General features: G+C 44.9%; 13 protein-coding genes across 27 annotated transcripts in view; 11 read left to right on the plus strand and 2 right to left on the minus strand.

Moving 5' to 3' along the window:
* GORAB (golgin, RAB6 interacting) overlaps positions 1-10,005 on the plus strand; it is a 10,136-nt gene extending 131 nt beyond the window's left edge. The window contains exons 2-5 of one of the 3 annotated variants that reach the window (XM_086617224.1): positions 959-1,319; positions 3,680-3,781; positions 5,567-5,707; positions 8,276-10,005. In XM_086617224.1, the coding sequence (XP_086473350.1) occupies positions 959-1,319; positions 3,680-3,781; positions 5,567-5,707; positions 8,276-8,744 (1,073 nt within the window). In that variant the 3' untranslated portion in view covers positions 8,745-10,005. Of the gene's footprint in view, positions 1-958; positions 1,320-3,679; positions 3,782-5,566; positions 6,231-8,275 lie in introns of those variants that run through there. The other 2 variants (XM_086617223.1, XM_086617225.1) reach the window with 2 other exon arrangements.
* Positions 10,006-34,031: 24,026 nt separating this feature from the next.
* On the plus strand, positions 34,032-72,464 carry PRRX1 (paired related homeobox 1). Of its 2 annotated transcripts, none has more exons than XM_086617560.1 (4): positions 34,032-34,272; positions 66,553-66,728; positions 67,329-67,510; positions 72,326-72,464. In XM_086617560.1, exons 1-4 carry the CDS (start codon positions 34,032-34,034, stop codon positions 72,462-72,464), a joined length of 738 nt encoding a protein of 245 aa, XP_086473686.1. The 2 variants fall into 2 exon arrangements, with proteins under 2 accessions (XP_086473686.1, XP_086473687.1); XM_086617561.1 differs by lacking the exon at positions 72,326-72,464 and adding an exon at positions 68,987-69,038.
* A 39,910-nt stretch (positions 72,465-112,374) lies between these two features.
* Positions 112,375-118,095, plus strand: LOC104372799 (flavin containing dimethylaniline monoxygenase 1). The gene is made up of 8 exons (XM_009978575.2): positions 112,375-112,509; positions 112,725-112,913; positions 112,998-113,160; positions 113,869-114,011; positions 114,357-114,556; positions 115,104-115,459; positions 116,485-116,557; positions 117,753-118,095. Exons 1-8 carry the CDS (start codon positions 112,375-112,377, stop codon positions 118,093-118,095), a joined length of 1,602 nt encoding a protein of 533 aa, XP_009976877.2.
* Positions 118,096-120,574: 2,479 nt separating this feature from the next.
* LOC104372798 (dimethylaniline monooxygenase [N-oxide-forming] 4) lies at positions 120,575-125,383 on the plus strand. 2 transcript variants are annotated; one of them, XM_086617500.1, is made up of 8 exons: positions 120,575-120,712; positions 121,011-121,199; positions 121,567-121,729; positions 122,103-122,248; positions 122,606-122,805; positions 122,988-123,350; positions 123,644-123,715; positions 124,996-125,383. In XM_086617500.1, the coding sequence occupies exons 1-8, from the start codon at positions 120,581-120,583 to the stop codon at positions 125,381-125,383; spliced, it is 1,653 nt and encodes a 550-aa protein (XP_086473626.1). In that variant the 5' UTR covers positions 120,575-120,580. The 2 variants fall into 2 exon arrangements, with proteins under 2 accessions (XP_086473626.1, XP_009976876.1); XM_009978574.2 differs by having other exon boundaries at positions 120,581-120,712; positions 122,988-123,340; positions 123,646-123,715.
* Positions 125,384-126,438: 1,055 nt separating this feature from the next.
* PRRC2C (proline rich coiled-coil 2C) lies at positions 126,439-200,524 on the plus strand. Of its 6 annotated transcripts, XM_086617493.1 has the most exons (36): positions 126,439-126,486; positions 144,899-145,066; positions 146,311-146,488; positions 149,788-149,894; positions 152,958-153,095; positions 155,034-155,281; positions 155,623-155,702; positions 156,667-156,800; positions 156,884-156,971; positions 157,251-157,392; positions 158,414-158,488; positions 159,308-159,923; positions 160,786-160,955; positions 161,570-161,816; positions 162,882-163,095; positions 163,900-166,248; positions 167,448-167,656; positions 168,242-168,396; positions 168,862-169,204; positions 169,687-169,772; positions 170,759-170,947; positions 173,688-173,939; positions 179,096-179,185; positions 180,904-181,005; positions 185,101-185,311; positions 186,227-186,430; positions 187,114-187,235; positions 187,820-187,956; positions 189,946-190,180; positions 190,642-190,764; positions 192,561-192,779; positions 193,594-193,668; positions 194,809-194,912; positions 196,704-196,830; positions 197,837-198,073; positions 200,248-200,524. In XM_086617493.1, the coding sequence occupies exons 2-36, from the start codon at positions 144,952-144,954 to the stop codon at positions 200,506-200,508; spliced, it is 8,382 nt and encodes a 2,793-aa protein (XP_086473619.1). In that variant the 5' UTR covers positions 126,439-126,486; positions 144,899-144,951; the 3' UTR covers positions 200,509-200,524. The 6 variants fall into 6 exon arrangements, with proteins under 6 accessions (XP_086473619.1, XP_086473620.1, XP_086473622.1 ...); XM_086617494.1 differs by lacking the exons at positions 193,594-193,668; positions 197,837-198,073 and having other exon boundaries at positions 155,049-155,281; XM_086617496.1 differs by lacking the exons at positions 193,594-193,668; positions 197,837-198,073 and having other exon boundaries at positions 155,049-155,281; positions 187,123-187,235; positions 190,642-190,749.
* A 5,589-nt stretch (positions 200,525-206,113) lies between these two features.
* MYOC (myocilin) lies at positions 206,114-208,182 on the minus strand. Of its 2 annotated transcripts, XM_086617648.1 has the most exons (4): positions 207,942-208,182; positions 207,693-207,884; positions 207,030-207,149; positions 206,114-206,898 (listed from the first exon to the last, which is right to left on the minus strand). In XM_086617648.1, the coding sequence occupies exons 1-4, from the start codon at positions 208,180-208,182 to the stop codon at positions 206,114-206,116; spliced, it is 1,338 nt and encodes a 445-aa protein (XP_086473774.1). The 2 variants fall into 2 exon arrangements, with proteins under 2 accessions (XP_086473774.1, XP_086473773.1); XM_086617647.1 differs by having other exon boundaries at positions 207,693-208,182.
* Positions 208,183-208,663: 481 nt separating this feature from the next.
* VAMP4 (vesicle associated membrane protein 4) lies at positions 208,664-221,130 on the plus strand. Its single transcript, XM_086617475.1, has 8 exons — positions 208,664-208,693; positions 209,045-209,156; positions 210,817-210,863; positions 211,213-211,263; positions 218,376-218,476; positions 219,049-219,128; positions 219,313-219,364; positions 220,460-221,130. Exons 2-8 carry the CDS (start codon positions 209,091-209,093, stop codon positions 220,486-220,488), a joined length of 426 nt encoding a protein of 141 aa, XP_086473601.1. The 5' UTR covers positions 208,664-208,693; positions 209,045-209,090; the 3' UTR covers positions 220,489-221,130.
* A 3,361-nt stretch (positions 221,131-224,491) lies between these two features.
* ITPA (inosine triphosphatase) lies at positions 224,492-228,353 on the plus strand. The gene is made up of 8 exons (XM_086617352.1): positions 224,492-224,554; positions 224,641-224,698; positions 224,773-224,837; positions 225,595-225,668; positions 226,503-226,534; positions 227,237-227,352; positions 227,865-227,941; positions 228,232-228,353. The coding sequence occupies exons 1-8, from the start codon at positions 224,492-224,494 to the stop codon at positions 228,350-228,352; spliced, it is 606 nt and encodes a 201-aa protein (XP_086473478.1). The 3' UTR covers position 228,353.
* A 491-nt stretch (positions 228,354-228,844) lies between these two features.
* METTL13 (methyltransferase 13, eEF1A N-terminus and K55) lies at positions 228,845-234,320 on the plus strand. The gene is given in 10 exon segments (XM_086617575.1): positions 228,845-228,997; positions 229,621-229,975; positions 229,978-230,027; positions 230,029-230,368; positions 231,102-231,301; positions 231,921-232,116; positions 232,363-232,674; positions 232,677-232,901; positions 233,267-233,398; positions 233,902-234,320. Coding segments are annotated over 10 exon segments (2,238 nt in total). The 3' UTR covers positions 234,177-234,320.
* Positions 234,321-241,159: 6,839 nt separating this feature from the next.
* DNM3 (dynamin 3) lies at positions 241,160-416,509 on the plus strand. Its single transcript, XM_086617704.1, is given in 23 exon segments — positions 241,160-241,493; positions 241,496-241,579; positions 251,536-251,545; positions 258,214-258,287; positions 267,798-267,947; positions 269,685-269,888; positions 270,447-270,545; positions 271,428-271,588; positions 274,261-274,403; positions 277,731-277,866; positions 279,181-279,248; positions 280,749-280,887; positions 282,815-282,901; positions 285,305-285,375; positions 288,937-288,985; positions 290,638-290,667; positions 297,366-297,479; positions 353,455-353,564; positions 365,163-365,274; positions 397,172-397,336; positions 402,232-402,458; positions 403,112-403,348; positions 416,440-416,509. Coding segments are annotated over 23 exon segments (2,874 nt in total).
* A 10,996-nt stretch (positions 416,510-427,505) lies between these two features.
* On the minus strand, positions 427,506-428,475 carry PIGC (phosphatidylinositol glycan anchor biosynthesis class C). The gene has a single exon (XM_009977902.2). The coding sequence runs from the start codon at positions 428,473-428,475 to the stop codon at positions 427,597-427,599; it is 879 nt and encodes a 292-aa protein (XP_009976204.2). The 3' UTR covers positions 427,506-427,596.
* A 12,494-nt stretch (positions 428,476-440,969) lies between these two features.
* On the plus strand, positions 440,970-485,288 carry SUCO (SUN domain containing ossification factor). 5 transcript variants are annotated; one of them, XM_086617296.1, is made up of 24 exons: positions 440,970-441,074; positions 451,827-451,932; positions 454,215-454,316; positions 455,632-455,777; positions 459,080-459,220; positions 459,396-459,546; positions 461,446-461,566; positions 462,542-462,666; positions 463,156-463,223; positions 463,891-463,998; positions 465,263-465,368; positions 467,195-467,215; positions 467,444-467,499; positions 468,520-468,611; positions 469,355-469,420; positions 472,176-472,250; positions 472,738-472,834; positions 473,876-475,042; positions 475,950-476,037; positions 477,423-477,527; positions 479,333-479,487; positions 479,836-479,927; positions 483,131-483,186; positions 483,346-485,288. In XM_086617296.1, exons 1-24 carry the CDS (start codon positions 441,010-441,012, stop codon positions 483,790-483,792), a joined length of 3,756 nt encoding a protein of 1,251 aa, XP_086473422.1. In that variant the 5' UTR covers positions 440,970-441,009; the 3' UTR covers positions 483,793-485,288. The 5 variants fall into 5 exon arrangements, with proteins under 5 accessions (XP_086473422.1, XP_086473424.1, XP_086473426.1 ...); XM_086617297.1 differs by lacking the exons at positions 440,970-441,074; positions 451,827-451,932; positions 454,215-454,316 and adding an exon at positions 457,449-457,544 and having other exon boundaries at positions 455,758-455,777; XM_086617298.1 differs by lacking the exons at positions 440,970-441,074; positions 451,827-451,932; positions 454,215-454,316 and having other exon boundaries at positions 455,745-455,777; positions 472,741-472,834.
* An 8,227-nt stretch (positions 485,289-493,515) lies between these two features.
* Positions 493,516-497,103, plus strand: FASLG (Fas ligand). The gene is made up of 4 exons (XM_009988691.2): positions 493,516-493,905; positions 494,279-494,324; positions 496,208-496,261; positions 496,709-497,103. Exons 1-4 carry the CDS (start codon positions 493,516-493,518, stop codon positions 497,101-497,103), a joined length of 885 nt encoding a protein of 294 aa, XP_009986993.1.
* The last annotated feature ends 72,893 nt before the right edge of the window (positions 497,104-569,996 follow it).

Consider the following 569,996-nt stretch of genomic DNA (forward strand, 5'->3'; position numbering starts at 1 on the left):
GCGGGGAGCAGTGGCGCCGCGAACGGCGCGGAAGAGCCTCCGGGCCCTCGGCACCGTGTCACCCCCCGCGGCTGCACCTCTGTCCGTCCGTCCGTCCGTCCCCTCAGCCCCTCTGTCGACACCTCCGTTTATCCCCTCGGCATACCCGTCCTCCCCGCCCTCTCTGTGCAGCCCCCTCAGCCCTCCACATCCTTTTCCTCAGCCTTGCCACTCCCTATGGCTTCCTCCCCCTTCAGCCCTCGCATTCGTGCCCCCGTCGGTCAGCCTCGGCCTCGTCTTTCAGCCCCCTCACTCCTCTACTCCACGCCTCTCTCCATCCGCGCATCAAACATCTCAGCTTCTCCAGGCAGCCCCTCGTTTCCCCCAGCCAGTCCCTTGGCCTCTCCCATCCAGGCCCCATCTCTCACTGCTCCCCTCAGTTTCTCATCCAGCCCCTCTGTCTGTCCACCTGCAGCCTTTCTGCTACATTTCCAAACCATCCAGCCTCTTGTCCTGCACCACATCTGTCTGTCCACTACCCCACTCATGTTCCCAGCCTCCTCTTTGCTCATATGTCACCTTGTTCTTCCCTGTGCTTCAGTTTATAAACCCCAGTTTGCCCACCAGGCTGCCTGGGACCCTTCTTTAGCCCTACATCTGCCTCTCTGTGATTCCCCCCAGTGTTGCCTCCCATCCTCCCTAAAGTTCCTCCTTTAGTCCCTCAGTCCAGGCCTCTTATACCTCTCTCTCCTCATTTCAGATGCTCAGATCCTCTACAACTCCTGATTCTTAGGCTCACAAAACATTTCCAGATTCCTGGGTTTTCCCTCACGTTGCCTTCCCTTGACACCCTGGCATATCTTTTCTGTAGTTTTTTTGTGTCAGTTTGTTTTCTTGCCTAGAGAAGCTAATTCACAGATTCTGTCTTTGATCTTAAGATTTAGTTTTAATTCTGTTTCTTGCTCTCCTCCATTGATAGATTTGTATGAACCCTCGGAGCAGCAGCATCGCCCCCACACTGTGAATAAGAGTCGGAAGCAAACGCAAAGAGAAAAAGCTCTCCAGCAGCAATGCCAGAAGCTGGGACTACAGGGTGGAGCAGTCTCTGTTCCTCCTGAGCAGTTGCTTTCTGTACCAAAACACAAGCCTTGTCATCCTCAGCAGCCTGTGCCACAACCTCATCCTCCTTCAGCAGGAGATCAAAGGCAAAGTGACAACCAAGACCAGCAGAAGGAAGCGACACCAGTAGATCCTCGTAATGGCAGCGGCAGTGCACAGACCTGCTCTGCAAAGCCGAACTCCAAGGTGGAGAAAAAGAAAGTGGAATTGTTAGTAAGTTGGTAAAATCAGGGTGTGGGGTTTATTCTGTCCTGACTCATTGTTTTGTTGTACAGTACAGTGAACTTTCCTGTACCTAATAGGAAGGTTTGAGAGATTGTGTTTGCTTCCTCTACTTGAGTTGAATCTGATTCAAGGCCAAATTCTGTAGTGTAATCCATGCGGATACACACTGTGCTGTCTTCAGATAACTTCCTGTGGTAGTGGGACTGTCTGTCATAAAGTGCCCAAGACGTGAGTCTGTCTTGATAATTTATGGAGGCTTAACCTCACCTATGTAGTGCTGACCGGCAGGCACAACAAAAAGCCCCTTTGGAAGCAGATATGCCGTGGTTTATGTAGCTTTGTGTTCCCCTTCACAACATTGCTGCAGATTTGTTAATGCCAAAAGTGCCGGTAAGGAGGTAAAATTTCAGGTTTAAGCAGTTCTCTAGCTTTTATGGTTCAAGATGAGACCGATCTCAAGGCTCTCACCATGTGCATTAGCCCACAGCAGGGTGCCTGTCTCCTCTGAAGCATCTGGTACACGTGAGAAAGGAAAAAGTATTGAACATAGCTCTCTGGGATTCTGACTGAATGTGGCAATTACTTAGTTCATCATCCAGAATTCAGATAGTAGCCTAAAAAGGAAGCTGCTAAATGCTGGAGAGGGCAGGCATTTCCAGTGTCGGAAATTGCTTGTTTTTACCTCTTCATGTTTGTTTTCCTGTCTGTATCCAAGTGCTAACTTTCCTTTTCTCCTCAGCAGGCGAAGCAAAGCATGATGGGCAAAAGGAGAAATTCTTTTTCTAGGGCATATAGATTATTTTTAAAACATTTTAAGAATGCTGTTCCAACGTTGAGTTCCTATGCAGGTCCAAACTTTTCTGCCCAATATAATCAACAAACAGTAGCTGGCCGCCAAACTTCCACACATCATTTATATTCCCCCAAAACAGGGATCAGCAGTTTTCCAGGTGCAGTGTACCAGACTGTCTCTGGTTAGATCTGTCTGTAGGATCTCAGAGGGGACTAAAAAGGTCTGAAGGTGCTTCCCCCTGGAGAGGCAGGACTGTGGCAGTCAGCAGCCCTTGTGTGGAGAAGCAAAATGTGACTTCTCCCAAATTCAAAACTCAGAAGGATCCATGAGGTTCTGGTGTGCACAGGTGTGCCTTGAGAGGCTGCAGGTACTGGCCGTGCTGCCTGCCATTTACCTGCCTGGCTCCTGGCTGGGATCACTTACCTGCAAATGGCTGTCCCTTTACAGGAATAGCAGCATTTTGAAGAGCAGCACCAAATTCATGGTGTGGGTGCAGCTCACCAGTAGTGCTGGCTGTTCAGCTCCTTCCTGGTGGTGAAAAATGCAGATGTTACATGACAGGGGAAAAGATAGCTAAAGCTTTACAGCGAAGTTTCTCACTCTGTGGAGAGTAAATGACATTTAGCTGCAACAGCCACCTCCTGAATTTGCTGAATTCATCTCAGCCTGTGCACTTGAATTTAAATCTTATTAGAAATATTGCTCTGTATGAGGTTTTAGGAAGAGGGTAACGAGGAGAAGTCTGAAGAGATATTCTTGTGCCGAAATGGTTGTTAAGGTTAACATAGCTGAGTTACTTGGGTATTTTTAAGCTGAGACTTCTTGAGAGAATGCATGAACACCACAGCAGGGTGGAAAAGCAGCAAAGCAATTTTTGTTTCTCCTTAATCCTGCCCAGTTGTGTTGATGCAGGTTGTCCCCTCTCACCTGAGACCTTGCCTTCCATCCTCTGAGGCTGGTTGTATCTCTTGGTAGATGTAGCCTAGGAAATGGAATCCTTACAACTTTCCCTGTTGGCAAAAGTGAATTCTTGTTCCTTGTCTTTGCTCATTTTCATTGTAACTTTTACCAGCCTTTCCTTTGTATCAGTTTAATTATTTGGGGACTGTACCAGCAGACCTGTGAAAGGATCTGTTTTATGGAAAAGCATTTCCAAAAAAGAGGCTATGTTGGCAGACTGAACAGATAGCAACTTCTAGCAGCCAGAAGGAAACCTGAAACTGCTTCTGCCTAGTGGGGAGGCACATCCTTTCAATGAAGAATTTCACTCATTTCTGAAAAAGCACAGTATGCTCTTTCTCCCAGCAAAGCTGAATTAACCAGCAGCTTACTTGCTTGTGAAGATTTTTGTTCTGATCGGCAGATTTCACCTGGAAATGTTTTACTGGTCCAAATGACTTTTTGCAGGTCATTCTTCTTTCCTCAGAATTGAAACCTGTTTATCGTTCCTTTGACATTTTTAGAGTTTGCTCCAGGAAATATGATGGTGAATATGTGTGTCATTTGGGGAACGGGGAGAGAAATGAACTTTCTATTAATTTTGATCTTGTTGTCAATGAGCAGGCAGGAAAAATCGCGATGGGAAGTCCTGCAGCAAGAGCAGCGGCTGATAGAAGAGAAGAATAAACGCAAGAAGGCACTCCTGGCCAAAGCCATTGCCGAGAGGTGAGGGGCTGTGCTGCAGCATGGGCTGAGGCTGAGGAAGGGGTTACTTTTCATCTGCAACCAGTTGCATATCTTCTATTTAAATCTCGCTTTTTCCTTCTCTCTGTGCTCTGTGTGTACTGCTCCACAAGTGAGCAGCTGCAATCAACATTTCACTTTGATGACAAGCGCTGGCTAAGAAATTGTGACTAAGCTTTTCACACTTCCAAAGCTGCAGCTTTGCACGCAGATGGAAGAGTTATTACACAGTTTGAGAATTAGCTGAAGTCCTTGTGCCTCTTAGTAAGGGCATATTTGGAAGTTGGGGTGCTCAGATGCTCATCTCTGTTCTATTCCTGATTTGTTTTCACTGGATTTAAGGAAAGTTTATTTGATTCCTAACCTACAAAGGGAAACTATAGCTATTTCTGTTTGGGCTTTTCACTTAGTGTGTGAAAAGTGTTGAAAAGAGAAGACGATCAACTTTAAGAAGGTACCTTTTTGCCACGGGTTGACTAGAAATTATAAAAATTCACATGTTCTTACAGTTGTTAGATCTTGCTCTTCAGGTCACCAAACTTAAAGGTATTGTACAGTGTTGTCCACAAAGGTAGTTTAAGACTACAGGGAAGGCAAGGTTTGTAGGGAAGGATATTGGAGCAGCTGATAACACTGGATCAAGGAAGGAGATGTGAAGCTTTCAGGCTCACAGTGCTCTGGCAGACACGTGTTATGTTCTCCCCATCAAAGCTCTTGGGTAGCACAGGTGAACTTAGCCAGTACTGTCCAGAAGATTCTCTTTGAGGTTCTGAAGATTTTGTTTTCCTTTGCCAGGCAGAGATAAAATACAAGTCTGAGTCACTGTAGGACAGTAAACGTGGGTGCGACCACCAGGCTGAGTTCTTTCTCCTGGAAGCAGAGCATGAGGAGAGAGAGGAGAACTTGGAAGGTGATCTCTAGGGAGTTATATCTGGCATCCAAAGGCCTTCTTCAGACTCTGAGCAATGCTTTAGGATGTCTGTTTCTCTCCACCTGCATCAGCTGGTCTAATTGAGAGATGGTGTCACTTCCTACAAACCTAATCTTGCTCTCAAGTACCTGCTTTGGGGTGTAAAGCCGTGGCTGAAGAGCATGAGTTTGCTGATGGTGATGAATGGCAGCAAAGTGACATGGTGCAAAAGCTTGTTGAAAGTTACTTAGCTTGCTTGGGAGTTAAATCCATCAAAGCTTGCTGCCCTTAGCAACATTTAGTTTTCAGAACTTAGGAATGAACAGGGAGAGTTGAAAAAGGTTACATAAGACTTGATTGAAATCCTTTGTGTTTGATGTAAAACTTTCCATTGACTTCACTGGGATTTGGCTAGGCCTTTTGGGAATGATTTTCCAAAATGGAAATCAAGCTTAGGTTAGGTGACTTTTTGGCCCCTACTAACTAGGCTTCTTTGAAAGGGGATATTTGCAGGGCTAAATACCCTTCCCCCTCTTGCTCCCCCCGCAAGCCATTTCCTGTTTCCTTACACTGAGAACTACTTAGATACAGCAGCTTCTTGTGTGTTTCCACAGTGAAGAAACACAATCCATTTTAGGCACTTTGATTATAGTCATTACGTAATTTTGCCATAGTCCTTTAATAGCAGGCATTTTAGATCCCTGTGGATATTAAAAAAGATCAAAAAGTCTTAAACCATAAAGGAGAAACCTTCTGAATAGCTCTTAAAGAAGTTAGTTGCTCTGCAAATGAAGTGGGGCCCATTATGTCAAGAAGAGAGGTCTGAAAAGAAAAAAAAAGGCATCTTCCTTTTGCAGATCCAAAAGAACTCAAGCTGAAACAGTGAAACTAAAAAGGATTCAGAAGGAGTTGCAAGCTCTGGATGACATGGTATCTGCTGACATTGGCATCCTGCGGAACCGCATCGATCAGGCCAGCTTGGATTACTCCTACGCCCGGTAAGAGACAGGCAGGGAGGAGGGAGAAAATGCTGTTTCCTGTCACCGAAGCAGAAGTGGAGTTATGTCATTGTAATAATGTCTAGTTAAAGCGCTCACAGTCTGGAGGGCTTTCAAATCTTGGGGTAAAAGTGTGCTTTTTACTTCCTAATTTTTCCCTTGGAATCTGGAAACCGAAGTAGTGTTTCTGACTGCAGACTGTGCTTTCCAGCTCGGTGCTGTCACGAGACATACTTACTGCTTTAACTGTGCAGTTGTCCATAAGCCCTGCTTTATTGTTTCAAGGTTGCTTATTTCTTCTCAGGGGGAAAGAGTTTTTTTAAAAGTCCTAAAATGAAAGTCCTTTTCAGGGAAACTTGCTCTGGTCCTATTGGAATCAATGGGACCAATTAAGCTTAAAGCATGTAATACTGCTGAAGTGCTTTTGGAACTGGAACCAAAAATTGAAGGAAAAGTGAGCTTTCACCCTTCACAATGTGCCTTTAATCACTCGGGTTCTGATGAGTTCCTTAAATGCAAGAAATTGATCAGAACACCCTATTAGTTGTGGGTAAGCCACAACATCAGTAGATAAACATCAGCATGTTTGTGCAGCCGTTTAATAAAACAGAAACGTTCGGCCGTGGGTTTTGGTTCACGATTCAATGTGTTAAATGTGTATTTCTCCTTGTGGCTTCTGCCATACGTTGACCACAGGCCAATAAACATGGCAATTAGTCTTCAAAAAAATAGCAGCGGTAGCTAAAAAATAAGGATTTCTTCTGTGTAATTATCATTTGGAATATCTAAGATTAACTGTAGTTTCAGTAGCTTAGCGCGTGTGAATACTGAATTTCATGTCCTCAATAGGAAAAACATTTCAGTATTTTAGGTTTAAGTCTGATTTCTAAAACTATGAAATGCTCCTGGAAATTTCCTTAGCAAAATTTTGTAATAATGTGTCTATTGGAAATGCTTGATGGCAAAAGAGCATATAACACAAGTGGCTCTGATGTTTGGAAAGCATCAGTTTTTAATGAAGATAACAAAAAGGGATGCCGGTAGGACGAAGGTGATAAACTTCACAAAATACTTAATGACTTTCATAAACTTAGGAAGTCTTTCTTTTTGTGAGGGAAGGATTTGGAAATGCGAGTTAGATACTTTCAGCCGTGTAATTTTTATGCTTTTTAAGCAATTTTTTAGTTCTTGCCTTGTTTATAGGGCTAAAGCACAAACAATTTCAGTGAGTCAAAAAGCTCAATATTAAATAGTCCTGAGCACATACATAGTTAGGGGCATTTGATGATGGCTGTGGAATGGAATTCTCGTAAATACGGTGTGAAGAATCTGTGTGAATCTGGCCCAAAGGTTTAACTGTGCAGAAGTTTCCAGCATAGCATTAGTTCTTCCGTTTCAGATACCTGGTCCGGGGAAATCTTGACTTTCTTGTGAGGGAAGCATAAGCGAGCATCTTCTGCCCACTGCAGATGTAGCCTTTACAGCTGGGTCAAAGTTTAGTGTTTATTGTATAAAGGAGCATGTTTGGAAAGGCTTCTCAATGTCTTACTTCCTTCTGTTTCCCGAAGCAAAGGATCTCTTCTATCTTTCTGTTGCTTTGTTTAACCAGATATTTGAATCTGGTTTTATAAAACAGCCGGATTCTTTATTCAACCACCATAAAACTAATATTAGTTTTATGAGTGCTCTGTAAAGTACATCACATCGTCATTCTGCAAAAGCCTTTGCATGTTCCTTTTCCTGATGAGCAAGATTGCATCTATCTTTCTATTAATTAAATCAGAATTAATATGCACATTCACTGAATATAGAGGAAGATGCGTCACTGATGCGGACACCAACCATTAAAGTGCTAGATATCCTGGATGTTTTAACCTCAATAAATATTTGGAATATTTCCTTTTTGCTATATTTGTCATGACAGGAAGTGCAAATTGGCAGGAGGTGTGTGTTGCGGGGATGCTTACAATAAAATTCTACATCTGTTGCCACGGAAAATTTATGAACACTATTGATGTCATATGCTGTATCAGTCTGTGCTGCTCATGATTTTCTGAGCGTGTATATGGGTGGCTGGAAGAGCACACTCCTAGACCAGATCCAACTGTAAATGTGTATAGCACCATTGTAGCATCTGCATCTGTTGGGTGGATGGTTGGATAAGAGAAAACACAAAAGCGTGTTGCAGTGTTTCGGTTCACTAGATAAGCATTCCTTAGAAGTGTGAGAACACAGCAATTCTGATGGTTTCTTTCTGCTGCTAGTGATGCATCTCTTAAAACAGGCAGTAAAAATGCTTCTTCATGATTCAATCTGTAGATTTCAGATGAGCAAATTAACTCTTGGAATACAGCAGCAGTGGAGGCTAACGTGTCAAGAGGAGAAGATTTGATCAGTTCACACTCTTGTTCTTCCCTTTTACTAATGTAGCAGCATGTCACGAGTAGCTGGCATGATGCGTTGCAGAGCACGTTGCGTTTCAGGGGTGCTTAAAGTATCTGTCCATGTGTCAGGCTGTAAAGTGCTTTGAGAACTAACCCACCAGGAATGATGATGATGATTTTGCAGGAAGCGGTATGAAAAGGCTGAGTCGGAGTATGTGGCAGCCAAGCTGGACCTCCAACACAAGACAGAGATTAAGGAGCACCTGACAGAGCACCTGTGCACGATCATCCAGCAGAATGAACTCCGCAAGGCCAGGAAGCTGGAGGAGTTAATGCAGCAGCTGGAAGTGGAGGCAGATGAGGAAAATCTGGAACTTGAGATAGAGGTGGAGCGGATGCTGCAGCAGCAGGAGGCAGAAGCAGGGAGACAAGCCAGCCAGTCACACAGTCATGCTGGGACAGCTAAGGAAAACCCCTCTCCCAGTGTTACGGCACAGGAGAGTGAGCGTGGTAACCACGCTGTCGCCTCTGCTGTTTCTGAACAGTCGGTTCAGTCTCAGAACTCCAGTACCAAATCCCTCTCCAATATGGACAGCCAAACTCAAGCAGCAGATGTGACTCCAGGAAGCCCCTCAGCTTGTTCTGCTACATGACTGCTGTTCAGATAAGCCACCCTGTCGTGGACGATACGCTCCCTGCGGGCTTGTGCGCTGTGGGTTGTATCTGGGCTTCTGCAGTGCCAGTAACACGCACTTCATTTCTCCTCTCCTTGAATATTGTTTTCAAATTTTAAGGGCTCTTTTTTTCACAAGACTCCCATCTGGGATTCACCATCTGTCATCATCATTCTGGGTTAAGTTCATGTTCTAATGTCCCGCTCTTCACGGGCCTTTGTACCTTCCTGAAGCAGAACGCTTGGAAGTGAACAGTAGGGTTTTTCCAACAGGCTTTCAGCGTGTCGGTATCGCAGATACCTATTCCAAGCAGTGTACGAGAGACACGTATCTACAGGAGAAAACACCACAACTCAGCCTGCTTCTGAACACGTTCTGTCCCCTGACAACTGGGATGAGATGTTTGTCTGTATCCATAAGGAATTAGCTTCCAATGGTTTTTAATCTTGTGAAACCCAGATGTTTACTTGAATTGTCTGATACTCTCTCCTGTACCTGATTTAAAGGAAATTCGCATATTGAGGCAAATTGCAAAGTCAATTGTAGTATTTCTTGTTTATCACTTTGCCTGTTTCTTTCAGATTATTCTGGATCACACAGAGCCGTCTGTCGATAACACTATTATCTATGAAATCACAGCAGCGACGGTTTAACAAAAACGGTGGGTTACGGTTTAAGACATTGTGGAATGTATGATGCAGAGTAGAAACACACCAAAGAGAGTGTGTTATGGTTAAAGCTGTTCCATTACAAACGTTTTTCTCTGTCATAGTTGCCTCAGAGTTCCGATAATTAGCCAGGGATCTTGTAATGAGTAATCCCCACAGTATATGGGAATTGAGTCCATTTTCATATAATAGTCAATGCATTTTTGTGCCTGAAGAGCGGGTTTGTACCCCACAAGAAGTTCAACTGGTTTGTTCTGTTGCTGTTGAAAGGCTTTGAAAAGCTATTCCAGGTGGAGAAAGTGTCAGGAATTAAAAGAGAGGATGTAGGAAAACCTCCGATAGACCGACACAGCTGCAAACCGTGGGGACAGTGTTTTGTATCTGCATTGCAACAGAGGAAGGCTGCTGTCATGGTGGAAATGGTTTCTGTAACACCTGACCTGAACGCATCAGAGTTTATGAATGAATTACTGAGTGATGCCATCAAGTACATAAACGGGACACTGATTGTCTCTATGGCTTTAATAGTGGAAAAACATGTCACTACATTTCATTTTTATTCTGTTAATAAATCAGTGCATCTTCTACACAGTGTGTTTACTTTCATTTGTGATATCTGATACTAATACACGTATCCAAGACTGTTTTTCCACAGGATATGATAAATGACAGAATCAGATATGTCCTTGGACAACTTTCCGCTGTGTGAAAGTAAAACCTCGAAAAAGGCTGTTCCAAAATATGAAAATGTATGAAGCAAAGACATGGCAGGATACAGCTTGGCAGGAATCTTTTCAACTAACTGTGGCCTGAGGCAGCAGTGGAAGATCTCTACTGGTGCCTCCCATAAACAGGAGAAAGTGGGATAAATCTATTTCCTAGAGAAGCCACTCATGATCAGGGCTGATTGAAGTTGCTGGTACACTGCATTCCCTCTTATTTTGCTGGAAGACCTGGCCTAAAAGCGGAAGATTTTGTTGTGTTGTAAGAAAGTTGTGACTGACTTCCTTTGCTCTGTCTGCAGTTGCAGAACAGCTTGTAGCAACCTGATTATGGTTTTCAGAACTGGATACCAGTAAGTGCAATAATAATTTAATTGTACCATTCTTGTTTCCATCCTCTGCAGCTGTCCCCAGTTGCTCCTCAAGAGAATCTAAGTCCTAGTGGCTAGGTCTGTTCCTCATTACAGTTGTATTCAGCTCATCAGGGGACGTACAGAAGAGTTGAATTGCAATGGTATTTACAGGAAGCACACGCATACCATTTTGCATGTAATTTGTGATTCTGTAGTAGGCTAAAGTGTGGTTAAAATAGTTCTTCTGATTGCATCTTGTCACGGATGAGATTATGGTTTGAACTCCTCAAACCAAAAAAGGAAAAGAATTATAAGCCCGAAGAGCTTTTTGACAACTATTTAAGAATATGAGCTTCCTAGAAAGGACTAAGTTTATTTCCAACAAAATTACCTAAAAGCTGAAGAGTTCTTGTGTGCCATCTTGATAGTGCTGGTGCCGTTCTTGCCTAACAGGGAAGACGCTATTGTTAGAATCAGCAGTTTCTGTTCTCTTACGAGTCCCTCATCGAAGTTCTAGCCAGTTCTATCTGTCTTGAACTTCTGAGCTTGCAAAATGAAGTGAACTGGCTGGAAGCCACATGGAGCAGCCAGATGAAATAAGGAGAGGCAGCCTAGCATTTGGTTGCTCTCTCTAGACAGGGAGCTCAGGAGTTAAATTGTTTGATCTGAGTTATGAAGCCTTTCTCTGACGTGTGATATAAACCACTACCATGGTGTCAGTTCCACTTTGGAAGTTCGCAAAGGTTTTGATGGGTGCCAGTGTGCCGGTTTAACATTCCCCCTATGCCGGAGCCAAGCAGTCCAGTCATAATTGTAACAACATGTGTGCTGGTCAGAAATGCCAGGAGATGATTTTGGTGCAACAAAAGGGTTGTTTTTTCCCTTGTTTTTCCTTGAAGGAAAGAGAACAGTTGGAATTGAGACTCTTCAAGCAAAAGCTGTCCGTTTCTACTTTTGTAGTAGCTGATGCATCTTAGAGCATTTGGCTCTGGTGTCGCTGGAGTGTGTTGAAGGCAGGTGTGCTGTCCACTCAGCTAGCATGTGGTATCTCTTCAGAAAAATGGAAAGTTCGGGTGGGCAGATTTTTAAGTTGAGGTCCTCTTGCAGGTAAAGGTAGAAGTCTGAACATGGAACGTGCTGGAGTTGAAAACCCACGGCAGGGAAAATGGAGCAATGCATGATATCTGACAGTAACGCTGCAGGGCTCATCGTGGGTGACTTGTGTTCTCCTGTGGCAATTTACCCATTTCTGTGTTGGGCCACCGTGTTACTGTTATGGGAAGAAGTGGAAAACACCAATACATACCACTGTGAGAATGTTACAAAGCGCAATATAATTGCCCATGTTGCAGTTTGGCCAGGATGTTGGGATTAACACTCCCTCCTCTGTCAAGAAATGTTTAAATGAGCACAGATGGTCATGGCTCAGCCTGGGGTTCCCATGGATGTCTAGTGCATGGTGTAAAACACTTGGACAATCCCCAATCTGATTGTATATCCAGCCAGCTGAAGTTGGGCTCTCAAGAGGTTTCAGCTTAGGGTAGCTGTCTGGGGAGAGACTCGAGTTCTCCCCATCAGCCGTTCTTCTTCCTAATACCTTCTGTGATGCAGTGGAGTCTTCTCTTTGAGCCTGTATCCTGTCTAAATCGAATGAGGAAAAACTAGGAAGAGTGAATAGTGACTGGCCTAGTGGTTGGGAGTACTGTGTTTCCTGACCAGCTGTATTAAGAACATGCTAGAAAGGATTGCTTATGGGGAAGTTACCCTGTTCTGAGGAAGTTCTGGAGCCAAAGAAAGGGGCAGAGTACTATTGAATTGCCTCCCATGCTCGGATTCCCTCCGTTCTGCGTTTTTTGCTTAGGACAGTAGGATCTATAGACTTTCTGTTCCTAACAGCCTTTTGTCAAGTTTGGATCAAAACCCCTGTGATATGGATTGTCCCAGCTGAGGCCTGATGCTTTACCAGATGACGCTTGTGTGGGATCTTTGAGCATCTGTGGGTCCTGGACTGGGTTTGGTACTTTCATGTGATTCTGTGTAGATGTCTCGGATATCTACGGTCCACTCCTGTGCACGCTGTAGCTGTGTATAAGGGTCCATGCTGTTGCTGAGAGCGGGATACAATCTTTCTGCAGGCCTGATCCAACCCAGAAATCATGTGTGGTTCCTCTTCTAATTCTGTGGCTATAAGCAGGTGTGGTGCGTAAGGGACAAAGGGTTTTGCCAGTGGCAATGCAAACAGGGTGTAGAGATACGGGCTGGTATAATAGAAACCAAATGCTTGTTAAGTGCCCTATTTAGGCTTGTCTGCATGGTCCTATTAAAGCGAGTGTTGGCTCCTTTGATGGGGCACGAGACTGGTTTCCTTCATCATTTCCCCTGATTTATGTCCCAGCAGCAAACTTGTACGTCAGTGGGGAAAGACCAAGTAACGAGAGAAGTTAGCCAAGCCTCACCCCTCGGCATGATAGGATGTCAGATCCTGCAAATCCTTGCCTTTGGCAGCCTGTTAGTTACAGGATTTAAATCATGCCTTTTAAGACACAGGTAGAGACACTAAAAAGCTTGTGCTTTTCTGAATTAGGGCCTGGATTGTGTAGTTAGAGTCATTTTCTCAATTAGCTAAACATAAATCAGTATAACGAGGCGCTTGGGAGCACTGGGCAGGTTTAGTACCTTGTCTCTCTCCTGCCTCTGTCCATACCACTCCCACCTGCTTGTTTGGCTGATCAGCCAGTGATTTTATTTTTCCACACTGCTAGAGCTGAGCAGTGGGTTTTAATGTCTGAACTGGTTTTCACATCTGGCACAGGTGTGGGAGAGGTGAGAACTGGGAGAAATTGCTCTTACGCAGTCAGTAAAGCAGCCCTCATGCATGGCAGAGATCTGGCAGTCTGAGCACCCCATCCCACACCATCCTTCTGAGGATGGGGCCAGTGTCGTACTGAATAGGCAGTGGTGGGTGGTGGCATGAGTGCAGAAAGTCTAGCGACAGTGGGGATGCTGTTCGGCGTGATGTCGGACTGGAAAGCATGTGTGGGGGCCAGGCGCTGTGTTGGTACTCCAGAGCTGGGTAGCCAACCCATGACTCCATTTTCTAGGGCTACGCCATGTAAAGGCTGTGCTGTTTTCTGGAGACCGCTGGATAATTGAAATGGGGCAGGTAAGAGAAAATCTTGGAGGTTTCTCATAGCAAAGAATGAAACCCGAAGAGCTGGAATAACCCATTTTGTGCCTTGTGATCCCATTGGAATGGATATAAATCATCCAATGTGAAAGCTGCAGTGCTAGGGACACCTCTTGCCTCTTAAGAATGGAGGAGGATGTGGAAAGATGGCTGAATGAAGGAACAGAATCACTGTTCACCCAGACCATGCATGGGTGGAAGCCATCACCTTCCCTGAGTCTGGTTTCAAGGGCTGGAGGTGAGTAAGACAAAAGCACCCAAACCAACCTTAATTGCTCTGTGGGTAATAAAACTGAAACATGGATCATAAATAAATCCCTGAATGACGGGCCTCTTTAACTGTCCCTGTGCAGAGTTTCTTGCTTTTCTCTGAAGGAGTTGGCAGTGCTGGTGATGTATCCGAACATATAATCATCTGGTGTGATCCTCTCATGTTCTTGTTATCAGTGCTGAATCTGACCCTTCAGATGTCTCTCTGACGTTTCTTTTCTCTGCAGTGAGCAGTAATGGGTCTTTGTTCTGGTTTGCAGGTGTTCTGTCATGATGCAGGGCCAAATTGAGCCAAAGATCTCAGACTGTTTGTTCCTTGTGAAGGCAGTGCTCTGAACTCACTGAGGCTTGGGAACTCTCAAACAAATCCTGTGATGGGTTTATAATGGAACAGCAGCAGTCAAGGTCTCACTGACACGTGTCAGGGCCAGCTCCAAATGCATAATTGCTGATCTCGTGTTGCTTCTGCGTTAGTACCTAAATGTCCTGAAGGACACCCCACTGAGTTATTTCACATACACAGCTTCCTCCTTCAAAGAGCCAGTAAAGGAGGTCGTAGAACAAAGGACAGAGTCATGCGGTGAAGTTCAAGCTTAGCAATATTGTAAGGCATCTTGCTAGCAATCGGTATCAGGTGAGCTAGGTAGAGGGAAGCAGCTGTGTCTTTGCTGGCTCAAGTGACTTTTCCCATTCCAGTGCAGACAGAGCCTCTGTCCCAAGGAAGGGTTAATCCAATTCAGACATCATCTTCTTTAAAGTTTCCCAATTTGGATCTGGATTAGGTTTCTAAGTATCACCTGAAACCCTGTGCCGTGTTTTGAGTAGTTCTGTAGCTGTTTAGGTGATGACTTGTTGCTGATTGTGCATATTTCATTGTCTGTAGTGGTGGTGATGTCCTAGAAGTTCTGTCTCTGGCTTTGCTATCATGTGAGCTGCAGCTGGTCCCACATTTTGGTGGTTAGCTTCATGGTAGAGAAAACGATACTCTTTGGCATGAGGATGTGCTCATAAAGAACCAGGTCCATTCCAGCATTTTTCTAACATACTTCTCTGATCCTCCAGAAAGAACATCTTGCAGCTGTTTTAAAAAGTCGTGCCTAGTTCTCTGCAGGGTTTTCTTCTTGCTTCCAGATCTCTTTTTTCCGTGTCTGCTAAAATACCAATTGTTTTCTTTTCTGCGTTCCTCAAATCAAAATATTTAGCGATGCACTTTTCTCCATGACATCCCACTGCATCCCGTAACTACTGTGGAGTGGTCATCAGGCTCATTGACATTAACCAGCTCTGCAGGAAACCAGCACTGCCAAGGCAGGCAAGTTCCTGCTCCAGGACTTGCTCAGCATATCTGGTATTGTCAGTCTGATGCTTCTGACTGGCAGAACCTGAGGAGCTACTTTCCTTGGCCACCAGGTCATGCTTGGGCACTCATGATGCTCCCTTCTGGCCTTGACATCCACAAAGCTAAATCTGCATTTCTTAGGGGGGAATAACTGTTTGCTTTTCAAGGGCTAGTCCATCTCCTCTGTCCCAACTGCCTGAAACACTGGAGTCTTTCATTACTCAAACCTTCCCAAGCCACTAATGCATTTTCTCCTTCTGTCCTTCAACCAGTTTCCTTTCTTCCTCCCAGCAGCTGCCAAAAAGCTTCCTGGACCCATCTGTCCAGCAGGCTAGGCAAATAAACAGGGCTCCTCAGAGCCATCAGGCTGAGCAGAGAAGGTGGGTGAGCACAGGTTGGTACTGTCAGTGCTTTGATTCATAGAATTAAAACTCAGGATTAAACTCACGGCCAGTTTCAGAAGCCCAGGTCCCTGCTGTTCTTCACACTTACAGGCTTTGGGGTTACCCATGTTCACCATTACACCCTAAATGCTTCCATTCAGAAATCCTTGCTTTCACCTACTGTGTCTGCGACCCCAGAGGTAGCTGGTTGGAGTTGGTCACCTCTGGAGAGGTGACAGATGATAACCCATCTGGGCATTCCTGGAGAGAGCCAGAGGGAGACTTCCTGATGGGGGCGAGGCCGGAGGAAGGCATTTGGGATGGCTGCCATCCACAAACACATCAAAGGTGCGAATGGCTTTTATCAAGAGGCAGTAAAACTTTAATCCAAAGCCCACTTTAATGTATTTGCCACATATTTAAAAGGGAACTGATTTCAGAAATGCTTTCGAGAGTTTTAAAAATTCTCCTGGACCTGTGTCTTACAACTCTCGCCACTCTGGAAACCTGATGCTTTTGTTTCTGGGATCCCAGATGTTCGCGACTTGCGACTGGGGAGAATGAGAACTAAAACCATTTCAAAACCTCTTCTGAAACGTGGGCACAAATAGCTTTTTTTCCTTACTCTAAACCAATGTTAAACTCTTGATTTTTTTTTTTTTTTATCATAGACCGAACTTACAGGAAATAACCACCTCCTCTGTCAGAAAGCAAGACATCTTCCCATTCAGTTGTCAAAAATCCCTCAATTCCAGCTCAGTAAGGCTGCAAATTCCGGCCTTTTGACCTGCTCTGGGGTGCTTGCATCTACTCTAAAGCTTTAGGCCGGTCCTGTTTTGCTGGGAGAAATCTACTTTTAGTGTGGAAAACAGGAGCAATTCCCTGGCAAGTTCAGAGGAACTGTAGCCTTTCTCATTTTCTTTCTTTTTTCCTTTTTCTGTGGGAGAGCTTAGACATCGCTGCTTTCATTTGAAAAGGGCGAGTGACTTTCCCATGCCGTAATACCCAGCAAGTGTTGAGAGAATGTGGTTACATAAAACCATATTTTTAATACAACCGACAGACTGTCTTGAGAGCTAAGTGTTTTTTGACAGTTTTTATGCACCTGTTAATTCAAAGCTCTTAACATGTGCCAGTTAAAAAGAGCCAGGCACTAAAACATCCACCCTGTGAACGACAGAGGCTCAGCTGCACACCAGAGCACAGGGAATCCATGCAAGGTAGAAACTTGGCTTCTCTTCCAGGACCGACTGGTACGCGACTAATTCAACTCAGAGCTTTTGTTTCCCGGTCCTGCTTGGCCTTGAAGATTCCTGCTTCTGCTTTGGACCTGAAGAACAGCTGACGTTTCTTTGGGTTTCTTCTGTTTGCTTTTTCCAGCTATTGTAGTTATCAGAAAGAAAAGATGCTAAAGATCCTGTCAGGGCTATGTCCTTAAAAGAAACGCACTGACAATAACTCCCCAGGCTCCTCTGCTAAATTTGTGCCTCCTCGTTTTCTGGATAATGGAGTCGCTTCTTAAAATCAGTGCTGAGGCAAGTATTGGCAAAGCCCAGAGGGAAGCCTGCTGCACAATCCTCCAGCATGTCTGCTTGGGTATCACCTCTGCGGTCACTCCATGCTCAGAGGGGGCAGGTGGTCTGTTTAGGCACAGCCTTGCTATCAGTAACATAAAGTAAAGCTGGGAAATCCTCCTCCTCCTCCTCCTCTTCTCTAAAATTTTCCTTCCTCTCCACCCCTTCAATATTCCCAAACTCTCAATTTAGAGATTTTCTCAAAGTCATTTTAAACCTCTCGCACTCAGGTCTCCCTCTTCCTTGTAGGGCTTTCTCCCTGTGCCCTGTCTTCTCTCATCCCACCTCCACAGAGTTTTGGCTGGCTCTCCACACTGTGGGTCACCTGGTGGCTTCATCCCTGTGGAAAAAAGCTTGAAAACCCAGCACTATGTAACATCAGGGCTCAAAAAAAAACCCAGAAAGCAACAAATACAAGAAAGCTTGAGAAATTTAAATACTTGCAGGTGCTGACACAGGAATTTCTATGGTAGAAATGACCAGCCAACCCTGAAACGAGAGGCCGCTCACTTTTTGTGCAAGCCCCAGGCATTTACGACTGCGCGTTTGGGATGTGTTTGTGTGTAAGGTGGTGTTAGCATGCTGCTGCATGGGTGGTTTTCTGTAATGGTGCTGAACATCAATGTTCTTTTGTGCATCTCTACTAAGAAGCATAAATCCCTTTTCCTACAGGCTCCTTTCGTAGGCCTGATTGCTTGAGAGTGGGAAAACTCATCATGAATAACTTGTCAGGATGAGATTGGTATCTCTGAATGCTGCACGTGAGCTTGAACTGACGTGGGTGTTTTTTTAAGCAGGAAACACTAGATGAGGGCTTGTCAGCCAAGCGTCGGAGGGAGCAATAGATGGGGCTAGGATTCCACATCATTAACACTCAGTCTGTGTATTGCAAAATCACCTGGCAGGACAAATATGATCCAGATCAGGTGTGTGCACACTGTTGCTTTGTGTTGAATTAGCTAGAACATGCTATACAGTGTTTATATTGGCTTCATGTTTTACATTGGCTGCAGGAAGACATACGATACCCCACCTGGCATGAATTCTGTTGGACTACAGTTACCCCATAACAATTCAGAGGATAAATTTGACTAGGCAGAGTGGTATACACTGCATCAGTGTTTTGCTGCATGGGATCACAGCAGTTTTAATCCGGTTCTGGGTAGCCTCAAACAAAACTTTCTGTCTCAGTATTGCTTAATTGTGCAGGTATGTGTGATGCTCATGGGGATGTTTCCCTGAAGAAATGAGAGCTCTGCTCCTGCTGAAAGGTTATATTAGTGTTATTTCTTAGATTGCTACTTCAGTAGCTGCTGTGTGTGGAATTGACTATGTCTTTTCGGAGTGCTCCTTCCAAGTAAGATTAAGGTGCAGGCAGGGTGGCCTCCTGTTCTGGAATGACAGAAAGGATCTCAAGATGTCCTCTAACTCATAGCCACAACCAAGTTCCACCCTGTTTGTCCTGACAGATAATTGTCTGATAATTTCTGCACCCTGCAGTGGTGGAGAATCTGTTTGTCAGCAGTAGAACTTTACCCCAAGGTCTAACTGGAAACTCCACTGCTGCAATGTAAACCTGGGTCTTCTGCCTCATTAACTGTGTTTGAGGAGAATGTTTTATCCTCTTCCCAAGGCACAGCCCTTTCTCTGTGTTACCCTTTAAAGCATTTGCACAGCAGGCTCTGCAGTGAGACAGCGAGTGAAGTATGCATGGTGGGAAGCATCCAAAACTTGCTCAGATCTACACTGAGTTTCCAACGCTAATCGAGCCATCTGTGAGTCATCTTCATGCTTGTGCGTCAGCTCATGTAGATATCCTGAGAGCAAGCAAAGCACTGGATCGCTACATGCTTGCATGGGCAACAGCACCAGGTTTCGTGATCGTTGTCCTCCTGAGGGGACAGAGCTATGATGCAAGATAAGTTCATCAGAAAGGTATGGTGGTTGTTTACTGCTGTATTCAAACTCTGAAACATGCTCAATTTGCACCTACAAGAAAATGGTAAGAGTCATAATCCTTGCTGAGAGCCTAACTACTTTTGAAAACAAGTTGTCTCTCTTTCCATCTGATTTAAATTTGAGAACCGCTCCATGTCCCAAAGCTGACTGATTTTATCACCTCTTCACCAGCCAGAGTACGTGATGACAGATTTTTTGATCAAACTAAAGAATAACTTTGCTGAGAGATCTCCCAGTTTTCACCCAGCTGAGAAGCCCTGATGTTTGCTTAGAATCTGCTCGCCCTTTTGCTTCAAAGATGGCTTGCTCTTAGCATAAACCAGCTCTGTAGGGCTGGAGAGCAAAGGGAGGTTGCAACATAGCCTCCAGATCAAGCTTGGAGGCAGGAGCTTCTTTCATTAAGCTCAAAAGAAGGTGTGTAATTTTTATTTTTTAAAGAATGTGCTAGTTAGAAGCACTGTTCATGGGGTAAAATATGTAAACCTCATTTAGGATGCTAAAACAGTTATATTAACTGTATTGCTTAAAAGTGTGCAGAGTAAAATATAACGGACCTGTTTTCCTGGCTTACTCTTCTATGGAGAACTTCCTGAAAAGCCCTTCCTTGGATGGGTGATCATGCACCTTCTTACAGCCAAAAAGTGCTTGGCAGAAAGGTAACATGAATGTGACCTTAAACATCAGAAGGCAGCAACATACTTGAATGCCGATGCACTTTTTCCAGCAGCTGCTGACAAATTAATTTCCAGGACAGATGCAATAGCTGATCTATCTTGGACAAAGGTTTTCCTTTCCACAGCCACGTGCAGTAATGAAAACAGCAATTTCCAGGGATACTTTCTGCCCAAGAGCAGATCCGTTGCAGACTTCACATCCCCTCACTTAAGGTATCTTCGAGTCCAAACTGAACAGCTTGGTTCCCTCTAAAATCGAGTGGCATGTTCAGAATATGGCTTGTCCTAAGGATCTTGGGCTGGAATTTCTCACCGTCGGCTATAGAGGGAGCCTTGATGAGTAAGTCGGATCTGGAAGGGACTTCAGCATGATAGGAATTGCCTGGTTTAGATGGAAATTGAGTAGTCAGAGCTGCAGGGAGAGCTGTGCTGATCTGCTCTGTAAGGTTTCTGGCCAGTCATGTCCTGGCGTGAATGACTGCGACCTGAGTGAATAAAGGATGCTTTGTACTGCGGTCAAATTCAGATACCTGGGAGAGGGGACCAGGGAGTGGAGCGATTCTGTTTGTTTTGAACCAAGACAGTCTTTAAAAAGGAGAAAAAAAGATAAAATAAACCAGAAATATTGAGTCAACCTAGGACATGGTGTTTGATCTGAAACACAATGTTCCGTTTTACAGTTTAATTTTGTTTTTTCTAAAGTCAAGTTTTTCAATAAAACCTCCAAAAGGCTCATTTCAGAAACACCTACATGAAGTCAACCTCTCTGCTTTGAAAACACTTTGGAATGAAATGTTTTGAAGTTTAAAAAAGAGCCTCCTGTATTAGGCTTGTTAGTTTTGTTTGTTTTTTTGGCAAAAGGTGCTTGTCAAATTCAGCCCAACTTTGTGAATGGTTTATGTCCCTCCGAAATTAAACTCTGGTCAAAGTTACTGTTGACTGCACAAATTCACCCGCTGTATCTATGAATCCGCTGAGGGCAAAACGGAGTCTATGATTCAACCCGGAGCTGTTCCACCTCCTTGGAACCAGGGAGGAGAACCCAGGGTGTTTTCATAAAGAAAGCGATTCAGCTCTTGGTAATCAAAACCCTGATCCTGCTTCCTTTCCTAAGGCATCTGGAATCCCCTTGCTGCAAGTGGCCAAAATTCCCATTGTCTCCATGAGGACTTAAAGCACATCCTGCCGTCAAATGAAGAAAATAGAAGAGCATAGGAAGATATGGCCCAAACCCCTTTTATTTATCTGCTTCCAAGAAAAAATATGAGCACCAAACATGAAGTTTCTTTTCAGGCACTTTCTAATGACTGGGATGATCCAATGAAACAAATGAGAGCAGCCAGGAGAGCGCTCCGCTCCGAAAGGGCAGAGAAATATTTGCCAATGCAGCAGCTCTGCAAATGTGTGAGGCTGTTAAGCTCCTAATCCCATGTCTTATTTTTATGAATTTTCACACTAGTGGGATATAATGAACGTTGAGCCCAAAGACATTAATTACTCAGGTCCTTTTTTTGAGAGGAATTTCGATGGAGTGTAACGTTTTAAATTACAAGGTGTGAAATAAACTCTACAAAACTTACAGCTTTAGTGGAGGAACTCCAAAATCAAATAAAAATGCAAAACCGCTGATGAAGTCCAATTTACTGTAAAATGCCCTGGCTGGATCATGGTGTTCCAGTAATTTTTTTTTTTCCCTACATACTTTGGTTAAAATAATTTATATCCGCTGCAGTGTTTATGTACCTTAAGCTTTATTTATTAAAGGATATGTATATTTCAAGCATGGTTTTAATGAGACATGCTGAAATCTGTAAGGTACAGTGCGACTTTTGTTCTAATCAGCACTAAATCTCTTCTCTTTACTTTTTCTGTGTTGAAAACATTCATGTTGGACGGAAAGAGCCCTGTGTGTATGTGCGTGTATATAAAACTCAGATATGTATAAATATATATGTAAAGTAATAAGCAAAATTTATTTTTCTTTTTCTGTCGTCAAGGCAAATACTCCATCATAGTTCAGTCTGAGCACTTAAAATCACGGATGGATTTTATCCGTTTGCTTAGAACAGGACAATTACTTCTTTTTTTAGGCAAATTATTTATTTGCCAAAGATTGTGCTTTAGGTTGGCTGAAAATGTGTGTGAATTCACATCAGCTTGACGAACTGTTCTGGCAAAGGAAGAAAAAGAAATCCAAGCATTTTGGCTTTGTTTTCTAATGAAATGTTTTGAGATTTCATTTTGAAACAACAGCCTTAAACTAAAGCTAACATCAACTAAAAAATATTCTGGAAGCTTAGAAACTTCTTAAAATCGTGAATTAAACGTGGCCTTAGGGATGTTCCTTGGGGGAGTTGCTTTGAAACATTCTTCCTGTGTTTTCATTCTTGCAAGGAAATAGAAAATATTTTTTCTCAGATAGATGAATTTGAAAACTATAATGTTTTTGGCCATTTCAGTATGGCATTAGGAGTAAGCTCTAAAAATTCTATTAGGTTTTAGGAACTTAATCAAACTTAAGCTACATTATCAAGACATTGTAGAAAGCCTGGCTTTCATTGACACCTCAGGACAAGATAAAAGGTATTAACTGCTTAACCTTTACTGATAGTACTGGAATATGGATATGAAGCTGGTCATGCAAATGTCCCTCGTAGTGCCTAAACTGCTATTGAAAATGGTACATGGGTTCCTAAATGCCTTTAAATATAGTACATTGCACAGATATCATAGGCAGGAAAGTGACTCTCTTTCCTTACAAAACAGTTTTTGATGAAAATGAAAAAGTCCATTTCTGCCAATTTATGCTCCGATTTAATGAAAAAAGGAAATAGAAAAATCGTTAGTTTAAAGATACGTGTCACAATGAGGGCAAAATAAAATCTCTTTTGAGAGAAGTAGAAAACGGAAAATTTTTGGTAAAAATCAGCCTTGCTATGCTTTGAGCGTGCTTTGCTATGCCCAAATATCTGCGTTTCAGAGGCTATCTGTAAAGCAGAGAAGGTTTCAGCTCTGGTGGACTTGATTTCCTCCGTGTGCTTTCCTCTGCACATAGGGCCACTCATTTTTCTGATGAAGTTAAAGACACCAGTACCCAGCAGAGCAAAGTGAAGTCTGGGGGCAGAGGGAGGAGGCTTTTCTCTGTTTCATGGAAAATGTTTGCTTTAGAAGTGAATGCATTTCTTGAAAGCGAACCCCGAAGCCCAGAAATGGCTGACCAAGGAATTTAAAGGGAGAAACTTTCGGAGTCGCAGAGCAGAGTAATGAAGTACAGGTTTGTTCTGTAACAAATTCCAGCGCTTGTGAGACTTTTTTAGACATATGGAAGTCCATTTAGGAGGAAAATTGGTTGCAGCCGCTGATTCAGAACCTATTGGAATCAGTGGAAACGTTTCCATTGTCTTCTGTCCTGAAGAAATGCTGTTTCTGTCCTTCCTTCCATCCCTAGCCTGCGCTCGCTCTCTGGGCCATATGGATTTCATCTCCCTCAAAGACATGTAAGAGAAGAGGGTTTGGCTGTTTAACGGCATGATGTAGCTATGTGGACAGGAGTGGTTGATATCTACTTGATTGGCTACAAATCAGGTAACCAACGCCTCGGTTTCGAGCGGCTGGCTTCGGAGGAGTTATCTGGGTGCATCTGGCGCTCCTGTCGCAGAGCCGAACGTGGCTTTAATCACATCAGCACGCTAATTGTGCCCCTTGTGAAGAGCTTGGAGGAATGAGGGTCTGTATTTTGACAACCGTCAGATTTCTTTATTGCTGACCATAATTGCTGGGCTGTCCCTGGGAAAACACACTGAGTAATTGCTTATCTGGATAGTACCCCCCCTTCAGTAATTTCAGCTCAGAGACTTTTCTAGCATTAAACCCAGAGCCAGGCTGCCTGCAGAGGGTGGGCGAACCAAACCCACCAAAGTTTTTTTAAAGTATTTTAAATATTTTAAAGTATCAGCTCCTGTTTCTCTTTCTGCTAGGCAGGCTCCCAAAAATGGGGGCACAGAAGGGGACAGATGCTCACGAGCACTCCCTGTTGTTATAGGGTATCACCTCCAGATATACATGTGATCTCCAACCTCCAGCACTATCTATCTCCTACCATTGGGGTCAGGACAGGTCCCCACAGAAGGGCTGACAGCCTGCAGAGCAAGAAATGTTGAAGCATTTCAGCCTCTAGAAGAAAACATTTGTATTTTCGGGCTGGAGCTAGGTTTGAGAGAGAGCACGAGATCAGATGTGAGATGCAGGACAGAGGTGGTTTTTTGCCTTCAAACAACACCAATTTTACTGGAACTAGTCCGAAAGAGGCCCATACCAGGCATGCAGAACGTGTCAGCAAGCAGCTGAGCAGGGCTCTTGGAGCGCGGCTGACACACGGACGCGACAGACTCCTTGCTGGCAGCGGAGGCAGAAACCTGGGGTTTGCGTTTTCTGGAGAAAATCACGACAAACCCATGAGCACACACAGCAGGCTGAGAACGGAGGGCTGGAGCTCAGCTCCTCCTGCCACCTCGGACCTGCTGCGTGGCCCAGATGTGTCCCTTCCCCTTGCTGTCCCTTCTCCCATTCGCTCACGTCTGCCTTGCCCCTCCGATGCTCCACGTCCTTTGGAGTAAGAACAGCCTTACACAGAGGCGCCCATCTCCGCCTCCTGTTTGTAACGACAATCCCAGCGCTACCGTCATCTCCAGAGGAAGCAGACCTGCCGACAAGGAAATCTTCCCTGAAAACGATTCTGGGTATCAGCTGGCTCTGTTCCCCTCCTCTCTCCGCTGAACTGCCAGTTTCATGGCAATCTTCTCTGGGTATTATGGACAATGACTGTGTTTCTTGCCATGTAATTAAATTAGCCACTTTAGAAAGAAAAAGATGTGGTTTTGCTCCCATTACAAAAACAAACAAACAAGGACTGATATTTATTACAGGCCAAGGCTACTCAACAAGTGTTTTCTGGAACTCTAATAAATTGCTGAAGAAAGTTACAGCTGAGCTCTAAAGATGGTTTAGTTTTCCAAGTGGCTGGGATGTATTTATTTCCCATTTTCTTAACCCACAGCCTGGTGAACAGCTTAACGTGCTCTTTCCAGGGTTCAGATGGTGTCACCCAAACCCATGCTCATCGGCCTGAAACAGTTAACCGCTTTTTAATTAAAACCACGCCAATTATTCATTTTCAAGTTTTGCATTTATTTTTCCTCATTTGCACAGCCTACTAGTTGGTTTTGCTTCCACTTCATTAAAATGGCTTCAAAAAAAAAAAAAAACCAGAAAAAAACCATACCTAAAAACCCCAGCCACACACTCAAACCAAACAGCACAAGTATCCAGCAAGGAGCTTTTCAACCAAATGATGTTTTGGGTGTCCATCTGTGAAGCAAAGGGCCGGGCAGGTTAGTGATGATGGTGCTTTGTGGCATCTGTGGAGAAAGCCTTGTTCTTCGAACAGTGGGCAAAAAGAAGAGGTGGGCTTGACTGTTAGAAAGAAAGCAGCAATGCAGGAAACCCTGAGGACATTGGTCTCAAGGTTGCAGAAGGGGAGGGATGACCGGTGACCATCAGTGAGCCTGTCAGGGCACCCACGTGCAGCAGCTGTGGGGTCTCCATCACGTTGCGTTGCCCATCCAATGCGTAGTTCAACAGCTCGGCAGCCCGGCCCAGGGACTCTCATTGTGCAACAGTTTAAACATGCTCCTCACTTTAAGCACATCATTTGTGCATGAAGATGAGTGTGGACAGATGTCCCTGTGGGAGTAAGGCACTTAAATACAAGTTGGTCGTTAAGCACATGCTTAAGTATTTGGCTGGATTAGCAGACTGGTATTGAAATGTTTGCTTTTTGAGAGCGCCCCCAAAACATTAGAAAGTTGACTTTTTTTCAGTTCGTTACTGGGCCTGCCAATTACATCATTTGTTTGCAAGATGAGAAAAAGTGTTTAAATGAGATTAAAAAAAAAAATTAAACAAGACGCAATTTTAATGACCACTTACAAAGGAGATTTATCGACGTGCATAAAGCTGCTTTCCATGGGAGAGGGACTAAGCTTTTAACAGTTACCTTCCTTTGGAATTTTTTTCTCTCTTGCAATATAATACCCACAAATATTTGTGAGTTGTGACTGTGTTCCAAAGGGTTAGTCCTCTTCCAGAAGCAGGGGGGGGGGAGGGAGAAAAGACGAAAACAGTGGTGCCAATTTGTCTGCCCAGACTCTGATTATGAGAGGGTTGGGGTTTTTTTTTCCTTTCCTGCAGAGGAGAGAAGCTGGTGGGACGCTTTCTCTCTCTGGGGTTAGGGATATCTGATATCCAGCCCAAGAGCAGTCCAGCAGACTGAACTTTCATCTCCAGCAGTGAGGGATTTTACAAAAAAAAACAACAACCAAACCTTGTGGATAAACTTCTCAGCTAAATTTGCAGGAGATCTTGGAGTTTCTGCTGGGGAAATCAGGGCCATTCAAACACCTGATTGTAAAGAGCAGAGATCTTTATAACATGCGTGGAGAAGGGGAGAGAGAGGAGATCGTTTGGAGGGACGGAGGTGGTTTCAATACGTCTATTTATTTATTTGCGTGCCCCGGGCCCTGCCCTCCTCCCGCCTAGCCGGCTATCCAGTGACCCTCGGTGCTGATTAAAGTTCCCGGGTGACCTCTGAGTGCTTTTGTTACCCTGCCTGGTAATAAAACCCCGGTTAAACGGCTGGCTTATCCAAACCCACGGCTCCTTAAGCAGCCAGCTCTGGAGCCAGCTCAAGTCTGAGCCCTTGTGAACACACGGCTTAGCCCTGATTTAGCTTGGCTAGCTCTGTTCAGCTGGCCTGGGGGAGTTCCCTGTGGCCATCTCAGTGCCCCCAGGTAGCCACGATAGGTGAGCAGGCAACCTGAAATGGCCACAGCCTGGTCTCTTACTAGGGCAGAGTCCTGGCTCCTGAGGCAGGTAACCCCACTGGAATCCTTGAAGGCAATGGAGGAGGCTTAGTGTGATGAAGACAAGTGTCATCCACCTGCAGGACCATGCCCTGTCACCCCGTGCTCCTGGCCACTGGAGCAAAGCCATAGTGGGGAGATGTTTGTGCTGACGCTGCTGCGGTTTCCTGGTGGGATCTGTGAACCCCTGTCTTATGTTGTCTTGAGAGGCCACGATGTGTGTCATCTGCTCCTTCCGCCTCAGACATGGTGCTGATCTTTGAGATCATCTCAGGGCAGTACTGCCACACACCTCCTGCAGAGGCAGCCTCTGGGGCCAGAGGCAGAGCAGATAGCCACATGAGCATCGCAGGTAGCCACATGGGCATCACAGGTAGTCACATGGGCATCACAGATAGCCACATGGGCATCGCTAGCAAGAGCAAAGCCAGGGAAACGAAGAGCTGAACTCCAGTTCAGATCCATGGACTATCCAGGCTGGAGATGAGAACATTCCCTTCCTCATAGCCCTTTTTCCACTTGGTGGAAAGCTGATAGAAGAAGAAAATAGGAAACAAGTTCTTGCCATTGCCAGCTGGTGAACGTGCTTGTCATCTCTGTTGAAAGCTAGATGGCAACTGTTGAAACTCTGTCTTGAAATCTAAAAATTGGGACTTGTACAGACAAACCGATGAGCAAATTTCCACTGTCTCAGCCCCCTCCTCCATTTGTGTTTTATAAATGACAAGGCAAGGGAAGGGCTCCAGCCCTAACTGGATAGAGGCAGATCTGGGCAGGGCAGATTGGAAAAAGTAGGAGCCCTGCTAGTGAAAACTCCAACCCAGGTGCTGCACAGACAGCCCAGCAGCCCCTACCCTGAAAATCAAACCTCTGAGACTTGAGGGTACCCCCAAGGGCCAGACAGATAGGACTTTGCAGAAAAAACATTCAGGAAGAGATTTCCCTGACTGCATTTGAACCAGGAGTCCTTCCTCAACCCTTAGCTGAGCATGCCACCAAGCCTGCTACGTGGTGCCGGTTGCCATGATGGTTCAGGTATAGTGTGAGGTGGCTTTTTTTCCCCCCTTGGGTACTACGTACCTTCACATCCTTCCTTACTCCCGCCCACAGGTGGCCAGAGGAGATGGCAAACAGAGAACCCCTTAGGTGCTACCCTGGGCCCACCTCCCTGATTACAACTGGTACCCAGCAAAACAGATATAAGTGCGTGGCCTTGCCTCACTATACACGTGGGGCTGGACCCCCATGCGTTGTGCATGTGTGCAAGGGCTCTCCTGCCTCAGGTTCTAAATCTTGTACAGTGTCAATGCTGTGATATTCCTAAATAAGTTCCCAAAGCCTAGTATTTATCACACCCATGAACCAGTAACAAGCCACCTTGCTCTGACTGGAGATGTGATAGCACTTCCAGGAATGATTGTGTGTTATGTGAACTCAGCCCCTGGTTCCAAACATTATGCAGAGGAATAATAAATCTCAGTTTTAAATTGCTGCCCCATTTAAGCTTTGATTAGACTCTGATGGTCTGTTCACCCTGGAGCTGCTGGTATTAATCTGCATGCTAAACCCTAATTATAAACTGCTCATGGCATTTCCAGATGATATCAAGATGTTTGGGATTAAAAGAAACCCTGATGTTGAGTTTACAGCTTGAAATGACTGTAGACTACCTGATCCCCACAGATCTAATAACACACCTCTGTGCGGGAAAAAAGGGAGAAAAGAGGGAGGTTTGGCCCAAGTGTGTAGCAGGAGTTTGTGGGGGAGAGGTCTGGCTCCAGAGTTGAGTGTGTGCATACCCAAAGGCTCACACACACGTGTAAGGTGATACACCTATATGCACATGCATGTTCCTGCAGGTGCTCTCTGTCTCCAGCTTAGTGTAGTTCTCATCCAGCCCTGGGCAGAGCAAATGGAAAGAGGCTTAATCACAGAATCACAGAATCTTAGGGATTGGAAGGGACCTCAAAGGATTAAGACCAGATATTTCTGTGAACCGGCATGGCAGGGTGATGGGAGGAAAACTTTCAGGGCAAAAGAGTTCTGGTTTGGCTCCCCAGCACCTGGGCATCGGCAACAGGGAGCCCAGCAGCGGGGATGTCACTGGGCTGAGCAAGAGATGGGACAGTGTGGATGCAGCCTGAGAAGTGGGCAGCAGCAGAGAGGCGCTCTGATTTGATGTCTCTCGTCAGCTCACCCCTAAGGAGCTGTGGCTGATGTTTTGGGGTGCAAAGAGGTGGAGGTCTATCTCGGAGCGCTCCCTCTCCAAAGTGCCTGCTGCGATAGGCCTAGGAGAGGAGTAAGCATCATCTGTGCCCTCCTGTCCTCGGAATCACCCATCTGAACTGCTGGCACCCAGCTGAGGTCCTCAGGGGAGTAAGCAGCACTGGAGGGTACCGAGCATGTCTCAGAACAGCTGAGCACCTTGCACAGTTAAGGCCTAGGAGAGCAGAGCAGTAATAAATTGTGTGTACGTTTTGGTGGGGCTTCCTAAAGGCACAAGCTTGTGCGATGGTACTGGCTGTTGGCTCCTCCTTCTCCTTGCTGCCTTCCTGCAATATTATTTTGAAACTGCTAGGATGAAAGAAATTTGGCAGATTGAAAAAGGGCTGTAAGACATTACGTGCTGACAAGTTTCATGAAAATGAGGTAGGGGAGAGAGACCCAAACTACTTTCCCTCACTGAGCAAACTGCTTTGCCTGAGTGCCATGATATTATTAAACAACTGAGAATCCACACCTGTGTGTCACAGCCTCCACAGGTTCTTCTGCCTGTTTTCATTTTTTTGCTTATTTAACTCAGGTGGAAGAGAAGATATTTAAGGTACCTGAAACAATTGTGTGGTCTATGCTGGGAAAGGCATGTGATGTGGTGGTTGGTGCAGAAGAGCTGAATGTGGGAGCAGAGCAGGTGAAGGCTTGGTTTACTCAGTGCTTGGTGCCTCCCTGCAGCCTACTAATGCTGACCACAAGGATTGTGAGCTGCTCTCAGGATGTTACTGCTGCCCAGCTGCTCTGCATATTTCTTGTTGGCTGTGAGACCCTTGGGAAGGTTTTCAGCTCCTGTTTGTTTTACCTGAAAACTGTCACCAAGACTGCAGCTGTATGTGCTAGGAAGATCCTTGTTCAGGCAGATGAGAAGGTGAGGGGAACATTTCTGAGGGTTTATAGCATACTTTGGCAGCCCGTATATTGGAGCTGGGAACCACAGGAACTCCTGTGCAGGATTTCATGGGAAATGGCAGGAATTGGGGCAAACACTCAAGTTGGAGATTTTCTCACTGATGCTGCAGATTGAGCTTGTAATTTTCTATGAGAAAAGAAAGCAGAAGCAAATGTGCTGGTCATCTGCAGAGGTGCAGATCTTTGGTTTTCCCCTTCTTTATATGCAACTGGGGGATGGAGAATTGGAGAGTTTGTGGCTTCTGCTTCACCTTCTCTGAGCATCAGATGTGGTCACAGCGTAGGAGGTAGATAGGTTTTGAAGCAGGGCTCCAGCTGGTGAGTTTCATTGATGTCCTTCAAATGATAATGGCTTTTGGGAGCAGGAAGGGCCAAACTGGGGTCTGGCTGCTGTCTGCAGTGTGAGGCTTGGCCTTTCAACCATGGGTGCTTTGCTTTACCTAGCAGATTTCAGGGCCTTTGGGCTTTATCCTCTCCTCCCCTGGTAGCAGAGGCTCAGAGGTCCCTGCCTTGTTGGGAGTTTGAGCAGGAGGCAATTGTTCCCTGGACAGCCTGGGAAGGTGGAAGAATGGGGCTGTGAGCAGCTGCCAGGCAGGCACACGTTGGAAAGGAAAGATGGGACAGGAGGATGGTGGGGAACGGGAGCTATCAGTTCCGTTGACACCAGGTCAGTGGTGAAGTGGGAAATAGATGTCTAACTACTTACTTCATGGCCTGTGGGATGTTGAAATGGTATGTGCGTTTGCTATCATGGGAGTCCTGTCTAGCTTCAGGGTCATGAGAACTGGGGTACCCTATCACCTCTGCTTTGGGTTTGATGCTGAGGACATGTTGCCTTTGCATCAGTTTCTCCATCTGAAACGGGGGGAAGTGTGTTGAGATCTTTGGATTACAGGGGGCCATGGTGTGGCTTATACCTGTCCTATGGCTATTTATCCTGCAGAAACTCCTGGTAGCCCTAGAGCGAGTGCCTGGGCTGGCTACTGGATGCTCACACAGGAAGAAACTGATGCAATTGAGATGGGTGGCAAACACCTCATCCTCTTCTACCTTCACTGCTGATGGCTGGAGAAGATGAACGCTAGAAGGCAACGCTCTTGAGCATTCAGGTAAGGTGTTAATATCTGCCTGTACCTGAAGTTTTCTAAAACTTTGAATCAAGTTGAAGGAAAACTAATGAAGGGATGTTTCATGCTTGTCCTGTAAAGATGGTCCTACTTCTGTTTGAGTGGCAGGCTAAGATCTGTCACTATGTAGGGATCCCTTGGCTTGTTTACCCAGGAGCTTAGAGAGCGTGTCCTTCATCCCCTCCTCATCTTTCTGTTCTCTCCCTTCTGCTTGTCTTTTGTTCATGATCTTTGTGGGCCACTTTTGTCCATCACTCACTTACCATGTGACTTATTTCCTGCATTTGACAAGTTCCCTTCACTGATCTGACCCAAGCACTGCAAGTGCACCTTGGCCTAGGGCCTGCCTGGTCACAGCAAGATGAAAGACGAGCCACAGCGCTGTGGTGTTTTGTGCAGTCTTGAAGTCCTACCACTGTTCCCAACCCTCTTTCTTTTGAAACAGAGTGAGCTGGAAGAGTTTCCCTTGGGTTCATCACGCCTCTCAGCAGAGTTCTCCCACGCAGTCACAGAAATCCAGTTGTGTCGCAGGAGGCATCTGGGAAAGGAGGTGTTTAGGCTGTTTCCAGAATGTGAATCTGGCATCCCATGTTGTTCTTCAGCCTGTGGGTGCTGCATTTATGGGGAGCACCTGTGGCTCACTTGAGGTGAAAGCCACAATAGCTGGTCTTGGAGCTGGGCCCCTTTATTGCCTTGCAGGAGAGACTTTCCCTTCGTAGCAGATGCACACAAGTTGATGTGGTCACCCACAGCACCAGCATGCTTTCACCCATCATCTTTCCAGGGGTCTGCTGGTATTGGGCTGTATTCCCAAACCCCAAGGCTGGGAGAGAAGGTTGTCTGAAGGATGCCCTTACTCCTGAGGAGATCTTAATCAGGAGATCCTGAGGAAAGCAATTCTTACCAGGGATGTCTGAGGATATCGGTGAAGGTGACACAGAGCTCTTGTTCTGGTTTCTGTGGCTTCTGCTGTCACCCCCATGGCAGAGGTTGCCTGGGGCTAAGAGCAGATCCTTCTGCCAGTGGACAGGGATGTTTGTGGCTGGGACTCTGCAGCACCCACTCAAAAAAGCCAGGTCAGTTGCAACATCCAGTTGAAGGAGAACAGGGAGAAAGAGGGTAAAACCCGGCTCACCAAGAAAGAAGGCAGCCAGGTCTCTGGGAAAGGCAGAGAAAAGGGTGTTTCATGCACTGAGCAGCTCACAGGAGTGTGTACAGATAATAGTTCTTCAGAGCATGGAAGTGCATACACCCACCCACTCTGCTGTGCCTAAACCTGGAGACCCTGAGAGCCAGGGCAGAAGATGCCAGTGTACAAGAGCCAGCCAGATGTTCCCTCACATGCAGAAAAAGGGTCACACCAGTATGCAATGAGGCACACGCCGCTGTGTACATAGATGCACACACTGGTTTTGGGTGTATATGCACCCATGCATTTCTGCGTACACCCAGTGCTTTTCCTGGCCTTTCCAGCCTGTGCCCACCAGCTTTTCTTGCCCCCAAGCCGAGCACAGCAGAGCCCTGCAGCCCTGCCATGCTCATTTGGGTCTTTGAGACTGCAAAGGGTAAACTGGGACCGGGGGCGGGAGGGGCCTGAAAGCAAACTAATGATGAAAATGTCTCCTCCATGCCTGTGCCTTAATTAAATGCATGGAGAGGCTTGGGGAAGCACATCTGTTTTCAATCTGGAGCCCTTTGATGGCATCAAATGTTCTTTCCCCAGATCAGGGGGGATGGAAATTCTGGCTGGCTGTGGCAGCTTGGAGCCCAGGCTCCAGCCACCGGGACGCAGCAGCCTTTCCTGGCCGGCAGCACCCTATCCCTTGCTGCCAGCCGTGCGGCCCTCAGGGCCCTTTTGCAGGAGTGAGGGTCCAGGGGTACCTCCCTGTCCCTCTACCTGTCCTTGGCCACACGGGCCAGCTGGGCCAGGCCAAACTGCTGGGACCTCTTTGCTTGCTGGCCGAAGGAGCTCTGAGCGTGTCCTCCTCCTCCTGTCTTTTGGTGTTTCTCTTTTCGGCCTTTTTCCCCTCTCCCTTTCTCTTCTGCTCTTTTGATTTTGCCCTCCTTTTGGTCTGTCTTCTTAGTTCTCTATTGCACTTTTTCTTCCTCTTTCACTATTTTTCCTCTTCCTTTCCTCTCTCCTGTTCACGCTCTCTCTTCCATTTCTCTTTGTCACCTTTTCATCTGCATTTCTCATTTTCACTATGTCTCTCCTCCTGCTCCTCTCCTCTGCCTCGGGAGCCCTTCCCAGGGTCGTGCCCACCCTCCCCTCCAGGTGCAGCTCTGGGTGACAGGCAGGGAGGGGGGGGACCCCCACACACCCCCTTCTCGCCCCCTAATCAGGAGCTTCCCCATCCACACCCCACGAGCAGCTAACGAGCGCGGCGGGGCCGGCGCTGCCCACCCCCGTCCCGGGGGGGGGGGGGCCGAGCTGGTGCCACGTCCCGGCGAGGCCCCGCGGGCCGCCCTCCCCCGGGTGCCCGGCGCGGCCGGAGCGCCGCGGAGCCGCCCCCGCCGTTTGAAGTGCGGGGCGGAGGGGAGGGGAGGGCAGCGCAGGGGCGGAGGGAGGGGAACCGCCGGCAGCGGAGGCGGAGGGACGGGGCGCACCCGCCCCAGCGGCCCCACAGCCACCCTGCGCCTCCCGGCCGGCGGCAGCTCCCCGCGCCGCCGCCCCGGCGCCCCGAGCCGGCCGCGCCGCCTCTCCCCTCCGGCATGTTTTAAGCGCGGCCCTGCCCGTTCCCCTTCGGGCTTCCCCTGCCGCCGTCGGGTCCCGTCCCGTTGCCCCCCCGCCTCCCCCCCACTTCGGTCCTTGCGCATCCCCCCGCCTCGAAGGGCCGGTGGCTGGGGGGGGAGCGGGGGCGGTGGGCGCCCGGGGGGGGCGAGGGCAGAAAAGCCTCGCTCGACACCATGGCGTCCAGCTATGCCCACGCCATGGAGAGGCAGGCCCTGCTGCCCGCCCGCCTCGACGGCCCCGCCGGCCTGGACAATTTACAAGCCAAGAAGAACTTCTCCGTGAGTCACCTGCTGGACCTGGAGGAGGCGGGCGACATGGTGGCCGCCCAGGCGGACGAGGGCGGCGGGGAGCCCGGCCGGAGCTTGTTGGAGTCCCCCGGGCTGACCAGCGGCAGCGACACCCCGCAGCAGGACAGTAAGTGCGGGGATACCACCCCCCCCCCTCCCTTCCATCCCTCCCCGGGGCGAGGGGCCGCTGCGGCCGCTCCACGTGCGCCGAGCTCCCGGGGCAGAGCGGAGCGGCCGGTGCCGGCCCCGAGGGGGCTCCCGCGGGGAAGCGGCGGGAGGAGCCGCCGGCCGGTCCCTGGGCCGGCTAGTTTCGCCCCCCGAGCTGGCCGTGGGCCGTGCGGGAAGCCCGCGTCCCCCCAGCGGGGCTGGCACCCCGCAGCGGGCGAAAGCGCTTGTTTTCCCCCAGCCGCGTCCCGGGGAAGGGGAGCGGCGAGCTGCCCGTCGCCGCCGTGCCGCGCTCGTCGGGTGCGGCGCTGCCCCGCTGCGTCTCCCTTCGGGGGACCCGGAGGAGAACAGGCGGGGCGGGCAGGATCGGGCCCGCGGGCTAAACCCCCGTGTTCGATCGCTTGCCATGGGGGGCTGAGCCCGGGGTTGGGCTGGACGGGGCGAGGCGCGGCTGAGCCGCTCTCCGTCCGTCCATCCATCCGCCCGTCCCTCCTGCCCGTCGGAGCTGGGACCGGTGCCGTGCTTTGCGGGACACCGGGAAGCTGCTCGGGGATCTGGATGGGGACCGGACGGTTGTCCGACGACCTGTCCGGAGCATTGCGGCTCCTAAACAGCCCGGGGGTGTGTGCGCGGCTGGAAAGTGGAGCCGCCGGTCCCCTCCTCCCCGAGCCGCGGTTCTCCTGGTGCGGGCCTGATGCCGGGCCGGCGGGCAGGGCAGGGCGCAGACCTGCCTCTCAACTGTCCGTCCTAACGGGTCCTCGCTTAGGAGCGCAAGTGGCCGTAAACCAAGAGCCCAGCAGCCGGACGGCTGCGGGGATGGGCGCCGGCTTTGCGCGGCATTTTCCGAGCGCCGCTTGTTATTTTCCAAGAGCCGTGCTGTCAGAAAGGGCGAGCCGCGGCGGAGCGGGATGAGGTGGTGCGCAGGGACAACAGTTCCCCCCTCCCCTTACCCTCCTTCTGCTTTCTGTTTAAAAAAAAAAGAAGTATATATATCCCTGGACGCGATTTTCGTTGTGGGTAAGGGCTGGCTGCGGCCCCCTCCGCCGTGCCTCCCGAGGGCAGGGGCCACGGCTGCGAATACGGGCTTTCTTTCGAGGGAGCCCCCTATCCTGGGCCGGGGTCTGACCTGCGGCTGCCGGTGGGGGGGAAAAAAAAAAAAAAGAAAAAGAAAAGCGAAAGAAAATTGCAATGTAATTGCAATTGCCATTTTCGTTTGCTTTTCGTTGTTGCTTTTTTTTTTTCCTCCGGGAGCCGCCTCCGACCCTCTTTTCCCTGCGGATCCGACGTGGCTTTCCCGTTATCCCGGAGGAAACCGGGCTGGGGAAGTGGGGAGCCTTCCAAAAAGCAGCCACTCCTTACACTGCCACCGTGGGATCCCCGAGTTTAACCGCGGCAAAGCATTTTCTCCGGGCGAGAAAGCATCACCCCGGGGTGGGTTTATTGTGGGAGCGCGGTCGGGAGGGGAGCGAATGGTGCACTGGGGGATGGATTTAAAAAATTTCCCTTTCCAGGACCCGGAAAAATGCGATTTCTGGCTCTAAAGGTGTATATTTTAGCAGAGAAGGCAGTGATCGCTGCTCCCCCTCCTCCTCGATTCTGCTCCTTGTGCCGCAACGCTGTGGCCAGAGGGTTGCCGAGATACAAACCAACAAGTTTTGTAGACAACTCTTTTTTTCATTCTATTTCCCTCCCCGATTTCGTTTATCGTTTTTTATATGGACCCGATTTACTCCTAATGCTGTCCCTTGCCAACTGCTGAGCTCTCTGGAGCTAGACCAGTCAGCCTGGAAAAGAGGGGCTGTGTTTCTCTGATACCCACCCTGCTCTGAAACCATGAAACGGACCAAAAATCCCAGTCCGAGAACGTCTTCCCCAGCCAGTATTGCCAAGCAGAGACCAAACTACAGCTTCAAATAAATTAGAAGTTCTCTGGATGCTGTAAAAGTTTTAATGCCGTTGCAGTGAATTAGAAGGTTTTGAAAGTATTCTAAAGTAAGCAAAAAAAAAAAAAAGGATAAATTCTCCCTGGTTTATTGGGCAGTGCTGTCATCTGGGCTTTCTGGCTCTTTCACTGATGTGTTTAGCAGATCCTGTGAGTTTCCGTGCCTCAGTTTCCCCACCCGTTGCATGTGTTTTGTGAAGTGTTTTGTAATCCGTGCAGGAAGAGGACTGTGCTGGAGCTAGGCAGTGCGGCAGAGGTATGAGCTTTTCTTGGTGAAAAATGAGAGCTGGTTCAGTGGAAAAGCTAACACAGGGCTCGGTTATTCTCTGTGTTAGTGAGGGAGAGAAGGTAAAAGAAATCGTGGAATGTCTCAAGAATAGTAAAAATGTTCTTCCAACGTGGATGAAAGTCAGCTAGTCTGTCACCGATTTTTGTCCCAAACGAAAGTGAAAAGCCAAATTATTGGCACTATTTTTGTAATCCAGAATTAGGGGGAAAAGTTTCACAAATGACAGAAGGTTTTACTTGGACATTTGAGGTGGAAGGAACTATTTCACCAGTAGCTCGTTTGAAAAAGATTCAGGAGAAAACGTTTCTCTTTTAAAAAAGAAAAAAAAACAATATCCCTGGGAGTAGCTGCAATTTTAACATTTACAGGGAGAACTGTCAGCGTACTAAGGAGCTGATTTTTCAGTGGTGCTGCGAAGCTGTCCCTCTCAGTGACTTAGTTCAACTTGCAGCTCTGAAAGCTGTACCCTAAAAGCTGATAGAATTCCCAGCAAACCTCCCTGCTTCTGCTGCTTAGCCAGGAAGACTTTGTGATCTGACTTCCTCTTCGTTGCGAAACCACCTGCTAAGATATGACCAACTCTTGGTTTGCTAGCAGGGCTTTCGCTGATTCTGGCTAAAACGGGGGTGAAAATGTGGGTCCCAGCTCAACAGAGAGGACCCCTAGAGCTTCCCAGCAATCAGCTCTTCTTGTTCCTGTGTCCTTTAGGGATGGCAGAAACTTGTACGTGGCGTTGGGGTTCCCAGCGCTCATGGCTGTGAGCAGGGTTAATTCTCCAAATCCAGAGCTGGTAAGCTTTTAGCTTTTTATTTTTTTAAGATAGCGTTTTTGACCTCTGATTTTTTTTGTTTGTTTGAGTCTTGCTGTTGATGGCTCGTAAAATGAGGTGGAGAAGTGCAGCCTTGAGCAGCAAAAGAAAAATTATTACGCTCGGATTTCTTTTGTGAGGAATGAACAAACCCCGCTTTGGTCCAGTACGTGCACCAGTTCTGCATATTGGAGCTATTATTGTCCTTTAATTTCTCTTCAGCATAAAAGCAACGGCAGTTTGGGGGCTGCGGCTCTCTCCCAGGCTGGCAGATCACGTCGGGCTGTCAGGGCTGGTTCGTGATTAAAGCTGGGGCACAGCCTGCGGCTTCCCACGACTTCTGCTGTCTCGGCGGGCATCGTGACCCCTCGGCACTGCTTCTTCTTCCAAAGGAAGCAGAAGCCGGCCGGGAGGAGGTGAGTTTCTTTGCTCAGGCTGGGTCAGGCAGAGCATCTTTGCTGGCTTCAGCCTCCTCTTCTCAGGCAGCCGGTTGAGAGCATGAGGAAGGGCTTTCTCAGCCCACACGTTGTTTAGTGGTGGATCTTGTTGCCTCAGGATTTTGCAGAGACCAGAAATTAAACGGTTTCAAAAAAGAACAAGAGGGATTCGGGGAGAAGAGGGGCCTGAGGATGGTTCTTCACTGCAGCGCTGTATGGAGGCAGCGTCCGGCTCCCGGAGCCGGGAGTCTCTGGGAGTGGAAGAATGAGCTGGCGCAGAGATCGCTCCATTGCTGCCTGGACTTACACCCTCTGACTCTGTCGTTACTGGCAGTCTGAGACAGGATCCTGAGCTGAAGAACCTTTGGTCTGCTCCCACCTGGCTGTTCTGTATGCTTTAATTGCCTCTTTTAATTAGAACAAATGAAGTTGCTGCAAGAGTAAAAGGATGTGTGTAAATATCAAACCATTTCTTTTTTTTTATTTTTCTGATCCTGAGGTTGTCTGCGGTCCCCACCCTTCACAAAAAAAATATACCTCCTTAAAAAGAGGTGGAAAAGCTCTGCCACTGCTTTGAAATGTGAAAAGCAATTCCGTGGGCTGCTGAGTCGCATGGAGGGTGGAGGTGAGGGGGAGCGCCAGGGTTTTCTTTGGGGGTTTTCTTTGCAAACCTTTGCTTTATCTCGAAGTACTAAGTGGCTCTTTTGTTAGTAAAACACAGCCCTTATTCCCAGAAGATGCTCAGACTGTAGACCAGGGACGTGCAAAAAATAGAAAGGGGGGGGGGGGGGGAATGCAGGGTAAGTTGATTAAATCTAGGAGCGATTTTCTTCCGCTCTTGTCCTGCATAGCTGGTGGGCAAAGGGAGAGTCTGCGGGAAGCAGCCGGCTGCTGAAGTCCACAGGTTACCCCAGGTGCGCAAGGGAAACCAGTGCCTTTAACCCTGCCAGCAGCACTGAGCATCCTTACAAGGTGCTGCCAAGAACGACTTTACAGAACCAATCCTCCTCTTCCAGCAGCTGATGTGGAAAAATTGAGGATCAGGTCAATATTATTTTTAAGGCACTTGTTTATGTTATCTGTGTGAAAAACAGCTTGCTTTTTCTTGTGGGAGTAATCTTTGTGTGCTGGTTATGCTGCGCGTATCCTAGAGGCTTCTTGCAGGAAAAGTGAACCATGTTCACTAGAGTAACGGTTGAGTAACAAGACAGATAACTAATACAGAGTGGTTAGAAGTTTGATTAACTTCTTTCATCCGTGTTCCTTGGCCATATCTATTTAATTTCACTCTCAGGCTGGCTGGTGCATGGTTATTCTGTCAAGTATTTCACAGCGTTGGCTATTCTTCTTACATCTCTGAATCCTGCAGTTCAAAGGGAAAAAACCATTTTGTGCTTTTCACAAATTTCTAGACCTTCTGGATGTAGACAAAAGATGGAAATGTGACTCTGTCACAAGCTTGAAGTCTTAAAAAAAAAAAAAAGGCACCAAAAATCAAACAAAAATGTATTAACAAAGGAGAAAAAGCCATGTGAAGGAGGGAGCTGACTCAGTTTGGGAGTGCTGGCCATGCTGCCCTCCTTTTGATGGGCAAAACTAGACTTCTGTTTGTTTGTGAATTTCACTTTTTTTGATCATAATCAGTTTTGCTTCCTGGTTCTCATGGTCTCCTAATTTGCTGCTGGTATTTGTGTTTTCAATCCATCCGCACAAAGCTTCCAACTTTTTAATTTGAAAAAGATTTTGCTGAAGGTTTTTACTCCCCCCCCCCTCAATGTAATGAAAATATTTCCATGAAAATTAGATTTTGAAATCTCTCATAAAACTTAAAGGTTTGGTCTAAACTACTAGAACACTTTTAATGAACATCAGCTTTCTGTCATCTGCACTGAGTTTCCACTACTAGCCAGTCCATTTTCCATCTTTTTGATGATGTATAAAGCGGTGATCGCATGGGAAAATATTATCTCAGAGTTAATTTGTGCAATCCTTACTCACACGAGTCATTGCATGCAGTTCAATGGGCTGCTTATATGTATGCCAATTGATGAGTATTAGCGTTTAAAGACTTGACCAGCGGCTTTGAGTCATGCAAAAAACTTTTTTTTTTTTCCAGGCTGGTGGAATATTTCTGCACTGGCTTGAAACAGTTTTGCTGTCTGCGTTTAGGGGCACGATCCTTTTGGCAGAGGTGTGACATGCATCAATATATGTGGTGTTAGGAAGCCTGGAAAAAAAGCACGAGCGTGGACAGAGTATAAGCAGGGGTGGCTGGGAGGGTTGGGCGTTTGAGAAGGCAGACATAGAATTACAGGGTCATAATTCTTTTGAGGACGTTTTTTTTTTTTTTCCTTCCCCCGGTAACTGAGTTTGCTCCCATGGTTTTTGACATCACCAGAATGTCTTGATGGGATTATAGGTGTTTATTCTGGGTTGGAAGTTGTTTATGATATATTTAATCGGTTTTGAAACCTATATTAAGTAGCCTTGAGGGAGCTGTGCTCTTGCTGGGCCTCTGTTGCATAATGAAGTACATCACGAGTATTTACCAAGTGTCACAATATTCCAGACTTGGGCCTCTGTTTCTGGGGAGGATGAATCACTGCATTGCTTGTTCCCCACCCTACTCGCGTTTCCTAAAGGAGGTTTGGATTTCGGGGTGGATTATGGAGATGTGAAGTGAGAATCATCACAGCCTGACTGGAGGAGCTGTTGTCCAAGGCTCTGATCTGACTTTGTGTTTGAACTGTCCTTGCGGCTTTACACACAGGGCACAGAAAAATTTCAACTTGTCCTCGGGTGGTGGAGCACAGAGCGTAGGTTTTTAGTCTGGTTCCCCCAAGAAAGACCTGTTGTATGGTCACCGCATGTGGGAAATATCTTCTGAACCCAGTGGCTGCTGTGGTGGGAGAGCAGACAGCTCAATGGGATGTGACATCCCAGTGGGTTTTGCGGCTGTCCGGTGGGGTGTGGAGAAGGATGTTAGCAGTGCCTCCTCCTGAGGGGGAGATGCAGCGTCGTAAACTCAACCTCTTACTACCCACTGGAGAGTTTCTATGGGGACTCCACATTATAGACTGTCAGTGGAAGTTCTATGACGTGGGTGCTACCAGTCCCATGGCACAGGTCCATAGGGATTTTGTCCTGCATCACCCCATGTTGTGACTGCAGGACTCTTACAGCTAGGGCTCCGAACGTCCTCCAGGGACATCCTGCAGTTCTTCCTCTTTGATTTGCTGGCCCTGCTCATGTTTGTCATTCCTGCATTGATCTGTGAACGGTGGTATGTACCTGCCTGCCGTTTCCTGTCCTACACTCTTTCTGCACTGGACCTGACTGGTCTCTACCCTGTAGCCCTGGCAGGTGCTGTGAGATGGGGACGAGAGCTCAGCAGAGGCGCACTGTGTGTCTGCAGGGGCTATGGTGGAATAATTTTGAGACAAGTTTCTTTCAGAGAACATCTGGAGGATGCTGGTTGGGAGGGGAAGGGAGCAGTGGTGCCGAAGCTGAGGGCTGCCTCCTGTAATGGAAAGCCTGGCATCTGCAAGGACAAGTCTGGGGAGGCCTGATGAGCAAGCCAGTGAGCATCTATTGCAGCTTTCTGGGCTCTACTCTCACCTCCAGAGGCTGAGAAAAGGTTACGCCAGTGTTTAAAGCACTGTCCCAGACAGGCTGGATTTGTCGTGCCCATATGAAGTGAACGTTTGCCTTGGAGTGGCAGCCCAGGACCTCCTGGTGCCTTGTGTTCCTGGAAGTGAAGGGTAGAAGAGAGGTGAAGGGAGCCAGCTGTGCTATTAGCAAGTCACTATATCCTATTGCAGCGCCCAGTTCATGTTCCACCCAAATTTTCCTCCATTTCTGGCTAGAGAAATTTTCCGACAGGAGAAACTCCAGCCAGTCAGCGAGACTGTTGGGCAGGGCAAATGTCCAAAGAGCTGCTCAATATCTGGCTAGGACCCTCTCCACGTTTTGACGAGCTGCTCAGGCAGCAAAACTGCTTTTGCACCGAGAGCTAGAATTCATAGGAGCTTGGGGTTATTGCTTCCTGCTCTGAGCCCACCAGTGGATGAACTTCTCCTGTGGCCTGCTTGACCAAAGTAAAAGCAAAGTTATCCGTAGCCCTGTATGTCTGGGGAAAGACAAAATTGCCAGCAGCAGCTGCTGAGTGGGCAGGTCAGGAGAAGGGAAGTGGCATCCAGGGACACTGAGAACAAAGCGAGGTGCCTGGGGGTGATGGAGCAGGGTGGGTGGCTGCAGAAGGCAGCATCCAAGTGGTTTCCAGCCCTCTTGTAGCAAGTGTAGGTGCTGGACCAGTCAAGGTTGCGTAGGTTTTGAACTCATGGGAGCCTTTAGTAGTCTGCTCTTTGCTCTTGGTTTTGTTGTGTTTGTGGCTGCCGAACGAGTGGCAGGTGAGTTGGGCTGCGCTGCAGCCGGTGTACTGGCAAAGCTGTGAAGACCTGCTCAGTGCTTCTGGAAATCATCCTTTTTTTTGGAAGCATCACTAATACAATCCACATTTAAAAAAAAAAAATAAATAAAATAAATCATGCTTGTAGCTTTCAAAGAGCTGTCACTTCTCTGCATCGGCTCAGTGGAGTCGGGGCTCTGCAGGGATGGATTGGACTTCAATAGGGAAAGTGCCTGAGCCGTAACAGTGAAAACAGAGTGTTAATGCTCTGGGCCTGGTGCTGCAGAAAGGGCTGCCCTTGCCGGTGGCTCTGCAGGCAGCTCCTGTCCCCGTGCAAGTCTGGGCTGGTTTCCCATAAAGCTTTACAGCGCTCTCCCCACCCCATGGCTTGAAACTCCAGTAACACTTCATACCCATTATCCTTCTGCATCCTGCGCGGCATTGCATTTCCCCCTGGACAGAAGGTACGGAGCGGAGGTTTGTGAATCCAGTGCCGAGTTCCTGCTTGGGATGGACAACTCCCATGCTGGCAGTGCTGGAGAAAGCTGGTGACAAGTCTGTGTCTCTTTCCTGAGCATGTATGCTCCTGTTTGGCACTGGGAAGCTGTCTCTAGACATGAGCTGGTAGCGCAGCCTGTCTGATCTTGAGTGCTTGAGGTTTTCAGAGCACATGTATTGGTGATTTTGCATCGAGAGAGAGGAAAAAAGCTTTCAAGACCAGTCCAGAGCCAAGCTCTGCGTCCTTCTGCTTTCACTGAATGCTGACAGGATTCTGTACCTCTCTGTGGGTCAGGGATGGGGAGCCAAGGTGGTGGTGGAAACACAGGTCTGGATTTTATGCATACACATGAGGCAGCTTACTGGGAAGGGCATTTATCTGTTCCATGAGTTCCCTGGGAAGTGTAGGGCCACTCTGCTTGGGGATTCCGCAGGGCAGAGTTTGTAGGGTGCAGCGTTTGCTGATGCTAGGAGCAGCCTACTCAGAACAGACTCGCACCCAAAATCTAAATTGAAATAGTGGAGCTTTTTTTCCTTGGTCGAGATGGCTCAGCAGGATGACCCAACCTGGCTTTTATTGCTCCAAAATGCCTTTGTGTCTTGGCCACAGAGTCTTGAGGTCTTTTTTTCTGTATACTTGCTGCTATAACTTGACTGAGTTCACCTTGCTGTGCCTCAGTTTTCCTACCCGTGTAACTGAGTACAATCCTGGCCCCTAATTAGAGGCTTTGAGATCTGCTGGATGTGTGTTATATAAGAGCTTGGCTTTAACAGCAATTCGAGAAGATTCTCCTCCCTCTGCATCGCCCCCAGCAAACTGCTATTTCATCTGCCTCTGTGGAATCGACCACCTTCTGTGTTAATTAACTGATTAGCATTGAGGAGATCCCCTTCCATGAACTGGAGCAACTTCCAGCAAGTTTGTTCCTGCAGGGAACCCACCTTCTGCTCAGGTGCACCTAAGTGCACCCCATGCCCTTGGGGCAAGTTGTGTTTGCTGCGTGAACCCATCCATGGGGTGAAACAGTTTTCAGTGGCAGATTTTTGCATGCGGACCTGGATCTCCAGAACATCTTGAGATGTTTGAGCTCTCCACAAACCTAAAGGACGCAAAGAGCGGCACGTGCCAGTCAGCTGGAAGGTCCCTGGAGCGTTTGGCAGCAGGCACTGAAATTCCTGGCGGCTGATTGGGATGGTCGTGCTCCTTTTCTTGGCTATTGCCTGGTCGCAAAGGTTTGGCCAAAAAGATCTTTACAGTTTGTTTCATTTGGACAACTGCTGATATGTCTCATGGAAACTAGGGGAATTGCTCAGGAATAAGTGTTTGAGACGCATTGCTTGTTTGTGATTTGTTTTTAATTGTTTTTCCTCTAAAAAAAAAATCAGTTAATCAGTAAAAAGAAACAATCACCTGTGATTTAGGAGAAGGATCTCTCATTGTAAATAAAAAATTAGTGTCAGGAGACCAGGCAGACAGAATGGTTGATGAATATCCTGCAGGCTGAAAGTTGTTTATCAAGCCTGTTTGAAGACTTATGACTAACAAGCTCATTTACAGAGCTTGGAGTCTGTTCATGAACCGTTCTCCAGCTGGGAGGATGTGGGAATCATCAGAAAATGTATTCACAAGTTACTCGATCATTTAAAAAAACAATCAAACAAACAAAGACTGGTTTTTGGAAGGGAACTGTAAATTCCTCCTTCCCCCCCCACTGGGTTTTCTGAGGCATTCCCCTTAGGAAAACGAGGGGCCTGGAGAAGAATGAAGAACCCCACATCGCTCGCTAATGACCTATTTTGGTGCTAACCCTTCCTCTGAATGTCCCACCACTGGCCAAGCCCTCCAGCTGTGGAAGGGCCAGTCCTCCAAGGGACACTCTCTGCCAGGTTCGGTCATGGGTGCCTAATGGGACGGGTCCGTCTCATCTCCACCAGCAATTCCCAGTGGGGAAAACGGGCTTGCTGGGCAAAGTGGCTGCTCCAGCTCCTCTGATGAGCTTACAGAGCAGGTCTTCCCCACGTCACAGCCCAGTGCATTTCTGCATGGTGCCCTGTAAAGGAGGGTGGCACAGGAGCCACTGATGTCAACCTGCTACATATAAAGAGGGATGAATTTGGCGTAAGGACCCTGTGCTGGATGGCTCTGTGCCCTTTGCAAATCTGCTCACCTGGCCTTGAACCAGCTCTCCTGCTTAATGCAAAATGCCGCATCTTCATGAGGAGAGGCAGATGTTTTTCACCCCCAGCATCTCCTGTAGTTCTACCTTGTTTGTGGAGCGTCATTGTGCTTGGCTGCAGAGAGGGCTCCAGGTGAGCTCGGCTTGGGAATGCTGCATGTCAAGGAAGATGCGAACCAAATCAAAAAAGTCCAGAGAAGAAAAGGAGCTTCAGCACCCAGTTTAGATGGAAATAAGAGGCGCTAAAGCTCAAGAAGAGGAGGGTGTGAACTTATTTCCAGGCCCACCTACTTCTGCTGCAGCAAGGGAGATGTAAGTGAGGTGGTAGGCAAACCCTCCCGGGTCTAGTGAGGGTAAGGAAACCCTGGAAGAGGTCATGCGAGGATGCTATGGAGACAAGCTCATCCTGCTTTGAGAAGGGAGTCCTTCCCTCAAGTCTCAGGGGGCTGCGTGTCTTTAATGGGAATGTGCCTGTGTGCTTAACCCTGTGTTTCATCTGTCCTGGCCAGCACAATGGTGCTGCCTCCAGTTTTCCCCTGCTTTCCAAGCAGGTTGCTGTGCTGTGTTCAACTGGGGTGCCTGTGGGGCAAGAGGGACCCATCCAGCTGAGGGAAAGGACGTGGATGGAGAAGGTCATGGTCACTAGGGGTGACCCAATGCTGGGAAAACGGGCAACAGATTTCCTAGATGTGTGTTTTGGCTTGGGCATTGTGGGCTGGAAGTAGCAGATGTGATGGAAAAGTCAAACTAGTGTGGGATTAGCAAGAAAACTGCCCTGGAAAGCTGCCCGTTGTCAATCGGGGCAGGTTGTGCCTTTGCAAATGCCGTGTGCTCCTCTGGCCAGAGGTAGTCTGTGTCTGCAGGAGGTTACAGAGAGCAAGTGAAGAGGACGCCTTGTACTCAAAGGGTCGAAGCACTCTTTTGCAGAGCTGGGTGCTGGATCCTGATTTTTCCTGCTGGCAGCGGTGCTGGGCTCCCCATTCCCCCAGCCCCTCTGCTACAGACACTGCGCTGCTCTCCGGACATCCTCGGAAGGGCTTTGCTCTCTGCTGTGCTTCCGTGGTCTCTGCTCTGAGTGGGAGCAGTTTTGCTCTTGTGACGTATCGCTGTCCCAGTCGTGCAGTGCAATGCTGAGAGTCGTTCCAGACACTTGTGATAATGGATTTGAATCTCCGTTTCTGTGGCTTTCTAGGAAGAGGTCTTTTTTTTTCCTCTTTAATCTGTTAAGGAAGGGTAGAAGAAGAGCCAGTGGCTGGGAGCAAAGCCAGACGTGCATTCAAAGGAGGTAGAAAACATACATTTTTTAACTGTGAGATGCTATGTGATCACTAGAAATAACTCTGAAGGAGAGCATTGGCTTCTCCATCCATGAACGTCTGGAAGCCCTTTTGGAAGAGCTGCTTTTGTCAGCCGTGAGTTATTGGTCTCACTGACCGGCGTAAGTGGGTGAAACGCCGTGGCTGGGTCTCGCGCAGAAACTGGCGAACTGAAGAGCTCGGCTCTGGCCGTGGGACGGATGGACACGCTGCAGCATTCCTGCGCAATTCGATGTCAGGGATATTCCTGCCAGGAAATTGGATCACAGGACCAGATGGGGAACGCAGATCCACTCGGTGCGAGTCTGTTTACAGGTTTGAACCAAAACATAGCGAGAAACAGAAAAGCAATGTCCTCATCTCTGATCGTAACTCAGGCTCTTATGTGAACCAGCTGCCACACTCATTTGTAGGACAATGTGCTCTTCAAAATCCTGCTGTTAGGAATAGCAGAGATAGGAAAACCTCTGCAGAGCTATGAGGGGCAAACATCAGACACAGAAAGAGCCCAACTTGCTCTTGTATTTCGGGACCTCTTCTGAGTTTACTGTGGCCCTGAAGAAAACAGGCTGTTGCGTGAGATTTCTGGTATTTCTGGGCAGGTTGAGTCTGTGTGAACGGTGTCTCTTGTAATCGCAACCCTGTCGGCTTTGGGTAAAATGAGGAAAACAGGGAGAGCTGCAAATCTAATTAATAGTGAGGAGAGGGATAAACATGCTTAGCACCCTCATGGGACAGAGGGGCTCCAATTCAGCAGGGTGGGCTCCCTGGGAAGGTCCGAGACAGCTGTGCAGGGCTGGCACTGAGGAAGGGGAGCAAAAGTGTTTGCAGGGCCACAATGATCAAGCATCTCTTGCTGCCCGTGCCTGCGCTCCATTTGGTGTTCTCTTGTCGCCAGTCAGGAGGGAGCCCACTAAAATCAGGAATAGCTGAAGAGCCGCAGAAAGACAGCTCACCCGGGGGAGTTCATAGCACAAAGCCCTCATGGCTGGCCCTCTGCTCTGCTGCCGAGCCCGTGGGGATGGGAGCCTTCCTCCACCCTGCCAGACTGGGCATTTCCCAGCACCTATGCTCGATGCTTGCGGCCATGTGCTCACGGACATGCTGCTGGCTGAGGAGGATGGATGTGCAGAGGTTTCCAAATGTGCTTCATTCCTAGAAGGGACATGAAGTAAAAAATGTGCCGAGAAATGATTTGGCAAATGGTTTGGTTTGGAGGAATTACACTTTCTTTCGGTATGATTAATAACGGGGATGAGGGGAAAAGATCAAAATAATCAAACTCCTCTTAAAAATTTGCTGGGCTGAGCCACGTTCAAAACTCAGTCCGGGTGTGAAAAGTCAGAAGGTCTCTGAATTTGTCCCAGATTGACTCCAGGCAGGATTCAAGCTTCTGAAAAAGTCCTGGCGCCTCCATGAGCACGTTAAACCTCTCCCAGGCAGAGCGGTGGCCGCAGTTTCGGGGTATTTGGCATCGCTGCACTGCACAGTGCATGGGCGCACCCCGTCATACTTCGCAGCCGAGCCGAGGACTGCGGGAGTCCTGTCTGTGCTGCGGAGAGGGTCTCTGGAGACCATCATCATCTTCGCCCAGTTCCTTCTTCTGGAAGTTTGCTATCCACCGCTGTGATCAGGAAGTACCACAAGGCATGGATGTGAGCAGGGTCATCCTAAACTGGCCGTGACATGGCTGGATTTTGCTGCAGGCTGTGCCCTGGCTGTTAATCCTGCTTTAGGGCACCATCTCTGTAAAGAGGAAAATTCTTGCATGCCTGGTGTGCAAGAGAGAGGCTGGGGCAAATGCTGGGGGAAAATGCCCACCCTGACCCAAGCTGGTCCTGTTGCTTGTTTTGAGAGTTGAGAAGATGCTCAGCTCACCAGGGTCAAGGATGTCATCGTCAGCTAATAGCAGAAGCTGCTTGGGAAGAAGTACTAGACTTTCCTTCAACGATGTGGACAGTCACAGCAGCTGAAGAGAGAGCAGAGCACCTTCCTACCTAAAAACGTAGCCAGGCACTTCCAAGTGAATTGCTTCTTCATTGAGAAACGCAGATTCTATTCAGCTGCAGCAGACAGGAAATTTCTGTCAGTTCCAGCTGGAGCGGGGTAAACCTCCAAATTAAAGCAATTGTGGAGAAAGCAGATGCTTTGAGTAAATACTTAGATTCTATTTTTCATTTAAAAGCAGCATCTGTGTTGGGGGGGGAGGGGCGAAGGTTTTATAAGCCTCAAAATGGAAAGATACCACTTTGTGTGACTTTTTTTTTTTTTTTTTTAACCCCTCTCCTGAATTTGTTTGCTAAAACTTTCACAAGTCCTGTCAGAGGTCAGCTCCAGCCAGGCTTTTAAAGTAGAGAGCTGAAAGCCCTCGGCTGCTCCCGGTGCCCGGCCGTGTCCGGGGCTGGGGTGCGGCGGGCAGGACCGAGGGGCTTCGCCGTTCTTCTGGTGCCATCTACTGGTCCGAGCCCACCGAGGGGGCTGCAGCAGCGGGAGACGGGAGGGAAACACGGACGGACGGCGTGGCCGGGGCCCCGCAGGAGCGCGGGCTGCTCGCCCACGGGCGCAGGGCACACGGAGGGGTCGGTGCTGCGCTCCCCCCACCGTCTTGGCCTCCGCTTTCTCCTGATGATACTTCTCCAGGTTAAGATGTCCGTGGAGTGGTCGGGACTGAGCTCTGCTGAGGTTTCCCTTCGCTTTGTCAGAGCAGCGACGTGCTCTGGTCTGGGTTCTCGAGTGTCTTGTAAGGGCTTGGGCTCGCTGGCTGCCTCGTCTCTCGCTGCAGGTGTTAATAAGGCTTCTTCTACCGGGCCACTGGGTATTCCAGAAAACTGTAGAAGCTGAGTTATTGTCGCAGTTCCCGATCACATTGTCGAATCGTGGTCCAAATTGGCCGATGACTCAAACTGCCGGGGTGATCAGAGGCAAGCGGCATATTGTGTTGTAAGCGATTTCTCCAGAAATCCAGTTGAAACCAGCTGGGGAAGCCGGGTTGCTCTTTTAGAAGGCACCTCCAAGGGCTTCAGTGCCCAGAGCAGCCCATCCAAGGACACGGTCTCCTCTCCAGCTGCCCAGCTCCCGCGGGAGGCTGGTACGAGCTCTGGCCCACAGCTTCTTTGTCGCTGCTGCTCTCCTGCTGCACGTTGCGCTTTGGCTTTGCTGTCCTGGTGGCTGGGCCAGCCCTGTGTGGCATGTCCCTTGGGAGAGGATGTCCTCTCTGTTGTGGCTGCTTCAAAGGGCTGAGGCCCGTCTTCGGCTCGCTTCGCTCTAACGTGGCAAGACACAGCCTGCCTTGAACTCAGCTGGGACGGGGAGCAAGGGGAAGGGAGAGCCAGGAGACGGGAAGAGATCTTCAATGCGGTTTTCTGACATTTCCCTCACTTTATTTTTCAGTTTAAAGGCAAGACCCACAGCGGGAGACCTAATAGCTAGAGGGCAGCAATGCAGATGTACTCTCTGCTCTAGCAAACACAGGAGGTGTTACCCCTTTAAAGTGCTTGGGTTTCGAGCCTTGAAATTTCCCAGGCTCGTTTTCTCTAATAGTTTGACAAAAGTCAAAGCCCCTTCTGTGTGAAAACTTGAGGACATGGGGAGTTTTTGGTGACAGGCTGTACCTGAAAGCCGGAAAGGCTGATGCTCAGGTACCAGGGACTGCCAGGTAGGAGAGGATATCCCAGAGCCACCCGAGCAGTTGCAGGGATTCAGCACTGTTTTTGGGGCAGCCTGGCCTGTTTCAGCCAGTGCTGGTGGTGGAGCTATGGGGCAAATGTGTGGTTAGAGTGGGTGTGGGCACCCGTCTCTTCGGACATGGCTCTGGGTGAGTGCAGCAGCAGGTCTCCCAAGGCAGGCAGCGAGGATGAGACTCTTGACTTTGGCCATAGACTGGCAGGTAACCAGGGAAAGATACAGCCTGTGCCCAGGGGTGAGGAGTTTTAGTATTTTATTACCTCTATGCCCGGGTGATAAATCCAGTAAAACTGCCAGAGCAACTGCAAAACAAACGCCTGAGCAACAGAAGAGGTTTGTGGGAGAAACCTGCATATCGTATCGCAGCCCGGGCTCAGCAAGCAAGAGGACTTGAAGTCATCTGTGTGTAAACGATAATCCTTGGGAGCGCTTTTGCCTCCCCTGTTCATGTAAGGCAAGATCAGAGTGCTGTTAGCCAGAATGAAACGTAGTATTTGTTTTAGTAACCCATCCGTCCTTCATCAAGGATGAGGAGATGAATTCTTCAGCTTAAAAAGAGCTTTTCATCTCCAGCTCCAGCAATCCTTCTAATGCTGGGAACAGATTTGGTCGAAATATTACTTGATTTTTAACGTATGTGAAGACTCAGGTTTTTCTTCCTCTTGCTTTTGATTCAGGAAAACATCTCCATTCATCACGAGCACTTAAACTATCTGCAAAATAGAAGCAGCGTCCAAGCTGGGAGCAGTCCCTGCTCCACTGTGAATTTAGCAGGCGCTTGCTCAGGAACGATCCCGCGGCAGCAGATGACATGTGGTTTGATACGCTTCTTCCCGTCAGACGTTGGGAAATAAAACATGATTCCGATACAATCGTTGGACGATGTTAGCTTGGTCTCCCTGTGAGTCTCTGTGTGAGGAGAGGAAATTTAAAAGGCCTCTTTTTCCCTGACAAAAAACTAGGAGAGGACTCCAGGGTTTGCCCTGTCAAAAATGCCGTCTGACTTCTGGAGCAGGAAATGGCCAGGATTTTCCTGTGCAGTTGCCTCAAGTTGGGCATTTCATCCTGTAGTGAGGTTTGTGAATGCGAGTGGCTTGAGCATCAAAGGGCTCTGCAGTGGGTTTAGCTGTCACACTTCAGCTTTTAAAATTGGGCCATCTGGCTAATGATAGACCTTTACTAGCAGGATGCCAGCTTTTGCCTGGCTCCCTAACAGAGTGCCTGAAGCCTTTTTGAGACGACTGTCGCTTACTGCGTGAGAGTGCCACGCCAGTACAGTGGGACGAAGTCCGGTCTCAGCATTACTGTGACTCCTTGAAGGACCATGCCTCTTAATACTTTTTTTATTTCTTTTGTTTTAAAGCTCCAGGTCATATGAAAACCTGGGGTAAAAAAGTACATCTGGCAGTGCGTGTAAGTCAGAAGGATGAGACTCAACCAGCTTCAAGGTAAAACAAAAAAGAAGGGGGTGCACCAAGAGAAGGCACAGTCTGTCTGGAGCCTGTGGACGCAATCGTGCGATTCTGGAAAGGTCCAGCTTATGGTCCCTGAACGTTTAGGTTGGTCTTGTTTTGGCGGCTCCTGCTGTGCACGAACAATGCTGGGTGGCACAGCCAAGGCAAAGCCATCCCCCCTCCCCCAGGCTGGTAAAGACTCGAGGACACGCTTAATTTCAAGCCAAGTGGCAATTCCCTGGGCTTGCAGGAGCAGCGGTTAACTCGAAGGCGTCTGGGCTTTACAAGCCCTGGAGCGGTGCGTGCTGCGGGCCGCAGCCATGTGCAGTCTCCTTTTCCCCTCTCTCCTTTTTGTTGTTGCTGCACAAGTCCATGAATGGTTAAGTATCCTGCCAGGGCAAGGTGAGCGAAGGGTCTTTGCTCAATAAACCCTTGTCTTTGTAGGTCTGCTGTAGCTGTGCTGCTCGGACTGGGGAAGGAAACCGTAAAGTTCTTGCAGAGCACGGGGACGGGAGCATTTTACAGCTCGCTTAGCAGGCTCCGGGTTTGCGGCAGGAAAACCAAGCTCAGGCTGACCTCCCTGGAGCCTGCTCGAAGAGCCGAGGCAGTGATTGTTCCTGGACAAAGAATCTCTGTCACTTTTTCCAGGTTAACTGGAGATAGTGCTGGCCAGGCACAGGGGGGCCGAGTGATGGTCTTTCCCTTTCCGAGGCGTATGCACTCTCCGCAGAGTGCTTTCGTGTGCACTTCCTGCGTGGACACGGTGCTCGTCCTGAGCAAACACCAGGGAGGTTTCCCGACTCTGAGGTTTCCTTTTTTGGAGCACTCGGCAAGCCTGAGTGGAAATGGGTTTGAGGGCCTGGGGAGTTTGCTGGCAGAGCTCTTTCCTCCTTTCGGAGAAGTGGGAATAATCCCACGGGACAGGGCAGCACAGCTGTCTCTTATACTGGGATGTCGCTGAGTTGTGGGGGATCGGGAGGTGCTGGAGCTCCCAAATCACCACCCTGGGCACAGAGCCAGGTAACCCACCCGTTGGGTTCCATGCCCTGTTGACTTGTCCGTGCCGTGACTTCACTCTGTCCCAGCTGAACGTCCAGCACGGAGGAATGAGGTGCTTCCCTCTTACTCCTCCTTAGCACTCTAAGGAGCTGTGGGGCTGAACTTGGCAGGCACGTGAGCCGGAGGGTTGGGGAGGAGGTTGTCGCCAGTCCTAAACCAGGCAGGAACCCCCCCAAGAAGGGGCAGGAAGCGCCGAGTCCCCAGTCCCATTCCCCCCCCGCCGAACTGGCCGAGCATCATAGCTGAGCGTGTTTGCAGCGTTTTGTGGGGCATAATCTGTTGTCATCGAAGCCGATGGCAAATTCCGTACTTTCTGCAGCTGATGCTAAATAGGTCTCTTGAAGGTTGTAATTTCTTGTTTAACCAATGCCAGTTGCGAATACTTTGAGCTGAGGAATAACCCCTTAGCGCCAAGTAAAATAGAGTGGAAGTCTGTGGCATGTTTTTCAGCGTATTGTTAGTTACAGCCCTCCTGACAGAGCACATTCTATGCAGAAGATAAATGCTCAGGAGCCTCTTGCCAATTTATGTCCGAAAGGGCTTTTCTTGGATGTCCTCTTCTCTGTGGAAAATGCTTTTCTGTTTTTCCAGCAAATGTTTAATGAGCTGCACTCAAAAGAAAAAGAGGACCTATTTCAGGACCAGACCGTTCTGCTTTAGTTCTCTCCCAGCTGGTTTGTTGCCCTTTGCGTACTTTGATCTTTGTTACACCATGTTGCATGGCAGTGGTCTTTGGATAGCCGTACGCATGTTCCAGGACGTGCATGGGGGATGTTTCGGTCCACCCAGCACCGCTCTGTAGTTGTCTCTCATGCCCTGAGTTGGAGGGTATTCCCAACTGACCTGTCTCAGAAAGTCCAAGCTCCAGCCAGGCTGCAGATATGGTTGCTGGCATATTAGGACACTGCATTGCCAGGCTAGGAGCTCAGTCTTCCTGTTTGAATTCAATTTCTATGACCAAGGGGGAGCCTGGAGAGCTGGTGTGAGTGGCCCGGGGCTGGTCAGAGGGACGTGCCTGCAGGGGCGCGCGCTGGCAGTGGCCCGTGGCCAGGAGCTTTGTGTCTGGCTGCTCATGGCTGCTCACTGGTCCTGGCTTGGGATTGCTGCCAGCACTTCCAGTGCTTGGCTGGGACCTGAGGCTGGCAGGAGACAGCCTTCAGCCTGAGCCATGGTGTCCATCCCCGGTACCCCTTTCCAGGAGATGTATGGAGAGCTGCACAAGGAAGGAGGAAGCCACCTCTGACAGAGAGTCACTTGTACACTCATTAATGCATTTACTCCTGTGACCAAAGAGGTTGGCAGAGATTTCCTTAGTGAAGTCAAAGGCTCTCAAGGTTTCTGGGAGCAGCCGGGAGCAGCTGAGCTTTCTTTCCTAGGGATGAGGTGATTTCAGAAGTCCCCACAAGGGATGCCGTTGGTGGGGCAGAGTGGAAAGCCCATCCCATGGCTGCTTCTGTCTAAATCAACCCAGACATCCAGGCCCCAGGACGATGGTTTGGTAGGTCGATGAGGCTGAGGGAGATGCTGCACAGCAGCAGTGGGGTGATCTGGGGCCCCGTGCAGGCGATGCTCAGCACTCACCCGCTGTCACGCACCGTGGCTCTGGATGACCCAGAGGGTACTGAGTTTGAGCTTCAGGAGCTGAGCGCTGCCTTGGCCTGGGGAAGCCTCGGCACAGGGACGTGGTGGTGCCCATCAGCTGCTGGGGTGCTGTTAAACGTTGCTGTGGAGCCCCGTTAACCTGAAATAAGTCCGTCTACCTTCATTTATGAATCAAACCCAACAGTTTTTCTGCAAAGAGTTAAGAGCAGAGTCAGCATCGATGTGAAGCCTCACTGTTAGCACTGATGATGGCTAGGAACTGTGGTTCTGCGATACTCACAAGTATACCAGCTAGCATTTGCATGTGCAACTGAAATGAAATAGCTGCTGTGTACCTTTAGACCATATACTGAAAGTGTTTTAATTACTTGCTGTTAATTTATTCTCTGTGCTGTGAAACTCAACAGCATGAATGGCACGATTGTAGTGTGAATGCATCCCGCTTCTGGTGCATTTCGGAGTGATCTCCTTTTAGGCTGCGCCCCTGTAAGTACGGAGCTACTGCATGTGTTACGAACAAAGAGAGTGGCACAACGTGTCCCCCAAGTGTGGGATGTCTAAACAGACGGGAGAGGCAAAGTAAGGCAGGAAACGGGGGCACAGAGGAGCAGACTGACTTGCCCGCAGTCCTTTAGAAAGCTGGAGCCAGGGAGTTGCCTGGCTGCTAAATCCCACCTTGCTCCTCTATCTGCTGTCCCCAGCATTGCTTTTGTGCTGGTTTTGTTGCCATCTCCCAAAGCTCTTCCCCCAAATACAGCTTCGCCGAGAGCTGGGAGCATGAGGTGGGCTCCAGGAGCAGGAGTCTGGCAGAGACCTGATGAAATCGTGTCAGTCTACCTTTCCACCAGGGCAAGATCGAATTTGCACGTGCTGTTTGACCTGCGCCAGTCCTGACATATGTTCCTCTAGCTCATTTTAAGGATCTGTGATGATGGAAAAATCTGTGTAATACATGCTAATGACCCTCATGAACTTGAATTTGGTGGAAGGTCGTTTACTGATTTCAGGAGGGCTTTGAGCTGGAGGAAAAGCCCTCATCCTGCGGTTCATCAGGAGAGGGACTGGAGAGGGATGGTTTTAAACTTACATATTGTGTTGAATGTGGCCCTGAGGCTAGGCATACTTTCTCTAAATATCCTCAAACATCATTATTTTTCTAGTGAAAAACGTCACCTGGGGCTCCCATAGATTTTGTTCAATAGTTTTTTTTATTATTTGGAGAACTTCTTTTCCCCCAGATTTTCCATTGCAATTCATATTCAAATATCAGTGTTTCTTGACTTAAAACCACTTGCTACTTGACTTATTCTATTTTAACTTTAATTGTTAGTAAAAGTTGACATAATGAAATAACCAGAAAATTATTTTGCTAGAGGGTTGATAAAAAAAAATTATCAGATGTTTTCCTAGGGAAAAAAATTCCGTTTAAAAATTTCTCATTAAACATAATTGATGTTTCTGGACCTGACATTAGGAAGTTTGAAAAAATGCTCATGCTTACAGGCTGGGGGACAGGAATTTGCTTTATTTGACGGTCTGTATACAAGAAGGATGCAGCGCTGCAAACTCGGCAGTGCGGCTTTGCCAATGTGTCTAGACAGCCCATCTCCATGGGGGAGAGAGAAGCTTATTTCTTGGACCCGCTCCATCTGTGGCTGCTCTGATAGGACCAGACCACTTATAGTCTCCTTTATCGATGGAGGCTTTGCATCCAAGCTTTGGGGTTGTGCTGAGCTTGCCCAGCCCTCGTCGCGTGGTGACTGGTCATCCACAGGAACTGATTTGGGCTCCCGCAGCCGGCGGGATGCGGTGGTTGGAGCAGGGGGATGGAGCAGAGCACGGGTACGTAATCGTGTTTGTCCCAACTGTGCCACCTTGGATAAGCCATGAGCTCATTTGCTGGTTTTGAGATGCTCCTCTGGTAGGTGAGGATGTGCCTAGTCTGGCAACAGATGCGATTCATTAGCTAAAGCCTTCAAAAAGGCTTAAATTCTCATAAATTGTGCTGGGACAGCAGCGTTCGTCTGCTAGCCTTGCCCCAGGCTGAAAGCAGTGCTTTGGCTGAGGCAGCCCATGTCTCCATACAGGTCCCCTAAGTTCTCTGATTCTCCGGGTTAGAGTATCTGACATTTAAGCCGGATTAAAGGCAATAATATATAAAGCAATGAGCAGCTATCCTATAATATATTCATCACCTGGAGGCAAAGATTATTACTCCCTATTAGGGAGTGTTGTTTGCAACGTATCCCTCGTTTGCCCCAATTCACAGGAGCTCTGACAATCATTATTCTGCCTCTGCTGGGAGTTGTGCTTTTCAAACTGCAGTGAACTTTGTGGAAATACAGAGGTTTCCATCTTTCAGCCTTTGATTTAAAATCTCTAGATGATTGTTTGACTCTGGCAGGGAACCATTCAAAATAATTCCAAAATATTCATCATTCCAGCAGGCTAAGAAACATAAGACGTAGCAATTTTATTAGCTAATGTGAAATGCATTTGCCATCCAGAAGAGGCTAAGGATGGAGGTGAGCATCTGAGCCTGATTTCCCTTTGCATCCTGCAGAGCCGGGGCGTGGAGCATGCTGAAGCCCATGGTCCATCCCATCCGCTCTGCTGTTTTGCTGAATGCTTTTATGTCCAGCAAAAAGCCCCCAGAGCCCAGCCTTGTCCCTCCTCCCTGTCCTGTGGTCTTAGAAGAGCAAGTTTTCGCTATGGACTTGGGAAGGAGAAAGAGTTGTTATGAAATGGCCCTACGCGCTATAAACCCTTTGCCTCCTGTAGCGATGTGGCATGTAAATGTCCTTTATCCTCGACTTCAGGAACGCGCTCTCGGTCGGGATGCTCAGCCCTTGGAAGAGGCAGGTGGGCTGGATGCTGACAGCTGGGCTCAAGTTCTGTTATTTCTGGACCTCAGATGCTGTCGTTTTTCCAGTCGTGATCAAGAGGGGCCCATAAAGTACATTAGTGGTCAAAATCTGGATTTCTAAGCAAAGCTCCACAGCAGCTCCAGTCCGATTTGCTTGGTAGGGGCGATGGCAGTGTTGGTCTGATTTGGTCGAAACGCATTTGGTTTTGGATGCTAAAGAAAGGGGAGCACGGCCTTTGGAGAGCTGGTTTTGATGTTCTCGCCGTTGTTTGCGCTTCCCCTCCTCCCAGCCCGTGGCGCCCCATGGTCCTGGCACAGTCATTCCGTGCCATGCAGTTTGCAGTCCTGGATATTTCGACAATAAACAGATGAAATATCCATCAAGAACAGCGTTTCTGCCTACCGGTGGGGCCAGCTGGCGCGCGCATCCCGCCGGTCATCGTCTGTCTGCTCGCGCGGGTCCTGCGTACCAAAAAAACACATCCAAGTGAATTTCCAGATCCTGTCGGGATGGGGCTGTTTAATAATGGCACTTCTCAGCAGCACGGTGGGCCTCTGCAGGGACCTGAACAAGCGGACACATTCATGAAGCCGGTCAGCTCGAGTCAGATGTTCCCGGTGCGAGCAGATTTCTGTGTAACGTTTGCAGGCTCTCATGACTGCCACAGCGTTTGGAAATGAGCCAGTTGAAAGGCCCGAAATGCCAAAGGGTTCGTTTGCAATGAATATGGACTGAAAAAAAATGCCCTCCCCCCCAAAAACAGCGCTTTTCTGTCTTTGCAAAACCCTTTTTTTTTTTTACACTTATCTACTTCTTGCAAAAATATCTTGTTTTTCCCTGTTAGAAAGTTTCTCTAGCTGAAATTCATGATTATTTTTTTGTCCCTTTTTTTAAATATTGGGAAAAATGTAATAAAAGCAGTGTTTCCCAGAGTTCAGGTGGGTGTTTAGTGGGAGGGGAACTGCAGGGTCCCCGCTTCGTGGCTTCTGGGTAATGCATCCTTTTACGTGAGTACTAACGGAGAGGCTCAGCTTTCTGAATCTGTGGCCATCAGAAGAGAGTGGAAGTTGTTTCTATGTTTTTTTTTTGGTCTCAGGGACTACTCTGAGGTCTGGATAGACCTTGACAAGACTGAGATGTAGCATCCTGAAGGGCTGGAGCAACCACAGTATTGTCAGCCTTGTGCTCCTGGCTCCAGTACACCCCATTAACCCCTGGCCCAAGCACCAGCACTGCATTATTTTTGCTCTCTCCCAAGGACTCCTTGCTGTGGAAGGAGTCAAAATCCACCCTACGCTTCATCCCTACGGTGAGAGAGTCTCCCTAACTGTGTGTCTTTTGTATAACATGTAACCCTGTGGAGCTCGCTGCCGGGAGATATGAGTGTGGAAAATAGCTGGAAAATAATTGTCACGATGGTTTGTTGCCACTCCTTGAGGCAGCTGGTGGTATCCTGGTGGACATGGATACTGGCCTTCCTAGTGCACCAATCTGTTCCTGCATGGGAAGTTCTCGTTACACGGTCAAGCGAAGAGCAGTGGTGACTCTTAAGAAGATCACTTTCAGCCGTTGTGCTGGTTTGGATATACACCATGTACACGTTAGGGTTAAAAGGGGCGGCATTACACAACTCGGCTTTTCATGCCTTTGTGGAAAGGACAAGAAAGGGTGCTGGAGTGGAGAGGAGAAGGACGTTATCTGGAATGAACTAGGGCAGGGAGGGGGCCAAGAGCAGAGAGAGGCGGCTTTGGAAATGAGAAAATACCGATGGAGCAGGGCGGAGGCTAGGAAGTTTGATCTTGGCTGCATGAATGCCGTTCCTAAGATGAAACATCAGGACACATGGCATAGGAAGGGGGGCTGATGAGAAGAGGATGTGAGCGTTGGAAGTCATCCCCCTGACCTTGCAGAGCCGCGACTTCACACGTGCTCAGCCCTGCCAAACACAGTGATCCCAGGTCTAACCAAGAGTGAGGAAGGTGCTGCGAAGGCTGAGGTGCCCCAGCTCTCCAGGAAAGGTCTGGTGGTCATACTGGCACCAGTGGCTGGACGCTGCTGCAGCTGAGTGCTGCGCTGGGACGCACAGACTCATTCTGGATATACCTTTGGGTACGGTGGTGGGGTTTGGCTGGTGGAGCCGTGCCATTGTGTTTCTGCTCCTCCGTCACCGGTCCAGTGCTTTTGTGGCATCGCTCTACCCTAACGAGGGACTTGAGGAGGGACTACAGCCCCCTTGGATCCTGTCCTCTCCCGAGCCTGGTAAATCCACCCGGCTGGATCACCGCCACGGTCTGGTGGTTTGGTCTCTTTGTCAGTTACAAAGTGCAGTCTCACGGAACATGATTTTTCCGCTGGCAGGATTTTAAAATATGTGTTTGCTTTTGATTATGTTTTTTTTTTAAAATTAATTTTCCAAGGATCAATGTGGTAATGCATATAAAAATTACAATATGTAAAACAAAGTATAAAAGCATACAAGGAATTCCAAACACATAACATACTGTGCCTTGGAGCTTATGAGATCCATACAGCACTTATTGTATTATGGGAACACTCTGACCCCAAGACCCAGCGGAAAGGCTTATTAGAAGAGCAGTACTAAGCCATGTGCCTTATGAGCTGAAGGATGCCCAGAAGGAAAACCCTAGTGAATATAAAAGCAAAGCTGTTAACAGCAGAACTCAGCCTGGTCTATGGGATCTAGGGGGACTTTCAATGGCTTCGTGCCAATTTCTGGAGAAGGATGTATACTTTTGCCCCCGCAAATATTGTTCTCCCAGTAATTAACACTTAACGTCATGTCTTTTCAGGGAGACTGTCTGGATTTCCATTGGATCATGATTACTTTTTTTCTTTTTTCCCCAAACATCATTTCTTCTGTCAACTCCAGCAAGCGGGAACGCTGACATGGTTAGGGAGGACGCACATCTTAGCTGATATAACTGCTCACGTGCTCTGCAGGTTCCCACCAGATGAGACACAGAACACCAGAGCTGAAAACATCCTGAAAAGGAGTTTTGTCTTACATTTGCCGTAGGATAGGACTCTTAGCTGCCAGGGAGGAGCTCATGCTGCCCTGTCCATGGGTCAGGAGCAGAGCGGGTTGGGTTTGCAGGGGAACCTGATTCCCCAGCTCTGCAGACCCACAAAAGCGCAGAGCACAGGGGATGCCTCTGCACTCAGGTCCTTACAGCACTTGTTAAGTCTGGGTGAAGACTGTTAGCATGCTACAAACTAGTCTTCAGGAGCTCAGAGGCATCCACAGGTTCTCCACTCTGAAGGTGACAACCCCAAGACCTCATTCCTGGTGGGTGAGAGTCACTGGCTGATGCTGTGCCTTGAAACCCACCTGGAAATGTCCAGACTGGAGGTCTCTCTGCTTGAGTGCCTGTCCTGCTGGAAGATGATGAGAGTTTCACCGTCAGCGCTGGTGAAGCCGTGGTTGTACAGGACCTCAGTGAGTTCCCCTAGACTGGCAGGCAGAGCCGAGTGCGACGGGAGGCCGTAGGCACGCTATCCATGCAAAAGCTATTCACAGCTCTGTAATGATATGTAATTGTTTGTATGCGGTCAGCTAAAAATTATCCTGATAGGTTCCACATTGCAGACGCTTCGGAGGGGAGCTGCCGTAGTCCCGCGGGTAACGCTGAAAATACGCTTTTCCATTTAATATTAAAACTCAGTTTTTGTATGAAAAACTCAGTATCACGTTTCTGAAGTCCCGTTCTCTGTGCACAAAATAACTTTATTTTGTGCGTGTGGAAAAATTGAACCTGATTAGTTTAAGAGATAGTGGAAAGCAAAGGCTTTTAAAAGGAATATTGCATCTATTTCTTTGGTTTCTTCCTTTTTTTTTTTTTCCTGTGATCTTGACTGGAACTTCAGATACTTGAATTTTCTGTATAACTGAAATGATTTGAGGTCTTGTGCACAGATGGTGCAGAAAAAAACCAAACAAATAAACAGTAAAGGTTAGAAAAAAGCTCAACTGGTGCTGTGTAATGGGAGAAAAATGATAGTTCAGAAATCTCTGTGGTCTGACCTGTAGTCACAAATACAAACCTGCTGCTGTTACCGAGCTTCGTATCGAGACTCACCAGGGCTAGCTTCGGTGTGGGACTGAATAGGCATCTCCTACCTTAACATGCTTAGTTTTCTTTGAAGTGTCATCTTCGTTCCATATTGCCAACGTTTGTGATGTCTGGTGTAGGGTAATTATAATTTCTCCATGTAGTGTTTGCATACCTTGAAGTTAAACCTTATTTCCACTTGGAAATACTTTCCATGCATGGAAATAGGTGTAAACCGGAGTTCATTCTGTCCTGGGAGCTTTTAGAAGGATGTTTCAGGCAGCTCTGAGTGTGAAATCTTATCTGTGGGGGTCCTCTTGCCCCTCTTCTGTCCCTGCTCACATCTGGTGAAGAGGACAGATGCCGCTGGGCGATGGGCTCCTGCTGCTCCAAGGAACGGGGTCTTTCCAGGCAATGCTTGAGAAGGGAAGCTGCAAAACCGGCGATGGACCTGGCCGTCCAGCCTGGTCAAAGACGCGGAAAACAAGCTGAAGGAAAATAGAGATGTGAGGCTTTTCTCTGTTTTCTGCCAAAGTGAGAGTTTTCAGGCTGGGAAGTGGCTTTTCAGGTAGAAATTGTTTCGTTCAGGGTTAACCTCGCCCTGGCCAGGCTCGGTGCTGGGCGCTGTTGGTGTCTGGTGGATATTTCTGGGCAGGGTGCGATCTCGTCTTGGCACAAGCGATGGTGATGGGACGCCGTGCCCACGGGCAGCCCCGCTCTGCGGCTCGCCGTCTCATCTCCAGCATCCTGCGCACGTGGAAGATCACTCGTGAGACCCGTCTCACATCGCTTGGGACAGGGCTTTGTTGTCAGGAGGATTTTGTATGTCCCCATCCCTACTTCCCACTCCCCTTCCTGGTGCTTTGTCTTAGCTTTAGTGAAAGCTTTTTGGAGTTGGGTTTTGTTTGGTTTTTTTTTATTTTATGATTTAAGTTGACAAAGCTGCCCTGTACCCAAAGAGTTCCAGTATTTTGGAGGGATATACTGAATTGAAAGCAAAGCAAGAGCATGAATAAAACTGTAAGATGAGCCTGCAAGGGGCTGTTATTCTGGACAGCTGATGCTGAGGACAGGCGTCTGGCCGGAGCCAGGGGGGACCCGCAGAAATATTTCTACTCAAGCTTCTTAAAATTTAACTTTAAATCCAATGAAAAAATTTTTCCTTTCCCTTCTATTCTCGCTTTTCCTTTCTTTACCCACTGTTCTGAATAAAACTTTCTCCTTTTTTGGCTCGCAGGTTGTTTTTTCTTTTTTATTTTAAAATATTTTTTAGTTGCTAGGCTTTTAGTTTCTAAATTATTATTTTCCCTGTGAAATAATTTTTGTTTGTTTTTCTTTAATCTGGTTTCAAACTTTAATGGTAACTTCTTATTTTGAAGGTTGTGATTATAGTGTGATTCGTTATTTTCTTCCTGGAATTCTTTCTCAGTTTACACTTTATATAACTGATGTGACAAATTTTTCCTGCCTTACCGTATATGATATTGCAGTTAAATGTCTCTGTCCCTCACTTAATTAAATCCAATTGTTTGCTTTCAGTTCGGATCCGATTAATATACTATAACAGCTGGTTCTGGACTTAATAGAACTGGTCAAAACTTTTCAAAACTGCCCACACAATGTAAAGCCCATCTGGAAATTAGATTTTCTTCTGACCTGGAATGAAAGCAAGTATGCACAAGCATTCCTGCAAACTGGAAATTCAAAATACGTTGCAGTTGCAAGTAGTGGTGGAAAAAGTACTGATCTTGTAACTTACATGTAGGCATTTAGTTGTCGACTCTGTTTTGCTCTATAATGTGTTATATTTTCAACGTGATGTCCCAGCAGGAGCCATCTGATGGTAGCCCAGTGATAGTCACAGACACTGGGACAGCCACGGTGCAACAAGGAGCGTAGATCCGAGTGTCTTCAAGCGTAGATCTGCCTCGTTGCGAGAGAAGACATGATAAGTGAGGGGGAAAAAAATAGGACGTTTCATACTGTATCATTTAGGAGCAATTAAAAATGCTTTGGTGCATCCTGGAAGTGTGGTGGTGTATGACACCAGGATTTGCATGTCATGGGTGAATGGTAGAAATAACACAGGAAAACACAAATGTGGAAACAGGAAACAAAATCCCCCGGCCCAACAGGAAAGGTTGGGATTTTGAAATGAAATTCCCAGATTTTCCAGCATCGAATTCCTGAGAGGAGAACGTGCGTTTCAGTCTCTCTGGGGGACGCATTTGCAAGCAGCTCAGCTTTTGAGAACGCTGCTTGTAATAAAATATTTCTGATTAAAAGAATGTTGATGAAAGACTTCTGACCCATCTAAAAAGCTGTGGAGCTATTTTCCTCTTCTCTCTGTTTCTGCTGACTCCAGTCACTAGTGCTGTCAACACTGTTTAGGAATACCATTTTTCAGTGTTCAGCATTGTTTCCTGATAAAGAAATAATGGCAGAAAAAAAAGAAAAATAGCCTGCTGACATGTTGAAGGCAGCCGGTAACTGCTGTGAGCAAGGTGACATTTACAGATACCTGGGGTTTAGGTGTCTGCAATCCCTCTTTAGCAGTTTTTAATCAACATATGGCATGTCCACATTGCAAAATGCAAGGAGCGATGAACCCACCGGCGCTCTGGGCTAATACGGCTATTATTATTTTTTTTCCTGCTACCCAAGTAACTGCTGTAGGCGTTTGGCTCTAGCTGTGTTGTGCTGTTCCAGGGGTGCAGTGAAAGAAGATCTCAAAATCCCGTCCCCTCTGTCGCGGGTTGTGTTTAGCTGTCAAGCCACCTCCATCTGGCTCCGTCCTGGAAACAGGGTGACTCACGTCCCTGCTCCGCGCCAGCCGATGCCGGAGGTGCATTAGCCAACGGTGACCCGACTGCGAGTCACTGCAACGCGGCCACTGCCTGCAACTTTCCGTTTCTTGGCCCTGCTATTTTTGGGTCCGGTAATTACGAGGTGAGCTGTGAATCACCGGTGTCTCGCTTTGCGCCGGGAGGAAACCAGGCAAATTGTGTTAACGTGCTTGGCAGGAGGGATTCTTGTTCTCCAGCGTTTTACAGGCTTTGGCCCTTCTTCTTGCTCCCCAGAGCGACGTGCTCACCCTGCCTCATGTGTAACTGTCACGCAAGGTCTGAGCAATGGCCAGATAGCCTTGGGCTCCTGCTCCTTCCAGCCGGGTGTCATCTTCTGGGCAGGAACTGATGCTTCAAAGGCCTGGAGGAGGTTCCCAAGGGGTCTTAGATGCTTTTATTGATTTATTCATCCAGTCCACGTAGGCGGGGTTTATATTGGAAAATAGCATCAGATGGATAACTCAGAAGGAGGCCAGACACCCATGTTGACATTGGCCTCTACGGCAGCTGGTCTTGCAATGTTTCTGCCATTCAGAGGGACGATTGTGCCCTGAGGCTTGTTCTTTGCTGTTTGCTGTGTTGCGTGGTGCAGGGCAGCACAACTACACGTTGGAGCTCGCCAGTATTGCCAGGGGAAATGGCTGACCCTTTTTATAAAGGCTTTGGTGGTGAGTCAAGAGAGGAATGTGCAGGACTTCTGTGCTTCTTTATATAGGACAGACCCTGTGACGGTGCTAAACCTCCCAGCAAGTGGTTAAATCCCATCCCATTGCTTCACTGCTTCACTTCCCACCACCTGAGCAGGATAGATTCACCCATAGCCTTATTTTAATGCCCTGGGATTCCTACACGTGTTTGTTTTTCTTGCACTTTCCTGCCTCTGCCGTTCACTTCCCTGCTCAGCTTTACGATTCAATGTTTCTGTTAAAAACTGGACCCCAAATGCTTCCTCTTGGGTGTGAGAAAACTGGGGGTGTATTTTTGCACCCAGGAATCCCCAGGCTGGAAGGGAGTCTGCTGGGGATTGTCAGGCTGTTGGAGAAGGAGTGGGGATGGAGGAGCTGTAAACTTGCAGGTAGTTGAGAAACCCACTTTAATTTAAGAGGAATGTCCTTTTGTTCCCAAATGGATGGGCCTCGCTCCAATGGCGTTCAGGTGCAGTAACTGTTACCAGATGGGCTGTGAAAAGCAACACAAACAGGTGGTGTGGACAACAACTGTAGACTTTAATTTCCTCGTCAGCTTCTCTCTGTGCCTTACATATCCACTCGAGAACAGGAGGATGAGGGGAGCTGTCATATTTATATGTGGCAAAAGAAACGACTCTTGAGGAGATATTCTGCAATAGCAGATTGAGACCTTGGACTCTCCGAGGTGAGACTGTCATCTGGGCCAAGGTGCGCAGTGATTAACTTAAAATACAGTTCACTACCATGTACATTTTTATAGGGACAATGATCAATACATTCTAATGCATGCCGACATGTATATTGGCTCAGATCCTCCCGGGTGTTCCTCCACGTAAAACGGTGGGGCCACTGATGTTGCCCACCTGGGGCTCTGCCTGGCGCACTTGGGAGCATGGAAGGCTGGGGCTGCGGGAGGGTGACAAGCCTTGATGGTTTTGGTGGGACCCCACACATAGTGGAGCACTTGCAGAGGGGTGAATGCAAGGCGGCGGTGTACCAGTCCTGCAGCCCCAACGGGGCTGTTTTACGGAGGCAGCCGTGGCCTCCCGCTCCTCCCGGCTGGTGCCTCGCTCTCCGCTTCCTTCTGTGTGGCTTCCCGTGGTGACAGAAGCGTTTGCTGTGCTGTGACAAGTGTGATGAGTGAACGTGTTTCAGTACGGGTAGTGTAGAAGCAAAACCAACATTGTAGCCTCCAGCTTGTCGTAATGAAGAGCATTGAAACCTGCGGAGCCATCGCTCACTGCTTGCCAGTACCTGCGAGTGCCCACACGTTGGTAGCTCCGTCGCTGCTGCTACGTTGGCATGTGCAACAGCACTGAAAAAGAGAGAGATGGTGCAGAGCAGGTACTTGCTAAGAAAAGCCATTTCCTAGTTGTCTCGGCACTGGTGTTGCTCCAGTGGCTCTGGGCACAGGCAGGAGTGATAAGCGCGACTCCAGATGTATGGATGTACTGGTTTGTTGCCGGAGTAAATACAAACCAGGCGCAAAACAATACGTGCTCTTAGGAGATGCACAGTTTGTCGCTAGCCCGGATGAGGCAACGGGGATGCCAAAGTGCACAACTGTTCTTCAGTCGACAGCATCCAAACGTGCTTGTGCTCAGCATCTCTCTTACTGGGTTTTTGCTTCCCGATTGCAATGCTATCCATGTCTGTCTGACTCTATTTCCATGTCCTTGGCTTGCGAGTGTACAAGTGAAACTGGCTTTTGTGCTTGTCTCTTGTTCGGCCCCGTATCAGTCACGCTTCGTTGCCGCTGTCTGACGCGTCTTTGTTCGCAGCTCCCCGTCTCTGCCCAAAGTGACGCCTCTCGGTCTGGAAGCAGGGAGGATAACAGAACACAGTCCTCGTTTAAGGCAAATGGAGTTACGTACAGAGAGCGGCATTACCTTGGCTGTAGTCAAGCCCAGAGTAACAGCTGTTTCCTTGCACATTCGTTACACAGAGACGGGCACACCTTCTCGTAGTCAGCAAGAGCTGGTGCAGGACTTGTGCTCACCCCGGAGGGCTGTATTATGTCCCAGTAAAGGCAGTCCTTGGAAATTTGAAGCCAGGAGAATTCTAGCCTTTCACATTGCCAATTGTTTCTCTCCTAGATGATCAGCTGAACTCAGAAGAGAAGAAGAAAAGAAAGCAGAGAAGGAACAGAACTACCTTCAACAGCAGCCAGCTCCAGGCATTAGAGAGGGTCTTTGAGAGGACACACTACCCTGATGCCTTTGTACGGGAAGACCTTGCACGCAGAGTCAACCTCACTGAAGCCAGAGTTCAGGTAATCCCCATACCTTGCATCCAGACACTCCTCACCTGGGGGAGGTCATAAGGCCATTCCAGTATGGCAGTAGAAATCCTCGAGGTCTGTGTGGCACAGTAGGGTCACCAAGCTTCTGGGTCATACTGTATTGCAGTCCCAAGCGTGCCATGCCTTGAGGAGGGCTGCCAGGCCTGATCTGCCACCATACTTACCGCCTGCCCAGTCAGATGTGTTCATATGGCCCGTTCAAGGCCAGGACGTTGGATGTCCTGTGCTCAGGCTGCTCAGTTCTTACCTTGCAAGCTTGCACCTTCTGAAGGTCAAAGCAGACCGTGGAACATGATGCGTTGTACAGCACTCTCAGGCCTTGCTGCCTACAGCACAGGACAGACCCCATCCCACAGGGACCTCACTGAGAAAGTTCCTTGCACAAGGGCTTTAGCAGGGCAGACATAAGGATTGTCTTGTCATTAGAGTTTCAGCGACAGGCATGCCAAAGCAGCCTGCTTTTACAGAGTCCTGTCTTGCCCAGCAGGGCAGAGGTGGTGTGGTGAAAGGGTGAATGTCGCAGCAGAAGTGGTTGTGATGGTTGGTGGGTCTGTATGCTTCCCATCCCAGGTGTGGTTCCAGAACCGGAGAGCCAAGTTTCGCCGGAATGAGAGGGCCATGCTGGCCAGCAAGAACGCCTCTCTGCTCAAATCCTACTCAGGGGATGTGACCGCTGTGGAGCAGCCCATAGTACCTCGCCCAGCTCCAAGACCCACCGACTATCTCTCCTGGGGTACCGCCTCGCCTTACAGGTGAGTGAATAGCCCCTCTAGGGTGGATAGTTTCTGGGATAGTATAGAGCATCCTGAGAGTGACCCTCAGACAGCTCTAACGGGCTGTTTGTATTCACATGGGACAACTGGAGGATGCAGTGGTTTGACCACCCCACTGTTTTTTCTTCCCTTTTCCCATCCCACCTCATCTCACTGCCAGGCTTGCAAGGTGAGCTTGGTTCAGCATCACTGTGGCTCTCCAAGAGCTGGGTCTGTGGGAGGTTGTGGCTTCTTTTTTGGTGATCTCTCTCTGCAATTCAGGAAATTTCGAAAGATGATCAGGTAGAAATACATGGAAACAGAAGGAGTTGCACTTGCTTCCCTAGTGCACCCAGTTTAAAGTAAGGAAGAAACCTTTCCATGGGACATAGAGCCAGAGGAGGTGATGGCAGAGCACTTGGGGAGGCCCAGCCAGCACACAGTGATCAGAAGAGGGAGTTGTCTGGCTGTCCCATGGCAGTCACTGGTTGGGATATAGGAAGGGCTGGGAATTCACTCTATACACATTGCTTCCAACCCTCCCTCAATGGTCAGCACTGAACTGGTGAGCAATTTCTTTCTAGTTGCTAGAGCACAGCTGTGCATGTGGACAAGCTGTGCCATTGTGCAGTGCTGTGGTTTGCCCACAGTACCTCTGCGTGGCAGACCGGTGTTCGATGTCCATCTCCTGTGGCCAGCACTGCTTAAAGGGTGGCAGGAAAGAAGTGCAGATGTGGCAACTCCGTCTGCTCAAAGGATCTGGGATGTCCATGCATGTCACAGGCCTCCTGATCCTCCTCCGTGCCATCTACAGCCCTGCAGGAACTGGGTGTAGACGCAAGATCCACAGGATGTGTTGGTTGGTGAGGAGCCATCTGGCTTGTAGGCAGTTAAAAATTATGTTGGTGGGTATTTTATATCACAGTGGCTTCATTGTTGGTCGGGACCTTGGAGCCTTTGCCTGGATTTCTTCTGTTCATCTGTCTTGGTCACAGCCAACTTCCCACTGGCTTCCAGAAGCCATACCATGCCCAAGACCTCTCTTCTTTGGTTACCTTGATCTCCTTCTTTCACCTCAAATATTATTTGCACGGTTAGGTCTGCAAACACATGGCCTTCCTGATAGTTTGTTGCTTCAGTGCCATGGGATCCTCCTCATCCACCCTGTAGCTCCAGAAGAACAAGTCACAGGTTCACCCACTCCAGGTACTGAAAAGGATGCTTTTGATGACCACCAGTTTGGTCTTAGAGATGGCCCTTATCCTTTGGATTTTATCTGAGGGCTGCTTTCTGGCAAAATCCTCCTTTTTCTGTGAAGCACTCTTGACGTTGCATCCTAGGGGGGAGCTTGAGTGGTGAGTTCAGAGGAGAGAAGCACAAGTCCTTCCCCACCCTGCTAAGACTGCTCTAGTCACAGTACCAGATCCCTACTGAATGCTTGTGGCTTATTTCTACCTCTCACACTTTTAAAAATAGATCATCCCTCCCAAGATGTTGTTTACACGAGGGGCTTCATAACAGCTTCTAGAAGACCCTACAAAGGTGAATTCCAGGGTCACACTGGGAAGACCTGTCTGGGGATGCTCTGGGCAACAGGAAGCCCAAGGCATCTGGGATGTGTGAACTTGGAGAGCAAAGGAGAAGGGAAAGCCTTAGGGGTATGGTTTTCTCCCTTTGAGATCCAGACCTGGCTGTGCCTCTCATGGTGCGAGGACGCATCCTCACTGTCTTGATGTCTTCCCCTTGTCTGAGGCCGACGTGTTTTACCAAAGACATTTGCAGCTTATAGTCATTGTCACTGGCTGACACGCTGAACCAGGACCGGCTGTCATCTTCCCGCTGCCCTGCAGAGGTGTAGGAGGCATTGGCGGAGGAGCAGAGCAGCTGGTTTCTGCAATGTGAGGCAGTCAGGACCCTCAGACTCTTCGTGCTCCCCAGGCTTTCTGATCCTGCTTGACATCTCTTAGCAATCGCGTTCATCTTGACACCCGGGCCAGGTTGTCACAGCCTTGTTAAGGCTTTGAACTGGGTAGGGTTATTAAAGTATTGGACACTTGGTGAAAGCCAGCCATGCAGAGTGTTTGCATGGCCCTCTGCCCCCTCCCCATCTCCTCGGTGCTGCCGTACCCGCCCCTGATTAACGGCTGGTCCGGGAGAGGGCTGAGAGCTGTGTGGCCGATGCTGTTTTTACTCTTAGATCTGGGGAAAGTTTTCAATCAGTGTGTTTATTCTCCAAATACATTCAGCCACAGGTCAACCAAAGCTATTTGCAGATCTGTGTTCCATAGATAGCCAAGTAGATACTATTATTTTTTTGAAGTTGAAATGTTTTGCTTAGACATTTTTTAGCATAGGTTCCTAAGAAAACAAGACTAGCAGTCACGCTGTCAGCCTGCACTTCCCACTCCAACAACCTTTGACTCTACGGGCCATTGAAAACCATGTTTGAAAGAAGGATTTTAGGTCTTGAAAACATGATTTTCCTCTGTGTTTCATGAAAGCAAGCAGCTGAGTAGAGGAAGGAGACTTTTTGCGCCTGAATGGAGCAGACCCTGGAGAGTTTCTGGAGCAACTCTTCAAACCATACCAATGTTTGGAGACAGCCTTCTTGAGTGCCGCTCCTTGTGGAATAGCTTGCTAAAAGAGAGCGTTTCTGTAGATTTTCGATTTCTCGAAAATAGATAGATTTCTCTGGGCAATGGGAATTTTCCCCACACTTTTGGGGAGCTGAGAGCAGGAGGCTCCCGAGAGGTTTAGACCAGAGTTGGGCAGCAGCTATATATGGATTTGGAATGGGGATAGTTTATACCTGAGACTGCAAATTCCTATTTTGTCTAAGCTAGAGCAGCCTTGAGGCTCTTCTCATTTCTTCCAGCACAAAAAACACAGGGGAGATGCACCCAGAGAAAATGAGTGGGAGTGGGTGCTCAGTGGCCATCAGCTGTAGATCCTGCAAAACTTTGCACCGTGCCTGCAGGCAACACTCAGCTCCTCACATCACTGCTGGCTTACAGGGGAGAGGGTAGAGTCCTGGACCCCGGCGAAATGCAGCCAATGCAGTTGGGCAGAGTCGAACACCCCCTGAGCCCTGGGAATGCATGGGGAGCTCCACAGCTCTCCCCACCATCTCCTCTGCTTGGGGCTGCTGTGGCTGTGTGGGAATTCTCTTTCCTAAAATGTGTTGGGTTCTTCTGAAGGAATAAATTAAGAAAGAATAAGCCTGTATTTTTAAGGATATGTCTGTGTTTTGATGTGTGTATTTTAATGTCCATCCTCCATGTCCTTCCAGTAGCTGTTAGATACTCTCAAAGTGTCCTGAATGTTTGCTTTCCTGGGGAGAGTTTTCAGGGCTTTTCCCTGGATGAGTGTACACAGCTATATATCTACAGGTCTTACCTGTCCTTTCCGTGTGTGTAAGCTATTGTGTTTCCAGTGGTCCTGATGCAAAGATGACGGTTCCTCCTTGAGGAAGTTCTTTTCCCTGATTTTAAAGTGAGAAATAGGAGTCATTTGGCCTGGAATGGGACCGCCTAGTATTTCCTGGTCTGGATCTCCTGGAAGCTGAGGATTCAGACAGCACTGGATTGCATTTAAACTCCTGGCAGGTCAGCTGTGCCCTGTGAAGTCAGAGATATCACCAGCGCTTTGGGGCGAGCATGCACACCCACAGCCTGGATCCGTTTGCATGGCAAATGCCAACTTCCTTCAAGGAAGATTTGCTGTTGCAAAGGCTCTTCCAGTCGTGGAGGTCAGCGCTGGAAGAAATTTTTTTAAAAGAGAGAAAAAAGGAAAAGGAGAAAGGAACAAACAAGCTATCTTCTTTCTTGGGCTGTGGGAGGAGAAGAGCGTTTCCCAGAGCCTCAGACATGAGGCACCCGGGCAGAAAGATGGAAAGGGTCAGCACCAGACCTGAGCTTGCCTCCAGGAGAGCATTTGTTGTTTCCTTCTGAACACACTGGCTGCGTTAAATGGGTGCCTCTAGTTCACTCAGTGTTTTTCAACTGGTTTTGATCTGTAGAGCCACATATAGGAAGTGCAACACGTCAGGTATTTCCTGGTTTTTGAGCGGAGGGGTTGCTTTTTGCAGAAACCTGGAACACATGGGTTAAACAAGTTTTCTAGAAGTCTGGAAAGCAGATTTGCAAATTTTTGGTAGGATAAGAAAGGACTCGGAGATCTTTGTCCAGCCTCCGCTGCCAAAAGTAATGTTTTTCATGAATAAAGTCATGATTTGAAGGGAGAAAAAATATTTTGTTTTTTTACCCCCCCCCCCCTCAGCCTTTAAGGCATGCTTTTTATGATCAGCTGAAGTTTTGAGGGAAAAAAATATGGAAATTTTCATTCCTAAAGGCTGAAACCAAAAAGCATCGCAATTGTTGAAATGGGTTTTTCCCAGCGTGTTTCTTTAATGTAACATGTGTTTCAGAAGTGACGTGGTTTCACAAGCAATAAAACCAGCAATTGCTCTCATCAAAAAGGCATTGCTTCCAGTAGGAATACTTTTAAGGACAATGGTCTAACTGGCAGGCTGGGCATCCTGACCTCATTGTAAACCTTTTGGGTTAGGAAATAGGAAATGGAAATTTTCCGATCGACTTCAACCAACTTTGGCTTTGGCTGTCCCTGGGTAAGTGAACTGCAGCGGAGAGATTTACGGGGGTGTTAAATAAAAAGTAGTGACGATTCTCTGCTCACATAAGAAATACATCCTGTAGGTACGGAAACCCCAGGGTTTAACCTCGCTGCCGTTCATGTGCTCTCTGTGTGGTGTGAAGACCACGTCTGACGTGATGTTTCTCTCTTTTCACCCCGCAGCGCCATGGCCACCTACTCTGCCACGTGTACCAACGCCAGCCCAGCGCAGGGCATGAATATGGCCAACAGTATTGCCAACCTGAGACTGAAGGCAAAGGAATATAGTTTACAGAGGAATCAAGTGCCCACAGTCAATTAACGACTGGAGGCCGCTGCCTTGCAGAAGGAGAAAATACAGCAGCACCCGTCCTGCTTCGCGAGTTATTTGTGCTGAAAGAAAAAAGAAAAAAAAAAAACACATAAAAAAAAGAAAAAGAAGAAAAAAAGCCAACCCTAACCCAGAACTGAATGTGGGGACCAAACTGGGAGCAAACTGAACTGCTCACGAGCGACAAGGTTCTTCCTTCTTTTTGGGATAATGCCACCTTTTTTTTTTTTCTTGTTATTGTCAGGTTTATTGCTTCTGCTCAATATACTACGAGCTTCTTCAGTAAAGGACAGTCTCACCCTTGTTGGTTTCCATTTTTGTATGGGACTGCAAAGAGAAACCTCTGCTGATCTCAGCCTGTGGACATATCCCACCTGCCATCATGCTGAGATGCAAAGCTTGCTCCTCAACCCCCTGCCCCAGCTCACCCTAGAAGAAGTTGTTTGGTCACCGCTTTCCGTTGTATCTGCCTGACCCTTCATCCCTCCCGTCCCTTGTGCTGCAGAGGCAGCACCGTTACCATTAATCTGGGAGAAGCCCATTAGTGCAACGAGATGGGGTCATCCTGCCTGGATTGCCTAGACCAGTCCAAGATGTGAGGAAGACCACCTTGGATGTCACAACGCTTCATTGCTTTCTTGAGTATTCCTGGTGCTGCCGCCTCGAAAAGCCAAAGAAGAGAGAAAAGCCAACGTGGGTGTGTGAGCGGGGGGGATGTAGTGGGAGGGATCGCTCTGTAGTGCCAAGAATTAGGACTGTTAGGACGCTCCTTTCTATGCCTTACAGTTTGCGCCACAGGGAAAGGCGTTGTCCAGATGCATTTGTTTTATATATACTGTATATATTTATATATATAAGATATACATGCAAGCTTGGTTGGTGTTTTTTATTAAACAAAATAAAATCCATTGAAAACGTTTGGGATGTTTGTGCTGCATCCGGGTTCCTGGAGCTGTGCATTGAAATTCCAGCCGCAGCCTCTCTCACCTTTGTTGGAGCTCTTCCTCATAGCCTCGGGCAGCACTTGAAATGACCAGCTTATGTCTTCCCGTGAGAAACCCCAAGGAAGTGGAGCTGGAGGGAGCCACGCTCCTTTGCAGGTTTTTCTTGTGCACGCTTGCATCTTCATAAAATAAGGTGAGGATCTCCTCTCCAGTCAGATAGGTTCATGTGGCTCTGGGAAACACGCAAGGACATTCCTATGGCAAGCCTCTGCCAGCCCTTCTGAGGACAGGTAGTGCCTCAGCAGGGAACATCCCACACAAAGACTGTATCATTACCCAGTGCCCATAACATTACCCAGTGAGACTTGTCCTGTAGCCTTAACCACTCTCTTCTGCTCTCCCTACCTGCTGTCCTCACTCCTCTGGGGTCTGGAGAGCTAACTAGGACCTAATTTCCTTTTCTCCATGAAGTGTAGAAGAGTTGCAACCCAAAAGACGTTTCTTCCATGCAAGCATCCTGAGGAAATTGGGATCTTTCCTGTTTGTGGTGATGCTTGCCTCTCAAATTTGGGAGGAGGAGGTGGCGTATTTATGGCAAATAGTGCTTGTGCGGAGGACCTGCCTGAAGTGAGTGGGGCTTTGCCGTGGGATAGTCCCACTGAAGGTAGCAGAGCTACTCTGTGGTCCAGTCTGGACCATAAGGGAAGGAGAATGAAGCTCAGTCATGAGGGATACTTCTGGTAGAGTGGCTTAGGTCTCTGTCTTGGTGTTTGCTGCAGACACAGTGGGCATATGTAGATGTCTGACAGTGGGCTTTGATAGTCTCAAAATAGCATGTTGCAGGAAATGAGAAATAAATCCCTTTAAAGTGAAGGTGAAAATAAAACTGGCAGAGGATGAATGGAAATCCAGCCAAAGCATTTGAGCTAACACTGGGAAAAAAGCCCCAAATCCAGACTGGTGTAAGTTGTGCTTGTGATTGTGCATGTTGCTGCTGGGATTTTTTTTTCTCCCTTTGTGGGTGTTTTGAGGGGAAAAAAAAAGAAATGTAATTGTGATCAGGACGAAAAGCTAAAAGTCGCAGGTTACGTTTGCAGACAGAACACCAGCAGGGGATGAGAGGCTGGACAAGCAGTGCCTTTTGAAAAATCCATGATGTTCTGTTTCATCCCTTTTTTTAGCCTCTCCTGTAGTCTGGAGAAGCTAACACCTCCAAACCGAAATATTTCTATCGTGAGTAGTGTGGTTCCAGCTCGTAGAGCCAAGTGATCACGTTAGAAATCTCAGCCTTCACTTAGAAACTCACTCTTGGTTTCTGTGCCTACATAAACAGAGAAACTATTTAGGAACATGTCCTGCACGATCAGAAAGAAAAAAGACCCACTGCCATGTAACGTTAGTCAGGTTGGGCCGGTCATTGAGTGCCTTAGCCTGGTGCTCGCTCCTCTTCTTGCCTTGTCTCCATTCTCCGTGATCCACCGACATCCCAGCAGTGACAGCAGCCTGAACGTACTCCCCTGTGGTGGCCTGAGCCTGCCTGAGTGTCCCCTTTGGAGGTTTCAGCTGTTTCCTTCAGGATGTTGGTGGCCCATGGCTTCCCCTTAGTCTTTGCTCACTTTTTCTGCAGCAGAAAAATCACCTTGAGCAGCTTGCTTTGGTGTCTGTACAGGCACCGTGCTGACACCTTCTGAAAGTCAGCAAGGAGACCGTTTGGAGAGCACGAACCTCCTGGTACCTCATTACCCATCTGTGGACCGAGATAGCCATCCGTACCCCCATGCTCTGATGTTTACGTGAAGGGGCTCGCGTAAATACCTGTGCAGGCCCTTGTTCACCCTCCTCGCTTTATTCGCGCGAGGAATTGCATTGACTTGCGTGGGGCTGCTCCTGCAGGAAGGTCGTGTGAGCTTTCACACTTCCAGTTTTGGCCTTGGATTTGGCCTTTGGCCTTCTTGCCTTGGGTTAGGCTGCTGGGTTGGGGATGCCATCACAGCTGACTGGGCTGTTGTCAGTCCAGATGAGACCTCTACATCACCTTTGAGCTGGGTGACATCAAGATGTAAACCAGAGCATTCGAGACAATATTGGTTCATTTACATGGATTTGCTAAACAAGAGTCCAGCTGGATGAATGGAGGGGTTTTGTTGTTTGTTTCTTCATTGCTGATGACCTCAGCCAATGGGCAGTGTCTAGTTGTCTGTCAAGCCAAAGCAAAATTTTATGATCGTGTCTGTTTAATCTGTATTTTATTGAACCATGTAAATATATGTGCAAATTAAGGGCCTTATCCTGTGAGCATGGAGTTCTCCAGAGTTTTAGTAGGCTTTCTGTCGCAGCTGTAGGAGGTTGCCATGGTTACTCTGGTTATCAGTGAGTTTGGGTACCATTCGGGGGAGAAGATGGTCTTGAGGCACATTCCTCTCGCCTGCTCTGTACCAACGCTGTTTTCTCGGCCCCCCTTTTCTTGATGCAGGAATAGTTGGCTGATTCCCTCTAAATGGGCTTTTTGAGCATGACAGGGGTGGATGATTAATGGGGCTGGTGGAGCTTGACACGTGAAGCCACAGGAGGGATTCCCAGATGGAAATGTACCCTGTAAATTATCTCTTGCTTCGTGATGTAAAATGTACAGTGTTTGCACTAGAATAGAAATGATCATTTTCAATAAAAGGGAGAAAAGACTCCCCAATCCTTTCTATAAGCTGCCACATATGTGTCACGTGTCACTGCCCTGAGGTGTCCTACAGCGTCAGCTGGAGCTGGGAACACGACGGAGCCTTTGGTGGGGAACAGGGGTCAGTGGAGCAGAGCTCAGGGCTGCCCTGCCCAGCAGGCTGGTCCTGTGGATGCCGTGCAGCCGATGAGGGGACCTCAGAGAGACTCTAGTAGAGATGGGGACCCCTCTGCAGCACACACTGTGCGGGCCAGCCAGTGAGCCAGGCAGAGATGGACACTGCATCCAAATCCCTGCTGGAACCGCAGGATCCTTCTGGCAATGTAAGGCAGGAAGCATCCATGAAGACTTCTCCTGAAAGAGGTGGTTTTCAGGAAGAGATTAGGCGCGCCTGTGGCTTTGTCCTCAGCTCCCTCCATGCCACTGGGCTGACATTGCACCAGTGTGGGGGCTGAAAGTGGGGCAGGAGGAGTGCAGGGGGGTCTCCCTCCAGAGAGGGGAAGGGAGGGAAAGCCGGGCATCCTTACACAGGTGCTGGGGGTGGGTGACCAGCACAGAGGGATGAGGGGTCAAATTAGGCCACAAATTAGGAGAAGGTAAGGGTTGAGTCCCACTGCCTGTGCAGGGAGCAAAAAGAAAGGGGCTCAGAAGGGAAAATGCTCTACTGCAAAGCAAGAAAGATGGTCAGAAGTTGCTCAGAGGCTAATGAGGGCTAATTGGTGCAGGCTGTTAAAGCAGGGGTGAGGCAGGTGCCAGGGGAAGACGTTGAGCTGGGCTGGAGCTGGTGAGTTGTGCTTCAGAGAGCAGGTCTCTGCTGGGAGCTGTTGTTGGGGAAGATGCTGGGGGTTGGGGGCTGTTGACTTTCTGCAACTTCTCTTGTTCTCAAAGTGTTTTGTTCAGATTTGAGTCAAATGTTGGGAATCCTGAGTGTGTCTGTGTTGGTCTCCTGGTTTTTGACCCTCCTTCTATGTCCAGCTCTCTTACTGGTAGCTTCTGCTTGCACTCACCTAGATGGGCTCTCCTAGAAAGTCAGGAGCTGAAGTCCTGCCAGCACTGCTCCTCCAGCCGTAAGCCTTCTCCAGCCTCAAGGAACACAAGTGCCTGGATCCTCTCTTTCCCCAAGCTTTGGCATGGCTCCAAGCTTGCCCTTTGCAGTGTGCTGCCAGGTGAAGCCATGGGGATCCTTTACCCTCTTGGCTTTCTCTGCAGCATCCTTTGCTGCTGCCAGGAATATTTTGAAGTGGAGCAGCTACTCCCTTCACCTGTCTGCCAGACTCTCTATCCATCCCAGAGACATTCCCATGGAGGGTTTTATTCTTGGTCCCAGTAGGGAAGAAGAGGATGGCCATGGCTCAGAGGTGACTGGGATTTGCAAAGCAGATGAAGATGTACCCAGCTGCTCTGGGTCCTTCCAAAAACCCCTGCCCAAAGGTGACCCTGAACTCGGATGAGAGCTTCCTGACCCACTAAAAAACCTGCATTGCCTAAACCCCACCCTGCAATAGGGCTGGATGTTAGACGGGATGGGGTGGTGGGACTGGGAGGCTGGAAGTGCAGAGGGGTTGGAGAGCTGTGAGAAGTGGGAGCATAACTTTTCCAGCCTTGCAGAGGGGTTGGAGCTGGCTCTGAGGTTTCAGGGAGGTTGCGCTTTATCAAAGTCAGAGGTTGGCCCACAGCCCTGCCCTTCCTCTCTGCTCCGTGCTAGTGAGAAAAGTGAAGATGCTTAAAACATCAGCGAGACGAAGAAAAGTTGTGTAGCTATAGAGCTCTGTGATTGTAGGAAAACATTCAATAAGTGTGCCAAATAGGTTTTTTGGATGATGCTGTCTGTCCAGGAGGCTGCTCAGCCCTTCCTCTGCAGTTGTGCAAGCATGGCTCTGGGGAGGAAGAGAAGTTTGGAGCCTGTGGCCAGGGCTGGGGACAGTGGCACCTGGGCAGGGCTCAGCAGTGCTCCTGGGGATCTCTGCATCCTCTTGCTGGCAATTACTTCACAAAATGGGCACGTTGTCCCTAAATAATCCCCATCTAGACTTAAATTTGTAAACTTTGCACACCTGAGGCTTTGGGGTGAAGCTTTTCAAAGGTGCTTGAGTGACCTGGACCCCTGTAGGGATATATGGAAATATCCCTATTGCTCTTAAAACGGAGCTCTGGCTCCTGAACCGTTGCAGTGGACAACTGTTGCCCCTCGCCCTGTTTGTGGCATGGTGTCTCTGTGCCTGGGGGGTTTGCTGGTGAGGGTTTTTCTGCTCATCCTTCCCTGCTTCTGCCCCTGCAGCGCTATCCCAGTCGAGTGGGAGCAGCTGCCCAGTGGTTTGATTGGGTCTCTGCAGCCTGGATTTGGGGCTTAGCACCAAAAGCTTTACTTTCAGCCAAGTGGGGCTCGTCTGGGTTAGTCTGTGTGATTGTACCTCCTCAGCAAATGTGATGAAATCGCATGAAACAGCAAAATTCAGAAGAATAGAGGAGTGGGGAAACCCTGGCTCCTTTCACAAGCTTGGAGCACCTGTCTTTCATACCAGCAGGCAGTTAAGGGATGAGATGTGCACCTGAGGCTGTTCAGAAGTTAGGTCTTGCTGAGAAAAAAAATAGTCTCTGGGAGGGAAGGAAGGCCAGCAATTACTTTCTGGGGGCTGGTGAGGACCATATGCTGTGCCCAAACCCTCTTCCACATCCTGTAATGCCTGCTGTGGGGCAGGAGAACATCTATGGGGCTGCTGGGACCAGAGTGCCCTGAGTGGGGGGAACCCCAGCGAGGTTGTTGCATCATTGAAGAGACAGGTGTTGATTTTTAAATAAAGTTGAAAAGAAAGGGATTGTCCCCTATCAAGGTGGGGCCAGGAGATGGCTGGACCCTCACCTGTGTGCCCCTGCAGCCTCCCAGCCCATGTGCTGGGGTCCTGGGGGTGATGCTGGGATGGGACCCTCAGGTCTCCAGCTGTGACGATGAAGCTCAAATGACTTTGGGGCAGGAGGGGTTGGCATCTCCATGTCACGGCAGGGAGAGACACAGTGGGAGTTAACAGCAGGCTGAAAGATGACAAAAGGCAACCGGCATCTTATAATGTCTCGTTCTTTTTTTTTTTTAATAACTTTTTTTAAGATTATAGTTACTCTTTCCAGTGTCTTGGCCAAATTCTGCTCTCTGTCTAGCTGGAGTCCCTCGGCAGGCTTGGACAGACACAGTTTTCCTTTGCTTCCCACCTCTGCCTGTCCAAGCGATGCCAGATGTTGTCTCGCAGCTGCTGTTTTCTAGCCCAGAGGTGGTTTCAGCGTGGGGCTGGGTGGAACCCTCCCTGCAAATGGGAGGTGCTAAGATTAGCCACGCTATAAACACATCTCAGAACACCACCAAGCACCCTGTTCCGGTGGCTCAGCTGCCCTAGGGCTGGGTGGCAAGACTGGTCTCACCTGCCCAAAGCTCAGCCACATGTGAAGAAGACAAGTGTTCCTCCATGGCCAGCCTCAGGAGAGGAGGAGGTGTTGAGCTTTCCCCAAGGTGAGTGTGGGATGTGTGGGTTTCCCATGGATCCCGCCTCCCACCACAGGGCTGGCATGGTGAGTGCTCCCAGCAAAGCCTGTCTCTGGACAGGAAATGTCACACCACACTTCCAAGGTGGGTCCTCATACCACTGCTGAGCTAACACAGTGGTTCTGCCTCTGGCAAGCATGCAGATTTTGGACCCTGGTACCACATGTGGACTATGGTCAAACAAGAGATGAAGACAGGATTAATCTAATGGGATGCAGCTCTGTGAAAGGCTCCCTGTGGTTAGTGGAAAAACAAATGCAGCTCTGGAGTGTGCTTCATCCCTTACTGTGAGGGGTGTGAAGATGGCCAAGGAAGTCCTCCTTTTCCACAGAAGGGTGAGCTCAAGTGAAAAGCCATCCTACCGGGGAAGCACTGCTCAGTGTGGACCAGAAAGGTGTGTGTTTGACCAGGAGGACAAACCAGGTCTACACTGTAGCAGATGGAGGGGACTTCCACGGCAAGTGCTTTGCCTGTGGGGCTGCACCCCACAAAACTGTGCTGGTTGTTGTAGTGGTGCAGGTAGAAATGGTTTCTGGAGGAGCTGTGCTGGGGAATCTTCAGTGGACATGTGGGTTGATGTGGCTGAGCCAAGGCTTGTCCTTCTGTAGAGCTGGGAACTGAGCTCCTCCCAAGCCAGCCCCATCGTTTCCTCCCCTGCCTCAGCAACAAGATGTGAGTCTTGCAGATATGGGACCCTTGGGGAATGAGGCTGTCTTGGAGGAGAGCTGACAAAAGCATGAGGGGGATAGCTGAGCTCTGCTTCTCTGGCTCAGGAGACCTCGACGGGACAAGGAGGCAGGGAGCTCTGCCACATGCCCTCTCCTGCTGTTGCCTCCCATCAGAGAAGCAGCCTCTTTTGGGAAGCTTCAGTCTGTCCTTGGAGGGGTGGGACAGCAGCAGCTCCCTGGGCTGGCTGGGGGACAAAGACCTTCTGGACTAAGTTGGGCCCTTATCTGGGAGGCGAGTGCAGTTCTCCAGGCTGGCAGAAGATTTATCACCATGGCTGAAGGCTGTATCTAAAAGCTGGTTGAAAAATGGAGGTTTTTTCCTGTGGCAGCTTCCAAGATTTCACATATTTGACTTCATCCCAAATCAGGCCAAGGAGTGGAAATCTCTAAAAGTACTGTAAGGAAAATGCAAATATGCACAGACATGGCAGGAGCGCTGACATGACAGATTTTCCAGCCTTGCTGAAGTGGAACATGTCGAGCCTTTGGAACACAAACTCCAAGAAAACCGTTGTGTTTCTGCAATGCCTGTCTTTGTGGCTCAGTGGAAACATCTGAGCAGAACGCTTCATGTCCTGAGCTTGGCAGGACGTAGGCTGTTGTCTCTAGGGTCTCTGCTGTGGACTGGTTCTAGATGACTCCTCCAACTGTGTGAGCCCTGTGGTCAGCCTGAAAGGCCGAATCTTGCCCGTCATCTCTACAATACTTGCACATACAGACAAAACTGCATTGCAGGTTCAGAGGACAACCTGGGTGCCTGCTTCTCCCCCACCATCCAGCTTTCTTAAGGCCATGAGGACCCTACGGTGCCATCCAGGTTGAGATACAGGGTGGGAAGAGCAGAAACCCAGGCGAACAGGCTGCCTGAGATCATGGGGACCAGGGCCAGGAGTTAGTGATGCACTTACTGGTTCTTTTGGTAATGTCCGATACCTGTTTTTTTTCTCTTTGCAAGCTCTTTGTCAAGGTGGGGTTTCACTGATGGAATGCAAATATCCAAGAAGGTTTTCAGAGGTAGATAGGAGGAGTCCTTCCAATGCAATGACTTGGCTGTTGCATGAGAAGAGAGATGAGGGTCCTAGGGGTGTGGAGCACGTGCAGCAGTAACGGATCCCTCACACCACAGGGTGACTTCTCCCTCCTCAGCCAACATATGTGACGGGGCAGCTGTGACCACCTTCAATTTACCAAGGAGAGCTTGCTGGCCAAGCAGGGCAGCTCTGAATAATAAATAATAATCTGACTTTAATTTTCCTTCCCTCTTTTTGGTGATGAATGGCTCCCATCGCAGTGTGTGGAGGAGAAGCAGCTGTTGACGGGGAGCAGGGTGGCTTCTGAGGTTTATTGTTTTAATCATGGCCTGAGTGAAAGTGACAGCCTGAAGATGAAATATCTGCTGAAAGGAAATCATAACTCTGAGTGACTCCACTTAGCTCCACGACTACGAAGAATGTATTTTTGTTGGACATGGAGAAACGTGATTTCAGTTGACCATGTGCTTACATGCTGCTTCTGCCTACATTAATGCTGTTGGCTTTGCAACATGTCTGGTGCCCTGGTTGTAAGCTCTAAGACCTACCTGGAGCCTCACATCGGAGCATCTTCAGCCTCTCCAGGTATGGTTTTTCAGCAGATCTGTGCTGCACTAAGGAAGAGAAGCCACATGGCTGAATGGGGCTTTATTAATCCCAAAGGAAGGAAGGTGGAAAAGACAGTGGGCATGGGTGATGCTCCCTGCTCAAGGCGAAGGACCATCCTGGCAGGGGCAGAAGGATGCCAACAAAGTGGGGAGAGCATTGGGCAACTTGCACCCACCTCATGACCATCTTCATCGACCACCTCTTACACTGTCCAGGCTCTCATGTCCCTCTCTGGATGCCTGCAGCACTCAGCACAACTGGAACCTGCTCTTGACCCGGTGCTGGCCTGGAGCCAGCACCAAAACGTGCGTTTTGGGGCCAGATGGCAGCACACAGAGTGTCACATCCAGATGATGATAGTCTTGGTGTTGGGTGCTGTAAAGCCATAGATGGATGAACAGTGAGGAAAACAGCCTGTAATGAGTGTGATCATCCCACTGCCCAGCCACCAGCCTGGGACTTTTGTACACCCCCTCTTCGCAGTACAGGCAGAGTTAAATGGCATATATTGCTGCAATGTGTTTAAGCTGGCGCATCTTTCCTCCAAGCACCGTAAATATGGGGGAGAACAGTTAAAAATAGCATCTTCCATGTTCCTGAAAAAAATGTTCTCATGTGCTCTGCTGGCTGCAGCCGCTGTTATGAAACAAAATATTTCCCATCAACAGTCATTAGCCTTCGAGTCTGGGCTACGGTGCTGTTTATTACAGTATGGGCCATTACCGAGAACGGATCAGGATTAGAATAGAAAAGTCAGCAAAGTTATTACTCTCCTAATTAAAAAAAACCCATAGCAGACCACTAATGGTGCCAGGACGTTTGCTCTCCTTTTGCTGGATGAGAGCCCTGGCGCAACACCTTCATCGCTGTGGTCAATCTCCAGCCCCTGCCATCCCAGTGCGGAGGGTGAGGTGGCACGGGGAGGGTGTAAGCATGAATGTGCCCATGCAGCCATACACACAGGTGTTTGTAGCCCCCACAGACAACCCAGGGAAGGTGGGCATGCAGAGGTGGGTCCCACTCAACAGCTTGTTGTTGTGGTGATGGCATTGCTCTGTGTGTGTAACCTCAAGCTAATTTCATTGCATGCGTTGGCTTTATTGAAACCAACAGGGAGAAGCACATGCTGAATGGTGGTGAGAATGTGCCTGTACCCACAAATATGTGTTTGAAGACCATGTGTTGCATGTGTGCAACTAATGTTTGCATGAGCTGCATTAATGCATGCAGGTATTTTCTTGAGTTACAGCTGTAGGTGCAAGAGTCAGGACAGCAGAGGTGAGATTTGGTTTGTTTTGCATGTCTCCTCTTCTGTGGGCTCTCATCCTGCCTGGAGGAACCAGAGAGACCTTGACCAAAGACACCAGCCGGTGTGGGCATCCCTCGGCAGCATGTTTACAGCAGAGCGGAGGCATGTGTTGCTGCATGGGGGACAGTTTGCACATGGACCTGCAACAGAGCTGTGACGTTGCCTCCAAATCGGACCTCACAGCACCGATATATCCCCATCTCTGAGGGTCTGGGCTCTGCCCTCCCATCTGGCCCCTCCACATGTGCTTTTCTTCATCAAACACCAAGAGGTAGCACAGCTCCATTGGGGCAGAAAAAGAAAGAAGGGAAAGGAAAGAGAAAAGGATGGAGAAGAGGTAGGCCCTGTGGAGGGATGGGGTAAGCGTGTGCAGAGCCTGGAGTGGGGGGAGTCTCTTGTGCATTGATGCTGTGACCATGCAAGGGCAGGTGGACCTCACTGGAGAGATCTGGGATAAGCCCTGCTGTCCCTGTGCCTGGCTGGTGCAATGGGGGCTTTTGTCTCAAATGATCGTTTTCTGGAAGAGAGGAAGGGCAAGTTTGTGTTAGAGTGGCTGAAAAGCTGCTTTCTTTCCATGTTTTCTGTTCATCTTTCCTAGTTTAAAAAAAAAAAACACCACCACTACTACCAACAACAAAAAAAAAATAAAAAGAGTTGGAAGGAATTGTTTTAAAAACTAAAAAAAAAAAAGGGGGTTTTCCTGGCCAAAAAGTATACTGAACAAACAAATCCAAAATCTTTCAAGAGAAGACTGAAAATGGGAAAACCCTCTCCAAAACTCTTATATACTCAAACATCACTGTTTTAATGAATTCTAACTTTTATGGTTTGTTCAACACTGGGAGACTCTGCCTATGCTTGTTTTTCCTGGGATATCTTCAAGGAATGGGTCATTAAAAAAACAAAGCTGGAAGATGCTGGTTTGCTGGGATGATCCATGTCTCGTTATGAATGAGTAAGAGGGAGGCATACACTTGGTGATTAACAGCAATTCCCATGTTAATGACAAAAGCCATGAGCTGGAAGGAGCTGGGTTTCAAAGTGCAGTGTGCTGGCTTGTTAACATGAGGAGCGCCAGCTCTTTCTGATGCCAGAGCCTACTTGGAGCAGATGACCAAGAACTGGCCAGTGAGGAAGGAGATCTTTAACTTTTTGATACCCTTTGTTGTGTGGTTTTTTGTTTGTTTTTTTTTTGTTATTCCTAGGCGGTAGAAGTTGCTTTATTCCATCTCTCAGCATCTCAGGATTGGATGTATCCATCCTGATGTATCTGATGTTGTATGGATGCACTCAACCCAGGCGATTCTGCTCCTCTGTTCTCATGAGACTCCACCTGCAGTACTGTGTTCAGCCCTGGGGCCCCCAACACAAGAGGGACATGGAGCTGTTGGAGCAGGTCCAGAGGAGGCCACAAAGATGATCTAAGGGCTGGAGCAGCTCTCCTATGAAGACAGGTTGAGTTGGGGTTGTTCAGCCTGGAGAAGAGAAGGCTCCAGGGAGATCTTGTAGCAGTCTTCCAGCACCTAAAGGGGCTACAAGAAAGCTGAAGAGGGACTTTTTACAAGGGCGTGTAGTGATAGGACAAGGGGCAATGGCTTTAAACTGAAAGAGGAGAGATTTTGATTAGATACAAGGAAGAAAATTTTTACAATGAGGGTGGTGAAACACTGGAACAGGTTGTCCAGAGAAGTTGAGGATGTCCCATCCCTGGAAGTGTTCAAGGCCAGGTTGGATGAGGCTTTGAGCACGCTGATGTAGTGGAAGGTGTCCCTGCCCATGGCAGGGGGGTTGGAACAAGATGATCTTGAAGGTCGCTTTCAACCCAAACCATTCTATGATTTTTATGACCCTAAAAGAGGTTTCTTTCCTTCCAGCTGAGCTCTAGCAGCTCAGTGGATGGTCTGGTTGAAGGAGGTTTAATATCTGGACATTTCTGCAATTAGTAAATGCTACCCTCAAGTGAAAGGGCTGCTGAACAGATCAGCCAACGTGTGTCCCAGATCTCCTCTTGATGAGGCTGAACAAGTCATGGCACAGCTTCATTACAGGAAATTCAGTGCATTGTTTGCAGAAGTAAAGTCAGAACTCGTCCTAATAACTTTCCAGGAGTGAAACAACATCTAAAGCTAGTTTAATTCTCATTAAACCTGATCTGTGTTATTCTGTTACCATGAGAGCTGGAAAGTAAAGATGACACAGCTCCCAGCGTTGTGGTCCTTCAGCTCAGCAGCTCACAACACTGCTCTGGAGCTTCGTTTCTCCCTCCAGCACCTGCTTCTCACAAAATCAATCATTTTATTACAGTTATTTTAATCATATGAATCTTGCTGATGATGTATGTCTAGGCTGAGAACCCAGAGGGAACAATTTCAACCCAAAGAAATTCGTCTTGGGAAGTACATCAGCTATTGGGACTCAAGGAAAAATGATGCCCCAGAGCTCATGTTCTGGGGTGCAGCTGAGCCTCTCGCAGGTCTATCACACTTCGAGAAGTTTATACAGACTTTTGCCAGCTCTCCTGAACAAAGGAAAGATCTTTTCTTTTTCCCCTTCTTAGACTTTCAAGGATTTCTTTGGCTTCATTTTTGACAGGAAACGTCTGACAAGGAAATTAGACACCCATCAAACCTCTTGCAGTCAAAAAACGGTAAGTAGGCTGTCCCAGATGAGAGAAAGATCTCCTGAACTTGCTGGAGATGGGGATTTGTTTCCTAGCCAGCATCCCCTGGGAAAGCCCAGACACAGGGGATCTGTCATACTGGAACTGCTCTGGAAAGCCTCCTGCAATACTGAATTTATGATTATTTGTAACGCAGCTTGTCCTTAACTCATACAGTTTGTGCTTAAATTCTAGTGTTGTGAAACAGTTGGTTTGGAGCGTGACTGGGAGATATGGTCCTTTTCCATCTCTTGGACATGGATGTCCCGCAGCCCCACTACTGCCTCCTGGGCTTTATCCCTGCTCCAGGCATCCTGCTGCTGCCTCCAGGCTCTCACCGATGGCTGGTTGTGACTCTTTGAGGGGCAGCAGTGTGGTCACCACTGGTATCTTCCCAGAGAGCACATGAGCTAGGCGATGTGGATGGCGTCCGTCCTGGGTGCTGGGTCGTGGTGGGTTCTCCACCACCCTTCCTGGCTTGTCACAGAGCTGGATGAAGGGAAATGCGTTACCAAATGCTTTCCATCACCAGGCAGCTCCCTTAGCCCTCGTGTTTAGTTTTATTAATGCAAAACATTAGCAGGGCAGTATGTCAGCAGGCTACAACACTCCAGGACTTGGTCTCTCCAAGGAATCGCCCTCGAGCAGTGAGACACAGGGCTCTCCGTGTCTCTCAGACAGCACCTCCAGTAACCCTACCTCTGACAGGCCCTATAAATCCCCCTCACATTGCTGATAGGACATAAATCTCCCCAAACCCGCGATGCTTACCAAACATTATTGCATCATTGAGACATAAATCCCGCGTCAGCTCAATGAAATATCTGTGGCTATCGAGTTAAACAAGTCAAGACAGCTACTTAACTATTCCCGATCGTTAGCTTATTAAAATGCAGGCAAGGAACACACGAGGAGCAGCCCAGAGGAGATGTTTTCTGAGCAGCCATTTATCACGTTTGTACAAGAAGTCATAAACAGGTCTACGGCTTTTGGCTTTCCCTTGGATTTCCAGGAACAGAGATATGGTTGGGAAGAGCAGATACAGAAGGGTCTGCTCAGATGCAGGCTGAGGGAATTTGGGCATCAGCCTTGTTGCTCTAGAAAGGACCAGTTTTCTGCTGCAGCCAGGTGGTGCTATGGCATTCCCACCTTCCACTTCTCAGGAAAGAGGTGGGGGGGCTTTCTTGGTGGGAAGAAATAGAGATACACGTACACAGGGGGCTTATGAGAAGCAGGCAGCTTCAAAAACTTGCAGTGAAGTACCAAATGAAGTACCATGTACTGTCACGACTAAGAAATAACAGAGCTTTTTGGCAGCTTGGGTAAGGAGAAAGAGGAAAAAAAAAAAAAAAGCCTTTCTGTGCCCAATTTTAGCACCCCAGGCTGCAAATGAATCTCCATCTTGAGTTGGAGCATGGTCTGCAACAGCAGTGCCCAGGCTGGAACTTGCGAATCCACCCACGGAGCTGCAGTGGGTGTTTCAGTAATGGGGAGGATTTACAGCGTCTTGTTCCTGTTCCCCTCCCCTTCAGCAGCTCCGGCAAGGATGCCCTTCTCCTTTGTCTTGGGAGTCTCCCTTGCTTCTAGCACTTTGCTTTTGCTTGCAGTGGAGAACACGTTTTCCCCTGAAGCACAGGTGAGACCGTCGTTCTGCATCAGCCTTATGACCCACCATCACCCATGATGGAGTCCCGGGTGCCAGCGGTGCCTGATCGATGCTGGTGGGCTACGATGCGGGCTCTCGGGAGCCAGTCCTTCTGCAGGCGCTGGAAAATAAGCCAGGACTGCAGAGCCTCTTTGTGCAACCAGCTGGGGAGATTTCCCTGCAGGAAAATGAATCAAACCCGCCGCCAACTGGGACAACCCAATTACGTTGTGTTTGCTTGAGGTCAGGAGCTGGGAGGGGAAGATTTAAAACCCCTTCTCTCCAGGATGCGAAGCCCCGTGATTTGGCCGCTCCAGTGACTGTTATGGTCCGTGACAGCGTGAAATGTCACCACAGTTGCTCTGTGAGACCCATTTGAACCGGTGACGTGGGAGCATCGCATGGGCGGGCGCCTGAGTCAGCACCCAGCGCTGGGACGGTGCCCGGCGTTTACGTAAACTCTGAACTGTGTACGGCTGCCGAGTCGAGCTATAAATCTCCCAAGAAGTAGCTCACACAAGGATGCTGATCTTTCCAGGGTAAACTGGAGCTGGAAGTAGAGGAAGAATAAACTCTCCTGCTGATCAGCACTGCGTGGACCTGGATGGAGCAATCTCCTGAGGGATGCATGAGGAGATGCTGACTTTGGAGGGTCTCTGGGGATGGATTCAGGACCAGTTCAAACACCTGCTCAGGACGTCTCCTAACATCCTATTAGGAGTCAACCTATCCCATCCCCAAAAGGTCACGATTTCAGAGAGAACACTCACGCATGCGAGCCATCAAAACCAACAAATACTTTTCTTTCATCTCCAGTGATGCTGTGCATCTCTCAAAAAACATGTGCAACATTATTGGAAGAACTCAGGAGGTCAACCCATCAGTTAATCTGCTCAGTAGCACGTCCAAAACATGCAGCAGCAGGTAATAGAAACATTTTGTGAGTTCTGTTGATGCAATCAGCCACTCTAAATGCTTGAAAACGAAAAGGGACATTTTTGCCCAGAGAAAATAAACACAAGGACTGCCGATAACTTCATTTGTTCACAGGGTCCCATCCATTGCCTCACATCCTCCTTTAAAGGCACTTTAAAAATCGTAAAATAAAAGCAAAACTCAAGTGCCCCAAGTGCTCTAGGAGAGTTTTCAAAAGGAAGATGCTCTTGGGAGACAAAGTCTCTTTGAGACAATGTGCTCAAAAATAAATTAGTTTTGAAAGTGGAAGTTTGGCATCTGCAAAAGGCTGTCCAATAGCAGACAGAAACCCCTTTCACAATCCCCAAAATGTGTTAAAAGGAGGATCACGTCTTACTGCCACTTGCTTAGACTAGACCTATGGTCCCAATCTCCTGGGCTAGACCATGTCATTATAGCCCAACCTGTTTCCATCCTATGGACAAGCAGCTCTTTTGCTTCATGCAGTAAAATCACCCAACAGTGCTGCTGGCTGGGTGGCCCCTGCCCAAAATCTGTCACACACAGGCATGAGCTGATCCGTGGTGTTGGCAGGAGCGGCACCGCCGTCCCCACCGAGCACATGGGTCCAGACCTGTATCCCCAAGTGGAGGAAAAACCCAGCATAGGACATGTCAGCAAATTAACAAACCAAGCAGTTCCTCCTCCAAAAAAGCTGCTGGCTTCTTCCCATCCAGCTGGGCTTTACCCTGTGGGCTTGACCCTTTTCCTCAAGGTTGGAGTTCAAGTGACCTACGTCTAATTTCTCACCGCCTTCTGATGAGTGTTTTTATAACACTTTTCTCCTCCCCAGCTTTGGGGACCTGCCAGAGCTGAAATCCTTCTGCTCTTTGACATCTAATTTTGTTCTCCGCGGGATATTTCCTGGAGGGCTCATAGGAGTCTTGAGAGAAGCTGCTTGGCCCTGTGGTGGGAGGAATCAGTGCCGACAGGGATCGCGGTGATGCTTTGTGATCTTATAAATGGTTGGCAAGCACCAGGACTGACTCAGACCATGCCAGGGATAGTACAGGGCACATCCATTGATTGAGCGATGCCTGGAAGTGATGCACAGGGGCCGGAGGGGCTGTGGTGCAAGAGGGGAGGAAGGCGGGCATGGATGAGGGAGGATGGTTCATCTCCTGCCCAGCTGTGTCCGCCTCTCCTCTGCCAGTGGGTGACCCCCTGAGATTCAATGCATGCAGGACCATGGGTCAGTGCCCGTATGTGGACCTGGGGTGCTCGAGGCTGGTCGTGCAGCCCCAGCTCTGCCTCACTCCGAGAGCGATGGCAAAAGGCTGGATGGAGGCCATGGGAATGTCTGGAGATGCTTGTTGCTGCACTGGAAACCAGTGGCTGGGAGGGACCCATGTTGCAGGGTGGCACCCAGCAGCGTAGGGGGTGCAGGGGAAGGTGTATGTTGGAGGGTGCTGGCTACCATCCTGCTGTGTGCTCATCTCCAGGCTGTGCTGCCTGTTGGTATGCACACGGGGCTGACCAGAAATCACTGGAAGTGGCATCAGGGGCTCCATGAGAAGATGCTGGTTTGCCTACATGGCAATTGATTGCTCTCATAATGAAATGCACTTGGATTTTACAGGGTCTGGAATACAGCACGTGGAAAGGAGGCATTTCTTCAGCCTTCTGCTTGTGCTGTCCTTTGCTTGAATCACCCATTTTCTTTCCTCACCTTTGCAGACATATGCCCTCCTACATATGTCCTCCTCTCCCTGCTCTCTGGCTTCTGGGTGACGTTATTTATGCAGGTCTTTGTTGCTATGCTTACGCTCTAAGCTCACAGCAGAAGATGCATCTCCTGGTTCCTGCTTCCTGGGGCTGGTGGCTTCTTCCCAGGTACTTTTAGGCCAGCAGCCACCCAAGAGATGCTAATAGTGTAAAATCTCCATGGTTCTAGGCTTATTTGACCCACTCTTGTTTGCTGTGCTATTTTCTCTCTTCCACCAGTTCTTGTGGTGTGTTTGAAGGCTTTCTGACCAAGATGGAGCGCTCTGAGCCTCTCGCACTGCCTGAAGCCCGCAGCTCTGGAGATACAAAGCACTTTGGGTAACCCTTAGGGTCATTTAGCCCCATCAGTATGGCAGGAAGCCCTGCCCTTACAGCCTTTTTGTTGCACATCAGTCGTTTTATGGGACACGGAAGCCGTTGTGTGTGTCCTTGACCCAGAAGCCATGGATTTGGAAATGCCTCCAGCCTGTGCACATGGAGAGGAGCCATCTCTTTGTGCCTCTGCTCATTAGACATCTCTGCAGGCTGTTGACGCTGCTCTTGCGTACAAGAGTCTGAGCTGGTGCCAATAGCCCTGCACTCTGACATGGAAGTGGCCAAACTCTGTTTTTGGTGTCCCTGGCTCTCTTTGATGTGTTGCCTTGCTGCCCCAAGCTTACGCACCCCAACCCATGCTATTCCCCAAGGTGGACCCCTCTTTCTCAACAGCCATGAGAAACATCCCCCTTGCGGTGTTTCCAAAAGGAAAAATATGTCCTTGGTTGCTGTAAATAGCACAGAGGAGTGATTTCTCATGATCCTGTTAGGACCAGCGTTTCTGTTGCTTGAGCCTCTCAAGCTCCCTGGGTAAATGTCAGTGGAGAGCCCTTCTCACCGCTCCGTGGCCAGGCCCTTCCCATGCTTTTGACTTCACACAGGCCTTTAGGAGCCCCTGGGGAGCCGGCAGTCCGACTGTCCCAGGTGCTGTGAGAAACAACCCTTTCCTCTGGGAACCCAAGCCCTGCAGAGGGAAGATGAATGTGCCCACTTTACATGCCAGACAAAGCTTGGAGACCCCCACTGAACTGGGGTTGCCTGGTAATTAGATGCTGAACCTGCAGGTGTGAGTCTGGGATCCTTTCATATGGATAGTAACTGACTTCTGATTGTCTGTCCTATGATGGCAGAGAGACGTCTGTGGTTGGGTGAGGGTCACAGTTGCTGCTCCACTCCTGTGATTAGCTCCAATTTCATCTCATTTCTGAAGGTACAGCCTGAGCCAGGAGAGGCAGAGATGTAGGGAGGTTGGAGGTAGCATCTTTTTACTATTGTGGTGACTATGGCAAAACAGCATCTTCCAGACTACTTGTGTGGCCACCAGCAGAACAGCCTAAATTCATACCCGTGAGCTCATGCTGTGCAGAAATACAGCAGCAAATCGCAAGGGTCGGAGGTACAGCTGGCCTGGCCAAGGAAAGCACATGGATCGATGGAGCTTCCGTGGGAGGGCATTCCCATCCAAAGGCAGCAGCAGTGCGTCCCTAGAACACCCCAGGTGCAGGCTAGTAACCAAACAATTCCCTTGCAGTGTGTTCCTCATGTCTGAGACTGTCCTGTACATCACTTCCAGGCAGGCACAGAGACAAAACTGGCCAGGAAAGAAGGAGGGTATTTCCCATATGGAACTAAGGCTGTGGGCAGGGAGCTCTGCTCCCAGCTCCTGTGCCGCTATGAACCACCCTCTTCCCAGCCCTTGGGGAAAGTGCCACCAGAGGCAGAGCTGGCATATGGAAATTTCAGCCCTTAAGTCAAATATTATTTCAAAGCTAATGACAAACAAAATCTATTTTTGCAGTGGTCTTGTTGAAAATATTTCCCCTTAATCCTCTTGAAATAGCAGTAATTGGAAACGGTTCTTCGAGATGCCAGCGCATACTTCTTTAATTATATCCTGCGCTGCCTGTTTCCAATGAAAGGGCCCGATCTGTTTGCAGTTACCGGCCTTATGAAAACCAGGCTTAGGCCCAAGTCAGTGGGAATCGAAATAAGAAACATCTCCCTTCAGAGGCATCGTTTGAGCTAATTAACTTTAATCAGCCCAGAAACATCTCTTTGAGATTTGTCTCCCGTCCTTGGAGCTGGTGCGCATCCAAGCAGCCCCGAGGGTGAGGGCTGGTGGGGCAGTGCTGTCCCTCTGTCCCTCCATCCCCAGGTGACAGGTGCTGTGGCAGCCCTGCACATGAACGTCCTCCAGGAAAGGCTGAGACTGGCAATGTGGTCAGTGGCTGCCCAGGGCTGCAAAATTACAGATTGATGCAAAGGAAAGAGAAACCCTCTTCTGAAGCAAAAACTCCGGACTTGGCAGGCAGTTTGAGCTGATGAGGAGTTGGGTTTTTTTGTTTCCTGGGGTGGGATGGAGCTACCATAAAAGGACCTGCGGTTGGAAAGCATTTTTACAAACCTCGATAGATGATATTGATCCTATTACAGAGAGGGAGCAACGAGCCTGGCCAAAGCCACCATCGTCTTTCGGAGGTGACCTTCAGGAGAGGGAGTTTTTTGGGTTGGGAGCAGGTGACATGCAGCAGAGGGGCTGCCATGCTGCAGCCCCGGTGCGCCAGCCAGAGCGTTAGGTTGAGGTTTGAAGTCCCAGGTGGCAAGAGGTGAGCAGGTAGGAGCAAGTGGCTGATGGGCCACCTTGCCAGCCTGGAGGGCTGCTCCAAGCCAGGGCTGGGAGGTTTTTCACAGGCTTCTGTAACAGCAGAGGCAAAGCAGAGCCCTGCCACTGCAGCACCAGGAGTTAATTATAAAGAGCATTGCCGCGCTTAAATAAGGGCTTGAATCTTAGCGCTTTCGCTCCTCTTGTTTGTGTGAAAATGGTGGGATCAGGCTGACGCTGTCACCCAGGGGGACATGGCGTTGTCCCTCATTTTAAGAGACTGATGGGTTCAGGTGTGCAACCAACTCGGGTGGCTCATCCCGCTCCTCCACCTCGGCGCAAGCCCTGGGATGGCAGCTCCGTGCTGGACCCTGAGCAGCTCCGTTAAAATCTCCGTCCCGGCGGAGCTGGAGCGGCCGGAGCTGCCCGCTCGCTGCCCGCAGAGGGAGCTGAGCGCCCGCGGCTGCCGCGGCGCCTCCCGGGCCGCAGCCCCGGAGCCAGCGGAGGCTGAAGAGCAAAGCAGGTCGAGATGGGTACCATCGGATCTCCCCGCGTGGGTTGGGGGGGTTGCTGATGTACCAGCGTGGGTCTGGTGGCTGGTGCTGCTGGAGGAGCTGATGCCCGGATCTTAGCACCACCGGGGAGTAGGGTGCTTGGTGCCTGCAGGTGAAGGAAAAGGGGGGAAAGCGGGTGTACGCTCCTTGCGCTTTCCATGTATCTCTGCTCGGTGCCCGGGATGTGCGTGTGGTGGGATCTGGGGCAGCGCTACCAGGTTTCCCCGTAGCCTGGTCCCCACAGCTCCAGGCTTGCTCAGTATCCCGGCTCTGGGCACCAGGGAGTCTGCACGTGCTTTCACAGCATCTCCCAGGATGCTGGGGTGCAAATGGTTCAACTCGAGATGCAGGGCATCTGCTGGATGCTGCCTGTGAGCCTGGAGCTGGGAGCAGAGAGCTGGTCGCATCCATACCAAAACCAGTCTGGGGCTGTTGACACTTCTTGCCGTGTGCATCTCTTGCTGCATCTTGGCTGTTTTGGACAGGAGCTAGATTAATTTCACCAAAACACTTCTCACCTGCTGTTTAACCTGCACCATGATTAAGCCTAAGGGAAGAACTAACCTCATCAGCCTGAGTGTCAAGGCCCTGAGGGCACTAATGGGCTTCAATTGCCCCAAGAGGCCTCACCTGGGACCACCCTCCACGTACAACCACTGCCAGGGGCCCAGGAGTCCCATTTAAGCTCAGGCTCAGGCACTTCCTTTCTTCCTGGGCATTTTCTTAAGCCTTTGCCTGTACTGAGTTTTGAATAGGGAAGTGCAGTTTTGACACTCTTCTTACTGAGTTTGATTTTTTTCTTCTCAGGGGATAGGATGCCTCCCTAAGCCAGGGGAAGCGAGCTGGGGTTTTGACTAAATTCAGGCTGGATGGCACTTTGAAGGCTCCTGGTGCTCCAGTGCTGTCTTGGCTGAGCCTGAATGCCTGCAGATCCAGCACCTGGAAAGCAACCAGCAGACCCTGTTGTCCCATTTCATGTCCCTGGATTGACCCAGGTAGAGACAGTGTAAGAAGAGCAACCCATGAAGGGCAACTTCTGCACCACTTACGGAGGACTCCAGGCTCTTTCAAAGTCCAGAGGCAGGCCTAAAAACTCAACAGGTGAGTTAGTTAATATTTTAATGCAAATGAACTCAACCCTAGAGGCAACATCTTCCATCAGCTCCTTGAAACCCCTGTGGAGGAGAGGCCCTTCACCTCGTGGGAGCAGGTAGTAGTGTCATGAACAACTTCAGGAGCAGAAGACGCTGCAGCAGCTCGGTGAGTCCCAACATGAAGTGGGTCCTAGGCACAGCATTATGTGTGCACAGCAGGCAGGGTTTTTGGGCCAGGAGCTGCCTGCTATGAGATTGGGGGCTTTTCTGCCCCAGATGCCCAAATATCTTAGGGCTGCATCTGTCAGGGCTTCCTAAGAACCCGTCTCGTAGTCTCCCAGGCTGGTGATCCAGGGAAATGCAAGGGTGGGAGACATTGGCTGTGAACAGAAACTGATAGTATGGAAAAAACATGGAAAACGTTCTTTGTGAGCTTGTCTGCTGGGGCATTTAAAAGTAGTTACAGGAGCAGAAATGAGTGATTGCTCACTTTGCTGTCTGCTCCCTGTGCACTTGAAGAAATTTATTGACTGGTAGCAGAAGATCAGACCTCCCCATTCCAGATTGTCTGTGCAACTGAGCACTAATTATGGTTAATGGTTGTACTGAAGAGGATAATTTTTTTCGAGTATGACAGCAAGAATAATATGATTTAGCAATATCCCTACAGCAAAAAGGCCACAAACTGTTCTGAGGTTATTTCTGCAAGCTTTGCACAACGGGCAGAGCAATGGCAAGAAGACAATGGGAAAGCATGTTGGCACGGAAAGGAATTAGTCCCACCAGTCCAGAGCTTGGGATAGACTTGGCTAACAGAATTGCTCATCCATCTGGGTACAGAGGAGCTCTTGGGGCAGCAAGGCACAGGGAAACAGCCCCAGCGGTGGTTTGCTATGCAGAGATGTTTTTTCTCCAGCTTCCTGGGCTGCAAGGGGCTTACGAGCACACGGAGCAGAGGCGTCTGCGCGTGAGGAGGCATGTAGAGAGAAGTGACAGCCATGAGTCCTCTCTACCCAAAAGCTGCCAGCTCCTACTCAGTAGATGCGCAGTGGAGAAAGAGAGGGAAAAAGGGTGTAGCTGTGTTGAAGTGCAGGTCCCGAAGAACAAGAGGGCTGTTACACCCGTTGCTGATCTAAGCCTTTCACTCTGTACAGTGAGGAATTTGGGCCTTTCACTGCAAAATCGATCTGATTGCTGGGACTGTCTGGGAATGGGGCATGGGAAGCACAGATGGGTTGTGGGTGCAAAGATGAGCAGAATAAATACTATGAGCATAAAGACATGTTAGCAGTAGGATGTTGCTTTTGAAGATGTGATGTGGGGAAGTTACAAAACATAAATGCATAAAACAGCTCAGAGTCATGGGGTACGTATCCAAAAAAACACAGTGTGGACAAAGCAATCTACAGGATAAATAAAGTGTAGACTAGCCCTTCAGGCTGGGGCAGCAACTTCAGGCTGCCTTCCCTGGGGCAGTGGTGATTTAGCATCCTGAAGGGGCAAAGCCAGCTGGAATACAAGTGTGGATATGAAAACTAGGATGCAAGATGAGCTTTTGTGTGATACACCTGGACTTTGAATGGGAAAGGTAGCAGGATTTCACCTGTTGATTCAGTTTCTCCCAGGTTGCCTGGCACAGAAATCAGACAGCCTGGATGGTGTGTCTGATGCCAATGCCCATTTAAATGTCTGGGTGTATTTTGCTTTATGTGTGTGTTAAGTAATTCCAGCATATGACTGGGAGCTATAAATATTCCTATATTGACGGTAGGATACCACTTAGTAAAGCTGTATCCAAGGCAGATTTAGAGCAGCCTGTACACAGGAGGGAGCTAGAGATGAACTTTAGGCTTTTCTTTAAGATGTAGAGGGTCAAATTTTTCCTTTTTTTTTTTCCTTCACAATTGGCATAAAGGCTGGAAATCTCCATTGTAAAGAAAGCTGATATTCCTCTTTAACAGCTTGGCCCCTGAAAGCTGGGGCTTGAGCAGCCTTTCCTGAGGCAGCAGGGCTTGTCCTCTCCCCAGAGCTATTTTCTGTGGTTTGAAGCTCTCTCCTCCCTTCTAGTTCAAAATCATCTGCAAACGAAGCTCTTATTACCTGCCTGGCTGAGATTAAGGCTTGTGGGTTGGTTTTTAAGGGAGTCTGCTTTCCCTGGCTCCTGCCTCAAGCAGCTTGTGAGGCTGTAGAACATTTTCACCAGCTAGTTCAGGAGCTCTTGGTGTGGGGAACACCCCTCTAGCCTTCCCAACACCGGGCTGGAACCCTGGCATTTGGTCTGTCCCCAGACTGGGGGGAACTGGGATGCAATCTCACCCACACTCCTCCGCTCTCCTTCCCATGCCGCAGATGGGCTGCTCCAAGCTGTATGCTTCTAGGAGGATTTGCATTCCTTCTCCCTTGGCATCCCTCACGAATGACCATGTTTACAACAAGTTTGTGCACAGGGAGGAGAAATTTGTAAAAATCCCCCTCCTGCAGCTTGGGCGGGCATTGTGGAGCTGGGCTGCTGCACCCAGAGACCATCCCCTGGGCACATCGTTGGGGCTGAAGCAGCCTTTCAGAAAGGAGAGGGGATGTTGTCTTCTTCAGGTGGGTTTCTTGTGGCTGGCAGTTAGCAGCCCTAGAACCATAATGAGGCAACTTGACTCCCTGGGGAGCAGAGGTGGGTGCGAAGAAAAAAGGGAGCTTGTGCTGTGCCCTGGGAGGGCCAAGCAGGAGGACCTGGCTGGATGTTTTGCTGCTGCTCTGGCTTGGAGGAAGCAGCCACACTAGTGCTGAGATGTCCAGCTTGCAAAAGCCTGTCTCCTCTGGCTCCCGAGCACCAGCTCATCCTGCCAGCCCTCGGCGATAGCAGCATCATGGGGAGGGCTTGCAAACTCTGGGTTTTCACCAGCCTGCACCCTGGGTCTCGTGATCTTCACTGGAGGAGTTGGGACAAGAGCTGGAGGTGCGGGGCTTGATCAGCCTTCCTTCTTTTGCAGCCTCCATCACACTAAACCTCCAGCAAATTTCTCTACTGAAGCAAGGAGAGGATCCTTGCTTTTCCATGAGGCACCTGAGCAAAATGCAGTGGTTCAGCCCCTGCATGGCAACTTGCAACTCACCTTGTCCATGCCACCGGGGCTGGAACGCATGAGGTGAGGACAAGCGTGTGCCCACGAAGGTTTGCCCTGGGGGTAGTCACTGCCTCCCTGCTCCAGGGTGGTTAAGCCAGATGCCTTCTGCTGGGTGTTTCTCTGCTGAGGACAAAAGGGAAAACACGGTTAATCAGCAGGAATTATGTGACTTAAATCCACAAAACCTGTTCCAGGCAGGTGCGGTCACAAAAGACCTCGGAGAGATTTTGTGCTAAAAATGTGAGCTGCTGGTGTCCTGTTTGCGGAACAAAGGCTGTGTTTGTTCCCTCTCCAGTGGGGGTGTGCAGAAAAACAGCTCAAACCTTGCAATCGCAGCCTGGGACCTCACCGAGACTTGGGGCTCCGAGCAAGGCTTGCACGTTCGTGATGGAGGACAGCCCTTTCCCTGGGGAGATCCCTGCCAAAATACTGGCACGGCAGGGGTAGGAGAAGCAGCCAAGAGGAAGGGGTTTTCTTGAGTGAAGAGTAAATCTTTGGATGATTCCCATGTTTGGGAGCAGATCCCATGGGTTGTCTGTGTCCGTAGCTCCTCTGGCCCCCAGGTGAGCTGCAGCAATCGCTGCGAGCATGGCAGCGGTCCACTGCACGGCAAGAGCTGTCTGTCGCTGGCCGGAGGGGCACTTCAACTGGGTTATGGTGGAAGGCATTTGACATGTGTGTCCTTGGGCTCCTCTGCTCCTGCCTGCCAGCTTGTGCAAGGCTTGGAGCAGAGCAGAAGCTGGGTAAACACTTGGGTGCCTTTGTGCCAGGTGATTGCCCAAGCAAAGGAGGATCCTGTGTGATATCCCCGGAGCTGGGCACCTTTGAGCAGATTATGCTGCAAATAGGGGTGGCTGTGGCTTCCCCCAAGGTTTTGCCTGATGCTCTCAGCAGTTTCTGGGCACTGTAAGGATCCTGCCTGCATCCAGGCAGCACCGCTAGCAAACAGCACATGGGCAGGAGAAAAAGTGAGGGAGGAGAGAGAGAGGATGAATCCCAGAGAGGGATGGTTTCTCTTTGTGATGAACTGTGAAGCTGAGGGTGAACGATGCTCTCAGCTCCCACCTCTGCTGAAAGGCTGTGGATCAGAGCAGCTCCCTAAGGAATGGCAAAACCAACTTTCAGTGCTGACAGGGTTAAGGACAGCAAAGAGATGCTGTTACCTTTGCTGCCTCCCCTGGGATGCTCCATCCGTCAGCCCTGAACCTAACAGAATGGTTCTGCAGCCCTTTCCTGGAAGGATTTTACTTGCAAACAAAAATGGGGAAGAGGGGTGTGGAAACATGTTTAGCCATGTTCAAGAAAAACAAGTGCACCTGGGAAGTGCCATGATGTGGTTAGTGCAGAGCAAATGCGAGGTGAAGGCTCTTGTTTACTGCCTGGCTTTATGTAGCTCCAGCTGCGCATTTATTGTCTTCCCACCAGCTGCGGCTGCCGCCTGCTCCAGAGGGCTCTGCCCGGCCTCTTGCATGGATGGTTCTCATTTCACACTTCAAAGATGTTCGAACAATGTTGCTGCACACTAGAGCCGAATGGAGCTGGAGGGATGCTGGAGGAGACGAGGCTTGCCGGCCTCGCGGGAGTCATGGGTGTCCGCAGGGTGAGATGCCCCACTGCTCCCCAGCTGGGCCAGCGGCACCTCCAGCAAGTTTGGTTCATCCCTGGCTGCTGATGGAGCAGGGAGCCCAGCTGCAGCTCTGCGGTCATGCTGGGTGGTGTGCTCCAGCAGAGATCAGAGGAGTCCCCAGGGATGTGTCCTCCACCAGGTCGAAGGCTGCTGCTGGCCGGCATGGTGCCCAGCTGGCCCCAAGCTGATCGCTGCCATCAAGGCGTGCGCTGGGGCTCATTCCCCTTTGGTACACTGAGGGTTCATCCTCTTCCCTGCTCTTTCGAGTGAGATGCTCCTTGGGGAAGCATCTGGCTCTTGCTGCGGGTGTTGTGCAGAGCCCATCCCGGCTGCAGTGGGAGTGGGGTGGCACGTGGGCACACCACTGCCCTGCCTCGCAGTAGGGTCTGTGCCAAGGGTCTCACTGGTCGCTTTCTTGGGCAGCCCTCAGGTGCAGCAAGGAGGTCAAAATCAGAGGATTTTTCACACTCTGCATTGCCAGTGTTGCCAGCAGGAGGGTTGAGAGCAGCTGCACAGGGACCAGCTGTGGTGGCCGGTGGCCCCTACACACCATCCGCACTGGCCCTTGGCTACTGAACACACATGTGTGTCCCTTGGTGCAGCCAGCGGCGCTGATGGCAGCCGGGACAAACAGAGCTGCAATCGCACCGGCTGCGCATGGAGCTGGTGTTGTGGTGTGCACCAAGGCTAACTGTGCCATCAGCCTCTCCAGGCTCCTGTTGCTGCAGGTTGTCCCCAGCAGGATTGCTGGAACCCGCCCGAGCATTGCGGGAAGCCACCTCCAGCCTCAGCTGTGCTGCTGGTGTGAGGCAGTGTGGGGCTGGAAGAAGGCAGGATTTTGTAGGCGAGACTGCTTTTTCCTGACTATTCTTGCTCTCTTGGACCAAGTTAGGAGCCCTCCTCTGCTCTCGCTTTCCTGTAGCATATGAGAAAAAGTCAAACAGGAGTTTGCAGATGTTGGGCAGAACTACTTCTAGTGCCATTAGAAATGTTGGAGCTTTAGATTTTTTTTCCTCCCCCAGGGAAAAACACCCTAACTTTTCCTTAACAGGGAAAAAAATGTCCAAAATATTTCATTTTATTCTCCTTTTGAGGAAAATGGCAGCTGAGAAATGATGAATCAAGAGGAAAATGGTAGCTGAGAAATGATGAATCAAGAGGTCCATGGCCTTTTGCTCTCTTAGATGCTTGACAGCTGTGTCTCTCCAGGTAAATGACTGACTCTTCCTGGACCTTTGTTCCCCTCCTTCTGTCTTGGCTTGACCTTTCCTACCCCCATGCCAGGGCCAGGAGCAGGTTCTCTCTTGCTGTGCATTGCTCCTGAGTGTCATTTTCTGACAAATGCTTTAATTCATAGAAGTCCTTCTCCTCTTCCAGGTCATGTCTTGCAGGAGAGGATCCATACCTCCTCTAGCCTGGGAATCCATAAAGCCTGACAGTTTATTTGCATTAAGTCAACTCAACCATGATTCCAAAGCTGTTCCCTTGGAAAGCCCAACCAATTTGGCAGATAGTGGGAAAAATTAGCGATATGGTTCTTGTTCAGTTTGGTGGTTCGATAGTTTTTCTGGCATTCTCTGCCCTATTTCATTTCAAGTCAATTTAGCATGAATCAAGAGCCCAGCTTAGACAGCTTTAGAGGCTCCAGCAACTGCAGGCTGGAGGCTTTCACCCAGACGTACTCCCAGCAGAATGGTTCTCCCCCAGGACCTGCCTGGAGGCAGGGGTTTGATGGATGAACTCACACAATCAGACTTAGAGGAAGAGTGCAGAAATGGATTGGGATTTTCCAACGGCCTCCTCCACACTTGCCTGCGCTTTGTCCTTCCCTGCAGATGTCCTCTGAAACACGCTTGCTGTGTTGATCAGAAGGGGAAAAGTGCTTGGAGGCTTTGAACAGGAACCTGCCCAGTGCCGGGGTGGCTCACCCCTGGGGTGGCACTGCCAGCTGCCCTCTTTGCAGGAGAATAACTGCAGCGCTGGGGTGGAAGAACGGGACAAGGTTGGGCAGCCTGGTCCTACCTACTGTTCTTGATGATACAGGCATTGCCGTGATGTTTTGGAGAGGGTGCGTGTGCACGTACATGGTAGATGCTGCTCATCCCATGGCCTGGAGGTGGCGGCTGCTGCTCAGTGACCCTGGGCTCTATCTTGCAATAATTTCAGTTCAACAATTTGTTTCCTAATTTAGGAGCTCTGCGCCCGCAGCTCCTCCTCATGTTACAGCTCTAGGGTTGCTAAAGTCCAACCAGCACAAGTCACCCATCGAAACAACCCCTTGGTGCTGACCCTGCCTCTTGTGCAACACAGCGTAAAAGAGCTTTGCTCTTTTGGAGGAGCTCCATCTGCTCTGATGGCTGCACGTGGGAGGGCTTGGCTGGTTCAGTACAGGTCCCCAAGTCCCTTCCCTTACCCTCAGGACAGCCCAGCCGTCCCCTGGCTTACTGAGCCACCTGCTTCAGCCAAGTCGAGTCCCTTCTGAGCCGCCATCTTCTCTCCTTTAGGGATGGAGGGAGCTGCCAGCTTTCACCACAGCTAAGGGGCTGCACCGAGGACGTGCTCCTGCTCCTCTCAAGCCCATGGAGATAGAGACAGCTCCAAAACGCAGGTCTTGAGGCCATGCCAAAATCACCCTGTGGATCTGTGGGGCTGCCAGCAGTCACCCCACCTTGGGGAGCACTTGTTGCTGCTCAGGGTAGCTCTCAGCGTGATTTTACATAGTGGTCATGCACCACGGAGCCGAAAAGGAGCCTGAATGAATAATTAGAGGGTCAAACCCAGAGCTGTCCCATGTCATGTCCCTGCCAGCAGGCTGGGACCAAGGGGATGGTTTAGGGTGTGATCACGGTTACAGGAGCAGCTTGGAGTGCCCTTGGGGAAAGGAATTAAGGCTGCATGAGTTAAACCCTGGGGCAGTGAGGGAGGGCAGAAAGCTCATTCTGGGTTGTCTGGAAGGTTTGATCGTTCCAAAACACAGATCACATGTTTTCTGTATTTTCTGGGGAGGGCTCCAGCGAATTCCTCCAGAAAGTTTGGCAATACTTTTTTTATATTAATAATGGATAATTTCAGAAAAGAATATGACCATTATGGGAAAAAGTCAAAACCACTTCAGCTCCTTATCTGACTTGAGGATTTTTTCTTTTATTGGGAGTTGGTAATGTTTTGGCCACCTCAAATACTGATTTTCGAGAGCAGAAACCTCACTGTGTTTTTCCCAGCTCTGTCCTGGCATCAAAGCCATCGGGAGAGGAAAACGCATTACCTGTGTTTCATACTGTCAGGGCAGACATAGCAGGTGCTATTTTGTGGTTTGCTCTGGGCATCATGTCTACCCAAACCTCCCTGTGGTACCAAATTCCCAGGTGAGCTGCCCATATCTAATTCACCTACCAAGACACAGCTGGGCAGATACCTCCTGTCACAATGTTTTTCCTTGGGGGGGGAGGGGGGGCGGGGAAAGCCTTTTCAGCATTAAAAGGAGTGTTTCCCTTGAGAGCAATGTTTTTGGAGATGGGTCTGTTCAGGAAACCGAAACATCTTCTTAAAGAAAAAAGACCCAGTATCTGAACGGTATCCAAGCAGGGGTGTTTTTACTAGAGATAACGCTGATCTTTCCTAGGAAAAAAAAACATTTCAGGGTGTTTCCTTTAATAGAGGATTTTCCATAAAAGTGTTTTGCAGGGCAGCGCACGTTCCCCCTGGTCAGTGAGATGATGGATGACATTGGTGAGAAGATGGGGAAGAAGTTCAAGTGGTAAGAAGAGCCTTGCCATTGTCTAAGGCCCAAGTGGGCTGGATGTGGGCGCTGGGTGAGCTGCTGTGGAGGCAGTTTGGGAGCAAGGGATGAGAAGCTCATCCAAGGAGGGTCCTTTGAAAACCCCTGTTCATGTCTCAGAAGAATTAATCTTCAGGCAGCACCTCTGCAATGAGGAAGCCCCAACCAGCTCGCTGGCGCCAGTAGATGTGTCTCTACCAGCCCTTCAGAGGCCTGAATCAGGCAAGTTTGAGTAGAAAATTCATGATGGAAATATTTCCTGTCTAAAAGTGCTCATTTGCCATCACTGAGCGTTACCAGGTTGAAAGAGCATTTCTCATTTCACACACAATCAGGGTGAGGCCCCAGCAGAAATAGAACATTTCCATCATTATTCTTTAAAGTGACACTTTTTTGTTTCATAAAGTTCATGGAAGTGTCTAGCTTTCCCCCCCACCAAATTTATCCGATATTATAGTGAAGCAATGCTTTAAAAATACTAATACGAACAGCGAAAGCTGAACGTGGCCCAAGCAATGTTTTCTTTTGTTTTTAGAAACCGTTGCATTGTAGGAAGTTTCAAAGCTCAGTGTTTTCTTGTGAGCCAGATTCCTCCACTAACAGCAGCGCTGATTTGGCAGGGGAGAGCCTTCACTGTGCTTAAAGAAAAAGATTTCAAAAATAAAGGGAAAATCCTAAAGCAACCCCTCTTTTCCTTTCCTCTCTCCTCCAAAGGTACGGAAACCGCGCTATGCTGCAGACGGATTGTATCACCTACATGGACGAGGTGGCCTCAGCCATCAGCGTGAAGCCCAATGTGCTGAAGCTCCTGCTGATGGACCAGCGGCTGGTCCTGAAGATCTTCTTCGGACCCTGCAGCCCCTACCAGTTTTGGCTAAGAGGTCTGGGGAAGCAGAGTGGGGACATTAAGGCCATCCTCACCCAGTGAGACCAGACACTGCGAGCCACACAGATGTGCGTCACCCTCACCGCCTTCCCCTGCCTGGTCATGCTGGGGATGCTTTTCCTCCCACTCCTCCTCCTTCTTGCCACCCTTTACTGCTAGAGGACCCCAGGGGATGTGGTGGGGATGGGGAGGGATGCAGGAGCACCGAGCGGTGTGTGTGCATGGGATGCTTTCTCCCATCATGTGACATGTGCTGCTGCCCTGCTCATTACCCTGAAAATAATTCATCAGGAGATCACTAAAAAATGGCATTGATAAATCAGGTGCAATCTCCATGCCTGGTAAATTCGAGATGTTTTTCAGCTGGGGCTATGACAGAGGGTAAATACCAGCCCTGGTAAGTAGTGTTGGTTATTTTTTACCCCTAAATGTGTTCAAGTAGTGGTACGTTGCTACGTGTCTTTAAATCTCCCTGTCTACTGTCTCCTTCTCCAGAGGAAAACTGGAGTCAAACTGTTTGATTTTTCAAGAAAAGTTTTGATGTAGAGTTGTGCTCTAGCTAAAATGATCTTGCCTGAACTGGCCTTTTTGAAAAATAATTTTCATAACAAGTAAAGAAAAACATCCTTGTTTTCTTCCAGTGGGGAAGGATGCCCAAATGAAAAAAAATCGGACTGAAATATGGAGAGGAATACTCTGGTATGTAAATAAACAGCCCACCAGCTCTCAGAACAACATCTGGACTTTGCTGGAATGCATGAGCATCCAAAAGCTGAAATGAACTGTGTCTGACAGCCAAAGCGTCCGGCCCAGCTGGGGCTGTGCAACCCAGCGCCGGGGCTGCCGCAGCCATGGCGAGAGCATCCTTGGAGATATCCCTCTCCAAGCCTCTTCACTTCCCACGGGGCATCACCAGCCCCACGATGACAGCTCCCATGGGCGCCTGTGCCTTGGCTTGCCCCTCTCAGTGGCCACCTCCAAGGTTTGTCCAGGGGTGACAGGGATGTGCCATCTGCCCAATTACCCACCCTTGGGTCGGGGGAGCAAAAACTCCAAGGTTTCCCCTCGCCTAGGCAAGGAGGGAGGAGCTGGACTGATCCTGACAAGCTGCCAAACTCCTGGTGTGGCCGGATCTGTTGGCTTATTTGCAGTCTGGTGGCCTTGCCTGATCTCATCAGCTCTGTGAAGCTCTCAGAGAAATAATCCAATACTCTACATCCTGCAGAACAATTTTCTCTTAAAAAAAAATAATTTCCAAAATATAAATAGGAAACCTCAGCCAGTGGGGCTTAATCTTTAGTGGTGCTGAGCAGCCCCAGGACCACCTGTGAGTGCTTAGCAGCTTCTCAGACCAATTAGCAAGGCAAGGCAGAAGCCAGCCAGAGCTCCTCTATCAATTTAATCTGGAAAGTTCCCATTTAAACTTATGGAGAGGTGGTGCTGCAAAATCTCCTCAGTTATCTCCAAATATCATCTGCTGACAGCTTGTCTCTGCTGTGGAGAAAAGAAAACTTGACGGCCACTCCAAAAGCAAGTATGAGGTTGTGTGGGAGGTGCTGGAGTTTCCATCACCAGGACTTTTTAAAACAGGAAGGAAACAAGTGGGAAGAGGTCAGTTAGAGCTGCTTTTGGAGGAGAAGATGGGTCAGATGTTCCTGAGATCCCTTCCCATCCTGTCTCCTACAGTCTGGTGAAGCTATGGGAGGTGGAAGAAGATCTGCCAGCTGATGTGAGCTAGTGCAGCTCTTCAGCAAGGTACTTCTGAGTGGCCTGAGAGGTAACACCTTGCTTAGTGTTGGGGGGTTTTGTCCTCTTAAAATAAAATAATTTCTGGGAATAAACACAAAAAAGTGCTCTGAGGTGGAAGGCTGGGGTGGTGTAGAAGTGTGTTTTCGCCTGAATTAGGAGAGCTGCCACATCCCTGGGCTGGGGGATAGGAATGTCAGTCACGAGCACAACTCCACTGGAGATGCTTCCAAGGGGAGGCAAGAATTGGAAGCACTCGAACCGCCTGGCCTGGGAGCATGGTCAATATTTACCAAAAGGGGTCAACTGTGCTGACTGCATTTTTGCAAAGGCTTAAAGGCTGATGGGTGACTTCAGCTGGTGGTAGGAAGGTGCCTTCTGGTTGGGTTGTGCATGTCTTAACCATGTGTTCTCCAGACACCTCTTCCTTACGATTATTTGCTTACAAGTTACTTTAAGTCCCATTTTCTCTGACTGTCTCTTCAGTAGTTACATTTTATTACCTGTGAAACAACAGAAACCCCTTAATGCTGAGGTTTGGCTCAGAAGAAGCTGAGGAGGGTCTAAAGCCCTTCCTAGTGCTGCGTGTTATTTGGGTCCATCTCCCATGGCGCATGGGGAGCATATATGTTTATCTGCTTTGAGTCCTGGTACAAAGACATGGCAAGCAAGGGAGGGTGTACGTGTCCGTCAGGGTGGTGGTTGTGAAGATTTTTGAGCAGTCGTCTGGGGAAGCTCTTAAATGTACCTTTTAAAACCTCCAAAACCAAGAAGTTAAGAAAATGCAGTTCTCCAGGATTTATTAATACAATAGGTTTAACAAGGGCAGCAGGTTCCTCTTGACAAATTCCATAGGTAACATGTCTGGAAAACAGAGTGACTTATTATTAAATCAGGTTAAACTTTGCCAAGTATGTTAGAGTAAAAACACTTGTGCCCTTCTCGCCGGGACCTCCTTGCCCAGCAAGCAAATTCCTCTCCTGTAGCAGCTCCTACAACCCATATCTGCTCCAGCACATCTTTTGGATCTCCTTAACAGCGACGTCTCTCAAGATGTTTCAGGAGTTGTTTGAGGTATTGAACGTACCTAGCTCTGATTAAAAAGAAACATAAGTGTCCTGGCAGCGTTTGTCACCAGCAGTGACCTCTCTGTGCTGGGAACAGTACAGTAAATAGGTAAACAGCCCCTGCTGCTTGGGGTAGAAGTTTTGCCTTCTTTTGTTTGTTTGTTTTAAGCAGCAAAGTGTTTATGCTTTGGCCCCAAGGCCAAAAGGCAATTTTTGCCAGGGCCAAAATCCAGGCTTTAAGAAATGGGGGAAAAAGTACTTCTTCCCACTAGCAGTCTCCGTTCACCTCGTGGATCACTGTATCCCACAGCCTCACGGGAAGCAGTGGGAGGCAACAGTCACCTTTGGGGCAGCCTCACCTCCATGTGCAGTAAAGAAATGGTGATTAAAGCCGCCTGGTCAGCAAGAGGAGGCAGTGATAAAATTGGAGAGGGGCTTTTCACAAGGGTGTGTAGTGATAGAACAAGGGACAATGGATTTAAACTGAAAGGAGAGAGTTAGATTAGATAGAAGGAAGAAATTCTTCACTTTGAGGATGGTGAGGCACTGGAAGAGGTTGCCCAGAGAAGTTGTGGGTGCCCCATCCCTGGAGGTGTTCAAGGCCAGGTTGGATGAGGCTTTGAGCAACCTGGTCTGGTGGAAGGTGTCCCTGTCCGTGGAAGGTGTCTCTGTCCATGGAAGGAGGGTTGGAAGTAGGCGATCTTGAAGGTCCCTTCCAACCCAAACCATTCTATGAAAATTGTTTCCCTGATGAGCCTAGACCCCATATCCCATCAGCTCCTGAGCACATGTGGCAGCGGCGGCTGCTTGATGGTGAGCACCCCTCTTTACTTAGACAGTGGCTTAACAAGAAACTCCACTACTTTCTTTTATTTTCTTGTCCCCCTTCACCATGACATGCCAAAAGCTGCTGACATGTGCCTAGAAAACAGCGAAGTGGGCTGTGCTGAGACTTGTTTGTACACAGGTTTGCTCCTCCTTGGCTTAAAGTGTTATTTTAAACAGAGATTATAAAACAGGTGCTGGAGTTTTGCAGAGAAGGTGCCTTTCCCATCTGATTAAGACTAAACGGATATATTAAGTTTCTCTTTCCCTCTACTTTAAGGATAAAAAGCCCATTCCAGAGCCCAGGTTTGCACCGTGGTGCCAGGGAGCTTTGGCTCACCAGCAGGCAGGCACGTGAGCATACCCTTCTTGGTTCTCGTCCTGAGCCACCACCGGTTATCTGCTGCTCCTGGCTCTCCCCAAGGTCCCCCATGACCGATACCGCCCTGGCACCTAATGGGGCTTATGCCCCAGCATGTGAGGACATGGACAAACCCAGCTGGTTGGTGCCCCAGGCTGGGTAGAGAGAAGGTGGCAAAACAGTTCCCCAAATTATGTGCCCTCACTTGGCCTCACTCCATCCCTTGGTGAAAGCCCGTTTCCCCCAGCAGTTTGTGAGCATGATGGTCATGGCAGGGCCCTCCTTCCCTCGTCAACACTCACTCAGAAATGAGGACAAGGACCTCTGTGGCTGTGTCTGCTCCCATCTTTACAATGACAGAAATTCAGGGAGACTGGTGCAAGCGTACCGAGGGATTCTCTGCTTGAATGCCAGGCCATGGAGGCTTTTTCCAGCCCTGAGAACATCTAAAAACCCACTGATGTGTTGTCTGCTCTAATCTATTCTACTCTCTCCTCTGCTCCGCACAGACTGTCCCTGGAGAAAAGCTGGAGAGATGGGTCCCGGCTGGTCCAGAATGCCATCCCCTGCCGTGCCAGCTGCAGAGGTGAGTAAAGCAACCACAATTTCTCTGTGTGTTTTGAAGGGCTTTTTAGTGCTCTAGGCATGCGTGTTCATGTCCATAATTACAGTCATTACCTCCCTGCTATCACACTGTCCATCTCCACTAATGCTTTGCTCTGCATACCTGGTCTAGACCAGCGCAGGGGTGTTTGTGGTGGGGAACACCACAGACCTGAGAGAGATCACAGGAAAGTGAGTTTTAATCCCAGGGCACTGAGGCTTTGGAGGTGTTTCTACCCTAGACTCACGCAGTACCACTCCCTGCATCTTGTCCTGCACGTCCGGACCAATTGCCCATCAGGGATGGCCACAACCACCACTGCCATAAGCAGCTGCAGTAAAGGCATTTGGCCCCATTTTTATGCCAGTGGCTCATTTATGCCAAAATACAACTTGTTCTTTTAGAAATCTTCCCTGAACTGCTCTCCCAAAAGCACTAACGCCAATCCTGGAAGCTGCCGCAGTGTCCCTCTAACCGCAAGTCCCTCGGGTGCCTGCTGGCAAACTCAGAAAAGCAGGAGCATATGAAGAACAAAATATTTGCCTTTGTGGATTCCCTACGCTTTTTTGCTGAGTGCTGGCAGGTATCTTTGTGGGTGTGAGGTTTTGTACATCTGGAGAAGAGGCCAGTGGAAGAGAGAGCTGGGAGATGTAGCCTGTGCAACCCCAACACCGTCAAAGATGTGCAAGGCTGGTTGCCCATTTGCCTCAGTAACAGTGTCCCAGTGGCCTGGGAGTGCAAAATCTGAATGATTCTTCGTGCTGCTGACAGTGGTCCGAAATCTGCACTCAAACGAATGAGTCTGATTTCACAGGCTCCAGCACCTGCAAGCACATCGCGCTCAGCCACCGCTTGCTGAGCTGTGCCGGAGCATGGCTGGCACAGCCAGCACCAGACTGGGCACATGCTCCCAGGAGCCAGGCATTGGGCAGAAACAGTGGAAGATTCTTGGTAGGGGAAAAAAAAAAGTATGTTTTCTTCAAGTGCCCAGGTCTATCACAAAGCTTAGCAGACTTCTCCTATGGTTAATTATCTTCGGTACCAATGTGCATCTTACCTCCGCTTCCAGTTTCGACTCCCAGCTGCTGGCCCACCTCATGCCTCTGCAGATCTGAATGCAGATGTCTCTGTTGGATGGAGCTGCTTTATTTACTACCCTCTGTTCTGCAGACCTTGGATTGGGTTTTTCTCCCCTTCCCTTGCAGCCTCCTCGGTTATTCAAACTGCTTAAAGACCTGATATCAAATCTGGGCCCGTCGCACCAGGAGTGCCTTTGTCAGTGGTAAGGTGATGCCTTGATGGGGCCAGCAGCTTCCACCGTGTCCCCTGCGCTCACGCTGCAGAGCCTCAGGGAGCCATCCACTGTCACCCCCATGGCACAAATATCACGGTCTTTTTCTAAAAACTGGTTTTCCTAAAGACTCGGTCCTCTATCAACAGTATCTCCACAGCCTGTGTACAGGTCTATTCATTTGCAGAGATTTCTCACCAGTCACCCCTAAATATATTGAGTATCTGAGGGCAAAGCCTGGTCCAAAGCCACCTTTGTCCTCTTCCTTTCCATGATCATTTACTTCTGAGAGATACCTGCATGAGTGCTACATCCTGCATTGATACTTCAGCTAACATTTCCACTTTATTTTTGCTTAGAACCTTCGTACACTGGTGTTTGTGGCCACTTCACACTCTCCTGATTTGCATGGGGAGCCTCCTGCCCACCACTGGCAGCCGATGGCACGATGCAGCCTCTGTGCCCTGTGAGCAGCGACCGCAAAACCAGCTCTCTTTTTTTGGAAGGCACCCTGGGTGCAAAGTCCTGCCAAAACCCAGCTGTCCGTCAGCCGCTTCATCTCCCTTTGGAAGGCAGCCATGAGGCAAGTGAAAACATCCCACAGCCGGAGCCATCCCTCGCACACACGGGTCCTCCTTGCACGACTGCAAGACACATCTGGATCACTCCGGCATCTCCCGCTTGCTCAATCCCCTTTAGGGATCATTCAGCCAGGCTGTCCCGCTCACCTCGCACTGCAGCGGGGAGCGTCCAGCTGCTCCTCCTACTGCAAACCCGAGTTGTGCAACTGCTGTGGGAGTAGGGTGGCTGGGTCGGGCTGGGACTGGACGAGGGGAGTCTCCCACCCCCCCCAACTGCTGCCAAAGTGCCACGTCTCGCCTATAAATCAGGAGCAGGAGAGGCTCGACCCACAGCAGCGGTGAGACGGAGCGTGGGCGGCCAAGGCTGGGAGGTAAGGCGAGAGCCAGCGGCGCGTCCCCAGGGGTCTGTGAAATCTTTCCATCCCTCCTTGCCCCATGGAAAAACCCCACAGCTAACCTCTGAGGTTAGCTGCTACCAATACCTGCAGGGACAGCATGGGGAGCTGGCAGCAATGGGCACGGGGTGGCCAAGGCAGTGATTCCTGGATGTTATTTCTAGCTTCCCTGCAAAAGGGTGGGGAATTAAATAGCACACGCAGCTGGGAGATGTTGGTGATATAAGTTAACTCCCAATATGCAAAAAAAACAACACCCACTCAAACCAGTGAAACAATGAGCAGCGCATACTAGCACTTTCTGCGTTTAAAAAGGGAAAAAGTCCAGTTTTCATTCCAACCTTGGGAAGCCGAGCATTCGTTGGGTGCTGCCTTCCTACTGAAAGTTGAAATTGTTCACAGGGAATTTGGTGTTTTGCAGAAAAAAACTGTGCCTGACCCCACCCCAGTTTTCTACTGAAGACTTCCCTCCGACCTCCCCCCCCCTTTTCTGGCAAATGCACGATCCCCTGTGTCTGGCAGAAGCTGAAAGTGCTTTTCGGGGCAGGGGAGCGGGTGCCCCCCCAGCCATAGCACCGGCCTGGTATGCCAGGTTAATAACTCAGCCGAGCAGGGTGCTCCTTGCAGTGCACGGCTTAAACCAGGGGTTGCACCAGCCCCCAGGGTACCTGTGTGGTGGTCCCCACTCTGGCAATGTCCACCTTGAGCCACAACACCTGCCTGTTATCCCTTGTTTCATTGTCCAGTGCTATTGGGAAGGGTTTGGATCTATCACCTACCCCCCGGGAGCCTTGTAGGGGTGGACAGGAGTGGACGTTGACCCTGGGGCTGCTGCCTTTCAAGCCCTGGCGTTGAGCCATTTGCAGCCCTGCAACAGTCTGTCTGTCCAGCCCAGACCTCTCCAGCCAGGCGGATCTGGGACACGGACACAAAAGCACCCCTAAAGCCACGATGTGCTACACCCGCAGCCCCTTCGCTGGCTTCCGTGGCTGTGTCCAAGTCAGCAGCATCTGCCCCGGGGACAGGACTCAGTCAGTGATGCAGAGACTGAACAGTCCCAGTGCACCCTTTGTTTTCTTTTCGAAGTAAGGCAGGGGCAGATCCCCAAAGATAAAATAGAAATATTTGCAAGACCGATAAGGAGGGATAGTTTAAACACCACTTGTAAACAAAACCTGGCAGTGATTTGTGACTTAACGATATACTTTCAAAACGAGTTTCCAGGTCATCCGCGGAGTTTTGAAAGCAGCCTGGTGAGCACACTGTAAAGGTGGATGGATTTATTTAAAAAAAATAAATAGAGATAATGAAAATTTAAAATCATGTAATCTAACTTGTAAATTAAGAGCCCAGAATGCTGGTAAAGGGGATGAAGGTTTGGGGATGGCATAGAGAGAAACCCCCCATAGAGGCTGTGTCAGCAGCTGCTTCCTGAGAGCATGGTGACCATCTGCGGGGTTTCTCCCAGGTTAAGCCCCGTTCACAGCTCGGGTGCCTGGCAGAGATGGCAAGGATGAGAGTGGCGGTGGTGGGCGCGGGCATCAGCGGGCTGACAGCCACCAAGTGCTGCCTGGATGAAGGGCTGGAGCCCACCTGCTTCGAGCAGAGCCAGGACATCGGCGGGCTCTGGCGCTACACGGTGAGCCGGCAGCACCCATACCCCTTTTCTGTGGGAGCTGCAGCTTTTCAGGCTGGGGAGCGGGTCGAGCCAGGCTCCAGCAGGAGCGAAGGGGTGCGAGAGCTTGCTGGGTGCTGACCTCTCCCAGCTGCGCTTCCCGAGACCAGGGGAAGGGGAGTGGGAGGATGGTCCCCGCCCCGGGCACAGGGCTGATGCACCCCGGGGTGCCATGCCAGGAGCACATCGAGGCCAGCCGGCCAAGCCTCTACCCATCGGTCATCAGCAACACCTCGAAGGAGATGTCAGCATTCTCCGACTTCCTCTACCCTGAGGACTTCCCAGTGTTTCTGCCCAACGCCCGGCTCCTGGACTACCTCCGGCGCTATGCCAAGCAGTTTGGCATCGGGGAACACATCAAGTTTGGGGTGAGTGATGGGTGCCTCCATGCTGCTCCACTCCCCGCGCACACCAGGAGCCGGTGGTGACCCCTCTTGGCTCTTATGTTTCAGACCACTGTTGTCAGCATCCGGAAACGCCCTGACTTTGCTACCACGGGCCAGTGGGATGTAGTTACGGAGGCGGATGGGAAGCAGATGTCGCACATCTTCGATGCTGTTATGGTTTGCAGTGGCAATCTCTATGAGCCATCCCTGCCCCTGCACTGTTTTCCCGGTACAGTAAGCTGTTACCTGCTTCCAGGGGCTGGCGGGAGAAGGGTTAGGAGTTCCTCAGGGAAAACTCTTCTTTCTCTTGCTTTTGCTTTTCAAACTCCCTGGCATGGGCAGCAATACATTCTCATGCTTCAGCAGCTTTGTCTTTGTAGACACTGGCCACTTCAGAGCAAACTTCCAAGGCAGGATGGTTTAGCCTTGGAGAAACTATCTGCACAGCATGCGAGGTGGGACAAGGTCCTCTCAGTGAAGCTCCATCACTTTTGGCAGGGCTGAATTCATCATTGCTGTGACAAATCTCCCCAGTTGTCAGCATGGAGAGGGTTGCCTTCTCATCAGTGTTATCAGGTGCTCCTGAAGCTGCTCATAGGAGAGAACAGTTTTACTGGCTTTTCTGAACTTTTGCATCCTCATCTCGTAAAGGCCAAATCCCGAGAGTGCACCAGCACAGCTCTTGCACGTAACTGTCTTCCGAGTCCCACTCAGCATGTGTCCCTGCTCGCTGCCACACAGGCATCTGCGAGATCCCATTTTAGAGAGGAAGCACCACGTCTGGGTGTGTGGGATGGAAGGCTGGACCTCCCCGAGTCCCCAGGGGCCACTGATTGTGCTTCCTCACCCTTGCCATCTGGATTGTTTCTACCCCAGTTCTCCCAACAAAACCCACAAATGTTCAAATAATTAAAAACTCTGTTTCTCCTTCCCCAAGGCATCGAGAGGTTTCAAGGCCAGTACTTTCACAGCCGGCAGTACAAGCACCCCGACATGTTTCAGGGGAAGCGCGTCCTCGTGGTCGGCATGGGCAATTCCGGAGTAGACATCGCGGTGGAGGCCAGCCGCGTAGCCGCAAAGGTACCACCCACCACCCAGCCACCCCAGGGGTGCATGGAAGGGTGATGCTGGGGGCAATAGCTCAGTTTGCCATCACTGCAGGGAGAGCACGCTGGGTTTACCCTGTACGGTGCCCAAACAGTATTTCTGAACGTGTATTTCTTGGTCAAAAACCTACCCTGAAAGCAATCTGGTTGTTCTCTTCTCTCCTGTTTCACATCCATCTCCAGCTGCTGAGAGGTCTTAAAGACGCTGTTGCTGCTTTTTCATGGCATAGCTGTCGGCACTGTGCCCCTCAGGGGTTACTTTACAAAGGCAAAGCAGCAAATTCATCACCCGAATTGTTGATTCTCCGCTCTCTCCCAGGTGACTGTTAGCACCAGCCGAGGTGCCTGGGTGCTTAGCCGTGTGTTTCAGCATGGCTACCCATGGGACATGGTTTTCAACACTCGCCTTATGAACCTGATCAGAAATAGCCTCCCCGGACCCCTTTCACGTGGGTTGGTTAACTACATGGTGAACCAGTACTTCAATCATGAAAACTATGGCCTTCAACCAGAGAAGAGGTACTTCTTGGTGGCTCCCATCCTACATGGTGTCACAGGGCTTGTGCTGAGGGCAGGAAGGAGATCTCCAGCAACCAACATCAGCCAATGCAGCAACCAATGCCTAGACTGGGGTGATCTCCAGCGGGGAATTCATAGCCCAGCAGAAGAAGATAAGCTGTAGCCCTCTTAGGTGGTGTGAGATGGAGCACGCTGGAAAAGCCCAGGAAGGATCAAAGGGGTTTTTCTCATGGGGATCCCTGGGAAAAGAGGAGGAGAGAGGCTTAAAGCATGGATCAACTCTGAAAAGAGACGATTTAAAGAGTAATTGAGTGAATGGAGGAAGAAGGCAGGTGATGTTCACAAGTCAGGCAGGATGTGGGACAGGGTAATGTTGCTGCAAGTGTGAAACACGTCAGTGTTTGGAGAGGGGGGATGTAGGGCTACTTGCTCAGAGCAAATGACACAGGGAGGTAGTGGGGCTGGAGGGCCCAGCGGGAGGAGGAGCAAGAGCACTGGCAGGTCTTTTTGTGGTCTCCAACGCTCAGAGCCCCTTGGCTCTCCACAGCTGCCTGATGCGCGAGCCCGTGCTGAACGACGACCTTCCAAGCTACATCCTGACGGGGAGGATCACCATCAAGCCAGGCGTGAAGGAGTTCAAGGACAACTCAGTTGTTTTCCACAGTTGCCCTGAAGAGGAGCCCATCGATATCATTGTCTTCTGCACGGGCTACAACGTCTCCTTCCCATTCCTTGAAGAAGCAGACGTCAAGGTGGAAAACAAGCACGCATCCCTCTACAAATATGTGTTCCCGACCCACCTGCAGAGGCCCACCCTGGCCGTCCTTGGGTTGATCAAGCCATTAGGAGCCATCATGCCCGTGACAGAGATGCAAGCACGCTGGGTGACTCGCATCTTCAAAGGTAGGAGAGCAAGCATGAGCTCTCCTGTGTACCAAACCCCAGTTCAGACTGAACATGTCTTGTCCTCTCTGTGTGCCAAGAGGGATTTCTGTCCCTGGAGACCCCAGAGCTAAGAAGCTCACTTTAAACTGGACAAGGGAGTGTTCTAGGGCTCAGACTTCCCAAGTTATTTCACTTCAGCTGAGCTACAGCAATATGAGTGCACACTTGGTCCAAGCTACATGCAAGTTTTTGACATCTACCTTAAATATTTTTTCTTCCTCCATTAAGCTGCTGGTTTTAAGCTAATGCTTTGAACCTCGTCTGCTGCAAGCCAAGAACATGCGCTCCATTCCTTACTGTGACTCAGCTGATGTACAGTCCTGCACCTGAGCCTACAAACCAGGGTCTAAACTAGGTTGTCTAAGACAATATTTTCTCTATAAAATATTTTAGAAGTCAGAGCACAGAAATGGATATGTACAGGTAAGAGTTGTCTTTAAGACACTGTGGTGGATCCATCCTGGCACAATTTGCTGCTCTTTAAGGGACAGGGTGATTTGTCCACCACGGCTACCTGAGGAGAAAAGTCCTATTGCCCCACAAGAGGAATTATTTGTAATCATTGGGATAAGGAAAGAAAACAACTGGATTTTTGTTTGTTTGTTTTTTAAATAAAAATAATAACATCAACTTCCCACTGGGCTGGTGTGGAGGGCTGCATCAAGGCTCCTCCACAGAGCCAGGGGAAGCTCTGGGGTTTCTCTTTGGGATGATCTTCTCTGGGGCTTGCACGGACCGTCTCACCCCACATCATCTGCCTGTGCCCTGACAGCACAAATCTGTAAGAGCACGAAAAAGTGCAGGTGAATTTGTAGCACTGCGGAGGGCTGGACTCTGGCGGAATTGCCACTGCTGAGCTAAATCCCAGCAACGAGGCTTTCCTGCTCTCCCAGGGAAGGGCTTCCCACGTTCTGCATCACCAAACGAGTTCACAAGTCCCCCCAGGAATTAAACTCTGCAGGACACTCTCCTCTCTCTCCTAGGCTTGTGTTGGTTGCCTCCTCAGTCTGTCATGGAGAAGGAAGTAAATGAGACGAAAAAGATCCGAGTGCGATGGTAAGCCATTCCCCAGAGCCCCAAAGGTTTTTTGGTGGATTGAAGAGGCCCTGGAGTTTGGGGGGCAGCAACGCAGCTCACACCCTGTGGCTGCTCCCCACATGTATAGCAGAGGCAAGAGGAGGGGATGCCCGGGTCCGGCCACCCTTTTATTTGCTTGCACTGAGCCCATGCAACCTTCGATTTAACACTGATGTTCTGCCTGTGGATGACAGGAAGAAACTAGTTCAGGGTAGTTGAGACTAAAGTTTGCTCGGGAGTCGGGGAAGTGTGCCAGGGTCCCCAGGGACTGAGAGATAAAATGGCAGAGAAATTAAAGGTAATGAACAGAAAGTAATTCAGCAGGGAGGGGGGAAAAAAAAGCTGTAAAAAAAAAAAGTGCTTACAAATTGTCTCACCCCTCAGCACGGAGATCTGACTCACTGTGAACAGGTGTCTCAGCACACCAGCACACAGCTCGCGGGCAGGCGAAAGTTCCAATGAAAGGCTAAGAAACATTAGGAAATGAATGAGATAAACCCAGGAAACTAGGTGATAGATTAATTCCTGGTTCACCTAGATCGCTGTAATAGAAAAGGTGTAGAAGAGTGAAATACAGCATTGCACAGAACAATCGCTGTACAACGCAAGGCTGAACACACGTGGCTTTTTTTCAGCCCACTGAAGGTGGGACACGACGTTGTGAATTCTGCACAGAAGGTGCACTGGAAGCAGTCCCCCAGTTCGCCGTGCGTTTTCGCGATACTTGGTGGAAACGAGTGTGAGGGAAACTAAAGAGTGCTGCCTTTCTTCTGCTGCACGTGACTCCTCTGCAGAGAGCAAAGGGAAATCTAGGTTTTTTTTTTAAAAAAAAACCAAACTGGTTTGACAAAGTCTTTTAGAAAAAGTCCATCCAGGTGAAGGCTGGGGGGAGCAGATGCAACTTGTGGGTGATGAAGTGAAAGTCTGACTGATGCGTATGAGAAAGGTGTGTACCTGGGCCAGCACCACCTGACATGTGCTGCGTCACAGGCAGGATTTGGGCCCAGACAGACCCAGGTTCCCACTGCACCTGCGCCCATTCCTTTCCTAAGAGGAACCCAGTTGCACTCGGACACAATAATAACAGCGATGCAAATCATCTGACCTCTGGTTCCTCTCAGCCCTGTTGACACCAATCCTTCTCCCACCTCTTTTTCTTCTCCGATTCATTAAGGTTTGGTCTGTCCTTTGATGAAGTCCTCAAAACCGACTGGCTGGTCTACATGGACGAGCTCGCCTCCTTCATCGGTGCCAAGCCCAGTGTGCTGGGGCTGCTCTGCAGAGATCCCTGGCTGGCCCTCACCATTTTCTTCGGCCCCTGCACCCCCTACCAGTACCGGCTGGTGGGCCCTGGGTGCTGGGGAGGGGCACGGCGAGCCATCCTCACCCAGTGGGACCGGACCTTGAAGCCCACAAGAACACGAGTCCCTGCTGGCTCCTCCAGCCCCTTCCCTTCTTTCCTGATTGTGATGGGGTTCCTCCTGCTCCTGGCTGCCATAGTTTTTGCTTTCCAGTAGATTTTAGAGTCTGTTTTGTTTTTTTTCTTGTCCTTGGGGATGTTATCTCAGGTCAGAGAGTACCACAGGGTCCCACAGGACAGGGGGAAAGGGATTTCAGCAGATCACAACAAATCTGAAACTTTAACCAGCAGCACAAACCTCTCTCTGCTCCAGCTCACCTCCAAGCACAGCTTTGCAGACCCGATTAGCCGGGGATGGCAGCCTCCCCCCGGCATTTATCACCCCTCCACTGCTCTCCTGCCCGCTGCCGTGGGCGGAGCACGGCTGTGTGGCATGGCCATGCCTGGACCACATTGGCCAAGAGGCAGCGGGGACAAGACCAGCAAAAATGGCTTTGGGTGTCACAGCCAGGAAGGAGCATGGGTATCCAGTCCTGCCCCAAATCAGCCAAGATTTGGGGTCTTTAGTCCAGCAAGGGGTTACCTGGGCTGAGTAATGCAGGTCAGGCTGTCCCTTCTTCCGACCTTAAACCTGATGACCCAAAAGTCCCAGTTTGGGTTGAAACAGTGCATTGTTCTGGCGGAGGGGCCCTGGCTGTGGTGGTTTGTCACCCCTAAGGCTGGTGCTGGTACCCCACACGCCTGAGTGCTCCCACCTCCACTTCCTTGTGCTCCCCATCACCGAACGATCCTGGGGCTTTGTTTTGTGCATGGAGGGACTTTCAATCAATAAAATTTCCTTGACTGTGGCAGGAGCGTGCTGCAGGCTGCCACCTCATTGTCTCCCTGGGTGCAGGGGAAGAGCTGGCAGGTCCCGTGCCTGGGCTGAGGGGGCTGTGCCAGCAGGTCCCTTGGGCAACCCACAAGCTTTCACTGACCATCAAAAATGAGGCTGCTCTGTGTCACCCACCTGTGCTGTCTGCTGGCATGTGGGCAAAGAGAATGTGCTTTGCTGACTTCCCGGGATGCCAAGCGAGCGCCTGCCCAGCAGGCAGCACGTGGAGGGGGCAGATCAGGACAACCCCAAGCTGCTGCTAGGGCTGGGGCAGTGGCAAGCTGAGGTGGGGCAGTCCTTGCAAGGGCGGCCCCCTTGGGATTACAGCCCCGATTTCCACCCAGCACCACCGCGGGGAGGTTGAGAACTTTCTGCCAGTGCATTTAAGCAGAGCAGAGCCCAGGAGCACGGGTGTAAAGGTCAGTGGTGCAAGAGCCGTGGTGAGCTGCCTGGACTTCAGCCTTTCCTTTAAATCTGCAGCTGGACAAATTCGAAGTAAAGTTCGGCGGAAGCCTGAGCGGCGAAGGCACGGCACTGCCCCGCCGAGGTTTGCTCCTTGCTTCTCTCCGGCTGGGTTTTGCAGGCTTTAAAAGCGAGCAGCCAGCTCGCCGGGGTTTTGGTGCTCGCCGCTGGCTTCACCTCGCTGCTGGTGGGGGGAGAGGGGGCATCGCGGGGACCCTCCGGAGCAAAGCCATCTGTAGGCAGCGCTGGGAAAGAGGGGTGACTTTAGCAGCCCGGGCACGTCACTGCTCTTTCCCAAAGCCAAGGGAGGCTCCGGAAATGGGAAGCAGGCGAGTGTGGGTATGTCCTGTCTTGTTCCTGCAGATTGAGGAGCAGCTCAGGCTGGGAGCTTTTGGATGCGGGGAGGTGGGTTTGCGTCCCCTTTGCTTTTCACTGTATTTCTGCAGTTTCCTCCAGCTCCTGTTCAAGTTAACTTGCTTTTTTGACACAAAAATGGGTTAAAACCAAGTTATAACTAACTCTTTTTTCAGGCTTTGCAGTGGGAGTGTTTGTTATCTAATCAAAGCTCACACAGGTTCATTTTTTCCCTAGTTTCTCTGCTTTCCAGTCAAGCTCTGGGCAGCTCAGTTTACATGCCCCGAGCTTTGAGTTCCTCCCATTTATAACCTGCGTTTCCTGGGTTTCTTACCTTTTGTGAATTCTGTAATCCCAGCTGCGGCGTCACGGTGCTGTCTAACTTCTGAATCGCTGCGCCGCACTCCTGCTCAGTCAGGCATTGCTCTTTTTTAAAAAAAAAAACAACAACCCAAACCCACCCTTTTTGTTTTCGAAAAAATGCCCTTTAACAGGAAATTAAAAAGGGAAGCATGAAAACAAGCCAGCTTAGCTGAAACTGTTCCTTGAAAAGGCTTCAGGAGGATCACTTTGCACAGGCAGAAAGCTGCGAGCCCTTTCCCTGACTTTGCATGCCCTGGTTTGGGCCAGGAAAGGGAATAAATAGAAGCAGCAGCTCAACAAGGTTTAAAAGTGCCTCCTTTTCCCCTACCTGTGGAAGGGGAATCGCTGGGCCCTCGGCATGGGTTTAGCACAGCAGGAAGGGTAATGAGCAGCTTCCATCCATAACGTTCAAGTCAGGAGCTAGCGATGGCTTTCTCCAAGGATGGTTCTCCTCCACGGACACCTGCAACCACAGAAAACAAGGGGTGTTTTCCCAGGGATGGGAAGAAGGGACTGACGTTTTGCTAATCCCTGGGCTGTTTTATTTCCAGTTGGTCAGACGCCAGCCTGTCGCCTGCTGCGGGACAGCATGGTGCGGCGTGTGGCCATTATCGGGGCCGGGGTCGGCGGGTTGGCCTCCCTCAAGTGCTGCCTGGATGAGGGGCTGGAGCCCATCTGCTTCGAGAGGAGCGAGGACATCGGGGGGCTCTGGCGCTACACGGTCAGTGGGCTCTGACTGCGTGGGGAGGATTGTCCCTGGGTTTGTCCCCTCCCTCGGATGCCCTGTGCCTGCAGCAAAGAGGTGGCCATGTCCTCAGGGAATGTCCCTGTCCCAGGCACGGGGCTCCCACCAGCTCCCAGGTGGAGAAGGAGATGGAGGGAGCAGAAGCCATGGTCACCAGGAGCTAGTCCTGGTTTATTCCTTGTGCCTGAATACAAGGAGGAAAAATACCTGAATACTTTGAGGGGAGAAAGTCCTTTCTCGCACACCTGCAAACAGCATGGCTGACTTCACACAGGACTCCACAGATGGCGGGAGGGTCAGTGTGTACCGCTCAATCATCACCAACACCTCCAAGGAGATGTCTTGCTTCAGCGACTTCCCCTGCCCAGAGGATTTCCCCAGTTTCCTACCCCACCATCTCCTTCTGGAGTACTTTCGGATGTATGCCCGGCACTTCGACCTGCTGCGGCACATACGCTTCAAGGTGAGTGGGGGCCCAAGACACCACGGGGAGAAGGTCCATCAGTGGCTGCAGATACAAGGGCATTGCCCAGGCGGGATAAGACAACACCGGGTGCGATCCCACGAGGACCACATGCCTTCTTCATCCCGAACGCGGCCTTTTCGGCTCCCTGTTTTAAATTGGGCTGCTCAAATGTGGGCTGCCTGGTCCATCCCCTCCCCAGTGCCATCCCCAGGGGAAAGGTGCAGGATGGGATTTAACAGCTTCAGAGGTGACACGCAGCCCCACGGGGACCCGGTCTGCCCCTGGCAGCCCCTGCCCTTCGCAGGCAGGTCCTCTGAAACGCAGCGCAGTCCCTGACTGCTGTTTTGTTGGACTTTGGTGCAAGACGACAGTTCTCAGCGTGAGGAAGCGCCCAGATTTTGACACCTCAGGCCAGTGGGACGTGGTCACTGAGACCGACGGCATCCAGGAGTCACACGTCTTTGATGCCGTCATGGTTTGCATCGGCCATTACCAGAAGCCCAACTTACCTTTGGTTTCTTTCCCAGGTAAGCCCTGCCTCGGCAGTGGGATGGGCTGGGGCTGCTCCCTGGGATTTCACCCAGCATCCATGGGTCCTTCAGCTGCATTTTGCTTTGTGAGCCTGCCTGCTCCACGAAGCCCCCATGCCAGGGCAGGCTGGACCCTCACCCCATGGGAATGGCCGTGAGCATTACTGGGAATGGGAAAAACGCATTGTAAAGAGGCAGCCAGGCATAAGAATTTGCAAAGCAGGACCTAGACAAGGAGGTGCAGGAGGGTGGCATCGCCCAGGGAGCCAAGACCTCCATGGGCTTCTCAGCTGCAAGGAGAAGCAGAAGGTTCAGGCATGAGGTTGGGGCAAGCAAACGTATCTGGTGGTAGGAGATGCTCTCTGCCTAGGTATTGAGACCCGCTTCAAAGGCCAGTACCTCCATAGCCAGGAATACAGAGATGCGGAGGCTTTCCGGGGAAAGCGGGTCCTCGTGGTTGGCATCGGCAACACCGGCGGTGATCTCTCCGTGGAGCTGAGCCGTGTGGCTGCGAAGGTATGGCTCTGTGGCAGCGCGGAGCCCGGCCGGGGACCATGAGAGCTGGTGGCTTGGGGTACAGGCAGCAGACTTTGCCCGCTGAGTTCTTAATAAATAGACCTTCAGATTAGAGGCAGTTGAAGAAGCTCTGCATTTCCTGGAGGGTTTGGGCTACCTGAGGAGCACAGTGGTTGTTCAGCAGCTGCGGGAACTTTGCAGAAGCTACCACAAGCTGTCGGGTTCATTCGGTCGCAGGCTCCTTCTTTCGGGAAAACCCTCTCAGCTCCCAAGTGCAGGAGATGGGATTTGCCATTTGGGGCAAAAATTGGCAATGAGATGTGTGGGCAGGAGGCTGAGACCTGCCTTCTCCCTCAGGTGTTCCTTAGCATCAGGACCAACACGTGGGTGTTCAGCCGGGTCTCAAACCACGGCTTCCCCACTGACATGGTCAACAACACTCGCTTCAACCACTTTCTCGACTGGCTACTCCCCCCAGCCCTCACAAAGTGGATCAAGTTTCGGAAGTTCAATTCATGGTTTAACCACGCAAACTACGGCCTGGCTTCTACCAAAAGGTGTCCTTTCTGACTATTTTGCTGGTTCATCCGGGGGTTTTAATGGCATGAAATTCTCAATGTTTAATTTCAGGGGATATTTGTGGAATAGCAAACCATTGGAGGGGAATTTTGACCACAAAAGATGTTTTGGGTCTCTCCTAAATGCTAATATTCCAGTCCTCTTCTTTTCCACCTGCAAGCTCCAACTTTAAGATAATTATCAATGAAGAGCTGCCATTTTGCCTCCTCTCTGGGACCATCGTGTTGAAGCCAAATGTGAAGGAGTTCACTGAAAGCTCTGCTCTTTTTGAAGACGGGACAACCGAAGAAAACATCGACGTGGTGCTCTTTGCCACGGGCTACGTCTTCTCGTTTCCCTTCCTCGAAGAGTCAGTTCGCAGCCTCTTCGACGATAACCGTTCCCTCTATAAACGTGTTTTCCCTCCCCAGCTGGAAAAGCCAACGCTGGCCATCATTGGCTTAGTCCAGCTGACGGGCTCCGTGATGGTGGGAGCAGAAATGCAGGCTCGCTGGGTGACAGGGATCTTTGCAGGTGAGAGACGAGATGCAGGGATGGGGGGATCTGTTGGGGTAAGAAGTTTGGGGCAGCCTGACCTGCTGTCCACAGAGCCTAGGGCATATTTCAGCTGCTGCGGCAGTGCCTGTGGTGGCCACAGTCATTAGTAGCACCATAGTCTCTGCCTCCCAACCGCATTCCCAGATCCCTGCTGCTCCATGCACACTGCCCTAACCAGCAAGCATGAACGCTCTTGGTAAAGGGGCTGGGAGCATGGTAAGGGGGTGAACTTTTCAGCTTAAGGTGCTGCTGGAGGTCTCTGGTTTCTCTGTTCTTCTCAGGCTGGAATAAGCTCCCTCCCGCCAGCAAGATGATGGCTGATGTTTTGAAGAAGAAGCCACCGGTCCAAAGGTGTGTGAAGCTCCTGTGCTTGGGGTGCAATGGGCACTGTATGTCAGGATAACCCCAGGGAAAGGGGGCCCCTACAGTGGTCGTGGGAGGTACCCTCCCAGGACACCCAGCTCTTCTCGGATGCATTTATTCCCTCGCCACCTGTAGAGAGGTGAGGAAATGCTGTTGTGGCTCCTTTATGGATGATGGACCAAGACACCAAGGGCACAGTTCTCTGGAGCAGCTTACAGCAAGACCCGAGATCTGCAGGTCCTCTCCACCAGGCCTCCAAGCCATGCCCCCATTCCCAGCATGTCAAGATGGAGGTTTGGATTCCTCCAGACTAAGGGTGCCATCTCGTGGCTTCTCCCTCCCAAATCCAGGCAGCAGAGAGCACTGACTGGAGTCAGGGCCAAGCCCCATCCAGAAACCCCAATGGAGCTGGGCAACGTGGGTGGGAGGTAGTTTGGTGGCAATTTTTGGCAGGTCAAAATGAGTATTAGACAAGGCTGGAACTCATCCGTCGTGTATGAGAGAGCTAAAGTCCTGCCCTTTTGGCGCTGGGATTTTATGGAAGGTCAGGATGTTGTCCTCAAGGCTGTGGGATAGGTGATGTTAAACATGCTTCTTCACAGCAGCTTTCAGGAGCAAGGGGGGGACCTCAGGCAGAGCTGGATCAGAGGACACTGATGAAAATCTGGGACAAAACAGAGCCAGTGATTGCAGGCACGATGCTGTTACACAGAAATACGGGAATCTGAGGTGAAACGGAGCTAAACTCCAGGCTTTCCCAAATTTGCAGAAGTAGACTCAGCACGTCCCCCACTCCTGCAAGGGAGATGAAGCCTAAAGCAGAAAAATCCTGGAGGTGCCTCCCAGCATGGGAAGCTTTCTGCATCTCCCACTTTTTTGTAGTCCCCTTGGCAGTCTTATCTGTGAATGTCTACTGCTCTTCCTCTCAAAATCAGCCAAATTCACACCTGTGAACCTTGGGGAAGGACGTCGGGTGGGTATTTGTGGCATTACAACAATGGCAGTACTATGCTAGCATTGTTTTTGAGGCCACAACTAGGTTGCAGAGACAAAACAAGCTTCTGGGTATTCCCTACCACAGGTAACTGCTGGGGACCAACTCCAAAAGGCTCTTTCGGTGCCTTTGGGTTTACTTGGGGCAGAGGGAGCTCAGCCCTGGAGACCGAGGCTTAGCTGATATCTGAGCATAAAGCTTTTGCTTTCCCTGGAGCTGGGAACTGAGATGGGATGATGCTGTTTGGTTTTGTCTCTTTTATGTCTAAATGAAGGAATCCATCCAAGAGGGAGAACTTGAAGCTAAGTTTTATCAGCTACATCGACGAAATTGCTTCGTGCGCTGGCGTAAAGCCCAGCGTGCTGAGGCTGCTCCTGACGGACCCTCGGCTGGCCCTGGCCATCTTCTTTGGTCCCTGCACGCCCTACCAGTACCGACTGGTGGGACGAGGGAAGTGGAGCGGGGCCAGAGAGGCCATCCTGACTCAGTGGCAGCGGACACTGAAGCCCTTGCGAACTCGAGTGGTGGATGACTCCTCTGATGGCTCCGACGGCTGGCACTGGATGTGCCTCCTAGCCTTGCCAGCAGCCCTCGTGGCGGGTTTCCTCCTTTCTAAATACTCCCGGCCAAGCTGGAGCCCCTGGGCAGGTCCCCAGCTGTAGAAGAAACCTGGGCAAGCCGGAGACACTGCGAAGCTGTGCCATTGCCGGGTGCTGTCGGCGGGACTGGATCCAGCCCAGCACCAGCAGCAGCCTGGACCCCAGCGCTCTCTGGTGCCCGGCCTCCTCCTGCCCGTGTTCCACACCCACCAAGGGCCATATGGAGCGTTTACCCCAAACCTGCCGCAATCCATGCCCGCGTTGCACCAGCACCAGGCTGGATCTCCAGAGAGCTTTTGGGAAGAGCCATTTTGGGACGGGCTGGTGTGCAAGGGGCCAGCCTTCCTCCCCTCCCGCTCCCCCAGAGCTTCCTCCCTGAAATTTCAGCAAGAGCCACGCCACCTTGAGATTTTCTGCAACAGTAACTGCAGAGAGCTTTGCATGTTTCTGGTAACTTTCAGGGCACGAAGCAGGGAGCCACAAATAAACCTCACGGATTTGGTCTCCTCTGATGGTTTTATTGACCGTTTACTATTTGGGAGGGAGGGAGGGCGGTCAAGCGGACTGGGTATCCCGTGTCGTGGCAGAGGGGAGCGCCCCTTCCTAAGAAATAATATCTATATCGTGACGAACGCCGGTGAGCGAGCGTCCCCGCCACCGCCCGAGCAGCCTCGCAGAGAATCCCGAAGCCCGCAGGCAGCAGGATGTGCCTCCACGTGGGAATCGTGCTGCAAACCCCGCGGACGCGCACTGCGCACTTGCACCGCGGCTGCAGCCTCCACCCGCCCGCCCGCCCGCCCGCCGGTACAGCGTGTCCCCAACCGCCCAGCCCCGACGGAGCTCCCGCTCGGCGGCAGCGGGGCTCCGGGAACTGCCGGGCCCCGCGCCTGAGGCCGGAGATGGCGCCGGGCGCCCGCCCGACTGCGGCACCAGCGTGACCACGTGACCGGCGGCGCGGGGGCGGAGCCGGCGGGCGGGTGCGCGCGCGCCCGCGGCGCGGTGAGGTCAGACGTCGTTGGCGCCGGCTTGGCCGCCCGCCATCTTGGCCCCTGTGTGGAAGCGGCTGAGGCGAGGCGAGGCGTCGCGGCGCCGGGAGCGGCAGCGGCCTCGCCGAGTCCGGGAGCCCCGGGGAGGCCGGAGCGCCGGCCCGCCGCGTTGCGTGCCAGGTAAGCAGCGGTGCCTCCGCTTGCCGCAGCGCCCCGCAGGCCTGCGGCGCGGACCGGCGGCTGGGAGGAGCGGGTGAGCGGCCTGCGCCGCATGGCCCCGGGCGGGGGCGGCTTCCGCCCGGCCTGGCGGTGGCGGGCCCGCGGCCGGTGGGGAAGGAGGTGCCGCAGGGGGCCGGCTCCCCGCTGCCCGCCGTGGCTAGGCGGAGGGAAGCGGCGCCGCGCTGGGCCTGCGGCGGGCGGGCGGGCCGGCCCTGCTGCCCCGCGCCGCTGGGCCGCGCCGCATCGCCGCCTGGGGCCGGCCGCGCCCCGCGCCGGGCACAGCGCCGGGCCTCGCCCGGGGGCGGCGGGAGGAGGCTGCGGTGGTGGGGGCGGCTGAAGAGCGCTCTTGCGGGTGTGCTGCTTTCTTCTCCTGCCTGTCTTTTGTCCCCCCACCCCCTTTCTTTATTTTTTAAGGCCTCCAGATCTCTCTCCTAGGGAGATTACTCGAGAAGCGTGCCGTCCCCATCGTGCGTTTGCACTCACTTTGTGGCTGTGATTCTTTCTCCAGAAACGTGGGGAAACCAGAGCCTCTTCATATGGGGTACCGTAGGCACATGCGGTGCCCGGCGCTTTCTTTTTCTAACTCTGAAATATTCATCCACAGTTACTGAGGTGTACAGTAAAAGGCCATTCCTGGGTTATTTTATGTAGGATTGAGTGAAGTACCGTTCAGGAAGGTGTTGTTTCTGCTTCTAGGGACAAGATTTGTAGGGGTGGAGTGAGAAGAGAGTCAGGGGTGTTCTTATTGATAGCGCTTAAAGGATGGTGTAAGCATGGTTAGATGACACGGCTAAAATTCAGGCAGCCTGTCTGCAGTGGGCATAATGGGAGCCATCATCTAGGGATGCAGGAGTTGAAAATCTTGAGGCTGACGATGGCCCAGTTAGTTTCCTGTTCAGGCTCTATTTATGGGGAAGGGGAGCATGCAAGACGGTGTGGTGCTAGGTGTTGAATGGAACGCTTTCTTTTTTGTATTTGTTTCTTTTTTTGTGTCTCACACGTGTTTTGTAAGCTTGTTCCTTTGTGAAAGGTCTTGAACTCTGTATCATTGAGGAAGGACTGTTTTTCCTTGTCGCTCTGTGATTACTGGGGTCAGATGGGAACGTTAGTAGAAGTTAGCATTATTTCCAACAGAAGGAACCAGACTCTAGCTTTTAATAGCTTTGTTTCTTCTGTAGTGAGGCATTAGACCTACCCGTTACCTAGTCTTAAGAGCTCTGCTCAGACAAGAAACTGCTTTTGAAGGAGGGAGGAAACAGGACATGATCTCATTTGTCCATCAGTGAGAAACAAAAGGATTACCATTTAATGCTGACTACCAGGAGCTGCATGGCTATCAGTTTGCTTTGAATTACATAGTCAGAGAATATGCTACAGTCTCCTTGGGACTGAGGAATCTCAAAGTTTTGGGAGTTCTTTGAACTTGGTGAATTTTCAATGAAAAGGCAATTTGTCCCTCAGGATATTGTGCTCAGTGAGTGAGGAGTAGAACTGCCTTGGTGGAGATGTGTGCTTAAGAGGTGGCTGTTTAAGCTGAAGTGAGAACTGGCACAGGCAGCGTTTGTGTGTGTAGACTAGGATTATGGCCTCTTTGTATTTCTCTGTCACCTAGAACTCTGCCTTAGTGTATGTCTAGTCCCTGCATAAAGTGTACTGCCTCAGTAAAAAATAGCTTGTAAAATATGTTCAAATCAATACCGAGTCATTTCTTTGAGTTTCTTTAGTAGAAATATTCTGTCCCATTGCAGTTTAGTTGTGATTTACAGTTTCTTTACTCTCATTTAGACTTCATAACAGGAACCCTAGCTTCTTGTAGAGCAAGAAAATAGTAAAAATATATGTAAAATATATGTAAAAATGGTTACATCAGTTTAGAGCTTTAACTTGGTTGCTGGCATCCTTGTTCAATGGTGCAGATTTATGGTATGCATCTTCTGTAGGTCCTGTTTCCCCACATCCTGAAGTCTACTGGGAAAAGTGAAACGGGCCACAAGGAGCAAGAAAAAGATGGTGCAGTTCAGAAGGGAGCTCTGGTGTAGGTTTTGTTCTGTCTGAATGAATGGTGTATGTCAGTAAAGAGAAATAACGTAAGTCAAAGCAGTAGGTATGTTGAATGGAGCTGACTTCTGCCAGGTGTCCTAGGTTACTGAAAGTGCAAGCCCTTCTTTCCAGAATATCTTCCAGGCCAGCTAACAGGAGTGATGTGAAAGTGGAGAGAGGGCAGAAGATGTAATCTAATACCATATAAGGGTGGCGTGGATAAAAGGCTTAGATGTGGAGATAGAAAGAAAAAGGTAGCTCTTGCTGAAGGATTAAACCCTTTAATAGTGTGCTTTTGCAAAGGAATAAACCGTTGCATAGCGTAATGGAGATGTGAACAAAGGAAAAATATTCCTCTTCATTCTATTGAAGGAAGAGTGGGACATCTTCAGAGGCCGTATACAGTAATGGAGGGTTTGAGGGGAAAAAAACAACCTCCACCCTGAAAATGCACCACCTTTCCACTAGTTGGGGATGGATGTTGGGCTTGTAATGACGGGACTGCCAGTGGTGTTTTACTGGTAGAACCAGTTGTTCATCTTGTGTAGGAAATTTTTTCTTTGCTCAGCTTCATGCCCTCATTTTTTTTCAGATCTGGGTTCCACAAAACCACTTCTCGTGGGTGAAAGCAGGTGTAAAAATAAAAGCTGAGATTTGTGTGAGGAGGTGGGAGGAAATAATACTGTGTGCGTGTTGGTGAAATGAGAACGGAATGGACAGAAGTCTTTAAAAAAATGCATAAAGAGCAGAGGAAGATGAAGTCCTAATAAAAATCAGATGAAGACAGCTTTTATGTCTATGAAGAACAGGCTAACAGAAATAGACTGTTTTTATTACAAATACCTCAGCCATTACATAACATTCTAACTAAATGCTAACAACTAGTCTGTTGCAGATCGCAAACACGTATTAAAGGGAGAAGCTGTGTATTGTTCATGTTTTTGTGTGTCTGACACTGCCTTGATTAACGGTAAAATTATAGTGCAGAATCAACATTATATATCTTCAAACTGAAGCATGATGGTGATAAATTTTAACTGGTATGTATTGGAAAATAATGAGGACTATGTTTTCAGGGGCTTACAGCACCACAGACAGGAATTACTGCACTTTATATTCATGTACATCGAATGCACAAGTAGTGTCTGAAGGCACGACCCAGTACCTAGTGACTGAGAGAAGAAAGGTCTATTAAATATCTCTTTAGATCAAGGTACAACTGACTCCTAAGTGAAATGGCAGTTTTACTCAATTTTAGTTAGTTGGGATATAAGATGTCGCTCATCACGCTCAGAAGTACCAAATGGTTTTTCATAGTAAAACCAGCAACGGCCAAGTTGCCTGTTTTTTGCTGCACTGTTTGCCTGAGCTAGCAAATCAAACTTTCTATAGAAAAGCAAACCTTTTCAGGCTGCCCTCATTAGATCATGAAACAGCTGCAGCTTGTTTTAAAATTAATATTTGGTAAGCGTGTGACCTTAATATTCCTAGATTTTAGGGTTTGTATATTTTAACATATACTTTAAAATTAATGACTATAGACTTAAATTGTATTTGTAGAAGTAATAGTTTAAGTTATTCTTGGCACAAGAACCATTATTTAACTGATCTGAGTCTTCAGCTAAGGCGGAAGTGCGGGAACATGTTCATTTTATTTGAGAAGCAATGGTTTTCTCCCAATTTAAGACCTAATATGCTTTAGGACTTAAATGTATCTTCTATTTCAAAGTAACGATATGTTCCACTGAATGACCTCACTGTCTTTAGATCAGTGCATTGATGCTTTCATTTTGCAAAAAATGTTATTGTGTTTACAGAACTTGTTTTATGATAGTGTTTAGGACAATCTGTTCTTCCTGTATGAAAGATGCATCCTAGTAAGAAAAACTTGCCTTTGGCTTGTGGTATAGCTACTGGGGTAATTTGCTGGAGTCCTCTTGGTTAGGAGATATTTTTCATAAAAAATATCAAGCTATCAGCATAGACAGAGCTTTGTAGTATTCACTTAGCTTTGGATAAAGAAAAGTTTCTTGGTAAGATAATGTATTGAGCCTTAATTATTTACCTACTGCATCTTGGAAGCGGAATATCAAGGGATACACGGGATTTTTTTCTATTTCTAAGCAGAATAAACAAAGAAGCGAGAGCAACTGAACATGTTAAACTTCATCTGTAGCCATTTGGCAGATGAGAGTTAACTTTCATGGAAAATGGTTTCTGTAATGCTGAAAGGCAGATACGTAAAGCTGGGTATGCTGATAAAGGCTTTTCTAATTTAACTTCTCATCCTTTTTTATTTTGAATGAAATAAAAATAATGAATCCAGTCTAAAGCAGAGGGCCAAAGCTGACCTTTAGTAATTGACGAGTGTTGTCCAGAGCTGTTGTCAGTGTGATTTTCACAGCTGCATGTCTTAGGTGCTGAGCATTCTTTCGATGAAGGAGGAGATGGTCTCTGCTCCAGGAAGCTATCAAGTCGCTGGGGAAAAACACATGTGACCAAAGATCCAGAGGATAACAGGCAACAGGTAGAAGAGACTGTGAGCAGCTATGAGCTCTTTCTGAGTTGGACCAGACCAAGGAGCAATTCTGCCACCTTTGTATGCACAGGAGTGAAATTGGTGGGTTTTAAGCTGGTACATTTGGCAAGTGGGTCTTGCTATCATAGTGGTAGTATCTTTGATAGCCTTAAAAGCAAATACACTGTAATGTCTCTTAATAAAGAGGAGAAATGATTATTTTTTATATACATGAATTGGGTTAGGAATATGGTGGGAGTTACAGGCAATGCAGAATTTGGGTATTGAGCAAGGAGGGACGTTTTGAATTTGATGACAAGTAACTTAAGTCATTACATAACTGATTAGGGTTACTGTTTTTGAACAGGTTTTTTTACTGTGCTAAATTTCTGCAGAAGTCTGTATAAAATTGTGCTGTAGATTCTTACTGTTGATGACTGTGCTTCCATCTTTGGGTTGAACCCTTCAATAACAAAAGTATCTTGAGAAGGTGAACAGAAAAAAGTTGGAAAAAATAGCTAGAGAAGAGGGAATTCATTTTGGCACATCAGTTCTAAAGAGGAATGAAAATCTTTAAGGATGTGGCCCTAGAGTGGTTCTGGTGCCCTTGCGAAATATTCTGAAAAAGCTCATGAGCAGAAGAGCTTGCCTGAACTTTATTTCAAAGCAGCAGCTAGCCAGTTTCTGAAGTTGAAAACCTTAGATGTAACTGTTTATGTTACTTAAGGACTGATGAATGAGTAGGAGTTTTGAAAACCAAGTTTTGCATAAAAACCTTTGCTTACTTGCAGCTGAGGTCAGGGATACTTTAAAGGTGCAGAAAGGTATATGGTGTGGAGAGAAATCCACTGCTGAAAGTGACTTGTGGTTCCTTGGGAAGAACACTGAAACTATGTGTCATTTCCTCTTTCAAGAAATGTTAATTATTACAGTGGGGCTTGGAAATTGTGGTGAAGAATCAGGAAATGGGAGTCTTTAAAAGGATTCTTTGAGTTATTCACAGCAAGGAATGGCTTTACATTTGTCTCTTAATCTGTCCTGCCATCTTCCACTGTCCAGTTCAACATGGGGTGGGTGGGGAGGGTTGGAAATATGCCACTGGCTTAAATGATGTTGTTTCAGAGTTTGTAATAAAGTGCAAGGGCTTTTGCAGCCAGAGTATTAAAATAAAAGGGAAAAATGAAACAGGAGAGATGAATAATTTTAAATGGTTGCAACTTCTGCTGCTCATCTGTGGAGAATCTGGTCTATTTTCGTGTACCTTTTGATTTTCTTTCATCAGCTTCCTAAAAGGAAGTGTTTTGCACCGAACACCGTGACCAACTTAAGGAGTTAACTCCTGTTCAGCTCAGCTGTTGTTCCTGGTAGCTTGTCCCAGACAGCCGCCTGCAGAGGAACAGGTCCTGAGCAGCATTCAGCCTGCAGCTGGAGTCGTGTCTGCTGAAGTGCAGCTGAAAGGGAACTGCAGCCTGCTGTTACTCTGTATACGTAGAAATAAGAGAAAATCCAGTAAAATGTGGAGACTTCTTGCTCATGCCTTTTTTGGCTGCAGGGTACAAGCAGTTCTGCTGCCATTATGCTTGCAAATGGATCCTCAAACCCACCTTCATCACCAGTTCTGATTATTCTTTCCATGCCATTAAATCTAAATGTAGCAAGTGCAGAGAAGTGCTGACTACTTGAATGTTTTCAGCACACTCGTTTGAACAGACATGGGAACATCTGTATGTTGTAAGTGGTGTAGCTTCTTTTGCAGCTGCGCTGTGGACTTTCCTTTTGCTCCCTTGTTCTTAGCCCGAGAGAGTGACCACTACTCAGGGTGCCACTAAGGAGGAGACTCCCCATGTCACTTTCTTGGGGGGGGACACGGACAGACACAATGAGTGTGCTGGCATTTTTGCCTTTCCAGGCTTCTGAAATTGAGCGAGAAGTAAAGTGGTGCTTGTGACAGCATGCTAAGTGCGTTTGTATTTTTTTTTAAGGGACCTGTTGTGTTCTTAAACATCAACAGATGCCTTTACAGAAAGTGGCTGTGGTCAGGATAAACTGACCTAAATTAGTTTTTAAGAAGCCTGGTGAATAGTTATAACTTTTTCAGTTAAAGAATTCTGATGGGTAAGACAGGTCACATTAGTCCTCTGTGTTCAGAGAAAAGTGCTGCCTCCCAACCTGCTATTTGAACACTGTACTTTGATACCAGGTACATGGCTTGTTTCTGCAAGAATTTACCTTAATTTATTCCCTTATCTTTTTCTTAAATAGGCAGCAATTCAGTTTTGAGAGCTTTGAAGTTTTCCCATTCTTCTAAATAATGGAAATTTCTTTAATAAATGCTTTTGCAAATCTTGAAAATAAAAATTTCATTTGGTGTCTGCAAGTTGAAAAGCTAATTGGGCGAAAGCACTTACATTGTTCTGTTCCCAGAAGTAATGAGAACGCATCTCATTATGATGCTCTCTTTAATTGTATAGAAACTGTTCTCTCTTTTTTTTTTTCCTGGTCCTGGCTTCCTTCCAGCCCTTCAAAACTGCTGCCACAATTAAAAAATTTACAATTTAAAAACATTTCTTAACCAACTGCATGAAACTGGAAAAATCAAAAATCTATCTTGCACAAAATTTTGCTCTAATGCTTAGTGACAAAGACTTGTAAAGAAATTGCTAGGCTAAGAAGGAATAAAATAGCCTGCCTTAAAGGTGAGCTGCAAAGAAGTTTTGGATCTTACATTTTCAGAAAAGAATAAGTTTTTAGTAGAAACGTATTGGGTGCAAAACATCTAAATTATTCTAATTTCTATCTGAAGATTGTCAGAACATGGCAAGAATAGCTGTGCTGTGTTAGTGCATTAGCTTTATGGTGTGCTAGTTCTGGCTTACGTGTGGCACGCACTGTCAGTCTCTTCACTGGGATATCCTGAAAAATCCTTTCTGGCAAAGAAGCTGTTTAAATGTGCTTTGATAACTTGAAAATGGGCTGGTGCTTGAAGGAATGCTTCCCATACAGTACAGCTATTAGTAGTTATTAATCTGTGTCATTTTTATGTGAGCTCTGGTGATGGTATTAAAGTTCTTTCTACTGGTTTGGTTGATGTACAGCGAGTGAGTAAAGGAGCTAGATGCTTGTAATACCAGTGAAGGCTGTAGTGTGTTTTACGTGATCGCTGTGCCCCACTGGTGAAATTTTAGTCTAGTAGCTGTGGTGTTCTCATATAATACAGAGTGTAGTCTTTTCAGGCTCTGGAAGCTTTTTATTCATTTATCAGTGGGAAACAAGATACGTTTTGCATTGCTGCTTTGTTGTACCTCAGCCTAAACTGCGAGTTGCTCTGAAAAGAATTGTAAGCTCATTCCAATAGCCTGTCAGTCCTTACTATTTGAGTTTGCCAGCAGAAATACAGGGAACTACTTCTTGAAGCATGAGTCTGCATTTACTTCAGTCATTGATGGGAAGCTATCTGGGGCAAATGGAGCCTTCCAAAACTGTGACTGTAAGGACTGAAGCAGGGTATGCTGGATCAGTGTTGAGGTTGATGTGTTTAGACCAAAATCATTCTGATCTGTTCTAGTAGAGGTGAATGCTGAACCCAACATGGATTTGGTCTAGTGGCACATACGGGGTTTCTGGTTCTCATAATTTTATGGCACCTGTGACGTATGCAACTATACTGTATAACTTCAACCTTCAAAGTCCATTCTCTTTGTTACTTGGTTGTATGCAAATACCGTCATTTATTAGCTTAAAGAACTATTCCTCATGTTGCAAATAAGTTTGAAAAAAATGACCAAAGTAAATTTTCTAAACTCAGAAGCCAAATTAAAATCACTTCTGTCTAGATCTTTTAAGCCAGTCATAATTTTTTTGGACAACACAGAAAATTAGATACTTAAGGCTGAGTCTGGACATGGCGTATTTCACTTTTTTGAAGGTACTTGAATGCTAGAGTAAGTATGGGAGAGGATTTCTGTAGGAGTCTTGTGTGCCTAAAGGGCCTGCTGCTGGAGATAGCAGATGTTGGATTTTCGGTTCAGAATTGTGATACAAATATTCTAAAAAGAATAGTTTTTAGGGAGCTCGTGTATTTAATTTAGTATAAGCTGTTTAGTTACTCTTGTATTTCCTTAGCTGTGCTTTAGGTGTTCAGAGGGAGAGTGTGCGTGGTGGAACATGGAGGTGCAGTGACAAGTCTAATGATGTTCCAGACGAGGAAGTTGTAGGCAATAGGAGAGGCTTTTTTGTTAGAACTCTCTGGTGATAATTCTACCCTTTTTCATTATATAACTTCTGGTAATTCAAAGAATTACATTCTACTGTTTTCTTCTGAAATTCTGGAAGTAGTGTTTAGCATGACAAGCAAAAGAGGGGGGAGCTTTGGAGCTTCGAGTTTATCATCTGTATTTAGGTTGAGGACATGAAATACATTGAAGGGAGTTTCTTAATTTGACCTTCTTTGATACTGAATTTGATACTTGATACTTTTAAAAATTTATTTCTATTTTATTGTAAACTTATCTTTAAAATACAAAGCTATTGTCCTTCCTTTATAGAGAGCATAAATTTACTAGAAAAGTGACTAGACAGAGTGAAGACCTTAATGTAAAGAAATAGGAGCAGTAGTCTGAGCAGATGTTTTTCCCTGCTGGGAAGAGGGGCAGGGGGTTGGTGGTTAGTTGGTCCTGAACTCCTCCCTTTAAGTCACCTGTTAATCTGCTGCTGGTCAGTAGTTGCCTGCACTCCAGACCTCATTCTCTGCCTGGTGGTCGGGAGCAGCTCTTGCTTTCTTAGGTCTCCTCTTCTGTTATGTGCTGCCTACTTAAAAATTTTGTTGCCTGGGAAGCCCCAGTGAGTCTATTTGTATCTTAGTAGCTCCGAAGTAAAAGTTATATATGTTGCTGGCTCTTGGTGAGATTAGTGATGGTAACAGTGAAACTAGCCATAAAAGTTAGTAGCCAGTCTGCTAATTTGAGTCACAAGGTGGGAACTTGAAATAATACCCTGTAGGAACTTCATTCCCGTTGACTGTAGCCGGAGATAGATGCTAAATAAACTGAAATGTAATTTCAGCTCATCAGGCTCTTCCAGTGAAAGAGGTGCTGTCAGTGCTTTGTCCTTCCAGGTTTTTTCCTTGGAAAAGAGACCTTTTTCTCTTTTCGTTTGAACCATTTCTTTACTATCTTCATTCTGCTTGATGTGATAAGGATTTGAAGACCTACATTGTATCTTATCACAGCCGAAAGAATTCTGTGCAGGGCTTTGAGAGAACCTTACTTTTAGTTTCAAGAGAATTTGCTTTACTTCAGTATGTGGCCATTGCTTTACAAAGATGACAAGAAAGTGTTTTAAAAAAATAAGGTAGTCATTGTGGTTGTCATTTAGTACCCATCAACCTTTAATGTGCCTTCTTTAGCCAGTGTCATACTATTTATTTTAAATGTTTCATTGATAGCACTTTGTACATTTTAGATTTGAATCTCCTGTAGTGATAAAACTGGGCTTGTCTCAAATGTGGAAGAATCTGCAGCCAGAAGAGCACTTAAAAGTGTAATTATAAAGCTAGTCAGAGGTGTTAAATCTTCTGCACATACAATAGTTGAGAACTGGATAAAATTTTTAGGGAAGTGCTTACTAATTTCAGCATTCTATTTGTAAGAATAGCTGTATTTGTTTGCCTTTGTAAAAGGCAAAAGTGTAAGAGCTGTGTTGATGAACGGTGTCTCGTATCCAGTAGGAAGTGGGAGACCAGAATTGGACCACTGGTGTAAAGCGTGGAAGGAAGTGACATAAATAAGCATTGAATCCCTGGGTAACAGTATTGCTTTACATAGTATTTGTCAAACTGTTGAACAGCTTTATTTGATATTCTGAATATAAACATGCAGAAAAATTATCCTCAAATTAAATGAAGTGGCAACTGTCCTGTCTTTTCCCAGAGTTCTTAACAAGCTGTGCTGGCATCGTTCTGCCTGTGAGGGGAGGGGACCGTAACCTCTCTGTAACCTGAGGTCATTTCAGAAGGAGAAGATTTCGTAAACAGTACAGGTATCAGAAATTGTCTTAGCTAAAAGAAAGAAGCTGTGTGACACACGAAAATATTTAATGCATTTTTGACAAGTTTATTGCCAGTGTGAGTTTATCCCGTCTGTGGCTTTTTGATCCCTTGTTTTACGGGCACATTTAAAAGACATGCTGATTCTGATTGATCCTATGGATCAAGCTCCTTTTGGCAGGGCTGTGCCACAGAAATATGATTCCTGTGCATATTAAATGAAATATTCATGCACACAGAATTAAATATATGTTCAAATCTGTGGATAGAGACAAGTTTGAGATTTGCATGGTTGCTCTCCTTTAATCTGTGGGTTTTTGCTCTCGCCAGCTGGTCTTAACTCATTTTTCCTTTTGTTCTCAAGAATGCACTGGGAAAAAATTGAATAGAACTGGCAGATTATTTTAGTCCGTGCTAATATTTTTCTGCTGCAGGATGTGTCCTTAAAAGTTTATTTTAAAAGTGTTAGTCACTGCTATTAGTGCCATGTTAGACTTGAGAGACTCCTAATAAAAGTTCCCTGAGATGTTGTGGTTTGTTGCTGGTTGTCCTGTTGAAGGCCATATCCTAGGTGACTAATATTTCTCACAGAACACAGTTCAACATGCTGCCTTCTCATCTTTCTGAGGCAGCAAAAGATTTGCTTGCTCTATAAATTCCTAGTTTAACATATGCTTGGTGGTAGAGTTAGTTTCTGTATAGATTTTTTTGAGAGTGGCTAATTTTGGTTGTTTTTCATTGCTTAGCTTAGTAGCTCTATTTAGGCTGTTGTTAGGTGTCTTAGAACTGAGTAGATGTATTTGGATGCTCATTTCTGGCACCCACAGATTGTGTTTTTATAAGACGCATCTGTGGGATAATGTCCCAAAATGACTTGTTGTGCTCTCTTTTTCCACCTGACGTACCTAGTTTTGGTAGTGTTTTGGAAAGACTTTCTTAGACTTGAAAGGAGAGTAATTTGAAGAATGACAGAACTAGCAAAGCCTGCTTTGTTACAGCTTTGTCTCATGACAGAGTGCTTTGGTTCTAAGGAACAAAACTCATTTTGGTTTTCCGTTTGGCCATTAACAGTACTGCTCTATAGATTGTCTAGTGCCTGAGGGATCGGCCTGTGCTACAGTTTTTCCTCTGAGGTGATGGGTGCAGGAGAGACGGTAATTAAAAGGTATTTTCTTTTCCTACTCTGCCACCTACCTTCACAGAATTTAGAGAATCAATGCAATCTTTGCATTGTCTACCCTCCTTCAAGCTCTGCTGAGAGAACCAATAAACCCTAAAATCTAGATACAGGGAAGAAAAAGGGAATTGTATTTTCTTAGAAAATTAGGTTGATATACAACTTAGTATAGATCTTGTTCAAGAATGATTTGTAGCGAGATCTGCCTAGAACTCTGAAGATCTGGAGAGCTTCTGTTCCTGTAGGTTGTAGAGCCATGTCTGAGGTACATTAAATAGAAGCTCAAAAGTCCCCAAAATCTTTACTGCAATCTTCAGCCTGCTTAGCAACAACCTACTTGACAATGAGCCCTGTTGCAAATTGCTCTGAGCAGGAGGGAAATCCTGACCTCAGAGGGTTTTTTAATTAGGTGCTTTGATTTGGCAGAGACTTTTGCTACTTCAGTGTTAGTGGAGGTTTTTGAAGCTTGTTTTTATGCCATATTAAGCTAACTAGTGCTGAAGCTAGTGAGAATTCTTTATAGTGGGATTAATGACAAAAATATGATTCGTTGTTTTTTTTGTAATAAAAAGTGGGCCTGAAAACCTCAGTCTCAGAATGATGCTTTGGACACTTAAGCTTGTAAATAAGCTCATCAATAAGAGATTGTTAGTGTATGTTGTTTATAAACATCCATATTGGAGAAGTGAAGTCAGTATGTTTAATTGTGATTGCATTTGTTGTTTGTGCGCAACATTCTCTGTGCAAAACCGTGTATTCAATAATTACACAATATTTTTCAGTGTTCGTTAAAAATAACAGGGTTCCTTGATAATGAGCTACAAATAAAGCATGAAGAAGGGTTTTCTGGATTCCAAGTACGTTGACTCCAGTAGCTTATGTTTCTCTGTTTAAAATGTGCTTTAAATTTCTGTAAATCATCTAAATTGTTTCTTTCCTGAAGATCACACAATTGTTTTTCAGAATTTAGTGTCTAACTGCAGATTATGCTTAAGTTTTATAGTTAAAAGGCAACTTCTTCAGTGAAGTTCTAGAATATAAATATGTCAGACTCATAGTTGAAATGAAACCTTCTCTTTCTAGCTGAAATTTTTAAGACCACGTTATTTATCTGGAGTTTTGAGCACAATGGTCTTTCGAAATTAGTAACACTAAATTTGGGAACATCTGCCTCGAACATCAATCAAGCTTGTGGCACAAAAGCTTCATTTCTTTTCAGTTGTATTATTTAGTTGCAGAACTTAATGGAACCACATTGGTTCAGTACACCAGAAACAAAGCTATTCTAAGAAAAGTGGAATTATGACTGGATACAAATGACAAATTTATATATGATTTTTTTTTGCCCCTTAACCAGTTTCTTCATTGTGCTTAAAATAGTGTATGAAAAGTCTTTTGGGATTTGTTTTTTGTTTTCTGCTTTGAGAGAGGTGCTGATGTGCCCCACTTATGAATCAACTTTCACGTAGTGTTTTTTATGATGTTTCCCACTTCACAGATGGGCCTTTGAGGCACCAAGAGTTGAAGGTTCTAGGAATTCTTCAGCAGGTTTGAGTCTTCAATGGTATTCTGTGTCTTAAGTCATTCCAGTTCATCCTTCTCCAAATTTAGGCAAAAGAGAGCCCCTGGAGTGGAGGTGGCAGGGACTAGATATCCTAGCTGTGTTGAATAGGGAACATGGGAATTATTCTAGTATTTACTTAGTGTTTTTAAGACTCTAAGTCCTGGGAAGCTAATGTACAGGTTACCTATCCTAACTGATTGTGTGGTTGTAGGCTAAATAGACGTGGAGAGTGGGATTTAAGAAGATAGGATTACATAAAAGGTAACTGCAATATTGCTGAAGTCTCCTGACATGTTGCACTTGTGTAAAAATATAAAGACTTCTTTTGTCTAGAGGCTTAAAAATACAGCATGTAAAATACGAATATAGAGAGTTTGTCATGTGGTCGCCTGTGCTTACCTCAGCTAGGACAGGATGTCTGAAAATACAGGGAATATAATCTTCTTCCAAAGGTGAGGAATGGTGTATGCTGCACCTCAAAAATATACAGAAACGTGTTAATTGGAAGACCATAACATAAAGAATACAGTTATTTCACATGGCAATAGTAAGAGTTGATGGGCTCCTACCAAAAACTGGATAAAGAAGCTAACTTTCTGCCTGAACCTTTACACAGCTCTTCCCCTTTCCATGCCTGTCTATGCTTCTTCACTAAGGCAACGAAATATCGTAGCTTACAGAGTGCTGTTCTGTTCTCACATGTAATTTAAAACTGTGTTTTTTCGTATGTATAATAAAACTACAGAATACTGAAATGGATATGGTGAGAGAGAAGAAAGCAAACCAGACAAGAATTGTGACGTTGTTAGATGTTTTAAACTTCTTACCACTCCAGTCCTCTAAAGTGACCTCAGAATATGTAATGCTTTCTTCCTTATTTAATCATATGAGAACTTTTTTTGGAAGCGAAGATGAGATCTTTTCTACTCTACACTTGGTCCTATAGTGGAACACTGCGCAAATTTTACAGACTCATGTACTAGTATCATTAAATTCTAAACAAGTCATTTTGGGGAATTCTGAAATTATCAGAAGAGCTCAGAACTTAGTGGAAAAGGTCTGTGTGGTATGTATGGGGTTTTTGTTTGTTGGAGTTTGATTATTTTTAAAATATGAGTTTACAGTCTGGAACATAATGCATTCTGTTTGCTCTTCTACCAACTGTGAGTATCTAAGAGGTTACAAGTAAATATTTCTTAACAGAGACCAGGATATCTAGAATTTGTGGCACCTACTCACTGTGCTAATTTCTGTACACATGCTTCTGAGTTCGTTGCAGGTTCTAAATAAGCCAGCCAGTTGCAGTCTGAAAAAATAGTCTGGTACAAAAACTACAGTAATAATTTTAGCCTTAAAATCTTAAGGCCACAGTAAAGGTCAGTGAACTTACTTGATAATGTTACAGAGCAGCTGAAAGGTAAACTTTGCTCCAGAATTTTGGGAGCATTGTGCCTTCTGTAGTTATGCATAATAGTAACTGTAGTCATTCAAAATGAATGGCTGACTTGCTTAAATTTCTTAATAGTGCAGTGAACCCTGCCAGCTGCTGTTATTGCTTGTACTGTTACCTGTCCTGTTTGCTATCGTGGCAATTATTTAATTTTGGTAAGTAGTTCTGACATCTTTTATATGTTGCTGCTGTTCAGAGATGTACAGCTGTCTCGTGTTCTTAGTTATATGACAGCAAGTCTAAACCTACCAGACAGCAGCACTTTAAGGGTTTGGCTAATAGAGTTCAGACTAATAGCTACCTTACTGACTACAACAAAAGATATAAATATTAGGGCAAATTTGGAATCGCTTGGTGAGTCTAGTGCTTGCCAGCCTATTGTATGCACAAATTAAACCTGTCCTGTGTTAAAAAACCTTGTAGGTGGTGCTACAGAGGGGTGATTCCAGTGTAGGAATGTAGGATATACAACTAAAGTTTGAGTGAAAAGGCAAAGATCTTAGAGCTGGATACGTTTCATATGGCTCAAAAACATGCAATTATCTCTTTATAACTGTTGTTAGATGTCACTGGGTGCTTGTTTAATGTGTGACCTGGCAGGTATGTTTGTAGAGGGCCACATGGGCTCTTCAAAGGGAGGATTTGTCATCCCTGGCTTGAGTGCCTGGTTTAAAGTCTAATTTTGCAAGTATATCTTTTTGGCAATCAGTATCAGGTCTAAACATAGTTAAATATGGGTATATTGACTGGCCTAATTTAGAAGAGCACTGTTTGCAGTACTTAATTTACTTTCTACAAGTCAGATTACTGAGGAATGTGCAATTTTAATCAATTTAAAATATTATTTTTCTTTGTAGTGTACCTTTGGAAAAACTTGACAGTATTAATTGTAATACTATAAAAGGCACAGAGCTTAACTGTGATGAGCAGAGTAACTTTTGTAAATTTGACATAAAAAAGCCTTATTGGGGAACATGATCACTGCCTCCTGTTTTTTAAGCTATTCAATGTTCTAGAAAGAACAATTGAGATTTGTCCAAGTGTGAATTCTGTCTTACTCTGTAAAGAAGAGAGTTATGATTAAGAATTTCCATGTTTGAGCTCTGCCAGAGGTACAGGCTTTGGAAAGTATGACAAAAACTCAAGATTACCATCCTCAAACTGCTTTCAGTCTGCCTGTGTCTTAGGGCTTCACTGCTTTTGTGAATTGAGGGGCAAGAAATTACCTGAGTCGTCATCTCTTTTTCTTCTTTTTTTTTTTTTAATTTTTGTTTGCCAACTTTTAGATTATTCACCATCGTGAAGCTGCTTCTTGTTTACAAAATCTGGGCTGGGATGAGCCTTTGGCTGAAAAGTAAAACTGTGTAGGAATTGTTCTCTCTTGAAAGAGCGTGTGAGCATAGCTGAGTATCAAGTAATTACAGTGTGTTACTTGATATGGTTATATGCACACCTGAAAGCTTGTTTGCCACCCATGTGCTCCTGGTAATTATCTGCCTAATACCTTCTCCTCTGTTTGATACTCCAGGCTGATTGTGGTGGACTCTTTATCATAAGTAAAAGTCTGGGAGCAGAGTGTAACAGGAAAATTGAAGGGAAAAAATCTGCCAGGTTCTTTCACAGACATTTTACTGAAGACCTTGTGATAAAACTGAGTTTCCTCACAGGAGAAGCAGCTAATGCAGGGCCTAATGTCTGATTTAGACTCCAGGTTGATAAACTAGTCTGCCTGGATTCAGGTCTCCAGACTAGCTGTGAAAGTGCTTGCGTGACCATGAATAATCATAATGGGCAAAGCTTGACATGTTGTTGAATTGCAAATGAGTACCGGGGCAGCCATGAACAGTGTATGGTTGCTTGAAATCTGCTCGACTGATAGCTCCAAAGATAAGCTTGTCTAAATTGATCTGTCTGCTGGATTTTTTCCTTCCCTGTGCCTGTAATGATGTTTGAGTAGTGAGCTGTGGCTTCCATTGAAACCTAGCAGCCTCAGTATGTAGTTTTTTGGGTAGATAAGGGATGACCTGACAGTCATATCTGAGGTCTGTGTTCTGGTTACATGGTCTGCTTGGTGGGCTGGGTTCACACACTGCTTCCATCCTGTATGTCGTGGTTTTGGATGACAGGAGGAATAACTGTTGGTGTAACACACACTGTTGAAATAACCAAATGCTGACCAATCTGGCAAAAAACATCTGGAAGTTGCTTTCTCCTTGTTGAGAGGGAAGGATGTATTTCTTAGACATGCGTGTGGTCCCATATGAAGACTGTTGCAAAGGGGATAGTCTGCATGGATTGTAATAGAACAGTGTCTGGCCCAGATCTTGCTGAAGCTGGTCCATCCCAAGCTTGTTTGCCATCTTCATTTATTAATCTTTTCAATCATGACTTGTAAATTGAGATAGAAGGCAGAGGAGAGTAAGAAGGTTATTGTTCCTACATAAATTGAACTTCTCTGATATTTTGACATTGGTTAATGTCTGTCATGACCAAATTAAGTGCTTTATTCTTTAGACTGCTTGTCCTTGCAGACTCTTCTTAATACATGAGTGACTTTGTGTGAATCAAGTTCCTTTTGAAGATCTTCTGAGGCTCTGAGTTTGACCAGGAAGTTCATTGATCACCAAAGGGTTTGAACAGGATGTCTTGCTTCTTGCTGTCTGCTTTTAGAATGAAACACCAGAGTATTTGAGCGTACGTAACTATTATGGAATTCATACAGAAACATATAAAAAATTGGTATTGTAAAGAGGATAGCAGGGGTTTTGAGTGTTGTTAAGATAAATCAGCTATATAAAAATGTTCTGTTTAAGTGAATGCTCACTTGTGTTTCTGCCTGATGATGAGCAGCAACTCTGGCAAGTTCCTTCTAAGAACTTCTAGTGCAGTATCAGTGGTACTTACTGGGTTCTTTTTCTCAAGGTCTGCTATTCCGGGGGAAGAAGGGAGGAGAGATGACCTGCTCTAACAGCCCTGTAATTTTCTGCTGCATGAATAATAGTGTAACTTTTGGTTTAAGGAATTCTGACCCTCCCTGTCTGAGCATACTGTGTTCCTAGTTTTGATACAGAAGACTTCCGACTTGGTATATTTAATTTCTCCAGCTGCTGAGTTCATGGTGATTTTAATTGGGGTGGAGGAGGGAACAGAAATACTGTACCACAGTTAATGATATCTCAGCATTTGGCTTTGGGAGTGGATGAAGTCATTGAGCTTCCCCAGTGGGGAGCTAGCTGCTGGAAACTTCGCATGTTTGGATGTTTTGGTTTTGGTTGTTTCTTTGGGGTTTTTTTTAGTGAAATCACGGACGATATTTGCCACTTTTACAGGGTTTGATGTTAATTAAATGCTGACCCTCCTGATTTTGTGAAATTCAAATTGTAGAGAGAGAGAAATGCTTCAAAATCACAAGTGTTACATAAGGCTAGGGGTTTCTGAAGCTAATGTATTCTATGGCATCTCCAGTGTGCTTAAATGAAACAGTGCTAATGGTGTTAAATATGCTGTACACTTTTGTCCTATGAACTGTGTCTTAAGTGTTGACTTATATTCAAATTACTTTACTTTTCTGTTGTTTTCAGGCAAATTTTAAGGAGTGAACAGGAGGTACCAGACTCGATGAGTTTCCATCGAAATGTCGGAAAAGTCAGGCCAGAGTACAAAAGCAAAGGATGGGAAAACAAAGTATGCAACGCTCAGTCTGTTTAATACTTACAAGGGAAAGTCATTGGAAACTCAGAAAACCACAGGTGAGTAAACTGACTTCAGTTTTGCTTTTTGTTTCATCATTGCTGTAGTACTAATTAAGAGTGCAAAGTATGTGAGCACTTAACCACAGAAAGATTCTTTTAAGTGCTTGATACAACAGTTAAGAGGAAGAATTCTGGAAAGCAATGTCGAGTACAGTTTCTGATTAGCTGTAAACAAGACTGTCAGTTCAGGGAGAGACAGCATTTACAATCTAGTAGGAAGTAGAATATGGATAAATAAAATACTGTTTTGTAGCTGCAGTCTCCATTCGTTATCAGCATATGACGTGCCATTCCCCAGCTGTGCTCTTTACGGTGTTTCAGAAAACATTTTTGGTAGTGGAGGTGTTGGATTAACAAGAAGTCAGTGTTTACTTTCAGATCAGGTGCTTTGTCCTTTTTGCAGACAAACACTGGGTGAAACTTATACTGATGTTTCAAATAAGGCTGCTGTGGGCCTGCTTTTTCATGAGTGACTTGATTGAGAACCTGGAACGAATGGCATTCTGAAGGCTTTGAATTTGCTTTGACATACTTGGCTAAATTGGCAGGGGAAGAAGGGGAAGTGGATTCAAACTTTCTTAAAGTTTGCCACAATATTATTTTTAAAGGTTGAAACGGAGATGTGTAAAGATACAACATGCCATGGGTAATAATATCTGGTACTTGTTCACCTGAATTGATTCCTTGGTAGGCTGAATGTCCTGTGTAGTGCGTTATCTTCATGTTTTGTTTTCATACTTGTGGGCTGGAGTAAATGCAATTTGTAGCAATGTTTTCGCAAGAGCAGCATCTGCCAACTGAAACTGGCAGCAAAAAGGAAATGGGCTGGACCCATGTGGGTATTTGTGGACACATCAAGGTACATTAAACTCAAGAAAGAGCATGATGATTGACAACGTGTTAAAGGATGTGAAGATAATGACATCGTATTTTAAATGGCTCCTCTAGCATTCTGTCACTGAGCATGTGTATAAAGTTGGGGCCATATAGCCTTGTTAATCTCTGGAACAGGCTAACCATAGTGACTCACTATTGAAAAAGTACTTAAGTTTTCCCAAACCAAGTATATCTAATTCCCTATTTTAAAAAAAAAATAATTATGAAGACTGTTGGATTTCTAATTCTTATACTCTTAAATTTCTGAGTTTCTTGCAAAACCTTTTTATTGATTTATGTATCTTTGCGTGAATGCTACTTGCTAAACAGTAGGGTTAATTTGCACTTTCTGTATTTGCATGCAGTTGCCGCACGCCATGGATTACAGAGTCTTGGAAAAGTTGCTATTTCGAGGAGGATGCCTCCCCCAGCTAACCTCCCCAGTCTCAAAGCAGAGAACAAGGGCAATGACCCTAATGTGAACATTGTGCCTAAAGATGGCACAGGATGGGCTTCAAAACAAGAACAGCATGAAGAAGAAAAGTAAGTGACCAAGGAAATCTGAGTTGTTTTGCTGTGCCGTTTCTCTCCATTTTTTCCAAAACCTAGGGGGTGAGCACGGCCTGGGAAGAAATTTGCTAGATCTGACTGTCCTCAAGATAGCTACCAGAGAGGAAATAGCACTTCTGTTAACTTTTGTGAGGAAGAATCTTTCTATTGGGGTGATAGTTAAAAACAAATAAACAAAAAACCCCCACAAAAAAAAACCCACCACAACAAACCAAACCACCACAAACTCGAAACCCCCCACACTTAATTTGACAGCAGTATGCTTACAGATTCTGTATGAGGGGATGAGTTTCCTTTAACCACCTGAAATGGCTACCTTTTTGTAAGTTTTGGAGGCTGTTTAAATGAAATACTATAGCATATTTTTGTAAGATGTGTAATCACCATAAAATTCTCTTGAAACTCTAGGAGGAACTCTTAGGTATGGAGTGAATTAAATAACTTGCAAGTTTGTGAGAGCGTGCAAAAATCCATTTAATTTAGTGTGATTGTGCTGACGTATGGCAGAGAAAGCTCAGAAATTCTTGGTTTGTATACATTTGTTTGAATCTCTGCTTTATTTTCCTAATCGTTCTCAATATTTACACTTCAATTTGTTTAGTTAGTATGCCATAAATTCTACAGACTTAAAAATTTTTTCTGTCTTAAACTTTACACTATTTTTTCACACTCCTCCAATGTGATATAAACAGAATAGAGGTGAAGGCGATGAATATTGTGTATAATATAACCTCCCATGCTCGGTACCGTTTCATCTGCTAAGTTTCACATTTGTACAGGAGGTCAGCTAAGGAAAATAAGAGATTAAAACTTTGCAGTATCTAATTAGAAAGTGTTTTAAAGCAATTTTTTTGCCGTGTAAGCTTAAAATAGGACTCAGTACAAAAGTAGAAGTGAGTTTATTTATTCTTGAACATATAAGTTGTTCTGAAAAATGCTTGAAGATAGAGGCACTGATTGTTATGTCACTAACACTTGTGAAAGCAAAAGATGACCAAAGGCTTTCTTCTCCTTCTTACTGTCCCTTTATTTTTCCATGTGTACTTTCCTACATTTAAATGTCAATTTTTGGTATCTCTCTGAAAAGCTTTTAGACTTCGGGAGTATAGTGTTGTCTTTAGCTTTTTATTTTAAGCTTATGAAACTACAAACTAAAAATTTCCTGCCAGTGTTTTGTATGGTACTTTAACAACATCTTCCTGTATTTCAAAATCACTTGCATTTTGTTTAGTTAAATCTGTGCTGAGCCAGTAGCTTGACTAAAATATGCTTTTTCTGCATATTTACCTGCCTTTCCATAGCCTGCTGCATGTGTTAGAAGTATGTTCCAGTAGTTGATGTTGCGTTTAAAAAGAAATAGCTGTCCCATACCTGCAACTGGAAGGTGTTTGTGTTTTCATATGCTTTATTCTGATAAAGGCCTCGATGACCATGTACAAGTGAAACTAGTTGGGGGTAGGGTTTTGTTCCTGGGAACAGGCACTTATGCCCAGGCCACAAGTAAATTCTCCTAAATTCAGACTATCTCATGCGTTTACTCAAGTCTTCAGACCATTTTTGTAACTGTAACTATATTTTGCCAATATTTCAACATGCTTACAAACACACTTACAAATGCTGCAGTTTACATGTAAAGCGTTTTAGTATTCCTCTCAAGTGTTGTGGATAAAGGTAACGTCTTGATACAAGTTTGCCTTAGTTTGTTTCTTTTTCTCTTATATCACTGCATTGGAGTTCACATGAGTGAGTTGTTCCCTGTAATTTACTTTTTTTTTTTCTGCTGCTTTCCCAAGTTGTCTTTCTTTCTATAGGTGACAGTCCCTTTTTCCCTGGATAATGCAGCCTGTTGTGTATTGATTTGATTAATTCAGCTAACACCAAGCTGAGTTCTTTCCCTCATCAGTACCCACACCTATAAGACAATGTTTGGATAACTCATGTTCTAAATGGGATTGACTTTGCAACAGAGTAGAACTGCAAGAAATGCAAGGAATAAACTCTTTTATAGTCTTGTTCCTTGTTTCACTTGTGTGTGACAAAGTACAGCTGTGTGAGTTACAACTTCCCTAAAGTCTGTTTAGAAAACGTGCTGCTGTAAGAAAATGCAACTAAATGGAAACAGAAAAAAATGAGATTGATTTTTTTTTTTTTTTTTTTTAATTCCGGCCATTCATGGAAACAAAACTGTATTTGGATGTCCTTGTGAGAAGCCAGTGTGTTTCTCCCCATCAGTGATTTTTTTTTTGATGTTTCATTCTATGTCAGTTTCGAGACTGCTGTATAGGGCTTTGGGCTGATCGCTGCAGAACCCAAATGAAACTGACTTCTCAGTGGCAGTCCTCAGAAATTTAGGATTTCTTCAGGATCTATTTAAAGCATTTACAATTCTTTACTTTAAGTTAACTGACATGATATTGCACTAGTTATCTCTTCACTGGTATAAGAAGGCGATTCTAGACTACTGCATTTGCCCCCTAATTCCTGTTTTATTGAAAATTACTACTAATGAGCTGGAGGTCTTGACCGGTAGACACTAATGCTTTGGAGTCTTAACTTATCTGAATATGTAGATTTCAGAAATAGCTGTTCTTGAAAGAAGTTAACATCATTGAATCTGTAGACTAGAAAGATCTTCAAGAATATGAAGAATATGCCTGTTTTGTGTATTTGACAAAATGAGTGCTTGTGTTTGCCTTTTCATTGTTAAGATGGTGAAATTGAGACTTTGTTCTTAATGGACGTAAACTTCTGGGCTCCAATTCATGGTACTCATAAATCTTTTTCATTATGTCGTTAGCTTTTCTTATCAGTTCCTTTACTTTGTAATTTCTGACACATACTTGCCTTCTTTCTCTCAATTCATGGTGTTCTTTAAGTGCTTTTCTCTATTGGCTCCTAAGGCAAGAGAATATTATTCCAAATTATTCCCTTCTGTGATTGTAGATTGATTGTTTTTTGATTGTCCAATACGCTACTTCAAAAGTTACAATTCTGTTCATGCCTGACTGCATTTTCTGCCCAGCCGTTTTCATTCATTCCTCTCCACTTTGGGAAATCTACTCTTGAAAGAATTAGCTAATTTATTCCAACTTTTAACTGTTACTATAACAACTCCTTTTATACAAGAAAACGCATTTTCTGCAGAAAAGTAGTTATCGGCTCTGCAGCTGCATAGACACCTCATTTCATTGACTTGTTTGTGGTAGTGATCTTGACGATCTTATTCTGTGCTCACCCTGTTGTGTTCATAAGTACTTTTCCTCTAATTCCAGACAGCCAGACGTGCCGCAGACGCAGCCAAAACCTGCTGTTCCTGCTCCTCCAGAAGCAGCTCCTGTTGCCAAATCCTGGGCCAACACCAAACCAGGTGGACAAGATGGTAAGTGATGTTCAAGGTGGAGGGGTTCTTGACTGGCCTAGCAGTGAATGCTGCTGTGAGACGCCCCCAGACCCAGCAACCATTTGAGTCTTGACTGGGACAGTTGAGACTAGGAATGCTGTGGAAGCAGACTGGAAGGTGAACTGGTCCCCTGTCACTCAGGTGAGCTCCAGCCTCATTTAGCAGCAGGTCTGACTGCCTTTTGAAGGGCTGACATAGTTGCCTCTTTTGGATTGACAGGAAAACGGTGATGACAGTGTAAGTTCTTGAACATGGATGTGGTGAGGAGGGAAAAATCTCGGTCGGTAGTTATAATGCATACAATTTTGTCATGGGAAGGAGAACCATAAACAGTTCGTGGTCATTCTCATCATAATTTTAGATCATTTTGTGCAGAAGGTGTGTAATCTTTCTTCTTTTTAAATATCTGCTACAGCAATGCTTTTCCCTTTATTTTATAGATTCCTTGGTTATTTTGTTTTGAAAGTGATAGTGTTCAAGTAGGGTTTTTTCTGGGAAAAGCATTAAAGGTGCATTTTGGGGTTTTTTTTAACATGATTGTGTGAAAGGATGGAGAAATCTTTCCATTAGCATGACTCTTAGCTTGAGCATTTTCATTATAGATGCAAGATCAGAGCTAGGTCTTCAGCAGATTTTTTAAAATTGCATGTAGAATGAGAGATTACTTAGAATTCCTGTATCTTCATTATGAAAAATAACCTACAACATGTTTTATTCCTTAAATTTAAGACTTGAGATTTCTGTGGCTACCAAGTAGAGTTTTGGCTTCCAAGTTGAAGTGGTGAGCTCTCTTCTGGGTAGAGATCTTAGAACAGTAAAATCTGAATTGCATGAAGGTAATTTCTAAGCCATGATATGGGGTTTAACATGGTGTGGCTGATGATTTTGCCTTTTTTTGCAGGAAGTACTACAAGTGATAATTCTAGATTCTCCACTTCTCGCTTCTCTCTAACATTCACTGTTTCCTTCATGGTCAAATATAGGAACTCTCTTCCTTTAAGCTTTTGCAGGAGTTTTTTAGAGTAAAAAAAAGAATCAACACTGCTGCAAAGTGATTTGCATACCAGTGTTTCTACATAAGCTGATAAGATCATCTCTCTGACACAGGAAAAAGTGATTTGGCTCAGTGGCTTCAAAATGCATTTAGCTAATTATTTCGTAGTTACCATGGCAGCTTGCGTGCCAAGCCCAGATGGCACCCTCATTTCATTCAATTAATGCGGTGGTGGGTTTGCTGTTTCAAGAGAAATACGGAATGTGAATTGACATCAGCTGCTTGCTCTCCTCCGTGGTTTGAAACCCGGGATGCACCTGTTATGCTCATGCTTTCCTGATCTGCAGTTGGCTGGTGGAACTCGTAGTTTTTCCGGATGCCTTGTATGCATTCCAGCAGTTATTCAGCCAGCTGCTTCATGCTCTTGTAAGACTTCAGTTGAGTGAGGCAGGACTAAATCCTTCTCTGATGCTGTTGGTGGCCACGTAGAAGGGAAAGACTTCTAAAATCTGATGGCAGCATGTATTTTTCAGCTCATGCATTGGCTAAAAGTTGGGGTTAATTGCTACCATAACATCTTTGAATTCTTTAACCTTTTTCTGAGCTATTGGCTGATGATCTGGTTATTTCCAGTTGATAGCTTAGTCGCTGTCAAGCTGATCGCTGAGGATGCTATTACTTTGCAATTAAAACATTGTTACTGTGTAGACTTGTGCAAAAATCATGAGTTTTAGGAATCTTGAAAAATGAATGTTGCATGCCACAGGACCTCTGAATAGGCTGCCTTGCCTGGCAGGCTGTCTGATTAGTGTGACTGCGGTTTTCAGTCCCGTTAAGCAAGTCGTGGGATTTAGCTGCTTGGGAATGTCAAGAGTCCAACATCCGTTTAGAAAAAAAAACCCAAGTTAATGTGATCTGTAGTATGTGAAGTTGGAATGAAGACTGAAAGATTTCAAGGCAACTTGTAGACATAGGGATAAATAGTGGCATTTGCTGTCATGCTTTTACAAAGAAAGTACAAAGAGTAAGGAGTTCATTCTGTGCTTCACTCTCAATCGGTAAAAAAAAAAAAAAAATCAGGTTCCCTGCATTTTGTTGTTATGAAAGATTCTTTCATGGATCAGAGACAACAGAAGCTTTTCTAGCTGTTAGGTAAAAAAAAAAAGTATATCATGGGGATTGGGGGAGTTTTGGATGGCATATGTTCAGATGCTTTTTTGTGAGTTTGCCTTATAGTCTGTGTAGCTTAATACGACGTCTCCTGTAGTAGCCAGTAGTAAAGACAGATGTAGGAACAGAGCATTACTCAGGCTGTTGGAATAGAAATCTTCCCTCAGTATGATTGTCAGTGATTTGGTACTAGAATGCTATTGACCTTATAGGTCTTTATCTATTATGTGTAGAGGGGCGAGAAATTGTTTCAAAGAAGATGCTAACAAAACCTTCTAAAGAGAAGACAATCTATATGTTTGTCTTCCCTACTATGTACAACAGAAGTCTTGAGTTACGATTCATCCTGAATTACGATCTCATGGGTTTTAGAAATCAAGGAATGCTGCAGTTCTGATACTTTTCTTATAATGTAAAAGCTGTGGCCTTTTAAAGTCACGAAGATTTATTTGTTATTAGAATAGTAATTCATCTTTAGGGCTTTTGGAGTAACATAGTTACCCATTCTTGGGTTGCCTATAGAACAAAATGAGGGAAATCTTTGTCTGGACAGAAGGGAGGTGGGGGGGAGTGTTAACAGAGCTGAGGAGGTTCAGGTACTCCTTGTGTTAAGCCTTGCTCCATTGTCCATTATTGCTTTCTGGTGCTTCTAGATTTTTCTCAGCCCCACTAGGTGTGATAGTTGGCTTAGTAAATTTAAAAACTTTGGTAGCAAACGTGAGTGCTTTACAAGGATTGCTCTTTGCTTATGTAAATTATGTTACCAGCAAATTACTGTGGCTTTAAGGTTTGCTTTTTGAGGATTATCAGGCTTTTATCACTTTCTGAACAGTTTTGACTACAGAAAGTTGTGACTTTGTGAATATCTTACTGTGTAGGTCCAGCTATTCAAGTAAATAGTTATTTCCAGCAAGAGTTTCCCAGTCTGCCGGCAGCTGGGGATCAGGAAAAGTCAGGCAAGGAGAAAGATGCATCTGAAGAACTCCATGGATCAGGACCCAACTTACGACCACAAAGTAAGTATATAGTACAAATTTTTGTGAAATTGCATGGGTTTGTGTGGAACTTGTTCATTACAAGATTACTTGTGCCTCATGCAAAATAAATGAACTGATGATTTTAATCAACACACTCCGGCACTGAAGAGACAAATTTTTGTGGCTTTCTTCTGCTTTACTGTATTCCTGGTGTGTGGAAAATAGGGTATTTAATCCTGTCTTGTGGTTCACTTTCTGTTTTCCCAACCTAGTCAGTACACCAGTTGTGCTCTGAGAAACATTTGTTAGTTGCACAATACTGGAATTTTCTTACTTCCAGCTGCTAGATGTCACAACAGCTAAAATACCCATGTAAAGAAATCTCCTGATATTAACTAGTTCTATAGATCATCATAAATCATTATTAAGCTTGTCCCCAAATGATGAGTACTCATAAGAGAGTAGCCTGAAAAATCCTGAATAGGAAGTGTAATCTACAGGATACCAGAAGAGTGGACTGTGATTCAAATGGCTGAAGCATCTTTAGCTCATGGCTGAGGTGCTCTGACCAGCTGGATCTTTCAGCTGTGAGGAATTAGGTCTAGTGAAAAAGACCATAACAGTGCTGGTTTTACAAGTCTCAGTGAAGAAATGCGTATTGCTTCCCCAGATCCTTTTAGTGGGGAGGCATTCGTGATTGTGCCTGTTGCCATTGAAAACCAGGATTCCTTTCTTCCTCAAAAACTTGGTTTTGATGAGGTTTGATGGAGTAGGGATCATTTTTTGCCCTGTAGCTGGCACTATCTTGTGGCAGTGGTAGACAAGGTGTGCACTGCTGTTGTTGGGCTTGGACTCTAAGGGAATCCTTAACTCCTTTCTGTGTTACAGGCCTCTATTTTTCTTGATTTGTTTCGGTCAGGTCCTGCAAACCAAGGCCGTGGGCTTGTTCAAGTCCTTGCTTGATTTTGACATAAAGAATAAGTTTTCAAGAAACTTGAGATGTCCAACACCAAGTTAGGGAAATAGCTACGTGTGTCTGCTCCAGCCTCCTGCGGGCAGTTGTAGTTTTGCTCAGTACTGTACATGCTATATTAAGCCCTTCTTTCAGGTCTGGCAGCAGGAAGCTGAATGAACTTGGCAAGTACTGCCCCTTTAGCAGCTGTGCTCCATGGCAAAGATAAGTGGAAGAAGCGTAATGGATATCTAGGAGCATAGTTTAGCACTGCTTAAAGGGCTTGTGCCCCTAAAAGAGCGTTATTTACAGTGTGGGTCTGTGAATTGTTGTTGATCCTCATGGATCTGAGCAGTGCTCCTAAGTTTACTCTTTTTTTTGTCCTAACCCATGCTTTGTAGGCAGAAACTTCTAAAAGAATGGACTGCCTGGCACAAGTAATAGGTCATAAAAATCACTTACTTCTCCTGGACGTTTTTAGGCATTTACCCCCAGAAATACAGCCCTCATCACTTATATTCTGTCGTTATCAGATAGAGGTACAAGCCAGATTCTGGATACCTGTCTTCACTTAGGAATATAATGCACAGGTATATATCGTTCTGAGCTGCTTGAGAGTTTCGTGGTAGGCCTTGCTGCTTAAGAAGCTTCATCTGTCACTTGACAGCATCTTCACACTGAGTCAGCAGTGGCCCACTTACCACAGCTAAAGCTGTTTTCTCTCCTGCACTATGATCAGTATCCTTCCTAAATTGCATTGTATTTTGAAAGGTAGAGTAGGACAAATAGAGCAGTCAATAAATTTAACTCTTACCCATCAGGAGCGCAGCTGGATGTAGGGCTGAAGAGGATTAAAAAACAGCCCTTATTTTCTCCAGGGGCCGTTGCTTGTTTCTGTACCGAATGTGAACATCTGTCTGCACAGATTGCTGAGTCACTGAAAACTGGGTAGGAAGAATGTGTTTTTCATCATGCTTGTTTGTAAATCTGTAATATAAAGTCTGTTCTTGTTTTTCCTCCTATTGATTCTGTCCATGCAGATGCTACTAGCTGGAGGGAAGGTGGTAGTAAGAGCAACTCTCCCGGTTCTCCAACTGATCAAGAAGCTAAGGCTCTTGGGCAGGAAGATGGTAATGCTATACCAGCAGAACAAAATGATGGCCAGAAGGCAGCCGAGAAGAGGGACCTGCGGTTACCACAGATCCCGCAGCCCAAACTGAATGGCCAGCAGCCACCTATCTCATCTCAGTACAGGGCAATGACGCCACCTTATGTAAGTGATGGCTACCTGAAAAGTTTTTAAGCAACAGAGATTGATTATTGGCTGGTGTGATTTCCTTATGCCCCTTTCTCCTCTCTCCATGGAATGCTTTGCTAGAAGGGTGAGATCACAACCTCAAAGGATGTGGCTACCTGTTACCACTCCTGCTACCCTGAGTTTGAACTTGTCAGGAGTTGATGAACACTTGTAATCGCTCCACCTCAGTGGCTTGTGTCACACATTTGTCCTTTGATAGCAAACTGTCTTGAGTGAAGAGTCTTGCTTTACGTCCTTTATGATTCCTTTGATGGAACAGTGTTTTTTAACAAATGGCTCATTTTTTTAAACCTTAGATGTTTAATCAGTATCCTAGAATGGCATATCCTCCTTCCATGCAAGGTCCAACAAGGTTTCCCAATTCTGAACCTAGCAGGTAAGAAACTGTGCGAGTGTTACTGTTGTGCGGGTATGAATTCTGACATGGTGAATTAAAAAAAAAAACACATTTGCACTGAGTATCTTGTTTACGATTATACACTGCATAAGAACTGCCACTCTCTCAAGTTCAGCTGTGTGGAGCAGTGTCATGGATTGATTTGTGTTTGATAACTCAACTGCAAAACTTGAGGGAAATTTGCACATTACAGGGTTTTTGACTGGGAAGAGCAGGAGTCACTTGGGGGCACCTTTGAAACTTCAACCAGTATTTTGCCTGTAAAAGGACTTTTCCATTGTTACAATGAAAGTAGTTAAACCCTGATTCTCAGCTCTACTGCTTGCCAATTAAAGTAGAACTGTAAAGCATTATAAAGTTAATTTTCCTCCTTTCTGTGCATTTCTCTGTAGTTGAGGATGGCTGTCAGCATCCATGAGGACATAGGGGATGCTATAAGCAGTAGAGTACAAACTTCGACAGATGATCCGTGGTTGGGATCAGGAAGAGGACAGAAGGGCTGAGAGGGACAAGTGGGACAACTTGAGTATAGGAGTAGGGAGAAGGTACAGAACCTTTGACAGTGGGAAGGCATGAAGAAATATCTCCGAGGTGGATAAACTGGTGTTAAGAAGGTTGCCAGATCTATGCAATGTGGTGTTTGAAAGCTACAAGGCATGTGGTTTTCTACTGTCAGCTGATGTTTGACTTGTTTATGAAGTGTGCAAGCAAGACTATAACATCTAAACTTTCTCTTCCATAAAGAACCATCTAGTGGTGTAGCAGTAATTAATTGAACTACAGTAGTCACGCTTGTAAATGATAGTTCACTTTTATACTGTATTTGAGAGAACAGTACTGAATACTTGAAATAACTGTCATACAAGTTGACCTTTTACCTTGTCATTTTGTGGATGAATAGTGACAGTGGCCTTTGTTTCTCTCTCTTTTTTTTTTTTTTTAGAGGGCCAAGGGGAAGAGGACCACCTTCATGGTGTTCAGAACCTATTGAGCGCCCATCTATTCTTAGTGCTAGTGAACTTAAAGAACTTGATAAATTTGATAATCTAGATGCTGAGGCCGATGAAGGCTGGGCAGGTAAGAACATGGGATTAATGGTTTCTGTTATTTGTACATTGAATCTTTCCGAAATATTAATGGAGTATTTGCTTATGCATCAGGTGCTCAGAGTGAAGTGGATTACACTGAGCAGTTGAACTTCAGTGATGATGATGAGCAAGGAAGTAGTCAAAAAGAGAAGGAAAGTGGGTGAGTTGGTGTTGCCAGTTGGGTGTGAATGCCACTTAACTAGCTTAGCTTCTGGGAAGGTTGAATGAAATTACTTTTATTCCAGTAACTTTTATTCTAGTAATGTAATACTTTATTAAATTGCATGACTGCCTGCAGACTCCAGTCAACTGGACATGTAGTAGAAATTATCTTTGCTGTGAGGAACTTTTGCTCTTGCTAAGAAATATTGAGGATAGAAGATAAATCACCAGGTACCTGTGTGGAGTACACCTGTTTTTCTTACTTCTTTGCACATAGTGATGAACAAACACCATCAAAAGATTCCCAGAGTCCTGATGGCCAGAAGGAAGCAGAAGAACAGACAAGTACTAAGTCTACCACCCAGGTTTCCACAGCAGCAATCAAAGGGTCTTATGGCAAAAACTCTCCACTTGATCAGGTTTGTGTGGTGTTCTCTTCAGCTCTTACGGCAACAGCCTCATCAGGAGAGGTCTGACTCAGGTGGCTTTTCAAACTGTCAGGTCAATTGAGGTTACGAAGATGAGTGAAAGCATTAGCTACTGCTTATCTGAGCTGTGGTAACTGAGTGGCTGCTGCCTAGTCAACTGCTCCTGGTAGCAAAAATAAAAATAGCATGTCTTTATGTAGTGTGTTGTAATCCACAGTTGTGACGGGGGGAGAGCTCTTGTGTCAGTTACTTTGACTCAACTGACAAGCTTTAACTTGATACTCTGTTTTGTCCATCCCTGTAACAGTGAATGAAGCCGTTCTGGTGACGGTCACGTTTTATAGTGACACAGAGTAAATAGTGCCCAGTTGGCCCACACGTTTCTCCTGAGTGTAGGGGTTTCTTTTGGTGTCATGACCCACTTTCTTCAGTGCAGCTTTGCAGTAATGTGTCAGCTCACTTCTGACATCTTAGGCAGATAGATTTTATACAGACCATGTAGACTTCATCAGCTCAGTGATTTTGGTTTTTGATTTGTCCTCTAGTAGAGGAACATAGGCAACCACCTCAGTTTATGCCTGCTTCAGCACTATATTATTTTTCTCCCCCAGGAAAAGCTGCTGTTGACTTTCTCTGAAAATTTCTCAGAAATGTTTTTTCTTGACACCAGAAATAGTGAAGATGGGGCATCTTGAATTGATTTTACTTGCACTTTTATATATAAAGATCATGTTGTCTTTCAGGGTTTGATGATGCATGGAATCTGAGGAAAAACAGTGCAGTACCATAAACTCTGAAATTTGGATGTGTGAATTTTTAAAGTAATTGCTTAGCTGTCAGTATGTAAAGTGGAAATGTTCTTGCTCATGTTTTGCATGCAAATTTTTGTTGTATGCAGATAGCTCATTAGGTGTGGTATCTTAACCCAGTAGAAAACAGTAAGTCTAAAATTTTTCAGCTTGACTGTTATTATGAACTTGCTTAACCCAGGTACTGTGTTTTGATCCAATAGGATCGGGGTCCAGCACAGCCTTCTATACATGAAAGAGGTGGCCCTGCTCTTCATCCAAAATCTATTCTACCACCAGTAAGAAAAAATATACTTGTCCTCACTTCCTTGAGTTAAATGCTTTAATTCTGTGATGGAGGGATTTAGACTAAGAAAAGTAAAAATATGCTTCACATACAGATAAGCCTTTTCTTTAACAAGTAAAATGATTGTCGGTGTGCCTGGGGCCAGTAAGAATGGGACCCCAGCACAGCTGCACTGCTAATTTTATGTCCAACATATTCTGTGTCCAACCCAAACCATTCTATGAATGTAATTGCGTAAAGCAGCCGCATCTTGTACGTGGCATATGAAATGCATGAGAACTTCAAGAGCTTTCAGTTGCTCAGCCCCATGTGGGAACTAGAGAGGACAGGGGAATGGGAACAGTGCTGGAGGGCTGGCTGCCAAGGCAGGCAAGGAGTCGAAGTCACAAATGAAGTGCGTACCTTGTAGCTTCTTACCAATTTTCAACAGTCCTTATTAACATGTCTGTTATCATGAAGTACCTTGAATTTCTTTGGCTCCTTGGGATTTTGTCTGAGATCTGCCCTGAGTCTTTGGAGCAGCCTGTAACCAAATCTAAAGGATGCTTGTTATCTTTGCTGTCGCTTTGCCTTGGTGATGGGAAGGAGGTATGACATGAGCCCAACTGAATCTTTACCTCTCCTTTCTGAGCTCAGGTTGCATGAGTCTGAACTGGAGCAGGAAGGTGGGGGCTTGCTTTTTCTTCGGAATCTTGCTTTGTAAAAGTGTTGTGCAAATACATGTGTCAACAAATACTTAAAATGTAGTATTTTCAACTGGCGGTTTAAATAATACGCATTCAACTTGACTTAACTGATCTTAATATTGCAGCACCCTCCTCCTCCTGATCGCCAGGTAGGACCTGGAAGGCAGGGACCCTTTCCCCCTAAACCAGTACCAGATGAAGATGAAATTTGGAAACAGAGGAGAAGACAGCAGTCAGAGATATCTGCTGCGGTTGAGCGAGCCCGTAAGCGGCGAGAAGAGGAAGAAAGAAGAATGGAAGAACAGCGAAAAGCAGCCTGTGCCGAAAAGCTAAAACGGTTAAATGAGAAATTTGGCTGTGTGACGAAACCCTCCCGGGAAGACCCTCTGAAAGAGAGGGAGAGGGAAAGGGAGCGCGAGAGAGAAAGGGAACGCGAGAGGGAAAAGGAGAGGGAGCGGGAGAGAGAGCGAGAAAGAGAAAAGGAGCGGGAGAGGGAGAAGGAAAAAGAAAAAGAGAGGGAACGGGAAAAGGAAAAAGAAGAAAAAGAAAAACTGGAGAAGGCAAAAGAGCAAGAAAGGGAGAAGGAGAAAGAAAAGGAGATGGAGAAAGAAGAGAAGGAGAAGGAGAAAGAGCAAGACGAGGAGAAACCAGCACATGAGGTTCCTGAGCCTGTTGAACCTGTGGCAACACCTGCAGTAGAAAAACAAGAAAGTGAAACCAGGAATAACAAGGAAGAAAAAGGTATGCTTGCACGCAAGTAGGTGTTATCTTAAAGTTGAGCCACAGAGCACAGTTATAATCTAGGAGTCTAATTTGCATATCTAATTAGCCTAGTGCATCTAGACAATTATTTTCCTGGCACATTATAGCAGCTAACTGTTCTTTCAGCTAGACCTGTTTGCCCAACTCATCAAAACTTTAAAGGAACAATTGGGTTCTGTGGTTTAGGCTGGACTTTGAAGAATACAGAAAGAAAAGCAGGCTTTCTTTTCTTGCTAAAGGAGGGTCAGCAACTCATGTTGCTGAAAAGCAATGTAAATTATTTCAGCAAGCCTAGAGAAGTAGACATAAAGAGCAGGTATTTAAACTTGGTGCACTTTTTGTAGTGGAACTCGAATGCCACAAGAGGACTGTTAGACTATGCTTAATAAGGTTGGATTATCCTTTAAATGGATGAAAGTAATTGTAAAACCAAACCTTGGTTCATAAAAAAGGTTGATTCAAATGTAATAAGGTAGCATTGATACAGCACTTCTTAAATCACATGATAGTTACAGCTTAAATGACAGTGATTGATTACGCAGGGTGTTTGCATTTAAAAGGGACACCAAGAGATGCATTAACAACATTTGTTCCGTTTTGAGGGGTTGTTCTCAACTTTTTTTGCCTTTATTGTTTTGGAAACTAAGACTATGAGGTTAGAGAAGGCACACTGTTTTTATTTTGGAACAACGTCCTTTATCTGATGTTCTGGTGAAATTGTCATAGTTTTAAGATTCACTGTTGTCTCCTACATGTGTTTTTTGTTTTTGTGTGGGTTGGTTTTTTTTTTTTTTGTTTTTTTTTTTTTTTTGTTGTTGTTTTTTTTTTTTCTTTTCCCCAGAAGATCAAGTAGTCTTTACCCGACAAGATAGTGGTCGGAACGAGAAAGAGATTTCACAGGTGGCTCACGAGAGTGAGCCAGATTCAGGATCTCAGCCTCGTCCTGCTGTGTCCTCGGGCTATTCTAAACAGTTCCAGAAATCATTGCCACCAAGATTTCAGAGGCAGCAGGTAACTAACCAGTTCATTAAAAGAAGGAAGCTCATTAAAAGAATCATGTCTTCTTTCTCATTCTGAATAAGAACGTGACCGTAGGAGTGTTGTTTGTTTCCAGCTTCTGTAACATCTACGGTATAGACAGGAATTGCTCTGCATAAAACACTCCTGTCGCTTACAACGCGCATAAGTGAGCAGGAAGCAAGAGAAGCTTTTGATACTGGCTGGTTTTGCATCAGTTTCTGGAAGCAGAGTACTGCCCTGTGGTTTCCTATGGAACCTGGGATCTGATGATAGTTGTTTCTGCAGCTTTTAAAGGATGTTACACTCACAAATGTAACTTGTGTGTGGGTCCTACGGTCTCAAGAGCACTTTGCATTAATGGCATGCATGAAGTACAAATTTTTCTATGTCTCAGCTGAACACCAGCAAAACTGTAGCTATTCCAAATTGTCCAGTCTGATTTTCCCCCTTTTCTCCTATCTCATCCTGACACACATTTGCAATTAACTTCTGGAATGCTTAGTGTCCTGACAATAACTGTACTTGTTGTTTCCAAGGGTTATTTGAATTCTCCTAAGGTCTTCATTTTAACAAAAAGTCTCTTAATGCTGTTTTTTGTTGTGCAGGAGCAAATGAAACAGCAGCAGTGGCAGCAACAACAGCAAGGTGTGCTTCCGCAGTCTGCTCCCTCACAGCCTTCTAGTGGCCCTGTCCCACCTCCCCAGCATAGACCCCTTTACCAGCCCATGCAGCCACATCCTCAGCATTTAGCTTCGATGGGCTTTGATCCACGGTGGCTTATGATGCAGTCCTACATGGACCCACGAATGATGTCAGGAAGACCTGCGATGGATATGCCTCCGATTCATCCAGGTAAAATCTGACGTCACTTTTTGACTGTTGAACTTTCTTGGTTTTGAAATAGAAGTCTTTCCCTAACCATGCTATGTATAGTAACAGGGAATGGGTGGGTGTTTTAAAAAGAAAACTACGTTCTTTTATTGTTTGAGACAAAACAGGTTTTAGTAATACTGGAAGAATGATAGTCATGTGTCAATGTGTATCTTTGACTATGAAGTAGAATGACAGCTTTTGCTTTGCAGGAGTGTTAGTGTCAGTTAAGGATGTATTCAGAATGTCAGCGTAAGTCTTGCTTTGCTACAGATATTAAAGCTGGCATAAGTTAGGTTGAACTGAGAAAAACAGTGTATTTACCATTTGTGTTACATGTTAGCACTTGATACTATACTCCTTACTAAAAAAACTCACGAAATTTTGTAATTTTTATATTATGTATTAGCACCTCGAGTCTTAAATTTGTGTTTTCGTATTCTTGGCACTAAAAAGTCCTTTTTAATTTGTGGAATGGCCATCTCACTTGCAGTTAGGAAAGCTGTTGTGCATAAATAATACAAGTCTGGCTTGTAATGTAACAGAGATACTTATCCAGCTAATGAGCAAGGGAATTACTTTCCTGAATGAGTGCAAGGAATGAGTGGAGGAGATGGCAGGCTAGGCAAAGACAGTGAAAACTGTAAAATCTCTTTTCAATGTTACCAAAAAAAAAGAACCCAGAATAGAGTACAAAAAAAAACACCTGTGTGTACACTCATCTTGCCTTTTGCCATTCAGATCTTACGGCAGAAACTTCATCCACAAGTTTACAGATCTGCAGACCTGACTTCCTATTGTAGTGGAAGCAGACAGCTTTTCCTTTTGTTGGTACATAGGCTACTAGTGGTGAATGTTTTAGTCATTCTGAGGTCAACTGGCAGTGAATAGACATTTGGTTTCAACAACAGAAGGTAGGAAGGAAAGGAGATTGGAGGAGAGAGAATAGTGTTCTTCAGTACCTCCTGATACGCTTTGTTAGTCTTGAGGTAGGTTTCTTTGCTAATGTTAAGCTTGTTTCAATTGTTGAACCTAAATCTGTTACAGGAATTATGCCACCCAAACCACTGATGAGAAGAGACCAGATAGAGGGATCAGCAGCTAGTTCAGATTCGTTTGAACACATGGCTCGCTCAGCAAGAGAGCACACTGTTCCTTTGTCAGAGCCCCGCATGATGTGGGGGTCAGACCCGTACCCCCATGCAGAACCTCAGCAATCTAGTTCTCCTGCCAAAGCTTTAGAAGAGCCTGACGATAGGAGGTAAGCCTGAGTTATGTACTCCTGTGTGTTGTTTCTCCAAGCCATGCATACTTGCACACTTGGCTGTGTAACTTATGTTGCAAACCCCAGTTTAAAATGACAGAGTTATAGCTGCTCTTCACACAAAACTTAAAAAGGAGTTGTGACTGGGGGGATGCAGTATAGTTGGTGCTGTTGTATAAAACAAGACATGCCTGCTCCCTAGTAGGATGTAGAAAGACAATTTACCCCTTGTTTAGGATCCTTAACCTAATTTGATGAATGGTGATTGCCATAATATTTTGAATTTTCAGTTTTGTGGAACACTCCTGCAGTGTTGTCCTGTTCTCCATCTGCTCTCCATCCTCCCCATATCAGAGAACTTCTGTCTGATGTATATTAGTTTCAAAAGTGGTGTGTTAAGTAGAAGTGGTATAAAGAAAGACAGTCACTTTTGACCTTTGCTGCATGATGAATGGTCAGGAAGGCTTCCTCTACAACTTACAAGTACCTAGAAATGATTTTTGCTATACTGCTGTTGGGGTAATACTTGCGATATTAGCCTGCTAACTTGGAGGCTTCATTTAAAATTGCATATATAGCCATTAACAACATAGATTCCTATAGCTAATCGTACATTTGACACTGAACTCTTAATCAGGATAGAATAAAATTGACAACCGACAGCCACTATAAAAATTAATACCTGTTATTTCCTAGAGCTGACATTAATCCTTCATAGAAATAGAAAATTATTTAAGTAAATATTTGAGTAATAAGTTCCCCCCACCACCACCCTAATGTTCTTAATTACTTGCTGCTTAGGTCTGAGGCACACTTGGAGCAAGAACGAGTTGCTGTCCCTGCCACCGCTTATCCTGTAGAACACAACCAGTTGGACTCTCATCCGAAGACAGACTTTTTCAGAGAATCAGGAGAGGTGGAGGTACAAAAGTTCCCAAGCAGGCCTTTGGAAGATGTACAACCTCTCCAAACTGACACACCTAACACGGCAGTTAAGTTTGAAGGAGTAACTGAGAAGGTTACACACAGCTCTCCAGAAGAATTGGTGCCTATGGGAGAAAGTCACTCGTCACTGAAGAGAAGCATTTCCCATGGTTCAAGTCACTCTCTAAAATCAGAAGACCAGAGGAATGAGACAACAACAAATATCTCTAAATTAAACAACCGGCCTGTTGAGACAAAGGAGACAATTGAGAGACTTGAGATTAAGCCGAAAAAAGAAATTTTGATCAGTAATAGAACATCAGAAGGACCAAAACCTGAAAAAACTTTCAAACCTAAGTCTGAAACAAGATGGGGTCCTAGGCCAGGTTATGGCAGGAGAGATGAAGGTGGTGATAGACCAGTAAGAAGATCAGGTCCTATTAAAAAACCTGTGCTTAGAGATATGAAGGAAGAGCGTGAACAGAGAGAAGAGCGTGAGCAGAGAAAGGAGAAAGAAGGAGAAAAGACAGCTAGTGAAAAACCTAGCAAGTCAGAGAAAAACGACAAAAAGGAAGCACCTCAAGTGCCACTGCCTCAGGCTGAGCCAGAGACATCCGCCTCCAGCAGTGCTCCTCTGGCTAAGAAGATAACCCAGGATGCCGCTCCGACACCAGCAAGTCAGGAGAGCAGTCAAACCGAGACTGCAGCTAAAGCTCCGGTTCAGCCACCCACACCTCCAGTCCAGCCACAGCTCCCAGCTGCCCAGCCTGCAGCTCCACAGCTTCCTCCTGCAGTACAGCAGCAGCCACCTGCTCAACCGACCGCGCAGCAGCAGCCAGCTACTGCAGTGAAGGAAGAAAAGCAGACTGAGAAGGTAGTTAGTAAGGAGGTTGTAGAGAAACCACGCTTAGAAACCAGACCAGTAAAAAGAGAGCCTGGCTTACCACCTAGGACATACTGGAAAGAGGCTAGGGATAGAGACTGGTTCCCAGATCAGGGATACAGAGGCAGAGGTCGTGGGGAGTATTACTCTAGAGGTCGTAGCTATAGGGGTTCTTACGGAGGACGTGGTCGGGGCAGTAGAGGCCATAATAGAGAGTACCCACACTACAGAGATCCTAAGCCTAGATCAGACCACGTGCCTTCGGCTCCCGTTAGGCAAAGAGAAGAGAGTGAAACTCGCAGTGAGAGTTCAGACTTTGAAGTAATCCCAAAACGGCGGCGACAGCATGGTTCAGAGACGGATTCTGACAGCGAAGTTCATGAAAGTGCGAGTGACACGCTGCTTTCAGACAAAGACAGTCTAATCAAAGGCAAGCACCCAAAAAGAGAAGAGAGAGTTGATGTCAAGAAGCCTTCAAAGCCCCTGTCGTTCAAACCTGAAAACAGTATCAGAGTAGACAACAGATCCCTAGAAAAAACATATATAAGAGATGATGAGAACAAACCCAAACCAGGATTTCTTCCTAAAGGAGAGCCTTCTAGACGAGGCAGAGGGGGAATGTATAGACGTGGTGGCAGGGATCCTGGTGGGCGTCCTCCACGTCCATCTACAATAAGGAGACCAGCCTACAGAGACAATCAGTGGAACCCTAGGCAAGCAGAGATCATTAAACCAGAAGATGGGGAGCCTCCAAGAAGAAATGAGCATTATGGTCCTATACCAGTTGATAAAAGACCTCCAAAATTTGAGAGAAAATTTGATCCAAATAGAGAGAGGCCACGAAGACAAAGGCCTGCTCGACCTCCAAGGCAAGATAAGCCACCACGCTTTCGGCGCCTGAAAGAAAGAGAGGCTGCATCAAAGATAAATGAGGCGGTAACCAGTTCATCAACGAGTGCCACAGTTAGTAATGCAGTTAATGAGCCTTCCAACACTGCTCTGGATGTGTCGGGAAGTAAGACACCAGACTTGTCCAACCAGAATTCTTCAGACCAGGCAAATGAAGAGTGGGAAACAGCCTCAGAAAGCAGCGACTTCAATGAGAGGCGGGAGAGGGATGAGAAGAAAACAGCAGATGTAGCAGCACAGGTGGCTGCAAAGGCAGGAGAAAACACTGGAGCTCCAAAAAGGGAAATAGCCAAGAGAAGTTTTTCTAGTCAGCGGCCTGGAATAGACCGTCAGAACCGACGTGGCAACAATGGGCCAGCTAAACCAGGGAGGAACTTCTCAGGGCCTAGGAGTGAAAGACGGAGCGGTCCTCCACCCAGAAGTGGAAAAAGAGGGTGAGTACCAGCTTCTGTTAGGAAGCAAATGTGGTCTTAGTCGTGTGTTGTTCTCTTGTGGTTCAAAATCATTAGTAGTTATTTTAGATTTGTAATAACTGTTAGAAAAGAGAATAAAACGAACACATGCACCTGGAGCTGTGTACTTTCTGTTGATATACAGACACTTGGAACATGGAACTAAATGCAGAGTATTCTTATATGTATGCACAGTGTTAAAGCCTAATTTTAAAAAAATGCAGTGCCGTTACTCAGAGTCGAGCTACATTTCTCAAGATTTGGATGCAAGCTGAAATGTTAATGTGAACAGTTTTGCAGTTTAAGACATAGACTGCTGCGTTGCCTTTGGCTTTTGGTGCTTGGATCAATCACCTAAGGTAGATAAGCAAGTTGAGAACTGCTTGCCATTGAGACTAAGTTTTGTTTCTCTATATGCTAAAATGGGTTGAAACTTGGTAATTATCTGACGTTACTGTTTGCCTGCTGTTTTGTAGCCGCAGTGCACAGTAGCATGATAAGTGGGAGGCAGGACAAGACATTTCTTCCTTGGATGCCTGCCCTGTACTCTAGGACTCTTGTGCTTGTAGGTTGCTGTGTGCTAAGGTCAGGTTTTGCCTGGGCTTAAAAACTTGGGATCAATACTCTAACCTCTGAGTTAAAACTATTAAGAGTTTCTTTGGGTAATTACTCAAAGGTGATGTTAAAGCAAAAGTTGGGTATTCCAGGTTCCACAGCAGTCAGAATGCTGCAAATCTGATTCTTACGGCTTCAGATAGCTTTTGGCAAGTGAGCCTGTGGAGCAAGTATATTCTCCCTTGTTTATATTTGCTCACGTTGCTTACTGTAAGCTTCTGGCTTTTGTTTTTTTTCCATGGAAAGCTTTACTGGAGTTCTGAACTGCATACTTACTGAGTTTTGGTGTGTCTAACTACATAGACCAAGCCAGGGGTGACCTTAAAATTACGCTTTTTTAGTGTGATTCCTTTTGATGGCAGAATGTTTGATGCGTCACCAAAACAGCTTTTGTTGTTAAGCTTCTGCTCATTGAGGAGCTGAAAGTAAAAGTCTGGAGCCTACTATGGAGTTGCACAGTAGACACTTGTAGCTCTATAGTGTGATCTGCATTAAATTGTTAGCTTCTTCCTGAATGTTTTCTGTGGCTGGTCATTGATTTTCCTTTTTTTTTTTTCCTAATACAGGCCATTTGAAGAGCAGACAACTGCTGTCCAGACTGTTGATCCCACCAACAGCAACTCTTTAAATCAGGAGGACGGAGGAGTTACTGCTGCAGGACAAAAGAGCACCAAGGATGCAAGTGGCAAGAAGAAAGAAGAACCTAAGGCTGGTCCAAAGAAGCCTAAGGAAAAAGTGGATGCCTTGTCTCAATTTGATCTTAATAATTACGCAAGTATGTATTGGTATTATGCTAAGAAGAATTTGTGATCCTGCTTTCCTATATATAGAGCTAGATGTTTGAAAACTTAGAAAAGAGGAAAAGTGGGGTTTTTTTTAAACACCAGACTAATTGTGTACTCGAGTATTGCTAACTTTGTCATACTAATTAACATTTGTGCCTTGAAAGGTGGGAAATCTCATTGTATTTATAGATAAAATCAATTTGGTTCTATTTCCTGATCTTAACTCTGTCATTCATACCGTTTCCCACCACACAAATAATTTGTTTAACCTTCATAAGCAAAGGCACATCACTGATAAGCTTATGGCTAATGTTTGGGAAGGCTGTTCATTATTATGTTTTAGTTCTTATTTCCTGGAGAGTCTGGTACAGGAACTGTCAGTTTTTTCAGTTCTTACAGATTAACTCATCTTCAAACTCAACAGGAAAGCACTTGGCAAGCAGAAGCTTACCTTTAATCAGGGCCACTATCTGTGTGTGTGTGGAAATAGCTTCCACTCTAAAGCAGATCTTGGCTTGGTGCACTGCACCTGAGGGGTTAAAACAGCAGCATCTGAACCTTTCTTTTTTCTGTAGGTGTTGTGATCATTGATGATCACCCTGAAGTGACAGTAGTTGAAGACTCTCAATCTAACTTGAATGATGATGGTTTCACAGAAGTGGTGTCTAAGAAGCAACAGAAACGCTTGCAAGATGAAGAGCGCAGAAAGAAGGAAGAACAAACAGTGCAGGTACAAAACCAGCATTTATATAATGGGAAAGAGTTCCTTGCAGTACATTCTCAATGTTATGAAGTGTGCAGAATCTTCATTCCCAAGAAGCTATGTTTTCACCTTATATAACTAGATAGTAGTAGCAATATTAAGTTGCTCAGAATTAGTAAATGAAATTCATTTTCACTTAGTCATCTTAGGATTCTGTGCTCTGTGATTGAGCATAATCAGGTAGATGGAACTGGCAAACTGGAAACACCATTTTTCATACTATGATAAAGATTTATGCTATTGCTTGTATATCACCTGATTCAAAGAGGAAAATAAATGAGAAATAAATCATTGTTCCTGTGGTTAAATACCCCTAACAAAAAGTTCTCTGAGACTGGCTTAACCAGTTTGCTTTTTGCTGCTACACAGAATACAGCTGGTTGTCCACACAGATTTATCAGCTGTGGGAATAAAATTGACTTCTGCTTACAGGTTTGGACCAAAAAAGGATCAAGCGAAAAAGGCCGAGGTCAGAATTCCAAGCTTCCACCCAGATTTGCCAAAAAGCAGCAGCAGCAGGCCGCAGCCGCAGCTGCGCAGCAGGCACAAGCTCAGGCACAAGCTCAGGCGCAGCCTCCGTGCACAACGCAGACTCCAGGTCAGCCGCAGACTCCTGTTCCGTCGCAAAACCAGGCTGCAGGAGGGACAGCCAGCACGGAATATGCCGTGTCAGGCAAAGTTCTGCAAAACACCCAGGCTCACAACGGTCTAGGAGCCGAATTATGGGAAAGCAAGGTGCCTCCTACAGCAGTTCTAAATGAGATCTCCAAAAAACGTAAGTGGAGTTTTTTGGATTTGGGGCAGGGGGCAAGCATTGTAGCTAGAGAATGCCGATTGCCAGCTCTGTTTGTCTCAGTTGTACCTGCAAATGTATTTTACGCAGGGAACAGAGGGCAGCATTCCCAAATGCAGTGTCGTAACCTATGAATACCTCTGAAGAGAGATTTTTGCAGTATATTACTCAGTATTTTACATTGTTGTCATGTTCTTCATTCGCTATGAATGAGCAGCTGTCACTCCCTTCAGGAATCTGCGTTTTGTCGGGCTTGGTCGTGCTTCCAAATATCATGATTGCCCTTCTTGAAAGCAGCTAAGTAGGTAGCATATTGTTAACTGCTGAATGGGTTAACACTTTCTTAACGAAAGCTATTTAGTCAAGACATCTATAATTTAATTCTCAGACAATTGATAGCTTTAGTTGAATCCATTTAGCAACATTGGGTTGAGTTTTTTAAACACTCTCTCCTTAATTTTCAGTGGGACCCATTAGCCCACCTCAGCCACCTTCAGTCAGTGCTTGGAACAAGCCTTTGACATCTTTTGGTTCAGCTACATCTCCAGAGGTAAGAACAGAGGGGAAAAGAGAGTAGCTATATGTGAAGTTTACCCAAATTACACTGCACTTGGGTTTGGTACAGATTATCGATTTATCCAGGCGTGCACATACTTAAATTAGTACGTGTAGAACTCCGTGAAGTCGGGAGATAGTACAGAGACACAGGATACAGGCTAGTGCTTTTATGATTGCAGCTTGGAAAAACTTCTCTTAATACAATCTTAGCTGTTGACAGATTCTATGCATGGCTGTTATTCATTGCATTTTTGAAGTAAAACACTGCCCACTTTGCATGTGAACACTTGTGTACAGTTCAGTAATGTAGACAGAAACAGGATGTTTCAAAAGAACTAAATGTTATTTTTGTGTTCCTCCTTAAATCAGAGATGAAAAAAAGCAGTAGATGCTTCCTGACTACATTAGCTCTACTTATCCCATGTAATTTGCCTAGCCCTAAATTTTATGTTTAGAGTCTTGTGGCTTTGTTTTCTTGGGCTTTTTTGGTCTTAACTTTATTGTTTTAAACTGTAAGAATGTGACATAACTCTTTTAGACCATTTTAACTGCATAAGGAGATCTGGAAATCTTTTTTAATGTCTTGTCGTTCCTCTTGAATTGAAACTAATTTTTGAACTTCCAGGGGAATGTTGTGAACCTGAATCTGGACATTGTGATATTGCACTTGTCCCTCTCCTCCTTCTCTACCAGTTCATCATCCTGTTTACATATTGCTTCACTGTTCAGTGCTTTTTTTTTAGTTGCTTTTGAGCTTGTATACACACAGTAGGGACTTGAGGAGGAGGAAGTGTACATTCATGTCTTGTTTACTCTTGCAAATCTGTTGGAGTCACAAATAATACTTTTGCTGGCAGAAGGTAAAAGCTGAAAACCTTTCAGTGTTTTTCAGCTGAGCATATTTTGTGCTCTTTTTTTCTGAACCACTGGCGTTGCACTCATCTTTTGAAATGTGTTAAATGTTTACCTTTTAACTAGGGGACAAAGCCTGGGCAAGAAGGTGGAGTCGATCTTGGTATAGAAACTATTCAGTTTGGAGCCCCAGCTTCCAGTGGCAGTGACAATGAAGTTGGCCCTGTGCTTTCTGAGAAGTCCACTGACAAGCTGCCAGAACCGAAAGAGCAAAGACAGAAACAGCCTCGGGCTGGGCCCATCAAAGCACAAAAGGTAAAATGTCTTATCTTCAGTACAAACTTATAAACTTTGAGAAGTTCAGTCAAAAAGAGGTTACAAATAATGGAGTAGAATACTCATTCACTTAGGACTTGACCTATAAAAATTCAATTCCCATTTTATATTTCCTAAAACAATCAACAAGTTGGTTCTTGGAGAGAAGATGGGGAATTCAGTTTGAGAAGCAAGTGTAGGTGAACAGCATCCTTGCCCAGCAGAGTTCGTTTGTTGGTTCTGTGTTTGGAACAAGGGATGTGGCTAGAGCAGGGGTGGGATTAAGGATTTGCGGTAGCTTTGTTGGGAGACTCTGGATGTGGTAGAGTGTTTTGGTTTTGGATTCTAGTTTGGAATGTTTGGTTTTCTCTTGAGCTTACTTCTTTCAGGCTAAGAGCTGAAGCAGCCATTCTGTTTCTGCCGTGACTATGTCTTCAGTTTCAGTAGTTCTTCCTGCCACCATGCCTGCCTTGCCCCCCTCCGAATGATGCGTGGTGCCTTGCTTAGTTTTGTAGCCAGGTTACCAAGATGAGTAATACATCAGATTGCCAGAAGAGGGTTTTGAGGAAAGGGGGGAGTGTTAGAGCTGCTGATTTGAAGTCTCAAATTCAAACACACAGATGTATGGATAATTAATTTTTTGCAACTAATCTAGGAAGACTGGATAGGTAATCAAACTTATCTCAATTTTAAAAAAACATGTATCACTTGCCCTCCAGAGATCTAGGGGCTCCATGCAGTCATCATCTTGTATTTCAATTACTCATAAGGAGTAATATTTTATTATCCTGTCATTTAGATTACACTTAGTGATCTTTCACATTAATGAAACATGCTGTCCTGTTATTTCCACCTCCCATGCACACTTACCTGTGCATCACTAGCAATCAGCACCAGCTTTTACTCCCAGAAAGAGATGGTTATAGTAGATAAACTTGGCTGTTGACTTACAGAACCAGCTATTTCAGTCCCTCTCGATGTCTGAGATTTGGCGGTGGTCCTGATGCAATTAAAATCCTTTTGTCTTTCTAGAAGACCGAGTGTTTCTTTGTGTTGGTTGTGTTTGGGTTTTTTTCCAAAAAAAAAGATGAAATCTGAAAGCACGGTAACATGTAGAATGAATTTAACTTCTGCTACATGAGGCAGTCAGTGGGTGTGCTGCCGTGCATGGTCTTTATTGCAAAATATAAAACCCGTACAGCAGAGAAATGTGCAGTTGTTAATACTGCTGGTGAGTTGTAGTAACAATTCAAACCCCGTATGTCAGATATATTAGCAGCATGCCCAAAACTGTCCTCATGAAATCACTTAAAGATACTGAACTTCAAAGTTAAATAAATATATAGAGTCTACTTTACACAGTGTAGAAAGTTGCTTTTTTTCTCCCTGGTTATAGCTATCAAGACCCCTGTAGATTTTGTTGAAAGACAAATGTATGACTAAAAATGGTAAATTCATTGGAGAGTAACATTTTTGTGTACCCTTCTGAATGAGAGGGCTGTAATCCTTTAAATGTCTTGATGACAAAAAAAATCCCAACAAACGAACAATTCTTACATACCTGCCACACCACCCCCATGGTGGTAGTGTTTGCTGTGAAGCCTAAATACGAACTTATGTTTAGGGCTGGAGGTTAGTACTCTTACATTGCCCCTTGAACCAATACGGGCAATATAAGAGGACCATACTTGAAGCAAAGCAATTTACCCTTTCCCAATGTGACCTTAAAGCATCTGGAGGACTTGCTGCCTCTCTAAACTGTTAGAGAAAAAAAAAAATATTTGGGATTAGGTGGGTCTGATGTTTCTGATTGCTGCATTGCAGAGCAGAGTCATCTGCTTCTAGTGTTGTTTTCTTCCTTCTCTGAAAGCTAGTCTCTGCTGGCCTCCCGAGGGTAACAAATACTTTTGGGAAACTCCACCCTCCTCAAAGCCCAAAGGCATTGTATTGTAAAGAATTTTCATCTACTCCTAAAACAGCTAGTTTGTATTTATAGACAACACAATACCAGCAGCTTCTGTCTTTCCACTATCAAAGCTTAAGGAATAGGATTTTAAGGAATTTTTGTGCTGCTCTGTAGTGAAGCCAGAAAGGATATGGCTATTTAAACAGCAGAGCATTCAGGTTCCCCGAGGCCCTTCATTCTGCTTTAATTCAGCTGCACAAAAAGAAACTACTCAGTTGCAGCAGTTATTCCAGCCATAGTGTCTGCAAAATATAGGCAACACTTGCACATAGGTGTTTTATTTTTTTCTGGATATCCTTTAGTGCTCAAATCCTAGGGATAAATGCTGCCAACGTGTATTGAGATATCTTCAAATGAAGGTAGAGTCTTCTGTTCTAGTTTCCTGAAGCCCTGCAAAATCCTGATTCTCTGAAAATTAAAGTAACGTGTATGTATACGAAGTCTTGTGGCTTCTATGCTTTTTTGTGCTTTTCTTGTAAGGAGAGTCCAGTTGGCTTTCTTCTGTAGATTTTAACTAAGATCTTATATTAGTTAAACTCTGCTACTTCACATAAATTATTTATTGCTTGAAAACAATGGTTTAGATTCCTAATGTTCTAAACAAATTTTGTGTGTGTACTGCTAACTTAGTCTCAAATTATTTGTCTGTTAGAAAATGCTTCCCCTTCAGGAAAGCTTTTAGATTTAAACAAAATTGTTTTAAGCATGTTAGAATGTTCTTGTGGGATAGGACATGGGGGGGAAGACATAACTGACAAGTTAACACTAACTTAGCTTCCAGACTTGAGTCCGGTAGAAAACAAAGAGTATAAACCTGGTCCTATTGGGAAAGAACGTTCTTTAAAGAACAGGAAGGTGAAAGATGCCCAACAGGGAGAACCTGAGGGACAGGAGAAGCCATCTCCCACCTCTGTCAGAAGTCCAGAACCCGTCACTACAAAGGAAAGCAAAGCAGCAAGTGAACTGAGCACGGAAATAGGAACGATGATATCTGTTTCTGCTCCAGAGTTTGGAACAAACACAAAGGTAAGAAAAATATTAACAAATTACTGGGCACTGTATGTGAAATGTGATTACAGTGATGTAATTGACACTTGGTTGCCTGCTGGTGGTAGTTGCCCACACAGCAGAGCCCACTGAATAGCAGATATGAAACATTGATGCTATTTGAATTAAACACTTCTCCACAAGTGGTAGAGACATGCCGTTTGTCATACCTGTGTGCAGAGATCAGCTTTGGAGGGTTTTACACGTTTTTGCTGACTTATGAATGTGAAAACTCTGTCCTGAGCCTTGCTGTGGAGAGTGGCATTGTAGCCTGGTATGGGCAGATTCTGTAAACTCAGGTGTATGTGATGTATGCAAGGTGAGCGCTTGACTTTAAGGAGAGAACTGAAGGTAGTGTGCATGATCATTGGTTGAGTGCATGGATGACCTGAAGCTGTGAATTAAGTGCTGTTCTGTGAAAAAATAAATCTTTAAACTAGGAATATGCCAAAGCGTTGGATAAGACTCGTTCCGTTTACCTAAGGGATCTGTATATCAGCTCCTGTTGGCTTGGATATCGTCAAGGTATCCCTTGCAGAACTTCAGGATGTTGAGGACTCATCATAGTTGTCTGCGTGGAACTCCCCTGGCTTCTCCATAACTGTTGGGATTCATTGTTCTACAGCTCAGTTTTCAGCTGTGGTGCATTGGCAACGCTGACTGGAAAAACATCCACAGAGACACTCTCCTTTTTGCCTAAGGACCTGTGTGGGGACTGCCCTTGTTAGGGCAGCATTGTGTCTTGAGCAAGAACTATGGCTGTCATCTCTTGAATGTAGAGAAACCATGCAGTTTGAGTAGCTACTAGTTAGTAGTTACACCTGCTTTAGTAAAGAAAAAATGCTTCTTGTATGTTTGTGGAGTAGTTTTTTGAGTTTAGATTCAAGTTTGTTGCACGCTGTCTCAATCTTCCTCTTCTGGTCTTAAGCAGAAATTTTCTGATGCTGTTTAGGAAAACTCATCCTCTGCAGAAGTTACATTAATAGTTGAAGAATCTGAAATGCAGATTCAATGCTCACAACTTGTCTTTGTTACCTGCAGTTGAAAAAAAAAAAGTTGGCATTTTCTTGCCAAGGTGTCATGCGAGGAGAAGATGCTATCTCAATGAGGTGTTGTTACAGAGCAAGCGTTGAGGATATTTGTGTTCGACATGGTAGCTGCAAACTTGATTTTTGAGTGGAATGGCAAATACATAAGAAAATTCAGTGCTGGGATTTCTCATCCTTCCTGGCAGTTTCCATCTTGTAAGTAGATGTGAATGGTTTATGTTGATACTAGCAACAGATAAAGTGCCCTTCTTGTACCTTCAGAATCAGAAGTGTAGAGCCATAAAGATCAGCATGTTCAAGTATTTGGTAAGAAGGCTGATCATGAGTGTCATGTGCTTTCTCACTGTCTTTCAAGCTCCTGTGACCAGAGCTTAAGATAAGGAGATGCTTCTTCTAAGCTACATACAGAATAGGAAGTATCTCTTCATTGATTACTCCAAGCTAACTTGAGAGAGAGTAGCTCTTCTAAATCATCCTGATTTCCTCTCTATAATTGTATGAGATCCTCAAAAGGGAGGTCTGGATTTTGTGCCTTTCTGGCCTTAGTTAAGCATGGGTTGCAAGGTTCTTTGAACTACAGTATTAAAGGGCCAAGATTCTGTCTTCTGGAAGGAAGACCAGAGTGAAAGGAAACTGCAGTTTGTGCTGGATATGAAAATTCCCAATAATTTCCTCAGCAAGTGGTTGCTAATAGAAGCATTTTAATAATAGGCCTAAATATTCCTGTCTCAACAGTTCCAGGTTTGCTTTTGAATTCCTTTGTCAGGAGTAGTTCCTGGGGCATCAGTAAGTTGTGGTTGTTTTCTAGGAGAGGGTGGTCATATTTTATATTTAATTCTATGGAAGTTGAGCCAACAACCTGCAGATTTATTGGACGAGATAAGTTTCATCTAGATTTTGCAGGAACAAATCGGTCTTGCTGTTTTTTAAAGTGGCTTTTGAAATGGGTTCAAATACTGCTCCATCCTTGGAGTTCTGTACTGATTTGGATTGTAACTGTTTTCTCTTGAATCTGTACTCTTTCCATTGCTCATTAATGAGGGAAGAAGTGAAGACATCTTTAATCTGTTGTTTCAGTGTCAAGTGTTGAAGTTTTAGCAAACCTAAATGATTTCTTTTTTGACACTCTTTAACATCTTTCTCAGAGGCTACTGCTCAGCTTCCAGGAAGGTACACTTTCTTCGGTGTACTTGGTGATTTAAATGTCTGTAAAAGTCAAGCCAGCTGTCCTCCTTCAGCAGCAGAAGCTTTGTAAGAGCGCCCTATCCATCCCAAAACAAACCTCTTAAGGGCATGTGCATTTAATCATACAAGACTGTTTTACTTTAGAAACTGTGTAAATATAAATCCACTCACACTGGTGAGATGTTTAAGTTTAGAACATAAGCGTGACGTTCCGAAGCAGTTGCAGCTGTTCCTCTGGGGTTTTGCAGTATTTTTGGAGCAAAGGCGATCTGGTGTGTAAGTCTCTGAATCGGGTAAAACACCTTACCCCTTGCCTCTCCCCACCCGACCATCTCTAAAGCTTTGATTTTTTTTCTCATCACTGAAATGATCAATACCTGGTTGAGGACATGGCAATGGAATGTTTGCACAGGTAGTTGGTAACAGCCGTGTCTTACCGAGATTATGCCTAAAAGGACACAGGCTGTACTTGACAATAATTTTGAGTATCTGACAAGCTCTCTGGTTTGGGTGATTTGTGTAAATCAGGAACAAATCAAATAGTTAATTAATCCCATATAGTACCCTGATCCTTTATAGCAAAGTCAGCTTTGAGGTCTGCCTTGTCCTTTTGTTCATAAAGTCACTTCAGGTTTTGTGATCGCTTCTTTTTGGGCAAAGTAGGTAGTTATAAAAAGTTTGCTTGTTCTTTTTCTTCAGGTATAAATAACTTGTAGATAACTCAAAAAAAGCACGTACAGCTTTTGCTCTTGCTGTTATTACTGTTACTAGCTTATAATGAAGTAATCAATTGGTTTCTTCAGTAGAACAGTTGTAGAGGAGAATCACTAACTGAATTACAGAAGTTTATGGTGATAAGCTGTATCTAATGCATTTCTAGATTTTCTATACCAGTAAATGAAGAATGATGGTTAACCTACAGTTTATGGAATGATGTTCTTATGGCTAAAGCATTGTCTTATCTGCACGTTCAGCATCTAACTCGTCCTTGTAGGATGGTTCAGCATTGCACATAGGCTTCTAAGGGCACCAGAGTTGATATGGTCGTTTGGTTTTAATTCTAGTGAAAAAGCATTTTTGTGCTGTAAGTTTCTAAAGTGAGAAACCTAGCAATAGTCTTGATCTGATTTTTTTTTTTTGTGAGGCGTTTTTAGTGTTGAGACCCTGTAAAATTTGCATCCAAACCTTGAAGGAATTTTAATAACATTATATTAAGAACTTCCTCTTTCTTATGCAGTAAAGCATCTTAAAAAAAAAAAAAAAAGCCAATTAATTACTTAATTAAAAGGACCTTGTGATTAAAGCAGCCTTGTGTGCTTGCCTCGTTTTCCCCAAATTAAGGTTGCCTATTGGAATCAAATATAAACGTGCAACTTGCAATTTGGTAGTTGGAATTGTGGGAAACATCATATATCTCATATTTCACCAGTTTAACAAGTAAAGGAAATAACTAAACAGAGAAAATAGCTCTGTGTTTTCTTCCTAAATACAAAAATAAGGCAATGTGCACATTGTGTCCTTTCTCACCCCATTATGGTTTAGCTTGTTGTCCTAGTCTTTTACCAAAATGAGCTCATCCTTTTAAGGAGGATTCTTTGTTATTTGCCAGTTAGTATCTTGTTGCTTTAATTGCTCTTTTTAGAAGACACTGCCATAGGCTTGAGGAGTAAATTGTGTGCATTTTTAATAGCTTATCGTCACACTTATCATCATACCAGTTAGATGCAATTAGATAAGCATTATGTGGTTTGTGCCTTCAAAATCATTGTATGTTGGCAAGTCCCAGGCACACATCAACAGTTCTGTTGCTAATTTGTCCTTGAGTTCCTTCTTGGTGTTTGGTTCCGTAAAACTGATAGAACTTTTTCTGGGCTTCAGATGTGTAAAACTTTGGAGTTTGCAGTGCTTGCTAGGGAGCAAATCTTGGCGAATTCAGGGTCACACTGTTTATCCAACAAGTCTCTGGGACAGGTTTCAGTAACACCTGTTTACCTGTCCAGAATATACTCTGTAGACAACCAGTGACAAGAACTGAAAAATAGGGCTCAACATGGCTTCACAGAAGTACCCATGCCTTTTTTTGTTCATTATAGGTCATTCTCTAGAGAGCTGGCAGTGTTACCCACGAGACACGTTCATCAGGCAGTTTATACCTACAACTACAGTAGTTACTGGCTACAGCTCTAGGTCTGTGAAAGTGGACCTTGTTCATCAGCCGCATTAAGGTCCACCTAACTGTGACAAAAAAGCTTTAAGGAAAACCTCTGAGTAGACTGGAAACTTCAGTCCTTTTCTTCCTTGAAATGACTGCCCAGTGCAGAAATCAGGAGGCAGACTTCACCATCCAGAGGAACTGAGTCTTGTGACTTTGAGACAAGACTTAAGAAAATTGTTTTGCGAATTGCGACCATCTCTATGTATTCTTTTTAATTTGAAGGGCCTTACTGGTCATAGGTTTACCCCAGAAATGTCAGTATTTAAAGCTACAGAAACCTTTCGCTAATATATTTTGATTTTTAAATGGGCTAAAAGTGCCTACAGGTGGCTAAAGCATCTTGGGTGACAAATGATAATTGGTTACACCACTCAGTTCAATACGTCTAGTGTCCAGGCAGTACATCGCTCTGTATATTCTTGCTGTACAGACTGTATTTTGACATGTCTCCAGATGTACATTGTGAGGTCATGAGGCAGACTGTAATCTCCCAAGAATTCTTCTGACCTCAGTAGAAATTCAGCAATAAGGATTGCTGGACATGCCTTCTAAGAAAAAACTGCTGTGAAATTCTTACCGTCTATTGCTTGGTGAACTCCTCCTGTAGAAAGGCTGACATCTGTCCAACAAATTTAAATCAAATTTAGGTAAGGGAGATAATTTAATGGAATTATTTTTCTTCGCAGGAGTCTGTAACAGACTACACTACACCTTCTTCTCATCCTAACACAGTGGCTACTAGCAGTACAAAAATGGAGGAGACTTTGGTGACGAACGTAAGTCTATTGCAGTGATCGCCTTGACTTTGAAGACAAGAAAATATTTTTCACGCTTCTTTAAAGCACAAAATAGTGCCTTCAGTAAACAAGTCACTAGAGTTTCTTTCATGTTAAGTAGCTGTTCATTATCCAGTAATCTTACTCTGAAGGACATTCGATTTGGTTAGTATCTGTCCTGGAATTCTTCAGGTATTTTCTTGTCTTTTGAACAACCACAGTGAGCTAAAGAGTACAGAAAGTGGAGAAGATATTTCTAGGGACAAATCTGAAAAAGCAAAGATAGACATAATGAGGGAGTATGCTCTCAGCAGCAGTTGGGACTTGAACCTGGTACGTGCAGCAAAGCTCTGTAGGTGAGTTTGAAGAAAGGCTTTTACAAACAAAGCAATTTTGAACTGCAGTCTGAAATCTCAGCAACTGCATGTAAAGGAAGCAGCAGCTTAATGGTTCCTGAAAGCAGACAGCAGGTTTTCAGTTGCTATGGATGTGAGATGTTTACAATCCTTGTAAAGCCAATGATCCTAACTGGGTGAGCGTGGCGTAGCGATTGAGAGGACCAGCTGGGTTGTGACTTGTGGTGAAATCAAGCTTGTCTTGAGTGTGCTGAGATGTCAGGTTGGGATCTTGGATCTTGTGATTTTTATTGTTTGAGTAGCAGAAATACAATTATCCCACAGTTGAGTCACTTGTTGATTGAGGGAAGAAAGAATCATACAGTAGGATCTCAGGTTTTGTGAAGACATCTTGTGAATTCCATCTAAGAAATGCATGTCAGCTTATTGTAGCATTCCTTAATGCGTTTTTGAAGCAATATTGGTTGAACTTACTCATCTACTGGATTTTATGGTGGTGGTGTGATTTCTGCCTTTGGGTAGTGTGGAAGACTGAATTCTTTTCTGTTAATGATCTTAGTGTATGCTCCCCTGTGGCATGTTGGAGGTGTGATTTCCAGCACAGGAAATAGGGGCTCCTGGCCACAAAGGATCTGTGCTATCACCTGCTTCAAAGCTTCAGTATCTGTGTTGATTAGCCTTATTTCATCCAGTGGAGTTGCTTTAGCTGTGCTCTGAATGGAGAAAGAAATGGTTAGAAGTAATAGACTGGCCACTGCAATGTTTTTGATACACTTCATTTAAAACTTCTAGGAAATCCATCAGTGTTTTCTTAGGCAAAGATAGGAATAGCATTATGTCTTATTTCCTCAAGTTTCACATATTTCATCTTTTGAAAGAAGATAACTGAATTCAGTTATTGGATGGCAAATCTGTTTTGATTTGTTTCATGGTTGTGTGACTTTAGAGGTTTATAGCTTCCTCTTTTTAATGACTGCATCTCAGAACTCAAGGTCATTAAGTCCCATGTACTATATTGGTACAAAGGGGACAGACTTGGCTTGCGAAGAACTTTTGCATATTAGTAAACTGAAATGGTACTTAAAATAAATCCCAAAGCAGAAAATTGCTATTTGTTTATAGAGAAGACATAGACACTTTAGAACCTTAGCCTTCAGCCTCTTAGAGGTGAGAAGCATCTCAGCACATGCTGAATGGCCTTTCCCTGTCTACCAAATTTTCACCTTATTTTATCAAAATCTCCCTGCCAAATGCTCAAGCCTTGAAAAAGTTGTAGCTCACTTAATAAAGCTTGAGCTTTGCTTTTCTGGGGCTTTTGTGGTAGACATAGTTAGAATGTGATGTGTGTTGCCTGCCTTTCAGGTGCCCCTGCCCCACACCCTTCCCCTCCCTAGGAGGGAGACTCTACAACAGAGCTCCAGCCTAACTCCAGTTTCTCCCGCTACCGTCGACTTCACCCTCAAGGTATGTACCACATCCCTCTAAGGGTCGTTTTCTTGCATGCAGGGGAAAAAAATAATGGAGAACTTGCTGGTGAACCTTTTTTTTAGAGCCTTCCTTTGTTTCCTCTGCTGAACTGCTTTTGCATATAAACGGATGGCTGAAACACAAGACTCTATCAAAGGATGCATTTAAGTTATAAATCTCTAACCCCGTTTTGCATTAACACTTGGCATCTCAACCAATCTTGGCTCCCACTGCCCTGAAAAAAAAATCCTAGCATTTTAGCATTGTACCGTAGTGTTCATGACAAACCATCAGAATCTGACTGAGGTTTCTTGAGAGTTTGACTTAAAGTTGCCTGGTTTGGTATTAAAGGCTATAAGGAGTTGCTTGGTAAGCCGAGCTTGATTTCTTTTTAGCTGTAAGGTTTTGGTGCAGTGTTTTGAGTTGGATGACTAAAGTTCTAAATCATTAAATGCAGATGGTGTGTTGGTGCTGGGAAGGGCAGTTTGGTTAGCTAGTCAGAAGGTGTTTTGTTGTGTTACAAATGTTCCATTGTTTTCTACTTTCCAGTGTAGAGCAAGTGTGTATTTTGAATTATGTTTTCCCATTTTGATGGATTTTGGACTGTGTGCGTTGTATAACTCACTAACATAGAGTTGGGCTCTAGCTTTGCTACTGTGTTTTTAGAAGTTTCTGGTCTCTTTTTTTGGTGTCCTAGATCTGCTTTGTGATTGTGACTACAGGTGACTGAACCAGTAGAAATCTTGTTGCTGCTTCTAGTATTAAGGCAGAGTGATGTTTGAACTTAGTTCCTCTAAATTTTTAAAAGAAGAAAGGAAACTAGGGACTGTATGCAGAACTAACACTTTGGAGAAACTTGCTTGTCAATCCCAGTGAGACTTGCGTCTCACTGGCATGGTTTGACAGCTGCTTGCTTGTGTTCTCTACAGGTGGTAGTTATTAATGATCTCTTATTGAATCTTTGCTTTTCTTTTGTTAACACTTTATTTCCTGAAAAAATGTAACATCACTTTAAAGCAATAGACCAGCAAAAATGGGGAGAGGGCTGGAGAGGGATAAGTAGTTTCCACCTGGTTTTCTATTGACTTCTGGTGTAAAAAGTTACCACAATCTGACTTTCTGGCGCCTGAAAGCATTTTTCTAGAATAGCAGTCTCTAATTGTTTAGCAGCTGGATATCTGATTCACATGAAATTCAGGTAGGAATGTTACTACGGCATGATGCTGCAGAGTGTGTGACACTGCTCAGTTACAAAGCAAACGGCGGTGTTTGTCGTTCATCCTGCAGTTTCTTTTTCTGCTGTTCTGGTGTCAGTGATTTGGTTGCTTTGTCAGTGGATGAAAGACCTTGGATGTGTGCTAACAAAATATGTCAAAGATCCATGTTTTGAAGCTACCTTGAAGAACATTGACCAAAACCTGAATGGAAAGGCATTTGGAAGCAGCTTTGTTTCGCATTTCTCTATTCCAGTCACTGGAGCTTTACCTCCTTTTTGCAAATGTTGAAGGCAACAAACTTGTTTTGAAGCACGCACTGAGACTATCACAGTAGGCCTTCTGGTACAGATAGAGCAGAGCTGCTCTGTGTCATCCACTTCAATATAGTCCTTGCTTCTTGACAAAGATACTTTTGGAGCAGCAGAGAGGAAAGCGTTTCCTTCTTTCTCTTAACAAAATCTCCAGGCTCAGCCTCCATGAAGGAATAATCCTTGCACCTCCTCATTCCTCTGTCCCGTATCACAGAAATCTGTCTGTGAGGAGACTTGGCAGGGGAACTCAGCCACGGTTGCTCCCACTGCTTGGCATCGTTCTGCCAGGGTGTAGATATAAGGCACTCGTATGGGAAGGCTCGTTGAGTTGTCTTGTTTCCTTGGAGTAACTTTGCTAAAGACACCTTTACTAAGGACGACATCCTCTTAAGGACTTGGCTGATAGAGCTGTTGGTAGGTAAGGAGCTGAGCAAAAGAAAGTCCAAAGCCCTCTTCCATGTTCCAAGGTTCCATCTAAAATTCCTATGTAGGCATCTGGTCCATAATCTGACACCTTTAGAGTTTCTTCTTCTGATCACCTAAACTTTGGAAAACTTACGGATATGCACATTGATATTTGGTTTTGGGTAATACGTACTGGACCATTATTGCAATAGTTTACCGTAACCTAAGCGAGCAGCGACATTGCAGCACTTTCTGCAACCTCACTTAGTTTAGAGCCTCTTACTCCTTCATATCTGATCTCTAGATGGTGCTGCATAGGTGCTCCTAGAGTATCAATCAGTTTTCCATCTTTCTGGCTTAAGAAGTTAGAGATTGTGAAGGAGCTCTCTAAAAGCAAAGCTGTTAGAAAATTCAGGACTCTGTTATATGCCCTTTATTGCAAATTGATAGGGGAGCAGGATGATCTGGGATCTTGGCAGCGGTTAGATTTGGAAGACAAAATGCAGTAAGTAGACTATAGCTTTTGCTATCAATAGTTTCTCCAGTACATCATGAAACTCATTGAACAAAGCTTCTACTCCATCTCTATTCAGACATTCACAGGTACGTCTTCACTTTCTCTTCATACCAGTGCAGTACAAGACTGTTACCCTGTCTTAACCAGAGCCTGTGGTGTTCAGAAAGGAGCCTGTAGTCTTACCTGTACTCCACCTTTAGGCAAAAGCCTTTCCAGCAGATAAATAATAAATTTTGAAGATTACCTTGTCTGCAAGAAGTACAACCAATTTGCAGGAAAATGTTGTGGAGGAGAACCTGGGAATGATTGCCAGGGAAGATGGTCTCAAAAAGGAAAGTAGGTGACTTGCCTCCAAATCATTTAATGTGTAACAAAATTTCCCTCCTCCCCTTTACTCTCCAGCAATACAGAACTCCACTTTCCATGTGGGTGTGTATTGATCACCTGTTACCCACTTCTTTGTATATTGCTTTGCCTTTTTTTATCACTTGTGAAGCATCTAGACAAATAACCAAAGTCTTGTTTGGTCTGTGCAGACTGCGTCTAACTCACGTAAAATAGGGTAGGTTGAAAGTGTGACTTTCAGAGACTGCAGGTCCCAGTTAGAGGGCTCTGTTGATCCAGGCAGTGAGGTCAGATTTGTTGGTGAATGTGTGTTTGCCTCTTTACACATAGCATTAAAGACAGCACCTGGTTTTGAGAAGCTTGCAGTCTGCCAGATGAGCAATTTCAGCCTATGGCATTCTGCTCTGCTAGAAAAATCAGTCTTTGTTTCAGCTGAGGACAGCTGAAGGCTGCAGAGAAGTCCATGGATGTGTTTGAGCCTTTAAATTAGTGGGTGTAGTCTGAGCATTAATATTTCCTTTTCAATAGACCCTCAAAAGCATCTCAGTTCAAAGATTTGGCATTGCGTGTCTAATGTAGCAGTAAATAGCTTGTTATTGGGTGCAGTAAAGCAATAGTTCTTTCCACTTCTGGTGGAAGAGAATTGTATGTAAAATATTTAAATTAAAGTTTCATCTTCCTTGCTGTGCAAGACTTAAACTTACAGTTATTATAGAAATAGAGGAGCATGAAGCATTTTTAGCGTTAGCGTAAAGCAGCGTGCACAAGCTGTGTCAGCTTGTGATTGCTTCTTGAACAGCACTTGCTTTGGAAATCTAATCTTGACTACTTTCCTGTTTACTGAGGTGTGCATTAGATAGTTTTGGTGGACACTCAGAGTGGATGATTTACCAAGAAAGCAAGGGGTTGTTTCATTTAAAGTGGTCCGAAAACTTGTAAGTAATCGACTTCATGGGAATATTTAGAGGGTTTTTTATCTTTCTTTTGCTCACCGTGTGTTTTGCTCTTCATGTCAAACAAAACCAAGACAAATTAGTGTGAGTGAATTCTCTTTTGAGCATTGAATGTTAAGATGATGAACTGTGCACGTGTGCAGTTGGAACAGATAAGAAGCTCCAACTTAAGGCTGTATGCTTTTTGCATGAACAGAGTTGCACGATTATGGTGACTTTTAAAAAAGAGGCTCGCATGAAGCCTGAATTGCCTTTTGAAGTAAAAAGAACTGTTAAAAGAGGAAGACTGTTTGACTAGTTGGAACTTCCTAATAGATGAGGAAATTGTGTTTTCTCTTAAATAGATGGAGTCTGCACGCAAAGCCTGGGAGAATTCCCCAAACATGGGGGAGAAGAGTTCACCAGTGACCTCAGCAGCATCTCCCATTGCTGGTGGCAGCAGCAGTAGCAGCAGCAGCAACGCTGGGCCAAGCAGCGGTACCTACAGCTCTTTCTCTAGTGCATCGATGCCTCCTATTCCTGTGGCCTCGGTGACACCAACAACTTCACTGTCAGGTACTGGATGTCAAGCTTGTAGTAGCCTGTTGTATTGTTCCTTGGTTATGTTTTTCAAGTTATTATATTCCCTTTGAAATTGTTTAATGCAAAGCTAACAGAAGCTTTATGCTGGTGTGAAGTGTTGGATCTGAACAGCAGCTTCCCAAATACCTTTTGATTAAAAAGGAGATACTTCACCTGTTTCACTTCAATCAGTTGAAAATAGTGTTAAGATGATGTGTCTCTGCCTATGTTAGTTACATGGACTTGAAAGAAGAGGTGAACTTCTCCTGTTGACTGCCTTATTGATTTCGTTTTGGCAAGCAAGTAGGTTCTGGAGCAGGTAATTCTGATATCCAGGTAGTCACAGTCTTACTGCATTTGTGCTCTTGCTTTTGGAATCAAAGCTTCGACAGTTCATACCAAGACCCCCTCACACTGGGCAGAGCCAATGTCCAGCTGCTCTTCAGAAACAGTGCTGGTTTCCACCGTGGTTCTTTGCAGCAAACAAAAGATGCTAAATTGGATTAAATCTTTACACCCTGGAATATTAGAATGTATGCCCAAATCTCAGCTGAAGTGCTTTGCAAAATACATACAGAGTTGGAGCCCGGCTCTCAACCATGAGAGGCGCTACCACCGTACATTGCAGTATTTTGTTGCATAACTAACCAAAATGTCTACTTCAGTATTTTTATATGCTCCTGTACTTGAAAAGGAAGATGTATTATGGTTGCAGTGCTTCCTATAGTGAACTTGAGTTGTCCTCCCTGTCCATCTTATGTTGATGGAAACAGCTGCATTAGATTTCAGTGTTCTTAACTGGTTGTGGCTGTGCTCGCGTAGCTGTCTCAAAACTTCGACCGCTGAAAGATGAGGCTTTGAAATATAATTAGCTGGTTTGTGACATTTGACTTGCTTCTCTACTTCTAGGAGCCGGAACATACACCACCTCTTCACTGAGTACGAAGACTGCAAGCACCTCAGACCCTCCTAATATATGTAAAGTGAAACCACAGCAGTTGCAGACAAGCAGCCTAGCTTCTGCCAGTCACTTTTCCCAGCTGAGCTGCATGCCATCCCTCATTGCCCAGCAGCAGCAAAGTCCCCAGGTCTATGTGTCTCAGTCTGCAGCAGGTAATAGTGTTTGTGACTAAGAAGCCACATGTCTGCTTCTTTTGAGTCTGAAGCTGGAGAGTCGAATTCAGTTCTGGTTTTATCTGCAGTAAAGACAGAGTGATGGAGAGTGTTCTGTGAGCAAATATTCACTAATTGTGTCTTACTCTAAATACACAAGTTCCTGTCAGTAAGTATAAATATAGTGCTGTGTTGTTAACTTGAGGAAAGTAAGTTTGAATCTCTTGGTGTATCATTTTTCTCTTGCAGAATTGTAAATCACTGTTTAAAACCCAGAATGACTTAGTCTTGACTTCTTAAAAGTGCTACAACAGTTTAGGATCATGGCATTTTTCTTTAAAGAAACCCTATGTATAGTTAGCCTAAATGACATGACAGTATAGTACATTCTTCCCCTTCCTTCACCCAAATGCCTGTTTTGGCCAAAATCTGTTACTTGCACCCCAGGAATTGCATGGAACTGGAGATGCATATTGCAAGACTGATAGATTCTCAGTGTGAATTGGAAAAGACACCAAAGCTGATAAAGCACGCAGCTCTTCAGTTCTGTTTCTTCTCCCAGTCTCCCTGGTAGCTGTCACGCTGGGAAGTACTGACAGCGACTGCATCTCTAACTCTTGATGAAAACCTTTCCAGCAGGGAGATGTTTGGAATCAGGTACTAATTGTGTTGCTCTTTCTGAGGTGCTGCAGCTCAAATCCCAGCATTTTATATGGATACAAGTCATCTATTCAATACCCAACATGCGCGTTTGGCACCACCTTCTCTGGCCCAACAGCAAGGCTTTCAACCAGGGCTTTCTCAGGTATGTGGGGGTTTCTGATATTTCTTTTTTTCCCCCCTCCCTGTCCATATTGCCTTTAAAGCTCTACTAATAAGCTAATGGGGGCAGGGGAGAGTGGGACTAAAGACTCTGAAAAAATGAAGTCATGCCTGCCCTTGCTGTTTCATTCTGGCACGTGCAGGTGGTGTTTGATCTCTGCTGTTCCTGAGAACGAAAGCACTTGTCATGAAAGTTGAGATAATAAGCTTTCACTCACAAACATACTTTATGTAAAAGTACATGTTCATGGGACGTGTTTATGTGGCCATGTTAGCGCAGGCTTATTCAACTTTTGTAGTACAAAATTGTGTGCAACCTTGCGTGGTTGTTTAATATGTGAATCTAAATGGTTCATTCAGTTTCTGCTGGTTATTTGCAAGTAAAAGTATAAAATTCAACTAGAAAGTAATTTTCTGAGTGGGAGCAATACCAGCTCTGTATGCAGCCTTGGGATTTGACATTCTTTGTTTACTTTTTATAATGTTATACAAATCCTGGCACACACTTACCTGGCTTTTCTATGTGACTTTTGTCTTTGGAAATTTAATGGTTTCCTTTTTATGCAGCCTGCTTCAGTTCAGCAGATCCCCATCCCCATCTATGCACCTCTGCAAGGACAGCATCAAGCTCAGCTGAGTTTAGGAGCAGCACCAGCTGTTTCACAAGCCCAAGAGTTGTTCAACTCCTCATTACAACCTTATAGGTAGGTAGCATATGCAAATTTCTTTGGATTTTGAGTGGCAAAATTTATAGAACTTGCTTCCCTGCAGATTTGTGTTCTGTGCTCAATAGCTGCCTCGTCTTCCCCAAAAAATCTTTTGTCTGTTTGACTGAGAACTCCATATGCTGGTTGTCTGGCTAGTCTGCATGTGCAGATGTAGTTGTGAAATCGTGCGTTCAAAAATAATGCATAATATTTGTATCTTTAGGAAACCAAGCTAAAAAGCTGACAACATCAGTCTTTCATACTAAAAGAACAGAAAGAGGAGTCTGTCCCTTTAGTTCAGTAATTTCTGTTGGTTATTTTCTAATCAAACCAACATTGGACTCTTGAAACACTTTGTAATTCTAGTCTGAACTGCTTAGGTGGTAGAAACTTAATTTCAGATGCGTAGGGGATAGCAGAATATGTTTTAGAACAAATTTTTTGTTTGCTACAAAAGATAATAGAAGACCAGTATCTCTCAAATGGTTGTTGACAGCCAGACAAATTTCCACTGTAGGCCTTTCCAAACCTTCGTTGCAGTTCCTGTCAAAACTGATGCACAATGGTATGATTCGGACAAATGTTTAGTTTCACTTTGAGAAAGTTTCTTTGGAAATTTGCATTTTGCATGTGCTGTAGAAAAACCTACTTGTTCTAAAGTAGAAGGCTTGAAGCCATAGAAGGTTTAGCTGACTGCCTGTGTATCCTGACTTTGTGCTTGCCTGACTTTGTTGGACCGAATACTGCTTGTCCTGCCACAAGTGACAAAAGCTGTTGCAAACAGTTGACTAGTTGCAGAAACACAATCAGTCTGGCATGCAGTCCAGATTAAATAAATGCTTCTGGCTGATCTAGTCACACACAAACCCGTATTAACAGAGTTTTGAGTTGTGCTGTTTATAAGAGTACAAATATTTTCCCACCTCTTTAAAGGCTCAGGGGAGGATAAGCTTTGAGATACACAGGTTACTGGTTTAAAACAAAACAAAAAGCTTGTGAAAATGTTTTGGGCTACATTGAAGACAGTCCTCTGCATCCATTCTGGGAAAGTTTCTCCAGTGCTCAGAGTGCAACTGTAAGAATGTTCTGCAGTTAAGGAAAGGTACAGAACAAAGCTAACTTGGGTGTTCTTCAGGCAAAGCACATGGCCACTATGCTGACAGATTAACAGGACCAGTGCTGTACTGATTCTTATCGACCAAGTGATAAAACTTTTCTCTTTGAAAACACCACAGACAGATTGTTTTAGTCTGTCAGAAGTATTTATCCAAACATGCCAATTAAGAGTCTGAATAGCCACCTTTAGAATCAGGTTTTAAATAAATGCCCCTCTCAAAGCTTTTCAGCTCAGAGGAGAGTGTTCGTGATGTAAAAACACTAAAAGGACCTGTCTGTGGTGCTTTGCTGTACTGGTTTTGGTCTTTGCTTTTCAAGCAAACTGCAACTTCCCCATACTTGTGACAAGGGAATTGAATGCCTAGTTAAAAATAAAGGCTGTGGTGTCTTTGTTACATTCAGTTGGAAGCTACAATTGTCAGCACCCAGTGATTCAACCTCTATGTATTAAAAGTTGGACTATGGCAATCTGTGAAGTCAAGAGAACAAAGCGGTTTATGACTAAGAGAAACTACTCACATGTGGTGCTTCCCCGCTGTCCTGTCTTATAGCGTAGGAACCAAGAACTGGCAGCTTCTGTGTGTTACAGTTAAATTACACAAAAACTATTTTAGCATGCCCACCTAAATAACTAAGTGTACTTCAAGATTTAAATAAAAAGCCTAGTCATTTTTCCCTGTGGCCTTTAGTAGCATCTATTATTTTGTTGTGTGCAGAGTAAATGGAAAAATCTACCTTTCTCAGGTGAAAATCTGTTCAGTAGAGCTAAGCGTTCTGATTCCATTTAAAGAATATAACCTGTGTTCTTAATTTTTGGTGGCTCGTTGTTGAGCTCTGTGTTTTTGTGTATAATGCTTCAATCTCTTTCAGATCCCAGCAAGCTTTTATGCAGAGCGGTTTGTCTCAGCCATCACCAGTAGTTCTGTCTGGTACAGCCTTGCACAACTTCCCAGCCGTACAACACCAGGAGCTTGCTAAGGCACAGTCAAGTCTGGCATTTCAACAGACTTCTAATACACAACCTATTCCTATTTTGTACGAACATCAGCTTAGTCAAGCTTCAGGACTGGGAGGCTCTCAGCTTATTGATACACACATTCTCCAGGTAGGAAACGCTCCAAAATGCAAAACTTCTGCAGCGGTTTGATACAGATAATGCAATAATAAGTCAAGTATTGCTCAGCTTGGGATAAGCCCACCTCTGTGATAATTAGATGATAGTCAAGGTGGTAGGAAACTTATGACCCTTGGAAGAGGATGTTCTTTTAATTTCATAGAGGTACTGAGCATAATCTCTGAATTGAAGATTGTTCCCCAAACTACAGGGCTTCTTGCACTTTATCAAGTAATTGGAGCTTCAGGTTTAATATCTGCTATGGTAGATGATAAAGGGTTATTCTACCACTTGCACATGAGAGCTTTGTGACAAGCCAAAACCTTCAGGTTGTCAACTTCCTACGCTGTGGTTTCTACTGTACTGGTTGAAATACAGAATGGTGTGCTATGCTGTCTCGGAACTGCTCTCTGAAGTATTTTTAATGTAATGATGTGTCTCACTTTTTCTAGGCCAGAGCTACGCTCACTCAGGCTTCAAATCTGTATTCTGGGCAAGTTCAGCAGCCTGGCCAGAGCAATTTCTACAACACTGCACAGTCTCCCAGTGCTCTCCAGCAGGTAAACTATGGCATGGTAAATTTCCTAAATTGTATTCTTCTTAAAAGCATGTTGTTGTTGATGGTTTTTGTGGGGTGCAGGTGGGGGCTGAGACAATCTTTTATTCTTCTAAAACTCAAGAGTTAAAATGGATAACAAAGGAGAGCTACTGCAGCAGCACTGAAAAACTAAATTGCTGAGAAATTGGATGGCCTACAAGTTCATGTTGATCATTTATCTCTGGCATCCTTCTCTTAAATAGTTCATTTTCCAGTGGCAGGCAAAGATTTAGTTGGCACAGTGATGTTGCTAATTGGGGCATATGCTGCCTTTATGGGGGCAGTTGTCAGTTAGTGATGGTGGAGACAGAGACACAAACTCCAGGTGCTTAGTGCAGCCTAATTGTTAACTCCAGATCTCATCAAGATGAAACCTCAGAGCTGCTACATATGTCAATGATGTCAAATATGTAGAAAACAAAGGAGAAGTCAGCAGATAGATCACACAGGCAAACAGGACAGTGAAGTCAGTAACCTACAGCAGAAAGTTTGTAAAATAACTGCAGTGACTTTAAGTTTTTTGAATTATTTTGAACTGATAATTTGCTGTGTGTGCAAGCATTCTGTCGTATTTACTGGATGCTATCTAGTGGTTTCTGTCTTCTGGTTAATTTATTTTATTTGTGGCTTTTAAAACCAAAAAAACCCACTTATGATGGACTGTTTTATTGTAATAGCTTATTTCATACGCATGAGAAGTTGCCAAGACAGAAAGCTAGGAGAGTTTAAAAAGCTTGGATTTAATGTGCTGGAAATCTAGCCTAAAGTTTTAAGGACCTTTTAGAAGGGTTGGTGCTTTTAATGTGTTCAAGCTTGGCTGTCTCTATATTTGTAATCCGTTATCTTTCAGAGCAGAACCCTAGTAAGTCTTTCACATCTGGAGAATATCATACCATGCTTCTAGTCACACTCAGAATGTGTGTTGATGGTCAGACTAGGAAATGCAGTAACTCCTGCCAGTCAGGTCGCTGCTGAGGTATTTTCATGTTGATCACTACCATTCTGTGGTGTTTTCAGCCGCAGCACTCCCTGTTGATGCAAGGGACAGACTGATGTTTGGGGTTTTTTTTCAGCTTGGACTACTGGCTGTTGAGACTCCTGGAAAGTAAAATCTACTTTTCATCCTAAACAATGTCCTTATGACTAAAATTATTTGAAGTAAATAACCCCATCCGCACCCACACACTCCGCCAACTGACTATTGCATTCTACTTTTTTCCGAGTTGAATTAAATTTACTTCTTCATACAGTGAAATCATAGATTCATAGATTCATAGATTTCTAGGTTGGAAAAGACCTTAGAGATCGAGTCCAACCATCCCTAATCCCCATTAAACCATATCCTCAAGTAGATCATCCACCCTATTCTTAAACACATCCAGGGATGGGGACTCAACCACCTCCCTGGGCAGCCTATTCCAGTGGCTGACAACCCTTTCAGAGAAGAAATACTTCCTAACATCCAACCTGAATCTCCCCTGACTAAGCTTATGCCCATTTCCTCTTGTTCATCATTTCATCATGTTCAATGATGTTCGAGTTAGGAGCTAGCATGCAACTTTTTCTGAAAAGCAAAGACCCAAATGCCATCAGAACTGAATATAAAGACAAGCTAAACAATAAATTCACTTATTTGCTTGCCGCTCCCTGGTTAAATGTGTGAACTCATTAAGCCATTTACCTTGAATACAGCTGAAACCATAGAGCCGGGAAAGAAAGTTAAATAATGGCCCTTGTGTATATGTTACTGGTGATTTTGCACTTCTTTTCCAGGTGACGGTACCTTTGCCAGGATCACAAATTTCTTTGCCCAACTTTGGATCCACAGCACAGCCACTTATTGCCCTACCCCAGTCTTTACAACCACCACTACAGCATACACCACCGCAAGCACAGGCTCAAAATCTGAGCAGACCTGCACAAGTAACTCAGCCTTTCAGAGGATTAATTCCAGCAGGAACTCAGCACAGCATGATTGCTGCAACTGGAAAGGTAACAATATTGGTAGAGGTACAGTACAAAAAATAATACAAAGCACAGCTGTATGCTGTTTTATAGAACCAGCGTGGCAACCCGTGTTGACTCTTGCATCTGAAAGTCTGCCTTGACTTGAAGAGATAGGGAGGGGAAGATAGAAAAGCCAGGCAAGGTTATTTCTTTAGTGACTGAGTCTATGCATTTTGTAAAGGTTTAGCTGAGATCTTTGTAGCTAACTTGCTACTAGTGCATGTGCACTGTAGGAATACCTGGTTTGATAATGACTTCGTGGGATATTTCATGTAGAAAATGGTACAGAGCCATTGTTAGAGCAAGCAGGCAAACAACATCACACTGTCAGGGTCGGTTTCTGATTCTAGTCATGCCTGTGTCTGTCACTTTGTTTCTGGTCTCGTACTAGACCATGTTGGATGGGATCAAGTCTTTCCAGTGCAACAAACTGGAGTTTTAGGAGCTTCAGTGGATTCTGTATCAGCTGTGAACTTAAACCAGAATTAAACTCTGCTAATGTTGCTGGAGGTCTGCTTTTTTGAATAGCACAGAAAGGTGCATATTGAGAACATACCATTGTATGCAAGGCAGGATCTTTGATGTGTTTAAAAAAAAAAATTTTAAAAGGCTGGTCTTGACAGCTGAAGAAATCTCTCCATAAGCGACAGCTCCGCTAAGGAGAGAACACCAAAATAGTGCAAGAAACTTCAATACGTTGGAGGGAATTGTCTCCTCTCCTTTATCTGGAGCTGCTGTGGTAATCGCTAATGAGGAGATGTGTGGATCTGGCTTCCAATCACAAGGTCTCTTGTCTTAGATGGAATCACAGATTTACAGGCACCTGGGATTTTCGGATAGTGTGCAGCACAACGTGGTTGCAGCATACTGTCAGGTGAGCAGCGGGTGATAACACTGGACGCGAACACAGCTAAGCTTTCTGTCAGACACAGTAAGATCTTTCCCTGGTGCAAAGAGCAATCTAGCTGTGGAGCTGCACTTGAAGTCCTTACACCTTGTGGCTTAGATTTTAGGGTGCTTTTGAGTATAAAATGACCCTGTTGTCCCAATGGTTTACAGATGATAAAAAACTCCCTCTCAGGCATTAATTCCATGTCTGGAATGGTAATGGCAACCAGAACTCTATATGACCTAGATGAAGTTTTCGTCCTGTCACCCACCAAAGTATATGGTGATTTTTGCACCATGCAGTTTTCTAACCTCATAGGATCTGGCCAAACCTTTTCACCTTTACAATTTTTATGAGCCCATCTTCCAAGCAGCAGTGTATTTCTTGCTACAGTTGTCATTGGAAAATGATCACTCGTTTCAACAAGAACTGAGGAAGAACTGCAGCGGGATGATGGCTTTAGGTCAATTTCCTGCCCTGTGTTAAGGGTTCCATCGTGTTCCTGCTAAAGAAAGTCAACTTAAAAACAGCCACTCACTTTTAACTGATTTATTGTTGCTGCTGTGCTTCATGGCCATGTGTGGAAAGATGCAGTTTCAGCAAATAATTTATTCTGTTGCGTGTATCTGCAAAATAACATGCAAGATTAATTGCTCCAATTAGTCTGGAGACCTTTTGCATGAATGACAGCTCTATTTTTGCAGTACTTTTGTGGGTTTTTTTATCGAACTGGATTATTGTATGGCATTCTTCACTTCAGAGTTTTTCAGAATTATATCTAAGTATTTTCATGTGATACCTGAGATAGGAAATTTCAACCCTGAAATATTTTTTAGGGCCAGATATGTGAAATGAGTCACAAATCCCCTTCCATTATGCAGGAAGATCAAGTTAGAAAGCCAGTACCATTGCTGGGAGTGCCAAATAGTGCAAGAAAATTGTACACAGAGGTGTTTGTGGTGCTGCGGTTGTCCTAATTATAAGAAGTCGTTTTGTGATCTGGCTTTCACCTCCACTATAAGTGACTATTTTTATTGAGAAAAATGTGAGGTAAGCTAACAGTTGCTTAGTAAATATAATTTTTCTTTGAATTAGAATTAACGTGTCAGTTGCTGTGTTTTTCAGATATCGGAAATGGACCTGAAGGCCTTTGGAGGTGGCATTGATGTTAAACCTGGAACACCACCAGTTACTGGTAGAAGTACTACTCCAACCTCCAGTCCTTTCCGGTAAATCTCTCTTACACTCAAAATTCCTTGAAATCAGAATTAGAAAATGTACCTAGTCATGCATGAGCAGCTAATTCTGAAAGGTATGAGGTGAGGGGCTACTAATAAAATACAATGCTTAATCTTAGCTTAGCTGCTGCATTCCAGTAGGTCCTCAGGTTTGCTATAGTTGGCCAGAAGTACACAGCTCTGAAGTAAAACATTGAAATGTTTTTTAGATCAAACGAAACTAAACAAGTGATGTAAAATGACCTGGGATTGTACCAGGAAAGCACAGAAGTGACAGATGATGTACTTTGCGCTAAAACTTGTAAGACAGTTTTACTTTGAGCACTGAAATTAAGATAAAGCGCTTAAAGGCTTACACCACAGTTGTGGTAAGAACTCTGTTAGAGAACTAAGAATTGTTTTAAGATCTATAAGCTTCTCATAAGTAAAATTAGTAAGCTGTTTGCTTGGTTAATTGACAGAATTAACAGAATCTTGCTCATGTGCAGATGCGTTTCATGGTTAACCTGTTGAGCTGCTTGTGGGTGAAATTAATAGCGGGCTGAAGGAACTTGAAAATGGAACTTTGCTACAAGATAGTTTTGTTCTGGAAAGCTGCACTCCTGTGCACAGTAACTATATTTGATGGCTTTCACTGTGGCAGGCTGACTGTCCAGGCTTTTCTAGCGAAGTAGAAATGAGAGTTTGAACTCAATGCTGAAGTCGTGCTTCCAGTAATTCACTGAAGAAAAAAATGAAGGAATGAGAAGAAGAAACTTGAATTTGCAAGCTAGCCAGCATTTAGGGCAATCGACTCAGGGTTATATCTCTTAGAGATTGTACGTGAGATGTCTCTTCTAGCAACCAAAGCAGGGCTTATCAAAGCTGCTGCTCTTTAAGTGTAGATATAACTGGGAAGATCGACAAAAACATAATGGATCTCAAGAGTTCAAAGTGAGAACTAAACAGAGACTTCTTTAAGCTTGCAAAATGTTGGTGTGTATTGAGTTTAGCGGGTTTCCTTGCTACTAGTGCCCTGCTGCTCCTTTTACCTTAAGTAAGCGTATCACCCCCACACTCTGCATGAGAACTCTCTGCAAATCAAGCTCTGATTCCTGAAGAAGGCTGTTCACTCTCCTATCTTTCTCTGAGATACAAGTCTCTGAGGGCTGTTTGGTGCCCTTCCCCCAGAGAATCTTTCAGGCTTCATTTAATTCATGGTGATTCAACATCTCTTCAAAGTTTTAATGGAGAGTCATGTTCTTAGCCAGGTGAAACAGGGGGACAGCATTTTCTGTGAATTCTTGAAATCTGTTCAAGTGCATTTTGAAACATTTGACAACAGGGTCAGAGTGGAAGCAGCTGCACACAGCAGCTTCTGCTGCATATGCTTAGAGCCTGTTGTGACAAGCTCAGGACTTGACACGATAGAGCAAACAGTGTAAAGGGATAGGACTGAAAGTAAGCTAGCAGGGATGGGAAGGGCAGCACACTTTTAATACCTTTAGTATCAGTATTTGTCTTATGAATACTTTCGGGAAAGGTCTCTTTCATACAGACTTTACCCTGGAGTCTTTTCATATCCTAAATATTTCTATTTATGGTTTTTCTTTGTGTGCTTGAACTATGAGTTTGTTTGCATTTCAAACTAAGGGTAGATACAGAAGAATATCTGATAACAGCTTCTCTAAGAGATTATTTTCTTTCCCCACCAATGCTGAATTTCTAGTTAAGTTTTAATGAAAGGTAGAAATATCCTCTGAATGAGAGCAATATGATTTTGACTGATGTTCTTTTCTTTAGGGCCAGTTCTACCAGTCCTAACAATCAGTCCAATAAAATGAACAGTATTGTCTACCAGAAGCAGTTTCAGTCAGCAGCTGCTGCTGTGAGAATGACACAGCCGTTTCCTGCACAATTTGCACCACAGGTAGGTGACTTGTGGCTTCCTACGAGCAAGTCTGTTCCTCTATATGACCTGGTGACTGTCACTCAGCTGTGTTTCCTCAGGCTTTATCATGGGGAGGTACAAAATGGAATCCTTAAAGTAATGGTGTGAGAAAACTGATTTCAAGATCAAAGCCAAAAATACCCTCTGATCTTGCTAACTAGTAGTGCAGATTTTGTGGCATGTTTAATTTTGAGAGTTCTGTGCATACTGAGGAGTTTAATACAAGTTGTGAATGATGTAGAACAGATGGTTGTTCTGCTGGATTCCCCATGCAGCTGTAATGCACCTCATCCTGAAAATACAGATCATTTGGTTGGGGAAAGGGAGAGACTTTGTGTCTGAGAAGGGTCCCAGTGCATATTTTAAATGTTTAAAGACAAAGCAGGTTTGCAGTTGTTTGTCTGAGATACAGCTCTGAAGTGTTGATGGAACAGTTCAGGTTGGAAAGGATCCCTGGAGGTCATACAAAGCAGGGCTGATGGCAAAGAGTTTGGTTTGCTTCTGGCACTCCAGGGAGCACAGCTTACAAGGATGGTGTGTCCCTGTTACAGGTGACTGCAGCCAGGCTGCTAGGGAAATGTAGCCTCTGTAAAAATGCAGGATACTTCTGTTTGTCTTGTAGCATTCGGAGTGTTTGACTGCAGGACTTGAGATTTGATTTTTTTGGATTGCCCCTAGCAGAAACTACCTAGCCTTTCCAGAGCTGCCTTTCACTAGTGACTCCTCCACTGCCTTGCATGGGTCTTCTCCTTTGTTACATGCTGGTTTTAAGTTGTTGGTACTACTGTCAGGCACAGCAACACTACAGGGCTGGTTTTTTTTCTGAGGTTCAAGCGTGGCCTCTCAATATAAAGGCCTGTTTTCTTGACATCAGTTTGACAGCAGAGCAGCAAATTTTTCCCCTTTAAGATAATGCCAACATGCAATCTAGTTGGCAATTTTCTAATTGCAAAATGTCTCTTTTTGTTGTTTTTCCCCCACTTAGATCCTCTCTCAACCTAACCTGCTCCCTCCATTGGTAAGAGCCCCATATACTAACACCTTCCCAGCGCCTGTTCAGAGGCTGCCAGTAGTACTGCCTAGTCAGATGCCGTCTCAGATGACCACAGGCCTTATGAGCCACCCTCATTTACCACGTGTGGCCAGAGGTCTTTGTGGATCAGTATCTGGAGCCAGAGGCAATCAGGCCCAGGCTGCGATGAAGGCTGAACGAGACGTGAAGGTTAGTATTTGAACAGCAGTTCAGTCTTGACAGCTCGTAGGGCAGAAATGTGTCTGCAAGTCATGTCTGAGTTAAACTGCCTCTGGACCTAAAGCCGGTAGCCGGGCCTTTAACAGCTGAACACAGACCTCCTCTAAGCCTTTTTTTTCTTAATAAGAACTTTAGAGTAATAAAAATTTGTGGGGAGCTTCCTTTCTCAGCTGGTCTTGTGGTCAGCAGTTGGGAGCTGCCACTGCTGTCAAAGGCAATCTGACAACTAGCTTTCAAGAGCCTGGGTTTTTTGAATGAGTGATGAAGCCTGCACACCTGGCTGTTAGTTATCATTTCACATCTGCCTCCCCAGCTCTGAGCAGCAGTGTGAACCCTCCTGTTCCAGCCAGGCTACCTCCCTGATGACCCTGGAGATTGAAATTCCTGTGATTAATTCTCTGTGGTAAAATGCAGTAACATGATACCCTCTGCAGAAGAGGTGGCTGCATTTCAGTAGCAGGTGATGAGAGTTATCTAACTTGTTAAAGCACTTTTGAGACCCTTCAGGTTGAGACAAACCTTTCTTCCCAAGGCAGGACTGCAATATGGGACATCTGTAGGGACACAGTTGTACACTTAGCCTGTTTTCTGCAGAGTGAGTTGCTTGTATGAATAGATGGTACTAAGGAGCTACTGTCATTTGCTGTAACCCATGCATTGAGGTATAAAAGCAAAAGTGTGTTTTTCCTGGTTATGTCTGGTTGTAGGAGAATTGATTGCTCCTTATATTCTAGGTATTTGGTCCATCTCTACCACCAGTTTATGCTAGATGTAGACTTACCAGGTGATGCTTAGTATATTGTCTTGAGTCTATATGATGAATTGAATCCATGGCAAGTACTAATAACACAGTCCTGGTTTTCTGAACCTCCCTGCAAACCCTGTTCAGAAGAACGTGAATTTCTCTGTCACGCTTGGTTACTTGTGATCAAGTCATCGGCTGAAATATATGCAAAAGATTTTAGGTGTCTGCCTGGCTCCAGTAAAATCAGTGTGCTGCAATCCTGCACACCAGAGTTCACAGATTTGTTTTCTGTTCTGTTGCTAATTGAGTTACTTAGAGCAACTACACAGTATTAAAGCCAAGACCTCTTGTTTCAGACTTTTGCTGTTTTGTCCCCCCGCTCCTCCCCTGGCCCTGTTTTCTGTAAAAAAAGCATAAAATACTTGGAGAGATACGTGGAGGCTTAGTGTCTATTGTAGTTGTGGTCCCTTGTCTTAAGATTAAGATTTGACTGCGTTGGACTTAACTGTGCAGCTTCCAAAAGATTGAACTCTTAACGCAGCTCCTGCTTTGCCTGAGTCTGGGCGGGAAAACCAAGTGCTCAGTCCAAAGCATCTGGTCAGCACAGTGCTTCACTGCCAAATGAAAGGTCCAGTGTAAAACTGTGACTGGAACATGTAGTCACAAAGGCTGAATTTCATAGGTGCAAGTCAAGGTTACTGGTAGGATTCAGAGGGAGGGACATGAAGAAAGCCAGGCAGTAGTTTGTGCTTCCTGGAATGAGCGTCTGCTTTATGTGGGAAGCAGACAAGGCTTCAGCTTACATATAAAACAACCTTAAGCCCAGTTCACTTGCATCCCTGTTGCAGACTCTGAGGTCTGTGTCTGGAACAACGGGGGGAAAAAACTTGGGTGCCCAGACTAGATTTTGCTGCTGTGATGCAGCCCGTGTGCTCAGGAAGTCCAGGCAATGTGCAGAAGATGTGACAGCTGGTGTGGCCCTGACAGCAGTGTCAGGGCAGGGGCAGTGTGCAGACACGCAGACTTTCTGGTCATGTCTGACTTCTGCTGAGGAGCGAAGGTTCGGTTTGAGCCTGCTGCAGGCACTGCTTGTCCTTTTTAAGCTCGGCAGAAAAAGATGTTAGATAATGTGTCAAACCGTTGTCCTTGATCCTCTTCTTCTGGGGTGAGGATTAGGAAGAGCGAGGCAAGCCTAGGCATGACGTTAAGCTACTACTGAGGAGCCAAGCGCCCAGATGTCACCCCATCTGGGAAGCAACTGAACGGACACTGCCATTCTAGGAAAGTCTGGCCACTGCAGTCAGTCCTTCCTCTTTCATTTAGAAAGTACTTTTGTGAAGTCACTCTTACTCCAGTGCCCTCTTTTCATTCAGTAAACATGTTTTCTCCCTTTCTTAAGGCAAAGCAGAGAGCAGAGGTCCTTCAGTCCACCCAGAGATTCTTTTCTGAGCAGCAGCAGCAGAGCAAACCCGTGGGAGGCAAGCCACAGAAGGTGGACGAGAACGGGAGCAAACCTGCCGAGGCAATTGCTGACTCTGCAGCAGTCTGCCAGGACAAAACGGAGGAGAAGCCTACCCCTGCGCCTGCTGCAGCCACAAAACCTGTTAGAACTGGACCAATCAAACCTCAGGCAATCAAAACCGAAGAAACAAAATCTTAGAGGCTGTGTTTCCATGGAGGGGGAGGGGGGGGCGGGGGCGGGTAGGGAAGAGGGGGGGAGGGTGGATGAGATGGCAGCAGCATGAATTTGTAGCCCAAGGGAGGAGACGGCAGTCTTCGCTCCCTGCAGGGCTCTGAACAGGACATGGAAGCTACCAGCAGTTACAGCTGCAAACTGCTGCGCGTCCATCTGAGCTACTAGGCTCCTTTGGGCTTGTGTCTTCTCTAACAGCATGAAGGCTGCTTTTGGTGTGTGCACGTTCTACACGTGTGCGCGTGTTTTGGCTTACACGCCTGTATGCTTCCCACGTGAAAAAGTTGAGAAACGGCAGCGGCGGGGAAGAAGGTGGTTGGGGAGGCATGTTCCTAGCTGACGAGATGAAAACTCTTATTTTCTTCAGGCTCTGATCTTCAGCTGCTATTTATCTTTTTATAAACCCATGAGTATGAGAACATGCAGATCTGAAGATGGTGCTGGGCCAAGTAATGTGTGTTAAGTTTTTAGTGACTTGAGGAGCTTCTATCTTGTAATAAACAGAGGGATTCACGTAGCTGGCAAAACTGCCTTTGCCATGTGACATCTAACCTAAGGTAACGCAGAGTACGCCGGTGATGTTGAATTTCCCTCTGAAGGCAGTGCTTTGCTGGCTGCTGCTTCTTGGATGACAATATTCTGTATTTAGATCACCATATGAAAATGCTACTTGGCCACCTGTGTTCTCTGCACCCACTCTCCCCCCCCCCTCCGTCGTTCACCTCTGGAGTTGAAAGGTTTATTGCATCAATAGTCAAGTTTGTTCTGTTCACCTCTGTCCAGCTATCTTTAAATGATGCGAGTGATCTTTAAACGGTTTCCAGCTTTTGTCTGTATACAGCAACGAGCACTTAGAACTGTGCCACGAGAATAAAAGAGACCTTACCGGATTAAAGAGTTTTATCTAAAGGTGCATTCTTTGTCAGAGCTGCGTCGCACCACCTCCTTGCCCACAGTGTGCTGGAAAGTAGAATCAAGTCAAATAAATGCCTTTTTAATTGTATCCTCTAGTATTATAGCTGTAGGACAGTACTGTATGATACTTCTGTGAATGTAAGATATCCTGTACCTGCTTATGACATGTAGTAGTGACTGTGCTATACTGGAGCTGTTTTTAATAATGTTATTCTAGAGGTTTTTTTCCAGACAATGATTGAAAAAGCTAATAAAAAGCACCAGGTACCACATCAGTAGCAGAATTTGCTGTTTTCTTCTGGGATTTTTTTTTTTCTTTTTACATGTTTTGGAAGGAAGAGTGAGTTGAAAGTCTAATGTGTATAATTTTGTTCAAATGACTGCAGAAGCTGGAAAGGCTGTTGCTGCTATTGATGCCTAGTGAATCGCTCTTGGTTATCTTTTTATATAAATATATATATAATTTGAATTTTTGGAAACTTTAGCTGTGATGTCAACTTTGGAAAAAAAGTATCCCACTTGTAGTGTGAGTTGGCATTGTACAGAAATTAACAGCCATATTGGTCTAGAAATGTTAAACTTAATTTTTTTTTCCATTTGTACAGGGGTAACGCACTGTATTAAAATATGTACGGTCTTATTTACATGGGTTTGATTACAGAAACTAATAAAGTATTCTCTAAATAAAGTATCCGGGTAATCTCATGATTAGTGCAGTGCTGCAGGATGCAAGGAGAGCTCCTGAACATCGTGCGCCGAGGAAAGAGTGCGTATTACAGCTTGGGAAAACGGACTGCTAAAGAAAAACGGTTTGAGACAGCTAATTTTTGTTTTCCCTGGCACTTTCCATCTCGTTCTCCAGCGAAGGTCTCACAGGACATGGCTTCCGTCTAGCTCGGGAAGGAGCCTGCCGGTTGCGTTTGCAAGACGTTCCATCTCTGGCATGTTGGTGAGCTGCCTGGTGCTGGAGGCTTGTGTTGTGTGTCCTGAGAAGAGCCGCTCGTCAGAGGAGACCAGGATGAGCTCAGCCAGTTACTCTCAGTTTAGCTGGTGGGTGACTACAGGCGCCGCCGGCACGGGCACCCTGCAGCGAGGGGCTGTTAGAAGCAAGAGGTGTCCCTGCAGGGGGGAGCAGGCGGGTGAGCCGTGACGTGAGCCATCCTTCCTCAGCTGCTCCCTCCCAACTCATGGAAGGCAACACACACTTGGTGCTACACATTCGAATCCCACAATTACTGACTCATGCCCTTGAGCACAGGGCAGAATGAAGGGTTAAGCCTCCTCTAGTCCTTCAGCTGCAGTGGTGAAGGCTTCCCTGGGCTCCCTGCCGTGGGGCAGTGGGGTCAGGAAGAGGTAGGATGCTGTCAGCCGGGCACCAGAGGGAACTTGGTTGGTAATAAACACCAGGAAACCTCATGTTTGGTCTCTGAGAAGTAATTCCTGCCTTGGGAGAAGGCGCTGGCTAACATTGCACCTCCAACGAGGTGGCTCTGCAAGCACTGCTGGGAGTTGTGCAGATTTACCAATGGTCAGGGGTGTTGCTGCCAGCCCGCGGTGGGTCGGAGCAGGCAGACCTGCCAGGGGGGAAGTGGTGGTTTGGGGGCACCAGAGAAGCTGGTGTTGGTTCTTGTGGGGGATTTCTAGTAAAACTGCAGCAATATGGAGTAAATACAGGTGCTTGCAATCCACAGCTGGAGCGATGGGCAGGAGAAACCTCTGAGTAGGTAACACCACAGGTAAATTGCCTTTTTTACAGGACTGTACAAGCACAGCTACGGCGAACGCTCAGGGAGAGGAGGATGAAGGTAGGAGAAGAGAGTGACGGCCGGCAGCGGTTTGAACTCTGCTGTGGAAGAGATGGTTTCAGTGGTAACTGAGTTGTGCTGATGTTTGCCTGTTTTGAGGCTGTCTCCTGCTTCATCGTGGAAGGACCCCCTAAAAATGGGAAATCACTCGTTGGACTATTTTGTTTTTAAGAGAATGCTGCTGAAAGGATTAAAAATCTTAAACTCTCCAACAAAGCTGCTGGAAAAGTCAGACGAATTTCCTGCAGGCAGCGGTGAGAAGGTACCAACGTTTGGCTCTTGCACTGAGCAGAACAAGGACAAGATTCCTGCAGAAACTTCATTAAAAGCAGATGCTGGAGCATTTAGTGCGTTTGAATAACTGGGATTTGATGTGTGCCTCCCCAGAACTGCCCCAGCCACCCTGGCTGCTTCCGCGGCCACTTTGGGCTTTCAGTCACCGACCCCGCTCCATTGGATATTTGTATGACATTTAACTGGATAACTTGCTTCTGGCTGTTTACGCTGGAATGGATCCTGCTCAAATTTGAGCGGGATTTATATGTAATCTCTTTTCTGGGACTCGGGTCTTCACAAATAATTGTGCTGAATCTCCTATAAATTAGGGAACTACTTTGTTCAGGGAATTCACTCTTTTTTTTTTTTTTTTTTTTTTAACCTCTTAATGGAAAAGACAGTAACTTTTCTCAAGGGCGAGAACTGAAGGGGGTTAATGTGAGTGGGGCCAGATCCAGCAGCCCCCCTCAGCGCAGGCTGGCTTCCTGCTGGGAGGGGAGGGGAGGGACTCTCCAGGCTAGTTTTGCAAAGCCTGTGAAGTAAGGCTGTGTGTGTATTCAGCGCTCTTCAGCTCCAGCCCAGCTTTCTGGAAATCGGCATACATTGGTTTGGCTTCGTTTATTTTTTTTAGGCAATTGAGTGATGGGCTTCCCAGCCTGGAAAGACCCGGTGCTGGCGGAGAGCGGGGCGGTGGGAATGGCTGGGGCTGTCTGCCCTTGGTGTCTCTGCTCACTGGGAAGCCATTGGTGCTGCTGCTCCCCAGGGAGCTCCGAACAAGCCCTCCCTGCCCCACCGGGGTGCCCGGCTGCACCGTGGCAGCTTCACAGGCACATCACAGGCCGCGTCGTGCCTTCGCTTGCGGTGAGCTGCCCAGCCCTGCACTGGGACTACTGGGGTGTGAGAAAGGGTCTTTCAGCTTCCTGCCTCGATGTGCTGGGATCCCACCAGCCACCCACCCTGCAGCCCCAGGTCAGTCCCTCATGGGATGTGTCCATCCCAGACCCTCCCCAGCCTGTCCCAGTGGTCTTTCCCAGTTCCCCTGACCGGACTCACCAGGGCAGCCCTCACTGCAGAGGGCTTCTCCTGCCCTTCTAGGATGGGGTCAGTTCTGAGCCAGGGCCCATCCCCATGGCCTCCCGGCTCTGAACGGTGTTGTCTCCTTGGTGAGCAGCCAAACACCCTGGTGCTGCGGCACCAAAGTGGGGGCTGCCTCTGTTCCCCCACCACCCCCCCCCCCCACCCCAATCCATCCCACCCTGTTCTGCACACACACCCCCAGCACTGGGCAGCCCGTCCTGCAGCCCTGCCGCTCGGAGCTCACTAATCTTTCCCATTTGGTGAATCTCTAGCATTTAACTCTGAAGCTTTCTCACTTTTATTCCAACTCAGTGTTGCGGGCGTCTCGTAGCCCCTCTTCATGCTTCTCAACCGCTCTGGATAACCCAGGCTCGGAAAGACGAGGTGCAAGGCAGCGGCGGTGGGCAACATTTATTGGGCCAGGACCCTGCGCAGCCCCCAAGGGATGTGGCTGCTGCTGCCCCGTCTGTCCCAAACGCTGGGAAGGAGGGGAAGAAAAAGCCTCCTACGAACTTTCTACAATAAATAGTTAAAATGGCGTGTTTTGGCCAGCATGAGGAGTGCTGGCAGCCAGGCGGGACCAGTGGCTGGGCACGGCTGTAAAGCCGAAGCGCGTGGCCGAGAGGAGCTAGGTGTACCAAGGGGCCGCTTGGCTGCGGGATGCTCTGCCAGCACCTGTCACCATTGCTCTCTTGCTTTTTTTCCCCAATAAAAACTAGGCTTGTGCAATAAGTGTCCCTATTCCCTGCTGCTTTGGATCCTGCCGGATGATTATTTGGAGGTGGCTGAGCTCTGAGAAGCCCCCGGGCACTGGCAGTGTGGGATGCAGCAGAGCTTGTGGGGTCTCAGCAGGGGCCCTCAGCTCTGCTGGGGGCAGGCGAACGCTGCTCTCCTCAGTGGGGCTAGTGTAAACTGGGAGGCTTCCCAAAAACTGCTGCCTTATGAGGAGGGTCTGGGGAGGGGGGCACTGAGCCAGAGCCTGGAAACAAACCCCCAGGCCTACGAAGGGATTGCTGCTTGCAACCAGGGAAAGCATTTATTTTTAGGTGGGACCTTCCAGGGAAGCCTCTCCCCACCTCCACTGCCTGCCCTGCCCAGCCTTCACTGCTCCTGAGCCCCCTCCCTGCTCTGAATTTGGGATGGCCAGGCTGGGCTGTGCTCCAGGTGCACTCAGAGGACGCTGGAGTGGCTCAGGGCTGGGTGCTGCTGTGGCCCACCCGAGGCCGGGGAGAGGCATTTTGCTGGCTTGACCAAGCTCTAGAAAAGCACTTGATTTCTCTCTGCCGCACTTGAGCACGACAGGATGTTGCCAGAGGTGCCAGCGGGGACACTGGGGGCCCCATTGAGGCATGGCTGGTCAGCACATGGTCCCCACCATCGCCTGGGGTTGTCTGAGCCGGCGCTCCCAGCTGTGCTGGGGGGAGCTGGGGAGCGAAGCGGGATGCTGAGGTACACACGGGGGGTCACAGGGGCTGAGCCAGTGCGGCCCCGGCCCCGGCTCACACCCGGGAGAGGCGGATGGGGTAGGTGACCATGTTGAAGCTGTCCCAGGCGAAGAGCTGCCGCTCGGCAGGGTTGTAGTCCACCATGCTGAGGTAGCGGAAGCGGTTCTCGAAGGGGATGCTAAGGGCCCGGCTGGTGCCAGTGGCTGTGTCATAGGCGAAGTTGATGGTGGCATTGGGTGCTGAGTAACTGCTGACGGTGTAGAGGGTGCCGCAGATGACAAAGGAGTTGGCTACCCCCCGCTTGCGGATGTTGGTCTCCCAGGTCCGCTGGATCTCCAGCGTCTCAGGGTCCAGCTTGGAGAGGACAATAGCCCCCCTGGCCTTCTCAGTGCTGTAGATCACCCAGAGCCCTGTCTCATCCACCGCCAGGTCGATGTCAGTGTAGCCCCCCCAGGAGTAGGGGTACTGCCCGTGGTAGCCGGCACCAGGGATGTCCCTCTCGGCCGTCACGGCCTCTCCCCGCAGGTCGTAGCGGGCCACGGCGCGGGAGCGGCGGGGCTGGAAGAAGAGCGCGCCGCGGTAGACGACGGCCCCCGTGCTCTCCAGGGGTCGTGGCAGGACGTGCACCTTGGTGGGGTAGCCCTGGGCCAGCTGCTCGGCTGCCTCGTACTGGAAGAGCTGGCGCACCTCCGTGCCCACTGTGTCCACACGCCAGGTGGTCTCCCGTGTGAAGGGAGGCACAGGCTCAGGGTCCTTCATCCACACACCGTATTTGCCGGCGATGGACTCTGCCCGGCCGAAGACGACGGGCTCCCCCACCCACACCAGCTCACCGCAGCCTGCTCGGGAACAGGAGAGAGAAAGGGGTCATTGTTCGGCAGCAGCAGTGCCCGGCGAGCCCCTCGGGAGGGCCAAGCAGTATTTGTGAGCCGTGGAGCATGGGGCCGGCCAGCCGTACTGGTGGCAGTACCTGAGTCCTCGTTCCCTGGGTGGCCAAGTGCGGTCTCCTCCAGCAGCCGGGACGCGGGAACCTCCGTCCTCTCCGACTGCAGCTCCTGGTAGGCAAGGGGCTGCGGGTCCCAGCGAGGGGCTGCGGTGGGGCAGGCACAGCATGAGCAGGGGCAGAGCCAGCCCCCCTCACCACCATGCCTGCCCTCACCACCCTCGAGGGGCTCCACGCTGGACCACTGCTCCCCAGAACACCAATGCCTCGGTTCGGAGCCCAGTGCCCTGTTTCACTGCAGCAGGGAACATCCACAATGCACTGATGGGGACCCCGCTCCACAGCCGCTGTTGCCTCCCCGTGCAGGGTTTAATGTGCCTTGGGGGGAAACCTCTAATCCCTCTGGATTAGCCTGGTCCCCTGCGTCCTCCCTCTGCTGTGGGAAGGATATCGGGATGAGGAGGGCTCCAGCTGCCAGCCCTGATTTAGGGATGGGGAGGGGGTTTGGTGCAATGGGCTGCAACCCCCCAGGAGGGCTGAGCCCTGTCCGGCTGGGGTGCCCAAGAGCGGGCAGCAGCGTGGGTGCACCATGTGGGGGGCAGTGAAGGGACTTGACCAGCGCCCGAGTGAGATGCAGTGGCAGGGAATCGGTGGTGGGGGCGTACCGTGGGTCCCGGCCCTGGCACTTACCTTTGCCAGGGGCACGCAGGGCATCGCGGCCGGGCCCGTCTCCACCGGGAGGGCAGCGGGTGGCCCGCAGCCGGGCGATCTCCTGGGCATTGCTCTCCAGCTGCCTCCTCAGCTCCTCTTTCTCCCGCTCCAGCCGCCCCTTTTCCTCCTCCAGCCGGGACTTGGCCCGCAGCAGCTCGCCGTAGGAAGCCTCTAGGCGAGCGGCCGGGGCTGCCTGCTGGGGGTCCCGTGTGCCCCCCGCCTCGCCACCCCGCGGCCCCGAGCCTCGCTCCCGGCTCTCCAGCCGGCTCAGGCGGGCAGCCAGGGCAGTCAGCTCGGCCCGCAGCTCCGGCACCCCGCCAGCATCAGGGCAGCCGGCCTCAACGGGGCTGGCCACCGTGAAGGAGTAGGTGCAACGGCCGGTGCTGTCATCGGCACGCCGGAGAAAGGCCGTCTCACCCCGGCAGCCCAGGGCCAGGCTCGCCCAGAGCAGCAGCCAGGCTCCCAGCATGTCCCCGTGCCCTCGGTGCCTGCGCTCCACCGCACGCCGGGCGCTGCCGCCCGCATTTATAGGGCGGGAGGAGAGGGTCGGGGCGGCGAGGGAGGGGGACGGACGAGCCGGAACCTTCCAGACGCCTGCGGCGGCTTTTGCCCAGCGGCAGCCGGCACTCCCCCCGCCGGGCTCCCCGAGGCCGCTGGCCGGGCTCCGGCAGCCCGCGGCCGCCGCCAGCGGCTTTGCTGCCGGGGCCGTGTGCCAGGGGCGATGCCGGGAGTCGAGGCGGCCGGACCCCCCCGCTGCTAGCAGCGGGGCTGAGCCCGGACCGCCGCCAGCCCCTGGGCTCCCGCCCCAGCCTGTTCCCGGCCCCGGTTCCGCCCTTTCCCCGCCCACGACCCGCCCGGCATCGATAGCTCGGCGCTCGGCGCGGCGGGCGGAGCGCCGAGGCGGTCGATGGGACAGCTGACTCGCCGCCGCTGCCGCCGCACCGGCCATTTCCCGCCGGCCCGGCCCGGAGCGCAGCCCGGTGAGTGGGGCAGGGGGCGGCGGGGGTGGTGTGCCGCTGTCTGGGCTTCGGCTCCGCTCGCCAGCGGCCCTCGGGGCGCTGTCGGGCTGGAGCGAAACGGTGGGGCCGGGCGAAAGCGCGAATCCCGGGCGCCGGCTGCCCTTGCATCCCCCTTCCCCTGGAGCCGCTGTATCGCCCGTCCTGGGGTCCATCCCCCTTTCGTTCCATCCCTCCGAGCCCACCGGTGCGAGCGCTCCTCAGCCGGCCCGCCTCTGTTCTCCCGGGCCCCGGCGAGGGGTGGCCGGGGGCCGCGCGGGTCGGGCGCCGGGCAGCGAGGTGACCGGGCCGCTCGTTGCGCTTCCCTTCCTCCAGGCTGCTTCTCCCGGGCGCGAAGCCGCCTCTCCCGCCAGTAGACATCATGCCTCCGAAATTCAAGCGGCACCTGAACGACGATGAGGTGACGGGCTCGGTGAAGAGCGAGCGGGTGAGTGCTGGCGGCTCGGTGCGAGGGCGCGGGGCGGCCCTGGGGCCCCCCAGTGCGGTCACACATGGCTGCCTGCTGGGCAGGCCTTCCCTTCCCCGGGCACCCCCCGCCCGAGGGGCGGCCCGCTGTGGCACCGTCACCGGGCCCAGGTGGCAGCCCGCTGTGGCACCGTTACCAGCGCCGGTACCGCCGGTGCGAGGCACGTTACAGCTCCCTTTGCCGAAGGGGCCCTCGCTGCTGCGGCCTTCAGCTGTGAGCCCAGGAGCCATATTGCTGTCGACAGCGACTTTTGGTTAGAGCGGGGACTGTCCACACAGCAAACCTGATCTGCGTGCTTTAAACCAAACCCCGACAGGAGATACGGCTGTTTTGAGAACCGGTTTTGGTTCCTCTGGGCTGCGTCTGTGAGATCCCTGCGTGCTCTGGTCTCCTGCTTCTCGCAGAGCGTGGCCTCGGAGCATTGCGGTGCTCTTCCCCACGTTGCTGGCTGAAGGATGCGTGCGAAGCTTTACAGCTGAATTTTTCTCCTGTCACCAAGGTCCCCTGATGTTTCAGGCTTTGAAACACCGGTTAAAGTGATGCAGTCGCCTGGTTTAGACAAAGCAAACTCAGCCTGATGCGTTTGTCCTGGGGTCATGCTGTGCTAAAACCGAGTTTGGACTGTAGTGCAAAACGTTTCTTCAGCTCACGACAGCTGTCAGTGAGCTGAAGATCCCGTGTTGCCAAGAGCGGTTCGTTCATCCCTTGGGGGAGACGATGGCTGAAACTGTTGCACGGTCTGGCGGGTTGCTTTAGTTGATGGAGCAAATGTGACAAGGATGGGAACGTAGGTAAGCTTCAAAACAGGAGCACTACACTTGCAGGTGGGAGCCCAAATCTACACACAGGGGAAGCAGCAGTTTTTGGTACCATAAGGACCATCTTGTGTGTTCCTAGGCCCACACATTTAGGGGACCAGTTCCCCCCCTTTGATTATTTTTGATCCTAAGTAGATGTTACTAGGAGCTCTCCGCTCAATTGGGAAAATGATGCTGCTACCATATGGCTGGAGAAGCCACGTTTGAGGAGTGGATCTGACTTCCTACGTGGGTGGGATACCCCAGGGTGGTGGTACGCCATGCTGATGTTTTTTGAGTAGCTCCCGTTGACTGAGTGCAGCACTGGGGATTGTCCCTTGAGCACAGAGGGCCTTCCTCCCACAGCTGGCCTGCCCAGGAGCTCTGCCTGCTGCTTCCCAAGGCAGGGCTCAACGTGCTGACGCACTGGTTGGTTCTGCATTGTAGGGAGTTGCACTGATCCCTAGGATTGGGATCTGAACCTCCGTAGGCAACTGGACGTTGACACAAATCCAGTCTGGTGCAGTGGCAGAGGTGCGAGTTGTGTGTCAGTCTGTGCTGTACAGAGCTAGCAAACACTGCTGAGGTGAGAATAATGGCACAGAGACATCCAGCTCGGCCGCTGATTGCGAGCAGAGGGAAACAGCTCGACTCCAGACACCTGAAAAGTACCATTGGTGCTCTCCAGAGGAGAGCTTGCGCGTAAACTGCAGTTGGAGAATGCTGACTGCATCCTAAGGTCTGGAAATGTGTGTGTGTGTGTGTGTGTGTGAAACAGTGGCTGCTTATTGACAAGGTGGTTTGTTTTTTTTCTGTATTTGCAGAGGAACCTGTTGGAGGAAGATTCGGATGAAGAGGAAGACTTTTTCTTGTGAGTTTCTGAACAGCTGCTGTAGGGAATGTGATGTCTAACTGCCTACAGCTCCAAGACTGGAGGTGTAGAATACCAAAAGCTGCTCCCTGCCACATGGGTGGGGGCTTGGGAATCAAAACCTTTGATTCCTTTGAAACGATCTCCCGGAGCCTTGGCACCGAGTGTGAATTAAGACTTAATAGATGTGACCTGTGTAAGAGTGGGGTGTCCCACATATCCTAAGACGTGGGAGGAACTGACAGGAGGCATGAGAACAAGCCTCCATCCACAAGGCATTGTTTCTGTCTTTGAGTCTTTGGTTTAAATACTTATCTTCCATCCTGATTGCTCTCTTTTCTGCCTGCAGGAGAGGGCCTTCTGGACCAAGATTTGGACCCAGGAATGACAAGATCAGGCAGTAAGTTGTTGTTCTTCAGTGTCACACAGATAATGTTTTGTTCTGGCACTGCGATCTCCTGCTTCTGTCTTACCAGAGTGTTTCTGTGTAGTTCTGAAGATGAACATGGCTCGTGCTTGCTTTCTTCTAATTGACATTTCTTACCCTATGTGTCCACAGCTAAGGGAAATCTCAGATTGATTCAGGCTATCAAGAAATTGTGCCTTGGCAGCTGTGAAGGGGTAGGATTGTATCACAGTAGCTTAGTGGAGTTTCTAAAGCCCTTGCTGTATTCTGGTGATGACGTGTTCCATGCTTTTATGAGGCTTTTTTCCTAGAGTGTTAACCCTGAATTTTAACCTTCACTACCACCTTTTTATTATTTCATTGCTTTCTTCTTTGTCCTGTAACCTTTTCCTCAATGTTTCAAGAAAGCAAGTGGTCAGGAGCACACCAGGCCCGTTTTTTGGGCAGTGGCAGGTCCTCTGGCTGCTTCTTGTCCAGATAAAAACCTGATATAGGTGACCTGGAGATGACCAGTGACTCACTGGGGTCAAAGCAGCTGGAAAACAGGAAACCATTACAGCTGGAGGAGGATTATTGACTGTAATAGGGCAAGAAGGAAGGGGTGCACACCCTGGATCCTTATCCCATCGAGTCATTTCCTGCATGATGCTTGTCTGGGCTCCAGTTTGCCCTGTCCTTTCCTATGAGGGATGCGATGGTGGTATGTAGTGGAAAGAGGGTGATATTCCCAGATCCCTGTTTTGCGTTATGCTCTTTCCTTTGCTGACCTCTGTGGAGCCAGAACAGATCTGTGTGGGCACTAATGACCAGGTGTTAATTAGACTGGATCGTCTTGCGTGGAGCCTGAGTGTTGCTCTTCATTAGGCACTTTTTTCATGCCGGGAAGAAGCCAGTGCAGCTCTGAGATGACTCATTGCCAACGTCAGCGTTAGGCAGAGCTTGCCTGTGTCCCCACTTGCCACATTTCCTTGAGGGGCAAAGTGCACTCAAGTTACACAGGAGGCAGTGGGTCGGCCACTATGCCCACTGAGTTTCCAAGGGGTCTCTGTTCCCACCAGGGTGTGAGGATGCAGTCAGTAGAGGCACACTGGTCCTTAAAGTACACCAGCATGGATAAAGCCTCCCTTCTAGGGCAGTGCCACACTGGCCTGGAGCAAATGGGAAGGATGAGAATTAGTTTTATGAGTGGGGTCCCGCCCCCATAAAAAGGTAGAGAAGAGATGATGTCTACCCCTTCGTCCTCCTCTGCTGGAAAGGAATTACAGAGTGGCTTCTGCCTCCCTGGTGTGTCTGGGGAAAACAGAAGCTCTTCTCTTCCCACTGTCTTGGCAAGGCAGAAGGGAGCAGGGGCTTGGGTAGAGGATAGCACTGCAGCTGTGAAGAAGAAGAAAAATGAAAGAAGAATTCACCCAGGAGCTGGTGGTTTCATAGGTGTGGTGTGACTAATGCCCAACACACGTGAGGCTTGCCCGTTGCCAGAGATGACCTGTCTAGTAGACCTGGTATGGGATGTGTCCCTTGGGGTAGCAAGTGGCTACATCTATCTAGTACCTAGAGGATCTGTTATAAAATAGATCCTATTTTCTGCTCTCATCAATGTTGGTTGCTTTGTTTAATAAGCACTCACAGGGTGCAGTCGTCATTTCTGTCATGGAGCTTATGGTTAAGTTTCTGATCAGACCAGCCCCTGTGCTGGATGGATTGATGCCTGGTCTTGTAATGATGCAGTTTGCTCTGGTTTCAACAGAGTAGGAAAAGGAGAGTTGGATTGCTTCTGGAACAGTGTAAGGAAAAGACATTTTTAAGGAGGAATTTGAGCATTTGGAGAGCTGAGGCATAGCTGGACAAAACTAGAGAGACCATAGCTGCATGGGGCTGGAGGAATGAGGTGTGAAGACAGGCGTAGAAGGAAACTGGATAGAGGATTGGGTAGAGGCAAAAGTGATGGGATTATGGGAGCAGAGATGTGAAACACGTTGAATGTGAGGGGCAAGACTGGAAACTTTTTCTAGTTGTCTTTGGCAGCGAAGGGGCTTGGTCAGGGGTGGAGAGTTTGGCAGCAGAGACCCTCAAGGCTGGCTCAGCTGCAGAAAGAGATGGTGGGGAACACTGCAAACCTCGTAAGAGAAGTTAGACTCAGTAATAGTGGCAGAAGGAAGTGTCCCAGTCCCCTTCATACTGTGTTTTGTCCTGATAGGTCTGGAAGTTCAGGCACTGTTGTTGGAACGGACGCTCCCCCAGTAATTAAGTGGCCTCATGGGGTCCCGTAGGCTCCCTCTGAGACATCCCTGTCCCTAGGGTGGGCTGGAGCTGAAAGGGACCTTTTAACGGGCTTTTATCCTTTTCCCAAAGTTACAAACAACAGGTAAGGGAGAGCTGATCTCTCTTCTCTGCCTTTGCTTCTAGGCTTTGTGAGAAATCCTCAATGTGTGTTGTGAGAGCTATTTGTGCCTTTTTGGGGGAAGGTGGGACGTTCCATCTTCCACCTGGGTGTTTTATTTAGAATAGGAGCTTCTCATCACAGGTCATATTTTCAAAAATGCTACCAAAATCTCCCCCTTTTCTGCACTGCTTGACTTTCTTCACCGCTGATGTTTCTGCTCTCAGGCAACCGTGCTGCTGGATTCAGGTTCCCGCTCATGCTGGCAATGAGGCTCGGCACACTGCTGTGGTTCGCTGGGAGCCAGGTCTTGGTCTCAGTGATTCCCCCATTGCTCTGCTGGGAGTGGTCAGCATCCACGGCCCCGGGGCTTGGCCTCAGTGGCTCTGTCTGGCTGCAAGCCCCAAATTACCTTCTGAGGAAGGAAGGGTTTGGGGAATGGTTTGACGCAAGAGTTTACAGCAACTTCCCACGGCCTGGCTGCTCGTAGCAGGTGGCTGGTTATGCAGTGAACCCCATCTGTACTCCAGGCTTCCATCTGAAGGTGGTACTGAGGCCGTGTTGTCAGGTATCATTGCTGGGTGTAATCCAAGGACTGAAAGGCTTCAGAAAAGCATAGGCTGCTGCCTTCCTCGCAGCCATCATGAAGCAGCAACTCAAAACCAGGGATTTGTGGCACGGTTCAGCACTCATACCTCATTGTTGAGTACAGCAGAGCAATCTGCTGGGCAGCCCCTCTGCAGAGAGCCGTGCCTCAAGGAGCACTGTGCTGTGCTGGCTTCCTGCCTGTGTCCGGCTTGGCTCTCCATCTTGTTCCCTCTTCCCTGGGTTACTGCCACAACGAGGGGTGTTTGGATGTAATTTGCACCAAAATACGCCATGCTATTAATATCGCTGGGGTGGAAAATATAAGTGTGTCATGCTGGCTGTAAACAGCCGGCTTGGAGACAAGAAGCAGCCTTGAGCAGCACATCCCCTGGTGCGTGCATGGCCTGTTTACGGTGCCTGAAGAATGCAGTACTGTTGTTAGCCCAACACCGTGACCAGCCCAGGGAGTTTTTCAGTAGCTAACCCAGTGCAGCCAAAATGGAAAGGCTTATTCCTCGTGCTCTGGACCAGGCAAAGCACAAGGAAGGAGCCTAAACCAGGCTAAGCGCTGTTGGATCTCTTGTTATTTTGACAGTGCGCACTTGCTCTCATTGTTAGGAGCATCATATTTGCAGTAAATAGTAAGAGGGGTCATGGGAGACATATTTTATGCTTTGGTCTTGCTCTCTTTCCTGGCAGGTGTTTGTTCTACTTTATTTCTCTTGGAAATCTGGCAGGAGAGAAGCACATGAAATGTATGTGTGAGAAGCCAACAGCTCCCTAACAGGAAATACACTTTGTATTAGAGGATTCATTCTCTCTTTCCAAATAAAAGAAGAAAATATTTTCTTCTTGATGTGACTTGAGTTTTCAATCTCAAGCATGCCAGACTAGTGGGAATTGTTGTATTTGCTCTGAAGCTGCAGGGCTAATGCACAGGCGGGGTATCTTTCAGCTCCCTCCTGGAGAGCCATCTCTTGCAGCAGTGATGGGTGGGAGGGAGCAGAAAGCAAGGACTGGCTTAAGGTCTGGTTAAGGCACTGTGTGGAGATCAAAGTTTCATTCCCTGGCTTGGTCTCTTCCTTCCTGTTTTTTTTTTTCTCCAGGGTTATCTTTTACATGAAATGCCAAAAGATATTGCGGTGCTCAAATGCGTCTGTGTTCCATGGGAGTTAGACACTTCAACGTTTGTGAGACTTTAAGTCTTGATTTCTCTGTTCTCCATCTGTGAAATGTTTTGTTCTCTTGGAGGGATGGCTAACGGCACGCCCAGCCTAGGGGCAGGCAGCAAAGGCACGAAGCGTTTCACCAACAGCTCAAGTGAAAAGAGGTGGGATGCTGAGATGCAGCTTGGGCAGTAAGGGTCTGTGCTCCATGGGTCTCTCCCAAATGCTGGTTCGCAGCAGAGCAGCTTGCAGTTACATACCTGCCCACTCTGCCTCGAACGCTGCAGGGTGCCCTGGGACTGCAGCAGCATCTCTCCAGGCTCTGACCTGTACTGGTGGGGATACAGGTGGCATTGCGTTGCGCTGCACGTTCCCAGGCACATTGTAACCTTGCGTACTCCTGCTTGTTAGTTGTACCAAGATGGTTACAAATCTGTTGTGGGAGGAAATCTCTTTATTTTGAAGTCAGTAAATGATTTTACAAACATTTACATACTGCAAATGTAGCCTTCTGCCTGTGAAACTCATGTTTTTGCCAAGTTGGCTCATCTGGGATAGCAGATGTTTCTGCTCTTCCTCTTTCGCCCTGAGCTACAGCAGTGTGGCTGGCGGCTCAGAGCTGGGACTTGTCTGTTGTGCTGAGGTAAGGAAACCCCCTTGCAGAGCGTGCCTCCTCCCCACGTCCTCACCTGCTGCCCCAAGGGCAGGCCATGGGGCTGTACATGTCCTGCATGGGGTGGACACTGCTCCACAGGGCACCACCACGTGTTTCCTGGGCAGCATCTGCCTGTGTCCTCAGTGCCAAATTCCGTGCTTTCCCAACAGTGGCAGCTCTGTTGCTCACCTCATGCCTTGTAAAGCAAATGGTGGATCGAAATGGGCTTGTGGGCATGGCCAGGTTCCTGCTGAGAGGCGTTTGGGCATTATCTGTGCCTTTCCCCTCCAGGTAAGAAACTCTTGGCAGGCGGCTGCAATCGACGTGGAAGGCAGGAGCTGCCACCACACAGTATAGGTGGGCGCAGAGAGATGCTGCTCCCACGGACTCTGCGGTGCAGCACAGGGAAAGCAGGTTCCTTTCTTGCGGTGTCCTAAATAAAACCAATTTTTATGTGCACTGCTGGAGTCTGGCATGTGCCATACGAGGGTTATTGCGTCAGAAATTGGCTTCAGAGGGGTTTCCTGGCTGTTCCAGCTCTGGAAGCTGTAGTGCAGTGGTGCTACAGAGCCTGATGTGAAATGCTAAGATAGGAAGCCCCTTCATGTTCCCTTCATCTGGAGCACTTTCTGGAGCTTTGTGTGGAGAAAAAAAGCCTTTTCTTTTAATGACTTTCCTTGCCTATGTTTGGAATGAAAAGTAAACGTGAGCAAGGCATGCACTGTTCCGTTGCGACCACTATTGCTTGCTGCAGCTGCTCCTCGTGTGCGCATCTGGGCATAAATGTCTGCTTGGCAAGAGGCTTGTAGCTGGTGGGGAGACAGGAGGAATAGGTTAATGTGAACTGATGTCTCTAATTAGAAGCATCGTGGCTAGGACAGGGCCCTGTGTTCCTTGTTGTGCAGTGCCCCATTGACTGGCCTTGGGCAAGTTGCTCTGAGTCTCTCTTGGCCCTGGCTTCCAGGGCTGTGGTGGAGGATACCTCGTCATACCAAGCGCTTGGAGCTTGGGTGCTGGACGATGGCTCTCTGAGTGGTGGAGATGGGTGTGGTTCCGATGGAAAAACCGTGGTTTGGCAAATAATGTCTTTGAGCTTCTGCATCTGTGAGGTGCCAGTGAGGAGGAGGAGAGGGTTTTCCATGGGTTCAGAGAGGAAGATGTTGTGACTGGAAAATTTGGGGAGCAGGAGAGAGTGGGTGCTAAGCAGGCACAAACGATGAGGTGGTGGTAATCCTTCTGTCCCTCGGGGACACCGGTGACACACTGTTAATAGGAAGTGTGTGTTTCTGGTAACATGGAGAGCTGTTGAAGTGGCCTATTTGCACTGCGTATTTGGGAAATGCTGGATGCCTTTCGATATGTTTGAAGTCCTTAAATGTTTGTAATCAATGTGACCGAAGTTATCAGACCTAAGGCTTAGGCAGACTGAGCGGCCTGGAGCTATTTCTGTTTTGTTGCCCTGTGTGTAGTTGCCTCCAAGACATCGGTGTTGCTGTTTACTTTCCGGGAACAGTATGTCTCAAACAATGTATTGTCTCCCCAAGGCCCCAAGAAATGTCTTATTTCTATCTCCAGGAAAATAAAAGTGTATTAGCTCCAAAATACAGACCAGAATGTAGCAGTATTTTTCCACTAGGAGAATTTTTCTCTCTTACCAGTGTGGCTTTTTTTATGGAGTGAATAAATGCATTCATAATAACCCCGCGGGTGTGATTTAGGCTACTGTTTGCTGAAGCAACTACCCACAGAGTTGCGTAACCTGTGAGAAGATAGATTATTATAACTTTGTTGAGTTCATCTCAGCCTTTTCTTCACTGTCCTCTTGATGCCCTTGGCAGAGTGGGTTTCATTTAGCAACTCAGTTGCTTTGATTTCACCCCACGTTGTTTAGCAAAGGTGCAGTGTGAGGTTCTGTGAAATCTGGAAAGATGAGGTGCAGTTTTCATATTTCTTCCCTTTGATGTGAACTCTTCTGCAGCAGAGGTGCCCCCCAGCAGCAGTCAGTGCCTTCCCTTTCTGCATTTGTGTTAAAGGTGTTACAGAGGGTGTCCTGCTTCTGTGGACTCCCCAGTGTTCTCTTTGAGCCCCCTGTGTTCCCTCGCCCTTCCTGGGATTGCAAGAGACCCACCCCAGGTGATGCCATGCCTCTGGCTTTCTTGGCATCCCATCAACCTCCCTCTGCTCTTGTCCTCTTTGATTGTTGTCAGTGAGCTCTCTGACCCCCATTAGCCTGGGCAACTCTGAGCAAGGGCTGGTGCTGCAGTGCAGCTGGTGATGCTTGCTCCTGCTCCTCATGCTCCCCTTTGCTCTGCTCTAGTGTCCAGAACCAGGTGGACGAAGTCATCGATGTTATGCAGGAGAACATCACGAAGGTGATTGAAAGAGGCGAGCGGCTGGATGACCTGCAGGATAAATCAGGTGTGATGCTAAATGCAGCTCCGATGGACTTTTCCCAACATCTCTTCCCTGTTGCTGGGCAAGGTTACCTGGTTTCAGTTCAGAAAGTGCCTTGACAGACCTGGGCTTGTATTTCTGTCCTTCTTTGGGGTGGTGTTTCCCAGCCTTGGGCTGCAGATCTGACCTTCTGCTGACGTTCCCCTTTTTCCACCTTTGCCTTCTGCTGCTCTGTACAGAGGCATTAGTTTGGAGGCATTTGGGTGCTATGATCTAGTTGGTCCTTCAAGCAAAGGTAGATTGGTCTGTCTCCCAACAGCCCTGAGTGCTTCAGCTGTCTGCTCGCTTGCTGGCTTGCAGAGTGAATTGCTGTCCTCAGAGGGCAGGCAGGACAAAGGGGGCTCAGTGGGGCTCGGCAGGTCTGTGTGTGCTCTCGCGAAGGGCGTCACATTGGCATCTGCTGTGGCTTTGGTGAATCCCGCTGTGGTTGGGTCTGTTCCCCTAATGCTGAGTTTATTGCTCAAAACTCAGTGGAATGAGTGGATGCTCTGACTGTGTGCACGCTGCTGAATGACCTCCTTTCTTTCCTTCAACAGAAAGTTTATCAGACAATGCAACAGCTTTTAGCAGCAGAGCCAAGCAGCTTCGGAGACAGATGTGGTGGCGAGGCTGCAAGGTGAGTGAGAACTGGAAGAAGCAGGGGTGGGTTTGTGGAGGGGAGGTTACCTGCCCTCCCCTGGAAGGGGCTGGAGAAGCTGTGCTTTCTACCTGAAAAGATGCTGGGAGGCAAAGGCCTCTTTTCAGGTCGAAGCAGCTACACGTGGCTCCCTGTGTAACATGCTTCCGTGCTCCCCTTGCAGATGAAGGCGATCATAGCGCTGGTGGCGGTCGTTCTCTTGCTTGTCATCATTGGTGAGTAGCTTCAGGTCACCCCAGTCATGTCTGGCATTGACATGCTCATACTCCACATACTGAGTTACACTGTGGTGCTGGTGTCCCTGGGGAAGGGAGCAATGGAGCCACTCCTGTCAAGTTCCGTTCTGCCTTAAGCAGCCATAACTGGTGCCTGTAGCCCACTCCCTGCAGCTCTTCTGCAAGGTTTAAACACACACCCGGAGGAGCAGGCTCAAACCAAGTCCTACTGACTATTGCTGAAGAAAGCCAACACTGCTCTGTCAATGCTGTACTGATTCAATGTTGGCACTGACTGATCCCAAGGCTGATGGGAGTAGATGAAAGAGTTTCAGACAGAGCAACGCCTTCCAAAGGCCTCTCCACATATAGCAATAGGTCTGCTCCCAGCAAACACTCCTCCCCAAAGCTGCCGGGCTGCTTAATGTTCAGCAGGTAGCTGTTGTGGCTTTGCTGTTTGTCCCTTCCCCTGCTCTCTGCCCTTCCTGGTCTCTCTGGAGCTCCCCAGAGCAGAGATGTCACTGCTTTTCCTACCAAACAGGTAATAACAACCAGAGCATGTTTCTTCCAGGCGGAAGAAGTAACTGAAGTAACTCAGCCCTTTGCCTGCAGAATGATGGGCCCCAGGGATCCAGGCAGCCCAGCATGGCAGCACAGCTCTTCCATGCCACTGGGTCTGGAGAGTTTTCCTCCCACCAACCGTGGCCGAGGGCAGCTTTGTAATGGTTCTCGTTGCTTTGGCAAAACCCTCACAGCCTGTTGTCCTGCTGACACACAGCCTGCCACGGGAGAGGCAGAGCTGGCAGCAGGGTGGGAGTGTTGGAGAGAGAGAGAGAGAGAGAGAGAGAGAGAGAGAGACTGATGGAAAATCCCATCTGGTTTAATTTTGGGAAGCTGGAAGCAGATGAAGGTGGCAGGAAATGTTGTCTACTGTGTGTGCAGGCAGCAGATTGTATTAGCTTGAGCTTGGAAACGCGCTTTCCCTCGCGGCTGCTTGGTGTTTGTCACTAAAGAAACAGGGGGGATCTCTCTGGCAAGGATCCATGTTGCATGTGAAGGCATGAGGCTGACAGCTTGTTTCTTTGTGTTTTCCAGTACCCATAGTCCTGAAGTACCATACCTGACGGGGCAGCTGGAGGCTTTGGCGGAGCTGGCTCTGGGATAACCAAACTGCTGTGTAATTTAAGTGAGATATCTGTACATAGCTTTGAAGCTGTTTTTCTCCACGGAGTGAGAAGGCAGCGGCAAGTAGCCAGTTCTAACAGAGTGTTTTAAGAACTGCCAAATGACCCTTTTTTTTTTTCAGTCGAGTAGCTACTCCTGCTGTCAGACTTTTTCTATAACAGAAAATTCAGTTCCCAAACCGCCTGTTTTGTGAAATTCTGGGTCTCTGGTTTGGAGCTGGCTACTTGCCACTACAGTTTATCTGTATATATTGTTGAGTTGTAATATTAATAATAATAATACCATTTGAGCAGTTCCCTGCTGCCTGTTGTGCAAGGCAGAGGGAACACTGTCCTTTCATCGGAGCAAAAGAGGGGAAAACGTCTGAAGAGAAACATACCGTTGTGTTACAGGGAACTGTCCCTTCTGTGAAGAACTGCAAGGGTGTTGTTTCTCTCTTGTTCAGAAAAAAAGAAATAATTAGGTTTTACAATCCAGAAGACTTTCTGGTCCTGCCATGGGAATGCACAAGCTCAGTGTTTTCAGTATCGCTGCTTACAGCTGTGACTAAAGACATTCCAGTAAACCTATTTTTGACTGTACATGTGGAGTTCCTGTGTGCCTTCACAGTGTTCTGGAGGACATTCACAGCTCTCCGCTGTCGGGATTCCCAGGAAAGGACTGTTTAGTGTTTTCTTAAACAAAAGCGAGAAGTGTGTGTAAAGTCTAGTTATTAGCCCAACAATATAAAAGACACAGAAGGAGGACAGCAGCTCTGCTGAAACCAGTTCAGGGTGAACACGCTCATTTCGCGTTCAGAGCCCTTCACCTTGATGTGGTGGTTGTGGTTGTGGTCCCAAACACCAGCCCGTTTTGCCTACCTATGATCTGGGGGTTATTCCCAGGCAGATGTGTTGGGGTGCTTAGGGAGGTGTAGGGGGCCTTGTGCTGAACTAAACAGGAGCTGAGCTCCTCCATCCATGGGTGGGACTGCTGCGTTTTGGCTGTCTCCAACCTTGGTCTCAGTTGTCAGCGGTGCTTCTGTCTGCCCTCAATTTTGGGACCCCCATTCCTTCCAGGTCTGAGCCTGGGACTTTAGCTGAGCCCAGAAAAGGCTCTCCTGGTTCTCTTTTGTGTCTCTGTTCTGATGAGAGAAGCATTGTCCTGCTTAGCATGTGTCTGAAGTAATGCTGAAGAGGGGAAGTGGTGCCCCAGAGAACTCTGTGCCACGTCCCAGCTTCCTCTTCTGAACCTGCCCCTGGGACCTTGTACACAGTTTCCACTTGAGTGGTGGTGCTGCTCCATGCAGAGAGAGGGATTAAAAGTGAGCACAGCAGGCTGGAGGGTCGGATGTGATTACAAGCTCTGTTGGCCCAGATGGAATATATAAATAGGGCTTTTGCCCTCTGGGGGCCCTGGTCTCTCCAGGTGGGAATCAGAAAGCCAAGCTGGGTTTTTCCTCCTGAAGTGTAGCCTGTTTTTTTGAAGTTGTGCACTCAGTGGAAGGCATAAAAATCATCCTGCCTATGCCTTTGGCTACTCTCCACCTGCAAGAGATCAAGAGGATGGATGAAGAGGGACTATGTTTGTCTTCAGGGGGGGCTGCAGGTCTTGCTGAGCTGTCAGGTGCCTTTTCCTGCCAACTAGAAAGTGAGTTAAGGATGCTGTGAGCCTGCGTTAAGGGCTGTGCTGTGCCTGCTCTGGCCTGCCTGCAAGGGCAGGCTTTAGTCCTGCTCCAGGAGAGTCCTGCCAGTACCTCTGGCTTTCTCTCCCAGCCCCATCTTGCCACCGCTGCTGCTGCCACCCACAGAAGGACCTCGGTGCCACAGGAGCGTGTCAGGACTTCAAATCTCTGCTGGCACCAGGTCTGAGAAAGAAGTTAGTTTTGCAGTTACTTGCTAGAGGCCAAGCCTGGCTTCAAAGCTGGGCTGAGGACCTTGGAAAATGGATGCTGGTAGGATGAAGGCTTCATGGCAACTCTACTGATTCAAAGAACTGCTTACAGCTGCTGAATTTGGGAGCTGCTGCTACAGCCTCCTGAGCCATGTCCTTGCTGGGTTCAGCAGACGTCACCAGCATGTCCTTAAGGAGAGTTTCCAGGTGGCATTGAACTCTTGTCAGTGCGGACACTGGCACACCACACTGAGAAGTGCTGCTGTTATCACTATGCTGGCACTGTGCTGCTTCAGACAGGCACAAACACTTTTCCAGCAGGCCCAGGTCCATGGAAAATGAGGTGGCAAGGTTATCACCCCTGACGCTGTACTGTTTGTGTCTTTGTGCCTGCCTCAGACTCATCTTTTGTTACCAAAGGGCCTGGACCAGGCCCACCCCAGGCAGCCGAGCGCAGGCAGCAGGTTCTCACCTTGGAAAAGCTGGCTTTCCTTGACAGTGCTGTCATAGTGCTTTTGCAGCACCTCCGGGAGGTTAGGGTGCAAACAGTTGTACTTGAGATGCAGGGCAGGGAAAGCTGCCATGGCCAAAGTCCCCTGACTTGCCAGGATTAGGCGTTGATCGGTTTTAGGTTCAAGCACTGCATGCTGAGGTCGTCCTGAGCACAGACCTTCTCAGGGTACCAGCTCTGGCTGTGAGTGGCAGCAGCAAATCAACAATTCTGGTCAGTAACTTCACAGCAATAGAATTTATTGAGCAACTTTTATAGATTTTTTTCAAGGCTTGAAAAGACCATTACATTGTCTGGTCTCAGGTACATTACAGAGCAGTTCTCCTGACGTTCTTTTGAGATATCACAGTCTTTGTATTGCAGGGTGCTGTCCCACCCTAGACTTGTGGCAGGGAGAGCTGTAGTGAGCAGAAAGGGTGGTGGTTGTTTCCAGCAGCACCTGCATGGTTTGGGGTTGGCTTTCACTTAGGAGAGGTTATGAAGGAGATTTTACAACAAAAACAATTCCTTCACCCAAGCATGGGGTCTGTTTTCTCCATTCCCTCTTTGTGCAGAAGACAGATCTCTTCGTTAGCTGCTGTTTTCCACATGATGGCTTTTTTACAGGGAACAGCATGTTTTGGCTGGAGTTGTGCGTTCCTGCTGCAGGGCTGGTTCCTCCTCCCAGGCTTGCTGGTGAGACCCGAGGGTCGCCACGCCCGAGGGCAGAGGGGCTGCATGTCTGCGGCTCTGATGTAGGCGGGGAGAGGCGTCCCTCCTCCAGTCCCCTCTGGGGAGCCCCCGTGCAGAACAGCAGCTCCTTGGGAGAGGCTGGGTGGGAGGGAGAGCTCCAAAAAGCCGGCTGCTTCGCAGGGCGCTGCTCTCCGCTGCCCTTGGGCTGGGGAGCGCTGGGCTGTGCTGACCCGCTCCCCTGGGGCTCGACACCGGGAGCGGGGACTGTCTCCGGCGTTCTGAGCCCAGCTCTCCTCACCGCTGTTTTTGCTACAGCCGCCAGCCGGTCCCGCAGCTGCCTTCGGAACGATGAAGCTGGAGTCGCTCCCACATCGGAAATCTGGTGTCAGAAGGCGCAGACGCGCCAGAGGTCAGGGAGTAAATACCGGCTGCGCTTGGAGCACAGTCCACTGCCCGATTCCCAACTACATGTGGTTCTACTTCAGGGAAAAGAGGGAGAGGGATCCTCCGGCGGCTGCTGCCAAACGCCGGGGCAGTAAACAGGGAGGCGGCCGCCCCCGCCCCGCTGGAGGTGCCAGTGCCCGCTGCAGGGCGGGCCCGGCCGGCGGGGAGCGGCGGGAGCGCGGGGTGGGCTGTGGCAAGAGACCGGGCGCCGCCGCTATGGCGACCGGCGCCCGCCCTCCGCGCGCCTCTCGCGAGACTGCGCGGCACCGCGCCCGCGCCGCGCACCGGCGAGTGGCGAGCGGCGAGCGCCTCCCCTCGGGGGACCGGGCGTTCCTCTCTCACGTGCCGGCGGAAGCCTTCCCCATTGGTTGGGGCGTGGTGAGCGCGGCGCTGCCGCCGGCGGTGATTGGCGGCTCGGCGCGCGGGCGCCGCGCGGGGCCGGGATGGCGGCGCCGGCCCGGCGGAGCGTGGTGTTCGTGACGGGCAACGCCAAGAAGCTGGAGGAGGTGTGTGTGTGGCGGGGGGTGTCTGGCAGCTCCCGGCTGGCGGGGCTGGGGCCTGACGGGCGGCCTCTTCCCTTCCCCCTGCGCAGGTCACTCAGATCCTCGGGGACGCCTCTCTCTACGCGCTGGTGGCGAGGAAAATTGACCGTAAGTTGGCGGCCGGGCCGGGGCGGCGCGGCCCCGCCTGGCCGCCTCCTCAGCGCCGGCTGTCGTGTCCCCAGTGCCAGAGTACCAGGGCGAGCCGGACGAGATCTCCGTGCAGAAGTGCCGTGAAGCCGCCCGACAGGTCGCTCGCTTTCTTCTTGCCCTTTCCTGCCCGTCGGAGCGGTGGTGGGGGCGCGGGCGGACCCCAGCCCCGGGGGGGGCAGCCATGGCCATCGGGGCAGCCGGCCCAGCCCTCAGGAAACTCGGAGACGCGGCCGGGCCTCGCCTGGCCTCGCTGCACTCCTGTCGCCCGGTTGTTTCTGGCCTGCGCTGGGTGATGGTGAATGCTCGCTGGGGACGCAGTGCTTAGGTAGTCCTGCTGCTGCTCCTCTGGCTTCCTGTGTCCCTCGAGCAGCAGGAGGACATGGCAGCTCCTTCAGTCCAGCAGCTGTGGGACATGGCGTTTTCTGTCAGCTGGAGCTTCTGATGCGTTACCTTCTAGAGCTGTCTCTGGGATAGGTGTCTTAATAGCACCGAGTAAGGACTGAGAGTCGAGGAGAATGCAGGCGTGCCTTCAGGGCACAAGCTTTCCTTCTCCTTGTCCCACTATTCCTGCCTGCCAAGAGGTCAAGGGGTGCTCAGCTCTGCTCGGTTTTTCTCCAGGAAAAATCTTCCCCCACCATGCTTCAGCCACTCCTGCCCGCCTGGGGAGAGCATGGGTTTTGTTGTGCCTGTCGGGTATGGATTGCCTCTGAGGTGAAGAGCTCTAGTGGCTGGTGCATTTTTGTGATGTTCCTGTTATCATGGAAGCATGGCAATAGAATAGAGCAAGAAACTGAGTTTGGAGGCATTGCTTTTCTCTAGGTCTGATGTTTCCATCTCTTGGGCTTTTGCTGTAGGTTCAGGGACCTGTTATAGTAGAGGATACCTGCTTGTGCTTCAATGCCCTGGGGGGGCTGCCAGGACCATACATGTAAGTAGGAGGGAACTTGCTTCACCTTTCATGTTCTAGAGTGAGGAGTGCAGGCTGGCAGGATGGTGAATTCTCCATGCTCCAGGAGCAATAGGCTCAGGGAGGTGATTTCTGGTCTGTGTCCTTGGCTTCATCCTGCACCCCAGGGGCTGGATTTGAACTCCTTGAGCTTGTAAGTCACGGTGCAGGATAAGAAAGACAGATCCAAATAGTTGGCTCTGCCTTACAATCTATGGTGCCTGCTCCTGGAGCTGGCTTGGGAACCTGACCCCGCAGCAGGCTCTGCATAGTTAAGGCACCATGCATTTCAGCAGGACTCTGGGATGAGTATCCTACAGGTTCTCAAAGGCACTGCTTTAATCCAGTAGATAACAAGATTATTACATTACAGTGCAACTCCTCTAATAAAATACTGCCTTAGCTCCTGGAGTAAACTTTTAGTATGATTAATTCTTCCAAACTGTCTCTGCTGAGCAAAGCAGAGACCTAGAAGCTTCGTATGATGAAGTTGACACTAGAACTGTGTGTAAGATGTGAACGGGTGAATTGAGAAGTGTATTTCTCATGTCAGTGCTCACGAGTGAGAACTGAGTTGTTTACATAGACCCCAGTACTGCAGTAAATTAAATACCCCACTGCTGTTTTACTGTGTCCCATTCAGTTTAAGAGCTAAGTCTGTCATTATTGGTAAAGAGTCCAGAATGAGGTGATTTGACAGCACATTTAAGAGGGATTCAAAGGGCTGTGAAAATGCAGGCAACAGTGTCGCAAAGAATCCTGTGTTTCTGAGAAATAATAGCAAAAATTAATCTTTCCTCTCTTCTTCTCCTTCAGAAAATGGTTCCTGGAAAAACTCAAACCGGAAGGTACTGCCTCCCGTGTTACTGCTCTGCCTGTAACTCAGTACTTCCCAAATGAAATGGATCTCTGCCCATGCTGGGCCCTGCTGAGCGTGCTTGCCCACACGCTGCCCGTTTTGTAGTTGATTCCCTTCCTCTCTGTCCGTTCTCATTCTCTTCTTGAGCCTGTTTTGTGCCCTTCTTCACAAGATGTTGTTTCCCCCAGTAGCTTCAGCATCATCCCTGGATTCTCAGACTCCTGCCTCCACAGGCTGGTGGCAGAGCTTGTGGAAGACCTGCTGCTCCCTTTGGCTTCTGTGCAAGCCCCTCTCCACTAATGCTCACCTCCTCTGACGTGCAGTGACTGCCTTTGATGCCGCAGTTAAAAGCAAGACTGCCAGTCACTGGCGCCACGAGCATGAGGGTTAATCGTGCGAATTTAGAGTGGGCTTTAGCCCTCTCCGGTGTTGCTTGTGTGCTTCTTTGGTTCCACTCCCAGATTAGTGGCAGGGCCCTGCAGCTCATGCTGTGTTGGGTCTGAAGTGCTGGCTCCAGTCATACGGGGGACCCAGCCAAGAGCATCCTTGTGCCTGAGCTTTGTCACCTCCTGTAGTTCTTCCTCTCCCTTGCGGATGCGAATGCAGAACGCTCCCTCAGTCCGTCCCTAGGTGGGTGTGTTGCACTCCCAGGGAAGGATGGTAATGCTGGGATCCTTTCTGTGTCGCTCAGGCCTGTACAAGCTGCTGGCTGGCTTTGAAGACAAGTCTGCCTACGCTCTCTGTACCTTCGCGTTCAGTACTGGGAACCCCGAGGAGCCCGTGAAGCTGTTCAAAGGCCAGACCCACGTAGGTGTTGTGCCTGGGGAAGGGAACGTGCTGAGGGCGGAGGGCTGTAACATGAATTTTGTAACAGCATTGGCTCTGTTGAGGACAATTTTAGTGGCTCTGAACGCCCTCAGAGCTTGTTGGGAACAGACTGAGGGAGAGCAGAGCTGGTGGGTGGTGGTGCTGAGAGCTGCAGCCCTTTGGCCCAGCTTCGCATATTATCTCAGACTCCTGACTCCGTGGATCTCCCTCTGGCAGGGCTGTATTTCAGCGCAGTTGTTGGCCCTGTCAGTTGGAGGGGGTGAAGGGGCTGTCAGCGTAGGGCAGCGTGATGGAGCGCTGACTTTGCAGCTGCTAACTTTGCTTACGGCCCGGAGAGGTGCTGGGAAGGAGGACAGCACCACACCGAGCCCGTGCTGGCCACTGTGTGAGCTGTGGCTGCGTGTAGCTCTTCAGCCCATGCTTGAAACGCGACTGCGAGGGAAACACTGCCGAGTCGCAGCTTACGGGGGTTTTCTGCTGTCTCGTGGCAGGGGCTGATAGTGGAGCCCAGAGGCCCTCGAGATTTCGGCTGGGATCCCTGCTTTCAGCCGGATGGCTACAACCAGACGTAAGTGGCGTTTTACCTACAGCTCTTTACCAAAGGAACGCCGGGGTCGAGGTGCGTGGAGAGAAACCTGCTTATGAGGAAGGCCGGGAGGGAGAAAACACCCTGCTGGATCTGAATGTGGTGGGTTACAAGGAACTTCTGGAACAGGATGGGGGTTGTTGGCTTTACCGGTGTGTCACTACAGATGCCCCTGCTGTGTAGTTGAGCAGGGGGACCACAAGCAGGGGATGAGCTCTCGGGGACACATGCCTAGTGTCTCCGCTGCTGAGACTTGTTTCTGTCCCCTCCAGCTACGCTGAGCTGCCCAAGGCGGTGAAGAACTCCATCTCGCACCGGTACAGAGCGCTGAGCGAGCTCTCCGCCTTCCTTCTTCAGAGCAACTCGACGGAGCCCCGCTCCGCGCCCAGCTAGCCTCCCCGCCCTGCGGGCACCCTGCGCCGGCCGTGTTGCAGCTGCCCCGGGAGAGCCGTGCTCTGCCGCGGGCTGCCATTAAAGCTGCTCCTTCTGAAGCCACTGGCACCTCCTTCTCCGCGCTGGTTTTGTTGCTCCTGGAGCGCCTGGTCTAGATTCCCTAGGCTGCGCGTTTGCGCCTCACGGGAAGCTTGCAGGGTCTGGGAGGGCTCCGGCCCGGGGCTGCCCGGGCAGTCCCTGCCGCCCTTTCCGCCCGGGGTCCCGGCAGAGGCGCGGGGAGCGCAGAGCACCGAGCCCCGGGGCTGCCCGCGGGACCGGCGGGCGCGGAGCGGCGAGCCAATGGGAAGCGGCCGTGGGGGAGAGGCAGCCAATCGGCTGCGGGGCCGCCGCGTCCAATGGGCGCGCTGCGCACGCCGATGCGGTCAGCGCGCGGCGCGCCGGGCGCGGGGGCACGTGCGGCGGGAGCGGCCGCCGGGCGGATCCCGCCCGGCCATGGAGCTGCTGCCGCGGAGCCCCGCGGAGTTCGGCTCGGCCCGCTACTGGGAGCGGTTCTTCCGGCAGCGCGGGCAGCGGCCCTTCGAGTGGTACGGGGCCTTCCCGGAGCTCTGTCCCGTCCTGCGCAAGTACGTCCGGCCCCGCGACAAGGTGAGCCTTGTCCGGTTCCCAGCGCCCTGTGCCCGGGCCGAGCCTCCCCCGTGTGCCCGGGCCGAGCCTCCCCCGTGTGCCCGGGCCGAGCCTCCCCCGTGTGCCCGGGCCGAGCCTCCCCCGTGTGCCCGGGCCGAGCCTCCCCCGTGTGCCCGGGCCGAGCCTCCCCCGTGTGCCCGGGCCGAGCCTCCCCCGTGTGCCCGGGCCGAGCCTCCCCCGTGTGCCCGGGCCGAGCCTCCCTCGTGTCCGCCGCCTCCCGGGCTCCGTGCCTCCGCGTCCCGGCTTAAGCTGCTGTGTCGTGCGCTGACACAGGCGATGCGGAGCTCCCGGTGTGCCGTGGCAAGGGAACGGGAGAGACCCACGAGTTGCCGTGGGACGAGGAGCTCCGGGGGTTAAAGCACCCGGATCGTCCCCAAAAGCGGTGTAACTGATGCGTCGCTTCTGTGCCCACGTCGCTTTTCTATATGGAAAGTTATCTGAGGGTCCCAGATAGTGGATTTGTCGGTGCTGCGGGTGTGGTTTCACAGAGGGCTCGTGGCCGTGGCTGATATTGCTCGTAAAACGCTTTGGGACACGTCTCCAAGGTGTCCTCACCATCGCACTGCTCTTGTGCCGCCCCCCAGGTTCTGGTGGTGGGCTGTGGGAACTCGGAGCTGAGCGAGCAGATGTACGACATGGGCGTGTGCGAGGACATCGTGAACATCGACATCAGCGATGCTGTGATCCGCCAGATGCAAGAGCGGAGTGGGAGCAAGAGGCCAAAAATGAGCTACCTGCTGATGGACATGCTTCAGATGGACTTCTCTGATGCCCACTTCCAGGTGGTCCTGGACAAAGGCACGCTGGACGCCATCCTCACTGATGAAGAGGAGGCCACTCTAGCCAAAGTGGACAAGATGTTTGCTGAGATCAGCCGGGTCTTGCAGGTAGGAGGGCGTTATCTCTGCGTCTCCTTGGCTCAAGCCCACGTGCTGAAGAAGCAGTGGAATACTTCTGCAAGGAAGGCTGGGTCGTGCGTGTCCATCAGGTTGGCCAGCAGCGGGGACAAGCAGCAGTTTGTCCTACCTGTTTTTGTCTATGTCATGACAAAGTTCAGGAAGATCCCCGGCTCGGCACCACAGATCTTGGAGATCTGCCCTGAGGAACAGGACAAGCCGATGCGGGTGGAGAGCGCAGAGCGGCTGGTGGCAGCGGTGAAGGACAGGCAGCATTACGCCCTGCTCTGCAGCCAGCTGAGCAAAACCCCCTGTGGGGAGCAGGTTTCCCTGGATCTGTGTGACAGAGAGAGCGGGAGGCCTCGCTACACGCTGCATGTGGTTGACAGCCCTTCAGTGAAACCTTCCCGGGACAATCACTTCGCCATCTTCATCAGTGAGTACAGCCTGCAATGAGATGGTGCTCTGGTCAGGAGCTGGCCAGCTGTCCTGCCCTTGCTAAAATCTGGGCTTGAGAGGGAAATAAGGCACCTGTGTGGGGTTGGGTTGATGTTTTCACCTTGGTTTTGTGGTGGGACACGTGTTTGTCTGGTGGTGCAAGCAGAGATCTGGCACAGAGCTTGCTGGCTGAGCAGATACTGGTATGGCAGCAGAGGGATGCTGCCTGCCCTGCCTCGAAGGTGGTGATTCCTGCCTCGAAGGTGGTGATTCCTGCCTCGGTGCCAGTGACAGCCGCTGTAGTGCACCACTGCACAGAGCTGGGGCGCAGCGGATGCAGCTGGAAAGGCGTCACTGGTCTTCATGGACCAGGGCCGTGCTGCTCAGGGCTGCACTTCGCTTTTGTGCTTGCACCTCGCAAGCACCTTGCTCTGCCAGCAGCGCTGTTCCCTCCCTGCGTGCCCGCAAAGCTGGAGCTTAGCACAGCCTGGAGATGGGTCATGATGCTGTTGGATGCCCACTTCTTATGAGACATGGCTTTTCCAGCCTCCCGTATGAGCCTGCCCAAAACAGGGAAGGTCCTGGCTCTCTGGATGTTGCAGAGCACGGCTGCAGGCATGCAGTGGTACCTCTTTGTGATGTTTTACCATTCTCTGTGGCTCCCCTCTTGGGGCCAGGGTGGTCACTTCGGAACCAGGACTGCCTAAGGCTGATGGCAACCCCTTCTGCAGTCCCGCAGGGCAGAGAAACCGAGTGGCTCTTTGGAACGGAGGAAGGGCGGAGGCAGCTGGCCACCAGCGCGGGCTTCAGGCGCCTGGTCACCGTGGCCCTGCACAGGGAGCAGCACTACGAGGGCATGGCAGGCATCCAGGCAGAACTGTCAGGGAAGGTGATGGAGCTGGCCCCGCCGGGCCTCCCTGCCCGGCAGCAGGTGAGCCCTGATGCCTGGCCCTCTTGCTCAGCTTCCCTGAAACCAGGGCCAGGCTGTCTCTCTGCCAGCAGCAAGTCCCTCTTCTCCGAGGGAGACCGAGCTGCAACGTGTAACCTGACTGCCTTGAGAGGGAGGAGGCTGGCCTCAGATACAGCTCCTCTTGGTTTTCCCTCCAGCAGGCTGCCTTTGCTTGGAGGCAGGATTTTGGGTGCCTGTGTGGCAGGATTCACTGTGAAATCATTGCGCTCCAAAACCCAACATCTGAAGAAAGCTAGGCATCCCGAAACCCTGGGAGCACCCAGCCCCTTCTTAATCTTGGCTTTAACTTCTCCTGTCCCTTCTATCTCCTCCTTCCTGCCCAGCTCCCCAAACCTCAGCCCTTGCAAGAGGTCTTGGGGTGTTTGCTCCCTGTCCCCAACATACGTGTATGGGTGGGAACCTGGTGTCCCACACACTGATCCCCAACTGCCCTGTGGCTGCCTACAGCACATCCTGCTGCTCCCGCAACGTATCCGCTTTGTCCCAGCTCTTTAGCCACAGTCAGGACAGCAGGAGTGCCAGGGTCTGGTCTGTTCCTGTAGCCTTTCCTTTCTTGCACTGTTCCCTGTCCTCCCTGCAGGTGCCCTTCCTGTCTGTGGGAGGGGACATCGGGGTGCGGACGGTGCGGCACTGCGACACCAGCCCCCTGAGCGGGGAATATGTTGTGGAGGACGTGAAGGGGGACGGCACCTGCTACTTCCGACGCCTCATCTTCCTCCGCAACAGGAACGTGGTGCAGTCGGAGGCTCGGCTCCTGGCCTCTGTACCTCTCCCAGGTATGTGGAGCAGCCGGGAAGGGGCAGGGGCCAAGGGTGACTTTTTGGAGGGTCAGAGAGTGAGACTGATATGGAAGGAAAAGTCCCACTGGGACCTGCCTGCCATGTCCTGGGCAGCTCTGGAAGTGTTTTCGTGCTCTGCTGCCTGCTCCGTAGGGGGACAGGAGCTGGCGGTGGCTGATCGCCAGAAAGCAGCCCTGTCTGCCTGCTGCCTTGTTTTACCAGCCAATGCCTCCTGTTGTTTAGGCCAGAAGAAACGGAGGAAGGACAAGAAGCCCAGCCTCACTGAGCCACCTGCGACCATCGACAGGAGCTACCTGTGCTGTGAGCACCACAAGGCCATGGTCGCAGGGCTCTGCCTGCTGGGGGGCCCTGACCCTCTCCCAGGTGACTAGGTTGGTGGTGGGAGGCTGTGCCTGGGGCAGTCGTGTGGATGTCCCCGTGCTTGGGAAAGGTCTTTCCTGGCCTGGGCACCCCATGTGCCCTTCCCAAAGCAGTCTGGGCAGGGGGTTGGGATGGGTGATGTGAGCATGGCTGTCCTAGCAGCTCACCCAAGCACTCTCCATTGGCAGGAGCCCCGCTGGCGGTGCTGGTGGTGGGGCTTGGCGGGGGCAGCCTGCCCCTCTTTGTCCATGACTACTTCTCACAGGCCCACGTGGCCGTGGTGGAGATTGACCCCTCCATGCTGGAGGTGGCCACGCGCTGGTTCGGCTTCTCCCAAGGTGACCGGATGCGAGTGCACGTCTCCGATGGCCTGGACTACGTGGCCAAGCTGGCAGCTGAAGGTACTGTCTCATGGAGCATCCTGGGTGCCCCATGGAGCCCAGTGGGTGACATGCTGAGGACCAAAGTCCTGGGCCACTTCCCATCCCACACTATCTCCTGCCACGTGTCATGAGCTCCAGCCTCACCAGGTCTCTGCAGCTTACAGGCCTGTCCTTGCCAATGTATGCAGGACACCTTAGATTTGCTGCCTCCCACAGTGCTGAGGGCTGCTGCCATGAGTTTCATTTGGAAAGAGAAACCCTGGGAGAGAGTAGTGTCTGTAACATGGCAGAGGAGGTGTTTTGACCACCTCATTTGTTCCCTCCTCACCGTACATGGCTCATCTCTGTCCCACGGGATAACAAGTCTGCACTCCCTCCTGCAGCCCCAGCCCAGTATGACGCTGTCATGTTTGACGTGGACAGCAAAGACCTCACGGTGGGGATGAGCTGCCCGCCCCCAGCCTTCGTGGAAAAGCCCTTTCTGCGGAAAGTTAAAACCATCCTCAAGCCAGAAGGTAGGAGGGGAAATCCGGTGGCGTCCCTGTGGCTGGGCTGGCTGGTCCTGTGTGGGGTTTGGGTAATGGGGACGCTGTTTTTCATCCTGGAGAATAGTGGCCGCGGCCAGGGTTTCCGTGTGGCATCTGCCGCTCCTGGCGGGTCCCAGATCTGAGTGTTTCAGTGGGCGTTGTGATAGCAGGGAGCAGGGTGTAGTGGGTGGCCCGCGATGCTGCTGTGCCAGGCAGGCTGAGACATCCCCAGGGGGTGAAGAAAGGTTGTGGGAAGGCAGAGGGTGTAGGTGGTATCTGGGAACAGATCGCATGGCAGCCTACAACCCGTGTGGTAGCAGGGAGGTGGAGCTGGGCCAAGGGCACTGGGGGGGGTGCCGGTACTCCGTGTGCTGCAGAGGAGCTGTTTGCACCAGGGCAGCACCGATTCAGCTGTGTTCCCGCAGGGAGGCAGGGAGCAGGGTGGTGTGTGCGAGCTGGTCTGAACTCCTACCCCTCTTGCTCTGCTGCAGGAGTCTTCGTGCTCAACTTGGTGTGCCGTGACGCCCGGCTGAAGGAGTCTGTCCTGGCCACCCTCAGGGAGGTCTTCCCACTGCTCTACACACGCCGCATTGAAGGGGAGGTCAATGAGATCCTGTTCTGCCAGCCCAGCCCCGAGGGCCAGCGGGACCCCACAGAGCTGAGGGCACGTGCCCGGGCGCTGGAGGAGGCCCTGCGGCAGCCTGGGCACCCCTGGGACAGCTCATACGTGCTGGCGGACATGCTGCAGGCTGTCAAGATCCTCTGAGAGGGGCCTTGATGCTACTTGAACAAGAGAGGTGTCTCCATGTGGGTCTGCAGCCCCACAGTGGAGGGGTGCCAGTGGCTGGGATTGCCACCCCTGGGGGGCTGGTGGTGGCCTGAGTCTGCCTGGAGGACGGGACTGGTGTGGAGAGGCACTCCCCACAGCGTGGCTCCCTGGGGAGGTGTCTGGGACTGGGGGGGCCGGGCAGCATTGGGGTGGTGAGGGGCAGAAGGTGCTGTGGGTCTGGCAGGACTGCGTGTTTGGCTTCGTCTCTGTTGCTTTCCTGTTGTGGGAAAAACATCGCTCTGACCTTCCCCTCCAGCAAAGCTCCTTCCCTCTGATGCTGCCTCTACCTGTGTCTCCAGCGTCCCTGGTCAGAGGTGTCTGTGCAAAGCCCCAGTGCCGCCCCAAACGTGGTCGCAGATGTGTGTGGGTGGGCTGAGCGGTGAAAATAAAGTGCTCAGGGATGCTGTGAGGCCCACAGTGCTTTGCCAGGCTTATTTCTGGAGTGCCCAGAACCCCTGGAAAAGGTATGGTCATCTCCACTCCTCAAGGGCACGTCCTGGGCGCAGGCAGCTCCCCTTGTACCCTACTGCCCCCTTTCCACTCCTTTCCCAAACTGGACCCTGCCACATGGCTGCTCCTCCTCTTTGTTTCTCCAGCCATCACCACTGTACACTGGGACCTGTCACCCCTGGGGTCCCCAGCCCTTCTTCCCCATGCCCCCTGGGCCAGCAGGGACCCAGCCCTGTGCTTGGGCCCCTGGACACACTGACCCGCTCACCCAGCTGGTGCAGGTCAGCCTTCCTGCGGGGTGAAAGGCAGCAGGAAAACACCCATTGGGGTGTTCCCATGGCACCCCATTCCTGCCTAGGCGGCTTATTTTGTCTCTCCTGAGGGTTTCAAACCCTGGTTCCTCCCTGCGAGGTTTAGCTGAAGAGCTGACCCATGGGTCCTGGCTGGTTGCAGAGGAGCTGACCTGTCAGCAGTCCCTTGTTCATGAGAAGTCATTTGGGAGGGGCTTTCCTTTCCCCCTTGCAACAGCCGGTACCAAAATGGGTTTGAGCCATAGGACCAAAGTGGCTTGCAGACACTAAGGCACATTGGAGTCCGAGGGATAAGCTGTTCAGGCACCACAGTGCTTCACCACTGACCTCACACCCTCACCCCATGCTCCCTTCTGCTGCTGGCACCCTGAGCAACAATATAATTTTGTCAGCTGCTTCCCAAAGCAAACCCTCCCAGCCGCTCTTCCGCAGCCCAGGAGTGACAACGACCCACCAGAAGCAGCTCCAGGTGGGATCTGACCTGGGTATTGGCGTGGAGACAACAGCAGCCACATCTTGGCATTGCTGCTGGAGCCACATTGCTTGCTTTGGAGCTCAAGCACCTGCCAGTGCGTCTTACTGGGCAGCCTCACCGCTGACTGTCCTGCCGGGGTGTTGGTGGGCTGCCACTCCATGGTCTGGTCCTTCCGCAGCAGGACCCAGCCCTCCTTCACCTGCGGAAAATCCTCCTTCCTTTGGAAAGCTGAGCGAGGGAATGTGAGCCCAAGGGTGTGCAGTTCCCCAGCCCTGTGGGAGCCATGGAAAGAACACCCCAAGGGCTCTCGCCCCTGCACTGATGGGGACCACAGCCACTGTGTTGATGCAGGACGCGGGGCTGTTTGTGCCCAGGAGTCACTACAGGAGCTGTGCTGAACGGCACATCCCTCTGATCAGCGGCTGTCGTTATATTTTAATCTTAATTTGCCAGCAGGTTCTGCTTTGGAAACTACTTTGTTCAGATCCCTTCTCCGGTTCTCCCTGCCTTGGTTCCCGCCACACAGAGGGACAAATCAGTGCCCTACTTTCTCCCTGGGCTGGCCTGCTTCTACGCAGAGGGAGCAGATGCTTTTTAAATGAGTGCTTTTGATGGTTCCCTGGTGCTGGACAGCAGGGCTGGCCTGCTCCCTGCCTCAGCTGAAGGACAGCAGCGTGGGCATGTGCCCTCCCTACCTTGCCCACTGCCCGGTCGCTCCTCTGCGCCGTAGTGTGCTTGGGACAGCATGTGGTCACTGGTCAACGGGGAAGACGAGGCTGGAGCTCAAGCTGGTTGGAAGTCTGCCTGCCCCATGCAGTTAGTTTCTAAAGCTCCTCTGTGATGAGCACTTTTTTTTGAAAGATATCCATTATGCATCCAGCTTAGCAATGGCAAATTTCTCAATTGGATCAGCAGTGCTGCATTTAGTCTATTTTTAACTTAGTTTTCAGTTCTCGACATAATTCCAATGACATAGGTTTCTGTGCGTGCTCTTTATTTTACCGAAACCGTCTCCTTTCTTCCCCAGGAGCTCGTACAAAGGCTGTGTTCATCCCTCCCTTGTCCAGTCCTGCCTTTCTGTTGTGCTTCCTAATCGCTGCGTAACGCCACATCCTGGTGGAAAAACAAAAGCCATCTATTAGAAACAACGTAAGGACGAAATCTCAGTTCATTGCAGCTGCGCTTGCAGCTTCTGACAGCCTTACAAGTTTGGCCTGGAAATACATTTTAGCTGGAAAATTGGCAGATTCATGAGTGCTGCAAATACCTGAAATCCTCCTCTGCAGGTAAAATGCTCCGAGACTGGAATAATTGATGTGTAGTAAATATTTCTCTCCTGGCAGCCAAAACAGGCAGCTAATGTATATGTTTGGCAACTGTGTTTCTGTTGAGTGTTTTGGCAATATACTCATGTTTACATCCCTTACTTCTCACTTCCTTCCTTTGCAGTGTAGGCACGCTGTAAGTGGTGGGATAGAAACAAGCACCACTGTCACTTAGCAACCTCCGCTGGCTTTGAGATGTTGACTTTATTACTTTTTGGATTTCCCAGCATGAAAAGAGGTGGCCACGTAAATTATCACATGGCTCAGGTGTGAGGCTGCAGCCAGCTGGGAATGCTTTAGTTTGGTCCAGTCTGAATCACTCTTGGAGCATCGCATCCATGTCCTGCTGCTGCTCCAGTGAGCGAGGAAGTGGGAGCTGATGGGTCAGCCGTGAGTTTCGTGGTCCAGAGAGGTGGGGATGCTTTGGCCCAGGGTTGCTCTGTGGCCAGGCAGCTGGCAGGATAGTGACACTATGAGGCAGGCAGCGTTGGAGTGCCATGCATATACTCCACATGGTGTAACCTCCTTAGGTGTGACAGCCCGGATCCCTGCTCTGCGGAAGGACTGGAAGTGGCTGGGCTCTCAGGAGGAGGGTTGAGGTGGACGGGGGACATGCTGTCACTGGCTAAAAGTATGTCAGGCAGCTGGGAGAGATTTTGCAGTAATAAAAGCTCCAGAGACTGAGTGCTGAGGCTGATTCCCTCCAGCTGGGAAGAGCTCTGCCAGGGTGAGCCTGGCCCCACTGGCTGGGGATGTTGCTGCTGCCTGGTCATGGCAGGGTCACAGCACAGCAAGGGCTGCAATAGCCACATCCCGGAGGGTAGAAGTGCCTGGGAAGTGTTCTGTCCATGAAATCTTCCCTTGGGGAAGTACTTGGCTTGCCTGGCTTTGTGACCAAGGGAGCAGGCGTGCTGCCAGGCTGCAGCGAGCGAGTACGGCTCTTTCTTGGGGTGCTCAGGGCTGCAGGGAAACATCTCTGTGGGCTCCAGTGCAGCACTGTGGCCTTTTTCTACCCTGCAACTGGATGCACCCAACTAAAGGATCCAGCTGGAGGTCATAGGGCAGGAGAGAGTCCACCACGCTGGAAGGGACAGGGATCAGGGTGTCACTATCCTGAGATCTGTCAGTCAGCAGTGCCACGGGCTGCAGGGGAGAGGCAGAGAGCACCTCCTCTTTACCGTGGGAAATGCCGCAGCCGCTACTTCTAATCACAGCTCTGCAGCCGCTGTGGCTTGCTTTTGCTGGCTTTAATTCTGTCTTTTGCAGCTTCAAGGTCTGAGCTCTTCTCCTGGCAGATACGCAGCCATAATGCTGAGTGGCACCTTCATGCCAGCAATGCGGAGTCAGGTGCTGCTGAGAACCTGGGAGCAAATCCGTGCAGAGGGCTCCTTGCCCACATCTCCTCCTGCTTCGTGCCCATCAGCTGCTTGAAAAGCTCTGCAAGACTCTAGGTTTGTATCTGAATTGAGAAGGAGGTGAAGAAGGTCTCTGGAGAGAAGATCATGTGTGAAGGAGCCTGCCTCTTCTAAATGTTTCCTGCGGGGAGGACGCAACCTCCTCTGTGCTCTGCTCCCCCCGGGGTCCTGCCGGCTCTCCTGGCAGGGGAGCGTGCCTGGCTCTTTGCTGCAGGCATCTGCAAATCTCCTCTCTCGTAGTTTATATATAACCCATATTCTATGAGGGCAATCACACTGGTGTGTGTTTATAAAGCAGCCTGGGGACCTGATCCAAATGTCCTCGGTTTTAACATCACACTGCCTGGCTAGGGAGAAGTGTCTGTGAGTAAGTTTGTGGGATCGAATGCTACAGCTGCGCCCTGAAATAGACTATTTCTGCCTTAGATTTTTCTGGAAGTCAGGGCAGGACAAACTTGCTGTAGGCTTGATCTGAACTGCACTGGAGGCTTTGGCATGGCTGGGGGCCCCAGGCAGGCTGTGCTGGAGCCGGTGACATCTGGAAGTGAGCAGACCACGCTGACGGACACTGTGGTGCCAGCATGCCACCCTGGGGAGCAGGGCATCCTTCCCACCGTGCCAGGGAGAGGTGGTTGGTGAAGGTCTTCTCTCCTTTTCGAGCCTGGCACGTGGCAAAAGGAAATGATAAATATAATGGGGCATGACTGAGTGCTGGGTAAAAACAGAGCATGTTTAGGTGGCGAATCGGTGAGCAACGCACACCTGGTGCTCCCCAGAAAAACAGTCTCTTGGATAACCCCCTGATGCTGGTTTAGGTCTTTTTTTTTTTTTTTTTTTTCCCCCAGGGTTATTCATTACAAGAAGCTTTGTAATGGTCTCTGCTAGTACTGCCCGTTTCCTTTAATTTAGCCACTCTGAATCTCAACAAATTCAGAAAGTAAGGCTGGGCTCCGCACAGGGGTTTGGAACAAGCTGCTTGGAGAAGTCAGTCAGAAAAAGCAGGGACCTGAAGATACACTTGAGTGCCCTTCCTCTCTTCTTCACTGCTCTGTTGGAGCTGTTGGAAAAACGAGGGCCCTTGTGATGACATGGGCATGCATAATGAAAATGTTCCTGCTTTTTCCAGGAGGTGGGAAATCTATACTGGGTTGCTTGGGGCTTTTTTTGGGGGGAGAGCAGGTTTTTGTAAGTGATGGAGTAGCAGAGTGAGTGTGGTCACTTAGTGGCTTTAACTCACCTTCAACAGGAAAAAAAGGTTCATTTGGAAGCTTTCCAGATGTGGGAAAATAACTCAAACTTTTCCTACTCATAGATATTTTTCTTTTTTCAAACTGTGGAAGTAAACAATGATGTAGTTTGAAGACCTAATGGAAAGGACAGTTCCCTAGGTCATCAATTTGAAGGTGTGCGTAGCGTTGCTCCTGGAGCATCCTGCCTGTTTTAATCTTTGTTTGTCTCTTGTGGAGATGTGATCCTGTCGCCAGGCTGCTCTCCTACTGATCTTAATTACTGGGGCAGCACAAAATGCTCTGATGCTCAGACGGGGCGGATTTGGCCGGAACACGATACTGTTCTTCCCGACTTCCAGCCTCTGTAGAAACCCATGAACTGGAGGAAGGCCAAGCAGTTACTCTAGTGCCTCCTGGCATAGCCCGCTTGCTCAGGAGTGGGGAAAAAAAAATTAATCGTGCTGCTAATTGGCATAATTATATCAATAACCCCCAGGCCTCATCTAGATAGAAATGCTCACGAGGCTTCTCCCAGAGGCTGTGATGCTGGGGAGGTGATCTAACCACATCAGTGAAGCTGCTGCTAGAGAAGCCGTCTCTGCGTTATGCCGATTAAAAACTTCTTAGCCGGAGCTAAAGCAAAACTGTTCACTTGTTTGCAGGGGTAGAAGTCAGCCTGTTGTAGTGAGTAATTTTTTTGTATTTATTTTTTGTGCTTCTCTGGCCAAGAAGTTTTGATAATCCTCCAGATCGTTAGTATCTGTCAGCCTGCGGGATGTTCGCAGTTCCCTTTGTTTTGCTTTTCACGCTGAGCGAGGCCGGTGTCGGGTTTAATACGGAAGAAAACTTATCGCTGCAGGACTCCAAAGCCTCTGTTTTGGATATTTTTGTGTTGTGACTGCTGCCAGTAATCACAGATAAATCTCATCTCTGTTGTTCGCCTGTGCTTTTAGCTCAGCCTCAGTATGCATTTTTAATTGAACCCACTGCAATGACGTGGCTCGGACCTCGTTGTCACTTCCCAGCCTGTTCCCGAACCACCCACCTGCTGCCAGCACTGCCGGACCCAGCTTCTCGGGCCTGCACTGCCACGGTTCCGGTTGAACGCATGTCTGACCCTGGCAGCGCTCCTGCCCATGGCTGAGGGTCAGTGCTGTTTGCCAGGGCGCCTCATGTGCTGCAGGGATGGATCGTGGTTCCCGCTGCTCCTGTTCCCATCACGGGCAAGAGCCGGCAGGAGTTCATCCACTGCGGCTGCTCCAAAATACCCTGCTCGGCAGATTGGGAAGTGCTGAAGCCAGCTGTCTGCCAGGTCCTGTGCTGGCAAACAGGACCCAGCTCCTCCATGTGCTCCCAGTTTGGCCCTTTTCCCAGTTTGGTGCCAAAGTCGTAGAGGACGAGTGCATGCAAATCTCCACTGGGTGCCAAAGGATGGCACAGCCGGGCACAGCCCTGCGCCAGGGGCTTGTGCAGGACACTGCAGCCCTCTCCGGTAGCGGGACGGGGTGATCAGTTGGAGTTAAGGCTCTCAGGGAAGAGGGGGCAGCATGGCAGTCCCATGGGTCGGTGTCTGGGCGAACTGTGGTCCTCATGCCCAAGGGTCCCAGCGCCAAGGCTGGCTTGTCCCCGTGTGGGGACGAGCCCACCCAGCCGCTGGAGGGGACTGAGTGGGCAGTAGGTGAGCGGGGGGCTCCAGGCTGCTGGAAGCCCCATGGATGCTCCCCGCGAGCTGCTGGCGACCAGCAGCGGGAAGCTCTGGCAGCACCGGACCGCGGAGGGGCCGCTGCCACCGCAGTGACGGCAGAGGGGACCCCACCGCCACGGGCTGCCGGCGCTCAGCCGTACCGCCCGCACCGGGCGGGGGCGGGGCCGCCCTGGCCGGGGGCGTGGCCGTTCTGTGGAGACCCCGCCACAGGCGCGAGGGGCGACGCGTGCGCAGTGCGCCGGCCGCGTTACCTGTCAGCGGCGGCGGAGGCAGCGGTGAGGGGACGGCGCGGCGGGATGGAGGGCTCATCCCGCTCGTCAACCGGCTGCAGGACGCCTTCGCGGCGCTGGTCAGAGCTGCCTGCTCGACCTGCCGCAGATTGCGGTGGTGGGCGGGCAGAGCGCCGGCAAAAGCTCCGTGCTGGAGAACTGCGTCTCCAAGGTGAGGCGGTGGGCACGGCGCCCCCGCCAGCGCTCCGCTCCCCCCGGCTGCGCGCGCCCTTTCCGACGGTTCTGCTCCGCCGCTCTCAACGGCCCGCCGCGCGCGCACCCCCCGCCCCGCAGCGCCGCGCCCCCGCGGCGGCGGAGGGAGGCCGGTGGCGAGCGGGGATGGACGAGGCGGGGGGGGTGGGGGGGGTGTTCGCGGCTCCACGCCGGTGCGGGGGGCTCGGTGCGCTCCCCGGTGCGCGGGGGGCGGCGCGGCGGGCCATGGCGCGGCAGCGTCCTCGCTTTGCGCGCTGCGGGGAAGCCGCCGCGGCTCCGGTGCGAGCGCGTCCGTGCGGCTGGTTGGGGGTTGGCGGGGGTTAAACCGCCGTCGGGGGGAAAAAAAGGTGTTCAAAGCCCCCAAATGCTGATGACGGTGGGGTTTCTGGGTCTGGTCGGTTGGTGGTTCTCGTACCGTTGCTGACAATTCTCGCCGTCCTCGTGTGTGTGGTGGGTATTTGCATCTTTTCTAAAATTGCTGAAAGAAGGAAGGGGAAGCTTGGTGTGACGATTCAGGTGTCCCTTTCGACGGACAGACTATGCCTCTGAAGGTCTCTGGAGGTAAACATGAACTTCACGTGCTGTTTCATAAAGTTTCTGCTGCGTTTGCCGCAAAGAGCGCGCGGGCTTCTGGAGCGGGGTGGTGTTTTCTGAGCGTGTAGCTGCAGTCGTTTTCCTGCATATAGGATCAAAAGTACTGTTGGATGTCAGTGATGGGGGAACTTTGATGTGTGGAGATCTTCATTAAAGGTAATATTAAATGCTGTGTCTCTGTACAACCTGGCCACGTGTCAAACTGTAACGCCTCTTGACATACAGTACAAAAATACTGTACAGTCGTTTTTTATCTCCACTTCAGAATTTACTCTTACTGTGTTAAACATCAGATCTTTCTAGCTAACTACTGATGTTAGCAGTACTGCCAGTCTCTCGAGTTTAAAAGTACAAGTGAGGTCCTCAGAAATCGCTGTTGGCCATCAAATTGTTAGAATTTTCTTTAGTCTTTAACAAGTGGTTTTGTAACCTTTTGACTTTTTGATCTGCGTATCCGTGAAGGTGTGCAAAGCACATGTGCTGGGGAGCAAAGGCATCCTCATCTGCCTTGTCAATAAGGATATTTTGGTTTCTGTGTCAAAGGCTCGTCTGGGGTGGCACCCACCTGGGATTGGGGCTGTGTGGCGGGCTGTGGGCTGATTCTTTCGTTGGATTCAGCTGTGCTGATGGAAGAGGTTGCTGCTCCCGGATGCTTGTTATCGCTCCCCTGCTAGGGGGATCTGCTCCGTCTGATTCGCAGGTGTAGCTGCTCCTCCAAGCACAGCCCCTGCTGTGCCCGGGTTCACCTGGATGGAGCAAAAGGTGAAAATGAGCAGGTGGTGCTAATCTGGGCCATTTAGACAAGGAACTGGAACTTGTATAAGTGAGATATGGACGTTTCTAGGAAGGATTATGAAGAAAAGCTAAGGGCCATGACTTTTTACACCTATATAATTATGCACTATGCAGCTTGTGGACACTGCAAGAGGGTCTCTTCAGAGAAGAGCTTATAGACTCCGGTACCAAGGCATCTCTGTCACACGAGATCTGGAATTTGGGTTCTTTCAACCCAGTTTCAGAGTTCCACATCGTTGTTTTGTGCAGTAACTTCTTGGGATATAGTAGCAGCTGATCTGTAGTACCCTCCCTACTTGCAAGCTTGGAGCCTATTGCAAATATGACATTAAAATGCATTACTTCAAACCTATTCTGTGAGACTCAAGCAACTGTGTTCTACTCGTGCCTTTCCTCCAAACTGAGTGAGTATGAGTGGTCAGCAGATGTGTACTTGCTAAGATGTGAGAACTTGGTTGTGAACCCTTGGAACCAGATTAATAAACATCCAGGAGATTGGGAGAGCGTTTTGCGTGTCAGATTGGTGGGCAAAACAGTTTATGGCTCTTTTTAGTAAGCCACAGGACATTCCTGTTTTTACGGCATAATGAAGCTGCTCTCTGCAAACAAGAAGTTTATTACATGCACATCTGTCTTAATATGGCTTATGGAGGTAGCACATCTCGTTCTAGAGATGTTGGAGTTATTTCTTTTTGTTAGTGGTGCGTTGCATGATGTGTGCAATTAACCACAGGGCGAACATTAACTAATAGTAACACAGCTTTGAAATTCACATCAAAATAAAATAGTCCCAGCATTGCTCTGAAGTTTGAGCATTAATTCCTATGGTTTTTTGTTGGGGTTTTTTGGTTTTGTTTTTTTTTGTGGGGTTTTTAGTGTTGAAGTTTTTTGTTGTTGTTGGGTTGGGTTTTTTTTACCACATGCATCGTTATTATTAGTAGATTTTCAACTCTGAGCCTTCAGAGAGGCATTCAAGATCTGCTCTCTTCAGGAACAGCTGTAATTGATGAGAGGAAGGCACGCTGTCCTCCATGTAGAGGACAGCATCTTGCTACAAACATGCTGTTCGTTGGTAACCAGAGTATTTGTTAATGGAGCTCTAGTGGGGTTAGTAAGGTTCTTCTGAACTCTGGGATTGGATTGTTATTCTCTGCTGCCTGTAGCCGCTAGACTGTTGTGGCTGTTTCAGTCTTTCACTGGGTCTTTGGTTGTACAAGGATGACCTTTTTTTTTGTCTGCTTGGACAAAGGAAACCTATTTTTTAGCTTGCAGGTGGTATCAGAGTTGAAGTTTCGTTGTGGAGCCTAACTGCCCAGGAAACATGTTGGGCTATACTGCATTACTCACCATCGAGTTTATGCATTGCTGTAATTTTTCGGAAGGGTTGTGAGGGATCTGGCTCTGATGTAGTTCTGTGGGCTAACAGGTGGTTCTGGAAGCGGGATTCAAGTCCTGTTTGTTTCTGGAGCTGCTGAATGACATGCATCCATCACTGTCCCTAGGGCAGCACCAAGCCTTGTAGGTGCACATGGCATCCTTAATTACTAACAACAGTCAGTGAATATGTTGGGATTAGATGGCATGTTTGATCTGCATCGTGCTGATGTTGCATGAGGACGAATTCTGTGTGTTTACCTGCTCCAGGAGTTGTGTGACACCCGGAACTACTTATGTGTCGTTGTAGATTGGCTTGGAACAAGGCTGGAGTGGGGTGGTGTCAAATCTCCCGACATAGCTGTTATCGTTACTGTTTGGATTTTCATCCGCTAGGGTGTTTGGAGAGTTTGCTCTTCACTTGTCGCTCCTCTTGTGTGTAAAGAGGCTGCTTCTTTTGGTAGTCAAGGACTGTGTTTGGAGGATTTCCTCTCAGGATTTTGGTTATATTTAGATGGAAACAGAGATTCCAGAGAGCATCCGAGGACAACAGTCATTCCCATTTACGAATTAGACCTTCCTGTGTTCCTAACTGGAGCTCATGGCACTTGTTTGAGGAAACGATATTGTCTGAAGAGCAAGTATTCTTCTTACCTACCTCTCTTTGTAACAGAAGTAAATGTGCCCTTAAAGTACGTTTGAAGCAAAGGGTGTAGTGCGATCTCCTGGTAGAAGTTGGTGGGAGAGAGATTCAAAAGCGCAAAGAGGAGTCAAATGTCTAATTCCAGCAGAATGCCAGTGGGAGATAGGCACTTCACCTGCTCTTACTTCTTTGCTGCAGATGAGTACAGTACCACGGTCTTACATGATGTTTGTGCTTTTTAAGCATCTTGCTTTTGGTCATGATAGAGTTACTTAAAAGTAAACTAATGGCAGGAAGCAATCCCTGGAAACTGTATTTGGAATAGAGAAAGCATTTTCTATTATTTCATATATCCAAATGGACTTTTAATGTAACTAAAGGCACAGAGGGCAGGCTACCTTGTCAGGGCCTCTTTCTCCAGGTTTGAATCAGAACCTTATTTTATTCTTACAAAGAGCGAGAAATTAATAATTAGATTTTAAAGCTGAAAGCTCTTTGCTTCCTTCCCTGCTTAATATAATCCAAACTGCATGTGGCCAAATAATTGTTTTATAAGAGATTTGAACTCCTGATTGCAAGCCTGTCAGTCATAATCAAGCAAGCACTTTCGTTTTAAGAGCCTGCGGTCTGGTTTTGTAACACAGCTTTACAGCTTTTTCATCTGAGATGCTTTTGATAGTCTTACGGCCACTGCATGTTGTAGAGCTATGTATTATGACATATGTACTATTATTGTATTTTTTTTTCAAATTACGATTCCTTGTGCACTCAGCTCATTCTTTTTCCTTGAGATGGCGGTTGTGAAAAGGCTGTGTTGAGTCATTAGAGGAAAAGAAAGGACTTTAAATCCGGCTGTTGAAGCAGAGAATTTCTGCAAAGAAAGTAGACACATACTTAGATTGCTTGCTTCCTGGGGGTGATACAGTTAAAATTGCTGCAGATATTTTATTATTTTAGTTGCTAGTCATAGACAGAAAAACTTTTTTACAGAAAATTCTTCTCTCTTGTGAAAGAGGTGTGGAAAAGCTAAACAGTCAGAGATACAAACTGAAATGTGGTGCTGTGTATTCTTTTTTTAATCTTAAGGATCTTCTGGAAATGAGAATCAACCACTCCTTTTCCTGACTAATTAAGCCATTGTACAGCTGTATTGAGTGTATTAGTCTAGTTAGCAGAATACTCTGGTGCGCTGAAAGCAAGAATTGTTTCTGGCTATTCCATTAAGCAGAAACAGCAGCAGATGAGACAGTGGTTCATTTAGGTTTCTTCTCCAAATACGTTTTCACATTTAGAGGTCGAAGGACAAACTTGGCCGTTTAAATGGGATATAGATGACCTACTTTTGTCCTTAAATGTAACTCCAATGTGGATTTTAAGTTCACTTTTATATCAAGTCTTGAGAATTGATATATGCAAAGTAAAGCAAATGTGTAGTTAAAAACAGATGTGCAAACAGATATGCTGATTTTTTTTCTTTCTCTACATGCAAAGTAAAAGTTTTCCTCTAAAACTGTTTTGAGGATCCTTGTCTCTTATTTCTGGCATTTAAATTTTACCAATTAAAAGATTTATTCTATTTTAAGAAAAGTTGTATTCCGTAATGAGGCATAGTGTAGGGAGTCCTGACCTATATTCTGGCATGCAAATTCAGCATATCAAGCAATTTGCAGAGATGCTAAATCAGTAAGTAATACTTAATGCTTTTGTGAGCTGTACCTGCGAGAACACATGTACATAGAGTCTTTGGCATACTATATATGATTAGGGTATTGTAGTGGTTTAGTGAACACAAGCTTAGTATTTGAAGTCTGAGATGTAGATTTCAGAAAAACCTCAAAACCCTGCAAAAAGCAACCCTCAAAAAACCCCAGTCTGGTCTTGAGTGCCTTCTGAGAAATCAGTGCTACAAGTTCAGTGGCAGTTGTTACTGGAAGTTCAATCCATCGAGGTACTGAACGTGACTGCGCACCTCTAATCGTTTTTAAAGGTCATGTAGTGAGAGGTTTGTGTGGTGGTGGTTTTTTCTTTTTTTTTTTTTTTCCCCAGACCATAGGTATCCACTTAACTTTATCTAAACTTTCCTGATTTTTAATACAGAGACATTTCTGAAAATTGAACAGATTGTCTGACTCTCTAGGCTCTTGTATATCTTTATAAATCCTGCTGCTTCTTTATGGGCATTGCTCCTGCTAATGTTTCAAGCCTTTGTAGATGAAATAGAAAACAAGGCTTTCCAGTTTAGATAAATAGGTGCTAACAACATGATTGTTTGGACATTCACCTGTAAACACAGGGAGTGATGCTGCTACTGGTTGCAGCAGAGAAATAGAAGTAAACACATGGTTCTCTGCCACTGATTTACTGTATGACCTTAAATTGATTTTTCAGCATTACCTGCATTGGTATCCACATGTATATGCTTTGAATCTTTACTCTCTCTGAACTGTATTTAGGATTTGAATTTTTATTCCTTTGTTTTTAAGTTGCTTCTATTTGTAAAGGAAGAAGTTAGCATATAATCTTAAAATCAGTGTGGGATAACTGTGACTGTAGTCTGAAACTTGCTGCTGTGTGTTTCTCTGCTTTGTGTAATGGATGCTTTAGATATCCATATGGCACCAAAACTGAGTATTGGATCCTGCTTCCAACAGCTGAGAGGTAGCAGCGTTTCTTCTTCCCAAAAAGGGACCCTTGCTGGTGTTTAGTTTGTACCTCTCATAGCTTAGTCAGAGAGAGATGGTGTTTGTGATTTGCTATCCGTCAGTTGATCAGTGAGCAAACTGATGAAATTCTTTCAAGTATTCATGGGTTTCTTAAACAATATCTGCCTAGATTGCAAGCACAGAGGGGCAGAAGCCATTTTTGCTTTTTCTGTTGTTTTATTTTATTTTTAAACAATGCATTTCAGAATAAGACCTAGTAAATAGAAGCCTGCGAGCTCCCCTTGTTTGCTGTGCTCATGTGTAACGGGTTACTGGGAATCCTTTTAATGCTGTGTGTCTGCAGTGTAAAGCCTGTAGTGTAAATATGCTGAGAACAGGAAATGAGCATTATTTAACTGTGACCTTGCATCTTTTTCTTCAGCAAGTTGCATTGAGATGAACAAGGCAGCATTATTGAACTAGAGAGGAGCGAAATCCCGTTTAACTGCATGCTGGGCTTTGATGTACTGCCAAGTACTGTTGTCTCTGATAGCCTCTGGGATGCAAAGGAGACGGTAGCTGTAGATAAGAGAGGTTTTCAACCAAAGTGTCTAGCGATTATGTCAGCTTTTACAATTTGTACGTGGAAGTTATGCTTTTAGTTCAATACCTAGCATGGTATTTCTGCATCCTACTTCCCGTGCAAAATCACCAAAGTTTCATTCTTCAGATATGCAGGAGATTTACAATTTGCTGTAATACAGCTCGGTTTCCACCCTCATAGATGACATAATCAAAGCTAGAGTAACCTTAAGTACTCGGTATGTTGTTTACTCTCTACAGTGCAGGTGCCTAAAAATGTGCACATGCAATCCGTGGTGCTTAGCTATGGCAGATGATCCAAAGTGGCCTGTGTGTAACTCGCCTGCGGAGAACAGGCAGGGCTGTGCACGGCAAGCACGGGAACGACTGTAAGGCATCTCTGGCCTCTGCCACACGACAGCGGATGAAATGGTACCTGCTCCAGATCTATTCAGCAGCCAAGCTGGAAGCTGCTGAAGAAATTTTAGCATAATCCATCAGAGGCAGTGCTGTGCCCTTGCATGCTCACCTGTTAGTTTGTTCAGGTGCTAAACAAATGTTGACAGAAGATCTCCAATGTCTGTCAGATCTGGGAAATGGGCTGGAAAACCTTAGGAATCTGGGCTGAGACCTCCAGCGTTATTGTTAGTGTTCTGGGAAGTAGCAGCGTAAAACACTGTTTTGGTCAGACTTTTAGTATAACATTTTCTCATGATACTAATTCATTTTCTGGTGAGCAGAGAGATGGGAGATCATGGCTGATATTAAATCTCAATATTTAGTTAAAACAGACTTTACATTATAATGGAAAATATATTCATTTGCACATACTACAGGCTCAAAGCAGGCTAAATGGGCAGGTGAGAAAGGATAAAATGGCTATAGAATAGCAGTTGTTTGAGAGACTTGGATCACTTGTTTTGGAAACATACTCCTTTCCCCCTTCCTTCTGTAGTTGTCTTTCTGTCTATAAATCCAGGCTGTCTCTACACTGCAGTTTCTGTTGTGTATACGTTCTGGAGAGAGTAGAAGAATTGAATCCAGTTACATTCCAGCTCTGCAAAATAATCTGAAATGACTTGTATTGTCCCAAGAAAGGTAATTGTACAGTTTGACACCTTGTCCCCCACAAAAGAGAGAAATGTCTTTTCACAATGCTTCTGAAGAGGCAAAGTCTTTTGGACTTGAGTAGGACGTGGCATAACTGATTGTGTGCTATACTGCTGTTTAAAAAGTCTGTGTTGATGGATCTGAGCTCAGGACAGTGTGATCTGGGAGGAAGGGCAGGAGCTTATTTTGTCTGGGTGTTTGATGAGGGCACTGAAATTTGCAATATCTAAAAGTTTTGCCATGACAGAGTATCCAGAGGTGAATTATTTGCTAAACACAAGTAATTATATAGTAGTTAGCTTCGTGTGGCTGATACGCCTGCAGTGTTTGGGACATGTTGTTTTCTTTCTGATTCTTGCAATCAGCATTTTCTTCTGTTTATATCTGATTATATTACAGAGGAAAACGTTTTACTCAAATCTTTTCTAAAGAAACATTGGTAATAGTATTTGGCAGCTGTAAGTGATAAAAAAAACCCCAACAACTATTTAGAGCAGTGATAATAATTTAAAGTGAGTAAAGACTTTTTGTTGTTCATTTCTTGTATTGAGATACAAAATCTTGCTGCATTAGTATTCATCCTGAGAATGGATGGACTTTTATGCACCAACATCCTATGCAAATTAGTCCTTTCCTAAGAGCAAACATATCTGATTAGGGAGAATACAGTTGCCCTGTAAAGCCTGCTTTATTCTTTCTGACACAAAAATTCTGAGAATTGTTGAGGCTTTTTTTGTGTGTTTTGTGATTTCTTCCCCTCCCACCCTCTGCTTGGAATTAATGGAGAGCACCGTTGGGCAGGAAATAGCAGAAGCTTTTGTAAAATCTTAAAAGAGAAAGAGGGCATTTTCACAAATGGAATTAGGATGATGCAGCAAAGTTTTGGATGCCTGCCAGGGAGGACAGATGCATGGTGCATACAGTGGCTTGCCGACGACGTTGCACATGGGCAGCTTCCCAATCTGGTAATACAGCAAGCCTACAGCTCGAGCATAGTCACTGCAAACAGAGCACTGTTCATCTTACCACTTTTGGGGGTTTGCCTGGCAAGTTTTCAGTCCTATGAACATTATTGAGACTTTAAAACTTTCTATCACATAAAATATATTTTTTTTCAATACTAGGAAGTGCGTTTTCTTTCCTTGCTTCAGTGAACAGGCTTGCCATTTTCTGTGCAGAAATGCAGAGTGTGAGGCACTCACTGCTGTCAAAATATGACATCAGATTTGGGGTACTAGTAATGGTCTGTGCTTTCTTAGACTCCTGTTCAAATGTCCCCTGCTTTGGAGAACTGTTGACTCCAGCCATGTTTAATGGAAAATTTCACCACTGGGACTGGAGTAATTTTTGGCACTGATTCTCATAGCCCTATAATGTTTACTTTAATGGGAGAGATGTAATGATTTCTGGCTGCTTGTTGAGTAGAAGTGCTGCTGTTACTTAAAGAAAATATCTTCTAGATATAAGAGAAGTGTAATGACGGTGGTTTTTAAGCCTGCTCTGTCTCCAGTCTTCTGCATGAAGAGGAAACCTCAAGCTTTGCTTTCTCGCCTCAGTGGTGCCTAAGCATTGTCACTGAACTTAGTTGTTATGGAGGTGCCCAGCTAGTGTGAACGAAATCCCTTGCCACCATATCTGAAGTTCAAGAGCTTTTCAAAAATACCTTTTTTCTCACCTTTAGAGTCAACGCTCACCATATTCCCATGCTTAGGTCTGTTTGGGTGGATTTTTTTGTACCGTTCCCCTCTGGATTTTTGTGTAGTTGATCTCAACTCCATAAAGGAGTGCGGGAAGGGAGACCCAAAGAGACATTTTAGGCTCCTAGGTTGTAGTGCTGTTCAAGAGTTGAAAAATTTTTTTCATTATTCTTGATTCAACTTCTGTACTTCCCTGAAAGTGATGGATAGGACAACTGGGGAGTCTCTGCTTTGGCTGTTCAGTTCCAGTAGTTCAGCAATGGTGATGAAGGACCAGCCACTGAGTTGGAAAATGGCTTCTCAAAGACACCAGGTTTATCCACCCTACTTGAAAGGATGAGATAGTTATCAGCCCCAGGATGTCTGGATATTCAGTTTCTCACTCCTAAAGATATGCCGAAACCATGTGGGCTGCAATGTGTAGTTACGACTCCTGTTTTGATTCAGGTAATGAAATGATCTCTCAGTTGAAGGAAGGTTTACCTTGAAAGAATGGTTACTGCAAACTGAGACCAAACTTCATTAGAGAACTTCAACTAAGCTTTAAGTGTCATGATAAGGATGCCAGTATCCATGCTGTGTGACTTACAAAAAAAAACCTGGAAAGCCTGGTATTGAGCTTTAGGAGCTAATGTATCTGGGATCATTGAAAATCCACAGCTTCTTAATGCGTTTAGCTTGCTTAGTAGGCCTCGTTAAGATAGGTATCATTGGTCTTCAGTGAAGAGGATTAATTATTTTGTACATCTTTACGTAAGCCCCATTATGTTAGACTGAGATTTTGCAGCCATTGAACAAAGCTGTGGGAGACTCTCTTGATTGACAGACATTGTGCCAAAACAAAAAGCATTTACTTTTCTGTAACTAATGAAAGGAGGTGAGGGATCAAGTGATGACTGATAATAGGAATTAGTCTCTATACTTCAAGCTAACAAGGAAGAGCATGTGTAGCCAAACATCAGAGTGATGTAGAAAGTGATGTTTACTACTGTATTACTGAAAAAAAAAAAAAGGTATGTGGTTGAGAACATCAAAGCACAACAGAGGTAGTGCCTTAAAGCTTTTATGACTTCTTGAAAATGTGTCCTGGGGTGATCTTTGTACTGTCGTTTGGAGGGTAGAGGAATTGTGCTTCCAAAGCCACTCAGGAAGAATAAATACAGTGATGTCTACTGTCAGTGATGTCAAGCCTTCTCTGAGAAAGTACTTCACCTGACATTACGAATTTAATTCCTAAGAAAGCCTCTGCCTGCTTAAATACAAAGTGCATTTTCCATCACATGGGCATACCTTGCTTTGTAATGAACAAAATTGCAGGAAGGATCTACTGCTGGTGAGCACGGGAGCAAAAGCAGGTGAGAGAGAATGAACACGTCTGCCAAAATAGGTCTTCAGATGTGTGTTTTCAGCATTAAGAGTCTTCAGTTATAAATAGACTGGTTTTGGTTTATGGGTTTTAAAAAGTGAACCTGAGGAAAGAAGTTTGAAATTATTGATGTCTCTTTCTGTATGCTTACACTGGACCATGCTTTCCCCTGTTTTGTTTTTTTTGTTATGCTTTGAGGCTAAACGTGAAAAATGCAAGAAAAATGGCAGCCTTTTGTAGTGCTTCTGTACAGTGTACATTTGTCACAGCACCGGGAGGTGCACATGTAGGTGTTCACTGTGAAACTGTGTTCTTTTGCACGACGTTTGGCCATTCAGCAGCCAGTGCAAACCACAAGTGCTACCAGTGCTCCCAGTGTGCCAGGCTGGAGTTCTAGAAAAAAATAGACACTGTGTTGGAAAAAAGCCCAGAAAAACTTGACTTCTGGCGTAATTGCTTCCTATTGCAATTGGAGCTGCGTTGCAGTCCTTGGCAAATCTTGGGAGTAAAGGCCTGTGTGGAATGCTACCACAGAAGCGGTGTTGATGTGAGCAGCCCATGGAATATGGCCTTTCTGCTTTTGAGGCAAGGTTAGTGGAAAAACTTTTGGAAGTAACTTTGCCAATGTTGTTTGGCAAAATGAAATAGACATAGATGGGTCATTTGGGCTCCTCTGTACAAGAATTATGGCTTTTATGCTGAGCCTGTCTTGTTTCTGCTGTTTGTGAAAAATCTGGAGGCTTTTTCTTTGGAAGGACTTCTAATTTGTTTTACAACTTATCACTATCACAGTATTACTTGCTCCTGGCTCTTTAATTAATGCACTTACTGTGTAATCATTGACCTTTTCCTCCATTATTTGATTTCCTGGATCCCCCCCTATGTTTTATGTGAATTATTTATATTGGTATTAATGTAGATTAATCACCATTTATCCTGTATAATACTGACCATGTAACTGATCAAAGGGCAGAACATTTCTCAGTACTATACTGGCAAAGTAAAGCACATTTAAGTTACTCTTTTGAAACCATGGTTAAGTGGTGGTGCATCATCACTCTTTACACAAACACATTGTGTTTATATTTTATTTGTTTGATACATGTTCTTTTCTTTGTAAGCTATAGTCCTGCATTATGATGAGACAGCCTCCCTGAAGGAGCCCCTGTCTAGTTGGCCTTTCACGATTTCACTATGATTTCTGTCCTTTCTGAAAACTGAAAGGGTGTTTCCATCTCTTCCATGGGACTCTTCCCATTAACGAATTGTCTAATTACTTTTTCAGCTTATTTGCTTTCTAAGCATCAGTCAGAGAGGGTGGTATGATAAAGGAAAGATAACATAGAGCCATGAACTTTTCCTTTTTTTTTTCTACAGTTAAAAAACTTTTTTTTTTTTCAGTAAAGTTATCTACTGTAGCAAAGATCAGACCCTTAACTGTCATGTTATTACAAACTACTAAGATGTTGGTATGGCCACTGATAATTTCGTTCACCATCCTGTGACATCAGTTTTTGAGACCTGGGTCTTAGCAAGTCAAATTTAAAGTAGTATCTGTTACCTTTACACAGTACACAAAGGTTTTAGTAGACACGCTTGTCCAGATCTCTGATACTGGACATGAGCTGTATTAGAGAGTGAAGGCAGTGTAGTTTAATGTTGTGGGGTGAGATATGAGAAATTTTATAGTTTTTAGGGTAAAAATTATTTGATCCTGAAAATATTTTGCTCTTGAAAATGTATAATGGTATTCTAATAAATGAGTGCATTCCAAGTTTGAAGAGTTACCAAAGTGATGTTCTGGAAGACTTGCATCTTGCATCTTATTTGCCTGTGGTGTGTTCAGTACTGACTAGGCAGCACTGGGGAGACTTTGCTGCCCATCTCCAAACTGTCTTGTCCCAGCAGCATTGCTGCTGAGCTGGTATTGCTGAGTTACCTTTTGCTGAAAATGTTCTGAGAATAAGCATGTAAAAATAGCTTGATCCTTAATGTAGGATGCATGTCTTTTAAAGGAGCAAATCTTTCATTCCCAGCTTTGTTCTTGCACAGTGTTTCACTCTTGTTTCCTGCACCTTGCTGTTGTTAAGTGGTGTTGTGGTTGTGCACACAGGTACTTGCAAGCTCGCTCCCCCAGCCGCAGAAGATAGTCTTTTCTCTCCCTTGTTGGTGTCTTGGTGCACAAATTCTCAGGCATGTCTGTTTTTCTAGATGGATTTCTTTGCAGCTCTTTCAACTCTGATGTGATTTTTCTCCCAGCTCTCACTAAGCATATCTGTACATGCTGACCAAAAGGGTTGGAAAAGCAGCTATCTCAACATTCTTTAAAGGACAGGTTTAAGTGTGCCACCAGGACATTGAGGGACATCATCCTTTTGGTCAGAAGGAACCTATGTGACTCGGCTGTCTTCAGTCGTATTACTTTCTTGCTGCTGAAGCTTTTTTTTTCTCCTTCTTTAAGAAATATTTTATTTAGGTAGATGTTTTAGGGAAAAATGAGAGTGTGGGGACTCATTTCTAATACACTGTTGTGTGTGGGGTTTTTTTTTTGGCACCACTAACAAACCCTGTGTAGAAAGCTTTCCATATCAAGGGGAGGAGGAGAAGACCTGCGTCCTGTCTTGTGGATGTCAAAGTAGGCATTTCTGCAGAAGCAATTGTAGAGTTATTTCATCTGATTCCCTTGGTGCTAGAATTGTAATGTGGTACTATGTTGCTTTTCCTAAAAAAATGAAAGTTATGTCTCAGATTTGACTTAAAGCTTCTGTGTGTGTTTTAAGAACTGCCTTTTTCTAGAAGTAGAGTTAATATATTTATTTGTAACATCTGATTTGGGCTGCTCAGAGAAAGTGCACAGATGCCATTGCCTTGTGGCTGAAGCTGATTTTTTTTTTTTTTTTTTAACATTTCCTATCTCTGTGGGGGCAGATTTATTGACTGAGGTCGATGCCTCTTTCTTAGAGGTAAAATACCTATTCAGCAGTTAATGAGGGGGGGAGATTTCTCCTGAACTCTCCACATGAACCCCTCTTTATTCTCATTTTTTGTCATTTTTTCCTCTTCTAACTATCTATTTGAAGCAGAAGGCTGATGTCCTTCTGCTGCATGTTATGTGATCAACACGGCATGCCCTCGCACTGAGCAGGAACCTCTCTGTGCTGGTGCTTGCCTGAGCAGACAGTGGTCTTTTGGACAATAGTTCAATTTGTTAGAGAGGGTTATCGAATGCTTATCGTTATTATTTTGGACACGTTAAGAAAATATTCTGAAGGAAAATTGTTGTCTCACATTTCTTTCTAGTTTTGCTGTCGGGGGAAGGTCAGTTGTGTAACTAGGAGTCGCATTAATGCAGTGTTTTTTATCTCTGAACGCGCTTAGTCTGAAGCAGAAAATCAATCGGTCTTTTCAGCCTTCAACTCCCTGAAGAAGGATTTCACTGCCTCCTGTGGTGTTGTAGAGGACCCTAGTTTGTTTTGTGTGATCAGTTTGTCCTGAATGGCAATTCCTTTTAGCTTCTTGACAGGAAAATGATTTTTTTTTAATTTTTTTTTTTTAATAAGATCTGAAATGCTTGAAAGTCAAAGTATGAAACTCATCTTTATAGGCGTTTCTACATCCTGGACTACTGTCATTTCACTGCGTACAGAGAAAAGGATATGTTCCTATTAAAATTTTCTCCTCTTCCCCATGAGAAAGTGCCAGTAGATGGCACTTCATTGAGACACAGGTTTCTCTCCATTGGTAAATACTGAAATAGTGATAGACTTTTTGAAGACCTTTAGCATCTCTTTAAGCTAGTTCTTGTATCCTGTTGCTGTCTCAAGTGTTGTAAAGCATTGCAGCAGATTTAAATCAGTATGCATGATATTTTTGCATTATCTTTGTTTTATCCTAATTAATTGTACTTTTGCCTGCAGATCTGTGTTCGAGTATAGATGTTAATGAGCTAGCTTCTGTTTGAACAGCCTCTCTCTTTATGGTGTGCTTTAGCTTTAGTTTGCAGAGTAATCACACTGTAAGCACACATTACCAGGTGCTGAGAAAGTGAGACTTTTGTTCCATCAAGAAATTAACATTGTTTCATTCAAATTGCTGGGTTTGGGCACAGCTGGCAGCCAGTCGTATTCCTCAGAGCCTTAGAACTGCATGCTTAGGTGGTTGGTTTGTTTGTTTGTTTTTGTTTGTTGGTTTTTGTTTTTGTGGTGTGGTTGGTTTTTTTTTTTTAAGATATTAGATTGGGAAGGAAATTTCTGAGTAGAGTTGCAGTATTTTTCTTCCGCAGGCTGCTGAAGCTTCGTTACCTTGTTGGCGCTTGTGGAAGGAGGTTCATTGTTGCATTCCTGAGCCTGTTTTGACCTCAGACTCCTCAGGCCTAGTATCTTCTGATTTGCACAAATAATATCCTGAAGTTTGAAATTTTTGTGTGTGTTATTTTTCATAGCTGTACCCTCTAGACTTGTTTTAAACCTTGTTGGTTTGTGTGCTGCCTTAAAGGAACTGCTAGACTCAGGCATCTGTTACGTAACACAAGGTCAGTATAAAGACATGCAATGCTTCTAGGTAAGATGTGGTTTCTCAAGGGGCTTGAGCAGACCCATCTAAGCAGTTCTGTCTAAAGAGCTGACAGGGCTGTGTCTTTCGTCCTTTAGCTCTTTTGTCCTTCTCCCCACTCCTGCCAAACATACTGCATGTTCCTGCCTCACCCTTCATACTGGCACTAGCACATGTGACAGGACCACCCGGATCAGCTCTGCTATTTAGCTTAAAATTTGTACCCTAGCCATTTGCTGGGCTGCTTTTTGCCTGAGCTGGAGAGGTGAGTTAGCAACGCTGCTAAGGCAGGAAAAAGGAGGGGATTTCAATGAGCTTAAGATGATTGTGAACGGTTTACCTTTGAATTTTATTCCTCTGAGGATGCTTATTTGAAGGGAGTACTCTTCAAAGCCCCTCACTGAACCCTCATCTCAAGGTTTGCAAAGTTGAATAGGTATGGCAACTGGGAAAGACTCTGGGAAAAAGTCTTTCGTATTTTGCTTTGGGTTTCTGGTCATTGGTTTTGCAACTAACAATTTGTTCAAAGTTTTTCTAGGGTTTCACTTGCATAGGGAGTCTCCATGTCTTTGAAGGCATGGAAAGAGTCATGGGGATGCTTAATGATATGACAGAGTTGCTGTCTTTGCTTCATTGCCTGCTCTCTGGTCCAAGGATACTCCCTCCTGCTGTCCCAGAGTACTTCTGGGGTTCAGATTTCATTCAGAAACTTCTGGGTGGATGTGTTGCTGGAAAAGTTATTTGGGAATTTGAACTGACAGAAGTTAAGCACGTGAAAGAGTAGGTGCAAAGTGCTGGCAGCTTGGTCTGACAAGAGTTTTGGTGTAGTGTGTGAGAGTGTGTGTATTTGTATGTCCCTATCCTCTTCACGTCAAGTATAGGGTGGGGGCACATTTATTTACACAGTCCAATAAATGTGAGCACCTTCAGGTGCTTTTACTATGCAAGATGAGTTTTGAGGTGTTATATGTGATGGTCATGAAGAAAGAGAATTGGTAATGTCCCGAGACAGTAATTTAGTTTTAATATGCATTTGTCTAATGGCCTACTGCTATCTCGAACCAAAATTACAAGTCTACTTTAAAGTAGTGTTTGATGTAAATCCATCCCCACCAACTTTTCATTTTCATTGCAGTTGAAGGTATAGAGGAGGTTCCAAATGAGTCTAATGTTTTATGTTACTGGACAGCACTTTCTGGGTAGTAACTATTTTTGTTAATGTTTCTAGGGATTTTCTTCCACGAGGTTCTGGAATTGTAACGAGACGACCGTTAGTCTTGCAACTCATCACTGCCAAAACAGGTAACCTCTCTCTCTTTTTAGTTCAATGCCTGGACAAAGTGCTGATGTACTTCAGCAAGAGGAAAAAAACTTCTAGGAAAACTTAAGCAGTGTGAAGAAAGTTGCAACTAGACTGTCTGCAATGAAGGCCTGCTGCTTCAGAATTATATGCACAAGGCCAACTAATCTCCCTGTCCTATCTGGGAAAACAGTAGAATATAAATCCTAGAGCACATAGTAAATTTAATCCAAGATCAAACTTGAAGCAGTGGAGAAACATTATTCCATGCAAAGTGTTTTAGAAATTAGCTTTGATTTATTAATTTCTTGATGAGCTTTACAGTTGCATTGGTTAACACACCAAAATTGCTGTACTTCTACCTTTAACTCTTGCTCCGGTGCACACAGATTTGATTCCACGCAGCTTGTTTTTGTGACTTGTCTTTTTTGGTTGGGCTCACTGCACGAAGTAGAGCAGAAGGTAGACTGGGGGAGAACAAGGCTTCTGTGTGTTTGTCTGGTCAAAACTAAAAATACAGTCTGTGTATACCACTGAGCTATGTGACGTGTTGAGATCTTTCATCAGAATTCACCGCTTTGTACTCCTCCAAGGGGCACTTAATCTACTGTTGTGTAGTTCAATTCCCCAGCATAAATAAAAGCAGCTACGGTTTTCCATCATTCAAATTTTTTTTGTTGTTATTGTTGCTTCTAAACCAATGTAAGCAACAAAATCACTGGTTACTTAAAATAGTAAAAAGAAATGGAATAACATCCAAAACAGCATTTAAAATTAAAAAATGCTCTTTAAATTATGGAACATGACAAAACTGGGAGAGAAACAAAATTGAAGCTGCCTCTAGAACTTTAGTCTGTTGCTATATGTGAGGTGTAATCAAGTTTTCGTGTGCTTTTTTTTTTCTAAAAGGTCTTTTGTTGTTCAGCAGGAAGGTGGGCTTCAGTCTGCCTAGGCTCCAGTTTTTTTTCTGAATTACTGCTTGTAAAGCACATTCATATTTTCGTAAATAAATAAAATTCATAAATGCCTTTATGAAATTTTCCATAGTGTTTATACTGTAGAAAAGAAAGGGAAAACCATGGAATCTGGTATTTCTGTATGCTCAGCTTAGAAACTTCAGGATTTTCAAGTGTCTAGTGTGCTTATAGTGCTTTATATATATATTAAAAGATCAGGTTTGTTTTAGTTGGAGATATGAACACTTGCCATTTCTGCAATTCTGGCTTTCGATCTCTGACAGAGCATGCAGAAATGCATGAATAAGACCTAGCTATGGAGAATCTTCATCTCATTTTCCCAGCACCATGTAAGAGCAGAAGAAAAGAATCAAGCTCCATGCTGGCATTCCTAACGAAACGACTGAGCTGCAGGGACGTATGAATTAGTGAGTAAAGTCTTGCACTCTAACCTCAAGTGGTTGAATGCTTATTCTTAGACATCCATCGTAAACTTACCCCGGCTGATCTGTATGGCCCTATTTTGTAAAATCATCAGTGTCCCATGGTTAAGGGGGCAATGAAAAGGCTTCTCTCTCCTTCTGGTATTTTCCCCGTTAATATGTTCACACAGCATTATTAGCTTTAGGTAGGCCTCTAGGTTTTCATCTAGGTACCTTCTCTGCTGAAAAGTAGTTCTTCATTATAACTTAAATAACGCAACAAAAACTTTAAAAATTCTGAGCCTAATTTCATGTTTCCTGGATGTGAAAACATATTTCTCCCTTTGGGAAATGCTGTGTATTTTTTGTTTGGGATTAGATGCCAAGACCTTCAAACGCAGGCTTTAATTATTTTGTTACTTTCTTTAAACTTTGTTCTGTTGTTTTTGGTGGTGAAATTCCGAATAACTTTATCTTTAAAGCCACTTTTATCTTTCTGAACTAATTTAAAAAAAAAGAAAATAAAGAAAACTGCGTAGAGAAGCACAGTGTTCTTTCACAGGAAGCACATGCTGGACTGATTTTTGTCAAGTCCATAATTATAGAAAGTAATTAGAGGACTGTATCAGGTTCTTGCTGCTGTTGCAAGCTTAACTGATCTCTAATCCTAAGATCTTTCTTGACTCTCTTAAAAGTAACTATTGTTAATCTTACAGTATTCCTTGGGAGGGAGGGGGCACTTCCTGTATGCTGTAGCATATAGGCACGCAGAGACGACTGCAAATATTTTAGCGACATTTTGGAACTGGCTGAAAATCTTTTTGGAATGTGAATTTGATTGACACAGGAGGTTAAAGCTTCATTTGACTTTGAGTCATTGCACTAAGGAATAAAGATTGGCAGCTGAGGCATTTGTGCATGCCCAAGTAAGGGGAGACTTTCACCGCTTATTATTAAGGTTGGGCGTGTCATGGAAGGGTACAGCAGGGTTTGGTTGTGAGGAGTTGTCAGGGGCTCTCCAGCGTCTGAAAGATCTGAGACATCTGGTGTAAAGAGCCAGTCTCTTTAAACCCTTCCAAAATGTGAATATACAAGGGGTAACGTGAAACAATTCAATACTAAGAAGTTTGTTTCATGAGATGGGGAGTATTTTTCTAGAATTTTGTTTGCTTCCTCTTTTGTAAAAAATTCTGTGTAACTAGTACAAAGCTATTTTGTAGTGACCTGTTGACCTCTTTAATCACTAACATTTTTTTGGTGGGAACAGTACAATTCCTAAATGGCCTTACGCCATTTGCATTTCCACGTCCATGCAAATACTGTACTCTGCTGAAATCTTGGAGGCAAAGACAAAGGTTTTAATTAAGTGCTGCGACTGCCAAGGCAGTCTTTAGTAGTTATGACTATTTTCCTCTGAATTTGATAATGTGAGAAATACCTAGTAGCACAGAATAAGTCAAAATATGGACGTTATTTGATAAGGACTCTGACTTGCTCTTGACTACTATTGTCACTGAAGTCCGGACAGAAACTCTCTGACACGGTTTACAGTGTTAGAAAGCAGCATTACTTTATTGTGGCACCAGGTGCACGGGGGATATCTCCTCCTGGCTGCACCCCTGGCCCCTGGACAGAAACTTAGTTATACACTACAGTCATCCATATTCATACCATGTTTACATATCCATTGTTTTTCTCTTAAACAATTGGTTAATTTTCTCTCGCTTTACCTGTAAATTATTTCCCGTGCTCAGTCTTCTTCCTCCGCCCCTTTCTTTAGGGTCTGGGGTATGTTTAAGGTCGGTGGTCCATGAGTCGGTGGTCACGATCTCCCCCTGCCGGAATTACCTTTTCCCCACGTCACTGCTGCGCGTGTTCACAGCTCAGAAAAACACGAGAACAAAGTTTATTACGCTTTCTGGGATGTTCCCTCCAAGGGCAGACAGTTCTTGATAGAGAGTCTCCCTTCTAATCACTTCTGGCAGCTTCAAGGATGGTCATCTTGTTATATTCCTTAGGTATGTGTAAACCGCTTACTAAACCCTTCATGAAATTCTTACACAAAAGTTTTAACCCCTTTATTGCTGGATAACACTTTGAGTCTCTCTTGGGACTGCCCAGCTGCATTTCGAATGGAATTGTTAATGTGGCCTGTGTCCAGTAAACTACTGTAGTGACTAGAGGAGAGAGGCAAAAAAACCTATCTCCATCTTTTAAATATTTTGAGACTCCAAGGTGGCTTTCTTCTCGCAGTGAGAGGCAGATACTCATTACTTGTCCCAAAGTAGTTCATTGACAGTCCTGGAGGTAAAGTCACATTTGTTCATTCTTACTCTTCATCTCATTTCAGTTCACTTGCTCCTCTTCTACTGAAGAAAAATGGCATATACGATGTCTTGCTGAAAGAGAGAGTTGAACCAAATAAGCATGCAGTCTTTGTTCCGTAATAAACGGACCTAAATTCTGGTAATGCAGCTTTTTTTCCCACCCAGAAGTCACAACTGAAAGAGTTCCCATCTGACATCAAGCATGCTAAACAATCCAGGTGCAGCTTGATTTTTGTTCTCTCTGGTTACTGCATTTGTCCCTGGGCAATTCCACAGCTTTGGAATGTGTAGTGTCAGGTCTAACAAGACTCTTGTGCCTTCATTGTTACTAGTCTCTGAAGGAGCTCAGAGTAGAGGATGGTTTTGGGGAAAACAGTCCCATCTGTGAAGATGCAGTTCAGTGAGTTTTTGGAAGGCACAGGTGTGGACAGAGTGCTGTTAGCTGGGAGGCTGTCCCACAGTGAAATTAGGTTTTACAAGACAGGCAATATAGCTGAGATATATTATCTTAGCCATTCAGAGGATGTACATGGGAGGAATTCCACCTGCTCTTTTCCGGGGTGAGAAGCTGGATGCGAGGGCTGTTTATTCTGGGAGAGACTGATGTCTAAATTCAGGCGAAACACACGCTGGTTCTTTGAGTATTTGACTACTGCTGCATGAAATACAGGGAGCTCATTCTTTCTCACCAGACAGCGTTTGTTTTAAATGCTAAACTGTTGTGATATTTCAGGAGTTCCCAATGAGTGTGCAGTGCTGGTCTCTTACTTTCTTACTCGTGATTCTTTTTCAGGAGGAGGAATGCAGTATGTATTGCTGTAGTTGTACTTTTTCCCAGGGTTTTGCCCCGTGTATCTTTAAGATGTAAGTGTTGGCACACAGCTGACCTGGGACAAGAGTTTTAAGGCTGCATTGATGTTCAGTAGTCTTAGAGCAACAGAAGCGAATTCTGCATAAAGTACAGTAGTTGGATTTCAACTCTTAATCTTCTCTCTGCAAGTTTTGCCAGTAAGCGTGCTAACCTGTAGTGGTTTGTCATGTGTTACCATAATTTCGTAAAGGAGGGCCAGTGAGCTGGGGGGGGTCTTTCTTCTTTTGAGTTGATATGCCTTAATTTCTATGTTAAAACCTATTTGTTAAACATTCTAAGTTTTTGTTTCACAACTTTCAGTATGAAACTTAGACTGATTCTTTGATCTGATACATCAGCAAGATTAAATACTTTTTGTAGGAGTTAGTAGATGGTGCTGCTGAGTAAGCTTTGGGAATGTAATGACTTGAAATGACTGAGAAAGTCTTGAGAGGTGGGTGGTGGGTTTTTTGTTTTTTTTTTTTTTCCCTCTTGCCACATATTCTATATAACCTTAGACAATCTGTTCTTCCTCTTGCTGAGCTTTCTCCTGCCTGTGGAAGTGAAATAATTGCCTAGATTTCTTGAGACTGGGTAGTGTTTTTTAAACAGCAGTGACGACAAAAAATGTACTTAGGTTTTGGGTAAAGCCTTTGTTGTAGGTTTTCTGTTTCTTAAAAATACATTGCCTGCTATATGAATCGTGTTATTTGTTGTTTATATGTTAAAATATCTTGTCTATAGGAGGGTTATTTTCCTCATTTTGATAAGTGTTTTTGGAGGACTTTCAGATTTGCTTCATGGTCTTGCTTCAGTCTCTTTGCTAAAGAAGTGACAGATTAACAGATTTTGAAAACTGTTATCGAGGTGGACGTTTTTAGATTAATGAGTCATATGCACAATACCCACATTTGTTCCAGTTCTGTTAATTAGAATACTAAGTGGAAAGTAAATCACCATAAGGTTCAAAAGACATTGACTTTCTTCAGAAGTCTTGCAGATGCTCTCTTCTATTGAAGTTGCTGAGCTTTAATGCTAAGCATCTTTTGTTGTGAGACTACTCCTCAAGCATACCCGTCTTTTATTGCCATCTGGTGGCAAAACCAATCTTCTAACAGAAAAGCAAAAGTAATAAAAAGTATTTAGATTGGTTATTTCAGCTAATACAAATGATCTTAGAGACTACCTCAGCAGGGAGGCGTTTGGAGGTCTTCAAGGACAAAACCTAGAAAGGTGCCACAGTGCCAATAGGAGGGGAGAGACTGGACACTTTGCAGGGAGGAAACGAAGACAGTGGATGCCATTTTCTGGATCCCACTCTCTGGCAGCTACTCATTCAGAAGATGAACAGGGATGCTATAGAGACCAGTAAAGATGTGGGAGGTGCGTACCCCAAAAGATAAAAACTGATATCACCATGAGGAAAAGGTGGCAGTGACTGGTGACCCCTTCCTGAGACAGTGAGAAACTCATCACCCGAATAGGACTGATAAGCTGAAAGAGGGATAGTGCTGCCAGTCTGAAACCTGGATTTCAGCTGTTTGTGTAAGGTTGCAGAGACTGAAAATCTTTCTTGTAACTGCAGATCTTCCTCACTGCTGTCTCTGTGTGTGTACAAGTAATGGTGCCTGGAGTAACCTGAGCTGATCAGCAGTAACTGCTGAGTCTGGCAGTGTGGATTTGAGGGCTCAGCCAGTTCTCACATCAGCGCCCTCAAACAGGGTATGGACTTCAGCTCATGTTGGGACAGATGGATCATACCCATGAAAACTTGATTTTCCAAATGGTTTTGCCTGGAAGGTTTTGTTTCCTTGATGCCAGGTTGATGCTCAATGACATCAGGAAAGATGTAATCTTGTTGAAAGACTGAAAAATGGCTCTATATTTGACCATCTTCAAAAATATAATAAAGAAAAATGACAGAAAAATCAAAGTTCACTTTTAGGAAAAATAAATCTGTAATTAGTTATTTACTGACAATCTGAAAGGTACCTGATATTAATAGCAGCCAATACAAATTTGTCAAAGGAAAAAACTCTGTCATATCAGTCTAATTTATTTTTTTATTAGAGGGTAGCAGACTTGTAAGTAACAGTGTGGTAGGTGTCTCTTATCTTGGGTTTAGTAGGGGTTTTAAAATTATCTCATGTATTTCTAAGGGCTGTTCCATGTCTCATGACATGACGTACGTAACTTGACTCTTTTTAGCTTAGAGACAGATTTATGAGAGATCTGAAGTGTGTATGTAATTTAAATAATTTGAAAGCAACAATGACTATTTATTGTTAAAACAATGTAACATTGTGCTAGATTAAATCAGAAAAGCATAGGGAGAAAAAAACTCACAGGAAAAATTAGGGGCGTTTTAACAAATGTTATCCCATAGCACGTGTTTGTATGATTTGTCTAATTTAATCAAAATTGAAGAGAGAAATTATCACTTATCATGACACTTGTGGTTGGTTGTGCTGAAGAGAGCTATGTTGTGGTAGCTTTTTCATTCAGTGTTACCCAAGGTGCTTTGAATGAGTCTGGGGAAAAAAAGTATTCTACATGTAAAGACTGTTTTAATTTTGTATCTAATTGTCCTTTCTCTTAAAGTATCTTCAGTTTTATACAGAAAATACGTGTCTGAAAACTAGACATTAGACAGGATCTGGCTTCGTGTCTGTTCCCACAAAAATGTAAATAAAATGTTTTCCTAGTCGTCTCCTGCGTATGAGAGCTGAGAACTGAAGATTGTGTTGAAGCATGTGCTTATCCAGCCTGGCGAAAGGCGTCGTTGCCAAGGGCAGGCTAAGGGCTGAAAGGAGCCAAACAAAGCGCTGCTTGTTCCTTTGAATTTTCATTCCGTAGGCTGTGCGTGGCACCACAGATTATGAACCGTTGTAAGGTCTATTCCTTCAGAGCTAAAGGGACCACAGATGTCACTGGGAGGAGTGAGCTAGTGATAAATATGAACAAGGCTAAAAAGTAGTAAACGTTTTCATTGGAATTACCTTGAAGCCATTTCCGATGGGGACTCTTTCTGTTACTGAGTGTTAAGTGGAGCAGAGAGAAAAGCTTTCTTGGCTGTCAGCTGAATCAGTCAACTGATTACAACTGCACCAAGTATTAATTATTGAATTTTGAAATATTTTTCTGAGTAAATCTGATGAACCACTGAAAAAAAGCCCCAGAGCTAAGAAGAATACATGTTCTTTTATGCCAGGAGCAATGCATGAAGAATTGGGACAAAATAAGAACAACTTTTCAGCTCTTTTTCAGTAGGTAGCTAATTTTCAACTTTGAGATGACAAATTTTACAAATGTGAAGTCGCAAATGTGCTAGAGCAACTGAGATATTTTATTTTGTGCACTATATTATCTTTCACTTTGAAATATTTGAATATTCCTTTGGTTTTTTAGTAAACAGTTGACAACGAACCATACAAAACGCCCATTTGTTGTCATTTTGCTGCTAGAGCTCAAAAAGAATATAAGATATTCTGGAATTCTTAAGTCGTTGAAAGTAAGACGGAAGTTTTTGTTAGGTGCTCCCTTATTTATGGGATCAGAGATGTGTTATTTTTTGTCTCAACAAGGGTGGATTTCCCTGTCCTTCATGGTCTGAATCAGGAGAGATTATGGTATGGTAGCACATAAAGATAGGTGTGGGGGGTGTGTGTGTGTGTGTTTTTTTTAACAGCTCCATCAATAATAGTAATAAATGGCTTTGGGGAAACAGACTTCAGTACTGATACATAAGGCCCTCTATTGATCCGTATTCGCAGATGAGGTCTCCTGAGCTGCTGTTCTTTCTTTGAGTACCAAGCAAGCTCTTTGTCCTGATGTTTGAAGGCTTTTACCGAGAAACGTTTTCTAAGGAAGAAACACCTATAAGCAACTTCAAGATCAGACCTTGACTGTGAGATGAAATTAACATACACAACCTTGTCCAGCCTTTCTCCAGTCCTGCTGCTTAGATCTTGTGGGGACAGGATGTGAGCTTATATCTGTGATTACCATTTATGTCATTATTTCTGATTACAGCCTTGCTATGTGAGATAAGCTTTCATGCTCTGTTTTGCCCTGCTTGAAGGAAGAAACTCCAGTTTTAAAATCCTGAGATGTGCTTTTGGTTACACGCTCCTAGGGCAGGAAATTTAGAAGGATACAATAATCAGTATCAGTACTTGGTTTCAAGAGTTAAAACACAGACCTGGTGTCAAGTTTGAGTCTTAACAAATTAGACTGTATCTGTCTCTGATTCCTGGTTGATGCCCTTTTAAGGTAAGAGGGTGAGTTGCAGGATACTGAAGACTTAGGAATTCATTGTGTTCTCCCACTTCAGCAAAATCACAGCTGTATCTATAAAAGCTTTTACAAACTTCTTAAGCAGGGTTTGGATTTAGACTACAAGAAGTCTTTAGGAGATACGAAGTTGTGTTTAAAAACATTACAGTGTTTTCAAGTGATCTTATTTTCATGATGAACTTGTAAAAACATACGGAACACCTTTGTTAAAATCATGTGTAACATGGACTGTTAGATTTTGAAAACAAATGCTGATAATCTTTCATGATACAGAACTTGAATTACTTCAATTTATTGATGTATTGCTGGCAAGTGTAATCAGATGAAAACTCAGAATCTGATTCACAATCTGTTCTGTATTCTATTAATGTAAATGATATCTATTTGAATCTTTCAGGTTGTTCCAGAAAATGACATGCTAAAGATAAAAGCAGTAAATTGTATCCAGTCAGCTTGACTTTGTAACTAACCCTTTCTTGTTTTAGGCTGGTTTTCATCTGTGCAATCATATCTATAGCATGTGCTCATATATAATGCTTTCTTGGCATCCCTGATGACATCCTTTTGTGCATACACATCTGAAGAATACTAGGGGCTTGAAAGTGGGTGTCCAAATCTATAACCCTGTGAAATAGAAAGTTGCTATTGATATTTTTCACAGAGTATGCTGAATTTCTGCACTGCAAAGGGAGGAAATTTACTGATTTTGATGAAGTTCGTCAGGAAATTGAAGTAGAAACAGACAGAATAACGGGAGTGAACAAAGGCATTTCTTCAATTCCTATTAATTTAAGAATATATTCTCCACATGGTAGGTAAAATAATTCTACTTTATATTTCTGTCATGTAATATATTTTTTAGCCCTATCTGTCTAGCTGTCTCCTTTTGTATGTGTTCTCATTAATTCATCAAAAGTCTTCTGGGATGAAAAAACTTCTGAGATTGAGTTGAACCTAAAGTAGATACACATCTGGAAGAATCTTCAACTTCTCCTGTGTTACGAAACCACTCTACGGTGGAGAGCTGTTGCCACTAGAGCTGTGCAGAATGCAGACTCTCTGTTCCATTTAATATGCTCGTGATTTAAAAATATTCTCACTCTGCATCAGGATGAAACCAATCTCTCCCCCAGTACATATACTATTAGTTAGTAGCTCACTAGTAAAGACAAATAATAGGAGATGAGACACTTAGTGGCAAAACTTTTTTGCCACCCTCCAGATGGATTCCCTGATCTGTAATCTAGAAAGTCATGATATCTCCCTGCCCTATTGGATGTTTACTGTTTGCTGTCACTAAAAATATATTTAGACAATAATGGTGTTTGAAGCCGATTTCTGTTGTAGACCCCCAGTATAGATCAAAGTTAGTTCCTCTGGTTGCCATCTGCCCAATTTAATGAAGGCAATCTAGAGGAAATGTTTTGCATTGAATCTGTTTTGGATACAGTAGAAAAGTGGTATGTTTGGCTGAAGCTTTTTATTTTTCTAACCACCTCATCTGATGTCTTCATTGCAAATCAAAGGACAGAAAGATTAAAATAACAGGAGAAGTAATTAAAGAGATGCTGAACCTCCCTTTGATACACCATGAGCAGTCTTGCCTCTAAACATATGCTCCTGAGCCCTTCTGTGCCATACAGATGTGCCATAGCCAACTGGAGAGGAGCTGAACTAAATGGCTGACCTCAAAGCTTGTTGTTTGAACATGCTGACTCCAGGGGAAAGTGAAAATTTCCTATCTAATGCTCTTACTTTGTTTTATTGGGATCAGTCTTTTAGTTCAGCAACTGTTGTCTGCGTTAGCCAGGCCCCAAATATACTTCTGGTGTTTCCTCTCTAGGAATCGCGTTTTTTCTCATTCATCTAAAGGATACCCTGTTACCCCAGTAGTGGCTGAACAAGCTAGGGTGCTTCTAGTTGGCATTGTGGCCTGTACTGGGGAAATCATGCCAGAGAAAGACTGGTTTTCTTAATGGATAAACTTTTTCATGTTTCTTTCTTTTCTTAGCAAGTTACAGAGTAAAAAAAAAAAACAAAGAAACCAGCCCCAAAACAACAACATTCCCCAAAACCCCTGAACAACAATTTTGCTATATAAGTTTGGCTAGCTATTGATTTTTTTTTTTTTTGGAATTTCTTAAAAAAAAAAAAAAAAAAAAAGCCTGTTTTGGTTTGATTGAAAGATGTGATGGGAATGGTCTGTTGTCTGTGCTACTGTTGGTGGAAAAAGCTCAGAAAGCCATGTTCATTTGTCTAAAAGCCTTCAAGGATATTCAGTGTAAGTATCATTCTCCTATGCCAGTTGTAATGTTTAAAATATTGAATAGTACTAATAAATCCAGAGATGAAAGACCAACAGGGAAACAAGTGTACTTCTCAGATTGTCAGGCACTTTATTTGAACCATTGACAATATTTATATACCTACAAAAGTAATTATGTAGGGGTTTATGTGACTAAAATTTGTCTGCAGCTGTGCATGTGTAGACCTCTTTAGACATGTCTGGCATGCTAACCAGTTTTATGATCCTGTGTTTTCCGTATAGTATTAAGCTTGACACTTATTGATTTGCCGGGAATTACGAAAGTGCCAGTAGGGGATCAGCCTCCAGATATTGAGCAACAGATCAGAGACATGATAATGCAGTTCATTTCTCGAGAAAACTGTCTGATACTGGCTGTGACTCCAGCTAACACCGATCTGGCCAACTCGGATGCACTGAAGTTAGCGAAGGAAGTGGACCCTCAAGGTAAACATGATTGAACGTAACCACTTTTTGTTCTCCAGTGTAATAACATAATTGGAAGTAACGGACCAAGTCTGGTGTGAAATATAGTTTATACTGTATATAACATAGATGTGTATATATGCATTCTCATATAGGCTTCAACATCACAATAACTGTAGGCTCAGTATCATTCAGGTAGTGATACTGTAAATGTATTTTTTAAATTTTGTCACTATCTGTTATAAGCAAGTGGGGCAATGCCTATCTAGAAACTTTTGTAGTACCTAGCCAAATGGACTGTGGTTCTGATGGGATTTCTGGATACTTGCATCATAAATTTTATACAGTCATATCATAGGAATGCTGAGCCTTGTTAAAGAGATTTGAGGAACGCATTTCAGCACTGGCAGATGATCCCTTCTTTTCTAGACATACCATAACTTGCAGTTGTAGCTGGTATTGTGTGATACAAGCTTTGAGAACATCACATGTCTGTTATGTAATTTTAAAGTGTAATTGTTCTTCCTGAATATAAATGATTCTTCACTATCTATTTCCTCCTGCTTCCACCCTGGTCAGGTCTTAGGACCATCGGTGTGATCACAAAATTGGATCTGATGGATGAAGGAACAGATGCAAGAGAAATTCTAGAAAACAAACTACTCCCTCTTCGTAGAGGTGAGGATGTTAAGTTGCCTATATTCTTTGCATTCCAGAAGTGGTTTGGATAAGGGTGGTGTTTGGGAGTCCTGGAGGTTGATCAATGGTTATGCTGGACTTGATGAATTCCTAGCTTTTATCGTTATCTATTCAGCAAACAAAAGGTGGCTGTGCTAAAAATACCCTGCAAGTAAAATAATTTTTTTTTTTTGGACCTGGAAAATACACTGCATATTCCAGAGGATGCAAGAAATGTCAGCACAAGTTGTTATCCAATTTTGTCTTCTGCGCCAGGTTGCTGTCGCTTGTAACAAGAGAATCTTTTCTTTGTTGCATATGATGGAAGCAAGCACCAGAGCTTTGGTGATCTCACTGTAGACCAGGTTTTGACCCCTTCCAGAAATTCTCCATGTGATTTTTCTGGCAGCTACTGCCTAGTTGCTCATACTGTTAACAATATCAAGAATTTTGATTCTAGTTAGAATTTATTGATGAGACCACCATCTCCTCCCATGGGGCATGTTGGTCCTGGAAACGAGAAGAAATTCTTCCTGTGTTTTGCCGATGTCATATCATTTATCTATATAGGCCTGTATGTGTGTTTTGATTTTGTTTTGGAGTTGTTTGTTTATTTTTAAAGTGGTTTCTTTGAGGTACACCAAAGTTTCAGATATTTCTGTATTTGAATCAGTGATTTAAAAGGAAATATATCTGTTAAACGTAAGCAGGATAAACAATTTAGACAGTGTTAATGTCATTACAGTACTTGTAAACAGTATCCGAAATGCCTAATTTGGAAAGTTTTTGTTTGAACTGAGGCAGTCTAGTGCTATTTAATATGAATTCATTAGTTCAGGCTGTAGCTGCGTTGACTTACCCATTGGTTTTGTGTTGGTTTAGGTTATATTGGTGTTGTAAACAGAAGCCAGAAAGACATTGATGGGAAGAAGGACATAAAGGCAGCTCTTCTAGCAGAAAGGAAATTCTTTCTTTCCCACCCAGCATATAGGCACATGGCAGATCGGATGGGAACACCATATCTCCAAAAAGTTCTAAACCAGGTAAAACTCTAAGCCTTTGTGGTGAAAGGACCAATATAAAATCTTTATTAAAGTGAATGTTGGTCAGTGAATGTCACTGATTCTTTCCTGCTTTTAACCTTTTTAATTTTCACAAGTTGATAAACAAAGCTGTGTATTACATGTAGCATACGAAAGCTTACTGTGAGATGTAGTTTCTGACTTTTACTGACAATTCTGGACTCCCCTGTACTCTTGAATACTGAATATGAACATAAAAAAATCAAATTTATCTCCCTTCCTGGAAGTATAACATCCTATTCATCAATTATCTAATTTCTTCTAGTTTAACAGGATTTTTAGAATTCAAATTTGGTAATTTGAGGGAAAAAAAAAAAGATGACATTTTTAGAAATCATGTATCCTGAGGGTTCACTGTGTGTCTGTACTTTGACCTCAAAATCTACACTTTATAGTAGTTTTAAATAGAAACTGCGTGCTGTATACTAATGATATAAATGAAAAACACAGTAATTGGAACACGTTGTTTACACTACTTTTGTTTTTGGCCAAACCTTTGATTTATTTCTAAAAGTCCATGCCAAACCGTGTCAGATCACAGCTTCCTTCAGGGGGAAATAGAGGTCTACTTCCCAGTTACCCGGAGGAGAAACCCATAGCTTACCGTCCTAATGAAGACACTGTCTTCAGCAGACTTGGGGGAGTACACGATTCTCTTCCCCATTTTGTGTCTTTGGGTATCACTCTTTTCATGGCGCCATCCCTTAACTTGAATGGCGTGTGACCCTAATGGTGATGCATCTCAGCAAGTATGAAGAGAACAAGATCAAGTCATGTGTGCCTCTCTAAAGTTACTGGTGATGCTATGTTTTTTTTCTTTATTATTTTTTATTTTTTTAACTTAATCAGCTGACCAGCTGGAATAGACAAAGACCATGTAAGCCTGGCTTTGTCCATTTTGGGCAGAAGCTGGGAACAGCAGAAAAGTTATTGATTAAGGTAGGAAACGAAGTGGCTGGCCTGCTTAATTTCTTGCTACAGTGACTTTGCAGCTGTAACCTGACAGCCACGTTATGGCATACTCTGGATTCGCTCAAAAAGAATGCTAATGCCACTTATTTGTGCCTTAGAACCAAAGTCTTCAGCAAGATGCAAGAACTCACTTGTATCTTGCAATTTCATCTATTTAGGATATTTTGCTTCTTTTTGTGTCTTGAAAGTTTAATCCACATGTTTTAGTTTCGAGACTAAAGCATGAGCTGCCTTTGGACTGTCTTATCTGTCCTGACTTGCATTACTTTATGTACTATTAACTTTTTTGTGAGCTATTATGTAAATTTACCTATTTCAGTATGAACTGTTGATCTTCTGTTGCTATTACTGTGTGTAGAATATTATATATGGGAAGATCTGTTTAAGTTTCGTCCCCAAGATATTAGGGACCTGTTAGTGTTTGTGGTTTCAGGTAATATTTCCATTTCTCTGCATCCACGAGGTGGTGCTCCAGGGAAACACCAACTTTTGATTTTGTGCCTGTCAGTCTGCTGAATAACTTTCATTTTGAGTTTACACATAGTTTGGTATATGACATTCTTAATCTATAGCTTGTCTGATTGGGGTTGGGAAGAGGGTTTGCAGCATAGTGCAAGAAGTCCACTTTGGTTTTTATCAAGGAATCGGTACAATACATGAGAAATTTATGGCACAGGTAAGATGTTGATAGTGCTGTCCAAACACATTACAGCATATATATGCAGAAATGAGTGAGGTAAGTTAAACACAGATCTGGTAACACAGATCTAGTAAGCCTTTTTCTACTCTCCTACAATTTGTTTTCCAGTACTTTTAGGTATATGTTCAGAAATGTAAACTGATAGTCCTGAGTGGCAGAACCTGTTTCAGCGAAAAATTTAAAAAGGTTTATAGAAAATTATTTATTTAAATTTAAAAGGTTTATAGAATTAAAAATTAATTTAAAAAATTAATTAAAATTATTTATAAAATCTAAAAAGTTTACAGAAAAATTTAAAAAATTTGTAGAATCTAGGATTCTATAAACCTTTTTCAGTGAAAAATCAAGTGTTTAAAAAATGTGAAGTTCTATAATTGTTAATACGAGGGCAATATCTCTTCCCTTTAGTGTACTTTGTAGGAGGCAGCAGAAATCATGTGGAGATGATTTTTCACAATGACGGGAGAGTGCCAAGTGGGTACTCTGTACGTCTACACTTCTCTCCATCTCTGTTCTCAGTGGGCTGCGGGAATCTCTGCGCAGAATCTTTGTCCCACATTGCCTGGTGGCTGTAAAGTAAAGGAGTCATCATGCTGAAGAACTATATAGGGAACTGGGAAACACCCTTAGGAAAACCAGCAAAATGGGAGTGGTGGCATCAGTGCTGAGTGATGCGAGGTCTTTTCAAATTACATACGTAGTGTGTATAACTTTTTCGTGTGTAACTAAACAAGTATGTAGTAACAGGGTTCAGTGAGTGAGAGAATAAAGGAATTTTTCAAGCCTCCTCATAATGCGTATGCAAAAGCGATATTGTATTGTTCTTCAGCAGTCTCCATTGCTTCAAAGATCAAAAGGTAGCACAGGTCAAGGCTGCTATGCTTGGCAGTCCGAAGGAAATGGTTGTGCTCTTTCTTTCATCTTTATTAAGAGTATAAAAGGTCTTTTATTTGCTTTGTAGCAACTCACCAATCATATTCGGGACACGCTGCCAGCCTTCAGAAGCAAACTCCAGAGCCAGCTGCTTTCTATAGAACATGAAGTAGAGGTATACAAAAACTTCAGACCGGAAGATCCAACCAGAAAAACGAAAGCCCTGTTGCAGTGAGTGTCTTTTGTCTGCTTTTCCACTTTGTTTACGTTCATTTTGCCTTCCCCCCCCCCCCCCCCCCGCCTTCTAATTGATTTAAATCGAAAGATTAGGATATGGTTAAGGATTCTATATGCAAACTCCAAAGAATTCTGTGCTTGATGTTCCAGAACATTTAATTTACAATTTCAGCAAAATTTTCCCTAAATTAATTGTAATAATCCTTGAAAAGAGAGAAAGGAGAACAGGAAAAGGTACAAAGATGGGCAACATATATGATCAAAGGTAGAAAACTGCTTCTGATTGTGCAGACGCATTCTTCAGCCTGCCAAAAAGATGACCTCAAGCAGGGGAAGAAGACTGTGTTAGAAGTTGTAAGGTGAGGAGTCCAAAAGGAGAATAGGGAATGCTTCTTTTTCCGGTATAGAAATTTGACTATCCAAAAGAATTTGAAGATGGCAAGATCAAAATTAATCATAGATGGTAGTTCTTCACGTGATGTGCATCTAAGCCACAGAGCTGTTTGCTGCAGGAGCTGATACTAAAAATCCATGTGCTTTCAGAAAGCAGTTAGGCAAAATCTTGGAATGGGGCAGACATTTAAGGTTAATAAGTACAAGAACAAATTCCTGCTGTGTGGAATCCACAAACAGCAATGTATTGAGGCCAAGAGAGTGTTCTGGAGAAATATTACTGTATGCTTGCTCTGTTTTCCTGGACACTTAGTGTTGGTGACTGTCATGAGATGGCTTTTCTTCGGCTGTCGTGCAGCCATTCTTGTGTTCAAGTACTTGTGTACTGGGGTCAGTGCAAACCCCTTTTTTGCTGTTTGCCTCTCTGAGCATGTATCTGACAACTAGCAGCAAAATAGGTGATGTCATGTGCTACCTGTGCTTGTGTTAAAACTGACCTGGCAGATGTGGACCCTTTTGGGCTCAAGAAGTCATGGACTGAATACTGTTGTTGTTTGTCAGAGGAATTGCAACCATTTTTGGAGTTACGTTATTATCCTGGGTTCTGAACTAGAAAGCGTTTTCGCTGCTGAAGTCACTGATGAGTTTGGGTCCGCAAAATAAGTCTGTCTGATGAGACTTTGATAGCACTGTTGTAAAGTGATGGAACAGAGGTGACTGTTATCTGACTTTGAATCGAGTAGAAGTGGAATCAGAGCGCCCTTTCCTTATTGTGGTTTTGCAACTAAGGAAAAAGGGAGATGCTGACATTTCAGATTGAAGCCCACTTGGCACCTGCTGCTTTGCTTCATGTAGCTTCCTTACTCGGTCTGTTTCCAGGGACACTTGGTACTCAGTATTACGTACCTTTTCACCTGAAAGGTCTGACATTTTCTCTCTCCCTCTCTTTAATTTTTTTTTTTTTTTTTAAATTGTAGCCCTCTGCAGTCACTTCTATGTTCATATGCAATTAAAATTTACCTCTTAGAAGAGGAGGCATCTAAATTAGAGGAAGAAAAAGAAACATGTAACATGTACTTAGCTTTTCTCTCTTATATGACTGTTGTCACATTCCTACTCTGACTGATTTCAAAGGTTATCAGCCGCCTTGGTTCTCTGGGATAGATGGTAATAGTGCTGGATTGTGAAAATGCCTAAGTTTTGGGCAGGATTTATTTTCTAATTAGAAGTCTGGAATTCAGAAGGGGAAATGGTCACCTGAACTAGAGAGGCTTTCTTGAATCAGCTGAAAGCCCTGATTTACTCCTTGTTTTTGTAACAACTATGTCCAAAAAAAGTAGGCATAAGTCTGTCCCTCATGACTTGACTTCAGACGTTTTGGTTGCAAACAGAGGGACATTGCCTTTGACTCTTCTGTGACAGTACAACTTTTTCACTTTATATTTGGTGACTTAGCTGCTAGAAACCCATATAGGAAGTGTTGTGAATTGTTAAGTGTTGCTGGTATCTCATGTTTGTTTTACTCTTGTAACATGTTGGAATTAAATTATTTTTTCTTTACATTTCAGCCCAAGTCATCCAACTTGATACTTCTCTGCATAGTTTTTTCTAATTTCTTTGTTACAAGTCGCTGCTATAGGAGAAATTAACTTATTTTTTCAGTAAAATTCTCCTTACTTTCCCTTTTTCTTCTGGAATGTGGAAAGTAAAACAACTAGAACCCTTTCCTCTGATTCTTGAGAACAAGTTCCATAACGTATATAAGAAAAAAATAAATCTGCCTCACCTCATGAGATGATCTTAAGTTTCTGCAGTCCTCTTCAAAAATTGAGTCTGGGGCCTTACATTTAGACTTTTTCTATAATTCTGTTAGGCTGACCATATAGGTATCTGAGGTTTATGTACAGTTGATATGCAACGTTATTTTTAGGTAGAATCTGTCATTTCACATCTTATGACCAAATGCCTGTACTTACTTAAAAAAAATAAAATAAAATAGAGCTGTCCATGAATGTTCCATAACTGGAGGGATCCTCATGTGTGTTCTTCTAAATGCTCCTGCTGGAGAAGTCTAAGCACAACTGAGTAAGCTGGAGCTTGTGGTACCAACAGCTGCCACATTGACTTGTTACCACTGCTTCTTGGGCCAGCTTTTTGGCATGGGAAAGTAAGTTTCTTAGCAATCTCTTCCAAGTTTTCCAGAACTGGATCAGCTTGGTGGCTTGATTCACATCATGTTATTGGAGTGTATCTTTTTGAAAGATACTCAAAAGATCAAAGGGTTGTTGTGGAAAAGTAAGCTCTCCACAAACAGTACCTTTTGCCATAAGATCGAAGATTTTTGCTTGTGGGAGTCTGCCCTGTTGAGCTCTGTGGTTTCTGTAACAGCATCTAAATATGGATGTGCTTTTCTATTCAAATACAGTAAGTATTATAACTTAAACATCAGGACTTTTTATTTGCCTATCCTACTAAAAAGGCCACTATCACTTTTTCTTCTCCTAAAAAAAGAAAATATTTTACAATTTATGTAACAAATAATGGTAGCATTTACAACTCTGTGATCACTGATAAAACACAAATGTAGCCTGGTACTCTGCTGTATTTGCAGCTGACTTTAATATACAGTTTAATAAACGGTATTTTTTTTTTTTAAAAATACAACATTTGTGAAGATAGAAAACAATATCCTGAGCTGTGTCCCGCAAGAGAGAAGGGGTGTTGGGATGTGTATGTAGGTATGGATTTTATGGATTGGAAGCTTGACCGAATGAATTATTCTTATAGATACTTTTATCAATTTCTAAACATGTTTTAATAGGCAGTAGTAGTCACCATAGTACTGAAGTAAGAGTTGGTAGATGACATGCTTAAATGATTGTGTTTGTTGTTTTTTTTTCTCTCCCTCCCCGCCCCTTTGAAATTTAGGATGGTGCAACAGTTTTCAGTGGACTTTGAAAAAAGAATTGAAGGATCAGGAGATCAAGTTGATACACTAGAACTTTCAGGAGGTGCCAAAATCAATCGTATTTTCCATGAACGCTTCCCTTTTGAACTAGTGAAGGTATTTATCCATCTTGCTGGTGTGCTTTGTGTTTTGTTTATGTATTCTTACGTTCATGCTGATAGTAGTAAAGCCAAGATATGGTCTGATTAGAAGAACATGCTCTTAACTGGAAGAAGTTACATCAAGTTGCAGCTGAGACATTTGGCTTAGTTTCTAGTTTGGGATACTGAGACATGCTAAGAATTCTGAAATATAGGGATTACAATATAGTTATAGTCGCAGTTCTTACTATTTGCCATGCTTTTTTATTGTTTTATCACAAATGGCATCTTCCTTCTGTTTGATAGTGCAGGCAAACAACTACAGTTGGTAAATTTAAGTTGTGTTCAAGTAGCTAGTTCCTATTAAAATCAGAATTGTGGAAAATAGCTATTTTCTGTATTTTCTGTATTTTCTACTTCCTGCGTTCAGTGTATTAAACCAAAGTCAGCTTTCAGTCCTACACTTTCATAATGGGAGGTGGAGCAGAAGCAAATTTGGTGTTTTGAGATAACATTTCTCTTCTTGATATATCTCTTCTTGCTTACCCATCCTTTGAGTAACAGAATAAACGGAGGTCCAGTGGGGTGTGAACTGGTGAAACCTGGTTTCCTATGAATTTGTGTTACATATTCTTTGATTTTTTCTTTCACAGCAATGACTTCAGCTTCCCCCCATCCTCATTCTTTCACACTTTTCCTAAGCTTCCTTTCCACCTGTTTTATGTTCGACTGCCTTGACATCCCCTAAGTTTCAGTTGGGTGAGAACCGGACAGGGTTGTGGCTGGTTCCAGGGTTTAAATGTGGTAGGTCAACTTGCAGTCCAACAGAACAGATGACAGTTGGTCTTAGGTAATGACCCTTCTGTTTGTGACACACTTACTTCTGTTCCAGCTGGCTGGCTTTCAAGAAACTTAAAGAAAAGCTTTATAACTTCATAACTAAGACTGCTTCTCTCTTAAATTTGGTTGAAAAACAGTAGAATAGTACGAGAGGATAAACAGACCATAATCATAGAAGTTGCACCACTTTAGGAAGTCAGGCTTAAAAAAAAAAAAAGTTGCATCTTCCAAATCCTGTTTCTGGCTAACTCTTATCAACTCTGCAAAATCGCGTATCTGGAATGGAAGGACAGAAAGTAACAATCCTTACCGCTGCCTGTAGCCTTAGTGTTAAAATGTTCTACGATACTTATGCTTTCTTTAGCGTAATTAGAAATGAATATTTTGCCAGTTGAACTTGCCTGTTTTCCAGTTATATTAGGAGACGTAATATTTGCTGCTTTATTAGAAACTTACCCTAGTGTGATCTCATATGCTTTTGTTCCTGTAGATGGAATTCAATGAGAAGGAACTGCGGAGAGAAATAAGTTATGCCATCAAGAACATACATGGTATCAGGCAAGTGCTCCCATGTTTTCAAACCCAGTCACATTGTAGAGGGTGTGATCTCTCTAACTGGTGGACACTCTGGCTGTTGACTGCTGGACTACGTTACTAACACGCTGCTCCCAGCGACTGACTTTTTTTCTTCCACTCCTTTACACGTCTGTTTTTCAGGTAGCTATTTTGGGCCAAACAGTTGGTTTGCCCAAAGAGGTTTAGTTGACCTGGAAATCCTGGAAAATTATTTTACAGAGAAAATCAATTACTTTTTTTTTTCTGGTAGTGTCTGCATTCTGTTAAGCCTGTATTCCTGAAAAGTCGTAAGTTTTAGAGGGAAAACTTGTCTTGATACGGAAAAAACCTTTCAGCTTGTGTTGTGGCAGACTCCTTGTACTATCTTACTCCCCTTTAATCTCAACTGTTTCTTGAAATGACTGATTTACAAGTGAGTTGGCTGAGGTGTCACTTTGTGGATATGTCTGCAGTATATTATTAGGTTTGGGAAGAGGAGGTATTTGGTTTTTTGGTTTGGAGTGGCCTAATTATCTCACTTTGGAATGATCAGTCTATTTTGGAGGGACGCTTTATCAGATGCATACCCATTTTTTGTTCTTTTGACAGTAGAATAAGTCCCAAAAAACTTGGGTTCTTATTTTGTGGTTGGGTTTTTCTTGCTGTTGTTGTTTTTGGGTTTTGGTGGGTTTTTTTTCTTTCCTCTCCCTCCTCCTACCCACTTGTAAGTATGTAATATCTTTTGAGAGCATTGCTTACAAGCATTGTTGTTCTTAGTGTTTTGGAAAATGTTCTTTGCATTGCTTGTATAGTAAATTCTCAAATAGTTAACTCTAGTAGCCATGGTGCACTATTTGAACTTTTCTGGCCTTATCGATGGAGAGGTCTTGATGAGTAATTTATGGTAGTGAACTGATAGTTTTGGGCATGTTTTTATAGTTCGGGGTTTTTTTATATAACTTTTCTGCCAAGCTAGACCCTTGCAAGCAGTGTTTGAAGAGAAGTGAGGTGTATTTGTTTACACCTGGTTCTGTGAGGTATCTGTTATATAGATTCATCTACCCTGCAGTGACCAACTGTGAAATTCTCCATACAGGACTCTGAGTAACAGAACCACGTTTTCTTTTGTGCGTGAAGAGAAAAGTGCAGCTATTAGGATTCTTACAGGTTTACTATGCAAGTGATTGTGTATGGAGTGCTGCAGCTGCCATTCATCCCTTCGCTAAGGTTTGGTGTACTGCTGAAGAGGCTTGGCTGTGTTATATTAGTATCCTTTAGAGTTCTCACAGTCATCTTCAAGTAGTAGGGCATGTTTCTGTAGTCTTACTCGCAATGACAATGTTTTTTAGAGAAATGAGCAAATTTAGTTCTGTGGAAGTCTGCGTAGGGATTGTTATTACTCAACTGTAAGACTCTGGAAATGAAGACATGAGCAAAAAAAAAATATCTTCCTTACATGATGATTTTTATATTACTCTCTTACATATTCTTTTATGTCCACAGAACAGGTTTGTTTACTCCAGATATGGCGTTTGAAGCCATTGTTAAAAAACAAATAGTCAAGCTGAAAGGACCTTGCTTAAAAAGTGTGGATCTGGTGATGCAAGAGTTAATCAACACCGTCAAGAAGTGCACTAAAAAGGTAACATGCAAGTAGCTCTGGTAATGCAAGTACAGCATAATGGTATAGTAGATAATATAAAGCCTGTTTTGCAATTTACAGTATTGTAAGAGATTTCTGATCTAGTCGCTTGATGTACAGAGTAAGACTCTAAAGTAATTACAGCTTCTGCAAAACTCTCAAAACAATGTAATGCTGGAAATGTTCAGTTTTTGATTCCTGCATTTCGAATATATATATACACACCCCTTATGATTTGAGTTTTTTTGAGTCAAGAGTTGCCCCCAGTTTCCTCTTTAAAATCATGGGTTCCTTGATACTGAAAATGGAACGTAGGCAGCGATTCTATGGATGTGTAAATCAGCAAAAAAATTGTACTTTCAAGTTTTCTAATGCTAATAAGAGGAAGAAATGGTGAAACTTTCCTAGAGCAAAGGCCCCAAATGTGTTCAGAGACATCTATCAAGGAGAGAAAAATTCTCTTTCAATATAGAAACTTTACGGAGTAGCACCACAGTTCTTTGCAATGTAATGAGTCCACAATTTCTCCTGTGCTTTTTTCATACACCACCCCAAAATGTCTGATCTCCTCCTGTCAAGAAGTCAGAAATAGAAAGCTAGGAAGACTTTGTCTCCCTTGTATTTGTACATCCTTGCGTTAGTGTTGACAAATGAGCTTGCTGCACAGAAATGTTGAACGTTTAAGTGGAAAGAATTGCCGAGCATTGAACTTCCTGATGTGAAAGTTGTGTGCATCAATTAAATTTTTAATTCAAGATCCTGAAAGTGTAATAATTAAGAAATATGTTCATCAAAACTAAACATAGCATTACTGTGAGCATTTGGGAATGGTTTTCCTGAAGTGTGTGCTTGGGTTGGTATATACTCGTAGAATGAAACCTCAAACTTCAAATGCTGCAAGCTGTGACTAAGGAAGCATGTCAGATATGTTACTATGCAGCTTTTTTTTCCTCACACTTTTCACTTTGATAGGAAAATTGCCATCTCTAAATACTGCGACTCACTTGTCTGGAACATTGGCAACTAACAGTTGCTGATTTTCAGTTCTCTTTTCTCCCACTTCTCTGATATTCTAGTAGATCCCATTGACCCTTGTAGACTTCTTAGCTAACTGGCTGCTTTTGTTGTCGCACTTTCTGTTCATCTGTCTCTCCCACCGTCTCAGAGTGCAGGGTGCTCTAACAGTAGGAAGTACAGGAACGGTTCTGGGATGTGCCCACAGGTACACTGCAAGTTGTTGAGAAATATCCTGTCACACATCCTTTACATTTTTCTGAATAATGCAATTTTTTTTTTGTACCAATGATGAGCTAAAGGGGCTATTTCTTAAAAAAAAAAAAAAAAAGGAAAGGGTGACAATCTTTTTGACAAAGATCATGGAGAAGCAGATTCATCACAATATTTTGAGCAGAGTTTCCAGGTTTTATGACTTTTGTCAAAGTTTGGAAGATATGTCACTTGAATTAGTTGTGCAGCCTCTTTTCCCAGTGCTGTTGGCCAAATTTACTGTTGTGTTTTACTGTTTGAATTTTTCAGTATTGCTATTGCGATGTAAAGATGTTGCCACAAGGTGGAGCCTTCAAAGAACAAGAAACTTGGACATTATTTAAATCGCCATTCTTGAATTAGGCACAGTAGAAGAGAGAGGCATGGAGAAACCTCACCCCAAGACTGATAAACTGGTTTACGTGCCCAAAATGCCTTTTTCTCAATGTTCAAGGGAGCAAAAGCACAGTAATTGATCTCTCTAGTTTCTCTGGAAAATGATCATTAATAGCAAGTAAGGCTTGCTTTGTAGCATAGTTAACTTTTAGCCCAAGCATTTGTAATAATTGCTTTCTTCCAAAGATAAAAGCTGGAGCTTCCCTGTTTGTATTCTACTGAAGCCTCCCTGCAGGTGTAAATTTCTACTAATTTTGCTTTTCAGTTGGCAACATATCCAAGGTTGTGTGAGGAAACAGAAAGAATTGTTGCTGGCTACATTCGTGAAAGAGAAGAGAAGACCAAGGATCAGGTGAGAGTAAATAGGAGATCTAACAGTTTGGGGAAGTGTCAGGAGGAGAGTTGTTACATACAAAGTTCAGTGAGATAATGAAAAATTTTTTTTTTTTTTAAATTTTCCCCTCCAGCAGGCTGCACGTTTTAGAGGGGGAGAGAAATTGCTCATCTACCATTAAGCTTTGACAAAGGACACTAGAATTGTTACTGAAAATCTTAATCTGGTCTTTCAAGATTAGGATTGGTGGCTTTAAAGTAGCATTGGTTTATTCCTGTGCCACAGTGTGCCATCATCTTAGCTGTTTGTGGGAAATCGATTCACGATTAAACAAACGGACATAGAAATACCCAGTCTTTTTCCTACTTAATTTCTGTTTGGTGTTTGTTTTTTTTTTTTTTTAAGCATACCAATCCCATGTTCTAATTACAGTGAGGCCCACAGGAATGGCACTGGGACTTTTTCAGGAGTGACAAGCCATGTAGCGGATGCGTGAGGTCCAGCAGTGGTTGCTGCTGAAGGTCTGTGTTGCTGAACAATAGTGTCAGCACACAGGTTGAGCTGAGTAACTTAGCCCTGTCTGTCTCTGACCATGTTGACAGGCTTGCTGAGATGCATGGTGTAGAACGGCTGGAACTGTGGGCTATTGTGTGCTTTGAAAGGCAGCGTCTCAAATCTGAAAATTAATAAAGTAATTTCTTCTTTGGGTTCTAAAAGCAGCAAGAAAAAGATTCCTCCTATGGCCATTCTAAAAGGCAGGGACTGCTATCAAGCTGATAACTTTAGGTTGTGATATTTTAAACATTTGTTAATTTCAAGCATTTGTTAACCAGCACAATTCCAGGTTCATGGATGTACAGCTTTTCTGAGCATTGTTTTCCTTGAAGTTTTTTAAAAAATAAATAATTTAGAGAAACTTCATTAGAACAGCTAAGCACTCCAAATCCAGGAAACTTCAAAGCTTAGATTACATGTGAGGGAATCCACTGGATGTGGAAACAGGAATTATTATCTGGAGAGTGCTGAGTGTGACAACAGAAATATTTGAGGAAGAAGGGCTAGGCAGAGCTCCTAAGTTGTTCTGGACTCCTGACTCTCTAGTCCTGTGTGAGCTAGGGAGCTGTGCAGCGTGTCCTGCTTCTTTTCCTTTATGCTGTGCTGTGAATGTAGTCTTAAAAATAATTTAAAAAAAATGTATTTGCTGGGCTTGTACTTGCAGGGAGTTCTAGTTGGCACACTCAGTTATTTCAAAATTTGGAAGAAGATACAACTTATTTAGAATAATTGATTCTTTTTTCTTATTATTCCATTCTTCATTGTGTGCACATACCTGGCAATTTCCCAGAACAAAGTACAAAATACCAGCTTTCTGTAAATGCCAAGAATTGGTCAAATAGGTTATTGTCACATATTCACATCGTTATTTATGCTGTTAGCAGTTATTGTTAATAAATCAAAACATTAGTGAGGATATTTTCAGAGGTAAGAGCTAGACCCAAACCCCTGCTATCTTTTGCTCTGAGTGAGGCACTTAATATCTTCTGGAAATTGTGAAGAATTTGGGAGTGATGCTGTGTTTGAGGAGCTGTACAGAAATAACCGTACTCTTTAAGGAGATTAAATGCTACCATTTGGCAACAATAGGTTTCTTCCTTGTTCCCTGCTGGTAAATGGAAGTCTGAAAAGATGGAGTGAAAGTGCAGTCTCATGTATGTTCAAGAAGCTGATCAGGGGTGGGAGTAAGCTTTCTTAGATGTCTCAGTAAGTTCTTTGCCAAGTTAAATTATCAAGTTCAAACCAAATTCTATCTCTGAGCCATTGAAGGACTGGCAAGTGGTAAGTACACTAGACATTCATTCTGTTATTTCATTGACTAGCCCATCTCTCAAGCTAGGTGTGTGCACCAGAATGACTGTCTAGTGTACCTGGACTGTACATTTTCTGGGCCAGGGCTAGCTTGCCTATGACTTTTTTGTGTAGTACCTAAAGAAAATTTAGGTATCCTGATTTTAGGTTTAAGGTTTGTCTTCCCTGCTGGCTTGGCTGGAATGCTACAAATAGACAGAATTTTGCTTATCTTGCAAAACGTAGAGCTAAAATCTATGTTAGATATTATTAAGCTCTGTCTGACCACGTATGATTGATCTAATGAAGTGGACAAGGGCCAAGATGTTGAAAAATGAGGTCTGTCAGGAAAAAAAGAGGAAGAGGGAATTGCACTTCTGTAGTCTAGTTTATTAAAGAAGCACACAAATGGAAGTGGTGAGATTTAGAAAATATTGTTGCTTTTGGCTTGAATGATTATCAATGTAATATTCAGTAATGCAGAAATCTCAAAAGTTCTGTTCTTTTCTCTTTTCCTCAATCTCTCTTCTTGACCTTACCCATCTTTTTTTTTTTCTCTCTTGTCTGCCCTAATAGGTGCTGCTACTGATTGATATCCAGGTTTCTTACATCAACACCAACCACGAAGACTTCATTGGCTTTGCAAAGTACGTATGTAGAGACTTTGTTATAAAGACACTGTCATTTTTTTGAGTTTTTTTTTCTTACTAAGTTTGAAACATAAGTCCTGAAGCGTGACAGTGAAGATGCAAGCTGCAAAGTCCCAAGCATGCAGGAGCATGCTCCTTCTCAACATACACAATGTTGAACTCTGTCCCACCTGTAGGGCATTCTTTACCCCAGTTCACAAGCCTGGTTTTGTGGAAGCTGAAGCTTATGTCTTGGTCTGGGATCCCATACGTCTCAGGAAGCAGCTTTGGCAAGCCAATGCCCTCACTGTATCCATTTTAGGACCACAAGAAATATATAATATTGGTGGTCTTTCCACATTGTTGCTAACGCATGTTTTGGGAGCTGTGATTCCGTGTGAAACAGTTTTGTGCAGAGAGATGGATGTCACTGAATTATAAGTGTGCCTGCTGTTTGGCTGTAAAGAATAATAGTAGCAGAATGCCCTGCAGGGCCTGATTTGATGTTCTCTTCACTTAATTGAAGAGGCTGTGAGAATATTCTCCAGAATGTTCTTCCTCAGCTTCCAGCAATTTGTGCCTCAGGGACTTCATACCAATGTTTTGACACCAGTAAAAACATTAAAGATGTCTTCGCTCTTTGAAGAATGAATGTTCCTTCAGTCATATTCATGCCATATTTGCCATAAAAGTGTTTGGAATCACAGCAGGTTTCATCCATGTGGGATGCTGGCAACAAAGTTTGACACCACAGTACGTATTGTACTATGGCATGTTCTAGTTAGCACTGTGAAGGAAGGCCTACATCTTTGGCAGTATGTCCTGAAGGTTTAAAACATGGAGTTCAGTAAGCTGGGAAGGAGAGAAGGCAAAGCTAGGCACTGCTTATGTGTTTGGTTTGAACAACTTTCTCTAGAATTGTTTGCAAGTCCTAGATATCTTTATCAGTTCTCTTGACAAATGGCAGGATGTTGTAGGAATGGTAGCTGGCCTTCTAGAGGTCAAGATAACAACCTGCCTGCTATTTACTTCTCTTCATCCTTTTCTGACAGGAAAAAGCCTGCTAAAAACACTCCATATGTATTCATGGTGTGTGTTGTGACCTTGGGAAGTCACATAGTCCCACCTCCTGCTCAGAGAAGGGTCAATGCTGAGTTCAGACCAGGTTACTCAGGGCTTTGTCCAGTCAGATCTGGAAAACTTCCAAAACCAGAGATTCTCCAGCCTCTCTATGCAGCCTGTTCCAATGCTTGCCTTTCCTCCTGTGAAAAGACTTTTTCTTGTATCAAGTTGGAACCTTCTGTGTCTTACAGTCTTGGATTCTGGAATGTCAGGTGTATCTGGAGCTGTTTCATTATGTCCCTCCCCTGGAAAAATCCCCCTCAGGGATGCTGCTGCGGTAGCCTGTAGTTCAGTCCATGGTCCTCACTGCTGCATCTTTTCCAAGAAGTTGCAATGCCTGAGTTCAGTTTCTTGGGAAAGCTGCTTCCTCTTTCGCCAGTTGAGATACAGAAATCCCCGGCCGCCGTGTGCGGGGTATAAGCAGATAACAAATAGCTCTTCGCTTAAGTTTAGATAAGTTTAAGCAAGTATTTCTATAGGTTGAAACTGATGAGAAGGGAAGTATCTTTGTTGACATGTGTTCAACTGGAAGAGACAACTTGGATAGCTAAGAACAATTTAAAATATATTAATTTAGGAGCTAAACAGTAGAAAATACACATCTTAAACTATAATGTTATAGCAATTATAACTGGAAAATGAAACAATTTTTGGGTAGCATATGGGCTTCTGCAGTATCTGAATGTCCTGGACTATAAATTCTTCAGGTTCCCTAGTGGTTTTTTTCTTCTGCTGAGTCTTCTAGCCAGTTGTCTCATGTGACTGCAGTGTTTTATAAGTGTAAGTTCCGTGAACCTTGTTCACAAGAACAAGGGCACAAGACGTTTCAAACTACCTTGCAGTGTTGAAGGGCCTAAGGCAGGTACAATGTGATGTGAATTGACTTGAGAAGGATTTAAGAATGGCAAATTTTAGAACAACGTTGCATAATTATGAAATCTAAGAATATTGATGTTTGTCTCATTTAGCATAATGAGTGGTAAAACGGGATTGGGTTTGTTTCCAGTTGGTGTAACTCAGACATAGCTACATGCTTCAATCTACATAAAGAGTAATTTGTATTTAGAACAGTAAATAGAGGACTAATTGCTGGCTGTGTCTAACAGGCGTGGGTTTCTTAGTATGATGCTAGTGGTCTAATTAGCTTTCCTAAGGCAATAAAATAAAGTTTAAAAAACCCCACCAAAACCAAACCTAAAGAACGACAATTAGGTTTCCTAAACCCATCTCATGTTAGTGCTGTGTTTTGTGTGTGCATGTTATTTAATCATAATTCATGCACCAAAGCTTATGTAACTCATGGTGCACCAGAGACATATGCAGTGTTACTTGGTCAAAAGGATCTGGATGATTGAGAGCTAAGCCCAGTGAATAGGCACGTGGAATAAACATCCTTGTGGATCTTCTCGGACACCATGTGAGCTGCTGGTTTGATAGAGTATGATCCAAAGTGCGGAATCAGAGTTGGAATGGGGCTCAGTTTGAACAGCAGCTGTGCACAAAACAGTTGCAGGATTGGCCCATAGGCTGTGATCCAAGGACATCTTTTTTTCTTACACTTTCAGAGCAGCGCTTGTAGCTGATCTGATATGTATGCTTTTTTTCTTCAGTTAATGAAGCCTGGTGAAATGGTATAATCTAATCCAAACAAAACTTCCTGTCACCAGTGGCTGCTTTGGTGGTTAAGTAGCCAAAGCCTGCTCTCTGAATGCTTTTCTTCCTCTTTCCAGCAGTATTTTAATTTTGTGGCCTAACACAAACCGCCACATAATGCAAATGCTTTTAGAATGAAGGGCAACTTGCATGTTTTTGAGACAGGAGTGCGTTTTGCTTCAGGAACTGGGATTACTAGAGATGAAGAATTGAGCAAAATACTTTAAATATGGTTTAATTTCAAATACGCTCCATTCTTACACGATTCCAGCTTTTTGAACCAGCTTTGTGATGGCTTCATCCATTGGTTATATTTACACCCTCAACATGCATATAAATATTAGAATAATATCCAAACCAAACTGGCAAAACAAAGCTATTAAGGAGCCTCCAGCAGGGGAGGATTTTGTTGTACTGCACTAAATAACAGAAATGGCTTGCTTTTTGTCTCTTTTGAATATTTATAGAGGCTAATGTTTCCAAAATGACCCACATGAGCCGTAATTTGGCTGTGCTTTTAGTAACCTTTACCAATCCAAGTAGGATGTTGTTACAAAGGGGATGTAAGAGCTGTCTGCTGTGCATGTCCCTTCTGCCCTAAGCAGGCAAATACAGGCAGGCATTCTTATACTGTAAGAAAAAGTAGTTGAAACGTGCATATGTGCAATTATTTTGCTCTGTTTCTTTGTTACTCTAGCTTTCTGTGCTGGAATCAGATGTAACTATTACCGCTAAAATTTGTTCCTCAGGAGCTGACTTAGTTTGAGTTTCTTCAGTGTAACTCTTTTCCTCTGCTTTCCTTAGTGCCCAACAAAGAAGCAGTCAGGTTAACAAAAGTGCAGTGGGAAATCAGGTAGGCACCTAACAGAGAATGGATAATGGCATGTGCAAGTTAATCCAAGCTGTTTGGTTTTCTTGGCTGTATTTGTTGTAAGTGCATCACTTACCTTTTCTGCTTCAAACATGTATCAAATGCGTCATCATTGGCTTGTTTTACTGAATTATTTTAGAGCCACCTGACTTTCATTGTTATCATTTATCATTTAATATCCCTCTGCTCCTTGCGCTGCTGGTTTGTGTCTCCCCTCTCATGCCATTTAGTGCATTGAATCTTTCACGTTACACATCAACATATTTTGTCATTAACTGTAAACTTGTGAATTTCAGAATCCAAAATTCTGGTGAGTACTTGCTGTGCTTTTGTCATAGTTGTTTTACTAGTTCTTACGTGTTCACAGCTTAATAGCAGCGAGGGGGCAATTCAGCAACCAAAAGCCGTTTTGCCTTTATCTCTTCTGAAAACTTTCAGTTGACTTAACAAAGATCTTGACTATGTGCCACAGGCCTCTCTCAATATAAACAAAGAATTACTGGTTGATGGCCTCAGATTATTTAGCATTTTCATGGAGATTCATTAATGAAATTACTTGTTGGATTCTTTTTATCACATAAGAATATGGGATTGATTCTGCAAGAGGCTAAGTGTTCCCCAAGCTTTGCTTCTTTCTTTGCTTTTGTGTGGGCCAGGGATGCTCAGTACTTGACAGGATCAGTCCTGTTTTTTATATGAGATGAAAATAATGAAAATGCTACAACTTTGAGGATTTCTGCTCTACTTTGAGGGTTTTGCAAAGTCTTAAACAGAAAGAAAATGTTATGGAATTAGTACATACTTTAGAAGGATATAAAAAATTCTAGTAAAAATAAGACAATGAAATTTTGTATAAATCATTACCCAAATTGAACATCTATCTTATATTTTCTTGTGCAATTTGGTCAAACAATGCTCAGGAGTGAAAGGTCAAGGTTTTCAAATGTGACCGCTGAGTTTAGATCCCTCAGATGATAACCCTGAGATTTTGGAAAGTCTCCTATTCTGCTGTTGTAGATGAGAGTACTAGCATTTTTTGAAAACTTAGTCATCTTTTTTGAGGGATAGAAATCCAAACTCTTCCTCCCACCAAGAAATTGCTAGTTATTTTTGAGACTTTAGTTAAAATGATCCATTAACTTCTTGGATGTGATGGTCCCCCAGAGCCTGACCAGTGTGAGTGGCATTTTTGATGTAATATATGGTTTGGACTAAAATGAAAAAAGTTGAAAGGTCTAAACACTGAAATGGCTTCAAAGACTAGTCTCTCCCCTCTGAGGACAGATTTCCTTCTTATCTAGCTGTGCCGGAACACGTGTCAAACACAACAACCGTCATTGCTTTGGAGTGTCCCATAAAAGGAAAATTGACCAGTTATCTGACTCTTCAAAAATACACAAATAAAATTAATGATTTTTTAATTAAGTGAATGTTTTCTCTCTAAAGAAGTGGAGAAAAAGCTTGGTGTTTTAAATAAAATGTTGAAACTGGATTACTTTTGGTATAAAGGACTTTGCTGAACCTTTTATTTTAAAAGATAATAAGCAGATGTTTGTAAGTTAATTGTATGGAGTTGAAAAGAATGAGAAAATGTTTCTGAAATAAAACTTCATTCTTGCAATTTGCTATTTCAGGGAACCAATCTACCGCCTTCAAGGCAAATTGTACGAGCTAAGTTCTGTAAGCTTTATTGTTGCTTTTTCATTTAGCTTCTCAGAGGGCAAAGTTTGTCTCTAACTCATTGGTTTGTTGAATACTTGCTACTAAACTACTTAATATTTAACTGTCTTGTCTGTAACACTTCCTCAACAAAGTGTAATTGCAGTTCATCACTTAACTGCTACTAACCTGCTGTTACAAGTATGAACTAGTATAACAATGTTATAGAAAACTTTGAATAAAATTAATATTTTATAATTCACTGAGTTTCTCAAACTAAAATGACTAATCGATGTTTGTTTTATTATATAACTGGAAAGCACTATTTATCTGTTGTAAGTTCCTCTATTCATAGGAAACCTCTTTTTGAAAGGCGGGCAAATAAGTTTCTGGTAACCGAAAGGAAACATTAGCTATTGCTTAAATGAACGTGCTGTTTATGGGTACAGGTACTGTTATTGGTGTTTTGTTTGTACTAAGGAATTACTTCTGATAGAAAAAGTGAGTTTTATTAATAGACTTAGAAATATTTAAAGACTTTTCAGCATTCTTTTCATAGCACCAGGAGGATCAGTACATCATGGACAAACTCCTTTCTAACCCTTTCCACCTCATGAGTAAATAAATATGTGAATGCCTTTAATATTACTAATTAGAATTAATTGTCTAAACAGCAGTTAATTTGATAACAAGTTATTCCTGGTTCAGTGGTGGTTAGGTGTAAAAAGTAAATCTCTATCTTGTGCATTCTTTGGTAATATCTATGATGAGAACGCATACATTTTTCCAGTTTGTTGCCACATCATCAAATTATATTCGTTACCATTTCAAACAAATTTAAGCGTTCAATAAAGGAAAAAGGACTAGGGCAGCACTGATTGTAACAGCAGTTAAATTGAATCTCTTGGGAAATCAAGATCTTTAAGTTTTCCCAAAATAGTGGGATGCTCAGTTGCAATTCATTGCTTTTCTTTTTTGTAGCTTGCTTTGAACTGGAATGGTGCAGATAACTATTAACTATTCCTGTGTATCTCAGAAATAAGATGAGTACAGCAATATTGCGTTTTTTCGAAGAAGTGTAGTGCCTAATTCCTCTTAACATGTTTTTGCGCCTTTTTCCTCTACTACTAATTTATCCTCTCACGCTTAATCTTTGGCCTTTTTTGTTTATCTTTTCTTTGCTACCGCCTGAGGTTTTGACCTGACTCCACAAAGTTTCTTTTTAAGCCGCAGGTTAGTCTGTCTTCTAATTTGCCTGAAATAATCAGTGTAATGCTTGGTTTTACACAGCACGCGAGCAAGGTCGGGTTCCTGAAAGCTGACTCGCTCGTAACTGTGTATTCCGTGTGTTGAGACTTGTTTTGGTGACTGAAATGTAATGTTTAAAGCTCCTTTCATGATAAACTTTCAAAGATGAAGGTGTCATTGCTCAATGTGCCCAATTGATGCTCAGTGTGTGAAAGTGCAAGATATTAATTTATGGAGGATTATATATAATTTATACGAAATTCTGTTTTCTGTTTCACTTCTGCAGCAAAATCTGCTGCTTTGCTTGAAGTAGCCCCTGTAGTTGGAGAAGGGGCTTAATCGGGACTATGAGTTTCTAGTCACTATCCAAATGATTTGGAGGTTTGAGTTCCAAGACTTTGTTTGACCTGCCTCTTTTACAATGCTACGCCAGCAATCTGGTCCGCTTGTTCTGGACACAAGTAGCATTCAAGCCCCATCAGTTGGCCTGAACTATTGTGCTAATAAGTAACTTTTTCCCTGGTAACCCCTTTTTTCTTTTTAATCCTGCTTTGTAGCGTACCTTGCTGCTTCTTTTCTTCAGATATACTTAAATTCTGTTACCTTGCATGACTCAGGAAAAAAATACGTTTACAGGATTTTTTTTAAGCTAGTAGATGTACATGGAAAATTGCGACATGGTCAGTGAGATGATCACAAAAAATCATGACAAAGTTGTTCTGTTAAGATATGTCAGTGTTTCTGCAAAAGAGGTGGTGCCCATGGACAGCAACATGATGTTAAACTTTGAAATATCCTTGAATGAGACATGCTGCTGTTGAATTCTCACCTTATAAAGACTAGAGAAGTATTGCCGTTCTAAATGGCCCTTAACTATACTTTTTTTTTTTTGCTTAATATTCCTTCATTAAGGATTAATCACCTCAATCTTTGTTTAACTACATCTGGAAGCATATTTCAACTTTTCTCTACTGAGCGTTTTGCTTCAGTAAAGAATAAATTTTTCTTTAAAGTAGAAGTGTGTTTAGGACTTAAGCTGCTATCATTATTTTTAAGTTATGCAATATATTGTGCAGTTTTTTAGGGAAGCAACATCATTTCAAGAAGATCTGCTCTGATACTGAGCACAAGGTCTTGTTTGTGTTCAGTATCGGAACAGATCTCATCAGTTTATGCTCTAACATTTGGCAAATTACAGTGAAATACTGTACTAGCTTTCCCCTCTAATCTGGTCTTCCTTTTTAGTCTCTGTAGTGCAAGAATCTTCATATTTGAACCCAAAGGGCCAATGGCTTGTGAGGATGCCTCGCAGAGTAGTTTTTGCAACTTTTGTTTTCCCAGTGTGCTTACTATTTGGTAACGTGTGCTGTTGTCACAGTTAGAAGGTAGCGTAGTGCTGGGAGTTGTGTCGTGTGTTCAAAATAATTTCAGTGGACTTACGTAACATAACTTTAGTAGAGAGTTACGTTAACAAATGCTGCCTCTTGTATCGTTGCAGAAGCAGCCAGTCTCATGATATTCACACGCATATTTGTCTGCCCAGCCACTTTCACTTACCTCTCACTTATCTTGAAATCATCTTTCAAATACTTCTTTAAAAAAAAATAGAACACTTTGAGAGTTTCTAATATATTTCTTTTACAAATACCTTATTTGATTTAATGGAATGAAGAAGTCATGCAGCAATACATAAAATGGACCTACTGTGTCAAATCCTGCTTTCCTGTTTATTCATGAAGTGGTGGAGAATAAGAACAACAGATATGATTTGGGTTTTGTGCAGCTGAACTATCAGAAAATGACTTCCTTCTGGCTTATTCATGTGCATTCGTACCCTCTAAGTTTCATTTTTCAGACACCCAGATTAGGTATCAGGACCCTGAAGGAAGGAACTGTGTCATCTCTTGTTCATCCTGTACGTGGAGTCCAACTACCGGTCAGAATATTGTCTTCACTAGCTCCTGGCAATGCCCATATTTTTCACCTTCCTGAAGTTCATAACTCATGTCACTAATATCCGGTTTGCACAGAGTGACACTTAGAAATATGGTAGAAAATATTGAAATGGATCTCTTAAATCCAAACCAACCAGAAAATGAACTAGTGAAAACAATAATGAAACACACTACTTGCATTTTCAAGCTGAAGTACTATATAACATAGCTAACACAACAGTTTAAAAACACATCCACACATCCCCATCAGAGTCTTTTTAACTTCAAAAGTCTCTTTGAAAATCTTTGCTGCTTAGTGTCCATGGAAGGACACTTATTTCTAAAATACAGCTTGAGTTATTTTTTTGAGAAATTGTCTGGATCTAAGGTATAATTCAGCTTCTCTGCAAAGTAAAACTATGTTGCTTAATCTCACTTTGTTTTGCGCTTACGCCTTCATCTGACATCTCCCTCCCCCCTGACCCCAACACTGCTACTGAGTATTTTGAAAGTGTAGTTTTTTGTAGTTAACAAAAAAATGTGCCTGGGAAACAGGAACAATTCAATGAAAAGAACATGAGGCTTAGCACACCAAGCTCATCTTCTCTCTCTTGATGTCCCCTGGAGCTGCTTCCAAGTATTTTGGATAATTGTGATCCTTTGTAGTGTCCAGGATATTTTATAGAACACAGGACCTCGTTTTCCCAGAGGGGTATAGATAAATAGGTCTAGAGATTTGCACATGAAAAACACATACCCAAGATATTCCTACAGCTTGATGCCCTGCCCTGCTCCTCATGCAATGCTGTGTGGGAATGACAGCTGGATCTAATCCTCAGCACACAGGATTTTTGAGGAAACAACTGGCAAATTCCTTCCTTTACAAGACAGTGACCAATGTTTGTATTAGCAAGTCAGCTTGTTTCTGTCCACACCCAGTGATGGTTATGCATCCATGGAGAGATGTGTTGGACTGGAGCAAGATGGTCTTTTGGAGCTGTGTAACTAATGTAGTTCCTACATTAGAAGTACTAAAAACTTCATTACTTCTTAAATGGCTTGTATAGTTTAGATTTTAAAATCTTGTTTTTGTCTGTTCTGGGACCTCTACCCAAATGTATTCTTGTCAAATAGGGAAAGCACTGAAAGGAATAAACAGAGTGTGCTACTTCCCTTTTAAGTGCTCATCACCTGTAAGGTTCTTCAACATGCCACTTGAGTGTTTCTCACTGGTTTGCTTCTAGAAAGCATCTCTTTAGCCTCACTGTGACATCTGTCTTCAAATTTTTTACTGTCTCTATGAAGTGTGTCCAAACAAGTTTTCAGTAATGTGCTGGCCTGGCTGCCTGTGTTTCTTGTGTGTGGCTATATGCTTTATAGGCAGCAACACAGCATTTTCAGTTGGAGTCAGCATGGTTCAACAGCGTACTCTCCATAGCCTTTTAGTTGCTTTACAACATGGGAATAACCGCCTTTGCACATTTGCTGTGAAGTATTTAGTCTGCTGTGCAAATATAGCTCACCTTGTTGTGGAGCTAAATTCAAGTGGTTGAGGAACCTTAATTTCCTAGATTTTTCCTGAATTTTCTTCCATTTGCATTTGTGTAGTTCAGCACAGAAAAAAAAAAAAAAATTAGCTTGGTTCCACAACTTGTTCTGTGGCAGCTGCCTGAAGGCGGCTATGTACACGTTGCGCGTTTCCTGTTGAAAGTTTACTTCGATAAACATCGTAAAATGAAATCAGGATTTGATCAGTAATCAAGCTCATACCAGTATGTTTTGCTTCACTTGGACAAGCGTTGCATGTCTATTTGTAGCGCTCCCTCTACGCGCTTCCCCCCCAACCCCCCCAATGAACATGAATATTAAAAATAATGACAAACTTCTGCAGAAACCTTTGTGATAGGGGCTGTTCTACCTTTGTGATACAGGCTACTCTATCCAGTCTTCTCGGGCCACACCTTTTGAGTCTCTCTGCAGGCGTCATGTCCAGTTCTCTCATAGCTTACTCAGTCTTCAGAACCAAATTAACGCTTTCTTAGCAACTTTCTTACAGATTGAAAACCGGTAGACTGGTTTTGAATCTTCAGTGGTTTTCTTACTTCTTTGAAATGAAATCGATGCTCTTGGATTATGTGCCTTACCAATACTTTTACCAGCTTTTCAGGTGCAGCTTCTGATCTCTTTCTTTGGTTTAGTTATCAAATATACCTTAGTCCATTGCTCTGTGCAATACCAAAGCTGGTTTCTTCAGGGAGCTTACGTTAACATGCATGCTGAGTGGGAGGGAATTCCGATTCATTTTATAGATGACAAGGAATAGATATTGAACGTTTTTTTTTTTCCTCTGATTATCTGTTGATGTCAGAGTTACTAGTCTTGTAAAGTTCTATGAGAGGAATGTCATAGTCTTCTATATTTCCCTAAAAGCAAGAAGAAACTCGTGTGATCACACAAGTCCATGCCTGTGGGACTTACTGAGGGATTTCTGAAGGGCTTCCCTGAGCACTTCTTCTTTCTACCTCAATACGTCATAGGCAAGCAAAGGGTGTTGCTGTAGAGAGAGACAGAGTGGCTGAAGTTCCCTGCATCTGTGTGGCTGGGAGAGTTCTATTGTCTTGTTCAGAGTATGATAGGAAGGAATGTTTGCTTTCTCATGTATTTATTAGAAAACTGTAAATGTTCCAATAAAATTGAAAATTTCTATCCGTATGATCTGTAAACTAGTTCTCATGGCCATTCTCTCTTCTCCTTCGCATCTGCAGTTGTCTCATTCCTCTTAAGTTTTCTTTTGTCCCTCTTTCTCTTTGCATGAGGCAGCCTCCTTGCCTTAGTATTTATAGATGTGCTGTTCTCATCTGTTCTTTCATCTTTGTCTTGTATCTATTTTATAAAGTTCTGCTTTACTCAATCTCCCAGTGATTTTTGTTGCCACTTTTTTTTCTCTTCTACCTTATGAGAAGAAAATAGCTCTCCTATACCCCTCCTTACCACTTCCTATCTTAATTTCAAATTAACTGTAGGAGACCTCTCTACTTTTTCACTTGATTCAATCCCTTCTGAAAATTCTGAGTGCATGCCAGAAGCTACTCGCTTTGCCAGAATGTAGGTGCTTTTCCTGGGATCCAATTTTACGAATGACCTTAACGGTTAGACTAGAGCAGAGTGGTCACATATAAAGTTGTATGTACTTTTGCAATGTGCTATTATACAGCAAATAAATATCTTCAGGTTTACGTGATCCTTAACACGCTCATACTTACTGTAAGTACGACACAATAATACTTAGGCTTCTCTCATTCTCCAACTTTTTGGCTGAAAACACTATATTCACTTTGTTACGTTTTTTGTTTTCTTGAGTCATAGGAACCTGCAAAACCTCTTGAATTTGCCAGAGACTGAAAAAATGTACCTGTTCTTGTTTTATTTAGTGAGTTTGTATTTAAAAGAATGAATGCAGCAGCAGAAGTATGTTAAGTGAGTAATGAACTAAACTTGTGCCTGACTGCACCTCTGCACAGGTCATCCGGAAAGGCTGGCTGACCATCAACAATATTGGCATCATGAAAGGAGGATCCAAGGAATACTGGTTCGTTCTAACTGCAGAAAGCTTGTCCTGGTATAAAGATGATGAGGTAAGGAATCAAGAACTTTTTTCCTACTGGGGAGAAAACCCAGTATTTATTCAGTCTTCTGATAACAGCTTTAAAATATTAAATCAGCTTGTACAGACTTGAACTGAAAGACTGTTTTTTTAAATTTTCTGGTTTTGATTCATGGAGAATGCTGACTCTCTAAGACTTCTGCTGAAATGCTGATAACATAAATACAGGGTGTTGTGTGGGGTGTTTTTGTTTGATTTTTGGCTTACTTTTTTCTTCTCTTCCTGTGGTTTCCACACATTGGTCTTAAAAAAAAAAAAAAAAAAAAAAAACCAAAACAAAACTCTTTTGGAGTGTTCTGCTTATTGTCCCATGCCTGGATGTACTGCTTTTGCATCAACTGTAAATTGATGTAAAATTACTTCTAAAAGTATCTACAACACTTGATTTAATGATAACAATTGTTCTCTGGCCTCATATTTTGAGAGGATGAAAAGCCTGTCTGCAGAGTTCTGTAGCTGGTTGGTATGGATTTTCAAATTTGACAAAAATGCACCTTGGTAGGAAATGTTGCTGCTGCAGTGAATGTGAGGTAAGTAATGTGAGAACTGGAAAAAGCATTTCTGTGATAAAGACATCCAGGTTGCTCACTTTATTGCAGATGTTGTTAGACAGCTCATCTGTTTTGTTTATTTTTTCAGCGATGTTGGTAATGATACACTGTATCAAAACCTCTGGCAGTTTTATCGGTAATTTTTGAAGGTTAAGATGGCATTATGTGTACTGTCAGCTTTACAGTAGAGCCCTTGTGGTGTTTTTAAGGTTTGTGTTGGTGTTCATAGAAAAATTGGACTGCGTTTTTTTTTAAAAAAATCCATTATTTTATCTTTTTTTTTTTTAATTTAAAATGATGTGGTGAGATTAACACCCCTTTCTGTGTTCTGTCTCAAGCGATTGGACGTGCATCCAAGATGCGCTGCGGCAATTTTTTAGGTAGCTTTGGTGTTGCTTTTTTGAGTCTGGTCTTTGTTTAGTGTGAAATGTAAAAATTCCTGAAAATACTTACGGAATGTCTTCTGCTATGCAACTTTAAAAATAAATTGTTTGTTTTGATAGTCTGCTAGGGAGAGTCACCTGGGAATCTCAGAATAGTACATGAAGGGAAGTGGCCACTCTCTGATTTCTATATGCATATTTTAAGATAATGTCTCTTAATTACCAAACAGTTCTGTTTTGAGTCATGAAAATACCAGTAGTTCATTTGGGCCAATATGGGAGATCACTCAGGAATTTCTTAGAGTGGTAAGAGATGATAATAGCGTAGTACTATTCCATGCTTTGCTGGTGGAAGAAGTTCCTCATTGAGTACAGATTTGCTGTATAATTTGATTATTCTGTCCTGGGAAAGACTTCATAAAGTTATGTTGGATTTTTTTTTTTTTTTTATTTTATTGAGCCTTTTTCAGTAGAACTTAAAAGATTAGTAAAGTCTGTTTTAGATGCTTTCTGAAGAAGGTCAAAGCCACAGCTTGACCATTAGATTAGTCAAAAATTGAGTGACTTGTTTCAGAAACAGAACCTACTGGCTTCTGAAAATAAAGTAGTAAATATTTGATCTCCTGGCTGAATTCCAATTTTTATAATTACATTTCGTCTCCTTAAAATGTTCTCCTCACTCTTCAGCTTGGTTTGGTAGTTGTCACATCCTGTTCTCAGATGATTATTGAAATGGCTGCGTGCTGTTTTATTTCCACCCTGGTCAGATACGAAGCCTTCAGTGATGTGTGAAGTGATACCCGTGTTTATGCCCAGGCTCAGCACGGCTGTGCACGCCGTGAGGTCGTAGGGAGTTCAGATCCCCCGTGCCTCCCGCTCGGGCTGGTCACTTCTGCAGTCCTTGCACAGTAGCGAGCGCCTCTCCGTCGCAGCTGGGGAAGACGCAGAAAGTCGGGTCTCGCCTTTGTTCTCCTGCCACAGCGATGAGTTCGTTCCCCCTGCGCCTCTACCCCTGAGTAAGGAATGTTGTAGCAGCTCGCCTACCAGTGAGCTCTGCGAGTGTGCTTTACGAAGCTGGAGTGCTTGCTAGGACCTCGAAGGCTGTGTACCCCCTCTAGTGTAAACCGAGCCCATTTTCTGTAGTCTGGAAGTGAGACGAAAACCACTCTCTGACTGCAAGCGGTTGCTTGCTAGTGCCATTAGAAGGACGTGTGAATGATTCCCTTTATTTGTGAGCTGCAGCTTTTGTAAGTGAAGACTTCACAGAGGAATGTGTTTTGAAGCAAGTGACTTTGGCGAAAGATTTCAAAATTTGTTGTGTGATATCAGTATTACCAAAGGAACGACTGGTTTCTTGACGGAGTTTTGTTGCTGCTCAAACACATAACCAGATTTTATTCCTGATGAGATGGGAATCAGTGCCTAAGAATGCTTTTTAGGCTTATAATTATGAAAATGTCAAGTTGATGTTTAAACAGTGTGGGTAAAGCAGTTACGGTATCAGTTACATGAATACTAATCTGGATTAGTTTCTGATCCTGCATACAGTTGCTTGTGTTCATAACTCTGTTGCGTGACCAGTACCACGACTTTGTGCTTTTCCACTTGCTTAAAATCAAGCAAGATTAGCACATTCATTGACCTCACAAATAATATTTTATTTCATAGAGTATTCCATATAATACTAGCTAAAGTATTACAAGACATACCTAAACAAAAAAGATGAAATCTGAGCATTTTAGCTCTCAGTTGTTACCACCTCAGGTAGCACAAAAAGCTGTGAGCTTTTGTGCTAAAGTTCGTTTGAGAGTCAACCTGCAAATTTGAAGTTTGTGAATTAGCCACTTCTACATTAGGATAAATGGGAATGTGGAACACCATTCTAGCTTGTGAATCAAAAAGCTCTTTGTGGTAAACAAAAGGATGCCGTGCGTGAAGTGGTGTAGCGTTTTTACAGAGCGTGGTCAGAGAATGTGATTTTATTGTTCTTTCTAAAGCATCCAGAGATTTCACTGACATTGTTGGTGTGCAAAGGATGCAAGCTGGGCTTTAGGAGAAGAACTTCTAAAAATGTGAAATTTACGTTTATTGGAAAAATCCCCGTAGTCTTATTTCCAAATAAAACATTTCTGTTCTGTTTCAATAGGAAAGGATCGTATTGTCATCCAGTGATAGATGCAGTTTGTATTATAATTTCACAGTTTATTCCCAATTGTAAAATTCTGTGTGGTTTGGGAGGGGAAATATGAAAATAAGTGAGCAGGTGAGAGAGTGCAAAGGGGAGAAGTTACTCTAAGGTCTAACAACACTGTGTCTGTTTATGGAATTAGCTTGCCACACAACAAGCTGCTCTCGGCTTCTGTGGCTAGCAGGAATGTTAGTGACTTTTATACCGTCAATAATCTAATAACACGAGTTACTCGAGTTCTGCCTGAGAAGTCAATGGGAGGACAACACATACAATGGTGCCGCAAAGCTGCGTACAAATAAAACTTACTGTTAGTGAGTTAATGAGAACAACTAGGAAAAGAGTACTATAGGAAGCACAGTAAAAATTTCAGCAGTGGGTTTTATTGTATTTTATAGGCAGTGTTGGTTTGACTCTAGGTGGGTTGCAGTACGCGGCTTGGTTACTGACCGGCCGTCTGAGATCCAGAGTGACTCTTGGCTGGAGCTGTTGGTGAAGACGCTCTGGTGTGTCAGAGCGGGTTCCCACTGGCGGCTGTCCCTCAGGCTGGGTTGTCATGCGACTGCCTGTCTGTGCCTGCTGTACAGGTGAGAGGATGTTCTGCACAGCAAGTGTAGACAGGCAGACACATGACAACTCCGTCCAGCCAGTCCCTTGGAGCCATCACCGCTGGTGTGCAACAGTTTGTACCGTTCCGGTTTGGGGGGCTTTGAGGGGGAACACACATAACAGAATTAAACTTTAAAACATTGGGAGCTGTAGAACAAGAACAGAACTTGATTTTATTCAGAAAAGAAGCATTTTGGTACATCACTTATTGTGCTGACATATATCAGAGGTGCGATTTCAACAGACGGGTCACACTGAACATTTGGAAAAACAAAAAGGATTGAAGCCGTGGTTTATTTTATATGCAATTCATACAGGATTTTGCCTGCATATTGTACTCACACATAGTAGTTTAACCAGATGTTTTTACTCTTCTTGGAAGCACAGAAATACTGAAGTTCAAGATAAAGGATATGTTTATACAGTACATATTTTCTAGGAGCAGATAAGTGCAATAATCTTGCATGTTAAAAATAAGAATCTTTCCGTATAAATGGCAGAAACCACTTGCATATTAACCCAGTTAAAGGGAATCTGCTGGAAAGAATATTGGTTGCATTTCATATCTATTTTGCTAATATGTTAAAGCTATACACGTACAATGATATTTCTTTAGTATCTCGCTTTGCATATTATTTAAATTTAGGTATCTCTCAAAATCTGTACTTATTAAGAAAACGTAATTTTGTAGAGCTTCAGTAAGTTTTTCAGTTAAACATAGACTATGCTATAGATTAAAAGCATGCAGATAGCATCATTTCACATCACGAGATGTGCTGCTTTGCTAAACTTTCCTGTGTATAAAATACAGTGACTGTAAACTAATTTTGCAATTACATTAGTAACATCACTGAAGTGTTGTTTCAAAAGGTATAAAGCACATTGGAAGCTTAAAAGGGGAAAAGAATAATCGTATTGCTTTTCTATACAGATTAAGTGATTCTGTTTTATAATGGTGTTCTTAAATCACTGTTGCTCGCTAGTGCCACCATAGGTCAGCAACAAACTTGTGCTTTCAAACCCTTCTCAAACATACCCCATACAGAATAGCAGCAAAACACTTAAGTTCTAACCTGAAAACTGATTATAAAAGGGATGAATGTACCAAAAAGCAAAGCTAAAGGTGGGGATAGTGTTGAGGTTTTAAATGAGACTAATAATAAATGAATGTGTAATTATTCAGGCGTTCTAGCTCTAATAATTATTTTGCCATAAAGAAAAAGGTACGTTTTAGCTGATATAGAAGTTCAAGTGTATGAATGAAGTTGAAAATAAAATTTTCCTTGAACATAACAAGGTGGAATAAGGTGCCTTAAGAAAATGGATCAAGCATAAAACATGACTAGCTAATTCAGACAAGAAAAATTAATTCCAAGACATGAAATAGTCTTACTTTGACTTCAGAATATCTTTACTTAAATTTTTGTAGCTCTAAGTAAAATTTTAAGTTGGCATGTCTTCCTACGCACTTGACCATTTTAAAGAATAACAAAAGTGGCAAATTAGAAGTACTTTTAAAAGAAATATAAAACACTGCTTGTTTTATGTATTTCATTAAATTTAATTGCTACATTTAGTTAAAGAAATCAAAGATCTTTAGTCTGGGAGAAAATAAGGTCTCAGTTTCTGTGTTATGGATCCTTCTTGAAATAGCAAAGGATTGTACACTAAAATTCATTGGCAACCTATATAAAAAGATTGGAAGATCAAAAGTATGCATTTTAATTGATAGGTTTTCTATTAACAACTACCAGGGAGGTTGTGCTGGGAGTAAAAGTCGTAAGTGGAAGGGTTGTGCGGTCTTTCTAATAGCTGCACACAAGGAGAATTCATCAAAGGATCAGCAAAGAGCTTGAACTGAGGCAAATTTGTTTTGCTTTCAGTTAATTCATTTGGTACTACTGATGACTGGATAGTTATCTCCACTCGGTTCTTATTTAAAAACTGATATTCTTTGAAATTGTAGTTGATTTGTTAAAAAGGCTTAACATTTTTGCATGCTGTATCTGGTTGATTCATTGAGTCAGTAAAGGGCTCAAATATTTTAGAACACTCGTAACATAAAAAAATCTCACGATTGCCAGTATTGTATTTACAGAAACCTATATTAAGGATCTGACTTTAAATATTGGTAGGTTGGAAATTGAGTTGAGAATTGTATTCTCTCCAGCTGTGATCAGGACTTTTTATTTAAGGGCAATTTGTTATTTTTAGATACTGTTTTGCAGTGCAGCATAAAATGCAGTAGAGAGGTCCAGTAGCATTATTCAGGAAAGTTTCATTCTTAATTGTATGATTTCCTGTCTTTTTGTAGGTTTAAACCTGACCCTTAGTAGTATTTCAATTAGAATTATTTTTTTTTTTTTCTTAATTACAGTTCAGGAAGCAAAGCCTTTTGTAAGTAAAAGTAAAGTTATATTCTTGATTGAGATTTATTATTTTTAAAAAACACACTAAGATTCAGAGTTTTTAATTTTCCAATCTGCTTAAGAGATTTTGATTAAAATATTACAAGAATTTAACATTCTGTTTAGAAGCTTGGGATTTTTATGCAAGTATTTTGCTATTTTGGTTATAATATTTTCCATCTAGCAATGATACTTGGGTGGTCTGCAGAAAAGTCTGGACGCACGGTGCTCGTACAGGAAGAGGGGCAAGGAGCGTGGAGAGGATAGCAATGTCTTAGTCTTCTGAAAATACAGATGCATTAAATAGCACTGGTAACGGTAATACAGAAGACAACATGCAGCTTAATGACAAGGCAGAAGAGTTTCAAATGACATGTTTTTTTTTAAACTAACGAGTTTTTTTTTCACATTTGGATCCCTGTTCGATCTATATTTATTTCTGTAAAGTTAGGTGACTTCCCCCACCCTTGTTTGCTTTTTTCCTTTTTTTTTTTTGACATTAAAGGAATATATAGAAAAGTTTTGAAATATTTTCTTCCTCTTCCCTATTTAATTTTGTTGAGTGTCTCAAAAAAAATTATGCTTCTTTAAGAAAGTCCACTATTTTGAAACACTTACCTATTTAAATGTTCATACAGGCTTTAATTTGTTTTTCCTGGGTTTGTGCATTTTATGGTGATATGAACTGTATCATTTAATTTATGCAATAGGCTTAAGCATTGATATCATCCTGGTTTTACAGAACTCTCACCATGATTTAATATGCATTGAATCCTACTAATTTTTTTAGTTATTGCAAAAAAGTAAAGTTTGGTGCTTTTTTTTTTTTTTTTTTCTCTTGGAATATTTGTATACAGCTATTCTGTGTTTGTTGACATGCATATTTAAACCCTCTTGTTTTATAACTGTGGAAATCTTTTCTGTATGATTATGATCAACTAGAACTGGTTTCAACTAAAACAGCAGTGTTTTAGGAACCACAGAATCACTTCATTCACTTTGAAAATGTTTTGATTACTGAGCCGAAGTAGATATACTTCCTTATTCATTCCTAACAATACAGGCTTTCTTTCCGTATCTGTTGCTTTGCACACTGCATTCCCCCCCCGCCCCCTCCTTTCCAAGCCCCATGCCAAGGGGGCCTCCTAGATCTCAGCCTTATAGTCTAAAAATGTAACTTTGAAGAGTCATGGGTGTATGGGAGGGGAATCACTTCCTAAATTCAGAAAGGTCGTTTAAAATAAAGATTAATGCAAATAGTGGCCTAGAGATAAGAGGAACACTAGTTCCGTATGTTTTCATTGTCCTTGCTTATTTAGCAGAAGTTAACGCAGGCTGTCTTCAACAGTATTTTCACTGAGAGCCTCTCATTGACTGGATAACAATACTTCCTTTCTTAATTTCTAGATCAGAATTATAAAAAAAATAAAAGTAGCTACGCAAGTAAGCACTAGATAGAAAAAATATTTGCAAACGATCATATTCCCCTTGAAAGAAACTGAGCAAGTTTCTTAACAAGATTTGAAAACATTTTCTACTGCTTAAACAAAATCTAAGTCATAGAACTTTTCAGATTTGCTATGCCTAAACCAACAATAATACTTTAAGAGAGCTTAAGAAATATCAATGCCAGTTTGAATCCTTTAATTTCTTCCTGTCTCTTCATGTTTTCTGTTAATTTATATTAATAACTAAATTTAACTATGTGTTCTAACTCTAAAGTAGAAGGAGAATAAAAATTCAGTCTACTTATATTATAATGCATTAAACCCCACTAATTTAGTTCAGAAGATAATCTTCCGTGAGATAAAGGAAGATAGAATGGATAACCTATAAGTGTACATATACATTAAAACCGAATTCTTTTAGTCAAAAAGTCAAAATACATAAGCTTTGATGGGAGGCTAAGGGAAATGACAGTGCTAGTTCTTGCTTCGTAGGCTTTAAGACAGCCAGTATAGACATAGTCACGCTAATGCTCCGTGACCGTCTCTCCCCCATAGGACTTCTATTGATTATGGAAGGAGCAATGAAAAAGGTAACAATGATATACATATTTTTAAAAAAAAAAATCACGCAGCATCAAGACTGTCTAAAATATAACAGGCATTCTGCAAAATTGACTGATTATAATACTCATGGCTGCATATTTGTGCTAATTCTTTTTATAGTATAGCTATTCAAAGCCTTCCTGGCAATAATGAGCACCATATAGATGGGATTTTTTTTCCGGTTGCAGTAGTTTGTTGCTAGTGTTAACTTTAGGGGAGCTGACTCTGGAGTTCAGCTGGTATCAAATTGCAGCCCAGACTTTTTGTATTATTTTGTCCGTGGGGATTTCATTCAGCCTGAGGGTTTTTTTCCCCTACCAGGACAGCTGGAAATTCACCAAAGCAAACTTCTGCATTCGTTTACAAATTCCATTTTTATCAGTGGGATTCAGGACAAAGTAACTTATCATTCTGAATGTTAGAAGAAATATCAGCGATGCAAAGTATACATGAGAGCGGCAACAATCAATTGGTGCTGATCCCTTATAGGCAATGGCCAGCCAGGTATCGGGATGGAAAGCTGTTCGTTCCGTTTTATTTATTTATTGGTTTTTTTTTTTTTTTTTCCATCACATCCTGAACTTTCAGAGGTAATTTTTCCTGACAGTCAAAGATTTTGTATTCTACACGGCAGAAGCCTAGCACGGAGGAGTCATAGATTTCCTATGGTTTCCCTCACGGTTTTCATTAGCACATATAGCATAGGTTATTCGCAAAGAAGTTTCAGCTGCATATAAAAACCTAAGTACAGTTCTCCCACAGGTGATATATTTTACAATAATTAAAAATAATATTCATGCATTCTTTTCTATTATTTTATTACGTTAAGATAAAATAATTGCTTAAAATCAATCTTCAGATCTTAGTTCACGACAAGAGCTATTCAGAATACATACTTCTAGCAAGCCTTTTCTACATTAAAAAATATTATATACTGCTTAAATACTTATACGGATTGCTACAAGTAAAAAAAAAAATAAATTAGATTTACCTTTTTAGTTTGTGGGGAAAAAAATAAAGCTTTATTTTAAATTAAAAAAAAAAGGAAAAAAAAAAAGAGCGACTATAACTCTACTCTTGTACACTTCTCTAGGTAGTGTACCTCTCGGCAATATACCTCTCTCATTTCTTGCAAAGGTTTTGGTAAACCGTCAGAGCTCCATCTTTCTTGCAGTGGTGACTGGAGGAAGGGGGGAGGGGAGTCACCTAGGTTCGCCAGGTCATAGGCCAGGTGTTCTTCCAAAGTAGGCCTTACCAGAATGTCTTCCCCGCTTTATTCTGAAGTCCTCCTTTTTCACAGTGTCCCTTAGCGTTTCTTATTCCCTAGTGTGCAAAACCTGTGAAGAAAAATACTGTATATGAGATCTGAAAGGAGCAGTAAGTGTCTTCTCCTTGGCAATAGCGACTTGCGTCCCCAATAGTCCATGCCGCTGCTTTCCCTTGCCCAGTCTAACCAATGTGCAGACTACTGTACAACAGCATTGTCCTGAACAGGTAGTCTGAACACTGGGGCGACGGAGCAGGATCTCCGGACGCGTCTATTTATTTATTTTAAATCCTCTTTTAGTCTCGGGGAAAAACTGCCTTCCTGCATCACGGGTTGTGCTCGGCTCTGCCTCGCACTCTGCAGCACTCACTGAAACACACTGAAGTGCTGTGATTTCCAGTCTTGACGTGGCACATTTGCAGCAGACTGGGGATCTGGCAATGAATTTAGGACCAGGAAAAGGGGGAGGGCTGGGCCTGAGAGTCCATATATGGGATGATGTCACCCTGGGGAGGTTTGGGTATGCACTGTGCCGCTGGTGAGACCGCTAGAATTGCCTGCTCTCAGACATGGGTCTGTGTATAAAATGGTACCAGATGTTTCAGTGTAATGTTAAGCAGTCATTTCATCTTCAGGCCAGATTTTTTTCTTCAACTGGGCAGGAAGTGGGCCCCAGTATGGAAAAGCTGTAAAAAGTCAAGATGTACAGTTTCACTGCAGCCAACGGAGAGCGAGTTAATGTAGACGCGGAATTTGCTGTTTTCTGAAGGCTGAAAAACCGAATTTATGAAAAGGATTCTGCTCGGGAAACTAATGCAATAAGCCAGTGCTTATTTTCTTTCTTTTTAATGACTCTAGTTGTGCTTTTCTGTTTTGGCATTTCAGACCAAGAAAAGGGCAAATAGGTTCATTTTTTCTTGGAACTGTCAGCGGCATGCAGGCTGCCGAGACTTGAACAGTAATTAGAGTTACTTCCTGAAAGTGAAGCCCCCATGAAAAGTCTGGAGAAATGTTCTTTGTCATAGCCTCTACATGAGTAATTAGTTCCACATGTGGCCTTCCTATTTCCCTTCAGCTATTTTGGCTGGCTGGTTGAATACTTTGCTATAGCTCAAGACTTAAAGAAGCTTTAAAGTTTTCATTTCAAGCATCCACTGTGAAAATAGCTATTTCTGGTGTCATAATAAATTGCTTCTGGTAGATCAGTGCTATTAGGCCTGGCATTGTTTTTCACTAGTAACCCTGCTGGTCCCATTTTTCTTTTAATGGTGCTTGGTGGAATTATTCTGCTAAATTTTATCTTTGATGTTTACCAGATCTATTGAATTTTGCCAAGTATGACTTTACCGTAGATTTTAAGATATTCTCCCCACAGGCAACTATCCTTGTTCTCCTGTAAACTTCTTTTCTTTGTTACTCGTGCTGTCAAACCTAAGTGCTGTACTTGTTTGGGTTTTTTTTTAATCTGCCTTAGCCCGTGGTCTAAACCAACAGCTAACATATCAAGTTAGCTCTTCTGAAATCAAACCTGGAGGTGATTGTGTATAGGTCTGTATATGCACTGTGTGGAATTGTTGCCAGTAGCTCCTTTTCCACCTACAATTCTGAGGCAAATGTCATCACTGGGAGTATATTCTGAAAGCTAGATCTCCACCAAGTTCCTGGACAGGAATGTTTGTAAATCTAAACATGTGCTGTGAGCTCTGGTGCCCTAAATAACTTCTGTGTGATTCGGTTCTTCCTAGGTGATGGCAGATTCTGTGAGAGCCATAGCTCCTAGAGGCATGCACAGGGCAGGTTGTAGAAGTCTAAATTCAGGGAGAATGAATGCAATAAACTTGGATGCTGGGGAAGTTGGAATCGGAGTCTCAGGCCAATGAAAAGGAAAAGTGACCTTCAGGCTGCTTTGTGGTGGTGGCAGGCCAAGCACTGTGTGTCTGTTTCAAATTGTGCATCTGATTCTACCGTTTAGATGACAGTGGGCTAGTGTGTGTCCAAGCAGTGGTGGGATTTCTTTTTGAATTAGCGAAGGTAGAGGTTTGAAGAAGCTAGAGAAAGAGTTCTAACATGCAGAGTGCTTGGCTTCCTTAGAAACAGCAGCACCACATCAGTGTGTAAGAGAAAGTGAGTTGGTGGGTGAGAGCTTTTGGAGATAAAGCTGTTAGAGAAAGTAGAGCACGCCGTGGATAAACCAGGAGGGCTCCTTGTCTGCATATCACTGTATGTGTAGGAGCTGGCTTTTTTATTATGGAGCTGGCTTTTTTATTATATTCCCACTTGGCGCTTGCCTTGTGGAAGAAGAATACGATTTTGGAAAGATTGAGTAGTGAGAGATTTTTGTGAGTGGGACCCTCAGTATAGTAGGTCAGATTTTCCCCAGTGAGGAATCATCAGAGATTAATTGCTGCATGTGCCACTAAGAGCAAGAAATTATGTTGTCAAGAAAAGACAGTGTTCCAGGGATCTTCTTTCCATACCAGCAGAAGAGGAGGTAGGCTGAATAGAACAGGAGGCAATGCGTTAATGAGCCAAGCAGGCCTAGGGGCTGAGGGAAGCAAAGTTTTGAATCTTGCTGCCGAGTGCAGCAGCGTTAGTCTGTGAAGTTTTCCTGAGATGGTTAAATAGAACCAGAATAGCTCACCACATTGTGGCCTGGAAATTCGTTCCCTGTAAGTTTTGTTTCCTGGCAAAAGCAGAGCTTCGGAGGAACAGAGTACAAGAACAGGGGTTCTGGGTTGTTCTGGGTGCCCAGAAAGATGCTAGAGCCTTGTCAGAGAGAACCTCTAATATAGTACAAAGCTATTCAGAACTCCTATGAACGTTTTCTTTCCTTCCTAAGGGCTGCTCAGCTAGTTACACGCATCTGTGTTAGCCATTTAGACCCATTCCCTCCTTTTCCACTTGATCACTATTTGGATAGGAATAGGTACAAAAAGCAGTCGACATTTCCATTCCTTCTGATAACACGTTCAGACTCTACTTGAAATATTTGAAGTCTTCCACTAAATAGCTCCCCAGCTATACTGTGGGATTTAAAACTGCTTCCGATCAACTTCCAAGGCTCTCACTTAACTGTAGTTTCTTAAATGCCAGACCACTTTCATGGTTGCAGTAATCTTGACTGAGAGAGTCAATATCAATAATAAATTGTTACTCAGAGCTTGTCCTAAGTGCTTTCCAAAGGTGATGATAAACCTTCATTTTTCATGAGTTTATCATCATGCTGACAGTTTTGTCATGCCTATGAACTCAGCCCAATGATTAAATTATTCTCCACAAGACTAAAATATTATTTGATTTTTAACTTGGAGGAAACTAGGGATTTTGAAAAGTCCAACCTCATTAACACTTGTTTGGAGGGCTATCATGAAAAAGAAAATAGCTATATTTATACTTGATTGTTTTCTTTTCATGGCAATGTAGTGCCAGGCCATTCTTCATAGTGAATGGAATGGGCATCTGAAATGGTCATGAAGTGTGTGGCTAGCATGGGAGCTATATGCATGTTGTTGTTTGTAAATATTCTAGGCTGCATTTACACTAGTGAAGTGGCAGAATTGCTACTAATGTGCATTTTTACATTAAAAAACATGACTATAGAAAGTGTCTGGATAATTGTAAATTTTGTATCTCTATTTTTTCAAAAGCTCTAGATGCGATCCAGGGATGTCTGCAGCTGATAAATGAGTTATAATAATAGCAGACAATTGAACATAGTTATTTTTGAAATTTTACAACAGAAAGTTGTCTGCCGTTATTTGTTCTAGTTTTTTTTCCACATCCAGCAGTAAAGGTTAACCCTTTTCAGCACTCAATAAGCTAAATCATAATTTAAGAGGATTAGAAACAGGTAGGCATAGGACGCAGGGAACAGTATGGATAGGCTGTCGTTGCCGTCATAGCAAAAAACCCATGCAGAACTACCTCCAGGGTCTGATTTTGTCACTGAGTGAACAAGGTAAGTGGAGAATTAAATGCCAATGAGAATGAACAAATGCAAAGGAGAAGTCTCAATTTGCAGAAAATCCCCTGAGTTACAGTGTGAAATCATGTTAACTTTTATCCAGAATGCTTGGGGTATGGATGCAAGAACGAAGATAAGGATAATGCGGGGAGAAAAGAGGTGAAGGTGGAGGAAGTATCAACATGTGAGGCAAGAGTATCTGATACTTCCTTCTATAGAGTTTGTCACCTTTCTGTTAATCAACAAATATCACTGATGGTTGGGCAAGGATTAATGCAATCTTGCAGTCCTGTTGTTTCTTGGTACTTGGCTGCAATCTGACTCATTAATTTTTTATTTTACCCTTAGCAAATTTGTTACTTCTGGCCAATGCATGTTGCAATGATCTGCACTTATAAGTAGCTGTGCCCATTGTTATGGGAACACATTCTGGAGCGTGGTGCTTGTTTTGAGCTTGTGCTGTCATCCTCGTCTATTTATTGTAAGGTTATTCATGATGTCTGAAAAAATTATGAGGCTGGTCGCAGGTTATGAGTGCTAATCGAAGGCCCTGTTTGGTAGGGACCCCAGAATGAAAGCCCTATGACTGCTGAGAGCCACATCTATGTGCTGCACGGTTTTCCGAGCAGTCTGGCCTCAGTATTGCAGGTAGTGATTTGCTCTTTTGTAAATTACTTTAGTACAGCTCTGTATGTGATGGATAATGTTCCAGCCTAATCCCTCTCTGTTGTGTAGCTCCTGTGAGTACAACATAATGGACAGGTGAAAACTGTAGCCTCTAAGCACTGCGTTCCCTGTTCCCAGTCCTTTTCCCTTCCACTACCCCTTTTTTACTTGCCCCTTCTGTCCTCCTTTCCCTCCTCATCAGACATGTAACATGGATGCTTTAGTATATTTTCTCTTCCACCTACTCTGCGACCTTTCTCTTTCCAATGCCACTTTTCTGCTCTGCATGTGTGCTTTGCCTCACACTTTGTTTGAGTTTGCAGGAGAGAGATGAATGGGGAGAAAGAGGAGCTGGAAGGGGTCAGTCCAGCCACTTTGGGCATCTAACAGTTGAACTTCGTAACAACTAAGTTTAGGAGCCTGTGTTTCCATTATCTTCAGCGAGCACCTTTGAGGTGGATACCTATAGTTAGCCCATGCTGATTTCTGTCCTTGCAGATGTGAGGAACTGAACAGGAGGTTGAGTACCAATGCCACTTTTTCTTACCTGATTAGCAGTCTTGTTATTTTCGTCCTGGTTGTAATGTGTGCATCACTTTGTGTTCTGTATTGTTCAGTATTTTTGTTGCCTTTCTAGCCAGCGGTCAAAGTTTACCAATGCCTAATCAGAAACGCTGGAAAATAACCAGAGTACCACAGAGCAGGAATTTTCATTTACGCGTGACTTTGTGCTCACTGTGTATTTTCAAGCTTGAATTTTGTGTATGCACTCATGCACGTATTTGAACGTCTGAACTGATGTAAATTGTTTCTGGGGAGCCATGTATGCTCAGCACAGTGGTAACAAGTGGTTATAATGACTGGCAATGTTTAGATTGCATATAGGTTATTTCATTCCTGCTAAAACAAATAGCTTGAATTGTTATGGCCTAATAGGAAGTATTCTCTGTGCCTCTCATGTTTTTCTTCAGGAAGAGAACAGGATATGGAATAGCTTTGACATTTCCTTAGTCATTGCTTACTCACACACAGCACACAATTAGTGGAGATGCAAAATTAGCTGAGCTAAGTTAATTTTCACAGTGGTGGTGAAGAGCATGATATGCCCTGGATTTACACTGTCTTCTTTCTTGACTGCTGTGATCTCCTTAGCCTTTGTTTTAGCCCTAAAGCACGTTAGTGTTAAGCTTTTGGACCCTTTATAAAACCCAGATGTGCAGCTGAATCAAGTGTTTTTTTTCCCCACTGAGAGTCAAATGATTCAGTCAGGTTACCACATCACTGGAAGATCATTGCTTCTCTCATAGAAGATGTCACTTCTGCTACAAAGTGATTGTAATATTCAGTAAAGCAAAATAACTGGACAATAGAAGGCAACAAAGCATTTGAGTGAGTGTAGAGACCTGTTGTTCACTGCTTAACCAAAGCAAAGATATATAATGGATAAACTTGCAGTGGTTTTTATCTCTTTTTCCTGTTCCTTTCTATAAAAAAAAAACCAACAACCCTCTTTGAAAATAGAACTGCCTGGGTGACCAAAAGAAGTGTATACTTTATGGAAATTAAAAATCCTGTGTTTTGTTGGGTTTAAACTGCTGGTTTTGTCTAATTAGAATTTGGGGTTTGACTTACCCCTCAAACATATTTTTGTGAACATTCCTTCTTCTGCCCAACTGAGAGACAGTTTATTGTTACTTTTGTGTCTTTTTTTTTTCTGGCAAAATTTTGTATTGCAGCTATTTCTATGTTTCAGTAACATAATACACTCTGGAGGCAGATCTTTGAGGTTTTTGACTCTAATGAATACCAGTCACGTGAGAGCAAATACATGATGTATTACTTGAGTATATTTTTGATAGTGATGCCTGGAGTTTTTTTTACTGGAAGGAGGGAAGATCAAGCAAGAGAAAGATGCAGTTGAAAGAAATTAGTGGCAAAGTGATTTTAACTCTCACCTCAGTTTGAGCCTGTGGTTTGCAATGCCAACATTGTGAATGATCCCAAAACAAAAACATCCATCCTTTTCACATTGAAGAATAAGCTCAAGGGAATTGTGTTGTAGAAGCAGATCTTAAAATGAACACCAGCAATATTGCTCAGGGCCTCTAAAACTAAAAGCCATTTCTTCTAGTATTTATTGTCTTTGGCAGAACTATTATCCTCTCTTTATATTAACTGCTGCATGAAGTCTCGTCTTTGTCTTGCCAAAACTTCTGTTCGTAATATAATTTTTTCTTAGGTTGACTTGCTTTTGATAAAGACTTAACAATAACAGGCCAGGTTCTTAAATGTGAAATCGAGAGTTACTTTCCTGAGGCTGAATATAGAAATCAGTCATTTATGCTGTGCAGAGGTGTGTGCTTTAAGAAGAGGTGACTGTCAAAGAACCTCAGTGAGCTGTGTTGCTCCAGCTCCATGAAATGCTTTGAGTGTACCCACGTAACAGAACCATTCATTCTCTTTTATGACTGAGTTCTAAATCAGGTTTCCAAAGATTAATAAGTGATATCCAAAGAGTATTCTTGTGAGTAGTATTTTTGCCTGGCTTCTCTGTAGGTTCTGAAGATTTAATCACCATTACTATCTGTCTTGACTATGTAGGCATAAACATTTAAATTATAATTAAGGGTCAACTTAAAAGCATTTTGATTGCTCATGTGGTGTCCTGTGAGATCTGATTTCTGCAAAATTTTCATATGAACTGGTGAATGCTGATGCTGCCAGGCATAACTTGCATATTTAATTTTTTAGGGTAGTTGTTTTTGGAAAATGTGTGAAATAGAAGAGTTAATAAATCAACAGAATGTCATCACTTTTTATTAAAGTATCCCTGATATTTATTGTTACTCTTTTTATCAGTGTCTCCCAGGAAGAAAGTTTTCAAAATGGTTCATTATCACTCCTCTGTATCTTCCAGTTAAAAAGAACAAAACATTCTTGTCACTTGAGCTTCTGTGGACAAAAAAAAGAGGTCATGTCCTGCTTTCATGGCAGTATGTGTTGGTTTTTGTTATTCAGAACTGAGGTATGATTTGTCAGTTTAAAATTCTGATGAAGATGAGATTTTCTATTATTTACTTCACCTGATTACTTTATTTGTAAAGTTTTAGTGCTTTGCCTTAGCTGTTGCTTCACATGCAGTACAAGAAAATGTGTGTTCATTGTGGCTTTGCTAATGTCCTCTTAGCAGTTGAGACAAGTTGTGTTCTAGAAACGTGTGAGCCATTGTGTTGGTCAGGTAGGTATTTTTTAAGTGTTTGACAACATCCAACTGTCTAAACTCACTGCAGCTACTAACCAGGAGTTTAGTAAAACATAGTTTATTCAGGCTCGTTATGTTCAGGGTAGAGTTTCCTTTTCTTGACTTACTAAGCATTTTCAAATGTTTATGTAAGTTTCAAAGAAACTAAACAAGTTACTGAGATAGTTTGAGAGATGGAGCAATGTGAGAAAGACTATGAAGAGCTTTAATGGTTAGTTGTTTTAGGTCTCTTTCCTTATGGATCCTGTTTTAGGTCTCTTTCCTTATGGATCCTCTTAATCACAGGAGATGCTTTAGAACTGTTAGTCATTACGAATTCCTCAATTGATGCCTTTTGGCTCGCACGCTTCAGAGGTCAGAAAATTCTTCCCCCTCCCCATTATCGTCTGAAATCATAGCAATAACTTCATCTGTTGCAGTATAGAACCCAAAAAGGAATAGTGTTCCTTCTTTCAAGTCTTTCTGCTTCAGTATCTTTCTCCTGTGGGATCTTTCACGACTCTTCTCTCTCCTTTCATGTTCTTGCTATGCTGATCTATGCTCTGTCGTCTCTCGCTGACAGTAACCTTCATTGTGTATTGATCTGTTCCTTTCATGGCAGTCTCCACAGCTTTGTCCCAGGCCTTCCTTTTGCTGATGGAAAGACCTTTCCTTGGATGTATAGAATTACCCCCTCTGCTGTCCAATTGAGTACTTCATCCTAAGATAGCAAATACTTTATCAGTCTTTTACGCATGGCACTTAACCTCTTGAAGATCTGATCTTGATTTAAAACCAAAACGCAACAAAACCAAAACCCCCAAAACCTACAACAGCCCTCTCTAGATGCTGCTATGATACGCTGTAACACCCAAGATCAACTCACCCAAATCATTGCTGACATTTCACATATCTGCAGAGGTTTCCTTTGTTACTCTAAAGACTTACACACAATATGTGAATCTTAGTATATTCTCAAGATTGCCCAAGGTTTAGGGATGAGGTAGACAGCTATGCTCTTGATTCCCTAATGGACCTTCTGTCATCTTTTACTCCAGCTATAAGGTGTGTTTATTAAATGTGCCTTTTCCTAAAGTCTTACAAAAACATTTTTGGTCGAACACTGAATCAAAATACTCCCTTGTGTTGGGAATTGTGTGGGGACTGCAGAAAATACAGAAGAAGTAACAATGTTTTATGTGTTAATGTTGCTTACAATATTGTTTGCAAATGGTATGCATGTAGGGTGAGACCTGAAAAAGCAATTAAGTGGGTAAATTCAAGAGAGATCCAGGAAAACGATGAGTATAGATGCCTGAGACATAATGGACCCTAAGTACACTTGCGGAAATCTCTGCAACCAAGCAGGTTTCACAAGCCCAATTGAGCTGAGCATCTTTACTGCTGAAAAAGTTCACATAACTGGTGTCTGTATTAAAAAAAAAAAAAAGCCAGACTTCATACTACAATATTATTTTCCAGTAGTTCTCTGTGTTCTGTTCTGGAATATTTCAACAAGACTTTGAATTGTTACTAGATGTGTTAGCCTTCAGCGTAACTTGTATATCCCATGGGTTCAATCATTTCAGCTTTTTGTGACCTATAATGTGTTTTAGCCATTTGTCAGATGGTTACACTGGGGAAATCAGAAAACACCATCGAGTCTTACAGCACTCACCATCCAGCTTGTGACCAAAGAGTGTTGTGCAAGTGTAGCTTTTTGCATTCTGTTCCAAACCCCAGTTTCAGTGACCAAAGCCAGAGTGTCAAACACCTGTGTCATGTGCTTGTGCACAGAGGAAGAAAGTTTTCAGATTGTGTGCCTCATAGACCAGAACTCACTGAGAATGACTAGGGAGATGTACTGGATTATCCCATGGCATCCCTCCACATGCGGACCTGTGTATTTTTTGGAAGGTGCAAGTCACTGGACAAAGGAAATATTTGACAGTAGGCTTAACACTAAAAATTAGCAAACTGAAAAGAGTTGTTAGGTATCTGAGAATCCTCTGAAAGCAAATTCAGAGTTTGGGAAGCTGAAAAGTTTAATAAGATGGAAAAAAAAGTAATAGGAGAGTGGAAGGGAATAACTGATGGAAAGATTTGTTCATGCCCATTTGGCTTTGTTTGGAAGTGAGTTTAATGTGAAGACTTTGGGAATAGAAGGTGTTGTCCTAAGCCTTGAATACTTGCTGCTTTTTCAGCAACCTGATCTGGCCGAGTTTCAGGATCAGTACTCGAGAATGCTAAGATCTGAAGTGCCAGGATGAACTGAGCTATAGCCTTTTGTGGGGATGGCAGGCTTGTTACTAGATTTTAGAACATGTGATGCTGTACAAATAGCTTACCAGGTTAATAAGTTTTTTTAAAAAAGTAATTACTTATATCGTATATTCATATTTTGCATATTTTTTTTCATTTTCTACTGGCTGCTTCTTTCCCTAGGTAACATTTTTCAATTTTATGCACAAATATAAGGACATATAGAATCAGCAAAACTTCTTTTTCTTCTTTGAACATGTCAAATAATTCTCAGTTCACAAGCGTCCATCAAAAATAGACCTGCGTAACAGGTAACCTTTGTGCTCTCGATTTTTCTGAACAGGCATCTTTTAAAGCAGAGACTGGCTGTGTCTATCAGACAAGATGTGTTCATCACATACTTGCCTGCATTCTCTCAAAGACAAGATATTGCCATATATGATTTTACTAAGTTTTGCTAAACCTGGACTTTGCTTCTGCCTTGAAACTACGCAGAGCTTGTGTCTCATCTTTACAGGGATCAGTGCTGTGTCGTTCTGATGTGCTAACCAAGTAATTGTTTTTCTCCACAAACATCCCCTCCTATGTGGCTTTTACCTTGAAGAGGAAAAAGGGAAGGTGCTCCAAATTTTTCTTCTATTTCATTTCTGTATCCCACTCAGCCCCCTTAAAGCCAATCTCTAAAGGGGAGGAAATCCAAACAGTTGTTAACTCATGGAAACAACAAATGCATCTGACAAACAGTAACTCATCATTCATTCTCTTCCATTGACATGTAAATCTCCTGAGAGTGTCTAGGGAAAGGAGGAGCTTGCTGCTTTGTAAACCTTTCTTGGTGTCTGATAGAAACATGGCATGCTTGCTTTGGTGTTTGTCTGTCACCATGGACTGCTGAGAATGCAGGAGAAAAAATAATGAGTATAGGCTATGAGGAATAGGAGGAAAAGATGCTTTTTATGTAAACAAAATCAGAAAGACCTTGGAAGTAATTGTTTAAATCGGCTAGGAAAGCTGATGGAATATAATAGTTATGGAGCTGTCTTGGCAGAAGTAGTATTTATTGGCTGGGTTTTGTATAGCACGGAGCATGTCAACTAGGTATAAAGTTGTTAGCACTGGGAAACTCCTTGTGTTGTGAACAGGCATAAAACGCAACAAGCTGTGTGGCGTGGACCAAACTTCTTATGCCTGAAACCAGAAAACTCTATGGCAGGTTCTCACAGACACAGCCAGCATCGTTTGAGGGTGCATATTTTATGTATACTGATTTATTAGCTAGATCCAATGGTACTTTTTAGGAATGATTTACCCTAACGAGATAGAGCACAGACGTATTGCAGCATTTTCCTGCACAGAGAGTTGTCTTCTAACTCCTGTGCTGACAAGATTCTGAAAGTGGACTTCAGGTCCGGATTTGTGGGAGGGATTTCTTCGTTGACTGTCTATGAAACATTGCATGAAGGAAAATGGAAACCATATGCAATTCACTACACAGATCTGTTTTTAATTTAAATCTTTTCCTGTATTATATTTTCTGCTAGTAGAAGAGAGAGAAACAAACTGCTAGATGAATAGTACGGAGCTTAAAATAAAAGGCAGTGTGTTTTTTGTTGTGTGTTTGTTTTTTTTTTTTAAATAAACTGAAGAAAAATGGTATTTGATCAGTATTATAATTTCACGTCGAATTCTATGGAAAGAGGACAATTTGTATGTAATATGCTGGAAACATCTGTTGTTCTAAGTTTTAGTGGGTTGAATTGATATGATATCAGCAGAACTGCAAGGTTGCTGAGTTAATAGAGCTGTGCTGTTCTAGTAGTGGTGCCACAATGTCAAAGTTTTGATGAACTCTGCATGCAGAACTAAAATATGTAGTAGTTTCTAATACTGTTCAAAAAATCCTTGATCTCGTGTGGAGTTGTGGAAAATTTCACCATCTCTGAAACAGTCCAGTAGATTTACTCAGTCTCAGGGTTTGGATTTTTTTTTTTCTTAGTTTTGAACAGAAGTTCAGTTTTTAAAAGTTCACTGAGACTCTTTAGCGCCGAGGTAGTCCCTTGTTTTTCACACAGAGCCTGGGAAAAGAAGCGCCGCAGGACAAATAAAATAGAATACAGCACTTTAAAAAAAGCTGAGCTTTTTTATGTATTGGATATGTTATACTTTAAGTTCAGTCTGTGAATGAAGGACTTAACTGGCTTGAAAGGGAAGTCGTGAAGATCTTCTGCCTCTTGGACTTTTTGGAAGCTGTACAAAATTGAGATCTTCAGTGATAATTACCAGGTGCTCAGCAGTACGTGTGCGCGTGGTAAACACCTACATTTGTCCAGTGAGTTCAAGCCGTGCTATCCAGCCATGTAAACAGTGGTAAGGAATCTTTTTCATTTGCTCAGGGTAGGAGTGAAAATTAAGCAAAGGAGATGGATCCTTAGATCCAGTTTTCTTAGATTTCCAAGGATAATGTTGTCTAAATCTGCTTGAGAAATAACACTATCAGAAAGTGTTTTGCAGGCATTCAAAAGTGTTTCTGCACCTCCTGTCAGCTGCACAGATTAAGGAAGGTTGAAGGACCAGTTTCAGTTGCTAGATCTCTTTAAAGAGACTTTCAGTATTTTAATGTGACTATTATAAGAATGTTAAAACAGCTTCTGAGCACTAGAAATGCACGGATCAAATGATAGTACACACTTTATACACTGAAGAACTGCACAAAGAGGCACTAAACTCACAAAAGTAATTAGAGAGACTTTCAGAAAGCCTCAGCAGATTGCATGCTGATGACGCTGCTGTCATGCAGTTGGTTGAAATCTGACTTGATTTAATTAACAGCAAAGACCTGAAAGCACATAAGGGCAGAACCGAAAAGCAAGTCAGAGAAGCTATTGTATGTTTCTGCTGTTTTGTCAGTGTCACACAACTCAAATGTTCTCTCAGAGCATTTGGATTCTGAGCAGGAAAAGAAATTGAAATGTGATTCAGTGGAATGTAATTCAGAATTCCTGCTTTTTGAACAGTAAATACTGGAGAGAATTGTTTCTACTTTTTTTTTTTTTAAAAGGTGTTAATGAGATACACCTAATTCCTGTATTCGCTTATTTTTTAAGAATACATTGAGATTCCTGCCCTGTGAGAGTAACTACAGTGTAATTTGGGGTTGGCGTAGCTAAAACATCATAGGAAACAATGCATTGAGAGGGGTAAAAAAAGGATACTTTTATTTATGTAGTAGTAAAGTGCTGAGGGGACAGGAGATGTAATTATTGTATCCTTGGGTTTTATTGGCAAAGTATGTAAGATCTTATTTTGATTACTATAGAATAATTTGTACACGTATTTCACTCCTCAAAAATCCCACGGTAAACAAAGAACTTTTACAGAGATGTTAATTTTTACTAAATGTATTTGCCTGATGTATCTCATTCCCATTGAATACTCTCTGCTTGTGTTTTTAAACTGTAAGCACTTCAAGATATTGATTGTCTCTGTGTAAGCAAATCGCAGTGTAAAAGATATGAATCTAATTTATGGCATTCGGATCCTGCTGTAGCAAAAACATTTACTGACAATAATATTAACATTTGGCTTGTGCTTTGTTTTTAGAAATTTTCTTTTTCGTTCCTTAGTTTTGGAGGAATGGGACATATTTTGTTTTTCAGGTTGGATAAATCACAACGCTATCTTTGGTCTGAAGTTTTCCAGTTAGCTGGAGAGAAACATGTTCTGTGGAAAATTTAGCTGTTTGAATGTATTTGAATTATCTGAAATTTTATTTATATGCTTTCCACCTGTTGAGAAATATTTGTGGTGTTCTTTTAACTCTTGTTCATAATTCAAGCCCTCGTTTTGAAACTTCATATTTGGCGTACTCTGAGGTATTGACAGACTGTTGCCTGGACTAGGAAAAACAATCATGGGCATTTAAAAAAACCCCATTCTTGGTGGTGTCCTTCTCTTCTTCACTTTGAAGATTCGCCAGGCGTTTAATTATGTAAAGTCAATATGCTGCTATTTCGGAAGTCCCAGTTGTGTTTAAATATACTGTGCCTTCAATTCCAGGGCTGTTAGTGTTTTGTTCATTCGTAGAAGGGCTGATAGAAAATTTCCTGTGCAAGATGGCAAGCTTGTATAAATCTCCATGTAATGTGAGTATTTCTCTTTGTGACTGCAGTTTATTGTCTGTTTATTGCACCATTAGCTTCCCTTTTTTAAAAAATGCACATCTCTTGCAGTTGTAATGGAATCATAACATAGGAGCTGAAACAAATGTTTGAGTTGATCAGTGATAAGAGAGAGAGAGTAATGCATAAAGGCAGTATTCAATTACTTGAAAAGGGATGACCATAACAGACTCAGATGTGACAGATTACACAGCCTGCTCAGTAGCAACAGTGCCACTGTCCTCCCAGCAACCACATCGTCACTGCAAATCAACTTGTTCTTAAAGCAAACTGGAGAAATCAGTGAAGGAATTGGCTCTGATTGCAGGTGGTACTCCAAAGAGAGGCTGTAGCCCGATGTGAGGTCTGTGTAAACCTCTGAGACTACACGTGTGTATATGTACGGTGCTTCATATAATGAAGAAATCAGCAGGATCTCTTGTGGGTTTTTGGTTTGGTGTTTTGGATTTTTTTTCCACAAGTTGTTAATTTTTACTATAATATAGACTTGGGGATTTAAAGGCACAGTGATAATGATTCCTTCCACTGAAGGAGATGCTGAAAAAGCAGTAGCTTAATAAAGATAGAAGGGAAGGGAACTTCATCGTTCACCAGCGTTGGATATATTTAGAGGAATTAAATGTGTTTATTGATGATAATGTGTTGGGAATAAGCAGTATGATCAGAGTGGAAATTGAATCGAGATTATTTTGCCTTTGCGTCACCTACTTCTATGACATTAAGCAAATTCTTTGTGCTTTGGGTTCTTTCGCTGTTCTGTAAAGCCTTCAGAACAAGACTGTGTTACAGTGTGATGCAAAGTACTTAACTGGAGCTGCAGTAAATGAGTAACAAAAACAGGTAGTAGGGAATGTTTGAATTTATGCAGGATACGCTAGCTAAGTGTGCAATGAGAGATGGATTGTGTATACTCAGATATGTTTTGTTTGCTCTAAGAGTGAGCTTTGTCCCACAAAATCTTCTGCAGTGTCCCCTTTAGGATAACTCTCACAAGTCCTGGGATTGAAAAACTAGAGAGGAAAAAACCTTCCTTGTGCAATATATTACTTCAGTTTTAGGAGAAGAGATTTACAGAAAGATCATGTTTAGATACAGCCTGTCTTTGGAATATAGACTGTCAATTAGTGCTTCTGGATCCTTACACCTGTAAAATTTGGCTAAGACTACTTTGGACTTCAATGAATTGGATTCCGTTTGGAACTTCAGTAGAGTCTCCTTTGTTATGTGTCTTGAAGGCCACAGTTCTGAATTTGTGTTTTCAAAAGCATGTTGCCAGTGGCATCTCTCAGAGTCTCTTGAACTGATTCTGCCAAGGTAATTCTTTGTTTCATCGCTCTGAACCAGAGAGGTGTTTCCTTGCCCGAAAGGTGAGGAGTGGTTTCCTGCAGGTCTCGGTAGTTCCTTCCCTTCGAACTATCTCCATCACACTACCATCCCATTTATCAATCCCTTACTTCAGGGACCTTCAATTCCTGCCTCTAGTTAATTTCTCTCTTCCACTGTCATATCTGCAAGGCACAGCCTCCTAATTAACAGACATAATACTGCAATTCTTTCTGCGCCCAGTCCCTTTACTCCCCAGAACCAGTCTAGTCCCACTTTTCTGTACTCTTCTCCTTCGAGTCCAGTGTGTTTCAGTCGCATCAGAGACTTTAGCGGCATATAGCTCCTGTTGCTTTAGTTATCCTTCACCAGTATTTCACCAAAGTTTCCTTGCCTGTGGCATTATTCCATTTCCCAAGGACGATCTTCTCAAATCTTCTCGTTATTTTCAAACTTCTTTCTACTCTCGCCGCAGATATCTCACCAGTATGTTTGATGGGATTAATAGTCAGTTCATTCACTGTGCATAGAAATAAAAAACACGACCAGAAATATTAATGTGTCCCTTTAACTATGTATTTCAAGGGCAAATGACTACTAATATGCCAAAAAGGTGTGGATTTTTTTCTCAAATAAGATTGGGTTATCAAAAGATTGTTTTAAATAAGGAGTGACTGTTCTAAACAAAGAACATTTCTCTCAGGGCTTTGGTCCACATGGTGTTGTGTCTACTTGTGATGGACTTGAGTATTCTGCTGGAGATCTGTTTTTTATTTCTCCTTTTTTTTTTTTTCTGTTGTTTTGTTGCTTTACACTCAACTGATCATACAGAAGAAAAACTTAGTTTGTGACCAATCGGTCATAATCTGAGACCGCGCTATACCACATGCAGTTGGGTTTGGAAAGAACATCCTCTAGGAGAGGAACTTGTGTAAATCGTGCTCAGTTTATTCATCTAATTGCAGCTGCAATCTAATCTCTCACAGAATTTCTTTTTACGTAGAGGTTGCATTTATCTTCACTACCTATTATAATTTCAGTATTTAAAAATAATTAATAAAGTTGTCTGCTAAAGCAGAAAGACTAACAGTAAATTCTTTTTACATGCAGTATGTGCATATAATTAAAGAAAAACATTCTCTAGAGCCAGGAAGTCAGAAGTGAGGCCTTACTTTATGGTATCAGAAGGTAACATCAGGGAGAGCTGTTAAACATGCTCAATATATAGTGTTCTGTGCAGAATCTGATATTTTATGTCATGCTCCACTCCTTATGTTTATGAAGGCATTAGTGGTTCATTCTTTTAATGTAGCTCTGCTACTATCTATGAATTTTGTTCTTGTTTATAGTACACCTGAACATGCTTATCTGACTGGGTCTATATTAAAAACAAAAACCATCTTTCATGATCTTTGGTGAGATAACTCCTTTGTATAGGTAAATCATAACTGTGTTGCATTTGTTTACTGCGTTTGACGGATCTTCCCCAAGATAATTTGTGACTTGGTTTGCAATGATAGTGATATACCTGATTTGAGGTCAAAAGAATTGAGGAGTAATGCCATACTGTGGCCATCTCAGTTTTTATCTGGATATCCCTGGTGAACCCTCAAACCATCTGGATACCTAAGCACACTTTTATTGCTCTTACCTGTACAGATAAACCTGTAAGTGTAAATGGGTTCCTATCAAGTTTTTTTTTCTATTCCTAGAAAGGGAATTTGAATTATTTTTTTCCTAGCAAAATTTGAGTTGATAAGCTATTCATAAATCTAGATGGTTTTTAGAAGCGCTTGTAAATACACTTAGAAAATTCTTCCAAGAATTTTACCAGATCCCAAGAGGAGGCAACTAAAATTATTCAATGTGTCTTATGAGAGTAAATTACTGAATTAGTCTCATTTTGTGGATAGTCTCTAGGCTTTTATCTCTGAGTCTTGGGATACATCTGTGAAGAGAGGGAAAGTGGAGCCTCTGTCAGTACAATAAAGGAAAAACAGCAGAAAAGATGCTGAGCAAATACTATCAAACGGAAGGAGACTGGAGAAATGGGACAGCAAGCTTGAGAAGGAAGAGTTGGAGAGGGAGCACACTCCATAGTAGAAACTCTCTCATGTGGAACAGGTGACCCTATAAGGCTTAATGTATGTTGTTAGAAGATATTGCTCTCCCAAAGTTTTGTATTGTCTCTCGTAATCCAGTACACACATACAAAGACCTTAGGCTTAGCAGACCATAAGGAGCCTAAATAATATTGTCAGCCTTCTAGAAATCTTCATGTGATGGTTGTAAGGTTAGTGATAAAAATTAAACTTGTTGATAGCAGCTAAGTTCTCTAAGGGTTTGTGGCACAAATGCAGGTGTTAGACCCTGAAAGAGTATCCAAAGGTTCGAGTAGATATGCTTGAAGACCTAGTTAGCTGATTAAGAAATGAAGTTGTTGATGTTTAATTAATCCTTCAGTCTTAGCTAGGTGGCTGCTTACTAATGAACTCTAGTTCTGTCTTGTGTTGTGTGGAAACACAGGTCATCAAAATTAGCACTTTGTGTCTGTTGTAACTGAAGATGTTTACATTGAACTGGTTTGAGCATGTGAGGGCCATTGCCTGAACACTCTTACTAGGCGATTAAAGGTTAGCCTTAAGCTTTTTTTGTATGTTCTTTACTTACTGTTCAAACTGGTTTGTTAATATTGTTCTGAACAATATTTATTTTGAATCAAAGATGTTGCTCTAGTGTGTGTGTGTGTGTGGACAAATCTTGCTTTCCTGGCCTATAATCATCTCTTATGATTTCTGAAAATGACTGACTCTGTACTTTCCAGCATAGAGGTTGTGTGTTGAGGCCATCACTAAGGCGATGGTTATGTATATTAAGAAAAATCTCTACTTGTTTCCATACTGCTTTTGTACTAAAGTCACATTTTACCTGAAAATGCTTCATTCTGGTTTCCATCTGCATTAAGACCCACTGTAAGCCATGATATGAAAATTCCTGAATGAATTGCAATATTGGAGACCTGCTTACCTGTTTCCAATAGAAATGACAGTGCCAATTTACCTGAATGTTTAGTCTGCCTAGTGAAAAACATGAATTTGCTGAGAGATATCTCCTTCAGAACCTTGTCCCAGCATCTTCCCAGTGTCAAAGGGAAAGTTTAAGAATTCCTGCAAGTGCTGGATACAACTAGAATAGGAGATAGATGTTCAGACAAATATCACACCTCTGCTTATATTCTTCTCAGTGCTGACTTAATTATTTGGGGTTTGGATTTTAATTTTACTGCTTTCTTCTGCTTGCTGCCCTACTTGCTTGCACAGCTAGGAGAGAGTAAAGTAGAAACAGTAATTTGCGAAGTTCTGTTTGCTCCCACCCAGTACAAGTGCCTTAATGGTTAAAGGAGTTGAATGAGACAAATTTAGGTGAGTACCTGAAACTGCAGGATGGGTATGACCTCTGGAGATGCGGCAGAGATCCCTGGCTGAGGTGACAGGGTTTTCTTCCATGGTCTCTCAAGGTAGAATCAATAAGACTTAGTAATATGAGACACTTCAGTACTATTTTTATGGTTGTTTTTCAAAGTAGAACCCCAGTTGACTAACCAGTGCTTTTAGCTGCCTAAGAAATCTGCTTGGGGGCTATGGAGTAAAGTATCATATCTGCATTAATCCAGTGCCACCTGCTGAGCCAGCAACTGCATCGTGCACTGTGTCCTTTCTGATCGTAGAGTTGCGTTGAACCAGCTGACCCTCTCCTAGTCTAGCTTAGGTATAAAAGCCACTGCCTTTGAAGACATGTTTCTGGAAATTTGTAAGCGGTACTTTCAGTTTTTCTTTTAAGTTGTGTTGGGCAAGCTTTGTGCCCTCTCCTGCAGCTCAGAACTTCTGCTTCACTAGAACAGCACCACATTCTCCGTAGCTTTAAAGGGAAAACAGGGCTTATTTTATATATTAACTATTTTCCTTATATTTTTTTGTAAGAGTATAATTAAAATGCTATTTTCTATAGGTTGCCCTCCAACTCCCAGTCGTCTTAATTTTTTACTTGGAGCTCAGAGAACACAGTTCATTGTTAGGAAGAAAGAGAATAATTCAGACAACTTGGTCCATCAGTGTGCAGCTTGTTTTAATTTTTACACTGCCTCTATTGTGTGGAAAATATGACTTTTATAAGCATGATAGTGCAACCATGAAATGAGAGTTTTTGAAAATGTTTCATCCATAAAATGAGAGGGTTTCAGAAACTTATTATGTACTCGTAGACGATACTGTAATGTAAGTTCTTGCAATGTTCTTTAGGTGTATGCTGTATAAATATTACAACCAAAAAGTCTACATGAAAGGAACATTGTTTGCAAAGTCAAGTACTCAGAAGCTAGGAAATACTGGATTTATGGTTGTTCATGCAAATGTAATTCTCTGCTCTTGTATGTGCTTTCCGCACACTGAATGAGGCGGGAGTCCCGGAGAAAAATAGTGCGCAATCACGTAATCAGATACTTAATCACAGTGCATACCCATATGGAGCGGAATTAAGGTTATATGTGCAACTATAAATCTGACATTCCCTGACTCTCAGGTACTTGATGTTGAAAGAATTTCATTTAAGTTGCAACATTTGTTGGTTTTAGGTGCGGTTTCCTAACTTTGAAAAGGAAAAGGCTAAAATACTTTATGCATCCGTTAAGGTTGGATGCAACTCTAAGGATGGAAGTTCAGGGTAAGGGGCTGAGCTCCACAGCTGGTCCAGTTCTCAAGGAACACAGTGCGAGTACTTTAGATTGGAGCAGTGCAGCACTGGGGACATCAGCTATGCTTGCCCCAGTAATTACCCTGCTGCAACGGTAACGACTCTCCCTGCCATTTGGACCTTCTACCTTCAGCGTTGCAATAGAAATCATTGCCAGAGGAATTGCGGAGATTACCAGGACAAGAAAATGGTCTCTGTGCAGTGGCGATTGATTACTAGATTCAGGTATTGTGGGCATGAGGAATGCCAAACTCAATCCGTTTTCATTCTGAGTGAAGAAAAGTGGAACGGTATTTCATGGGTTGGGGAAAAAAAAAAAAAATAATCTGGCTTGAGAAGGCTTTTGTTTTTTATTTTTCTACCGTGTATTATCAAGAGCCTACTACAAACTGCACAGATTTGAGAGGTCTTCAAAGATTAGTCCACAAGATGGATTAACAATGGGAAATGTGAGGGAGTTAAAATATTCTGGATATCTATCATCTGCTAAATTTGAAATGGTGTGCCCGGATTGACTATCTTACAGTTCATCAAGATTTTTGGAAGAGAGTAGGTGGTTGTAAGGTTTCAGTTCCATTTATCTTTCGTAAATAGCCTTTCAAACCTGATGGATAATTGTTTAAAAATGTAACAGCCATCTTGCACGGAATGAGCCAACCGAAAACAACCTATAGCTCTCCAACTATTCCTGCCAGCGGCTAACTGCTTTTGGAAAAGCTTTGTAAACTGGGCACAGTTCAGCTCCCCTGTCGCCCTGCCTTGACAGCTACATCACAACGTAGAACTGCCTGTGCCGTTGGAGTGCAAGTGGGATTTGTGCAACCAGCACTGTATTTGGGTCAGAAAGCTTGCAGCGAAGTGAGTAGATTCTTGGCCTTCGACCCCTCGCTTTTTAGTACATCACCTCAGTTCTGTAGCTCTCATGTGGAACTGCACTGATCAGAAGTGTAATGTGAAACTGATTTTGCAAAACAATAAATTGCAGAGAGCTTGAGGAAACAGGTGGTTTTGGTTAGTAAATTGCACATAAAATACAAAACATCAGTAAATGGAAGTCTTGGCCCCAGGAGAGGAGAAGCGGTGTTTAGCCCTCTTGCTTTCCCTATTCTGGTGATTGGTTTAAGCTCACTTGCCTTTGGCCCCGAAGGGGGTTGTTCTAGCAGCCTGGAATAGCCAGAGCACTGCAGAAGCCCAGTCACAACCTTCCTGTCTGCATTTGCTGAGGATTGTAAAGAGCGAGTTACAGCAGCAAAGCATCCGAGCTTCACATGGGAACACCTTGGATACAGGGATTTTCCGAGTTCTGGATTTGCCAACTGAATGGACCCTGTTAGTGGCCAGAGTGGCGTAATCTGCTAGATTATCTGCACCCCTTTGAGGTTTTACAATGCTTCTGTTCTTTGTGATGGCGTATCATTTCCAAAGATGAATGAATTCATAGCAAGAAAAACTAAAAAAACCCCAACAAATTAAAAAAAAAAAAATCCTTCCTTTGCAGTTTACACTGAATAACTTTCCATGAGGCTCAAACTAAGTGCAGCAATAAAATGTAGTTGATATTGCATTAATCTTACCAGTTTGATGCATGTGGTAAGGATGACGGTTGCTTCAATCTTTACTGTACCAAAGATGTATAAATGTAAATTGTGTTTTCTGAACTGGAGCTCCCTTTAATGTTGACTTCTAGCTGTGTTGCAGCTAAACCCATGCCCAGATCCAAGACTGCAGACGCTCACACACAATTAATCTCACAAATTTATGAATGCCAGAGCATGGAGCAAAATGAAAACAACTGGAGGAATGTATAAGCGGAATAATTGGACTGTATCCAGATGTGCATGTGTAAAACATCACTGACTGACTCCTCCCCCATATCCTGTCTGAAGAAAGGAATTTTTTCAAAAATAAACTGGGGTTATTTGAAAGAAGTTGTGGTGTCTGAATGAAATCTAATAGGCAGGATTAGTTGTAATTAGGTACATTCTTTGCTCCTTTTTTTTTTATGTTTTGTTTTGGGTTTTTTCAACTCTTTGGGTTATCACTGAATTTAGCAGATTTGTTGCCAGTTTCAGTGTTACAGCTGGAGCTTTTGCTACAAATATTTGAGCTGCAGGATAGAAGAGGAGAATCACAAGGATTGTATGAGTGTGTGTGTTCATTGTAAATTTTATGAGTAGCACTGGGCACTTGTAAGTCATCTATCAGGATATTTTTGTAGTGGAGGCTGGTTAAGAGGCAGAGAGACATTGCAAAGGCTTTATACAGTGAGACTTTACTAAACTGGAAAAAAAAAAAAAGAAATGGCCCTTCCTCATGTCTTATTTGCAGATTGGCATAGAAGTGAAGGTAGCAAACAGTCTTACACAGGTTTTGTTAAATCACTGGCTTTCAGTAAAAGAGAACTATCGCAGTGTAAGCAGTTAGGGCCAGCGACTTTTCTCTCAGCCACGACTGTGTACTTTCTGACAGATCTATGATTACAACAGGGATGGGAAGAGAAGAAACAGGGAAGGGAAGGACAAAAGTCTAGACTGGAAAAAAAGTCAACTTTTGCTTTACTGCTTTGTTGATTTAAAAAGAAAATAATCTATCGTTCCCCTAATTATTTTGATGCACTTTTAATGTTCTTCCTCTTTAATAAATTGCATTGCTCACCTTTAAATACTTGTATGCTTTCTCAGCACAAACTTTTACATTTTGTAACACTTATTTTTCTCCCCAAATTAAAATAGCAGGAACCTTGGCTGAGTTTCACAAAACACCCTCACAGGCTTGCTCTACTGTCTATGTTTACTTTGGTTCTATACCCAAATAGGTTGAGGAAAAAAAGAAAGAAATAGTACTGAACCTTCTTAAAATCTGCAATCGATACTTACTGCGGGGAAGACTCGTAATGTTCTGATTCTTTTTCTAGTCCTTGCTCACACAGCAGTGTGCCTGAAGCCAAGGACATGAAAATAAAAAAATTCTTTGGGGTTTGGACCACGAGACTCTAGCCACCTCCCTCCACAAAAGCCTTTATCACAGAAGCACTCTGTACTGAATTTCTTTTCACAAAATCGTGTTTGGGATTTCAACCTTTATTTCAGCTCTGCTTAAAATGGAGTTGAAGCAATATTACAGGATTCTGTTGAAAGGATGGGTTAGATCTTGAGCTTTCTGTGCCTCAAGGAGTTAGGCATTTTTTTTTTTTTACCCCGCTCTAATGGAAAAGGACATGCTAAACTGTCCAAGCAGGCTCGTATTGTTGGCAAAGATGTAAAATTCTTGCACTTAAGCTGAATGAACACTGAGGAATGATACTGTTTTTACACTAGGTATAAAATTGCCAGGCACAAATCTGATTTAACAGAATATGGTTTTGAACTTAGTGTCATAATGTTTCCACTAGAATACAGTGAAAGATATTTTTGAGAAATAGTGATATTCCTTGGATAAAGAGCCCCAGAGGTTCATCTGAAAATACTTTCTAGTTGGAAAGACTCTTTAAAAAAAAAAAAAAAAAAAAAAATTCTGAATTGCCACAGCTCATCCTGTTGATTCGCTGAAGTTGCAGCAGCTGTCGAGGTGAGATCGAGTTGCCTTGGCAACAGCACATATTGTATAACAGTACCACACCACCATCAAACCATTGAGGTGAGAAGTAGTTTAAAAGCATTACTAAATTTTTATGATACGTCTGCTACATTTTCAACCTAGTGGTTGGCTGAGTTTACCCAGCTTAGCTGCCTTGAAGCCCAGAAAGCTCAGCTGCTGAACACTGGTGAAGAAATGGAGAGGGGTTGGGGGGGAATCCTTAATTTGTATTTTTTTTAAACGTTGAAGTCAAACTGTCTCTGTATAACTGTTCTTGTTAAATATGTTCATGCTCACAATGCAGAATTACTGCTGTCTGTAAATGCATTTTTCCTTTTTATACCCTCTATTACAAGCAAGAGTTGACTTTTTTTTCACTGTTTGAATGCAGGGTAATGAAATCAGAACGTATTTAGAAAAATCTATTAAAACTCGGCAGAGGAAGCCCCAAAAACACAAAATTGGCCTGGTTTTATAGTTGCATTACAAATTTGGGTAAAATCCCTAAAGGATTCAAATGGTGAGGTTTCTTTTTTTTTGAGGACACCTAGGTGCTCTGCTTGCTTTCCAGTTTGCTTGCTTTCCAATCCTTTGGGCTTCCCACAGCTGCTTGATTTAATAGACTATATAATCACTTCCAACCGCGTTGTTCACAAGGGATATCTGTTTGTGTGCCCCACCCTGTGTATCATATATTCAGCTAGAGAACTTCAAATGTATTATTCTACCAGTCCAGTAGCCTCCAAAAGGTCTTCAAGGCTCTTTTCAGCATTTCTTTACTAACAAGTGTGTCCCCTATTGAGGTGATTGGTCATGTAAATTTCTTTCACCTACTTTCACCATTATTTCACTACTATTTGGTTAATTTTGACAAAGATTCAGATCACCTTGAGTCTTTTTTTTGGGCTGTGATATTTAGATGGCTTTAATTAGAAACCAGGCAACTTAAATCTGAAAACAAACAAAAAAAAAACCATAAAGAAAAACATGGTATCAATCTTAAGCAGAAGAGAAAAAAGCAGCAAGAGGAGCAAGTTTGTGAAAACCCTGCAAATCACAACCACCTGGTTAGAGTAGCGAGTCCCATGTAACTTAAAGAAGAACTGACATCAGTTGCAATGTCCAAAAAACAAACCTGCGAGATGCTGCCCAAAGCTCTAGTTAATAATTATTGCGCACAGCTTGGAGTTGGCCCAGATTCTACAGTGCTGTTGGATCCTCTCATGGGTTCATACATACCACAGTGATTATTGCATGCTTTTTCAAGGTCCATTGTATGTTCTTACTGGTGGGATTTGGTGCCTCTAGTGTTGAGCTCTGGAACTATCTGACAAACGGCAAGTACGGTAGCATTTGTGCCCTGTCGTGATCTCATGGTCTGTGTAGGTTCAGCTGGTTTTAGGCATGCCATCCAGATCTGAATTACATGATTTCTTTGTGCCTGGGAGCTAATCGAGCTATAGAATATTTTGTAAAAGTTATTTGTAGCATACTTAAGCGTTGTCACAATCACTTGCCGCTGCTGTTCTTTAGAATCAGAGGGCATTCAGAAGGCATCTCTCCTGCTCAGCTGTATTTCTGGGGACTGGCTTGGATGTTCAGTGTCCTGGTTAGAGAAGAGAGGCTGAAGGTGTGACCTTGGGTATGGTTTGCTCAACTCCCACACTTGGAGCAAGGGCAAGCTGTGTCTTGCCTGTATCATATTATGCTGCTCATTGAGTGACGAGCTCACAGCTGTTCTGGAACTGAAAACATGGCCATCACACCTGAACAGGTACCTGTGCTGATAACCTTATTGAAAGTCAGGGCTCGCGAACCTGGGTGCAGCCCCTTGGAAACGGATCTGTCCTACTTCTAGATTTGCGCTTGACTGTCTTCGTTCTGTGTTGCCCTGTGCAGGATGATACCACGCTGATGAAAATCAATTTGGCAGGGCTTCCTACATTTTGTTCCGTTGTGTCCTTAACACAGATGATGCTGCATTCTCTTTTCCAGTATTGGTCAGTCTAGCAAAGGATATTTGATGTTTGTGGATTTTGAAGACCAGGAAGAAGAAACCGAAGCAATATTGATGAGGGAGGAATCTTTCCTTAAAGCAGACTTTAATGCCTATTAAACTATCTAGCCCAAGCACTGCTTTGTTCCTAGTAGATGCAGTTTTGCTGTGTAGTTGCACAGCTTGACGCTTTGTATAAGTGAGGCTGCATGGAGGCAAGTCTTAACAAACAGTTATCAGTTTGTAAATAATCCTCATTTTCCTAACATGACATGGTTTTGCAGCCTTTGAAATAGGGTCTAGCTGCAACATCAGAGGAAAGAGCATGTTATTGGGAGACTGCCAGATGACCTCCAAGCTTTCAGTCAAGGTGATAAGGATTGTTAGCCCTTGGGGCAAGAAATGTTTTAAGTATTTTTACAATGCCAGTTTGAAATATTCTCCGTACGCTACCATGATGCAAGTGATGATAATGGTCCTGTTGCTAGTCTTGAGTTTAGCAGTAGATTGACAATATCTGCATTTCTCAGACCTGCCTACCTTCTTTGGCTCTCCTTGCATCGTAGACCCACACGTTTGAATGTATATTTTTAACAGTAATCAGAATATGACTGAGTTCTACTGAGCTCACTCTTTTTATTAACAACAAGTAAAAGATCTAATAACTGTAGCATTTTTTGGCTGAAACATTTTGTTAATTGCTTATTTTAGTTGCTTAGGTGAGTGAGCTAGCCTGTTAAATATTCCAGTAGTTATAAATGATAACTTGATTTTTGGAAGCTATTTTCTATTAGCTGAGGCAACCAAATTATTGTCTTGGCAGTCAGAGCACAACATATGTACCAGGGCAAAAGCTATTAGGAAGGGGATCAGAAAACTGATTAGTACATCAGACTGTTAGTTGTCACGAAGGTTTCTGTGTTCTGCACAGAAGCTTTTTTTGCCCTTTGTACAGCTTTGAAGACAGGTTTATCCTGGGCTATAGAGAAAAGGCATCACTATTGGAGATGGTTTCCCTGCCCATGGCAGGGGGCTGGAACTAGATGATCTTTGAGGTCCCTTCCAAATCTAGCCATTCTATGATTCTATGTCTGTCATTGGGGAATTGTATAGTAGATACACTCCTTTGTTCCTGTTTTCCATTCATTTGGGGATTATCTTACTTATAGGTGGATTCCTTAAAGAAATGGTATTTGAAATCATTCTGTCTTTCTTTATAATGGCAAATGAGAGAGGCTGATATTTGAATGCACTTACTTTGGAAGAATTACCGTAATGCTTTCTTTTGCATTAATATCCTTTCTCTGCCAGTACTGAGGGCGCAGACCACCATCTGCCCATGCAATAGACAGAGTTGTTGAATCGTCTACTAGCTCACTTGTATTTCAGGTCTTGCTGTCTGTCTGTATACATGGTTGTCATCACCATTGGAGTTAATGTCCTCTCTTCTTGGGGAAGTGAATACATATGGATTATGATCCGTAGCTCAGTGGATTTTAGTCATGATGGCCATCTTGGCGTGTCTAATTGGAGTAGAAGGAGAATATTCCTGAAACCTCATGTCTCTGAAACTTGATGCCATTGTCAGCAGGAATAGCAATTATGTTCTGACTGCCCCTGCTGAAGCTCCCATAGGTCCAAGTGGGAAAAGCCAGGCAGGTAGTGAGTGCGCACCTCGTAACTCTGATAACGCTGGTCTAATATCTACTGCAGAACACGTGTGCAGTGAAGCACTATGCATGCCCTGTGGATGGAGTCTCCTACAGATGTGCGTGCAGTCTGTCTGCAAGAGCTTTGACTAGGCTACCTGGCTTCCTGAATAAGTGACCATGACCCTTCTTTTCCAGTTAGGAGAGGTTTCCATGGGGGTAAATGAGTATTCCCAAGGAGGTGTTGTCATATGGAACACATGTGTTTTACTGATTGTGAGAATGTGGGGCTTCAACAAAATTAGCACACTGAAACAGGATCAGAAAGAAATCATTAAAGTATGAGTTGGTGTATGCTTGTGTTCTGTTAAAGTGAAATTTGCTGGTTTCCCATCCGTGGAGTCACTTAATAAGCCAGAGAGACTGGAGAAGGCATGAGGATGGTAAAAGGCAACAATGTAAGAGATGATGATGACTCCAGTCTGAAAATAAGGGTTGTACAAATAGGATTGTTCTTGTTTGATTTAATAGTGTGGGAGTAATCACTGCAGATGAGATACCGTGCCCAGTCCTGTAACATATCTCTTCTGTCATTTATTTTTATATAACTTCTAGTCAATCCTTGGCTATCGATAAAGGTCGTGAAAACAGACTATAACCTTTGTTGGTGTGAGTAGCTTTTGTGTGATACATCATATTTTACGAGAGATCTCATGTGCTAATCCATGTTTCCAAGCATGCCTTAATGTGCTGTCTGTTTATCTGAAGTATTTCCTTTTGTTTTCTCACTTTTGCACTGCCCTTTTAATTTTATTACCTGGCTAACAAGAGAGAAGTAAGGTCAAGGAAATAGTTTAAACATTTTCCAAGAAAGAATAGTCTCGTAACTAAAACAGGACAAAAAGTTAAAAGCTATGATTCGGTTGCTGTTCCTACTGTCTATCTTGTTAAACTCACTGTAAGGAGATACTGACAATGTAAAATCAGACTTCAGTCTGCAATTTTGTTATCTGTTAAATGTAAACAAAACTTTACCATAATGAAAAAGCTAAGGAAAAAAAGCTCTGCTTTTGGCATTGTGTATTTGACAGCATTTTGAAAAGTAGCATTCCTGTCCTGAATCAGAGCAGTGTGTTTGTGAAAGCAGCAAATGTCAGATGCTGAAGAGGAACTAAATCTAATGGACTACTACAGTCCCCACAGCAGACGGTTGGGCAGTATTTGGTTCGTTCTCTGACTTTGTGAAACTTTATTTTCCTTGCATAGGTTCCTTTTTGATTTTCTAATTCAGCTAGGGGCATCCGTAGGAAAGGATTCCTGGAATCACACTGAATTCTTAGTCTCAATGATGCTTGGCATCAGTGGAGGTCATAGCTTAAGTATGTACTTTGTTTAAAGAAACTTTTGTTTATCAGCTTTCACAGAGGAAATGCAAAAGTCAGTCACTTGTTTGATTTCATCTTCTGTTTATGTTGGAGAAAACAATATTCACAAACAGAAAATTAATTTTAAAGCTACAGAATGGTAGTTGAGTGCTTAGAGGAACAGGTAGAAACTTACACTACAGTATTGATTTTGTTTGTTTGTTTTAAATGAAAACATCAAATTAATGTCTCTTCACACTTTCTCACCCACAAAATATCATGCATCTTCCCTTGAAGATTTCAATTTAATAATTAATGTTTATAGAGAGTGCTTATGAAATGCATAAAGGCAGAAAATAAATGTTGCCTAAGCATTTAAATGCCAGTGCTCAACAATGGGTTAAAAATACTGCACATTTTTGGTAACATTAGAAGCCCTGATGGGTGGAGTATGGCAATGGGCGTTTTACTGTAGATGGGTTTACTAACCCTTTGCTGTACAGCTGAAATACGAAAAGACTGAAGTAATGGCCAGCAAGATAGTGGATTCTCAGGAAGCTGTGTTTAATGAAGTCTATTTAAAAACCTTTTCTACACAAAAGAGATTTAGTGTTTTCTGCTGCAGGAGGAGCAAGGATTTTAACTATTTTCTAATCACTAGCTCTTTCTTGTAAATACTGTAGGAAAAGCATTGCAGGAACAGCTTTAAAGAGTTAGAAAAGCTCATTAGCAACCAGTTGCCAAAATATCTGTTTCTACGTACTCTACCCAAGTTAGTATAATCAAATTAAATGAGAGATGGTTTTCACATCTGGTTTTGAATCTGGAAATAAGTTGATACAGAGATTCACTGGACAGTTTAATTGCTGTAATAAATTTGCAGTAAACCTCGTGGAAATAATATTTTTTCACTGTGAAGATGGGTACATCCTTACATAAAAAGAAGGCTGCTTCCTCCTTTGTCTCATTGTTGACAACTATAAATTTTCAGTTAGATTTTTGTAAATAATTAACTACGCATAAGAAAATCCATCTGTATGAAAAACTATGGAAAGTGTAGGCATCCACAGAGGTGGTCAATAAGCTGGTCGGCTAACAGCAGAAACTCTAGGAAGAAATGCCTTTTTATTATGCTTTTCAAAAATAGCCTCTGAAGATTCCGCATGGGTGCTTTGTGGGAGGGCATTCCACACTGTGGGAGCAGAACAAGTGCCTTTAGGCGTTTGAGGTCAAAATGTGAACAAGGACTTCAGACATTTACAGTTGTGTTTCTCTCTGCTTATGAAAAAAATTATCTCAACACTTTAGGGACAGTTTATGTAGCAAGCTTAATTTGGGGATAACCAACAATTTATTGGCATGTTACATGAAACTTAGAATTTGAAGTTCTCTGATATTTCCATAATGATGATCTTTGCTGTGTACAGTGCATGTGTTCCTATAGCCTTCATGTAAGACACATGAAATGATGCTTTTCTGCAGATATTTGCCACTGACATGATGGACCAACACCCTACCCTACCAAATGGAAAAGATGACTGGCTGCTCCTGGGCTAGGCTGGGACCCAGCCAGGAGGGGATAAAAAAGGTGTGGTGCATTATTTCCCAGAGTCTTGATCCCTTTGTTTTTGGAGCAGAGCCAGATGTTGACCTCTTCTCTGGAAGATGAAGGTGCCTCTATGAATTGAGTCTCCTGCTCAGCTGGGCTTGCCATTGTGTGGTGGGAAGCGACGCCTCCCTTCTCTGGGTTTGGTTTGTATTCACAGCTTATTCTGTAGAGACTGGCAGTTCTCATGCTGGGAAAGCATGGGGTGCTGTTGCCTTTCCTAGTAAAGAGTTATTCAATTCTGTCGTTGGAGCCCCTGTATCATGCACCTCTGTCAAGCTACATCTAACACACCACTCCAAGCACGTTCCTGAGGAGCATGGCATGGGAGCTGGGACTTTCAAAAAGCAGTTCTGGAGAGAAGGAACTAGGGGATGGAGGCCTGAAGTATGCAAAAGTGTCTGCACTGGGGCAGAGCAGAGAGGAAAAGAGAATGTGCTTAAAATAGAAAAACATATGAGAATCTCTGAGTTAGGCGGTGTTTTCAGTGAAGATTATGTGTCGTCTTGTACAGCAAAGATGCTCGCAGCAGTGTGTAAATAGCAGAGTAAGAGTAGGGCTTAGTTCCAAGGAACTCTTGTGCTTTTTAAGTCAAGTTTGCTTTTCTGTTCACTCTGTGTGATTTAGATAAGAAGTTTACACACATCAGTTACAGAGTTTTTACTCTTTGACTTTAAGCTGTTGATTCAAAACTGAGGCACTTGAGTAAACTGAAATAATTGGGGGGGGTGGTTATTGAGTTTAGCAATTTATTCTAGTGCTTAATTTTCTTTAACCTTTTTCTTTCCCTATATCTAGCTAGAATAATTTTTACTGCTTCTTAGACTTTTTAGTGAAAAGTAATATGAAAGAAGGATCGGATAGTGGAGCTTTCCCAGCATTGCCTATTAATAGGTTTCCCCCTCAACCAAACAGTGAGTCAGCTTTTTCTATAGTGTCTCTCTTTTAGTTAAAATACCTCATTATCATCAAGTCTTGCACCATGAATAATTATAGTGATCACTGAAAGTCCTGGTGATGGTGATGCACATGTTCTTTGTTCCTTAATTGCCTCCAAGAACATTCAGAACATCTCTCCCCCTGTTTGATGTCAACCCCACACCAATACATGTGCTTTTAATGTGAAAGATGACGCTTTCCCAGTTATTTTCCGGCTTCCTAAACAAGCATATAAAGATATGTAATTTTTCTAGATTATGTGAATTATCCCACTAGGTCTCTGTTAGATCTATTAAGTAATGATTTTGATTCTTTATTGAAGATGTCTAACTTCTCTGGTTTGTTTTGGGTGCCATTAGTAAGTCAGTCTACAGATACTTTAGTTACCTGTGCAGCAGTTTCTTCCACAACCCTTTCCTAACCTTACTTCCACCTCTACAGCCTCTTGTCCCAGTCCCTGTATGCTATACTTATCAGTAGGTCTTTCTACATTTTCATCTTTAAGATACTCTGCTTTAAAGTCCTCCTCACTAGATTCTTCTCCCTCACACCCCCACCCTCCCCTTTAGGATGTGGATAAATAGGGAACAAGTGGTGTGATTCCATAATTAACAGCTTTTTTGCTTTTTAAGCAGTGCTATTTCTGAGTGGATGTGTGTGTGAGGGTTTTCTTAGGCTGTGGAGTAAGTTGAGAACTTACAGCCCAATTGAAATTAATTAGAAATGTGTTCTTATAAAACTCAGCACTTGGACATCAATCAATTTTTGTGCTAAATGATCCCAACAATGAAATAATGAAGATCTTTTAAGCTGTGTTGTTTAAGCTCAGAGAATGTAGAATCCAATGGTAATTAGAGTATAATTATTTTAGATTAAGGTGCCTGCACCTGTTATTGTGTATAAAATTTTCCTTGTTTTCAGTGAGCGTAACAAAAATATTCCATTATGTGCCTCTGTTCGAGATGATCTTGTGTACTAGTGTTCTGAAAGGGCCTGGGATTTTGTTTATGCCTGCTGAAAACATCGGAGGCTACTGCGTTCCCAGCTTCACCTACCTCGAAGAAGGAGGTAGTGTCTAGTTTCTAAGACTGCAACATGTGGCTTCAGTCCCTTTACAAACGGTGACCTTCTCTGCAAAATGTCCCCAGAAGTAGTGGTCTCTGTCCACACACGATCTGTGGCCACAGTTGTCTTTGCGTTTCAGTAGTTCCTATCTTTAGAAACACTTCTTGCCCCAAACGTCCTCAGCAGGAGGTGTGAGAAGTGCGTGGGGAAATGGAAGTGAATGCCAGAAAAGCAAGGGGGATTGGGGGTCACCTGTAAAGGCTCTGTGCAGCTGCCAGACGAATTTGGGGTTAAAATCTTAGTTTTGTGTTCTTAGACTAAAGTGTATTTTTCCTCTGTCCAAATTAGATTCTCCCCTTCCCCATTTCTAAAGTGCAATTTCAGGGCAGACTGGAATGTATTTGAAGTATTGTGTTTCTGTTAGGGCATGTGAATTTCTTTTAACTGTAAATTTTCCAGACCTATAACACTTGGTTTTGGTAGGATTTTTTTTTTTTTTCTAGTAATGGCAATAGTTCTGTAATGTATTTTGTTCAAATATACATGCATTTAGCCTTGTCTATTGCCATGTACTTTTTTTCTGGGAATTACTAGTAATTATATAGTTTGGTAATGCATTAGTATAAACCACTCATTATTTCAAACTATTTCAGTGTAATATATGATTAGACATTTAAAACAAATCTAAACTGCTGGACAATTTAGTTTTTGTAACCTTGAGAATACTCTCAAAGGGGAATAGAATGTTATTTCAGCAAAATGAATGAATTGAGAAAATAATTAAAATACACATTCAGTGTGGGTAATGTAAATGTAAAAAATGAATTACAGAAAATCAAATTGCTGAATACGATGTTTAAATAGCTCTTAGGCAGACTAGGAATAGTTTTAATGAACATTTTATTTCAATATCTTCGAGGCTTTTGGAGGGCAGAGGGGGAACTAGCTGAAATGCTTGCTTTGTTTTGTATTGTATTTTTTATCTTTTGTTGCACGGACAACTTTGCAATAAGCTGACCTCCCTGCTTTGTATCTTTGAGTGTCTTAAAAACAAAATGAGTGGAAAAAATGTTTGTCTAAAATGTTCTTTCTTACTTTAGAACGTGTTAAAAGATTATCTCTGATTTTAGGAATCACTACGTGTGAAATTAGCTCATTGACTACTAATGAGACGATTTACACCAGTAAGGCTTAGTTATATGAATTCAGGTTTTGGAATTCATCCTAGAATGAATTTATATGTGGAAAATGATAAACTTAGGAGTTTTAGTACTTGATAGTTTGTTTCATTATTATAGATTCCTTTCTGAAATTCGAGTTTGTACCTATGTTTGTAAGTTAGTTATCTTCTTTTTACTTGGATTTTTTGTTGTCACCGTGTGTCTTTCACGTCGAAACAATCTCAGTGTGTCAGTGTAAGAAAACAGTTGTGATACATTTTTTCCAGCAGCAGTTCTTTGTTGGTTGCAGTATCTGTAAAAGCTAACGACATTAAGGAATAATGGAGTATATCTTTCAAAGTACAAGTAACGAGTAATAGGAGTGTTTTGACATAATGTTTAAAGAAAAAAAAAATCATGGAATTTGGTTTCCTGCCCAGAACTTTGACTGTCTGTCTGGGAATTCAGTGCCGTATGTCAATGTTATGTAGAATTACTGTACGTACTTTGGAGTGATTCTTTACAAATGTAATAGTGTCCTGCAAGTTTAGAGCCAGTGTATTGATAGTCTACAATATTTTGAGTCAGCATTCATGAAGACCTATATCCTTGAGGAAGTGCCAGGTTTCCTAATAAATATTTCACTTTCTTCCAGAGAAGAAGAGGCGTTATCTTTCTCGTCTGTAATACAACTGTGTACTATAAAAATTCAATATTTTTGCAGGCGTGTTTCAACTTTCAGATTTCAGTATATCTTTTTTTGTTGTCTTTTCTGTGTTTGCAGTAATGTCATTACCTCTTGGTTGTCATTGGTTTTTTTTTGTAGTTCTGAAACTCTCGTCCTGGAGACTTTCTAAGACATTGTACTTTTCATAGGTTCTTTGAAACAGCTGAGGTTAAGCATGTATAGACAGTTCTGCTGGAGCAAAAATTTACATCTTGTTTATTGACTCTTTTAAAACCTTATTTTCAAAATATCATTTCACCAACAATAGCTATCCAAGCTGCACGTTGCAAATTGTTAGAGCATGATGAAGATACTTTCCAGCTAGTTTGATCATTGGTTAGAGTTGTGTTTTGTTTCTTTTTTTCCTTTGGAAAGAGCTCCTTCCCTAATTGGGTTCTTGAGCAGTCCGACTGACAGTATCTTAACAGAGATGAGTAAGTGAATGCAGGTGTTTGTCATCTTAACACAACTTCTAGACTACACAATGGTATATTCAATTTGTATTTTCCTCCCTAAGCAAACAGCATGTAATAAAAGAGGATGTTAGGTATGAATCAGAATGATACTTGATTGCAGGAATCCAGGCAGAACTGGAATTCTTTAAAGATGACGTTATTTTATACAGAGGAGAAATGACATATTTTAAAATGTCATAGCTAGAAAAGACAAGGTTTGGCATTAGTTTGCATCAGAAGAGATATAGAGGAAAGTAGAAAAACAATATAAAATATTGTTTTATTATTAGAAAGGATGTTATTTTGTCATAGTGAAAGAATATAGCTGCAAGATTCTTAGTCTGGCAGTCACTGAAGACCTCATCCACCAAGCAGAAGCAAGGGAAACGCCGCCTCCTCCCAGGTGCTGATACTCTTGAGATATGGTCTCATTGTCAGGTTTTTGTGCTTGTTGCTCACAGCAATGATGATGGAGTCTCTGATTGACTGAGCCTTTGTGGCTGCTTTGGTGGAAATTAATCTGGCAGCCAGAAGCATCACAGATGTTGTCTCCTGACTTCAGCACCCCACTTCCCTCTGGTGCCTCTCACACGGCGCAGTGGCAGTCCTGCTTTGTTTGTAGGTCTTGCTTGCAGCAGCGCACAGTCTGTCTCTTGGCAGAAGCCTCTAGCTGTCACCTCCAATGTAGTGAAACTAATACCACGTGCCTGAAGATTTGCTTTCTTTTATGCTCGCAGAGCGCTTCACTGGTCTGTTTCACAGAATCATGGAATGCTTTGGTTGGAAGGGACCTTTAAGATCATCTAGTTCCAACCCCCCTGCCATGGGCAGGGACACCTTCCACCAGACCAGGTTGCTCAAAGCCTCATCCAACCTGGCCTTGAACACTTCCAGGGATGGGGCATCCACAGCTTCTCTGGGCAACCTGTTCCAGTGCCTCACCACCCTCTGAGTGAAAAATGTCTTTGTTATATCTAATCTAAATTTCTCTACTCTAAATTTCCCCTCTTTCAGTTTAAAGCCATTGCCCCTTGTCCTGTCACTACACACCCTTGTCAAAAGCCCCTCTCCAGCTTTCTTGTAGCACCTTCAGGTACTGGAAGGCCATCAAATTCTGCCGTCACACAAAAGGGCAGTGGTGATACTTGAACAGTCATGGTTATTTCTGTTTGAGGGTGTCTCTGCCCTTCCAGAAGTGCTGCTCTAAGCTTCCTCAAACTGTGGTACCTCCTGCTGACTTCTGTCCGAGTTCACCATCTGCCATGGCATTTAAGGAGAGCATGTGGCCAAGGCAGTAGAATGTGTCCCTCTGTTTCAGTTGTGTGTTTTTAAGATACATTGTAAACTTGATGTACTTTTCCCTTAGGGTGGTAGAGGAACAGGACCTCTGTTTTCCGTATGCTGCTGCAAGTGAACAGCCGAGCGGCACAATCGCAGTAGCTAGCAATGGGTCAAGTGTCCTTCGTGGGACACGCTTTCGCGTGTGAAAAACCAACATACTGTTATCAGGAAAGAGCTGCTTGTGGGTGAGCGACACTTGGATGTTTTAACACGCATTTAATGTGCAGCATCTGCAGATTGAAAACTACCGTGTTTGCCAGCTCTCCTACATACACACTTCTCCCCTCACGTACCTCCTACTGGTAGGAGTGTCAGTAGTAGACTAACACTGTGCCTGGCACCTCGCAGTTACTTTTTAATGACAGTAGCTTTAAAGAATGCTTTAATGTTGCATCTTTTGCTGCTGTCCCCTAGCTCAATTGTTTCTAAGGCATAACAGTTTCATGGTGTCTTGAATGTTCTACTAACCTTTTTCTCCATGTTCCCATGCCTATCCTTGTCAGGTTCCTTTTTCTGAATTCAGTTAACGAAGTCTGCAATCCCCGCTCACATTCAGGTACCTACTGGGGCAGATGATGTACATTGAGAAGCAACCTCTGTCTTTAGAGGGTTACAGTCCAAGAGAATTTAAGGTTAGTTTGAGGAACAGCTTTGGCTATGAGCTTCAGGAGTGTTTTAGTCTGGGACAGTTTCATGGAAACAGAGTTCCTGGTTAAAGTTCCTAAGCAGACTTAGATCTAATAGCTATTAATTTCCAAGGGCAGAGGGTTGCAAGTTTTCCTGCACATCACCATAATTATTTTAGGGTATCTTTTGTCAAATTTTGAGGCACATTTCAAAACCCACTCCCTTGAAGATTTGATGATGTATGTCACCTAGCATTTGAAGGTAATGTTCTTGATATAAAGTAGAAATAGTGCTTGATGATTATGGTGTATTCAATTTTCTTTGAATTTAATATAGGAACATCCCCAGGGCTACTTATTTTACAAAAAAACAGAAACGTTGTTAACGATAGAATAAGCAGGTGTTTTTTTTACTCTTTTGTTATAATTCAACAGTTTTTCTTTGATGAAATTAAGAAGCCAGAGTATATTTATACATATTATGTAGAGCAAGGAAGCAGATACCTTCAGATGGTTGTCTCAGAAGTTAGTATTTTTCGTGACCCAAATATCTTGGCTTGCTTAAAAAAAAAAGGAAAAAAAAAAAAGCTGAAATGTACCTTTCAAAAAATGCTGCTATTAAAAACAAAAAAAAAAAAAAGGAGGGGGTGTTGGGGGAGAAGACTTGACACCAGAAGCTCTGTCATAGCAAAGTTTCTCTCGGATGTCTGGAAAAAGTCTTATACTTCTGGGATGCTTTCCAAAATATTTTCGGTGACCATTGCCACAGGCGTGAACTTCTTAATGCATTTTGCAGTAATCTCCACCACAGTGAAATTGATTACTGTCTGAAAGCTTTTAATGATAACAAGCAAGTAGGGCAGCATAAATGCCATGAACTAATTCGTGTGTGTGTGTTTTGTTGCATCTTCAGGAGTCTCTCAGAGACAGATGTGTTGCCTCAGGAAAATCCTGCTTAATTTTTTTAATTAGATCTCTTCCAACAAGACGATTCTATGATTCTATGTAATTCCATATTTATCATTTTGATTTTAGTAAGAAGGTGTTGTTTTTTTTTCCCTCCTACACGTGCATGCATGTACTCGCACACAAAGCATCTAAAAAAACCATCTCCCTCCAGATATTTGAGTTGGTACCCAAAGAAAAATGTCTGGTGGCTTCCTGAGTTTGAACTCTTCTAGGATTCATTTTATAGAAACTGAAGTGCGTTCAAAAGAGTTTTAAGAAATAGTTTTCCAGCAGGAAAAGAAGGTGCTGTAGCAAAGGTGTATCATCTTCATATACCTACCAGGGAATTTTGGGAGGCTTATAAATGAGAGGCTCTCTTTTTCTGTGCAAATTAAGAGAGTCCAGGAAGCTGAAAATACAATTAAACCTATGAGATTTTTTTCAGTCTTAACTTAATATTCCTAATATAAGAAATCATTAGAACTGGAGAGATTCATCCACCCAGACCGTCTGAAATCTGAGCTGCACTCCTGTTCAAAGAGAACAGGTTTCAGGAATTATGTTTTTTTCTTTAAAAAAACAACCCACCACCAAAACGCGCGCACATTTGTGTGTGTGTGTGTGTAGGTATGTATATATAAAAATATTTTTATACACACTAATATATATGTAAAAAGCAAAATTGTAAACTGTATGAATGGAAAGCTGTACTCAGATCTCCCAGCTGTACCAGAACGACAAGCCAGATCTCCCAGGAACTGGTATGTCATTGTCACTCCGTGCCCTCTGCCAGCACAGATATGCTTCACCAAAGCCCTTTGTTCTGCACTATCGCTCCCACAAACTAATGTGATGGTTGGACGGTCCGCAGTAGGTGAAGAGTGAAAAATAAAAACTTGAGCACCAGCAGAGAAAAACAAGCTGTCATAAGCAGGCTTCATTACAAGGGATAAAAAGGTCAAAGGATACTGTTTTTTCCCCTCTACCTTCAGAGCAGCCACTAGACGCATCCAGCGGAATTTTTCCAGACTGTCAACTGGTTCATCAGTCGGGGCTTTCTCTCGATTTTAAATGCCAACACCACTTCAGTTCAGAGGAATTATTGGCGGCTTTCCCAGACAAGATTTCCCAAATTCAAAATGACCTTTCAAGATCCTAACTAATAGGAGCTAAACAGAGATTTCCTCTTCATCAGGCCCTTTCTCAGATTGATCCTTTTACTGACAGCACACTCCCACAGCACGGACCAGTGAAAGACCATCCCTTCCACCTGTGATAATAAACACCTCTTTGAAGAGGGACAGTCTTAAATCATGTTGAATTTGTTCTATATTCCAGAAACTATTACACTTCTGTTTGAGGCACTGATTGTGTAAAGGCACAGGGAGTACCCGTGAAATAAGTAGAATTTACTTATTTATTTTTTTTTGATCCAGCCATTCAGAGTCTGTGCTATACGATGACTGCTCAGCCATCTCTCTTTACTGAGGGAAATGAGATGTGGACAATGGGAAGGCTGTTTATCTGGGTACTGTAACGTGAGGACTGCTGTGTAGGCAGCAACCACGCGGAGTTAGCTTGGTGCAGCAGGTTTGTTAGCTCCCACGTAAGGACCAGCTTGGTTGCTCAGCACAGCACTCCCCAAGGATTCTGGTTGTTTGTCCTTGTGTGCTGTGCCCGTCCTCTCCTCCGGGCAAGGAGGAGCAGTGATTCAGGGCTGCCCAGCTCTGAGCAGATGGGCTGTGAGGTTGGGCTCTGGTGAGTGCTGCAGGAATGCAAGCTGCAGCTTCAGCTCCTTGTAAACCCTCCATTAAAGTTGGACAGCTGCGCTGTAAAATAGCGATGTAGGGACATCCTACATTGGCATCCTTCTGTGAAGTCTTGAAATGTAGCAGGATAGTAAACTCGTTTCAAGAAAGACACCAGTGAACATTTCTTGAACGGATTATATGTTTAAAATACAGAGTTATGAAGTCTTGTGGTTCTATTCCTGAAGAAGTTTGAGCAGAAGGAAAGTGTAGAAACAAATAGAATACCGGTTCTTATGAGAGAAAAATACTGTGGGAAATGAACACCACACTGTAAATGAATGACAAGACCAGACTTAGAACTGATTTAACCTTAGCATCAGGTTTAATCCCATAGTTAAATTCAGAAGAAACATCAGAAATATAACACGCCTCTTGAATTTTTTTAATAATATATTGTAGGAAAAGGTACCAAAAGATTGGGAAAAAATTCAAGTGCCAGGAATATGCATCATTGCCTAGGAAAGATATTACAAATGCGAAATATAAAAAGACAATAACTCAAACCTGAAATAGCTCGATTCTATCGTCAGATCTCTCTTTTTCAGCTGCAGTTTCAGATTTGACATTTTCAGCTTCGAGTCGTATGAGGAAATCATTATCTCTGCCACGGCAGAGGATAAAGTCTTGTAACGCTGAGGGAATATAAGATTTGGTACTTGTGCTCTGTGCCATGTGCTCCTTTCTTCTAACAGTCTGGCTTATCGCCCTAAGCTGTTGTCACATTTTTGTATTGAGATTTTCGATTTGGAGCTCGTTTTATTCTTTAGCATTTTCCTAGAATTGTCTCTCTTACATATTGCATAATGATTCTTACATGTCTCTGTTGATATTTAATTATATATACATGTCTATATGTGACAGTTCTCTACTATGCCATGCTGGATTATTCTTGTCAGTATAGATGCATGTAATAAAACTGCTCTCTAGGTGATACGCATCCATTGTGGTGTAGCACAGCTACAGAGTTCTCCTTGGCACATGGTGAGAGCAGAGATGCTAGTGCATCATGGAGGTGTAATCCACCTGCCTCTGGAGGAGTCTCAGGGAGCAAGACAATAATTTTTCATTTTTTGCCTAAAGTTTTTGTCTGAAAACTTTCACTTGAGTGTGTAGGGAATCATTTGTACATATGAGAGTCCTTCTTGATGCCCGTGTGGTTGGCTTTATTGAAGAATCAGAATCTGTGGTGGTTTGAATCTGGTTTCAGTGATCAAAGAAAAGAAACTTGAAAAAGCACTTGGCTTCAATGCTTTCTGTTATCAACAGCTAAAGCCGTGTAGGAGTTGATGGTAGAAGACTGGAGGGAGAGGTGCAGAGGTAGAAGAAACATGGTCTTTTCATCTGCAACTTAGAATTCGTTTGCTATGCCTTTCATAAAAATGTTAGAATGTTTATGTATGCACTGTTTTTCTGTTAAAGCAGCTCCTTCTTCATTTTATAGACAGTTTAGAATTACGTTTTCTACAGCTGTACCCAGGAGCATGTTCAGGCCTGAATCTCTTTGCTAAGCTGTCTGTAATAAAGTAACTTGCTTTGTTTTTCTTCAAAAGTTCGCAGTAATATTTAAGTATGTCATGCTTCATTTTTCAGGGTATACTTTAAAGCCAAGTGTGGTAAAGCAGAGACCGTTCTGAAGATGCTGTGTGGCTTTCTAAACTGAGAGAGAAAAATAAATGGAAATAGAAACACAGTAAAATTCTCTTGGGTATACTCTAAGTTAGAATATGGTTAATTCTTGGATATTGATTTAAATATTATAAAAGTTGCTATGAGACATCTTCATAGTTTGCATTTTCATCAGATGCCACAGAGTAGGCTATTCTGCACTGGCAGTGAGAGCAGCTCCTAGGTGTAAACAAGTCTGAGCCTTTCCTTCACAGGAGTAAACAGGCATAGTTTCAGCCCACCACCAGCATTTCCTCACACTTCTTACTTTTTTCTTTTCTTTAATATAGATCACTGTGGCTCAGCAGGTTCACAAGCCACTGCTTCTTGTGTCTATTCCTGTCTATAAAATGGGGGTAGGGATCCATCTAAGAGAGTATAGTATTGTAGAGCATCTTATTTTTGGTATTATTTTTTGACTCTACTGCTTAACTGCTTTGCCAAGTAGTTGCTCAGCTTTGGTGTTCCACCTACACATTTTAGCACTCTGATTGCAGAATACCTTAATCATGCCTTGCCATCACAAACCCAGCAGCTCGGAAAAACAAGGTCTAGCACAACGTCTGTGAGTCAGGGAAGTATTAGGCCAGAGTTACTGACCTGGAAACAAATACAGAGAGTAGTACAGTGCCAGTCCGGAAATCTAGTTCAGGGGCAGAAATGCCAACCTTTTTATCTGCTGTTCCCAAGCTTTAATTCAATGCTGTCCTTCCTCAGTTTATGGTTTTAAAGTAGTTTGCTGGTTTACCCCATTAATGCTGATACTTGTTAATGCCTGTTACTAATAGCAGAGGCGTTTCACGGATACCTGTATTTGCTATCAGCGCGCAGCAGTTACTCGAGAGTTGTACTTTCAGTACAAATGATGTACTGAATGGACGGATGAATCCTGCTGTAAACCAGCCTTTGTTCCAACTTACCCGGCGTCACCTGCACTTCCAGTTGGGAGCTTGATTTCTTTGGACTTGTGGTCCCCACAGTCGGCACAGACAAGGTTTGGTTGGTGCCATGAAGCCCCAGTTGGAAGCTTGTGTTGTAAAAAACACTACAAAGTGGTGAGCCAACAAGCTCAATTCCCCATGACGTAACCGAAAGTGGGGTTAGGCCAATGCTCAGGCTCAGACCTGCCTTGCAGCAGCTGAGCATCATATATTTAAACTGTCCTGCGTGAATTTTTGCTTCTGTTCCTCAGGATACAAAATGAGGAGTTTGTCCTGCATGCTGCAGTTGCACAGTAGCCATCTTGAAGTGACAAATAAAAATGAGGATCGTCTTTGATAACTGGAATAAGATAATTTAACAATCTGTTTTCTTGGAAGCAAAGGAATTCTGTTCCCCTTGTAATCCAGTTAGCTAATGTTGTGTCCAAGGTTTCTTCTTCTGCTGTTTTGACAGAGCCTACAAAGTTCCAAAAGTGGAGAATGATTTCTGCCCCTGGCTGAAAATGAAGTTCATGAGCTTGGAAGTGCTGGCTGGGACGTTGCTGGGGGAAGGGGAGCTGCTGTTGTATTTTTTGCATCCCTTGTGCCATTTTGGACTTCAGCAGTATTTATTTTTAGTACGTTTAAACACAGCAGAAGGAAGGGGCAGTTGTAATATGGCATATTTACATCATGCTGTCAGTTCCTGGCAGCTCACTCGCCTGTCAGAGAACAGAACTAGTCCATTAAGGATGTGAGTGCTACTTATGCCCACGAGTGGTGAAACATCGTCTCAAGGGTGGGAAGGCCTCCCCAGGCTAGCAGGTTGGTTTGTTTTTCTAAGATGCATTATGGGAAAATTTTTTTTTTATGTCAAAAAGACAGGAATGGGCCACACTACCTCCCACTTTTTCCTTCTGCACTGTGTAGGAAAAAGAGAAGCAAAGTCTCTACATGAGATCAGCATGTGCTGGTTTTTCCCCTCGTGTCACGCTTAAGTTCTCTGCCCCATTATAAAAATAAAAATCTATAAATAAAAAAGAACAAATGCTGAGGGGAGCAAACTGGACCCACAGTTATGTGCGTGTCGTCACTTGTAGAAGTGTGCCTAGCCCCATTCCTCCCAGGCTTCATGCATTCCCTATTTCTTATGCTGTCAGCCTCTCAGGATGGGAAACGCGCACAGATAGTCCTGGCTGGAGCTTTTTTTACCCTACCATAACATAATATTAATTGAGCTAAGGCTGAAATGATGTCGGGCTCATCTGCTGTTGAATTAGCTCATGCTCCATTTATATGTACTTTTTTTTTCCTCTTTGTTTGAAAAAGTGCTGCTGTGGGTTTTGCTGCCACACTTTAATGCTGCAGTAATACCTTTCTCCTGGAATTAAGCAGTATTTAAGTCTGATCTCCCAAAAGTTACATACTGTCTCTGTTAGCTTCAAGCATAGGCACCCTATGATTTCCCGTTTTTGGAAACGGCGCTGTCTCAGCGTGTGGGTAGGAGGCCATGTAAATAAATACCAACCACTTCTTAGCCTTCAGTAGGCATTTCCTTTTTCCTGGTGGCTACAGAAGAAACACTTTCTCACAGTTTGGCATCAAGCATTTATAAAACTTGCCTGCTTGTGGAATTTTTGTTTAGACAATCGAATTCTTGGTATAGTTTTTTTCATTGGTTTCTATTTTTACTCATCTGTGGTTGCTTGGTTTGTCAGTAAATAGTGCCTGTCAGAAAAAACACTTCATCAGAAACTTCTTGGATTTCTGGTAATTAAATAGTAAATCATTATAAGCATATTCTGTAATAGTGAAAGGTAAGTTTTAAAGAATAAAAATGAAGATAATTTTAAGTTTTTTCATAGTTATGATGGAATAAATAACATTGATATTTCTGCCTAAATGCTTCTTTTTTGTATGTAACTTGTCTTACATGTTTGAAATAGAAAACAAAGTATCTTACATTACCATGCAGTCCAGCTTTCAACTGAAAAAAAATGTTTGCTTTTAATACAAATTTTAATATATATTCTCTTGAATTTATATGCTAAGATGTTTTTCAAGTCTGTGTCACTTTGTCATGGCAGCAAAGCTAACACATTTTTACCTTGTAAATGCTACCAAAGCTATTTAGACATATATTTCTAATATCGAAACAGATCATATCAATAAAATTCAGTATTAGAGGGCAGTGTACTTCTAGTTTTTATGCGTAACTATCTGATCTATAAGTTCTTTATTTAGTTTCATTGGCTATTATTTATTTACTTTTTTATTGGTAAATTATGAATTTATGTTGCTTAGTTTTATTTATCTCAGTGGTAATACTTACTGAATGGATGACAGGATACTCTCCCTTCAGGGAGAGCTCCAAAGCTTCAGAGGGTCTATGTTCCCTGGAAGCAGAATATAGATGTGAACTGTGATAAATAGCTATAGACTGGCACAGAACTAGACTCCTTCATCGGAACTGTGGTTAAATGAGAGAGTGAAGAGTATACATGTGTATGATCTTTTGTGGGTAATAATTTCTAGGATGGCTAAGCTAGAGACAGTTTGAAAATCCATCAGATACTTTTTATGTAATACTCTCACACTAGATTTGGTAATTTTTGTATTCAACAAACAAGACAGTAGAAACCATGCTTTTCCAGAAGGGCCTTTGAAATACACTTTTTCCTCTATGGAGGCCTGTTATGAAGCTGTCTAGGAAAGCGAGCCATTGTTGGACACGTCACTATTTTTATAGTTTCACTCTTAGGTACGTTCTCATCCAGTTTTGTTTTGCAATCTGCTGAAGCTTAGCCAAGTCGAATTGCATCTGCCGTCACAGTACACACATCTCAGTCTAGCTAGGACTTCTTCCAGTTCTGCGCAGTGCAAGTTACTTCTGTGAGAAAAATGAGTCCTACTTTGGTTTGTCCCCCTTGCTCTGTTTTAAGGCATACAATAAACTATTATCATATGCATGTTTTTTACTTGAGACAACCACAGTAAGTGATGTCCCAGTTCACAGTTCTCCAGCAAGTGCAAGGCGTGCTAGACTTTACAGCTGGTTCTGATGATGGCTAAACAGAGACTAGTCAGTCTTGCTTCATGTTGGCAGATAAGGGACTGTACGGAAAGCTGAGCTTTCCACCTTTGGTGATTTAATGAACTTACGTAGAGTCATTGGGTAGCCAAATTCTTGACAACTCCATTTGGTATCTGCTGCACAAATTCCAGGGCATAAATCCTCTTCCCATTCCATTGCTGCCATGGTAATGCCACTAGCCTTAACAGTATCCTAATGGCCTTTGAAAGCTGTTAAACTCTGTACTGTGTTAGTACCATCATTAGCAACTTTATCATGATGTGCAAAACCAGATTGGGTGTAGGAGGATGCAAGTGTTGCCCTTCTTGTCTTTGAATGGCATCTGCTTAGCATCAGGTGTATTTGCAAAGCAAAATGGAGAGTTTTGCCCTGGTACTGATGGATAAACCAGGACTTCGAAGAAGTTTAACACAATAGGAACAGCTCATTATCTTAGGGCTTTTTTGTGCTGACATCATAAAGTAGCTTAAGAGAGTTACTAGTCAATTTGAAGTGACAGGAGGCAAGAAACCGAGAAAAGGTGAAATTATAGTGATTGTGCTGTAGATGAGAATGTGCTGTAAATGAGAGTTGTGGAAAAAATGTGAAAGGTGGTGGCTACAGCAAGAGTAGATCATTCCTGCTGTTTGGAAAACGAGCTGGTTAGATTAGAGTCTGGGGTTTTTCTGTGTATGGTGTATGTAAAACATTGATGTTGGTATGATTTCGATTGATTTGTATGATTTTTGTGTTTTCCACTGAAGGAATGAAAATTTATCCCTCGGATCTTCAAATGCCACCTCTAAATAATTCATAATAGTCATTCTAGATAGAGATTAATTTTATGGCACAGGTTACTCCAGTTGCTACACAGACATGGTAAAAGAGTTCTGTATTGATTTGGTACTTCCGTTTTAGTTAAGTCTGAAGAAGAATAAATGTAGATTCTTATGCGTTTGAGATGGAATTTTATTAGGAAATATTTTAAATCAGTGAAAAACAGAACTGGAATTGAGGTTTCTCTTGCAGATATGTCTGTGAAAGATGCTGGGAATAAGATTTCAATTTTGAGTATTGCCTTATGATAACAAATGCACTGAAGGTATTACCAACAAAACAGAGCTTGCTGAGACCAGGCTTCTTTGAGACTTCTCACATGGTATTTTAATCTTTTTTTTTTTCTAGGAGAAAGAGAAGAAGTATATGCTTCCTTTGGACAACTTGAAAGTGCGAGATGTTGAGAAGAGCTTTATGTCTAGCAAACATATCTTTGCATTGTTTAACACAGAGCAGAGGTAAGAAAATGTGCTATTTTGCAAATACTTCTATAAAACTGTATCTAGCTTAGCATTTTAATAACTAGGAGTGCAGTTCTGGTATTGCCACTATATTGAGCGGACAAAGATCTTGATACTCTTGATTTATCTCCTTCTTTGCTGTTGCATAACTGTGGGATGAAAGGTTAGTGTCCTCCTAGCCACTCACGGGGTGAAACAGCTCCATGATTAGTCATCTAGTTTTCCTGTATGGCTGAATAATCATCTCCTGATCCTATTTTTGTTTTGTTTGGCAATCACGTAGGCTTACCAAAACATTCATGACTTCTGTACCTTGTGACCAGATTCAACTGGTGTAAATCACAAAAGCGTCATTGCTTTTCACTTTCTCCAGTGGAAAATCTTGCCTGTCTGTAATCTTGGGAGTCGGTCTATTGTTTGTTTGGGTTTCAATACTTCTGAATGGCGAACAAATGAGATCCCTCTGCCTCCCTAATTAATTAGAATCTTTGCTTTGTAGTGTTTGCCTTATACTTTTCCTTTCAGACCCTATGCTCTGATTTAAGTTGTGTGGGTACTCTGGCATACTGCTGATGCATAGCCAGTTCAGATTACTGTGCACAAATAAGTCAAGGAAACATGACAACACTTAAAGACATACAAGTGACCTGTAAATTTTTATTTTTTTTTTTTTTTTACTGAAGAGGAGAGTTGCACTTGCAGCTGTCTCAGTGGAATTGCATTTCAGCAGATAAGGTGCAATTTCTGTAAGTTCTTTTTCAGGACAATAAGTAAAATTAATTGTAGTGGTAGCATGGATAGATGCCCTTGTTTTCTTCTTCTCTTCTGCTGAGTCCCTTCACACTCGCTCTCCCGTTGCGTTGCCAAAGCTTGGCAATACATTCAGATGTTGTTCAAGATGATGAGGGCTGGATGAGGCTCCCTGCAGAGCCAGCTGTTGTTACTCCTGAACTGGCCAGAAATAGTCCCTTCAGAAGCAAAGAATGCCCCTCCCTCCTGCAAAGCAAAAGCAAAGCACAGGATTTCTGGGCTGTCAAGTTTCTGCTGGCCCCAGAAACATGAGGACGCAATGTGAGTCTCGCTCTGAACTACCCAGGAAGGCCTTGCCTACATCTGCTGACATCTCAGCTAGCCTACATGTGGACATTGTCTGCCAGGAGATGCCCTTTAAAAGTATGTTGCACACATACTTGCTGGGAATAAGATTTCAAGCGCTTGACCCTTTGCATTTCTGGAGCACAGAAAAAAGCTTTGAAAAACTTTTCATGTTTTTAAAAATATAAATGATCTTCAAATGCTGGAAATTAATGTAATTCTGATTATTCTGCTCTAGATACGTGTGAATTGTCCCAACATTCCATGTACATCAGTCAAGAAAGATAACTTTATCCTGGTGGCTTAATATCAGCTGTACATATTAAGTTGCTTCCATGAGAAATCTGTTAATTTTAGCTCATTGTTTCTCCTTTGTTTTGGCCAATGGCTTTGAATATTCTCATCATCTTAAATATTACTCACTGAACTGCTGTGAAAATCCAAGAGAAGCATGCATTTCCATTGGCAAGTTAGGGATTTATTTGGGTGTTATATAGCTGCACATTCACATTTTCACTGAATCACACACGCAGTGGACGGCAAGGATTTCAAAATCAGATGTCTGAAATGTTTGCCATGTCTGTAGTAACCCAGCCCATCTGGGCTGCGAGTGGACCCTCCAGCATCCGCAAGCTGCTCTAAAAACATCCTTACACCTATACGGGCATGTTAAGACTTGACAGTACAGCGATAAGACGGCAAAAAGACTTTGCCTTGGGAGAGGCTGTTTGTGAGGACAGTCTTCCACCTTAAAAAGAGGCAGAACTTGTTCTTGAAAAAATATTTATTGAATTCTTCTTACAGCGTCAATTCCTCTGTTACTATAAAAGAGCTGATTTTTGATATTTCTAAAAATCTGCCTGCTGGCACATATTGGTCAAAACAAGTTTAATATCACTTGCACTAAAGTGGAAATCCTAAATTCATAGTTTGTGTCAGCAGAAGCAGGGATATTGGGGCTCGCGTGAAGTGACCTGGCCCTCGACTTGGGACTTTGTTCCCTGGCCCAGATCCTTACAGAAACTGAAACAGGGAATCAGTAAAGATCTGTTGAAATAAGGAGTCTCATTGTTGTTTTACCTTATGCTACTGCGTTGATTTCTGAATGTGTGTATGAATATGACTTGCTTTTCAAAATTCATATGAAAATTAACTTCGTTTCAGGCTGAGGTTTTTTTGTTGTTGTTGTTTTGGTTTTTTTTTAATTAAAAAAAGCCCTAGCAGTTGAGAAAGAACTCAGCTTTCTGTTTCTGAGTTTGCCCACTGAGTGTTCTGGTTATGGAACCATTTTGCTATTTAAGATGTAGATCATTAAAGAACAAAGGCAAAATCATCTGTTCCAGCTTCCATGACAGCATGGAGATTATTCTATATCTCTTTTTCCCATAATCTCCAGCATTTTTTTTTTCATTGGCTATGCAAACTTTCTTTATGTTCAATTAAAGTATTTTAATTTTCAAGCAAAATCCCGTTAGGAGGAAAAATTTAATAAGCTTGTTCTCTTTTTCATTCCTCGCCCCTCACTGCATAGGTATTTGCTACAGCCATATGTTTCTGATACTGTACATTTCAATAGTTTCCTGGATTATGCACTGCATTTTTTCCATGTATGAAAACCTTTCCAGTTCTGAAATATAGTTACCAGGAAAATGCTCATTTCAGTGCATAGAAGGAAAAACCATCTTGAGCTAGCTGAGACTTGGGGATAGATGCAGAAGGAAACTAACAGTATCTGTCATTTTGATTTACTGCAGAAGTCAACAGTTCTCTGACAGGAATCAAATGTGACTTGGTAATGTATAGTAAATGGAGACTGTGATGATTGATTTCACAGTGAAGATAAATTCTCATGAAATGAACATAATTGTATGTTTATGAAAAGGCTGCATTGTGAAATAATTAAATTCTTTTCCTGTTACTTTGTAATTATTTTTTTTTTAAAAAAAAGGGAGAGGGATAAAAACTCTTGGTGAGAAATAGATGTAGTATTGCTTAAAGAATGGGGGGGGTGAGGATTTTTTTTCAGCAAACGAGGTAATTTATTAAAGTTTTCGGGTGGGCCCATCTACTGAATTTATAGATGCCATGGAAGACCTTTGGAGATGGACTCCTCTAGTTTATTTTCCTTAGCAGTACTAGATATTGAAACAAAGTATATTAGAGTGAGGGCCCTTTGATTCCTGGATCATTTTTGGCCATGTCCTTCTGCATAAGCCTGCTTTTAAGCAACTGAAATTGAGCTGTAGGGTCAAGCAATATGTGCCTAAACCTAAAGCTGTCAAGAAAGTGAGTGCTCCTTTGGGTTAACCATCCTTTTCTCCTCCACAGTAAACTGCTGGCAAGTCTTTTAGACTGGAAAAGAGATCAAATATATTAAAAGTATTTGAAAATACTTATATTGTAGGAAAAAAACTATTGGTTGCAATACTGCTGTAAAACATAACGTGAAGCTGTGTAGATGTAGCTGCTGACTGACTTTCTTAGGCAGAGCTAAAAATGGAGGAGGGAGGATTTTGTCAGTGCCTATGCTTACATGCAGTAGATTAACCTGTGATGTCCTCGTTGATGAATGTGTAAGACTCTTGTGCAGAGTTTAAGAACAAACAAAACAAATTCTGTGCATCTCAGAAAGTTTGCTTTCCTTCTAGGATTTCATTCCAAACACTTTGTCTATTCCCCACGTAATTTCCTGTAAAAATTATTTGCTGATTGGTGCTTCTTAGCTAAGTACTGTAGTCTGGAACAAGGACTGTAGTCATCAATTTGCCTCCTTTTGGAATCTATGCAACAGTCCCATCTCCCCCTAATTAAGAAGGGCAAGCCGTCATTATTTCTCATGATCTTGCTCAGTTGACTATAGGATCCACATAGCACTATTTTACTAGATTCTGTGTAATTCTGAGGTAGTCTTTTGCCTTTGCAGTAGAGTAGTTAGACTTTTTTCCTGATTTGCTGGTCAATAAATTGTATTACTGTATTACAACTGCCATCTAAATACTAGTTCTCTTTTAAGTAAAGGAATGATGAGCAAAAAGTCTCTTCTTTTGTTACAGAGAAAAAGCTTCCTTTCCACCTCTTCTCCAAATCTGGAGAGTTTAATTCTTTCTCTTTTGTGGCAGAAGAGTTTCTACTAGTTAAAGATTTTTGGGATAATGAAATGGTAGTAGACTGTTCATTGAGTTGGTAAATTTTCAAGCCTTTCCTACCAATACTGGAAGTAGCAAGTGTAAAATGAGGAAGAGTTACCTAGTGGAGAGTCCCTTATCAGTAGTCTGTCTCATACAGGAAGCTCTGTTGCTTTTCAGACGTGTTCCTTTCTTTGGAGCCAAAGAAGCAGAACAAGTGTGTGAAATTCTTCCTTCCTTGCAGAGGAAGATCCCACCAGGTCTCAGAGTCTTTTACTTTCCTGCCCAACCAGGATCCAGATAAAACTGAGTAACGGTGTTGCTTTCCTCACCTCTGTGGTTCTGTATGATAGAGGGATGCGACGAACAAATTCAAAGCACAGAACTGTTCCTGTTTGCCTTCAAATAATAGGTTCCTGAGAGCTGAATGCTCTTCAATAATCATGAAGAGTGTGACAGAACCTACCATCCTTGCATGAGAGCTGACTGTCTGGGGCAGGCTTATTGTAGAAACAGATCCTTAATTGGAGAAACAGATGAATGTCAAGAGGAGAGAGATCAAAAGGAAGGCTTGAGAGCACACAATAGGACTGGAAATAGAACTGCCAGATGATATATTTTCGCTCCTGACTCCTGGATACACTCTGACTGTCAGGAATTGTATTGCACAAGAAACTGTGCTTGTCTGGTAGGACCCAGGAAAGTATAATACGTGTACTAAGTGAAAGGTATGACAGTATTTATTTTGAGTGCGCGTTGTTGGTTGAATGTTGCCATTCAACAAATCTTCTCTGGGACTCCAAATGCACTAGAGCTTTAAGCACCAAATTTCTTCTAATGGACAACAACTAGTTAACTGCTATCCATATATAAGGGAAATTGGGCAAGAGCCAAAATAAAGGGAACTAGTGAAAGGAGACCGGGTCAGAGGAGGTGTTGGATGGAAGCCAGGCTGAAGGAGAAAGCCTAAGATGAGACGTATGTTTAGTTACTGTTTTTGAATTACTCAGAAAGCTAAGCCCCAGGAAGAGCTGAACTGTAAGCTATTCAGAGCCCTCTCTGTTAGAAATGGAAGAATGAGAATCTATTTAATTAAAAAATCCCACAACTTTAATCCAGAATATAGCTGCTAACATTTGTAAACAAACTTCTAAGATGCTGGTGAGTACAATATTTAAGAAAAGGAAAGATATACAAACCGAAGCAATAACTAGCCTTTATGCACCAAGTCCATTCCATTAAAAAAAAAAAGATTGTGTTTATTTTTCTGGAATCTTTCCTTTTTGACATAATTGACAAGAATTCTTTGTGTGATAAATAAAACATAGTATGGTGGATAGGTGATGCAGTTATTTAGGTTTAAAACTGGTATTGCAGAGGGAAAAGGGGTTCTCAGGGAAAGGAAACAGCAATGCCAAACCCATACCTTAAATACGACAGTTACACTGTAAATCAACAAAATTCCCAAAGTGGTTGTGTGGGATCTGACATGTTGGTGACCCCTACGAGAGACACGGGTGTTGTAAGCGTTGGTCATGGCTGGTAAACTTGTCTCAGCCTGCAGGACAGCTTCTCCTTGCATGCTCACTGTGACCCAGCAAGGTCTGGGTCCCGCTGTGCCCCATCCAGAGCAGCACAGGGCTGGAGCAGGAGCAGGAGACGTACTCCCTCCGTGCGTGGTGAGGCTCTGACAGCTGTGAGCAGCTTTTGCGCCTGTGTGGCCCCAACGCAGATTCCGAAACAGGCTTCCACCCCTCACCACAAAACGGATCCAACCTTCTTCAACAGGGAGTTACGGAATATTTTAGTGCCAGTTACTGTTACTACTGCAGATTTTGGCCTATGTGGCGTTAGTTTTGGCTACATTTCTGTTCTGGATTACATATAGAACTTCACATATTTCATCGTCCAGGCTTGGCTATAATATTGATCAGCGTATCTTCTGTTCATTTTCACCTTAAAATTGTGTGGTTTTGTGTGTGTGAACTTGAGAAGATCCATATACTTCTGGGAGACCATTTGCATGAGTTAGGTGGTAAAATGTGTAAGTGGTATTATTTAACGACATTGTCTCAGAGATCGTCTCTTTGGTTTTACTGGATGTTAAGGCAAAAATCTTCAGAGACATATGTAATTAATTTTAATTAGCATTCACATTGGACCAATCTGAAATGGCACGCCTTGATAGAAAATGTTAGTCATTGCTGTTAACTCAGAGCAGATGGTCATTTATGTTTCTTTACAATATGTGATTTGCAGAGCTTCTAGTAGAGCTTTCTTATATGCAAAAGTAATGCCTATATTCAGCCATTGTGTAATTACAGGTGTCTAAAAAGGGTAGATTAAGACCAAGATTGAATAAGCAGAGTGTATACAGTGGAATTGCAGGTTGAATAAGTAGAGAACATACAGCAGAGTTTCATCCAAGATTATCTTTCTCAATTGTGCATGTATATTTGGAGTATATGGATTGTGTTATTTTCTGCCTTTTTCATTTTAGGTGACTATTTATGAAACCCATATTCTGTATTATTTCATTTTCAATCAGATAAGAAGTATCTAAGAATTAAATCTTTTATGATTTTCACAGAATAAAATTGGGCCAATTTGCATTTGGTTCCAGATTTTTTAAATGTTAATTTTAATTCTGCATTCTAATAAAAAGACCAGACATTTACCAAAAAATTGTATGAGATGATAAGCACAGTTGTTTGAAATCCCTTTGGAAGATGATATTCCTTTATCTTTCAGTCTGTGAGTAGCCTCACTTGTTTCAGTGTGACTGTTTAAGTCAAATGTGATTTTGTGTTCTTTGGAGCATTGAAGTGGCTTATAGGCACAATTCTAAAAATTTCTTGCTCTATAGTTGCTGTTCTGACTCCTCCCATATTGGCAAGAATAAACGAGTCTTCATTTAATCTTGGTTTGTATTTTCTCTATATATGAAAAAAAAAATTACATGCACATACAGTACATCTTTGTCTACTGAAATGTTCCAGATCCAACTCAATCTAAAAACTGTCTATGCATACAGTTAATCTGTGGAGACGCATTAATATATGCACATATATCAACTGGATTTGTAATGTGTCCGCAGTGGTTGCTCTTAAATTCTTTACAGGTTTATTGGAGATGAATATTTAACTTTGTCTTAATATTAAGTAATTGCAAGGGATACCATACATCTTGAGGTCTAGCAGTTGAGTCTGCTCAGATAGCAAGCAATTTTGATGTGCAGCTGCTTAGAGGGAAACCTACTGGTATTGCCTCTACTGTAGTAGGCAACTAGAAAGTTCGTTCTTAGAGATTTTCAGTTGTGTGTTGTTCACCTGTTGGTCCTGGATTGTATTGTTCTGCAGTTTTACAGGCAATCAAACCTTCCCTATGCAACATTGACAACCCCGGCTGGGACAGGAATCTCAGTAACTCTCAGCCAGGCTGTCTTCAAACTTATCTGGCACTTCTCTGTTTCATCTTTCTTATATCACTTTCAAATACTTTATTCCTCTCCATTTTTATGTTATGATTCTCCTGTGATGGGAGGGGTTAAAGAAATACCTATGGACAAGGTAAAGGTCATTTCTGCATTAGAAAGTTCACTTTGGGCTCTGAAGTATATGGGGGAAAGGAATCCAGTGTGCTGGAAACAAAGGTAATAATGAAGTGCAGAAGTTGCTGGGTAAGCAAAGTTACAGCTGAGTGTCTGCTGGACTCTCAAGTAATGGGCCTGGCCTAGAGAAGGTATGTCCTGAATGTGGAACCATTCCGGAATCGGAAATGATCCTTTTAGTCCAATTGTCTGTTCATCTCCATAAGCGATTATGTTGTGTTTTTTCTGGAATGCGGTTCTTGAGGTTTATTTATCTAGAGTATAATAAAACCTGCAGATAACAAATAGTAACCTTTTGTATTTTTCACTCTGGAAAAAAAGTAGTATTGTGTTAATTTCCAGTAATGCCACTATAGATATATTTTCAAGTACTATGCAGGATATTAAATTACAATAATGAGACTTGACAGGAGGGAGCAGCATAGGTAGATGTATATACGCACATAGCTTTGCACACAGCTTCCCCAGTTGTGTGTTCACATTTAAAAAATGTTACATATTCAAGGGAAATGTTACGCATGAATTGTACTTCTAGGCACGTTCCCATTTATTGTATCTGTTTTGTTTCTACAATCCCTTAGATTTAAAGATGCCTGAAGTTCAACAGGATTTGTATTGTTGAGAGTTCATCTTTTTAACTTCTTGGTATCCTGTAGTATATCATTCTCTTTGGTGCGTAACATCCCATTTAGCTGCTGTAGAGATGAGAATGGTAGCGTCACCTTGCTGTATTCCATATGCATTAACTAGGTGAGGATTGAGTAGTAACTGTTTCTGTGCTGATATCTTCAGCAATTTTGGAAAGTGGAAGAGAGAACAAACCAGAAAATCTGAATTGTTTTCAAGAACGTTTTTACAGCTTTCCATGAGATGCCAGTGGATTCCTAATGAGTAAAACATGTTAATGTGTTTTTGTAGGATTCCACTAGTAATAGAAAAAGGACACACTGTTTTCAGAAGTTACTTCATTTTTTTTTGCTTTGAAGAGTTCCTGTGCCTGTCAGCCTTTCTGGAAGAAAGGCAGGCAGAGGGAGTCTAGTAGCAAGGAAGCTGCGTTGGGAGGCAAGCATCCATTTACTCACCCTGCTGCAAGCTCCCTGTCAGGTCTGGCTCAGTGCGTGTGTCCTTCAGTTCCTTATTTGTGCTGTGAACCTGGAACCTGTGTTCCTTTGTGGTGGTGGAGAGGTAAGATTAGCTACACTAAAATGGTGGAGCTCTCAGATACTTGAGGGAGAGGACACTTGCAGAGCTGGGGACATCCATCACTTGGTCATGAGGTGTTCCTAGACCTAGGAAAAGTCTTGATAGGGAGACAGGAATCCAGGACTGTCAGCTCCCATGCATTCAAAGCGTTTGGCTAAAATCCCTTCTCGTACAGCTATGCTTGATGTAGCAAGTCACAAAATGCCAAAAAGTTTAATATATAACATGACAGTCCTGAAAAAATGTTTTCACAAGCTGGTGTCATGTTGTTTTGCTCTCGCAGATAAGTATTTTTGGAACTTCCCTATTGCTGTGTTTTACAGCTTTTATTTGCTCTATTGTTATTTTTAGTCATCTTTTCTGAGAGTGTGCTTTTACCGTTTCAGCTTCCTATTTCTTCCAAGTTAGGGCTGCTGAGTTAACTTAGCCAAAAAACTTATCTCAGTAAAAGTTTCTCCTAACAATAAATTAAAGCATTTTTCTCTGGCGATTTCATTTTTGCTTCTCTTTTTTGTTTTTATTGAGGTCTTTATTTTGTTTGGTAAATGTTGACTTGGAGTTCCACGGTATTGCAAACTGAATAAAAATCAAGTGTTTTTTCATCAGTTCAAGATAATGACATCTGAGGAGGTCATCCAGGCTATTATTTGCCTTAAGGCAGGATTAGTACATTTGGAGTCAGAGAAGAAAAAGCCTTAATTTAAAATTTCTAATCAATAAAATTATCCACAGAGCTTTCAGTCATTCATACTGTCAGTGGCTTTGCCTAAACTATGGGACCTGACCCTTTAGCATCTTTTCATCCCTTTGCGGGTTTCTCTGGGGAGGAAACACGTGTGTGCTGCCCTGAGCAGCACTGGAGCATGTTCCAGTGGCATCTGCAATCTGGACACTCAGAGGTGGTGCAAGCCTGGTGCTGAGCACATCTGCCTTGGGGCTCAGATGTAGCCGTTGGAATTGGTGAGAGTGTCACTGACATAAGGAAACCTGCGTATGTCCTTTATTCTTTGAGGTTTTGAAGCCATCCATAAGCTTGCTAAAAAAATCTGATTTCCCTCTATTCAGAGGTGGGTAAACTGAGATTGCCATACTGTGGTTTCACAGCTGCTAATTTAATGATTAAGTGTCATGGCTTCTTCATGCTCAGGCATGAACATTTACTGTTCAGTTACAATTTTTCTACCCATATGTTTCCTGAGGCTGCCCCAAAAAGCAGGGCTAGGAGCTGTCTGGTGACATTGTTGGTAAGGGAGAAGCGCTTCTGTGAGTGGGAATTACATCAAGTTGGTTGTGTCCCTCCAGTGTGATGGTGAGATCCCACTAGTCCCTGAATGCTAAAGAAATCTGTCTAGGCAGGGATAATAATAGCTTTATTTCCTGGTTCTATAGTGTATTCAAATTGATTTTCTCAAAATATGGGGTAGAAATGACCTCTGTAGTGGCGTTCAAGGCCAAGTTGGACAGAGCCTTGAGTAGCCTGATCTAGTTGAGAGGCGTCCCTGCCCATGACAGGGAGGTTGGATTAAATGATCTCTAAGGTCCCTTCCAGCCTATGCCATTCTATGATAATGAAACCGAAGAACCCCTTGTCGTTGCTGTCTTTGAAAGTTCAGCAATCTCCATCAAGTCCCCTCTCCAGCCCTGCTCCTCCTTCTCCATAGATTGCTGAGGAAAGAAAACAGCCCGGTTGCGATGCAAGATTGGTGCTTGTGCAATCGTTAAGATCTAGCAAAATGTGGTTTCCTAACCTTCATCAGCTAAGCTTGTGGCCTTTCCTAAAAAGACTGTTGGCTGACAAATTTACAGCGATCTGGTCTGTATGTAGAATTTGAATTTGGAAACTAATGGCTAAACCGTGAGGGGAAAATCTGTTCTGTTTATTGGAGAATTTACAAGTACCGCCTTCCTACATATTATGTATTTTTCCTCCTTTCTCTGTTCTTCCGTTAAGTGATTCCCTATATTTATCTAATTATATGAATTACCTGCAAGAGGTGTTATTTAAACGTGTCCCAATTTTCTTACTACGATGGCAGGCATCAGAGGTTTGGTTTGTTTTTTTTAAAATATCTGATTCTCATTGTTTTTTTTCCCCTTTTACTGATAATGTCTAAAAGCTAGAAAGAGTATATAATGCACTGAAAGGACCTAATATGGGAAAAAGTTGCATGATTAATTATGTCAATATTTATTGGTTACAGCAGCAATCAGTCACAAGACCTACAGTTTTGTTGGTGTGTCTTATGTGCTTGTCCCCTGCATCACAACAGCTTTTTTTTTTTTTCTTAGAAGTGCTCCGTTTTGGCAAAAGCTGGAAAATTGATTTTAAGTAGTTTCACGGTGCTTTCAGATTATTATTATTTCCAGAGCTGTGCTGTAGCATTCTGAGATATTTTTAAGTACTTCATGTAATTATTAAACAAGCACCTGTCCCATAAACTCTGTTGTCCAAAACAATTACCAAGTAATTTCTGATCCCAAAGGATTTTTAATTTAAAATGCTGTGTGCATGATGCAGAGTAGTAAAATGCTCATTTTACAATGTGGTGCTCTTTGTTCTAGGAATGTTTACAAGGATTACCGTTTCCTTGAGCTAGCCTGTGACTCCCAAGAGGAGGTGGATAGCTGGAAGGCATCTCTGCTACGAGCCGGTGTCTATCCTGATAAATCCTCAGTAAGTTAAACAGCTGACTAGTTTTCCAGTAGCTACTCTGTTTGAGTCAGAAAAAGCAATTGTATCATCTGGGAAAATACAATGTCTGCAAATACCTCAAGAAATAGTGGGCTTTTCAATGGACTCTTCTGTCATAATTTTGAAATATTTGTAATGAAATATTTTAAGATCAGTTTATGTGTCAAACCTCAATATTAAAAAACAAACAAACAAACCACAACCAAACCTTCCAAAATGTTATTAATTGTATCTGTGTGGTAAAAGCATTGAGCAATTTGGGATTTCATGAGCTTCATTGTTTCTATTAATGTCTTCGAAGGTAAAGATGGGCTTTGAAGAGTTTATTCCCTCAAGCTCTGTATTACAGAACGGACAGAAGCATTCCAGGCAATCATGTATATTTATTTTACTGATTCACTGCATGTTTTTTGTGTATGAAACACATGCTAAACCTTTCCAAAGGCAATTTTATTCAGCTAATCGTCATGTGGAGCAAATTGAACAGCATACAGTAAAAAAAAAGCCTCTATTAATTTAACAGAAAAGTCAGAAAGTCGGGAAACAGAATTTGCCCATCTACCGTTTCATATTTTTTGGACTTAAGTTATTTTTATATTTAGTATCGAATGAAGTTTTGAGGAGATGTATCCCAAGAGAAGATTGACTAGCAAAAATACCTATCACTGGAGCTTTTGAAAGTTTCTCTAATGCATGGTTCACCTTTCTTCAGTAAGTCTGCTGGTTTGCTAGATTCCTTCAGCAGATTTGTTCTGAGAAAAGATGCTTTGATTTCAATGGAATTTGTTCTTCTTACTGCTTGTTTTCCATGAGATGGCCAGGCCCCTTGAGGCCAGGGTCTTCTGCTGTCTTCCCACCTTCTTCATCTTTCTGGTCCTCAAATTTCCCTTATACTTGTGATACTTCCATGGCTTCCAGTATAATTCTGCCTCCATCCTCTGCAGCTGCTATTTATGCACACAAACGACCCTCAGCTTCCTGTTTCAAGGCTACCATCAAAAGATAAATCAGAGAGTCCTTCAACTTCTGGATTCTCCAGTTATTGTTGGAATGAACAGTGGTGATGATGATTTTTTAAAATAGGTCAAATACAAATTTAGCAGGAGGCTACCTTTTTTTAAAAAAATAAATTTTTATCACTGTTCAGTATATTGCCTGTCCCAGTAGGTCAGTTCTTACCTAAGACCATCAGAAGTCATTTTACAATTATTAGTTTCGAGAGGTTGCCTAATTAGTTACTAGGGACAAAATAGTGTATTGTTTTGTTTTCTTGCTCAGGTTTTAATAATGATGTCAAAAGAGTGTGCTGCTGCTTCTGGTTTAATCTTGTATTCTGTGGCATGTTTATCATATTCATATATCTGTTACTTTATATTTAAACAAGACAGACGAGTTGGATTTCTAAACTTCTCTTCTATCTTCCTGTCTCTCCCTTCCCCCTAAAAATATTTTGTATTCAATTGCTGAAGAATTCTCAGTTTTGTTTAAGTTAGTCTGTCAAAGAAGTCTTAGACATAAGATGAGAGACTTCCTTGAAAGACAGAAGTAGAAGGGAGTCAGCTCTCCTTTGAGCTGGAATTATCTTTACATTACAAAAAGAGTGAATATTATTGTTCCAAACCCCTGTAGTTTGAAATTCACCCAGTAGTCTGTCAAGCTGTGCAGGAAAGAAGCTTGATGCTGCTCTAGTCTTGCAAAGCACTTTGTTCCTACAGGGCTGCAGATCCAAACCTGGGCTGTAAGTCTGCTGTTAAAGTTTTGAATTTCGTAAAGCAGAAGCTCGCAAGGCCCAGGGTACCTGAGAAACTTCAGTGGAACTGAAATAAAAATCAGCAGCGTTTCATTGAAATCTTGTGCATACTCAGTTTCACGCTTTCCTCTGACAATATAAAATAGTTCTAGACACGGCCCCCAGTCTTTTCTTCTCCTTCGAAGATTTAAAGACTGGTTTTATGTAAGAGAGACTGCCAGGAAATGGCAGCAACATTTACTCCAGTGCTTCCCCACAGCTTTGTGATCCCGGAGTTAAAAAGGCAAAGCGGTGCCCTCGCCCCTTCCTACACTGACCTTCTCGCTCTTTTTCGTGCGCGAGCCACAGCTGGTAACTCTGAGTATCCGAGCCTTTGGCACCAGAAGTAGAAAACTTGCAGCTTAGACATGAAAAATGGATTAATAGTGCTGTAAACCCGGAGCGCAGCAGTGGTGAAGCTGGCCTGCTTTCTGTAACTGCCAGAGCAGCGCGCAGCCTGGAGTTGGGACGCGAAGCTGCGTGCTTTCATTAACAGTTCTGCGGCTCGCGTACGAGGACGCCGATGGAAAACCCTGCGCATTTGCCCCTAGCTGGGTTCCTTCTGCAGTGGCAGGAAAAGCAGGAATTTGTCACTGAGTTAAAGAGATTCGTTCTGAATTCTCACCAGGGGCAAATCTCTCAACTAAGAATATTGATTCTTCTGTTGTTCTTTGAGTAGTGCTGCTTACAGTTGTGTGGTTACAGTGGTAATGGGTCTCAGTACTTACTGCCACTACTATGAAGTCTCCATTGTTAATTGAATCCTGTAAGCTACGTCAAAGGTTGTTGATTTTTAATTTTTCTTTTTGCCTAAACAAATCTCATTAATATATTAAAAATTAAAGACCAGATATCACCCATTCCTCCATTTCCTTGCTTCATTTTGCCTGCCTTCCCAGGCCTTCTGCACCTGGGGATGCACACTCACGTTCATATATTCACTCCTTTGTTAACGATCTTTAATCATCCCTCAGTGTTGCTCTACGAGCCCCCAAATTCTTTTGCGGATTGCCAAGTCACCTCCTTCCCCCGGGAGATTTGCTTTTGTCAGGACGTGGGCTTTGACAGCCACCCGGATAGCAATGAATCAGTGTTTTTATTTTTCCAACCCATATGCAAGTCAGCTTGCTTGATATAAATCACAATGTGGCCAATTCACTTTGAAACGGGATATCCATTTACCAGCTGACTTTACTGCTGGGTTTCTGGACTGATGCATCCAAAAAACCTCCTTTTTTAAAAAACGACTACAACTTTGTGACTAACCTTTCCAGACTGTATTTCTCAACTGTAGGCTGGTGTTTATTTTGGCTGACTTCCCACTGCGTAATATGCGCTGTTCATGCCAGCTCATGGCAAAACTCGCAATTAAAAAAAATAATAATAGCACAGATGTTTGTCGTAACTTGCTCTGCACGCTTTACCTTGCTAGCACCGTCCATTCATTTTCCCCTCTCCCCTAAATGCCATCTCCTCCTTATTTGTATTACTGACCTAAAAGTTCAATATTTGCTTTTTAAAAAGCCTTGGATCTTAAAACTTTCCATTCATTGGCATGTTGTAGGGAGGGGCTGTCATGCAAGGGTAAGCGGACATGTTTAGTGGGTTGCTTTGCGTACTGGAAGTTCAGTATTACCAAAGCACGAAAATCCCTCTGGCTTCCGTCCCATCCCTAGATCATTTCAGGCCTCATTTTCTTCTCCCTTGTATTAGTGTCCACCGACTTCCCTGAAGCTGCTCCTGATTTACACTAGAGGAAGCAAAAGTGGAATCAGAATGTTTGTGTAGAGAGGAAATTTTGAAGAACAGTGTGAATTTACAACTTCACTGAACGTTTTAAATCCTTTGCAAATGTCCTACGCTCCCCTGGAAGCTGTCTAACTAAAGGATTCAGTGAATGTTCATTGAGTCAGTTCCTCATTTGGTTTGAGCTGTTTCCAGAACTGTACAAGTTAGACTGACTGCATGTAAAATAAATGTATCTAATATTTCTTTTTTTTTTTCTTCTTTCCTCCTTGCTGCATCCTGCAAAGGGGAACAACAGAGTAAGTTCTTTGTCCATTTACAAAATTCTTTCATATCCTATCTCAAGGATTTTATCAGGAAAATTGGTTTCTTTTTTGGGTCACACAACTATTGCCTGCGTATTCTTAACAGCAAACTCCTATTACAAATGTGGGTGCAAAACTGTCTTCTAGGAAACTATTAACAGCTCTTTGTTTTAATTTTGGGGAAAGAGATGTGTTAAGTGTTGCTGAGTGTTGTTTTTTTAAGGCGGTTCAGTAAGAATGATACTATAAAACAGTATTGGGACCAAAGATTATGAAGGTATAGTAATAAAGACCTTCTGAGGAAAGGTTACTACAGTCTGATGAAACTCATTACAGCTGGATTTTTTGACCATACATCAAAGCTTGTATTAATGGGCAGTTATAAAAACCCAGCACTAAAGTCTTAAATAACAGATTTGCTGGCGTTGTTGGCTAAGCTGAACTAGATCAGTGTACTGGCTTTGAAGGTGCCTTAAAATGGATGGAGGAGGGTGGGGTCAACATTTGACTTGGCTTCTAGACCCTTGATGTGTTCCAGCTGGACAGCAGCAGAAGGGTGTGGGGTGTGGAGAGGGAGAGCTGAAATATGCGTGGTAGGTTTTTTTGAAAGTAAGCAGCACATAAAAAGACAGTTTTGCTGATGTTGATCTGATAAACTAATAATCAAGCAGTTCCCAGGGTTAGTACTTTTTTTATGCCATTTTTACTGAGCTTAAGAGTGGAAATTGCACATCTCACACTTTGGAATATGAGGCAGAGAGAGTTTGTCATACCACGGAAAGAAGCACAGCTTTTGTGCTGCGTTTTTGTTGTTTCCCCCCCCCCCCCCCCCCCCTTCCTTCCTGTGTTGGTATATTAACCCTTAGGAAGATGTATCTGGAGCATCAAAAGATACTGCATAGCAAATGTTGAATGTAGCCCCTGAAATATTGCCTACAGCATCTCATTGTGAGCGTGAAGCATTTCTGGGGTATTTGGGAAAGACCCAGGTGGGTTTTAAATGTTCTCAAGGTTGGGGAATTTTGTCTGCTTTTAATTTTTGTGGGTTTAACCAGGTTTTGACCATTTCTGTCTTCATAGTGGCTGGGCTCAGAATCACTAAAAATCTTCTGTTTTGTTAGCCTGCCTGAGAAAAGGGGCTTGTAGTGTTGGGTGGGGAGGGGTTAAGAGAAGTGGTGTATTGATGGCATGGAGAGAGGGACTTTACATAGGAGGTGGTGTGAAATGTAAATGTTAACTGTGTACACTAAAATGTCAAGGTAATGTTTGTGATGTTTCTTTACGATATGCTGACTTAAGGCTTTGCTGCTGCAGCGGATGCTGATCTGATGTCCAGAGGAGAGAGGTTAGACTGTAGATGCTCTGTCAAGGATAATGGGGATAGGTGGGGCACCAAAGAACTCTTGGGGCTGGCAGAAACGGAGTCTGGAGGTCAGGAGTTGCACAGACCAGCTCTGCTCTCTGGAGACCTGAGCTGTGGGGCGCCCCAGGGAGATCAGGACGAGTAGCATCTGATACAGAGTTAATTACAAGCACAAGTCAGGTTACCTATAGCAAGTACAGGAGAAACCTGTGAGATGTGAGGATTGGCAGATCTGCGAGCTCTCCTTTTACTCTGAGCGAAGGGCAATTCTTGCTGTATGTTCAGAAACGTTCTTCCTCTGGCTTGGGCTGTCAACCAGAACATAACTGCAAAAGAAATCCCTATGAAAACCATCCAGATCTTTTTCTCAGACTCGTTTCCTTGTATAAGGATCCTTGTATCCTCATCTGTCCCCCCTCTCTTCTCCTTCACACAGGTCATTCATACTGGATTCTGGAGGTTACATTATCCCAGTTAGACAGGTAGCATTAACTGGAAGTTGCCTGCAGGAAGTCAGAACCCCACAGACATCTTGACACTTCTACACTTAATGACCTGAAAAACAGAATGGGTAAACCTGATGAGAGGTTACAAGAGAGTTTTTAAGAAGGGGTCGGAAGAGGAGAGGAGTGGCAGATTGAGGATCATGGTGGTTTCTCAAAGCTGCATAATCCTTCCTTACTGTCCAGATGCAGATTTACTGGGTACCTAGCAGAGCTGTAACTCTCCTACTGGCATTCGTACTGTGGCTCCTGTCATGTATACATATGTAAAGATCCTGTACCCACCCACCCATTCAGATTGTGCCTGCTCTTACACCTCTGTCTTTAGCTTTGCACTCACAGATTTACAAAAGTGAAAATAAACATTAGAGTAATGAGTTCCTAAGAAAAAGCAGGGAAGGGAAGTGAAGAAGGTTTATAACTGTCAGCGGACTACTAATTGCTTTTATATTTACTTTTTATTGTTGCACAATCATTAACGTAAGTGAGATTTCTCACATGGTTAAAGATAAATATATCTTCAAAAGCTTTGTTGGATAAAATCTGTAAAAGGGTCGTGTAGAATGAGGTAATGGAGACCTACCTCATTCAGCAAGCACATGTTGGCAAGCCCCATCTTACTAATATTAAAACTGAACTCCACTCCGCAGCCTTGCGCAGAGGAAGAGCGGAGCATTGTAGCTTCAGTCCAGGTGCTGAAGACAGAGGAGCTGAATGCTTCTGAGTGTTTTAATCCTCCATTTCCTGCCCTATGCATCTTCATTACTATCATTAAAAAAAAAAAAAAAAAAAAAATCCCCCCCAAAACAGCCCCCCAGAGCCTGCTGTTTGAAAACAACAGCAAAACCTGTAATGTTCTCATGAAGTCCATCTTCAGTAGGCTTCTAACATTGTTAGGTTAAAAAATTAGATAGATGCTGTGTCCTTATGAAGTTTTCATTCCAAATCCCTAGGCACTCAAGAAGTAAAACAACAAAAAAACCTTAAAAAACCTGAAGTGACACTTTTTAATATAAACAAGTCACCTTTCCTTTGTCATCCTTAAGCCTCAATTTAGCCGCTCATTTTTGCTTAATTTGAAGGATCAAACACTTTAATGCTGAGCTCGGACTTGAGAAAATTCAATCTGGAAAATAAAAATCTGATTAATTTACTTTGTGTGGATAAAGTGACTACAAAGTTCTTATCTTCTAATTATTTTGCATTGCTGTGCTGATATCCTTACAAAGCATGTAGAACTGAAGTATATAAATCCTATATTCCCATCTCAGTTAGTGGAGTTGTCACAGTGCAGATAACACTGTACATGTGAACATTGAATATAAACTCATTTAGTGCAATTTAGTCTGAATTTTCTCTTGAGAAAAACATAATTCCATTTGAAAAGACAAGGAAAATACTCTCTCTGCCAGGTCAGTTTGCATGTTATTCCTTAAAATACTTCTTGGTGACATGTTAATTGCTTAGATTCAAGTCTGTCTTTTTTGTTGTTGTTTTCATTTTTTCTTCCCTTTTTTTTTTTAAATTTTGGAGCGATGGGGTGACTAGCTTTATTAAAACCCAGAATCTGGATCACTGCTTCATTAAGAAGACCAAATGTCCTACTGTCTTGAGACAGTCCTGGAAAATGGGAACTTAATGAAGGCAGGATCCTCATTCTACCTATGTATACGATAACAGCGCTTTCAGTTCATCTACTTCATGCTTGACTATTGACATGTAAATACAGATATAGTGCCAGAAGCCATACGTGTCTTTGCATTGTAATAAGGCTATGAAGCTTTCTTTTTCAAATTCAGCCATGTTTTCTGAAGTGTCTTTGATTATCTCTGAGACATAAACTCTGACTCAGCCACTTACTGGCTGTGGTGATGCTCAACGAGTGCCTCAGCCAGATTCAAACTGAAAGTAAGTGGTTCTGCTCTGGGATTGCTAAAGTCCATGTTCGAGTTAAGTTCCTAAACTAGAAAAAGTAAAGCCTTGTTTGGATTTGTTGCATAGTAGGAAGTTGAAAAGCAAACTGTGCTGGTATGTCAGAGGGTAAAATGGGGTAGACAGAAGTGTAAACTCTGCATTTACTGGTTTTACTACTTTTTTTTTTTTTTAAAACTAATATATTTTAGAAAAGAAAAGCATTGAATTCTAGGAAAAGAAGAATCCACTTCAGTTATGACTAAAATTGGCTTCAGGCCAACTAGGTTTAAAAATAACTTTTAAATGAAGAAGTGTTTAATTTTTTTTTTTTTTAAGTGGAAAAATGCTATAATTTTATAGACAGTGTTTCAGTCATTGCTTTGAACAGATGAATTGAATTTTACAATGAAGTCACGGTGTAAAGGAGCAGACCAAGCGAGTGAGTGTGCCTGTGCACACAGGCTGGGTCGAAAGCAGCCCAAAATACAGGGAGGAAGCAAAATGGCAGCTATTTTCAGTCCCTTCCTTGCTGCCTCACTGTTTCAAGGCTTCATATAAAAACTATCTCCTTGTTCTCCTAAATATTTGCTAGTTCAAACAAAAACTGGATGCAACCATGTTCCCTGAGAAACAGAGCAGCCCTGGTTTATATTTGTGTAAGAGTAAAATAATTGCTGATGTGAGAGAGTTAAAAATGCAGAGGGAAAAAGAGATTGATATAGTATTGCATCAGTTGCACTGACTGTAACAAGATGCAGGCTAACGGGCTGAATGATTTCAAAACCAGTCCCGGCAAAGCTGGTAACTGCCTATCAGGGGTCGGGGGTTCAATGGCTGTCACAGGGTTTTACGTTTCTGCTATTAAATGGGACTGCTGACATTAAGCAAACTCCAGGAAATTTAAAATGAGCAGACATATTTTTTTTTTTTTTTATTTCTGTGATGTATTCATGGTGGGCTCTTTATTGTGCTTTTGGCAAAGAATCTGCATATCGAAAATATTTTTAAATTCTTCGTTCTTTATGGTGCAGGTAATTTTTGCACAACTTCTCCTCCGGTAAAGGATTTCATTGAAGCTCTACAGAAAGGTGAAAACTCTCTGGTTGTGAAGTTTCAGATCATAAAGCATGATTGTCAGCCCTGTTCTGGACATACAGTGAGGTTTGCCCTAGGGAAGGCAGTGATGCAGGCCAGTGTCTAAGGATGCTTTCCCAGCCTCTAAGGATGCTTTCCCAGTCCTGGTCAACCAGTGCTGAGAGTTGGCTGGTGGAGGGGAACGTGCTTCTGGACTGTGCTGCACCAGCCTCTGCCACCAAGGTCCTTTTGGACACCACAAAGGTGTTTCCAGGTCAGGAAGGTCTGATTGCCCCTTTAGTGCAACAGGACGGGGTCACTCACGAGGGAGACTGAGCAGAAGGGGAAATGGACTCACAGGTATCACAAGACTTGGGGACAATCCTAAAATATCTTTCTTGCCTTCCAAGTCAGCAATTGCACAAAAATCTACTTGTGAGTAATAACTGGCAGTAAATAAAAATTTGAAAGATTTTTTTCTGCCAAAAATGTCACCAGGCTCACCCTTCCATAGCATTTACAGTGTAACAGGAAATGTAGTCATTGGACGTGAGGGTGGAGGGCAGCTGGAACAGCCAGATACTCCTTTTTTTCTCGTTTACAGGGGAAAACAAGACGATCAGGAGAATCTGAATGCTTTTTTCCCTGACTCTGTTTTGGGCAAAAACTAAAACATGCGGTGTCTAATCTGATGCATAGTTCATCCTGGATTTCTTTAACTTTTGCTATGTATGTTTTTTGTGGAGATAGGTTTATAGTTACTTTCCATATGGTGAGTCAGACTCAAGTCCCATGTTCTTTGTGTAAAATCCTTCATTCTGGAAATGCGTTCTCCACTCATGTAACTCTCCTTTCATAACATTGTGTGTTCTGTGGTCACTCCTGGCCCACCTGTTTACCAGGTCCATTGTGGACTTTGATGGACTGATGACTCCTGTGGACTTTGATGACTTCTTCTCATTTTGTTCTGTGGTATGATGCTCGATATACGGACCGTGCCAATTTTGAAGAATTGGGATTTCCCACCGGGAAAAGCTGGCTGTGGACGTTTTGTGGTGTTTGATTTGTTGGTGACTTTCATACCCTTGTTTCTAAAACCCCTGTTCCTGCAGTTGAGAAACGAGTTTCTTACAAGTTTTCTTACTTTGTTTCCTTCACATTCTTTCTCTTTTAACCCCAACCTCTGCTTTTCCCTTTTTATAATCTAATTATTTGTAATTCAAAGAGAATTATATATCATTGAATATGCCACTAAGTTCAAATAACATATGTGAAATTATTTGGGTAGGTATAAGCACTGTGGTGGGTAGATACAAGGTCACCATGAGCTGTTTGGCTATCTGCTGTTCAAATGGTCTAATATGGGCCTGATGAGGTGTTAGGCCTGTATTAAGCCATTTAAATAGCAGATAGTCAGACTTTTCAGTCATATTTGCTGCACAGTATTACCTTGACCTGTTCAACAGTTGGGGTTTCTATGCTGGGCAGCATACCTAAGGACATTTAGGGACATCAACTAAAGGAATGAACACAGAGCATGGAAGATAACAGTCCATGAGAAAAATTAGTCTTATGCAATGTAATTTGGCATTCAATTGTAGCTGGGTGGTTTAAAACTCTGCTTGATTTGCAGACCTAGGTATTCTCCAGTGGAAGCAGAAAACCTCCAGTTAATAGCTAGAAGCCTTTCCAGTTGCAGGCCAGTTGTCCCTAGTTGTTTTCTGCAGGCACTGTGTAGAAGTAGTGTGTAGTTGCTCAGGACCACAGGCTGAAAACGACTGCTGTACCGTAACGCTAAGTTACAGTTATTAAAGGTTATTTGGCTGATCCAGGTAGAAAATTCTCAGGAGCACTGGGAGCACTAGATTGCCCTTATCTTTGCTGCGTAGGCAGTGAACAAAATGGCAGAGGCCGCCCTTTTATCCACTTTTGCAACTGCATACAGTCAGGCATCCTCAAAGAGCTCAACCTCTCTTTCACAAAACCTGTCAGTCAAGAGATGTGGCTGCAAACACTCAAGAGATGTGAAATTTTCGTGCCAGCTCTGTGCACCAAGGAGCTCTATGGGCATAGTTCCTTGCTGTTCCTCAGCCGAGGACTTTGGTGTAGGTAACGCTCTGACTCTGTGAACAGTGACACCAGCAGGCAGCCTCAAATGCGTCGGTGTCTAGAGCTGTGGGATTACACATGAACCAGAGCTGGCATATTTAAATGTGGGCCAATGTATGTCTCTGTATGTACAAGCAACCAATGTCCTATGCAAAGGTAAATTCTTACCCTCGTTTATAGGACTTCTTTACTTCTAGAGCAGTGGGTTCTGGTTAAGGGCTCGCTGCTGATTAAAATGATAGTGCTAAATACAACGCTGCTTGCAGTCTTTAACATCATCTGTGTTGCCCTTGGTGTGGTGAAAATCAGGACTCTTGCTTTAGGAAGCTTGTCCTTGGTTGTCTTCAATTGTTTGAAAACATCAACTCTCCATCTGTGCTCTTTGTTATATAGCGCTCTGCAGGAAATAGCTCTTAACCTGAGGAGTGAATGCGTTTGCTCAGAAATGGTTTCATTGCAGCCAATCTAGGTCATGGAAAGGCTGGAAGATGGGCACAGTGAAGTCATGGCATCAGCTTCCAGAGGGTTAAAATTTTACCCATTTTGAGCGAGTGTGTTGTCCTTAGTGTTGCATGTTTTTAGGGGACTTGTTTTTTTCTATACTTTCTGTGATCTGATTGGTGTTGTGTTTAAATAAAGTTATCCCTCCCTAGAACCAGTCCTGGCATTGTCTGATTGGGGCTGTGATTTCTGCCCCATGTTGTATTTCTTTTATTTAGTTCCATCTTATTTGCACAGTTTCTTTTGTAAGCCACAGCATGATGACTTTCCAGCAGCTGTTGTTAATATTGTGAATAGATACTATTTGTCTAGAAACTGCAGTTGTGGACCAGGATCCCATTTTACAAACTTGGAGTAAAAATGTGGTTCCTTGCAGTCAAAGAATGACATGAGAAAATCAATGGATAATTGTGGAACAGTGTCCTGTCTGTGCTTTTTGTTCAAGGTTTGTCACTAGCCATTGAGTGCTTCTGTAAACAGAGGGTGTTGAGGCAAACTACCTGTTTGTCACTGGTCTTACTAGCAGAGGACATGACATTTAGGATTATTTTGTTACTAATGAATTCTGTAAAGGAGGAGCATGATTTCTTTCCACAAGAGTTCTGTCTTCGTGCCTGAGAAGGCAGTATTATGAGTGGTTTGGAGCAGATTTGGCAAAATGTCTTCAATTTTGGTTCTTTAAAAACACCTCATTCCAACATCTTTTGAGTATACAGTGATTTCTTTGTGCCTTTCTTTGAAGAACAAGTGGTGATTAATCCCCCTGCTTCTTTACCAGACTCTCTTCAGTTAATCTCTAAAATTTGACACTAGTTAATTTGAGTGTATCTCCTTACCTGGTGACCTAGAAGCATCTCAGCTTCAAATATGATTGGAAATTTGCTCAAGTGATTTTGTTGGGTCAGTCATTCCAGTGATTTAAAATCCGCAATCCTTGTGAACTAGCCTAGATATAAGCATGCATATGAGGTTCTCCATCTTTTTGCTGGTTTAATGAAGGAGGAAAATAAAATCTTTGGAAAATTATTATTTCAAAGGATTTTACCCAAAACAGAGTGTGTGTGTGGTCAAAGAACTTTGGTGTCTTTGCTCAGATACGTTGAATAGGCTTTCTTTAGTGTATACAAATAACATTTTCCCATCAAAATTCAGATCTTTTCTGATGCATGTGTTTGTAGGCATCTGGGTCTAAATGATCTGTGATTATTCCTTCCAAGTCTGGATCTCTTGACTGTAGACTACTTCAGTGTCCCTTTGTAGACAGTGGATCCTTGAAAGCAGAAGCTTAGCTGTTCTGAGTGCCAGGTTCCTAGGTCGTTGTCTGTAAGCAACATGACAGACAAGCAAGGGAACTAAAATTTACAATGGAGTACTTAAATACACATCTTTTCTCTGGTAAGGCTCAGGAATGTTGCTGATCCATGGAAAAGAAAACGACGCAGCACTTCTCATTGTGACCTGTTCCTCTTTGTGAGTTGCTGGGTTTTGAGGCAAAGTCCTTCCTGCCTGTACTCTTTCTAGATAAATCTTCCATTTTGGATGGCAAAATGGTTTACTTGACCTTAAAGATGCTCCTGTTTCAAAGCAGTTACTTGTATCTTACTTGCAGGTGCATTTTTTCTGTGCGAAGCTCTTGCTTTGTCAGTATTGATGGCCTTTAGGCTGCTCTTTCATAGCTTTTTACAAAATACATTTCATCGTATGTAGAGGAGCATTAAGTTACCTATCAGAGTCCACAGATAATCACAAATACCTGAAAGATTGTCACAAATGCCCTGTTCCTTCCAAATTCAACACCCAAATGACTATGGAAAATTACAGTTCAAATATCAGTGATGCTACCTCTTTTGTTGCTGAGCATTTTGGTAAAAACACTGCTTTACTATGGTAACTCCACAGTCCCTTGGGAATTACTCTTCAATGCTTCCAACCTTCAGTTTTTTTCTTGACAAGTTTCTGGCTATATCCTGGAAAACCTCTGGAGTCTGCTATGGATCTACAGCAGCTGAAAATACGGGGAGCAGCATAAACTGAATCACGTTATGTTTGGTATGAAAAGGAGTAACTTTGAGTAGGGGAGGTTTCCAGTGCAAATTAAAATGTCCACATTCACGCTTAACAAGCTAAAAACTCATTAAAGAGTGAGGTAAAATGGCTAAGAAGTTGCTACCAAGCTTCCACTCTGTCCTCCTGGACACCTGCAAAAAGTGAGCGGCTTTGCTACAGAATGTAAGCTCTGCTTGACACAGAATGCTTTTCTTAATATTCCTACCTGGAATCTCCAACAGTAGAGTTTTTTACTCAGTCCAAGTTCAGGCGTCACGGTGTTCAGATCTGGTCATTTGTTTGGAAACCACTGTAATTTCTCTTATTTTTATGAACTTACTTTGCTGAGTTTAAAATCTCTTTGCTGGAAGAAATGCTTAAAAACACACAACACACTTCCAAAATGTCATGCTAATTAAAAAAAAAAAAAAAAAGAAAAATAAAGAAAAAAAAACCTCATAGCCAAAGAAGTTATACATTGCGAGTTAAATCCGTCCCTTCTTTGGATAGAGTACTATTTCTTGCACAGCCTGCTGTGTCTCTGATAACATATTCCAGAGAGGCTGTGCACGCAGTGAGCTTTTCATTCAGTTTCTTTGGGCATAGTACAGCAGGATATTTGAATCCATAACATTTAGTGATAAAAGATGCAGAACGTATTGAAATCCCGGCATTTATATGTCCTGAGAGTACGACTGCATGTCGTCGGCAGAGAAGCGCTCTCCATGCTGTAACAAAAAGCATTCTTTTCACATTTCTTCGCAGTTTGCGTTAGACGATACAAGAGCTAGAATACGAGGCAGACTTTTCAAGCAGCCACGGCAGTTCTTACTGGTTTTGGGGTTTCCCAAAGAGAACTGTGCTCAGAAGGTTTTTCTGCTGCCAAAGGTTTTATCATGTGGACTGAGTATTGTAACGGATCGGACACCGCCATCTTTATGTGTTTTTAGACATGTTATTTACTGGGGTTTCCCTGAAGAAAGCTTAGAGATTCTTTCCTTATGAGTCACTGACCAAGTGATTGTTTTTATATAAACTTTCCTTCAGCTGGTTAGAGTTGGAACACAGTGTCTTCTGCCCCTTCTGGGGTCTGACTTTTCTCTTAATTTCTTTTAATAGTTGTTCCAGCGGCCAACGGGATGGTTTGAACCTCATGGCCTTCCCCCACACCCTCTCTGAGTTCCATAGTCTTGAAAATCGCTGGTCTGGCCAGCAGAAGTGCTGGTGGCAGTCACTATTTGTGTGCAATTCCGCTTTTCAGCTTTCTACCTTGTGGTGCTTTTTCGACTCTGCACCTTCCTTGCGGCTTAGGGAGAATGTGCTGTTGGTGTTAGCCAAACTGGAGTTTGCATTTTATGTACTGAAATTAAAACAAAAAGCTGATACTTGACTTCAGCGGCATAAAGGTTAAACACTGTAAAGTGCTGCGTTTCCGTAATGGAAATCGCTAAAGCTGGAGAGACACATGCCTTCTCTTACAGACCCCTGAACCCTTTCCCACCCTCTTTCAGTGGCTGCAGTGGAATCGTCTTTTGCCAGCGGAGTGGTGCAGAGTCACTTTTAATTACCTCCTTCCACTGCTTTTGATTTCAAGCCCAACTGATGGCGCCAGGGGCTGAACCACAGGGAGATCTCCAGGCAAGTCCTGCCAGTGTCAGGCAGCCTTGCCAGGCAGATGCTCTAGAGGCCACTGCGCTTCCTTGTGACGTTTTTTTTTTTATTAAATTTTAATTTTTCAGCCTGAGACAGGAGCTATGTTAAAATCTAGTAACTCTGTAATGCACTTGTACATGTGAAATTCTAGATTGTGGTCACCAACTTCTCTTCCGTGCCCTGATCTCACTTTGGATATTTACGCTCTGCGTGTGCACGTATGTAATTATGTGTATGTTTGACTTCACAGGTAACATACCCTGTATATACAGATTTGTTAAAATGCATGGCATTATTTTAAGCCAAGAAATACGCAGAGTTCTTTGAGTCTTTTTCATAACCTAAGATTGAATTTCTTTATTTTTACAGGAACAGGAATGGTTTAGCTGGAATGAAAATGTTCATTCCACTGCATCATTAGCTACAGGCAATCTTCAGTTGAAGTTTAGCCCATTTTTCATGCTAAAGCTCTAGTAGTTTGACTATTAATCAACATGTAGGATGAATTTCTGGGGCTGAGAGCGCTTGTCTGCATGCCTGTAATTTAAGCTGAACTCTTTTTTTTTCTTGGGAAAGGAAGGTAGCTAGAAAATAAATTATATTTTAAAGAGTTCACCTCCCTCTCACCCCCTTCTACCATTCCCCTTTTGACAAACACCCCAAAAGTTTTCACTGGACAGAAAGGAAGATTTAGCTGGAGTAGCAGATCCTCAAATGTGTCATTTGATCCTCCAAAAAATCTAAAGCAACATTCTGCTAGATGAGACTAGTCACTGACCTGGTGATTGTCTCAGGTGTGATACTTGGCACCGAGGGTCCAGTCCAACTTGCTTTTATAAATTTAAATGTTAATTTAAGGGTCTCAGATAAAGTTTTTCCTCCCCTTCCCCATTACAAGGAAGGTGTAACCAGCAGCCCACGTGATAACGGGAGCATCGAGATCTTTAGTCAGCTGTTCACTTGCCTTTTCAGCAGCCTGCTCTTCTCGCAAAGGGTCATACACTCTTACCAAGTTGGATAAAGGCTTCTGGAAGGATGACAGAAGGTGGTGATGAGTCAACCCATGGGACCAGCTCATTGTACTGGCAGTGACAGTTTTCATTTGCTCCTCCTGTTGTTCAGATCGCTCACTCTTTATGGCCAGGCCCCTCTCCTCCATACATACAAGCCTGTGGAAGGTTAAGATCAGAGAACTGCTCCTTCAGTTGAGAAAGGAATAGGATAATTGTGCTTGGAAGGGCAGGAATTGTTTCCTTACACTGCTTCTCTACTCTAGTTTCACCAGGCTCTCTAAATCACTCTGCACAGACCTGTGGAACATGCAGTACTTCTCCAGCACCCCTAGAAGAAAGTGGTCAAAAAACAATCCCCACGTCCAGTGGCTTCTTAAGAAAAGTCTTTTCCAAAGGTCACATTCCTCTTTTTCCAGGCCCAGGAAGCAGCAGGAGCAGCTTGGGGTCGATCAGTGTGTGCATGTGAGTTTTTGGAGACTACTAACCAAATATCTTCGCTCTTACCTCCCAGATATACTTCCCAGCTTAATGGGGGAGCTGATGCAGAGCCCTTTCCAGGTCGGAGGCAGGGGAGTGTGCTTTGGAACATGGACAAGGACTGTGGGGGAGGAAGGAAGAGAGCCATATACTTCATATAAGATGCAGAGCTATTTCAATTTAACTGTCTAGGGCTCTCAAAGACGGCAGTGCTCTACCCTGTGGAGGCTGAAAAGCAGTTTCAATGCGATTGTGCTAAAATCCTCTTGTTCTGGCCATGCAGTTTCATTTGACTCTTAAGAAAACTGTGCAGCAGCCCTAGAAACAAGAGAAATGTAAAGCAGAAGGCATATACCCTCCTCCATCAGTGATGCAGACAAGATCACACCAGTATCAAACAAAATGGTTGGTCTCTCTACTGGACCTGCATTGCTCATAACAGACTACCAATGCATTTAGTCTTTTCATGACCACGTGGTATCAGTGTCTCAAAATTACCTGATGCGTGGTTAGAGGCGTTCAGGCTTTCTTTTCCTTTGTTATTGCTAGCTGATGAGCTCCTGGTCCAGCGCAGCAGCTGTCATTAGTCTGTCAGCATCTAACTATTACTTTATCCTGTTTCTGTTTTTCCAATCCTTGAAGTTATCCGTGTCTTCCAGGAAACTGTTCAATCCCTCATTGTGTTGACAATACCTCACAATTTTGTGTTATGGGCAGAGACAAATTTAACTGGCAAGTTCATGCTATTTTATTTCAGTAGGACTGATCCTTTGGACACTTTGATGGTGAAAGCCTTCCAGGCTGCTAGTTCTTCTTCACATTATCATTTATTTATCTGTTAGTTTTTTACTGTACCATTTTTTAATTAATACGGATCTTTATCAACTTAACTGCCAGTCTCCTAAGGCTATTGTTTTGCTGAACCAAAGATCCATCAAGTTTCCCTTTGTCAGACAATCAGTTAACTTATTGAGTCTGGCATGCTCTGTTATCTTTTATTATTTCATTTTATTTATTTTATTTAAAGTCTTTCTTTAAAAACATGTTCAAAAGCCTTGCAGACAGTCACGGTTTGACTAATGAGCCTGTACTTGCATCACTTTTCTTCCCATTTTGTTGAGTGTGAGTGCTGCACTTGCTGTTCCACAGACCCAAGTACCATGCTGATACCTTCGTGCTGTGATTCGGCACACACTCCAAGGGCAGTAGCAGGAGCTGTTGCGTTACTGGGAGCTGATGACTGGATATGGGTGTATATCAATGATACTTTTAGGAAATTCTGCACAATGCGTCTGTCTTTTTTTGAGGGTTTTTTCCCTCACTGCTTCCCTTCACATCTTCTGTCCTGATTAGGAAACAATGATAATGATACAGTAAGTTTTGTTTCACCTGAGACAGTTGGTGCAAGAGCGCAGGAACTTTTGTCTGTCAAAGCTTGGTAGTCAAAATACTTTGCTGTGATGAACCTGATGGAAATCATCTTGTCAAATGGCAAGCTTCAGGGCCAATGACTCAGATTTTTCCCTGCTTGGATCTGGATGACAAGAAAGTGCCCATGACAGCCATGAGGAGCTGAAAGCAGTAGTTCACACTCCTGCGACACGGCGTTTTCTCCTTTGATGTTATCAGTAAATTGCACCCCAAAATACAGCCTGCGATTCCAGAGCATGGTCTTTCCTCTGTGCTTCCTTTTCTACTTGCCTGGCCACTGACTGCTTTCCCTTTTCAGGTCTTTTCATTTTTATACTGGTTCAGTTCCTACTCCTCTTCCAATGCTTCCAAACATACAGTTGTGTTCCCTCAGGCTAGTTGATCTGTTAGCGTTTGCTTCACATAAGCCTTTGCTTTCTCCAGCCATGGTCATTCATGGTTCATGTGAACCATGGTTCACATCACTGTAGGTTTTCTTCCCATTAATGGTTGCCCCTGCACACTTGCGCAGTATCTGTGCATGGGTGTAAAGAAGTACATGCATTTGTAGGCATCAGAATTGAAATTGTGCTCCTTTACACTGAGGTATATTTCTGCCCGATTCTCGAGAGTATTAGGCACAAATAAAAATTTTTTAATGTGGAATATGTAATTATCAATTGAAATCTGCACCCTCTCAGATGCCTTGTCAACACTTCATGTCTCAAAAAGTGTAGTATCCAGAAAACTGTGGTGTTAACCTTTTCTAGTCCATGCTGAACATGTGAAAAATCAGTACTTTTCTGTGTTTGCATGGGATCTTTGTTCGCGGTGATTAATGGCCCATTACAGTGTCCAATACAAGTTCAGTGCAATGTACAAAGTGTCTTTGATGCCAGACATTCTACAGCGCTGTGCAGAAACTAAAGCTAATAGTTGTAAGCCTGAGAGGACTGGAATGTTTTCAATTTACTTTTAAACAAATGACTTTATTGTGCCATTCTCACATGGGAGTAAATTCCACAGCTGTAGTGCCACATTAGACAAAACTTTTTTACCTGCTGATTTCTGTTTATACTTGGAGAAAAGAAATTAACCTAGGTTAGGGATTGGGGGGAATAGGACAGGACTATTAAACTCGGTGGGAATTTTGCCAGGGGCTTCACTGGGAGCAGAGTTGGATGCAGGAGTACAGGATGTAGCTGAAGGATGATTTGTGGTGCAGAGTGGAGTTCAGGAATTCTGTGTGCCTGAAAATCAAACTCGTGAAGGGCACCTGTAGGAAAAGCTTTAAAACTGGTTTTGCCGCTCCTGAAATGTAAGGAAGCTGTTGTTTGAGCTCGTGGGTGCTGGGAGGAAGATTCCTAGTGACTGCAGTTGGAGGTGGATAAGGCCCAACTCCCAAAAGGAACAATTCTCAAGTAATTAATGGGTGTCTGTGGCCATATAGGAATGACGTCTCTTGACCTCAAGGAGAGAAAGTGTCTCTGAACTCACCACACTGCTATAGTAATGGTAAAGATTTTCAGACCGAGACAGGAAAGTTTTGAAAGAATGAGTCTTTAATGCTTATAGGACAGTCTAATTCCATGGATTTGTAAAAATATAAATGACTTACAAAATGCCTAAGTAAGGAACATGGATCTGTTCAGCTTTGCTCCAAGTGGGAGACCCTCTAATGCTAGTAAGTGCATTGTAGTCTTCTGATAGGTATAATACAGAACCCATTTCAGTCAAAAGGAGTTACTGGAACATGAGCGTACGTTATTTACAAACAGAACCAAGAACACTGGATTTTTTTTTTAATTGCTCACTAGGCCTTTTTTCTAGGCTTTACTAAACTTTTTTTTACAAGGCTTTTGGTTTGTGCACGATACGTGGTTTTATTGCTTTATAAATCCACAAGCAATCAAGAAGAGGTTCGAGTTTTGTTTTGACTAGTGTTTTTACTTTTATTTTGGCCTTCTACAATTCATTAGTGTTTTGTGTTACGTGTCACTGCATGGAAATTCAAAAGGAAAAAATGACAAGTTTGGATGATGCTTAGGTAAAAGCAGTTGGAGAAATTGGACAAATAAATCCACTCACCTGAAAATAGCTTTAGAGCCTTTTGTTCCTCTGATGTTTGTAACCACTGTCTGGTCTTTTCTAAAATAATGGCTCATCTCTGTGCAATGGCTTCCCATAAAACCTTACCTCAGTTACAAAATGCTCAATGTAAATGGTGCAAATCATTTTGCAGTGTTGTCAGGGCCCTAAAGCCTTTGCTGCCACTGATTTGGCCTCCAGAAGAAGATACACCTAAAGCTTTTGTAAACTGTCAAGAATGATGGGGAAAAGGTCTGAAAGCGATTTCCATTTTGACTTGTAAGGCAAGGAATGTCTGTCCAGTTGGTTTCTCCTCACTTGGTAGCTTTTTCCCTTTTTCAAAAAAATGGTGTACATTGATCATTACTGGAAAGAAACCATTATGCGTATAGAGGGTGACAGCTTTCACATAGCCAAATGTCGTCATGAGTCAAAACTGAGATCAGGAGTGTTACTCAGCAGTGCTGGGAAGCGTGTGGGGGCAAAGGCAGTGCCAGTTCCTTCCCAGGCCATGCCTGTGTGTGGTTTATTTCCACAAGCAGAACAACGATTTTGTTACAAATCTGGATTTTCTAAAAAGTATTTCTAAAATGTGTTTTAGGTGCTCTCTGTCCTATCCCTGCAGCAGTGAGGTCCCTTGGCAGTGCCAGCAGGTCCCCAGCTGCCCTCTTCAAATGGGAAATGTGACTGCAGCGAGGGAATATCACCAGGGCCAGAGGCTGTATTACCTTTCCAGACTGGATAGAGTAAGGAGCAATTATGTGCTTTTGCCTAAGACTCCTCAGACTCTCTCTCTAACCCGCTCGCTTCCTGCCCATCTGGAAAGGCAGGCCCCTCACTTGCAAAACATCTTGGGAAAAGAGAGGAGGAGGGAATATGCTGCGATGGAAGCATCTCGTCCCCTTTGTCTCCCAAATGCTTGTCTACAGTAGGGATATAATCTGTACTTAAAGGTGGGTCCCGGGACGGGGGGGGGGCCCAGTTTGGCAGGCAAACTGGTAGGGAACACAAGCTCTGAAGCCAGAGGGTGTCTCAGATGAAATGATGTTTGAATCTCGCCATGCAGGTCTTAATATTTTGTGAGTCTTAATATGGCCATAAGGCTATAAATTCAGGGATTTTGACCTCAAAGTCTTTGAGCGTGTTTAAATATAGCTCACCCATCCTCATTTTATCACTTCATATACTCTGACACAATTTTGGATCCTGCCTCCATCCCATCTAGCAGGGGAACACTATAATTAAGAATCAGTTTTGAAAGGCTGTTCTCTCTTAGCTTAAGGCAGAAAAAGGCTTTATATATTTTGCAGGAGATTATAAACAATTCATCAGCTAAAATTAGCAGTAAAAAGGGAGCCCCAGTTCTTTCCTGTGCTGTGGTTTGTACCACAAAGACTTAGTGTTTTTAAATCATGACAGAGCTCTCTAAAAACCTTGAAAGCATATTATGTATGTGTCACTTTGGCTCAGTTAGGAATAGTCTCACCTCTAAGAAGGCCATGGGTTCAAGTTCCATGCCCGCCCTTGGATTTAGCTGTCTCACAGTAATTTTATTACAGAAAACATTTTAAACTAGAAGCACGGGGAAAGAAGAGTGAAACTTTTGTGTCTGTAACTGCACTGTGAGACATTCAGTCACTGGGATGATACTTTAAAACTGCTGCTCTTACTCTCCAGCTTTGCCAGCAGACATAAACCCCCTAAGAAGAGAGGGGCTAGCCCTAATGGTGTGGCAGTTTTTTTGTCGTCTTGACAAAACCAGTTGTAATCCTTGGGAGTGTGTGTGTCAGCTACAGTTCCCTGTCTGAAAGAAGTTTGTGTTTTCATCGTGCTGCCCCAAGGACAGAGTTCCTTGATTGTACGTTCCTGTGCAAGAGCTGAAAATTGAGAGATGTCAAACGAGTCTTGACTTTACCTTTTGCTGCTGACTGGTAACAGAAGGGTTGGGGGAGAATCAAACCTTTGAACTGAAAATGCCATAGGTCATTTAAAAAGTTAATTTGCAAAAATTTCCAACTGAAGCATGAGGTTAGGGTTGTTTGTGGCAACAATAAAGCCAGATGATCTCAACTGCAGAGGTAAACTCCACATGGTTTCTGCTCAGGGTATTGTGCTGATCAGTGATGTCCTTTGCCTTCCCCATAGAAAGAAGATCAGAGCGACTTAAGGTTTAAACTTTATAGTGTCATTTTGGTTTGTGCCAACAAGCATGTGGTCTTATAACATGAAGTGTTTATATTTGTTGCTTACAGATGTGTATTAACTTACCCAAATCTCACTGTCTCTTAAATACAATTGCTTTTATTTTAAGGATTTAAAAAAAAAAAAATCTTTCATTTTCTACGGATTTTGTAGAATACTTAGAAGGGTTTTGACATATTTGTACAAAATAGAAGCCGTGTCATAAAGCAGTATCTAATTTCATTTGGTCCAGGATTATGTGCAGCATAGTTCCTCACAACTCATTTCTTCCTTTGAAAATAATTTTACCCAATAATTTTCAATTTCTGCTCTTGTGGCATGAATCCAAAATGCTCCTGGATGGGTGATTTTCTTTCGTTTAGCAATTTTTGTTACACTTTGGTAAAGCTCGCGGTGTTTTCAGATTCCTCTTCTGATCTGTTTGGAGGCTTTTCTGCCACAGGAATGTTGCAGCTCAAATTTTTACTTGTAAAGTTAAAGGAGTTCTTAAATGTGGAGTATGGATGGTCGTGATCGGTGACGCTTTACTGGGGTAAGAGTTCCTGCCAGAATTTGTAGACCACTGTTACAGGCTGACGGAGAGCTTATGGAAAACCCATTAATGTGTATGAGAGTTTTGAATCTTAGGACCTTAATTATCAAATGAAATGTTTTGACGAGAACTCTGGCCAAGATGTGTTTGGCATATGACTAACATCTGGGAAAGGTAGATTTATCTACCTAAGATGCTGGTGGTTTTGTATGTCCACTTGCTAAATTAGATTAAATGCATTCCTGTTATTAATTTTTTTTTCAGATAAGCAGTTACTAGGGGTGCTACAGAGACTATGAGAATTGGGGCAAGAGTTGGGGGGATAATCCGTCTTGTCATGGCAGGAATGTTGGCCCATTTAGTCACATCTGGGATGTGGGTGGGGTGGTCTGTGCAAGGCTTGAGTTGGTAATGGTCTGTCAAAAACCGGGGTAAAGCAGGGGCTAGCCAGCTAGCCTGCGAGAGGAGATGTCCACAAGACAGATTTCTGTACTAAGATGTGGTCCATGCTGGGGGAAAAAGATTGAGAATCCTTCCCGTAGAGCCTGGCTTAGGAGTATTGACTGAAGTTGAGGCAAAGGGGAAAGGAAATGGTGCTGCTCCGGAGCACAGCGATCCAACTGTGTGAAATCAGTGTGGGTGCTATTAAAATGCCATCTTCCTCTCCTTTCCCCTTTCCTTCCTCCCTCCCTCCCTCCCCCTCTGCTGTCAGCCTGGCTGAGGAAAAGTCAAATAACGTACGACTGTGTTCCTTGGCATCACAACTGCAATTTCCCTTTAGGGGCTTCAAACTTGAGAATGGGAGGTTTTAAATCTTGCTGATTCGTGCTGTTCAAGCAAGCATATGTGTGAGGAGAAAGAACAATGCCAGTTCGAAACAGAAATCACAAGTGAGAAATCATTGCTGCTAAATCAGGTGTTGCAGAGGCCAGTGGAAAAATCAAATGCTAAGAAAAGTAAGAAATTGCTTTGTTTAGAGCTGGGAAGGTTAATGAGAATTAGAAAGTTCTCTCTGTGTATTCAGCCCCTAAGGATTTGAGCAAAGTTAGAGGGATTTATTTACTGATTATCCAGACTATACAACTGGCAATAAGATTAAGTGAGGAATTTTGGAACATGCTGACATTTCTTATTTGCATCATTTACTATGGAGATCATTTGTCGGTACTGCACTGAGTTTGTGGTGAACCAGGGCTTAGTCTGGCCCAGCAGAGACGGATCTGGTACTTCTCATGACTTGAGGGATGTGGGGGTGAAAACAGTTTAACGTCCTCTTTTGCGTCTCGGAGAGGAAACATCAAGTTCGTCTAGGTGCTTATCAGAGGAGAATTTTAGAATATTTTTCCTAGACATCATTAATTATGGAAACGAGTGCAGTTATAGGTGACACATTGCATTAGATCAACTCAAAATAAAAGACAAGGCTGTAATTTATAGAGCCCCTGCATTGGACACTGTACAGAGCTCCCCCACTACAAGGCCTCCTCCAAGTCCGTCCCTCCCGGCACACACACAGATACGCATGCTGCCTTCTCCTGCTGTATTCAAATTTATTTAAACCAGGCTGATAAGTACTGAAAAGTTACCATCTCAAGCTGGAAGGAATGAAGGGGGACCATGGAACAGGAGTTCAGTACAGGATCTGGGAAAAATGAAATTGTGATTTTTATTCTTAATTCTGTGTGCCTGCCTCTAAAATGATCACATTTTGTGAAAAACATGCGACTCCTCTGTTATACACATAGACACATGAAGTCATACGCTACGGTTTAAACATGTCATTTTGGGCAATGTGTTTTCCGAGATTTGCCTTCACCAAGCCACTGTCTATGCCCTGAGTGTGTACTTGCTCCATTTTAATCCCCTAAAATAAGACAGTTCCTTGTCCATAAAGGAATCCTCCAGCCAAGCCCTGGTGTACTGTTCCTGGAAGAATCAAAATTTTGTTAGTAACCTGCTCTTGCATGGTTAGTGCTAAGTAAAATTCTCAGTAGTGATCAGTTCAACCAGCATTTCAGAGAATGGTCTTTTAGGAATGGTTTTGGTAAGGAGGTAAATAACAGAGATGAATGGCAAGGTGTTATTTCAGTCTTTGTGATGGCTCTTAGTACTTCTCTGATCACCATCATGGATCACTAATTCTCCTACTTTCTATTTTCATTATCTTTGGTAGAAGCTGCAAGACTTCTATTTGTTTTCCTTCTTACGGGAACTGCATACCACAGTCAGTAGCTTTAATCCTTTAATCCTCAGATGTCCAGTTGATGCCTACACCCATTGATAACCTCCTTTCACAGCAAATGATCCTGTTCCCTTTACAATTAATGTCCACTGCTGGATTGGGCTTGAATGTGTTTCATGCGTGGAACACACGAAGGTGTTTCATGTGCTTGGTAACAAATGGACAATAAATTTCACCCTGAACATCATCTGGGCTAATTGTCACACTTCCAGTCTTTATCATCATGACTTGCATTTCTGAGTAACTCACCACTATTTGAGACTTCCCAAGATCCATTGACCTCTTCCTGCACGGAAATAATGGCAAATATTGTGCCAATAGTATCTGACATCCCAGATTTTTTTTTTTTTTCCTAATATGATCCTATAAATATGGGGCACTTCATGTGTTGTTATGACAAGGAAATTCTTTGACTGAAAAGTTTGCAAATTCCAAAGTAGTATTTGTTTTATAAACAAAGGTGCTGTTTTCCTTATGCCAGCCTCTTTCTGCTTTTGCTTGTCCAGCAGTCTGTTCTGAAAGGCATGAAGCAGCTGTTGGCACCGAATCAAAACTTGCAGTGCAGAGAGGGTTATGTAAAAGTCCTTTGTGTGAGAGATGCACATGGCAGCAAATGGTGAAATTGGAGTACAGACTCTTTGAGAGGAGATGGCTATTCACAGCAATGTTTTATTTTTTACTTGATTTTTGCATAGAACAAAAAGAAAAGTAGAAGATACTGGTTTTTTGGGTTGGTGGTTTTTTTTTTTTTTTTGTATTTTCAGAAGCATCCTTTCTTGTTGCAGTGTTGTGGACTTATAATTTCATGCTACTTTGCACCCAGAATCAGCCACTGGATGGAAGGGCTGCTAGAGATTGTCTAGTTCTTTCCCCTGCCTCAAGGCAGCTTCTCTGTACCTAGGCCATTTCTGAGGGATGTTGGTCTAATCTTTGGGTGAGATTCTGCAACTCTCCTAGCCCTTCTATTTCTGTGCTTCATTGTTCTTACCGGATAACACTTTCCAAATATTTGTTTGACATCCTTTCCTATCCACAAAGACACTCATTTCTCCCCTTTCACAGCTGGTTTCTTTTGAATTCATCAGTCCCAATTGATCTTAGTTTATCCTTTCAGGTAATATTTTACAGAGCCCTGAACATCCTCCTCGATGGTCTTCTCTGAACACATTCAAACAGTGCCACAAATTTTTGATAGTGGGATAACCGAAATTGGATGCACAATTCTTGTATTGATTTCATAACAGTAAGACATTGTTGACTCATATTTTGTTTATATTGCACTGTAGACACAGTTCCTTTTCTGCTGAACGGCTCCTTAAGTGGACCCTTAAAGCCATTCTCATGCTGTATGTTTGTAACTGATTTACTTCTACCCAAGTAAAATAGTTTCTGTTCATAATGAATTTCATCTAGATGTCTAAACTGTTTCTCCAGATCATTGTGAGTTCTGGTTCTGTCATCTAATGTATTTGCATCCCCTTCCAGTTTCTTCTCATCTGTAAAGGTAATAAGCACAGGCTGTAATCCAACATCCTGATCATTAAGGCATTAATAAGCACATTAAAAATACAGCCCATACAAAAGTCCAGTTGATAGACTTTTCCAGTTTGACAATGAGCCATTGACAGCTTTTCTATGGAAATGAGCATACAACCAGTAACTCCAAGGAGAGCACACTTCCATTAATGAAAATGTCACTTGAGATTGTGTCAAAAAGCTTTACTGAAGTCTGAAATATGCAGCATCTAATGTTACTACCTTACCATAAGATCTGAATCCCTGCTCTGAAAGGAGATTGGATTGATTTGACATGATTAGTTCTCAACCTGCTAAGAACTGTAAGACAAAAGTAACTCCAAACGTGTCAGAGTTCTGGTAATACATCATTCTTTTCTGTGTCATAGTTCCAAATCAGCTTCTTGACTGAAGAAGGCAGGAAAAGAGTCTAACATGGATTTTGAATGTTCGGGATTGTTAAAGCTATGCAAATATCTGGGGAACGGTATGTGGATTCAGCAGAAGGTTTTAGCTAATGGTCTGTACTATACAAAGTCTGTGACCACAAAAAAAGAATCTCCTTAAGCTAATCCAGATAGTTAAATACTTTTGAATCAAATTGGACTAGGCTATATCTTTCTTCTACGTGGGTATGAAGTGAGGACGATCATGTGTGCAAGGGAAAGCTGGATCATGACCTCTGCTTGGAGCCGTTCAAGGCTGCTAATGAAAGCGCAGTAGCTGAAAGGGGCAGCCCGTGGGTGGCTCAGTAAAGGCAACAGCAGTACAAAGTCAGGGGATGCTGAAAGCATGGAAGAGAGTGGCAAAGTCACCCTCTGTGAGGGAAAAGGACAGCTTCCAAGCTACCCGGGAAATGTTCTTTTTGTGCTGCTCGCTTTGTTGTCAATACACAAAAGTAATGTATTGTCATTTACTTGTGGCTCCTTCCAGTAAGAAAACCTCACTGTGTGAAGCCATCGTGTGGTTTCAGCAGTCCTCTGGCAAAAGGCACGCTATGTACAGCTGAGAGCGTGTTAGCTAAATTATGTATACAGCATCAAACTGTAATGGAGAGAGAATATCGAGAATCAGCTGTGAAGAGTAAGGAAAAGGCAGTGGGGTTTAAGACAACTGCAATGTGCTGAGTGTTGGTGCAATAAAGGAAAACCTGACTTGGACAGGAATAGATAAACTAGATTATATATTCAGCAGCTGTGAATGAAAACAAAAATACAATCTGGAGGGAATAATTCGTTTTCAGGTGGTACTTGTTGTTACAAACTTGCATCCGTAAATGAAAGATACGAAAGCAGCTTTTAAATGATTGGTTTCTCACTGCAGCCATGGACTTATTTCTTACCATACTGAGCATTGCTTTGCTGCTGCTTTGACTTCTTTCCTTTAGTCAGTCACCTTCCAGTCTGCTTCCTCTCAGTCATTTTTAATAGAACGCCTTTTTGATTACTGAAAATTGGTTGATAAACTGCTGTAATGAAAACGCTAGACAAATGCTCCTTCTTGGAACTGACATCAGGAATGTTATACAAGACATTCTTAAATATGCTGGCAGCTGCCCTGAATGTAATGAAATCATGGAAATTAGAAGTATTGCACTCTCTGTGTGGCCAGCTCAGGACTGGTTTTGGTATGTTAACAGTTTTGCTGTGAATTTCAAAAGGTATCACTTTTCCTGAATTTTTCTTTGGACATTCTTCAACATGCTTATAATTCCCACAATCAGGAAAGTTATCCTGATATTCTGAGGTACTATTCCTTTTAATTTTTTGGATTGCACGTAATTCCTCATGCCTACCTCCCTTTGTACCATACTAAGTCATTCTTCTTGCAGCAGAGAGTTTACAGTCTTCAGAAGACCGATAACTTTTCTCGTAGAAATGCATGTGTTAGAGTGAAATCCTATTCCCACTGCACACAGCAGTAAAATTCCCACAAACTTAAGCGGTTTGGATTTCACATGCAGTTCTTAGTCTTCTCTTGTATGACACTTCAGTTAATCCTTAATACATTCCTAGCACAGAAGATACCTAAATGCAGGAAAGGTAGAAAAGTAGCAATGATGCATACTTGGTGGTTCGCTAGCGCCTTTCCATGCAAGGATCACAAAGCAGCTGATGAGAGACAGGTGAGACCTGCTGCCAAGCACAAGGAACGGATATTATTTTCATTCTTCTAAAGTGCAGAGAAAGTAGAAGGGAAGGACCTCATCTCTGTGGCAATGTGTATGTGTATATAAATGAAAAGACCATCCTGGCTTCCATGTTACCTTCTCTTCGTCCGTGTTTTTATTCACCTATTGCCTATCTGTAGCTTTGATGTATTTTCATCAGGTATTCTGAATTGGAGTTTTCCAAGATGAATCTAATTTTCTTTACCTGGTTTTCAGTGCTCTAGATTCTTCTATAGTTTCTTTGTTAGAGGCTTACAAAAGTTCCTAAAGTAATTGCAGTTGTGTTCATTTGAAGTAATAATATTCCATTCTTGTCAACAATTAATGGCAGTATTAAGCAAGAGTCAACTGAACCAAAACAGTCCAGATCCATATGCTGTTGCTTAACACTTGCTATTGGAACTTGCAAGTTCTGGCTCAAGGATGAGGAGCACTGAACAGAGACTGTGGCTGCACTTGACTGCTGGGAAAGAAGGTGCAGAAACCTGTTTCCAGCTTCTTCTTTCTCCTTTCCTGTTCAGCGTGAACCTTCTGTTCAAGAGCGGTCAGAGAGACGTGAGGGTATTCTTACCGTGTTCTGGTTTGGGTTTATCTCTTGCAACAGACTTGCAAAGCCTTTCTAGAATGCAGAACAGCAGAGACATGGGTCGAAGGGTGGCTTGCACTGAAGCTAGAGTCATCATGATGCTCAGTGAGAAAACCAGCTGTTTTGAAAGGATGACGTGGAGATGGAATAGGGTGCCTACACCACTTCTGTCTCATTGTGATGCCCAGCTTTACCAGGCAACCTTACCTTCAGATGCTGCTGTTGGCACAATGCAGAGAGAGGGCTTACAAAAGAAAGCCTGATAACGCTTGTAGGTGTACGGTAGAGCACAGAAATCTGTTAGAGGCAGATTTCCATGTGCATGATGCGATGCAAACAAGATGGTTTCTGGCATGAAAAGCCTTCTGTTGAGACATCAAATCATTATGAATACTATGGCCAGAAGCTTTCATAATAAATTACTGTGAACTCATGAAAGATGGATCTTTTTTGATTTCAGAGAAAATAAATCAACAGTATGAAGTCAGCTCTGTTACAGTTTCAAACAAGAGACGGACTCCTGAAGTATTACCTACTTTCTGTAAATATCACCTATGAGCCTGTATGTAAAAGGTTAAATGTTTGCAGACTATTACCCTTTGCCTTAAAGATCAGAGACAAATTACTATTTTTACTTTACATTCTCTTGATGAGGATAATGATAAACATCTGTCACTTTGCTGCTTAGCCAGCTAAGAATCTTATTGCAATCTGTAATTTAAACAGTGAAGACACAAAAACAGAAGAAGAAAAAAAAATACATGGACAAACTGTACTTTATATAGACAGCAAAAAAGAAAAGAAAAAGAATAGAAGTCAAATGCAGGGAAACTGGGAAAGGGGCATTTTCGGTCTTCAGTTACTTGGCTAAAATCTGTGGGTATATGATAGATATATGATTTTCCATTTATTTGGTATTTCACAGGGGATATTACAACTAGTTTCTTTGCAAACATGGAGGCTAAGGAAAATAGTGCATGCTTTGACTTTTCAGCATATGCAGTTTATTAACAAAGTGATTAAGGTTTATAGGGGTGTGTGTCTACTGGTGTTACAGAATTGAAAACACGATTTTCATCAAGAACTCTTTCAGTGTCTTCCACAGTCCCAAGATTTTTAGGAAGCACTGCTGATTATTTTTAAAGTCCGTAGATCAGCTTGTTTTACAGTAATTCACCTGAAATTAAAAACAATCAGAACTTTTGAAACTTCCTGTACAAACATTTAGTTGTGTTTCTAAGTGGTATGTTGGTTCTTATTTCTTAACAAAAGTAACTTATCAGAACCATCATCATTTCATTTAAACTGAACTGACCAAGCCGTAGTTTATAAGGAGCAAATACAATATGGTCCATCTGCCAGTGGTGCATGAGCTGAAGCAGACCCTGCACGAGTAGATGAAACTGGGAATCTCTTTGTGGCTCAGCAGGAATGGATTTCATGCAAGGAGAAGCCTCTTTGCTGACATATTGGCATATCTAGCTCAACCAGTCTTTCGCTAATGGGCTAGCTACCAGTTTCAACTGCTCAGGGAATCTGTAAAGCACTAGTGGTGTGCAAATTTTAGCTAAATGCTGTATTGTAAATGGAGTTGTGGTGACAGAGGTCTGGCTGGTATATAACTAGTTCTCGTTACTGGGTTATTCACTTTGTGCAAGTAATTTCTGTTTCTTCATGCTAGGCTTCTAGGTACCCACAGAACAGGTTTAGATTTTATAGTTCATGCTAATACGGCTTTGGTGGTTGTTTTCAGGGAGTATTATATGTCAGAGTTTGGGGAAAGAACATTGTTCTTTGTACTTTCCAGGTCGAAATTCCATTCTTTTGGAGCCTCAGAAAGCAGTTTGATTTTTGCCAAAAGGCTACTATTCTTTTTTTAGGTTTTCTTATGTTTATACAGGCCAGACCAAAGCAAAGTACATACCTTTTAGCTTCCAGTTAAAGTTCCTGGTATTTTGTTTAATTAGGTCAGCTGTTTACATACAAAGAAGTTTTCTTTTGTCCAATGAAAAAGATACCTCTAATATATAATCCATCCTATGTTACGCTGAGCCTTGAGCACTGGAACCAGTGATGCTTTTGCTGTTATCCTTCATAAATCCTTTGTTTATGTAGGTGCTATTCACATCTAACAAGTTTGAGGCTGAACTGCAGGATTTCTCACAATGGAATCAGCCTCAAATAACAAGGATTTTTTGTACCCATAGGAGGGTAAAATTCACAATCCAGATTTACGGTGCTGCTTTCTTGCATGAGTCAGGCTGACTGAATCTGTACGGTAGAAGATTTGATAATAACTATTGCAATAATTGATCTGAGGTAATTTCTTGGGGTTTCTTTTACCACCACGTGTCTTTGTCTGAAAACTTGCTTTAATATAAAATTACAAATATGTGTGGAAATACATAATGTACTTTGTGAAAAAGATCTTGCCTCTCATATTGCATTAACCTCTAAAAGTCTGGATTTCATGATGTTGAACGCTAATGTTAAACAGGCCAGTACTTCATGTTTTAACCTCCAGACATTCTTTGTATGAGTTACGTTGCTGGACTACTACAGTGTAAGTCCAAGTTTTTCCCCCAATATATTTCGTTTATGCAGTCTGAAAGACTTTTCTGTTTTTTTCTCCTCTGTGTAGACTGAAAACGATGAAAATGGCCAAGCAGACAATTTTTCAATGGATCCCCAGCTGGAGAGACAGGTGGAGACAATTCGAAATCTTGTGGACTCCTACATGTCTATTATCAACAAATGTATCCGAGATTTGATACCAAAAACAATCATGCATCTTATGATCAATAATGTAAGTAACAGGCAGGGGTTTAAATTATTTTAACATGTCTGTCAAATCTGTTATGCTCATGCAAGTACACGTCTTGAATAGCAGTGACAACAGCATGTACTAAAGAGAAGAACACACTCCCATAAATGCCACACTCTTAGAAAAAATACTCCAATCTTCTGTAGTAGGATGAAGTTCTGCAGCCTTCTGAAAGACTGGGCACTGCCTTGAGTGCTTACTCCAAAATGCTAAAGATTGAATTCATTTACATCTAAATCAAAATATAAGTTATTATTTAAAGATAAATAAAGGATCTTTCTTTTTTTTTTTTTTTCTGTCTTGCTTTTGATATAGCAGGAAAAGGGAGTTGGGAGCTCCACCTAGGCAGTCTGTGAGAGCAGCAGAGCAGCGTTGTGTTTGCTTGATTTTCAATCTGTAGCCCTTTGTCATGGCTTCTTAAAGCAGTTCTTGTTTGATTTGGGTTTCTTTAGATTTTCATGTTACCGTTTTCAAGGAATAAATCTAGAAGCCTTAGACACTGTTGTTTAGATAAGCAGATGTGGTTGGTTGATTTATTGTGTGTGTCTTTCTTAGATCTGAAGATTATTTGGTTAAAGAAATGGCTTTGAGATATCATTGTTTTTCCACTGCACTAGTATTTCAGCCTCTGCTTCCTGGCAGAGTTCAGGATGGACCTTGCTGAAAATGAAACTTAATATTAGTGCCACTGCTGCCATATAAATTAATAATGGAGAGTTATTTAATTCATTAATTAATAATTAACTAAACTCCTTTTAGTTATGGGTAGCACCTTTTCTGTGAGGTCATCAAACTAATCAGTTTTTAAAATACAGTATGCTATAAGGCAAATCTGTTTAGAAAGTAGCATTTACTTTGACTCAGAGCCACCTCTAGCCTTAGTCTGATGGATTTCATTAGTCTGTGGAATTTGTGTTGCACTTAGAGTTAGGTGGTTGGACAGGAAATTTCAGTGGGATTTCCTGGTACGTATAATATGAGCAGAACTTTTGCACAAGGTGAGAGATACTCCACTAACTTCTTTAGGCTTAAAGGAGTCAGGCTCCAAATAATGCTCTAGTCATGGGTGAGTTTTTACAAAAGAGCATGGGAACAGTGGAACTACCCTTTTTTTCCCCTAAAGTCAGCCATGCTCTCAAATTTATAAGGTGGGCATGTTCCCTGGCTCTTTCCAGATCACAGCTAGCAACCTGCTCCTTCCACTTAGCACAACTTCAGTGCCTTTTGAAAGGACTGGTTTTTAGTTCTCATTTCATAAACTGCAGAGTTCGGTGAGCAGTTCCTTTTGAAAGTTTACATTAAATTTTCTGCCACTCACCTCCTCATATGGAATAGTTTAAGGGTCTCTGAAGTAGATGCTTTAGTCAGAAGCAGAATACTTTTAAGACTTCGTACTTTCAATCTCATCAGCTCTTACACTGGTAAAGCCTGTCATGCTGGCTGACCAGAAACAACATGCTTACAACATCGTCTGCCTCATAGTCCATAGCTGTGTTTGGGCTTGCTAGTGAGCTGAGACCTACACCTCGATCCTAGAATTCAAGTTTGTGGCAAAGAATCAAAACGTTTTAAAGGATGTTTTAGACATTTTTAAAGGGGAGTTGGAGTCGAGAGTTGGGGTTGTTCAGCCTGGAGAAGACAAGGCTCCAGGGAGACCCTCTAGCAGCCTTCTGGTACCTAAAGGGGCTACAAGAAAGCTGGAGAGGGACATTTCACAGGGGCATGTAGTGATAGCACAAGGGGTAATGGCTTTAAACTGAAAGAGGGGAGATTTCAATTAGATTTAAGGAAGAAATTCTTCACTCTGAGAATGGTGTGAGGCACTGGAACAGGTTGTCCAGAGAAGTTGTGGCTGGCCCATCCCTAGATGTGTTCAAGGCCAGGTTGGATGGGGCTTTGAGCAACCTGTTGTAGTGGCAGGTATCTCTGCCCATGGCAACAGGGTTGGAACTAGATGATCTTGAAGGTCCCTTCCAACTCAAACCATTCTATGACTGTGACGAGCGAGACTAGAAACACTAATGCACTTGTTTCTGTGCAGCATAGGCAGTAAAATACCATATTAAAAACAGTAGCTAAAATATAAATTTTAAAAAATCAATGCTATTAAAAAGAGAAATAAATGCTCGAATTAAGACTGCTAAGCCACACCAAAAGGTTGTGCAAAGACCTGGAAAGCAGTGGAGCTGTGATGAAAGGTGGGTCCTGTTAAGTAGTGCATGCGTTCCTTGGAGTCTTCAGAAGTCCAACCTATTCACCAGGCGTTAAGTGAAAACTCACTTCCTCCTCCTTAATAAGCATATTCTGTACTTTCTGCTACCCCATTGTGTTGCCTCCAAAACTCTGGAAACAAATTGATCCCAAGGAGTTTGTTTCCGTGACGATTGTAACCTCCCAAGGCCTCCTGGAACTTCCTTTCCAGTTTGTGGGCCTGTAAATGAGCACTTAGAATTCAAGGGAAGTATCAGATTCAAACTCAGTGTACAGAGAATAATCAGATGCTGTCCCTAAGCATATTTTGAGGCCTAAGCCTAGATTGTTGTATTCCAAATGCATCCCTTATTCTTCCCTTAGGGTGGTTGTTGATTACCTTAAAAAAAAAAAAAAAAAAGCTTTTACCACACAGAACTGCATTGAGTTACTGTAGCAATTCAAAAATGCACAAACAAAACACACAGTTCAGAATTTGTGTTTCACAGTGCCTATGTATCGCAGATTATACAAGAGCGGTGGTCTTATGGTAGACAGTGCATGCTTCATAAGCAGTGCTGATACTGATCTCAGCTGAGTAGAAAAACTCCAAAGTACTCCTTACTACCACACTTAAGGTTAGGGAATGGACTGTGTTTGCATTTGAGGCAGTGATGCATGTTGTAGTCTGTCTGCTGATGAATGAAGTCCCAAGCCTATCTTGACCCGTGTCGGAGTGACGGGGCAGGCTTTGTGGCGTTGGCGTTCCAGATACTTGCTATGGTTCAGCTTTGACCGCAGGTCTGATGTCTGTGAAGAAAAATGTTTTAAACAATTCCTCTGAGTCTTTCTGTTTTCTAGAAAGGAGCAAAGGCATGAGTAAGTGTCACTTTCCTTTCCTTTTCCAAGCTGGAGAAAGTGGCTATTGTGGAAGATCTTCCTCTGTCTAGTACAGTGCATCTGTTTGCAGAAGGAAGGAGGTTGATCCAAGAACCATCCTTAACGCTGCAGTCTTCCCCTTCCAGAAGAGTTCAGGGAGTTACTTGAGTCTCCAGCTAGTGGCAGACAGGGATCTCTCATGATAATTGTCACAGGCTGATTTTTTTCAAACAGATATTTGTGGTTTAACAATGCTTTTACAATCAGCTCTGGCCTTAATCTAATTTTAGGACTTCTTCTTTTTCTTTTTTTTGAAGTGATGCCATTAAAATACTCATTTCATCAAGTAGAATGTGATGCTGTTTAACTATGATATCTGTTTTTAATGTGGAGTTTTTGGCAATCATGAGGAAAGTAGTATACTCTGGCTCTTGATCAGTACAATCTACTGGAAAACAGCAAGAGACTCATGGAAAATTTTTGCAGACTTTGCTGAGAATTTGTGCATCTCCTGTCATATGTGAATGGGGAATGACAGTCAAGCCCAGGCAATATGGTTTTGTTTCCCTGTAAGGTCCGTCCTGACTTTCTTTTCCCTGCTAGGCGACCAGAAAGGGTCCCTTGCCCGTGCAGTTCGACTGCTCTCACTGAGCTCTTCTGAACACAAACTTTGCCTTAGTCTGACTGTCAGGATTTAAATCAACGTTGCTAAACTAGCACAAACCCATGTGCAAATGGAGCTCGGGTTTATGTAATCAGAATCTTGGGAATGTATTATCGTTAGTATCTGCAGCTCAAAAAAGCTTTATAGAGCAAAAAGCCAGATGAGAAATAGATCAGAACAGCAACAAAAGTCTCAAATGCAAGGATTTAGTAGGTCAGCAGTTGGTCTATTTACCACAGTCTTATTTAATCAGAGTACCTCTAGCTTTTTATCTCTCCTAATGTGGCCCAGGTTGCCATAACCAGGGCAGGCGTAGCAGGAAATCAATATAGTAAATTAGATTACTTGGAGACTTCTCCCTTCAGTTCGAATGTGTGTGGATGGGATGTTTAGAATCTGGCAAAGTTGTTGGAGATGAAAGAAACTGTCTACAGTAGGGTAAATTGTTGCTAAGAAAATAATTGACAGAGATGCTATAAAGGCTGAAAATTCCCATTCCCAGGGGAATTTGGTATCTGATGGTATTGCTAATGGCTGCCATTTACCTCTCAGCCCTTTAGAATTGGACCAAAATGCCAGCTGACTCCTGGGACCCGTTGGGAAGCCTGTTCGAAATGAACTGTAAACATAGGTGTTACTTCAGAGACACAGACCACTGTCAACTCCAACCATGTCCGATGTTTCAAAGACAGGCACAAAAAAAGGCCACAATGCATTGTGGAGCAACTGCACAAAACCATCTTATCCTCATATGTGAAACGTTGTCTCAGAACGTGGCTTCGTAATGGTGTTAAGCCCATTTGCAAGCAGGCAGCTGCTAAAAGGTCCAGTCCATCCTTTTCCAGCTGCACATGCCAGCCTTTCCTTGGGCCACAGCTGGACTTCAGACTGCCGCACTGTCGACTTCAGACTGCCGCACTGTCAGCTCCATCTGAGTTCAGCATTTTTAGTCCCTGATCTGACCTAACAAAAACTGCATGACCGGTGGAATTGATGTAAATAAGACAGTAGGAGGAACAGATTAAATTTAGATATGTCTGTCTCCTGGTTCTGTAGCTCTCACACTGTATTTGTTCAGTATTGAATTTTCAATAGGTTTGTTTGTTTATTTGTTTGGTGGGGGTTTCTCTGTCTGATGAAATAGGTAAAAGAATTTATCAACGCAGAGCTCCTGGCTCACTTGTATTCTTCTGAGGACCAAAACACTCTGATGGAGGAGTCGGCTGAACAGGCGCAGAGGCGCGATGAGATGCTGCGCATGCACCAAGCCCTGAAGGAAGCCCTGGCAATCATTGGCGATATCAGCACTAGCACTGTCTCCACCCCGGCACCCCCCCCGGTAGATGACTCTTGGCTTCAGCAGGCCCGAAGGTAAGGATCCTCAAATCTGCGTTGAATTTAATTAAGGACAGGCAGATGTGGTCAGCATCAGCAGCTCCCTCCCTACCTCTTTTGGGGCAGATACTCCTCCAGGTCTTTAATGACATTTGTGAGGAAAATCAGAGCTTTTTCCCACATATACATGTTCTATGGATATGTATGTGAACACCAGACAGGATATTTGCCTTGTAGACCATTCAGTGGATTTACAGCTTATCTGATGCTTTAGATTGCAGCCACTTCTGTCACTCCAGTTGTATATCCACATGGCCGCCTCTTGCAAGTTGTTGTAAGACTTCAGCATGTCAGGCTCCATGTCCTAGAAAATCCACTTAACAGAACATCGTTACAGCTCTTACTATTAAAATCCATTAGATTTACCTCTTTGATCATATGTTTATTTCTGACTATCATAAGGCATTCTGTCTGTGGGAAAGGTAAGTGTGAGACTTAAATATATGTGATGCTCTGATGCTGACAGCGAAGGAAAATGCCAAGAAAAAACAATTGTCATAGGCATAAAAAAGTTTCGTTTCTGTTTAAAAAATAAAAAATGATAAAATTAAATTAAAAAATAAAAAAAATGACGAGAAACCCAAACCCTCACCTTACTGAGCTTCTTAAATCTCTTGATATTTCACTAGATCACCTCCTCCAAGTCCCTCCACGCAGAGGAGACCTACATTAAACAATCCCCCAACCAGACCTTTATCTGGCCGAGGACCTGCTCCTGCAATCCCATCTCCAGGCCCTCAGTCGGGTGCTCCCCCAGTCCCGTTCCGCCCAGGACCACTGCCTCCATTTCCAAGTGGTGGTGAAGCCCTTGGAGGACCTCCCCAGGTTCCCTCTCGGCCGACCCGGGCTCCTCCCAGCGTCCCAAGGTAAGAAGTCTCATCTTCCCAGTGGTGGGCATGGTTCTCTCCCTCTAGCATAACAGACAGATCCTGCACTGTGTCAGAAAGTCGAGCACCGTTGTTGGCCAAGTCTTGTAACAAAGCAAAATTGGGCATTCCGTGCAGAGAGTCAAAGGTGTTTCGAGAAAATCAATTTTTAGCACAAATCCGACTTTTTTGAAAAGATAGAAATTTTTTTCATAAAAAAAAAAATTCCAGTCAGTCAATTTGAAGACGGCAGATTTTCTTACATTAAGAACCCCTGTTCTGATTGTGTTGTACCCACGTAGGGGTTCACAGAGAGAGAGAGAGGTCATCTACCCCTCCACCAGAAGAGGGGCAGGGGTACAACTCCTCACTTCTGCCATTCTGAGTCCTCACCAGAGGCAGTAATGGCTCTTCTGGGAGAGAACAAGAACAATCCTCATAGAACCAGTGGAACAAACTGATAGGAGTCTGATTCCTACTCCACAAAGCAAGTAATTTACAGCTAGCTGAAAACAGCCCATAGTTGTCTAACAGTGTAGATCATATGGTACAAAACAATTAGTTAAGGAACAGAATTTTCATCACCACATCGTTTTCTTCCCTTCCCAGGGCTTTGCATTTATCAGTACTTTTTGAAGTAGCTTTGCATATTTTACAATTTTGTGTGGCATTAACTGCTTTTTTCTGTAAGTTATATGAATAAAATGTCCTTAATATTTATTCTCACAATGACATAATACACATAATCACTTTTATATATATATATATGTGTTTGAAAGCCTCTGATTCGGAAGACTTTGGTAACTTCTTCAATTATGAGAGGCATGGGCAGATTAGGCAATGTTGGAACAAAGGGGTTTCTCAAATTTTAATAAATTAACTGTTACATTAAAATTAGTCACAGTTTGAAAAAAAAAAAAGCCAGTTAAACAGAAGTAAAAAGAAAACATGCACTTTCTGAATTTTAGAAATGGTAGTTGAGAGAGAAACTTTGGAGGAAAACTTTCTTTTGAATAGGTGAGATCTGTTGTAGTTGTCAGTAACTTAAATTTGAGGCTCAGTGTTTCTAATGTAATTACCCTGTATAATATGGAGAATAAATAAATGACGTATATCAAAGGAATGAAGTACTTTTATATATTTGCTAGGCACAGGGCTTTGTTGCATCAGTGCCCAGCCATGAAATGCACTCATTTCGTCTTAGTGGATGTCCTGTAGTCGGGGGAGAAACCTAGAGCTGCCTTTCTGGGTACTAAACTTTGCACTGAAGAAGTCCAAGTGGGGTCCTCTCATAGGGAGAGCCCGGAACTGAGCTGAAGGGCAGTGGCCCAGTGTTTCCCCTGTGCCATCAGAGAATAAATCACATAGTAGATACAGAAATGAGGTCCAGTGTTTCGTCAGTTGTACTACTGGAGAGAACCATAGCTCCCTGGCTTCTCTCACCTTGCCTTGCGAACGTGCGTGCCTCCTTTGTCCTGCCTGGCTGTGATTTTGCATGAGCTGGCTTGCCAAGAGCATGTCTGATGGTCATCTTTTTGATGCTAAAGTGATAGGTGGGACGGAGACCAGAAAGGAATTTTCTAGCGCACAAAAGACACTTGGGTAAGCAGCCCACGAACAACTCAATTCGTGACTGCCGCTGGTGGCACAAGAAGCCGTAGCTGATAAAGGAGGTCAGTGGTTTTAAAATGCTGTAGCTGGAGAGATAATTGAATGTACGACTGCCTGACATTTTTGTGGAAAAAATATCTGCAATACACATCTTCTGGCCTGGATCCTAGGCATCTTTTTTAGAGCTATGAAAGCCTCAAACGTAAAAAAAATCTCTAATGCTTAAGAATGAAGGAAGGGTTTGCCTTTCACTGGAAATTCAGGTTTCTCTTGCTGACTAAACTCTGAGAGAGGAGATCCCAGGGCAGGGGCTGCAGGGGAAATCACCTGGGGGGGACAGCGTGGCCGGCTCTGCGCCTATCGAACGTTTCTTTTGAGCCCTGGAATTTCTGCTACGCTTGGTCTGGTTTTAATAACAGCCTTTGCAGGATTGTAGGAAATCGACTCAGAAAATGGGTCTGAGATATTAAAAGGGGAAAAAAAAAAATAGTTTTGAGGAAGAGTTCTTGTGGAAACTTGAGCTTTCTTTGTGACTTATTTTTGAAGTGGGGCTCTGTGCTCTGACTGCTCTACCACCATTTTCTACAAAGATTCCTTGAAGTGTCAGGATCTCTCATATCTAGGGAAATAATTTAGCTTCCTGAGTAGAAAGTTGTATTTTTACAGTTCCTCTACCTTTCCAAAGGAGCTTTTTGTTGCAGCCCTCATCACTGTGACATGGAGCTGAAAATCCTGACGTGCCAAAGAAATATAAGCTTTCTGTTTTCTCCTGGTCTGCCTTAAGATAAAAAGATCATTTTCAGGGGCAAGATTTGGACTGTCCTTTTCCAATGAGCGGCTTAGCACATGCTTGGTTTGGAGAACTGGCCACCTTATAGTGATACAAACCTCTTTAAAAAAATCCTTTTTTCTCTCAATTTTATTAGCATTTAATCAAAGAAATTGTACAGAAATTGTGAACTCTCAGCATTTTTCACTGTTCCTCACTTACTGCACAGGGAAAGGAAAAGGATTAGGGGAGCAGGAAATAATTTTCTCCCTTGCTTCGCTCTGATTCTAAAGCTGTTCTGGGTTATGTGCTCTGAATATTTCTGTAAGGAAACAGAAACTATTTGCATGATACATGCCTCTTTTAATTAATCCCACTTGAGGTGGGTGGATCTCTCCCAGCAAAGCCTGTGAGTAAAAGCCCCTGGCTTTAAGGGCTTGATGCCAAAGCATATATGATTTGTGAAATATTCCCCACTGCCAGAATTCAGATTATTCCCCCTCTCTGTTAAAAGACTGCAGTAGTATTTTGAAAGAAAATGCAGCTGTGCGCTCGCTGTGGTAAGATGGCTTCAAGCAGACGCTAGAGCCACTTTAGCTTACGATGTGTGTGTGTGCCTGCCTCTTTGGAAAAGCCTCATCTTGACCAATTTTAGTTCTACTGTGGATGCTTTGATTTATGGCTTTTAAATGTCCTGAATGGGAATCTCAGCTTTGCCACGAGGAAAACAATTGAATTGGAAATGTTTTTCTCCTGGCAGCAGAGCCCTTGGTATTAGTGGGGGTGGGAGGGTGCTCCCCTTGTCTCTCTGTGTCCTGGTCTGCAGTGCTACTGTGGATTCACGAAGGCTTTCCCAGTGAAGCACTGGAGATCATTACTCACTTTACCAATAAAACATAGATGGCCCTGTGTGATGTGGAACCCTGGAACCTGGTTAAACAGGGGTCTTGAAAGGCTGGACCATCCACTCAAGCAGGCAGGAACATAAATGCTCTCGAGCATGTGTGTGTCACCCTCAGGCATGCCAGTGCTCAGTCCTTGGTGGCTGAGGATGGTCTTTACATGTGAGAAAAGCAGTAGGGAGAGAATTCCAGTCGTGCTGTTCATGAACAGTCCCATACTCTCCCTACCACCTCTTTCAGCTGTCTCCCTACAATTTACTTCAACCCACGGCCAATCAACATGGAAGAGGTGATGGCTGCTATGTAGCTACATTTTATTATGCCACTGAGGCTAATTACATGACCTGTTATGTTTGTAACTAATCTACATTGTAAGCCATCATTACGTATTTCTGCCAACCCAGCACAAAAAAGTACTTATACTTGACAGTAATTACAGTTAGAAAATTCCAGACAAAGCCAGCAGCATTGCAGAAAGCATCACTGCCTGACATTTCCTGGACTGCAGGCTCCGTACTCAGTTCTTTGACTGCCAAATATCAACCATGAAGTAAGTTTTCTGTGATGGATTTTTACAGATTAGAGTTCTTTGGGAAGATTTAATGTAATGTCTAACCCTGTACATTGAATGATAAGGGGATCCCTTGCAAAAATCACACGTGATCCTCTTATTAAAATCTGTCATAGTGCATAGGAATATAAGGCCAGAAGACTTATCCTGCCTTAGCATAGGAATCTCTTCTCTTCTGAAAGTTTGACCTTACAGCCTTAAAAGCTTACTACTATATTTTTTTAATGGAATATAAATAATAATCAAATAGCCATTGCATCAAACTCTTCTGGCAGGATGAATAAATGCACACCTTAAAGCATTTGCATGATGAGTTGGATGTTCTCAATCTAAACATCCAAGTAGAAGAGCACAGCTTCGTCCAACAGTAGAATCTATCTGACCTCTTTGAATGGATCTTCAGTGGAGGTTATATTCAGAAAATATAATCAGCAATTAGGAGTGTTTCATGCAAGCAAAAAGACAAGAGTGTTATCTGGACAGATTTCAAAATCCTGCTGAATTTAAGGTGAAAAAGAAATCCAAAGAACAGCTAATTTAATTCTGTATTTCATGTCTGTGATCAAAAGAACATACAGCTACACAGGTGATGCAAAGCCAGAGCCCATCACAGGAGATGACACTGCTCTACCATAGTCAGTATGTTTCCAATTCTGCCTGTCCAAGGACCCCAAACTCACGAGACTTAAGAGAATATCAGTTATTCTTTCTATATAGCAGTGATTTCTGCTCTAGGGGAAGACACCCCTGTGTAATTTGTTACCAGTCTAATTTACATTTCTTGTTGAAATGCACACCCAGTAATATGCTCCTTTTGCTGCTGGCTGCTTTGAGCAGGACAGTCCATTTATTTTCACTTATCTGTTAGAGAGAAGCTCTGCTTTTTCCCCTCCTCCACTGGCTCCTTCATCGCTATTTTGTCTTCTCTTTTTTCTGCCCTTCCTTCATTGTCCCTTTCTTGGCCATCCTGTTTGCTTCCTCTCTCACCTTCTTTCTTCACTTGGTTTCCTGCCAGGTACATTTGTCTCTCTTCCCCACGTATGCCCTCCTTTTCTTTTCACCATCTTTTCTTCATTTCTTTCCAACTTATCCCTTTCCTGGCACCTTTGTAAATCTGTCTCCTGCTCCTTGCATTTCTGTCTTCTTTTAAAGATTTTCATCCAGTTTTCAAACCATAAAATGCAGTATTTGGCAATCTTTCTTAACAGCAGCCTAGTGTCAGTGGCTGTGACAACCATTAGAAAGACTAGCTGCACTACTTAAGGTAACTATACTGCCATGTGCAAAAACAGTTGAGGAATACCGGTCGTCTTACCTGGGTTCATCTTGTAGCTTCATTCCTAACAGAAGCAATAAAAGCAGTAGCATTTCGAAGGAGGATAAATATTGGAGGGATTTGACAGAAAGCAGGTCACAGCAGGTTTTAAAAACATGTAAAATATCACAATACAACAACTTCTGTGGTTTCATGATAATTCTGCAATATCGATATTACAAGAAATTTGGAACAGCATTTGCACAGAACTGATTCTTCAGCTGCCTAAACTGTAGTGCTGAGAGAGCCAGGAAGGTTTCCACTTCTGCTCCAGGGCTTTCACTGACTGCTGCCCCTGAGAGGTTGGCTTTCTTCTAGACTAGCAATAGGATTTTGTTCACTACCTTCCTTCATATACCTCTTCTCCAGATGACTGTCTTGAAGATCAAGTGAAACGAAGTTCATGGGATGTCAGACAGTGCAGCCCAGGTACTCTGACTGCTGCCTTTGGCTCCCAGCAGCATCTCTTTTCATCAGCCAGAGGCAGGCTCTGCACTTCATATCTTCAGTGGTCTAGGAATTTTCTGATGGGCAATATGCTATGACAGTTGAACACATGTATTTGAAGAGTCACTTGTCCTACGTGGAGTTTAGGTTTGTTCTTATTTATTGTATCTCAGGTAGTTTTGATCATCTTTCGTATTGTTCCTGAGCTACTCACTCCTGCCTTATTCAACAAAAATCATTTTTAAAATGAGGTGAACTAGGAGAGATCTATTTGACCGGGACTGTTGCAAGTTACTTTCCAAGTTCAGCAAAGTGGATCAGGCTGGGAAACGGCTCATCATTACTTTTACTGTAGACCAGTCACATGTGATGGAGAAGGTTAAGTAAAAATCATGCAAGAGAGAGGAAGACAGAAAAAGAAGGAACCTGAAAAGGCTGAAAGAAGTGATTCTGAGATAAAGATGATGTTGTGAGTGCAGTCTTCAAACACGGTTGAGGCCTGCTTTGGGAGTGTCAACTGATGAATTGAATGAATAAGTAATTTATTCTGTTTAGGTATTTTCAGAAAAAGCTTTTTTTTTTTCCCCTTCCTTAGAGTTTTCTCTCTCAAGATATTGTTAGTAGGAGGAAGTGGTTTTTATTTTTAGTGTCTCTCAACTTGAAAAAGGCAAGTACAGTCAAACAATAGTAAATGTCGTTTGCCAGAAATACAGGAACTTGAAGATGTGTTTTGTCCCCAGTAATTGTTTAATCTTATAACAGAGTAGTTTAATAACAGTTGCTGTGAAGGCTCTGCAGCATTAGAGCAAGAGTCTTGTCTGAAAGAGTGGGCAGAATAGCAGAGCATTTCTGGCCTTCCTTATGCCAGAAGAGAAAATGTATGACAGTAACCAGAGAGAAAGCACTGATGATTTGAACCTCCTGAACCTGCAGGCATCTTGAAAGGCTCTCCTGGAAACTGTTCTGTCCCCTGCAAGCTGTATTGGATCGTTAGTGAATGAGGGCACTCAATGGCTACCTTAACAACAGTGACACTGGTAGTCATGTTAGTTGTCATCATGGACAAGAAGAGGTGCAACTCCAGCTGGAGGTGACAACCAAGATGTTTCCTCCCTTTCTTGCACCAAGGTGAGTAAAGAGGAGAGATACAAAAAGGCAGAGGAAGGTCAAAGGTGAGTAGGAAGGAAGAATAGAGTGGGTAGAAGTAGGTGTGGTGGTCAAAGATTTGTGTTGATGCTGAACAGTACAGCTAAACACAGACCAGTACACAAGACCTGAGCTAATATGCAATGATCAGATGTTCTTCCTGCTGATTTTGTGGCCCTTCTGTTGTCATCTTCTACTGTGGACAGAGGAAGGTAGAGCAGCGTTCTGAATGTATCACTCAACGCTCCTAACTCTCTCTCTTCTTCCATGGGCAGTTTTGATAATCTTGACCATCCTGACCCAGGGTTTCTGAAGGGCTGGGACAGTCCTCCACTAATGTGTTGCACAGTTGATTACTTGACATGTTCCCTTTTGAAGGGCAAACAAGAACACGGAGTCTGTTAAAAATAATAGTCTTTCTTGGTCACTCCATTGAATAAATTTTTTGTGTTTATTCAAGCTGAGTTTTCCATATGACACATTAATTCTCTGAAATGACTAACTCAAAAATGTAACACCCATATAAACATACAAACATATTTGTATGTATGTGTGATAGATGTTAATTTATGATGGTCATATGGAAAATGTAGCTTGAGTTGCAAATAATAAATTAATCTAGTGGAGCATCATAGTTTGGACCTCTTTGCCTCCAAAAGGAGTGTCTGTATTAAGTTAAATCATGCACAGTGGAACTTCAGTAGCCCTAGTGCTTCGAAACAGTATTAGTATTTGAATTAATGGAGATTTATATTGCTGTGGTGTAGTGGTGGCTAGTGGAAGGACACATCCTTCGCATTCACTTACTCTTTTGTTCCTTTCCCTGAAAAGAAAGGCATCAGATAGAACAGCATAATCTAACAACTTTAACTTGCTTGTGCTTAACACAAAACTTCTTCCATTGACAAAATATTGTGCAGCTGGATCATTTGAAGTAGTGAGGTTGAGCTGTATGTATAGCTGTGCAAGTATCTGGCAGTACAGTTGCAGCACGCCCACTGCACGTTGGTGGAGCCTGATGCGTTTGTGTTCAGCTGGACAGCTACTTCAGAACTGGTGTGCATCCTCAAACACTGCCCTGTGCGCCTCAGTGCTTCTGTTCCTGACTCGCCCTCCGATAGCAATCCTGTGGGCATGCTTACTAGAGACATTTCTTGTCTGACAAAATGACAATTTCCAGGACAGAAACAATTTTTCCCTCTCTTGGACCATTACGTTGGGGTGAGGGACCATCTCAGACAGTTGTTCCTCATGTTCCTCAACTGCTTTTTCCTTTCATCGCCACTGAGTGCTGTTTCTCATTTATTCCATAATCATCATCTCTTCCTGATTCTTGTCTGCGATTCCTGCTTTACTCCTCTTAATGTCATCATCCTTTTACTGCTTTTCCTACTTTCTTATGACCTGTGTCACTAATACCAAGTGCCTTTCCTCCTCTTGGTTTTCCCACTTCCACTCAAGATTCTTTCTCCTGAGTTGATGTTCAGGAGACTCCGCAGTAGCCGAGCTGCATCTGCTGTAGGTCAGAAAGAGTTTTGAGTATGCACAGACTATAGACTAACAAACCGTGTCTTGCATCTGTTCTTCAACCATGATGGCTACAGTAGTTTTATTTCTGGTTTGTTTTTTCTTCCAAATCCAGAGGCTGACAGAGGTTGAGAGGTACCATATAAAAGTTAGGCAGGTCGAGATAAGAACTGGGAGAAGCAGAGTCTAAGCTGTGTGGGTCTCTCAGGATCTTACTGAAACAGAGATAACAGTATAAAAATAAAATGAGTCAAAGTATTATAACTATCCCAAGAACAAGCTACAGAGTGTCTCTAAATAATCACCCAAACAAGAAGCTGTATTTATTTCTCACTTGAAGTAAGTCACTCTCTTATCCCCTTATTGTATGCCTCACATCCAGATTTGTATCGTCGCCTAAAACAAAATTTGCCTGCAGTCAGACTTAAATCACATAGGGATTTTGTTTAAATATTTTCTCATTAAATTCTGCAAAGACGATGTCACATATCGGGGTACTCCGAGAGTGCTGCGTTATAGGGAAACCAAGATCACAGAAAAGGGAGAGAATAATGGACTTTTGTTTACAATTTCAAATCTGTAGGATGTATCATAAAATACAGTTATGTGCATGCCTTCCGCAAGTGTTCTCTGGTGGTCACAAGCAAACAAGAATGTAAAACGTAAGTGGAAATGAAAGGCTTTTATTTAGAAGTAGGTTAGCTGTGCTCCAAGAAAAGAAGCCATCTTCTCTGAGCGGGGCCTCCCCTGGTAATTACAGCCATGCTTTCCTGAAAGCATATTTTGTGGACTCTGTGTGGGGAGCGATAGCACTTCTCAAAAGGCAAATGCTTGAAGAGCTCCCATATGTTTCTGATCGAATTTAAAGTCTAGACTTGCTTTATTTAGTTTCTTTTGCTCTGCATTTGCCTAGCTAAAGCTTTTAGGAGTTCTTTTAAAACTGGAAAAATGGGGTGTGCTGCTTAGGTTAAAAATAAACGTGAAACTTTTTCTGTTTTAAAAAGTTTTTACATGGCGGTAAGAGTTATCCTCCGTTCAAAACCCCACTGAGCTCTTCAAAGGAGGAGTCTCTGCAGCAACATCAGGGAGTTATTAAATACATACTTAGTCCACAATTTTCATTGGTAAATTCTTTATGTCTGCTTAATGTGTGCTAGTTAGAAGAACTGATTCTTTCTGCAGACTCGTTTACTCAACCCTGGGGACCTATGATCCCCTGCCCCTTTAGCACTAACTTTTACAAACACTGTTTCCCTTTTTTTTTTTTAAAAAAAAAAGCCCCAACACGACAGACTGAGCAGCCCGTTAAAGGGGCCAGGCAGCGAGACTCGGCCCCAAAACTCAAAATCCCAGCTGAAATGTTGGAGATAGTAACCAAATTGGAATTACCGCAGCAGTGACATTTTTATAAGGAGCTTTCTATGAATCGGGAGCCGCCTTTCAGGGCCTGGGAACAGCTCAGCACCGCGAACGCACCCCCGGCTGTCGGAGTCGGTCCGATAACGCAGAGAAAACACCATCCACGCCGTCTCTACCGCTATCATCTTCTGGCCTCAGACTAAACATTTAATTGGGCTTAGTCACATATTTACTCACTCACATGGCAGCTAGTACAGAGCAGGGATCTGGGGGAGGTTGTTTTTCTCTGGTTTTCCCCTGCTCCTGTCCACAGGCAGGCTGGAGCTCCCCCTGCTGCACTCCTCTCCGGGTTACTAACCGTTTGCTCTGTGTTGCTCCACGTTTGGAGGGTCTGGCGATGCTCAGTTTATGTAACCTTTGCTCAGAAAGCGATGGTGCCGACATCGTGCTTAGGCTTCCCCCGGACCCATGTTTTTCGAACAACAAGGAAGGTGGCACTACATTTGCGAGGAGCAGCAGGGTGCTGATGCTGGCTCTGTTATCTCAAGGTGCTGGTTTGGGTGCCCAGGCCCCTGCACCCCTCTGTCCCGGAGAGCAGTTGCACTCCCAGCCACTGCGCCGGGAGTAAAGGAGGGGGAGAGGCAAGAGACATGTGAAATGGTCTCCTCTCCTGTCTTTGGGGTTGAGATTCCTGTTAGGGGGGGAAAAAACTGTCTGATCCGACTCCCAGTGTAAAAATGGTCACATAATGACTTGCCACCTTGATGGGAATCAGTGATAGGCAACTTCTGGGCTTCTCCTTTCCTTCATTTTGACTTGAGCTTCAGCTCGTGCCAGTTGATGCTGTGCGCTGGTGACTAACAAAGGTGAGGTCTCTTCCCCAAGCTCAGCCCCTGCGCTGTGCTCTGCCCGGGCACTCGGGAGCATGGCCCCTCTCCCTGCATAGGGAACCAGAGACGGCCCAGGAGCCTGGCAGCAGCCAGACTGGAGGTGAACGGTGCTTTTACAGGTCTTTTCCCAAGTGCTGCCTTTTCCCGAATATCTGTGGGGCCAGGCTGCAGTGTGGCACTGCGCCCCAGACCCTCCAGTGGCAGTGGCTCCTCCTTGGAGAGGGTCCCCTTGGGTATCAGCTCCTCCTTGAAGTGGTACTCTGGAGTGGGAAGGAGAGCATGCTGGGGTATTTTTCTGTTCAGGTCTGGACTGGGCTTGAATGAAAATTCAAAATACTGGTCAGGGTGCAATAACAGCTCTGGTTCAACAAGGAAATGGGGCTCAGACCTGATTTTGGTTCAGGTTTGGTTTGACTGATTATATCCAGGAAATCCTCCCACTGTGCTCTCCAGTTTCTGATCCTGCTGGGCTAAATAGCAATTTGACTAAATTACATTATTTTAATCCAGTGTGCTGCACTCAACCTGGTATTAAAATGCATGCTTGGGCTTGTATCATTTAAATTTGATATGAAGACAGCTGTACACATTTTCCTGTGTTGGTAAATTGTATACACATGATACGATGTTTTCAGTAAGCGCTAAACAATGCAATGTGAGGCATTTCAACAAAGGAATAATTTAATGCAACCCAGCAGAACTGCAGAGCCTTAGAAGTGGTTCTTTATGAAGCTACAAATTTTGGAAATGGGTCCAGAAGACCTACACTGGAGCAACACAAGAAACAATAGTTAACACAGTAACATTTTTTCTGTACGAAAAATACACCATGAAGAAATTATATTTTGCCTATTTTTTTAGCTTGTTGATTTACATGAATGCTTCAGTTGGCATATTTTGTATTTGTTGCATGTTAGGGATTAAAATTCTCATTTCTTCACCAAAAGAGAATATTGTCGTTCAAGATGCACTTCGAGCCAAGCAAGACTTTTTTTTTGTCAAGTGTAAATTTGTCTCATATATTATGTTCCAGTTCAAAGAAGATTAGCACATTGTTACATTCTTTTCATCTTCTATTTAGTTTTAACAGAATGAGACACATTTCCTTCTTAATCTTCTTCAGAGACAGGAACTGTTCCTACTTTCACAGGTGGAGGACAGCGTTAGAGGGCTGTACAGTTCATCTTGGCCATTAATGAAGCCTGCTGAAGCTGGATGGGAACTGGAGAGCCCTCGGCTCACACCTTGTTCAAACTCTGGGTTCATGCCTCTCTCAGAGCAGCTAGGCACTCTCGTGGTGATCTGGGCTGGGTTAAGGAATAAAGAAAGCTGGTGCTTCCTGTTAAAGAAAATGGGGAGCTAAAACACTGTGTAAGAGATGGAATAATTGCAGCAACAAAACCCTGCTGGTGCTGAATAGCTCGCTAAGGGAGCAGGCTGGCTGTGAACAAGTCTCTTACGTATATTTAAATGCACCGAGCAGTGCCGGGCAGGACTATCCGAGCTAGTGCAGGCACTGGATGCCAAACAGGTATGGTCATCTCAGATTCTGCACAGGCTTTGGTCAGCGGTGGGGTGTTTTGGCGCAGGTGGAATGGAGTATTAGCCAGATACTCCTTGTAACTAAGCTGACGGAGTTGTCTTCACACAGCACTGATATGTACCAGGTACCCTAAATACAGGTGAAAATATAAAAGGCAATCAGGTAGCTGGCAGAGAGAATCTGTCTACAACTCACTACCTTCCCTGGCTCAGCCTGGGCTGCAGGTGGAACATGCTCAAGGATTGTACTGCTGCTACCTCTTGCACCGTGGTCTCCTATCAGATGATGATGCAGACCAAATTGAAAAGCAGAGGTTTGCAGTGCACAGGAGCCTGTGCTGAATCAGCCATTTGAAACAGGGGAATAGACCCTTAAGCTTTCCCAAAAAATCTGGGACTCACTTAGCAGCTACCAAAGTTGATGGACGAACACGTTAGTGTTACCACGTTAGTGGTAAATGAATGACTCTAGAAGCCACAGCCACAGCTAGCATTTTCATAACTGACCATTGATAGAAAGCTTGGAATCTGTGCCTCAAATTCAGGCACGTTGGCGTGGCTCCACTTGGCCCAACTGTGCAAGAAGCTGCAGTTTTTTCGCAAACAGCAGCTGAGGTTGCTGCAGGCTGTCTTCGTGAATCTGGCTGCCCTCTCTGAAACGTGCCTGTAAGTCTGCTCTGTGGCTGTGCAGGCTGGGACTGACCCCTGAGAAAACAGGAATAATGATCCTCCCCTGACGGTTTCCGTGGCACGAGAAGGTAACTGTGTTTGGAGAATACCCAGGCTGTGGACCAAAGAGCTGTTCGATGCGTGGGGGGGCTAAGGCATGGGATGCACGTGGCAAACCCATCGCTTTCTTCCTTCGTGTGGCTGCTGGGGGCTGTCGTGCCTCGGTGTAGATGGCAATGGTTGTGGTGTTCAGGTGCATGTGCGTGTTCGTGCCGCGACAGCAAGAGGTGCCCGGTGCATTCTCAGTGTTTGTGCTTATTGTTTCTTCTCTCTTTCTCTCCAGTCGAAGACCACCCCCTTCACCTACTCGACCCACTGTAATTCGTCCGTTAGATTCATCCCTGTTAGACTAAAAGAAGTTTCTGGCATGTCATTCGTTGTTAACCAAATATGTGGAAGCAAATTGCTTGATAACTGTTGCAATAACCAATGTATAGTCGCATGTATGGACATCTGTAGGCAAGTAACCAGTTTTACTGATATACTCTCTGTCCATTCTGCATTGTTTATGAGATCTTAAATGTTTTGGGAAGGTCTGTGCTGCCTTGACTTTTCCTTTTGCAATAGCTGATGTTAGCTAACTTACTGACACACGTGTTCACCCAGGCACCTGTGCTCACAGTCCTGTACAGCCAAAGGAGGGCTTGACTTTGTGTCTGTTTGTGCATGTGTTGATTTAATCTGCTTCTTTTTTTCCTCTTATCTGAAAAGAATCTTGCTTTTATTTGTACCTTTCAGGTTTTCTGTCATTTGGAATTACACAGTTATGCCCATTTTCTTTTCGAATGGCTAAACTGGGCAGCGAAAAACAATGTGGTTTCTTATCAAGCTCTTCTGAAAGCCTCACACTTCCATGTCTCTCTTTCAAGAAGCTTGCTGGATGGCTGCTTCTCCTATAATTTCTCCTTATCCGAAGTCTAGTTTTTAAAGAATGTTGTTAAACAAGAAGGACATGTATGGGACAATGGGTGTTTTACTTTATTTCCACATTGGTGTCTGACGTGCGGAGTTGGTTGGGTGGTTGGTAAGGACCATGCTGCAGTCAGGGCTCAGCGTGGAGCCGTCTCACCATGCAGCAAGGATGTGAAAAGGCACTTTGAAAAGCCAGTACGTGACAGAGCGGCGTGTGCCAGCTCGCTTTGTCCTCTGCTGGTGCTTGCTCACATCCGTACTCCCACTGAACTCATGGGAAGCCCTGTGGGTATGTGAGTGCATATAATACGTATGATTGCACTGCACAGCAGGATCCAGAGAGCTGAGCATTGCTTTTGGTCGTTTTGTGAGACAGAAGGAGATACAGATACAGATATATGCAGAGCTGTAAATGGGCTACCACTCCTCTGCCCACGGTGAGCCAATTCACAGAGCTATGGCCTAGATTTGCATCTGAGCTTTCCAAGGGTCTGGTTTGGATTTGAGATATTTGCTCACACCAGTTGATAAAGTTCTACTGTGTCCCCTGCATGGAGATTTTCTCTTTGCATCGGTTGAAGTCCCGCATACCTCAGATTAGGGTTGCTGTATCCAACTAGGTGCTGAGAAGCGCCCAGCTGTGCCTCCTGGCAATGTGTTACTTCAGCAGATGGTCACTTGCAGAGGTCCTCTTTGCCGATTATTTTACACATTATATATTAACGAGTTATAAAAACCTTTTGTCTTAACTGCATTACTTCACTTTAAACACTTAGGGTCAGTGTCACCCTTATAGCTTAAAACTTACTGGGTTAGTAGAATTAAGCTAGAGATGAATTTGGCCTTGTTTCTTCAGAAAATATGAATTGCTGTTATTACAATTATGGTTACAGATCTTTAGGCAAAGCAATTGGTGGTTTCGAAGGCCCCAAGTAGAATCAGCCTAATAAATTTATTTATTGAGACTGCATGTAGGGCTCCAGCGTTAGGCCCCCACAGTTAGGGAGAGTCCAATCAAAGAGCCACAACCAAGGGGAATTTTGGCTATTAAGTATTCCCAGACTGCTGATTAACTAAGAGTTGTGCTCACCACTGAAGCAAACTGTGTTTCTGCTTGCGTAAGAGAGACGAGCTTGGGAAAGCATCGTGATTTGTACGTTAGCTTAACTTTAATTTCCTGTCAGCCTCATACTTGTGACACACACCTGGGGAGTCTAGAGGCCAACATCCGAAGCACAGTGAAGATGGAGTTTGTCAGAGCACCGGCATCTCGGTGAGCTCAGAAGACAGCTTAAGTGGCCGGTGTTTGTTGGGAGAACAGGCCCAGATCTCCAACACCAAGCGCACAGAATCAGCTTTCAAGGGAAAAAGGTCACAATTCCAACTACAGTCATACTGATTTTTGCTACAAAAAAAAAAACACAAACCAAACATTTTGATTATTTTTCTTGTGTTCTACACAGTTTTCCACTGTGTAGTGCTCTCTGCTGTAACATTCAATCCGTTAGATGTATTTTTATAAATAGCTGTAGCAGTCCAGACTGTTACCCCACCAGCAAACCTGTGTATCGTTCATCCATCAGAACTCTTTGTTCCTGACTGGCAGCTGCCTGCTGACAGACAGCCAAGCTCTGTGCCTCTTCCGCTTCAGCCACAGAAAGTCGCTTTAACCCCACATTTTGAGATTCATTCAGTGATATTGCAAGGCTGTGGTCTGGGTTTATCCCACTGTACCCTAAACACTCGACTTAGTTGTCCAAGGTCAGCACCTCCAGAAGGTGAATCAGACCAGTGTGGCTACATGGGAAACGAGGGCGGTAGTTCCAGTAAGTTAGGAGCCTCAATTAGATGACACTGATCCTGGCCTAAAAACATGTTTTTGAATCCTCTGTACTTGAGACTCCTTAATATACTTTAATGACTGTTTCTGTCAAGCATAAGGAAGTAGGTAGCACAATTCAGCACTGTCCTTAACTCTGCCCCCAAAGAAGTCGTATTTCTCAGCAGTAATCCTGAATTGTAAATGAAGCTCTCAAGGGTGGGTTTACCTGAAAGAGGAGGAGGAGGCAGCAAGGTGCCTGTGGCCCCAACTGTCAGCACCATCTGGTTCTGCACTCGATGCTGAGGTTATGGGACACAGCTGCACAGCCCTCCCTTCCTCTGCATCCTCATTCCGATCACATCTGAATCTGGCCCTGCACCCGAAATGCAAGACTTTTAGGTGTGCAGGTTGCTAATTAACCTTAAGCAGATCCAGAGTTTGATGATTTTACCTAGAACTTCTTGCGTATACGCTTTGCAGAATAAACTACATAGAATTGTTTCTAGGAAAAACGCTAAGTGCTTCCCAAGAAGTTGTGACATCCAATTGAGTAAGTACTGTCCTCCCAACCTCGGCCCATTTCCTCCTGCTGTACAGTGTCTGGAATGGGTTTGCTTGTCCCACTTGCCCTGGTGCTGGCGAGTTGTGTCTCTCCTGTCCCTTGTTCTCAGAGGAGCAGCCTTGGCAGCAACACGCTCCATGCCTGAAGGACAGCAGGACGAGCACCCCGTGGATCTGCTAGAGGGACTGGCTACCTCTGACTGGCCACTGTCCCCTCTGCAGACACCCTTACACAGGGTGAGCTAAGCCTGAGCTCCTGTAGCTAAAAAGCAGGAGTTTCTCTCCCTTTCTTTGATTCCCTCTGGCAAAGCTCAGCAGCTTGCCAGGGAACAGTGGAGACTCCCGTTAAGCAACAGCAGAATTTCTGACCTTATGTGAGGTACGTAATTAGCTGGGTGATGTATGTAGCTAAGTTTCAGGAGGGTGCTCATCTAGTGTTGTATTTAGGCTAAGCCTGGGTCTCTGCCTAGAGAACGTGTTCCTCCTCACCTCATCGTGGCGGACCAACAGCTGAAGAGCTTGCGCCTGCTGTAAATAGTTCTCAGCCTTTGATCTTAAGGGATCTTGTGTTAGGATTAAAAAGATTGTATGTTCAATGAAAAGGCTTATGTACATTATTAATGTGTGTTGATTTTATCGCTGATCTTGTTGCACTTTCTGAGTAAGCCTCATAAAAGTAGATTATTTATTATATTACAGGAGATACATTATAGGTTGTGGCATCTCATGTTAAAGCATAACATAGAAAATATAATACTCTATCTCAGACAGCTACACTAAACAACGTGCATACAGCATATTGAGATGACTGGTTAGTTCTGTCTTTCTGTCTTAAAATAGTCCAAACGTCCTGAATTCAAAGCAGACCTGTTTTGCACCTGTCACACGGGGAGGCATCCGACCTCTTGGTGCCTGTGCGCCGTGGCATTGAGCCTCCTCCCCGGGCTCTAGCAGAACAGCTCCCTTGTGTAAATGAACGTTACTCTGCCTGTCTTTCCTCTTGCTTTGTCTGCAGGCGAGCTGATACCGATGGCTCCTCCCGTCCAGACAGTCCTCCACTATTGCTTGATATATGATTTGTCCCGTCTTGCTGGCCGTTTGCTTTACTGCCTGTCTCTTTACTTTTCCAGGATGGTGTAAATGATGACTTCTTTTTGTAAGAAGCAAATGCTTAATTTCTTTCTGAATTTTGCTCTGTGTGTTAATGCCCTACTTCATATGAGCCAAAACATCTGCCTTCGGTTTCATAATCTGTAAATTGTTCCTGGTGTTGACCTCTGAACGCAGCAAGTTGATTCCTGAAACCGTGGTCATTACTGAGCATCACATACACCTGCTGTAAAAATGTCATGCTGCATTTCTGAACCTGAAATAAACTGTAACTCTTGATGGGCTTTTATTATTACTTTCTGGATGTGCATGAGTGGTCTTCCGTCTGTCGCACCATCACCTCAGCATGCCACACTCCACCTCTGTTGGGACTGCAGTGAGGATTTATCAGAGATGCGTGTTGCGTGGACATCACTGGAGATGTCATTAAAAGGGGCAAAAGGGGAGGAGTAACCCATAGGAAGCATTCGGCTTGTTGCCCTGCAAGGGGCTTGGAGTGCTGCAGAGATGTTTTGCTGGGCAATGGATGAATGTTTTTCAAGCTGTACCTGGTATTCATTTCATTGCTGGGGAAGGCATGTTTTGGGGGAGATTCAGAGCTGAGAAGAAGGCCAGACTGAGCCCTCCAGAGCAGGAGTAAAACTGTGCATGTGTATGTGCTATGCCTGGAAGGGATTTCCCCCTAAAGTGGTTGTGTATGAATGAGCAGATGTCTCAAATACTCAGTTCCTCCTTCAGATCAGTATGAGCCAAGTAACTGGAATCGGTGCTTGGAGGAGATGGTCTGTATGGCACAAGCAGCACAGCACCTGCCTACGGGAGAGGACGTTTCTCACTGAGCGCAACAGTCACTGCGTTGGTCCTTAGACGGGTTTTGGGAAAGCGGGGAGCAAAAGGTGGGACGAGCAAAGGAGCAACGTCCTCGTTGTATTCACCTGCTTGCTGTCATGTTTGGAGAGACTTCTTTTGTAATAGCCTTTAATGGCTACGCTTGAGGCAGTCTGTGCACTCCCTCAGTAAACAGCAGTGTCACACGTGTCCCATGTGGCAGGAGTACGTTACATACCCCTGTATGACGTTGGTTCCTGGCATGTTGTCAGTGACACGTCAGTGCTCAATGCTGGGTAACAGGAGGAGCAGCTGCTCTTCCCTAACCACTGCACTAGGCCATCAACTGCCAAGGGGCTGTCCTGCCATGGTTGGCAATAGATTCATTCATTGCACTGCCATCACCCCTTCCTGAACAATGTCCCTTCGGGATACCCCAATCCAGCCCATAGCCCATCTTGTATGATCATTCCTAATTTCATCACAATCTCACTTTAAAAAGGTCTATGCCAAGAACAGTGTTTGAAGCAGATAGTGATGCAGATTTTAAGGTTGGTTGGGGAGACGCTTTTCCAGAGGATTTTATTTGCTGCAAGAAAATTAGAAAGCCTGTGACCAGCGACCTCCACACTTGTGATGTGATTGTCGCAGTCCTCTGGTGCCAGCAAGTCCGATGGGAAGCGGTGAGGATGAAAGGGAAGGCTGTGCTGATAGCCAGCTGATTCTAATCTTGCTCTTGTTCTTTTCCTTAATGTGCATGTTCTGTGCCTTTTTCTCTTAACCCATATCTTAATAAGATAATTTTGTATACAAGTCATTTTATTGTTTCTCGACCTTTTGTTTTAAATCTCTTCTCCCCACCCCCCATCCCCCGCGAATTTTGGGTTATTTTTTGTCTTTTTCGTAGGCGACCTCTGCCAGCTGTTCCAGGAAGATCGTCCTAACACACACATTTCTTTTTTGTTACATGCAAGCTGTCTTCTTTTTGTGTGTCCAAAATTATCTTTAATTTGCACTAGCCTATTTGTAAATGAAAGATTTTATTTTCAGATGTCAATGATAAGCCTGGATATAAAGAAAATAAAAATTGTGACTACAAAATGAATGTGTGTGTCGTGGTTTAGCCCCAGGCAGCAACTAAGCACCATGAAGCCGCTCACTCACTCCTCCTCTCACTCCGGTGGGGTGGAGAGGAGAAAATACAACAAAAGGCTCAAGGGCTGAGATAAGGGCAGGGAGGGATCACCCACCAACTGTGGCCCTGGACAAAACAGACTCGGTTTGGGGACAAATCAGTTTAATTCATTACCAATCACATCAGAGAGGATAATGAGAAACAAAGCCAGATCTTAAACTTCCACCCCTCCCCTCTTCTGCCTCAGTGGTGCAGGGGGACGGAGAATGGGGGTTGCGGTCAGTTCATCACACATTGTTTCTGCTGCTCCTTCCTCCTCAGAGGGAGGACTCTTCACTCTTTCCCCTGCTCCAGCATGAGATTCCTTCTTATGGGAGACAGTTCTCCATGAACTCTGATGAGAGTCCTTCCCGAAAAGTCCAGTCCTTACCCATCAGACTGTTCCAGCATGGGCTTTTCCCACTTCTTTTCACAGCTTCTTAAGGCACAGCCAACTGCTCCAGTGTGGAGTTCTCCATGGACTGCAGATGCATCTCTGCTCCACCGTTAATCTCCAGCACTGTGGGGTCCTCTCCCATAAAAGACAGTCCTCTGTGAACTTTTTCAGGTGCAGCCACCCCCTCCAGTGTCAGGTTCTCTGTGCGTGGATTTCTGCTCCACCATTTCTCTCATGGGCTGCAGGGGGGTCGCCTGCCCCCCAGATACAAACTGGAGGTACAGCGCAGCATCAGGACTCTAGCCCATTGTTTCAGGAGCACAAACAAGCTGTTCCTCTGCAGTAAGAAGTTCATGGTGAGAGGGAGCTGCAGTGGTGCTGCTCAGGGGATGGGGGAAGGAGAGCGGAGATGGGTATCGTATGTTAAGGGGCCTGACAACACAGGCTGTGGCTGAGTTTCCAGCACAGCTTTGCTGAATTTGGGCAACTCCTCCTGTTCCAGGTGATTTAGATCCCTGCTGACCTCCTCTATATGGAGAGAGCTGCTGAACCACCTGGATGTGCTGGTAAATGCCAGGCACTAAGTCTGCTCAAATTAAAAGGGGGTGCAAGCCCAGAGAGCTGAGGACTTACACAGGTTTTTTCTTTCTTCTCACTTAGGCTTTATCTTTTGGTAGAGGACTATGGAAGAAACAGCAATGGTATTAGCAAAAAGGGGGAAAAGATCCCCCAGTACAACAGTTCTTAGGAGAGGGTGATAAATAATCTGTTCCTGTTAGACCTTTGAACCACAAATGCTGAACTAGGAATTGCTGGAGCTGGAAAGAGTGCAGTGATGGGCAAGGTGCTTCACAGCACTCTGGGAACAGGGAGAAATGGAGGCTCCTAACAGTCCCATGAACACAACTCCCCAGAGGAGGGGGGGAGCTCGGACTGGCCGTATCTTTCATCTGTGGAACTCATAGTGGTCAGGTACTGAGGCAAAAAACCCTCAGCAAAGTTCAGGAATCTTGTGTTTTCAGTATGTTACAGAAGCAACGGCATTTGTACCAAGTGGGCTCTTACGGAGGTTCCAGCTGTGTGTCACTTCTCAGGTAAGAGGGAATGGGAACAGGCTGAATTTCACAAGCTGCTTTTTTTCCAAGTTGTTCAAAAATCTGTTCTGCACTGGGGGAAGCTCTCACTGCGTTCCCTCTGGGATATGGCATAGTACCAACAGATGAACCAACAACAAAGAAAAGGTGGCTGATATTTTAGCTGTATGGCCTTACCAACAGCAGCCCGGCCAGGAGCTGCTGCTGTCCTGGCTGCCAGCTGACCTCCCTGCGTTAGGCTGTAAGGCACGAACTTCTTTCTGGGGTATTTTATGATGTTCAACTTTTCACTGATATCTTTACTTTCTTCTGATGTATTTGATAAAAAATATTGTTGGAAATAGGACTCTGAACTTCATGGTTTTTCTGGTAGCTATTCCTAAAATCTCTTAAGTTAGAAGGACAAAGGTACTGGTGTGTTGGGAAACCTTGGCATGTTCTTTTAGCATCAACTCACAGGATGACTTTTTGAAGCCGCTGTTTAACCGCGTCTGTGCTATTTCCACCCTGCAATGGCATGCGTTCTGTGGCTACGTGTGCTGCACCAGCTGGTGGCATTATGCATCCTAGAGGCTGGCTTCTGACAGATGGGTTAGGACCAAAATCCTGGTTTGGTTTCCTGATTACTCACATTGTTGCTGTTGCCCCTCGCATCACAAAGCTGAGAAAAACTTAGTGATTACTGTGGGAATTGAAGAGATATAAAGATTTTACCTTCAAAGACTAAAGCTTTACTCTTTCCAGGCTCACCATATCCTCTCTCCCACATGGGGAGGGACGTGGACCCCTGACAGCACAGTGTGGGTGGCTGACGCTTGCCTTTCCCTGCAGCAGAGGCTGTAGATGGAGATTCCAGACGGCACGTGTCAGCAGCTCCCCCAGGAGCAAGGCTTATCCCCGGCCAGTTTACAATTACTCGTTTGGCCAGCTTCAAATCAAAAGAAAATGTCCCATTGAAGTACTTGATCTCAGTGGACTTGGGAACTTAAGAGAAATAAACTGCGCTTCCTTGTAATGCAAAATAACGTTTAACTCTTCAGAGTCAGATGATGATGTTTCGGTTGCACGCAAACCGAGATGGACCTATTTCTTTGGTCTCATCGTGTGCTCCATCAGAGAAGCTGCAGACCGGTACGCTCAGGTAGCGAATGCTCAAAGGGCATCCAGCATCACTGCTGAGCTGGGCACAGTTATGGCAAAGTTTTGTTTTGGTTTTTAGGGCATATTCTGACCTCAGGCATGAAGACCTACTCATAATGGCCATTTATTCGGCATCTTAAATAACTTCAGCAGCGTTGCTGAGCATGTGTCCTCAGGAGAAGGTCAGAGAAGTCCCAAGGGAACTCTGCCTGACCCTTGTGTCTCCTCCTCTCCTCTCCCTGGCTCTCCCTTCCACTCCTCCCTCCTGCAATGTCCCTTTGTGCATCCAGGCCCTGGACTGGGCTTTATCTTTTTAGACTCCCGGGTTAGGAAGGGCACGGTAGCCATGAGGGCAAGCTCTAAGGGGAGGGCTAAGTCTTTTCCCAGGGGATCTCTGGGCAAGGACTGAGGCTAAGGAGGAGGTGAAGGGAAGGAGCTGGGCAGAGCAGAGAGGCCTGAGGCCGTGGGCAGGGATGAAGCTGCCTGTGGCAGGCTGGATGGGACGCATCCTGCCTGGAGCTGGGTGGACAGGGGCTGCTGAATCCCTCAAAGCCCAGGGATCTGCATAGGTCATCCACTGGGTTCCAGCCATGGCCAAGGCAAATGAGGCAGTCTGTGCCCGTTTCCACCTGGAAGGATGTCTGGGTAGTTGATATTTGCACTTTTCCTAACCCAGAGCTTGTTTAGACAGTCTGAATTTGGGAATATTTTGGGGAAATATTTCTCCTCGGGGTAAAGGGTGCAGCAGAAACCCTGCTTTCTTGTAGCCTCTATCGTGATAGTCATTAACAACAGGCACCAGGCAGGCTAGATTTGATTTACTTTTGATTTACACTCTAGCTTTGCCCTACAGATGGACTCTGTGAATGGGCTTTGGTCGGCAGCGTTACAATGGCACCAGCCCAGTGCGAGACGGGGCGTCCTGCTCACTGAGCAGCTTCCAGGGAAACCTCTTGGTAAAAAAAGAGTCTTCTTTCCAAAGAACTAAAAAACGTCATCTTGACTGTGAGCATCTGGCTACTCCGTGCTCCAGTCTCGCAGGGAGCACAGGCTCTAAACTTCCGCAGGTTTTCTTTAATTAAAAACGAAATGAGATGTAGTCGTCACCACGACGACAACAGCAACATTTAACACTTGGCAAGAGCTGTACCACAGCACTGGAGGTGATGGGAATCCCACCGGGGGTTCCTCATTTCTGAGAAAGCCCAAGGAGCGTGCAGCAAGCGCCCACTGGCTGGGGTGGGATGCTGGTGCTCGAGGGGATGGGGTATATCGAGCAGAAAGTTACATTTCTGCAGCGCTGGGCTTCCAAAAAATAAGTGTTTCATCAAAACCCAGGTAATGCCAAACGCATCCCTGCAAGGTGGGACTGGGGCAGGAGTGAGCATCCCTTCCCTCTCATGGTGCTGGCTCTGGCAGGCTCTGCTCCCTGGGGCGGCCGGAGCAGGGCTGGGCTGCCGAGGGACGGTCCCAGAAGGGAGCAGGGAAAGGGAAAGTGCTGGGGAAGCCCTCCCGGCACATGGCCGGCTTGGCCTGGCCTCTAGCGGGACTCGTTTGCCAGGAACACCCTCTGTTGCAGTGCCGGACACACGGCTGCTGGAAGATGCCGCTGGACAGACGGTGCCGGACAGAGCCCACTGCTGTGGCAGCAGCCTGGCATCTCCCCAGCTGGTGGGTGCACCTTGGGGCTCAGTGCTGAACCCCATCCCTCTGGCTTGGGGTCTGGCCCTGTGGCATGGCCAGATCGATCTCTTGGAGGGGGTCAGAGAGGAGAGGAAGGCGTCCCCCCTCCTAAAAGATTTAGGGTAATGTGGTGCCTGGCACCATCATGAGGCTCTTCTGGCATCAGCGACAGGTGGGGTGCAGGTGAGCAGGGCTCTGCACCGCACTTGTACCAGGCGCCCTTGTGCTTGGTCCTGCAGGTCTGGCAGCTGCCCCACCCGCAGCGACCCTCATCCAGCCGCCTTCCCCTCCAGCCCTCCCAGGGGAGTGCGGTCAGTCCCCATCGCACACGTGGAGGTCCCTGGGGCTGAGGACCTCCATGGGCATGCCACGGGGCACACCTGAGCCAGATACACGTTTCCGCGCGGCATTTCTGCTTGGGGAATGCACACACCCCCCGTACCTCCCTCAAATGCAGGTATGGGTCTGTGTGGCTGGAGCACACATGGCTCCGCTCGCCTGTGCCCAGAGCTGCAGCATGGGCTGCCCGCTCTGTGGGGTTCAGCTCCGTCCTTCGCCAAAACCAAGCAGATCAGGTCTGGAAAGATGCTGAGGGTAACGCAAACACGGTCCTTGTTGCTGTGTGAGAGGCTTTATTGGGCTGGGTGTCCTCCCCCTGGGCTGTCCCCTGGCAAAGGACCTTTGTGCTGCTCACAGCAGAGGGTCCCCCTGGGCCAGACCTACATGAGGAACCTGGAGAGGTCCTCCTTGATTTCAGCCTCATCCCACGGCCCATGGATGTTGTCCTTGAGCAGCTGAAGGCGGATGAGCCAGTAAGGGCAGAGGCAGGAGATGGCAAGCAGCAGTGAGGCGAAGAGCACGGCGCCCACGCCGGAGACTGTGGCCAGCCCTGCCAGTGCTGCCAGCGCGAAGAGCACCGTCACCCCCACGTAGCATTGAGGTGTCAGGGCTTTCAGCTTCTTCTGCAGCATGGGCCAGAGGGCAAAGATCTGCATGGCGAAGGTGACCATGACGAAGGCGTGGAGGGAGCGAGGCAGGCGGGAGGCCAGACACACCGAGGCAAAGATGGCCATGTTGAGGGACAGCGTGCTGGAGACAATGGCAGCGTTGGCGCCGTAGTCGAAGAAGATGAGGTGGCCGAGGAGCATGAGGGCTGACATGGCATAGATGGTGTCCGTGCTAATGGACTCCGTCAGCGTCTTCAGCACCGGCGAGAAGCCGTAGGTGAAAGCGGCGAACACCAACGTGCTCTTCAGGTCAGCCCACCGCGTCCGCCCGCTCTCCCGCCGCCCGGCCCCGCCGTCCACGGCATCGAAGAGGACGTAGCCGAGCAGGGAGGAGACCAGGGCTGCCCCGAAAAGTCCCTGCGGGCTCAGCGTCCCGGCGTCCATGTACCACCAGGTGACGACGAAGACGCAGACGCTGCAGAGCTGCTGCACCACCGCTCCCGACTGGAAGACGACGGCCCGGTACCGGTACCGGCGGGCGTGCACGTTCTTCCGCAGCTCCTCCAGGAACCGCTGGTCCACGTAGTTATCGGGGAAGGGCTGCCGCTCGTACAGCACCTTCTGCCACCGCCGCCCGGAGACCGGCTCCATCTCCCCGGGCGGGGGGGGGCTCCTCCGCCGCACACGCACCAGCGGCCCCGGCCTCGCCGCCGCCGCTGCCAGGCCCCGGTCGCGGCGCAAGGGACGCCGGGGCGCTCGGGGCTGCCACCTGCCGGCGGGAGCCCCCGGCAACCGGTGCCGTTTAGCCCGGAACTGGCGGCTGGGGAGAGGCCGGCGGGGCGGGGGGTCCCGGCCGTGCCTGCGAGGGGTCCGCCTCCGGGGTGAGCCCCCCGCCCGGGGCTGCCGTCCCCTCTCCCTGCAGGGAGCAGCCAGCTTGTGGGACGTTCTAGGGGAGACCCCAGCTCCATGGGAGGATCCGGGCATCCCGAGCGCCGCAGCCCTTGTCCTGCACGCAGGCTCCCGCCTGGAGGTGCTGCTGGCGCTGCCTGTCCCCCCCGAACGGTACGGCGGGAAGGGGGGCTGCTCCTGCTGCGGGCTGGGCAGCGCCTGCCGTGCTCCCAGCAGCAGCTGTGCCCGCGCACCATGGGGAAGGGCTCTCCTGGGGGACCCTCCTGCAGCCCCAGTGCGCCATCCGTAAGCGGCTGTGAAGGAGGGCACAGTGGGGCGGTGGGATTTCATCTGGTCCTCTCTATGCCTGGACATCCCCGTGTGTTTCCGGCCTCGCTGCTCAGCGAGTGACCCCAGCCCGTGTCCCAAGCCCTGCTCCCCGTTCCAGCCCAGCGAGGCACCTGCTTTTCTCGCCAAACCAGGCTCCAGCACCCACGTCGGGGAATGTGGATGTGATGCTGCAAGCATAGGTCACCTTTCTCCCACAGCTCCTGCCTGCTTGCAGCTCAGTCCTGCCCGGCTCCCCGAGCCTGCCGGCACCTTCGAGAAGTGGAGCAGGAGGAGACAAGGAAGAAGTCGTGGCTGAGCAAGGAGACCAAGAAGTGTGGCTCTACAGGGACACCCGTCCATTCGCCAAAGAGACCAAGCTAGCGTGCACCAAAGGGACCGGGAAACAGGGATGAGGTTTCGCAGAGGCCAGAGGCATTTTCTCTAAGTGTGTGTGTGCACAGGTCGGAGCCTTCCCAGTACCAGAAAGGTGCCCCAGTCCCGGAGAGGTGCTTGCTGCGGTGGAGCTGCTTACTTTGGCTTCACCCGAGAGGCCTCAGCCCGGGGTAGAGCAGCACCAAACACTGCCCTGTTTGTGCTTCGGGAAGGGGCGTTCGTGGCTGTCCTGTCATGGTGGGAACAGGCAAAAGAGCTGACGGTTGTTTCCCTCTCTGGCCCTCGCATGTTTCCCTTCGCACGGACAGGAGCCAGCCAGTGCCTGCTGCGGGGAACTCTCCAAGCAGGACCCTACCTCATCCAGATACGTGCAGAGCAGCAGGTAACCCCTGCGCTGCTGATGTGCCTCTGGGGGAGCCACCCCACGGTGACATCTAAAAAGTGCCACCTCCCAGCCTCATATCATTGCACTTGCTCTGCAGGGCAGGAGTCACTGCTCACCCTGGGCAGGTACCCTGTGCCAAGGCTGCCAAGCTGGCAGCCTTCAAGCCAGGATGGAGCTGGACTGAGTTTTAAGCTGCCCTACCTAAAAGCCCCCATCCCTGCGCTCTGTATGGGGCCACGCATGTGCCTCCATGCCCATGCCTCCATGCGCACAAGCTGGTGCCCACAGGGACAGGGAGTGCTGCCAGCTCCTGCAATTGCTGGCATTGCCTTGGAGCCCAGGGCCTGGGAACGTGAGATTTTGAACAAAATGTCATTTTCCCAAAGTCACAGAGCAAAGCTGGGGTGAACAAGGGAAAAGCTCGGAAGGCAGCATGCCGCTCCTGCTCCCCTGAGAAGTGCTATGGCCACAGCAGTGGAGGGATGCCACCTCCCATTGGCATGGGCAGGGCAGCACTCGGCTCTTGCTGCAAGTTTACGTAACTGGGATGCTCTGGGGACCGGCAACAGTGGGCTGGGCTGGGGCTGGGGCACGATGCTGCCTTGATGTGGTCAGGTCCATCTGGAAACCCCAACGGAGAGGGGAGAATAGAGGCAAGGGATGCTTCTCGTGCCCCTCGAAATCCCTGCACCACTCGGTGCTTGGGAGACCCAAACAGGCTCTGGTGTGAAGCAGCTGGCACTGGGGCTGCTGCGCTGGCACTGCCTCCCAGCAGGAGTGGACGGTGTGTGCTCTGTGGACGTACCGTCTGCGGTCCAAAGGGCAGCTCAGCCCTGCCCGGGTGGCCCAGACTTTGTCTGCAGGGGAATGACTCACCTGTCTGCACTACAGTCCTAGTGGCACCTGCCACGGGACCGGCCACGTCACCGTCCATCCCTGCCAGTCATACAGGAACGTGTGCTGTGGAGTCAACCCTCAGCCCTCCTGGGGCTACGTGGCCGGCAGTGCTGTCATGGTGAGGTGAGCAGTAGCTAAGGTCAAGGATGCGAAAGCCTTTTGTGAGCATCCTAATTCCCACCCCAGATTGCATGCAATGAGACCTCCTTCACCTCACAATTAGGTGTCCCCAAGTGCCACTGGTCTCCGAAGAGGCTGTAAGATGGCAAGTGGTGCGAGACTCTCTGCTGGAAGGCAGGAACGAGTAGCTGGACGCCGTGGCACTACCAACCCGCATAGGTGGAAGCCCTGTTTGCTTGGATGTCACCTCCCGTTTGCAAAGGGACCTCACTGCGGATCTGTTTAGTGTCTGCAAGAGGCTCCAAACATTTGAATATGCTGCTAAAGCTGTTTTCTTCTTCTCGCCATCCCTCTGCAGCGGCATCAGCACACGGGAGGGCCATGCCGCACGTCCCAGGTTGCTGCAGTGGAGCTATGGACACTCGGGCTTTGTTTCTCTGCCAAGCGATCCCCCAGCCTTCCCCTCTGACCCTGGCACTGAATCCTCCCTCTGCAGGAATGTTATTTGGGGAGGAGGGGAGGTTGGCTCAGCTCCAGCTGCTGAATTTCTCCATGCCCAGAGACTGTCTCCTGCCTTACGTGGCCCCATAACATGGCTGTGTCTGCTTGTCTGTAATCCCCTATTTAAGGATTTTTTTGGTTCAGTCACTAGCATGGAGTGGGACAATGCCAGCCCGGCGCCCCGCAGCTGGGCTGAGCCTTGAAGGGGGATGCTGGGGCACACAGGCTGGTTGTCCCAGGGTCCTCTGCAGCAGTGTGCCTGGGCATGGGGGAGCCCGGTGCTCCTCCAGCTCTCCCAAGCATCTCCCTTCCCTGCGCACAGGTCAGGTGTCCTGGATCCAGGTGTGCGTCCCATACGGGCTTGGTGGAGGCCCTGCGGGCCTCAGCCATGTGCCACAATGCTGGCGGTGCAGCCAGGGCAGGGAGCATGCCACGATCCCTGTGGGTCTCCATCCCCAGGACGGACAGTGTGGGAGCACCAGGAGGTCCTGGCGGGGACATCACCAGTTTCAGTGTTGGAGCTCCCTGTCCCAGGCAGGTCATTTCCAGAGCACAAGGGAGGCCGCTGCCCACTGGGAGAGCTGGCAAAGAGGGCTGTGCTGCTCTCTGTCCCTCTCTGCACATCACCCAACCTGCCCTATGGAGAGGAGCCTGCCCCAGGGTGCAAGCTGGAACCTGGCTGGAGACTCCATGGAGATGTTCCTGGGTGAACGGCGCCTGCTCAGGACAGAGAGGACCTGAATGCTGGTGAGTTACCATTTTCCCTCACGGCAGCATCCTAGGGGCAGGGAGGACAGGCTGGGCAAGCTGTGGGGGCTTGCAGGGGAGAACGAGGGTGGTGGAAAAGGAGGCAGAGCAGCCAGGGAAGGGGGAAACTAGCACCTTCCCAGGAAATGAGCTGAGACAAGGGGGGTACCGAGGCTGCTGGAGAAACACAGCGATGCTGCTCAGGGCTGAGGAGGAACGGTCCAGGCAATTGAGATAGGGTCTGAGAAGCCCAGGCTGGACCAGCGTCTGCCAGGGTGAGGTTTGGGATTTCTGAGCCTGTTGCAGAGGGTGAAGGACAGGAAAGCTGCCGTGGATCTGGGATGAGGAGCTGAGGCAGGAGAGACGTGATGTGGAAAGGCACACGCTTGCAGGGACGTGTCCTCTGGAAGACACGGCCTCTGGGGTGGCTGCGAAACTGAGCTCCCTCAGTCCTGGCATTCCCCAGCAGTCAGCATGGATTGGGGGAGCTCCATAACAAAATTCCCTCCCCACCACCCGTGCTGGGCTCCAGGGAGAGAGAGGGACAAGCAAGCCCAGCTGGTCCCTGGCCATCTCCAGGGCAGTGGGTCAGTAAGGTCCTGTTTTGTAGGGGAATGTGATGAAGGTCAAGCTGTCACCTAGCAAAAATGATTTTGTTTTTAATCTGCTTAAAAAAAAAAAAAAACACCACCCACCTCTAGGAAACTGCAGCCAAAAATGACATCAATGATGCACTCTGCCAGCTGCAGGGTGCTCCAAGGTGGGACAAGTCCAAACTTCATCCAGCCAGGTAAGCTCTGCTCAACGCTCAGCCGTACATGGCACATCCCTAACGCGCAGACATAGGGAGGAAACCAGACCTTGGGGGTAAAAAATTAAACTGCCTGTGGGAGCCGAGCGTGGGTTGTCAGGAAAGGTGAAAAAGGCCTGAAATTTGGGAGTGGGGAGGGTCTTCAGTTCCTGCGGGTGCCCCCAAGACCTGGCAGAGCAGGGCAGAGCCGAATGAAGCTTTTGCTGAGCAGTTTCTGAGTCCGTTCCCCTTCGTTAAGCCCCAAATGTGAAGTGTGGGGATGAGATGCGAAGTGCTGACCCACAGTCAGTGAAAAGGCATCGAGAGCTACAGGTGGCAAAATGCTCTGAAAATACACCTCCCCGGAGGGCAAAGGCAATGTACCGTTGAGGAGAGCTGGTAACCAGGGTGGTGGTTGCTGGAGTCACGTGCCAGCTCTCCAGTGCCAGCTCTCCATCATCCCGAGCCTCGTCCGGCAGCTGCTTCCCTCTCCTTGCAGCTCTGGGACACGGAGCGAGAGGCATGAAGGGCCCCAGCGTTTCCTAACGAGGTTTTTACTGTCTGCCTGGGGGATATGGTTGTTCTGTAGCTGTGCAGGTGCAAAGGAAGCCAGAAATAGATGGAAAGGGGGGCACTGAATGAAATGGCACATGCAAACGGACCAGCTGGGGAAAAATTTGGCATGTATAGGTCGAAAGAGGTGGTAAGTCACTGCTTTAGCTTGGTGCACTGTGAAAGGATCCTCCTCTGTGCTCGCCTTCCCACTTGACTAGGAAAGAAGCATTTGTTCCAACACAGCATGGCTTCAGCCTGGAAACATAGCAGTTTCGGAGAAGATACTCACTCCAGGAGCCTTCGTCCCGTGACCGTCTACCTGGAGCCTCCAAGCAGGAGCCCGCACACTTGGGAGGAGCAGTGCCATGTCAGGGCTGAGGTGTGTTTTACACACGCAGGGCTTCTCCCTGCAATATGAGCTCGTCCCACCCCAAAACACAGGGAGGAGGGTCCCCTGCGGCCAGCCTAGCAGGACGTGCATGTTCCCCTGCGAGCACATGGGTCCCTGAGGAGAGACACTCCCTGCTACCGGCCACCCCCTCACCCACCTCCCTGTTTTTAAATATCTACCAGGGAGGGGATGGAGCCAGGTGGGAATTTAGTTTATTTTAGCGCTTGGCAAAGGGGAAGAGAAGCAGCTGAGCCTGTGGTATTCCCTGTGTGTGCCTGGCCAGCCCTTCCCGTCTCTCACTCCCCCCCCACTTGCATCTGGCGGAGGTGCTGCTGCTCCGGCGCAGGCACTGCCACCCTCCCGGCACACTCCAGCCACTACGGCCCCACAGTCCCGACCGCCGTTCCAGCCCTGGGGTGGGGGGTGGCTCAGTTCTGGGTTTGTGTCAAGAAAGCCACGGATGTGCCGCTCTGCTGGATCACGTGCCTGCGATGTTGCCTGCTTTGGCTTCAATTTACATGAGGCCATGGATGAAACCCAGCACTGTATTGCACTGGGTGCTTTCCTGACCCCTCTGCTCACCCTTTGTGCCTATGGGCAGCTTCAGCCCACGCTGTCCTCCCAGAAATAAAGCCCAAAAAAATCTTAACACCTCCATCATGAAGTTGTGCCAGTTTTCGGTTTCTGTAGCGAGATTTGCTTATTCTTTTCCCAGGGGAGCCCAGCTGGCCGCTGCCGGGAAGCACCGGGGGACCAACAGGCGCCTGCCACAGCCGCTCACCCCTCTTGGAAGCCCCTGGTCCCACACCACGTTTCCATCGTGTGACCAAGAGTGTGTCTCAGCTACCAGCAGCCTTTGGACTTTTCCTGCTCCACTGGCTCCCCCCAGGATCGCAAGAGCAGCTCCTTGGCTACCGACCACGTTGTCTTTCCTGGCTGGCAGCGGGCAGTGGCCTCTGCACTGGTGTCATGGCATCGAGCCGAGATGCTGCTGAAGGTCATACCTTGAACACCTGCCAGCCGAGCTAGAAGAAGGTGGGTCCCTTCTCCCTGAAGCCGTTTTCCATCCATTCCCAAGCACCAGCTGTAGGAAAGGGTGTTTTCTGTTGCACAGGAGCACTGTGGTCCTGAGATAGGGCCTGGAGATGCTGTGGGTTTCTGCTGCGCCTCGCCTGCGCATTCCCGCTGGAGCAACCATTTTGTCTCCTGTTCCTAGCCAAAGTTTAAAAATTCATACAAAGCCACATGAAGCGAGCAAACCAAACACAAGTGTGTTCAAAAGTGGAATTCCCATTTCACTTAATTTTCGTCATCTTACTTAGATAAAGTTTTGACTCGAAGGTTTTGAGCCATTAAAAAGGGGACTCGGAGCCAGGCAGAGGAAATCTCTCTCAGACCCGGCTGTACCCCTGAGAGCCATGCAAGGGATCCAAGCCTGCTGCAGGAGGCCCCGGCCACGCATCCGTCAGCGCTTTTGGGAGCCCCAGGACTGCGCCACCGTCTACCTATGCCAGATTCCAAGGCTTTTTCCAGTGGGATTGGAGCTGGCTGGCTGGAGATCAGAGCAGTCGCTCTCCTACACCAGGTCACACAGCCCCTGCCAAATGTCGCTGCGTGCCATCGTCCTTGCCTGCCAAGATGAGAGCTGCCCACCGCTCCTCGGTGCCGCCACACGCTGCTGCGCCATCCCGCACCCACCCGTGCCAGCCCACATTGAGTAAATCTGACGAGTCTCTGTGCGGAGCCAGCGTTCCAGTGACCCAGCCGTGGGTATCTGCGGTTTGATCAGCCGGTCGCTGTGACCGTGGTCACAGAGCAGCAGCCCGGCACGGCATCCCCTGGGTTTTAACTGACACGAAGGAGCGGCATGGGAGAGGGAATCAGCGTCTGTGCAGGGGGATGTCCAGGACCTGCATTTGGGACCGCAGGCAGTGCGGCAGCCCCGGCACGACAGAGGCACAGCAGGAGCAGAATCACCGTCGCTAACTCCACCGATGGCGCCTGCTGCCTCAGCCCAGGGATGAAGCCCTCCCCAGAACTCCTCTGTCTCAGAGAGACTTTACTGAGCAATGAAAGAGTAATTATCAGAGAAAGAAAGAGCAAAATTATCAGAAAGAGCAAAAACTCTGTCTCGGCTGGAGACAGAGTTGATCCTGTTCAGTTCTGCAAGAAAAACGATTCAGACCCCATTTTCGCACAGCTTGTTCCCCCTCAGTCTGAGCTGCAAAAGAAATAAAAGAAATTTAGGATTTTTTAAAAAGTTTTGCACTGGTTTGCTGCATTTTCTCCTGTGAGTGGTTAACGGTTCATCTAAAGTCAGAGGAAGCTCTCTGAAGCAATCTTGCAATTTACAGCTTTTCCTTTGCTAAATAAGAAACGGTCAGGAAATTAAACAGGAAATTGTGTCTGGAAGGAACAAAAGTTGCGTTGTCAGAACCTGCTTACAAAAGATTTACTTTATTTTAACCAGTAAGGAGCCAAGATCAATAGTCAGTAGAGGAAGGAGTTTGTGTGAATTAAATCACATGTGAAAAAAAAAACCACCACACTTGGGAAAACAAGCAGCCTTTGTAAAGAGCAGATAGGGATGAATGGGGGAGAAGGCTTAGCACCTGCAGCAACCAAATGCTGGGAAGTGCTGAAATTCAAAGGCCCGGGGTGTAACCCAAGGTCAGGTGTCTCTCCAGAAGTCAAACATTGCTCCATGGCCTCAGTGCCCAAATCTCTGGGAGATGCTCTACAGCCTGTACAACGCTCTGAGGTCCATTCGAGTGTTAGAGTGTGACGGACAAGCATTGCCCCCTCGCTGGGCACAGTTTGCAGGTAAAACAGCAGCACGTCTTCTTTCCGCCTACTCAGAAACACCGCACCGAGGTGCCCCTTGGGTTGCGACCTGCAGCTCTGCCAGCCCAGTGCCATGAGTACTGACCCGGTTTTTATTCCAGGTCAGCAGAGCAATGCTCATACTGCTGCCGATGCAACCTGCTGTGCTTTGCGTGCCCACAGTCTTCTGCACCTCCACGTCGACACCGCAGGCACGGAGAGTCCCTCCTGCCCAAGGACATAGGTGCGTGTGCCATTGGGGCCGCGGTGGCTCGAATTCAGCCCCGGGGCCGGGCTCGCCCTCTGTGGGAACCGGACCAGCTCGCTTCATCCCGGCATTTGGCCAAGAGAAATTTGGCTCAGAGAAAGTGCAGTGCTTTTTGAGAATCCCTTGCAAATATTTGCTCCCAGGTAACCCTACAGTACGTTGGGCTTTGGGTTAATTATGGGCTGTAGTTGGGAGATTGGGTAATGTGTAATTTTTTTTTTACCATTATACTGCTCATCTTATCAGTGGTTGAGAAACAAGCTTAGCAAGTGCTGGTATGTGGGTATGTCAGGGGTGACGAATCGAGACGTCTGGCTGGCTGAAGCAGGCTCTTCAGGTGGACGCTCGTACCTGGTGGGGGCTGACTTGAAGGGGCTTTTTCTCTGGGATCCTGCCCGGTCGCTGCAGTGGTTCCCCTGAAATGATCCATCCTCCATGACAGCTGTGTTTGTTCTAAGCTGTATGTGATTAATCCCCAGCTGGTTAGCAGGACCATAGCGGGAGCTGTGCCATTCCAGCGCAGCCACGTGGGCTGAGCAAGTGTGGCTTCACAGCCTTTTACCCTCCTCTTGGGGAAAAGCTCTTGGTGAGGAGGCTGGAAGAATTACTGTCCCGGGAGCACAACAGAGGCTGACAAGGGAGACGGTCCCAGCTGTAAGCTGCGGCATAGCCCTGAGCAAAGCACTGCCTGCCGGTGCTGCGGCAAGCGCTCCGGCTGGAAATACTTAGCAATGGGTTAACAAACATTTACCAGCTCTTCTAGCAGGCAGCTAAGCAGTTGTTTGAATTTCTAATGTTTCATGGACGGATTTCTCTACTGCTTTGGTGCTGGCCATCTCCGACGCGCAGTTTGCAGCTGAGGCTGTGCTGGTGGGATGGGGAAGTGCTCCCTGCCTGCTGGGTGAGGTGGCCACGTCCGGTTGGAGGCAGGACACTGGGTATGCAGGTGTACACCTTGCCCGGCATCTCTCTATGCCAACATGCTGCTCTCACTCGAATGGGAAGGAACTGTAACTCCGGCAGCATCCATGAAGGAGACGAGTCCTACATGCCTCTCTGGGGGCCATGTCCCAGCAGGAGGCTGGGAGGGAGACAGCTGCAGCCGAAGCTGGCATTGCCCTGCCTCTCTGCAGCAAAGGGGGAGATTTGGGGCACTCTCTGACAGTTAAAACAGCTATGGGTGGGATGTGCACTGTTGCTCCCACAGCTTGGGGAATTTCCCAAGGCAGCTCCCGAGGCAGTGTGGCAGTGCGCCCCTGGGCATGAGGCTTTCTGCACCTGCGCTGCTCTGGGCATGGCCCCACAGTGAGTCCCTGGAGGCACAGCCAGGCCCTCTGCACCACACTTCTGCTCACAGCCCTCCCAAGGACGGTCAGATGCCTACACAGCCACGGATCCTGCTGCCACTGTGCCGTGTCCTAGCTCCAGCACTACAAAAGGCCGAAGAAACCCTCATGGCAAAGGTGCTGGCTCACGTCCCACTGGTGCCACGAAGCAGCTTCTCATTGTTTTTCAAGACTCACCTCACTCCTGTAACCGGTTGCTCTTGTGTCATCCCCGCTCCTGGGGTGACAGAGCCTGGCCAGGGAGTTGAGCGGCACTGGGGCAGCCGGGCTCACCGCTGACCTGCTGGGAGAGCTGCCAGCGGGCTCTGCGGCAGGCTCTCACACTGGGGAACCACAAAGCAAAGCTGCTCCCTGTCAGATCATCTCGATATAATTCGTACTGTGGTTTAGCAAGCCTGTTTTTCTCTGCTGGAGGTTCACATTAAATCCCACGGGCTTCTTCCAAAACCTACCTACCAGTGACTTGTACAGGAATTTCCTCCCGTTCAACCTAACGAGTCACAGCCCCGTGCAGCAGCTTCCAGCCAGGCTTCTGGCTAAGCTGCAAGGTATGGGGCAGTGAGCACTGCTCGGCACCCTGGCTCACTGCCCCCTGTGCTGTTATCCCTCCATTTTCCAAAGAGACACTGCAGGAATCTGCCTGGGATCCTCCTGCGACAGCCCCTCCTTTGGCACTGCAGGACAGGCCGTTTCTGTCACAGGGCAGCCCATGGTTTGCTGACCAGGGGGGTTTAAACCACAGCCTGTGTGGGGATGGGGCACGAATCTGGAGCTTCTCCCTTTTCCCTTCTCCTCAACGTGTTAGCACACAGGGCTGTCTGCTGTCTGTGGCACATGGAGCTCTCGGAAGGGTGTGGGATGCCAAGTGTTAATGAAAGCGTAAAATTACAGGGTGAAAAATCAGGAAAAGAACAGACACATAGATTCTCCAGAGGTTGCACTGATGGCTGGGAACATTTACACACAGCTGGCTGACTCCAGTCGCACCATCCTGTGCCTTGGCAGCACCGAGCTGAGCCCTGCAGGCACCCCCTCCTGCTTGGGAGCACCTCCGGACAGCTGTAAGGGCCAGTTCCTGGGGCTGGAGCTCCTTTGAGGAAAACAGCAGCTGTGGCCTGGGAGGACCCTGCTCCGGCAAGGATTGCGGTGATTCACACCCTCCCGTGCCTTCCTCCGGGCCAAGCTGTCCTTCCTCGTTCGGAGTCCTGGCATGTGCACGTTTCCAACGCAGCGTGCTCGTGACTAATCCACCTGTGCCGTTCAGGGCTGCTGGAACGCCCTGCGGGCTGGGAGAGCAGCACACGTTGCTGCTTGCTGCAGCTCCGATCGCGCTGCAGCAGTGGGAACCCCAATCGTGAGCCTTTTTTTTTTTTTTTTTATTTGGCACGAGTAAGCTGCAAGGATTCTTGGCTACCATACTCAGTGTCAAGTCCCCTTTACAACACCACGCTTCAGGTGGGCAGGTTTAGGCCTGGCTGCCTATGAAAACCGTACTGTTTTGCCGTTGTGTTTTCCTACCAGTCTGCCCGAATGTGCCAGTATCAGGGAAGGCACCTCTCTTCCATCCCGCATTGGGAGCGGGCACCCACAGACACCGCGATCACGCTCACGGCTGCCCGGCCTGCACTCCCCCGGCCATTGGAGCGAGGGCAGCGCCAGGGAGGGAAGCCGGGACGGGCAGCGCGGGCAGCGGCGGGGCCGGGGAGCGACTGCCCACCGCGGCTTGGCCAGGCTGCCGATCCCGGGCACGGCTCCCAGGAAAGCGCTCCCCGCGCAGGCCTCAGGACACGCGGGGCCGGCTGCGGGGCAAACTCCGGCTCGGCTCTCGCTCCTACAATGAACGAATACGCGCAAAAGCACCGTAGAAGCCTCTCCGGCACCCCTCGCGCCTGTAAGCACGGCGGGCTGCCGGCCGGCTGCCGGGAGGTGAAGCCCGAGCCCAACACTCACGGGCCCCCTCCGGCGGCCACGGCAGCGGGCGCCCCCGCCCCCCGGAACTACAGCTCCCGGCAGCGCCCGCGCGCCCGCCGGGAAACGGCGTTCCCGCACACTCGGCAACGGTTTTTCCGCTGGGGGCCTCAGGCGACACCAATCAGCGCTCGGCTCCGTGGGGTAGCCCGCAGAGAAGCCTGACCAAACAGAATTGAAAACTGTCACGTCGGAGGGCCCTTACTTAAAGTGTCGCTCGCACTGGTGGTAATGACGTTCCTCGCGCGCCCCGCGGCCCCGGGGTTTGCTGTCGGCCGTCATTTATTACTCTGGCAATTTCCCCTTTAACGGCTTGTTTCACACGGGCACCTCAGAGGGGTCCTTGGAGGGGAAGGGAAAGAGAAGGCCGCTCTCTTGATTCGCCGTCGCGCTGGACGGGAGAAGCCAGTCAGCGCCGGCAGCCGGGATTGGGGAGGCGGGGCTGCCGCTAGGTGGGCAGGCCATTGGCGGCGGCGGAGCGAGGGGGCGTGGCGGAGCGGCGGGCAGGGTGACGCGTATCCTTCCAGCTCAGCGCGTGAAGGGATAAGGGGCCGGGGGGAGGGGCCCGGTCTGGCGGGCAGTAACGGCTGCACGCGCGCCGCCGGAGCCCGTGCCCGTGCCCGTGCCCGTGCCCGTGCCCGTGCTCGTGCCGCGCGGGGGAGGGGCCGCTTCAACGGTCGTTCCCCTTCGGTGGCTGCCGCCCGCCCGCCCTTCTCCCGCTGTCCCTCTGCCGGGGAGGATGCGCCGCCTCTTCCCGGCCGCCGCAGGTAGACGGGGGAGACGATGAGGGAGCCGCCCCGCCGGCTCCCGGGCCTGGGCTCCTGCCTCTTCCTCTGCGCCCTGCTCTGGTAAGTGCCGGCCGCTGCGCGGGCCCTCGCCCTCGCCCGGGACGGAGGCTTCTCCGGGGCTGCCCGGGGGCAGGGGGGTGTCCCGCCGCTCGGGGGTCCGCCGCCGGGCCCGCCCTCCCTGCGAGGGAGCCTTTTCCTGCCCCGGCTGCGGCGCGGGCAGCGCCGTGGTCGGGATGCGGAGGGCTGTGGGTCGGGGCCGCGTGGAGCGGGAGGTGGGAGCGGCGGTGGTGTCGTTAGGGAAGGAGGGATGCTCCCCTTGGGAAAAATCGGGCTGCGTTGCTGCCCGGGCAGCACGCGGTGTTGCGCGAAGGGAAAGGCGGGTACCGGCTTCTGGGAGGGTAATTCCCGGTGCTGTGAACGGCAGTCCTTTGCCGAGTTGGTGGAACAAGCGGTGTAGGATGCGGAGTCAGCCCTCACGTACCGGGCGATCAAAGTCGCGCGCTGCGCTTCTGTGTGCGTTTTGTTGCCGTTCCGCGCTTTTTAACTGGGAGGGCTTCTTGCTTTCCAGTTTCAGGCCGAACTCCGGCTGTGTTGTGCGAAGGAGCACGATGCCGTACTCTTGAAACCGATTTTCTGTGACGGGCTGGAGTCGTGTTAAATTAAAGCCAATGATCCCTTTAATTTTAGCATTGGTTATGTCTTTGAGAGTGTTTTTCCCAGTGATTACCTTAGCTGGACCTGGTTCCAGCATCATCTGTTCACTTTGCTTTCAAACTTCCTTAAAACGTGACATCTATTAGAACACAAATATTAGGAGAATATATTTCCGTATGTTATATGTTCTGTAGTTCTAAGCTTCTTAAACTTTGCTCTCCTTTGAGCTCCGTGACTCACTGTTTGAGAAATGCTAGCCAGTTTGAACAGCAAACTTGCAAATATTGAAAACTGAACAGCAGTTGTGAGAGGTAGTTATGTATCTGGGGTGTTATTTTAGTGCATTTCCTGTAAAGTGTTTAAATAGGCTTATTATATTACAAAAAAAAAAAGTGAGATAGCCTTGAAGCCCTGGGTTGTCTCACAGTTGGTTTGAGTTAGATGAAGAAGGGGAAGCCCCAGCATCTCTCTGTACAGAACCAGTTGCAAATCTGGGGCTGACACTGCCATTACTGGGTTCGGACAATCCTGGAGCAAATTTGGTTCAGGTCAACGCATTTTTGTTTTTAGGAGACAAAACAGCGAGTCTAGAAACGGCTTGAAAACTCTGTTGCCGTGTTTACATTTAGCAAAATTTTAAAAGAAAATGCTCCTCTCCATGTAGGCTGAGCTGTGAACCTGACCTGACTGTCTCCAGACAGCTTTTCTTTTACTTGTTGGACAATTAAGGTTTTTTTTTTACGGAAGGTTCTACTTGTTACTGCGTCTTGAGGGCTGATAACCTGTTTCTGCCTGGAGGTAATTGGTTAACGAAGATGTTCTCAGCTTAGTGATATACAGATTGTCAGAGTTGATTGTGTTCTGTTGTTTTAACGAAACTGTTTGGTTTAATAAAAAGTTCAGGCACCTAGTCCGTACTGAGGAATATCATGTTCAACCAACTTCCTGAACTAATATACTTGTTCTGCAAAGCTCAGACAACTTCTGTGTTCATCCTCGCTAAGTTTAGCATAAAAAATGAGACGAATTTTCTCTTGCTCTTTCAAGCAGTGTCTTAACTGATCTCAGAGCTTGCACTAGAGTATCCCAAACCTTTTGTTACTTTAAAAAAAAAAAATCAGACTGTGTGTTCAGCCTGTTCACTCTGGCTGCTTTTGATTAATTTAGATGTTGGGAGGGATATGACTCTAGTTCCCTAGTCTCTGTTGTCTAAGCATAAATTTACATTAGAGAATTTAAAATCCTCTGTTTGCAGGACAGCATTGCAGCTTGCTTTAATTGCAGTAGCTGTGTCAGATTTGTAATTGGAGAGTCTTTTAATTCCTGCCTTGTTGCTGGACTATGTGACATAAGTTGTGATGTATTTAACTTTTTCCTAAAATCAGCAACTTTGTTCGCATAAGCAGCTAAGAAACTTTAAATAGTAAATGGAAGGCTTTGTGGTATAAATGTTAGCATGTGTGATAGATGTTGGCTTTTTAAATTTAGTTGTCTTGAATGTAATCTTCAAAGGAGAAGCTCTTTTCTTACAGATGAAAGTAGTGGTCAACAGATGATCAAATTAAAAACCAAAAAAGCAGGGGGGGGAAAGCACAAGACAAAACAGAATTACTGCAAGAATACCCTAGGGGCTACTTGGATACTGTATCCTTTTTTTTTTTAAAGAAAAACCTAAAAACTGAACTTTTTATTTCTGGAGAGACAGTTGCTTCTTTCTTTGAAACTAAGCTTCAAATAGAAAGTTTTTCTCAATCTCCCATCATGCATTTTAAAGCTTGCCTAAAGAAGTTGATCCAATGGAGAAATACCAATTGATAAAAATCAAATGGAGGAAAAAAAGATTGATTTAACAGTTTAACTGGAAACTGTCTAAAAAGCTCTCATCTTGTAATTTAAATGTATCTGTGTATTAGGAAGTGTACAGAAACCCAGACCCTTAAGTTTAGGGATTCGTTAGCCGGTATCCTTTCAATAAAGGCAGTGAGGGCGCTCTTCGGGAGTGCAGGATCCTTATGCAGGTTGTTGGTAGTTGGGGCTTTCTGCAACTGGAGCAAACAGTGCTCTGACTAACCTGAGCCAGTGAGGTTGCTCCAAGTAGTTCAAAAGCTGGGATGGCTGCATCGTTTTGGAGAAATGCTTTTGATGGAGGTACGGCTTAGGAATGTAGTGCTCTAAAAATAATACGCGTCTGTGCAGACTGGAGCTTTGACTGTATGTGACAAATGACTCCTGTTGTCCTGAATTTACAAAGATTTCTTCTTTTAATGCTTCAGTTAATCGCTTTGTGTGGATGATCATAATGTAAAAAACACTTTTTAAATTTGTAGTGCTTCGTAGTTTGACAATCTACAGAGCTGAATAAACGGTGTGGATTTAGAAGCTTATGCGGGTCCTAGTACTATCAGAATTGAGAGTAGCTGTGACACTGGTTTGAACAGGAACCTGTGTAGATTGTTCTAATACGAGCTTTTGCCCACCATAAGCTGCAAGTTCAAAGTGTTAGCTATGAGTTTAATAAAGAAATCATGCATGCACTAATTTGTCTCTCTGTGATTCATTCTGTCCCAGAAAGTGCTTTGCACATCCTGATGCACTTAGCTTTTATGAACTCTTTTATCATCCTTGGTTTTACAACTATGAGTAAAAGGGAGATTGAGTGCACGTGCGCATCCGGATTCTTTAGTTGTAGATGACATTGTGAATATGCTGCATCAGTAAAGTACGACTTGAATCAAAGTGACCGGGCAGCAAGACGTGCTGTTTCTGATGGAGGAAAACCCCTAGTCTAGTAGCTCTGGCTCTGAAATCCATAATGGGAGTGCACCCTGAAAATTGCAAAGGTCATATTGGATCAGTGGCATAGCTGGGAATAAAGCCTAGATACAAGTATGTTGGAAGGAGGTAGATCTTGATACGGCTTTGTATTCCTCCCTGTAACATCAAATGTGACAATTTATGTGAATTTTAATGAGAGAAAATATTTCTAGTTTTGGTTTGCATTACAGTCTAATACATTTTTGTTTAGAGCTTCTGTAATGCAAGAAGAGCTCTGAAAAAACAGTGCTATATTGGCAGTGTGATAACATCACTGGTGTCTGTTTTGTTGCTTCTATCCTGCACAGCCAAAAGCTGGGCAAGCCAGAGTAGAGATGTTGGAAGTAGAGGTTTGCTAATTGAACACTTGTTGGCCCTGGCTTTTGGCTTAAACCTTGAGCTTGTGTCTGTTAACAACAGAAAGGTGTTGAGTCGTAAAGTTCGGGAGGGGCTCGTGTTCCAGTGTAACATCTCTTATCACAGAAATCCTCTTTTCCTCAGTGTAGTATTTCCAGGAGAGTGCCCTACTGATCTGGGTAGAACTGCTGGTGTAACTTGCTCGTGCTGGGGCTAGCTGCTGATTCTCCTAGTGTGTAGTTACTGGAGTGTCTTCAGACAGCTGATACTAAAATAAGCGCTTTGTGTGCACGCTTTGCGGCAGGAAGAATGGAGTGATCTGGGCACTGTTCGTATAATCAAAACTTTTGTTCCAGGCATCAGATTTCAGAATGAAAAGTATGTTCCTAGATATGGAGTGTTTTGTTTGGAAGTGTCCTTGCTCTCTAGTTAAGGTTGAGACAAAAGCTGCTTTGGAACTCTTGGCCTCCTAAAAATCACATACGAATATGCCTAGCTTATAGTCTGCTCAGGTTGAAGGTGCTGTATGCAAGCAGGGACTCTGCTGTGTTATGCAAAATAAATGCTTGGCTCAATCAATTATTGAATATTTGCCTTCTAAAATTATTTGAAAATCAGTGAAGTGCTTTCCTGCAGTATCTTCTAAAAGATTTGTCCTAGAAACTTCAAATTGGTTTGTTTCTTGTGCAACCAACTGGTGTACTAAAGTGGCATATATCACCTCATGAGGTTGCTGTGTTGATGTGTAAGACTCTGCCTGTTGCAATGAGATGTGCCTTACTTCAGCACTTAATTTCAACCTTTTCTGAAAAGTCTTTCTCTAACCTGTTATTAGTTCTTTTTCACTTTAGTGTTTTTATTGCTGTGTCTTACAGAATACTCTTCGGGTTTTTTTCACTTTTCTTGTCTTTAGTTTTCATTACTAATTTAACTTTTGGTAAAGTCTGTGGTGCTTTCAAGGGGAGGATGTACAATGTCTTAACACGTGGAGGTGCTTACAGCCCTCTGTCTGAAGAGGGTGTTGTTTCTGGGTGTAAAAACTTTTGACTGAGAACAAGGTAATATAGAAGGGCAAGTCGAAAAACTTTCTTGTAATTCTTGGTGAAAGTACTGAGCTGGAATAACAGACAGACTGATCCCAAAACAAAGAACTCTTGCTTAGATGAGTCAAAACTTTGGTGTAAATGACTTAAACTAGATTGGAATATCAGTACAAGATTCCAACAGTTCAAAATTAGCTTAGGTGCTCAAAGGAACTGTCTTGGCTTGGATGACTTTTGGAATGGCAGTCAAGATATTGCTGAAGTCCTTTAAAGGTAAGAAGTCTATTAAAAATACATTATAACATGTCTGGCAGGTGATAGCAGTTTTACAGTGATGTAGGGCAAAGTTAATGTTGCTAAATTGATGCTAAAATTCCACTCCTTTGCACTGTGTTAAGCTGTGTTGCCTTTGCAGTGAGTTTTAAGCATGAGGAGCTGGTGCAAAGCAGCTGGTGATGGTTCTGAGCCTACCTGTAGTAGCCTTGCCGTATTGCACCCTCGTGGAGAAGCTCATGGATTTAAGCAGTGAGGGAAACCTTCAAAGATGTGCAAGTTAGATGTTACTACGGACTCTAAAGGCCTTAAAGTTTAATCACAGTTCATGGCTGTTCCACTGTTTTCCTGTAGTCTTTGTGGCCAGTATCAGGTTTTACTGTATTTTTCCAGAATGTGTTCTTTTTCCCCATACTCTTGCATTAAAGATAGTAAGTAGAGTTTGACAGTGCAGGGGGATTCTCTTAAGCCACACTCTTCAGTGCAGTGTTACAGTTTTGCAGTCTTTGCATGCCAATGCATTTAAAATGCCGAAAGCCATATTTTAAACTGATGGTTGGAATCTCATTGTTCAAAGGTATGGAATTCAGCATAGTCAGAAGTGTCTTTGTGTTGGGCTCCTCTGAACAAGTGAAGTAACTGTCTTTTTTTGTGTCGCATTCCAGTTAGGAGACAGTCTGGAGAGCACATTCTTTGCGACAAGTGGGAGAGATATTAAAAGCCTAAATTAATTGCACAATACAATGGATTGGTAAAAGATTTGCAAGAAAGCTCCAACTTCAGTTGTTTTGTGGTTTTTTTTGGTGGCACATGAATGTAGTTAGTGGATAGTGATAGGAAATGAGACAGTATCAGTGTTGTGCTGGCAGCATCCTTGCTCAGTCTAGATCCATAGTCTTAGATCTTAGTCTTCAGCTTTTTTCTCCCTTAAAGATCCATCACAGCTTTTAAAGTTATCTTAGTTATGCATGCTGGTCTTCCGTAGTAGTAAATGGCTTTTAAATGAACGGAGAGAGGTGTGTGGTGTGGGTGTTGTGTGTTTGTGTTTTTGTTTTTTAGCAGCATTAAGGAATATTAATGATTCTTCATTGCATTTATCAAGGCTTATTTCCACTTGACATGCAGAAATGAGAGTTGTGCCTGGGGAAATTGTGCTAAAGCAGGCAGTGCCTTGCAAATAGCTTTCTTCCTCTGACTGGTTGAAATAATGTTACTGTCCTAAAAGCCCGGTCTTCATTTTCTGGGAGATTTACTTCATTTTGTGGGCCCTTTTAAATGCAGGTCCCTCTTGCTGAACTGTTCTGAGACAAAGACGGATTCCAGTAAGTTACTGGGGAGAGGATGAGGGTTCCCTCCTTTTGCTGATGTTTCTGCATTACCAGTGGCTGGAAGGCAGGTTACTGCTGGCTTGAGTCTGGTTGTGGATCTGCCGAGCTCCTTGTTCTTACAGAGCCTTCTTTCTCTTTGGCAGCTAGGGTAGGGTAGTGATAGCAGTCAGACCTGTAGGGTTTGTTCAAAGCAAAAGATATTTTCCTGCCTTCCTCACCCTCTCTTTTTTTTTTTTACCTGATTAATCCAACATAAATTATTCTGTAATCAAGAAGATGAGCTTCAACCAACAAGTAGGTGCCTCTCCCCCATTCATAGGCCTGCTGTGCCGGCTCTCTGCTCCCTGGGTCCAAAACCCACTCGCCTTCTCTTGCACGGGCCTGTTCTGAACTGATCCTATGAATGTTTTCAGTAGAGGGTGACGGCAGGGACGGTGACATCCTCATTCTCCTTCTTAACTGTTGGGCATTGGTGCACCTGTTGGTAATACAACCTGCCAAGAGGTGCAGAAGATGTCAGTGATGGTTCTGGACAGAGACCGTTCCCTCTGCATTGGAGGAGAGCTTGGTGATCAGTGCACTGGTGGTAGCTTCCTTTGATTGCTCCTTTGCTTAAAATTAGTCTGTCTCACAGGTGTCAGCTGTAAATTGTTTTGAACTGCTTCACTCTCCGGTGTCCAAAAATAGGTCTCATTTAGGGGAGAATTAAAGAAAACTCTTGAATCATTTAGAGGACAGATGTGTTTGAACTGAGTCTTGTGTGAGCGTCAGTGTTCTTGTATGAAGTCTTTGGAAATGAAAGCTTAGGCTGTTCTTCTCTGGGAAGATCAAATTGTGGAAAAACTGCCCTAACCTTCAGATTTTGCTAATTTAGATTTTTTTTTGTCAGCTGTAACTTGTATGATTAATTTTTCTTACCAGTTGGTTACTTTCTACTTGATTTTTATGTTTGTCCAAACAATTATTAGTAGTTTCACTGTCTCTGATAGTCTTCTGCAGCCCCCTTCCCAATTACTTAGAGTTGGAGCTAAATTAGAACTGGATGGTCTTTCACAGAGAACCTACACTGCAGTTTCAAAACAACCTGTGTGTTTGAATTTCAGTGCGTTCCTTTTGGAAGGCCTAAGAGCCAGCAGCAGACCATAGCTAATTGTATAGTGATAATGAACGTACCGTGCCGTTTGGATAGGGGTGAGCAGACTTTCTGCCTCATTAGGGAACCACAGTATGTGCCTGCTCTGTGAAGGGTAAAGATCCATGCCACCCCCCTTCTGTGCCTGGGCTTGCAGCTTTTGCGTTTGGATTTGTGCATATCAAGCTGAAAAATTCATGGCTTATTACAGACAATAGCTTTTAAACTGCGTTAATGATGATACTAAAAGTCCTGTGCTTAAATTTCTTTGTTCTTTGAGGTTTAATAGCATCTGCTTTTTTGAGTCATACTCAGCAAAAATGGAACTACTGAAAACTTCTGTATCAGTGTAAGTCACTAACTGTTGGTTATGTGTTTGGAACGATCTCTTGAAGTATTTCTACACTGTTAACATCATTTGAAGATATGCCTTGTATCTGAGACGGTATATCTAGTGACTAATCGCCGGTAGTATTTGGGCATTGGATCTGCTTGCTTCCGAGTCAATATTAAAATACTGCTCTTTTGCCATGAGAATGGGAAGAATGTTAATATATACGGATGTAGAAGCTACTGTGCAAGTTCACTAAACTCAAGGAAAATTTTATTCTCAGGAAACTAATACTTAGGTTTCATGTTTGTTTGCCTTTCTGCATGTAGAGAAATGCTTAATAGAGGTGCTATGCCATTTGGCAAATCTTTTTATTGTGGGCTGTATCATTTATCAGCCTGTTGAATGAATATGCAGAATGCTGATAGAAGGAAAAAAAAAAGGAAAAGAGTAGCGGTGGTCCTGAGAAGGTGATTGATTTGACTTCTCGTGGAGTGGCTGGTCTCATGTGGCCTTGCATTCTGTGGATTTGTTCTCAATGCTCTGTCAGAGCTTGATGGCAGCAGGTGAGTGATATATCCTGCCTGCTGCATCCTCTGTTGTGACGGGGCTCAGATTTTCCTGTGGGTGCCTGCATGCAAACGTATGCAAAAGGAATTCAGTCCCCTCCCTTGCTTAGAGGGCTCCTGGGAGACCTGTGGCATCATGTTTGAGTTGGGGAGTAGACTAAGAAGAATTTCTGAAAATAAACAAATTGGATATTGGACACAAATTATGTCAGAATAGCTCAAATCTCTGAGCTGTCAAACTGCATTCTTCTAAAAGCTGCATTCATGCTCTAATAAAGCATGATTTGTTGCATTAAAAGTGTCAATACATTAAGGCAAGAAATGTGTGAGTTTTCTGCTGAGTGCTTTTTTGTGACTGCAAGTGCTGAAGTTGTTACTAATACAGTTGTGAAAATAAACCTTGTGTTTTAAAATGCTGATTCACAGCAAATGATGTCTTTCATTTTCTACATTTAGGGACTTAATGTTGCTCTGTACAGATCACTGAAGATCCCCCCCTTAGTGTAAGCAAAATAGGAAATAACATATTTGTATGCATGTATAATAAAAGAACAGAATGAGCTACAGTATATTCTGTAGAATTTTTGATCTTTCTCTTGTACTTTTATGAAGAACCAGGGAGTCGACATAGCTGGAAGGAGAGACCAGAGATACTAGAATTAAGAGCAAGAGAAAATTTTTCCATAAAATGATTGAAACCACTTTTCAGAAAAATAAATGACTTGAAGTATTTGCATAACTAATTTTTTCCAAGTAAGAGCTAAGAAAGTAAGGCCATAAAAGTCTGGTAACATATCATTCAGTATCTTAAATGTATGTCCTGTGCTTAGGCTAAGACAGAGGTTTGATGGAAAATGTAATACAAACAAGTAATTACATGATGGGATGGGAATTTAAGATGTGTGAGAATGCATACACCTCATTTTCAACTTAACAGAGATGTCTGCAGCTGCTTCTGCTTGACTTGAGGGCTTCCATTTAGTTTAGAAGAAAGTAGTTACCCCAAACATAAGAGAAATTGCTGAGGCGCAGTGGGACTGAGACAGACCTGGGACAGCTTATTTGCCCATCTCCAGAATAGTATGTCAGATCCCACACATTCCTTGTCTGCTGTATTCTGCTTTTCTGGTGGCAAGAGACCTGGATTTAGAGGGGCTAGTGCCATGCTAACACTCCCTGCTGATGTGGGTGGAAGAGGAGCAATAGGTTTATCGCTACAACAAAAGCCTGATTTTGTGGTTGTCTGCAACCTGAAGTAGTAGTGCTCTGTGTGTGTGTATACATATGCATTAAACGGTTCTTAAAATTTAGTCCTTGACTGCGGTCTACTGCAGCATGGGTTCCTCCTTGGTGGAGGAATCTTTGCAGCATGTACTTTCCAGTAAAGGTGATCTTCAGGTTTTTAAGATGGCTGGTAATTCAAATTCTAAACACTAGGCTGATCCCAGTTGTGTGAGTCCTGACCTACTAGTATTCTTGTTATTATGACTGACCGTTAAGGCTGTGTTTTGGTTTTCAAAATTTATGTCAGAAGGTTGTCAGATTTCTTGTATGCTTAGAGATCTGCATTTGGGTCTCCAAGGCTAATGGTTTGCTGTTCGTATGTTATCCGGGATGTGGAGGGGCCAAACACTATAAGCAACGAAAGATGCTGTTCTGATGCAAGTGTTTGTGTAGATGTTGGATTTCCTACAGAAATAAATCCATTTCTACTGAGAAGCAAAACTGTTGGGGACTGAACGTACAAACCAAATCTTTATGGAGGTTGCAGCTAAAGCCAGCACCTGGTTTGCCATTTGTCTCCATGTTTTCATTGTTTTTTGCGTGGGCCTTTTCGTTTAATATACTTATTTTCTCTAATTCTTTTAAGTGTGCTTGATGCTGCTTACTGCAGGTGTGATCAGTACAGGGAAATAAGCAGGTTTATTTTTTTAATCTGTGGCTTTAGCTTTTACTTAATAATTGCTAAAGATATCTCATTACTGTATGACAAAGAATATAGTTTGTTCAAATTCTTTCTAACTTACAGTAACTAATTTGTGACATTGTATCACCCCAATAACTGTTTTGCTGTTTTTTTGGTCTTTTGGAGGTAGTAAATTTGTAGCATGTTTTCTCAACTTTCTCAAGTCCTCCAATAGTTTTAATAAATGAATATCTATGAACTGTATGTGCATATTTTTATTTTTTAGGCACCTCTTGAGAACAAATGAAGAAAGGTTGAGGGAGACAGTGCTGAGGGAATCTTAGGATATAATTTATCCATTTTTAAATCAAGACTTTGACTCTTTTTTCTTTTTTTTTTTAATAGGCTTCCTACTTGGCATGTCTTTTGTAAAGACAGTCTTTCATCAGCAGTGCAATATGCTTCAGGTGATGCTTATGCCCTGGCAAATGAGGAAAATGTCCAGGAAAAGGTATGCTGAATAAGTCATGTTAATTAGCTACTCATTCTGACTTGATATTAAAATTAAAAAGCCCCAATTGATTCATACACTTTGATTCCTAGAGTCGTCTTGGCCAGAATGTTTGATGTACTCAGTTGTTCTGTGAACCATGATATTACATTCCCAAGTTTTTGTTTTCCTTCGAGTTTGTTGCAGTTAAGCAACAATACAGCTGGACTGTGTGGTGGTGAAACAAATAGTAAAGCCAGTAATGGTGACTCAGGTTTTTTTTTTATTTGGGTGCCAGATGTTAGAAGTAGTGAGCACCAGGGGTAGTATGTGGCTCTAGAGACCGTGATAAGGGGTGATGGCCTGGGTAGCTTTAGGTCACAGTACGCCAATTGCATCTGTGTTGTGTTAAAAACAGTGCACAAATGATTGCTGTCCTAAATAGAAGACTTATTAGGTCAATATTTATCACTTTGTTTTCCTCCTGTTTAACAAAAATTATCAAAGCTAAAATACATATGTGAAACGCTAATAAACAAGATTCTGTCCCTTATTTATATTACTCAGTGCTTTAGATTAAATTGAGTGTAATCGTCCCACCCTGATTAACTCATAACAAGTTTCTGCATATCGCAATTTCGTAGCGATTTCCCAAGCTGTTGGGTCATATCAGAAAGTCATGGTGACTTCATTTATTTGCTTACACAGGTAAAGAATCAGTCCTATGATAAGTGTGGGTAGTATTGATATTATTGGGAATCCGTTTCCTCCATCGATGAGTAGTAGTGCTATTCATGGTCCTCCTTCCAAGAAAGCTGTTATATGCCACATGAAAACTGGGGAATGTGTATTGAGCATTCTAGTTGACTCAAGTGGAGAGCTGCCTGACCTGGAAAAAATACTTTAAATATTGTAGGTTTCTTAAGCACTTCAACATCTAGGATAGGTTTGTTTTTTTTGCCAGCTTGTGTGGCCAAAGAGCATTCAGTTCTGTTCTTCTGGCTGCCTGAAAAAAGTCCTGCTGGAGTTTACTGGCTGATGTAATAAAACTGGAAAAACCAAATAAGCTCTGAGACTGGGAAGCCACTGGTGTATGTTTTCCTACTTTTTTGCAACATTCTTCCCTTCATTCTATTAACATGGCTGCGCTGTAAAACAGATTTCAGAACTTAAACCCAAAGATGATGTACTGTGGTTTTCACTCGTTAAAGAAAAGTCTCTTGGGTGTATGAGAAATCTTAAGCATGCATCTGTTACTTCTGACTAGGCTGCTGGAGCTGTCCTGCTCAAAAAGAGCAGTCTTGCAGCCCTTGATCTGTTTTCCTTAAATCAGTTGTCTCTTCAAGGCATTGATGCTATTTAATCTTCGGGACTAGGATGTGAGCTAATAATATTTGGGGAAAAATGTTGCTTAGCTGTTGACTTTAAGATTTGCCTGCTCAAATTTGTACTTCCTGCTCTTCCAGTGTATGCCTTAACTCTCTCAAATTGATATGGTCACGTAAGCTTGTATAGCATAGCCCGTTTTGGGTCCAAACACTAGCACTTTCAGTATTTGACCGCAGGATTTTAGCTAGCCCTTATGAAATGCGAGGTGTGTAATTTTCTACCAGATTTCTTGCTGTATTTTAAAGTTTTGCTCAGAAATAACCTGCGTATGTTGTAGTCACAACTTGAAAAAAAAAAAATACATTTTTGAGGGGCAAGTAAATTCATGTTGGTTCTACATCCTGGTGGTTTTAAAACTTTTTTCCACAAGCGTGTTTTCTTTTTTACTTTATGAATTAACTGCACTTTATTGTAAATCTTTAGTTGTAAAAGAGAAAATTGCTTTAAAAGGTTACAGCAGACTTTAGAAATTATTGTAGTTCTGCTGATAAGACTGCTATAACTGAAATGTGCCAAGTGTTATCTTTTTTTTAACGGTTGTCTGTTGCAAGTCATCTTAGGATATTTTTTTTTCCCCTCCTATTTTGGGCAGCGAGGAGATATGGAGGATTTGTCCACATGGGAGCTCGTAGCAGAATGAGTAACTTTCTCAGCACACAAATTGAACGATTTAGACAATGCTAAAACAGTCTTTCCTGTGAAGATTTAACTGACTTGTTTTAACTTGCCCCATGGTCTTTGTACAGATGAGATTTTAAACCTACGTAGGCAATGGCTCTGAAGATTCATGTAGCTTAACTTCTTGTGGATGTTTTGGTGGTTGTAAAGGTAGTGTACCAAGGGTAGCTCCTTGCACCAGAATAGGAGGCCTGTGTTACTGCCTACTCACTCTTGTTTTGCCTTTAATGCACTAGGGGGAAGAGGCTGGTCCCAGGCTGGAGTCTGAGCATGCGGACTCAAGTACACAGAGTTACTCTACAGCAGAGCTACCTGATGGCTTTACAAAATCTGACCAGGCAAGACTTTTATTCCATTCACTGTCTCCATACACTCTTCAAATGCTTCTTGGATTTCGGTGTCTTTCATTTTGGTCGTCTAAAGCTCTTAGTAACCATCTATCGCGTTTCACTTGCGTGCAGGGTTGCTGTCAGACTCATGTTTCCAATGAAGGAGAACGCGTGTGAGCTAACAGATGTTGCGTTTCCTGTGTGCATATGTAATAGAGTAATTTAATGTTTGTAGGTACTGACTAAATAAATGTTTCCAAGATAAATTAAAATTTAATGTTATGGGTATGGATGTGTCTTTATAAATAAAACAAAAAACCTCTTGCTGAGGTCTTTTATATGGATCAGGCTCGGTGATTGTAGCAGTCCATTTTAACTTTGATCCTTCATGACTTCTGTCAATTTCATTGCCTTTGTTAAAAAGGAAAAAAGGTTGTGTCTCAGTTGTACGTGCCATTAATACTGTTAAGTCGGAGCTCAGTGTTAAATGTTAAAGCCTGCTGTTAAAGAGGATTTATTTGATATGTTTTTTGAAGATTACAAGACAACGTACCTAAGACATACCTCTGAATATATATTGCCTAGTCGAGATATGTAATTCTATAGTAAAACATTCCAGACCTCTTCGTGTTCAATTAGATGACTTGGAGTAATCCAGCTGTTGACAAGAGGCTCTTGTTTAACTCTTGCAGCAATAGACAATACTGTTAATCTGACCTATTTCAGTGTTTAGGTACTCTTACAGATTTAGAAAGCCTTATTTTGATTATGCTGTGCAAGACCTTATGAACTGAAGACAGAATAAATAAGACTCAAGACTACTAGTCTCTCAGAAGTGATAAGCAATTTATCTTTTTGTTCAGTTACAACAACAATTTCGGACCTCCATTGGAGTGATAAGGTTGAAAGACTTCCCCAAAATTAAGCTTAGGATGAAAACAGTAAATGGAAATTTTGTTGCAATGGAGCATGCAAATAGAACCATTTATTTCAGTTGCTGAAATATTCAAGCTTGTTTCCTTGTGACTGTCTCTTCATAGAAAAGCATGGTTGAGGAAGCTGTCATATATGCCTTCTCCAGTTAATACTTTCACACTGTTATTGCATACCATGGAAGAGTGTTGCAACTGTCCCAAAGTAGCACTGAATACCATCTAGGTTTATGAAGAAAGAAAATATATTTCTTGCTGTCTGGTTTTCAGGTTCATTGATGACAGAAATCAGAACTACTGAACTGTTAAAACTCCATAGTAGGTGTTACTGTATGAATGCTTTTCCTGTTCAAGTTTTGGAAAATGTATGTTCATCTGTAATGTTTTCACAGACGACAGAAGTGAGTGAAGCAAGCCAGCCTGAAGTTGAGACTCCACCTTCAGTAGATTTAAGTGAAGCTTCATCTGACATAGTTGCAAGCACTGAAAACATTTCCAGTTCACCTACCTCAGAGATACCTCCAGTCTCGCAGCCTGAGTAAGCTTTTTTATTTTATTGTTTGGATCTTTGAGAGAATATCGCTTACTCTGATGTCGTTAAAAAGGTTACCTCTTCAGGTTTAGTAGGGATAAGACTAGGCTGCTATACACGATTGTTTTGCTGCGCTTTGGTTTATGATGTCAATGCTAATGGAATATGCCATTATTTACACAGTGCGTGGATTAAGAGTTATGTACTCATATGACATGTCATGCTATTGCCGTTAACAGTTTCTAAGCTGCTGCTTTGACAGAAAAAAATACACTTCTACGTGCTAGGTAATCTGTACTATAAAAGCCCTCAGGTTTTTACCATTAGGATTTCTGCCCTTAGCAAATGTGCTTTAACATCTCTGATAACAAGCATCAAGGCTGCTTCAGTGATGGCCTTTGCTTTCAGTTAAGGAAGAATTTTGCAGTGTTTTATTTCAGGACTTACAACAGAGCAGTCTTAAGTTCTGATATTAATAGACTTTTGATGAAATAGCAAATTTTAGTGTAAACACAACCAAGACAGTTGGTAATTCTGATACTTAGTAGTGTATTGCAGAGCTACATCTGCTGCAAGGAGTCTTCAAGAGTTGATGTGCTTAATTTTGTTTCCCTTCTTTTGTGGAGTGCTGGGCTAGCAAATGTTAACTGTAGTATGGAAATTCATGTGTATATACTTTTAGGTACTTCCGCAAAATTCTCCTGGGCTTTTTAATGTGTGCTAAGGGGAATGTATTCTTCTAATTGCCTACTGATAAAGATCTAATATTTTGGTAGATAAAAATTCAACACATTAAAAATGAAGTCAACTTATCTTTCATGCTTTGGGTTTTTTTAGAGTCCAGTTTTTCTGGTCTACCCAATTTAGTTTGTTTACCATAGAAAAAGTCTGGAAATCTTGCCTGTTGACTGATCTTGCCTACTCTGCTGGGGCTAATGCTTAAGTACGTTCTGGTACTTCATGAGTGTCTTTAATTGCAAGCCTTCGAAAATCAAGCTTCCCAAATTTACAATTTTTGTAAAGCAAGACTGGAATGTAATTTTGGCATGTTTCTTTTTATAGCTTTTGTTAACTACCATACAGATTCATTTGTGTCAAGTGTTGTAAGTCCTACTGCTGTCAGATCTTAGAAGGAGATTCAGGATCTTACTTTCTTTTGAAGGTTTATCTTGGTGTCTTGTAATTGTTGAAAGCAGTCTTGCTGTCGTAGTTGGGGAGTACTAGAGTGATGAACTCTGAAGACTCGACCTATGAAACAAATGAAAATGGAAACTCGTTTTGGAGCACCTGATATGTTAGTTAATGCTTGGCAGCAGTGCTCTCACGCTACTACCATTTACAGGAAGAAAGGATAGAATGAATATAGGAGAGATGCATATTTATGTTATTTCAAACTTCAGTTTAACTTTAAATAGTAATAGGTGGTCTCTTTTTGTACAGATTAATATCCAAAGCAGCTGTAGTCCAGTTCCATAGTTAAACAAGATCTTTAAAAAGACTCAGTTGCATGTGTTAGACAGCATTTTTCCTGTTTTAGATGCTCATTCCCATCAATGTAACAAAGTCCAGCTCCCTTAGGTGTTACCGGTCTGATACTCCAGCAGGACCACTTAGTCAAAATATTCTGGAAGTAATTTTATTCCAAATTATTTTTACTCTGTAATGAATCTTTTTTAGGACAGCACTGAATGTAGCTTTTCTATCCAGACCTAATCTGAGGAAAACTTGGAAAAACTACTTGAAAAATAATCTGAGCTCCTCTTCTGGCTGCAGGTAAAGACAGCTGCCATGCAAAGTGAGCTTGGTAATGCACTTCAAAAATAAAGGCAAAGCTACTAACAAATGAAAGTACCCAAAGGAGAGGGAGAACTACAGCTTTTAGGCTTGTGCTGCTCACCTTCTGCCAAAATTAGTTACTTGAGGCCAGTCAGGTACACGCTGATACCAGGGTATTTTTAAGTTCATACTTGTCCCATATTTTATTCAGTTGATAATTATTCATACTGCCATCTATCCACTGAGATCAAGAATATATGGAGCTTTTTAATTTTAAGTATAGTGGTCAACCTTACCTCAGTCATTGAAGTGTTACACGCAGAGCTAAACTGTGTGCATCTCAGATGTGTGTGTGTGTGTTAGGGCATTCAGAAAAACCCCTCCTTGTTTGTAGCTGATAAATTCCTGTATTCCTAGCGTTTGTTAGGTTTTGCTACATAGCAAAAAGTCTTGAATACCTATTAGTTTTTTGTTTTATACTGTGGGAATTTTATCATATGAAGGGTACTAAAATTGGCTCCCTGGGTTTGTTGCAGCTGCTTCTGTTGATAATTGTAGCAGTCAGAGAACCAAAAAGATCCCCTTTTAAGTTGCTGTCGTGCTGTTTGTGTTTTAGCAGCTCTGTATCATGATATTGGATTAACCTAGTTTGCCGCTGACATTGAAGAAAGCTTATGTTGAAATTTAGGAGGCACAATAAAGCTTTTATTAAATCTGGTTTATAACCTTCTAGATCAATATGAAAGTCATTCCTGTACTGGGGAAGAGAGGACAGTCTCAGAAGTTATCAACTGAAAGTTATTATTTGTCCATCTTCTCTCCACCCATTCCATCATTCCTAAAGAGCGTTTAGGAAGGCTGCCTTTTCAGTTTTTGCCTTAGGGTTTGTCTGATGTGGTGTGTTCAGCCTTTCCGGGAGAGAGGAAGTAAAGCAGTGGGCAGATTAGCTAGTTCAGGCCGCTGATGCAGCTTGGATAATGGTCTGCTGTGGTACCTCATTTTTATTTCGCTAGCAAAAAAAAAATAAATGTAGTGGAAAGGAAGTCTGGCTGGCTCTACTGGGTATCATTATGCCACCCCTTTTCTCCTCTAGTTTTAGCCAAGTTCTGTTCTGACTACTCCCCATTGACTTGGGAACGTTAGGAGCTTTTATTGATGGACTCAGCCTTGTGTTTGATTCCTTTGTTGGAAGGGAAAATTGCTGGCAGTCAGGTAACCGAAGCCGTTCTTAATTTGTAGTGATGATGGGGGAAAATTATCCGTTGCAGTGTCTGGTAAGATGAGAGTTCTGGGACGTGAGAAGCTAGCTTTGAATTCCTTTGCTGAGACAAACAGTCTGGAAAAGGAAATTCCATTCTTGCATGGGTACAGCTGAGAATGCCAGTATAGCATACTTCATTCCTCTTTTCATAATGATTTCTGTGAGACTGTTGCTCTTTTAAGACTTTCAAATATCTTTAGTTATGTGGTTGATTAGCAAGGTTACTTGTGTTACCAGAAAGGTAAAAAGCATGTTATTTCTTTCCCTTCAGTGCAATGGAAAATTCCCATGCTGATATCCCTGTAGTCAGCTCTAGTGAAGCTGAGCAGTCAGAACCCGACTGTGATATTGGTGGGACACTTGAGGCTGACCCTCAGAGTGAGCCTTCCTCTTTTGTCAGTCCACCAGAAAGGTGAGTATTGATGTAGGTTGTGAGTCTGAAAGGTAGTTGTTCTTTTCTATCCTGGCCTTGCAACAAACATTTGCATGTTCTTGCTTCTTATCTACGTGTTTGTATGTGTGCTTAACGTTGCATATGGCTGAAAATGTGGTCATTTTGTAGGTCCTAATACTCTTAAAACTTTCAGCCTTGCAGGTCAACATATAGAGAACATATCATCTTCGCATGGCAAGGGAAAGAAGACAAAATCTGAGTTTGAGTCGAAAGTTTCAGCAGCTGAAAAGGAGGCAGATGAGCAGAAGTCTGCTCTGAATGCCTCAGAGAACTTAAAAAGGGAGGTAAGCAGTACTGATAACCACTCAGGACACACCGGAGCCTGATGCCCTCTGTTAGGTTATCACCATTGCTGAAGAGGAGTGGTATCCATTGCTTTTCTGATTGTCACTGTATAAATGCACAAGTCTTCACGTTTTAAGCACTGCATATGGTTCTGATATTGCCATCTCAACAAGGGTGTAATAAACTGGGAGAAGAGGACAGCAAGATTGTTCCATTAGCACAGAACAGTCTTTCTGAGCTAAGTCTCTTCAAATACAAGAGTTGGGGAAATCAAATAAAACTATCTGGCATAAAATCCAGAAGAAATGTTCTTCACGTAACAGGTAGTTAAGCTGGGACTTCCCACACGATGCTGTGGATGCTGAATTATTTTACATACATTTAAAAATAAAAAAGGAGGGGATTTTGCACAGTCCAGGTAAGCTTGTAGAAGAGAAGTCTGAGGGTTGAATGTTGATGGAGTCAGGAAATTCCTGAGTAGCAAGCAGATGGCTAGAGGCAAAGTTGACAGTCGAAGGAAATGCAAAATGTTCGGTGTGTTTTTATTCTTTCCTAGGTATCTTATTTGGCCATTGTTAAAGTGGGATATTTAGCTAGCCAGGACTTTTATACTTAACTGTATGATTGCTTTTATATTCTTACTGTAAGGCACTTCCCAGTGCTTAGATTTTTTTAAATACATAAAGAACAATCAAGGCCATGGCAATACTGTTTTTTTCTGGTTTAAGATCACATTTAAACTGCCGCTAGTAACTGGGATAACTCTCTTTTAAAACTCAGTAGTTTTTCTCAGGATTATCGAACAAAGTACAGTGTGACTTAAAATAATTACTTGCAGTCAGGAAGAGTCTTCTAAAGAACTTACTACAAACAAAGTAGTGTAAACCATTATTAAAAAAAAAGAAGCCAAAATTTTCTTTATTTAACCTAATGCTTTAAAGACTGCAATTTAAATAATTATGGCATTGATGTGATGTCATAATTAAGCAACAACCTGATTTGGCATTGCTTACTCAGTTTTTTTGACTTGCTGCTTTTGTCATAGCCCAAGGAGGATCTTATATTTTTAACTTTCTTGGGAGAGGAAGATACAGGACTTTTTTAGGTCCTCTCATTTCTAAATATACGTGGAGATGTATTTTGGGGTATGCCACATCTAAAGTTCTGTTGCAGTGTAGTCATGTGAAGAATTCTGTTGTCACTTTTGATGAAATATGTGGGTTTGGCTCTTTTTTGAATGCTTTCAACTATAAAACTGTATGTGAAATAATTCTTGCCTTAAGTGCAGAGAAAATGTCAACCTACAAAGCAGTCATTCTGGAAACTACCTGTAAAATGTTGTCTACAAAATAAGCTTTATACTTGAAATGTCTAACAAAAGCTTTTTGCACATCTGGTGGTGTGTGCTGGAAATGTGTTTCTACAAAGGAGAAGTTAAGACTTGAAGGGATATAGTGTATGGTTAACTTAAAAGGGTTGCTGCTTTGTTAGGCAAGACGAAAACATTATTTCTTTGATCATTAAATATAAAATATTTTAAAATTAGATTTCATTCTACTGATTTTGAGGTGTTCAGAAACTCCAGGGCACCTCTGGAACTCTGACATGACCAACATTCATATTTGAAGATTTTTGCTACGGGGAAATATTTTCTCCTTAGGAGGAGGAAAAGAAAAAATCTTGAAGAAAAGCACAATGCTTGTGCTTTATTTAAAATGTATTAGTTTAGCCACAAAAATTACCAGCATCTCAGTGAAAGAATCTATAATTCTGGAAAGAAATCATCACATGTTTCTTTTCTGTTTTGTTTTTTTTTATTAGTTTTTTGAAAGCATTCATCTTTGTTTTCATTGTTGGTACTGAAAAATATTCACAATTGGTGACTCTTTCTTTTGCAGAAAGAGTATAAGAAAACAGGAGAAATTGACCCTACATCGGTGATAACTCCAAAGGATCCTGGAGACATTCCAACATTTGATGAATGGAAGAAGAAAGTAATGGAAGTGGAGAAAGAAAAGAGTAAGTTCAGGATTCACTGATTTGGTTTAAATACAGACCACTTTTATTTTGTCTCAAATTTTGTCATGGTTTTATCTGGCTGGCACTATACCACATGCAACTGCTTGCTCACCCTCCTCCACCCCTTGGGGAGAAGGGAAGAGAATTAAAGGAGAAAAGGGAAGGAGTCTTGTGGCTTGAGATGAGATAAGAACAATTTAATAATAATAATATAAAATCTAAAGTAATAATTGTAAAATAATAATAATATGTGTGTATATATATGTAATGATAATATATAGAAACAAGTGATGCACAGTGTAATTGCTCACCACCTGATGACCAATGCCTGCCCCATCTCGGCAAGTGATTCTGAAACAGGTAAGTCCCAAAACTGCAATCCTGGACAAGTGAGAGGCTAGAAAAGAGAGCAAGAGGTAGAACTTGGAGAGTCTGAAAGAATGTCCCCCAGAAGAGAGAGAATTCGGCTTCCTGATTGACCCTTGTCTATGTATGGGGCATGGCGTTACATGGTATGGAATATTCCATTGGCCAATTTGGCCCTCAATCCTAAATCTAAATTCAAATCATAAAAGGAGATGTGAGTCCTTTGTCTCAGCTGTGTTCCCCCCTCAGGCTGTTGTGCTCCTGCACACTGGCAAAACATGGGAAGCTGAAAAGTCCTTGATGTCTCAGCACCAACTATAAACATCAGTGTGCTATCAGTATTCTCATAACAAATCCCATATTTAATCCAAAACATAGAGCTATTCTAGCTACTAAAAAGAAAAACTAACTTTGTCCAGCCAAAACCAGGACAAATTTGAATAGTGAAACTTGTCTGAATTTGAATGCAGCCTGGAACTTCATTTTTCTACCAGAACTACATAATTGATAGCATTTATTGTATAAAAGCAGTGAGCAGAAGTTCCCTGAAAGTGAAAACAGTTTTTGCTACTGTAGCAAACCATCGAAACAATATTTCCTTGTTCCTAGGTCAGTCAATGCACCCTTCTGCTGCTGGTGTACAGCATTCCACAAAAAAGGTCCAGAAAAATAGAAATAACTATGCCTCTGTAGAGTGTGGTGCCAAAATTTTGGCAGCGAATCCAGAGGCAAAGGTAAGCATTTGTTAATTATTAGTGTGCATTATTTCAGTTTACTCTTATGCAAGAAGTAGTACAAAGAGTACACTTACTTAAAACTGAATGCCGATTTTCAAAATAATCTTTTATTGTTGTGTTTGGGTTTATTGTGATTTTTTTTTTTTGTTTACAGAAATTGAACATGAACTCTAATCCGTCCCTTGTTTTAAGAGGAATTGCTATAGTTTACATCTTTAAGTGAGTTTGGAAGGCAGGACAGAGTCTACTTGGTATAGAAATTTAACAAAGTTGTATTAAATAGCTTGCCATAGTAAATAATCTGTAATTGCCCTATAGCAGTATGGCATGCTGTCTCCTGTGTATTATCTTGCTTAGAATGTTATGAAATTTGCTATTAGTCTGTGTAACTGACATCAAACTTATTTTTGGAGAGAGGGAAAAACCCTTGGTTCTGCGTTAGTATCTACCATACAACTGAAAATACTAATTCTCTTCTTTACGCAGAGCACTTCAGCTATTTTGATGGAAAACATGGACCTTTACATGCTAAACCCTTGCAGTACTAAAATCTGGTAGGTTACTGAGGTTTGCTTGTATGACAGGAGCAGTTCTACTTTTCCATTGCAGTGGGACTGTACGTATCCTGTGGGACTGACACCACCTTGGTGTGTCTGCCTCAAATGTGTGTGTAAGGAACTCTGACAGATTTAGTGGGAGGCACTTTATTGTGTCCCCTGTAGAATTCTGTATCTGGTATTAAGAGGGAAGTTTAAGGGAAAAACTTCATTCACTTTTGTATTTGTGGGTTTTGCATAATTATAATCTTGCAGAAGAGAAAGCACTGAGTGTTCAGGCAAAGATTTTGGTTTCTTTCCCCAGCCATCAGATAATTGTAGGACACATGATCAGCATTTACCATGTACTAACTGGTGTTTCAGGTGTGGTTTAAGTGGTGTTTGCTGTCAATATTTTTTAGTTCTGTGACTCTTTGCCTTTGGGTGCAGGATGGATGAAGCTTCTGTAGCTGTTCTTGGTGCTGTTTAGAGTTACTAAGCTAGATAACGTGGGCAAGTGTGGCTAGTGATTTTGAAGGGAGCAATGCAAGATGCCACCCTATCGTACAGCATTTTCGTAGTGTTCTTTTATACTTGTTGAAGGATGTGGTAACAAGGTAGAAGGCTGAGGATTGTAATTGTAGGAAAAGTGCTTTTTAAAAATAATTTCATTTTTGTCTTCAAGGTTTGTTATCGAGCTCTGTGAACCAGTCCAAGTAAAGCAGCTTGACATTGCAAATCATGAGTTATTCTCTTCCACTCCTAAAGACTTTCTGGTGTCTATTAGTGACAGGTACGTTATCAAAACCTGCCCTTTGGAATGAAACATGGAATAAACGGATGGATTCGTAAAACATAATCTCTGCATGCCTGTTATTGTGCAGAGTGTAATTAATTGTGAATTTACACTTAGTAAGTGTTCAAGGCTGGGAACACTGAATGTGTTCAAGGCCAGGTTGGATGAGGCTTTGAGCAACCTGGTCTAGTGGAAGGTGTCCCTGTCCATGGCAGGGGAGTTGGAACTAGATGATCTTGAAGGCCCTTTCCAACCCAAACCATTCTATGATTCTGATTCCACATGGATTTTTCTCTGTGTATATTATCAGTTACTGGTGGGGTTTTTTCATATGAAAGGCAACTGTGAAGTCCTAGAAGACATGGTTTGTATTCTTTCCATGCTTCCTGTAATTTTTTTCCCCTTTTCCACCTTAAAAATGAAAAGGAAATATTTGTTGAAAAGTAGCAATGAAACAGTAGAAACTATGCAGTAGCTGGGTAGTGGATGACAGCTCATAAAATGAGCGTTTCTTAAAAGAATGCCACTAAGGTTGTAGACTGTCCCTTCTCGTGTCATTCAGACCATTTTCACATGTCTTAAACTGTCTTCAATGCTGACCTCTGTCCAAAAAACCCCCCAAACTATTTACAAAAGAAGACACCACTATTGAAGGGATAAGAATAGTACTGGTTGGCCAAATGGCTGATTAAAGGATAGCTTTATCGTGTTTTAGACAATGTTGTACATCCGGTACTTTTGGGATTGAGCGGATTGTTGTGGTGTGTGAAAGAGGAGACATTTGCACAGTGTATCAAAAAAAGCTCACTTTCTTCTTCAGTGCTCGAAGTGTGTGGATTCTGACTTTTCCAAACTTGATCTGTTGTTCTAACTCTTTGCTCATAGTGTTTTGCCACTTGCTTACAATAATATTTACAACTTGTCACTTATCATGTTCTTCAGTGTTCATCTGAGGTGACTTTTTCAGTGCCAGAATCTTTACTGTAGGCTAGTTGAATTTCAGTAATTGGATCGAGTATAAGGTTTCATCCTTCAAGGGCTTGCACACTTTAAGTTTGTGAAGAGGCAGTGCTGAGGTTTTGTGTTGAGCCTAGCCTTATCTTGCAACTCTTCTTTCCATAAAAAAACACATTGCTGTTACCTTGTGACTGGGAAAAAAAAATATTTCTTCTGTGAAAAGACATTTTGGGAAACTTCAGCAAATGTCTGTAAACAGTGGGTTCTTATGTTTCCTTATCTGACTCCATTGTTTCTTTTCTAGGTATCCAACAAACAAATGGATTAAATTAGGTACTTTCCATGCCAGAGATGAGAGAAATATCCAAAGTTTTCCGCTGGATGAACAGATGTATGCAAAATATGTTAAGGTAACTTAACTCTGCAAAAGCATCCATGATTCTCTGGGAAGGAAGCATTTGCTGGGTTTACCCTCTATAACAGAGCATCCAGAGACACGTGTTACCAAAGCATGCTTGACTAATTGCACTGGTTTCCTTAGTGGCCCTAGTGTGATTGGCCGTGTACTAAACCCCTGTCACACAATCACAAGTATGTTACCTTCCTCATAATGGTAACTGGGGGGATCTTGGGAAGCACCTATTAATTACCTTGTGTCCAAGTACATGCTTAGTTGCTGTCTGGATTAAGAAAAATCCAAACAGTGTTCCTATTCTATTTGACGTAACCGACTGTCTCCTCAATAGAAGATTAGAGGTATCAGTGTATTTTGTCTCTTGGCTGTACCTGCTTTGTGTGTGTGTATACACACACACTATCCCTGGAGCACAGATTAGAATATGCATATTTCTGGATACTTTTGTGCTGTATTCTGCTATACAGTTTTAAGTGAATCCGAAAGAGTCAGCACTTGAATTCTGGTTCTCATCAGTAGACTGGAAGTGCAGTTTCGCAGTTATTCAATCATAACTGCAGCTCATGCAAATTATTTAGGCTGCTGGGGCGCTCGCCATGATCTCTCCACCTTCAAAATGGCTTGCAGCAAGCTATCTTTACTCAGGAGACTTGAAGAGAGTAAAACTCCATAAATAGTGTGGTACTTGGACTGGGATAAAAGCTTTTGTGGAAATATTGCGATATGATGGAGATTTAAATTGAAATAAAATACAGACGTTTAAGTCCTCTCTGGTGATGCCTTACCTTCCGATTATGGTGCTTGCCAAAAAATAAAATAACATTTTTGGCTTGTGCTACTGAATTGTGATTTGTGCTTTCATGAGGAAGTAGCTATGAATGATAGTTATCTAACTTCTCTACCCAGAAATTCTGCATGAGTCACAGGATAAAGATTTCATTTATTTTTAATTCTACTTTCTGGCTGAATGAATGCCTTAAGGTAGCTGGAATCTTGCTGGAATTTTCAAAGGATTGTTATTGTAATATTTTTACTTTATAGCACAAAAAGTAAGCAAATTTTAAGTGTGCCTAGTCTACAGAAGAAGAGTCCAAAATTTTTTTCAAGAAGTTTGAATTTTGAAGTCAGTTAATGAACTTGTATCAAAAATAATGGATTTTTTTTATGAGTAGTTTTGTGGGAATAGTTTTCTTGATCTCACTTGCAGATTACAGTCCTTCATTGGTAGTGGTTAATAAATACATTCTACACTTGCAAATTAATTTAGATTAAATAATTGATAAACATCAGTATGTAGTCAAGTTCTCACTAGAAATACACTGACTGAAGCTTCTAAATTTGTCGTCAGATGCTCTTTGTTTTCTTCCAGTAGTGTTTCTATAAATTGAAGCATGTTAAATTGAACTTGAAGCAGCAGCAGTACACAGAATGCATGCTATGAAGGGTTTTTTCCCTTTTGAGTCACTTTCTGTAATCTGTGCTTTTTAAGGGAAAAAATACACTTAGTAAATTTAACACACTTCAGTATTCTGTCTGCAATCATGCTGCCTAGAAAAAGTGAGTAATTTAAGTTCATTAATAAAACATTTGTTGCATGTTACCTTCTATCTGCAAGGTACAAGGGCTAAATGGAATCTTGCTACCTAAGGCAGATGAAGTAGTATTGCAACTTCATCCTTCATAACTTGTCTTAGATGTTTATAGTACTGAATTAAAAACAATAAAACTCTGTAGTTGCCTGTGGCATGTATTCAGCCTTTGTACTGACATCTTTTTTTAATCTTTTTTTTTTTTCTCCCGTTTTCCTTTCTCTCGCTTCAGATGTTCATCAAGTACATAAAGGTTAGCAACCTCTTCTTTTGGAATGATGAGTGCATGGGGCTTGGGGTGTTCTCTGCTGCGACTCAGCACTTTATGCATGGCAAGAACCAGAGTCTTTTCTGTAATGGGCAATCTGCAAATCCCTTGAGTAAACAAAACTTGCAATTTCAAGATTGGATGTATATGTTAAATGCACTCTTGACTCTGTGGGTCTTTAGAGTTTTATTTTAAGTACTTTTTATTCTTTAGGTGGAGTTGATATCACACTTCGGATCAGAACATTTTTGTCCTTTAAGTCTCATAAGGTAATACCTGAAGTGTTTTGCCTTGTCTTTCTGCCTCCTTGCAGTAAGGATTAGTGTGTTTTAATATTAGTTGGGCAACAAACTCTAGTTTTCAGTTGAAGTTATTTGGAAATACTGTAATTTGGAGTAGTTGCCTAATTTACCTGCTGCATAGTGTCCTTCACATCTGTTTAGAGAAGCTTTGAATCTTTTAATTCGATTCTCCAGTGTGTAAGGAATAGTTTATATTTGCGGAGATGTGTGTTAGGAAACAGGAGCATGAGTAGCCTTACGGGAGGACATGAGTGTTTCAGGGCTGACCAAGCAAACCAAGGAACAAGTGGTGAATTAAAAAGAGCGGGTGTGGTGAGTACTTTTGGGAAGCTGCTGTATTGCATGACACTCCAGGTACATACAGTTAGCAACGCTTGGAATATCTAAATCAGAGTAACTGTGTGTGTAGCTTAGAGAGTAATCAGCCTCTGTACTGCTTGTAAAAAACCAAGTTCGATTCTCCTGTCAAAGCTACATCAGGATTTGAACCTGGGAACTCTAGTGTTATAAGCCAAACCATATTTTCAGTTGACAAGACTGCTTTAAATTGGATTGGTCTGATTTTATTTTGGCAGAGCAGGTCAAAGAGAATATAGTATGCAAAATGAGGTAGTCATGAATCAATACTCCTTAAGTTAGTCAAAGGTGAAGCTGAAGAGGAGGCGTAAAAGCTCATGGAGAGCTTAAGGTAAAGAAGCCTAGGTATGAGTTCGAGTTAAAAAGGGGAAGTCTCTTTGAAATGACTAAAATTAAAAACAGGATCTTGTTTTGGTGCAGCACTTGAAAGCATGCAGACTTTGTGGATACGAGTTTGAGAAAGTAAGCATGTCTGCAGCTTGATCTTGGTTAACTGAAGCAACTGTTGCTTGTCTAATTTATTTGCAACATATGTAATTTTGATGTTGCTTACCTAATTATCAATTATGTAAAGTAATTGCATGACTAATAGACTAATATTAGGTTTTTATTTTAAAACTTCGTTCATAGGGTATTTGGTACTAGCATGGTTGAAGAGTATGAAGAAATAGCTGATTCTCAGTATCATTCTGAACGACAAGAGCTCTTTGATGAAGATTATGGTAAGCAAATAATTTCTGCCTTTTTAGCGATTCAGATGTGTCTTATGCTAGTCTGGTGGCTCATCGTTTCCTGCATATGATAAATGATTTGACTGCTCAATTTACTCGTAGTCTTATTGACGGTATTTCAGCATTTCTGGGTTTATCCAACATTCCTTTTAAGTTTTAAACAATGTGTTGTAACTATTTGAAGGGTTGCTTTCAAATGCTAGTAATAAGTCTCTATTTCACTTGGCAGACTAGGCAATAGTATCTTCCTGTGCTGACAGTAGTAAAGGATGACTACAATAATCAAAGCCGCTCGTGCAAAACAGCTTTATTCTTAGTGTCTGTAGTCCATTTCCTGAGATTGTTTGTATGATCAGTGCAGCAGGCAACTGGGAAGGTGCTTATTTTGGCTTGCAGACTTTGTGTTTAAATAAAAAATATGAAAATGCCTACCTCCAGCCCTCACGAGGAGGAGGGTGAAAAAACCCTATACGAAGCTCAGTGAGCTGTTTGCTGCATCTGTGTCATGAATCCTGGGGAAACTGAAGCTTGAACCCTGAAGCTTTTTGGGTTTCTCATTGCTTGGAGCTTAATGTTTTAGTACGTAATCTCTGACCTTTAACTTAATTTCTGTAGTTTTCTTTTCACACTGTCAAACTGACATAGTTGAATGACGTGTTAAATCTTGAGGTTTATTTTCTTTGCCCCTGACACATTTAATTGTGATAGTCATAAGTGTTCTTCTTTACACATAGATTATCTGTTGGATTACAATACAGGGGAAGAAAAATCTCAAAAAAATCTCCTTGGTTCTGCTACAAGTGAGTATGATTTATTAGAAAAATTATGGCTGTGCTGAAACAAAAGGAGCTAATTGAAAGTGGAATGACAGTTTATCATGCAACAGCTACGACACTCATATTTTTCTGCTGAAACAATTTATTGTGATTCCTGTTTTATTGCATAGGAATAAATAGTAACAATTCGAAGTTGGAGTACCATTGGAGTCCAGATTTCCGTTTTTTGGAAACTTCACTTTCTGTACTTAAGGATCCTGAGCACTTAAAATAATATGAATGTTATGTAGGGCTGTAAGTAACCAGTACTAAAGTGCTATAGAATCTTAATTATTCAGAACTTTAAAATCTGTGCTTAATTAAGGTGCGTTATTTCTAGGAGGTAATAGAAAGATTTACTTTGTACAGCTTGAAAGGATGGAGAACGCTTTCCGAGAAGGCTTTATGTAAATATTGTAGCTTCTATGTTCTTAAGAGCTGTATGTTTTTTTGAGAGAACTAACAGTTCTTGACTGTCTCTTGTCACTTTTCCATTGAAAAACCTCCAGGTGTGGAGTGAGTTTAGCTAAAAATACTTGAATATTCAGTTTTAATGGTATTCTTAAGTGCTGGATTATTTAGGATAGCATCAGCTGCCACACAACTTCTTCTGAAGAGCTCTTACACTATACCATTCATCCTTCTGTCCCAGTTAGTGAAGATTTGTTACTGTAGTGAAAATTTTCATTCAATATGTCTACTGTTTGGGCTCAGGTTTTCCTTTCATCCAGTAGTGGATCATAGCTGCAGTGTTCTTTGCTACTATTTCCTAGAACATAGTTGTTACTTAAGAACAAAAAGGTCGTGACTAGGAATATTGCACAGCATAGTGCAGTTTTCAGAGGGGAAATAGATAGTGAAAAATGCAGTTTATTTCTAAATATTAACCTCTCACCGGTGAGAGAAAGCAGTATGTTCTTCCCTTATACTGCTTATCTCTTATCTGTGACTTTCAAAGTTTCTGTCTTCAAGCTGTCTTGATGAGGTGTATTCACTGCAAGTGCAGTATTGCAAAGTGTTTCTGTTCACTGTCTGAAAAATGCAGTGACTTTTCTATTGTTTTTTTAACATACTAAAGCTATGATGAAAAGATTTGAAACTCCTATTATTGATAGTGCTTTAGAAAGACAGCTGAGCACTGCAACATCACAGTGATCATTATTTAGTTCAGGCTGATGGATGTCGTTACTGAGACCTTTCATCTCTGGCAGGGTAGTCAGGGTTCTTTTTTTGAACGGAATACTGAATGTGTGGGGGGTGGTTTTTTGTGGTGTTTTTTTGCATGTGCATGCTTGGACAAAGTGATGGACTTCCATTTTTGCATTGTCTGTCTTAGACTGCTACACAGGGAGGAAGAGAGACCTCTAAGGAGGAGATAGTGGGATTCTCAGACATTTGATCTCTTAAGAAGTATTTTGCAGTCTTCCTCACGTAACCTGTGAGGGTAGTTCACTGTTCTCCCTCCTCCTGGACTGGCAGGCTTTTATACCAACTCTTAATTCTTCCTGGTTTTGTGCTTTTCCATAAATAATAAGAAACCGTTCATATTTCAAGTTTAACATCTTTTGCTTATCGTGACTTTTCATATAATCCAGCCCCAGATAAATGATGCAATTCAGGAATGTAGTTTCTGATGTGTTTTGGAGGAAAGGTTCTGAACAAAGCTTCCTGGAGTCTTAAGATTTGTCACTACTACTAAAATGCCATTCTAACTTTGTGAACTTATCCATGTGACATACAGTACAGATGTATGTTGGTTGGTGGGGGAGAAATGGGGAAAATTGGGCCAACTTTTGCGTGTTTACGATCAGGTGCTCTTTCCTTGTTCCTCATCTTCTAAATAGGCCTGGCAATGATGTTTGTTTTCAATATCAAGACCAAAGAGTTTGCTGTATCTAATGTATGTGCTGATACACAACAGACCTTCTCTTCATTTACTTTAGTGAACTCTGTGGAGGGGGGGGGGAACTGTTCTACTTAACAGATCCTTAAAAAAAATGAGACAGATCTGTGGATATTTGTTACGATTTTCTTCCAGTTGCCTTGACTGATCTAGATTGTATTTAAGTAACAGATTGTAAAGTGTACATTTTCTTCTTAAAATCTCAATGTATTTAGAATTGTTATGTTGCAGCAGTATCAGAGCTGAAAGTAAGGTTCGGGATTAAGGAGGGAGGCATGATGCAAAATGACAGAGTCCAACTTAATATGAATGAATCTGGAGTTTTCTGTGTGTGTCCTGCTGTGGAAATCCTGTGTTCAGAGGCAGAACTCTTGCTTGTTTAGCAAGCGACAGTTCTTGACTCACTACTTTAGTGTTGTTATGACAGACGATCTAGCCTGTCTTTATTAGAGCTCCTCCATTTGAGTGTTCAAGCTCTAAATTTCTGACTTGGGACCTCACTCAGATTGCCAGAAAATTCCACGATTAAATATTCTTCTATTTGTCTTACTGTTCCTTGGCTTCAGTGGACTAATGACTAGTGAGAACTTTTCACTGGTGTTAGAAGATCTAGCTGGTAATGCTTAGGTATTGGTTTTCAAATATAGGTTCCTAGCTTGTAAACTGATCCTTTAAAAGCAACAGATGTGTGCAGTGTAATAGAATGACTGGATTTTCTTTATGTCCTTATGCTGAGATTCATTTCAAATAAGTGTTACAAAATAGCAGTTTGCTCAGTGGTGCTAATCTCTGGGCCCTCTGGATACCTCCTCTTTCATTAGTTGCTTTCTCTTCCAGATGCTATCCTAAGTATGGTGAACATTGCTGCTAACATGCTCGGAGCAAAAACCGAGGAGTTATCTGAAGCCGAAGGTATTTATTTAGAGGAAAAGCGTTATGGAAAGCTTTAGTTTCTTTTTGTTGTTTTGTTAAATTTTTTTTTTGTGAAGAGTTGGATTATCTATGTTTATCTATGGCTTTTTTTCACCTTTTACATCGTACATTCTTAGCCTACTGACAGTGAAATGGGGAACAAAGATGCTGAATTTACTGAGAAGGGAGCTGGTACAAAGATAACGTTTATCTTAGTTCAGCTGCATTCAGAGATGCTTACTCTCTGTATTACCCAGCTTCAGTTGTAAAACCTGACTTGCTGCTTCTTCCTGGAAATGTTTTGAAACTGTTCACAACATCATCTATGTAAACTGGCAGTAGCACTTTCATTCAAGTAACTTTGAATGACATGTGCAGTGAATTTGGTAGTGCAGTTAGTAAACAAAGAGAACCCAAACCAGCAAAATTCATGGAAAACAAACGTGATTCTTGAATTTTTATGTTCACATTTTCCTTCTTCTTGCAGCAGGGAACAAAAGTGTGTCTGAAAATGTCACTGCCACCCCTGCAACTTCAACAGCTGCACCAAGACTGCCTGAACCAACACCTGTTCCTTCACCAGAGTAAGTGATTGGTGGTGTGGGGTTTTTTTTTTTTCAGTGCATTCCTAGCAGAAACTAACATACACCAGTTTGGAATCTTTGGTAGTAGAATACTCAGATACGGCACACTGCCTTAAACAAGTAAAAGGGCAAGTATTTGGTGAAATCTGTAATATGATAATATACTCACCAGGGAAGCTTACTGCTTTGGTTACTGTTTAGAGCTATTTCCGTTATATGTTTGGTTTTACACTTGACTAAATGTCAAAATGCATCACTAACTTTCTCAATGGTTTGTATTACTTTGTTTAGAAGAAGTAGGAGGAGTGTATTGCTCTTGGCTATTGCAGGTTTCTTGGGTGGAAACTGATTTAATATTCTTGCAGGTTTTACAAGTTGTCTCCTGCAAGGGAAACTAATTAGGAACGTAAGTTGTATTGCTGAAACTTCTGTTACTACAGACAAAAATTCTGTTTTAAAAGCTTATATCTTTGCTAGACTTTTTTTGATGAAAATATATATGCAAAGGTATGGAGTTAGGTTGGGAGGAGTTGTATATAGATTAACAGTTGATTACAACTGTTAAGAATTGATTTGGCTACTTAGAGCTGAGAGTCTAGCTCTTAAATATTAAGAGATGACTTGTGCTGTGTTTAGTGGTTTTATGGTTTGCTAGCTCTCTGATTGTTGAGAGACTGAGGAAGATCAGTGGGAAGGTTGTGATTCTTGCATTTGCAGATTGCAGCAGAAGAGTAAGATGCGTACTGTGTAAGAACCTGATGGTGTTTGAACTGGTGACTTTTCAGGGGTGAGGGAAGTGGCAATATCTGATTGAGAAGGCTTGCTGTTTCAGAAGCAAGGGTTGAAATAATTTATTTGAAAATCGATTGAAAAACACCAGAGAAAATACTAATCTACAGATTTTCTGACGGTATCCAAACTGGCCTTTGGTCACCAGAATAAGCTTTGCTAATTTTTTTAAAGATGCTGTTTTTGTAGTCTTCCGGAGCAGGCATGTAAAACTGTTGAATTGATATCCCATCTTTAACTCTTTCATTGTAGACTTGTTACTACAGATATTCCTCAGATCGATAAAGAGCAATTAATGGTGGATTTGACAAAAGAAAGTCCTATTGTTCAGCTAGTACAAGAGTATGAGGAAGATACAAGCCGGTCGACAGTAACCTTGCTGCCCAGCGATGATCAGGAAGAAGAAGCATCGGCATGGTTTGAACTTGAGACAGAAAAGTACTGCTATGACATGGCAACAGTATGTTGTATTTCCACCTTCTCAGAATACCTGTTTAAATGGTGTTCAGTTGCAGTAGCCATGCATCGGCAGCATAGTAAAACTGGAGGTAAACAAGGACAAGGTGACTCTGCTGACCTTCAGCAGCCACAGGCGGTTCTGACCGAATCTATACATACATCAATAGATGAGCCTCTGCCTGAGCAGGTAGACAGCAAAGTTGAGGCACCACTTGGATCTGTTGTTGCAGTTGACTTCAGCAGTGTTGTCCATGAGGAGACCAGTAATGAGACCACAGGTTCAATTGAACTGGAGCCAAGCCATCCTCAAACTGTCTCTCAGTCCCTCCTCTTAGAAGTTACTTCTGAAGTTAAGCCATTGCCAACAATAGATGTGGCGTTGGAGCCTGCAAAAGAAGATGCAGGCCAGGTAGCACCAAGGGTGACTCCCCAGGTGGATATAGCTGACAGCAGTGCAGAAACAGAAAAGGCTGAGAGCTCTGTTGCCGAAGAAAACCCTGTAGCTTCTGAGACCAGTGTGGCTGCTGAGGTAAAGGAGGTGAGCACAAGAGAGATTATTGCTACTCCAGTGATTTCAAAGCCTATAGAGACTGTTCTGCAGCCTGAATATACAGTGGGCATGTTAGCCAGTGATGCTGGGGAAGGAAAGGAAAGCACTCCAGAAGTGCACAAACCTGTTTTGCCTCCTGTTGAGTCTTCTGTACCTGCTGAAACAAAGGAGGATGATCAGGCAACTGAAGAAGCTTTAATGGCAATTCCAGTCTCTGGGGGACCACAGAGAACAGCTACAGACTTCTATGCTGAATTGCAGAATTCAACAGATCTGGGCTATGCTAACGGGAATCTTGTCCATGGATCTAATCAAAAGGAGTCCGTCTTCATGCGCCTTAACAACCGCATAAAAGCCCTAGAAGTAAACATGTCTCTCAGCAGCCGTTACTTAGAAGAACTTAGTCAGAGGTAAGTCTGAGGAAGACTGGTAAGACTCTACTGTGTGTAGACATGATTTTAGCCAGCTATATGAAGGAGCATACACATATGGAAAGTAGTACAGTGGAAGCAGCGTATAACATAAATCACAGCATAAAGCTTTAGGAAAACTGAGAAAAGTACCCAATCCTGGGTAGTTACTGGAGACAGATATCTGCAGGTGGCAGGTGTTCCCTTTATCTGTATTTCAGATACAATCACATTTCTTTTGTTTTGAGGAATATTGCAGTGAGCTTTTTAGAAAGATAAAGTGTTGCCAGGATTTAACCAGTAATGCTGTCCATAATCCGTTCAACAAAAGGGCACATCCTTCTGTTGCTGTTAAACTCAATTGCACAGATCTAAAATCCCTTCTTTACCGAATTATTGTTTCCACTTTAACTATGGTGTTATCTGTAATAATGCCTGTTGAAGAAGGGCATGTGGAAAGGGAATCAAGAACTTTCTGTGAGGGATGCATGTATGATAGTGTTTATGTGCGGTGCTCTTTGTGCGTAGGAAAATCAGGAAATGTACTCATTTCAGAATTGGTTCCAAGGAAGGGGCTCTTTGTTATATTTACTGTTGTGTTGTCTGTCTTGGCAGTCAGTGTTTGCAGAGAATTCCCCTTAGAGAATTCCAGTAATTTGGCACAAAGCTCTAAGGTGTTGAAATAGATTTGACTTTAACCTTGGAAAAAAACCCACCAAAAAAATAGAAACAGACATATCTCTAGTTTATGTGTGAAATTTAAAAGGAAATACTGCTTGATGTTTAAACAAAACTTCTTTGAGCAAAGAGAAGTTTTCTGCTGGCACAGTCGTGTTTTCTGAAGACAAGACTAGTGCCAAGGAGTTTTGTGAATTAGCATTTCAGAACTTTACGCTCTTTGTTTTAGGTACCGAAAGCAAATGGAAGAAATGCAGAAGGCTTTCAATAAAACAATAATAAAACTTCAGAACACCTCAAGAATAGCAGAAGAGCAGGTAGGACTTGTTGGAGTACTTGAGTGTTTTCCTAATTAGAAGAGTTTGCTTTTAAGAAAGAGTTGCAAGGAGGTCCAGAAATTTTTTTTCAATGGAATATTTTTAATAGCTGCATATCTGCCTTTTAAAAGCATCCATTCCATGCTTTCTAATTTTTTTCTCTGTAATAAAAATTTTAGATGTGTTCCCAGTTGTCTTAGAACAAAACCATTTCCAGCTCTGTTTCCTGATTTTTGTATTTGAAGAAAAACTCAGTTGTCAGCTGGTGATGGCTGAAACTCTTAAATGTCTTTGTCAGTGAAAAAGTTATCCAGGTCACCTCCAACCCTTGTTTCTTGGTGTAGCTGTGCTCAAAACCATTTTTTTAAACTTGATTTGTTTTTTAATCTCTGATTTAAAGTATAGATAGACAATTGCCCTGATGCTGCTGAAGAGACCTAGCCTTTAGAAAGGAAGAGGGGTACAGTAATGGCTTATGCCAAATTTGCATTTTAAAGTATAGTGCATGTAACGAAAGCTGTAGTTCCTTCTTTAAAATGTGATTTAAGAAAGTGGGAGCCGAAGGAGGTTTTCCCTGCTCTGCCATCCCAGCTTTCCTGAGCAGCTGTGAAATACAGTGCTAACAGCAGTGCTGAATAGTCACTAGAGCAACTGTGCATGTGGCATACCAGACTTAGTCCTAAACTGTCTGAAAATTTCGGAATTGCGGTCCCAGGCCTGTAGTCTGCTCATCCATCAAGAGTGAAGAAAATCGCAACTTCCCTGAGATCTTATACATGCTCTTTTCTGCATCGTTTTGGAATAGTATCAAACGCTGCTCAGTCTGAGATGCTCCTCTTGGTTAACGTCCCTCACTTTCTGCTCACCTGTCTTAATTTCTCATAGGATTAAGAATCCTGTTAGGTCTCTTTCCGAGAAGCAGATGATAGCTGCAAAGGACTTGTTTCTGGCTGGCTTGGGCTCCTGTCGTTAAGTGACTGGCTACCAGAACAGAAGCTACGCATCAGCCCTTAGGCTTTAGCTCTGCCCGCTCATCTGCACGTGTGTTTTGTAACACAACAGCAATCAACCTCCTGGTGGTTGTTGCAGGGAGCTTAAGCTGCCTTTAATGAAGGTAGCAGAAGTCACTGAAATGAAATGCACTTGGCATAATGTTACAAAATGTTATTTGATAAGTGAAAACAATGATGTTTTTAAGTATGTATATGACTAATGCTGCTTAAGCAGTTTCAGATGTTACGTGGAAGTTGTGTTGAAAACAATGCTGAATAGGTCACCACATGGCTACAGAATGCCCGGCTGTGTCAGATAGAACGGTACGTGTGAGAGTGTATGACAGTGGGAATGTGACCACTCAGTAACATGGCCCTGACTCTTTCATACAGGATCAGCGGCAAACAGAAGCAATCCAGCTGTTACAAGCACAGCTCACCAACATGACGCAGCTAGCTTCCAATCTGTCAACAACTGTGGCGGAATTAAAACGTGAGGTAATTATAATTCAGCAGTATGGCATGAGAACTCAAAGGAAACGGATGCATAAACATATCTCAATTTGAAGAGGCCTGGAGTCTTTAAATGAAGCTTTTCATTTGAGAAGTCTGTAGTGTTGCTTTCAGTCTGCTTTAGCAGCTGGCCAAGGGAGGGGAGGAAAGTTTTGGAGTAGCTTGAGTTGTCTTGCGCACAGCAAGATTGGTAATAATTTCTACTACAGCCCTACTAGCCCCGTGATTGTACTCTGAACTAATGGTAAAGATAAAACTGAATAACTTAATATCCAAGCCCTCCTGTAGTGTATTGGAATTGATATTGTTCTATGAAATGATTTTTTAATGAAATTAGAAGACTAACGACTGATTTGGAAATGGCAGTGAGATTTGTTGTACCTACAGAATGTTTGATGTGTCAGAGAGAATGGTAAAGTTTGTGCTTCAAGAACTTTTCCTGGCGCTTGCTCCATTACATAACCAGTTGTATTGCATGGCTTTGTTACACAGCTTCAGTAAAATGGGATACTTTGCAGTGTCCAGCACTTACATTGTCCACTTAAATATTAACAGGCTCCTGCCATAGGAGGCTTAGTGTGCAAGAGCGTGCTGGCCACTGTTAGAACTGGGCTCTGGTGGCAGACAAGCACGTGAAGGGTTGCACTCTTACCTACTGAATGGTAGGCTCACGTGGCTAAGGCCCCTTCTCCTTCCTCCGCTGGCTGTTGCCATCTTTTGAGATCAGGGGAGTCTTGGCAACAATACTAGGGGCATGTTCTCTCAGATGTTTATGTTCTCCAGCCTGGGATTTCCAGCAGTACCATAAACATGACCTCTTTTTGTGCCTGTTGCCAAAGCCATCTCTTGAGCTGGTTTGTGACACTTAGCGAGACTGTTTCTTTGATGCCTGGCTGGCTAAGCTCCTGTTGGTGAGTGCTGTGCTTTTAACAGGATTTGACCGTGGTGGTGATCGGGGTATGGTAGATGAGTATCCTGGAATCTGAACACAAGGCTTTCCCAGAGCTTAACTCTAGTCACCCGAGTCTGTTAATCTGAGACATTTGCTCATTGCAAAATGGGAGGTCGTGTTCTTTGTATTTTCTGAAGTCTTTGTATAACTTCCAAGATCTCTTAGGATGTTCAAAATAGATTTTTATGGGGAAAAAAAAAGGGGTGATTCAATTTTTAAAATATTACCTGCAAAATACCTTTGGATTTCAACTTCCATATAATTCTAGTAAGCTTCGTCTGTGAGTCTTTAGAAATGGACATGCTTGAAAAATCCTTCTGCTAGGTTGTGAAGCAGAAGAGTAGTCGAAGATGAAACCCATGGAATCAAGCGAATATGATGGTGTTTATTTTGTGCAGTACTGCCGTGTCGGCTGATGAAAAACATTCATCACATAAAACTGAGATAGTATTACATCTGTGTCAACTGTAAAACAGAGAAGTTACTTTCTTAGTACACTTCCCTGTGGAAAGTGTATTACTTTTGGATAGGTTTGAATGTTCTTTGCAAGGAGCAGCTGCTGCTTTATATTATGGTAGTCCTATAGTCAGTGAAATCTTGTCCTGTGTTACCAGCTAAAGTTTTTCAGCCTTCACTCCTTGAATGCTGCATAGCCAATGGACTGCATCCAACCTCTGAAAAAATACTCAAATTTGAACAAGCGTTGAGTGAAATTGAAGAAAAGTGGCTTAAGAACATGTGAATTGTGCTCTTTTAAAGATTTTAACACTTAACACACGAGAGTAATAGTATCATTAAATTATTCTTTGTCTTTAACAACAGTTTCAAATTCTTTCAGGTTTCTGATCGGCAGACCTACCTTGTGATTTCTCTGGTTCTCTGCGTCATTCTGGGCTTGGCGCTTTGTGTGCAGCGGTGCAGAAGCACTTCCCAGTTCTGTGAAGATTACCTTTCAAAAATCCCCAAAAGTAATCACTACCCTAGCCCCAAAAGGTAATGTGTTTATATGAAACTTGATTGTTGTTGCAGCTTTTACTGATATTTCCTAAATTCACTGGGAGGGACACATCTGCTTTAATTCTGAGTCTTCTTTCTGCAAGCTCAAAATTGATAGCAAAGAGACACTACTGCTCTGCAGTAATGCTCTCCCAGGAGCAGTTTGGGGCTACTACACTTTAACATGCCTTGTTAGTTTGTTGCCGTGTCGGTTTGCCAGGCTTTCTTGGGCACCTTGGTGAATAATCCTGTCCTTCTGCCAAAGTTGCTTCTTAATGAAAAATGTGTGTGACAAAGCCCTGAAAAAAACGTGTTTTAAAAAGCTTTGTGAATTTTGTTTCCTAGGTGTTTTTCCTCCTACGATGATATGAACTTGAAAAGAAGAACTTCTCTTCCACTGGTCAGATCACAGTCTTTTCAGCTAGCTGGTAAAGAAGGTATTATTTACGTATCATATGTCTAGTCTTTAGTGTTTCTCTTAGTGCTATACGACATGTATATGAAAATGGAATTGCAGGTTAATGTCAAAGTACACTGGATTATAGCAGTGGATGTATACGTCCTGTAGGACAAGATGCTTCATGAACAGGTTACCAGACACTAGCAGAACCGTGCTAAATTATGCGAAAACATTAAATGTAGTTTTTGCTATTGTTTATACTCTACAGGTGTTTTCTTGGGGTTAGTAGCAATCCATGCAGGCTTTCAGGTCTACAAAGCTATGAAACTTGCAGAAAGTGGCTTTTTTTTTTAATGCTGGCTGTGGGATGTCTTGAATGCCCTAATTCTCAAAAGTCTTGACAGCCTGTCTTTGAAACTTGGCAGATATTTAGAATACCAATTTATCAACTGTAGTAAGAAAATTTAGACTATTTATCTTGGCTTGGGTATGAGGAATGATCTGGTCCTTTCGGTATTCACGTTACACTTGGGACAACTGAATTCTGATTTCTTAGGCCATCACCATCATGCAAAACCAGAAGTGTTGCAGATTATAGTAATTACCCAGTATGCAGCTGACGCTGCTTTTCTGGGTGCAGCAAACTTGCTTCACAGGTTTTTGTACTGTGAATAAAACTGCATGGAAACTCATGAGTTGAGTTGGGAACATGTTGCAATAGAGACTAGCTAAGGTGTAGACTATTTTTTTGCAAAACCACACTTTTTCTGAATTCTTCCCTGCTTCGTCTTGGAAGAATGATTTACAAAGCCCTGGTGGAGTAGTGCCAGACTGGTCTCACGTCAGTCTGAACGTCCGTGTCCTTGATAGGTACGCAGGCTTCTGGTATCTGTCCTGTCATGGGCAGGCTGCACACTAAACACTGATATTGGTAACAGTTCATTTTCGTGGAAGACAGCTTTTGCTGACTGTTGTTCCTTTTCCCCAAAAGATTATAAGATTAAAATTAAAATCTTAAATCTAATTAAAAGATTATATCATTTTATAAAGGTTTTTTTTCACAGTTCCTGGGGCAGAGATTTTTTGAAACCCAGTTTGTTGGGTGGAATAGGGATAAAAGCCCTGAAGGAATTGAATTTGGCAAGGGATATAAAAAGCAATAAGAAATGCTTCTATAGGTATGTAGGGGACAAAAGGAAGTCCAAGGAGAATGTAGGCCCCCTCCGGAAGGATACTGGTGCTCTGGTCACCCACGACATAGAGAAGGCTGAGGTACTCAATGAATTTTTTGCCTCAGTCTTCACTGATAAAGCCTCTTGTCTTACCACCCAAGCTGTGGAAAGAACTAGCAGGGACTGTGAGGATGAACCACCGCCCACTGTACTTGAAGAGCAGGTTCGGGAACATCTGAGGAACTTGAAGGTGCACAAGTCCATGGGACCTGATGAGATCCATCCGCGGGTCCTGAAGGAACTGGCGGATGAAGTTGCCAAGCCACTGGCCATTGTATTTGAGAAGTCGTGGCGGTCTGGCGAGGTCCCCGATGACTGGAAGAGAGGGAACATAACCCCCATTTTTAAAAAGGGGAACAAGGAGGACCCGGGCAACTACAGGCCGGTCAGCCTCACCTCTGTGCCTGGCAAGGTCATGGAGCAGATTCTCCTGGGAACCATGCTAAGGCACATGGAGAGCAAGGAGGTGGTGGGTGACAGCCAACATGGCTTCACCAAAGGCAGATCGTGCCTGACCAACTTGGTGGCCTTTTATGATGGGGTGACAACATCGGTGGACAAGGGTCGACCAACGGATGTCATCTACCTGGACTTGTGCAAAGCTTTTGACACTGTCCCGCACGACATTCTTCTCTCTAAACTAGAGAGGCATGGGTTTGATGGATGGACCACTCGGTGGATAAGGAATTGGCTCAATGGCCGTACTCAGAGAGTAGTGGTCAACGGCTCGATGTCCATGTGGAGACCGGTCACGAGTGGCGTCCCTCAGGGGTCCGTGTTGGGCCCGGCCCTCTTCAACATCTTTGTCGGTGACGTGGACAGTGGCATGGAGTGCACCCTCAGCAAGTTCGCCGATGACACCAAGCTGTGTGGTGCCGTCGACACGCTGGAAGGGAGGGGTGCCATCCAGAGGGACCTCGACAGGCTGGAGAGGTGGGCCCGTACCAACCTCATGAAGTTTAACCAGGCCAAGTGCAAGGTCCTACATCTGGGTCATGGCAATCCCAGGCACAAATACAGACTGGGCGGAGAATGGATCGTGAGCAGCCCTGAGGAGAAGGACTTGGGAGTACTGGTGGACGAGAAGCTCAATATGAGCCGGCAATGTGCTCTTGCGGCCCAGAAGGCCAACCGCGTCCTGGGCTGCATCAAGAGGAGCGTGGCCAGCAGGTCAAGGGAGGTGATTCTCCCCCTCTACTCTGCCCTCGTGAGACCTCACTTGGAGTATTGCGTCCAGTTCTGGAGTCCCCAACATAAGAAGGACATGGACCAGTTGGAGAGGGTCCAGAGGAGGGCCACGAAGATGATAAGAGGGCTGGAGCACCTTTCCTATGAGGACAGGCTGAAAGAGTTGGGGCTGTTCAGCCTGGAGAAGAGGAGGCTCCGGGGTGACCTTATAGCGGTCTTCCAGTACCTCAAGGGGGCCTACAAGAAAGATGGGGAGAGGCTGTTCAAGAGGGCCAGTTGTGATAGGACAAGGGGTAATGGTTTTAAAATAGAGGGAGGTAGATTCAGGTTGGATATTAGGAAAAAATTTTTTACCATGAGAGTTGTAGAACACTGGAACAGGTTGCCCAGAGAGGTGGTGGATGCTCCATCCCTGGAGACGTTCAAGGCCCGGTTGGATGAGGCCCTGAGCAACCTGATCTAGTTGGAGATATCCCTGTTCCTTGCAGGGGGGTTGGACTAGATGACCTTTGAAGGTCCCTTCCAGCCCTAACGATTCTATGATTCTATGATTCTAAGATGTTCTCTGCACCTCTCCTATGGCCTAATCTGCCAGAGATCAAGTGTGTGTCACTGACAGCTTCCATGGCAGCACAGGGGAATTCCTCTGTGCGTTCGCTTCACTTTCAGTGTTGGCGTGTTGTACCTCCATTAACTTAGAATGGGAGAAAAAACGTGGATGATAAGTGGAATATTTTGTCGTGTTATCATTTATTTAGAATTGCATTGCTCTAGAGCTGGCAGTGTCAGGGCTGCTAAATTTGTGTTCCCTCTCTTACAGTGGATCCAGAGGACCTGTACATTGTAGAACCTCTGAAGTTTTCCCCAGAGAAGAAGGTACAGTGGCTGGGGGGGACCAGGCCGGGCTGAGAGTGTTTCTGCCGGCAGGTGGTGCAGGTCTCGGCTGCTCTCCCCTGCACTGCTTCCTAGGCTTGGTCGTTATGCTCTGCTTGCCTTCCAGAGCCTAACTGTTTCTCTTTCTACTTGTGGTTTCAGAAAAAGCGTTGTAAATACAAAAGTGAAAAAATAGAGACTATTAAGCCAACAGCAGAGCCTCTGCATCCAATAGCCAACGGGGAAATTAAAGGAAGGAAGCCGTTCACGAACCAGAGGGACTTCTCTAACATTGGGGAAGTTTATCACTCTTCGTACAAGGGTCCTCCATCTGAAGGAAGCTCCGAAACGTCATCGCAGTCTGAGGAGTCCTATTTTTGTGGCATTTCAGCGTGTACGAGTCTGTGCAATGGACAGACCCAAAAGACAAAAACTGAGAAGAGGGCTATAAAACGAAGACGGTCTAAAGTTTCAGACCAAGGGAAGCTCATAAAAACTCTAATACAGACTAAGTCAGGGTCAATGCCAAGCCTGCATGACATAATTAAAGGCAACAAAGATATAACGGTGGGAACACTTGGTGTCACGGCAGTTTCTGGACACATCTAAAACTAGCTGAACTTCTCAAACAGGAGAGTGTTTGTTCGTTTGAGAACAGTCTGTGGTATTCTGTGGGAGGATAGTGGGAGACGAAGAGCTCGACTAATTGGAAAGTATTCAGAAATTTGGTTTCTGCCTTTTAAAATAGATGGGATTGTGTCAATCTTGGCTATAAGCTGCAGCTTTACAAGGCTGGTAATTTCCTATGAGAACAGCTTGGGGGGGAGGGAGGGCAGGGTTCATTTTATAAAGGTTTTTTTCACAGTTCCTGGGGCAGAGATTTTTTTGAAACCCAGTTTGTTGGGTGGAATAGGGATAAAAGCCTAATCCTCTTCCTTTAGCTTTGTTCCTATTTCTTGCACCTTCCCATATTTATGTGCCTTTTGTCTATTTATAATGCCACTGGAAGAGGAGAGATACAATTGTTTGTCATTTGATTTATTTTGTAATTTCTCTAGCTTTTTTTGAAGATGCAACACTACAGTGCTGTAAAGGGACATGTGTTGGCCTTCAGCTGGACTCAGTAATGTGGACTGGATACTGTAAAATACTAATAGATGGACTTGCCTGACTAGATTCTGGTTTTGCAAACTCAGTTGAGGAAAATTTCTCGCTAGGGACGGTAATCCACCTTCAGTTACAAATCAGAGCTGTAGTATGATGTACTAAATGAATGATAGTGGCTCTTCAGGATTTCCTGTGTACAGTGGGATCTTAGACTGATGAACATGTTTGTTACTGAAATTGCCTGCTGTAGTTCTCTGAAGGAAGTGAATGAGGAATGCTCACTGCTTCTGTGCTGAGAGCTTGGGAAAAGCTCAGCTAAGAAGGTGAGGGTGAGCTGGTGCAGCTGGGCCGTTCTCTGAGCCAGCTCTGCATGTGTTGAGTTTGCAAATCCTTCAAGTCTGCCCAGTCAGGCTGGTTCAAAGTGGGTGTTTCCGTAACGTTTGCTTTTGTATTGGCTAACAAAATGTGCAGTTGTTGTATGGTTGGTATTTTCATATCCAAGTGTTTTTTATTTTGACTGTGATGGTATATTTGGATACTATAGGATGTGTGATTGCTAAAATATTGAGTGTGTATCTGAGTGAGTGGAGCAAAAGGTTATTCCTTTTGACAGATGTTACAGGTTCACGTTGTAAAAAAATAAGTTAACTTATTGAGCACTTTTAGTGGTACCCTTTTTAACAGATCTAATGCCTTTCCTGGGTATTGTATGTAATGTGACTTATTTAAAGCCTTTGTTTTTTTTGCTGCTTTCTTGTTAGTTTATAAATACTTTAAGGTGATGTACTTTTGGAGTTGATCTGCACAATTAGCCAGTCAGAGCACATGAACCGGACGTGTTGAACGTGAATTCAGAAGGGTTTCAAACCTCAATGAAGAAAATAATGTACCACCTGAGTGCAGCATACAATGTTGTGGAACAAGAGTATGTAACTACAGAGCTGTAGTGCCATTAGAAACTGTGAATTTCCAAATAAATCTGAACACTTTGTCTTTAACTTATTGACATTTTTCCTTTGAAAATTAAACTTGTGGTTTAAATTCTTCAAGAAGGACTAGTCTTTAGATTTTAGTCCAAGACTAGGACTGGGGTCCTTTGGGCCATAGTAAGGAGTTCATAAACTTATTTGTCAGCCTAGATGTGTTCATCTATTTAAAAAAAAAGAAAAGGGAAGGTGGGGAGAGGGAAGCTGAAGGCTGAGTGGTGCTTTGTCTGAAAGTTCAAGAGTCCTGGCCATGTAAAACTGCTAGAAAAGTTTTAAGCAGGTGTCAGTTCACGTCTTGACCTGGGGGACCCTTAGAAGTGGTAACTTCCTGTGACAATGACTGCATGAAATTACCTTTTGATTCTCAGAGCTAAGGCTTGTGAAGGATGTAAAAGGCCATTAAAAGAAAATGTTAGTCACTTATCATTTCAAACCAAAGTTTTCAGCTTGAAGTTTGCCCCTTACTGGTTCCTTGCTCTTATTTCTATCAAGCATAGCAGCACTGTCTGCTGCCAGTGCCTAATTCACAGGCTGTCCAGCATCTGCTCCTCTTGTCAGATGAGACCTCCCCAGCACTGGTTTCTTGTCATTGTCTCAAGACTCTCAGCTTCATCATAGTGCCATGATTTAAAAAGCAATTTAGTGTGGGGTTTGCTGAGGGGGGAGGTGTTTATTAGGTGTGTGGGCTTTTTGTGGTGTGGAGTTTTTTTATTTATTGGCCTTCCTCTTCGTACATCACTTGTAGGAAGTGTGCTTTCCTTTACTGTCCTGGCAGTCACCGAGCTGTTCTGCTTGTCAGTAAGAATCGACTGAAGCTGGACATGACTGAACTCTTAAAACAGTCCATCTTTGCTATCTGGCTATCAACCAAAGACTGTCAGACCTAGAATATGCTGATGGGTGTAGAATGAGGCCAAAGGTGTCTCTAGCAGGGAGAGAGTTTATCTTTTCTTGGTTTTAGCTGGCCTGTAAGCATTGGATGAAAGTGAATTTGATTGTGAAACTGAAGTTAAACCAAAGATGATGGTGACCGTATAAATTTATAAAGTCTACAGTGTGAGCATATAGCTCTGGGGCAAGGAAGGTTGCCTTTCCAGCAAGCAACGGTTCCATAGATGGACAGAAGCTTTCTTCCTTGTCCTTTTCTGCTTTGCTGTAATGGACAGCTTCTTGATTTGTCATGCATATGTTTGCTTCCTGGGCTGGATTACCCCACAGCACTGGAGAGCAATCCTTGGAGATCATTTGGAAATGACAGTTGAGGAATTGGCAGCCCTCCTCTGTCGGGAGGAGCTTCTGTGAACTCAGCTGGTGTGTGATGGGGAGCAAAGGTATTGCCCTCAGTGCAGACTTTTTCAGTATTTGAAGTATCTGGCTAACAGAAATTCAGATCATGTGGTGGAAAATGTCAGCCTAGGGTTTTTTTTTCTTTGTGCTAGGTCAGTACAGATGGCTGCTAGCAGCAATGACTCCTGTCAATAAAGCACATCTATCATAGGGTCGCTGCTGGTGCGTATCAGCCAAGGAGTGATTTCCATATTCTCCTGAGTGTGTTACCTAACCGTTTCAGCTATGTCTAGGTCTAAACTTTTCCAATCAAAGCACAGGTTACGCTCCAGCTGCTGAAGAAAGCCAGCGTCTGAAGGAACCTACGGAGCCGATTGTGCTATTGCAAACTCGAGAGTGCTTGTTCTGGCAGCAGACTGGAGATTGAACCACAGCTTCCGCCTGCTGCTGCCGTGCTGCTTTTAATTATTTGTAACCACTCTTTAAAAAAAGAAAAAAGAAAGGCTCTTAATGTCAAGTTCTTATTGCTTAGTGTTATCCTTTCATGTGGTCTGTTGAGTCATTTTTTACTTCCAGTTTTATTGATGTCACACTATCTTTCAAAGCTTGATTCTTTAGTGAAATCAAGTCCCTCTTAAATTGGTCATAATCTTTATATAGAGATAATAGTTTCTATTGAAGATGGCTTATAAATCTTTACAAATTCCTGTGGTGGTTGGACAGTTGTGGATGTAAAATGTCAGGAAGCCAGCATGCGTGTGCAGTAGCGAGGACTGCATCCTCGCAGTCCATGAGCAGGTCTTGAGCCTGAGGTCAAGAATCATTTAAGCAACATGAAGGTTTCCGTGGAAGGATGGATAGTTACAAACATACATGTTACAGAACTGAATTACTAGCCAGGTTTGCCAAAATAATTATTTAGGTTACATACATTAAGCACCAGAGTGGAAATCCACTATTTTAAAAAGAGGCAAACTCCACCAGCTGCATGGTGTTGGTCAGTAGAGAACTCGAGTATAAGGTGTCTTTGTGTGGCTTCTGCTGAGTTAGTGGGACATGAAACAAGATGGAACAGCTTAGCGTGCTTCCCTTAATGAGGTACGAACATGTTCCGCTTCGTTTGGAACAATTTAAGGGTAGAACCCTGACCACAAAGCGCTGTGGGTAGACCATCAAGCAGTGTGTGTCTCATCTGGAAACCCTGAGTGTCAAACAGCAGCAGGTACTGCTGAAGACGTTACTGGCGTTTGTAACAGCTCGAGAAGATTTGGTGTTCCCAGAGCTTGTTTAGATAAAATGTGTTACCTTAGGAAAGGAGAGCAAAACTGATGAATCTTTCTTACATGTCCCTTCTCTAATGTAAGAACAGTACTTTTAGCAGAAGCTACCAGGGAGCTTGCTGCTGGGTCTCGTATTCGACACATGGTCGGTGAGCTGCAACTGGTCTTGCCCATGCTGCTGGTTGTTAGAGTCACTAGTTAAGTCACAGATTAGAGATATGGCCTTTGGTAGGGAATGGAGATGAAGTTAAGTCTGCACTTTGTGGACCTGGAAATGGGAAAGAATTGTTTGCTGTCTTGAGGCTTTTTTTTTCTTTGTTAGATATGATGGCTACAGCCTACATCCAGCTGCTTCACGTTCTCTGAACGCACAGCAAACATGAATCCTTGTCTCCGCCCGCCCCCCCCCCCCCCCCCCCCCCCGAAAAATATCTCGAAGCAGCTAATTAATATCTTCTGTTAGTCATAAATTGACACAGTTACTGCTGAAATGTCAAGGTCATATGCATTGCCTGTGAACCACCTGTAGCTCAAAGTTAAATCCCAGAAACGTCAGGTGAAGGTCCCTTGGGGTTTTGGGAGGTCAACTGACATGGGTCACTGGTGTCAGGGTGGTTGCATAATGAGATGGGCACATCTGGTGGTGGGCTCTCCATATGCCAAACTGATGCCGGAGAGCCTGAATTTACTCTGACACAGAGCTGAGGTGTGATCCTGGTGTGGAACTCAGTAAAGATCTCAAGGTAGATCTCAGGAGTGGGGGGTAGGGGGGATGTGGAGGAGGGTGGTGGTGGTGTTGGGTTGGCTTGTTTGTTGTTTTTTTTTTTTATGGGCTGCGAACAGCTGCTCCCAAGAAGGAATAAAACTATCCAATGCTGACTAGGCCACATGGACCAGCAGAACCAGTCAGCATTTTCCAGGGCCAAGGCTGGCTTTGTGCTGGCACCCTGGGGCAAGTCATGGATCCTGCTGAAGGGCTTGTGAATGCAGTTCTTGACTGTCACTGGGGAGGATGGGAAATCAACATCTGCACATTCGCTGTGGTCTTTCTCGTAACTTGTGAGCGGCCACATTGTTCCATTTTCTCCCATGACTAAGCTATTGTATGTTACAGAATGACCTGCTTCTCTCTTTCTCGGATGTTCAAGCAATAGATCCCACTACCTCATAAACACCATACCTCATTTCCTTGCTCTTATTACAGACATGAAAGAAATAAAATCTTACTCTGCTGCTTTCAATTCTTCCTCTTTCTCAGCTGCTTTGGTTCCTTCCCTGCTTGGATTCTTCTCCTGCTTTGGGTCAGATCCCTGTGCCTCTTCTGCTATGAACCCAGGGCTACTGCCTGCTTGTTGGAATCATGGTGAAGGAAAGAACAAAGCACCTTGCTCACGGGAAGAGGGCCATATTCAGCACCATGATGCCAGGCCAGAGCCATTAGAAATGAGTTTTGAAACCTACTTTTGAGCATGAATATGTGAATGTCTCCCTCCTGAGCTGTCAGCACCAAGACATGGCATTACATGTGCCACAAATGCTTCTAGCGAAGAGCAGTTGCTGAGGAAATGAAAACCATCACCCTTTTCTGGGGATACTGAACTGTTAAAAAAAAAAAACAACTCTGTACTATAGAAACAACACTAAGATGTCGGTGCTCACTGCAAAGGCTCGGTGAGTTCTGGCGTCTCCCACACCCCTTGAAGGCTTCAGTGGATGGAGACCCTGCTACCTTCAGAGGCAGTTCTCACAAGCATCCACTCCAATGTTCAGTCAAATATCCATGTCTTTTTAGCACAAACTCTTTATGCTTTGGCTCCCCGGGAAGGTTTTTTGCGATGAGATTCAAGAGCCCTCTGCAGCTGGAAATCATACCTCTTTATACGTTTTTTTCACACACCGTCCATCCCTTCCCTGCAAACCTGCTCTTGAGTGGACCAAGTTGAACGCCTTTGCTGTCTGGCAAAAGTTATTGCAACTTCTTCCTCTGAAGCTGAACATAAACTTGCAATATGGGTTCTGGGACTGTCTGTAGCTGTCTAGTGCTGTATGTGAGCTTGTACCTATGGGAGCCCACGGCCTGTCCCTGCTGGAAGCTCATCTCCAGCTGCATAGCTTCTCTAAGAGTTTCAGAACTGTGTTTTCTTTCCAGGGTGTTATTGTCTATCTAAAGAGTTTGATCTGCAGTCTTTGTTTCTAGACTTGTTTGCTTCTTATTAAATTCTCTGTCCTCGTGATTACTCAGGATCTCTTTACCAGTTATTTTAATCTGCAAATATTACTGGTGTAATATTTCGCTTGGTTTTCTCCAGATCTGTGGTAAAGGTGTTGAAATAGCGCTGTGTTGAGGACAATCTTGGTGGAAAATTAGAAGCCTTGTCCTGGATGATGCTCTCAGTTACTCTTCCTACCATACCCATCAGTGAGCATTAATGAGTGCTATCTCTTCTGCCAGCTGTGGCTGATTCTTGCTGGGTTTGCAGTAGTTGCCTCTCCTGGCTATGATGGTTCAGTTTATCCTGGAACCACGAAAGGTTGCCGAGGCTCTTCATGTCTCAGGTTGAGGTTTTGGATCCTGTTTTTTGAGCACCAATGATTCTCAACTACTTCTTCAGTTGTTCTTGGGTGTAATTTATGCAGCCCTGTGGGCTTTCAATAGCTGCTTTTTAGCATTTCCACTAGTCACTAGTGTAATAGGAAATATTTGTTAATCACTTTCAGACAGACGCGTATCTAACTCTGTACAGAACACAGCCTCTCCTACACAGTGGTTCACACTTAGGTGTTGTTTTCTGTCAAGTATTAGATCTGGATCGTTGTTCAAGTCCTGCTTTCTTTGGTGTATTTCGAGCAGGTCATCCTGTTGTCCTTAAATCTGCTGATACAAACGTTTAGAGCTGCTGGCTGATCCTTTTTGCTGCCAACACAAACTTTAGCATAGTAGCATGTATCGTTAGTAAGAGCTCCTACCTCTTCTCTGGGGGCGAGGTGGGGATGGAGGAGGTTCTTCTGAGCAAGTCTTCTTTTCCTGTCTGTGTAAAATCTTCTTTTCCTGTCTCTTGTTGCCTTTGGCAAAGGGGATTGATCCTCTGATAAAGGGTATGGAAGATGTTTCCATTTGAAAATATTCCCTCCTGCTCAAAAGATGCAGCAGATATGGCTGAAATGGCTTTCATTGGTTTCATCATCTCTGTCCTCTCACCCACCCATAAAAAAAGCATCTTTGTGAAAATAGGAAGCAGTGGGTGAGAAATAACTAACTTCTGATGTTTAAGGGAGTCTGCTACTGTGCCCACAATTCCATCAAGATGAGCTGTCTGCATTAAACACAGTGTCAGAGAAAACTTAAGAGTGGATCCTCTCCAGGCAGAGCTGTGTGCTTGCTAACTTTTGACATGCTTGTCAGCAATGCCTCCAATTTTGATGAAGTCCTGGGCTTCAGTCCCTGCTCCCTGACCATCGTTGTATCTTACAGCAGCTGAATGGGCCACAAAGGGCATTAAAGAAATGAGAACTCCCTGACACCCATGTCCACTGCAAAGAGCCACTGGCGTGCTGTGCTCATTGCTCTGAGAGCCAGGGAACGTGGTCATCGACTGCTGAGAGAGGAGCTCTCAGAGTGAGTGCCCCCACGTGTGGCTCAGGTGCCTGTGGCAGCAGCAGGGCTGGGGTGCTGCGCAGGTGGTGTGGTGGGGAGTGTGCTGGCAGGAGATACTCGTCCAGCCGTCCTGCTGCCTCTCATGGCTCCCTGTGCCGGGAAGGCATCTCTCTTTCTCTGTGCCCAGCACTGGTCGGCAGGCTGGCATTCACCATGTGGCATGTGAGGTGCAGAGCTGAGGTCAGCCCTTTGTGTGACCCTCTTGTAATGATCGTAGGAGTGGATGAGGAGCCATCCTTGGGATGGCTGGGGTGCACGATTCTGGGATGCAGAGAGGGGGACTGAGTGAGTGTGGGCATGACCAGGATTGGACTGCAGAGCTGGATTTATGTTGCTTTTGTGTCATTTATGTCAGAAACCTAGAAGTATGAGGAAGAGCCAGACGAGTTGCTGAAACCTCTCATGTTGCAGATCACTGATGCAGCAAACGGTTGTGGTGAACGTCTTCAAAATAACAGCGGGCTGTCTGGTGGTGCAGGCAAGGCTTTGAGGACACATCTGTCTTATTGGTGCGGTTGGAGACAAAGCTAAGCCCTTGCTTTGGAGAAACAAGTGTGCTCACGTTGTTACAGCATGCTGTTCTCAGACCCCGCTTTTGATGTTCAAGATCAAAGCCTGCATGTTGGGATTGCTTCCTTCAGCCACAGAGGAGACAAATCTCCAGTTTGTTCTTGTGTTAGGCATTTCCTTATTTTAGACACTACTCCATACAAATACACACTTCAACGCAGGTCTGTAGAATGGAAGAGCGAACTGCTGTTTATAATCACTTGTGTGCACCTGTAAATCTGCGGGAAAACCCCATTGCTGCCACTTAGAACCCTGCAGTTGATAAGGAATGGAAATTGAGAAACTGGAAATTGAGGAATGGAAATGACCTTGTCTCTCCTCGTTATGATTTTGAAATGAGCTCTTATAAGTGCTGGTTCTTGCAGCATGGCCTGAATTCTAGATCCTTTCTCAGAAGGCAAGAGAAATTCTAGCAAGATGAGTAACACAGTGTCTACTCTAGGCTGCAATCACAAATTACTCAGCCAGGTTAGGTCCTGCTGCAGTGCTCAGCATTGACCTGAAGGGGTGATAAAAAAAGCCTTTCCCTCTCTAAGGCTTCTTCAGGTTAGAAGAGGACTGTGGGATCTGAGACAGTATTTGCAAAGGTAAGAGGGGCAGCAGAAGCTGCCAGACGAGCCTGCTGGTGCCCTGCGGCACTGTGTGTTTCCCACGTTACAGCACGCTGCTGGTTCAGCCCGGCCAGTGCCCCGCAGTGATTTGGTGTGGGTGAAGGCAGCCCCCTGAGCTGGCTCCATTTGGGCTGCTAATGCTGGGGCAGCTCTGCTGAGGCTGCAGCACTGACGACGTCTTCCTCTTCTCAGTTAGGCTGGTTTTTATCACAGTGGGGCAGTGTCTGGGACTGGTGTTCTGTGACTCAGGATCCATGCGCTATGGAGCAGGGAAGGAAAAGGAGGGGTGCACACCAGGCAGTGGTCAGTAATTAGTCCTGTGTGAAACTAAGCAACTCCCCAGCACCCACAGCTGCACTTGGGATCAAGTCTTCATCCTTCTGCCAAGGGAACGAGTCCTCAGCTCTGCCTCTCCCTTCTCGTGCAGGATACCAGAGGCTTTGTCATTCCTTTCGCTCTGCTTGTGGTCCAGGACACCGCAGTGGAAAAGCAGCTGCCTCTGCCCAAGTGGGCTGCTGGAAAGGGTGGTTGGCTGGTGGGTGTGCACTGGGCTGATTACTCAGCCCCTGACTGGCAGCGCAGCCCTCGCGTGCCCCACAAGCCCTTCGCTGCTGAGCACACCTGCTTCCCGAGCCTGGCTGCCGAGCGTGGTTTTGTGCGAGCGGAGTCATCTGTCGGGCTGATCCCGTTGCTTGTGCGTGCTGCCTCGGTGTGGGAGGAGCAGGCGGGTGCCCCAAACTTGCAGCCAAGGGCGGAAGCTCTTTGGGGTTTGCTGCTGATGCTTTGAGGCTTTCATAGTGTTGCAGCACCCGAGCTGGGTGCTCACTGCTGGAGTGATGCAGGCGTATAAAGACAGAGCTGGGTCTTCCCCCAGGGCTCAGTCTGGGACAGCCCCGGCAGTTTTTGGCAGTCATATGGAAGATCACGCCAAGCCCATCCAGCCTGTCCCGCTCCCGGCCATGCAGCAGAACTTGAACTATGTGTACCCCCAGATCTTTTGGGTGGATGGCTGCACCAACTCCAGTACTTCCTGCCCCCCGGCACCCCCCGTCGCGCCTTTCCCACCACCAGTACCTGACCGGAGGAAAAAGCCAAGGAACACCAGGGAAAGGAGGAGCGTTGGCTTCCTGGTGATGTCCCTGCTGATCCTGCTGGCCCTCACTGGAGTTGGGCTGAGCATGTTCCAGATTTTCCACCTGGAGAAGGAACTGGCTGAACTCAGAGAGGTAAGGTCTGCCTGGCTGGTCAGAGAGGCTCTGGGGAAACAGGCAAAAAAGTAAAACTTAAATTCGGGTCTGAGGTGCTCAGGTGATGCAAAACTCCCCAAGGGGCAGGCTGGGGGCATTTCAACATCTGTCATGCTGGTGTAAGTGGGGTCGCTTATTACTGTGGGGGACTGCTCTGTTGGTGACTTATGAATCTGGATGTCTTTGAGTTTGAGCGCTGCAAGGTGTGTCTCCCTGTACATTTCCTAGCACTTTGCAGCTCTCCATGAGGACCCAGAATTAGCCGCTGACAAAGATAGTTCTTGGCTGCTTTAGACGATGCCCTTACGCTCTCACCCTGCTAAGACAGCTTGTCACTCTTCTCTTTTGACAGTCTGCCAGCAATGAACGCATTCCTCCAGCTTTGGAGAAACTCATAGGTGAGTTGATGCACGTAGAGGAGGAACCCCTCTGATTAGCGCATGTGAACGCTCCCGGTGAACTCTTCCCTCCCCTCGTCAGGGGGCAAAGGCAGGGTCCCAGCTCAATGCCCTGAAAGTGCTGATTTCACTTGCTTGGCTGGAAAATGAGCTTTATCTCTGGGGTGTGGGGATGGGGGCCTGCACCCTGCCTGCTGGAGTGCTCAGAGGTGTCAGCCACAGGTTCCTGGGGCAGCGTGTCTCTACCTTGGGGCCTCCCAGGCCAGTGAGGCAATGGTACTGGGGATACTGTGCTGTAAAAGTGAGTTTCTGGCTGTCCTAATGTATAGCAACAACGTGAATGGAAGGAGGAGAACGGAGACAGGCACAGCACATGGTACTTCTTTCTCTCCTTACTTGTTGAAGATTTTGGGAGGATGCAGCAGGTTTAGTTTTCTTTTGGGGTGGGAGATTCACTCCCACCCTTGAAGCACAACTTATTTTTTCCTAAATTCTTTTGGTACAAAGTCTCACTGCAGCCAAAGCTAGTTGAGAAGAACTTGGTTATATGTAGGGTTTTTTTTTCTTTTAGAAATGTCATTTCAGTGAAATTGAAACTTTCCACAAGAACTTACCAATTTTTCTAAATTTCATTTAAGAAAAAAACAAAGAGTTCCAATCTGAATGGAACAACATGAAAATCATATTTTCAACTTTCAAGCTATTATTTCACTTTTACATTCTGTGTTAAAGTTACCAGTGAGGATATATCCCTTTTTAAAGATGACCAAGTCGGAAAGAAATTTTCAGCTTGCTTGACAGTTTTTGCTACCTCTGAAAAGATTATTGTTTTTTTGTCCCCTTGAGGATTTTGTTTGGTAGGAAAGTTAATTTCTGTTCAAGTTTGTTCTGTTACTGAACGAAAGCAAATTTGGAAATAGCAAAATTCTCTGGGAAGGGCGGTCCTGTTCCCACCAACAAAATAGATTTTGTAATCTATTGCTTAGGGGAAGGGGAACTGTCACTTCAACTGGATGCTCAGTGCTCTGATCACAGGATACTTTAGCCGTAGCTGAACACAAGTCATAAATAGTAACCCTGAATTTCTTGAGGGGAATGAATAAATAAATAAAAGCAGGGAAACAGTGTAGAAGAGAAAAGGGACAGGAGAGGAAAATTTAATTGGCTTGAGAAAAGAAAAGGCTGCTTCTAATATTTGAGAATGTGATGCTTGGAAGTAGATGCTGAGAAGGGAAGAATGAAGTGGAGTGGGGTCCAAATACCAAGCCACTGTCACTGGCCCATCTCTCCAAGGGGAACCGAGCCCTCCAGGGAAGGCAGAATTTTCCCAGCTGTGCTCTGCCTCTCTGAGGACAAGGTCTGCCTGGCCAGCAGAGTGATTTGCAGGATGTCTTAAGTGTCTTCTGATTTAGTTGTAAGGAGGATTGGTACTCAGCAGACAGCCCACCACCAAGGATATGGCTGCCCTTAGCAGTGCTGGACTGGAGGGAGCAATAAAGCAGGCTCATCTGTGACAGGACATGAGCAGTCACCTTGGCATGGGCCAGAGATGCTTAATAACAGTGTGATATTGTCCCTCTCCTACACCTTGAGTGAGAGGCCTCTGCTTGAGCTCACCAACAGAACCATTTTAAAATGAAAGCTCTCCTTGCTCTTCCCCTTGTGTTTGATCGCATCTGGATCCTTTGCTGCAGCTCTTCTTTTTTAACACCTCCTCTTGCCCTCCCCTGTTTTCCCAAGCACCGCTCTGCCTCGCTGTGCTAAGCCATGGTGATTATGGGTCCTGTGCTGCTCTGAATCTGCCCTACTTCAGCTTCGTGTTTGCTGTCTGGGCTGGCTTCTCTGTGGAGCATATGGCGAACATCTTCCCTATTTTTGTGCAGGGCAGAAGGAGCAGTCAATGAAAAAGGAAGCGAGGAAAGCAGCACACTTAACAGGTAGGTGATGAGGGGCCAGCGAGGTGTGGGAGCAGAGGACAGGGCAGACGTGGCTGGGGTGAGAGGGTGGCATGGTCACAGTTGTGAAGAGCCCACTTCACACAGCCTTTCCTGTTTTCCTTTGTTAGCACATGTGCTCTGACATGCAGAAAGTTACTCTACAGCTAAAGTCTTCCCCTTGTTTAGGCTTTTCAAGGAAGGCTCTGGTTTTCAGTTTGCTTTTTGGTTTGCATCTGGGATGTGCAGGGCAGAAGGCTGTCATAAGCGGCTGATGTTGAGCACGGTGAAGCTGAGAGCTCTCACCAATGGGAGTCAGGGCGGAATTTCCATGCTGCAGATGAGGGCTTGGAGAACAGTCAACTTGTGACACAGGGTGTGACTTGAAGAAAGAAAAAAACCACAAAACCGCTTGTATTTACCACGCTTTTTTCTCATTTTGGCTTCCAGGGAACCCAGTCCAGCGGGACCTCCCTCTGGAGTGGGAACCCATCTCTGGTCACGCCTTCACCAGCGGCATTCAGTACCGCGATCAGGGCCTCGTCATCAACGAGACCGGGCTGTACTTCGTGTATTCCAACGTGCTCTTCCGGGGCAGCACCTGCAGCAGCCAAGTGCTGACCCACATCGTCTACAAGAAAAACCCAGCCTTGCCAGGCAGCTATGTGCTGATGGAGGACAAAGGCATCAACTACTGTACAAGTCAGAAAACGTGGGCCCGGAAAAGCTACCTGGGGGCTTTATTCAAGCTCAGGAAGATGGACAGTTTGCACGTCAATGTCTCCAGAATCGCTCTGGTTAATTTTGAGGAATCCAAGACATTCTTTGGCTTATTTAAGCTTTAAGTGGGGCTGTTGGCATGTGGTCGGCAGCCTCATCCCCCACACACACGTTGGGACGTGAGGGATGAGTGCTGCCTGAGTGGCAGTGGTCAAACCATGGTCTCACACCGCAAAGCCTACCGAGAAACCATGTTTTGGCCTTCAGCATGAGAGGGCTCAAGCATCTGGTAAAGGCTTGGAAGTGAACCACTGGGGCTGTACTGCATCAACCTGAAAAGAATCGCACGTTTTCCTCCTCTGGAAAAAGCAACAAACTCAAAACATAGCGTTGCTGAAGACCCTGTTGAAACTCCCTTTCTACCTGAGAAGATGCTGGTGCCAGGCCCCACACAATGTCATGGTCCTGGAGAGCTTGGACCAGCAGGCGTGCAGGGACAGCTGGCAGCTGTCGAGGAGGTCCCTCGAGCCAGGGCTGTGGGTGCCTGGGCCATGCCTTGCCACACCACGGGCAGTGGTGGAGGAATGAGTAGTGTCGAGGTCTCAGCTGACCACCCCAAGTCATGGCCGGCCACCCTGCCTGGGCACTCAGCACTGTGACTGCTACATGACAGGCACCTGCCTACTAGTTGGCTCGTTTCGTGTGTTATGTTCGTTTTGCGTTAAGTTATCAAGTGTTCCTGTCCCAGAAAATGTTCCCTAACCCCTTTATTTAACTCATCCAACTGCCTTGCAAGGAATGTGCTGGAAGCAGTGGTGCCATGAGGGAGGTCTCAAGCCTGGAGAGAAACTATGACCACACTGTGGTGGTGGGGCTCGTGAGGAGGCCACGTGTCCTGCTAACAGGACCTGAACAACACAGCAGTGGAAGGCAGTGGGGCTTGAGATGAAAAAAGCTTCTTCAACCCCCTTCCTGCCCTTTCGACACACCAGGGTTCCCCATGGAGACCTGGTCCTGCCAGCCCTGCACAGTGTGGGCTACCATCAATGCATAGCTTTGGCTGGCTCCCTTGTCATGGGATATTCTGTCCTGAGCAAAACACAGATGGTAAATAAAGGTATATTTTTCTAGTAAGTGTCACTGTCTTCTCCTTATTTGGGGCAGCAGGCTTCTGCAATAGCCAAAGCCTTGAAGGCCTCTGTGACCAGGGGCCAGCACCTAGCTCCTTCTCCAGCAGCATGGCAGAAATCTGGGAGCCTGACTCCACTTTGCTGCCTGCTTGGTGGGGTGCAGGGTCCCTGCCATGAAGCTCTGGGGCTCGAGTATCAAAACATCAGGAATCGAGGACCAAGGAGATGTGATGTGGGCAGCACAGACCAGGAAGCCCAAACCCTTTTTGGCTGTCAGGAAGGAACTGATCTCAAAATACAAGCTGGAGCTTGAGTGGAACCAGACACTTGCTGCTGAGCAGAAGTGCTGCCATCCTCAAAGGCACCCTGCTCCTCTGCCTACCCTCCAGCCTCAGCAGCACTTCCCACATGGCAGTCTGAAGGGCAAGGAAAGGAAGTGGCGCTTTGGTGTTTAAAATGACCCATTTGGTCAATCTGGTGTCTGGTCCATGGCGCTCTTCCCTTGCATGGGTAAATCCCAGGGCTGTCTGCCACGTTGCCACCGCGTGACACACAAAGGCTGTGCTGTGGTGCATCATCTTTGCCCGCGGAGCAGCTGCCTTGTAACTCGGGTGTTGGTCATGGTGAACAGTGGCTCGTCGCTAGCCCACAGCATTGATTTCCTTTTCCATGGTGCTGTTCTCGGCCCGGTGGTGTGTGGCCTCTGGTTTGCTGTTGCTTGCTTCAGGGAAACCTGTCAGAAGTGAACACTGTGCCTCCCTGCTCACACAGCTCTTGCTGCACTTGGGTATTTCCACTGCATTTCTCAGGATGGAAAATGCCTCAAAAGGTCAAACTTTTGGGACCTTTTTGCTTGATTGATTCTCTCCTACTGTCCCCATCCTTTCCTAGTATCAGAGGGGTAAACCATACAGCACAGGGATGGAGATGCTGGATCCAGACCCTGCTAGGAAAGGCTGGAAGTTACTATCTTCTTCTGATTGCTGTTTGTGCTGTGTTGCTTTCCTAGTGACCAGACATCCAAGTGGGGAGTGGGTATCTGTGCGTATGTGTGCCTGTGAGCTTGCAGCTATTTCTGCAGCAAAACCAGCTGAGCACACTGCATGCTTCCTTTTCTTTGCTGGCGAGCATCTTGGAGAGAGACAAGGCATTTGGTGGCCAGAGGAAACTCACGCTGAGGTTACTGCTGGTACTGTATTAATGATGGGTTGGAAAGCTCCCTAAGGGTTTCTGTAAGTCATCACATGGTAACTCAGCTGGGCTGCAAATGTAGTCAGCTCTGGGGCAGGATGGGGCAGTTGCTATTGCTGCACATCAGGAGAGGGCAAGGATCTGTTAGGCTATTTATCTGAAGCGCCAAAGGCAAGGCAGACCTGCACGTTTCAGAGACAGTGACACAGTAGGGTGGACGGTCGTGTTATAAATAGTGCTGGGATCTCCCAAGGTGAACAGAGCTGGCTGATCCTTGCAGGATAAAGCTAGGTGCTGCTAGGCTGGCTCCTGAGTCAGAGAGCGGCTGTGACTGTGTTGAGTCAGCAGCACGGCTGCCAGTAAGACACGTGTTTCTTCTTTACGATCCCTTCCTCGAATATCGCTCTGAACTGCCCAGAGCAAGACCCCTGCTCAGCTTGTGGGCTCTGACTGAAGATTCAGAGTAAGATCATGACAGCATTATACAATTTCAAACCACACGGAGTCAATCCACAGGCTTCTTGTGCCACAACGGCTTTCTTAAAGTCATCTGTTTACCTAGTTAATGAGTTGTTCATTTAGTGAAATACTTATTGTTAGTATTAAATACTTAATAAATATTTAATGGTGACTATTATTAACAGCTCTGGAACTATGTTTAAAATTATTTAATAAGTATTGAAATTATGGACATTTGTTTTGATATTATCAAGTATTTTGTTCCATCCCCAGCAAGGAAAGGGTATCTGCACTAGAAAGGATATCCGAACTCCATTGACAGGGCTGGCCATTGTGATCTTTTTTTATTTTTTTTTTCCTTCCTGTCCTGAGGAAAATAAATGATTCTTCCCTGCAGGTTGTGTTTCTGGATTGCAGTGGTCTGAGCTGAGCTCCTCTCTCCTGATGGAGCAGCCTGGCCCATGTGTGGAGGTACCCAGGGTTTGGGCAGCGTTTAACGGAGCTCCGGAGAGACTCTCCTCCGCGAAGAACATGGCTGACAAGAAGTGACAAGCCCAGATCATCTCCTGATAAGATGTTTCTGGTCCGCTGCCTGGAGGTCTTCTGTGGTTCATGTCCTTCTTCCTAGGTGCAGGTGTGCTTTCCTGTGTGATTGAGCCTGAGGCACCAAGGCAGCACTGAGCCAGTGGGCACACTGCAGGCACACAGGCAGCTCTCATGGTCAGCTGAACCCTCTGCAGGCAATGCCTGTGCGTTTGGGGTGTGCAGCTGGCCAAAGCAGGGCTCTGCATGACACAGAAACACTTCTGCTGCTATGTGGCCGAGTGCAGCAAGCTGCATGACAAGAGATATGGACTCTTTCGTGGTTGATGTGTATCAGATGCTGCATCCTATTTACCTTCCCTGGTGGAGGAAAGAGGCAGGCAGCATGACAGAGTTTTAAAAACCTTGGGTAGGCTTAGTATGTACAGTAACAAAGGTGGTAGGAGAGATTGCATTATAGAAACGACTGTACGGATAGGGCCGTTGTTTCTTCTGCCAACAAAAGTGCAGTGGAAGGGGATGCCGGTCAGCTCTGAGAGACAGAGGAATAACCAGAGAGTGAGTCAGGAAGAGCAATGAGCAGTGTGCAATGGGTGCTGCTGCACGGTGGGTGTTTCTCACAGATGTGTGGAGACGGGAGGTGGTGTGCTGGCAAACAGCCCTGCCAGTGCCTGCTGCAGCTCTGCTTTCCCAAGTGGAGAAACCCAGGTCAGAGAAGGAGAAATATCCCCTGGACAGCTACGGCCAGCATCCCTCATATCAATATCGCATCCATGTGTCCTGATTCTTTACCAGTCTGTTGACACTTGTCATGGGGAGGAAGGTGACTGGTGCACAGCAAAGGCTGGAAGGGCACCAGTAATTCAAAAGCAGAAGGAGCAGTTGCTGATCTCCAGCTGATCCCCAGCATCTGCTGAAGCAGCAGTGTCAGAGACAAGAAATGGAGCTGCAACATGGACTAGCTCTTTGCAGGCTCACTGGGATACTTGTCTTGGCTCAGGAACCTCGCAGCTCAGTTGCTGTAGTGAGCTGGAACTGTCACTGTTCAGATGTGTTATACATGACAGTTTTGTGGCTCTCCCAGGAAGAAGACAGAGCATGAGTAAGAACGGAAGAACTGATATGTCTGAAGCGACTCAAATCCTGTGAGTTCAGACAGGGACCTTCTATTTGATCTGTCAAGTTTCATTGTTGCTTTGGTTGGGTGTTTGGGGGTTGATTTGTTTTGATTTTTTTTTTTTTTTTTTGCTTATTCATTTACCTGAAGCCAGACTTGGGCTTTCTAAGTTTCTGTTACAATGTTTTGTGGGGTTACTTCTTCCAGCCTCTGGAGCTGTAAAAACAGCCAAATTTTTACCGAGTCAGGAAGGAGCATTGTCTAGTTGTTAAGGGAGAAAAAAGGGAAGAGAGGTAAATTTAAATACTGTTATTAATTTTCTAGTACTCTGACACATGGGCATATTACATCATGGTTACAAAAGTGTAATTTTAGGCATGACTAAGTGTCTGAGGTTTAATGCAAAAGTGAGGGTGAGGTGAGTAAAGAGAGAGGAGAAGTTTAGATGCAAGGTGAGGCAAGTTGCATGTGAGTTTCTTATTGATTTTACCTAAAAAAAAAAAAGGGGGGAAGAAGAAAAGCTTGACAACTTTTTGCTGATTGACTGTCCATGTTACTTCGAGAGATGAAATGTTCCATTCCCTGCACGTGACCCAAGACCTGACAGAGGAGATGTGTCTGATGTGGACTGCAGGCTGTGGTGCAGGAGACTGCTGGCAGCTTCTGCAATGGTGTCTTCGGACAGACAGAGGTGTGAGGAATTGCTGAGTTCCCTGGCCCCTGCCTGTGGTGTGACCAGTGATGCTGCTTTAGGATCCTGCCAGTAGGCACTGGTCTGATCAGTTACCCCTGCCAACACACTGGCAGTCATGCGAACAGGCACATAGGCTTTCTGTTGTGGGGACTCAAGGGTTTTGGAAAATAAACTGATCTTTGCTTTGGATAGCAAAGAGACAAAAAGCTCTAGGTGGAACAGCAAACCCCAATGTGCCTTCCTCTGCCTCTGTTGTCGCAACACTCCTCAGAACACTCTGTATGACTCAGCCATCTCTGCAGAGAATCAGTTTCTCTCCCCTCCTTCCAAACCATCATAGAGATTTTACATCTCTCTCTCTTTTTCCCATAATCCACAGCCAGTTTCCTTCAACAGCAGTTGATAAAGTCTCCTTGCCCAGTTTCCTTTTGTTGCTGGGGATTCCTCTGGTTCCCTTCTGTCAAGTCATTCTTGGGGAACTGAAAGCTGGTCAGCTTCTTCCCTGGGATGTTCGGCTTGGAAACCTGCACTGGCCTGGGGAGTAGCTGGCATTTTGAGCCACCTGAATAACTATCAAAACTGGACTGCATGCTCTCCTGAGCCTTGTGCTGGGGACATGCATTTCTCCTGGTGTTGCTAGTGAGATTTATGTCAACACAGAGGCAAAAAATTTCAGAAAAAGGCATCAGAGAGGGAGATTTGTCTCTCCTAATTGAAAGAGTCTACAAGGTAGCTGTTCATGCTGGAGGTGTGATGAACATGAAATTCCCTGAGCAGGGTGAAGTCTGTTTATGGCTGGTGCAATTCTCAGCTACCATGAGGTCAACCAAAAAACCTGATACCTACTGCCCAATCTCAGCACAGGCTCCAACGGACATGCTGACAGAGTGGCTCACTACCATTCTCTTTATCTATGGTTTCTGCATGGAGAACAGGCATCCAAGATTTGGCTTTCATCAAAGTTCTGAAAGACAAAACCGAACCACGGAAGATCAGAACCACTCTAGCAACAAAAGAGGATGTAATTTGCTCTAACTCCCTGCTTGGTTTCAACAGGGCAGGACCAGGAGAAATTCAGCACATTCAGTAGACGAACCCTGTTGCTGCACTTGGTGTGAGCAAGGACGGGTTGGCTGGCTAGCTTTTAAATCAGCAGCAGAAGCGTGCTGTTGCAACCTTTGCGATGTTCCTGGCTGTGCTCTGAAATTGGTGCTGCGTGTCCCAGCCATCGAGCGGTCCTGCCAGGCTGCGCGCGGCTGTGCGAGTGCACTGCTTTTCTGCTCAGGGCTGATGGATGTGTCAGGCAGTTGTTGTGGCTTAGCCAGCTACTATCTGTTAGCAGAGCTGTGGCCGTAGCAAACACAAAATTGCCATCAGAGTCTTTGAAGTTTGGGGGTGGAGGGGCGTTTCTGCCTCTGCCTTGCAGCTGCACTTGCTTGTTTTTCCGAGCTGCCAAGGACTCGAGCGAGCAGAGCTTTGCGAGGGCTCCTCTGCCACCCTGATGTGTGAGTTTGCAGCAAGGGTAGGGAATGACCGTTTTGAAGGTTTGCTCAAAAATCCCCAGTCAGATCTTGCAGAGACCCTGCTTGCTGAGCTGGAGGACGTGACTCGGGCAAGGCTGCTGGAGGACAGAAGAGGATGGTAATTTCTCGATCCAGCTTGAAACCACCCTTAGGTACTGTTTCCCTGTCCTTGACGTGTTTATTTTGTCATCATATACATTTTATCCTGCACAAAGGGGAGTTCAGTGGCAAGATAGGGTGTGATCCATCTGCCAGTCTAGGCATCCACATAGTTACTGTATCCAGTGCCCTCTCAGTCACAGAATACAGACATCTCAGACTTGGCAGTGCTGCAAAAGAAGTACCAGCGCTGTGTACTGCCTTGAGATGTGTGACTTTCATTTTGATGCCAAGGCAACTTGCTGCTCTGAGTAGTCCCCACTCTCAGAATGCACATAAGATGGAAAAGATAGAGAGATGTTTCCCCAGCCTGGGATAAAAGGCCGGGGGGAGCCTATCCTCAGTGCCCTCCCCTAAAGTGCGTCCGTGCAATGAGAGCTACTGGCATCAAGTCTGCTTAGGAGGCCAAGGAAAACCATGGCACAGAACTCCTCCCTGCCCTTCCTCTCATGCTAGGAAATGTCATTAGAAAGGCTTCTAAGTGCAAGTTGTTGCAGAAGGCATGCTGTGGGTTTTGTAATTTCTGCTTTGTTAGCTCATCAGACAGGCCGAGGAGAGAAACAGAAAGTATTAGAGAACCCGAAAACTGACTTGGGACCCTGCACTGAGGGGCAGGAGTGAGCCTGCGCTGGCAGGGAACAGGACACCAACAGCACCCATCCCTACTGGCACCAGGCTCTTTGCCGAGGGCTGGTGGTTGCCTCAGGCAGTGCCAAGCCCTGTGAGCTCCTGCCTTCATGCACTGATTCCTCTCTCCTGTGGGACCCTGACCTGAAAGGTCTAGCCACCATTTCAGCCAGAATTATCCCCCTGCTGCCTCTCCTTCTTTGTCTTCATGCAGACGAAGTGTACAAGCGCACAAAAATCCAGCCTTGCTGCCTGGAGGGAGCTGAAAGGTACAGTGAGGGGATGAAGTAAGAGAACATGGGGACATGGCAGCAAACTTCAAGGCTGCTATGCTCAAGACTGCTTTTTTGGGCTGTTGGGGCTAAATGCAGAGCACATCAAAACCTGTACAACCACTGAATTCTTTGAAAAAATCCTAAATCTGGCACTTAGTAGCGGCGCTTTCGTTTCTGTTTCAGCTCACTGCCTGTAATGCTTAGCACCGAACTTTATAGGACACTGTGAAGAAAAGCTTGCCAGTTTCTCCGCAGTGCTCGTATTGAGGTTACGACCAGCATCAAAAATACGTCAGGAAATGGTGACAGTGGTGAGCCTTGCCCCTCCACCAGCCTGCAGCCAAGTCAAATCAGCACACTGAGCCCTCCGGAGGGATAGAGTAAGGTTATACAATCAAGGGACACGGCTTAGAGAAAAGAAATCAATGATAAACATTTTCTTAAACCATTGGCTTTCCAGGAACCTCACTTACACAGCGAGTGTTGCTTCTTTGTACAGCCTTCTTGGGAAGTTTGACCTCTTACTTGTGACCAAATTGCTCTCATTTGCTTTCTTGCAACTGTTTTCTAGTGGTATGTACCCTTTGCAAGTCTGGCACCACCGCTGAATGCTTCGCTTTTGCCCTTAGGGTGTGAAAACCATTGAATTTAGTATGCTTCATATAATTGTTTCGGAAATTCAGTCTTTCTTTAACTGCATTTACTCCTCTCATTCTTTACTTCTAATTTCTTCTGTGGAAAAAAAGAAAAGAGGGAAAAAACCCTGAATATGCTGCCCCCCCATAGCCCGGCTTTTTAAAAGTGCTGTTTCCTGTGGTCTTGAAGAGCACATTGAATGCAGAAACGTGAACCTGAGGTACCTTTGTGCTCTCTTGCTGGGTGTAAAAGGGAGCAGGTAGGCGGTGAAACCCTGTGCTGACTTCCAGTAACCACCCAGCCTCGTGCGGAGTCAGCAAGGCAGCATGTCTGTTGGGAATCTCTCCTTCCCTATGCCACTGTGTGGGGCCGTGGTCTTCAAAAGCCCTGTCTGCACTGCAAACATGTCTCCACCAGAAATGCAGGCAGAACTGCTTTTTTCCCCTCTCAGCGTCCCTGTGTGCTCAACAGGGCTGGTGGCTTACCTCTCTGAGGGGGGAGCAGGGCTGAGCTGTGTGTAAAATACTCGGATTCTCACCTGGAATATGCCATAGAAGTGACACATTTTAAACTTGCTGGATGAACACTCCACAGAGCTCCGAAAGCCTGAAATTTAAATAGTACTTGGTACTTGTGGTGGGTTGACTCTGGCCAGCTGCCTGATGGCCACGTGGCTGCTCTCTTGTTCCCCTTCCTCAACAGCACGGCAGTGAAAATAAGATGGAAAAGTTTGTGGTTGAGATAAAGACAGGGAGATCACTTACCAATTACAGTCATGGGCAAAGCAAGACTCGATTTGGGGAAACTGCCGATTGAAAGCGATTTGGATAGTGAGAAACAAAGACTAAACCACCACCTTTTCCCCCCGCTCTCCTTTTTTCTTGGGCTCAACTTAGTGCCTCTACCAGTGCCCCGAAGCAGTACGGGGGGATGGAGAATGGGGGGCTGTGACCAGTCCATAACAGCTCCTCTCTGCCCGCTCCCCCTTCTCACGCTTTTCCCTTGCCGTGGCGCGGCTCATTCCGCGGGCTGCAGTCCTGCCCTCCTCCCCTGCGTCTCCCTGGGGCCGGGGGGGGATCCCCGCTCCCTGCAGCGCCTCCCCCTCCTCCTCCTCTCTCCTCAGTGCCGCGGGGCTGTTTCTCACACTTCTTCCCCTCACTGCCAGGCAGCACTTTTCCATTTCTTAAACATGTTTTCACAGTCGCCACCAGCTTCGCCGAGGGGCTCGGCTGTGGTCCCGTCACTGAGGCGGCCAGAACCAGCTGCGCCCTGTGCGGCGCAGCCTTGAGGTCTCCTCACAGGCACCCGCCACCTGTGCCGGGGCACGGGCATCCAGCGCTGTGCTTCGGACAGTGCTTGGAAGGCTTGGGAAGCCATGGCACGGCTCGGGAAAGGTGTTAATGCGGAGTCAATGTGCAGCCACGTCAGGTGCTGGAGGTCTGGGACCTTCTCAGGGCTGTACCTTGGAGCACGACACCCGGTATCGATCGTGGGAGGGTGGGAAACACACAGAAGGATCTGGAAATGGCTGCGGAGGGGAAGAGGCACAGCTGCACAGGTACCGCAAAGGGCTGGTGAGAAGGCAGCTGTGGCTGGGACCCTGGAAATGACCAGCTGCAGTCTGTGTGGGAAGATAGAGAGTCACTATTAATTAAAAAATACCATCTATGTCTATAGACAGATATATTTTTCCCCCCTTAAATGGAGCAAACCCAAACGTAATGCAAATTGCAGCCAGCTACGGAGAAGATAAAACTGTCAGCAATTCAGGCAGGACACTTGAAGTGGTTTTGGTTTACTTTTGGAGAGAAAAGGAATATAATAATATCAAAACCATGGCGTAATACATTTATTTCCAATATTAACTAGTTCATTAATATCAAGATTAAAACCAGAAGGCCTGGAGGACTCGTGCAGAGAGCTTGTGTTAGTTTTGTGTTTCTGACTGGAGCTACCTGAGCTGCTGGAGTCAGGTTGAACCAAGTCTTTGTGTGACTGTTGAGGATGGGCCAGTGGTCTGATGTCTGTTATGAATGAAATTGCTGGTGTGAACGCAGAGCTAGCATCTGGAAAGGGAAGCCTGAATAGAAACTCAGAAATACCTCTTTTTAGTTACAGACAACTCAGAAGAAGGAGGGAGAACAAAACAGAAGTAAAAAAAGGTTTCCCCACAGTGGTCCCCAGGGCCTCGCATCCAGGACCTCTCCTCCAGCCACCAACATGCTCCTGCTGCCCCAGCGAGGTCTCTGTCACCCCCAAGGCTTGTCCTTCTGCCACAGGCTGACACCCAGCTCCCTCTGGGACTCCTTTCCCTGCCCTCCCCATGAAATCTAGGGGACCTTTCCCCAGGCAGGCTCAGTACCTCCCTGAGGATGGGATAGGTTCCCACCTGACCTCCTTTTAAAAGCAGGTAAAAACGGTGAGCACATGAAGTCCCTTACATGAAGCTTTATGAGGAACTGAAGGAGTGGGTCTATAGAAGTCTAACAGCAGAGAGCAGCCAGTAAGCAGCAGGTGAGGTCCATTCCTCCAAAGGACAGAGGGGCTTCAGACCTGCTGCCTCCTGGACAAGAGCGGGGCAGAGCCGTCAAGCACGGTGCAGTAAGAAAATTACTCTGGGGTGTCTTAGTCTCACGCCTCAGACTGGTGTCAAGCACCTGTGGCAGACGGCCATGATGCCTGCCTGCTGTGCGCTCCGTGTGCCAGAGGTGCTTGCTTGGTGTGACACCCGAAATGGCTGCAGGAGCTCTGTGAGTTGCAGAGTGGGTAGATGGACATAGCCAAGTGGGACGCTGCCTCCAGGAACCCTGCTAGAAAGTACACTTCCCGGCTGTTACATGGGGTCTGATTGCTCCTTTTTCTGGCTTGCTGTCCTGGGAATGCCCTGTACACATCCTGAGACCAAGCTCTCTCATATCAGGGACATGCAGGAGTTTGAGACTGTGGGTATAAAAAGCATGAGAATCATAGAATCGTTCAGGTTGGAAGAGACCTTGAAGATTATCGAGTCCAACCGTTAACCTAGCACTGCCAAGTCCATCACTAAACCATGTCCCTAAGCAGCAAATCTAGATGTCTTTTAAATACCTCCAGGGATGGCGACTTAATGTCCTGGTTTCGGCTGGGACATAGTTCTTTTTAGCAGCCAGAAGAGCGCTGCGTTTTGGTTTTAGTCTGGGATTCGCTGTGAGAAGAATGTTGATAGTACACTGATGTTTATGGTTGGCACTGAGACCTCCAGGACTTTTCAACTTCTCATGTTTTGTGCCAGTGTGCAGGAGCACAACAGGCTGGGGGGAGCATAGTCGGCACAAAGGGTCTACAACTTCTCTTATGATTTGAACTTAGACTTAAGATTGAGGGCCAAATTGGCCAATGAAGTATTCCATAATATGCAACGTCATGCCCAGTGTATAGATGAGGGCTGACTGGAAAGAATTGCTTTTTCTCTTCTGGGGGCTCTCACTCTTGGACTCTCAGAGTACTCCCTCCCTCCCTCCCTCCCTCCCTCTCTCTCTCTCTTCTGGCCTCTCACTCATCTGGGATTGCAGCGTTGGGACTTACCTGTTTTGGGATTGTTTGCCAGGACGGAGGGTGAGCGAGCAGCTGCATGGCGTTTAGTTGCTGGCTGGGCTAAATCACGACACTCAACGACTTCCCTGGGCAACCTGTTTCAATGCGTGACAACCCTTTAGGTGAAGAAATTTTTCCTAATATCTGATCTAAACTTCCTCTGGTGCAACTTGAGGCCATTTCCTCTTGTCCAGAGCAGGGATCCTCTCCAGCTCTGGGGAGACCACAGTGGGGCAGGGTAGGACTGCAGCCCCTGGAATGACCCATGCTGTGGCAGGTGAAAGGCGTGCGGAGGCAGGAGCAACAGAGAGGAGCTGTTATGGACTGGCCACTGTCAAAAGACAGTTCACTGGTGCTTTACTTACTGCTGGCCTGCCTTCATCACAGCTGGTTTCCCCTTTGAAATTAGAAAACTTTGGAGCCAGGAGTAGTTACTCCTTTTTCACCCAGAGCAACATATGTTTGATCCCCAGGCAGTGTTTTCCCGCGCAGCCTTTGCTGGTGGCTGAAATCTGTAGCTGTGGTTTGCACTCTGCGTTGTATTGTTCTTTGCTCTTTATTTCTGGTTGCATTTTTCAATGGCTTTCCAGGTGACGTATGATTCTTATTGTTGTCTGGTTTGATGATTTATGTGTTTCTTGTCAGCATTTGGTGCACTTTCATGTACGGTGGCATCATGGGTTGTGTATGCGTGCACGTCTACAAGTGTTACTGAGGTCTTCTCAGTGATGACTCACATTTTTCATGTTATCCTTTTTTTTTGTTTTTCCTTCACTATTGTTAATGTTTGCATGAACTCAAGTCTAAGATGTACTCTGTTTTAAAGTTCCCTCCAAGGGAGACACTTAATATTAAGACATTGGAATAAGTAGCTGGCAATGCTGAGGGGAGTGTGAGCTTGGCTGGAGATGACAGTGCCTGTGGTAAGCAAAAAATAGCTTAAATTGTGAACATTGGCAGGTGGCAGCCAATTTTACATGTATGCATGTGGGTGAACGTCCGAAACGGAACTATTTTCCATCTGTTACTGCCTAAAGCTGATACGACATCTCTAAAGGCAGCTTCTCTCCACACAGCTTATATGGCATACGGTTCTGTGCCCAGGCGGAGAAGGGTACGTGACTGGTGGTGGAGGGGGAGAAAATGATGGGGTGAGGAGCCATGGTTTTCTGTGAAAAGCTGTGGCAATGGCTGGTGAAGCTGAAGAGTGCAGGAGAGGCTGCAAGCATCACAAGGTCTGTGATGTTAACACCCTCATCTGCCGGGGCAGCGTGGCATTGTGAGGGAGTGGTGTGATACTTCCAAAACAGCCTGGAGACAGCAAGACCAATAGGTGATTCATAAATATTTGCATTCTGCAAATGACTTTTCTACTGGGGTGGGTGAATCACACCTGGTGGTGATGAGGGCTTGGGGGGAGATGAGGCTCTTCTTTCCACAACGGGCTGTGGAGTCATCCCTGGCCCGAGTACTCTGGCACCATGGCCTGTGCTGGGATGAGGACCTTTTGGAAACTCCTTCTTCCCCACTGTTGAGCAAAGTGCCTGCCCAGTCCTGCAGCAGTGCCCCTTCCCTGTGAATGTTTGGGATGTTGCTGAGGGTGTGCAGCAGTGCCACCTGGCACCCATGGCCTGGGCACCCCCATGCTGCTGTAGCCCGGCGTATTGCCTGCTCTGGAGAGGTCCTCTCTCTCCTGCAGGGCCACAGTGACTGCCCGCGCTGCCCTCCCTGCCGGGTGGGAGGTGATGCTCAAATGTTTTCATGATGCTCGGCAGTGGTGGGGGCAGGAAGCGCTGATGATCTAAACTGTGAGGAGACCTTCTTCCCTGAGATTGCTGGTTTTAGCCTTGGGTGGGTCATGGCTCCCTGGGGGCCAGAACAGGGACAGCACTAGTGTCTGGCTAGCTGGCAGGCTTGCCATCGGTTTATCTTAATCCCAGAAATGAGGCTTGCCCTGTGGCTCAGAGATAGAGGTGGTGGCTTGTGGCTACAGGCTGAGGCCTTTGCATGAGTGTGCATTCTCTGCAGAACTTGCAGCCTCTCTCGGAGAGCCCTGAGCTCAGGAGGACACTCCCTAGGAACAGATTCTGTCTGCACGCCAGGAACTTGGGGACCAGGAAAGATAGGGTGTGCTGACACATGCCAGCACCCTGCCCTACTTGTTAACCCTGCCTGGAGCTAGAAACTGGACAGGGGTTCTCCATAGAGCCCTTCCCTCCTTATCCTATGGCTCGATGTCAAGTCCCGGCTCATCCTCAAGCTAGAATTGTCCTTCCTTCGTGCAGTGTCTCAGCACTCAGAGTGATATTCTCAAGAAGGGAAACTCTCCTCTAGAAGCCAGGGAGGAGAAGATGTGCAGGAGGGGTTGAACAGCTCCTCCCCATTCCAGACACCTTTGGGGTGACGGGCTTGTTCCACCCGTAGATGCTTGTGGTGGGCTGTTCCCAGTGATGCCTCTCTGCCACTTGGAAGGGAACGTAACAATAGTGATGGTGATAAACAGCTCGGGGCTTCTTAGAACAGCAGATACAAACAGAAGATGTTTCCTCTTTATTTCATGTAAACACAGCTACAGGAAATCGAGCTACCTTGGGCAGGAAGCAGAGGTTACTGAGGACAGGGACAGGACGGCCGGTGGGGTTTTGCATGCTTCTGGTGGTGGTCTTGATCCACTGCTGCTACAAAGGATTGTCACTATCTGAATTTCCTGATGGGGTCTTAGGAGCCTCAAAGCGCTTTTGTGAAGGGCAGCAGGGATGTCATGTCTGTAGCCCGAGAGACAGTCTACTTTGCTGTGCATCCCGCGCCTCCCCGCCATGGCTGGATGAGCGCTCTCAGGAAATGCTCCACAGGAAAAAGGAGCTGAAGTCAGGACAGCTTCCCAACTGTTGTGATGAAATATACGGAGGCGTTGAAGACTGGGGCTGGGAGGCTTAAAGGGCACAATTTAAATGAACACCCTGCTTTACACATGCGAATTTGCAGACTTGTTAATATGTGACTTCTGGATGCAGATACCAAATGTGACCATGTCAAAGTGGGTTTTGGCAAAACCATACCTGGATTACTTTAAGAATGTTAAGTGGGAAGCTGAGTTCAGTGTAATCCTAAAAGCAAAATCCTCAGGAGACTCAAAAGTAGATTAAGATCCAAATAAGCATCTGACTGAGACCAAAGAAGTTAGAGGTGGCTACTGCCAGCGTTGTGTTATTGAGACTATTCATCAGCTAGACACAATAATGTTACTTCCAGCTGTATCCCTGAAGAGCTTTAGACAAAAAAAAAAAGTAGTGCTAAACCTCTTTGGGACTGGAGCTTTCCCAGGTCTTTTGTCACATAGGTCTCTTGGGACCAGTGTGGGCTGACTGTGATATGGAGTATATCAAATTGAAAGTTTTGGGTTGGTTTATCAGCAAAGTGCTCAGAATTGATGTGAAAGCAAAGGTCCTGAGCGCACAGAAGAGGCATCCTATGATACCTCTTCACTTCATACAGCTTGCAGCCTTCCATTGCTCTTCCTCTGCCATTGATAACCCGTTTAACTGAGATGTCCCTACCACGACACAGGTCACTGCTGTCTCCATTGCTAAGCACGCGAAAAAAATGTCCTGAACAAAGTCAAGCGTTTGTAACAAAACTGTAACAGGTTTGAAAAAGACTGTGTTATTTGGGTAAGCAGGACATGCTGGCAGAAGTAGAAAGAAGTGAGAGGAGAAATCAGCTCCCTCAGTAATCAGAACTTGTTTGTTGATTTCTGACCTGGCCTAGAGATTCGTGTCTAAGAGACTGAAAGAGCTGTGTGAGAAAAACCATGCTTACTTTGAATCCTTAGAAGAGAGGGAAATTCCAGAGACTGGAAACATACGGGTTACTTGTGACATAGATGCAACAGTAGCCAAAGAATTAACATCACCCCTGAGAAAATACTGGAAATCTTAGTAGGATCCAGTCTTAACTCAGTCAACAAGGAAAAGCTGAAGCTGCCTCGTAGTTTGAATGGCTCACAGGTGTCATGTGGAACTGCTTAATTGCCTGCAGACTTGGCTTGCAGGTGCTTTTAATTTCAGCCTGGATCTGCAGTCCTTAAGGGTTCTGGGCTGTTTCTAAAGGGATAGCAAAAAATAGCTAAAAGTAGTTTAAATTCCTTAGAGGGCCTCTCCACATCATTGACATGACTGATCAAATTGCCTCGGCAAAAATGAGGGAACAGGCAAGTAACAGCAGAAGAGAGAACTGGAGGGCCCTGGGAGGTGACCTACACCTAGATGCTTGGCTGCCACTGGATCATTTGTCTCTGCAAATCCCAGCTTAAGGGTTTCAACCCTGTGGTACAATTCAAAACCACTTTCTAGGATGGAGTGACCCTGGAGAGCCTCTAAGATTGTCCTGGGCAAACAACTCTCTGTGGCTCACCTGTGATAGGTAGCAGAAAAGTCTTTGAGCTGGAACAGGCAGACAGAGGAACAGAGACCAAAGACAGCAGTAAGTGTCATCCCTCCTGCCTCTTAGGCAACGTCGGCACCACCTATCTTATAGTGAGACTGCAACTTAAACTGTAGTGTTTAAGGAATTGCTGAGACAAAATTCAATTCTGGCTCACGACTACTGTTCTTGGAGAGAAGCACAGAAAGATTTTTCTCTTACTGGAGAAAGGCCTGGGATCCACTGGTGAAAACCAGCCTAATCTGGGTGAAAAATAAAACATCTGGTTTGCACAGGGAGGGGTGATTAACCTGCGAGGTTCTGATCTGAGGCATCCTCACAGCTGTGTGGAGAGCAAGGTCCACACAAAGGTTAATTGGCCTAATTGGGCAGTTTACTTAAAGCAGGGCAAAGGCAAGCATGGGCTGGTTTAGCTGCGCCGTGCTGGCTGGCAGGTAAGGCTGTGTGCTCTTCTACCTTTGTGCTTTCAACTCTTTGGCTGAATGTTCCTGCCTAGGGTATTACCACGGGCTTGGGATTTTCTGTGTGTGTTTGAAAGTGGCCTGGCTTTGTGCTAATTAATCTATGGTGTTGAGAAAGTGTCTCAAAATGAGGAGCTTGGATTCTTAATAATCCACTAAATATCTGTTGCTGGGTACTGCTAGAGAGTGGACAGAGGCTGGGGGACCTTCAGTCAGACCCAGGAGCTGCTGCAGTGCTTTGTGGTTATTGCATCCTCTGTGTAACTGCTTGGAACCTTGTCTCTGGTGGTTCTTTGCGACAGCTGGTGATACAGAGGCTGGACAAACTCCAAAGGCAGAAAAATCCTATTCACAAGGATTGTTCTGGTTCCCTCCTATGTTACTGATACCTGGACTGCAGAGGGATTTGTACAACACGGCTCTCAAAATCTCAAGTCTTGTCCACACTGCCTAGCTACAAAAGTGGTGAAAGCTCTGCCCCTGTAACCTTGGCTACTGTGCAGCTCTGTATCACTCTATTTGTGGGGGTTTGGGACTGCAGTGATAAAAGTATTCTGCTGTGGTCATAAACCAAAATGCGAACCTTAAATCCTGCATGTGTTTTTCACACAGGAAAATGCAGTCAAAGGAGAGAGAGCAAGACTCAGCTAACCAGCAGTTGCACAGGGATCAAAAAGTGTTTACAAGAAAGGAAACCACTTGTGAAATCAGTCTTTAAGGCTTTACCTGACAGATCTGTGCTCCTTTCTTGCATCTCTGAGCACTATCTCTCCCTCAAGTTGCTGCCTGACGCGTAAGGGCCGAAGTGGCTAGACAAGCATGTGTGACGTCCTGCAACACAGGCATCTTGGAGTGTTCCCAGCTCTTCTGTCATAAACTTGCTGGTGCAGACTGGGATATGCTGGACTAGAGTGGAGCAACCGCAGGCACTGGATGGAGCTGGAGATGGACACTGCTATGCAAGGTAAGGGGGAAGAGGGACTCAGCAGCCTTATGGTGTGGAGGGGATCCTTCTCCAATGCAGGGTTGGGTACCTTGCCTGCTGTGGGTTTGAGTCTAGGAGTGGTGTTGGGGACAAGTCTATGCAGTTCATCTCAAACTCTCCCAGGCACTGTTTGATCAGAAGCAATGCAGTACAAATGCTTCCTCTCTGAAAGCTGATCTGGTTGAGATAAGGTACTATCAGTAGGTATTTCCATTAGACATAAAAGAAAGCTCCTTTTCCACCACCACCACGCTGGTTCCGTGTTCTAGTGGAGGGAGAGCAGCTCTACCCACTCAGCTCTCCTGCCTCCTCTGAAGCCCAGTGCTGACCCAGGGTATAGCAGCAAAGGGGCCATTCACTCTAACCCAGAGCTTCTCTGTGCCCTGGTAGCCTCTGTAGAAAATGGAGCAGCAGCAGGCTGCAGAAGAAATGGGTGTATACTGGTGCTCCAGAGTTAGCTGGCAGCAGCCCCTCTATAAGGGGGTCTTTAACTCTCTCTGCACCTTGCCTTCTTGCCCTCTTGTGCCTCAGCTGTGTGGGCTTCTAGCCTTCTCCTCTCTGCAGTGGCACTGGAAAATGGCAAAGAAACTCTGTGTGTGTGCATTGATTAGCTTCTTCGGGGGAAAAAATGAAATGCAAAACCCTCTCCACTTATTTTCGTTTTGTTTGTAACTGTCATGCACTCCCCAGGTCAATTTATTTGAATGTTAAAGGCTGAGCATCTTCCTGCCAGGGACCTTAAAGCTTTGCTCAGAGTGAGGCCCTGCTGCTGTAGGGCCTATGTAAAATGTGCTTGTCCAGGGTTGTTGAGTGAAGCCGGAAAGTGGGGGGTGTCCTCCTTTAAGTCCCTGGGAAGGTTTTTGAAAGGTTTTAAGTGAGGAAGGCTCATTCCTTGCAGTGCTCTCTACAGCCTGTAGTGCTTCAAGTTCTCATTCATGCTGAAGAAATTTATGTCACTTCTGAGATGTGGCAACTAGAGAGTTTTATCTCAGAGTTGATATTTTTCATGTATGAAATGAGCTTCTTTTAAATAAGTGGGAGAAATATAATTTCTCTTTTCAAAGCCCTTTTGTCCTGCTCTAAACTCCTTGCTTAGGCAAAAGCATTGCAACTTCCCAGGCTTGTTTGTTTGGCCTTTGCTGAAGGATGCATAATTGTCACCAGGTCTGGGACAACATGATGTTTCCGATTTCTCAGCTAACAGAAGGCTGTTCATTTAAATATTTCTTTGAAAACAACATTAGTAGCTTACTTTCCGGTGATGGCTGGTAAAGGGAGTTAGTTTTTCAAATCCTTTGCAAAATCATCCCCAAAAGATAGAAAATCTTTGTACCAGCTGGAATTCTGTTGTTAGGACAAGAATATTCTTGTGATGCCTTTTCCTCCGAGGTTTTATGCCATGTTTCTGATTTTAGTGTGTGTGTTTGTAGAGTGGTGATTCTGGGAGTGATGCTCCTGGTGAAAACGCTGTTGCTCAGCCTGGGCAGCAGGTATGCAGAGGAGGAGCGGTGAGGGTGGCTGGTGCAGGGGACCATAGCCCTTGTTAGCTCTTGCATGCCTTGGCCTTTATTATTGTGAGTATGGCTTTGTTCTGAGTGGGGCAAGAGGTGCGTTGATATCTTGCGTAGTGTAAAGGTTTGTGCTCACCAATAGCAGCTACTGAGCTGTCCTGGGAAAGGTTTTTTGCTCTTCCCAAACTGTTAGTCTCCAGCAGCCACAAAGTGAGGAGGGGCTGATGGGGAGGCACTTGTCCATGGGTGTGTGGAGGAGCAAATGGGAGATCTGTGACTGACAGGAGAATATGGCCCTTTTTTCTGTCCATGTAGGGATCACATCTTAGGCCTGGGAGTAGCCCAGCAGTGAGCAGAGCTGTGCCCTGGGAGGGCAAGGACACGGAGAAGGGCTATACCAGCAAGGCATGAGTTAGTTCCTGTGGCTGTGTCTCATCCTGCCCTCCAAAGGGGCATGTGTCAGGTGGGGCTGGTCTCTCTGCTGTGAGTCCCACTGGCTGAGTGAGAGTTGATGTCAAGAGTGTGAGGGAATGAATGCTGCTGTGCCAGCAAGCAGGCAGCTCATCTGGATGGCATTGCCTGCCTGCCCAGAGCTTGCCACACCTTTGCTGCCCAAAGTGGTACCCCGTGTAAGAAACTTCCTTGATTCGTCCTGCCCTGGGCTGAAGGCTGCAAAGAGGGGAAAGTCTGGTGTAAGGTGAAGTCCCTGGAGGAATGTATGGAGGGGGCTGCTGGGTGGTAGGCAGAGAGAAAGGACAATAAGTATGCGTAGAGGCAGAGCAGAAATGCTAATAGCAGGGCAGCATGGCATGGAGCAGACCAAATGGCCTTGAACTCTGGGACATAGGCACTGTGTTTATGAGCCCTGGCACAGAGTAGGGGAAAGATGCAATAGGTTCTGCATGCTGATGTGATGAATGTTACCCAAATAAGTAAGAAAAATACTATCCTCCTGGTGATTCTGCCTGCCCCATAATCACCTGCATCTGTGGTGTTTTTACCCTGCCCACATGTTTCAGCTGCTCCAATAAGCACATGAAGAAACCACCCTCCCACTGCTGAGTGACTCACACTGTCACCCCTCCAGGAAACCAAGAGATAATCTCACTAAGCCTGATAACAGCAACTCCTCCTCAGCTTCACAGGTGGTGGGACACCTCTCAAAGGCTGCTTGCAGTAGCTCCAGGGGCATCCCCACCTCCACAAATTCAAATGTGCTCTGGAGATGAAAGAACTGAGCTCCTCAGCGGCAGCCCGGGACTGGGTCACCTTTGCACAGAGCAGGCAGGGACTCCTCCCGGGGGTGGCTTTTCTCTTTCCTGCTTTGTCCTACGCTGCCCTTTGAGGCTGGGGGCTTTTCTGCCCTGTACTCCAACTCTTTCCTCTGCGGCAGCCGTGTGTAGTGCACTGTCACACGTGGGAGGGAGTCACGGTGTTTCTGTGCAGAACAAGGCAAGGATGCCCTAGGAAGAGCCTGAGAGGTCAAGGTGGGAAGAGCCTGCAGAATAATGGGAAAGTTGTCTCTCCATTTTGGGATTATGTCTGCTTTAAATCTGAACTTCAGAAAACCAAGACAGTTTGCGGGTGCAGTTTAGTGTACACAGGGCTGCCAGGGCAGTCTTATACATTGCGACTCTCTTGCTTTTTCCCTGGGAGATTTCTACTTTTTTTAGCAAAACAGTGCACGTCTCTCCCGGATACCTAGATGGGGACCCAGCTGTCTGATTTTTAAACTGTCTGAACTCTTACTGGTGTGAACCTTCAGTCACTACTCTCATCTGCTCACCCCACCATCCTGTGTGACTCTGAAATAAGACTGAGTTTACTACCTTCAGGGTATGCTGGAAGTGGAGACAGGCTATCCTCATCTCAAAGTGGAGGGGTAGAAACACAAATTAAAGCTGAAACTGTTTTTTTTGGGTACTCCAAAGCATCTGACAGGGTGGTGTGTATGTTACTTTTAAGCAAGATCTGCCGTTGTTCAGCATTTAGTCTGTTCAAAGACACCTAGCTCCAGGCAGATTCAGCACTGCCTCTTCATCCCACCGGGGCATGACTGCTAAAAGTCACAGCGGTGGTGGTGGTGGCGGACTGGGGGACAAGGTTGAGCACATTGATGCCTGGGGCATGCCCTGCAGGGCATGGCTTTCTCAGCCTGCAGTTTCCCCATGAGATAAGTATGAAGCTGTGTATAGGCGACCCACCTTTCAAGTATGCAGGGCCACAGAGGGAAATACAAACTCTTCAGAAAGCTGTTGGGCTTCAGGCCCATGCTCTGGTTCTCTGGGAAAATCCCCACAGGACACGGCTGCCCATGGGAGAGCAGAGGCAAGGGCCCTGTGCTGGATCAGTAAGTGATGCCTTCGGTCATGCCACCCTGAGGGGTGGGGGGGTGGGTGGGTGTGCTTGCTGAAATCTCCCTTTACCAGTGCAATACCAGGTTTCCTGTAGTCCCCCAGTGCTTTTTATTTTGGATTTGGGAAAATTTTCTTAGCAAGACACTGCTTTGTGACATCTGTCTCTGTTGTCTTTTCTGGTGTGGAGAGATGCGTAGACATCTTACCAGACTTGCATCATACAGATTGTGTGCTTTCTTCTCTTGCTGTAAGGACTGACTCTCAAAACTGGCCAGAGGAGCAGACTGATCTGGAAGTATTTGGTTTGTGGCAGGGGATCCCTAAAGGACCTTATTTAATTGGCAGCTCTTTGGGGCGTGCTGACTCGTTATGTGTGTGTGCAGTGTCTGGTACAGGGACACCCTGGTTTTACTTTGACAATGCAGATCCATTGTGGCGCAGCTGCGTGGTGGCACTGGTGGTGTTTGAGCACAGACCACTAGATGTCTGTATAAACCAGCGTTTGACAAGCAGCGGTCCCAGCTGTGGTTTGTGACTTTGTTGGCTTAAGAGCAGCTGAGATAGAGCACAGATTCATAAATTGTGGTCTTGTGCTGAAAGCACAGAAGGGCGGCAGTGAAGGAGGGGATCAGAGGCAGATCCTGCAGCACAGAGCAGGATGGTGCATGATCAGGAGGTGGCTTGCAGGAGCCTGAGGCCAGGTTAATGCTACCAACTCGCAGCTCTCTGGTGAGACACGTTCTGTCACTGTGGTCTGAGCTCCCAGCAAGGAACCCTTGCAGCTCCTGTGACATCTGTCCCTTGCCAGGAAAGCTTATTTTGTATAATGGCAAAAGAGAGGCTTTTGTTCTTTGCTTGCAGAGAATCCTTCCAGTTGCAGGCTTGAGACTGCCTCTGAGGCGTGGTTCAGGTTCTGCTGTGTGAGAGGTGAGTACAGTCATGCTTCCACTGGGAAGAAGGTGCTTTCTCAGCTTGCAGTTTCCCTATGAGACGGATGTTAAGCTGTGTATTAAGCACCTTTCAAGTATGCTGGGCCACAGAGGGAAATACAAACTCTTTAAAGCTCCAGGTTCAGGTGGCTCTCTCTGCACCATCCTGACAGCTGTGTGTTTCTGAGCACAGTGACTGCTCTGAGCAAGGGCTCACAGGTCTCTTTGGAAAGAGAGGTCAAGATGGTGATAAGGAGCTCTACTCCCTCTTCCCTCAGTGCTGGCAGAGCAACAGTGTGTCTCTGCTCCTCAAATGCTCAGGTGTTGGTTGAACCTGTGTCCTACCACAGAAAGCTGCATTTCCCTGCCAAAGCAGCTTGCTGTGCTTTACCTCTGCAAGACAGCGTGCTGGTAGTACCAGAGAGCAGCTGCCCACCACCTGTTGCGGAGAGGAGCCAGCTCTCCCAGTACTTCTCCTCTCGCACAATTGCCAAAAAAACCACTAGAGGGCAGAGAAGGCCTGTGAAAGAGCAGGGTGGCCTCAAAGCCTGCTGTAAAGACTTCAGCTGTCCCTGGGGTGACATCGTGCATCTGAGGAAGGATCCTGCTCTCTGTTTTCTGAACGTGTCCTGGGGCAGGCTGGGCTCGCTGCAGACTGACCTGGTGCAGGAGCAGTCTCTTCTTTCCCAAATTCTATCCTCTCCTGCTTTGCTTCCCTGCCACCTGCCCGCATCTACATAGATAATTCCTACTCTGCTCCATCCTGCTTCATCCCTTGTTCCAGCTCCGCCAGCCCAGGCTGGAGCACTGCCTTAGCCTCCCAGGATGCATAGCCCTGCCATAGAGATTTGGGAAAACTGCTCCGAGGGACACACTGTCTCCTTGCATGGCACATCTGGCATTTGACGTCTCTAACACATGAGGAATCGGAGTGGCTAAGCTTGAGTGCCAGCCCCTGAACCAAACATGCATGAGGATTGTGCAAGGCAGAAATTACTTTAGTGTGGTAATGGAGGAGTAGCACGTCTCCTTCTTGCTGGCTATGTGGAGAAGTGATGGAAGTGGCAATGTGCAAAGGGACTGTGTCCCCTTACAGTAGATCATGGGTTAGCCCAGTGCAAGGGACCGCTTGGTGGGATGGAGAGGTGGAACTGGCTTGTGAACTATCCACAACTGTGCCTGCCCGTGTGACACTGGAGCTCTGGGAGCACAACAGGGCTAAGGGGAAGGTGCAGCTATGGGAAAACTGTTACTGCATGTTATGCTCCTTGTACTGCGTCACATCAGGCGTGTGCATGAAGTTCCTGCGTCAAGGGGCTTCATCAGGATGTGGCTAGAGGCTCTTTCTGGCTGAGAGTGTGACCTAGTCAGAGCTGTGGGTGTTTCTGCAATTCCTAGGAATGCAATTGCACTCCTGAAGATGTCAGACCCACTCTCTGCTCCTCGCTGCACCAGCTAGCAAAGCCCAGAGTAAAGCAGCCAGAAGCAGTGGGTTGCAGCTGGCAGATGAGCCAGAGGAAGCTGAGGTCCTGCACGGGGCATCGGGGCCAGAGCACAGGGTGTAAACGAGGAAAGGGGTAACAGGGCAAAGCTGTCCCTTTCTCCTGCTGTTACCTTTAAAAGAAGGTTTGTGTCTGGCTTTTCTTGAAGAAAGCTTGGGCTTTCAGGAAGATCCTGCCTACAGATGTCTGTGCCCAATTAGGGTATTGCTCAATGGTGTTTATTCCAGAGCCAGTATTTGTGAAGTATGAAGCAGACCATGTGTCTCTTGGGGATCCTATCTTTTTTTCTTTAATTCCAGTTAGCAAGGCAGTCTGTTGAAACTAGTTTGGACAGATAGTCTCCAAATTGATTGTTCAAGTCATAGTATTGGATGAACTCTGATGTACCCTTTGTCGAAGCCCAAGAATCCATGCTTCAGGGAAGACACTGCTGCTTGCTCCTGCATGCTCTTTGCTGTTGCACCTGTTTTTGAACTCTGCAGACACATTCACCAGCTTGTGTGGAGAATGGGCAGGGAAGGGGACTATTTCTTTCCTAGGAAAACACTTGCATTTCTGACACAGCTGGGAACAAAACATGGAGCCCTGTGAAGGCAGGGCTAAGGCTCACCTGGCTACCTTGCAGCTGGGCTGTGTCAAACCAGGAGTTTGCATGCTGTGTTGATGGTGTGGATACATGTATCCTCTGGCAGCCTGGTCACAAAGTGGATTTTTATAACTTCAAAGCTTCATGGATCGATGTGTTCAGAGCTGAGTAGTAGTCAGGCTTTTAAATCTTCATGCCCTGGGTTTATTCCAAAGCCAAAAGAATGTACCGTTAATGCTGTTTGAGCTGTTCAGAAGTACAAAACCACCTTCTGTAGCCATGTATCCAAAATTAACAGCAAGAAAAATGCACCTTCTGCTATAGCCTCCAAACTGGCTAGAGGCAGGAACAGGCTGCAGCTGGATGCAAAGCAAGTGTGAGAGGTAAGGGCAGGAGATGGGAGAAGTTGCTTCTCAGAGGAGTGGAAGCCTCCAGCCAGGTGCTCAATGCAGCCTTTGGAAAGGCGTGAACTCCGAGGCTCACTCAGCTCTGAATCTCTGTGCAGCACACTGGTGGCAGAATGTCACGAAAGCACTGAGAGCGTGCAACACAACTGCCTTCTCTGGGAGCTGCCAGTTCGAGGCCTCCTCAGAGCTGCAGAGTCAGAAAACTGCTTCAGTTTTGTAGATACTCGGGGACAGGATGCCCTCTCCCATCACTGAAAGTGGTGGGTGCCCAACAGACTGTGCGATGGGCAGGCCAGGGTTTGTTTCTTGCTGAGCAGAACTGTGACATGGTGTTGCTCCTTGAGTTGTGCATGTGGTCAGCCAGAGAAGTTCAGAAGCATCCGACCCTTTTGCCATGTGCCCTCACCTTCTTCAGATCTGCATCTGTCCTTGAGCTTGCCTCTTCACAGAGATGTCTGTGTCAGCACAACACTCACCTCTGTTTTTTCCCCGTGACTCAGCTGGATGCATTTCCAGCTTGTGAGGGAGATAAAGCCAGCAGAAGACAGAACATGGAGAGTAAATAGGGGGCAGATAAAAGCACAGCAAAAAGCCAAGGAGGGGAAATAAGTACACAATGACTTGCCAAAGATGTATTTTCTTGTTCCCAGCTGAGGAGATTTTTTTTGGTAACTGCTCTGTGAGCAAGCCGGTGCCATGGTAATCATGGACACATTTGACAGCAACAGTGTCTGTGGTTGCAGGCATTGATTGGTGTCTGAAATTACTGCTCGCAGCTGTGGCTTCTGCTTTGTTCCTGAGCCATGACTGATTTCCCGTCTTTGGACCGGGGGTCCCATCTCAGCACATGTTTTGTGACGCTTGTTCTAATCTTTTGGCTGCTGCCTCCATAGCGGAGTGCTGCGCGGTTGCCTCTGGCCCATTTCTCCCCAACAAACAAATTCTTGGCAGCACGCATGTTGCAGCCAAGAGGAGCTTGTTCCTATGGCCTGGCCTCATCACTGCCACAGTGACAGTCTTGGAGATTTTGGGAGAGGACTTGAGGAGATCAGCTGGACTCACAATGACTTGCTGTAGGCTCAGTCTTGTTCTGCCATACGTGACTGAGGTGATCTCCATGTGAAATAAGGGAAAATACTTCTCGGAGGGTTAAGGTGAGGTCAAGAGCTGGAGATGGGAGAATTTTTGCACCTGCCAGCTGACCTTGTGAGGCCTTCCCAACTATGTTAACAGAAGTTGTATGACTAGCCTCCAAGCTTGGGGCAACAGCCCAGACAGGGCTTGTTTCACACTGTGACATTATGGGGTCAGAACCAGCCCACGGGTGTGAAAACCTTAACAGCACTGGTAAGATGAGTCAAAACCCGTGTGGCAGGTTTTGGTAGTGGAGGGGCTACAGGAGTGGCTTCTGTGAGAAGCTGCTAGAAGCTTCCCCTATATCTGATAGAGCCAACGCCAGCCAGCTCCAAGACAGACCCATTGCTTGCCAAGGCCGAGCCAATCAGTGATGGTTGTAGTGCCTCTGTGATAACATATTTGGGAACAGGGACAAAAAACCCCAAACCAAACAGCAGCAATTGCAGACAGAGAGGAGCAAAAATATGTGAAAGAAACAACTCTGCAGCTACCAAGGTCAGTGAAGAAGGAGGGGTAGGAGGTGCTCCAGGCACCAGAACAGAGATTCGTCTGCAGCCCATGAAGGTTAATGGTGGAGCAGATCTCCACAGGCTGTGGATGGATGACCCCATGCTGGAGCAGGTGGATGCCCAAAGGAGGCTGTGACCCTGTGGGAAGCCCATGCTGGAGCTGGCTCTTGGCAGGACCCTGTGGACCCATGGAGAGAGGAGCCTGTGCTGGAGCAGATTTGCTGGCAGGACTTGTGACCCTGTGGGACCCATGCTGGAGTGGTCTGTTGCTGAAGGACTACACTCCATGAGAGGGACTCATGCTGGAGCAGGGGAAGAGTGTGACGAGTCCTCTCCCTGAGAAGGAAGGGGAGTGGTAGAGATGATGTGTGACGAACTGACTGCAACTCCCATACCCCTGTGCCACTGGGGCGAGGCAGTAGAGAAAACCAGGAGTAAAACTAAGCCTAGGGGGTAGGTGGTTTTTAAGATTTGGTTTCATTTCTCATTATCCTACTCTGATTTGACTGGTAAGAAATTAAACTAATTTCCCTAAGTCAAGTCTGTGCCTTGAATGATCTTCCCTTGTCTTATCTTGAACTACGAGCCTTTTGTTATATTTTCTCTCCCCATCCAGTTGAGGAGGGGGAGTGGCAGAGTGGCTTTGGTGGGCACCTGGTGTCCAGACAGAGTCAACCCACCACGCCTGCACTGAGTTTCTGACACTTCTGAAACATGATGCTGAGCAAGTCTGGATGTGCTCCTGAAGACAGCTGCTTATTTGACTGACAGCTTTCTATTGACAATTTTGGAAACTTATTCCTCATCCCAGAAAAGCCTTACTCTAAGAGAGAACCAGCTGAAATTCCCTATGAGCCAAATGTTATAACTGTTTCTTTGCCAGTCTGATGGATTCACTCTTTTGCTGTTAAGATAGTTCTTTCAGTGCTGAAAAATGCTTGGATTCCTCTGAGCATTCTTTTTCTTTTCTTTTTTTTTTGTAAGCATGCTCAGAGCTGTAGCTTCTCCCACCATATGAGTTGGCTGGCTGACTCTGATGTGGTTTGTGGTTACATGTAACATTGCTCATGTGGCCCTCCTGTGCTTTTGATTTTCTCAATCACTGGTGAGTGCGCTTTCACAAGCAAGTGTGAGCCTCGCCCAGGAGATGTGTGTAAATACCGTGGAGCTATTCCAACGGTATTTACATAAATACCAACTTGACCTGCAGAATCCCTATACCTACTGGAGGTGTGGGTGGTCTCCAGGTGCTGCTGCAGCAGGAACTTTGGAGCCCAGTACTACTTTGCAGCCCAAGGAAACACCTCACCAGGTACAGTCCTTGCACTGAGCTACTGTGGACTCCAGCTACCCACCAGTACGAGATGAAGATCCCCAGGGTTAGATGGTATCCACTAGGTAGTGAGAAATTCTCAGTGGGCTCTAGTCTCATTCCTCACTTGCCAAATTATCACCTCTCCCTTGACAATTTGATGCAATGCTTGAATCTTGAAAGATTCAAAGTCTTGATGTTGACCTGCTGCAATGTAGGGGCTTTGAAGACATTTGCTCTAGTGGTGCCCGTGCTGTGTCTTAAGCAAATAAAAGCAGACACTGGTGCCCTAAGCTGTCAAACTAGCCACTACGTGTCAATAGCAGAGGCCAGGCATGATGCTGCCATCACAACACGGTGTTGAGTCAGTGTGTTTTCTGGTAAAAGATGGCAAAGCAAATGATAGAAAGTAAACTTTGCAGGAGTGCTGGTTTCTGTAAATTGCAAGTCAGGCACAGGTCTGTGTCAGAGCCTGGGTCCAGCAGGTGCTGGTGTAGTTTAGAACTACCACACTGTTGCTGGTCCAAACCCTGTGATATCTCACAGACACAGGATATCCCATTATATGGGGCTGCACTGGAGCTAGACACCACAAGGAGCTGAGTTCAGTGCATCTGCAGAGAAGTATCATGAATCACATGGGCCTAGGAGTGGCATCTCTCTTGATTTAGCAGGATGGTAATGGAAAACGTGGCACAGTTGATGAACCAAGATGCTGTTTAGAGAATAAGATACCCAAGAACAGGAACTGGTGCACAACAGGTTGGTCCTAGCACACTTACAGTAACTTGCTGGTTGTCCACATCTCTCTGGTGTATGCATGCTGGCTAAACTGCATCCTCACCTCTCTGCTTGAATGCTGCTGAGCTTACAGCAGTGAGTTAGCAAGCCAGCTAAACCACAAAGAACCACCTTCAACAAGGTCTGACCCCATTAATCACCAAAGCAAAGTTCTCCCCCTCCTCTGATGAACCATTTCATAGCCAGAGATACAGCACGTTGTGTTGGTGATGTTACCAGATGTGCAGGGTGTTCAAGCGGTGGTGGGAGAGTGATAGGAAAGGGGGTGAGAAGGTGACTACAGCTCTGCTCCAAATCAGCACCCAAGGAAACAAAAACTGATCTGCGCAAGAAGAAGGAATTATGCAGCTGAAGGTGAGAAATAGAAACTGGTGGTTGAATTCACCCAGAACTGAGACTCAATCTGAGAAGAGCTTTCTTATGAAAACAGGAATGCAACGAAAGCTCTTGTTAGAAAGGTGAATGTTTTACTATGTAAAGATCCTGACAGATTTTCCATAAAACTCTTGCATTGCAGTTTAATCTCTCTTAATTCCTTGGTGCTGTTTCTGTCCCAAATGATGTGAGACAATACTTTCCCTTGGAGAGAAGGTAATAATAAATGAAAAATAAAATATAAATAATGCTAAATAATAAAATAAAACCCAGCTTCTGATCCTACCCTGAAAGATGCAAAACAAATCAGAGGATACTGCAAGAATCATTATAAGAGCTGTTATATATATTATATAACAGCTTTTTTGCAAAGGAAGTGACATTTTCCTACGATGTTTTCCCCCTGCCATTGAGTTCATCATCCTTTGCTGTCTTCTTTAAAGAAGAAAAAAAAAAAGGCCATACTAAGCAAATTAGCCAAATCTTTGTAGCATATCCAGGATGGTCTCCAGAGAGGTGCTACTCAGCTTGCTGAGGTTTTTCTGTGGTATTTTCTTACGTCACTTTTTTTGGGTAAGTCAAGAGCTTGTGAGGCCCTTAGAAACATAAATTTTAAGACTATGTTTGCATTCTTGCCATATGGATAGGTGCCCTACTCTCTTATTGGCAGATTTCATTTGGAAGTGCAGAGACTTTGCATGCCTGTAGATCACGTTTTGGGTCTGAGTCTTGTGGGACACGGGCCTGAGTGATGTTCAGATCCACCTTTGAGACCCTGGCCCGTTTCATTTCATAATGTTGTGTGATGATGCGTTTAACTTCCAATATCAAAGTCTGGCAATGCTGTGCAGCTGTCTGAGAAAGGTCACCGAAAGCCAGAGCAGTTTCACAAAAAACATAGATGAAAAGTTGACTCAGATTCACTGAAACGAACAAAACCCTTCTCTCTTTATTTTAGAATTATCTGTTTTTTGTGAAACTAGCTGGTTTTGCTGTGACCTTTATCTTTTACTCAGTTGCGAGAGACTTTGTTTTTTGCAGGCATGTGGGGAAGGACTTTAGTACAGACAGAGTTCACATCTTGTGCTCGATGCTGCAGAATGAATTGAGATTTCCTGTGGCAATCCTGTCACCAATGGCTCCTCTTGCCAGTCTCTGCTGTTGCCAGTGCCACTGAGTGGGAGGCTTACAGCTGGCAGAGATGGGTGGTACCCATCAATCCAGCATCTGACTCTGACAGCCTGGCAATATTCCTGCCTGCCTGGATTGCCCCAGGCTGTGTGAAACCATGTCTATGCTTTGGGAGCCACATCCAGAATTCTTCCCTGCATCCATGCAGTGTGGTGGGGAGGCACCTCTTCTGTGATTTGATGCCATCCGGCCAAAGTTTTTCTTATCCACTATTGACCAATAAAGATCCTAGAAGATAAAGAGCTGTGGCCTCTATGAGTGGCAGTGTCTGAGGCTGTTCATCAGCCTGGCCTGAATTTAGAGGATTTTGCTGGCATGTCTGACATCCAGCTACAATGCCAGGCAGAGATGCTGTTAGTGTGGCTCTGCATCCTTTTGTAGCGCAGTTTGTCTTTTCTGTGTGTAACCAATTGGGTAAAACAGATGAAAATAGATGCTCAATATCTGATATAAGGTATCAAGAAGGTGATAGTCTAGAATAGAGAGCGATGTGATGTCATGATGCCCTGGATGTTTTTGGGGAGGGATGATATTTGAGGTAAGAGGTCACAGTCTCAGATGACTTTAGGATGCTATTAATAGCCTGTCAAGCATAATGGCTTGCTTTGAAACCAGCAGCTATTGCCTGTGGCAGCTGATGGCCTCTATGTGGGTTGGTGGTTCCCGCAGACACCACTGAAACCGATGCTCTTGCCTTGCCATTGCTATCTCGAGAGAGGTTGGGGAGCACGGTGGAGCCCCACTGACACTGTGCTGTGGATAGGAGGGAATGAACTGTTCAGCTGGATTGTTTTCCAAACACATCTGTTTTCCCTTTGAGAAATCTCATACACGTGAGTCATACATGACTAAGTTTGTACCAAAGAAAGAACCTTTCTCAGAGTGGAGCGCTCTGTCCATCAGAGAAAAGATGCCCCAGTATTGCAGGGTGGGTAACAGTAGGGGGCCTTGGTTCTGCCCAGACAGTGTGATTTTTTTTCGAGAAAAATTAATTTAAGTGCTGGTTGCAGAGCAGGCTGTCCATGGTCGTCTTTCTTGCTATGAAGTGATTGAGAAGCATCTCATTTTAGTGTTTTAAAGGCTGGAGATGAGCGAGTTCCCCATCTGCTGCTATCCTAGCCCAGGAGGTTGGTGCCCAAAAGGCTTGTTTGCTCTTTGACTGCAGTGGTAGCCTAGAGCTCTGGACCACTGTTACAGCTCCAAGCCCAAGTGGTCTTTGTGTGCTATAACCATTCCCATCTCTCTTTCCCACCCTGCCTTTGTCTCCCTTCAAAGAAAAGTGGGTGGGAATCGCTGTACCTCACCATAGCCATGTTAACGGAAGGGAGGCTGTCTAAGGCATGTTGGTCACTTCACCATCAACAGAGATAGAAAATCCCTTGGGGATGGTCCCAGCACCAACAGCTTGAGCATAGCCTGATCAATCTGCATGGTGTGATTAGGTAGACCAAGTCTAAATGCATGTGAACATCCATCTTTGTTTTCTGTAGCTTTGAAACCAGTCGGGAAGCTGGGAGGAGAAGGCTGATCTTGATGAAAATGAGAATTTGGGAGTCTCTGGTAATATTTTCAGAAGCCTGTAAAGAAAGTACAACCTAAATTCCCAGGTAAATCCAGAGAAGTATCATAGAATCATAGAATGGTTTGGGTTGGAAGGGACCTCAAAGATCATCTAGTTCCAACCCCCCTGCCATGGGCAGGGAAACCCTCCACTACACCAGGTTGCCCAAAGCCTCATCCAACCTGGCCTTGAACACTTCCAAGAATGGGGCACTTACAACTTCTCTGGACAACATGTTCCAGTGCCTCACCACCCTCAGAGTGAAAAATGTCTTCCTTAGATCTAATCTAAATCTCCCCTCTTTCAGTTTAAATCCATTACCCCTTGTCCTATCACTACACACCCTTGTAAAAAGTCCCTCTCCAGCTTTCCTGTAGGCCCCCTTTAGGTGCTGGAAAGCTGCAATAAGATCACTCTGGAGCCTTCTCTTCTCCAGGCTGAACATCCCCAACTCTCTCAGCCTGTCTTCATAGCAGAGTTGTTCTAGCCCTCGGATCATCTTCATGGCCCTCTTCTGGACCCACTCCAGCAGCTCCATATCCTTGCGCTGCGGACTCTAGAGCTGAACGCAGTATTCTAGGTGGGGTCTCACAAGAGCAGAGTAGAGGGGCAGAATCACCTCCTTGACCTGCTGGCCACGCTCCTTTTGATGCAGCCCAGGATACGTTTGGCTTTCTGGGCTGCCGGTGCACATTGCCAGCTCATGTTGAGCTTCTCATCCACCAGCACTCCCAAGTCGTTTTCCTCAGGGCTGCTCTCAATCCATTCTCCGCCCAGCCTGTATTTGTGCTTGGGATTGCCCCGACCCACGTGCAGGACCTTGCACTTGGCCTTGTTGAACTTCATGAGGTTCTCACAGGCCCATCTCTCCAGCCTGTCAAGGTCCCTCTGGATGGCATCCCTTCCCTCCAGCGTATCCACAACACCACACAACTTGGTGTCATCTCAAAACTTGCTGAGGGTGCACTCGATCCCACTGTCTATGTCACCAACAAAGATGTTAAATAGCACTGGCCCCAGTGCTGATCCCTGAGGAGAGGAACACCACTCGTCACTGGCCTCCACGTGGACATTGAACCGTTGACCACAACTCTTTGAGTGCGACCATCCAGCCAATTCCTTACCCACCGAGTGGTCCATTCATCAAAACCATGTCTTTCCAGTTTAGAGACAAGGATGTCGTGTGGGACAGTATCAAATGCTTTGGATAAGTCCAGGTAGATGATGTCAGTTGCTCTTCCCCTCTTCATCAATGCTGTAACCTCATCATAGAAGGCCACCAGATTAGTCAGGCAGGATTTGCCCTTAGTAAAGCCATGTTGGCTGTCACCAATCACCTCCTTATTCTCTGTGTGCCTTAGCATAGTCGCCAGGAGGGTCTTCTCCATGATCTTGCCGGGCACAGAGGTGAGACTGACTGGCCTGTAGTTCCCCGGCTCTTCTTTTTTTCCCTTTTTAAAGATGGGGGCTATGTTTCCCCTTTTCCAGTCAGTGGGAACTTCACCAGATTGCCATGACTTCTGAAATATGATGGATAGTGGCTTAGCGACTTCATCTGCCAGCTTCCTCAGAACCCGCGATGCACCTCATCAGGCCCCATAGATATATGCCTTCTGTCTCATTTGCAGTTACAGGAACAGCAGCTGGGTTGCTACATCATTTTGAAGGTCAATGGGGCCTGAGTCCTGGGTGTCTGGAATGCTTATTCAGAGGTTTCCCTAGCTCCATATTGTCTATGTCATGTCTTTCCCATCTGTAAAGGCAGAGAAATCATTCTCGGGGCATGTTATTATTGTAAGAATACAACACAGTAGTCTTTTCAGTGTGTTGACTAGCTGATCAGCTAAAGTGGTGCAATTTTTGTGGGCTGAAACAGGGACTATGTGTGTGTAAACAAAGAAGGAAGTTGCCTGGATTTAATTAAAGCTGTGATTAAAAACTTTGTCCATTAAACTAGGATAGAACCTGCAGAGGAACCCTCAGGACTTGGGTATGCAGTTGGTTTTAGGTACCTTTAGGTGAAGTGGCCACATTTACTGAGCAGCAGGAAATGTACGTGTGTCTGTTGGTCCTCCTCGATCGTCAGTGAACTGCATCTGAGTGCAGGACCAGCCTGCACTCTCCCCACTGATGCATAAACGCGCTTGTACTTTTGATGATTCCCGAATACTTATAGAGGTTAGGCTATCAGGCAGTAACTCTTTAAATCTGCTACAAGTTGGTTTCAGCCCGTTAGGAATCAGTCAGAGCTGACTGGAAATAAGCAATTCCTTAAATAAGAACAAGCATCTAGAGCGTTTGCACCTATCCAGCTTAAGCAGTAGAAGTTCACAACTTAAATCTCACCAGCATAACTTGCTCTGCCCATTCACCCAGCTGGACATCATTCAATATGTAAGTCCACAGGAAATGACTACTTGTTAGAAAAGATGAAGATTGCTAAAAGGTGCATTAGGAGTTGCTCTATTGTGAGACAACCAGCAATACCAAGATCACAGGTATTGAGATGGATGGAGGTGAGGAGTGTTCCTTATCTACTATTTTCATTAATTCCTCTGGATTAAATACCTGGTGCTGGTTAACAAAATGTGCTTTGGATAGAAGTTAGGAAGCAACGGCCAAAATATCATACCAGGAATGCTGAGACCAGAGTAGTAGAAATGGGCTGAAACTCAGCAGCACAGAGTGCAAGGATGTTCAGTGACTAATAACAAAAACCTGTTCTTAAGCAGAGGCCTCATCAGTTAGAAAATACTGAGAAGGAGAAAGATGTCAGTGTACCGGCTGATCACAGGATGACTATGAACCGTCAATATGACGTTCTTGTGAAAAAGGCAAATTCAGTGTGAGGATCCACTAGGTGAGTTGTGATGGGTCCTAGTCCTCTGTGTGGTGCAGTTGTGAAGAATTACAAGGTAGATGTCCAAGGATGATGGGTGTTTGTTACACAAGATCAAAGCAAAATGAAAGGATCGAATATTTGGAAGGGACGGGAGCCTAAACTGATGGATAGTGCTCTCAGAAGAGGAAAACCATGAGAAGTGGTGATGAATATATCTGGACTGAGAATTACGAGGTTTTCTAACCATCAGGGTCTAGAATATCTTCCTCCTAGAAACAGAAGTGTCAAGAAGTCTGGCCTTTCCCTAAAATGACATGCTGCAGGGGACTAAATGGCAGGCCCATAACAGCACAGCGTTGGTTTAGTTGGTCCGTAAGCCTTCCTCCAGTTTAGCGCTCCCAGACAAGCGGTTAAACTGCTGTGAGTTTTGTAGATAGATGGTGAGTGCAGAGCTAATCAGTGGAAGCCAGTTTGCTGAAAACGTATGGGAGCAGGCATTTGTAACTGGTTTAACTACAGAATTTTGTGGAGATTTGAACTGAGCTTTTTCCAATCTGTGTGTTCACTAGCCCCAAGTTTGCTGAGGCAAGATAAGCCAAGACAGATCCAAGGGGACACTGATTTAAGGAAAGTGGCCCTGGACATATTGACAATGATTTAAGTACGTGATTTGGAAGCTTATTACTAGATGACAGAGCTTTGATTTCGCTGTGGTGTTAAGGACTATGATGAAGGAAGTGAGGCAGGCTCCTAGAATTCTTTCCTAGGTAGGGTTATTAAAACTGGAGAGAGATTTGGAAAGCAAGGATGGTGCTTGATCATCCATGCATGCTTGGAGTGGTGTGTAGCTGCTGCAACCTTTCTCTGAACTGATGTTCCTGCAGCCATGCTCCAAGATAAAGCCTATGTCCTTGACATCATAATTGCTCTTATATGAAGTAGATGTCCCCCAATTTGTCAGTATAGACTTTAGATACTTCTTGCATGTGTTGCTAACTCCCATTCAACAGTGGTTTCACTTCTGCATTTAAACAGCAGTGTAATTTAAATAGGAAGAGTCATGTCTGCTGGAGGAAAAAACCTTTTTCCTAGAGTCAAAAGTGGTTTGGGTGGTTTTGTTCAGGTCAGCTTAGCAGGCTCAAAAAGTCAGCAGGCAGCCCTAGAAAAATTAAATTTAACAATGCTTCAGTGTGATACATGTTCTGCTGTGGTACTGTGCAGGGCCTGAGGACGCGGCTTCCTCCCGCTGCACACTGAGCTGAGCAGGGCACTGTGGGGACAGAGGTGGTGCAGCTCACCCACCTGTATCCAGAGTACCTGCTCTGCTCGCCTGTGCATCAAATCCAGGGGTTTGCTTGCGCTGACCTAAAATCCTGGGTGCCTCCATGGTCTGCTTCCCTAAATTGTGAGCAGAAGGGGCAGTGTATTGGGTCAGAGGGTGGCCTGAAGCAAATGACTGTGGCAGAGTCTAAGAACAGAGTGAGCAGGTGATAGATCTCTGCAGGTCCCTCTGTGATCCACTTCCTGTAACTGCTTTGCAGCTTTTCCCTTAGGCTTTGAACCTTTGTTCCATTCCACACTGGCCCAGCCTAACCAAGACAAGCATGTTCCTGTTAAGGGAGTATCTCTTTTCACCCATTAGTACCTGCCATAGATCTGAGAGGGTCTCTCAGGAGATGGTCCAGGAGCTTGCTCTGTTTGTCCAGCACCTAAAACTACTCCTCATGATTGGGGCAGTTCAGAAAGAGAGACCTGAGTGCTTTTCCAGCAAACCGGGTACAAGCAGTACAGTGCCAAACCACTGCTGCTTCCTGGAGCAACATTGAGAGCTCCCACAGGGAGGAGCAAGTGGTTCCCATCAGCACTGTGTCACCTAACTTCTGCCAGGAGCCCATCTACTGTGCCTGGTCCCACAAACGGATACCAAAGGCTTCAAGTCATCTCCACTAAGGCTCCTGATCTTGCTGAACCTGTTGCAGCTCAGATAGAGTTAGAAATGGTGGGGATTTTCTATTTAAAACATTTCCAGTAATGTGGAGTTAGAGAAGCACTGTTCACTCCTGCTTGTGGATATTAAGATTAAGCAAAATAATATGCTTTGAAACAAAGCACTTGTTTCACTGGTTCCACTGTGACCACTCTGTAGAAACAGAACAGAGCTCAAATCAGAGAGCCAGAGAGTCCTGATGAAGCAGGACTGATGTCCTCACCTTTCTGTTTCCTGGGAATGGTTTGGGCTGCAAAAGGTAGATGGGGCAACTGCAAAAGCTGGGAGCTCCTGGCAGCTCCCAAAAGCTGATTTCCTTGGTTTGCTTCCTCCTGTGCTCATGCACCACCAAGCGAAACAAGGGGGAAGCTGCTGGAGCAGACTGAGAGCAGTTTGTTTGTGTCCTTGATTTTAACTGAAGTGCAAAGCAGTGGGTATCTAGACCTGGCTTCTCTTTGTGTTAAAGTGGTACTGTTGTTTGAGGAGGCTGGAAACTACTGTTCTGAACATAGCTGGAAAGAAATGAGCTGGTTTTGTGTTTTAGCAGCAGGGGATATTTCCTGCCTGGAGCCATACAGGCATTTGTCAGGGGTTCAGTGGTGGATAGGTCACACCGAAATATCTTTTAAACAGAAATCCCCATTTGGAGAAGTTCAACTTTGTGGGCTTTATTCTTTTCCCACTTGCATCCACCTTTCTGAGATGTAACTCTGCTTAGTTCAGTGGAGTTATTCTAACTCACCTCTGTGTGAGTAAAATCAGGAGGAGTTATTGTATTTTTAAATGCAGCTCTGCGCGTGTAGTAACTGTCAAATATCAAGCTTACTCCTAAAGCCACTGGTTTGAAAAGAACCACTGGAAAGTTTAAGATTTCACTTTGACTCACACTGCTTTTCTTTTTATGGGAACATCACTATGTCTCCTTTCTTGATACAGTTTTGAGCCAACGGAGCTGGGATAGCCCCTTTGGTGGAGCATTGTGTTCGAATTTCACAGGAACTTAAACAGACTCCAAGGTGAGACAGTTAACTCAATACTGTGAGTGTTTGTTTTTGTCTCAGGAGAACGTTTATAAGCCAAAGTAAATGTTAGACCTTGTGTTTTCCCCATCCAGATACTGAAATGATCCAGACACCTGACTTACAATATAAAGACTGACTTCCTAGTAAGAATTCGCATGTTGTTAAAATTTGTCTGAAAATTGAGCTCAGGAAAGACTTTGGGTCAGAAAAGACTGATTTTTCTACAGTAAAGTCTAAACAGGCCAGACTTCCTGTAGCAAAAGAGCATGCATTGTTCAGGGTTTCACTTATTTAGTAAAGCAGAGGGTATTTTTCTCACTGCCAGTCAAACAGCAACGAATTACAGATAAATTGGCAATGTGACATGGTAAACTCATCATGATACGAAACCAAGGCTCTGCTCAAACAGCACTGCTAACAAATTCCTTGTGACTTGATACTAATAATGTGGTCTAGCTTATTAGAGATAAAGGAATTGAAGTGGGGACAAGTTTAATATTAAACCAAGAAACATACTGAAACTTAGACTTTATCAGAAGACAATTAAACAGTCATCTTTATTTACTGTAAGCCTTCTGTGTTTTCTCTTCTGCCAAAGAGAAAGACTACTTGGACTGCCAGCACTTGCTCCTGTAAGTGGAAGGTAGATGGGTATTTATCTGGAAATGATAACTGCCAACTTCAGCTGGGTAATTCTGATTAAGGAGGTAGTTTGGGCCAGCAATACCAAGGGTTTTGGCAAATAAGCCTGTGACTAACTGCAGCGTTTTCTAGGACAACCTCTCTCAGCTCTCGTAGCTTAAACTGGCACTGGGAGTCATTTTAACCTATATCCTGTGCTGAGGAGTGTAGCCCAGAGCTCAGGTGCCTCTTTGTGTCTGCTCCTGGGAGAAGAGCAACTCCTGCCCCTGTCCCAGTGCCTCTGTGTGCGAGAGCTGGCCCTTGCTGCCTGTGCTCGGGTGAGCTCCGCAGCCCTGCTCGTCGTTAGCATCGTACAAAGAGGCTCCAGCACTCACAGGGGAGCGAGCTGGCTTGGGAGCTCAGCAAATCCAACACAAATCCCTCTCCGTGCCTCAATTTCTTATGAGACAGGGACAGAAAACTTACTTTCCTACTAACAGTTATATGAAGGTGAATGTGGAGAAAAATAATGAATGAGAAATGTCTGTAGGTCCTACATGTGACACCATGCCAATCCGATGCATTGCTGCTTTGCAATGGGTTTTGTGTCACTCTGCTCGGAAACTTTTTGCCTAAAATGACAGCTGTGGTAGACAGAGATGTCTGTTTCTTCCTAAGGAAACTAAAGGATGAGTTTCCATCACCCCGTTCCTTGCCAGCATGCAAGCCTGACTGACGGGGAGTTTGCCACAGCATTTAGCAAGGCTGGCACTTAGCACAGGCTAAGTAAGGACACACTCGGGTGACAGACCAGCGTGGTATAAAAGTTGTTCTCTCAAACAGCACTGTCTCCAGGCATCTTGGTGCGAGCATTCTCTGCATCAGTGCAAGGCTGGCTGTGCCGTGCTGTCTGGCAGGACTGGGAGCTGGTGCTTGGATGTGACAGGGTAGGGTGACACAGGGAGTCTCTGACTGTGTCTGGGCACAGGGGGCTCACTCGGTCTTCATCTCTGGCAGGTTTTTCCATCACTGCTCAGTCTGCAGACAAGGTGCAAGGACAGTTTGCTCCCCATATACTATGTGGTCTCTTGGTTTCCCAACCATGGCCAGCAGCAAAAGGCACTGCAGTGGATGGGTCATGCAAGCAATGGACAGGTGGCATCTTCCTGCATGTCCGTGCCTGGAACAGTCAAGTCTGTGCTGTGTACTTGACTGGAGTGAAGCAGCTCGGGGCACATGGGAGTCAGACTTGGTCTCCATGCAAAGATACAGAAACAGTCACGGACCTGCCAGTGTCTGAGCAGTTCTATCCCTGAGTAGAGGGCTTGCACCTCAGGAAAGGCATCCACTCTGCCCGGGCCTGCCCTGGGCAGTGCTGGCACAGGGAAGCTCTTGCTGGCTTGGGAGCACAGTCAGCTTCCTCTACGCTCACCAGTCTTGCAGTCAAGGTAGCTGTGTCCTTCCAGGACAGCTCTCACTAGACCAAAAAACATGCTTAGGAAATACAAAATCAATGGTAAGCCTTAGCACGCAGCCTGGACTCAGGTCTAAACGCAATGTGGAGATTGCATATGCTTATTTTGAATCAGTAATTCTAGAGTGTGCACTGTACTTGTTTTCCTCCCAGATTTAATCTGTCTCTTAGGCTTTGGCTGTAGAAATAACTGCTGACAGAGCTGGCTTGCCCAGCTTTTTGTGGTCCCATTCACAGCCTGGGCATGACCCAGTCATTTGCCGAGGGAGCTCTGGAGCAGATCTTCCATTGCACACAGCAGAGCTGCAGCTGCCTCCTGCTGCTGCCCTGCTTCTGGCTCTTTTTGTGAACTGCCAAGCAGAGAATGGTGCTAAAGCTGCAGTGACTGTTCTGGCACTGCCCACAGGGTTTCCAGCACAGCTCGGAGTTTTCCAGTTGCTTGATTTTTTTGTGTGCAAATAACTCTTGGTTATTGCAGAGTGCTCAGAGACGATCTTCACATCCCAAGCATGTGCTCTGTGTAGACATGCTCTTTTCCTCTCACTATGTTGTTAGGGTAGTCACACAGTGTCCATGGTGGTGTAGTTCACTCTTAAAGCGGTCGGAGCTCAATGTCCTACGTAGTCAGAGTAAATACTTCCTGCAGTGAACTGTTCTGTTCCAGCCAGCAGAAATGCTGGGGCTCCTGTTGTGATTGTGCTTGACTACGCTGCTGTTCCCCCAGGTGACTTGGGGCTGTGTGCAAGTCAGGCAGAACTGAGCCAAAAAAACGCCTTGAAAAGTCATAGCAATCACAAGCCTGATGGCTTTGCCAAAATCAGCAGACAAGTTACCTTTAAACTAAAATCAGCTTCTGATTTTGATCTAAGGCAAGATAAGCTAAATGACTTTCAAAGCGGACAGTTCCTTTTTGGCTTCTGGTTTATTGCCTTTGTTAAAATCTTTATGACTTAGCTTCCTTCTGCAACACATCCAGCTTCCTCTGTACAATTGCAGTCCTCCTGATTTCTTGTTGACACTAAAAATAACTGTGATAATTATGTTGGTGTTCCTCTGGGATTTCCCAATTCCTGAAACAATACTGATTGGAATGTAACATCATCTTGGATTATACATGTGGAAAAGAAAATATGAAAGAGTGAAATCTAAAGCATTTCCTCCAGCTTCTCTCTATAAGCATCAGGAAAGGGAATGTTTCTATTTTTAAGACTCGGATGTTGCATTCATTTCCAATAAGCAATTCCCTAGGCAAGCCAGCTTGCTTTGTTGTTGTGGTTTTTAACTTGCCAGTATCCTTTAGATATGTTTTACTGCAAGAGTGTTGTGCCTGCTTGTTAAGGCTCTGGACTTGTCAGCTGTTCTCCAGCCTAAACATACATGAACTCTGCTACTTATCAAACCTGCTGCCCTGTTTTGCTAATGCTTATGACAGGGAAATGTATGCCCAGACTCTGGCACATTGCTGGTTTTATCTGCTGTGATTTCTTCCTGGTGCCTCATATGAGATCTCATTTTCTTCCCATGGCATCTCTGTACAGAAATCTTTTTCACCTGCTATCCTCTGTGGGTGAGGAAACCCCTGGGTCTCTCTGGCTGCCACTTTTCATTTGCAGCCCAAACAATACAGAGGCCTTGGCAGGACGAGTAGCAGGTCCAGAATTTCCATGCAAAGAAGCAGGCTGCAACAGGGTTGTGAGCTTTGCCTGATCCCTAGCCACTAGCACATGTAATGAGAGATGCATGCTGCTGGTGTCATTCGCCACCTCATGTCACCAAGATGGAAATCTTTGACTACAACAAGTCAGCTGCAAAATTGCTTGAGGCATGCAAGTGAGCCTGTCAGTCTTGTGATGATGGCTACGTAGTCATTACTTAGCAGTGTGGCTTAGCTGTCAGCAGGAAGCACTGCCAGCGAGCCAGACATAATAGCTGTTTTTCCAGGAATGGGGATCCCCAGCTGCACAGGAGGCAATAATGAATGCTCACAGCTGGCACTACAGTACAAGCAGGAGGAGGTACTTGCTGCCAAGCATGGTGCTCCCTGTCTTCCTGCAGGTCTTCCTTAATAGCAGAGGTTCACAAACACCAACAGAGGGGCAGCTGGAAAAGTGCAGGATGTTGGAATGCGAAGAGGATCTAGCTGGGATAAGGTTAGACCTTGTTTCTCCTAGGCACATTGCGAGGAGTAGGGTATTTCCAGTCTTGGGGGTAGGACTTTCCTTCCAGACGTGGCTCAAGAAGCAGTGTACTTGCTGTCAGACCACTGGCAATGGATGATTGAATCCTGTAATTAGGAATAGTTGGAAGATGGTGGCATATATCTTAGGCCAACTGTTTCTTGTCAAGCTTTTTGGATGCTGGTGAGGACCTCTGAGTCCTGAGCCCGATATCAAACTTTGCAGTCCTCATGTGACTAATGTTTTCAGGTGGAGTAAGCTCCAGAGTGTGATGCTTAAAATTCTGGGAATCTAGCAAGAAGGAACACAGGTACCATGCTCCAGTGAACAAAGTAAAGCATTTCTCAGGCACATTATTGCAATTCAGGGAGAGGTGGAAATCTTTTCAGTTAAGCCTATGCTGTGGTTAGGTTTGTAACTGTGTTTATTTGTTAGCTGTTGAGGTTAATTACTTTTCTTTAAGCTTTCTGAAAGTATGAATGAAAAGGAATCTGATAATAGTTCAATTACAAAATAATTTAATGAAGATTTTGACTATTTAACCTTCTACCACTACTGTTATCTGTATGAGATTTTTCCTAGCAAAGCATTACCCTTGGAAATGAGTAACAAAATCCCCAAATATTTGTAAAGCAAAGGCAGTTGCAGCAGCCTGCAGGTTAACAGACAGGGTACCAAAGGATCTCATGAATCCGTGCGTCTGGAAGAGAATATGGCAAATGAAATTTTCAACTTATCACTGTGAAGTAATATGTATGGGAAACAAGAGCTTTCTCTAGGGGATATATGTTGATATTGCAAATGGCTCTTGCCACTCCGAGAGGCTGTTGGACTCGTTGTAGATGGCTGGCTGGAAACCTCATCCCAGCTCTTAGTGGGAGTAGAAAAGGCAAACAGACAGAGTTCAGTGCAAAGTGAAACATAAAACCATACTGTGCCCACATCTGCAATGCTGGTGGCTGTTCTGGCCAGTTTACCTGGGAAATTTTACAGTAGAGCTGTAGGAAATGCAGAGGTGGGCAACTGGAATAAGGTTTCGTATGCAAGGTGACTACGCAAAGCTTTTTTGTTTAGACAGAGGCAATTGTGAGGAGACATGTTGTAGACTGGTGCGTTTATCAATAGAGAAGCAAAATATGTTTCGCTCGTGATGTCGTGGGTTTTGCAGAGGTTTCTCTGAGAGAATCCCTTGTAATGCTCAGCTGTTTTCTGTTCTTTGTCTTCATGCATGGATTGCACAGGGTGCACGTGGGCAGAAGGAGAGGAAGGACGGAAAAGGAAGCCTTACAAAGTTTTTGTGGTTTCACCCACAAGAGAAGCCAGATTTTCCCCTATTTGTGTGCTGGTGTAAAGGGAGACATGCTCACATCTGCCATTCCCAACCGTGGTTTTGCATGCCAAGGTGGGATGCTTCGTTCAGTCCTGTACTTCAAAGCAAAGCGTTTGATGTTCAACTCCACTGTCCTGTTTGAAGGTAGCTTCTGGAAGTTCTTCAGCCTCAAAGTGGACTCCTGTCACTTGGAGTACTCAGACCAAAGTGAAAGTGGGATGCAGGTGTGTTCTGCCAGCCAGCTATGTACAAACTACGGGGTGTCTGGCTCTCACAGAGACAGATGGAGAAGCAAAGAGAGTCAAGGAAGCTACATGTGAGACAAAGTTATACACCAGGCTGAAATCTCTAAATTGCAAGGGCTGGAAAGTTCGTTTGTGAAGGAGAGCTGTTTAGATTTTAGCCAAATTATCAGCATTTGCTACCTCCAAGGTGGTTGGAGGTGGTGTGTGGCATTATATGCTCTCTAGAGTATTGTGCAAGTTTGCTAACAGAGGATCTGTTGCCTCCTAGGTGAGTATAAGAGCTTTGAATGTGACTGACCACGTGGCTTGTATATATCTACTTGTTGCCATACAAATAATTTTTACAGTGGTATTGAAGAGTGCAGGATCAGGTCCTGGCTTGTTCATCTCGCCTGTCTACAGAAATCAGGTAGCTGACATGTTGATTCTGTTCTTTCCGATTTCCCAACGCATTGCAATTGTATGGGATGTTTGCGTTTGCAGTACGAAACACAAAGTAGGCTTCTATTTTCTTGTCTTTCTCTTCAGTTTGTCGCCTAGCGTTTCCACCTAAGTGTGCCTGTAGTTGTCAAGTTACAACAATAGAAATGTTGGTAATAAAGTTGTTCTTATGTACATAGAACTGTGCTGATTCACTCTGTAGAGAAGTTGACCTTTGATTAGTGGGTTTCTGATGACTTTACCCTGGACTTGAGTGTTAGTCTTGCCCCCACCCTTGTGGTGTAGAAAGTAGCTGACCCAGATTCTTCTGTGACGACTTTTGCTTCCCACACTCGCTGTAAAAATGCTGTCTTTTTGAGTGTGTAGGGGTGGATTAGGGAATCAAGAGCTGGGAAACCTTTTCTGTCCAACACTGAACTAAAGGACTTGGATTACACCACTTAGCTACCCCTTTCTGAGAGGATCACATTCATCCACTTTGTATGCATGAGAGTACTTATTTATGTGAGTTGGTTACTGCTACTGGCTCAGCTTTTTGTATGATCTGTGATCATCTTTGACATTCCTCTCTGATATCAAGAGATAATTTTCTGCGAAATTGTTTAATGACTGGAGTATCCTTCATCCTGCTGAGTTTGCTTTAGAGAAGTAAGAGGGTTATCACTCCTCTCTTTTGATCATTGTGTAAATTTGTGTTCAAAATGTCTTACAGAAGTAGTACATGTACACACCTCTGGTCTAAAGCAGGAAGTGCAAGTTGGTACAGTCTATACCGGGGAACAAATGGATGGCATTAGATGAGAGAGGAAAAAGCATGAGAGAAGCTGAGCGAGCCGAATTCTTCATCCTTTTTGCTCTGATGTGAATCAGGGACATGCCCACTGAAGTTCATGAAGCAACATTATTGTTATGAGAAGTATCTCTAGTGCGAAAGAAATTAGATCAGATAGGCTATGAAGCTCTTTTGCAGAAAACATACTTGCTAAGCCATCGTTGATGTGTGATCAATATGCTTCTCCCACCTCAGGATCAACTTATGAGTACACACTGTATCAAAGCTACCTCTGAAATTGACTCTTCTAATGTGTTTTTTTTTGTGTTGGAGAGAGTAGTGTGGCTGAGAGCAAGTTATCCGACAAGATAGTCATTCTAGAGCTGCCAGCTGAAACTTGTGCCCTCTGCCTCTTGTCGCCTTGTGTCCTCGTTCTTCTCCTCCTTTAGCTTTGCGTCTTTGCAGTATTATTTTCTATTTCAGGGGCATTACTTCTTACTTAATGGAGGAAGGAGCTAATGATTATTTCCCTCACTTGTTTGTTCATTTCATCAGTGTTGCCAGCACAAATATTTATGAAGATCTATTCATGCACATGCAGTTGTTCTTTGAGAGTCATTTCAATCTTTCTATTCTCTTTTCTGCTGATGTGAACAGGCAATTACATGTTGATTCTGTGACAGACTTAACCTCTTGGCTTTCCATTCAGACCTCTCTTGGCCTTGAACTTTGAAGGCTTGCTCTGCTGTGTTGCACCTAGCCAAGTATCCTTTGCTTCCAGGCATGTGGTCTGACTGCTGTGTGACACTGCACTGTCATCGTTGTGCTTGCTCTGGTCCTTCCTTGGGGCTATGCTGTTGTCTGTATTCCTGGGAAATTAAGGTTAACTGTGCAACAGTTGTGACAGCATCTAAAATGTCCTGTGGTGGAACATAAAACCTATCTTATCTCTTTCTATCCTTTTATTAAATATAGAGGTTGAAAAGAAACAGTTTTTTCTGCTTTTCTGATGTGTCGTCCTTCTGCTGCTGAGGTGTGATGCCTGTTGGCACTTGCAGAGTGTTCCTCTGCTACCTGAATTTCTGGTGAGGTGTTTCAGAACGATCTGTGTAAGCAGAGCTTTTGAACAGTAGGAATGATTTGGTTTTCTCTCTTTGGTGTTTTGAATCTCAAAGTTTTGTCACAGAAAGGTGCAGTCCTTTTGCAAGGCAGATGAGATGACGCAGCTCACACAGGGGAAGAGTGCTGCGGTCTCTTAGGCACAGATCACGTCTTGTTGTTTTCTTCATCCAAGGTAAATCAATGCTTTCTTTTGATAAACATATCTATGAGGGCAGACCTTGGATTGCTAAACCATGCATTCCCAGAGGATGGCTCTGCTGGTGTCTGCTGCTTGTCAGGGAAACTGAATGTACTGGAGAGACTGCATAGAAAAAAAAAATCTAAAAATCTACTCACTTGCCACGGAAAATGTTTAAAGATGCCATTTTTGTCCTGCACTGGGAATAAACAATCTCAGAGCTATTTGTGAAAGAGCGATATCAACAGTTACTTAAAGCACCTTGTTACTTGCCTTGTCCTCAAGGGAAGTGTCAGTGTGTTGCGATCTCCCAGCTGGAGCCTTCTCTCTTATTCGTCTTCAACATGCTCTAAGGGATGCGATCTATGGAAATTTGCTTCTGGGAGCAATTCCTGCGAAGTCTTACGCTGGTGCTGCTGGAAAGGAGGCCGTGATGGATTGTGGTTAGCATTGGTCCACTCATAAAAACAAACAAGGTAAAGCACTTGTATGACAGCTCTGGTGTTTCATCAAGGTCTTTCAATCTTTTAACGAATCTGAACAGTAAATTGACCTAAAATAAAAGTGTTTCAATAAACTGCCATTTTTTCTGCCGTGGAGAACCTAATCAGAAACATGGCACTTCAGCTTTCTAGAAGAAAAATTGAGGCAAAATTTTCTGAATTTTCCTAGGGAAAATTGAGCATTTTACATTTTTCTTGGGGAAAAATGTTCCCCAAGGGAACATTTCCTAGGCCTAAGCCTGTGTTACTAGGAGAAGATGGAAGAGAAAACCTATGAGGGAGATGTTTGCATAGAATAATATTGCCCATTTCCTTAGTGTTTCTGCCAGTATCCTAGCGGCTGAAAGCCTCTGCATGAACCATTCCTACATCAACAGGATGGTCAGCACTGATTCTGGTTAGTGGATGGTAGGGAAACGCAAAACCTTTGCCTGCCCTCAAGTGAAAGGAGGAATATTGCTGTTTGGGAGGACTCTGAGCATGAACAGGAGGATTGAGGCGCTCTGTCTGTGGGTGCATTGACAGAACAGCTCATCACTCGGGCTAATTTTGGAAGGTTGCTTTGGGATGGTTAGAGCTAGAGTTTTAAGAAGTCAGTCCATCTGAGCAGGAAGATGGTGTGTCTACCAGCCCTAGAGATATATTGATAAGTTCAAATAATTATTTATTTTTCCAGGGACTCATAATCTAGATTCTGTTGCAAACCAGGGGCTCGTGAAGCTAGAGGTCCAGCTTACAGCAGACTTCTTTCCCTGCTCCAGTAATGCCTGAGAACCGTGTGCATTTTCTATTTCTGTCTGTGCCAATTCGACTTCTTATACTGATGCAGTAGTAGATCTTAATTTTCAGTGAAGAATTAAATCAGCAGCCACAGTGTGAGAATCACATAATGTCTTCTCAACTCAACAAACTCTTACAAAAGAGCGCAGCAGAGCATGTTGCAAAGTACTCTCTGTAATGGCACTGGACCCTGCCCTCACACCTACCTAAATGGTCTCAGGACCTCCATCGTTTATTCTGAGCCTGCAGGAAATTGCCTTAGGTTTCACTAGTCCTCTGATATCTCTACAGGATAACTCGTCCAAGCAGTTGAAAAGACAGCTTTTTTTTTTTTTTTTTACAGTGCTAGCTCTTTTCTCTTCAAAACATTCTGATGTCCATTGACTAGGGCAGTTCAAGACAAGTTCAGTTTTGTATTACCTTGGATGATAGTAAATGTGAGGGAGATTGTTGAAGCATTTAGAATTTATGCCTTGCTTAATCTCATTCTGAGCAGCAAGTGCGTGTCTTCTAGGAAACCGTGGACTGAGCAACTCCATAGTGGTAACAAGAAAGGAATTGACTGTCTATCCTCTTTAGAGGAGCACTGACATCCTCAGGCCATGTCAGAAACCGTGTTCCGCCACTCACACGCCCAACATGACCATTTGTCAGGTCATGGTAAGAGAGAGGAAGAGATGATGATGGAGGGAAACTCACTCTCCCTGTGGTGTGACTCTGCATTATTTCCATGGTTGTAAGAACTGGGCCTGAGAACAATGTCCGAGTAATGTGCTGCTGAGTAATACGCAGAGTGCCACTTGGGTTTCTACAGTGAGCTGTCAAGGACCATGGCTGGGACCACACTGTATGTATTTGTTTGAGCTCACCACAGGACTTGTAGTCTGGAATTTCCCCTTGTGTATTTTGCTCAGAAGGTGAAGGGGCCCTGGCAGGGTTAAAGCAAGATAGTCACCTCACCTCACTCTAGCACAGGCGCTTTCTGCAAAGCCAATCCCAGTGCTGCGGGTCTGCAGAATATGTCTGGGCTACAAAGTCAGTGATGCTGAGATCAAAAATTCCCCTGGAGGTATTTTCTTGAGCCCTCTGCAGCATAACTATAGACTTATTCAGCTGCACAGGGTGCCCTTCCCATCAATACTTTCATTGTAAAACACCCGCATGTGAACACTGAAAATCATAGAACGATTTGGGTTGGAAAGGATCTTAAAGATGATAGAATCATAGAATGGTTCAGGTTGGAAGGGACCTCAAAGATCATCTAGTTCCAACCCCCCTGTGATGTGCAGGGACACCTTCCACTAGATCAGGTTGCTTAAAGCCTCTTCCAAACTGGCCTTGAACACCTCCAGGGATGGGGCATCCACAACTCCTCTGGGTAACCTGTTCCAGTGTTTCACAACCCTCATTACTAAACATTTTGTCCTTGTATCTAATCAAACTGTTGTTGGATCATGACACCACAGGCTGTCAGGATACAGGCACTTGAAAACTAAACTTCTTTCTCTTTGTGCTTGACTACCTCAGCAGCAAAGTAAAGAGACACAACATATCCTGAAAGGAAGTGGAGAAGTTGCATAGTGTTCTCTCAACTTACTGATGGGTGCTTCCCAAGTCATCCTGCCTCCCAGTGCTTACTCTTACAGCTGCTGGGCAGTAATGAGAGTGGGCAAGAGTTCAGGGCACAGACATTAGGGCTGTCCTTGAAGGTTCATAGCCATAAGAGTGCTAACAAGAAGAGAGTTTTCCACTCTAATAAACGGAATCAAGTCAGGAAAACAAAGAGCTTTCTTTCTTGATGAGTGTGATAGTCCAACAGGGTTGCAACTAGTGTTTTGTTACTTTTGCTGCTCATTGACTTCTCAACACGCTTTTTGATCAAAATCTGTTTCTGAACGCACTGGCTGAATTCAGCATGCCGAAATCATTAAAGGTCGTCTCTGCAGAAGTGAGTCTTGGTTTGCTATGAGAAGACGGTTTTGTTGCACATAAACTATTACAGTTTTGGGTCAGCCTTATTTTTTATAAAGTTCCATTTACTTCAGTGGCTTTCAATCAGCAAAAATGTGGCTTAACTTCATCATCAATGATACACGTTTTGTGCCTTTGGGATGATAACTAAAATCACAGAACAGTCTTTAAGCTATGAAAACTACCCTGGGTGATGCTTACCTTCAGTGAAAGGATAGCTAAGCAGACCCTCAAGGGTATCAGTGGTCAGTTCTCAGGGAAGCTGGTGCTCCTGGATCCTAAAAGGTGAGAAGCCAGTAGTAGTAGCTTTGTAGCTATCCTTTTGTCTGGGCAATGAAGTCCTCCGCTTGCTCAGATACAGACTACTGGGTCAAAGTGCTGTCGTTCCTATTTTCTTAATCGGAGTGAGCAGAACTAATCCATCTTTTTGTGTGTGCTCTGATGCCTGTGCATCAGTCTGAAGGCAAAGGAGACTGTAAGAATTAATCAGGACTTTGGAATGTATCTTGAAGTTAGTAGCAATGGGGAATAAATAATATGGTTATCTTTAACATCTTCAGCTTTCTGTACTGGGTTGATCTTGGGTAGCTGTGTATCCCACAGCTTCTGAGAGGATAGTGTCACTGTGACTTAAAGGACAGGAAGAAATCCCCTTTACTCAGTGGCAGCTGATCACTGCATCTTAAGAATTTTCAGCTTATTCTCTGAATCAAATATAAAGGTAGGATTAAACTGTGCATCTTGGCCAGGTTCTGTGAACCCCATCATCTCTTTTTGGGAGTCTGTTCTTCATAAAAATAGGAACAATGTTTTTTTCTCCAGTGGATTGACTTAATGGAAAGTGGTAGAGGTGCAGCTGGTTCCTTGTCTTATTGTTAATAACAGCCAAGGCCTCAGCTGGAAAATCCTGTTTTCAGTTGTTTGCAACTTGAACCACCTTAACTATCTGAGCTGAAATTCAGTACTGTGAGTTGTCCTGCAGCAGAACTTTCCCAGGAAACAGGACCCAACAACCTAGTGGTGCCCAGGCCCCAGCTGGATTTTGTGGCCAGCAAGTGCCAAAGCAAAGCTGTCCAAAAGCTGAAAGAAGAGCTGTGGGAGCGGGTGACAACCAGAGGGGGCCCCAACTCTTGCATTATAACAGAATTTTTTGGGATTGCGGCGCCTTGAGAACCATCTCCGACCGTTTGGTGTGGCCCATCCATTTTGCTGTGCACTTTTGGGAGGGAGCTGCCTGCAGCCTACTTCTTGTGTCTATCAGTGCTGGTCATCAGCACTGTTCCCAGAACAGTATATTCTGGCTTTTTTAGGACAAACCACCTGCATCAGTGGTGTGTCATCTGATCTGTACACCTCCGAACTGTCCTCTTCCTTCCCTGCTGTTACGTCTGTCTGTAAAGTTCTCTGCAATTGTACAGTGACAATTATAGAAAATCATCTGAAGAGTAATTACCCTTTTTAGTGGAAGTTTTAAATAGTGTGCATTAATAAGACCGGGGTTGTACATTAAACAATGGAGAGGAAACAAGTGCCAATTAACACACAGTAAATTATCATTTGTCTGTCCTGTGTATGACGACATGATGATGCTTAGGGAAAAACACTATTTTTAGGGGTAATTGAAAGTTATACCATGATGTGCGCAAAAGGAAGCCAAACTGAAATGACAGAGGCAAACTTATTTCAGGTGTTTCCTGAATCTTACATCATTAATAACAATTTTTCCGTGTAGTTTTATTTGTTTTATACACTTCATAAAGGGAACTAACAAAGTTTCCCATAGTCTTTCTTATCTTAATGAAAAGCTTGTAACGTGAGAAACATGTTCTAGTTGCAAGAATAGTTTCTTTGTACTATTTGATTCAGTCCATTAGAAAAGCATCGGATATTCTAAATAAGCATCATGTTTCTGGAACAAGGCATTTCCTGGTCTGAACTCAAAAGAAAAAAAGGCATTTAGGAGCTGGGTTAATTGGACACAGTGTCCAACGGTCTCCCTGCTCCTGCTTTCAGGTTTTCACATCACCTCTGTGCTTCCCTCTGCCTAGCAGCACAGATTCCTCCAAGTGAGAGACGGGGAGCTCTTCATCTTGGACCAGTGCTCAGCCCATGCTGCCTGAATCTCTGAAAAGCACTGCTACTTGAATAAGCAGTAGTGACAGCAGGAGTGTCCTTTGTGGAAGTTCCCTCTTTCCAGTGGAGTGATGTCAAGCAATCTGATTTCCCTGCTGAGGCTGGAAATTTTGGGATTGCCACTTTCTCCAACTTTCCCATGATGCCTGCAGTTGGTTAGCTCAGATCTTTGATACAATGTGCAAAAAATCGCAATTGCTGAGGAAAGGTTTGTACTGAAACCTTCCGCAAACTCTTGCAGGAGAGGGAACGGTTCAGATGCCTCCACAGTCTGTCCTGTTCCCCTCACAGCAGGGAATGCTTTGGTAGATAGAAGATGCATGGACTTTTTTAGCAGTGACCTGGCTGTTTTGAGTGAGCTATCACTTTGCAGTTGTGCCACCTGGCACCTGACAAGCCACCTGTTTTGTACTCCGGTGAGTACGTGCTGTCCAAAGCACTAATCCCTAGATTTCCAAATACTGCAGATCACGTCTATGGACGACTTGGTGCTTCCCTCAAACGCAGTCGCTGTGGGTAGTTGTGAGATCTGCCTCCCTAACGTGATTCTGCCTGTTGCTGGTTCTTCTCTGGAGCACGGTTCACAGCTGCTACAGCCAAGTCACCTCTTGCGGTGCTACTTGCTGTCTCCTCGGAGTCTGCTTTTGTCCTGTCTCTGTTTGCTAATGCATTCAACTGCAAATTCAGTCACATTTGAGTATACACAAAAAAATCAACTACTGCTGTGAAAAGCTTTTGACAGCCCTATCACACCAGAGGCAAATCCTCCATGCAGGAAGGCAACGTACAAAATAAACTCAATGAAGAGAAGAATCTGCTCTGGTATTTATCCACGTTTTGCACGTTTTTCCCCTAAGTCACACTCCTTTTCTATTCTGAGAGCAGCAATCCCTGTCCAAAGGCTGTACGTTCATGGGAAGCGCGTAGGAATGTCCTGTTGCTCCAAGAACAAAGCTTCTCTCATTCTGCATGCTTGAGGAACTTCAAAATTCCTTTACAAGTTTCCTTTACAAGTTAGCCTAGACAATTGCAAGGAGCGGAGGAACTGTTCCATACTGTGCTTGAGGACCGAGATCAGCCCTGCTCGCAGCCTCTAAGGGGGAAATCCAGAAACCCCGACACCCACAGCAACCATGCAATTTCCTCTCACCCCGGTCCAGTGAGCGTTTTTTAAATTCAGAAATAATGATTGTCATAGTCCCTGCTCATTATAGTTAATTGTGAATAACTCTGCTTGTCATAGCAACCCAGCCTGAAAGTATTCTGGCTATTATATATGTGGAAATTGTGGCAGACCTATGTTGCAATTTCTTTTGGTACTGGGTTTCAAAGAATTTTGGTAGTGTCATCTTCTAAATATGCTGTGTTCTAAATCTAAAACAAACATCTGGTAGTGTTTTTCTTTTAATAAAGTTATAGGGGTGAGAAAGTTTAAAGGAAGCAGAGATGGATTAAATGCTTTGGATGAAGTAAGAAACATTACCCGCACAATCAAGGCTTTTCTACATCTAAAAAAGTTGGGATTGTTTTTTGGCTTCCTGTTGGTCTTTGCTCAGCAAACAAACAGAAAACCATTCTTTATTGCTTTCTGGTCTGCCCATCAAAAACTTCACAAATGGTTGAGAACTAGCTGCCCCATCAGATGTTCGGTTAGCATGTGTCATGCCTGGTTTAGGGATATGGCCTCCCATAGTGCTTTAAACCGTTTTTCATCTCGTAGCTCATTGCTATGCAGTGCAGTATTCTGACACTTTTTTTTGTTTTTCTATATTCTGTTAATCTTTCTTTTACTCACCTGCTTTTGATGTAACTTCTTCTGAGATTCAATAACAGAACCAGATTTATCTCACATTTTATTCAGGGCACTGACTCTCATCACGTACTTGGAGTACTGGCTCTAAGGAGCAGAATTCGTTCTGTAACGAGCTTAGTGAGCCTCCGAATTCACTTTTGTGGAGGGAAAAACAGATGAGAAGTGGTGCTGTGCAACAAATATTAGGAGGCCTCAGATATTATTCTCCTTTATGGCTTTATACTGCTTTGATGCCTGACTTGGACAGAGAGAATTACGGCAGGTGGGGGGGGGGGGGCGGCGAATAATTGAAAATATCCAGGACGCATTTGTTTAGCAAAGCTCCAAAGGATGTGGTCTCAGTGGAATGGGCTATTTTTTATTTCTTCCAGCCTTTCTCAAATGCAGACTTTTAACATTTATAATTCTTTCAAAAGATAATTTAGTAGCTTAAAGACAAAAAGATATAACAGAAAGATATATTGATAGAAGAAGATATTAGACAAGTTTTGTCTAAGAGACGTTATGTTTTATCAGAAAAGTCATTGAGATGAATAACGCAGAAATGAGCTGACTGTTGTCATTTTAAGACTTTAAACCAAAGTGTATCATTTTCTAGAGGAAAAGTTTTAATTAAACCATAAAACTAGAGCTTAATGAAGGAATTAGCCAGCCTGTGGTTATATTACATAAATTGAGATAATATCATCTAAGGTCCTTGAATTCAGTTGTCTGACTGTAAATTAAAAAAAAAAATTCTTCTAATAACACACTTATGCAACTACATTTCCCAGCCTTAATGGTTTGGTAGCATCATATACAGTAATCTGTGAATTCCCACTGACTGACTGTGTTTTGGCCACTTGTCCTTTTGTGTACATTTCAGATGCCACTCATTTAGCATGGTATCAGAGCTGTTATTACTTGTTCGAGTTCCTCACCATAATGCCTTTAAGCACTGTGGTTTGCGTGTGGCAAGGGCCGCGCTAGCAAGACGTGTTCCGGACGCGATCTACAGTCATTCTGAAAATTGTGCACTTTCTCCTCCCCAAAGCAAGACGACAATTCTTCATGTTCTGGTTTGAAGCTCAATATGGAGTCAGTCTCTGTCATTTGCCATAAGTGGACTGCATATTGTCTTGTATTTTGGTGAACTGATTTGTGAGCGACTTTCAAGACAAAGCCGCAGAAAGCAGGGCGCTCAGAAGCTGGCAGACTTCCTTCTGATTTAGCAGTTGGTCTTTAGGAGATAGAATAGTTGTAGCAATTTGAAGTCTGAACAGGTGTCTCACAGATCACTTGCTGTGGTGTGGGGGTAGCCTGGCGAGCCCAACATGGACAGATACATCTGGTGGGAGGGTTGATCTCGCTGAGTGCTCAGTGTTTGTTTTAGAATTCCCTGCCTTTGCTGCGATGTTTGTTGTTCCTGGCAACAGCACAGGGATTTCCTGGGAAATACTACCAAAACTGGTGAAACATCACAGAATTAACAACAGAAGCAGTTCTACAGATTTCAGTAGTGGCCACAGCACCTGTCTTTAATGCGGCCATAGGAAAGACGTAATGTAAAGTTTTTATATATATTATGGCATACCATCAGGCACTTCTCTCTTCTCCATGGTCTGTTTTTATCTTTGTCCCTCCTTTAGCTTATCAGCTTATAACAGTAGGGAATTGCACACAGTCAAGAGCGAATGCCCGTGGCAAACTAAGAAATGATTGTTGAGGCTGAGCTGGCCAGCAGTTACGTGGCAGCTGCAAATGACAGGGAGTCTCTGTTGCCCTGTGCCACTAGGTGAACTCGGTTGCTTTGGACTTGACTTTGATCCGAGCAAGCAGAGAGCTGCTTCTCATGTCCAAATTGGTCAATCCTAATGCATTGAAACAGATGTAGTTAGAAATCTTTTCTATAGTGATCTCTTGTCTAAACCGTGAGCTCCTCAACTGAAACCACCACCTCCTTTTGTTTTTGCATATTACTTTAACATCCCAGCCACGTTTATGTGCATCCCTGCTTGTACCTTGGACTGGTGCTTCTTTCAGTTTTAGCAGTTGCAAATTTGATGCAGAATCTGTCACTGCCATCTACTAACACAAATGGCTACAAATATGGGTTTTAATCTGCTTGTTACCTAGACTTGTGTTAGCTGGGGTGCTATGTGGGGGAGGAGAGGAAGGAGACAGGACGGGGGAATGGGGAAAAAATACATGAAGTAGTAATATTTGACCTTTGTCATGGTAATTTTCCTTCGAATTTAATAGATCATTTACCGAACTTCCTTTCTTCTTTGTGGCTGCGTAAAATCCCCGTTGTGTGTGCCCCCAGTGGTAACATTCACCCTTCAGCTGCATCTCTGATATCGAGAGGCACGTATGCTGCTCTAGCAGCAGGGATTCTTCCCACTGTGATGTAGGATGCAGTGATTAAGCAGAGAAATCTGCAGCTGCATCAACTCTGCAGTATGGCAAGTCTGACAATGTAAAGAATATCCTGGTTTTAGCTGCCTTTTTGGGGAGCAGCATCACCTGGAAGTGTCAGCAGTAATGAAACCAGCAGCAAGATTCTTAAAGTGATGGAGTTAGGGAGATATGTTTTCTTTCTTCACGTTTTGTTGTAGTATGAGGAGGTGTGAGGCTCGCCATCGCCACCCATTGATTTACAGGCAAGCATGCCCATACTACGTGATGCATTGTGTGGCAGCCTGCCGTACCTGGTCATTGAACTCCTGTTCACTTCATTTGGATGCAAATAGAATCATAGAATGGTTTGGGTTAGAAAGGATCTTCAAGATCATCTAGTTCCAACCTCCTTGCCACAGGCAGGGACACCTTTCACTAGACCAAACCTGCTCAAAGCCTCATCCAACCTGGCCTTGAACACTTCCAGGGATAGGGCATCCACAGGTCCTCCCAGCAGCACTTCCAGTGGTTCACCACTCTCATTGTAAAAAATGTCTTCCTTGGATCTAATTGAAATCTCCCCTCTTTCAGTGTAAAGCCATTAGCCCTTGTCCTGTCACTACACGCCCTTGTAAAAAGCCCCTCCAGCTTTCTTGTAGCCCCGTTAGGTACTGGAAGGCTGCAATAAGATCACCCTGGATAGTGTCCAGTATCTGAGGGAAACACCTGTACCTCCTTGGGAATTGAGCTTTGCACCTTGTAGGGATAGAGCAGTGTTGTGCAGTACAGAGGTTCAGCACCAGCCAGTGGGAACGTTCCCGTCTCTGATCTGCAGAGACCCGCCTGGCCTGTGCTCAAGTGCGTGTGCTGCTTGTTTTTCTGATGGTCTTGGGCTGCCGGGCTTAAAACAAATGGAGCTGCGCTTAATACTTGGTTCCCTGTAGTTTTGCTAGTGGGTCAGGTCTAAGTAAATTTTTTTTCTTTCAGTTTCTGGGGTGCTAAAATCTGTTCATTCTACTGGATAGAGGTTTAGGGGTTATTAAAAACTCGTAACACGTTTTTAGATTATTGATTGGAAGATGCAAGGGCAATGGAAAATATTTCAGCAATTGTCCCACTGTGAGAGTGGAAGCAGCAAGTGAACAGATCTGTATGCATATCCGAGTACATATGTCTCTGGAGTGAATCAAGCACATGCTCCATCTACTCCAGGTTATCTTCATCATTGGCCACCACAAATTGCCTAAGAGAAAAGTGAAACACCTTAGGGAAACTGTTAAGTTCTTCTGCAGGGAGATTGCTCTTTGTTGTTCTTAGCCTGAAGTTAATGTTCATCCTGGAGAAAGAGGATCTAGATCTGTCGCAGGGTTTTGATCTTAAATCCTTGATACAGCAACCTTGAAGAAGATCCTCATTCTGCAGTAAATCTTACATTGTTCTTTTCACACTGCCAAGACCTTGTCCTCTGGGGTGGGAGTGGCAGTGTGTCCACAGGGAACCCAGCAGCAGGTAGACAGGAGCTGTGGAGTTATGAGGAGTATTGTGGAACTTTGGCTTCCCTTGTAAATCTGTGTCTAAGCGCTGCTGCTTAGCTAGAAATCTTCTTCCCTTGCAGAGGACACTGTGCTTTTTTTATAGGTGTTGCTCATGTCTTACCTGAATTTCTTAGACTGCTGTTAATAAAGCAAAAATAACCCCAAAACCAAAAAAGAAAACACACCACACCCCCCCCCCGCTCCCCAACTTCCCAGTGGTCAACGTGAAGGACTCTGGGAAGTGCTGTGTTGTCTTTCGAAGGCTGTGGCTGCCTCACTGCTCCACAATGAGGACTTCCTTGAGCAGCTACACAGTCTTTAAGCAATCTAAGTGGAAATAAATGAACTGAAAGTTGAGCTCAAGTCTCAAAAGCCAAGGCCTTTTTGGTTTTGCTAGACATTCTAGCTGAAATGAGAACTTCCTTCAGTGTAATCTTGATTTTGTGAAGAGACTGAAATGGGATGAAAGGAGCTCCAAGCTAGCAAGATTCAGCCCTGTGCAGAATTAACCACAGACCCTTCACTGCCAGATAAATATCTTGACTGCTTGGATTTTCATCCATCTCTTTTTGTACAGCTCAAGACTGCTTCTGTGGCACTTCATGACTGGTATCGCTGCTCGCATCCATGCTAAATGGATTGTTGTGGACCTGTTGGGGTACTGTCCAGGTTAGGTCCTTGTAACAGGGCCCGGATCAAATATTACCCGGCTGTTTGGTGACGGCACTCTTGCTACAGTCTCTCATGGCTAAAACTCCAAAATAGTTACCAGCCCACTTTGCCAGACTCTTTCCAGTTCAAATAAAATTTTCAGGAACGCTGGAATCACTTAGAAGAGCTATGAAGTCAGTGCAGGTCAAGGCCAAGAAGGCTGCCACCTCTCTGTTACCAACTCTGCTGTGAGCTGCTCTATGTCCCCAGGCCTTACTTTCCACCTTCATCAGGCAGAAGAAACAACTTTGGATCAGGGAGCTGTTGTTTGACATCTGTAAGGCACATTGAGAAGGGAGAGTTGATGTCTGAAGAGAAGGATGTATAAGGTTTTGTATTTGCAAGGTAACCTTGTAACTAACACGCTCAACAACTCATTATGGACTTCCTACTGAAGTGGCCTGTGCAGTCACAGGGAACTTCCCTGGGACTTGCCACACATATGCTGGTACAGTCCTGTCTGCTGAGGATGACCATCTCCAGTGTGTAAGAAGAAACTTCCCCAGATTGTGCTGATGATGTAGCAGCAGCTTTTAAGCAGTTCTCCTTCAAGCCTATCAAAGTGAGTAAGGAAAACACCCAAATAGAAAGTGATAGCTGTTGCAGCACTGACAGTTGGGGACAACCTTCTGTTGACATTTTTGCAAAGCATGAATCAGGAAATTTGACCTTCCTCCTCTGCACTTGTTACTCATGGTATATACTTCTGTGTGATCTTTGCTTCCTGTGACCCAGATAGGACTCTGGTACACTTGTGTTTAACATTTACCATGATCTTCTTGCCAGCTGGACTTACTGTGAGCCAGACTTCACTGGCACAGATGAACAAAGCATCATGTTAAACAGCAGAATCTGTTTGATATGAAGTAGCCGGGGATCCAGCCTGTCACTCCCATGTGTTAGGGTTGGTTTTGTGTAGAAGTGGTGCAGGTTGTCCTTATGCTGTTACAAGTGGTGACCTCCAGGGCTCAGTACTAAGGCCAGTTCTGTTTAATATCTTAATCAACAATCCGGACGAGGGGATCAAGTGCACCCTCAGTAAGTTTGCAGATGACACCAAGTCGGGTGGGAGTGTTGATCTGCTTGGGAGTAGGAAGGCTCTACAGAGGGATCTGGACAGGCTGGATCAATGGGCTGAGGCCAATAGTATGAGGTTCAACAAGGCCAAGTGCTGGGTCCTGCACTTGGGTCACAACAACCCCATGCAACGCTACAGGCTTGGGGAACTGTGGCTGGAAAGCTGCCTGGTGGAAAGGGACCTGGGGGTGTTGATTGACAGCTGGTTGAAAACAAGCCAAAATTGTGCTCAGGTGGCCAAGACAGCCAATACCTCCTGGTTTGTATCAGAAATACTGTGTCCAGCAGGACTGGGGCAGTGATTGTCTCCTTGTACTCAGCACTGGTGAGGTCGCACATCAAATACTGTGTTTAGTTTTGAGCCCCTCACTCCAAAAAAGACTTTGAGGTGCTGGCGCATGTCCAAAGAAGGGCACCGAAGCTCGTGAAGGGTCTAGAGAACTAGTCTTATAAGGAGTGGCTGAGAAAACTGGAGTTGAACCTGGAGGAAAGGAGGCTGAGGGGAGACCTTATCACTCTCTACAACTGCCTGAAAGGAGGTTGTAACAAGGGGGATGTCAATCTCTTCTCTCAAGTAACAAGTGATAGAACAGGAGGAAACGTCCTCAAGTTGCACAGGGGGAGATTTAGGTTGGATATTAGGAAAAATTTCTTCACCGAAAGGGTTGTCAAGCATTGGAACAAGTTGCCCTGGGAAGGGGTTGAGTCACCATCACTGGAGGTATTTAAAAGATGTGGTGCTTAGGGATATGGTTTAGTGATGGACTTGGTAGTGCTAGGTTAATGGTTGGACTTAATGATCTTGAAGGTCTTTTCCAACCTAAACTATTCTATGATTCTAATCTTGGTATGTAGCTTGGCACCTCCTAAACTGGAGAAGGCCAGTATTGCCTTGGAGGAAGGTGATGGGTGAAAGAAACACCAGAGTTGTAGCGAGTCAGCTAAGCAGAGAGGTGGCAAGGGAAAAAGCAGGGAGCGCCTGCTGAATGGTGGGGCTAGAGCAGAGAGGCAGGATTGGCTTAGCTGGCATGTGATAGACATTTTTCATTTTCTTTTTTTTTTTTTGAGGGTGAAGCGAAGAGGTAGGGAAGATACTTACATGTCTAGGAGCCAGGAGATTAAGGTATGGATGTTGAGATGGGCCAGAGAGGAACTATAGAGATAGATATGCCTATTTCTTGTGAGGGAAGCCAAGGGAGCAGTAAGGAGGACAAACACTGCTGCAGAGGGGAAAACATGGACCCCAGCGTAGATCTCAAAATAGTTGCTTAAGACTGCTGTGCTTCCTTCAGGCTTTATGTCTGACCTCGTTGAGGGAGCTGCCAAATCTGTGCTGCCCGAATGTCAGGATTTGGCTAATGGTTTGGAAAGAAGAGGAGCAGGAAAGGGGATGATAATCACTACAAAGAAAACATATAAAGGCAGGGAGAGAGCAGTTCAATTCCACTGCATTTCTAGAAAGCCAGTTTGGTCTCTGAGCAGCACATCTTTCTGTTAAGTTCTCCATTGCTGGTAACTTTCAACAGGTGGCAAACAGCTGGGAATGTGGGAGCAGCCTAGTAAGAGAATATGAATGTTTTGCCATATGCTTAGCCCTTGCAGCATAGTCACTGATGACACTGCACCTTCCCAGAAGTAGAGGCCTCTCAGGTGCTGGTGAACTGGAGATGAGAGGAAGTTACTCCGGAGTTGGATCAGGGTGACCGCAGTTGGGGGGCTATGGTTTCTTCCAAAACTTGCAAATTTGCCTGGCAATCAGGCTACGCTGCACCTTTGCTTTGGAAGGTGTAGTGTTTTCCTTTTCAGGGGATGCTTGGAGTTCACTGAGGGCCGGGGCATGCGTGCACATCTCTGAAAGAGCTGTAATGGTTATTTTTGAGCTCTTCCTTGACTGCCTGCCCATGCAGGGGATGTTGAGCCATTCCTTTTCCTGCCGTCATGTTAGTGGCTTTTAGTAATGTTAAAATTCAGATGGGATGAATCAGTAGCAAACAGAAGGAGGAATTCCTGTGAGGAAGGTGTAATGCACAGAACACTTAGAAAAATTCTCTGGTTGTGTTAAGGAGGACACAAAACTAAGATGACATAATGATCATTTTTGGGCATGTTCCTTACTGCATCGGGCCATAATGCACCAGTTCAGCAAGACAGCTAAGTCTGTGCTTAACTGCAAACATGCAAAAGTTCTCTTTGAATTTAGTGAGTGCTTAGGGATGTCCTGCTCGTGGTTGGTTTTCCCTGGGTCTGTGCTATGACCTAATTTTACGGCGGTGAAAGAGGAAGAGCTTTTCAGATGTAGTTAATAATGGCTGCCCCAGTGAGAACACTTGAAATGGAGCATGTTTCCAAACAGTGCTGAGTGGTGGACCTTTGGAAATCAACTTCACTGTGGGGTGTTCAGCAGAGATAAGTGGAAATTGAAATACTCATACGCGTTACTGACTTTTGAAAATGCTGCTGAAAGCATTTGTAGTAGCCAAGGGTAATTCCAAGGGAATTCCCAGAAAAAATGACAAGCCCCTTCCAGAGGGACTGAGAGGCAGTGGTGCTTGCAGTCTATTAGATGGTTCATTCTGAAGGTGGATATGTAACTGCTGCATCTCAAAACTGCATGAACTATTGGCTGGTGACACGTAATCCAAATGAACAAAATTTTCTATCACCAATCCCTCTCTTCCTCTCCTGAATAATCCGTTTTTATTTTGACCTGCAGAATAGCTTTCATCTCTGATAAACCTGACAACTCTCATACAGCCACCTGACTCCAAAGCAGAATATCATTGTGGCTTCAGGTTTCAGGCAAGGCTTCATGGTTACTGGTGCTACCAAGCTTTCCCATCTGGGATGTTCCTACTTTTGGCAGGTGCGTGGGAGGATGAGGGAGGAGATGGCTTATCAGATGCAGGAGCAGATAGAGATGCATCACTTTTCCTCCTCTTCCCGTGTCAGGTGATAAATGGCTGATCTTCCTCTTTCTTGAAAGTGAGGGAATGCTTTGAGCAGGTTACTTTAAGGGACAGCCCCACCTCTCTGCTGATGAGCTATGAATTGCATGCTGTCACATGTAATTAGTATGGTTTAGGAGAGGGAGTCCTCCCATCATTGCCACAGCTCTTCCTTCTCATATGGATTCTCAGAAAGAAGACAAGAGAAAGTAGAAATCCCCCTAACCTTGGAAACTCCCGTTGCTGAACCTCTTTTCTCCCTCCCAGGACCTGTCCCAGTTCTGCGAACTAGCGAAACTGTCCACCTGAGAGTTGCACATCACTTAGTCAAACTGCAATACTGCCTGAGGCTTGCAGAACTACTCAAAGTGAGCAAATACTTATTCTTGAAATCAACCCCAAAACCATGAAAAAAAACCTCCATTTTGTGGCTCTGTCAGATTTCTTACAGACGAGACACTCTCCTAATGTGGAGAGCAAAATGATGTTGTGTCTTCACTTCCCTTATTCCTACAGTTTCAGAGTTTACGTGCCCTCTCTGAAACCTCGCTTTTGCTTGACACAAATTACTTTTGTGTAGCAGTTCTCTGAGCAACATGCTTAGCTTGAGTTCCGCTTTTTTACTCCAGATTATTGAATCCTCCTTCTTATCCCACTCTTTGCTTTGTCAGTGTATGCATTTGCTGTCACTTGTGTGGCAACGTCTGTGGGTTGAGCACTGGTATCTTTGCTGCTTTCTGGTTTTGTGCTGATACCTTGCTGTGTTTGACCTGCTGCTCTCTCTTCCTATCGGCTGACATTGGTGACAAATGACACCAAGTTGTGTGGTGTTGTGGATACGCTGGAGGGAAGGGATGCCATCCAGAGGGACCTCGACAGGCTGGAGAGGTGGACCTGTGAGAACCCCATGAAGTTCAACAAGGCCAAGCGTAAGGTCCTGCACGTGGGTCAGGGCAATCCCAAGCACAAATACAGGCTGGGCGGAGAATGGATTGAGAGCAGCCCTGAGGAAAAGGACTTGGGAGTGCTGGTGGATGAGAAGCTCAACATGAGCTGGCAATGTGCGCTGGCAGCCTAGAAAGCCAACCATATCCTGGGCTGCATCAAAAGGAGCGTGGCCAGCAGGTTGAGGGAGGGGATTCTGCCCCTCTACTCTGCTCTTGTGAGACCCCACCTAGAATACTGCGTTCAGCTCTAGAGTCCCCAGCACAAGGATATGGAGCTGCTGGAGTGGGTCCAGAAGAGGGCCATGAAGATGATCCGAGGGCTGGAACAACTCTGCTATGAAGACAGGCTGAGAGAGTTGGGGCTGTTCAGCCTGGAGAAGAGAAGGCTCCAGGTGATCTTATAGCAGCCTTCCAGCACTTACAGGGGGCCTACAGGAAAGCTGGAGAGGGACTTTTCACAAGGGCGTGTAGTGATAGGACAAGGGGCAATGGCTTTTAAACTGAAAAAGGGGAGATTTAGATTAGATATAAGGAAGAAATTTTTCACTCAGAGGGTGGTGAGGCACTGGAACAAGTTACCCAGAGAAGTTGTAGGTGCCCCATTCCTGGAAGTGTTCAAGGCCAGGTTGGATGAGGCTTTGGGCAACCTGGTGTAGTGGAGGGTTTCCCTGCCCATGGCAGGGGGGTTCAACTAGATGATCTTTGAGGTCCCTTCCAACTCTAACCATTCTATGAATCGGTGACCAGTATGTGCCTTACTACTGGTGGCAGCACTTCTTGTTGCTCCTGCCCTTTTGCTAAAATGAAAGATGAAATATATGCCCTCATCTGTCACTTTTCTCTTCTACGAGGGCAGGGCGGGCAGAGATTTGGGGAGGGGAGCTCTTTGTTTTGGTGTGGATGTTCAAGGGTGCCAACAGGAAAAGCAGCAATGGAAGACTGACTTGCAACTCATCAGATTCTGAATAAAAGTGGGTTTATAACTACCTTTTGTTATTGTTGGAAAATCTCCTTTCTATCCAGCCACCACAGCATGATCAAAGTTGTACGGAGGAGAAGGACTCACTTTTAAAGCAAACCTCTTCCTATGAGTATGTTTTTACGACATACTGTCCCTCTCCTGGACCATGCACCTGATGGGGCTTCCAGTCCCCTTGGAAGCCCTTCCTCCAGTCTTCCCTGCCCTCCTTTCATGTACAGCTTCCAGAGAGATAACAATGTTTGGTTTTGTGTATCTGAGTCTCACTGTTACTGACTCTGTGGACAATCTTCTCCATCATGGTATTTATGCTGTGCCATGCACAGATATTACAGGGAGAAAGCTAAGTGATAAAGGCGAGCTTGACATGCAATGGTGATCCCCAAGCCAGTGAACACTCATATGTAAAGAATGTAGTGTCTTGCTCAAATCGGGTAGACCAGGTTGCTCTGCCAACTCTGAGGAGTTTCCCACTGTGGCATAGTGCAGTCTCAAAACTACTCAGAGCTGAGCTGGCACTGGAGTCACAATGAAGTCTATTTTCTATTTTCCTCTAGTTTGCCACTCATTTGGTTACGTTCTCTGGATGTCTGTGTTATCCTGGGTCCCTTGGCAAATGCTGCCTTTGGGGAAGGGGGAAAAATGGCCACTGCTGTTGGGGCCAGAAGGGTTTTTGTCAGTCTTCATGGATGCTTTGTGCTTGCTCTCTCCTTTGTCTCCTGTGTAGACCTGTTGGAGTAGGACGGTGAGGCTGGGAGGGTGGATGGGAACTCACCTAGGGTATCTGCTGAGTGAAGAACTACTGGCAACACCTCTTCTCTTCAAGTCAATGTAGCAAACAGGTTTAGTCTCGTTTGTTTAGTAACTAAGGATGCATTTCAGTTGAGGTGTGTTAATTGAATTGAATGCTTCTAGGTCATGGTTTGAGACAAACAGCTATCACCTCAGCAAACCAAAACTCTCCGATAAGAAATAATGTGTCAGATCAGCCTGTTGGAGAAAGGACACCTTCTTTATTCTGAAATCCTCATATTTCAAATTATACTGCTCCCCTGTGGATTAGGCAAATATTTCTGCAACTAAATTCTAAATTTATCTAAGAGCAAAAACTGGGATCTTAATCCAAACCTTATTGCAAAATCACAAATGAGGAGACAAAGTCTGAGGTAAAGTTTTAACTTCAGCTCTTCCTTCTTGGTTGTCAGTGTAATTTTGAAGTTGATAGTAGAAGACTAAAGCCTGAGGTGAGGAAAAAGTGGCCTCTAGTTTGCACATCTTCCTCTACACAAGCACTTTTCCCTTGAGGAACTTCTGTATGCTATCTTTGGGTGCAAGTGCTAGCCCTAAATATTGGAGAGCACAATTTACTCTTAAGAGCACAAGATAAGCAGCGAAGTACTTGCATAGACCTTAGGGCTCTCCTCGTTCTGAAGAACAGTTGTTTTACACTTATTGGAAAAACAAATGCTCAAATAAGAAAGGGCTGTAGACCTCACAATATCACTCTATGAAACTGGCCATCTCTACAGCTGTAGCTAGCGGCCTGAGGCAAAATGCTTTTGGATCCGAATGTTTGAATTGTGATGTGTAGTTTGGCCACATCAGGTTTTGAATTAACTTGGAGGTCAGTTCTAGGTTGATCCCAAAGTGTTCTCACGTCATCGGGATCAGAGGAAACCACAGGATGTGTGGTACGGAATGATCTCATCTTGGAAAAGTAGACCTAACAGCCTAAAAATACGTGTTAAACTGATTCCACTTTTGTAAATGGTTTCACTATTTGCTAAAGCATTCTATGATAAATGTTTGTTAATATGGTGACCTACTGAAGTGATTGAGCTGAAGCTCTGGAGTGAAACACTGAGAAATTGCCTAAGTCAGAGCATTAAGAATTTTCTATTCTAAGATTAGAATAGAAACAGTACCAGCCTGTGCTCCACCATCTTCATGAAAAAGGAACTACTGACACACCTGCAGATACCTTTCTAAAAGTAGAAGAGAACAAATGTGCATAAATTTGGGGGTAGAGGGAAGAAAGCCTGGAATTAGGCTGCATAATACTGAATTAAACTGCAAGGTTCAGTCAGTACGAAACTAGTCTTTCTGTAGGCACTTCTGTTCAGTGGCTATTCTAGCTCCAGGGGGGAAACATATTTGCAAGCATTTCAGCACAGTCATACGTGCTGGTCCCAGGCTCTTGGAGGAATGCTGTTCAGGATGCTCGATCCACAGCCTGTTTCTGGGAGAGAGTCGTGATGGCTCTTTATCTACCTAGCCTAATGCTGTGTGAACAAACCATGGTTAGGAGATGGTCCTGCTCGTGACTCGAATTCTGTCAGAAGGCCTGTGAGTCTCAGATCCTGTGGGGTAGAAATAATCAGCAGAGTCCAAGCTGTAATTGTCATCCAGAGGTGAAGGATCGGCAAATACTGTCCTGTTGGTGCCCTGGGCCAGGGAAAGAGCTTCCCTGGGGATGCCTGAAGCACCATGGCATGCGGAACCCTGGTGGTCTGAGCTCTGCTGCTCATTTTGCTTTACAGGCAGATGAGACTGGAGGGACTGGTGTGACGTCGTAGTGGTTACATTTAACTGTGAGGTCAGAGTTTAAATATGGAGTCTAATGACAGCAGGAACATTACTGGGCTGACTGATGTTGTCAAGAATACACTCTCATTTCTGCATCCATCTCTGCACAAGGCGGGAGGAAATGATGGTGCCGTCTCACATTATCCCAATGAAACCCAATTTTAGACCCTGGACCTATTTCATCCCTTTCATCTCTCTGTTGGCTGGATGTGGTCTTGTTGCAATAAGGTTTATTGAACAGTGTTGGACATCAGAGTTTGCTGAAGGGAATGTGAATGACCTGATGTAAAGCATGTTTGACAGACCCTACTGCAAGGGCTGGAAGTCCCCCATCTTCCTACCCTGAGGCCCTGCCACTGGCTTGCGTGTCATGTGTGGTTGTGCCGAAATCACAGAGAGTGGATATGGGTGTATTAGTGTTTGCAACGCGCAGCTGTGAAATCTGGTGGAAATTGAGTCTTTCCCCTCGGGGACAGGCAGAATTTTGGGGAAGCCATCTGTTGCGTCTCTAAATCTGTGGCAAGAGAGTGCAAGAGGAGCACTGCCTCTTGTCATAGAGAGAAAATGAGAATGGAAAGGGTGGAGTGAGGTATTACTGCTTTCCTTATTTCAGTAAGGTGGAAAGACACAAAGGTCTTGACTACACTGAGTAATTAGTGCTAAAAATAACTAACTTCTTGGAAGGAGACAGACAACGAGCCCTGCAAGGAGCAGATGATATGACTGGTGTAAACAGGGGCTGCAATTCTACAGCAGTTCTAACAGTTTTGTCTGTAGGAGAGACTGAGTGAGACTGTTGGAGAGGGACCAACTGGTTAATCACTGGAAACGTTTGGCTGAGAGCACAACTAGGGAGCTTGAGAAGGTCACAACAGTGAAAGGCACTGGAGCTAATGACCGTGGCAAATGCCTTGAGTGTGAGGTTTTGTTAATGAAAATCCAGATATAAGCTAAGCATATCTCCTCCATGGACTAAAGAGGACTGCCATGTTTCTCCATGTATCTAGCCCACGTGTTTGAGGCAGAAGCGGGAGAAGTGAGTGGGATACAGCTGGCAAGTGTGGGGATCCCTGGGTGTGTGCCTTCAAGGGTGGAGGGAAGCTGATTTGAGCATATGTCATGAATCTGGCCTGCCGACAACATTTGTAAGCAGAAAAGAAATTACATGTTTGGAAGCATAGTGTGTGATCACCCCAAAACTCAACATTTCTGCTTTGAAAATTAAAGATTGGCGAGGTACGTTTGGTAGCAGGAGGCTGACGTAATAACCATTGCAGAGTCAGCTCCTGTGCTGTAATTTCTCTATTCCTGTTTCCAGCCTCTCTGAAATGAGTTTTCACTGTCAAGACATATGGTTATCTGAACTTCATTTCCTTCTGATAGGAAGCCTTATTTTCTCTTTTGTATACACTTTCTGAAGCTCAGCTGTCACATCATTCCTCTAGCAGAGGAGATGCTGTTCTGTAAAGCCAGTGCTGGGCTGTTGCTGGACACACATCTCCATCCTTAGATCAAGCCCTGCTCCACCATGCTGCTAAAAGAAATAACACCATGAACATCTTTAGGGTGCTGGGCTGTCTAATGCATGTGGCAGGAGAAGAGCGGGGCTTGTGGGTATACTCAGCTCTTCAGTACAGCATGATAGCATCTCTATGGATGGGACCCTAGGGAGACTTGTCAGCCTCTGGGCCTTCGACTTTCACTGCTGATGTGCCTTCAGCCCTGGTGCCGACCAACTGCATCATGTGAATGCAAGGCTTTAGAATAATACTAAATTGTCTGCCAGCTGATATTTACCCTTCTTTTTTCAGTTTCTCCAAGTAAGTCTTCTTGCCCCAGCTAATAGATGGTGCCAGCTGACAGAGGACATCCTCTGCCGGCCCCGGTGAATGGCAGTATAGGAAGGACGGGGCTGAAAAAGCGAAAGCAACTTTGCCTCTGGTCACATTGGTGTGGCCATGCTGGGAACGCAGCACACAGCCCCTCAGAGGCTGCCCCGGCTGCAGCCTCAGCCAAGCCAGGTGCAGGGACAGATCTAAAAGGACGGGACTGCTGTCTGGTCCAGCCCCTGAGGCCCAGTGATGTACTGTGGACCCCAAAATCCTCTGCACGTTGGCTGTCGATATGGCTGGTACTTTCCCACTAGAGGGCAGTTGTATCATGCGTGCATTTTCATCAATTGCTCATTTCATTCAACAGAGTCTTTCTTTAGGACCCACAGAAATTCATATGGAAGCCATGGTTAGCGTTTAATTATTTCAGCAACTACCAAGTGCCTATATGAATGATAAACCCATTTATTCGGAAATATACTGCTCAGTATAAAGCAGATATTGAGGACCTGTTTAAGTGTGTTGTGTGTCTTTGGGAGCAAGCCTGCAGCAGATACGTCACAGTTGCGTGGAAATGAGTGAGTGGGACTGGGGCAAGTGTTCTGCACTGAGAGCAGGCATGCAGCTCTTGGTTGCTTCTGATGGGAAAGGCAGAGATATAGCAGGTTTGTATCATGGAAGTTGACTGCAGTAGTCGATTTTTTTTTTTTCAATATATCCTGAAGAAAACAAAAATAATCCCCGGAGACTCTAATTCTCAACGGAAAAGGCAAGTGCTCCTTACTAGGGCAGTGGTGATCTTGGAGGTTTTGTTTCTTGGATGAATAATTATTAGATGATGTTAATAGGCATTAATACTTCACAAAGCCAAGTGAGGAAGAGCCATGATTTCAGGCTCACTTAATCTAGACCTTGGAGACAGCCTGGGGAGTTTTCTGCACTGTGAGACATGGTTGTGGTGTGAATATCACACTTGGCTCTGCTGATATGTGAGAGGAAAACAGAGAAGATCAGGCTGGTGCTACAGGTTCTCAGAGTGTGTTCAAGCCACCTCTTTGATGCATCCCCTTCTCCTGTTCAGGGGAGGTGTCCAAATCAGCTGTCCCCTCTTGTGCAGAAAGACTGCTGTCTCCACAAGGGTATATAGCTCTGTCTTCATCCTTTCCATCCTTGTGGGTTTGATCTTGCATGGTCAACTAGAATGGGCTTAACACATTGTTTTGGGATCTTGTGCTGCTAGTTTGTCCTTCCGGTTGTCTCATTTTCTAAGCGTTTCCAGATAAGCTATAGGCTGGTTCTTGTTAGCTTGTCCACCCTCTGTCCACCTCCTCTCATCTGCCTCTCCCCTTTCTCAAGTTTCCCACGAGAAACTATATTGCTTGTAGGATCTTTGTTGTTCTTTGCTCTCTTTTTGTCCAGTAGGTTTTCTCTGTGCGAATCTCTGTCCACAGTTCTTTCCTTCTCTGAAGTGGTAAAGTTGCTCTGACTCAGGCCTGAGAGAAGTATATTAGCAGCTGTCTTCTCCAACAATTAGGAGCAAAGTCTGTGGTTTGTTTTCTGTGGGGTGTGAATAGAAATGCAGAGGCAAAATCATATTTAAACACCATTTTATGGACTCCAAAGCAAATAGATTTTCTTAAAAACAAAAGAGAACATTTTCTTCTGAAATGCGATAATATATTTGGAAATTTTTACTTTGTTTTGGTGTCTGGTCTTTCAGATCGTACTTGCTTCACCCTGTTTTCTAGAGTTTTGCTGTATCATGAGAGTATCTCTGATTCTAGCAACTGGGACTTGAAATATATATTGATTTCAGACATAAAAAATTTGTGATCAGCTCGCTCGAGTTGGTAACACAGATATTTCCCTTCCTGTTCAGCAAAAACCAGAAGTTAGAACTAAGCTTTACAGTTTTGCACCAGTTCCTGCCACTTAATGTAGTATTCTGTTTATGTTCTGCTCAAATTCCCTGCCTGCCAGCACTAGGTGTCTTCCGAGGTTTTGTTCACCCTCTCCTTAACCTTCGTGTTATCCATGGCAGGTGTTGGGTGTTCAGGACCTTGTGTTCTCCCTCTGCAGTTTTCTCCTCAAATGTTGCAGATGTTTAGATAATGTTTTCAGGTTGCTCTGGTCAACAGTGGTTTGTAATGACAATCTTTCTTGATGACTTACTTTCTGGATCCTAACTGTATCTGTTTCTGCTAACCACCGGTCTTAAAGACAGTAGTAGAAAACAGACTGTTCAGTTAATTCTGCTTGTCTATAGAGCATGTGCTGATGCTGTCCATTTCTGCTATGTTCTGGTCAGTTAACTCCAGCTCATGCTCTTGCTACCCAAAATTACTGCTGCTCATCTTGCCAGGGACAGGGGACAGTTAGGACCACATCCCTTTGATTCTTTAGGGCCGCTACTGTGTGGTAAGGATTTGAGATTATTTTCTTGGGCAGGATGGTTTCTCTAGGAGTATGCTTAGTCTGTCCTGCATATGGGTTACAGGCTGTCTCCAAAATTGAGCTGGAGCCCACCAGTCAGGCCGACGTTGGTAGAAGGAGCACTGTTGAGTTGTAAAACCCGCTCTTCACCTCTATGGTCTTATTCCAGCCTTGTTCTTAATCCAACATTTAGACTCTATTGCTAGGTGATGCTTTTTATTCTGTTTCCTCAGAACCTGCAAATATTGAACTAAATCTCTACACAGAACAGAATAATATGTGTTCGTTCTTTTTTTTTTTTTTTAACATATGAGCAGGCAGAGGCACAGTGACTCATTCTGACTCAACTGAGGTTTTTGAGAAGGGGTAAGGCAGAACAAGGGCTGAAACCTGTCTCACCTTCTCATTGGTTTGTGTGGAAGATCGAAAGACTGTGTTTTGAGAACTCTGTGTGAACCCCAGCATCCCAAAGCATTGAAGGTAGCCTCAAACTCCCTTCTCAGGCTGGCATTGTCTTCTACCGCTCTGGTTTTCGGAAGCAAGTGGGTGCAGTGAGCCATATCACCTTGTGCTGCAGGAGCTCCCTGTGGTAACTGGTGCAGCTGCAGGGTCCATGTCCTAGCTGGATAATTCTGCCTTTGGTTGGAAGTAATTTTGAACATCAGAACACGTTTGAGTTTTCTCTACCCCTCTTGTACCCTTGTTGAGTTGTCCTTGCCAAGATGATCTAGGACTTTGCCACCTACAGCCTCCTAATTCTGGGACAGTGGCAGTGTTGGGGCACGCCTTCTCACATCACAGCTTGTTACTTATCTCCTGTGTTCAACCCCATCTCCTTGACCACCACCACCATGGAATGACATGGGTAGTGCAAGGAAAAGAGACTTTATATTCCAGTTTGCACAACAAAAAGATCTTGGAATAGCCTAGAAGGTTTCAGTCTCTGTGACTGAGGTGAACTTAGTCCTGACAACCGTATGTACAGGATAGTCGTTGATTCAGTTGTTACCCATCACATCTAAAAGTTTTTAACTAGATTGAAATGATTTAATTCTTCAGAGTCAAGGTTTTTCTTTTGAAAGGAGACCATTTCCAGTGGCATTTTCACTTAGCTGGAAGATTTGAAGCACTAAGGAGAATAACTTGTGACTAATTTCACTTGTTGACTCTTCTTCTATCGTGCATTCTCCTCTTATCTCTTGAATGCTGGGACTGAGGAGGCTTTTGTGGGCTTAGAACCGAGAGCTTTGCCATTTCCCCAGGAGGAGGTGGACTGCCTGTGTCTGCTCCCCAGTGTGCCTCCCACCTACCTTCTTTCCAACAAACCAAATCACAGGTGCTGGTTTCCTCCTGTTTCAACTCGGTGCTTGCAGCATCCTTGTTCGCTTGAATGGAGTGGTCTGGCAGGCGTGTTGATTTTGACGTTTGATATGCCTGCAAATACAGGCACTGCTTTAGCCAGTTGTATGTTTGAAGATGGTTAGGCCATGTTCTCAGCTTGTGCTAATTAACACAGTTTGAATTCACAGTTGTAAGGTTAGAATCTCAACCCCTGTAATCATGTAAAAGCACCTCCACTCATTTTTTCAGGCTCAGGCACGTTTAGAGATCTGATCTTGCACTTTGTCAGCAAGTGGTCTAGCCGCCAAATTGTCACACAAAGGGCGGGCACCACTGCTGTTCTGCTCTCCCTTTAGTCTTAGATTATGCCTCTGCCTTGACCAAAGCCAATGGCATGTGAGCATTGGCTTTAAAAACTCCATTAATTTCTTGAAGGAAGAATGGAAGAGTAAAAAGTATTGACATTCTTTAATGATGTAGCCCAGCAGTCCTGTAGCCTTTAGTCCAAATAAGTCTGCAGGACTATGTCCTTAATTGGAAAAAGCTGCCTCATGGGAAGAGGAGAAGGAAGTTGCATAGTCAGGTGAATTGGTAATGCGGAAGGTTTTGTCTGCTGCTGAGCCATCACGAGTCGCTACTCTTAAGCACCGCACTCCTGTCTAGACAGGCAATCATTTAACTTCTTCCTGTAACTGGAATAAATACATCCCAGAACTGCTTCTATTAAAACACAAAATCTGTTGATTGCCTTGCATTACTAAATATGTTAACCTTGGGACAGATTTCTCATTCTTTTCCCAAGAGAAATGTTAGAGGACTTCAGATGGGTTCCCAGAGGACATGCCTTG

Source organism: Tauraco erythrolophus, chromosome 10 (assembly GCF_009769465.1).
Source record: "Tauraco erythrolophus isolate bTauEry1 chromosome 10, bTauEry1.pri, whole genome shotgun sequence".
In the NCBI taxonomy this organism is placed as follows: Eukaryota; Metazoa; Chordata; class Aves; order Musophagiformes; family Musophagidae; genus Tauraco; species Tauraco erythrolophus.

Bases quoted from the DNA above. Each gene is read 5' to 3' on its own strand.
- PRRX1 (XM_086617560.1), top strand. From the start codon at position 34,032: ATGGCGTCCAGCTATGCCCACGCCATGGAGAGGCAGGCCCTGCTGCCC. The intron at 34,273-66,552 runs GTAAGTGCGGGG...TTTCTCTCCTAG, and splicing joins CGACACCCCGCAGCAGGACA to ATGATCAGCTGAACTCAGAA. The intron at 67,511-72,325 runs GTGAGTGAATAG...TTCACCCCGCAG, and splicing joins GGTACCGCCTCGCCTTACAG to CGCCATGGCCACCTACTCTG.
- SUCO (XM_086617296.1), top strand. From the start codon at position 441,010: ATGAGGGAGCCGCCCCGCCGGCTCCCGGGCCTGGGCTCCTGCCTCTTC. The intron at 461,567-462,541 runs GTAAGTTCAGGA...CCTTGTTCCTAG, and splicing joins GGAAGTGGAGAAAGAAAAGA to GTCAGTCAATGCACCCTTCT. The intron at 469,421-472,175 runs GTGAGTATGATT...TTTCTCTTCCAG, and splicing joins TCTCCTTGGTTCTGCTACAA to ATGCTATCCTAAGTATGGTG.
- VAMP4 (XM_086617475.1), top strand. From the start codon at position 209,091: ATGCCTCCGAAATTCAAGCGGCACCTGAACGACGATGAGGTGACGGGC. The intron at 210,864-211,212 runs GTGAGTTTCTGA...TTCTGCCTGCAG, and splicing joins GAAGAGGAAGACTTTTTCTT to GAGAGGGCCTTCTGGACCAA. The intron at 219,129-219,312 runs GTGAGTGAGAAC...CTCCCCTTGCAG, and splicing joins TGTGGTGGCGAGGCTGCAAG to ATGAAGGCGATCATAGCGCT.
- PIGC (XM_009977902.2), bottom strand. From the start codon at position 428,475: ATGGAGCCGGTCTCCGGGCGGCGGTGGCAGAAGGTGCTGTACGAGCGG.
- FASLG (XM_009988691.2), top strand. From the start codon at position 493,516: ATGCAGGCGTATAAAGACAGAGCTGGGTCTTCCCCCAGGGCTCAGTCT. The intron at 493,906-494,278 runs GTAAGGTCTGCC...CTCTTTTGACAG, and splicing joins AACTGGCTGAACTCAGAGAG to TCTGCCAGCAATGAACGCAT. The intron at 496,262-496,708 runs GTAGGTGATGAG...TTTGGCTTCCAG, and splicing joins GAAAGCAGCACACTTAACAG to GGAACCCAGTCCAGCGGGAC.
- LOC104372798 (XM_086617500.1), top strand. From the start codon at position 120,581: ATGGTGCGGCGTGTGGCCATTATCGGGGCCGGGGTCGGCGGGTTGGCC. The intron at 121,200-121,566 runs GTGAGTGGGGGC...CTTTGGTGCAAG, and splicing joins TGCGGCACATACGCTTCAAG to ACGACAGTTCTCAGCGTGAG. The intron at 123,716-124,995 runs GTGTGTGAAGCT...GTCTAAATGAAG, and splicing joins AAGAAGCCACCGGTCCAAAG to GAATCCATCCAAGAGGGAGA.
- MYOC (XM_086617647.1), bottom strand. From the start codon at position 208,182: ATGCTGGGAGCCTGGCTGCTGCTCTGGGCGAGCCTGGCCCTGGGCTGC. The intron at 207,150-207,692 runs GTAAGTGCCAGG...GCCCCACCGCAG, and splicing joins CCTGCGTGCCCCTGGCAAAG to CCCCTCGCTGGGACCCGCAG. The intron at 206,899-207,029 runs GTACTGCCACCA...GTTCCCGAGCAG, and splicing joins CCCAGGGAACGAGGACTCAG to GCTGCGGTGAGCTGGTGTGG.
- ITPA (XM_086617352.1), top strand. From the start codon at position 224,492: ATGGCGGCGCCGGCCCGGCGGAGCGTGGTGTTCGTGACGGGCAACGCC. The intron at 224,555-224,640 runs GTGTGTGTGTGG...CCCCCTGCGCAG, and splicing joins ACGCCAAGAAGCTGGAGGAG to GTCACTCAGATCCTCGGGGA. The intron at 224,838-225,594 runs GTCGCTCGCTTT...CTTTTGCTGTAG, and splicing joins GCCGTGAAGCCGCCCGACAG to GTTCAGGGACCTGTTATAGT.
- LOC104372799 (XM_009978575.2), top strand. From the start codon at position 112,375: ATGGCAAGGATGAGAGTGGCGGTGGTGGGCGCGGGCATCAGCGGGCTG. The intron at 112,914-112,997 runs GTGAGTGATGGG...CTTATGTTTCAG, and splicing joins GGGAACACATCAAGTTTGGG to ACCACTGTTGTCAGCATCCG. The intron at 116,558-117,752 runs GTAAGCCATTCC...CGATTCATTAAG, and splicing joins AAAAAGATCCGAGTGCGATG to GTTTGGTCTGTCCTTTGATG.
- PRRC2C (XM_086617493.1), top strand. From the start codon at position 144,952: ATGTCGGAAAAGTCAGGCCAGAGTACAAAAGCAAAGGATGGGAAAACA. The intron at 173,940-179,095 runs GTAAGAAAAATA...TTTTCTTCGCAG, and splicing joins AGTTTGGAACAAACACAAAG to GAGTCTGTAACAGACTACAC. The intron at 192,780-193,593 runs GTAACAATATTG...CTCTTGTCTTAG, and splicing joins TGATTGCTGCAACTGGAAAG to ATGGAATCACAGATTTACAG.